The 539,217-nt window shown below is 41.0% G+C and overlaps 4 protein-coding genes across 8 annotated transcripts; 3 read left to right on the top strand and 1 right to left on the bottom strand.

Annotated features, from left to right (window-relative positions):
* Nucleotides 1–11,962: 11,962 nt before the first annotated feature.
* On the top strand, nt 11,963–81,028 carry LOC132775424 (lactosylceramide 4-alpha-galactosyltransferase-like). Its single transcript, XM_060776164.2, has 2 exons — nt 11,963–12,314; nt 79,258–81,028. Exon 2 carries the CDS (start codon nt 79,298–79,300, stop codon nt 80,360–80,362), a length of 1,065 nt encoding a protein of 354 aa, XP_060632147.2. The 5' UTR covers nt 11,963–12,314; nt 79,258–79,297; the 3' UTR covers nt 80,363–81,028.
* A 12,163-nt stretch (nt 81,029–93,191) lies between these two features.
* Nucleotides 93,192–94,366, top strand: LOC132775425 (lactosylceramide 4-alpha-galactosyltransferase-like). Its single transcript, XM_060776165.2, has one exon. The coding sequence runs from the start codon at nt 93,192–93,194 to the stop codon at nt 94,254–94,256; it is 1,065 nt and encodes a 354-aa protein (XP_060632148.2). The 3' UTR covers nt 94,257–94,366.
* A 9,317-nt stretch (nt 94,367–103,683) lies between these two features.
* Nucleotides 103,684–135,043, top strand: LOC132776486 (poly(U)-specific endoribonuclease-A-like). Its single transcript, XM_060778187.2, has 7 exons — nt 103,684–103,806; nt 112,762–112,861; nt 114,568–114,679; nt 120,317–120,438; nt 121,090–121,202; nt 132,313–132,466; nt 134,549–135,043. The coding sequence occupies exons 1-7, from the start codon at nt 103,796–103,798 to the stop codon at nt 134,810–134,812; spliced, it is 876 nt and encodes a 291-aa protein (XP_060634170.2). The 5' UTR covers nt 103,684–103,795; the 3' UTR covers nt 134,813–135,043.
* A 9,403-nt stretch (nt 135,044–144,446) lies between these two features.
* PCLO (piccolo presynaptic cytomatrix protein) lies at nt 144,447–481,614 on the bottom strand. 5 transcript variants are annotated; one of them, XM_060778188.2, is made up of 26 exons: nt 481,146–481,614; nt 460,170–461,412; nt 448,901–450,235; nt 315,835–317,154; nt 303,910–308,962; nt 301,509–303,514; nt 290,605–292,810; nt 272,889–273,025; nt 245,951–246,032; nt 236,976–237,101; nt 221,461–221,569; nt 219,371–219,438; nt 217,717–217,928; nt 212,941–212,991; nt 211,254–211,384; nt 210,243–210,269; nt 206,891–206,984; nt 200,164–200,235; nt 197,758–197,938; nt 192,520–192,714; nt 191,223–191,405; nt 183,551–183,698; nt 180,475–180,542; nt 150,477–150,611; nt 148,867–149,012; nt 144,447–145,519 (listed from the first exon to the last, which is right to left on the bottom strand). In XM_060778188.2, the coding sequence occupies exons 1-26, from the start codon at nt 481,370–481,372 to the stop codon at nt 145,379–145,381; spliced, it is 15,696 nt and encodes a 5,231-aa protein (XP_060634171.2). In that variant the 5' UTR covers nt 481,373–481,614; the 3' UTR covers nt 144,447–145,378. The 5 variants fall into 5 exon arrangements, with proteins under 5 accessions (XP_060634171.2, XP_060634172.2, XP_060634173.2 ...); XM_060778189.2 differs by having other exon boundaries at nt 191,223–191,402; XM_060778190.2 differs by having other exon boundaries at nt 191,223–191,297.
* Nucleotides 481,615–539,217: the final 57,603 nt, after the last annotated feature.

Genomic DNA, 539,217 nt, shown 5'->3' with positions numbered 1-539,217 from the left:
AATAATAATAATAATAATAATAATAATAACAACAACAACAACAACAACAACAACTTTATTTATATACCGCTCTATGGATGGAAATCATTGCTAGTCCACTAAATCTCTGGTCTGTCATTAAACTTCTAGATACACTTTTCACTCTCTTTTTGGTTGAAAACAATCTTTCCACATGCATTGGAAAGTATAGAGCAGTGTTTCTCAACCTGGGGGTCGGGACCCCTGAGGGGGTCATGAAGGGGTGTCAGAGGGGGTCACCAAAGACCATCAGAAAACAGTATTTTTTGTTGGTCATGGGGGGTTTGTGTGGGAAGTTTGGCCCAATTCTATCATTGGTGGGGTTCAGAACGCTCCTTGATTGTAGGTGAACTATAAATCCCAGTATCTACAACTCCCAAACATCAAAGTCTATTTTCCCCAAACCCCATCAGTGTTCACATTTGGGCATATTGAGTATCCATGCAAAGTTTGGTCCAGATCCATCATTGTTTGAGCCCACAGTGCTCTCTGGATGTAGGCGAACTACAACTCCCAAACTCAAGGTCAATGCCCACCAAACCCTTCCAGTATTTTCTGTTGATCACGGGAGTTCTCTGTACCAACTTTGGTTCAATTCCATTGTTGGTGGGGTTCAGAATGCTCTTTGTTACATGTTAACTATAAATCCCAGCAACTACAACTCCGAAATGACAGAAGCAATTTCCCCGCCAACCCCACCAGTATTCAAATTTGGGCATACCGGATATTTGTGCCAAATTTGCTCCAGTGAATGAAAATACATCCTGCAGATCATTATTTACATGGCGATTCATAATGTTAGGGTTCTGGTTGGGGGTCACCACAACATGAGGAACTGTATTAAGGGGTCACGGCATTAGGAAGGTTGAGAACCACTGGTATAGAGCATTACTCTACCACTGCATGTCATTAGTGGTAGAGTAGCTAACACAGAGGCGGCATTCTCTTTGTCACTTGGGTTGTTGTCACTCGCCCCTTCCTCTCCCGGCACCGAAGGCTGAAGCCAGGGGCACCGAAAAGGAAATAATAAATAATAATAAACTTTATTTCTACCCCCACCACCATGTCCCCGACGGGGACTTGGAGCAGCTTACATGGGGCCAAGCCCGGATAACATAATACAGCAATAAAATCAAAACATGTACAGCAAACAACAACAACAACATCAAAATAACATTAAAAGGAAAAAAGATCATAAGATAAATATTCCAATAAACACAATCACAGTAAGGATGACAATGGGCGGGCCACATATTCAGGATAAAAACAGTTAACAAACTATAATGAGATAAAATAGGAGCGAAGCATTTATATAGAACTCATAAAACACACAGAGTTGTGAGGCTGAACATCGTATTTGAAGGGCACGAACTCCATTAGCAGAAAACATTGAGGGTTGCAGAATATCATGCTGTGCACCTACTCACCAAAGGCGCAGTGGAAAAGCCAGGTTTTGAGGTTCTTTTTAAACGTTTCTAGTGAAGGGGCTTTCCTGATCTTCCCAGGTAAGGAATTCCAAAGTCGGGGGGCCACAGAGGAGAAGGCTCTCTCCCTTGTGCCCACAAGAGAAGCTTGTGAGATTGGTAAAGGCGAAAGGAGGACCTCCCTCGAGGAACGAAGGGCCCGGGTTGGTACGCCGAGAGAGATACGGTCACTCATAAAAGAGAGTGTGCCGAGGGCCCAGGCGCGGACAAGGACACCACCGTGCCACGTACCAGTAATACCTTCTCGTGGACCACCCTGAAAATTTGGGGGGGGGGGGGGAAAGCCCCCCACCCCCTGTCTACATGCCTGTTTTATGGATCATTCCTGATTCTCTTGTGTGGAAAGAGTTATGGTTTCATAATGTTGTTGGAATAAATGGTTTCCTAGCAAATAAATAGAGCTGTAAGAAGCTCAAAGTATGTTTAGTCGTGGCGTAGGTTTGTTATGTTTTCATGAAGGAACCAGTTCAAAGTAACATCCATTTCCTCTGGCTTACAAAGGAAAAGGTTGCAAAATAAAAGAGCTGAAAGAAATCTTTAATTAAAATAATGTCTGTAAATTACCTGCTTCCCTCTTTGATCTCGCCCAAGTTCTTAATTAGTTTTAATCAGTTTGTCTTCCTGATTGCTACATGTCGCCCACCTATTATTATTGTGCCTGTGCATACTTTTTATTTTTCATATTGTTATGTATTCATGTGTTTTATTTAACTATGATGTTGTTTATTGTCTGCGATTTCGGTTTGTGTTTTGGTTTTCTTTATTGTAATTGTTGAGATGGTGGTGGGGGGGTAACAAATAAAGTTTATATTATATTATATATTATATATAATTATTTTTTGTAAAGGAAATCACTTTATTTGGGAAAGAAAATAATCTGGACATATCCTTTAAATATTGGAAGGAGGTGGAGTAAGTACAAGTCGAGCAAGAGGAAGAAGAGGAGGGAAAGTGGAGGAGGAAATTTGCTCCTCCTCCGCTTTCCCTCCTTTTGCCCCTCTCGCTTGGTTCGTGCTGCTTCTGCAGGAGCTGCCGCCCGAAAAGACCTGGCTGAAGGAGCAGCGGCTCCAGCGGGTCCCTCTGTTTCCTCCCCAGCTCCAGCATCATCTTCTTCCCTATCTTCTTTTTCTCCCACAGCCTCAGGAGTGAGGGAAGACGAGGAGGAGGAGGGCTGCACAGGCGAAAGTGTCCCTCTTGCCAGGGGAGGGTGGCATGAGTGCCCGAGGGAGGGAGGAAGGGAGGGGAACGAGGAGAGGAAAGAAAAGACAAAGTGTGTGTGAGAGAGAGAGGGAGGGAGAGAAGGTGAGGAGGAGGGCCATTCAGGGAAAAGCGTGAAACAGCGAGTCCGCGGTAAGCGAACCACGAAGGAGCGAGGGAACACTATTACAAACTAGAACTAATTACAAATTGTAATTTTAACAATCCACAAACAGAACAAATCACACATATGCACATTCAGGAGAGCCAATGAGTTAAATAATTAGAACAGGGGTCCTCAAACTTTTTAAGCAGAGGGCCAGTTCACGGTCTTCCAGACCGTGACTGCATCTCCATCTACAAATCCACACGCTCACTCCGGTCATCTGGGGAGGCCCTGCTCGTGATCCCACCTACGTCGCAAGCGCGCTTGGTGGGGACACGGGACAGGGCCTTCTCTGTGGCGGCCCCCCGACTTTGGAATGCCCTTCCAAAAGAGCTTCGTCAGGCCCCTACTCTAGCAGTTTTCAGAAGGAACCTAAAAACTTGGCTGTTCCGATGTGCCTTCGCAGATTAGGAATCCCCATCCCAAGTCCTAGATGCACTTTAGCACAACTATTGTTGCTGCACACCGCACTTTTAATCTTACGTTCCTCCTGCCATCTCAGCACTTTTAACCCTGTACCCCATTGCGCTGGCCGAACCAGTTTTAATAGTGTCTTGATGTATTGTCATTGTGGTTATTTTGCTTAATTGTTTTGATTTGCTTTGTTTATTGTTGTGTTATGTTTTCTATTGTATTGTATTTGAGGCTTCGGCCCGTGTAAGCCACATCGAGTCCTTCGGGAGATGCTAGCGGGGTACAAATAAAGTTAATAATAATAATAATAATAATAATAATAATAATGGGGGCCTGGGCTATAGTTTGAAAAAATGAACAAATTCCTATGCCTGCTGCACATAGCTTATTTGTGGTGCAAAACAACAGCAACAACAGCAACATGAAAGAACATTTCAATATTAACCTTTCATATTATTTGGAGTTATGAAATATTGGCTGGAATCCTGTATCAGCTATTATTTATTTATTATTTATTTATTACTGCGCTTGTATACCGCTGTTTCTCAGCCTACATTGGCGACTCAACGCGGTTTGCAACACTACAATAATCAACAATATTCAGTTTAAAAAGCATAAAAACACATACACAGTACACAATATTGGGCCACCAATAACAAACCAATGCATCTCTTAACTAAAATCGCAATCCAATTTCATCGTCTGTGATTACCAATCCTTGATCATCAAATTCATTGCACCGGATTAAACGAATGCTTGTTCGAACATCCATGTCTTCAGTCTTTTTCGAAACACCATCCGCGAGGGGGCTGATCTTACCTCTATGGGGAGGGTGTTCCAAAGCCGAGGGGCCACCACAGAAAAGGCCCTGTCTCTCGTCTCCGCCAGCCGCACCTGTGAAGCAGGCGGGATAGAGAGCAGGGCCTCCCCAGAAGATCTTAGGGTCCTGGTGGGCTGATAGGCCGAGATAGGCTGTCTTCAAAGGCAACCCCACGTAGAGAGCGTTGCAGTAGTCAAGACGGGATGTAACCAGAGCGTGGACTACCGTGGCCAAGTCAGACTTCCCAAGGTACGGTCGCAGTTGGTGCACAAGTTTTAACTGTGCGAATGCTCCCCTGGTCACCGCCGAAACCTGGGGATCCAGGCTCAGCGATGAGTCCAGGATCACACCCAAACTGCGAACCTGCGTCTTCAGGGGGAGTGCGACCCCGTCTAACACAGGCTGTAACCCTATACCCTGTTCGGCCTTGCGACTAACCAGGAGTACCTCTGTCTTGTCTGGATTCAATTTCAATTTGTTCGCCCCCATCCAGACCGTCACAGCAGCCAAGCACCGGTTCAGGACCTCGACAGCTACTTGAGATATCAGCAAGTTGACATTCAGTTTACGTACAGGATGGTCCTCTCTCCGTGTCTGCATAATGGTACAACTATGTTGGTTTGCTGCTTTATAGCCGGACTTCCTGTTGCAGAGGGAACTCCACACTCCTGATGTTCCATTTATAAAGTAAGCTTTAAAAAACATTCCAGTTTTGCAAAGTTTAGGGAAAAACTCAGCTATTATCAGGACCTCAAAATTGAGCTACAAAGGTTCTGGCATAAACCAGTACAGGTGGTCCCAGGGGTAATCAGCACACTGGGTGCCGTGCCGAAAGATCTCAGCTGGCTTTTGGAAACAATAAACATTGACAAAATCATGATCTGTCAACTGCAAAAGGCCGTCTTACTTGGATCTGCACACATCATTCAAAATTACATCACACAGTCCTCCCAGGCCACCAGCCAGGGAGTCAAACAGGGACAAGCTGATTTCACATTTACATTCACAGAGATTGCATTAACACTGGAGTCTAAGTCAGAATGGATCAGAGCAACTTTATTTGCAAAGAACCTAGAAAACTCTTCACAATGAACTGCCAATTGCTTAGGGCTCCCAGTTGAATCGGGTTTAAAAATCCCCTGTCTAATTGAAACAGTTCTCTAGGGTGGTTCTTTGTGGATGCAATGTTGGTGGCAATAAATGATTTTCCTGCCGCCTTCATTGCTGAAAAATAGGTTTTTAAATAGCTCAAGACTGTGGATTGGATTAACTGACCTTTACACCAACGCTGCTCTAGTTCTCATTTCACTTGCTTCATCACTTCTAGTTCCTTGTTGTACTGTGGAGCTCATTTGGCTCTGCTTTGTGAAAGGAAACGCTCAGGAGCGATTGTGTCAAATGGCCTGGCCACTTCTGTGTTATAAAGGTCCACCAGAACTTGGACAGAATCACCTAACGAAGTGGCAGGAAAATCTCCAACAGCCGCCAGGAATCCATCAGGATCCATAAGCCTAATTGGTCCTCCACCCATGAGGAGGTTTAGAGACCCAGTGAATCTAAACCTGACCAGGTAGTGATTGGTCCATGACAAATGAATGATGGAAAGTTCCTCCACTACACCATCACTATCATCCCACCCTATACAGAAGGTCAGGTCTAATGTGTGTCCAGCACTATGGGTGGGGCCAGATACCATTTGGGACAGACCCATGGTTCCCATGGTAGCCATGAAGTCCTGAGCCGCTCCTGACAGGGTGGTCTCAGCATGAATGTTGAAGTCCCCCAACATGACTAGGTATTAGGGCTGGGCGGTTTCGTTTCGTTAATTCGTAATTCGTTAATAATTCGTTAATTTTTTAAATTACAAAACGATAACGAACCATTCTGGAGCAATTTAAAAAAAAAACGAATTTTTAAATAGTTTTATAAATGCTTCGTATTTCGTTATTGTATTCGTTTCGTTATTGTTTTGAGGTCGTTTCGTTATTATTTCCGCATGTCTGGGGCAAGTTTTATGGTTGTTTTTTGTTTAATTAGTGAAAAAAAATTATAATATCACACCAACAGTCAACAACAGAGGGAGAGGGAAGCTTCAGACGTTTTTGGAGGTTTTTTAGCGTATTTCGCGGTCGCGTCCGCCATTAACGAATCGATTCGTTATTGTTTCGGAAATCGATTCGTTAATGTTTTGTAATTTTTTTCACATTTACGAAATTTCGTAAATATCGAACTTTTTAAAAGGAAAATTTTGTAATTATTTTAAATAACGAAATGCAAAAAACCCCCCAAAAACGAAGCGATTTTAGAAACAAATTTTTCTGTTGTTACCCAGGCCTACTAGGTATGTATCCATTATTCATAATTACATGACTATAGTAGAATAGTGGATTCGTGCTATCAAGTCAAAAGGCTCCTCTTTTCCCAATTTAAGTACTCATTTAGTCATTCTCTATGATGATTAGTTTATGACTCCCGCGTATAAGATGACCCCTGACTTTTGAGAAGATTTTCTTGGGTTAAAAAGTAGTCTTATACGCCAGAACATACGGTAGTTTATGAGCTTCTGAACATATTGTTTGCCCTCATCTAGCCAGGTTCATACTTGTCAATAGTGTGCTTCCCCTTCCCAAGGCATTTGTGTCCCACTTTGTGCTGGTCAGTGACTGTAATAAAGTTTTGCATTGTATTGTACTTGTCGATAGTCTCTTGAAATGTTGTGTCCAGAACTCAACATGGTATGACAGGAGTATTTATTTATTTATTTATTTATTATTTACCTTACTTATATACCGCTGTTCTCAGCCCGAAGGCGACTCACAGCGGTTCACAACAAATACGAACAGCAAAAATTCAGTGCTACAGTATAGAAACAGTTAACAACCTAACACATTACACAATTAATAGTTACTACAATACCCATTCACTGTCGTCTCGTCATCAAAAACATGTTCCAGATTCGTCATCCATTGCTCCATTCCAGTGTTAATTAACCAATCATTGCAATAATTATTTGAACGCCTGCTCAAACAGCCAGGTCTTCACCTTTTTGCGGAATACCATTAGAGATGGTGCTAGTCTAATGTCCGTAGGAAGGGCGTTCCACAGCCGAGGAGCCACCACCGAGAAGGCCCTATCTCTCGTCCCCGCCAGCCGAGCTTGAGAAGCAGGCGGGATCGAGAGCAGGGTCTCCCCGGAAGATCTCAAAGTCCTGGTGGGTTCATAGGCAGAGATGCGGTCAGATAGGTAGCTTGGGCCGGAACCGTTTAGGGCTTTAAAGGCCAACGCCAGCACTTTGAATTCAGCCCGGTAGCAGATCGGTAGCCAGTGGAGTTGGCGCAACAGGGGGGTTGTATGCTGCCTGCGCTCCGCTCCTGTTAAAATCATGGCTGCCGAGCATTGGACTAGTTGGACTAGTTCTACAAAAACTGAAAACAATGGCACTGCAGAAACTCCCTCTACTCTCTCGGCACTCCTTTAAGCACAAATTATTTTCAGCTTGAAAAACACACACATTTCCAACGACTTTACAGTAAACACCATGACAAAAGTGGGAGAAAATCATTGCTGTAATGGTACAACAGTATGGAGGGATAAGGACCAAAGTCTCACCTTCTCCATATCTGTGATATGGAGACAACACCGTTCTGTATTATAAGATGTTTCAAGGATTACTGAGCCAATTTATGTGAACAGTGATGAATCATACTGTACTTATTTAGGCGATCCATCATTGTCCAAGTAGGATAGTCTTCCAGGATCATTGTACTGGCGGTGGGTCCGTAGGTGACTGTGGAACCCTATTCTTGATCTGCATCTTCTCCCACAGTGAGGGCATCTGTTTCCAGGTGGAAGGTGGTCCTGGTCGGGGTTGGCTTGATGTGCCTTCCTCTTGGCATGTTTCTTTCGCCTTCCATTTGTGCCTCTTCAAATTCTACAGCACTGCTGGTCACAGCTGACCTCCAGCTGGAGCGCTCAAGAGCCAGGGCTTCCCAGTTCTCAGTGTCTATGCCAGAGTTTTTAAGGTTGGCTTTGAACCCATCTTTACATTTCTTTTCCTGCCCACCAATGTTCCATTTTTTGTGCTTGAGTTCAGAGTAGAGCAACTGCTTTGGGAGACGGTGGTCAAGCATCTGACCGGTCCAGCGGAGTTGATGTTGGAGGACCATCGCTTCAATGCTGGTGGTCTTTGCTTCTTCCAGCACGCTGACATTTGTCCACTTGTCTCCCCAAGAGATTTGCAGGATTTTCTGGAGGCAGCTCTGATGGAATCGTTCCAGGAGTTGCATGTGATATCTGTAGACAGTCCACGTCTCGCAGGCATATAGCAGGATTGCATGTGATGTCTGTAAACAGTCCACGTCGCACAAGCATATAGCAGAGTTGGGAGGACAATAACTTTATTGTCCTTCCACTTAGGCAGAAAAAAACGAAATGCAAAGATACAGAATGGGGGACAATGCCTGGCTTGAGAGCAGTACGTGTGAAAAAGATCTTGGAGTCCTCGTGGACAACAAGTTAAACATGAGCCAACAATGTGATGTGGTGGCAAAAAATGCCAATGGGATTTTGACCTGCATCAATAGGAGCATAGTGTCTAGCTCTAGGGAAGTCATGCTACCCCTCTATTCCGCTTTGGTTAGACCACACCTGGAATATTGTGTCCAATTCTGGGCATCACAATTCAAGAGAGATATTGACAATTTTTATTTATTTATTAATTCATTTACAGCTTTTATATTCCGCCCTTCTCACCCCGCAGGGGACTCAGGGCGGATTACAGCGTACACATATATGGCAAACATTCAGTGCCAATTTTTGACATACAAACATATACAGACATACACAGAGGCTATTTAACTTTTTTCTGGCCGCCAGGGGAGCTGTCTCTTTCATCGTCCATCTGTGACACTGATGAAGTACTTCCGCATTCCCCGCATGCTTGCCCGCTGGAATGCTTTGCTGGAGTCTTCTTTATGGTCTCATAAATCAGTTTTTAGCCTCCCCACACTTTAAGGTGGTACCTTATTTTCCTACTTGACAGATGCAACTGTCTTTTGGGTTGCAAAGGTCGACAACAGGCTACACACAATTGATTGGAAACCCACTCCAACCCGGGGTGGCTTCGAACTCATGACCTTTTTGGTCGGAGTGATCTTAATGCAGTTGACACTCAACCAGCTGCACCACAATCCTCTGGAATGTGTCCAGAGGAGGGTGACTAAAATGATCAAGGGTCTGGAGAACAAGCCCTATGAGGAGCGGTTTAAGGAGCTGGACATATTTAGCCTGAAGAAGAGAAGGCTGAGAGGAGATATGATAGCCATGTATAAATATGTGAGAGGAAGCCACAGGGAGGAGGGAGCAAGCTCATTTTCTGCTGCCTGGAGACTGGGACACAATGGAACAATGGCTTCAAACTACAAGAAAGGAGATTCCATCTGAACATGAGGAAGAACTTCCTGACTGTGAGAGCCATTCAGCAGTGGAACTCTCTGCCCTAGAGTGTGGTAGAGGCTCCTTCTTTGGAAGCTTTTGAACAGAGGTTGGATGGCCATCTGTCAGGGGTGATTTGAATGCAATATTCCTGCTTCTTGGCAGGGGGTTGGACTGGATGGCCCATGAGGTCTCTTCCAACTCTTTGATTCTATGATTTATAAACAAGCATCTTGGTATCCCTACGGATGTCCTGGTCCTCAAACACTCATACTCCTTACAGAGAGAGGTCAACCCTTCTGTTTAAGGAGCTCCATTGGCTGCCGTTTACCTACCGAGCCCAATTCAAGGTGCAGGTGCTTACATACAAAGCCCTAAACAGTTTGGGACCTGCCTACCTGCGTGACCGCATCTCCGTGTATGAACCCATGCGCTCCCTTCGTTCATCCGGAGAGGCCCTGCTTACTATCCCACCTGCGTCACAGGCGTGTTTGGTGGGGATGAGGGACAGGGCCTTCTCTGTGATTGCCCCCTGACTCTGGAACACCCTCCCCAAAGACATTAGACTAGCACCCACATTGGCAGTCTTCAGGAAGAATCTGAAGACCTGGCTATTCCGATGTGCCTTTCCGGAATAGGATAATCTCCAGCACTACGTCCCAGAAGCACTTTATTAGAGTTTAAGACTCTCTGCACATTGCACATGCCCGGAAATCCAACATACCACCTGCCACATCCAGCAATTTTTAACCTGTACTCATCACTGGCCCGGCCCTGGTTTTTTATTGCGTAATGATGTATTGTTTTGTTATTGCTTATGTTTTAATTTGCTTTAATTGTATTGTTATTGTTTTGCTGTTGTTGTGTTGAGGCCTTTATTATTTATTTATTTATTTATTTACTGTCCTTGTATACCGCCGTTTCTCAGCCTATTTGGCGACTCAACGCAGTTTACAACAAAATATACAGTGCACAGTATACAATTAAAACCATAAAAAACATAATACACGAAATCACAATCCAATACATCTCCTAACTAAAATCGTGGTCCAATTGCATCATCCATATTACCAATCCGTAATCAACACATTCATTGCACCGAATTAGCCAAATGCCTGCTTGAACATCCAAGTTTTTAGTCTTCTTCGGAATACCATCAGCGAGGAGGCTGATCTTACCTCCATGGGAAGGGCGTTCCAGAGCTGAGGGGCCACCACAGAAAAGGCCCTGTCTCTCGTCCCCGCCAGCCGCACCTGTGAAGCAGGCGGGATAGAGAGCAAGGCCTCCCCAGAAGATCTTAGGGTCCTGGTGGGCTGATAGGCCGAGATACGTTCGGATAGGTAGGTTGGGCCAGAACCGTTTAGGGCTTTAAAGGCCAACGCCAGCACTTTGAATTGAGCCCGGTAGCAAATCGGCAGCCAGTGGAGCTGGTGCAGCAGAGGAGTTGTGTGCTCCCTGCGTTCCGCTCCAGTTAGTATCATGGCTGCCGACCGTTGGACTAATTGGAGCTTCCGAGCCGTCTTCAAAGGCAACCCCACGTAGAGAGCGTTGCAGTAGTCTAAACGGGATGTAACCAGAGCATGGACTACCGTGGCCAAGTCAGACTTCCCAAGGTACGGGCGCAGTTGGCGCACAAGTTTTAACTGTGCGAATGCTCCCCTGGTCACCGCCGAAACCTGGGGTTCCAGGCTCAGCGATGAGTCCAGGATCACACCCAAACTGCAAACCTGCGTCTTCAGGGGGAGTGCGACCCCATCCAACACAGGCTGTAACCCTATACCCTGTTCGGCCTTGCGACTGACCAGGAGTACCTCTGCCTTGGCCTTTGTAAGCTGCATCGAGTCCTGCGGGAAATGCTAGCGGGGTACAAATAAATAATAATAATAATAATAATAATAATAATAATAATAATACTGTACACATAGACATATGATTGAATTTGGGATACACAATTCTTATTGGGCAGAAAAGAAGTCCTTCTCTCGAATCTAAGGGCAAAAAACATCTACACCTCTGCATTGCTTGGCACACGCATTTCCAGGAGCTCAGCTTTTCATGGCAAGGTTCATTGTACTGTTAATTTACTGCTAATGGAAAATATGTCTCTGATAGTAATTGATGTTTTGTTTCTGGAAAGACGTTTAGTACCGTTCTCACTTGCTACTGATGTTGCTGCTCCTCATCCGTACTGAGCTATTCGAGGAAGAAAAGAACGGCAATTTTGTTTGGATAGCTGACAGTTCAGTATCATATTACATTTTCCTAGTAAATGTCAGTATGCTTTGGGAGGGGGGACAGGAGTGGGGAAGCCTTAAAGCATTTAATTGAGGAGAATTACTTTCAACAAAACACATTAATCAGAACATAACCGTGGATTTATTACAAGAAAGCTTATGCTTCCCTTTGCAAGTGCATGGAGGGTACCTTGTTTTTGTGGCAACGGACTCACCCGGTTACTCACGTTTGGACTTGTTGCTTTTGAAGCCATAAGGGGTTGAAAAAATCATATAGGGTGTTTAGCTGCCTGCTTGTATTAGTTATCCTTTCAGGCAAGCCAGGCTTGAGCTGGAAAGATAAGCTGCAGAGGTGGGGCACACAGCACATCAGGCTTTGGACATAATGGCAATGTAATAACTGGGAGTGGACCTTCTGTTTTTTTTTTTAATCTGGGAAAAGGATTAGAATGACAGTAATACCTCAGAGGTTCTGGAGACAAACTGTTCTCAAAGAAGCAGGCACGACTCTGAAGTTCGGCTCTTCGGGACACACTTCTCTCTGCAAGGTAAGCATTTATTTTCGGTCGGAAAGAGCTGGGCACATGTGTCGTTCTAATGAGCTTTAGAAGGACCGAGAAGACTGGATAAACTGATAAGAGGGGAGCAAGGAAATGCTGAGAGGCTTTTTATATACCAAGTATGTGTTCATATGAGAGAAAGAGAAAAGAGGGGAGCAGAGACAATGTGACTTATAGTGTTTTGTGTTCTTGCTTGTGTTGGAACATGAGAACATCTCTTTGAAGGGCCAAAACTTCCACAATGTAGGAGAAGAATGCTTTTTTGCTATGCTGAGATGGGGAACAAGAGCAGAAATATATCTTTAAAGATGTAAGTTAGCAACGTAACCCATGAGTTTCATTCTTCGATGGTTCCCTTATCTACAAAATTTAGACATATTCATTAATCTTCACATGCACAGATGGTGTGCCTGGGAATACACAAGGGAAGATCTTGTCTGCAGGCTCTGCTTGTGGAATGGCCAGAGAAAGTATTTTGTGGCAACTGCTTAGCAAGAAAAAGCCAAGCTACTTACACCAGCCTGTTTCTTCTCATAGGAGTGGAAACAGTGCAATCTTCACAATATTGGGGGACGACAACTGCTATCACCCCTAGCCATGGTACTCAATTCCATGGAATGCTATTATTTATTTATTTATTTCCTAGCCGTCCCCTGCCACGCATTGCTGTGGCCCAGTCTGTGTTTTGTGTGTGTATATGTGTGTGTATATTTGTTTATATGTGTGTTTGCATATATATGTGTGTGTGTGTGTTTTGTGTGTGTATATGTGTGTATATATTTGTTTATATGTTTGTTTGCCCTGGATGTAAGTGAACTACCGCCCTGAGTGCCCCCTAGGGAGTTGAGAAGGGTGGGGTAGAAGCACTCCAAATAAATAAATAATAAATAAATTTGTGTATATATATATTAGCCATTGCTGTGGCCCATATGGGGGTTCTGTGTGGGAGGTTTGGCCCAATTCTATCGTTGGTGGGGTTCAGAATGCTCTGTGATTGTAGGTGAACTATAAATCCCAGCAACTACAACTCCCGAATGTCTATTTTCCCCAAACTCCACCAGTGTTCCCATTTGGGCATATTGAGATTTGTTTGGTCCAGATCCATCATTGTTTGGTCCAGATCCATCATTGTTTGAGTCCACAGTGCTCTCTGGATGTAGGTGAACTACAACTCCAAAACCAAAGGACACTGCCCACCAAACCCTTCCAGTATTTTCTGTTGGCCATGGGAGAACTGTATGCTGAGTTTGGTTCAATTCCATCATTGGTGGGGTTCAGAATGCTCTTTGATTTTAGGTGAACTATAAATCCCAGCAACTACAACTCCCAAATGACAAAATCAATTTTTTTGAGTGGAGGACATACATTGGGTTGTTAGGTGTCTTGAGTCCAAATTTGGTGTCAATTTGTCCAGTGGTTTTTGAATTCTGTTAATCCCACAAATGAACATTACATTTTTATTTATATAGATGTGTGGTTTTGCGCATATGTTGTAATGAATTGTTCATTTTTTGACTTTTTAAGTCCCTTCTGCTGTGCTTTCAGTGTTTTTATGAGTGATGGTCACTCATTGGCCAGACAGGTGTATTTTGTCCAAATTTGGTCTCAATTCGTCCAGTGGTTTTTGAGTTATGTTAATCCCACAAACGAACATTACATTACATTACTAGCCGTTCCCTGCCACGCGTTGCTGTGGCCCAGTCTGATGATCTGGAAAATAAAGTAATGAGAATGTGTTGGTTTCTAATATATGTAATGTCTATAACCTTGTGGATAAACAGTATTTCTTGCTGTTTCTTTGTCAGTGTTGATGTGGAGATTGTCTGGTTTGCCTACTCTGGAACATGCAACATATCATTGCCCTTCTTTAGGGGTCCCTTTCAAATCTATGATACTATATCTCTGTGTGTGAATCATATCTATCCATCTATCTATATCTATGGCTGAATGGCTCTTTGTCAGGAGGGCTTTGATTATGTTTTTTTGCCCTGGTGAAGGGAGTTGGACTAGATGGCCTTAAGTATTTTCTGTGGTCATGGGGGTTCTGTGTGGGAAGTTTGCCCCAATTCTGTTGTCGGTGGGGTTCAGCATGCTCTTTGATTGTAGGTGAACTATAAATCCCAGTAACTACAACTCCCAAATGTCAAGGTCTATTTCTCCAAAACCCCATTTGTGTTCATATTTGGGCATATGGAATATTCGTGCCAAGTTTGGTCCAGATCCATCATTTTTTTAAAATAATAATTTTTATTAAAGGTTTTAGTCAAGAGTACATCGAGGGAATGTTAATCATCGACATGCCAAATATCAACTATTTATCTAAAAACAAAAGGAAAAAAGAAAAAGATAGAGGGAGAGTCTGTGAAAGGGGAAAAAAAAAACCACTGAAGAGGGTAGGGACAAGGTGTGTAAAGAGTTGAAAAGTGTGACAGGGAGGGTTAATACTCTTAGTTACTGATTTACCCCAAATAGCTTTGTTGGTATTGATTTTGTCTTCTATTAGGATTATCTTCTTGTCTTGTCTCTTGTGTGTCGGTTATTGGTTAACTTTTAGGTATCTCTCAACTGGAGTCCAGCCAGTCTTGCTTACACCGGTCCTCTACAGAAGCTTTCATGTATTTCCACAGAAAGATTTGAGGTCTGAAAACCAACAAAATGAAGTTCAACAGTGACAAATGCAAGATATTCCACTTAGGCAGAAAAAATGAAATGCAAAGATACAGAATGGCCGACGCGTGGCTCAAGCGCAGGACGTGTGAAAAAGATCTTGGGGTCCTCGTAGACAACAAGTTAAATATGAGCCAACAATGTGATGCAGTGGCAAAAATAGCCAATAGGATTTGGCCTGCAACAATTGGAGCATAGTGTCTAGATCTAGGGAAGTAATGCTACCCCTCTATTCTGCTTTGGATAGACCACACCTGGAATATTGTATTCAATTCTGTGCACCACAATTGAAGAGAGATATTGACAAGCTGGAATGTGTCCAGAGGAGGGCGACTACAATGATCATGGGTCTGGAGAACAAGCCCTATGAGGAGCGGCTCAGGGAACTGGGCATGTTTAGCTTGAAGAAGAGAAGGCTGAGAGGAGATATGATAGCCATGTATAAATATGTGAGAGGAAGCCACAGGGAGGAGGGAGAAAGCTTGCTTTCTGCTTCCTTGGAGACTAGGACGCGGAACAATGGCTTCAAACTACAAGAGAGGAGATTCCATCTGAACATTAGGAAGAACTTCCTGACTGTGAGAGCCGTTCAGCAGTGGAACTCTCTGCCCCGGAGTGTGGTGGAGGCTCCTTCTTTGGAGGCTTTTAAATAGAAGCTGGATGGCCATCTGTCAGGGGTGATTTGAATGCAATATTCCTGTTTCTTGGCAGGTGGTTGGAATGGATGGCCCATGAGGACTCTTCCAACTCTTTGATTCTATGATTCTATGATTCTATGAGGCTGGATGGCCATCTGTCAGGGGTGATTTGAATGCAATATTCCTGCTTCTTGGCAGGCGTTGGACTGGATGGCCCATGAGGTTTCTTCCAACTCTTTGATTCTATGATTCTATGAGGCTGGATGGCCATCTGTCAGGGGTGATTTGAATGCAATATTCCTGCTTCTTGGCAGGGGTTGGACTGGATGGCCCATGAGGTCTCTTCCAACTCTATGATTCTATGATTCTATTTCATCTACTTTAATGTTCCAGTCTAGTTTCTGGCTCCATGTCAAATGGACAATGTTTCCCCACAGTACTAAAAGCCATCTTAACTTATTTTTTTGGAAAAAATATAAAAAAACCCAGGGAATAAAGATGCAGCCAATGATCTCAAAGAACAAGATAAACACTAAAGATTATTCAAACCACACTGATGGCAGAGGGGCGAGGAAAGATAATATTGCAAAGATAGGATTTCTATCTTTGAATTATGCAAACAAACTAACCAAACTTATTTGTTTTTTTTAAATAGATGGATTAAATAGATCTTGTGTTTGAGGAAAAGTATTCCAAACAGCAGAAACAAACCAAAACAAAAAAGGTCACCCATAAAACAGGAAGGGGTAGGGATTTTTTGTAGGCGTCACAGGAATTTTCATTATATGATAATGTGATTCATTGAAGCTTAAAAAATTCTTTCTGGTTTATCCTTACTGGACTTAATAAATAATTAGGCACACTTAGGGCAGAGATAGAAGGGAAGACATGAGTGGAACTTGATATTTCAGTAAGTATGTGGAAGAAAGAATATGGTCATGGCAAAAGCAAACTGCTGCAACCTCTCCCAGCTTGTGTATTCATTCTTATTAATAACCTTTGCAATGCTCAGGCTTGCACAAGTTGACTTTTTTTTAAAAAGTACTTTCTACGACCACTTCTCCTTCTTTCTTCTCAGTTTGCTTGGTCAGGAGGGCAGATAGAAGAAGGACTGAAGAAGCATAATCCCTTCCATGGGCTGCAGGAAAGCCCCTTGTGGGCAGTATCTATTAGGCTTGGTTGATCTTCTTCGGAAGCTTCTAAAATCGGAATGAATTTGTATTAAAATGACTTTTGAAACAATTTCGAGCTATGCTGGAATAGTGTGAGGAGTAATTACGAATTGAAACAATTTGGGAGTGTGTTCCATAGGTGGGGGGCCACAGCTGAGAAGGCCCTGTCTCTCATCCCCATTATTATTATTATTATTATTATTATTATTATTATTATTATTAGCAGTCCCCTGCCACGAGTTGCTGTGGCCCAGTCTGGTGATTTGGAAAAGTAAAAGAGGGCTTTGGTTATGTTTTCTTACCCTGGTGAAGGGAGTTGGACTGGCTGGCCTTAAGACAGCATTTCTCATCTTGGGGGTCGGGACCCCGGGGGGGGGGGTGTCGCTGGGGGGGGAGGTGTCAGAAGGGTCGTCAGAGACCACCAGAGAAAACAGTATTTTGTGTTGGTCATGGGGGTTCTGTGTGGAAAGTTTGGTCCAATTCTATCATTGGTGGGGTTCAGAATGCTCTTTGATTGTGGGTGAACTATAAATCCCAGTAACTATAACTCCCAAATGTCAAGGTCTATTTCCCCCAAACTCCATCTGTGTTCATATTTGGGCATATGGAGTATTCTTGCCAATTTTTGTCAAGTGAGTCCACAGTGCTCTCTGGATGTAGGTGAACTACAACTCCAAAAACTCAAGGTCAATGCCCACCAAACCCTTCCAATATTTTCTCTTGGTCATGGGAGTGCTGTGTGCCAAGTTTGGTTCAATTCCATCATTGGTGGAGTTCAGAACACTCCTTGATTGTAAGTGAACTATAAATCCCAGCAACTACAACTCCCAAATGACAAAATCAATTTTTTTGAGTGGAGAACATACATTGGGTTGTTAGGTGTCTTGTGTCCAGATTTGGTGCCAATTGCCCCAGTGGTTTTTGAGTTTTGTAAATAGCACAAATGAACATTACATTTTTATTTATATAGATGTGAATCTGTGTGTCGGCATTGAATGTTTGCCGTGTGTAACCTGAGTCCCCTTCGGGGTGAGAAGGGCGGAATATAAATGTTTTAAATAAATAAATAAATAAGTAAATAATAAAATAACAGTGTTTAAATGTACCATCATGTGAGAATTACAACATTAAATTTAGAAATTCCAGCATAGCTCTCTTTCTGATAATTTCATAGTTGCATGTGCATACTTTGATGTACTTGAGCAATATTTTTGTGAACTTCAGAGGTATCATTGCTATGTGGATCGCTTTATGAAGTAGCACAATCTCTTGTGAGAGAAGCCCATTTCTGTAACAAAATACATTTCTAGTTCCCACAACACTGAAGATAGAAGCTGGCTAGCTTTACAATATACGAACTGTTATTTTCCATTGATGCGGTTAAGTAGACTCTGACGTACATATTTACTTATCTAAAATAGTAATATTCAATCTATTCTTCCTGATATCTCACATTAACTTTCAATAGTACTCTGTATTAGTTAAAAGCAAGGAAGAATTACAATAGAAGAAAAGTAATTACTACCAGTCTGAGAACAGTAATGTACAGATAGGACATTGTTGCTTGTCAGCTGTACAGCTAAAGTAATTAGACTACTTCCAGTGCTTTCCCCAAAGGAAATACTTTTTATTGGCCTATGGAGGAAATGGAGAGTACAACAGCTTCTTCAGGGAATAAACGCACACAATCAGCAATGTCCTAAAAAGGTAATGTGCAATTACAATCACACATGTCATTTCAGAAATAATTCTGAAGCAGCACATTCAGTTCCAGACTAAGGAGACCGGAAGATTTATATCACGGGTCCTTAACTTTTTAAAGCAAAGGACAGGTTCACAGTCCCCCAAACTGTTGGGGGACTGAACTATAGTTTGGAAAAAAAATGAATGAAATGAACACTGCACATATCTTATTTGTAGCGCAAAAAAGAGAAAGAACAATACAATATTTAAAATTAAGAACAGTTTGAACCAACATAAACTTACCAGTATTTCAATGGGAACCTTAGGTCTAAGGTTTAGGGTGGGGAAGAAATGCGGAATAAATCCACTATCAAAATAATTCGTCACAAACTAGGAGTGTTTTTGGTTTTGGGTGAATTAATTCGGGTTGGTCCAGGACATCATCCATGCTACCGGGCTCAATTCAAAGTGCTGGCGTTGGCCTTTAAAGCCCTAAACGGTTCTGGCCCAACCTACCTATCCGAACGTATCTCGGCCTATCAGCCCACCAGGACCCTAAGATCTTCTGGGAAGGCCTTGCTCTCTATCCTGCCTGCTTCACAGGTGCAGCTGGCGGGGACGAGAGACAGGGCCTTTTCTGTGGTGGCCCCTCGGCTCTGGAACGCCCTTCCATGGAGGTAAGATCAGCCTCCTCGCTGATGGTATTCCGAAGAAGACTAAAAACTTGGATGTTCAAACAGGCATTTGGTTAATTCGGTGCAATGAATGTGTTGATTACGGATTGGTAATATGGATGATGCAATTGGACCACGATTTTAGTTAGGAGATGTATTGGATTGTGATTTTGTGATTTCGTGTAATATTGTGTATTATGTTTTTTATGGTTTTAATTGTATACTGTGCACTGTATATTTTGTTGTAAACCGTGTTGAGTCGGCAGTTAGGCTGAGAAACGGCGGTATACAAGGACAGTAAATAAATAAATAAAATGCGGTAACTCCCCCAATAAAGGGGCTGTCTAGATGCGCCCTTAGTCTGTGGGTCTACCCTCTTTCTCTGTAAAGTGCTGAATATATACTCTGTTTCACTGAAAACAGAACAAAAGAACATTTTAAGGTTCAAAAAGTATTCATGACTGTATGAACCGTCAATAAAGCAATATTTTTATTAGAATCACAAAATCATGTGCAAACTTTTAAGTACACCGGATCACCACTCCAGGTTTTCTAAAGAAACAGATTGGGAGATGGTTGGAGAGAAGAGACAACGACATTGGTGAGCATGATAGAAGCCTCCCTTTCAAGTGTGATACAACCAGATACAGTGAAGACATCTGTCCTTGCGCTATGCTACTCTGCTGCTGAGTACGCATGCCCAGTGTGGAACACATCTCACCACACTAAAACAGTGGATGTAGCTCTTAATGAGACATGCCGCATTATTACGGGGTGTCTGCGCCCTATACCACTGGAGAAATTACACTGCTTAGTCGGTATTGCACCACCTGACATCCGCCGGGAAGTTGCAGCCAATAGTGAAAGGACCAAGTCAGAGACATCTCCAGCTCATCCCTTGTTTGGGTATCAGCCAGCACGTCAATGACTTAAATCAAGAAATAGTTTTCTTAGATCTACAGAGACACTCGCTGGAACACCTCAGCAAGCGAGAGTCCAAAAGTGGCAGGCTCAAACCCAGCACCTCAATCCATGAGTGATACCAGATGAGAGACTCCCCCCTGGGCACACAGAAGACTGGGCGACTTGGAAGGCGCTGAACAGACTGTACTCTGGCACCACGAGATGCAGAGCCAATTTTAAGAAATGGGGCTACAAAGTTGAATCCACGACATGCGAGTGTGGAGAAGAGCAAACCACTGACCACCTGCTGCAATGCAACCTGAGCCCTGCCACATGCACGATGGAGGACCTTCTTGCGGCAACACCAGAGGCACTCCAAGTGGCCAGATACTGGTCAAAGGACATTTAATCAGCTACCAAGTTTGCAAAATTTGTGGGTTTTTTTTTATCTGTTTGTTTGTTTTGTTCTGTTAGAAATGCAATACAATGTTCTGGTTGCGGATGACACGATAAATAAATAGTGTGATGTAATTTTAAAATGGAATGGGTAAACTGTTTTGCAGATTTACCCGTGTTTACTCAAGTCTAATGCCCACCTAAATTTTCAAAACTCTGCAGCCAAAAAGTATTTGATGATTAATGTAATATGCAGCACCAAAAAGTGCACTCTTTGTTATATGCCCATTATAGTTTCTGCCTGCTTAGAACTCCATCTTTAAAAACAGTGTGTTGGAATGCTAAACAGGCATGTAGCCGGGGGGGGGGGGGGGGGGGGGGGCTCGGGGGGCTTCAGCCCCCCCCCCCCGAAATTCTCATGGTGGTTCGCGAAAAGGCCTTACAGGTGCATTATTTAAACTGTTATGTTTATTCATATCATGATCTGATCACCATACTCAATATATCCCATATGCATGGGGGTATTGGGGTAATGATGCAAAAGGTTTGCTAGGCTAGACCCTCTTTCACTCAGACTCAGCCCCCCCCCGAAACTCAGCCCCCCCCGAAACCCCCCCTGAAATATTTTTAGCCCCCCCCCCGAAACGAAATCCTGGCTACGGGCCTGATGCCAAAGCTTTCAGCAGTGGAAAAGAAACCACGGGGTGTGTCTATGTTGTGGAATGAATCCACTTCAACTGCCTTGGTTCAATGTTATGGAATCATGAGGGCTGTAGTTTTACAAGGCATTGGGCCTTATCTACCAAAGGGTGCAGATGCCTCACCAAGCTACAAATCCCAGGATTATATGGCATTGAACTATATATGACAATTAAATTACAGATGACATCTCTCAAATAGGAGCTCCAGGTGTTCCTGAAGCAGCTTTGACTCAACACTAAGATTGTTCTGTCACGCGCTGGGCCTGTAATAGCTGTACTTTTCTATGGGACGTATACTTTAAGCCCAGCGGGAAACCAGGGGCGCCTCAAAGAGAGGTTCTCAGGGATTTTTCTGAAGTTATGATCCTTTAATGATACAACAAAGCCTTTATTATGGAACAAACAACAAATCTTCAATGGTTCAAACAACACTTCAAGGCTTTCTTAGTCTAGTCCTCAATGGACTGGCACCTGACTTGAATTAACTAAACCTTCTCTGTAGGAAAAACCCTTTTTAACCTCTTCCAGGCTGTTTACTATCTATGCCTCATCGGTGTGGGTCCTACTACCGATTCCAAATGCGTCTGGGTATCGAGTAGACCTACCAGCCGAGGCTTGAAGATATTTCAGCTGGAGTTCTGTGGATCTGTAGTGCTGTCCTCCCTCAGAGAATTCTTTGAGAACTTCAGGGCTGTTTTCCCTCTGTTTGCTGTGAGGCTGAGAGGCTGTGAGCTCTCAGCCAGAGCCTTGAGACCTTTTCCCTGGAATTTCTGTTTCTGCTGCCTCCGGATGTTCCTTTTCCCTGGGTGCTCCTGAGAAAAGAAGCTTTTCTACGGGACGAGCTGGTCTACATCCTATAGTCTAGCTTCCTTGTGTGAGACTGACCAAAAACGGCTCCTTTCCCTCCACAGAGCCCTGAACAAGGGGCGGAACCAAAGCTCAATTATGATGGACAGGAGGCCTGCCCTATAATTGCAAACAGATAACAGAAAGAAAATAAAGTTGGAGCTCCTGGTACAGCCGTACCAGCACAAAGATTATTGAACTACATGAATCTAATGCACACACTAATTTTGACAAGGTAATTTAGTCAAAACTGTGAGTGTTGGATTCGAGTAAATAGAGTAACTTCATTAAACAGGGTCTGGTGTAGAAAGATCTCAGGATTCAGTAAGGCTGGCCCAATGAATCAATTGTCACTCTTCCTCTAAAAATGTAAACACCAGCAATTATTTGTATCCATCTGACAGTAACTGAAACTCACATATCTATTGTTAGATAAAGAGCAGAGAAACAATTGGGGTGTATGTGTGTAATACAATAAAAGCACACTAACATATATAGATGAATATTTTTCTGTACTTCCCCATTTTAGACAATTGAAGCTGTTAGAAGTAGTAGAAGAATATGATGGATTCTGTCTATGTCTTACCTTTTATAATATTGACTTTATTTAAAGAGCAAACATATACTTTAATGCTTACCCTCCTTCCCTTCAATAGTTAATATTGGTCTACATCAGGCCCGTAGCCAGGATTTCGTTTGGGGGGGGGGCTAAAAATTTTTCAGGGGGGGTTTCAGGGGGGGCTGAGTTTGGGGGGGGGCTGAGTCTGAGAGAAAGATGGTCTAGCCTAGCAAACCTTTTGTATCATTACCCCAATACCCCCATGCATATGGGATATATTGATTATGGTGATCAGATCATGATATGAATAAACATAACAGTTTAAATAACGCACCAGTAAGGCCTTTTCGCGAACCACCATGAGAATTTCGGGGGGGGGGGGGGGGGGGAAGCTCAAGCCCCCCCTCCCCCCCCCCCCCGGCTACATGCCTGGTCTACATTTTGTAGAAATCTGCCAGGTTTGGTTTATTAAGTAAATATTTATCCCCCAGAAGAATCCTACTATTAATAGCTTTCCAAAGAATGTCACAATGTCATATTTTCCATATGCTAGACTTAGAAACCCAGCAGCATTTTCCCAGTATTAGGAAACTTTTCAGTTTTTGTCCTAAGAAAGCAAACTTTATTTTCTTTACACGTGCAAAGAAAGAAAGTGGAGCTGCTGCTGAGGCTTGTTCTGTTGAGAAGGTAGGACTAGGTTTTGTATTTTGAAATTACAAATTGGTAGATTTCAATTGAACATGAGAAGGAACTTGTTGACAGGAAGGTCAGTCTGACATGGTGGTTGTGAGAGTGGTCCAGCATTTCTGTGTTCTCAAATAAAATGCTGTGTCCAGGTTGGTTCATCAGGTGCTCTGCTATGGCTGACTTCTCTGGTTGAAGTAGTCTGGCAGTGCCTTTCGTGTTCCTTGATTCGTGTTTGGGCAATGCTACATTTGGTGGTCCCTATGTAGACTTGTCCACAGCTGCATGGTACACAGTAGACTCCTGCAGAAGTGAGAGGATCCCTCTTGTCCTTTGCTGAACGTAGCATTTGTTGGATTTTCTTGGTGGGTCTGTAGATAGTTTGTATGTTGTGTTTCCTCATGAGCTTCCCTATGCGGTCAGTGGTTCCCTTGATGTATGGCAAGAACACTTTTCCTCTGGGTGGATCTTCGTCTTTATTCTCGTGGCTTGTTCTTGGTCTTGCAGCTCTTCTGATGTCTGAGGTGGAGTATCCATTGGCCTGGAGAGCCCAGTTGAGGTGGTTCAGTTCATCTTGAAGGAGGTGGGGTTTGCAGATTCTTTTTGCACGGTCTGCCAAGGCTTTAATGGTGCTTCTTATTTTTTTAATATATTTTTTATTGATTTTATGTGCTTTACAACAATAGACAAATAAGTAATATGCATAGTAAATAGACTAGAAAGAGAAGGAATTTTTTTTAAAAAAAAGAAGAGAAGGAAAAAAAAAGAGAAGGAGAAAGGAGGCAAAAGGAAAAACAAATCCCCGGATGATTCCCGTTGTGCCCGTGATATGTCTTCTGAGAGTATCTCAAGAGATAAGGAGACCTATATCTTCTCTTTGTGTTCATTCTTATGTTCTCAAGTCCGTTTTCCAGCTTTCCTTCTGTCACTGATGCTTTTTATATGCTGGATAAGTCTAACAGTATTGGAACACCTCTTTTTACAATAAAATCTTTGAAACCTGACCAGTCCGTCTTCTTGGTTACTCCTTTTATTCTTTGTCAGAGTCCTTCCATTTGTATAATGTCGAATAATTTCAGGATCCAGTCGTCGATGGTTGGCATTTCTCTTTGTTTCCATGACTTCGCCAGCAGTATTCTCGCTGCCGTACTCGCTAGGAAGAGGATTTTTTCCTGATTTTTGTTTAATTTCTGTGGTGTTATACCTAGTAGATAAATCTCTGGTTTTAGGGGGAATTTTTAATTTTTAATATATTTTGTTTTGCCGGATGAATTTTCTTCCAATATTTTGTAACTTTCTTGCAGGACCACCATAGGTGGAAAAAGGATCCCTTCTCCTTTCTGCATTTCCAACAGCTACTTGATATATTTTTATTAAATTTTGCTAGTTTTTCTGGTGAATAGTACCATTGGTAAAACATTTTATACCAATTTTCCCGTAAATCACTTGCTATTGTGTATTTTAGTTTAATATTCCAGATTTCTTCCCATTGTTTTGTTAATATGTTGTGTTTTAAATCCCTAGCCCATTTAATTTGATATTCTTTTATTTGTTCCTCTTCTGTATACCAGCTTAGCAGCTGTATAAAATTTTAATTAATTTTTTACTTTTTGATAATACTGAGTCCCAAATGGTGCTTCTTTTTTGACTTGGGTGATGAACCAACCTGGACACAACATTGTCCCTGATGAACCAACCTGGACACAGCATTTTATTTGAGAACACAGAAATGCTGGACCACTCTCACAACCACCATGTCAGACTACATAGAGAAGCTATTGAAATACACAAGCATGTGGACAATTTCAACAGAAAGGAGGAAACCATGAAAATGAACAAAATCTGGCTACTAGTATTAAATAAACTCTAAAATTGCAACAGCAAAACAACAGAGAGGAAGCAGGCAGGGACATCTAATTACCTTGCAACAAAAGTTTGCTCCAGGCACAGTCAGCTCATTGAATGCTAATCAAGGTGGTCAGTTGAAACCTTCACCTAGCTCCAGCAGACAAGAGTCCTTTGTCTCACCCTGGTCATTCCACAGATATATAAACCCTTTTTCCTAGTTCCAACAGACTTCACTACCTCTGAGGATGCTTGCCATAGATGCAGGCGAAACGTCAGGAGAGAATGCCTCTAAACCATGGCCATGCTGCTGTTCATTCGTTCAGTCGTCTCCGACTCTTCGTGACCTCATGGACCAGCCCACGCCAGAGCTCCCTGTCGGCTGTCACCAACCCCAGCTCCTTCAAGGTCAGTCCAGTCACTTCAAGGATTCCCTTCCAATGGCATACCGACATATCTCTGGTTGTACTGGTCTATTTAGTTTTCTTGGCAAGGATACTGGGGTGGTTTGCCATTGCCTTCCCCAGGGATCACGCTTGGTCTGACCTCTCTACCACGACCGTCCCGTCTTGGGTGGCCCTTCACGGTTTCGCTCATGACATCATTGAGGTGCTCAAGCTCCAGCGCCACGTCGAGGCGGTGATCCTTTGCTGGAGAACCATGGCCATACAGTCCGAAAAAACCTACAACAACCCAGTGATTCCGGCCATGAAGGCCTTCGACAGTGATTATCTGATTATCTGATTTGAACTGCATTATAGGGGAGTGTAGACTCATATAATCCAGTTCAAATGAGATAATTGGATTATCTGATTTGATAATCTGGATTATATGGCAGTGTAGATCATGAGGCTCCTTTCAACTCTAGGATGCATGATTCTGATTTACCTGCTGCAATTATGATCATTAAATTGAACTCTTTAGATCTGACCTTGCAGAAATGAATAATATCAATATTGGAAAGAGTGACTCAAATGGACATATGGCATCCTGGTATATAGGAGCTATGTGTTGCTAAAGGGAAAGCTTGTAGCTCAAGTTGTGGCAGAATCCCAATGAGATCTCCTTGTAGCGTGCCAGTTTCAAACAGAAGCAGGATTCTTAATTGCATTTGAAAATTCACAACATAATACAGCTTATTGTTTTTGTGCTTTGTTGCGTGGTCTCACCTGAATATTTCCATGCTGATCCACTCCCTTTTGCTACGGCAACACCTCTCCTATCATTTTAAAGGAAGTCTTAGATATAGATTAATTTCAGCGTGTAAACACATTAAGGGAGAATGCTATGTATAAAAGGCATGCAAACCAGGATGCAGTGACCAACTCCCATATAATAACCTCACCTGAAATCTGATTAGAGAATCAATAGCCTTTGTCCATGCTGTGATTTCCTGATGAAACCAAAGAAGTATCTTTAGAACCATGCTCTGAAAAATCTGAAGTATATAGTAGTGTTTGATCACTTATATTCGTCTTGAAAAGAAGGCCTTGTGTAGACATTGATCCATGTACCCCTGTCTTTAATGTATGGGAAGCAGGGGAATTCTACACTGTAGAATTAATGCAGTTTGACACCAGTTTAACTGCTAGGGTTCAATGCTATGGAATCATTGCAGTTTTGCAAGATCTTTAGCCTTCTCTGCAGGGACGGCCCTAGGTAATTTTCAAGTGTAAGCAAACAGTATTTTCTGATTTATGTTTTGGGCAGCATTCAGGTGACAAAATACAAAGGCTAGTGTTTCTAGGCTGGCCAACAAAAACACAGCCTGCAGGTAAAACTTGAGCAATGAGAAAGAACTGAAGGAAGGAGGGAGGGAAGGAGGGAGAAGTGAGGGAGGGATTAGGGATTCACTTGCAGGGCTTTTGTGGGTGAAGAAAGAGAACGAAAGCCTTGTGGTGCAAGAGAAGGAAGGGGGCACGCTTGTCCTCTGTCTCCTCCTCCTGAAGACATCACAGGAGAGAGCTTATCCCAGGATGGAGATGAGGCTGTGCCAGGCATGGCGAGCCCTTACCTGTCGCTGTCCCTTTGGGGGCTGTTGCTCCTGCTCCTCCCGTGTGCCCAGAGCGCCTAAAGAGCGCCCCTCAGGGATGTGGCGCTCTACTCAAATGCGTAATTTGCCTAATGGTTCAGCCACCCCTGCTTCTTTGCCAAAGTGTGCTGGTGTCTCCCCAAACAACAACGAAATAATAAAGTATGTGTGTAGGATAAATGCTGGTGTCATTGTTCTTTTATTTGGATCCCACTAGGAATGTGCATGGTATGTCTTTACATGGCATGTCCTTCCCTTTTAATCCCCACAACAATCCTGTAAAGTTGGTTTGCTGAGAGGTAGCTCATAGTCCCCCCCCCCCCCCCAACATTTAAACTTGGGGTTGTCTGCTCCAGATAGAACACTTTTAGGACCTCTTCACACCGTCTACCAGAATTGCCATGCATTATAGTGAATCCATATGCTGCGTCGCCAGGATTATCCATGGGGAGAAGTGGTGACCATCCAGCTTCCCGCCATTGACCCAAGGCAACAGGGGAAGCCTCCCATGATGCAACGCCTTGCAGCGGGGAAAAAATAAGTGGCATGCTCTACTTCACTGCCTCCTTAGACATGGAGTTTCACTGGAAGGAGCAGTGCATTGTGTAACGGGAGCCGGTGGGCTTCATGCTTAAAGGGACGGCAATCTGGAGCATGCTGCTGATTCTTCCCTTGTCTGATAGGGTCATCGATCTTTCAGATCAGACTAATTCTTTTAGATAAGTTGTGACTGTAGAAAGGTTATGAAGGTTAAAAATTAGGGCATATGAACAACAGAAATGGTGCTGGATTGGGAACCGGTGCCCTCAGATTCAGAAACAGCTTTCTATGTGCCATGATGGGATTTATCCTCAAAATTATAGGGTTCAGGAATTAGTTGTGTTGTTCTTTGAAAACCTGAGTTACAGCAATAGCTCTAGTACTTAGTAGGGCAAGCCTTGGTAAACAAACTTTGTCTTTCCCATCCCCACTCTATATTTAGAAAAATACCCTGGACTGAGCTCAATATTTCCACAGTGTTCTTCAACTTCTTCTTTCAAGATGGAAAAAATAGCCACATACACAAAACACATCCCAACACAAAGTAATTTAGTTTTGTTTGATGGTCCATATAAAATAGAATCTCAATAATTCAGATATATATTTTTGGGAACAGAATTGTTGTGAGACATGCTTTCTGAACTTGTGCTGGAAATGAGTGAAAATTAAACTGAGTTAGGTTTGTTAGCTTTTTCACATCGTCTTTTTTCCTGCATCCTTTTAAGATACTGTTCCATTATCCGAGTGGAGGTTAGAAAGAGAAGGATAGTCCATTTTATTGGGGGGGGGGGGGGGAGTTGAAGGAGGAAAACCATTTCCCCCATTTCTCCTCCCCACTTCCCATTTCATAAATGAGGGTTGTTTCCACAACGGCGATACGGGTGGGGGGAATAACAGGAAAACAGGATTATCTTTCTCTGTCTAGCACCCCCTTTTGGTTTACACCCTGATAATGGAACAGTACTGTTTTTTTACTTTCAGTCTTTTTCTTCTTCTCTCCCCCCTCCATGCATTGCTATAGACAAGTACTTGCAATGAAAGCAACCTTAATATGTTTTTCAAAGAACACTAAACTTATACCCGTTTTTACTAGAGTGTCACGATGACAATGTGGCACTGCAGCAGTTGGCCCTACAGGTCTACCTGCCATCTCACTCCTTTTGGTGCCAGACCATAGCCTTCATTAATGCTACATAGTAGATGCCATAGGAGACATTTTATTTATATTTATTTATTTACAGCTTTTATATTCTGCCCTTCTCACCCCGCAGGGGACTCAGGGCGGATTACAGTCTACACATATATGGCAAACATTCAATGCCAGTTTTGACATACAAACATATACAGACATACACAAAGGCTATTTAACTTTTTCTGGCCACCAGGGGAGCTGTCGCTTTCATTGTCCATCTGCGACGCTGATGATGTACTTCCGCATTCCCCGCATGCTTCCCCGCTGGAATGCTTTGCTGGAGTCTTCTTTATGGCCTCATAAATTAGTTAATTTAACCTCCCCACACTTTAATGTGGTACCTTATTTTCGTACTTGACAGATGCAACTGTCTTTCAGGTTGCAAAGGTCGACAACAGGCTACACACAATTGGTTGGAAACCCACTCCAACCTGGGCTGGCTTCAAACTCATGACCTTTTGGTCAGAGTGATCTTTAATGCAGCTGACACTCAGCCAGCTGCGCCACAATCCCGGTGCTTTTGAAAATCAGACAGGAGTAATAAATACTTGGATGTTCTCCCTCCATGTACTTAGGCATTTAGAGCAGTGATTTAAGGAAAGCTGTTCACAGTGCTTTGCACCATTCAATGTGGAGAGTTACTAGGGCAGGGGTTCCCAAACTTTTTGAACAGAGGGCCGGGTCACAGTCCCTCAAACTGTTGGAGGGCCGGATTATAATTTGAAAAAAAAAAAAACATGAATGTATTCCTATCCACACCTCAAATATCTTATTTGTAGTGCAAAAAAAACCCACTTTAAATAATACAATAATTAAAATGAAGAACTATTTTAACAAATATAAACTTAGCAGTTTAGAATAAATATAAACCTAGCCGTTTGAAAACATGCAAATGTGAGTAGATCAACTCACAACAATACCGCTCCGGCAGGAAGGTAACGGTGCTCCATGCAGTCATGCCGGCCACATGACCTTGGAGTTGTCTATGAACAACGCCGGCTCTTCGGCTTAGAAATGGAGATGAGCAGCAGAGTCCCAGAGTCGGACATGACTGGATTTAAGCCCCCCCCTCCTTCCTCCGGGATGCATCCAGGATGCTTCCCAAAGGGAGGAGAGGCTGGGCCCACGGAGCCGATGGGCAAAGCAGGCCCAAGCCTCTGCCCGCCGCCTCCCCCTCTTCGCCTGCCACCTCCCTCCCCCTTCCTCCGCCTCTCACCTTTCTCCACAGCCTGCGGGCCGGATAGATGCCCTCGGGGGGCCGCATCCGGCCCTCAGGCCGTAGTTTGGGGACCCCTGTACTAGGGCAAGGTAGGGAAATTGCTGTCTGGGAGATTCATGTTGCGTCTGCAGGATTTTTAACAGGCTCCTACCAGAATCCGCAATGCAGCCCAACTCTCAAAAATGTTTTTTGGGGGGACAAAAATCACTCACTATTCATTTTTTAACCTTCCCTAGAATTCAATTCACAATTCAGAAAAAATAGTGGAGAGAAACAAGAATTGACAACAAAGATCAAGTTTATATTCAGTTTCATTTCCTGCTATTTATGCATTTCTTTATTTATTTGGGTACTGCCATAGGATATGGAGCAGACATTGTCTTTTGCATTCTCCAGTTCCACACACCCTTGTAATATTTTGATCTCTTGCCAGCCAGCATTTTAAAGGACTAAGATTGTTTCAGAATTAGGCAGCTGAACATATGCTGTTCTGAGAATTTGGGAAAACATTTGTGATCCTAAAGCAGAGATGGGACTCATGGTACTCCAGATGTTCTTCAGTCTTACGTCTGAATACTATTGTATTAACTAGAATGGCAAATATGAGGAATGTATGGGTTTGCGGTCCAAAAAATATCTCAAGGGCGACATAATTCACATCACAGAATCACAGAATCAAAGAGTTGGAAGAGACCTCATGGACCATCCAGTCCAACCCCCTGCCAAGAAGCAGGAATATTGCAATCAAATCACCCCTGACCAGAGGCGGCCCTAGATAATTTTCAACGGTAAGCAAACAGTATTTTGCCTTCCCTTCCCCCCCCCCCCCCCCCAACCAATCACTGATATATATTTTCTGTTCGTCATGGGAGTTCTGTCTGCCATATTTGGTTCAATTCCATCATTGGTGGAGTTCAGAATGCTCTTTGATTGTAGGTGAACTATACATCCCAGTAACTATAGAATCATAGAATCATAGAATCAAAGAGTTGGAAGAGACCTCATGGGCCATCCAGTCCAACCCCCTGCCAAGAAGCAGGAATATTGCATTCAAATCACCCCTGACAAATGGCCATCCAGCCTCTGTTTAAAAGCTTCCAAAGAAGGAGCCTCCACCACACTCCGGGGCAGAGAGTTCCACTGCTGAACGGCTCTCACAGTCAGGAAGTTCTTCCTCATGTTCAGACGGAATCTCATTTCTTGTAGTTTGAAGCCATTGTTTCGCGTCCCAGTCTCCAGGGAAGCAGAAAACAAGCTTGCTCCCTCCTCCCTGTGGCTTCCTCTCACATATTTATACATGGCTATCATATCTCCTCTCAGCATTCTCTTCTTCAGGCTAAACATGCCCAGCTCCTTAAGCCGCTCCTCATAGGGCTTGTTCTCCAGACACTTGATCATTTTAGTCGCCCTCCTCTGGACACTTTCCAACTTGTCAATATCTCTCTTGAATTGTGGTGCCCAGAATTGGACACAGTATTCCAGGTGTGGTCTAACCAAAGCAGAATAGAGGGGTAGCATGACTTCCCTAGATCTAGACACTATGCTCCTATTGATGCAGGCCAAAATCCCATTGGCATTTTTTGCTGCCACATCACATTGTTGGCTCATGTTTAACTTGTTGTCCACGAGGACTCCAAGATCTTTTCCACACGTACTGCTCTTGAGCCAGGCATTGTCCCCCATTCTGTATCTTTGCATTTCGTTTTTCCTGCCTAAGTGGAGTATCTTGCATTTGTCACTGTTGAACTTCATTTTATTAGTTTTGGCCCATCGCTCTAATCTGTCAAGATCGTTTTGAATCCTGCTCCTGTCCTCTGGAGTATTGGCTATCCCTCCCAATTTGGTGTCGTCTGCAAACTTGATGATCATGCCTTCTAGCCCTTCATCTAAGTCATTAATAAAGATGTTGAACAGGACTGGGCCCAGGACGGAACCCTGCGGCACTCCACTCGTCACTTCTTTCCAGGATGAAGAGGAAGCATTGGTGAGAATCACCCTCCGGGTTCGTCCATTTAACCAATTACTGATCCACCTCACCGTAGTTTTGCCTAGCCCACATTGGACTAGTTTGTTTGCCAGAAGGTCATGGGAGACCTTGTCGAAGGCCTTACTGAAATCCAGGTATGCTACCTATGTCCTAAGGACTAGTCACTAACATGCACTAACATGCACATCTTCATTTCTCACTTTTAAAGACATTTTCAAATTGGATGGCAGTGTTGTACTCCGATTTGTAAAACATAGCCAACGGTCTTTGCCTTTGCTTTGCAAAGGTTTGCATGAAAGGGAAGTTGAATACTAATTTAATAAATATGAAGGAAATGGTATCAGCTTGAAAATTTGTGTTACAGGTTCTCATCTACCTTCACAATTTAAATATTAACATGCTCAAGGGCAAACAAACAAACTGCCAAATCCTTCAGCTGCTGTTTTGGGTAACAGGTGGGGTTTAATTAAAGATGACAACAACAGTAATAAATTGTCATATCATTTATGATAAGTATGGCAAATGTTCCACTACTCTGTATTATAGTGCTGGCAATCACCCACATTGATTGTTTGCCAGTCTTCAGAACCAAAATGTGCCAAATCCTTCAATTGCTCCTATAGTAACATGATATTAATTTTCATTCTGTTGAAGTTAGTGGATTGCGACTGTCCATACCAATCCCTGTTCCAGATATCTTTAACACCTGCCATAGAGACTCCAGCAAAAAACAAAACAAAAGAAAACAACCTTATTATTTGAGAACACAGAAATGCTGGACCATTCTCACAACCACCATGTCAGACTACACAGAGAAGCCATTGAAATCCACAAGCATGTGGACAATTTCAACAGAAAGGAAGAAATCATGAAAATGAACAAAATTTGGCTACCAGTATTAAAAAACTCAAAAATTACAACAGCAAAACAACAGAGAGTAAACAATCAGGCACATCAAATCATTCTCAACAAAAGATTCCCCCCAGGCACTTCCAAGCCATTAAATGCTAATCAAGGTGGTCAGTTGAAACATTCACACCTAGCTCCAGCAGACAAAAGTCCTTTGTCCCACCCTGGTCATTCCGCAGATATATAAACCGATTTTCCTACTTCCAACAGACCTCACTACCTCTGAGGATGCTTGCCATAGATGCAGGCGAAATGTCAGGAGAAAATGCCTCTAAAACATGGCCATATAGCCCTGAAAAACCTACAACAACCCAGTGATTCCGACCATGAAATCCTTCGACAATAAATCTTTCTTTATTTTTCCATTCAGTGGTTCATAGTTTGCAGCTCTCTGAAACAATCAGCAAACAATGTGCAGCACATAAGACTGATGTATCTTGAAATGTATTTTAAAGAGTTAATTAATCAATTAAATTTATATCCTGCCTTTCTCCCAGAAGAGGTTGAGTATCCTTTATCCAAATTGCTTGGGACCAGGAATGTTTGGAATTTCAGATTCAATAGGTTGTCCTAGACTTTCGTGGCCGGAATCATTGGGTTGCTGTGAGTTTACTGGGCTGTATGGCCATGTTCCAGAAGCATTCTTTCCTGACATTTCACCCACATCTATGGGAGGCATCCTCAGATGTTGAGGGTCTGTTGGAAACTAGGCAAGTGAGGTTTATATATCTGTGGAATGTGTAAACTATGTGGCCCAATTGTTGATTGGGTTTGCAGATGACTAGGGCATCTAAGAATGGCAGTTTCCCTTCATTTCTTTTTCCATGGTGAATTGGATGTTTGAGTGGATGATGTTGAGGTGGTCCAGGAACTTGTTTAGTTCTTCTTCATGGCTCCATTTTAGATCCGTTTGGATTTTGGGACAGCTGTATTTTTATATTCATTCATCATGTACATTTGATGTACATGTATCTTCAATTTTGGAAATCCAGTTAAGAAATGCCCAATCTGTAGAGGATGGAAGGAGGCATGTTTACTTTTGATTTGGTTACATATTGATGTTTATAATATTACTAGCTGTACCCGCCACGCGTTGCTGTGGCCAACCTTCCCTCCCTCTTTCTCTCCTTCCTTCCCTCTTTTTCTTTCCCTATCTCTCTTCTTTCCTCCATCTCTACCTGTTTCTTTCCTCCCTTTCTTTGCTCTTTGGTTACATACTTCCTTCCTTCCCTATCTTTTGTTCCTTCTCTCCTTCCCTCCCTCTCTTTTTCCTTTCACTTTTTTTATTTCTTTCTCTCCTTCCTTGCTTTTCTTTTTTTCTTTCTTTCTTTCTTTCTTTCTTTCTTTCTTTCTTTCTTTCTTTCTTTCCCTCCCTACTTCTCTCCTTCCTTCCCTCTTTCCCTCCTTCTCTCGTTACTTCTTGACTGTCCCTTCCATTTAATATTGTATTTATATCTTACATAGAAAGAAGGAAAGGAAGAAGGAAGGAAGGAGGGACATGAAGGAAGGAAAAAGGAAGGGAGGGAGGGAAAGAAGGGAAGGAAGGAAAAGAAAGAAGGAGGGACAGGGAGGGAGGAGAAGGAAGGAGGAAGGAAGGAAGGAGGGAAAGAAAGGAGGGGATGAAGACAGGAGGGAGGGAAGGAAGTGAAGGGGAAGGAAATGAAGAAAGGGAAAGAAGAAGGAAAGGGAGGGAGGGAGGAAGGAAAAGAAGGGAAGGAAGAAGGAAGGAGGGACAGGAAGGAAGGGAAGGATGGAAAGAAGGAAAGGAAGGAGAAGGAAAGAAGAAAAGGAAAGAAAGGAAGGAAGGAAAGGGAGGAAAGAAGGGAAGGGAGGGAGAGAAGGAAAGTCCTTCATTCAAGCACCGTGGACCTTCCTCACCTCCTCCTCCTCCCCCTTCCCCTCCTCCTCCACCTCCTCCTCTTCTTCCTTGCTCCATTGCTGCTGCTGGCACTCATCTGCCCTTTCCTCTTCCAACAGGGAAAGGAGGAGGAGACTGCCCTTCTGACATAGGAGGGAAAGAGAAGGGGCTGCATGCTGCAAGCCTCCACCTCCACTCCACGCGCTTGTGTGTGTGTGTGTGTGTGTGTGGCCGTGCACGTGTGCCTGGCTTTAACGGCCAGCTGTTTCCCCGCGAGAAGGAGGAGGGGGGCGTGGCCATGGGTCTCTGTAGACATGCAGTTTCTCCTTTGTGGACATGCAGTTTAGAAGTCCTTTCTGCTTTTGGTTTTTGGTTTTTTTTGAGTGGAGAACATACATTGGGTTGTTAGAGACATAGTGTCCAAATTTGGTGTCGATTGCCCCAGTGGTTTCTGAGTTCTGTGAATAGCACAAACGAACACTACATTTTTATTTATATAGATATTTGGTCTCTAATAGTGTACTCTGCCCACTCACAGTGAGAAATTCATTTAGCACCAAACAGAAGGCATTTTGTGGGTTTTGCAGTAAATGTAGTTATGTTACTTGAGCTCACGGAAAGAATCAATCTATGGTTTTGGAGCATTTGAATGCATCTTTAGTGAGTCACCTAGAACTTACTGGATTGTGGAAATTAATGGATCTTGTGAGAGGCAGCAGATCCCTGAGAGATTTCACCATCAGAATAGATATTGGATTATATATTTTAAAAACTAACATTTGAACTTTAGGGGGGCAGAGCACTTGGAGAGCAGTAACTCTTACTAGATGTGTAGTTATTCACACAAAAATAGATTGGGTAGCCATATTGTTTCATAAAAACTGCCATTAATATTTCAGAGGAAAGGAGAGACATGGATAGACGATATTTGATACTCAAAATTATAATTGCGGAGAAGAAATTAATTTTGGTTTCCATGTAAGGAACAAATACAGATTGTCCTAACTTCTTTCATGAATATTTTAGAAGTTGTGATTAAGAGGGCGAGGCACTTCTGATAAGATATTCTTTACTCATATTTTTCAGTCCTTGGAATGAGAGACATAACAGGAATACAGTCCACTGGGACTAAAAACCTTTCAGTCTTCAACAACAACAACAACAGATTTATTTCATAGATACGTTTTATTGATTGGCCTATTGGCCGTATCAAAACATTTAACACATAACACAATTAACACATAGTCATACATAGTCATACATACAACATACAACTCTCGGTATAAAAGGAGTTAAAATAAACAAGCTGTCAACAGGATCTCGTTCAGATCAAATGTCTGCGTCACCTCCACAGTTTACCCCAATTGATTCTAAATGTGCAATTCTTAGCTGTGTTGCTTTGAATAGAAAAAAGGCTGTTTTGTGTGTTATTTTAGGGTTCTGCCCGGCCAACAAAAATGAGGTTTTAATATATGGGTCCCAGTGTGTTTTTTGAATAATGTATGGTCCAAGGCAATGGTCTCTCTCTTTCTTATACAGCTCACAGTTGAACAATACATGTGTGATATCCTCCACCTCTGGTGCTCCACAAATACAAAATCGTTCGTTGTATGGGACTTGATTAAACCTTCCGTGCTTGTCCATTGTATCCAGCTGTTCAAAACGAGCTCTGGTAAATACCCTCCTAAGGTGTTTAGGCATTTCTGTTTTTAGATATCGAGCAGTTTGGAAAGTATGTTTAAAGCGGCCTAACCATTTCAGTGAGCCAGCTTTACTGAGGGTAGCGATATCTTTTTGGCCTTCTATATCCAATACTCGTTGAGCAACTATTTTTGGGTCTAACACTTCTAAGAGATTCGGATACCGAGTCGGAAGTCCACAGCTCCTGATGTATTTTGTCAGGAGAACTAACCAAGAGGTCTGATGTTGATTTTCTATCTGCTCTAACAGGCACAGTTTGGGGAGTCTATCATTTTCCATGGCCATCAGTTTTGTCCAGTAGTTGTAGGCCCTGATTTTGGATAAGCCATCCACTGTGTGTACTCCCAGTTCCGCTCTTACTGCGGCAGCTGGGGTCGTCCTGTCCACTCCTAGGAAACTTCGCAGGTGCTGTGATTGTGATTGCTCTAATAATGGTATCTGGTTTAGACCCCAAACTTCAGCTCCGTACAAGAGCATGGGAGTAACCTTTGCTTTATATACTTTGAGAAGTGGGTCTAAGGATCCTGGTTGGTTGTGATTTGTCAGTTTAAGTAGTTGATTTGCACGCACTCTTGCCCTAACTGAACTTTTTTGATGGTGTGGTAGCCAAGAGCCGGTCTCAGAAAAAACAATTCCCAGATATGTGAAAGTGCAAACTTGCTCTATTGGTTCATCATCCAGGAACCATCTATGTCTGTTACGTCGTTTGCCAAATACCATTGTTTTTGACTTTGATTTATTAATAGTTAGGGCGTTGTTATGACAATAGGAATTAAACCTTCTCAGCAGTCTACGTAGCCCAACTTGCGAATATGATAGTAAAATCATATCGTCGGCATATAGAAGGATGTTGAAATGTGTATTGCACAGCTTAGGCATGTGTACCTCTGGGTCCTTCAACTGTTCGGGGAGATCATTTACGTATAAGCTGAATAACAGTGGTGCTAATATACACCCTTGTCTGACCCCTTTGTATGTTTCTATACTATTTGTCATGGCTCCTTGCATCCCAAGTCGCACTTTCAGGTAGGTGCTCGTGTAAAGTGCCTTGATTAGTGCCAGCAGTCTGGGTTCCATATTGAGATCCGTTAGTTTCTTCCATAACGTCTCTCTATTTACAGTGTCAAATGCTGCACTAAGATCTATAAAGGCGGCATACAGTTGTTTCCCTCTGCTGACATATTTTGCAATTGTATGATTTCAAACAAAGCAATTGTCAATAGTTGATCTGCTCTGTCTAAAGCCAGCCTGTTCTTCGGCGAGGATATGTTTTTCTTTTACCCAACATTCAACTCTGTTCAGGAGATATCTGGCATATATCTTGGCCACAATATCAATTAGGCTAATTGGCCTGTAGGGATTTATTTCATTATAGACTAGTTTCAGTGGCAAGGAACTATCCAACTCCTTGAAATTGTTTGACTAATTGACAATGTATTATTAGTGGGTTGTTGTAGGTTTTTTCGGGCTATATGGCCATGGTCTAGAGGCATTCTCTCCTGATGTTTCGCCTGCATCTATGGCAAGCATCCTCAGAGGTAGTGAGATCTGTTGGAACTAGAAAAAAGGCTTTATATATCTGTGGAATGACCAGGGTGAGACAAAGGACTTTTGTCTGCTGGAGCTAGGTGTGAATGTTTCAACTGACCACCTTGATTAGCATATAATGGCCTGACAGTGCCTAGAGCAAACTTTTTGTTGAGAGGTGATTAGATGTCCTTGTTTGTTTCCTCTCTGTTGTTGTCCCACCAAATGCAGCGCCCAAACACGAATCAAGGAACATGAAAGGCACTGCAGACGATTTCAACCAGAGAAATCAGCCATAGCAGAGCACCCGATGAACCAACCTGGACACAGCATTTTATTAGAGAACACAGAAATGCTGGACCACTCTCACAACCACCATGTCAGACTACACAGAGAAGCCATTGAAATCCACAAGCATGTGGATAATTTCAACAGAAAGTAGGAAACCATGAAAATGAACAAAATCTGGCTACCAGTATTAAAAAAAAACTCTAAAATTACAACAGCACAACAACAGAGAGGAAACAAACAAGGACATCTAATCACCTCTCAACAAAAAGTTTGCTCTAGGCACTGTCAGGCCATTATATGCTAATCAAGGTGGTCAGTTGAAACATTCACACCTAGCTCCAGCAGACAAGAGTCCTTTGTCTCACCCTGGTCATTCCACAGATATATAAACCCTTTTTCCTAGTTCCAACAGACCTCACTACCTCTGAGGATGCTTGCCATAGATGCAGGCGAAACGTCAGGAGAGAATGCCTCTAGACCATGTAGCCCGAAAAAACCTACAACAACCCAGTGATTCCGGCCATGAAAACCTTTGACAATACAATGTATTATTATTTTACTGACAGAGTATGACACAGCAAACGAGATATATATGCTGGATTTCATATCATAAACTCACAAGTCGAACACTTCCCAAATGTTTAGGACTGTGTTATATATTTTCGAATGATGTGCACGGATTCAAGTAAGGTGGCCCTTTGCAGTTGACAGATCATGATTTTGTCAATGTTTATTGTTTCCAAATGCTGGCTGAGATCTTTTGGCATGGCACCCAGTGTGCCGATGACCACTGGGACCACCTGTACTGGTTTATGCCAGAACCTTTGCAGTTCAATTTTGAGGTCTTGATAATAGCTGAGTTTTTCCTATTTTTGTTTTTGTTAATTTGACTGTCTTCAGTTACGTTTGAGGCTCAAGCGTCGGTGGTGGCCGGGAGGGCCTTTGCACAACTATGACTCGTGCGCCAACTGCGACCATACCTCGGGAAGGTGGATCTGGCCAAGGTGGTCAACACCTTAGTCACCTCTAGACTGGATTACTGCAATGCACTCTACGTCGGGCTGCCCTTGAACATGGCCCGGAAATTTCAGATGACCCAATGGGCGGCAGCTAGGTTGTTAACTGGGGCTCCTTACAGGGAGCAGTCAACCTTCTGTTCAAGGAGCTCCACTGGCTGCCATTCAATTACCGGACCCAATTCAAGGTGCAGATTCTTACCTACAAAGCCCTGAACGGTTTGGGACCCGCCTACCTGCGTGACCGCATCTCTGTATATGAACCCACATGATCTCTTCGTTCATCTGGAGAGGCCCTGCTCTCGATCCTGCCAGCATCGCAGGCGCGGTTGGTGGGGACGAGAGAGATGGCCTTTTTGGTGGTGGCCCCTCAACTCTGGAACTCACTCCCTAAGGACATCAGGCAGGCCCCAACCCTGGCAGTCTTCAGGAGGAACTTGAAGACGTGGTTGTTCCAGTGTGCCTTCCCGGAATAATGATCCTTTAGCTCTTTGTCCCTCTAAAGCACTTTACAATTTTAGGTCTGCTCGTATGTCTTTCCACAAACGCCACTATCACCTTTTCGTCCATGTTTCAGCACTATTTCCAATTTTTAATTTTACATTTGGCCTTCCCACAGTTTTTAATTGTATGTTGTCTTATTGATAATGTTATATGTTATATGTTTTTATTTTAATTGCTTGTATTGTTGTGATTATTGCTTGTATTGTTGTGTTTGGGCTCGGCCTCATGTAAGCCACACCGAGTCCTTTGGGGAGATGGTAGTGGGGTACAAATAAAGTGTTATTATTATTATTATTATTATTATTATTATTATTATTATTAGTACCTGGTAAGGCGACATCAATCTAAATTTTTCTTCACAATTGTGATGTCTGGTGTATTGTGTTCCAAAACTTTGTTAGTTTGGATTCAAAAGTCCTACAGTATTTTTTGTGTGTTCACCCTGGTGCCACCTTGTCGTGGTGGGGGGCTTAACTGCTCCAAGGATGCTGAGAGCTGTGCTGGTGGTAGTGTAACTACCAGCAGGTCCAACCAAGTCAGAGAGGTCTCAGCTGAGGAGTCGAACTTAGAGCACCTAACCCATTAGCACTATGGAGACACAAACCAAAATGAAGTCTATACTAGTTCAGTCGACGCCCAGGATAAAAAGGACCATGGTGGATGCTGCTGATTCTGAACATCCATCGACAAGTGGTCTACAGAATCAGAGTACAAATGAACAGTCACAGAAGCGGCAGAAATAGACAATGCCAGAAAACTGCACAATTTTTTAGCCATAAGGACAGGGTAATGTAACTCCTCACTTTAAACAATATTAGAAGGTTTGACTGATAGACTGGGGAAAGCAAAGGAGTAAATCTATCCTTAATATATGTCAGTCAAATAAGCTTTCCTCATAATGGATGGGGAAACTATGTAAAACTGTTTGCATAGCCTTCAAATGTCTCAATTTGGCAGGGACAGTTCTAAGCAATCCTGTCTCAAGAATAGAAAGAAAATGAGAGAATAGCAGGGATGAGCTTTTTTTTGTTGTTGTTGTTGTGTCAGGAGCATCCTGTTGTGAGAGAACTGGCCGTCTACAAGGACGTTGCCCAGGGGACGCCCGGATGATTTTTGATGTTTTTTATCATCCTTGTGGGAGGCTTCTCTCATGTCCCCGCATGAGGAGCTGGAGCTGATAGGGGGAGCTCATCCGCCTCTATCCGGATTTGAACCTGCGACCTATTGGTCTTCAGTCCTGCCAGCACAGGGCTTTAACCCACTGTGCCACCGGGGATGAGCTGGCTGCCTGATATTAAATTAAAAATAACTTCTGAAAATGTTACCTGGAACTTATAGCTATTGTTATTTTTACATCTCAACATTTTGGAATTCAAAGTTGGGAATTTGCATCTAATTAAAAAAAAGATGTTCTAAATTAGCAACAATCCAAGAGCTATTTAGAAGGTTTTGGTGAAAAAGAAGGTAATCACCAGGTAACAAAAAGTTCATATAACGGGCCTAGGTGAGGTTCTTTGGAGAGATATTCTACAACCAAGGAATTGCAAATAACCCTGTGCTTCATCCTTTCGCCCCCATGGAAATCCATTTTATTAATTTAGCATCTAATCAAACTGTTAGCGAAGGGCTCACAGAAAAACGCAATTAACAATTGTATATCTGAAAGATACTACGTACCACTTTTCATAAGCTTATCAGTTTCTATGGTACCATTATCACATAAATACATGTAAATACATGATATGGTCACATAGTATATTTTAGTCCAGTTATCAGCTTTGTTGGGCCAGTTGCCATTTCCTTCTGTTGCAACTATCACAGAAATTCCTGTCCTGCCATTTTCACACCATTGCAAAAAGTTCCCCACACATAATCATGGATAAAGTTTTCTTCTGCAACTTTTGCATGGTGTGCTGCATTAACGCAAGCTAAGTGAAAGCTTGCTGTTTACAGCAACAGACATTCAAAGGTATTGGAAATGGGTGCATGTATGCTTCTGTCTGAATAAGAAGGTTTTAGCCTGCCACCAGAAGGACAACAGGGAGGGAGCCATTCTGGCTTCCCTGGGCAGAAAGGAGTTCCAGAGTTGAGGAGTGGCCACCAAGAAGAAAGGCCTGATCTCTTGTTCCCACCAACCAACCGCATCTCTGTGTACGAACCCACATGATCTCTTCGTTCATCTGGAGAGGCCCTGCTCACGATCCCACCTGCATCGCAAGTGCGATTGGTGGGGACGAGTGGGTAGGGCTTTCTTGGTGGTGGCTCCTCGACTCTGGAACGCTTTCCCCAAGGACATCAGGCAGGTCCTGTCGCTAGCAATCTTTAGGAGGAGCTTGAAAATGTAGTTGTTCCAGTGTGCCTTTCCAGAATAAGGAAACTCCTAGCAATACGTCCCAACGCACGTTATCAGAGATCCAGGATATCTGCATGCCCATCCCCCTCCAAACACCCCACCTTGTCATGCCCAGCACTTTTAATTTTAATTATTACATTTGGCCTGACCATTGTTTTTAATTGCGTCATTGGGTGTTGTTCATTGTTATTGCTTTGGTTTTTTTTCTTGAGTTATTGTGTTGTTGTTGTTGCTGTTTTATTGTTGTATTTGGGCTCGGCCTCTTGTAAGCCGCACCGGGTCCTTCGGGAGATGGTAGCAGGGTACAAATAAAGGTTTATTATTATTATTATTATGAGATGGAGGTGGGACTGAGAGAAGGGCCTCTCCTCTTTAGGGCTCATGTGGTTGTTGGAGTGATCCAGCATTTCTGTGTTCTCGAATAATAAGGACAAGAGGGATCCTCTCGCTTCTGCAGGAGTCTACCGTATACCATGCAGCTGTGGACAAGTCTACATAGGGACCACCAAACGCAGCATCGTCCAAACACGAATCAAGCAACATGAAAGGCACTGCAGACTACTTCAACCAGAGAAATCAGCCATAGCAGAGCATAGGGCTGTCCAAACACGGAAAATTTTGTTTCTAAACTCAATTTGTTTTTAGGGGTTTTTTGCGTTTCGTTATTTAAAAGAATTCCGAAATTTTCCTTTAAAAAAGTTTGATATTTACGAAATTTCGGAAATCATAAAACAATTACGAAACAATTACGAATCGATCACGAATCGATTCGTTAATGGCGGCCGCGATCGCGCAATATGCTAAAAAAACCTCTGAAGCTTCCCTCTCCCTCTGTTGTTGACTGTTGGTGTGATAATTATATTTTTTTTCACTGAGAAAACAAACAGCAACCCTAAAACTTGCACCAGACATGCGGAAATAATAACGAAACATTTACGAATCAATAACGAATCAATAACGAAACAATTACGAAACAAATACGAAACGAATTGGAAAAATTTGTTTCATTTTTAGTTGCTCCTGAATGGTTCAATATCACTTCGTTATCAAAAAAAATAACAAATTTTTAACGAATTACGAAATTACGAAACGAAACCACCCAGCCCTAGCAGAGTGAACCAACCTGATGAACCAACCTGGACACAGCATATTATTCGAGAACACAGAAATGCTGGATCACTCCAACAACCACCATGTCAGACTACACAGAGAAGCCACTGAAATCCACAAGCATGTGGACAATTTCAACAGAAAGGAGGAAACCATGAAAATGAACAAAATCTGGCTACCAGTATTAAAAAACTCTAAAATTAGAACAGCACAACAACAGAGAGGAAACAAACAAGGACATCTAATCACCTCTCAAAAAAGATTGCTCCAGGCACTGCCAGGCAAACAAATGCTAATCAAGGTGGTCAGTTGAAACATTCACACCTAGCTCCAGCAGGTGTGACCCTGGTCATTCTACAGATATATAAACCCCTTTTCCTAGTTCCAACACACCTCACTACGTCTGAGGATGCTTGCCATAGATGCAGGCGAAACGTCAGGAGAGAATGCCTCTAGAACATGGCCATATAGCCCGAAAAAACCTACAACAACCCAGTAATTCTGGCCATGAAAGCCTTTGACAATACACTGCATGAATTGTTAATGTGAGAGAACAGCCCTGCTAAAAGTTGGACCCGATTACCGTTGTTCTTAAAATGTTCAGCTGGCAAGAAATCTTCCCCTGGCACTTTATTGTTTTGGAGTGCGTTGATAATTGATATTACTTCATGTGGTTCAACTTGTGGCCAGGCCGGGAGGGTAACAGGAGTATAACAAGTTGTTACATGTTTTACATTGTTTGGGTTGCCTGCCTTATTAAAGAGGTTACCATAAAAGGGTTCCCAAAGAGATGCAGGATTAGAGGAGTCGCTTCATTGAGTCTCAACCAATTCAACATAGTTTGTGGCAGCCACAAAAGCAAAGTTTCTGGAGTATAACAACTACTTGCAAAGTAAGTGCAACACAATTAAACAGGAATAACACTTTCAATTCAAGAACAGATTTTTTTCCAATTTTTGTTGCATAGTGTAATTCAATTTAGTCAACGACTTTATTGTATTCTTGGGGGAAGAAAGATATACTCTATTTCAATTGCAGTGTATAATTTATTGTACCATAAATATTAAATTTGTGGAAAAAAAAGCAAAGAGATTGTAAATTATATTTGCCTGCTTGTAAAATGGAGAGTATACGGAAAAATGTATTATTTCTGTCTCTTCCCAACCCTAGTTCCGTGAGAGGTTTGTAATCTAATAAACCTGGGCTGTGTAAATCAAAGGTAATGTAACAATTCCTGATGAGGAAATGAAATGCAAGGATATTTTCAAAGGTTACATAGGGACTGGACAAATGCAACTTGATTATGTTTGTACAAGATAGAGATTGATATTGAAAATCTAAATAGAAAAGCTAAGTGAAAAGTCTGAATAGACTTTTAAAAGCTAAAGATAACCCTACATAGTAAAACCATTTTTTTCCTGAGGTTTCAGTAAGTTGAAAATAAGGAGAGGGTTGCTATGGTCCTCTAAATGTTAGTGTTGTAGTACAGTGTGCTGATCAAGCTACAACTAGTAGTAGAAGGGGAAAGAGGGCTGCTCAGGTGTTGTAACAAGAGCAGCAAAGGAAGCGAATTAGGGAGATATTCATGACACCTACAGATACTGAGTCGTTCGAGGGTTTCACAGACTCTGAGATGGAGGAGGAGGGAGACGGGAGTAGAGGTTTGAAGTGGGTTACTTGGGAGCAAGAGTCAGATGAAGAATGGGAAAGGAAGCGGATCCGTGAAATACTTAATGCTTCAACTGAGGACAGGCCCATAGCCAGGATTTCGTTTCGGGGGGTGGGGGGGTGGGTGGGTGAATTTTTTTCAGGGTTTTTTTTGGGGGGGGGGCTGAGTTTCAGGGGGGCTGAGTCTGAGTGAAAGAGGGTCTAGCCTATCAAACCTTTTGTATCATTACCTCAATACCCCCATGCATATGGGATATATTGAGTATGGTGATTAGATCATGATATGAATAAACATAACAGTTTAAATAATGCACCAGTAAGGCCTTTTTGCGAACCACCATGAGAATTTCGGGGGGGGGGGGGCTGAAGCCCCTCAAGCCCTCCCCCCCCCCCCGGCTACATGCCTGACTGAGGAGGAAGACTTCATGGGGTTCACAGGGAGTGATGGGACTGAAAGTGATAACGGAGAGGAGGATGGGCTAGACTGGACCCGTGTGCAGGAGATCAGGGACATCTGTACTCAACCCACATCTAGTGATGAGTTTGAAGGGTTTTCGGGAAACTGGCAACCTGGTAATACATGGGGTGATCTAAGTCTTGATAAGCGCTGGAAAAGTTGGAGGGACGGGCGGTGGCGAGCAGCTGTGGAAGCTAAAGCACCTGAGAGTGATGAAGACAGGGTGGAGAGCAGTTCATCATCTGATAATGAGCTATAGGACAAAAGAAGGTATCAAACATTGAGGACTTTGCAGTAGGCAAAGTGTTGTATTTGGGCTTGGGACTTTGTTGCTGCCATTACTTTCGTCTTGGGTCCTGGGACTGCAGATCGTTGTGTTTTCGTGCTTCTACTCACTGGAATCCTGTAAGTGCTGATTTCTACTTCCTTGCTGACTCTGGATTGTTTCTTGGATGATGACATTGTGTTTTGGACTCAAACTTCTATTTTTGGACGTGCCTCGACTTTGGACTGTTTCCTGACTACGTTTTTGCTTGCTCCCACCTTGCTACCTTGTGTTTTGTTTACCTTGCAATTTTGAAGCAGTTTGCTTGAACTTTTGTTATACCGGATTATATTCCAGGATAATCCGGGTTATTTTCCAACTTGTGTTTTTTGCATAGCAGTTTGCTACAGACTTTGTTTTCTTGCTAGATACACTGAGTTAAGTGTTTCTAAGCTATTTTTGTTACATTAATAAATCTTATTTGGACCTTTTACTTGTGTTTGGCTCCTTTAAGGCTTCTGGTTCACAACAGTTAGAGTGCAGCTCCTGTTGTCCTTCACTATTGGCTATCCTTTCTGGGGCTGATGAGAGTTATAGACCAACAAATACGTGGAAAGTCATAATTCCCCACCTATTTTAACAGGTAGGAATTTTATGAAAAATTCTAAGATAATAACGTATGAAGTCTGAATAATGGTAAAACAGAGAAAATATGGAAAACATGGCACAAATAAGGGAACCATGTTGAGAAGAATGTAAATGTCTAGATTAAAAAGGTAAAGGTAGTCCCCTGACATTAAGTCCAGTCATGTCTGACTCTGGGGTGTGATGCTCATCTCCATTTCTAAGCCGAAGAGCCAGCGTTGTCCGTAGACACCTCCAAGATCATGTGGCTGGCATGACTGCATGGAGTGCCGTTACCTTCCCGCTGGAGCGGTACCTATTGATCTACTCACATTTGCATGTTTTCAAACTGCTAGGTTGGCAGAAGCTAAGGCTGACAGCGGAAGCTCACACCGCTCCCCGGAATCGAACCTGCGACCTTTCAATCAACAAGCTCAACAGCTCAGTGCTTTAACCCACTGCGCCACCAGGGGCCTTACTGGTGCATTATTTAAACTGTTATGTTTATTCATATCATGATCTGATCACCATACTCAATATACCCCATATGCATGGGGGTATTGGGGTAACAATACAAAAGATTTGCTAGGGTAGACCCTCTTTCACTCAGACTCAGCCCCCCAACCCCCGACCCAAAATCCTGGCTACGGGCCTGCTATGAGCATACCACCCCTTTATGCCCAGTGACTACCTCTTTATTCCACAAAATGCTTTTAAAATGTCTCATCTTCCCTTTCATCATCCACTGCATGGAGCGCCGTTACCTTCCTGCTGGAGCAGTACCTATTGATCTACTCACATTTGCATGTTTTCGAACTGCTAGGTTGGCAGAAGCTAGGGCTGACAGGGGAAGCTCACACCGCTCCCCGGAATCGAACCTGCGACCTTTCGATCAACAAGCTCAGCAGCTCAGTGCTTTAACCCACTGCGCCATCGGGCAGTGGGTTAATCTAATGTCTAGATTAACTAGTATAAATGTTAGAAGATGGAAATAAGGAAGCTGTTGAGAGGAAAGAAAACATTTTAACAGTGGTTTATATGCTTGGAGAAGAAAACTGAAAATCTCTGTGCTGTTCAAGAGAACTAGACTGAATTGGTCAATTGTTTTGCTTGATGTTTAATTATTTGCTTATGAGTTTATTGTGTATTGTATGTTGTTGTTGTCGGCGGCCTTGGCCTTTGTAAGCCGCATCGAGTCTTTCGGGAGATTTTTCGGGGTATAAATAAAGTTTAATAATAATAATAATAATAATAATAATAATAGGGCACCATCTAAGACAGGGGTTGTCGCAGCAATTTTTGGGGTTCTTTGTCCAGCAATAAGCCAACCCCCTTCTTCTGTGGAAGCACCCCCCCCCCTCTCCAGTAAAGGAGTAGACAATCACCATGTGTACCTTTGTAGAAAAGCTTTATATACAGTATCTACAAAAGTATTAGCACTCTCTTCCAGCCCTTCTTTATAACACTTTAGTTTCCCAGTGAGTTCATACCTTCATCATAGTATGTCGCTCTCTATCTCTGATCTTTGTTGATACTTGAGTCTCTCTGCATCACATACTCCAGAAGCTCAATACTGGCAGCAACACCAACACCTCCAAGGCTCCAGCTCAGCAACTCTCTCAGAAATTCTCTCTCCACTCTGTCAGCAGCTCTCCAAACACTCTAACTAAAGAGAACCTTGTGCTTCGTTTATTACTATTCAGCTACTCCACCAGGAGACCCCAGTAGCACAGTGGATTAAACCCTTGTGCTGGCAGGACCACTGACTGAAAGGTCAGAGGTTCAAATCTGGGGAGCAGGGTGAGCTCCCATCTGTCAGCTCCAGCTCCTCGTGCAGGAACATGAGAAAAGCCTCCCACAGGATGGTAAAACATTCAGGTGTTCCCTGGGCAATGTCTTTGCAGATGACAAATTTTCTTACACCAAGTCAAGTTGCTCCTGACATGAAAAAAAAGCTACTCCACCCTGGCTTGCAAATTACTCAGTAATAACCAGGTGGTTGAGTCCCTAATGCTTGCTTCTGAAATGGTTCTGATTCTGATAATCACTTATTATCACTTGAGAAATGATGACATATATCCCAGGGGAGATATAGATATAGATATTGTTATATTATAATATATAATGTTATAATATAATATATACTATAATATCTAATAAATATCTATCTATCTATATATAAAGGACTAGCTGTCCCCTGCCATGCATTGCTGTGGCCCAGTCTGTTGATCTGGAAAATAAAGTAATGAGAAAGTTTTGGTTTCTAATATATATAATTTCTTTATGCTTGTGTGTAAACAGTATTTGTTGCTGTTTCTTTGTCAGTGTTGATATGGAGGGTGTCTGGTTTGCCCACCCTGGAACATGCAAGATATCATTGTCCTTCTTTAAGGGTCACATATCTCTCTCTCTCTCTCTCTCTCTCTCTCTCTCTCTCTCTCTCTCTCTCTCTCTCTATCTTTCTATCTATCTATGTCTGGATGGCTGTTTGTCAGGAGGACTTTGACTACATTTTCTTGCACTGGTGAAGGGAGTTGGACTGGATGGCCTTAAGTATTTTCTGTTGGCCATGGGGGTTCTGTGTGGGACGTTTGCCCAGATTCTGTCGTTCATGGGGTTCAGAATGCTTTTTGATTGTTGGAGAACTGTGAATCCCAGTGACTACAACTCCCAAATGTCAAGGTCTATTTCCCCCAAACTCCATCTGTGTTTATATTTGGGCGTATTGAGTATTCGTGCCAAGTTTGGTCCAGATCCAACATTGTTTGAGTCCACAGTGCTCTCTGGATTTAGCTGAACTACAACTCCCAAACTCAACTCCCACCAAGCCCTTCCAGTATTTTCTGTTGGTCAGGGGAGTCCTGTGTGCCAAGTTTGGTTCAATTCCATTGTTGACTGAGTTCAGAATGCTCTTTGATTATAGGCGAACTATAAATCCCAGCAACTACAACTCCCAAATGACAAAATCATAATTTTTTGAGTGATGGTCACTCCTTGTGTTGTGAGATGTTTCGTTGCCAAATTTGGTGTGATTTCGTTCATGGGTTCTTTAGTTTTTAAGGTACTCATTATGCACAGAGCATTTATATATATATAGATATGTTCGTCGTGAGGATGCTAAAAACAAAACAAAACAAAAAACTACTGGGCCAAATGACTCTCAATTAGGCAACAAAATGCCTCACAATCCAACCTGTGACCTACAATCATAAAAAAAGTGACTGAAAAGAACTTATAAATCCTAAAAAAAGAAGACATCACAGAGCATACGTGCAGGGGTGTGGGGTGCACATGCCAAGACAGCTCCTCCATTGTCACGCAGTGGCAGCAATGGCTACTAGGCCACCCAGAGCCAGCCTTTCAAGATTTGGAATATATTGCTTAGAAACCCTGACCAAAGTCAGATGATTCACAGACTGAAATTTTATCTAATTTGTTTCCAGTTATATCATTAAAAAACAATATAAGCAGCTGATCCATCACTACTGCCTATTCCTAATTTCTTCTGTTTTGGAGTTAATTGTGCTACAATAAATATAATATCTTATTTTTCTCTTATCATGGTCCAGCTATAGTTGATGCACAGATGTCTGCTTCAAATGCTCCAAGAACATGGGGTTTGAAACAACTTAAATGGATAAAGAATACATTCTATACTTTTAAATTCAATTACTTGTAATTTTTTTTTAAAAAAATTAACTTGACTGGGAAAGTCAATAAAATAAGATTATGGGGAATTTGTTTGTCAGGAAACATTCATCAGTTTTTCTATCTATTGCAATAAAAGTGAAAGCAGGAAAAGATATTTTGGCAAGAAGAACTCACACTAGAGTAAGAACGTAACAATGAAAACCATTGAAATCCACAAGCATGTGGACAATTTCAAGAGAAAGGAGGAAACCATGAAAATGAACAAAATCTGGCTACCAGTATTAAAAATCTCTAAAATTACAACAGCACAACAACAGAGAGGAAACAAACAAGGACATGTAATCACCTCTCAACAAAAATTTGCTCCAGGCACTGTCAGGCCATTATATGCTAATCAAGGTGATCAGTTGAAACATTCACACCTAGCTCCAGCAGACAAGAGTCCTTTGTCCCACCCTGGTCATTCCACAGATATATAAACTCTTTTTTCCTAGTTCCAACAGACCTCACTACCTCTGAGGATGCTTGCCATAGATGCAGGCGAAACGTCAGAAGAGAATGCCTCTAGACCATGGCCATATAGCCCGAAAAAACCTACAACAACCCAACTTAACTTATCTTGGATTTCAGTTATATCTCAGTAGTCACTGAATTATTTTAGTGTGAACTTTTGTGGGTGTCAATCCAATCTTCCTTCTGATAAATTATTATCATTAAGATACAGTATGTATTGTTTTGAAGAAGGAAAAAGATATAAACATTTGTCATATGTTTTCCCCAGATGTTTCTTTTAAAACAATCCTCGAGGAAGAGGCATCAGCACAAAAAGAAACAGATTACAGAAAGTCTGTAACTAGCAGAGTATAAGACCTTCATGGAATTTTATAAGGATATGTATAAATTACACAAAGCAGATAGCTTTAGATAGTAATATGTATTCATTATTTAAGAGCCAGTGTGATGCATACATTTGTGTGTTGGACTCAACTCTGGAGATCAGGGTTTGAAGTCCCCACTCAATTGTGGAAACCCACTGGGTGACTTTGGGCAAGTAGCACCCTCACGCTCAGAGGAAGTCAAAGACAAATCACCAATGAACAAACTTGGTCAAGAAAAACCCATCATAAATGGAAAAGACTTGAAGGCACACAAGAAATTATTTTCCCCCAAGAAAGGTTTCCCTTGACTCCACGGTGCTGAACAACTTCAGACCAATATCCAACCTCCCTTTCTTGGGCAAGGTGCTGGAGCGGGTGGTTGCCTCCCAACTCCAGGGTGTTCTAGATGACAACAACTACCTAGATCAGTCACAGTCTGGTTTCAGGCCTGGCCACGGCACCGAGACGGCCTTGGTCGCCTTGGTGGATGACCTCCGTAGAGAGCTGGACAGGGGGAGTGTGACTCTGTTGGTTCTCTTGGACATCTCAGCGGCTTTCGATACCATCGATTATGGTATCCTTCTGGGACGACTCTCTGGGATGGGTCTCGGGGGCATGGTTTTGTCGTGGCTCCGGTCCTTTGTGGAGGGTCGATCCCAGATGGTGAAGCTGGGAGACGCCTGCTCGGACCACTGGCCTTTAACCTTTGGGGGGTCCCGCAAGGCTCTATTTTGTCTCCCATGCTTTTTAACATCTACATGAAACCGCTGGGAGAGGTCATCCGGAGTTTTGGAGTTAGGTGCCATCCTTATGCAGATGACACACAACTCTACTACTCATTTCCACCTAATTCCAAGGAGGTCCCTCGAGTGCTGGACGAGTGCCTGGCCGCTGTGGCTATCTGGATGAGGAAGAACAAGCTGAAGATCAATCCCGACAAGACAGAGGTCCTCCTGGTCGATCGTAAACCGGATCGGGGTATAGGGTGGCAACCTGTGCTGGATGGGGTTACACTCCCCCTGAAGTCACAGGTCCGCAGTTCGGGAGTCCTCTTGGATTCATCACTTACGCTTGAGGCTCAGGCGTTGGCGGTGTCCGGGAGGACTTTTGCACAGCTAAGACTTGTGCGCCAGCTGCGACCGTACCTCGCAAAGGTTGATTTGGCCGGGGTGGTCCATGCCTTGGTCACCTCTAGATTGGATTACTGTAATGACTCTCTGCACATTGCACTTGCCCAGAATTCCAACATACCACCTCTCACACCCAGCACTTTTTAACTTGTACCCATCACTGGCCTGGCCTTGGTTTTTATTGCGTAATCGTGTAATGTTTTGTTATTGCTTATGTTTTTAATTTGCTTTGAATTGTATTGTTATTGTTTTGTTGTTGTTGTGTTGAGGCCTTGGCCTTTGTAAGCCGCATCGAGTCCTTCGGGAGATGCTAGCGGGGTACAAATAAAGTTTAATAATAATAATAATAATAATAATAATAATAATTTGGTAGGAAAGTGAAGATAGCTTGAAGGATAAACAAAACTATGTCAAGAAAACAGTGAAAAATGGAAGCATGTTCTAGGACAGGAGTCCTCAGACTTTTTAAACAGAGGGTCACAGTCCCTCAACCTTTTGGAGGGCTGGATTATAATTTGAAAAAAACACGAATGAATTCCTACGCACACTATCTTATTTATACTGCAAAAAACACTTAAAACAACACAATAATTGAAATGAAGAACAATTTTAACAAATGTAAACTTATTAGTATTTCAATGAGAAGTGTGGGCCTGGTTTTGGCTGTGGAATTTGTGTATCACGAGGACTCCAGCACTAAATCACAATGCTTTGCCAAATGTCTGGTAAATGTCTATCTGAGGAGTCCTCATTAACCTGCCACATTACTTTATTAGGACTGAAATGCCTCGAGAACAAAGTTAGCAAACAGACCAAAAAAGATATAAATTGATCAATAAATTTAGATCACTTGGATCCGTTTTCGGAGCCTGGTTCCCCAGCTAATCAGGTCAACAGGAGCCCTTCATGGGACCTGAAACACAAGGAAATCTCGGTTAAGGATAGGACATATGCTTTTGCAAGAACAGTCGAATAAGCTTTGTGTGCGCGTGTGCCTTCAGGTCGCCTGTCAACTTGCAGTGGTTCCAAGATTTTGATAGCATTTCTCTCGTGATGAGGTGGTTTTGACAATTCCTTCCTCTGAAATACTCTATCAGATGGACAAAGAATCACAGCACTGATGGGAAATGGAATCAGTTGAACAGTGGGACCCAGTTTTTTTAGCTCGCAAATGCATTTTCAGAGCTAAAAATATAATATATTAATTTGTATTGCATTGTATTGTTTTGTTTATTGCTTTTTTGTTTTATTGATGTGCTGTTGGGCTTGGCCTCATGTAAGCTGCTCCGAGTCTCTTGGAGAGATGGTGGTGGGGTATAAATAAAGTTATTATTATTATTATTATTATTATTATTATTATTATTAACAATAGACTACAGTATTCCATAGCAAACAGATCCACGTCATAAAGTAGGAGGAGCCTGCATAGTTTACAGTACCTTGTATTCATTAGTGGTTTTCCATCCAAGAACTACCAGAGCTAGATCTACTTATCTTCCAAGATCGTATGGGATCTGGTGCCTTTACTGTATATAGGCTAAGCTCCTTTAGGAAATACATTCTTAACAAATTGATGTACCCAGGTTTGTAAAGATCGCCTATGCTTGATAGAGATCTCTAGAATTGTGTATGTTTTCCAGCAACTTCTGGTTTTATTTCTCCTTCAAGGACAAAGAGATAAGTATTCTTAGGAATTTAATGCCTGTTGTTTTTGGTCAAAATTGTTATTTCCTATCTATAACATTTAATGTTTTGAAGCATAGGTTTCAGTTAGCATTTCCCCCCTAAGTGATCAGTTCTTTGATCACTTTACCCATGTGTCGGGACTCTTTTGAACATTTTGCCAGTAGGGAACTACATTGTAAATGAAATTTATCAGTTCAGCACCTTGAATACCCTGTTTACAGCTCAGTCTCATCACTCATGGCTAAGTATGATTGTCTTCCAAAGATAGAATCTAGAGCAGTGGTTCTCAACCTACCTAATGTCACAACCCCTTAATACAGTTCCTTATGTTGTGGTGACCCCCAACCATAATATTATTTTTGTTGCTACTTCATGACTGTAATTTCACTACTGTTATGAACCGTAATGTAAATATCTGATATGCAGGATGGATATTCATTCACTGGACCAGATTTGACACAAATACCCGATACGCCCAAATTTGAATACTGGTGGGGTTGGGGGAGATTGATGTTGTCATTTGGAAGTTGTAGTTGCTGGGATTTATAGTTCGCCTACAACCAAAGAGCATTCTGAACTCCACCAATGAAGGAATTGAATCAGACCTGGCCACACAGAACTCCCATGACCAACAGAAAATGCTAGAACAGCTTGGTGGGCATTGACCTTGAGTTTGGGAGTTGTAGTTCATCTAAATCCAGAGAGCACTGTGGACTCAAACAATAATGGATCTGGACCAAACTTGGCACAAACACTCAATATGTGCAAATGTGATCTCTGGTGGAGTTTGGGGAAAATAGACCTTGACATTTGGGAGTTGTAGTTGATGGGATTTATAGTTCACCTCAAATCAAAGAGCATTCTGAACCCCACCAATGATAGAATTGGGCCAAACTTCCCACACAGAACCCCCATGACCAACAGAAAATATTGTATATTCTGATGGTCTTTGGGGACCCCTCTGACACCCCCTCATGACCCCCGCAGGGGTCCCGACCCCCAGGTTGAGAAACACTGCCATAGAGAAAAGTGTCTGCTACCCAGTTACCCCTGTTGACTCCTTTGTTTCCACCGTGGTGGCATGCACCAGTTCCTCTGTAGCTTTTTGACAGAAGCCCACCAGAAGTAGTTTTACATCATGAGATAGGAGTTGTAAAACTATAGAGCAGTGGTTCTCAACCTGGGGGTTGGGACCCCTGGGGGGGGGGTTCATGAGTTGGTGTCAGAGGGGTCGCCAAAGACCATCAGAAAACACAGTATTTTCTGTTGGTCATGGGGATTCTGTGTGGAATGTTTGGGCCAATTCTATCATTGGTGAGGTTCAGAATGCTCTTTGATTGTAGGGGAACTATAAATCCCAGAAACTACAACTACCAAATGTCAAGGTCTATTTCCCCCAATCTCCACCAGTGTTCACATTTGGGTATATTGAGTATTCATGCTAAGTTTGGTCCAGATCCATCATTGTTTGAGTCCAGAGTGCTCTCTGGATGTAGGTGAACTACAACTCCAAAATCTTTCCAGTATTTTTATTTATTTATATTATTTATATCCCGCCCATATTAGCCCGGAGGCGACTCAGGGCGGTCTGTTGGTCATGGGAGTTCTGTGTGCCACATTGGGTCCAATTCCATCATTGGCGGAGTTCAGAATGCTCTTTGATTGTAGGTGAACCCTAATATATCCCAGCAACTACAACTCCCAAATGATAAAATCAATCTCCCTCAACCCCACCAGTATTCAAATTTGGGTGTATTGGGTATATGTGCCAAATTTGGTCCAGTGAATGGAAATACATCCTGCATATCAGATATTTACATTACAATTCATTACAGCGGCAAAATTAGTTATAAATTAGCAACGAAAATAATGTTATGGTTGGGGGTCACCACAACATGAGGAACTGTATTAAGGGGTCATGGCATTAGGAAGGTTGAGAAACACTGCTCTATGGGATGAGGTATGGGGGCAGCAGGGCGAGGTGCCCAGTGGGAGGCGTGGGGAAACCGTTGCCCCATAATAATAATAATAATAATAATAATAATAATAATAATAATAATCAACTTTATACCCCACCACCATCTCCCCAAGGGGACTCGGGGCAGCTTACATTAAGCCAAGCGCTGCAATTTAAAACATAGAAATCTATCACAGTGGGCAGGGCCAGTTACAATAGATTAAAAAAAATAAAAAATTAAAACACTGGGTGAGACAGCAGTGTAATCTATCTGGACATGGGATCCGGAAGATAAGGTAGGGTTTGATTGCACTAACAGGTAATAAAGTGCTTCCGAGGGTATTTTTGCAGGAATTGGTCAGGTCAGGGAATTATTGTTCATTCATTCATTGAAGGCACACTGGAACAGCCAAGTTTTCAAGCTCTTCCCGAAGACTGCTAGAGTGGGAGCTTGCCTAATACCTTGCCTGCCACTGGACACCTCCAAATTTGATGCAATGTGCCGCAGCCCATTTGATTTGGTTATTGGTGGGTATGTTTACAAAACAGTTCCACCAATACATTAACAAGCTTGTTTCTAATTTTCTCAGCAGTGTCAGCTAGCAGAACCCTCTTGCAGGAGGTGAATTTTATCTTTGATTTTGAACCATAAGCAATCCAGAAAGGAAATCTTTTGTGGGATCTTACATCATGAGCTGTAGAGAACAAAGTGTGCAATGTGCTTAATTGCACTTAGGCTGAAATGCTCTGCACATTTATCTGTTGTGTGGCCAGTTGAAAACAATGTGCATCAATATTATTTGGCTTGGACTCCAGAAATATCTGCTGGATTCTTTCTGAATTGCTGTAAACATGGGAGTATTTTTAAAGCGAACACTCCAGTCTATATATGTGAATAAGTAAATGGCATGTATAAGTCAAGGGCAGGTTTTAAGGCCAAAATTATGGATGTTGATATGACCCATGGAGAGGGGAGAGTGCCAACACGCCTTATGGTTCAGTCACCTCTGTCATGTATCATGTTCTGCAGTTGTTGGTGGTTGGTGGTGGTAGGCCTAGCAGTTTATTTATTTATTATTTCAGGCACTTCTACCCTGCCCGTCTCAACCCCCTAGGGGGGACTCAGGGTGGCTTACAACCGGCACAATTCGATGCCAACAATTCAACAGATAAAATACATAATAACAATAACCACAATAGTTAAAACATTCAATTAATACAATAATAACTAAAAAGCCAATCTAGTGGCCAACGTTCACCGAGTTCTAAAATCCGTAAGTCCATTCAGCATTGCCATAGTCCTTTTCAAAATTCTCAGTTGGTGATGGAAGGGTTAATGTGGGTCTTAGTTCTAAAGGGTTGTGTAATCTGTAAGTAAGAGTTCATGTGTGAAAGCAATTAAGGGCAGAGGTATGCAAGAATAATAGAATCAAAGAGTTGGAAGAGACCTCATGGGCCATCCAGTCCAACCCCCTGCCAAGAAGCAGGAATATTGCATTCAAATCACCCCTGACAGATGGCCATCCAGCCTCTGCTTAAAAGCTTCCAAAGAAGGAGCCTCCACCACACTCCGGGGCAGAGAGTTCCACTGCCAAATGGCTCTCACAGTCAGGAAGTTCTTCCTAAGAGATAGGTTGCAGCTGGGTGTTTCTGGATATAAGGACCTAGCCTTGGGAATGATTTTTGGGAGAAAAGTATTTGTTTTATTTTGGTGGTAGATGCTGCTGGTTTCCCCCCAGATTTGTTGGATTTTTGGTATCCTGGCCTGTCTCCTGTAATCTTGGAACCCTGGAACCTTGAACCTCTGGACTGGCTTTGGACTACGGTATAGATTTGGACAAAGGTATAGATTTTTGATCCCTGAACTTTGTTCATTGAATTCTCAGCATTTGACCACTGGTCTGGACCCTTTGACTACGGTGTAGCTTTTTCTATCAGTTTTTGTTTATTCTGTGGCAGAGTGCTATCTTTATGTTTTATATTTTGGACTATTGAAACAGCCAGACAGTAAGTGCTGTTTTAATTAAACTGTTTAACACAAACTGGGTTTTTGTTTGATTCACCTCTGCTGGAAATAACGGCAGAGCCCTGGCAATGTGACAACCCCTGACCACCACTGCTGCCATTTTCAGAAAGGTCAGAGGTAGCACTGCAGAAGAGAAAGTAGAGGGGGTTGTTCCTTTCTTTTAGGTTCTCCTGGAATGAGCCAAGCCCTTGTTTTTTACCTATCTACTCAGAGAAGGGAATGGTTCCTTTTTATTAATCAGAGGTAAGTTTCAGTAGTCACATTGACTGATGGACACATTGAGCCAGAAATGTTTTTACTGAGAGGAAGTCAATAGCCTAGCTTTAACAACTCGGTTTTCTTTTTCTTAAAAGTAATTTTTGCGTGTTATTGTCTATATGTGAGTTATATTAATTGTATGGTTTTATTTGCTTATTGCTTTGTTGTTTTTACTGCTGTGTTGTTGGTCTTAGCCTCATGTAAGCCACCCCGAGTTCCCTTGGGGAGATGGTGGAGGGGTATAAATAAAGTTTTATTATTATTATTATTTGGTTCCTGCTTCATTACTTTTTTCTCCAGCTTCAGTTAAAATCAGTGTGGCCTGACATGGGCACAGGAAAAGTCCTTTGCTTTTATCTGCAGTGTGATAACAAGGGGAAGCACAGGAGGTGGGCAAGGTCATATAGGACAGTACACAGAGCTGTCCAGAAATCTATCAATTACTGTATAAGGCAAAGACACCAAGCATTAGCTAGCCAACTCGTCAACCCCTAACCTATTTTGTCTTCTGTGGGAACAGCAGTAGTTATCAGTGGGATCCACACGGGAATCAACTATAAAGACCTCATCATAAAACCTTAGCGAAGTGTCCCGCTTCGCCGGGCTTCTGGGAAGGAAAGAGAGAGCAGTGGGGCAAATCTGTCACCCCACGCAGAGCTTCCTGTTAGCGACACTTTCCTCATCACATTGCGGGGAGGTTCCCTGCTGGCTCCAAGCCTCCCATGTTGCCAAGGAAAGTGTCCAGAGATGCTTTCACCCTGGTTGGGGGCGTGATCTACTTTGGAAGTCACACAACATTGTGTGATGTCCAGCATTGCCCTCCATCCCCCAGTTGGGGTGCAAACATACTAGGATGCTAAAATCACCCTGTCTAATGAGATGGTTAGTATTTTTCTTTCAATCTGGTGAAATGAAGAGGCAAGCATAACAGGCCTGTAAATAGACATACCTGTGAATTCTTTTACTCATATAATTCCTTCAGGGAGATCCTCAAAGCAAGGGAAAAGGCACACAGACTCTCTTACCCTTCCTAGTGGATCGGGCTCAATGCTAAAACTGGTATAAGAGATGGGCAGAATCTCAATTCTTCCACTAATATGCCTGAGCTATAACTAAGACTACAATGTTTATGCTGCCCAGTCTTCAATGTGAGCATCACTGAATTTTGGCATGACTTTAACATCACATCACATGAGCCACAAATCAAAGCCAATGATTGACCTGCCTACCAACTGATGCCCAACCTATCTGCAACCGTAGGAAGACCAGGAGGAGAACTAAGATCATGTGGCATTTAAACTGATGTGAAGTTTCCTCACCAACACCTGTGAGCAAGGCTCTTATGTGAATCCCCAAGCTGTTGTGTATGAACCCATCCCCAAAGTTTCATAAGAAGACCCAAACTGGTGAGGCATAAGAGATTCTTGGTTGAGAATTCTAAACACCTTGGCCGAAATTGAAAACCCTAGGATTTCATAGAATGCAGCCATAATAATAAAAGTGGAATCATGGCATTATAACTATGGAGTGTGCCAGGGCCCCTAATAGTTGCAATGTTCTGTCTTATACCTATCCAATCCTATTCGGACAGTCCTGGGAAAGGCTATTGGGAATAGCTGCTCTAGGATAGACATCTTATTATGAGAAGTAGCCACAGGGAATTCTGCCAGATTGTATGGTAGGCCTGCATAAACCAGAAGGATTGCCAGCTGTACCAGATGCTTGCTGGTAATGCCAAAGAAGAGACTGCAATTGGCTCCAGCTTGAAGATACAATGAACAGTGCCATGTAGTGGCATTTGCCTTTATTGTTCATAGATTCTTCAGTGTGTGACAAATATTTATAAATATTGAATGCATGTACACTTGCCAGCCTCCAAAGGATAGCTCATTGTGTCATGGCTAATAATGACATACATAATTAGATATTGAATAATTGATCATGCTGTTTTCAGTACTAATTAACAGTCTAACCTTCCATGTTGGCTGATGAAGGCTTCCCTGTTCTAATCTGGACATGGATAGCATGGAGAATACCACTAGATACACTGACTGCTTAAATCTTGGTAGGACTGTGCATTTTTCCAGGCTAGAAAAAAATTATCCAAATGTAATTAATGTTTTTGTGAGGCTAAAGAGTAAAATATGCAAGCTAGTATAAATCAGGTAATCATAGTTTGAATTTTTGCATTGTATTGTATTTATTGGGTTTTAATTGTATTTTTAACCAGACACACAATATTATTTAATTATTTTGTTTTTAAAAATGGTATTCCCTTTGTTTTAAACTGATCAAAGTGTGTTGTTGTTAGCTGCCTTGATTATTATTATTATTATTAACTTTATTTATACCCTGCAAAATCTCCCGAAGGACTCGATGCGGCTTACAAAGGCCAAGGCCGCCAACAACAACAACATACAAATATCACATTAAAACTCATAAGCAAATAGTAAAACATCAAGCAAAACAATAAAACACTAAAACAATGACATCATGACGCATTAAAACCTAAATGACACCCCCCAAAGTCAGACATGACTAGACTTAATGTCGGGGGACAAAGAAAGCAAATAAATAAATAAATAAAATGAATTCTACAGTGACAAACAAATATTTGGTGGTACTTTCAAGACTAAGCTATTTCTTTCAATGTGTCGGCGTGTGACTTTAACTTGAGCTAATTCCTTCAGAAGTATGGAATACAACCCCAGTAAACATACTTTTATACAAATGCACACAAGTAGATAAGGTGAGGCTATGAAATATCCTAGAAAACCAAAACATCCTGGCATAACAAGTACAGTCTTAATAGTGGTTGCAAAAGCATAATTAAGAGGACATTGGGATATCTTTTCCATCAAAGCACAGAAGAGAATGCAGACACACTTATGAGAGAATGGTTTTTGGCATATAAGCTGGTTGTGGGGACAGAGGTGAAAAAACCCCCACCCAAACATAGTTATAAAACTTGGAGAAGGATGTTTGTGTTTACACAGTTTTAATGAAAAACAGTATATTAGTTTAGTGCTAAGAAGCCATAGGTCTTTATCAAGGAACCTGCTATTTGAATACTGTTGTGCTATCACTGATAACGGATAAATACCAGGTTGAGCACCTTTGATATCACACATCTTTTCAATCACACAATTGTGCTAATTTGTCAATTTGTGGTTCTACAATTATACCTAAGTAAGCATACAACGGTAACCACACTCTTCCATAATACTGCTGCTCTGTAATTTTTTTTACTATAGAGTGATTCCACAATGCTAGTTTTGAAAACCAAAAAGGCAATTTTTTATCATCATCATCATCATCATCATCATCATCATCATCATCATCATCAGAAACACAACAAGATGAGCCCACAGCAGATAAGATCACTCTGCTGGCTGTTATATTGAATCGCACATCGGATACTTCCCAAGTATCTAGGACTGTGTGATGTATCAGCAAATAATGCGTGCAGATTCCTTTTGCAGCTGGCAGATGGTAATTTTGTCAGCACCAATTGTGTTTAAGTGCAGCCCAAGGTCTTTAGGCACTGCACCCAGTGTGCCGATCACCACTGGGACCACCTTGACTGTCTTGTGCCAGAGTCTTTGCAGTTCGATCATTAAATCCTCATATCGTGTCAGCTTTTCCAGTTGTTTCTCTTCAATCCTGCTGTCACCTGGAATTGTAACATTGACAATCCATACTTTGTTTTTTAACACAATTGTGAGGTCAGGAGTATTGTGTTCCAGAACTCTGTCTGTCTGGATTCAGAAGTCCCAGTGGAGTTTGACGTGTTCATTTTCTGTAACTTTTTCCGGCTTGTGATCCCTCCAGTTCTTTTTTGCAGGCAGATGATATTTGTGGCACAGATTCCAATTAATTTTCTGAGCAACGGTGCTATGCCTCTGCTTGTAGTCTGTTTGTGTGATCTTTTTGCAGCAGCTGAGGATGTGATCTATTGTTTCATCTTTATTATTACTATGTGTCAATGTGGTGTATTGATTTAAGCAGTAGAATATGACCCTGGAGGACAAGATTCAAATCCCTGTTCATCTGTGGGAACCCCTTAGGGCAACTTGGGCAATCTATACTTTCTCAGCTTCAGAGAAAGGCAAAGACCCCCCCCCCCCCAATAAATGTTGCCAAAGTAATGCCGTAATAGGTCTGCATTAGGATTGCCATATATCGGAAATGTCTTGAAGCTTCTTGTATGGTGCAGGATGTAAAGGAAGAGTTTGTGGAACAATGAGTTCAATCAAGGAAGTAGATATCGATTTGGAAGGATGGGAAAGGTATGAAGAAAAAACCCATTTACAATTTAAACCTGAAAAAATTAAAATGTGTAAGAGGGTCTGGGGCCTTTTGGGTGTTTAAGGGGAATGGAAGAGGAAGTTGCATACAGCTTGTGGTCTATACTTTCTCCATTCCTGATGTAGATGACAATCAGCTAATAATAGTCCAAGCTATATTGAAACAGTCACATATAGCACTTGTTAAGACAGCAGCTGTTAGCCCCACTGTCAAGATAAAACCTGCAATTGGTATTCAGAGCAAACATGAACCAATGTGATATAGCGGTTTGGGTACTGGATGACTCAGACCACACAAATCTCTGCTTGGCCATACAAACCCAGTGGGAGCAGTTTTACACAGACATTATAATGCAGTTTGGAAGTGGATTAAAATGAACTGGTTCCATTGTGAAACTCCTGTGCAAACACCCCAGGAACTGGTTCAAGGCTTGGATGGTGACCACAATATCTATTGATTGTAGATCAGAATTGAATCCAGACCTGTTTTCCCCCTTTAACCAGTCCATTGAGATGTGTTGATGCTCATCTCCATGTCTGGATCATGGCAGGGAACAGAAAATGAGAACAAAATGGCAGGAGAGTCTCCATGGGATTGACATGGTTTTCTCTCCCAGAAAGTACTTATTTACCTTCTGGTCAGCTTTGCTTTGGTGTATTTTAAAGTGTGTCAATGATAATGGCATCCTGTCAAGTACTCCACATTTTCCTATCTCAGTTTCAACCCCTGCATGGGATATAACCTGCAGTGCGTTATCTGCCTTATTCCACACTTCCTTGTGCCATACTGTATCAGGCTTAATGAGTACGCATTGGGGATGCACATTTTGGGGACACCCCACTCTTGAGCCAGTTTTGAATTGTATTATAGTATCTGTGTAGAATTGGCCTGGGTGACCTTAGATAAGTCACACTCTTTCAGTCTCAGAAGAAGATAAATGCAAATTTTCTCTTGCAAAGAAATCTTGCCAAGAACACATTGTGATAGGTTAGCCTTTAGGGCTGCCGTAAGTGATCTGAAGGCACATTGCAACATCTAGTAATCTTTCAGACCTGTTCTACTATGGCTCCGTCAGGACCAAAGGGCAACTGCTATAAAATTGTGCGTTTTGGGGGGTTGTTTGCTCATCAGTGGGGTTTGACTTTTGGTAAACCTTTGAATCAGATAACCCGAAAGACCCAGTCATTAACTGCTTTGTCTAGATGTTGTAAACTGTGTAGTCATTTCTGTTATTCAATCAGTTTCTCAAAAACTTCCTCTTTTCAAGTTGTAGTCACATCTCCCTGAAAACTTCAGCAGTTTCTCAACTAATCGTTTCACCAGTCAAGGATAGGTAATATGCTTTTGCATATTTTGAATAAGCTTTCTTTGTGTTCGCGTGTGCCTTCAGGTTGCCTGTCAACTTGCAGTGGTTCCAAGATTTTGATAGCATTTCCCTCGTGATGAAGTGGTTTTGACAATTCCTTCCTCTGAAATGCTCTATCAGATGGACAAAGGATCACAGCACTGATCACAGCACTGTTGGGAAATGGAATCAGTTGAACGGTGAAACCCAGTTTTTTAAGCTCGCAAATGCATTTTCAGAGCTAAAAAATCTAAACAACAGACTACAGTATTCCATAGCAAGCAGGTCCATGTGAGTATGGAAAGCAAGAAGAACTGATGAAAGAGTGGACTTCTCATCAGATGAATGAAACGTGTCTGTCATTTTCAAGAGTATAAAGAGTAAGTTCTCAGAAATTAAAATGTCGTAAAGTAGGAGGAGCCTGCATAATTTACAGCACCTCGTATTCATTGGTGGTTTTCCATCCATGAACTACCAGAGATAGATCTACTTAGCTTCCAAGATCGTATCGGATCTGGTGCCTTTACTGTATATAGGCTAAGCTCCTTTAGCAAATAAATTCTTAACAAATTGATGTACCCAGGTTTGTAAAGATTGCCTATGCTTAATAGTTATCTCTAGCATTGCGTATGTTTTCCAACTTCTGGTTTTATTTCTCCTTCAAGGACAAAGAGGTAAGTAATCTCAGAAATTTAATGCCTGTCATTTTTAGTCAAAATTGTTTTCTTCCTATCTATAACATTTAATGTTTTGAAGCATAGGTTTCAGTTAGCATTTCCCCCCCTAAGTGATCAGTTCTTTGATCACTTTACCCATGTGCCGGGACTCTTTTGAACATTTTGCCAGTAGGGAACTATATTGTAAAATCTGTCAGAATGTTAAGACCTAAAGGATAATTGTGCTGTTTTTTGCATGCTAATTAGGAAGTGTGAATTTGTCCAGTTTCGAAATATGAAGCATAAGAATCTACTCTCATCTGTAATGCCAGCTAGAACAGTGGTTCTCAATGTTCCTAATGCCACGACCCCTTAATACAGTTTCTCATGTTGTGGTGACCCCCAGCCATTAAATTATTTTCATTGCTACTTCATAATTGTAATTTTGCTACTGTTATGAATCGTTATGTAAATATCTGATATGCAGGATTTATTTGGGAGTTGTAGTTGCTAGGATTTATAGTTCACTTACATTCAAAGAGCATTCTGAACTCTACCAACGATGGAATTGGACCAAACTTGGCATACAGGACTCCCATGACCAAAGGAAAATACTGGAAGGGTTTGGTGGGCATTGACCTTGAGTTTGGGAGTTGTAGTTGGGTGGGGATGAGTCCCCATTGGCCATTTTTCACCTTTTGGAATCCACCCCCTCCCTCAAGTCCCCCAAACAAGCCTGAAAATTAAAAAAAAACTTACTGGAAGTTTTCAGGCTTGTTTTAGGGGCTTCGAGGTGGTTGGATGTTGTCCCGGTAGTTACGGAGTTGGCATCTGGACACCCTACGGGAAAGCTCAGGGTTTTTTTTAATATTATTATTAAAGGTATATATAAAAATTACAGGGAAAGTGGGGGAATGTTTTCAAGAGGATAGAAAAGTAGGAAATTGTAGAAAAGAAAAAGGAGAAAAAAAGATATATATATATATATATATATATATATATATATATATATATTGTTGACTTCCGCTCTTCCTTCTTCCGCTGTTCAATTCTGTTGTATTATATTTGTTTTAATTTCTTCTTGCTATAATTAAATGTCCACAAAACAATCATTTTCCTTTATTACTTCTGTCAATCTTTTCCTAATTGTTCATTTAGTTTTCAGTTTTTATATAGACCTCAAGTGCCTTCCAAATTGTTCTTTTCATACCTTTCCCATTATTTTGTCGTAACCAAAAAGTAAGTTCATCCATATCTTTGATTTCTAGTATTTTATCTAGCCATTGTGTCTTTGTAGGCATATTTTCTTCTTTCCAATTTTTAGCGAAGATTATTCTCGCAGCTGTTGAGAGATAGATGAATAATTTTTCTGTGTTTTCATCTTTGAAAAAGTCCAGTTCAAATATGCCTAATAAATACCTCTCTGGTTGTATTGAATAATTAGTGTCTAAAATTTTCTTACATTCAGTATGGATCATTTTCCAATATTCCATAGTTTTTTCACAGGACCACCACATATGATAAAAAGATCCTTCCTGTGTCTTGCACTTCCAGCATTTTTTTGTCCATATTTTTATACATTGCCCCTAATTTTTTTTGGTGTTATATACCATCAGTGTAGCATTTTTAGCCAGTTTTCTTGGAGATCTGTAGCATAAGTATATTTTAGGTGTTTGTTCCAGATTAATTCCCACTCTTTCAAGTGAATTGATCTGCCAATATTTTTTGCCCATTGAATCATTGAATGTTTAATCCCTTCTTTTTCTGTCGACCATTCCAATAATTTATTATAAATTTATTATAAATTTATTATAAAAGCTCAGGGTTTTTTTTGGGCGGGACGGTCAACAGAAATGCATGCCAAACCTGCTTTGGCACACATTTCTTTCTTGTCTGTAAGCGCCTATGAATAGCAAAATAGTATTTTATTTTGATTTTACTATTTGATTTTATATTATATTTTATATATTATATTTGATTTTGCTATTCAGCAAATAAACATGATTTTCAACATGTTTCTCTGGAGATGTTTCTCTTCTTCCTCTATTTTGTTTTTAACAAAGCCATTTCGGAAGAGTTGCAATGACTGATTTGGAAGGAGTGTGCTAACAATCTGGGAAGCATTGTGCCATGTTCCTGTTTGAGGTTTCCTTCCCATAAGATGGCCCAATACTTGACCACATTAGTGACTTCCTATACCAATGACCTTGAAAGTGTTTGAATGCTCAGTGCTTGCTGAGCATTGTAGACTGGAGGGATTGGTGTAAAATTAGCACCAAGTCCTTAGGAATAACTCTGCCTAAAGAGGTGGGCCAGATCTGTCTAGTTGTAGAAATGGACACAGTGTGAGCAGAAAGTTCCTCCTATATTCTTCCTTGATGCTCTGAAAATCTGGTTAGTCTTGATCCTGTTACCTGTTGGCTATCATAACTATATCAGTATACGATGGCCTTGATCCTGTTCTACTATTTATCATCTAGGTGAGGGTGGTCAAATTCTGACCCTTTAGAGCTGTGGTTGCCATCCTTTAATCCTCCAGGTGTTTTGGGCTTCAGCTTCCAGAATTCCTCACTGTTGGCCAAGCTCACTGGGGCTTATGGAAACTAAAGTCTGAATACCCAGAGGACAGGCATGTAGCCGGGGGGGGGGGGGGGGGGGTTCCGGGGGGCTTCAGCCCCCCCCCCCCCCCCAAATTCTCATGTTGGTTCGTGAAAAGGCCTTACTGGTGCATTATTTAAACTGTTATGTTTATTCATATCATGATCTGATCACCATACTCAATCTATCCCATATGCATGGGGGTATTGGGGTAATGATACAAAAGGTTTGCTAGGCTAGACCCTCTTTCACTCAGACTCAGCCCCCCCGAAACTCAGCCCCCCCGAACCCCCCCGAAAATTTTTTAGCCTCCCCCCCCCCCCCGAAACGAAATCCTGGCTACGGGCCTGCCAGAGGACTAAAGTTTGGGAATGCTATGGAATCATGGGAGTTGTAATTTTACAATGTCTTTAGCTCCCTCTACCAAAGAATCCTGATTCTTCGCAAACTACAATTCAGTCTGGGAGAGGACCGCCTCTCCATTTTTATCCTCTTCAGTATAGCCCCATACATGGCTATGGCTGTTAAAGTCACCAATTACTACCAATTACTAAGCAAAAAGTGGGTGCTAGAAATAATATCATACAAAAGCTGACTGGCACAACCTGAGGATCACAACCAGACACAGTGAAGACATCTGCTCTTGTGAACATGTATCCCAACCCCTGCCAATGTCCTCCCTAAAATATCAGCCATCCAAGGAATGCCATCATTCAGGGACCATGCCATTCTAGATGTTTTTTCTCCAGAATGGACATCCCAGGATTTGTTTCTCTCTCCAAATTTGCATGACCCCCACCCCCCCACTGCCTCTCACCTATCCCTTTCCTATCCATTCTTATGGCACACAGCAAACAGGAATTGATCAGCAACTGAACAAGAGGTTTGGGAAGAATTCACCATGATTTACAGGAGTTGTTGACAATCTTTTCCGGAATCTTGCCTGGTATCGACGTGAGGCTGACTGGACGGTAATTGTTTGGGTCATCCTTTTTTCCCTTCTTGAAGATTGCAACCACATTGGCCCTCCTCCAATCTGCTGGAACTTCTCCCATTCTCCAAGAACCCTCAAAGATGATTGCCAATGGTTCGGAAATGATTTCCGCTAGTTCCTTCAATACTCTTGGGTGTAGTTGATCTGGCCAAATTTGGCACACAGACACCCGTATACATCCTAGTGCAGTTTGCGGGAGGATGGACCACAGATGATATACAGTACCTTCACCCAATTCACCTCCCACAGCCCACTGCGACCCCCACAAATAAGGGACATGGACCAAATGTGGCACACAGAATCCCCATGACAAAGAGAGGAAATTGGAGGAAATTGACCTTCATGGGAGTTATAGTTCACCTGCATCCAGAACAACTGTGACCTCCACAATGAATCGGGATAAAACTTGGCACAGAGACGCCCCATGACCAACTGAGCATACTGCAGGGGTTTAGGGGAATGGATCTTGATATTGGGAGTTGTAGTTCACCATTATCCAGAAAGCACTGAACTCAGCTGATGGCAGATCTGCACCAAACTTGACACACAGACCCAACATGACCAACTGTGCATACAGGCAGGGTTTGGGGGTAAATGACCTTGGCTCTGGGAGTTCTAGTTCACCTTTATCCAGAGAGCACTGAATTAAGCCGACACCAGATCTGGGCCACACCTGGCACATAGACCCAACATGGCCAACTTTGAATACTGATGAGGTTTGGGGAGATTCGCCCATGATTTTGGGAATTGCAGTTCACCCACATCCATATGCATTTTCTAATGGGAGCATTCACAAGAAACAACAGGAAAGACTGACTTTATTCTAAGAAATAGAGCTACAAATTACCAAACCGATATTACAAGATAATTTGGGCATCCTGTAATGGATAAATGAAAGATTATGGACAACAAACTGCTCTTGAAATAGAACCCTCTAGAGAAGCTGTGGGCATCTGGGTACTGCTGACTTCCAGTTTGCATCTATCCCAGCTGCTCTAATGGGGAGGGATGATAGAAGTAGGAACTCATCAATAATAGGAGGGCCAGATGTTTTCCACCCTACTCTAAGGCTGGAAAAGAGCAGAAATAGGGAGTAACTATATGGTGAAGTTTGATCTTAACAAAGATTAACAAAACAATATCAGCATAAAAATTGTCACCATAACGCATATATATTGAAGGATATTCCCAAGTTTGATGTCATCCACACCACATCACTCCAATATACTGATCCCTAAATGAGACACAGGAGATTCTGCTCAAAATGGATCAACCTTGATGATACATTATTGCTGTGAGTATACTTTCTGCTAACATTAACTCTCGTCCTTGGCACCTGTATACATGGAAATACGAAATTGGAAGATTTATACTGCTAGGCAGGCTTGAACTTCCACAATTATACAACTGGAAAACTGTCCCTTTGAGATGCTTTGGCACTGTGTCTACCTCAATTGGTTGTATTTCTAAAATATGCACTCAAGCCAGTTGTTGTCAGTACACCTATGAATGGGGAATCTGGGATTTGCAACAGTAAGCTTTGGGTGCTCCAAAGTGTACACCACCAAAGCTATCCTAATATCTATCTATCTATCTATCTAAAAATGTAATGTTTGTTTGTGAGATTAACAGAACTCAAAAACCACTGGACGAATTGACACCTAATTTGGACACAAGCCCCCTAACAACCCAATGTATGTCCTTCACTCAAAAAAATTAATTTTATCATTTGGGAGTTGTTGTTGCTGGGACTTATAGTTCATCTACAATCAAGGAGCATTCTGAACCCCACCAATGATGGAATTGAACCAAACTTGGCACACAGCTCTCCCATGACCAACAGAAAATACTGGAAGGGTTTGGTGGGCAGTGTCCTTTGGTTTTGGAGTTGTTGTTTGCCTACATCCAGAGATCACTGTGGACTCAAACAATGATGGATCTGGACCAAACTCTACATGAATACTCAATATGTCCAAATGTGAACACTGGTGCAGTTTGGAGAAAATAGAATCTTGACATTTGGGAGTTGTAGTTGCTGGGATTTATAGTTCATTTACAATCACAGAGCATTCTGAACCCCACCAATGATAGAATTCGGCCAAACCTCCCACACAGAACCCCCATGTGGGCCACAGCAACACATGGCAGGGGATGGATAGTGTGTGTGTGTGTGTGTGTGTATATATATATATATATATATATATATATGGAGTTTCACTTGAAAAATGTACCTGTTCCAACTTACATACAAATTCAACTTAAGAACAAGCCTATAGAACCTATATTGTTTGTAACCTGAGGACTGCCAGTAATGATTACTGAGAAAACATAATAGAATTCTCTGACTCTGTCAGGGAAATTGGAAAGTATTTGTTATTTATAGCAATAACACTGGCAGAACTGTAAGTTCTGCTCTTACCCTCCTGTCAATTTCCATTAGCAAATCCACTTGCCTGGTACTATTAGCTGCTTGTGCCAATTACCTTATGCTTAAATCATTTTTTTTTCCAGAAACACTTGCAGCATATTTGATTTCCTCATTTTAAAATTGTGTCCTTCTTGTGCAAAATAGTTTTTGATTGCATTGCTCACACACTTCCAGGCCCATAGCCAGGATTTTATTTCCGGGGGGGGGGGGGGGTGAGTTTGGTTTGGGGGGGGCTGAGTCTGAGTGAAAGAGGGTCTACCCTAGCAAACCTTTTGTATTGTTACCCCAATACCCCCATGCATATGGGATATATTGAGCATGGTGATCAGATCATGATATGAATAAACATGACAGTTTAAATAATGTACCAGTAAGGCCTTCTCGTGGACCACCATCAGAATTTCGGGGGGGGGGGGGGGCTGAAGCCCCCAAGGCCCCCCCCCCCCGGCTACATGCCTGCACACTTCTAAGGAAACTGCTTCAAATCAACTTGGCTGTTTCCTGTCAAGAGGCAAATGCAACATTACAAGCAATAGCACTAAGAAATCCAGCATCTCCAAAATAGGGAGAAGGCAAATAGAGGATTCTATCCTCAGTGTATAGATGAGAAGGTAGTCATAGGTGGATGGGTTTAGATTTTGTTTTGGCATTGCTGGTAATAATAATAATAATAATAATAATAATAATAATAATACTTTATTTGTACCCCTCTACCATCTCCCCAAGGGACTCGGTGCGGCTTACATGAGGCCGAGGCCACAACACAGCAATAACAAAGCAAAAACAACAATAGTACAAACAGTAAATAAAACTCATAACAGCAAATAAACAATAAACATTAACAATAGCACAACATTTAAAAACCTATGGCTGGGCCAAATGTAATAACTAAAATTTTAAAATATGCTGGACATGGCAGGTAAAATATGATTAGGGTGAATTTTCGGGAAGTGATGGGCGTGCAAAAACAATCCTAGGTCATTAATAAAGTGCATTTAAGGTCAGATTGCAGGAAGTTTCTTATTCTGGTAAGGCACATTGGAATAACCACGTTTTCAGACTCCTCCTAAAGACTGCCAAAGTTGGGGCATGCCTAATGTCCTTAGGGAGTGAATTCCAGAGACGAGGGGCCACCACCGAGAAGGCCCTCTCCCTCGTCCCCACCAGTCGCACCTGCAACAGAGGTGGGAGTGTGAGCAGGGCCTCTCCAGATGATCGGAGAGATCGTGTGGGTTCATACACAGAAATGCGGTCACGCAGGTAGGCGGGTCCCAAACCGTTTAGGGCTTTGTAGGTAAGAACCTGCACCTTGAATTGGCTCTGGTAAATGAATGGCAGCCAGTGGAGCTCCTTAAACAGAAGGGTTGACCGCTCCCTGTAATGTGTTATGCATGTACAAAATATTTCGTTATACAAGCAGAAATAGACTGCTGGTGCTCTTCTCTGCTCAAATATCCTGGCAAAACAGGATTTGGGGTGGGGGAGCAGGGAGGACGGGTAAAAATTGTGGAGTATTTGGGTCATACGCCCTCATCCCTAGGGACCTGATCACATTGATGAGCCTCAGCGGGGCAATTCCTCAGTCTCCATGGCGAATCCGTGAGGGAGTGGGGCAATCCCAGCACCCCGCACCCTTCCTTGCCCACAGCGATGCTTCCCCATCACATGTGGGGAAGCATCACTGCATGGCTTCCCCCCACTTTGGCAGGTTATTTCCAACTTAACACGGGAAGCCTCCCATATTGTGGGCAAAGTGTCTTAGCATGCTTGCACCACAGTTGGTCAACGGAGCCCCACTGGAAGTGAGTGTGTGCCATGTGATGAAGTCATAAGAAACAATGATGTTTTAAGCCATCTAAATGGTCATAAATAAAAACTTGACAATAAGACTTCAGAGCAAAATGACAGCTACTTCAAGAAGAGCAAAACAGCATAGAAAACATAGAACATACAACTGACATTGGAGAGTGCGACAACACATTTAGTATGGTGCTCCTATATGCTATTGTGAAAATGTTCTTTTAGCCAAAATATCAGAAGGTACGCTGCATGACTCCACTAAATGTCTTCTATCTGACATTTAGTGGAATGGGGAGTCAGTAGGGGATAATTATAGAAACAATTGGGGAGGATATGCTTTGAGAAGTGCTACAGCGTATGTCAAAGAACACAGAAAGAAAGTTTGTAAGGGCTGCCAACAGGGGCGGCTCATCCATTACGCAAAGTAAGCGGTCGCAGTACATTTTTTTTTGCCAGGGGCGCAGAGGCGCAGAGGCGCCTCTGTAAATGCCCCTCGACCACCACTTGAGGAGCGCCCCTCGGCTCACAGCAGCTCTAGCAGTCCGGGTGAAGCCTCAGCAACCTATTACACAAAGTAAGCATTTGCAGTATAGTTGATTGTGCCCAGGGGCACTCTTGAGGCGCTCTTGGGGGAAAACAGACCTTGACATATGTGAGTTGTAGTTACTGGGATGTATAGTTCACCTACAATCAAAGAGCATTCTGAACTCCACCAATGATGGAATTGAACCAAAGTACTCCCACGACAAACAGAAAATATATATCAATAATTGGTTGGGGGGGGGGGGGGGAGGACCAAAATACTGTTTGCTTACAATTGAAAATTACCTAGGGCCACCTCTGGCTGCCAAGTCTAGCAACCTGTTTCAAGTAGTATCCAGTTGTGCCAACAGTCACAGCAAGGGAATGGGGGCCAGCTACCCCTAATGCCTCCTCTAAGCTATCCTTCTAGAACAAGACACAAAATAGTGTCACGTCAATTAACAATATTTTCCCTACCTATGTGCTAATTTCCCAGTGAACAAAGAGGATCATATTGAAATTGTGCCTCTTGTGCCTCTTAGTCTCATTGTATCCAGGCCACCACTGCTGAGATTTTCTGGCAATGGATCTGGGGCCAAAGCAGCAAGAAAGGAAACTTAAGAAAGTGCCCTGGTTCAAAATGTGTTTTGAATTGGGGACTCGTAACAGACTTTGGGTAAACAAACCACACTTCCATACTATCTTGGAATACCTTGGGGTCTAACAAATACTGATTAACTTGACTTTTACAGGTGAGCAAAGCGTGGCGCATGGGAACCTTTTTTTGTGATTTGCAGCCTCCCACATTTCAAGTTTTTGGTTCCTAAATACTCTCAATCAAAAATGGCAAAAATGTTCCCAAAACTCCCTTTGAGAGCAAAAGAAATACGGTCCCCTTTGCTAGGAAATCCATCAATCCTACTCCGTGCTGGTCCCAAAATACTGTGAGCATGGCCTTGCTTGCCGAGAGTTGGGTACGTGCCTTCTTTGGAGGCAGTGAGTCATGGCATTGACTGGACTTTAGTCTCAGTATCATAGTGATGGACCTGTGTTATCAGTCTGTTGAAAAGGTCCTCCTGGTTTCCGTTGCACATCATCAATAGAGCCTGAGAGCATTCAACTCGTTCCTGCTTTTGGAAAGGTGTGAGCAGCCAGGGGACCCAGCGAGAGGATACCTTATGCATGTGAAGATGGTCTTGGGTGATTTTTTCCCACAGACCCCACACTAATCTTGACATTTTGGGCTAGGTATTGAATGGTAATGCAGTGATTTTCCAACATGGCGACCTCCACTTGCTGGATGGTATGTGCATTAATAGCAGAGTGAGGTTGCCTTGGAATTGAAGCTGTTTGCATCAAAATCTGACCACATTTGAATTGATTATACCAGTCCTTGACTCCATCATATGATGAGGAATCATCACCATAAACCTCTTTCATCTCATCAAATGTCTCCTTTGGTGTGTGGCCTTTCAAGGAAAGGAACTTGAGGACTGCTCTGTATTCCATTGGGTCCATTATCAAACCACACACCACTTCAGCACCTATAAAATCAAGACCGTTATCAGTTCTGAGTTGTAAATTGGCACGTAACCTATAGAGACTTATATCATTACACATGTGCAGTTTCAGCATCTGGTGATAAAAAGAAGTGGGTCAGGGGAAATCTTTAATGAACGCCCCTTGTAGCTTTCATCAGTGATGTGGTCTTTCTCTTTTTCTACTGCCTGGGTAGATGCGGGGAATGCCGTGGATGTAGCGTATCTGGATTTCAGTAAGGCCTTCAACAAGGTCCCCCACGACCTTCTGGCAAACAAACTAGTCCAATGTGGGCTAGGCAAAACTACGGTGAGGTGGATCTATAATTGGTTAAATGGACGAACCCAGAGGGTGCTCACTAATGCTTCCTCTTCATCCTGGAAAGAAGTGACGAGCGGAGTGCCGCAGGGTTCCGTCCTGGGCCCGGTTCTGTTCGACATCTCTATTCATGACTTAGATGAAGGGCTAGAAGGCATGATCATCAAGTTTGCAGACAACACCAAATTGGGAGGGATAACCAATACTCCAGAGGACAGGAGCAGGATTCAAAACGATCTTGACAGATTAGAGAGATGGGCCAAAACTAACAAAATGAAGTTCAACAGTGACAAATGCAAGATACTCCACTTAGGCAGGAAAAACGAAACGCAAAGCTACAGAATGGGGGACAATGCCTGGCTCGAGAGCAGTACATGTGAAAAAGATCTTGGAGTCCTCGTGGACAACAAGTTAAACATGAGCCAACAATGTGATGTGGCGGCAAAAAAAGCCAAAGGGATTTTGGCCTGCATCAATAGGAGCATAGTGTCTAGATCTAGGGAAGTCATGCTACCCCTCTATTCCACTTTGGTTAGACCACACCTGGAATATTGTGTCCAATTCTGGGCACCACAATTCAAGAGAGATATTGACAAGCTGGAATGTGTCCAGAGGAGGGCGACTAGAATGATGAAGGGTCTGGAGAACAAGCCCTATGAGGAGCGGCTTAAGGAGCTGGGCATATTTAGCCTGAAGAAGAGAAGGCTGAGAAGAGATATGATAGCCATGTATAAATATGTGAGAGGAAGCCACAGGGATGAGGGAGCAAGCTTGTTTTCCGCTTCCTTGGAGACTAGGACGCGGAACAATGGCTTCAAACTACAAGAGAGGAGATTTCATCTGAACATGAGGAAGAACTTCCTGTGAGAGCCGTTCAGAAGTGGAACTCTCTGCCCTGGAGTGTGATGGAGGCTCCTTCTTTGGAAGCTTTTAAACAGAGGCTGGATGGCCATCTGTCAGGGGTGATTTTAATGCAATATTCCTGCTTCTTGGCAGGGGGTTGGACTGGATGGCCCATGAGGTCTCTTCCAACTCTTTGATTCTATGATTCTATGATTCTATCCACCTTCGATTATTGCATTTTCTAATGAGTCATGTTGCCTCATGCTCTGTCCAAAGTATGATATCCTTATGTTGGCTTGTAGTGATAAATATTTGCGGTGGGACGAATGTATTCTTTGTTGTTGTTGTTGTCGTACATGGTATCTGTAGCACTTTCCTCCAGCATCACATTTCAAAGGAGTGGATTCTCTTGATGTTTTAAAGATATATCCTAGCTAAACAGGAGATTGGCAGAAGGCCAGCTTTTGCGAGTCATCAGTCTTACTACTGGCAGAAGCACTTATGCAATTTTGTCAGAACTACTAAAATACAATGCTATCATTATTTATGACCCCATTTTCTGTCTACTAGAAATATCATACGTCTGAGTTGGAAGTAGACATTTGTTATTGTTATCTTTGTACATCGTAAAACCAACTCTTTGCTTACTTGTTTTGAAAAAAGACATTAAAACATTTACTTTCCAATATAAAAGATATGATTACATCAGAACGATACAAAATACACTTCTGGTCAGTTCAGCCCACTCTACATGGCCATACAATCCAGATTATCAAATCAGATAATCCAGATTATCTGCTTTGAACTATATTATATGAGTCTACACCAATGGTTCTCAACCTGTGGGTCCCCAGATGTTTTGGCCTTCAACTCTCAGAAATACTAACAGCTGGTAAACTGGCTGGGATTTCTGGGAGTTGTAGGCCAAAACACCTGGGGACCCACAGGTTGAGAATCACTGGTCTACACTGCCATATAATCCACTTCAAATCAGATAATCTGGATTTTATATGGCTGTGTAGAAGAGACTTTCAATCCTCACAAATGGGACAACCAGGACCTGAACCGTATAATATTCCGCCACCACCAATATTTTAAGTTGGTCATGATGGGTATGTGTGCCAAGTTTTACTCAGATCCGACTCCAGATATGGGTGGATGATAACTCTCTCCCTAAACCTCACTAGTATTCAGAGGTGGCCTTAGGTAATTTTCAACAGTAAACAAACTGTATTTTGGTGCCCCCCCCCCCAACCAATCACTGATATATATTTTCTGTTTGTCATGGGAGTTCTGTGTGCCATATTTGGTTCAATTCCATCATTGGTGGAGTTCAGAATGCTCTTTGATTTTAGGTGAACTATACATCCCAGTAACTACAACTCGCATATGTCAAGATCTATTTTCCCCCAAGAGCACCTCAAGAGCGCCCCTGGGCAAAATCAACTATACTGCAAATGTTTACTTTGCGTAATGGTTGAACCGCCCCTGCCAGTATTTTAAGTTGGTCATGATGGGTATGTGTGCCAAGATAGGTCCAAATTCATCATCCATGGGATAGACCCAGCTCTCCAGATATGGGAGCCATCCTGGAAAATACATGCAAACATAGCTAGTTGGTAGTTAGTTAGTTAACATACATACCTATACCTATACATATACATACATAATATATATATCAGTTCTTGTGGGTTTTTTCGGGCTATATGGCCATGTTCCAGAGGCATTTCTCCTGACGTTTCGCCTGCATCTATGGCAGGCTTCCTCAGAGGTCTGCTGGAGCTGGGAAAAAAGGGGTTTTTTCCCAGCTCCAGCAGACCTCTGAGGAAGCCTGCCATAGATGCAGGCGAAACGTCAGGAGAAATGCCTCTGGAACATGGCCATATAGCCCGAAAAAACCCACAAGAACTGAGTGATTCCGGCCATGAAAGCCTTCGACAATACATAATATATATATATTTAAATTTATATTTATATTTGATTAAGGTTTTGTTGAAAGAAGATAATATTTGGAAAAGAGAAAAAAAAGAAAAAACGGAAAAAACTCATTTACATTGAAAGTGGAGGAACATTTGTTATTTATAGGAAAGTATGAGAAGAAAAGAGAAAAGGTGGGGAGGGGGTAAGAAAAAGCAAACAATAAAAATAAGGTATGCTTTCTTTCAATTTAGAGTTTTTTGGTATCTTTCACTTTAAGGAGAAAGAGATACATCGATAGTGTGGGAACAATATTCGGATAGGAAAGTGGGAGATGAGAAAGGAGAGATTTTTTAGAAGAAAAACACAAAAACAGAAAAAAAGAAAAAAGTTCTAGGTTGACTTCCTTCTATTCATCGGTGGTTGACAATAATTTGGGTATTAATATGACAGGAAATAATTTTACTTCCCTGTGCTCCTTGCAGTATCTTGTGAATTGTCATATTTCAAATTATCAAATCAATTTTCAGTTGCTTAAAGTAGTTCTTTACCAGGTCCCAATTTGTTTGTTTCTTCAGTAGGCCTCAATTTGAGGAAATCCATTGTGTTAATTGGTCCATGTTCATTACATCTACAATTTTCTTTTGCCAGTCCTCTCTTTTTGGAATTTCTTTGCTCTTCCAAATTTCCGCAAACACAATTCTGGCTGCAATCACTAAGTAGTTGAATAGAATTTCTTTATCTTTGTCTTTTGCTACTATTAACATTCCCAGCAAAAAATATTATGGTGGGAAAAAATTTGGAACAAGAACATCAAATACACTTATGCATAGGAATTAAGAGAAAATTGGCTGAAGATGATTCATAGTTGGTACACCACTCCGCACAAAATTTCCAAATGTTACAAAAATGCCTCTGATAAGTGTTGGAAATGTGGAAAACAAATGGGTACCTTCTTCCACGTCTGGTGGACTTGCCTGAAGTAAGGAAGTATTAGACTGACATTCACTTGGAAATACAAAAAATATTAGATATAAAGATTGAAAAGAAACCAGAATATTTTATACACACACACACACATTTTGACTTTAATACGCATAGATTTTGATAGTAATGGGGCTGCTGGCAGAATGGCAAGCATTAGTGGGTCCTCAATAAACATTCTAGATCAGTGGTTCTCAACCTTTCCAATCCCACGACCCCTTAATACAGTTCCTCAGGTTGTGGTGACCCCCAACCATAAAATTATTTTCATTGCTACTTCATAACTGTCATTTTGCTACTGTTATGAAACATCATGTAAATATCTGAAATGCAGGATGTATTTTCATTCACTGGACCAAATTTGACACAAATACCCAATACACCCACGTTTGAATATTGGTGGGCTTGGGAGGGGATTGATTTTGTAATTTGGGAGTTGTAGTTTCTAGGATTTATAGTTCACCTACAATCAAAGAACATTCTGAACTCCACGACAATGGAATTGAACCAAACTTGGCACACAGAACTCCCACGGCCAACAAATAATACTGGAAGTGTTTGGTGGCCATTGACCTTGAGTTTGGGAGTTGTAGTTCACCTACATCCAGAGAGCACTGTGGACTCAAACAATGATGGATCTGGACCAAATTTGGCACAAAAACTCAACATGCCCAAATGTGAACACTGGTGGAGTTTGGGGGAAATAGACCTTGACATTTGGGAGTTGTAGTTGCTGGGATTTATAGTTCACCTACAATCAGAGCATTCTGAACCCCACCAACAATAGAACTGGGCCAAACTTTCTACACAGAACCCCCATGACTAACAGAAAATACTATGTTTTCTGATGGTCTTCAGTGACCCCTCTGACACCCCCTCGCGACCCCCTCAGGGGTCCCGACCCCAGGTTGAGAAACACCACTATCAATGCACCACTAAGCTACCCTCAGATAGAGAGAGAGAATAAAATTGATTTTGGTTTTCATCTTAATAATTTTCTATTAATGGTTTCCAGTGCATCCATATTTATTAGCAAAATTATTAATGGTTTTCTTTTTTTCCCCTTTTATAGCTCATTCTGGTTTTCCTCAGAGTTTAAAACTGGTGAGCAGATGATGTGGAAGGCACTTTTCTGTGAGCTACAATTGACCAGGGTGGCTTCAAAACACAAGCTCTGGGCTGTGTTAATTATTGCCTTTAACTTCATGTCCTTCATCACCATCATGTTTTACTGGAGAATCAGCCAGGACATTGTGGACAAGACACAGCACCATAATCTGCCTGGAGATGTTAAGTGTCCACTTCTTCCTACTCCTATAACAAGATGGTCCCCTCTTTCAACCAAGGATATATACTTTGTGGAAACATCAGAACGAACTAATCCCAATTTCCTGTTTATGTGTTCTGTTGAATCGGCAGCCAGGGTTCACCCGGAGTTAAAAATTGTTGTCCTTATGAAGGGCTTGGTCAACTATAACAATACTTTGCCAAAACATTTAGGCATATCCTTTTTCAGCTGCTTCCGTAACCTTGAAATCAAGCCATTGGATCTGAATGAACTTTTTTCTAATACTCCCCTGACTAGCTGGTATTCACTGGCCCAGCAGAGGTGGGAACCGTATTTCTTGCCCATTCTTTCTGATGCCTGCCGAATTGTCATCATGTGGAAATATGGTGGCATCTATTTAGATACAGACTTCATAGTCCTTAAGAACTTAAATAACCTCAGGAACGCACTTGGTACACAGTCCACGTATGTACTGAATGGAGCCTTTCTCTCATTTGATCCCAAACACAAGTTTATACAACTTTGCATGGAAGATTTTGTGGATAATTACAATCGCTGGATCTGGGGACACCAGGGGCCCCAGCTCTTCACCCGCATGTTCAAGAGGTGGTGTTCTATCCGTAGCCTGAAGGACAGCAGAAGCTGCAAAGGGGTCACAATTTTCCCACGAGAAGCCTTCTATCCCATCCGCTGGCAGGACTGGAGAAAGTATTATGAAGTTATAAGTGCTTCGGAGCTTCCTAAACTGTTTAATAACACCTATGCGGTGCATGTGTGGAATAAGAAAAGTCAAGGGAAACAACTTGAGATCACCTCTGAAACCTTACTAGCACAATTGTATTCCAATTACTGTCCTTCTACTTATAGCCTTATGAAGACCTATCTGTAATGCGAGAGAGCTGTTTATTATTACAGAAGTCCAAAGTCAACACAGCTGTTCAGCCATGGCAGTTGAATGTCCCATTCCTCATTCCCAGCAGAGGCAAGCACTCCATATATCAGTTGGGTTTTCAAGACTGGTTGAAGAGAGATCGGGGTCATAAGGTCAGGATATTTTGAAATGCAGAATAATTTTGTGAAAACGAACCAAGATTTTCAAACTCTGGGACTCTTTTGCCTGGATATAAAATAAGCAAACGAAAGGATTCTGAAAGGGGAATGGCTACTTTAAAGGCATTATGTTTAACTGACTTACTGATTTTTTTCACTCTGTTTTGAAGAGTGATGGACAATTCAGTAGAAATCACATGTGCTTTACAAACATGTTAAATAATCACTTCCACTTCAATTAATGTGCCTTATCACTAGTGATGTCAGTAATGTTTGTGTTTGCTTGAGTTGTTTTATGAACATATCTACAATGCTACTCTGCTACCTTTCTAAATGAATTTATTGAAATGTTCCTCAAAAGTTATTCTCAAACTCAGAACATAAATGAATTCCCACATCCTTCCATCATCCTTGGTGCCTTAAGTACTCCTGCCATGAACAAATTTAGTGGCATCCTAAATCTTGTACCCTAGGACATCTTCTTCCCAAGCTTTGTGATGTCCATACTAAATCGCCCTTAAATTATATTTCTCATATTGTTGCTATTTCAGTGCTTAAGGTGCCTAGGAGAAGAGAACAGAAGACCCCCGAAACCACGGAAGAAACCAGAATAAAAGGAATGGTGGCAGCTAAATGATGTTTAACTAAAATGCACACTGGTTTGGATTAACAGCTGAAAAACACGTGTTAAAAAGTTGGGTTTAAAATCCAATTTGAGCCAAAAAATGTGCATATTCACATGACTGTATATCCCTACAATCAGGCATGTAGCCGGGGGGGGGGGGGGGGGGGGGGCTCGGGGGGCTGCAGCCCCCCCCCCCCGAAATTCTCATGGTGGTTTGCGAAAAGGCCTTACTGGTGCATTACTTAAACTGTTATGTTTATTCATATCATGATCTGATCACCATACTCAATATATCCCATATGCATGATACAAAAGGTTTGCTAGGGTAGACCTTCTTTCACTCAGACTCAGCCCCCCCAAAACTCAGCCCCCCACCCCGCAACCCCCCCTGAAAAAATTCAGCCCCCCCCCCGAAACGAAATCCTGGCTACGGGCCTGCCTACAATCAAGGAAAACATGTGATTTTGTTCCTATACCCTGGTGTAGACTGCTCCAGAGCATCTGCACATTTTAAAATCCTGAAACAGGGATGTAAACAAATTGAGCTGGGGATACACAGGTGGCTAAATGAAAGCACACTTGGACAGCAGTACAATGAGGATTCTTTGCAACTTTTGAATACAATTTCCCTGCTTCTTGGCAATTTTCGTGCTTCTTGGCAGGGGGTTGGACTGGATGGCCCATGAGGTCTCTTCCAACTATATGATTCTTTTGTTTTGATGTTTCTGAAATTAAAGAGAGCTTGAATTTACAGTAAGGTGAATAGAAATAATAAGAAATCTGCTTGTGTGTACATTTAGATATCCAAATCAGCACAATCACCTCTCAAAAAGTCAATTTTTTAAAAAAAATTCTAAAATCTGCTACAAACAAAGGTATCGGAATGGTGGGCAATCACTTTAACTGATAGGTCTGTATTTGGACTTGTTGTCAGGTCCCACAATTTTTTGTTCCAGTTATTTGTCCTGCATTTTGACACTGTCTGGAAGAGCCCCCAGGTCCCATCTACACTGCCATATAAAATCCAGATTATCTGTTTTCAACTGGAATATACGTCAGTGTAGAATATATTCTACACTGACGTGTAGAATATACGTCAGTGTAGAATTTATATGGCAGTGTAGATGGGGTCTCAGATCCCATCACATGTTATTCTTTCTTGCCCTTTCTCCCGAAACCATCCATTTTCAGATGCTGTTCCTGTCCTCTCATTTAAAAAAAATTGGGCAAGAAAACTTTGGGGATACTAGGCTTTTTTTCCAATCCTGAGACTCCTGAGTAGACTGGAGGCATTCATCTGGGAAGATAGACACCACTTGAGGGATATAAACTTTCCCCTCCAATCCTGCTGCCCCGAAGGAGACAGGAGGCATTGATTTTCTCTGGACTCCTCTCCTTCCTTTGAATCTTAGAAGCTAGGTGTAATGCAATTTCAAAAACCAAGATTACTATGAAGGAGAAATGAAAGGAAAACAAAGTGGTGTTTTTTCAAAATTTTGGTATTTTTTAATTATTAAATTTGTTAAGATTAACTTCACAATTCAGCAGCAGATCAGTTGCACAACTTCAGCGCTTTCCAGTAGCTTCTTCCTGCACAGTATTTTCAGTCAACTGCTCCCACAGCCTGCAATCACTCTGGAACCTTTTACATACTCTTGAGCACATGCCCGGCTATTGTCAGTTTTACCATTGTCTTTCCCCCCAGTCTAGATGATATTACAGACTTACCACAGCGTAGTTATATCTTGTCTTAGCAGACAGGTTCTTTTAATTACATATAGCCTTTGACGAACAACATCACAGCACAAGGAGAGATATACACTGTACATGACTTCCTTATATACAAGTCATTTACACATAGCAATCTCTGATTGGTTCCCAACCCATTAACTTAACTCAGACCCAGGATTACATCATTCACAATCACCTGGACTAGGCCAGAACATATTCCCCAAATGAAGTTCTATATACAGTTAATGCATGACTCAGCATTCCCAATAGAAGCCCATTAGCAGTGCATGACTCAGCTATATTACATTGCAATACATTGTAAAACCAGACAAAATTAATTCGAAACAAATTACCATGCCAGATTCATGAAGTGGGATTTTGGGAGAGAAATGTCAATGTTTGGTAGGAGGCCACCCACAGCTATGCCCCCCTTACCCCATGTCATTGAAGCGATTTGAAAAGGGCAACTTTGACAGATCCCATCCCATGTGTTTTTTTTCCTTTTTACTCCAATTCTATAGCGATTCTTGAACATCTTCTCTCTCTCACCCCCCTTTCCTGACACTTTTGAAACAATTTCCTGACGAGGCATGATGGACACAGGGAGGAAATTCCCCTGCATTGTGAGATAGGATCATTTTAACAGTGTCTAGGAATGCGTTTGTGCGTGGGATGATATCACTAAGTAGGGGGGCAAAAAGAAAAATATTGAAAAAGGTTGAAAATTTTTCTCAGGCCACTTCTACTCTGCAATATAAAATCCAGATAATTTGCTTTGAACTGGATTATATGGCAGTGCAGACTCATATAATTCAGTTCAAAGCAGATAATGTGGATTATCTGCTTTTCTTTCATGTCGGAGTGACTTGAGAACTGCAAGTCACTTTTGGTGCGAGAGAATTGGCTGTCTGCAAGGACGTTGCCCAGGGGACGCCCAGATGTTTTTGATGTTTTATCATCCTCCCACTGATCACTCAAAAATTGCATAGAAGCACAATGCAATTGTAGCAGAATAGCAGCAGGGAACAAGGTAATTACTTTTTTGTTAATACAAAAAACACTTTCCAAATGGTCCCCCACAGGAAAATAACATAAAATAAACGGCATCATGTGATAAGTCCCAACTGAAGGTACTAATATCCTGGTGTAATTGCAATTTACCTACCTTTTGTGATAAAACCTCTGTGTACAGAGTTGAATGAATAATCCAGTGAACAAATACGTCTTTGAGATCTGAACGATCTGGGAATGCCCTTTTTCTTTTCTGATTTTTTCCCCCCATCACAAAGTATTTCAGTCTTCATACATGGAATAGGAGAGGGGAGAAGTTGTTGTCATAGAGATGTATGAATATAAAAACAACACTGTTTATGTTTATCTATGTGTGTGTAAATAAGTAAAATCTTACATCAATGTATGGATTAATACAAATGATTGCCTTGCCCACATTACATGTGTTTGATAACTGAGGCTGCCCTATAATCCAGTTTCAGAATGAGGATTAACTGCATTAATCTGTTCAGCAGTGGAACTCTCTTCCCCAGAGTAAGTTCCTTCTTTAGAATAGGCTTTTAAACAGAGGCTGGATGGCTATCTGTTGGGGGTGCTTTGATTGTGTTATTTTCACATGGCAGGGGGTTGGAGAAGATGGCCTCTTCCAACTTTATGATTCTATGATCTGGATTATAGGGCAGTGTAGACTGATATAATCCAGTTCAATGCAGTTAACCCATATTCTGAAACTGGATTATAAAGCATTGTAACTCTGGCCTAAGAGCTTACGTCCATGAGTGTATGACCCTTTATTCCTTTCAAATGTTTATGAAGAGGAAAAATAAATATTGTTTGTACTATTTCTTTCCCGATTGCATTCAAATGTTTCTTTTCTGTCCAAAGTCAAAAAGAGTTGGCAAACGATGCATGCCTACACAAGGCCCATCCCTCATTTCACCACTCCTAGTAGGAAGCAGCTGTGGTTGGTGCTTACCAGGGATCATTAAACCTGTTTTCAATCCTCACAGATTTTGCAGATCAAACCAGCATGCAGATGATCAACAATATTGTTATAGAGCAGGAATTTAGGGGTCTTTGCCAGGAGGCAGAGACCTATCAGACTCCTTAAAGAGTTCATTACCCTGGCGAGACAGAGAGAAGCACCCAATCCCTGGTTTTTCCCAATAAAAGGTCTCACCAAGTGGAAGGAAGTGCCACCGAGGTTTATTAGCGATTCAGCTGAAAAGGATGCAGAGCGGCAATCATTCGCCAAGCAGAGCATGTGGTTACAGAAGTAAAGGCCATTTTTATAGAAAATACAGAGTTGTGAGTTTCAAAATTCCCACTCCCCCCTCCTGCCCAGCTTGAAGGGGATTGGCTGACGCGCAAACAGCTGGGAGGAGGCTTGGCTGTCCCTCATGCATCAGGGCCAATCTCAGGGCTTTCGTGGGGCGCCAGAGACTATCAGGAGGCTCCTGCTGCCTTGACCTCCAGCGAATCAGAAGGGAGGGAGGCGGGATGAAGGGAGACAATGCATTCTGGAGTGGATTATGGAGTTTTAATGTTCTTACACTTATCGAGTCTGGGGATCAGCCTTCCAGAGAAGCCACTTTATTGTCCTGAGATGGGTCTGTGATAAACATTGATGGCTTAATCCAGGTTTTCCTCTTACAATCAGATAGGGCACAAAGGGGGAACTTTTGTGAATGTCCTTAGTGGAAAAATTTGAAAGAAAAACGGCTTGGAGGAAAAGAGGACTTTCCTAAGGTCACATTCCCACCATTGTTATATGATTAAAAAGTCTGCCAAACAGAAATCCTAATCCAAAGATTGGAGTTGGGCCACCATTAGGATTTCCATTGGGCAGAATGTCCAAAGATAAGGGTCTTTTCATGATTGCTGATATACAGTGCTTTTCCAGAGGCAGGGCAGCTTCCTTGTAGATTTCCCCCACGGAGAGGGAAAGGGGGCAAAAGGGTCAGGGCAAGGTCAAATACATAAAGGGAAATATGGAAATACAGGAGAAAATATGAAAATATAGAAATCATAACACAGAGAGTAAACCCAACTACCTCCCCCCAGTGTCCATAGTTCATATTATTTATAGGAAGGTCCATAAAGGGAAATATCCATGAGGGGGAAAGAGAGTCCCTTGTTTATGAGATGGGGGACCATCAGGAGCCCAGGTTTGCCTCAGATGGAAAAATTCAAATACTTTTGTGGCATGATTTTCAGTAATAAATTGGTTACTTTCTGCTGTAAACATATGAAAATAGAGCATAAAGCCTTGATTAAATAATACACACCAAACTGACCAAGGCTTAACCCTTATTATTCAGCCTGGCATCCTTGCCCTTAGCAAAACTATAAATTACTAGTAATCCACACTCTGGTTACATCCCGTATAGACTACTGCAATGCGCTCTACAAGGGGATGTTTTTGAAGACTGTCCAGACGCTTCAAATGGTCCAACAAACAGCAACTAGATTGCTAACAGGAGTGACGCTCAGGGAGCATACAACTCCTCTGTTGCACCAGCTCCATTGGCTGCCAGTTTGCTACTGGACACAATTCAAAGTGCTGGCTTTAGCCTATAAAGCCCTAAACAGTTCTGGCCCAACTTATATGTCCGATCGTGTCTCCCCTTATGAACCATCTAGGACCTTAAGATCATCTGGGGAGGCCCTGCTCTCATTGTCACCTTCGTCTCTGCCAAGTATGTTTAGCAGAGATGAGAGACAGAGCCTTCTCGGTGGTGGCCCCTTGGCTATGGGATGCCCTCCCTATAGATATTAGATCAGCCACCTCTCTTTTTTCCAGAAAAAAATCAAGATGTGGCTTTTTGAACAAGCGTTTCCAAATGCAGAATAACTGACATAGGAAAATGGAATGATGACAATGAGACCGGACAATGTTTTTAACAAGGAGACACTATGAATTTATATTTTATTGCTTTGTTTAGTTTTTATTATATGTTATAAATATAATATATTTATGATATTGTAAGCATTTATGATATTGTAAGCACAGGATGGTGCAACTGCACTGAGACCCTGTTAACCACCTTGAGTTGCCTACAGGCTGAGAAAGGCAGTATACAGATACAGTAAATAGATAAACAAATAAATAAATTATTGCCCTTGTATAGAGACTCCTGCCCCACGATTCTGACTTACAGATCAATGTAGGAAGCAGTAGTGACCGTGCTTTTCTCTCAATCCAAGACGATTCTGAAACAAGACTTTGCAAAAGTGTATCTGTGTCAGTGCAGTTGCGCCATCCTGTGTTCTCTTCTTGTAACGTTATCTGCAAGATTTCAGCTCACAAAGCTACCTTCAATTTCATTCTTTTGTAGAAAGGCAGAGGATAAATGCAAGAAAAAACATTAAGATGAAAACTTTCACACCCAGTCTTATGTGTCACATATTTTCCCCCACCTAAAATTAGTACATTGCTGGCTGTATTTGTCTTTCTTTCTCCTTTCTGAGCTTCCTTTGTCTCTTTTAACTTGACACATGGGGTCTTACAACTTAAAAGTGATGGAAGCTCAGTATTTTTTTTAAAAAAGTGCAATGCACTAAATTTCAACTTTTTAGTATTGTGAGGGTAAGGTGACAAAAGTGATTACTTTTTTTTGTCGTGTCAGAAGTGACCTGAGAAATTACAAGTTGCTTCTGGTGTGAGAGAATTGGTCATCTGCAAAGACGGTGCCCAGGGGACGTTCGGATGGTTTGATGTTTTATCATCCTTGTGGGAGGCTTCTCTCATGTCTCCGCATGAGGAGCTGGAGCTGATAGAGGGAGCTTATCCGCCTCTCCCCGGATTCGAACCTGTGACTTGTCGGTCTTCAGTCCTCCCGGCACAGGGGTTTAACCCACTGCGCCACCGGGGGCTCCAGTATTACTTAAAGGATTCAATAATTTCACGTTGGTCACTTGTAAAAGCTGTTTTACTGTAAAGTAAAGCCAGAGCTCAAATTTGAACTTTGAGCGGTTCTTGAAAATGTTTGTTTATATTGCCCCCCTTTTTTTACTAGAAGAAACGTGCATATATCATTTGACATTGTATTTGAAGTAGATAAGGAAGTTCCTGTACTGAGTGTTTGGCTTTGAGAAGCCTATTAAAATCCCATCTGAATAAAAAAAAAGGGGGTGGGTATTGCTGGCATGTCCACAGGTTTGTTCTGTTGCATTATTTATGGTCACAGAACGGCAGAGGCTGCACTTTCCCCCCAAGTATGCATGTGGATTTGTGTTTATCTACTGATCAAAATAACCTTTCTTGTTTTCATATTAATCTTACTACCTGAACTCCCATTGGATGGCCCCACTTTTTCGACCCCAGTGGGTAAGCTTTCTGGGAGTCAATTTGATAGAGGCGAAGGTGGAAGAGAGAAAAACACCATTTAGTCAACATGACAGAAAGGTAAGAGAAGTTTTGCCTTATTTGCCTTTCTTGTGCTTAGGGAACAAGTTAAACTTTCGGGGATGTGTATCGAATCTCAGAAGTACTCTCTCAGAAGTATAATTTTTTGAGTCTACACTAGTATATAATCTAAGTTCAAATCAGATGATCTGGATTTTATATGACTGTGTAGAAGCGACCTTCAACACTTACAAATGGGAGAACTAGGATCTGAACCGTATAATATCCTCATATTCTCATATTCATGGTTTAATGAGACTATGCTCCTGAAACTAAAAAAAGAGATACAAATAAAATAGTTGCAATAGCACCACAAAAAGGTGAAAATTATTCATGACTAAATCACAATTGTCATGTGTTCTAGTTTATTGTCAAATGGTTTAAATTTAGGCTACTAGTTTATTTGTAATTAGTTACTTGTTAGGTGTGGTAGAAAAGGATTTTTGGTAGATATGGGTCTTTAATTTAAATCGGTAGCCCTTGTAATATATTATTTCTTATGCTATACTGGCTTAGGTACACAGCATTTGCCCAAGTTATGTATTTTGTAATGCTATTTATTAGAAATAGTCATTGTTCGGTTTGGATTTTATGAATGGTTCCATTAGAAACTCATGGCTCTCTGGTTGTAGGATACACACGGGTCTTTGAGTGTGGGAGGAATACAGCCCCTATCACCCTCTGTCAATCCTCCCTGAAACTTTGCCTATATTTTAAGTTGGTCATGATGGGTATGTGTGCCAAGATAGGTCCAGATTCATCATCCATGCAGAGTTTTACACAGAAACGAAATAAATAATAATACCAGAATCGAAGAATGTATTTAATAGTATAATGATATGAGGAAAAGCCCCAGATACATGGAGAGAATAAAAGATAATAACAGTGAGAAAGAGTGGGAAAGATTCAGAAGACCCTAATTCATATAGACCCATTTGCCTCCTAAATTAGGAATACAAAATATTCATGAAAATATTAGTAAATAGAGTAGAAGGGATTATAACTAAAATAGTAAAGGACCATCAATACGGATTAATACAAGATAGAAACATAGCACATCCTATAAGAAATGTATAAACATTCTTAATCATAACAAAAAAAAAAAAGAATAATTGCACTCTTAAAGTTTGACATCTATAAAGTTATTGATTCATTAAACCATGATTATCTGTTGCAATTAATGGATAACTACGGATTTGGAACTTCAGTTATTAAAATAATAAAAGAGTTATATAGTAACATGAGAGCAAGAATAAGACGAAATGAAGGATTAACAAAATACTTGAAAATAGAAAGAGGAGTAAAACAAGGTTGCCCTTTACCTCTGATATTATTTGCATTAGCAACGGAACCTCTGGCAGACAGAATACAAAACAATAGCAGGATAAAGGGATATCAGATTAAGAATGAAGAAATGAAGATAAATCTATATCTGGATGACATTTTATTAATAATGGAAAACGCAGTAGAAGCAATAAGAGAAATACAAATAATTCTAAATTATTTTGAAAGATATTCAGGGTTGAAAGTGAATAAGCCTGGAGGGAGAAGCAATTAAGTATCCCATGATACTTAATTCCCAAATGACTTTATCTTTTCCAAAATCTATGAATAAAAATATAATATAAACAATTAAAAGAAGGGGATAACACTTTGAGAGAATGGATACATGGGAAAAAGAGAAACAGAATAATGAAAAAGATTCAATATAACCCAAGGAGAATTCTTGGATGGGGTTTTCCCAAATCTACAATATTATTACGAGGCTTTCCAATTAAGAGCATTACTAGAAATAAGTTTAAAGGGAGAAGATAAATGGATAAAAGTAGAGAATGAAATAAATGTAGGATGGGGAAAATACGGGTTATACACCAGAGATATTAACAAAATAAAGGAAAAATTAATAGGACTGAGAAAGGTAGCAAACAATTGTTGGCAAAAATGGTAAAACTATGGGCATATAAAATATCAGGAAAGCCTCTAATTAAGAGTATGGGACTCCCTGAAAGGTTGGCAAATAACTTAGAAGAAAAGGGATTAAAGAGGGTAAAAGATATATGGAAACAAGATGGAGAGATAATTAATTGGTCAGAGTTTTTGGGGGAAAAAAAGGGGGGGGGGGAGAAAATTGGTTACAATTAAGAGGGATTTGGGGGGGGGGAAAAGGTGCACAGCCCATTGAAGAACTAAAGATAGATAAACTGCTAAATGCAAGAGAAAAAACAAGTAAAGTAACAGTGGCAAATATATATAATTTAATGGTAGAAGATAAAAAGTTTATAATTAGAGCAATATGTAACAAATGGAATGGGGTTAAATAATTAAGGACACAAGAAATAGAGGAAATAATTAGGAACATGAATAAAATAAAAACAAAAATATAACAAATTAGAAAAAATGGTATTAAGATGGTATAGATCTCCTGAACAACTGGTTTATATGGTAAAAGGAAAGAATTCGAAGAGTTGGCATTGTAACAAAGAAAAAGGTACTTATTCACATATGTGGTGGGAGTGTTTTGAAATAAATAAATTCTGGCAAATGATACAAGGAAAAATTCAGGAGATATTCCAGATAAGAATTTAAATTAATAATGATTTACTATGGGGAGTGTTGGCACATCCGAGTATAAAAATCAATTTCCAGGAGTTATTTAAAGTAACAATAAGAGCAGCACATGCGGTGATCGCTAGAGGATGGAAAGACATATCGAAATAGACATTAAGCAATTGGAATGATTATATGTATGACCAAGTGCTATTAGACATCACAGAAGGTTACTACAAATAGATGGAAGGTTTATTTCAACTGGGTAAAAAATGGAGGAGCCAATGATCACATCCAAGAAAAAATACAAAGATTTTACCAGTGGCTGGATCTGCAAGATTAGTAGAAATACACTGTGGTTGAGAAGGGAGGGAGAGGGAAAGAGGGTGGGAAAAATATAATCTACACCACTGTAAATTAGCATAATGTCATTAATATTTGTTGAATTACTTGGGATTTATGCTTGTAACTCATGGAATATGGCTTGTTGATTTGTGTTTATCTATATAAATAAAAATGTAATGTTCGTTTGTGGGATTAACAGAACTCAAAAACCACTGGACGAATTGCCGCCAAATTTGGACATAAGACACCTAACAACCCAATGTATGTCCTTCACTCAAAAAAATTGATTTTGTCATTTGGGAGTTGTAGTTGTTGTGATTTATAGTTCACCTATAATCAAAGAGCATTCTGAACTCCACCAATGATGGAATTGAACCAAACGTGGCACACAGAACTCCCATGACCAACAGAAAATACTGGAAGGGTTTGGTGGGCAGTGTCCTTTGGTTTGGGAGTTGTAGTTCACCTACATCCAGAAAGCACTGTGGACTCAAACAATGATGGATCTGGACCAAACATGAATACTCCATATGCCCAAATGTGAATGCTGGTCGAGTTTGGGAAAAATGGAATCTCGACATTTGGGAGTTGTAGTTGCTGGGATTTATAGTTCACCTACAATCACAGAGCATTCTGAACCCCACCAAAGATAGAATTGGACCAAACCTCCCACACAGAACCCCCATGTGGGTCACAGCAACGCGTGGCAGGGGACGGCTAGTAGCATAATAAAATATGTTTAAAAGAAAAATGTAGGCAGTCCACATTTTGCAGGCGTATAGTAGAGCTGGGAGGACAATGGTTTTATAAACAAGCACCTTGGTATCCCTATGGATGTCCTGGTCCTCAAACACTCTCTGCTTCATTCGGAAAAATGGTGCACTCGTAGACCTCAAACGGTGTTGTATTTCAGTGTCAATGTTGACTTTTCTGGAGAGGTGGCTGCCGAGATAGTGGAAATGGTCAACATTTTTTAATGTTACACCATTGAGCTGTATTTCTGGCATTGCAGAGGGATTGGCTGGTGACTGCTGAAAGAACACTTTGGTTTTCTTGATGTTCAATGACAGGGCAAGCTTCTAGTATCCTTCTGCAAAGGTGCTTAGAGTGGCTTGTAGGTTTTCTTCTGAATGCACACAGATGACGTTGTCATCAGTATTTTGGAGTTCTATAACAGATGTTGTTGTGACCTTGGTTTTGGCTTTCAGTCTGCTAAGGTTAAATAGCTTGCCATCTGTCTGATAGATGATTTCCACTCCGTCAACAGGATGACGTTTCATAGCAATGAAGATGAAAAATAAGGTTGGGAAAATAACACATCCCTGTATGTGTGTACACACACACACACATTGTGACTTTAATATATATAGATTTTGATAGTAACAGGGCTGCTGGTAGAGTGGTAAGGATTAGTAGGTCAATACTCTTTCCTCAATAAACATTCTAGATCAGGGGTCCTCAAACTAAGGTCCGGGGGCCAGATACGGCCCTCCAAGGTAATTTACCCGGCCCTCGTTCAGGATCAACCTAAGTCTGAAACGACTTGAAAGCACACAACAACAACAACAACAACAACAACAATCCTATCTCATCAGCCAAAAGCAGGCCCACACTTTCCATTGAAATACTAATAAATTTATATTTGTTAAAATTGTTCTTCGTTTTAATTATTGTATTGTTTTTAAGTATTTTTGCACTACAAATAAGATATGTGTGGTGTGCACATGAATTCATTCATGTTTTTTTCAAATTATAATCCGGCCCTCCAACAGTTTGAGGGATTGTGACCTGGCCCTCTGTTTAAGAGGTTTGTGGGCCCCTGTTCTAGATCAATGCACCACTGATCTACCCTGAACCACATCTTTTTTGGTTTTCATCTTAATAATCTTCTGTTAATGTTTTCCAGTGCACCCATATTTATTAGCAAAATTATTAATGGGTTTCTTTTCTTTCCTTTTAGAGGTCATTCTGGTTTCCCTCAGAGTATAAACTGGTGAGCAGATGATGTGGAAGGCACTTTTCTGTGAGCTACGATTGACCAGGATGGCTTCAAAACACAAGCTCTGGGTTGTGTTAATTATTGCCTTTCAGTTCATGTCCTTCATCACCATCATGTTTTACTGGAGAATCAGCCAGGACAATGTAGACAAGACACGGCACCATAATCTGCCTGGAGATTTTAAGTGTCCACGTCTTCCTACTCCTATAACAAGATGGTCCCCTCATTCAACCAAGGATATATACTTTGTGGAAACATCAGAACAAACTAATCCCGATTTCCTGTTTATGTGTTCTGTTGAATCAGCAGCCAGGGTTCACCCGGATTTAAAAATTGTTGTCCTTATGAAAGGCTTGGTCAACTATAACAATACGTTACCAAAACATTTAGGCATATCCTTTTTCAGCTGCTTCCCTAACCTTGAAATCAAGCCATTGGATCTGAATGAACTTTTTTCCAATACTCCCCTGACTAGCTGGTATTCACTGGCCCAGCAGAGGTGGGAACCGTATTTCTTGCCCATTCTTTCTGATGCCTGCCGAATTGTCATCATGTGGAAATATGGTGGCATCTATTTAGATACAGACTTCATAGTCCTTAAGAACTTAAACAACCTCAGGAACACACTTGGTACGCAGTCCACATATTCACTGAATGGGGCCTTTCTCTCATTTGAACCCAAACACAAGTTTATACAACTTTGTATGGAAGATTTTGTGGATAATTACAATCGCTGGGTTTGGGGACACCAGGGCCCCCAGCTCTTCACCCGCATGTTTAAGAGGTGGTGTGCTATCCGTAGCCTGCAGAACAGCAGAAGCTGCAAAGGGGTCACTATTTTCCCACGAGAAGCCTTCTATCCCATCCGCTGGCAGGACTGGAGAAAGTATTATGAAGTTATAAGTGCTTCGGAGCTTCCGAAACTGTTTAAAAACACCTATGCGGTGCATGTGTGGAATAAGAAAAGTCAAGGGAAACAACTTGAGATCACCTCTGAAACCTTACTAGCACAATTGTATTCCAAATACTGTCCTTCTACTTATAGCCTGATGAAGACCTATCTGTAATGTGAGAGAGCTGTTTATTGTTACAGAAGTCCAAAGTCAACCCAGCTGTTCAGCCATGGCAGTTGAATGACCCATTCCTCATTCCCAGCAGAGGCAAGCACTCCATATATCAGTTGGGTTTTCAAGACAGGTTGAAGACCAATCAGTGTCATAAGGTCAGGATACAGAAAAATTTTGTGAAAGCGAACCAAGATTTACAGGACGCTTTGCAAACTATGGGACTCCTTTGCCTGGATATAAAATAAGCAAATGAAAGGATTCTGGAAGGAAAATGGCTACTTTGAAGGCATATTCAAATGACACAGATTTTTTTTCACCCTGTTTTGAAGAGTGATGGACAATTCAGTGGAAATCACATGTGCTTTCCAAACATGTTAAACAATCACTTCCACTTCAATTAATGTGCCTTATCACTAGTGATGTCAACGTTTGTGTTTGCTTGAGTTGTTTTATGAACATATCTACAATGCTACTCTGTTACCTTTCTAAATGGATTTATTGAAGTGTTCCTCAAAAGTTCTTCTCAAACTCAGAACATAAATTAATTCCTACATCCTTCCATCATCCTTGGTGCCTTAAATACTCTTGCCATGAGCAAATTTAGTGGCATCCTAAATCTTGTACTCCGGGACATCTTCTTCCCAGGCTTTGTGATGTCCATACTAAATTGCCCTTAAATTATATTTCTCATGATTCTTGGGATTGAGTTCTTGCTATTTCAATGCTCGAGGTGCCTAGGAGAAGAGACCTAAGAATCTCAAAATACACTCGCAATAAGAAGGATCCACAACACTTTGGCTGGATCTACACAACCCTATATTCCAGGATGTCACCCCAGATTATCTGCTTTGAACTGGATTCTATGAGTCTACACTGCCAGATAATCTGAAAAAAGAAGATATTCTGGGATCAGCTCCTGGATTATATGGCAGTGTAGACTCATAGATTCCAGTTTAAAGCTGATAATGTACGTTTTCTGCTTTTATAATCTAGATTATATGGCAGTGTAGAAGGGGCTTGGATTTCATATGACAGTTTAGATTCAGCCTGGGATAGATCCAACTCAAGTAATCATCACTGGCAGTGATACCCAACAGCTATCTCTCTGACTGATACTGATTTTCATCTGCCAGCAATTAGTTAAGTATGAAAGTGGATGAAAGCAAGAATTAGTGAAAGAAATGACTTTTTAAATCAAAAGTTACTTTCTCATTTATACTTACAGGTCTGTGAATGTGTCTGTGAGAGAGGTACTGGAACATAGCTGGAAAAGGAGGCAGGATTGGGGGGGGGGGGGAGTGAACAACGTTTTAGCTTTTCTGATCAGCTTTTATCCCACCCAGGGTCCTTTTACATATATCCTAAAACAAGGAAGGAACTGGAATAAATGCGGTGGTGGCAGCTAAATGATGTTTAACTAAAATGCAAACTGATTTGGATTAACGGCTGAAAAACATGTGCTAAAAAGTTGGATTAAAAATCCAATTTCAGCCAAAAATATGCATATTCACATGACTGAATATCCCTACCATCAAGAAAAATATTTGATTTTTTCCCCTATACTCTGGTGTGGACTGCTCCAGAGCACCTGCATATTTTAAAATTCTGTAAACAAATGGAACCGGGGATACAAAGGTGGCTAAATGAAAGCACAATTGGACAGCAATTACAATGAGGATTCTTTGCAGTCATTCTTTTCTTTTGATGTTTCTGAAATTAAAGAGAGCTTGAATTTACAGTAAGGTGAAGGGAAATAATAAGACATCTGCTTGTGTGTATATTTAGGTATCCTCATCAGCACATATAAGGCCCAGCACCTCTTGGAGAGTCTATTTTTAAAAAAATTAAATTTCCACCGGATGTATCCTGTCCATCTTGTGGATTTCTAAAATCTGCTACAAGCTAAGGTATCAGGATGGTGAGAGACCACTTACTGGAACTGACTGTAAATGGACTTGTTGTCAGATCCCACATTTATTTTGCTCCAGTTATTTGTCCTGCATTTTGACACTGTCTGGAAGAGCCCCCAGGTCCCATCTACACTGCTATATAAAATCCAGATTATCTGCTTTCAACTGGAATATACGTCAGTGTAGAATATGGACCAGCTCACGCCAGAGCTCCCTGTCAACTGTGGCCAACCCCAGTTACTTCAAGAATGCCATCCATCCATCTTGCTCTTGGTCGGCCCCTCTTCCTTATTCCTTCCATTTTCCCCAGCATCATTGTCTTCTCTAAACTTTCCTGCCTTCTCATGATGTGGCCAAAGTACTTCATCTTTGCCTCTAATATCCTTCCCTCCATTGAGCAGTTGGGCTTTATTTCCCGAAGTATGGACTGGTGCATTAAAATGTTTATTTTCTGTCCAAAGTCAAAAAGAGTTGGCAAACGATGCTTGCCTACACAAGGACCATCCCTCATTTCACCACTCCTAGTAGGAAGCAGCTGTGCTTGGTGGTTTACTAGGGATCATTAAACCTGTTTTTCATCCTTACTGGTTTCTTGTGGCAGAGCTTTCTTTTTAAAGAAATGTATTCTCATTTTTTAAAGTGACAGATTTATTGGTTGCATTTAAATAGAGAGAGCTTATGTGCCTTTGTAATGTTAACCCTAAACGGTTTGGGACCCGCCTACCTTCATGACCGTATCTCCCTCCATGAACCAACTCGGACCCTCCGTTCTTCTAGGGAGGCCCTTCTTTCACCCCTGCCAATTTCACCTTGACCTCTTTAGTTTACCTAAATATTGTAGTATAGGAGAGTAGGAATTTTTTCATGAATTGGGAGAATATCTTCTGGGTAATTTTAATTTGTTTTTGCAAAAATTGAAATGAATGTGTTATTGGTGTGTCTCTCCATTTTAAGAAAATTAGTTCCATTGTGTAGAAAAAATGGAACTAGAAGTCTTATAACAGCATTATTGCCCTTGTATGGAGACTCCTGTCCCATGATTCTGACGTACAGATTAGTGTAGGAAGTAGGGCTGGGCGGTTTCATTTCGTTAATTCGTAATTCGTTAATTTTTTAATTACAAAACGATAACGAACCATTCTGGAGCAATTTTTTTAAAAAATGAATTTTTAAATACGTTTTGTAAATGCTTCGTATTTCGTTATGTATTCGTTTCGTTATCGTTTTGAGGTCGTTTCGTTATTATTTCCGCATGTCTGGGGCAAGTTTTATAGTTGTTTTTTGTTTAATTAGTGAAAATTTTTTATAATATCACACCAACAGTCAACAGCAGAGGGAGAGGGAAGCTTCAGAAGTTCCCCCTGTCCCATTTGGAGGTTTTTTAGCGTATTTCGCGGTCGCGTCCGCCATTAACGAATCGATTCATTATTGTTTCGGAAATCGATTCGTTATTGTTTTGTAATTTTTTCACATTTACGAAATTTCGTAAATATCGAACTTTTTAAAAGGAAAATTTTGTAATTATTTTAAATAACAAAATGCAAAACCCCTCAAAAAACGAATCGATTTTAAAAACAATTTTTTCCGTTGTTACCCAGGCCTAGTAGGAAGCAGTAGGAAGCAGTAGTGACCATGGTGCTCTTCTCTCAATCCAAAACGATTCTGAAACAAGACTTTGCAAAAGTGTATCTGTGTCAGTGTAGTTGCGCCATCCTGTGTCCCCTTCTTGTAACACTATCCGCAAGATTTCACCTCACAAAGTTGTCTTCAATTTCATTATTTTGTAGAAAGGCAGAGGATAAATGCAAGAAACAACATTAAGATGGAAGCTTTCACACACAGTCTTATGTGTCACATATTTTTCTCACCTAAAATTACTACAGCACAAAAGAGCATTGCTGGTTGTATTTGTCTACCTTTCTCCTTTCTGAGCTTCCTTTGTCTCTTTTAACTAGACACATGGGGTCTTACAACCTAAAAGTGATGGAAGCTCAGCATTTTTTTTTAAAAAGTGCAGTGCACTACATATCAACTTTTTAGTATTGCGAGGGAAGGTGACAAAAGTGAACCACCTTAGTATTACTTAAAGCATTCAATAATTTCATGTTGGACATTAATATAACTGTTTTATTGTAAAATAAACCCAGAACTCAAATTTGAACTTTGGGCGGTTCTTGAAAATGTTTGTTTATATTGCCCTTTTTTACTAGAAGAAGCATGCATACAGGAAGTTCCTGTACTGTTTGGCTTTACGAAGCCCATTAAAATCCCATCTGAAAAAAAGGGGGAGGCATTGCTGGCATGCTCACAGGTTTGTTCTGTTGGATTATTTATGGTCACATGACGGCAGAGGCTGCATTTTTCCCCCAAGCGTGCACGTGGATTTGTGTTTATCTCCTGATCAAAATAACCTTTCTTGTTTTCATATCAGTCTTACTACCTGAACTCTCACTGGATGGCCCCTCTTTTCCACCCTAGTGGGTAAGTGAGTGGGGGAACTCTACCCCTGAAAACTGTCTATGAGTAGGGAATATGTTCAGGAGAATGGAGTTTGGGGAGAAGATGAGATCTATATAAATAAAACTGTAATGTTTGTGATATTCACAGAACTCAAAAACCACTGGGGTAATTGACACCAAATTTGGACACGATACACCTAACAACCCAATTTATGTCCTCCACTCAAAAAAAAAAAAAAACCCACAAATAAACAGCAGAAACCCCAAAAATCCACACAAGGGAAGAGTGGCCGTTACAGCATTGAGAGCCAAGTGCGTGCGCACGCCCGGCCATACAAACAGAACTGGCACAGCGAACGGCAGGGAGCTTCCTCCCTCACGGCAGCATGACCCCTTCCTCTTCACCTTTCTCCTTGCCTGCTGTGGCGACGGAGGAAAGGGAGAAAGGAAGAAGGGAGGAAAGAAAGAAGGAAGCATGGGAAAGAGTGGAGGCAACCTGGGGGAGGAAGGGAGGGAGGGAGAGAGAGAGAGAGAGAGAGAGAGGCAACCTCCTCTCTCTCCTCCTCTTGGCTCTTCCCGTTGCCTTTGCAAAGGTAGGCACTTCCAAGGCTTCCAGCCCCCACCAAGCTTCTGAGGCAAGAGGGAGTCTGAAGGGGGACCCACATAGAGAAAGAAGAAGAGGAGGAGGCAGAAGCACAGGCAGCAGTAGCAGTGGACCCCAGGCCCAGAGCCCGTCACAGCCATTTCCATTGCAACTTGGAGGGGATGGTGAAGCCAAGCAAAGCAGGGGGAGCCAGGAGCTGGGGGGAGGGACGAGGACAGAGCCTGACCAATGAGGGGGGTCTGCCCCTGTCAGGGAGGGAGGACAGTTGGGAAGGTAGTGTGGGATATCTATAGTCCCACAATTTGATCATGAAACAAAACACACAATAGCATATCCACACTGTGTGTGTGTGTATAGGTGAAAGCTAAAGGTTTCCACCTGACATAGACACCTCCAAAGTCATGTGGCATGACTGCATGGAGCACCCTTACCTTCCTGCCAGAGTGGTACCTATTGCTCTACTCACATTTGCATGTTTTTTAATTGCTATATGAATGGAAAATCATTGAAAATCATTCTATCTATCTATCTTTTACAACTTGGCAACATACACATGTTGGCAGAGCAACAGTGAGTGCATATGGGTGTGTGGAGTTGTGAAAATAACGTGGAATTAATGCACATGCAAGATCATCCCCACAATAACCCCTCAAGGCATGCACTCCAGTAGAGCCACTTATTTCCCGCGTGACTGTGTGTATTTGAGAGGAGAGTTGAGGAAATATAGTAAAATTAACATCCATGTAGGTATTCTCCACAACTTCCTTTCAATATAGAGGATAAAACTGTTCTACAGTGCCTAAAGGAGTTGCGTTGTTAAAAAGTGTGCCATGCTATTGCAAGTGCAAACAGAGGGTGGAGGAAAGAGAGATTTTATTGCCCTTCATAGAGGACAGCTAAGTCTCTGATTTCAGACATTACTTCCCAGGGTATTGTCTTATTTATTCAGCCCCAGAAGGGAAATTTGCATCAAACACAAAGGTTGAGATAGAGGGCTCCTTGTGCTAGCTCTTACGCAGGTTTCTGCAATTCAACAAATTTCACTGACAAGGAAAGAAGATGGAACTAGTATAGCCAGATTGGGTTTCATGTGGAGGATAATATAAAGCATACATAACATTGAATGAAGGACACAGGTCACTGATGACATGTTGAAAAAACCTCATCTGAGGTTACTCAGAGATGTCTCGAGTTACATTTGTATGGTAATGAATCAATTTTTGCACAGTGGGAATGGTGCACTGGTGCCCTCAGGTGGCCTTTATGTGAATAAAAGAAGAAAGATGCCGTGTTGGGATGTTTTTGGATATTAGAAATGGAGATGTTTTGGATATGTTTTTTGGATATTTTGGATTTTTGCCTATTTTCCTGAAGCTTCAAAATATATGACTTTGTTAACCTATTTTCAGTTACCCGTATTTGCTCGAGTCTAATGTGCCATTGAATCTAATGTGCCTCTCAATTTTCAAAGCTGTGCCGTCGCGCCTGGGGTCTATAACTCTTAATGAGAGAGGCATGGACGTGGCATCTTTCCCCAAGGGATTACTTCTTGCCCTCCTATAGGAAACTGGAACTCCCAAAGACCAAAACACAACAGATAACTTGAAATGGTATTTATTGTTCACAATGAATTATCTTTATCAGGCATAAGCTTGATGTTTCAACAGGGATAAAAGAAATATACTTTACAATCTCTGAAGTCCCAGGAGTTTGTAGCTGAGAAGTCTTTCCTGTTTCCTCTTTCCTCAATGGCTGTGAATGCTGGAGCAAACCAGAACCCCAGTTCAAATGGCCTATGTTTGAAGACTCAGGATCTTCCTCTGGTGCCAAAAGAACCAGTTTGAAGGCGCTTGAGACTTCCAACGTCGTTCAGGTTGGTCTGAACATGAAGCATAAGTCTCAAGGGTAAAAAAACCTCAGAACTGGTGCTGAGAGGTAATTTAAGCAGGGACTTTTAGAGCCAAATCTCTTACTCACGTCCATCCGATAGAAACTCTGATGGCAGAATGAAAAGGGAAGCACTCCCCTCCTCCAGGAAGAGGTGGAGCCAAACAATACTGATTGACAGCTATAAGTAACCAATCGATCCAACTTATACATAAGCAGGGTAAAAAGGCAGGATTAAGCATGGTACAACACCTTAAATCTTGCAACTAACAGTTCTACACATAGGTGGTGCCACTCGCACCGTCACAAAAGCCCTGAAACAACAGGAAGTTTTTGCTGGTGTCCCTGGTTGCGCAGTGGGTTAAAGCGCTAAGCTGCTGAGCTTGTTGACCGAAAGGTCACAGGTTTGAATCCGGGGAGCGTCATGAGCTTTCGCTATCAGCCCCAGCTTCTGCCAACCTAGCAGTTCGAAAACATGCAAATATGAGATCAATAGATACCGCTCCGGCGGGAAGGTAACAGCGCTGGATGCAGTCATGCCGGCCACATGACCTTGGAGGTGTCTATGGACAACACCAGCTCTTCAGCTTAGAAATGGAGATGAGCACCACACCCCAGAGTCGGACACGACTGGACTTCATGTCAGGGGAAAACCTTTACCTTTACTACAGCAGAAAAAGGTGCACTCTTTTTAACGTGACCTTTACAGTTCCTGCCTGCTTGGAATTCCTTTTTTAAAAAACAAAAGTGTTAGAAGCTTTTCATAGAATCAAAGAATCAAAGAGTTGGAAGAGACCTCATGGGCCATCCAGTCTAAACCCCTGCCAAGAAGCAGGAATATTGCATTCAAATCACCCCTGACAGATGGCCATCCAGCCTCTGCTTAAAAGCTTCCAAAGGAGGAGCCTCCACCACACTCTGGGGCAGAGAGTTCCACTGCTGAACGGCTCTCACAGTCAGGAAGTTCTTCCTCATATTCAGATGGAATCTCCTTTCTTGTAGTTTGAAGCCATTGTTTTGCGTCCTAGTCTCCAGGGAAGCAGAAAACAAGCTTGCTCCCTCCTCCCTGTGGCTTCCTTTCACATATTTATACATGGCTATCATATCTCCTCTCAGCCTTCTCTTCTTCAGGCTAAACATGCCCAGCTCCTTAAGTCGCTCCTCATAGGGCTTGCTCTCCAGACCCTTTATCATTTTAGTTGCCCTCCTCTGGACACATTCCAGCTTGTCAACATCTCTCTTGTATTGTGGTGCCCAGAATTGGACACAATATTCCAGGTGTGGTCTAACCAAGGCAGAATAATGGGGTAGCATGACTTCCCTAGATCTAGACACTATGCTCCTATTGATGCAGGCCAAAACCCCATTGGCTTTTTTTTTTGCTGCCACATCACATTGTTGGCTCATGTTTAACTTGTTGTCCACGAGGACTCCAAGATGTACAGCTCTCGAGCCAGGCATTGTCCCCCATTCTGTATCTTTGCATTTTGTTTTTCCTGCCAAAGTGGAAAGAAATGGAAAGAAAGCCTTGGGGTTCATCTATGCTTTAGAATGAATCCACTTTCATTGCCTTTATTCAATGTTATGGAGTCATGGGAGCTGTAGACTGAAAAGGTCTTGAGCCTTCTCTGCCAAAGGACACAGATGCCTCACCAAACTACAAATTCCAGGATATGACAATTAAATTACAGATGACATTTCACAAATAGGGGCTCCAGGTGCTCCTGAAACAGCTTCCCCAACTGAATAAATTTAAAAACATGGAAACTACAAAAATTGAAAATAATTAAAAATACAGTTAAATATTTGTGTCATTTTCCAAGTCTCCTAAAATAAACCCTCTTATGATTACCCTTCAGTCATTAAAGAAACAAACAGCAATAACCGTCCCAGCTGTGGACGGTTATTGCTATTTGCCTTTCTTCACTGGGTGCTTTGAGATATTGACAAGCTGGAATGTGTCCAGAGAAGGGCGACTAAAATGATCAAAGGTCTGGAGAACAAGCCCTATGAGGAGCGGCTTAAGGAGCTGGGCATGTTTAGCCTGAAGAAGAGAAGGCTGAGAGGAGATATGATAGCCATGTATAAATATGTGAGAGGAAGCCACAGGGAGGAGGGAGCAAGCTTGTTTTCTGCTTCCTTGGAGACTAGGACGCGGAACAATGGCTTCAAACTACAATAGAGGAGATTCCATCTGAACACGAGGAAGAACTTCCTGACTGTGAGAGCTGTTCAGCAGTGGAACTCTCTGCCCTGGAGTGTGGTGGAGGTTCCTTCTTTGGAAGCTTTTAAACAGAGGCTGGATGGCCATCTGTCAGGGGTGATTTGAATGCAGTATTCCTGCTTCTTGGCAGGGGGTTGGACTGGATGGCCCATGAGGTCTCTTCCAACTCTTTGATTCTATGATTCTATGATTCTATGCTTGTGACAAAGCACACGTTTTGAAGCTAGGCACAATGATAGTACTGTCAGCCCTACCCTGCTTCCTCCCTTTACTTCCTTCCATCCCTACTTTATCTATCACATTGAGACAGCTTTTAGTGACTAGATTGTAGGTGGAGCAATAAGCCAACCTTGCTCAAAGAGGAATTTCAAGAAGTTCAGTTGGACATTCGGTTTGCTGGGAGTCAGTTTGATAGAGACGAAGGTGGAAGGGAGAAAAAACACCATTTAGTCAACATGACTGAAAGGTAAGGGAAAGTTTGCCTTATTTGCCTTTCTTGTGCCTAAGGAACAAGTTAAACTTCAAGGGATGTTTATCTAATCCTAGAAAAACTCTCTCTGAAATATAATTTTTTTCCCGAAGTTATTTGCTTGCTTGTTCCAACAACACGGCTGTAAAAATGAGTTTAAAAGGTAGTTCTGCTTGTAATAAGCCGCTGTAAATTATCTTATCAGATACAAATGGAGAAAAATGAACTTGTAGTGAGAGGAAGCATTTTTGACCTTTGCATTGTATGGACTTAATAGAAGGTTTATATAATTGCTGTGTATTTAATGCAGTTAAACTCAAATCCTGATTTTTCAGCATCCAGGCAAGATTGGTTCTATTTATACGTTGGCATTATTCATTGTGGCAGTTATTAAGGAAGTCAGTGGAACTGGCTTGAGAGATTAAAGCAGTTATTTACTTTAAACAATAAATCCACTGATCATTAAAGTAGTTATGCATGATGATATTTATAGGTTGGGTGTATGTAGATTTGGTATATATATCTGAAGCCAGAGTAATCTGACTGATGCTAGAAAATGTTGTATATTTGTGTGACCGACACGTCACAACCAGGATCCAATCATCCATCATCACTCCACCTAAAAGAACTACAGTGGGGATTTGCAATATAAACTTTGAGGCTGGCAATATAAACTTTGAGGCTGGCAAAATTTAGCTGTTATATTAAGGCCAATTTCATTGGCTGGTTTCCAATGTTCCTAGTCTCGCAGGAGGTTTCCAAAGCAAAACCGTTCTTGTGAATTTGTTAGTAGGAGGAAGGAGGCTTTCCCCATATTTACACAACAGGAGTTTCACAGGCACTTTAGAGTATAGTTTCCTTTTATGAATGTGCCAGTTCTGTTGGAAAAATATTGCAACACACAAGAAATTGAGTAACACGAAGAAGAGAATGTTGTTCTGCAGGACTTCTTCTGTCACTTGTTTTGGAATTTCTTCTGCCACTTGTAGCATGATTTGTTCCAGTATAGAAAGTTCAATTTCCCTCTGGGATAAATACGAGGGGTATTTTTTAAGTAAGGTCCGTTTTGTTGTAGACACTAGTAGTTTGCACGCATACCGCAATGAGCATGTGCTTCGTTTACCGGCATGCCTCGGGAACAACTGTGCTCAGTTTCCGCTCTGTAACTAACCTGTACGGTTCTGTTCTGTGTTTTAAAAATGTTTAAGACTATCAACTCACCCGCCGCATGTGAGGTTCGCTCAGTGATACGGTTTTTGTCAGCAAGGAACCTGCCTGCTGCAGAAATTCATCGACAGATTTGTGAAGTGTACGGTGATACTGTTATGAGTGAAAGCAAAGTGCGTAAGTTGGTACAACAATTCAAAGATGGCTGTGACAACGTCCATGATGAGGACCGCTCCAGTCGCCCTTCTTTGATTACAGACGATTTGGTGGCTTTTTATGAAGAGGGTATTTTAAAATTGGTTCAGAGGTATGATAAGTGTTTGAACAAACTTGGCACTATGTCAAAAAATAGAGTGAAGTATGTACTTTCTGAAAATAAATTTTCTTTTTTGAAATAAACTTTCATTGCGTACTTATGTTCAAACGGACCTTACTTAAAAAATACCCCTCGTATTAACCTAGGTCGGATCTACACTGCCTATATCCCAGGATCTGATCCCAGATTATCTGCTTATTCCAGATTATCTCGCAGTGTAGACTCAAATAATCCAGTTCAAAGTGGATCCTGGGATATAGGACAGCATAGATTGAGCTCTAGTGTGTTATTCACCAACAGTTCTGCAACCTCAAGAACCATCCATTCTAGATATTTAATCAAACCTTTGGCAATAGTTTAAGGCATTGGGACATAATCCAATACGCAATGAAATCTCAAAACGTGGAGTTAATATGTCACAAGTTACTTTGTGGTACAGAGGAATCAAAATGCTGTTCTGAAAAATAACTGTTAGTGTTATTAGGTATTTTTGTGTTCCACATTATTCAGGGGTCATGCGGGGAGTGAGAAGTTTTTATTTGTATGTGTCGATTAAAAAGTAATATATTAGCTAGATGTAAAAGTGGGTAGTGGAGCCCTCGGTGGTGCAGCAGGTTAAACTGCTGAGTGGCTGAACTGGCTGACTGAAAGGTTGGTGGTTCAAATCCGGGAAGCAGGGTGAGCTCCCACCAAGAGATGAATGTACAAGGAGGTTTAGGTGTCATGTGTACATTTTCCCTTTATGTTAATCTCTTTGCAAATCTCTCTGTAACAAATGTTTGTGCGTTTATATTTGGCCTGCACCTTGGCAACTGAGTCTGTTTGTTCTTAATTGGCATTGACTAGATATTTACCAGGACACACCCCAAACAATAAAAGAGTGCAGGTGATAATTCTGTTGTCTTCACAGCGTAGGTTGTTTAGGTAATTTATGAAGTGCACCTGTTCGACACAAGGCTGATGTGATTTAAGGGAGAGCAAAAGAACATAGTATAGTATAGTATGATATGGTATGGTATGGTATGGTACGGTACGGTACGGTATAATATAGTTCTTCCTGTGTGTTGCTCCTGAATGGTAGAGAACAATGTTCTTTTCAAGTTACTAATATTAGTCCCTTCTCCTTCAGTTTCTCTCCTAGCCTTCAACTATGTCCATAACCTAACATAACTTAATTTCAAATAACTATTCAACAACATAACACTAGCCAACACACATTTTGGTGCCTTAAATGTTAGACCTGTTTCTGAGTATATTTGACCTGATTATTCAAAAAATGGCACCAGTTTCCCCCTATCAGGCATAGTTTTTGAGATACAGAACATATGCCATATACACACACCACTCTTCACTCAGTTCACCCATTAAAATCAAGCTATTTTAATGTAATGTTTAATTTAATATTTTAGACACAGAGGACACATTATTTTTTTAAAGTCTGCATATTTCATACCACAGATTTATAATACAAACTTTTCTGTCATTCAACACACTATATATAAGAAAGCAGAGCTGATGCAGTCTATCCAGTACAATATTTTGATATAGTGCCCCAAATAACCCCAGGAGCAGGCCAATGGCACTGTTTCATTATCTGGGCAGAGACCAAAAGGAGATGCCAGACAAAGAAGCATAATCCATTTTATGAAGGGATGGGGGGGGGGGGGGGGTTGAAGGAGTAAAACTATTTATTCCTGTTTTGCTGCTATTCCCGCCATCCTTTTCATAATTATGGAAACAACACTCCTGTATGACATGGTAAGGGGGGGGGGGAATAACCAGTGAAAATAGGGAAAATGGTTTTTCTCCTTCACCCCCCCCCCCCCCCCCCCCCCGTAAAATAGACTATCCTTTTCTGTCTAGTGCTCCCTTGCGGCTTCCATCTGGATAATGGAATAGTATCAGGCCTAAAAACAATGACACAAAGAAAATATATATAATTAATTTGGAAACCTAAAACTGAGAAATTGTCAACTCCTTACTCTGTCTTTTTTTTTCAAACAAACAAACAAAACAAAACAAAACCCAGCATTTCCAACAGTGGATGTGCATTGCTCACCATGCCATCCCAGAATGAACCTTCATGGAAAGTCCAACTTCTCATTGTCAGGATGACATGAAGCGCAATCCACCAAGATGGGAATTTCCCAAGTCTACATTTCTGGGAGGTTTTTAATCTTAGTACGAACTGCAGTACAATCCTGCCAAATGTTACCTTAGCAGACTTAAACTTGTCCAACTTGTAATCTATATAAATAAAAATGTAATGTTCATTTGTGGGATTAACAGAACTTAAAAGCCACTGGAAGAATTGACACCAAATTTGGACACAAGACACCTAACAACCCAATGTATGTCCTTCACTCAAAAAAAAAAAGATTTTGTCATTGGGGAGTTGTAGTTGCTGGGATTTATAGTTCACCTACAATCAAAGAGCATTCTGAACCCCACCAATGATGGAATTTAACCAAACTTGGCACACAGTTCTCCCATGACCAACATAAAATACTGGAAGGGTTTGGTGGGCAGTGTCCTTTGGTTTTGGAGTTGTCGTTCACCTACATCCAGAGAGCACTGTGGACTCGAACAAGGATTGATCTGGACCAACTCTACACAAATACTCAATATGCCCAAACTGGTGGAGTTTGGGGAAAATAGAATCTTGGCATTTGGGAGTTGTAGTTGCTGGGATTTGTAGTTCATCTACAATCACAGAGCATTCTGAACCCCACCAATGATAGAATTGGGCCAAACCTCCCACACAGAACCCGTATGACCACCAGAGTGGGCCACAGCAACGCGAGGCAGGGATGGCTAGTGTTGTATAAACATATTGGAATGTTGTCTTACAAACATCAGCTAGTGAAGATGTTAGTATACATGGAGCAGGAGTAGCCATTGATCTCATGGAGTATGAACATACAGACAAAGGATGAGGCCTCATTTGCAAATCATAACAGAGAAAGACACAAACTCTTATCCAGTGTGATCAAACATTGCTTGTCACCCTGTAACGCAAAGATCTTGGATGGTATGAAACAAACAGTGACTCTGTTATCTATATAGTATAGGTTGTTTAGATATCAGTGCACCTGTCCAACATAGAGCTGATGAATTTAAGGGAGGTTAAAAGAACAGATAGGACAGTTTTTCTTATAAAGACCCACAGAAAAAGCTCTGAGAGATCTTATTGTAGACCAGAACATCCAGCATGAGTTGTTAATGATCTAGTGCAGTGGCTCTCAACCTGTGGGTCCCCAGATGTTTTGGTCTTCAACTCCCAGAAATCCAAACAGCTGGTAAACTGGCTGGGATTTCTGGGAGTTGTAGGTCAAAACACCTGGGGACCCACAGACTGAGAACCACTGATCTAGTGTGTTTCCTCCCCTGCCTTCTATGGCTCCCAACAGCAGAATGGGAAGTTAGTATGTTCGGTAGGGCTTATAAATTTCACAATTATTTCATCTTTATTGGCCTACTATATCAATAAGCCTGCTAAAGCTTTTTCAACAGGTGTGGTTATTGCTTCAAATCTAAAATAACCTCTTACATTTGGCAATACATCTGAATCATCTGACTGTTTCATCTGAATTTGGCAACACATCTGAATCATCTGACTATTTCATCTGAATCAACAGACTGAAGAGTTCATGGTGGACTCAAGGATCTAATGTAAGATCAGTTAAGAGAAAGACCTGAGATTGCCAGAAGTATTAGATGGCCTAACTATCCATCTGATACTGGAAACTAAACAGTGTCAGCTTCAGTTGGTAATTGGACGAGAAACCTCCAATGAATGACACTTTCTATTTGCTATATTGCAAAGGACAGAACTGACTACCGTATATACTCGAGTATAAGCCAACCCAAATATAAGCCAAGGCATCTAATTTTACCTCAAAGAACTGGGAAAACTTATTGACTCAAGTATAGCCGAGGGTGGAAAATGCAGCAGCTACTGGTAAATTTAAAACTAAAACTAGATACCGATAATATTACATTAATTGGACATATAGTACTGACATAATTCTTAAGGACCTCCAAGCGCCTGTCATAATACATTCAGCTAAAGGAAGATAGCTGGAAACTCTGTTGCTTCTCCTGTTCTCAACCAACATGGAAATTTAACAAATCAAATGGCATTGGGGGTAGTTGTGGCTTCTACATTGTAAAGATGGGTTTTGGGGGAAATGACCCAGGACTATGTTGTAGCTATGTGCTGGAGATGCATCTCCTGATACTGGATCTTGACTGGATCTTGATCTTAATATTTTTAGAAGTTATTTATTTTTGACTCCTGGCAAAATGATATTGTGTAAACAAACTGTTAAGACCTTGAAAGCTTACATGATTATGTAAAGGAAACATATTTATGAAAAAATAGTAAAAATGGTGATTCTTGACCACTGAGCTAGCATTGTGTAATGGCTTGGGCGTTGCAGTAAGATTCTGGAGACCAGGACTCAAATCCCCATTCGGTCATGGAAACTCACTGAATGACCTCGGGTAAGTCACACTTTCACAGTAAATCTCTGAACAAAGCATTCCAAGGAAACCCTGTGATAGGTTCATCTTAGGGTCACCATGAATTGAACACACATAGTAACAAATCATGGTCACATATCTCAATAGGACTTTCCTGCTTAACCAGTTTTGACCAGACAAAAATAGAGTTTTCTCTAGAACAGGAGTGGGAAAAGTGAGGGCACCTCATACACCCAAAGGTTGTCTTTGTGGCTTTTGACTCCTCCAGACTCCCCTTACCAGATTTTTCTGATTCAAGAAAGATGGTGAATTGCTTGTCATTGAACCCTCCAGAAGTGATAGTTCATCTTCTAAATTGGTAACTTGTTCTTGGACTTGTAGCTGTTGCCCATTCTTGCTTTATGAGAATGGTGGATTTCTCCTTATATTCTCGAAGGCTTTCATGTCCGGAATCACTGGGTTGTTGTAGGTTTTTTCGGGCTATATGGCCATGTTCTAGAGGCATTTTGAGGATGCTTGCCATAGATGCAGGTGAAACGTCAGGAGAAAATGCCTCTAGAACATGGCCAACATGGCCAACCTACAATTTCTCCTTCCTTTCGCTGAAAAGAAGAAATTAAAATAAGCTAATTTATTTATTTATTTATTTATTTATTTATTTCGAGGTTTTATATACCGACCCTCTCACCTTCAAAGAGGGATTCGGACCGGTTCACAACATGTGTTAACATACAAAAAATATACAATAACAACACAATGCCACTTCATTACACGATTAAAATATCAGCACCATACACATTAAAACATTATCATCCCAGTTAAAAGAGTCAAATCGTCCGACACCATCGCAATCCCATTCATCATCCTCCTTTCATGTGGGCAAAGAATTAAATCAGTTGTCAAATGCCGCGTTCCACAACCAGGTCTTTGTTAGTTTCCTGAATGTCATGAGGGAGGGGGCAGTTCTGATCTCTAATGGCAGGGAGTTCCAAAGTCGAGGGGCCACCATCGAGAAGGCCCTGTCCCTCGTCCCCACCAGCCGTGCTTGTGCAGGCGGAGGGACCGAGAGCAGGGCCCCTCCAGACGATCTTAGTGGTCTTGATGGTTCGTAGGGGAGAATACGTTCGGAGAGGTAAACAGGGCCGGAGTCGTTTAGGGCTTTATATGTTAACACCAGCACTAATCACATGGACACACGCCAATTTTTGCTATTCTGGGATGTGGCAATTTCCAAGCTTCGGCTCACAATTAATGTCCCCCCCCCCCCCCCGCCAAAAGAAGGTAATATGGAGTTAATCTGATCTGCTATTTGTGTTTCATACAGATGTTTGGATCATCATGCTCAGAACAGGCCTGCTGAAATCAATGAGGCAAACTAATTTTGGCAATCATATTCAGGGCTGGTTATATTGGATGTGATGTTTTGTTGTTAATTTTGGCAACTTAAACCTTCAGTGAGTTCAATGGGTCTCAGCTAAATTAAGAATATTATTTCTAGATGTGCTATTTTGAAGTAAAATCCTTCACTTATAAACATCTTATCATCATGAACAAAGCCTCGGGATTATAGAACAAATGTTCCTCTCCTCAGGACATTCTTTTTACAAAGTTACGGTCTTATGATGAAAAGTGTCTTTCTGGAGCATATCCGAGAGGTTTTGAACATTTTCATAGGGGACATTTGGAAATGCATCTGAATGTCTCATGCACTATTTCTGTCATGTGTACTTATCCACTTCTTCTATCAGTTTGTATCCCCAGGCTTTCCAACATGCTTACAAAAACTCTAGCTTTCTGTCAGTGCACATTTAGATGAGGAATCATTGCTTTTTGCAGGAATTCACTATACAACATATTGTTCCTGCTTCTTGGCTGTTGGACTGCAGGTCCCAGAATCTCTACTCAATGTAGCTATTGGTAAGGAATGCTGGGAGTAGTAGTTCAGCTATGTATGGAGAGCCTCCTGATTTCTACCTCTGCATTAGGCATAGTAATCAATGATGTTTGATACCACATAACTGTCATGGCACAATGCTAGGGAATTATTTTGGTGACACACCAGCTTTCTTTGGCAGTGAAGACTTGTAAAACCGTAATGCTCATCTTCAAAACATCAAACTATGGACCAATTAAAATGGTGAACTGCATTACTTCTACAATGTCAAGGCACTCTTAGTTCGTCAGCGTGCTGGAAGAAGCAAAGACCACCAGCATTGAAGCAATGGTCCTCTGCCATCAACTCTGCTGGACCGGCCACGTTGTCCGGATGCCTGACCACCATCTCCCAAAGCAGTTGCTCTACTCTGAACTTAAGAACAGAAAACGGAATGTTGGTGGACTGGAAAAGAGATTTAAAGATGGGCTCAAAGCCAACCTTAAAAACTCTGGCATAGACACTGAGAGCTGGGAAGCCCTGGCCCTTGAGCGCTCCAGCTGGAGGTCAGCTGTGACCAGCAGTGCTGCAGAATTTGAGGAGGCACAAGTGGAGGGTGAAAGAGAGAAACGTGCCAGGAGGAAGGCGCATCAAGCCAACCCCAACCGGGACTGCCTTCCACCTGGAAACCAATGCCTTCACTGTGGGAGAAGATGCGGATCAAGAATAGGGCTCCACAGCCACCTACAAACCCACAAGAATAGTAATCAAAGAAGACCATCTTACTTGTCCAACGAGGGATCGCCTAAGTAAGTAAGTACTCTTAGTTGTGAAATTCCATGTCATTGCTATTGCTTTGTTGTTTTACTGATGCATTGTAAGCCACCCTAAGTTCCCTTGGCGCGATGGTGGCGGGGTATAAATTATTATTCAGTCTCAAACCCTAAGGACCTCTTCTATTTTCAGCAGCGGCGGCATTTTTAGACTTCAGTCATGGAGCTTCCACACTTCAGGTTTTTAAAACTGAATAAGCCAATATCTGATATTTGTTTGGATAATTCAGCTGATCATTTTTTAAACAAATGTGCCATGCCTTTCTGTTTATTTCTAGGGAGCCTTTGAACCATGAACTTTCCAAGTTGTTCAATGAACTATGGGACGCAGATGTGAACCGCTTTGTGCCTGGGAAAGACTACACAATTTCCTTACAGGTATCAATTGTGTAAATGCAAGATGTTGTAAAACTCCATACCGAAATAGTGCAGATTTTTTTATTGTGTATTTCATAGTAGCAACAAAGATTACCATTTTCTGTGTCCAATAGCCAGGGTGCTGGGAATTAAGGGTGTGCGCAATGGCAGAAATATGTTCGGTTTTTATTTCAAATTTTGGGTGCTCCCCTCTCGCTATTCTATGTTTGAAAAGATTCTTCCTGAACTGGAAACAGAACTCTGGATTCCGAATTACAAATTTGAATGTCCCCCCAATCTCCCCGTAACTGGGAAGGGGAGGTACCAAATATTTAAAATGAAAACAAAAAAAGAACAGATTTTTGCTGTTTTGCCGACCCCTACTGGGAATCAAAACTATCAGGAAGATACTAGATTGAACAAGGCTTATTTAGAGGAAACTGCACGTGAAAAGATATCTTAACAATCAAACTGATCTGATAATTCAGTCTGCCAGTCAGTTGCCATTTTTGGACATCAAACTAAATCACTATTTAGGGTGATAAAAATGAGTCTGAAGATCATATGTTTCCTTACTTCCACTTGTGTAATGATAAGGAAAGGAGAATTTGGTTCTAATTCACATCTTCTAATGAATTGTGGTTTATTTTAACTGAATAATAGAAAGAATTGAAAATGCATTTGATGTCCCCAACAAGAAAACCACCCACCTAATATAGGGATAAAAACGAAGTGTGGCTCATTGTTGGCCTGCAACTCTTATCAGTTCTAGTCAGCGTGAAATACAGAGAGCTGAAGTCCAGCAACAAGCAAAGGAATATCACATGTCTACCTTGATGTAGGAGACCGCTATATTAACAGTCCCCATACTGGTTTTGATTGGGAAAAGGTACTGAGCCAGGCGGTGCCCACCTTTACCCCAAATAAGATGTGATTTATATTTCCTCGTAGAATAATATCAGCAATTTATTTACAGTATGTTGTCTCATATTGTTCAGATCAATTCATTTTAGTGACTCATCCCATCACTGCCCATGAACAGTTGGGGCTGTCACATGCCATAATCAGGCATGTAGCCGGGGGGGGGGGGGGGGCTTGAGGGGCTTCAGCCCCCCCCCCCCCGAAATTCTCATGGTGGTTCGTGAAAAGGCCTTACTGGTGCATTATTTAAACTGTTATGTTTATTCATATCATGATCTGATCACCATACTCAATATATCCCATATGCATGGGGGTATTGGGGTAATGATACAAAAGGTTTGCTAGGGTAGACTCTCTTTCACTCAGACTCAGCCCCCCCCCCGAAACTCCCCCTGAAAATGTTTTAGCCCCCCCCCCCCCCGAAACGAAATCCTGGTTACGGGCCTGACCATAATGTATACTTAGAATATTGGTTTTGTAAGTTTACAAATATATAATAAACACAACAAGGGAAAACAACCTTAGGTCCTTCAAATGTCTTAGATTAGTGTCCATAGTTGCTGACCATTGGTGATGCTGGTGCTGTATTATTTGATTTTTCACCCAAAACATCTGGAGGGTGCCAGTTTGCCTACCCTCAAATACTATCAAAATATAGTCAGAATATTTGTGCTAAATTCAGTTTAAATTTAAAAACCCTACCCAGATATTTGCTTTTCTAGAATCAAATTACCTTGCATCAGATTCCAGCATTGTATACAGGCAGCCAATTCTCCATTTGTAAGAACTCTATGTTTTGTTATTAGGGGAAAGCTGGCTTTGTTCAGCAGGGAAGTAACATTGCCAGAGACAGTGCATCTGAACCTCTGTTTCGCAATGTAAATGAACAACGGCTGAAGAACACAAAAACCTATTCAAGTAAGGTTACCTCCTTCATACTATTTTTCTTTCTAAGAGGGACATATTTATTTGGGTTTTTTTTTTTGTATTAACAGAAAAACAAAACCTAAGGAAGGAGGGAAGACCCAATACTATCTTTTATTAGTACAGCAACCCTTCCATATTTACTGCGGTCACAAGTAAAGAACCCTGAAAAAGTGGAAAACCTATAAACTTAAAAAAACCCCACCAAACTATTTTTTAACCTGGAACAATGTCTCTTGAGGAGTCACTAACCCCCCTCTAGTATAATGGCTATTTTCCAGCAGAAGTTGACCACAGAATTGCACTGAAGGATCAAGGGAGTCATAGAAAGAACTTTTTGATCAAATCAGCAAAAGTGAAAACTGCAAATTTGGGGGCAGGGGAGGAGGCAGATGATATTAGCCTTAGCAATGAGGGACAATTCTGGACTGATAAAAAGTTTTATACAATAGTCCCTCACTTATCGCGGGTGTTACATTCCTGGACCACCCGCGAGTGAAATTCCGTGATGTAGGGATGCCTCTTCAGCCTCCCCCTCACCCTCCTTTCCTTCCTCTTCCTCCTCCTTGTTACCGTATGGGACCTCTTGCCACTGTTTGGGCCCTGTGACACCTCCTCAGTCATGAGACCCAAGTGGTAGCAAGAAGCCCCATGCGGTAATGTGGAGGAGGAAGAAGAAGTTAAGGAGGGTGAGGGGGCGGCTCTTCTTCCCCCCTCCTCCTCCTTACCTTCCTCCTCCTCCTCCTCTTTGCCACCTGGGGTGTCTTGCTGTGATGCCGCATGGGGCCCAAGCAGCAGCAAGAGGCCCCAGGCGGTGAAGAGAAGGAGGATGAGGAAGTCAAGGAGGGTGAAATGCTTTTTTTTTTAAAAAAAAACAAAAACCCCACAAACAGCAAGTTTGCTATAAGCGGACTGAGAAGGAGCGAGGAGCCACTGTAGTTTCAACTTATTCTGCAGAAATTTTGCAAGGTCTTTTTTTTTGGCACAGAAATTGGAATTTTCTGTAGAACAGCAGCGTTTTCTGTGCATATTGCTGTATAGAAATCTTTCACTAAAATATGCTGCATGGTACTCTGTTTCCCATTCCAGAAAATTGTGTTTCCTGTGCAAAAAATTCCCCATAGAATAAGACCTGTACAGCATTTCCATGTTATTTCCTGCCCAAAAAGCAGCAAGCAAATGTTGTGTGGGATAAGTCCTGAGTTGCAAAAACTGATCTGTGTTCAAATTCTGTATCAGGAAGCAAATTGCCAGAATTACTTATTGCTTTCTTCCTTCAAGAATGAAATCAGGAAATAATTACTTTCCTACTTAGCTCTTTGCCAAACCACACCTCCTAATATTCTTTGGGGGTAACCATGACAGTATTAAAGTGCTAGATATCCAAGATAAGGTTGCTATATAAATTTGTCCCAGAGTGAAGGCTGAGGAAAATTGTTGATGTATTAGCAGTTAATAGTTAATTTTGTGCAGAGATGAAGTATCTTATGAAGCATGTCTGTGGTTTGGAATGTTTGACTCCAATCAGAAAGATGTTGTTTTCCCACCAAGTAATACACTCACATCTCCTTTTCATTTTTCAAGAGGGAAAAAAAACTTCATAGAAAGTTGCAAAAACACCAAAAAGATGCTTAACATTGGAAACATTTTAAAAATATTTTATTTTAGCAGAATAAAATCCCTTTCTATAGCTATACATAGGAGAATCTTGAAATATTGTGGGTTTTTTTTTCTTATCTAGGGCCCAAGGCTGGAATTACACTGCTAAATAATTCAGTTTGAATGCATTATATGTTCAATGTAGACCCACATTATGTGGTTCAATGCAGTTCAAACTGCATTATATGAGTCTACACTATTCATATAATGCAATTCAAACTCTATTATTTGGCAGTGTAGCTCCAGCTGAGCGGAGTTGTCAGATGAGCCAAATTGAAACACAAGTCCCATTACATTCAAAGGAGAGATTTGTTCTGGTCTTCAGTGTTAATATTGATTGATTTGATATTCATTTACTTGAGATGATTGGCTTTTTCCTCTCATTGTATTGGCAAGTATCTGGACAGAGATTCAAAACAAAGACCAATTCAATAATAAGCTTCCCCTTCCACCACATATCAAGTGCTTTTCACTCATGTGCTGGGACAAGAGAGTGATAGCAGTGGATTTCTCAGACAGAGTAATCAAACTGTCAAGGCAGAAGCCGAATCACAGCTAGTTCTGTGCCTAACTTAAGGGCCTAGCACATAAAAGATGTAATCTTAGGCGTCATCTGCACTGTCAGCAAATGTGGACAGCCTCCAGCAAGTAAGAAGGGATTTTTTTTCATTTTGGGGTGGGGGCAGGAGACAGGATGAAGGGAGGATAGGGAGGATGTAGGGTGGGTAGCCATGACAATGTTGCATCGGCACAGCTGGGCACTATAGCTGGAGCTCTGCTATTGCTGTGGAGTATACCACCCATTGTTGTTGTTCATTCGTTCAGTCGTCTCCGACTCTTCGTGACCTCATGGACCAGCCCACGCCAGAGCTCCCTGTCGGCCGTTACCACCCCCAGCTCCCTCAAGGTCAGTCCAGTCACTTCAAGGATGCCATCCATCCATCTTGCCCTTGGTCGGCCCCTCTTCCTTTTGCCTTCCACTTTCCCCAGCATAATTGTCTTCTCTAGGCTTTCCTGTCTCCTCATGATGTGGCCAAAGTACTTCAACTTTGTCTCTAGTATCTTTCCCTCCAGTGAGCAGTCAGGCTTTATTTCCTGGAGGATGGACTGGTTGGATCTTCTCGCAGTCCAAGGCACTCTCAGCACTTTCCTCCAACACCACAGCTCAAAAGCATCGATCTTCCTTCGCTCAGCCTTCCCTAAGGTCCAGCTCTCACATCCGTAGGTGACTACAGGGAATACCATGGCTTTGACTAGGCGGATCTTTGTTGCCAGTCTGATGTCTCTACTCTTCACTATTTTATCGAGATTGGACATTGCTCTCCTCCCAAGAAGTAAGCGTCTTCTGATTTCCTGGCCACAGTCTGCATCTGCAGTAATCTTTGCACCTAGAAATACAAAGTCTGTCACAGCCTCCACGGTTTCTCCCTCTATTTTCCAGTTGTCAATCATTCTTGTTGCCATAATCTTGGTTTTTTTGACGTTTAGCTGCAACCCGGCTTTTGCGCTTTCTTCTTTCACCTTGATTAGAAGGCTCCTCAGCTCCTCCTCGCTTTCGGCCATCAGGGTGGTGTCATCTGCAAATCTGAGGTTGTTAATGTTTCTTCCAGCAATTTTCACCCCAGCTTTGCATTCATCCAGCCCCGCACATCGCATGATGTGTTCTGCATACAAGTTAAAAAGGTTGGGTGAGAGGATGCAGCCTTGCCGTACGCCTTTCCCAATCTTGAACCAGTCTGTTGTTCCGTGGTCAGTTCTGACTGTTGCTACTTGGTCCTTGTACAGATTCCTCAGGAGAGAGACAAGGTGACTTGGTATCCCCATGCCACCAAGAACTTGCCACAATTTATTATGATCCACGCAGTCAAAGGCTTTAGAATAGTCAATGAAGCAGAAGTAGATGTTTTTCTGAAACTCCCTGCCTTTCTCCATTATCCAGCGGATATTGGCAATCTGGTCTCTCGTTCCTCTGCCTTTTCTAAACCCAGCTTGAACATCTGGCAACTCTCGCTCCATGTATTGCTGGAGTCTTCCTTGCAGGATCTTGAGCATTACCTTACTGGCATGAGAAATAAGGGCCACTGTACGGAAGTTGGAGCAGTCCTTCGCATTTCCCTTTTTTGGTATGGGGATATAAGTTGATTTTTTCCAGTCTGATGGCCATTCTTGTGTTTTCCATATTTGCTGGCAAATGGCATGCATCACCTTGACAGCATCATCTTTTAAGATTTTAAACAGTTCAGCTGGGATCCCGTCGTCTCCTGCTGCCTTGTTGTTAGCAATGCTTCTTAAGGCCCATTCAACCTCACTCCTCAGGATGTCTGGTTCTAATTCATTCACCACACCATCATAACTATCCTCAATATTATTATCCTTCCTATACAGATCTTCTGTATAGTCTCGCCACCTTCTCTTGATCTCTTCAGCTTCTGTTAGGTCCCTGCCATCTTTGTTTCTTATCATACCAATCTTTGCCTGAAATTTACCTCCAATGTTTCTAATTTTCTGGAAGAGGTCTCTTGTCCTTCCTATTCTGTTGTCTTCTTCCACTTCCATGCATTGCTTATTTAAAAATAGTATATTTTTAATATAATATAAATATAAATATAAATATAAATATAAATATAAATAGCCACAATGAGCCACATTTTGTGCCAGGATAGAAGTGCCGTTAGTTTTCTTTGTAAAGTATGTAAAAAAAGTTTTACATACAAAAAAAATCATAATTAACCCCAATCTAGAATGAAGGAGAAGAAGGAGGAAAAGGAAGAAAGAAGTTTTTAAAATGGCTGTAGACTAGAGGACCTAGAAGAAAGAGGATATGGAAATACAATTAGGAATTGTATAGGCATACTAAATTAGTTAATTCTTAACAGCAATTATATAGGGATATTAATAGCTGCAAAATAATCCCTTTTAAGATGAAAGGTTGGCTGTTTTTTGTAAGTAAACATGAGCTAAGGAAAGAGATCAGCCTGTTATGGGAAAGTAGGTTTGTTTTGTCTAAGGGCCCTTCCAGACAGACCTTTAATGTGAGACTTGCCTCGCTTTTACTAGAGGCGTTCAAATGCTGCCGCTGGTAAAAGCAAATTAATGGAGAGTAAACTATTAATTAAACATCTCGTAAGTTAAGGTCCAAAGCTTACCAGCTGTTGATCCTGTGTGGATTAACTTTTGGGACTGTGTCACACCATCTCGGAGGTGAATCTACACAGTCGTCTTGGACTTTTCGGCTCCTGGATTTCTCTCCTCATGCCTTCTATCTCCTGAAGCACAATTTCCTCCATTCAAGGAGGACAGCTCCCTGGCTGCCAGGCCATCTTTTAGTAAGTTTTATGGGGGTAAACTGGAGGCTGGAGGGGGACCGGATTGCATCCCAGATCAACCTTCATTTGATCCTGAATGCAATGCAGCCATCTCCCTAGGGAAAGCTTTGGGTTTGGGGACACCCAACTAAGCAGAAGTGAGTTATTTTAGCCTGCTTCCGCTCAATTTTTCCACATGTCTGGATGTGCTGTGAGGCATGGAAATTTGGATAATGGATATATAATGGGTATATTAGCACTGTGGACTAAAAGCCCCCTAATTTGAAATTTGATTTTTCCCCCCTGTAGGCTAACTTGAAAAGCCCTCTGAAAATGAACAGTTAAGTCCTCCCAACTTATCTTGTAAAAGCAATATAGCCATCCCTGTGCACCCTACTTTTTAAGGAAAGGAGCTGGGAGCAGGAGAAAGGACTATCAAAAAAGAGAAGCCTCTTTCATGGGTTTCTTATCTAGTTTGAATCAGCGCAAAAGCAGTAGCCCTACCCCTTTCATCATCATCTTCATCAGGTTGAAATAAACAACTTAAAGAGGGGACATTCAACTTTGAAGCTGGGTCCAATATTGTATCTACTTAGTAAGGAAAGTAAACTATTCCACCTTTTCTTCTGCCTGATGAGTACATTTAATTTTTATCTTATTTTTACAGCTTTTGTTTCACTGTTGGATAATTATGAGGCATCAACTGGCATGGCGGAGATGGTGACTCCAGAGGAAATAGCAGAAAATAATAGTTTTCTTGATGCAGTTTTAGAAACCAAAGTGATGAAAGTGAGTAGGAACAAAAAGAATACATGAAAACATTTGAAAGATACCTGCCCTGCCCCCCCCCCCCCCAAACCCAACAACTCAGGGAACTATAGATATATTGTCGAAAGCTTTCATGGCCGGAATCACTGGGTTGCTTGCTGTAGGTTTTTTCGGGCTGTATGGCCATGATCTAATGCCTCTGGACCATGGCCATACAGCCCGAAAAAACCTACAACAACCCAAACTATAGATAATTTGAGACTTATTTTGAGAGAAAAATACATTTTTAAAACACAGAAATAGAATTGTATTAATGGAAAACAGGTTTTTCTCATCAAAAATTGAATTTTCTGTGCAGAAAACAAGCTTCCTGCGCTGAAAATAGCATTTTCCATATAAAAACATTTCTGTAGAAAATTGTATTTCTGAAGAAAATGGTATTGTTTCATAGATAATTCAGTTTCCTGGACAAGAAACTTATTTTCTATGCAGAAATGTTGACAAGTGCTAATGATTTTAACGTAGTGAGGAGAAAATGCCGTTCTTGCCAGCAACAATGAAATTCCTAAAGTTTTATGAAGAACTGCCCATGTAACTCCTTTTTTAGATTTGTGATGCCTTTGATAGATTTAAAACTGTGAACTAAATCTATTTTTATTTCATCTTTTCTAGATTGCTCATCAATATTTAGTTGAAAAAAACTGGACCAAACCAGATCTTAAGCATTTCAAGTCTCAGCTCTATGATATTTGGTTTCACCTTTACAGCAGGGAAAGGGGAAAAGGGTAATTTTTCTTTTAAAAAATAGGCTATATGTTAATTTGAAATATGTAATGCATGTAAACTGTATGTCTTTGTTATTTATTTATATAGCATGATTAGTATACATGGCACATTATTAGTTAAAAAAAAGAAAAGAAAGAAAACCAGAAGGCCTTCCCAAAAGCATACCATTTAAAATTGTTATGCACACAGATATATGTAGAGGAAGGAAAGAGTAAGATAAGACATAACCAGTAATTGTGGTTTGACTGATTCATGTATGAAAAAAATATGTTCTCTTTATGAATTATCTAAGTCCTGCATCACAATTGTCCTCCTTTAGTTAGAATTCTATAATATATTTCTGGCAGAAATTTTCATTTCAATAGTGTTGCTGTTATCTGTAGTTGTGCATTGCACACAGTGAGACCAGGAAAGTATCCTCTGTGAACCTGAAGATACTTTCCTGATGCAATTGAACGGTACAACAAATTATCCAGGGAATTACAAAATGTGTTACCTAAAATTGCCGAGTCTCAGTGCCTGACCCTAAGTCACTGCACCTAACTCTCTCTGGTTCTGAATGTGACTGGGAGGAATTTAAGTGAGAGAGAAGTGACTGAAAGATATATGTCTGTATATCCACACACTTTCCTTACTGATTAGACTTGGTGCTTTCATATCTGAATTGCATAATCTGTGCAACTGTGGTTGATTTTAATGACATCACTGGGGTCCACTTCCTTTGACATCACCTGGAAGCAGTGGAGACCAAAATCCACTGATTGTGGTTCACAGCTTGGGTGTGATCCTGGACTCATCGCTGAGCCTGGAGCCCCAGGTCTCGGCGGTGACGAGGGGAGCATTTGCACAGCTTAGGCTCGTGCGCCAGCTGCACCCGTACCTTGGGAAGTCTGACTTGGCCACGGTAGTCCACGCTCTGGTTACATCCCGTTTAGACTACTGCAATGCTCTCTACGTGGGGTTGCATTTGAAGACGGCCCGGAAGCTTCAATTGGTCCAACGTGCGGCAGCCATGATACTAACAGGAGCGGGACACAGGGAGCATACAACCCCCTTGTTGTACCAGCGCCACTGGCTGCCAATTTGCTACCGGGCTCAATTCAAGGTGCTGGCGTTGGCCTATAAAGCCCTAAACGGTTCCGACCCAAGATACCTATCCGGCTGCATCTCGACCTACGAGCCCACCAGGACTTTGAGATCTTCCGGGGAGGCCCTGCTCTCGATCCCGCCTGCCTCACAGGCACGGCTGGCGGGGACGAGAGATAGGGCCTTCTCGGTGGTGGCTCCTTGGCTGTGGAACACCCTTCCTGTGGACATCAGACTGGCCCCTTCCCTGATGATATTCCACAGGAAACTAAAGACTTGGTTGTTCAAGAAGGCGTTTGAACAAGAAGTGCAATGATTGGTAATGACTAGAGGAATGGAACAATGGAAAATGATACTGGATTGTGGTTTGGATGATGAGATGACGCGGAATGGCTTTTGTAGTAATGATGATGTTTTTTGATGATGATGTTTTTTGGTTAATGCTGGATTGTGGATTATTTTTATATTGTGTCTTGAATTTTGAACCTTGTCCTTTCTATGTTGTACACCGCTGTGAGTCGCCCCCGGGCTGAGAACAGCGGTATATAAGCAAAGTAAATAAATAAATAAATAAATAATGTGAAAATAACTAGATTGACTCAATGTATATATTACAAATACACATATCAAAAAAACAGGATTGCCACATTCACATTAAGTAGAAACAACTGGTTCTTCTCTTGAAGTATAAAACAAAGTCTTTGTGTGTGTAAATGTCCTGTTCTTTATTACATATGAGTAGACTCCACTAACGGTGCTCCATGCAGTCATGCCGGCCATATGACCTTGGAGGTGTCTACGGACAACGCTGGCTCTTCGGCTTAGAAATGGAGATGAGCACCACACCCCAGAGTCAGACATGACTGGACTTAATGTCAGGGGACTACCTACCTACCTAGACTCCAGTAGTCACATGAACTGACGCCAACCAGCAACCGGTTTTGACTCACAAGAGCCTTCATCAGGCGGTTGGATCTACAAACAACACATATCATGAATACACACATACAATTTAACAATTTGTTATATCAAGTTTGTAAGAATATATACATACACTCTACTTACTCAAATTATCAAAAAAGCTCAACTTTTGAGGTGAGAAATTCACCAACAGTCTTCTGGAGGGGTGGATCCTAAGGGGATATAAATAGTGGCTAAAGGTAGTATTACATTGTGACATGAATTCTAAACCATACATAGAGAAATATAATATCTATGAAACAAAAATAATATAATACTCATAGCTAGTCTTTGTTGAGCAAGGAGTTTTATTCTATGGCGAGTATAGATAGGATCAAAATAACTCAACCCATTACTAATATAGCAAGTCCATTGGTCAGGTGATAGTGACATCATTATCAGTTCAGAATACACTGGGGTAAAACCTACTCTGTTATAAAAAAAACAGTCATATGAATTGGTGTTGTTTAACCCTTGTGGATGTTGTGTTTGCAAGGTAAAGATCCAGAAGGATTCCCGTTGTAAAAGTTTAGTTTGGAAGTCAGTGTCTCTGGGTAGAGTAACCACCTCCAGAATTTGTACTTGAAATGATTCAGGGCTGTGGTTCAGGACCACAAGATGCTTATATATGCAGAATAGAATCAGTAGAATGTTTCCTGATTTTACTTTTGTGCTCAATGATCCTGAGCCTGACTTCTCTGCTTGTTTGACCAATGTAAATAAGTGAGCAGGGACAGGTGATGTCCCCTTAGGATCCACCCCTCCAGAAAACTGTTGGTGAATTTCTCACCTCAAAAGTTGAGCTTTTTTTGATAATTTGAGTAAGTAGTATGTCTGTATATATTCTTACAAACTTGATATAACAAATTGTTAAATTGTATGTGTGTATTCATGATATGTGTTGTTTGTAGACCCAACCGCCTGACGAAGGCTCTTGTGAGTCGAAACCGGTTGCAGGTTGGAGTCAATTCATGTGACTACTGGAGTCTACTCATATGTAATAAAGAACAGGACATTTACTCACACAAAAACTTTGTTTTATACTTCAAGAGAAGAACCAGTTGTTTCTACTTAATGTGAATGTGCCAGTCCTGATTTTTTGATATGTGTATTTGTAATATATACATTGAGTCAATTTAGTTATTTTCACATTACCACAATCAGTGGATTTTGGTCTCCACAGTTTTAGGGGAATCCATTTTTCTTTTTGGTATCACCTGGAAGCAACCATATGTTTTAGGTTCTTGAGACTCAAGATAATCCTGAGCTGGCAATCTTATCTCCAATAATCTTCTTTAAAGTTGCTTGAGGTATTTTTTTTTAAACAGATTTTATTAAGGTTTTAAAGTATTATATAATACAGGGAAAGAGTGAGAACAATATATGGATAGTAAAGAGCTGATAAAGATAGTCAAGAAGAGAAAGGTAAGATCAACACTAAAGCTAAAATAAGATAGTCCAAAAATGAAAAAATGAAGAAATTGAAAAATGGAAAAATCGGAAAAATGGAAAAAATAAAAGATGAAAAAATGAAAAGAGAAGAAAAAAAAGAAAAAAAAATGAAGAAAATGAATAAAAATTTGACTTCCATTCTGGACGTTGTTGCTTTTCAACCATCTTTCCATTTTCATCCTCAGTTATCTTCTTTCTTCTTCTCTTCTATATAATTTTCCAAGAGAGACCAATCTGTCTCTCGAATTGGGTTCCCTGAATTCTTCCTTAGCAAAAAAGTTAGTCTGTCCATATCCTTTATTTCTAAGATTTTTGTCAACCAGCTTTCCGTGTCTGGGATTTCTCCCAGTTTCCAATATTTTGCATAAATAATCCTTGCCGTAGTCGATAAGTATGTCAATAGTATATCCTTATTTTGGTCTAGATTAGCAACCGAATCCGTAATACTCAATAGATAATATTCGGGCTTTTTTAAATATGAAATCCCTAAAATTCTCTGGGATTCCTTATGTATTTTATTCCAATATTCTTGTGCCTTTCTGCAAGACCACCACATATGGTAGTAGCTACCTTCCTCTTCCTGGCACTTCCAACACTTATTTTCTGTGTTCTTATACATTATACTTATTTTTTTGGGTGTCATGTGCCACCTATGGACCATCTTCCATAGGTTTTCTTTCAAGTTTGTAGCATATGTATATTTACTTCTTTTATTCCATAATGTATCCCATTCCTTTAAAAGGATTGGTCTTCTCACATTTTGAGCCCATCTAACCATGCAATTTTTAACCTTTTCTGTTTCCGTAGCCCAGTCAAGTAATTTACTATAGATCTTAGATATCAATTTTTTCTCTACATTTAGTAGTTTCTCCCATATATCGTCCTCTAGGCAAAAGCCTATTTTCTTATCTTGTTTATAATAACTACATAATTGCATGTAGTGAAGCCATGTTATATTTCCAAAATTTTTCTTTAAATCCTCAAATGACTTTAACTGTTCGGTATTTTTGATCAGCAAGTCTTTATACCTTGGCCATTTTTGCCATCCTAACAACCGTCTTTGGTTAGCCTCGATAGGTGACACCCAAAGGGGGATTTTAGAATAAAAGTTTTTTCTATATTTTAACCAGGTTCTGAGAAGCACCGACCTTACAAAGTGGTTGCCAAACTCTTTTTCTTTCTTTTCTTGGTCATACCAAATATAGGCATGCCAGCCTTTCCTCAATTCCCAACCTTCCAATGATAGTAATTTCTCATCCACAAGTTTCATCCACTCCATTGTCCACGCTAACGCATTTGCCTCGTGATATAATTTTAAATCAGGGAAGGCTAAGCCTCCCCTATTTTTCTTGTCTATTAGGATGGTGTATTTTACCCTTGGTCTCTTGTTGCCCCAAATAAATTTCATTAACTCTTTATTCCATTTTTGGAATATTTCAGCGTTTCTTACGATAGGGATATTCTGAAATAAAAATGTCAATTTGGGAAGAATATTCATCTTTATCAATGCCACACGTCCTAAGAGGGAAAGATTTAGATGTTTCCATCTGTCCAGGTCATTTTTTATTTCTTTCCAAAGAAGTTCATAGTTATTTTTAAGCAGCAAATTATTTTTTGCTGCTATCCAAATTCCCAGATACTTGAGTTTTTTTGTTATATTTAGGCCCGTCCGGCTCCGGATAGATTCTTGTTTCTTTTTATCTACATTCTTCGTTAATATCATCGTTTTAGTTTTATTCATTTTAAAGCCCGCTAATTTTCCAAATTCCAAAATTTTGTTTATCCATGCTTCCAAATGCTCTGCTGGGTCCTCAATAATCCCTATCACATCGTCGGCATACGCCCTAATTTTAAATTCGTATTTCCCTAATTTTGCCCCTCTAATTTCTTTGTCTTCCTTTATCCCTTTTATCAAAATTTCCAGCGCCATAATAAAAATTAAGGGGGAGAGGGGGCATCCCTGTCTGGTCCCCTTATATATTGGGAATTCTTCCCCCATGCTGCCATTAACCAAAATTTTAGCTCTCGGAGAATCATAAATCGAATTTATAGCGTTAGCGAAGTTGAACCCCATGTCCAATTCTTGAATTAAAGTTTTAAAAAAATCCCAATTGAGATTATCGAAAGCTTTTTCGGCATCCACTGCCAAAAAAGCTACTTCTTTTTGATGGTTTAATTCATAGTGTTCAATTAGGTCCAAAATTGTTCTAATGTTATTTCTCATATTCCGATTTGGTAGGAAACCCACCTGTTCTTCCCCAATCCAGTCTTTCAGGAAATCTTTTAGCCGGGCAGCTAGTATATTTGTGAAAATCTTGTAATCAGTGTTTAAAAGGGATATCGGTCTGTAATTTCTAATTTCTGTCGGGTCCGACCCTTCTTTGTGGATCAATGTTATCTCTGCCAATTTCCAAGAATCTGGTATTATTTGCAATTGTAATGCATCATTCATAATTTTTTGCAGTAATGGACTCAATTCATGTTTAAGAGTCTTATAGAGGCCAGCTGTGTATCCATCCGGGCCCGGAGCTTTACTAGGATCCATTCTGTTAATTGCTTTGTCTATTTCTTCTATCGTGATTTCCCTATTTAATTTCTCTCTTTGTTCTTCATTTATTTTCTCTAAACCCATTTTACTTATATATGTTACTATTTCCTCTTTTGAGATATTGTCTTTCTTGTATAAATGTTTGTAAAAGTTCTGGAATTCCTCTAGAATGTCTTTATTCTTCATGATCGTTTTATCTCCTATTTTGAGCTTCGTTATTTGGAGTTTTTGTTTCTTTTTTTGTACTTGTCTGGCTAGCAGACTCCCCGGTTTGTTAGCATTTTCGAAGTATGACTGTTTTAAGAATTTAATTTGTTTTGCTTGACGTTCTAATTCCAGATGATGTTTTTTTTGTCTAAGTTCTGCTAATGATTTAATTAAAGATGTTTTTTGAGGGTTTAGTTTCAAATCTTTTTCCTTAATAATTATTTGTTGTTCTATCTCCTTTAATTCTTGATTTTTTATCCTATTAATCTTTGCATTATGCTGTATTAGATGCCCCCTTAGGACTGCTTTCAATGCATCCCATACGATTTGAGATTTGGTCTCTTCTGTTTGGTTTATAGTCAAATAATCTTTAACAATTTCTTTGTATTTTTTTTATATCTTGCTCCTTTTTTATTAAATTTTCATTGAGTCTCCATTTTCTAATTCTTATTTCTTTATTAATAATCATTGCTATTGGGCAGTGGTCCGAGATATCTCTTGGTAAAATAGATATATCATCGATTCGTGTAAAAAGGGTTTTGGAGGACCAAATCATGTCGATCCTCGACCAAGTGTTGTGTCTATTTGAGTAAAAACTGAAGTCTTTTTCCCCTTCATTTTTCACTCTCCATACATCCAATAGCTCCATTTCATTTTTCAGTTGAATTAAATTTTGTGGTAAGGTAGTATGTCCATCCTTTACTTTTCTATTTTTCTGTTTCCTAGATTTATCTTCTTCACTGTTTAAAACCCCATTAAAGTCCCCTGCAAGTATCAATTCATCAAATTCAGTATTCAATAATTTTTCTTTTAATGTTTTAACAAAAGCTCTTTTTGGGCCGTTTGGGGCATAAATGTTGCATACAAGTATTTTTAACTCTCCCGAGAAGATCATAACCCCCAATATTCTACCTTCTTGATCTTTAAATTCCAATCTTGAGTCTAATGTATCTTTAACATATGTTGCTACCCCTCTTTTTTTCTTCTCAAGTGATGAACAATACAATTTCCCTAATTTCTTATTTACCAAGTGTGGTGTGTGTCTATTGGCTATATGTGTTTCTTGTAGGGTAATGATGTCATGCTTTTCTCTAATTAATTTGGTAAATAATTTCTTGCGTTTTTGTGGGGAGTTAAGACCATTCACATTGTTATTATAGCATTTTATTTGTTGATTATTCATTGTCATCCGTTGTAACTTTATCTGATTCGTTTCCTGTGTCGTCTTTGTCCTCGTCCACATTACTTAGCGATGATGCCCCTTGTTCCGGGGTCTCACTTCGGTCTTCCATTTCAAGAGATTCTGGTCTTGGCCTTTTCGTCTGTTTCCCTCTTTTCGGGGAGGGACCCTTTTTGTCTTTCATTAGTTTGTCATAAAAGGCTTTAGCCTTGTCTTCTGTAGTGATCCAATACTTCTCCTCCTTATATGTAGTCATGATCCCTTCGTTGCGTTCCCAACGGAACCTAATCTGTCTTTTCTTCAATTCATCTGTTAAAAAGTAATATTTTCTTCTTCTATTTATTACTGTTTGTGGGTATTCTCTCAGCATCACAACTCTTGTTCCTCTGAATATTATTCCTTTCCTGTTATTTTTATACAGGATTTCATCTCTTAATCTACGTTTTGTCAACTGTACTATTACATCTCTTGGAGCGTTATTTGTTTTAGAGAAGTTGGTTGTAATCCTGTATATCTTGTCTACGTCTTTAGCCATCTCCTGTTCTTGAATCTTCATGCATGAAGCTAACATCCTAATCACTTCTGATTTTAAATCTTCTTTCGGGTCTTCCCACATATTCCTTAATCTTATTTGAAAATCTAGTTCCGTCTGTTGCAACTTTTCTTGTTCTCTCTCATATTTTTCTTGTTTTCTATCTAAATCTTTAATCTTTTTCTGCATTTTGATTTGATTCTCTTCTATTTTCTCTTTATCTTTTTTCAGTTCTCCAGTAACCTCTCTTAATTGTTTTACATCTTTCTTAATTGCCCCGTATTCTTCTTTGAGTTCTTTCTTCATCTCTTTCCATTCTGTCTGCATCGCCTTGTAATTTGCCTCTTGTTTCTCTGCAAGGGAGGAGGGAAAGTGGATCCGGACAGACCGGGGGTAGCAAGCCACTCCGCGAGAAGCTGCCGAAAGGCAGCAATAACTGTCGCTGCCCTCGCAATCGATAACAACAAGAAACCACAAGAACTCCACTGCGGGAAAAGTGAAACGTAAGTTTCCTAAGAATAAATTCTGGGACCAAGTTGCACAAACCTCTCCCCGATTGCATTAAGGGGGGAAGAGAATTTAATTTAAGAGTAACCCGATCGGATCTGAGGATCGGAGCTAAATATAAATAAAAATACACTTGGAAGAGGCTCCAAAAGGAAAAGGAGCCACTATAAAAAGATACAGATAGATATTGAGCGGATAAGGGCATACCTGGAAGTTTGGAAGTTTGGAAACTAAATCAAATTAAAGTTAAAAGAATTAAAAAGAGACTAAATACAAGGGAGGGTGGAGGAGACGGCTGATAGCTTATCCCCCCCCTTAATAACCGCAAGAAGAAACTTGGAAATTAGATAACAGTAAAGTAAGAAATTTAAAGGAAATAAAAGAAGACATCCTGACCTTGACGCCATGGTGTTATGTCTACGGAGACTTTCTTCATAAACATACAGAAGGAATCCGGAAGGGGCGGTACACTGAAGAAACCGCGCGCAATCTGAGGATAAGCAGGAAGTTAGACCGCCACGCCGGACCTGACGTAAGACGCAGAGTGAGGGCGGAAGAAGGCAGGAGTCTTAAGGAAACGTAAAGGGCGGAAACGTAGAGAAGAAGAATACGTAAGAAACGTAGAGAAGAAGAATACGCAAACAGCGTTGCCTGCGAAAATAAAGGCAACGCAGCTTACGAAAGTGACGTAGAAGAAGAAACGGAGCGGAGTAGCGGAGCGGAGTAGCGGAGGAGGGAGACGGACCGGAGCGGAACTACAGGACTACGGGAGGCAAGAGGGCTGGAGCGCGTCGGGAGGCAAGAGTACTGAAGGAAGGAAGTAGAAGGAAGGCGGATCGCAACGAGGATTTGGACGACGGGAGGCAAGAGAGTGGGAGTGCTGGAGAAAAGAGAGAAAGCTATAACATCAATCTACCTTATCTTTAAAATAATAACAATAATACTAAATTAGTAATCAATTAACTTTTATAAATAAAATAATAATAATAATAATAATAATTAATTAAGGAATAGATTTAATAAAATAAATTAAACCGAATTATAAATTACACAATAATATAAAGATAATCAAATACAATTAAAATAATATTAAATAATATTATAAGTAATTTATCAAAAAAAAAAACTTTTCCAGTTTATGAACTGAATTGATCTATATCCAAGATCAGGAATTAATTTGAAGAATTAGTATTTAATTTTTCTATCCAGACCAGCACCCAAGAATAAAATGGAGAAAGATAAAGATATAAAATTAGGTATAGCGGCAAGAAGAGGCTCTCAAGGCTCAGAAGAAAATGTAAAATTGAAAGATATATTGAAGGAGATTCAAAAGATATCAAAAAAGCAAGATTCATTGCAGGAAGAAATAAAGACGATTGCAGAGAAACAAGTTGCTTGAGGTATTTTCATTGACTGCATCTAGGCTGATTGAGAAGTCCCAGATGTTTATTTATTTATTTATTTACTTTGCTTGTATACCGCAGTTTCTCGGCCCGTAGGCGACTCAACACGGTTCACAACAAGAGTAAAAAGTCAATCATAACAACATACAATTTAAAATCCATTAACAGCATAGTATACAAAGTAATGACACATCAATAACAACACATTAACGTCTCGTAACTAGAATTGTGATCCAATTTGTCATCCATAATTCCGTTTCTATATTCATCGTATTCCTTGCACTGTTTATCCGAATGCCTGTTCAAACAGCCAGGTTTTTAGTTTTCTTTGGAACACCATTAATGAAGGAGCTGATCTGATGTCCATGAGAAGGGTGTTCCACAGCCGAGGGGCCACCACAGAGAAGGCCCTGTCCCCCGTCCCCGCCAGCCGTGCTTGTGATGCAGGCGGGATCGAGAGCAGGGCCTCCCCAGAAGATCTTAGAGTCCTGGTGGGTTCATAGGCAGAGATACGGTCAGATAGGTAGCTTGGGCCAGAACCGTTTAGGGCTTTATAGGCCAACGCCAGCACTTTGAATTGAGCCCGGTAGCAAATCGGCAGCCAGTGGAGCTGGTGCAGCAGAGGAGTTGTATGCTCCCTGTGCTCCGCTCCTGTTAGTATCATGGCTGCCGAGCGTTGGACTTGTTGGAGCTTCCGAGCCGTCTTCAAAGGCAACCCCACGTAGAGAGTGTTGCAGTAGTCTAAACGGGATGTAACCAGAGCGTGGACTACCGTGGCCAAGTCAGACTTCCCAAGGTAAGGGCACAGCTGGCCAACAAGCTTTAACTGTGTGAATGCTCCCCTGGTCACCGCCGAAACCTGGGGTTTATTTTCTTTCCAATTTTATTTTGGGATAACATAAAGCAACTTGGAAAGTTCACACACACACACACACACACATACATATATATATATATATACACACATACATATCTGATTGTACCAGGAACTGATAGAAAATATTGTGTATAAAAAATATATGTGCATGGATCTCTAAAATAAAATAGGAAGGAATAGAAACAAAATCTGAGACGTTTTGGTCTTTTCACTCATCCTGGATGTCCCCATTATGTCTGAATGTCTATCAAGAGGAATTGACATGAACTTAACCAATGTTTGTGATTTCTCTGAATGCAATCAATATATTATTAGTGGGTTGATAACATTATATTTTCAAAAACTGTTTCCCTATAGACCTGACTCCTGTGGCTTTGAGCATGTATTTGTTGGAGAAACTAAACGAGGACATGAGATCCTGGGGCTGCATAACTGGGTGCAGTTTTATCTCCAAGAAAAGCTTAAGCACATTGACTACAAGGGCTACGTGGCCAGGCAAAACAAGAGTAGGGTAAGGAATCAGCCAACATGCAATTCTATATCATGGTGTCCTTTTATTTATACTTTTGAAACTGAAGGCCAGCCCTGGTATTAAACATAAGGAACAAACTGTTTCACATGACAGATTCTGGGCTGTATGGAGAATGCCAGGGAGGTGTCTGAAAGAGGTGTATGTGTGCACCATAAGCAGCCTGAGACTTATGGGGTGATGCCAATCACTAATGTTCAAGTTCGATGACTTTGACCACACAATGACTCTCCCCCCGCAAGGCCTTTCTTCATCCCTCTTATCTAATCTGGGATTTGACATGACATTTAAATCTATTAAACAAAGGCTGTGGGGCATTGCTTTCTGTGTGTTCTTGCACATATGTTTCTTCTTCCCCAAGTGCCCTGAGTATATGCTGGGCCTCTCCATGAAGTAAATTATCTTAAGAACATGACTGTGGCCAAATATCATTGCCTATTCTCTAAGGCAGTGTTTCTCAACCTGGGGGTCGGGACCCCTGAGGGGGTTGTGAGGGGGTGTCAGAGGGGTCGCCAAAGACCATAAGAAAACACAGTATTTTCTGTAGGTCATGGGATTCCTTGTGGGAAGTTTGAGCCAATTCTATCGTTGGTGGAGTTCAGAATGTTCTTTGATTGTAATGAACTATAAATCCGAGCAACTACAACTCCCAAATGTCAAGATCTATTTTCCCCAGACTCCACCAGTATTCACATTTGGGCATATTGAGTATTTGTGCTAAGTTTGGTCCAGATCCACCATTGCATGAGTCCACAGTGCTCTCTGGATATAGGTGAACTACAACTCCCAAACTCAAGGTCAATATCCATCAAACCCTTCCAGTGTTTTCCATTGGTCATGGGAGCCAAGTTTGGTTCAAATCCATCGCTGGTGGAGTTCAGAATGCTCTTTGATTATAAGTGAACTATAAATCTCAGCAACTACAAGTCCCAAATTACAAAATCAATCCTCACCCAACCCCACTAGCATTCACATTTGGGTGTATTGGGTATTTGTGCCCAGTTTGGTCCAGTGAATGAAAATGCATCCTGCATATCAGATATTTACATTATGATTCATAACAGTAGTAAAATGACTGTTATGAAGTCGCAACAAAAGTAATGTTGTGGTTGGGGGTCACACAACATGAGGGACTGTATTAAGGGGTCACGGGATTAGGAAGGTTGAGAACCACTGCTCTAAGGCAAGGTGCAATGTGTTCCCATCTGAAGTGCTTTGAGATAGATTTGCGGGAATCCCAAACAATGCAAGATTGTGCCCATGCAATAACCAGGATGTTGAATGTATGTATCACATCTTATTGTCCTGCAGTTTTTATAAGCAGGCTCAGCTACTTATTATTAACCTACTATTGAGAAACTTACCCAGTAGATCAGCCCAATTTCATGTGAAGCTTTTACTAGGTGATAATTTCTCCCACGTGACCTTGGCTGTTGCCAAGTTTCTCTCTGAGGTAGCCAGGATTAGACAACTTCCTGTATTAGATACAGGCTGAAACTTTCCTTATATATATTTGCAGTGTTCTTACCCTTGTTTATATGCATCTTGTATTGCACACCATCCTGTATTTAATTAGTCTTATCAGTTTATTAAGACAATTATGCTGGGGAAAGTGGAAGGTAAAAGGAAGAGGGGCCGACCAAGGGCAAGATGGATGGATGGCATCCTTGAAGTGACTGGACTGACCTTGAAGGAGCTGAGGATGGTGATGGCCGACAGGGAGCTCTGGCGTGGGCTGGTCCATGAGGTCACGAAGAGTCGGAGACGACTGAACGAATGAACAACAACATCAGTTTATTAATCTGTTTGCAGTTGTGCACCTTTTACCATTGAGCAAATTGGGTCTTTGGAATGTAATATAGTTTTGTTGTTGTGGTAAGGTCACCTTTTAGCAACTATCCTATCTTTTTCTGCATTTGAGCAAAAGTTTTCTGCATTTGAGCAAAAAACCGATGCCAACTCTGAGTATTTTCCATGCACTTTATGGTATTTATTGTGCTGAATCTGTCATAATTTAAAATCTCACTTGCTGATTTTTAAATGATTTGTTGGTTATTTTTTCAGCCTGATGAAGATGACCAGGTGCTAAGTCTTCAGTTCAGCTGGAAGGGACTGGTAAAACCTGTGGGAAGCAGCTTCATTGGCGTTAGTCCTGAGTTCGAATTTGCACTTTATACAATCATTTTTTTACAGTCAAATGAAAGAGTTACACGTCAGAGAGTGAGAATAGAGGAATATGAATTGGAGATCGTTGTTTACCGCCATGGAAGGTACATAGGAACGGCTTATCCAGTTCTCCTCAGCAGCAATAATGAAGATTTATATTAAAAACCTCCAAAGGAAATTCCGAAAATAACCTTGTTTTAAAATTATCGTGTCATGTTTAATTTCAAAGTATTTTCACGGAATATTATTTAACATGTTTCTTTTGTGGGGATACTATAGTGAAATAAAACTACATATCTATACATAGTAATGTGAGTGGTTAATACACATCAGTATATGACTTTCCACTCTTTCCATCACTGTCTCTTTGGATTTTCAGGAATCTTGAAAGCCTATCAAGTATTTATTTTATGTGAAATTTCATTGGCTCCCTTCTTTTCATTGGTCTTTGAATTCCTTGACTCTTTATAAAAAATTTAAAGGTTCTCTGTTTAGCCTCCATCTAGGTATCACTGCATTGCCTCATAAATTAAATTAAATTAAAACCATACCCTACAGAATTACATTTTAAAAAATAAATCAGCTGCAAGCATATTCTTGGTGACTTGTGGGGATATGTAATTTGAAGGGAAATTATGTCTTACTGAACTTTGAAATCACATCACTCAATCCTCTCCTTTCCCAAGTCTTAGCTGAATCCTTCCTGGGTTTATATCATCTTATTCCAGACCTGTTCCAGGAAGGTCTAGACTTCTTTGAGTTCTTGAGTTTTCTTTTAAAAAATAATGGGCATTTACCAGAAAAAACACACCCTCTAATCTGTTTCCTTTGTGGACAATTTTAATGCCAATCTGCCTAGCCCACTTCTCTTTTTGGAGGAATTACTTTCATCAAATATTTGTCACTATTGGAATGATACAATGAATTTGGCAATAGAAAAGGTATGGAAAAACTCAGGCTCAGGGGCCGGATGCGGTCCTTTGGGGTCTTTTCTCAGGACCTCCTCTCTCTCACCATCCTTTCCTTCCTTCTATCTTCCCTTCCTCCTTTTCTCCCTCCCTTCCTTTCTTCCTTACTCCCTCTTCCTCCCTACCTTCTTACTTCCCTTACACCCTTTCATCATTCCTTCCCTCTTCCCTCCTTTCTTCCCTCTCTCTCTTTCACCTTCCTTCCTTTCCTTTTGTCTTTCCTTCCTTCTCTCTTTCCTTCCTCCCTTCCCTCCCCCTCCCTTCCTTCCCTCCATTCCCTTCCGCCCTTTTTTCTATCCTTCTCTTCCTCCATCTTTCCCTTTTTTCCTTTCTCTTTTCCTCCCGGGGAATGTTTAGCTGGAAGAAAAGAAGATCTAGAGGGAACATGAGTAGGAGCGGCTCAACCCATTATGCAAAGTAACCATTCGCAGTATAGTTGGTTTTGCCCAAGGGCGCTCTTGGGGGGAAATAGACCTTGACATATGCGAGTTGTAGTTACTGGGATGTATAGTTCACCTACAATCAAAGAGCATTCTGAACTCCACCAATGATGGAATTGAACCAAATATGGCACACAACTCTCACGACGAACAGAAAATATATATCAGTGATTGGTGGGGGGGGGGGGGGGGGCTAAAATACTGTTTGCTTACCATTGAAAATTACCTAGGGCCGCCTCTGAACATGAGAACTATGTTTCAAGATTTAAAAGGGTGTCCCATTGAGGAGGAGGAGGAAGGAGGAGGGGGAAAATGGACTTTCTGCTGCTCTAGAGACCAGGGCACATGGGAGCAATGGGTTCAAATGGCAGGGAAAAAAGATTTGACTGAAAAGATTAGGAAGAACTTCCTGAGAGTAAGAGCTGTTGGAGAGTGGCCTAGGCTGCCTCAGAGTGTGGTGGAGTCTCCTTCTCTGGAAGCTTTCCTGCTGAGGCTGTCTATCAAGAGTGCTTTGATTGTGCCTTCTTGTTTGAACTGGATGGCCCTTGGGGGGTCTCTTCCAGCTCTAGGATTCTAAATCAGACAATACGGGGTGTAATGGATACACTTTTTCTCTCCCATCTACCCTCTCATCCTGACCAAGGCCAACCCTTTTGGGATCCCAATATTTCCTCTTTCCTTCACTTTCTGCCTCCAAAAGAGAAGAGGTAGGGGAGGAAAGGGTAGGGACAGGTCAGTAGCCAGGATTTTGATTTGGGGGAGGGGAGGGCTGAGTTTGATTGTGGGGGCTGAGTCTGAGGGTCTACCCTAGCAAACCTTTTGTATCGTTACCCCAATGCCCCCATGCATATGAGATATATTGAGCATGATGATCAGATCATGATATGAATAAACATAACAGTCTAAATAATGTACCAGTAAGGCCTTTTCGCAGACCAACATAAGAATTGAGGGGGGGGGGAGGGCTGAAGCCCCCAAAGCCTCCCCCCCTGGCTATATGTCTGGGTAGGCTTGAAGACAACTCTCTCCCTCCCTCCCGGCCCACCCACCCTGCTTCAGCCCGCCATGCAGCCAACAAGTTTGCCCATGCCTGCAATAGAATGGTTGCCCTAAAACATCTCCAGCTAAGTTCTAGGGTCACATAGTTTCCCCAATAGTCTGAGGAATTGGGGGCAATCAAACCGTTGGCTCAGTGACAAGAATACAAGTGACAGGAGAAGCATGGGCAATTGGGCAAAGCCTCCTCTGTGATTATAGAGAAGAAAACTCAGTTAACCATCAACATAGCAATAGTTGAGAAGCATCTTCATGCACATCTAATAGATAAACCCAAGGTTATGAAGACTTATCATAACTTCTCAACTGCCAGTCCAGTTGCCTACTACAAAGGAATGGGTACCATCATGCCCTTTGATGCAGAAACCAAAATTCCATAGGCTAAACCTTGAAAGTCTACCTCATTGGCCTTAACAAAGCTTTTTGGGCAGTGTTTCTTCCATCATATTGCCTGGTATGGCTACAGCAGGAGGTACAAGTAGAATAACTCCTGTGTAACTCAAAGGTATGGCTGTGTTAGTCTGGATCAACATGCAAATTATCTTGTAACACCTTTGAGACTAACCAAGGATGCATTTACACTGTGGAATTATGCAGCTTACCACCACTGTAACTGCTATCATAGAATCATAGAATAATAGAATTGGAAGAGATCACAAGGGCCATCTAGTCTAACCCTCTGCCATGCAGCAAAAACTCTCAAAACATCAACAGCAAATGGCTATGGATGAATGACATGGAATAATGGTAATTGTAATTTTAGAAGCCATCTCTGCCAAAGAGTGATGGTACCAAATGACAAGTCCTAGGATTCCATACCACTGAGCCATTCATTTAATCACTGTGAAGACTTTGTTCCTTGCTAATGACTCATTCACACCATTCAATTCCACAACATTCCCATCACCTACCTTGGTGCAATGGGCCCTTCTGTTTCTGTGCCAGCAGTAATGTAACAAAAGGAAGTGGGATTCTACTCCTTTCTGCCCCCCCCCCCCCCGTTTTCTCTTGCTAATTCCAAGCTAGCGATTTCCCTTTTATTTCATACTAGCTTGGGGAACCGGCAATGCCTGGGTTACTTGATAAAGACCTCATAACCTCTGAGGATGCTTGACATAGATGCAGGTGAAACGTCAGGAGAGAATGCCTCTAGATCATGGCCAGACAGCACAAAAAAACCTACAACAACCCAGTGATTCCAGCCATGAAAGCCTTTGACAATACATTGAGAAAGGCATTGTTTGTTTCGGGAAGTTTGGTAATATCTCTGGATGCAGGGTGAACAATTCCCACACAGGCAGGTCATTGCCTCCCAAACATCTTCAGTATGTTATGTTGGCCCGGGTTACTTGAAAAAGGTACTATTTGTTTGGGGTGTTAGGTAATATCAGTTTGGTAATTTGTAGCTCTATTTCTAAGAAAAAAGCCAGACTTTCCTGTTGTTTTTATGAATGCTCGCATTAGAAAATGCATAAGGTTGTGGGTGAACTGTATTTCCCAAAATCGTGGGCCAATCACCCCAAACCCCACCAGTATTCAAAGTTTGCCATGTTGGGTCTGTGTGCCATGTTTGATAATTCTTCCCAAACTTCTTGTTCAGTTGCAGATCAATTCCTGTTTGCTGTGTGCCATAGGAATGCATAGGAAAGGGTTAAGTGAGAGGCAGTGGGCGGGGTCATGCAAATTTGGAGAGAGAAAGGAGCCCTGGGATGTCCATTCTGTAGAAAAAACAGAACATCTAGGAAGGAAAGTTCCCCGAATGAAAGCATTCCTTGAGTTGTTGGTGTTTGGTGAGGATATTGGCAGGGGTTGGGCTACATGTTCATGGTGCACAGCTCACTATAACCTGAAATGTCAGTTGAGGGAGTGCCTTTGGAGGCTTCTCAGCACTTGGAACTATAGCCTGTTTCTGGAGGCAGGAGACTATCTGTGAGGCTGTCTGTGCAAGTGAACACCTCTGCAACATACACACATTTTCACTTTTATTATGTGTATAGATTATACATATTATACAGATGTAGACTGTGGCCAGGAAACCAAAGACGCTTACTTCTTGGGAGGAGAGCAATGTCCAATCTCGATAAAACAGTAAAAAGTAGAGACATCACACTGGCAACAAAGATCCGCCTAGTCAAAGCCATGGTATTCCCTGTAGTAACCTAGGGATGTGAGAGCTGGACCTTAGGGAAGGCTGAACGAAGGAAGATAGATGCTTTTGAACTGTGGTGCTGGAGGAAAGTTCTGAGAGTGCCTTGGACTGCGAGAAGATCCAACCAGTCCATCCTCCAGGAAATAAAGCCCGACTGCTCATTGGAGGGAAGGATACTAGAGACAAAGTTGAAGTACTTTGGCCACATCATAAGGAGACAGCAAAGCCTAGAGAAGACAATTATGCTGGGGAAAGTGGAAGGTAAAAGGAAAAGGGGCCGACCAAGGGCAAGATGGATGGATGACATCCTTGAAGTGACTGGACTGACCTTGAGGGAGCTGGGGGTGGTGACGGCCGACAGGGAGCTCTGGCGTGGACTGGTCCATGAGGTCACAAAGAGTCGGAGACGACTGAACGAATGAACAACAACAACATAGATTATACAGTTACATTTGTGTTAACAAATAAAGGAACAGGGATAATGTAGGAAGGTGAGATTATGAGGATGTGTGGAAGTACAAACATAGTACTATTAATTGGTGAATTAGTGCAATTGTATGACTGAAGTGTAATATTAAAGGTGTTTAACCTGGTATGTATCTGCTTGTTGTTGTTCATTCGTTCAGTCGTCTCCGACTCTTCGTGACCTCATGGACCAGCCCACGCCAGAGCTCCCTGTCGGCCGTCACCACCCCCAGCTCCTTCAAGGTCAGTCCAGTCACTTCAAGGATGCCATCCATCCATCTTGCCCTTGCTCAGCCCCTTTTCCTTTTACCTTCCACTTTCCCCAGCATAATTGTCTTCTCTAGGCTTTCCTGTCTCCTCATGATGTGACCAAAGTACTTCAACTTTGTCTCTAGCATCCTTCCCTCCAATGAGCAGTCAGGCTTTATTTCCTGGAGGATGGACTGGTTGGATCTTCTCGCAGTCCAAGGCACTCTCAGAACTTTCCTCCAGCACCACAGTTCAAAAGCATCGATCTTCCTTCGCTCAGCCTTCCCTAAGGTCCAGCTCTCACATCCGTAGGTTACTACAGGGAATACCATGGCTTTGACTAGGCGGATCTTTGTTGCCAGTGTGATGTCTCTACTCTTTACGATGTATCTGCTATCAATGATAATATGACTGCAGTGGAATAAGACATCAGTGCAACAAAGTCCTAAATGTTAAGTAATAGGAAAAAAACTCAGACTAGGTATTTGAAATATTTATTAGTCAGACTGGGTTTAACAGTCTTTATACAACACAATTTGCATAAATTCTCAAGATACGTCCTGTATACAATCACAAAACCATGACATGGATTTTATACATACAGTGAAAATCAAGACTGATTTACAAGCATTTTTTTCTTCTTTATACAATTTGTCATACTATTTTACTTTTTGTTTCATTTTGTACAACTCTTAGAACTAGTTTTATAGTTTTATTCTTGGAGGACTGGAAGGCAAAAATCAAAGAGGAATCAATTTATTCATTCAAGTGAAAAAGAAAAGAAAAGGAGAAAGATTAACCAACCACCATTGATGCATGCAACATTCAGTGTGGAAATATTACATCTCTCAAAAGACTACAAATGGTGGCTGTTGCATTTTAAACTTTTTCCTCAAGGGAGGTGTTTTTTTTTCTACCTTTGCATCTCAAGGATGCTGCATACATGTTGTCTGATACAATGATGGCACACATGCTAGTCAGTGACTGCTGAGCACCCGGGAACGCCACCAAACATCTATACAAGATACAATCTACTTGTATTGACATTGACATGCTTAGAACGCCAGATGGGATTTCCAATTCCAAACTCATTTTTTTTTGTTTCTCGATAAAAAAGGCATATTTACACAGAGGTAACAACTGAAGAAAACAATGCGCTTTAGATCACTTGGTCCGAGTTTATAACATAATTTTTAAACTAATTCATGAGTTGGTTTTTTTTTGGCCAAAACAACCAGAGCATATGCAGAAAATGTTAAAACACAACTTATAGTTTAAAGAGAGAGTATCCAGATTTTATTTTAATCTAAGTAGCAACTTTGGCAAACTGGTAAGGAACACATGAACAATCCCCGAAGTAGTGGATTTGTACCATGAATTTCCTCGCAGTTTTTTCGCCACTTAAAAACCAACATGATTATTCAGATTTTTTTCACCCCCTCGCATATACGTATTGGCATGTGCATATGCTGGCGCTCATTGAGCTGTGGACCATTAGATGTCGTAGCAATGGAAATAAAGCACTTAATATAGCATTTGGTATGATTCAAAGAAAAGATCAAAATAGACTATTAACATCTGCATGAAATCTTCAGCAAACTAAATGCGAATTAAATAATTCTATATTGAACATATAAGAGATGTCTACATGTTACTCCTTTGTCCGCTTAGAAAGAAGTAAGGTCAGCTGGTTACCAGCTACGCAACTCACCCTCCCTGCCTCACTGCCCTAACTATCAACTTAACCCAACTTGTGGGCAAGGAACTTGACTGGCAATGCAAGTTCCTGACATAAAATGAAGAGAAATGTCTTCGGTGTGCTTGCAGTGAGGGGTCTATATCTTCTAAAATGCATAAAACAATAGCAACATACTTGTAGGGGTGGGATATAATAAAGAAAATAAAATATTTATATTGCTCCTGGATACTATCCCTTTAAAAATAGTTCCATATTTGTCATGGGAGCCCACACACATTTTGTTTTTGGAAACTAAAGTGAGAACTGGCTGTTATTCAGCAGAATGGAAAAAAGAGAAACAACCCTTTAAGGAAATTACCAGTCATTGTCAATACACACACATTCTGTGCTTTTAGTTCGCATTTCAAGCTTGTTTCCACTGTACAAGGCTTTTTTTTTTGTACACATCGCTTTTACCTTCAGCTCAGCAGACTTGCCATATACATTTATATATATATATTTACACATATATATTCACTCATTCTAAATAAAGCGCATTGTGCCATCAACAATCGATCATTTCAAAGGAATCCGCAGCTGGGTCATTCATTCCTAGTTAAGAGGTCTCGCCACATTTAAGCACTTCTGTTTAACAGAAGAAAAAGAAAGAAATAGGCAGAAATATCTATACATTTTCTGAAATACCCTAAGTCCCCGTGTGATTTTATTTTCTTTAAAAAAATAATTGCCACAAGAAGGGTTTTTTTTTGTGTTTCCTTCGTTAATAAAAAGAAAACTGCATTTCAATGTGATTCATCATTGCATAGAATGATTCCAGTACAGCCCAGACATTTGGTCAAAAGGAAACTTGGCACGCTTTGGAGGCATCTTCTAGTCTTAGCACAGATGTAAACATGGTTTAGCAGGTGGACTAACCTTTCACCAGATCTTTCTGATACATAATAGATATAAAAAGAAAGGAAATTTTATCCCTCTTGGGAGAAACATGCCGAGTCTCATAGACGCTGCTTTTGCCAGCAAGCTCACATTCCGACAAACATCATACATTCAGTTGAGCACATATGCATTGCAGAGAGGAGGTTCCAATGACTCTGAATGTGGTTACTCAGCCTCGCAATCTATGCCTGGTGGCTGAAAGACGTAACTAACAAGGGGGAGTTGAAACTACCATTGTGGTAATTAGAAAAGGAAAATACACAAAGAATTGCAGATTGTGATCTGCTATTAATGAGAAGCAGCTTTTTCTCTTAAATGCTTTGCAACAGCAGTCTAATTTTACCCATTAAGAGTAGCTGGCTTGCTAGCAGAAATCTTTTCACTTGCTACTTGTGGCTGCTTTAAATCTCCATGCCAACCACTGCAATCACTGCCTTCCTTATAATTCGTAGCCGGAATAAAATTGCCCGATGTTTACAGAAAATTGTATGCCTCACCATTTTTTTTAAAAAGCCACACTAAATAATGATACTTGATGGTGTATCTTTTAGAAAATACATATCCAGTCACTGTGAGAGAGGCCTTCACTTTGGTTCCCTTTGAATAGTGTGGACATGATAGGGAACAATGGACACAGAGTTTGCAATTCCTTCCAAGGATTGGACTGAAATGGATAGACTTACTGGGAGATAGGTGGGTGAAATCTGAGCCGTATTATCAATCCTGTGTTTGTATGCTCTGCCTCCTCCCAATCATTTATCCCATTTACAGTCAGCATAAAAGGAAACACTGTGTTAGAAGGCGAAGCTCTGATCTTGAACTTATCTTGGCTGGAATTGTGTTGTTTTGTGGAAACTTAATTTTTTTAATGTATTGTCGAGAGGAAACCACCAGGCACATCTTAACACCTCTCAACAGGGGATTTTCCCAGGCTCAGCCAGGCCTTCAAATGCTAATGAAGGTGGTCAGTTGAAACATTCACACCTAGCTCCAGCAGGGAAGAGCTCCTTGCCCCACCTCAGCCATTCCACAGATATATAAACCCATTGTCCTAATTCCAACAGACCTCACTACCTCTGAGGATGCTTGCCATAGATGCAGGCGAAACGTCAGGAGAAATGCCTCTAGAACATGGCCCTATAGCCCGAAAAAACCCACAAGAACTTAATTTTTTTATTTTGTTCATTTCTCTTTGAAATGCGTATTCTAGACTTGGGATTTTCTGTTTGACAAGGGGCTCACTTTTAAAAACAATTACAAGAAGTTGTTCAGAGAGGATCCAGCTTCATGCACAGTTTGGTTGTTTTGTTGACTACGTTTCAGAAGTTTTTTGACTCAACTTTGAAAAAAAAAAGAGCACTGCTTCATTCGGTATCAAACTTCAGGGTCTTCTTGTGGTCACCGACTGTAGAAACTTGCTGATTGTCGTTCTGCTGCAAGGAATTGGTTTGGCATACTTTCCTGTTTTCCATTATATATACAAGACCAATCATCATAGTAAGGATCCATGATGTATGTTTTGTCTTAGTCCCCAAGGAAGCCATAAATCTAGTTTCATTTTTAATGTTACTTGCTCATGACAATGCCTTCTAAAAATTGTTTCCCTTCATTTTATAAGCACACTAGGCTTGAAAGTTAAATGTTCCAGCAATATTTCCTCCAATAACTCTAATTTTCCTTAGTGGAACACCACTAGTGAACACATATATATGCTATTTTATGCATATGAGAAGTCTGTAATACACAAGCACACAAACTGTGAGATACAGTGTGTCATTTCTTCAAGAGGACAAAGTGCTTTTATTGATCTAGAACTCCCAAATAATTCGGGATCTTACGTATGGAGCACTTCATGCTAGACAGTTTGAAACATCAATACCTTGAAGTTCATAAAGGCAAGACAGATAGATGGTGAGGCAACAGTATCCATCTTGGTGCTTAAGAGCCCTTTGAATCTACTCCATTTTTGTAAACGACTGACTCAAAAAGAGCAGGCTGAATTGCAATTTCTTCCACTTAATCATTACTATTTATCTGGTTCCTGATATGCTGCTGTTAGTTGCTCCCCCTGAATGCTTTTACGCATTCCAAAATGACAATTGCTCTGCATTTTGGGTCTCAACTAATATGGAGAACCACCAAGGTTTTCAATCGGAATGTGTCCTCCACAGCATACAATTATGAAAGAAAGAACGAAAGAAAGAATAACATGAAAGACAAACATTGCCACCATTTCAGATAAAAAAAGAAGTCTTGCCATTTGCCTCCTGGGGGACTTTCATTACAGCAAATAGTTAAGTATTCTGAAGTAAAGAAGAACACACTTGAGTGAGAACTGGAAAGGCTATCACCTTAGGTGCTTTGCATAAAATGATCTTTCTGATTGCACCAAGAATCAGATCGCTCTCTCATAAACACTGCCACTATTCACCATCAAATTCTCTCCATGAACACTTTAAGTGCATGGATGCTATTTGTTTGCTTTATAGCCACAAAGATTTTAACATCACAGAGTCCTCGGGTCAGCCTTCATTTTCAGTAGACTCTGGGCCTAGGTGGTTGTTGTTTTTTCTTTTGCTGCTTTTTTTGAACACAGCAAAATATGTTGACTAGCCCTCATGAAAGTGTGCTAAATCGCCCAGAACTTACCCCCCTCCCCTGCACTTCATACTCCGAAAGCCTAGCAAAACACAACATCAAAGTAGAGTCTTGGAATCACACAAGCAGACTCTTCGATGGCTCAGTGCCGAAAGGTGACACCTTTGCTCAGTGCGTTTGTGTTGAGCTGACTAAAAGTTTGTGCCAGTTTACTATTCTTTTCCTGAGGTCCACTTTGTCAAGCCAGATATATGCCTCACCAATCAAGGTCTTCTTCATAAACTTTCCTCCATTAGAAACAAGAAGAATCTAGAGGAAAAAAGGAGAGTTGGTAAGATTGATATTTGGTTTGTGTTGGAGAGATCATGTCCCTAGGAATGTTACTGTAGAATGCAAAGCCTTCCCCTGATGCCATTCTGACAAAATTGTTTTGAGTGAAAATATGAAAATTGCTTCTCCTGAAAGCAAAGTGGGAATTCTCCTAAAACAGAAGAAAGTACAGTCTCCACTTACCTGATTTTCTCTCAAAATCTCCTCTAAAGATTTTTTTAAACAAAACTAGTCACTTCCAATTTCTCCCCCAACCAAGTTGTAAAAAACAACAACCATGAATCACCCTAGGCAAATTCTACTTAATAATGATGCTTTGCTGCTTTGGGGGAGAGTAGTCCACTTTGAAACAGAATTCATCCCAAAGTTCACCAAGGTGGCCATGAATGAGGTAAAGAAATATCTCAGTTATATCTTCCAATGCTACATTTCGGGTGTATCCAAACTTGCTGTGCATATCTTCCTATGCTAGGAACATCAGAAGAACAATATGTTCGTCCTTCAGTTTTGGTGGAATCTTCTTCCTTGAAATTGGAAGCCTTTGGTTTCTGTTCTAATCTCTTAAACAGCAGAAAATGTGGTCATTCAATCTTTGACATGAAAAGTCTTCAAATATTTAAAGATGGTTATCATATCACCTTTCAATCTCCCTTTCTCCAAGCTAAACATACCCAATTACTTAAGTCACAGGGATAGGTTTCTAGACTTTTCACTATCTTGCTCACCATCCTTTTAACATGATTGAGCTTGTCAACATCCTTCTAGATGCCTATAGTACAACAGAGTTGGACATGTTCTAGCATATTTGTAACTCTTCTAATAGAATCACAGAATAATAGGACTGGATTAGACCACAAGGGCCATTCAATCTAGCCCACTGTCAGGAAGGAGTCCTGACAGATGGCCATCCTGTCTGTGCTTAGAAACCTTCAGAGGAGACTCCACCACATTTGGAGACAGCATATTCTACAGTCAAATAGCTCTTATTGTCAAGATGCTATCACCAATGTTTAGGTGGAATCTCTTTTCCTGCTATTTGAATCCGTTACTCTGCATCTTGGTCTCTAGAAGAGCAGAAAACAAGTCTGCCCCCTTCTCAATGTGACACCTTTTGAAGATTTAATCTTCTCTTCTCCAAGCTAAACATGCTTAACTTCCCAAGCCATCTTTTTAGGGCTTGGCTTTGATACTCTGATGGGACACTGGTGCTGTTGTGATTAGCGTTATGGCCAAATAGATGTGACATCATCTCATTCACAATCATTTTGGCATGATTTTAGGAGTTTCTGGCTTAGAATACGCTGCCACCCACCCAAAATAGTGTTATAAAGTTGAATCTTTCTGTTTCTGTTCAATGCTTATCCATCTTTCCAGTTTTTTCCTGTTCAGAATACATTTTCACTGATTATTCTGAACAGATAACAGGTTTCCCATATCTGTCCCTCTATATAAAGAAAAAAATGTTTTCTGCAGTTCAAAAGTGGGAAGCGAAGAATTATATACCACACTTCCATTGTTCCTGTGTCTAAACTGAGAGTTTCACTTAATACTTTTTAGTTACACATGGTTACAATGGGAAACTAGCAATGGAACATATGCTGGCTGAATTCTTATTCAATAGTGAAAAATCATAAACTAGATCTCCTGTGCATTGGGAATTCAAGTTGAACTCTGTTCATGACTGAATGTAACCTCTCCCCCTAGTTCAATTTTAGCCTTGCAGTACTCCAAACAATGAGTTCACAAGGTCCTACAGATCAGGACAGTGGAATAGGACAACTGCAGTGTTCTCTTGGTTGTGAGATGTCATGAGATAAGTAATAGTGCAGGACTCTGAGAAGTATCTCTAGCTGCCTGTTCTTGACATACCCTATGACATAGAGAACATACAGATATCATTTTTCAATGCTGTGATCCGCAGATCCTGAGAAACCCTTCAGTTGGGATGCCACAAGGCTGAAAAGATAGGTGCTTTTTTAGTGTGTGTGTGTTTGGCATCATTGGACGATTAAGAGATCTGTCAACATGATAATATCTCACAATGCAGGATTTCAGTCAATGTCTTCCATGAAGTCTATTTTTGACTTCACCAACTGGTAAAAGAAGGAAATTCAATCCCAATTCCAAGATGCACCAGTTGGAGGGAATTAAGATTGGACACAAGCAGTATCTACCAATAGAAACTGCCCTGAGTCCACATGGGGAGATAGGGCAGGATATAAATAAAGTTTTTTTATTATTATTATGTTCTGCCAGCAGGGCAACAGAGTAAGCTAAGTAATACTAGACACAAATCTCTTCCAATGACAATGGAGTTAAAACGTCATCATAAAATGAGGCCAGGATCAATGTAATCCTAAATTACGTCTTCAAAGGCAACCCCACGTAGAGTGCGTTGCAGTAGTCTATACGGGATGTAACCAGAGCGTGGCTATGGTGGTCCACGCTCTGGTTACATCCCGTATAGACTACTGCAATGCACTCTACGTGGGGTTGCCTTTGAAGACGGCCCGGAAGCTTCAAATGGTCCAGCGTGCGGCAGCCAGGTTGCTAACAGGAGCTGGACTCAGGGAGCATACAACTCCCCTGTTGAATCAGCTCCACTGGCTGCCAGTCTGCTACCGGGCACAATTCAAAGTGCTGGATTTAGCCTATAAAGCCCTAAACGGTTCTGGCCCAGTCTATCTATCTGAACGGATCTCTCCCTACGAACCCCCCAGGAACCTAAGATTGTCTGGGGAGGCCCTGATCTCGATCCCGCCTGCTTCACAGGCACGTCTGGTGGGGACGAGAGACAGGGTCTTCTCTGTGGTGGCTTCCCGGCTGTGGAACTCCCTCCCCAGGGATATTAGATCAGCCCCCTCCTTCCTGACTTTCCAAAAAAAGAGTAAAAACTTGGCTCTTCGAGCAAGCATTCGAAACCCCAGAGTAAACAGACAAACTAGAGTTGGAAATTGACCCAGGAACGGCCAAGACAATGTAAATGGATCAAAATTTGAACAGAGGACATAGTTTCTTTTTAAATTATTATTATGCACTGTCGTTTATGTTTAATTGCACTGAATGTTTTTGCTTTATCAACGTATGTATTTTGTTTCGGCATCGAATTGTGCCGACTGTGTATACCGCCCTTCGGGCTGAAATGTACGGGATAGAAATAATGTAAATAAATAAATAAATAAATAAATAAGTTCCAACATTCCTAGAGTGGGTGGAGTTAAGATTGGACACAGTTTTAACTGGTAGCACCCATCTTGGTTAATTGGGATTGTATTCTAAGTAAGTCAGTCTAAGGTGTCAGAAGAGAAAATACAATGAAGGATTACCTGGAGAGAATGTCCAGTGGGGCTCAAACTGAATCTAAACGTTTCATTGAACGAAGGTTCTCGGTCATGTCTGCACACTCTTGTTTTCTTCTTGATCACTCTCTTTTGAGTTGCAAGGTTGACAACATACAGCTTTACATACAAATCTGTGCCAATAGAGAAGTCAGCTTGTCATACACAATCATAGAATCATAGAATCATAGAATCAAAGAGTTGGAAGAGACCTCATGGGCCATCCAGTCCAACCCCCTGCCAAGAAGCAGGAATATTGCATTCGGTTGCAATCGCACTAAGGGACTTTACTGCCAACTAATGTATCATTACATTGGTTTATGAATACTTAATGAATCATTACACTAGTTTATGAATACTCCTTATGAACCATCTTGGCCTCTAAGATCATCTGTGGTGGCCCTGCTCTCAGTCCCGCCTTCTTCGCAGGTTTAATTGGTGGGAACGAGAGACAGTCTACTGACATTGTATCCCGGAGATAGATGAAAGCTCTACAAGAAAGGACCCAGAGGTAGAACACATACTTTGCAGAAGCAAATCAGGCCTATGTCTCCCCATTCCTTGCGGGAGATAGCAGACTGAAAGGAGAGCCTCTTTTTTATTTTGATCTCCTGCATGTAACTGGAAAATATGGAAAATCAAGGTTCTTAAATATGTGGAATTCTTATATGTGCAGAAGAGACTCAACCATTGTCCTCCACACATGTAGATCAATAAAGAAAATGGAGTTAGCATGTTCCCCCTCCCCATGTCTTTAGTTTAACTCTTAAGGAACATGTAAACATGGTTTCAGTGATGCGCGACCTGTCAAAATAGTTCACATATAGAGTAGCACTGTGGGGCCAAAGGAAATATTTTCTCTAATGTTATTTTGCATGAGATTATTTACTGGCACTGTGGCTGGAAATGCAAGTCTTTATAAAATAAGAGAACTAAAGCAAGAAGCAATAGTCTTTGTCAGGTTTTACAATGTATTGCAATGTAATATAGCTGAGTCATGCACTGCTAATGGGCTTCTATTGGAAATGCTGAGTCATGCATTAACTGTATATAGAACTTCATTTGGGGAATGTGTCTGGCCTAGTCCAGGTGATTGTGAATGATGCAATCCTGGGTTTGAGTTAAGTCAATGAGTTGGGAACCAATCAGTGATTGCTATGTGTACATGAATTGTATATAAGGAAGTCATGTACAGTGTATATTTCTCTCCTTGTGCTGTGATGTTGCTCATCGAAGGCTATATGTAATTAAAGAACCTGTCTGCTAAGACAAGATATAACTGTATGCTGTGGTGAGTTTGTAATATCATCTAGACTGGGGGAAAGACAATGGTAAAACTGAAAATGGCTGGGCATGTGCTCAAATGTCTGTAAAAGGTTCCAGCATGGCTGCAGGCTGTGGGAGCAGTTGACTGAAAATACTGTGCAGGAAGAAGCTACTGGAAAGCGCTGAAGTTGTGCAACTGATCTGCTGCTGAATTGTGAAGTTAATCTCAACAGTCTTACATCTCTCTTCCTCCACAGAAGTATTAATCATGTCATTAAGATAATGTAGTCACATCTATTTTAAAAAATAAAATGGTGGCGTACGGTCGATACCTGGTAAGTGATCTGGTGATTTAAACTTGTAGGTGATATTCCTACACTGAAGGATCTCCACAATTAGCTGTTCTCCATCAGTCTTCATTTCCTTTTTTAAGGCAATCTTAATTTCACCCATCACCTGGGTTTTACCTGTAAAAGAGGGAAAAAAATGAAACCAGCTACAGTTTGAGAAAAAAAAATGTTTATGCAATACTATTGTATCTTCGGAAGATCAGACAAACATTTTATATTCAAGATAAGTGCTCTCCTCCCCTTGAAGTCATCAACTATGAATTAAGCTACTTTCCCTTGACCAGTGATGTACACTTGCATCAATTGTACATAACCTGGCATAGATGTCGCCCATAATAATGTTAGGGCAGATCCTGAAGAAGTATGTCCCATTGACTAAAATGTAACTTTCTTGACAGATAAAAGTCCCCATTAGTATGGAAGGGATATTGTAATGAATCCCCTACCTTAGCTGGCTGGCTAAGGGAGTCTAAGATCCGTCGCAACCTAGGCTCCTGTGGGAGCAAACCTTGCCAGCATGTCCCTGACGTCATGAAACTCCGCCTCTCGCCCCGCCCCTTTCTCCGCCCCTTTCTCCGTGCCAGCGTGGTTTTTCCTTTGCTAGGGCAGCATTGCCAGCGTACTCTCTCAGTTGGCAGAATTCAACTGAGAGAGAACGCTGGCAATGCTGCCCTAGCAAAGGAAAAACCAGTGGTTTTCTTCTCTAGCACGGAGAAAGTGGCGGAGAAAGGGGCGGAGAGAGAGGCGCAGTCTCATGACGTCAAGGACGTGCTCACAAGGTTTGCTCCCGCAGGAGCCTAGTTTGCGGCGGCTCTAAGGGAGTGGGCCTGGCAAAACCACGGCGCCCATTTTAGAAAAGGAAGCCTGGTGGAAGCCATTTCAGTTAGATTTTCCTTGAGGGGGCGTGTTCCAGTCTTAGAGGGAAAATAAGGAGGCTAGGATTGGCTAGAAAGATGGGGGCAGAGCCTAAGTGGTCTAGAGGAAAAAAGTGTCCTTTTTAAAACAGAGGCTTGAAGTCCAAGTTAGTCAGTTGGGAGTTGGAGTTTGGGTGTTAGAGAGAGAGGAAGAGTTGGTGTTAGTCAGAGAAAGTTTGGGTTTTGAGAAGAAGATTGGAATTAGTCTTTTGTGAGGTATTCAGAGTAGCTATTAGTAGATAGCTTGAATACTGTTGTGGAGCAGTACCCAGTCAGTGAATTGTTCAATTCCAAGGGAAGGGTATTTTGGCTAGATTCCTAAGGATCAGTTTTGGGGAGTTACTGTCAGATATTAATTTCCTGAAGTAATTTTCTGTGGTGGAACTTTGAAGATTTGTAACCCAGAAGAGTTTATGATTTTACTCTAATGCAACCACAAGCTTTACATGCCAGAAACCTTCTGAAACCATTAAGCATTTGCACCTGATTTTTTTCAAGCCTGTTCAATAAACATTTTTATACTTTTATTAACTTATACCAGCCTCAGTGTATGTACCTTCGTGGCCAAAGTATTCTTAAAGTCAGTTTCACAGCAGCCACTAAGAAACTATAGTGGCCCAATGTGTATTACAGAACAAACTCACAATATTACCTCAGCCTGATTATTATTGGAATGGTGGCAGTAGATTTCATTTGAAGAATCAGTTGAAGTCTCTCAGTATTAGTGTTTCACAATTCCTACCTTTTAAAATACTAAGTGCCTCTCCTCTCCTCTGATCTAAATTCCCCTGATAGTGTTATATTTCAATGGGATATATTTCAACAACTAATTTAAAGAGAAATTCAAATCTATACAACTTTTTCAGCAACCATACTCCCTTTGACGGCTTCATATTTTTGGTGAACACACGATCACTTATATTTTAGGAGGTTCCTGGTCGTTACAGATATCCAAATAATATAATCCAATGTTGCAGAATGAATAATGCAACTACACTGCAGATAATTACCTTAAAATTCAGATTAAAACCTGAAGTGGATTTCCCACCCAACTAACACGAGATAATCCATCTGGAACTAACCCTCATGCTGCCATTCGCATGTAGCACAGCAGTGGCTTGGGAGGAGATAAAGTACAGCTTATTCCTTACCAATCCAAGCAGCACTGGAAATTGCAAGTTGTTGAGAGCTATAGTTGTTGGAAACACTTAATACTGGAGAGTGAAGAATGCCTCACAGTGTCTGTAGTAATAGGGTTAGAGAGTTTGAGTGACCTAAAATATCCTTCTTTGTGTTGACTTATTCTGACCCCTCTGTTATATAAATTGATATGCTTGGAGATTTTTTTCCACTTTTTCTGCTTCCCATTATTCCTCTTTGATCCTTTCAAAGAGCAAAAAAATGGGCAAAAAATGAGAGCCATTACATAACAAGACATTATGCATTTGTAATTTTTAAAATGGCTTGAATATAATATAATAGGTAGAAACATAAAACTTGTGCAATGGGAGAAAGTTTGGACTAAAGGTAAAGGTAGTCCCCTGACATTAAGTCCAGCCATGTCTGACTCTGGGGTGTGGTGCTCATCTCCATTTCTAAGCCAGCGTTGTCCGTAGACACCTCCAAGGTCATGTGGCCGGCATGACTGCATGGAGCGCCGTTACCTTCCCACGGTACCTATTGATCTACTCACATTTGCATGTTTTCGAACTGCTAGGTTGGCAGAAGCTAGGGCTGACAGCGGAAGCTCACGCCGCTCCCCGGAATCGAACCTGCGACCTTTCGATCAACAAGCTCAGCAGCTCAGTGCTTTAACCCACTGCGCCACCGGGGGCTCCAAGTTTGGACTAAGAGTATGAAATTCACTTTGTAATGATTTGAAAGAATAGGTAGCATTCTAAAATGTATAAAAGTAGATCCAGTAATTGCAGGAAATGTGAGAAAAATGCTGGGACGTTTCATCATTTGTGGAACTGCCTGTATTATATTCAAGCCATTTTAAAAATTACAAATGCAGAATGTCTTGTTATGTAATGGCTCCAGATTAATTTTTCTCTTATCTCAAGATAATGAAACCACATTAGTGTATTGTGTTGGAATCCCTTTCATTTCTTTTGCTGAATAATCTTTTTTTTTGTTGAGTCTCCTATTTTATTGTTTTACTCTGACTCAAATACTGTAAATTAACCTATAGACTGGTGAGAAACTAGTTTTCAGTTAGATAAAATGTTAAATGTTAGTAAGATATATTTAAGTGAATTATTAAAAAAACCAAATAGCGTATGAGGCCATCAAACATTTTTGAAACCTTAGTTGGCAAACACAAAACAACCCTTTTAATAATTTCTTGAAGGATATCTGGTGACATAAGACTTTAATGTTTAAGCAATATTTCAAGTAAATGGACTTCTTGTACCAACCAAAATCAATTGCTTTCATTATTTTCCTCAATAGTACCATAAAGCAAACTTGAGCTGAGTCATGCCTTTGGAATATGATTTACTAGACTTCAGACCAATCTAGAAGCTTTTACAAATAAAAATAATGTTCTCTATATGGTTTACTCTTTCTTTTTTCTAACCACTTCAAGTCATCTTTTCCTTCAATGTAGCATTTGAAACAGATTTGACTTCTAAGTAGAAAGGTAATGATAATTAGTTCATTCCATTCTCTCTGGATGATTAACTACTAGGCTTGGTGGATTGAAAAAAAAATGGTTCAAAACTCGTTTCGGATCTAGGGGATGCTGGTGGTTTGATTTGAAATTGAATTCCGAATCTCCCCCCAAAATTCAGAACTTTCTGAAATTTCCAAAATTTCCGAATCACTTCGTTAATGGTGGACGCGATTCCGCAATATGCGAAAAACAGCATAGACATGAAACTATGGGATTTCTAGTGATTTCTTAGGCAACTCACAGCAAACAAAGAAAACAAGAAACAGCCCTGAGTGTTTTATGGCCCTTTTGAGCAGATTTCACCATTTAGGGAAGTATAGGCAGGAAAGTATGGGATTTCTAGTGTCTTCTCAGACAACTCACAGCAAATAAAGAAAAAAAGAAGCCGCCCTGCCCTTCTTATTTATTTATTTGGTTTACTTCTACCCCACCCTTCTCACCCCGAAGGGGACTCAGGGCGGCTTACAAAAACAAGGCACAATTCGATGCCCGTATCACACAACAGTAATAAAACAAAATAGCATAAATTTGCAATTAAACCACAATTCTACATTACATCTATAAACCGATAAAACCAATAAGACCAATAAAAAATCCATATAAACTAATACAAACCAATTACTCCTTATTGCCAGTCAGCGTTCACTATCCCATAGTTCAAATTCCAATTCCACAATTGTCAGTCCTGCAATCTAGTTAGCTGATTGCCCAACGGCCTGGTCCCACAACCACGTCTTTACCTTCCTCCTGAAGGAGAGGAGGGATGTTGATGCCCTAAATTCCCCCGGGAGTGAGTTCCACAGGTGAGGGGCCATCACCGAGAAGGCCCTGCTCCTTGTCCCCACCAGCCTCACTTGGGATAGCGGTGGGGTCGAGAGCAGGGCCCCCCCAGATGATCTCAAATTCCGGGGTGGGATGTAGAGGGAGTTACGTTCGGACAGATACACTGGACCGGAACCATACAGGGTTTTGTAGGTCAAAACCAGCACCTTGAATTGAGCTCGGAACCGAACTGACAGCTAGTGGAGCTGACACAGCAGATTTTGCCTTGGAAGCTGATTTCACTACTTTGGGAAGAAAGGTTTGCGTTCAAAGAGTGGCTTGAATTGATGGGAGATCTAGTTCTTTTGAGGCAATGTGCAACACAAACTAAAAAACACTGAGGCCAGAGAGACCAGCTACAACGTTGGCTTTAAAAAATGTTGGAGTGAGTGCTTGGGTTCCTCCGTGTTGCTCCCACCCATGCCACTCACCTACACACACACTACGCTTGTGGTGCCCACCCAACCCAAACTCCAACAGCAATAACACACAAGCGGTGGCAAGACAGCCTGTGCCCATTGCCCATCCAGCCAGCCAGCCAGGCAGCCAAGCACAGCTGGCAACAGCCTTTCTCCCAGCCCTTCTTCCTTTCGGCTTGCTTGCTTGCCCACCATGCTCTTCTTCCAACCTTCCTTCCCTTAGTCTTTGTCTTCTTCCTTCCCTAATCTTCCCGGGTCGGAATGAGCCTCTGAGCCAAGTTCTCCCCTTAATATACAGCAATGGCTGCCAGTGCCAAAACCCTCCCCTCCCCAAAACTTCTCCCCTGATCGGCTTTTTGCATGTCTATGTTTCCAGCAGTAAAGTTTCTCTTTGAAACCAGAGCGTGGTCCTGCGTTTTCATTGGGAGCAACTGCTGTGAGCTGACACTGTTAGATCAAGCACAAACTTATTCATCACTACCCTAAAGCCTACTCAGATCTTCCCTTGGTTGCCTGTCCGATTTCTATTACAACTTTTCCCTACTTCTGCATTATTTTCCATCATCTCCCTTCTGTGAGACAAACCCCAGTTTTGAATTTGTTCTCTCTTGCAGCTTCCCCTTCACAGCATTAAATTAATTATACAAAATGATGGAAAGAAGTGCAATAACAAGAGCGCTCGTGCTGGTATGTATCCACTTTGGTGCTCGTGTATCTGCTTTGAAATAGTGGCTTCATGTAATAAAGTCCACAGTGACCTGATGAATGTAATAAGGTGTTTTTAGTCAAGGAATTAGAAGTGGTTTTGTTAGTGCTTTCCTATGAAACAGTCTACAGCATCAGATATTCATTGCCAGTTTCCCATCCAAGTACTATCCAGGGCTGACTCTGCTTGGCTTCTAAGATCAGACAGGATTTGTGCTATTAGAGTGTTGAAGGTTACTATCTCAGAAATTTCACCTAGAACCAATGCAAAACCTATATGCAATCTTCTCTGTGTCCACTTGAGGGAGCAAAGTATCACGACAATATACACACTCGTGATTCTTAATAACAACTAGGCCAACCCATCGTGATGCAAAATATATTTTCAGTCTGCTTCTAGGGTTCATTCTTCTCTACATTATTCCACTACCAAACCTTTTCAGTTTGCAAGCCTTTTATCAAATATTTTAATATTTTAAATAGTTTAATTTTGCATGTTTTATGTGCCTTAAAATAAATAGTAAAATTTTCCCTCTTCCTCAGCACAAATTCATGCCACTATTTTTGGTTTATGAGTTTTATTTTATTGTTTTTATTGTTTTGTATGATTGTTGTTGTTGTTTTGACTGATGTATTGTGGGCTCAGCCTCATGTAAGCTGCACCGAGTCCCTTGGGGAGATGGTAGCGGGGTACAAATAAATTATTATTATTATTATTATTATTATTATTATTATTATTATTATTCTATTTTCTCTCTGTGTTTAGCACATATGCCATTGGTGTGTTCTCATATTGATGTTTCAGACATGAACTTCAGCAAATACAAATAGAAAGTTGACACATTAACTGGTATATGTGTAGAAACCAACGCTCACAACTTTGTCTACATGTGCTGATTTTCATTAGAACACGAGAGAAGGAAAAGGTTAAACTCTTCATTTACAAACATCTTCCCCATTGGCCATTGTGGGTACTTTTGCTGATATCAGAACAAGTGGCTGTGTGACTAGCAAGATTTTTTTTTTTTTGTGTCAGGAGAATCCTGTTGTGAGAGAATTGGCTGTCTGCAAGGACGTTGCCCAGGGGACGCCCGGATGATTTTGATGTTTTATCATCCTTGTGGAAGGCTTCTCTCATGTCCCCGCATGAGGAGCTGGAGCTGATAGAGGGAGCTCATCTGCCTCTCCCCGGATTCGAACCTGCGACCTGTCGGTCTTCAGTCCTGCCGGCACAGGGCTTTAACCTACTGCGCCACTGGGGACTCACTAGCAAGATGGACAAGGGCAAAGGCAGTTGCAGTGGATTCGGCCGGGTGCATCTGGCAACCTCTGGGGACACTGCAGACTCCATTATAGGTGGATAGACTTACAACCTTGTCACATAGCCACCGAAGTCGTTCCATATCATTGTGTGTGTGTGGGGGGGGGGGAGGGGGAACCTGGTATCACCCAGCATCACCCCCTCCAGTAAAAGATGATCCCTTGGGGGGAAGTGTCTATCATGTGGCTTTCAACCATGGCTTCCTATGGCAACACGATAAGCCTTTTGTGTTGTCATGTTGGTGGCATGAACTGGTTCGGCCCTACTTCACTCACAGAGTGTTGGTGTTGTTTGATGGAAGCTGGCGGGCTCCGTGGGTAACCTGCCAATTTTAGCCCTTTATGCCAATTTTAGCCCTTTGTGATGAGATCGTCAGTTGAGAAAGTTACAGGTCTGAGTGTGAAAGTTCTGAGTAAGGCTGTTAATAACAGAGTGACTTAGAGGGTTCTCATTCATAGGGTCCCAAAAAATTGTCATCAGCTTGATGCCAAATGATAGCAACAAATGTAGAGGCAGTCCTCGAGTTACAAACAGTTGTTTTACATCTGACTAGTTTCAAACAGGAGTGAGACAACAGAAAGTGAGAAGAAATCTCCCCCCAGGAAAGGAAATTCACTCCTGGAACAGTTTTCATGAGAAAAGCATCTCTCCACTGAAGTTTATCACCAATCCTTATTTCCACAGCAAGGCAAAATTTTCAAAATCCAATTGTCACAGGGACAGAAAATGACATGAAATCTTCCGAACAGGGGCACAGACAGCAAAACGAACACCACAAGGGTGTTAAACCCTCCCTATGCTATCCAAAGTATATAGATAGATAGATAGATAGATAGAGATGGAGTTACATTAAAATAATGTACCCATTCTGACTTACAAACAAATTCAACTTAAGAACAAACCCACAGAACTTATTTTGTTCAAAATTTGGGAACTGTTTGTACACATGCTATATGTATGTAGCAGTGTGCAATGGATATATGTTGCTTTTATCGGCAGAAGCAGTGTTGCAAAGATAACATGTTTCTCTGTGTTTTGTCTTTGCTAATTACTCATAATGTCTCATGTCTGCAGATTGTTCATTGCCGATAAGCGTATACAACGGGTGGCAGCCAGGTTACTAACTGGAGCGACTTACACGGAGTGGTCAACCCCCCTATTTAAGGAGCTCTATTGACTGCCATTTATTTTCCGGTCCCAATTCAAGGTGCAGGTTCTTATCTACAAAGCCCTGAATGGTTTGGGACCCGCCTACCTGCGTGACCGCATTTCTGTGTATGAACCCACGTGATCTCTCCGATCATCTGGAGACGCCTTACTCTCACTCCTGCCCTCTTCGCAGGCATGACTGGTGGGGACGAGGGAAAGGGCCTTCCAACTCTGGAACTCACTTCCCAAGGATATCAGGCAAGCCCCCACATTGGCAGTCTTTAGGAGGAGCCTGAAAACATGGCTGTTCCAGTGTGCCTTCCCTGAATAAAGGAAACAATTTCCTGAAAAATGTCCTCAGAAGCACTTTAACTACCCTTTGGGTTGCTCTCCCTATATTTCCTTTAAAACTCTCCTGCTTAGACACATTCTACCTATGGTCACGCCCAATGTTTATTTTTTAAAAATTTAAACTATTACATCTGGCCCGGCCATAAGTTTTTTTAATTTTTTGCATGTGGTACACCACTCCAAAAAAACTGGCTCTCATGTATAAAAATTCTTCCGACAAATGTTGGAAAGGTTGTCAGCAGGCTGGTACTTTTTATCATATGTGGTGGACTTGTAAAGAAATATCGAAATATTGGTCGTTGGTCCATGAGGAAACACAAAAAATATTGACAAGAGTATTTAAAAAGAAACCAGAATATTACCTGTTAGGCTTTACAGACCTGGAATTACAGTTGAATGAAAATGAGGACACATTATTTACATATTTGACGACTGTGGCGAGAATAATATTAGCAAAATTTTGGAAACAGGACACTATTCCAACCTTGGAGGAATGGTTGGAAAAAATCAGAGAAATAAGAGAAATGGACAAACTAACTTTTTTCTTGAAAAAGAATACCGGGAACCCGATAAAGAGGACGTACTGGGTTCTCTTCAGTGACTATGATAAAGAAAGAAGAGAATAAGAGGAAATGGCTTTTTTTAAAAAAAATTGGATAACTAATGAGACTAAGAACCTGAAGATGAGATGGAAGTCAATTTTTAATATATATATTGTCTCCCCTCCCCTCTTTTTTCTTTCTTTCTTTTTTTTGTTGTGTGTGGTTTTGGTTTATTTTTTCCTACCTCTTTCTTTGGACTGTTGGTTGGGAGTGGGCGTTAACCTATATTTCCTACTTTACTATCTCCTTTCAAATATTTCCCCTCTTCCTATGGAATTCTATAAAACTTTAATAAAAATCATTAAAAATTTTTTTTGCATGTTATTGTCTATATGTGAGTTATATTAATTGTATTTTTTATTTGCGTAGTGCTTTGTTGTTTTACTCATGTGTTGTTGGGCTTGGCCTCATGTAAGCCACCCCGAGTCCCCTTGGGGAGATGGTGGTGGGTATAAATAAATTCCGAAAGCGAGGAGGAGCTGAGGAGCCTTCTAATCAAGGTGAAAGAAGAAAGCACAAAAGCCGGGTTGCAGCTAAACGTCAAAAAAACCAAGATTATGGCAACAAGAATGATTGACAACTGGAAAATAGAGGGAGAAACCGTGGAGGCCATGACAGACTTTGTATTTCTAGGTGCAAAGATTACTGCAGATGCAGACTGTAGCCAGGAAAAGAAGACGCTTACTTCTTGGGAGGAGAGCAATGTCCAATCTCAATAAAATAGTAAAGAGTAGAGACATCAGACTGGCAACAAAGATCCGCCTAGTCAAAGCCATGGTATTCCCTGTAGTAACCTACGGATGTGAGAGCTGGACCTTAGGGAAGGCTGAGCAAAGGAAGATCGATGCTTTTGAGCTGTGGTGTTGGAGGAAAGTTCTGAGAGTACCTTGGACTGCGAGAAGATCCAACCAGTCCATCCTCCAGGAAATAAAGCCCGACTGCTCACTGGAGGGAAAGATACTAGAGACAAAGTTGAAGTACTTTGGTCACATCATGAGGAGACAGGAAAGCCTAGAGAAGACAATTATGCTGGGGAAAGTGGAAGGCAAAAGGAAGAGGGGCCGACCAAGGGCAAGATGGATGGATGGCATCCTTGAAGTGACTGGACTGACCTTGAGGTAGCTGGGGGTGGTAACGGCCGACAGGGAGCTCTGGCGTGGGCTGGTCCATGAGGTCACGAAGAGTCGGAGACGACTGAACGAATGAACAACAACAACATAAATAAATAAATTATTATTATTATTATTATTATTATTATTATTATTATTATTATTATACTTTGCAATGAGTAAGCATCATTTTGTAATGGTGCTTACTCATTGACATGTACTGTGCAATATTGCCATTTTGCATGAGGATTGTGTTGTGCTTGCACAGTGTATCTCCATATGCATATATTTATGCTATAATTAGGGGATGTTGGATTGCAACCATGAATGGATAGATGAAACTTAATTCTGTTAAATCCACAAAAATAAATTACTCCCTCCCCCAGTGTTCAATTTTTTAACATCATGGAAGGTGGACCTTTTGAAATATTCCTGTCTTATTCTATTCTACTGCTTTAGCCTTCTTGGTTGTACATTTTAGCTCCTGTGTATTGGTGTACTCTATAAGAGATTAAAACTGTTATGCAGTGTCTCCCATTGTTCGGAGATGAAAAAGGTAGTAACAAAAAAAAAAGCTCCTTTCAGAGATCATCCATTTTACTGTCAACAAAAAAGAAAGGCTGCTTTAGGGGAAAAGCTTAAAATATAACAGCAGTATCAACAACTTGCTTCATGAAAGCAAAATCCAGGCAGGTGGGGTTGCCAAAGGGGCAGGGGAAAGTTGAAAATCTTTGCAGAGTCATGTTTTTGTCACCACCTCTTAAGATCAGCTTTAAACTTGGCCTGGATTTCTAGTTTTGCTTATATATGTGATGTTGAGTTGTGTGTGCTGATTTTTCTAGGAGGGAATGTTGATTTGTTCAACTTCTAAAAAAGGAACAGAGAGAGATCATCCATTTTACTGTCAACAAAAAAGAAAGCTTTCTCTTCTTCAGGCTAAACATGCCCAGCTCTTTAAGCCGCTTGTTGTGATGGAATCTTTGAGTAGTGATACTACTGGGAGTATTAGGAGGGGAAGAAAGACTACTCGTGAGCAAGACTCTGATGAGGAGCAACAGAGAAAGCGGATCAGGGAAATACTTATGGAATCCAGTGATGATGAATCATTTGAGGGCTTCGCAGGGAATAATGGGTCTGAGACTGAGGAGAGTGGTATGGCAAGTTCAGAGGATGGAGAAATGGACTGGACTAAAGCGTGGGAGGTTCAGAACGTTTGTGAAGAGCCCACAAGTAGCTACATGTTTGTGGGGTTCTCTGGTTGGCACAATGGGGATCCGGCTGAGTCTTGGGGAGTTATGGGTCTGGATAGAAGATGGAGAGATCAGCAAAGGGCTTCAGCTGAAAGGAGGTCTGGTGGGGCATTGTCTGATTCCAGTTCTGAGGAGGAATTGGGGCAAGGAATTTCAGCTGGTAACAGGGTGTCGGCTGGTTCCAGTTCGGAGGATGATATGTGAATAAAAGTGGGGTTGGGAGATGGGGTTCCTCGCAGTCGGAAAGGTGTTGATGTGTATTCGTGTGAGAGCTGTTTGGGAAGACGTGTTTGGGAAGACTTCTGTTGACGTAAATTTAATCCGGATTATCCATGGCTGCGGGGGTTGGAACTGTGGTGTTTTCTCCGGACTGCCTTTTTGTTGATCTTATGAATTAGCTGCTGCGCTGCCATTCTTCGTTTTGGCTCTGTGTAAGACCTGGATTGGATTATCGTGTTTGTTGCTTTCTCCCTCTTCAACCCAGATTGGATTCACGATGAAGACTACGCCACGTTTGGACTAACTTCGGTAGACGACTTTGGCCTTTCTGTTCGACCCTTCGTGCTCACTGATGTCCTGCTGCGGATTGGAGTGCTTTTTCCCCTGCTGATTGCATAGCTTTAAGTTTAAACGGGATTATATTCATGTTTAATCCAGGTTATTTTCCAGGTCCTGTTTTTTGGGTTAACTGTGGGCAATACTGTGTTTCACACTGAAGAATAAGTGTTTTGAGTCTTTTTGGTTTGTTTTTGAACTCTCTTGGTTGTGAACTAATATACATTACTTTTACTAAATACTAGTCTGGTGCTTTAAGGGATCTGTCTTGCAATACTGCTCCTCATAGGGCTTGTTCTCCAGACACCTGATCATTTGAGTCTCCCTCCTCTGGACATATTCTGGCTTGTCAATATCTCTCTTCAATTGTGGTGCCCAGAATTGGACACAATATTCCAGGTGTGGTCTAACCAAGGCAGAATAGAGGAGTAGCATGACTTCCCTGGATCTAGACACTATACTCCTAATGATGCAGGCCAAAATCTCGTTGGCTTTTTTTGTCGCCGCATCACATTGTTGGCTCATGTTTAACTTGTTGCCCACGAGGACTCCAAGATCTTTTTCACACGTACTGCTCTCTAGCCACGCATCCCCCATTCTGTATCTTTGCATTTCATTTTTTCTGCTTTAGTGGAGTATCTTGCATTTGTCACTGTTGAACTTCATTTTGTTAGCTTTGGCCTATCTCTCTAATCTGTTAAGTTCGTTTTGAATTCTGCTCCAGTCTTCTGGAGTACTGGCTATCCCTCCCAGTTTGGTGTTGTCTGCAAACTTGATGATCATTTTTTCTAAGCCTTCATCTAAGACATTTATCAAGATGTTGAACAAGACTGTGCCCAGGACGAAACCCCGCACCACTCAACTCATCACTTCTTTCCAGGATGAAGAGGAAGACTTGGTGAGCACCCTCTGGGTTCGTCCGCTTAACCAATTACAGATCCATCTAACCGTAGTTTTGCCTAGCCCACATTGGACTAGTTTCTTTGCCAGAAGGTCATGGAGGACCTTGTTGAAAGCCTTACTGAAATCCAGATACACTACATCCATGGCATTCCCCGCATCTACCCAGCTTGTAACTCTATCGAAAAAAAGAGATCAGATTAGCCTGGCATGACTTGTTTTTGATAAATCCATGTTGACTATTAGCTATGACCGCATTTGTTTCTAAGTGTTTGCAACCATTTTCTTAATCCAGAATTTCCAGAATTTTGCCTGGTATCGACGTGAGGTTGACTGGATGGTAATTGTTTAGGTCATCCTCCCCCCCTCCAATCCACCGGGACTTCATCATGCATGCCTCATCATGCCTCTGGTGTTTGAAGCATGTTAGAGTTTGTTATGTGTTAAATCTTTGTTGTTATGTGTTGTCAAATCAGCTTCAAGTTGCAGTGACAATAGGAAAGGAAGACCTCCAAGTCAGATTTGGACCATGGCTCTCTTCCTTGAGTCACTATACCTGTAACAGGGTTGCTTTCCTTTTGTGCTGGCTATGATGCACATTATCTATCATTATTGATTGATGTATGAGTCTGAAACGCCTAAAATTATTTAGAACAGTGTGTGAGAAATAAGATTCTAAGCAGGAAGATTTTGATGTGTAACTTTGGTCTTTTAGCCGCTATTCTCAGCTCCTCAACCAATGTGCTATAAGGTCATAAAGCTACCAAAGCCTGTCAGCTTCCTTGTCTTTTGAGAAATGTTTATTTGAAAAACCAGACTGTGCTAAGCACTGTACTATCTCCAGACATATTTCTGCATCTAGCCATAAGTCACAGTAATAGCAATGCTCCTGACCTGATGTTCAGGGCCACTGTAGATATGATAGAGGGTAATTTCAGTCTTTTTGGCTGAATCTATAGGGAGTCATTTGTTTTCTGTGCTTGCCAAAGAGGAGATTTTCTCTATTTCATTTGACATTGCTTTTGCTAAAATAAATAAAAAAGAGAAAAATCTTGAATAGAAACTGTCATAGACAAAGATTGGAATCCAATTTGTACTTAAATAGATCTATATAAATAAAAATGTAATGTTCGTTTGTGGGATGAACATAACTAAAAAAACCACTGGATGAATTGCCACCAAATTTGGCCACAAGACACCTCCTCACCCAAGGAGAGACCATCACTCAAAAAATTGATTTTGTCATTTGGGAGTTGTAGTTGCTGAGATTTATAGTTCACCTACAATCACCTACAATCATTTGAACTCCACCAAATGATGGAATCGAGCCAAACTTGGCACACAGAACTCCCATGACCAACATAAAACACTAGAATGGTTTGGTGGGCATTGACCTTGAGTTTGGGAGTTGTAGTTCACCTACATCCAGAGAGCACTTTGGACTCAAACAATGATGGATCTGGACCAAACTTGGCACAAATATTCCATTTGCCCAAATGTGAACACTGATGGAGTTTGGGGGAAATAGACCCTGACACTTGGGAGTTGTCGTTTCTGGGATTTATAGTTCACCTACAATCAAAGAGCATGCTGAACCTCACCAACAACAGAATTGGGGCAAATTTCCCACACAGAACCCCCATACTTAAGGCCACCCAGTCCAACTCCCTTCACCAGGACAAGAAAACGTAATCAAAGCCCTCCTGACGAAGAGCCATCCAGCCATAGATATAGGTAGATATATATGATTCACACACACACAGATGTAGTATGATAGATTTGAACGGGACCCCTAACATGTGTTGCATGTTCCAGAGTAGGTAAATTAGACAATCTCCACATAAACACTGACAAAGAAACAGCAAGAAATACTGTTTATCCACAAGCATAAAGACATTACATATATTATAAACCAACACTTTTTCATTACTTTATTTTCCAGATCACCAGACTTGGCCACAGCAATGCGTGGCAGGGGACCGCTAGTATATAATAAGTAACTTCTCTTATCTTTGCCTAACCATACCAGATAGAAACGTTATTCAGCTGTGCTTTGATGATCAATAGAATGATCCTTCTTTTCCCCATGCCTCAGATGCTTGATAAAGTATGTTGGGAGAAAAGTTGCAATCATGGCGATAATGTCAAAGTAGTGATGACCATATGTTACATAGTTAACCGTAAGCTGATACAGAATTCTGGCTTCTCTGGCTTGAGCCGAGGCCAGGGACCAGAAGCAGGAAAAGCAAATGGAGGAAATTTCTTCCTTCTCTGGTTTAAAACTGACTTCTCTTCTCGAGGCCAGTGTTGCAATCCAGAGCAGGGAACGAGGCCCTAAGATAACTATCCACCACACTTGGCTGCGAAAAACAATCCTTTTTTATTGAAGAAAAATGGTTACAAAATAAAGGAAAAATGCAAGTCAAAAGCCACAGCAAAATCAGCAAACATGAATTTAAATGGACAAAGCAAAACCAAAAGCCTCACTGTGAAATACTGGAACCTGTTAGCAATCCACTAAGCGTACTTGATATCCTAGAAATCTTCCCAAACTATGGCCAGGGAACCGGGAGAACTGCCAAGGTCTTCATCAATTCTGAAACGATGCCTGAACTGAGACAGTCAGCCCGGCGTAAGGCAATTAAAACTCAGGAATTGGTTCCGTGAACCGCCCTTCTTTTTTGAAGCCAATGTTTTTAATTCTTGAATTCAGGAGGATCAACGCAAACTGAGTGATTTACTTCTGTCTTCCCAAATTTGGCCCTTTCTGTTGTCATTACAGTTAACAGGTGCAGAAGGGAGGGAAAGTTCAAGGCCTACCTCTGAAACATTCTCATGAACACTGGTACTTTCATTTTCCAAATCTACAGAAGTTCCTTCCTCACTAATTACAGGAACATTGGCATTTTCCAAACCTACAGCAGTTTCTTCCTCACTAATTTCAGGAGCATTGGCATCAAAAAGTACACTTCCATTAGCATCAGTAAATATACTTTCATTAGCATCAGGAGGAACAAACAGAGAATCAGGTTCAAGTTCAAACTCAGGCTGAACCCCAACAGCCAGGGACCAGAAGTGGGGAAAAGCTGAATAATTTCCGACTCACTTCATGATTCATAACAAAAATGGCGGAAAAAGCTTCGGAAGGGGAAAGGGACTTTGAAATCACTTCAAAAAGGTAAATTTTCCAAATTTATTCCAAATTACGAAGCTTCCGACGGTACCTAACCATGCCTACTATCCATCTATCTATGTTCCAAGATGGCAGGAATTTTCAAAGATTGGGGAATTGACTGTGGATGATGGGAGTTGTAGTTCCCAATGTTCAGACAGCTCTGTGAACCTCATCAATGATGGATGTGGACCAAATTTGGCACAAATACTCATCATGGCCAACTTTAACTGCTGGCAGGATATGGGGGGTGGGAGAGGTATGGATTTGGGATGATGGGAGTTGTGGTTCACTCACATCCCTAAAACACTATGAACCTCATAGATGATGGAGCTGGACCAAACTTGCCATATACCCATCATGACCAACTTCAACTGCTGGTGGAGTTTGGGGGGAATTGACCTAAGGAGATGGGGGTTGTAGTTCACCCACATCCAGAGACCACTGTGAACCCCACTGAAATGGATCTGGGTCAAACCTGGCACACTTACATATCTTGGCCAACTTTAACTACTAGTGCATGTTGGAGAAAAGGACAGATGATGGTTGTTGTGCAGAAGTTATTGAAACTATGTATATGTTTAACTGTTAGAATATATTTGTGTTGGTAACAGTAGCTGAAAGCTAGAGTTAACTGCTTGTATCCACAGTGGCATTGCCAAGGAGACCAGGCAAGAGAGTGAGAAGTGGGTGGAGCCTAGCAAGAGAATGTTATCTGCGTCTTTGAAAAGAAGCAGTTCAGTTGGGAGTTAGGAGTTGGAGTTAGCAGTTGAGAGAGGAGAGTGAAGAAGCAGTGTGTGTGAATAGCTAGAGGTTTCTTCAGTCTAGGAGGGCTGAAGGGGGAAACCTAATTAGTTTCATTAGTCAGAGAGGACTAAGGGAAGCTTGTTTAGATCACTAGTTAGGAAAGAACTAGAGATCTAGGATTTGATCAAGAAAGGATCAAATAGGAAGGCTATTCACCTCAGGAAACATAGTTTAAGAAAGTGCTTCACCACAGTAAAAGTCAATCACAAGTTGTGTCATCGAGAAGAGAGAACTGTATTGCAAACCAAGTTACATTCAAAGTTCTATAAGTTATTCAAAGTATTCCAAGTTATAACAGCCTGCAACCATATACTTTGTACAAAATAAACTTATTAACTTTTGTTGAAGACCGTGTCATCTCCATTTATCTGCGTCTGGGGAGCCAGTTCTCATTGGCGATACCTCACGTTGGTGGCAGTTACCTTAATTACATCCATAATCATCCACACCAGTATAATTGGTGGTAGAATTTAAAAACAGACTGTGCAATTGGTGACAGCGGGTGGGTTCTTTAAAGATAAAAACCCTATACCCTGTCTGTTGTTGGAATTGCAGCACCTTCGCAATTGGCACAATTGTACAACTGGTACGTGCAGACTTCGCAAATTCGGTGTCAGAGGTGGGATAGACATCGCAAATTTGTGGCAGCCCTGTACAATTGGATAGCGTCATCGCAGTTGTATTTATTTATTTATTTATTTACAGTATTTGTATACCGCCCCTCTCAGCCTTCCGGCGACTCGAGGTGGTTTACAAGGCAAAATTCAATGCCACCAAAACCACAGTTACAATATAAAAACTTTAACATCAGTAAAATCGTATCAGCTGTAATAAAACATAGTTCAATAAATACTCATTAAAACAAGTTGGCCATGATGAGTATTTGTGCCAAGTTTGGTTGTAGTTTACTCACATCCTTATACATTTTCTAATGGGACCTTTCATAAAATCCAAAAATGAGACAATGAGTACTTCTAATGTTTATCATTATGAAAGACTTAATCTGGGCATCGCTGAATACCTAAACTACTCAATTTTTTTTTAAAAAATCCTGGTATTGTACTAGAAATTAAGCTAGGGAAATAATTATTAGACAATGTCTGCATATGTTGGTAGGCTATGTGTAAGTCATCCTAATTTGTGATTCAGAGTGCATCTATACTGTAGAATTAATGCAGACTGACACCCTTTTAACTGTCATGACTCAATGTTGTAGAATGATAGAAGTTATAGTTTGGTGAGGCATCAGCATTCTTGTGCAGAGAAAGCTAAACACATTGCAAATGTACAACTCCAATGGTTCCATAGCACTGAGTCATGGCAACTAAATTGGGCTCAAACTACATTAACCCCTCTCCCCATCTACTGTCACCTCTCCCTTCTGAGCAGTCAGTAGTAGACAGAACAAAGGAGGAAAACAATGAGGCCAGTGGCATCTTTTTCCTTAGCCAGACAGGGAGAAAGCCAAAAAGCCAACAATGCACTCTGCCTGTTTCATAGAAACATATCTTTACAGATAGCAGGAGGGGACTTAGTCTGAAAAAGGAACTATTATTCCTGGGATCCAGAGAAGCTTTTGTGATTAACGTGTTTTGAGACTTGCTAATACAGAGTGCCCAGTATGATTCATGGATAAACAATTAAATTTTCAAAGAATTGAATTTAAAATATTTTCATTCCATTCAGCAGGTTAAACAACAATAACAACAACAACAATGATCCAAGCATTAAGTACTATATCCCAATAACAAAGAGCAAAAATGGAGACTATCATGCTGCTGTGGAAGGCTTTCATGGCTGGAATCACTAGGTTCTTGTGGGTTTTTTCGGGCTATAGGGCCATGTTCTAGAGGCATTTCTCCTGACGTTTCGCCTGCATCTATGGCAAGCATCCTCACTACCTCTGAGGATGCTTGCCATAGATGCAGGCGAAACGTCAGGAGAAATGCCTCTAGAACATGGCCCTATAGCCCGAAAAAACCCACAAGAACCTAGAGTCATGCTGCTTTTTGAATACATAGTGCTGACTATATAAAGCCTGGGGACAGCCTATTAAAATGCAATGGGAACAAACATACAAGTTGTTCTTGTTTGTGTCTTATCATTGTAAGACAAACCCTTTCTTTCTATCTGTTAAACAACTTGAATAAGTTTAGAGCACTAAGTAGAGAACCACAGGAGCTATAATTTTTTGGTGCTAATAGAATCACAAGACCTTAACCATTGAAATACAGAGTGACTCAGTCCAGACTTTGGCTTCTCAAGTAAGTTAATCATGGATTAGTACTTAAGCTCAGATCTAAATTTATGAGTTAAAGACACTGAAATTACATTTAAATGCTTGGGTTTGCATTTAAATGTTGGGTTTGGATTTAATGCCGCACAGCATAATTACAAATGGCAAGTTCAAACAGTTAATGTTGTCTACTGTTTTAATAAAATGCTGAGAGTAACAAAAATAGTCCTGAAGTGAAGATGTGTGTGTGTGTGTGTGTGGTGAGGAAAAAGGAGAAAAGGGGATTTCAATAGCATAGAATATTGTTTAGAAAATACAGAATGAGGATCAGAATAAAAATTATATGGTAAAGTAGTAGCTTTCTCTTATTTTTATAAGTAGACTATCTGTACCCTGCCACGCAGTGCTGTAGCCCAGTCTGTTGATCTGGAAAATAAAGTAATGAGAAAGTGTTGGTTTCTAATATATGTAACATCTTGATGATTGTGAGTAAACAGTATTTATTGCTGTTTCTTTGTCAGAGTTGATGTGGAGAGTGTCTGGTTTGCCCACCCTGGAACATGCAACATATCATTGTCCTTCTTTAAGGGTATGTGTGTGAATCATATCTATCTATCTACCTATCTATCGATCTACCTATCTATCTACCTATCTATCTATCTACCTACCTATCTACCTACCTATCTATCTATCTATCTATCTATCTACCTATCTATCTACCTATCTATTTATCTACCTATCTACCTATCTACCTATCTACCTACCTATCTATCTATCTATCTATCTATCTATCTATCTATCTATCTATCTATCTATCATCTATTTATATCTATCTATCTATCTATCTATCTATCTATCTGTCTATCTATCATCTATCTATCTATCTATCTATCTATCTATCTATCTATCTATATCTATGGCTGGATGGTTCTTTGTCAGGAGGACTTTGATTACATTTTCTTGCCCTGATGAAGGGAACTGGACTGGATGGCCTTAAGTATTTTCTGTTGGTCATGGGGGTTCTGTGTAGGAAGTTTGCCCCGATTCTGTCATTTGTGGGTTCAGAATGCTCTTTGATTGTAGGTGAACTATGAATCTCAGTGACTACAACTCCCAAATTTCAAGGTCTATTTCCCCCAAACTCCATATGTGTTCATATTTGGGCGTATTGAGTGCTTGTGCCAAGTTTGGTCCAGATCCATCATTGTTTGAGTCCACAGTGGTCTCTGGATGTAGGTGAACTACAACTCCCAAACTCAAGGTCAATGCCCACCAAACCCTTCCAGTATTTTCTGTTGGTCATGGGAGTTCTGTGTGCCAAGTTTGGTTCAATTCCATCGTTGATGAATTGAACCAATGCTCTTTGATTGTAGGTGAACTATAAATCCCAGCAACTACAACTCCCAAATAACAAAATCATAATTTTTGAGTGATGGTCACTCCTTGAGTTGTGAGACATTTTGTTGCCAAATTTGGTGTGATTTCGTTCATTGGTTCTTTTGTTTTTAAGGTACTCATTATGCACAGAGCATTTTTATATATATCGATGTCAGGAATTCACTATTATGAAAGACTTGTGTGTATCTAATTATTGAGGGGCAAATTTATCCCAGAAGAAGGTGGCTAAAGATATTGGAAAAAAAGGATTCTGGTTGGAGTTACTCTTACTCCTTTCTAAAGTTTCTCAGGTAAAAACATTTTAAAAGTCAAGCCTCACTCATCTCTCAAATATATATAAAATAAAAAAGCCTCAGTAACACGCACCACCGCTATCTTAGTCTCCTCATTGCCCTGGTTTTATATATTTGTTATTTATTTGTCATCTTTTACAGTCACCCTTACTTGGACCATCATTTACTGCTGTGTCAGACAATCATGGAACTCCAGAGAGCTTCTGACAAATTAGAGAAAGGAATGGGATGATAGTGGTTTTAAATTCTTTGTGTTATTGTTTATATGTAAGTTATATTAATTGTACTGTTTTATTTGCTTGCTGTTTTGTTTTTATTGATGTGTTGTTGGGCTTGGCCTCATGTAAGCTGCCCCAAGTCCCCTTGGGGAGATGGTGGTGGGGTATAAATAAATTATTATTATTATTATTATTATTATTATTATTATTATTATTAGTGGGCAGATGTTCCTGAACATTGTGTGGATGTTCACAAGCGACACCAGCCCAGTTCAGGGTTTCTGGTCAGTGCAGCCAGGCTCCATTTGATGGCAAATAACAACAAATATTAAGAGTTATGTCCCAAATAGAGTGGCTGTGCTGTCGCACGCTGGGCCTGTGCATAAGACTGTAGACAGGACATAAATTCAGTGTGCCCAACGGGACGCTGGGGCTGCCTCAGATTAAAGGCCCTTGGATTTCCTTAAAACAGAGTCTCTAGATTGCTTAAAGGTTCAACAAAGTTCTTTATTAATGAAAACAAACAGCTACTTTAAGGCTTTCTTAACAGTCTATTGGCTCTCTCTCAAGCTTGTCCACAGGGACAGGCACAATCTTCATAACTGTAACTAATGGGGAAATACTTAACTTCTAATCTGGGCAGTCTGTCTTTGCCTCTGATGGCATGGAGCCCCTACACCCGGTACCAACTGCTTCTGGCTTCCGCGAGTGACCCTTACCAAGCAGAGCTTTGTAGACTTCCAGGGGGAAAAGGAGTTCAGGTTTCCGTGATGGCTGACTGAAGTCCTTCAGCAAAGAAGCTGTAGGGCTGTATAACCCCGGTCAAGCTGTAGGCTGTATATCTCCCTGGTCAAGCCATAGAAGACGAAGCTTTCTACAGGAGCTCTTGGTATTATGTCCTGCATGAAAGGCTTCTGTGTGTAGACTGACCCAAAATGGCTCCTATTCCCTCTACAACTCAAAAAGGGGTGGGACCAGGGAACCTAACTATAATTGACAGGTGGCTTGCCCTATGATTGCAGCCAAAAGAAGCCACCTATCCGCAGAGTCCCTGAAACTTAGGACTATAACAAACATTAAATGCAAAGCAAACAAAATTGGAGCTCCTGGTACAGCTGTACCTGCACAGTGGCAAAGTACAATTATGTGAAAGGGCATATTTGTGGTTAGTATATGAAATATGTCTACATTTACCAATTATATAGCTGATTCCGATCTGGTAATACAAGCCCTGCAATCACTATGCTTTCAGTTATGTGCAGGTCTAAAACAGATAGAGAATGTTGTACTATATGACAAGTGCACAAATAAAAGTGCAGAGGATGGATTCTTGTCTCTAATATAGATTTACTTGAACATGAAGGTGTAGTCATTTCACTCTTGGTAGAAGGTAATCTTTGGCATGCAGCCTGATTTTATCTGTATTTACTCAGAAGCAGGCCACTTCAGACACTGAAGACGATATTAATTTACTTTGACTCAAGTCATCTGAGGTTGAGGCAATGAGGCTATACAGGTGTCATCTCCTGCTGTTCCAAAGGACATGATGTATTGATTGATAAAGCACCTAAAGGACCTTCAAGAGTTTTTGCAATCTCCGGCTTCCTACACTTTTCGGCATGACTTTGAAAGCTAAAAACAGAAACTCAATCTCCATTATTCGTTTATGCTGTTGCAAGACTTGAAGATGACCAGTTGCTCTGCAGAGTCTTGGATCAATATCCATTTCCCTCAAATCAATGCACATATGGTTAGTAACTCTAATGATGTATTGATTAAAATGACACTTATAGGATAGGCCATGATTGAAAAAGAAATTGGATCTTTTGTTATATATAAGATTAATGAATTTGTATAGGTGACCATGTAGCTCACCAGCCAGTTGCCTAAGAATGGCAGACAAGAATCTGGAATGATATCCAGGATTTATTGATCTGTCTTGGATTTAAACTTGAAAATGCCCCTGATTTTATCATAGAATTATAGAATCATAGAATCAAAGAGCTGGAAGAGACCTCATGGGCCATCCAGTCTAACCCCCTGCCAAGAAGCAGGAATATTGCATTCAAATCACCCCTGACAGATGGCCATCCAGCCTCTGTTTAAAAGCTTCCAAAGAAGGAGCCTCCACCACACTCCGGGGCAGAGAGTTCCACTGCTGAATGGCTCTCACAGTCAGGAAGTTCCTCCTCATGTTCAGATGGAATCTCCTTTCTTGTAGTTTGAAGCCATTGTTTCGCGTCCTAGTCTCCAGGGAAGCAGAGAACAAGCTTGCTCCCTCCTCCCTGTGGCTTCCTCTCACATATTTATACATGGCTATCATGTCTCCTCTCAGCCTTCTCTTCTTCAGGCTAAACATGCCCAGCTCCTTAAGCCGCCCCTCATAGGGCTTGTTCTCCAGACCCTTGATCATTTTAGTCGCCCTCCTCTGCACACAATCCAGCTTGTCAATATCTCTCTTGAATTGTGGTGCCCAGAATTGGTCACAATATTCCAGGTGTGGTCTAACCAAAGCAGAATAGAGGGGTAACATTACTTCCCTTATACACAAGTTTGATGCTCATTGTCACCCCTTATACAACAGTAACTTTCTCTCTTTCTCTCTTTCTTTCTCTTTGAGCAAACCAATTGGGTTAAGAAGGTTCGCAGGTTCGCAGCTTGGGTGTGACTCTGGACTCATCGTTGAGTCTGGACCCCCAGGTTTCAGCGGTGACCAGGGGAGCATTTGCACAGCTCAGGCTCGTGCGCCAGCTGCGCCCGTATCTCGGGAAGTCTGACTTGGCCACGGTGGTACACGCTCTTGTCACATCCCGCCTGGACTACTGCAATGCTCTCTATGTGGGGCTGCCCTTGAAGACGACCCGGAAGCTTCAGCTGGTTCAGCGCGCGGCAGCCATGTTACTAACTGGAGCGGGTGGCAGGGAGCACACAACGCCCTTGTTGTCCCAGCTCCACTGGCTGCTGATTTGCTACCGGACCCAATTCAAGGTGCTGGTTTTGGCCTACAAAGCCCTAAACGGTTCCGGCCCAAAATACCTTTCCGACCGCATCTTGGCCTACGAGCCCACGAGGACCTTGAGATCGTCTGGGGAGGCCCTTCTCTCGATCCCGCCTGCCTCACAGGCACGTTTGGCGGGGACGAGGGAGAGGGCCTTCTCGGTGGTGGCCCCCCGGCTGTGGAACACTCTCCCTGCACACATCAGACAGGCGCCTTCCCTCATGTCCTTTCGAAAAAGCCTTAAGACATGGCTGTTCGAGAGGGCATTTAATTAAGTGCTAAACAATACGGTAATGAGAACTGGAATGGAACAAGGAATATGAGACTGGCTATGATTCCACTAAGAGACGAAGCGGATTTTTAGTGTAGTCTGTAATTGTTGTATAGTTTATATGTTGTTGAAACTGGCTTTTTTGTAATTGTCTTTTATGTGTACTGTACACCGCCATGAGTCGCCCTTATGGGCTGAGAATGGCGGTTAATAAGTGCATCAAATAAATAAATAAATAAATAAATAAGAATAATTTATTCTGCAAAGTTAAAGTAAATCAAGCAAACTTCTGGGAATCATAATTCAGCAACTTCTGGGAATAAAAATTCATACAATGTTTTGTATTTTTATAGTTGCAAATTCAGGATTGTCCCAGGCCCTAAGGTTTTTGGGCCAAAACCTGAGACCTAGGGATGAGCCCTGGTTACACCATTAAGTATTATGAAGTCTCAGTCACAGTTCCTCACAGGTTGTAATTCACACTAAACACACACAATTCTCTCTCCACTTCTCTTCAACATCTACGTTAGAACCCTTGCTAGTTTGGCTCGGAGTTTTGGCCTGGACTGCTACCAATATGCGGACGATACCCAACTCCTTCTACGCCTGGAGCCTGGAGCAACGTCAATTACAGACAATTTCACCCGATGTCTGGAGGCTCTGTCGAACTGGCTAAGTGCTAGCAGACTGAAGGTAAACCTGGCAAAGACTGAGATGCTCTGGCATGGCTGCCCGGCAGGTCTGACTCATCCGTTACCCACCTTCGATGGTGCCGCCCTATCTCCATCGACCACTGTTAAGAGCTTAGGTGTCGTCCTGGATTCGCAGCTGACAATGGAAGCTCAGGTTGCTACTGCCAGCAAACAGGCTCTTTTCCATCTACGACAAGCGAGGCAACTGGCACCCTATCTATCTGATGAGGCTCTGGCAACTGTCATCCATGCCACGGTCACATCTAGGCTAGACTATTGCAATGCCTTATATGTTGGCCTTCCGATGTCTATGACCCAAAAGCTCCGTATTGTTCAGAATACGGCAGCCAGGTTACTCACAAGAACGCCCATGAAATGCCATATAACACCAGTGCTGCAACATTTACATTGGCTTCCAATTGAGTACTGTGGCCTGTATAAGATGTTAGTTCTGATCTTTAAAATTCTTTATGGCCAGGGTCCATTGTACCTTAGGGACCGCCTCTCCTTCTTCCATCATCGGAGGTCGCAACGACCAGCCCAACGTGACTTACTCTATATACTGGGTCCTAGAGAAGTGCACTTGGAAAGTACCAGACGCAGGGCTTTTTCTATTTCTGCCCCTGCCTTATGGAATACCTTGCCACCCTATATGAGAGCCATGCGTGACTTAGGACCTTTTACTCTAGCACTTAAGTCCTGGCTTTTTACTAGAGCATTCGATCTCTGTTAATTTTTAATTTCTATATGTATGTATTTTATCTTTTACAATTTAGCTGTAAATCGCCTAGAGCATTCCCGGATGGAGGGCGATTAATAAGTAATTAAATATGATATGATGATATGATATATTTTTCTGTCTGGAAATTAAGAAAGAAATCATATTTAAAGGTGCTGTTCCTAGATCAAGCTAAAAGGAGGGGATTATTCTTTCACACCTCCTTAGAGAAATGGGATACAAAACATTTAGTGATAATTGAGCGCTTCTTTACACTAACCAAAACACCTAGGCCCCTTCCACACAGCTGAATAAAATCCCATATTTTCTGCTTTGAACTGGAATATATGGCAGTGTGAACTCAGATAACCCAGTTCAAAACAGATATTGTGGGGTTTTCTGCCTTGATATTCTGGGTTATATGGCTATGTTGAAAGTTCCCCAGACTCACTATGAATGGATGGTTGGCAGTCTCCACAAGGCACAAGAGCTTATGATGAGTATCCCAGGTGGGGTAGCTATGTCCTAAATTTGCCTAACTTTAAACAAAGTCAGTAGATACTCTGCAGTTTGCTTGAATATCCCAAGGCTTCAGGGCAGTGTGGAAAGTTGGATTAGGTATGATTCGGCCTCACCTGCTGTGCAGATGGACACTGCCACAATTGTTCTTTCCCTGAAATAGCACCGGAAAAGCAGATGGATAATACCCTTGTCATTGCTCCTAGCCAATCAAAGAACTCCATCCAAGCTCCTTGCCATTGTGGGTGCCTCTGTGATGTGAGAATGTGGTCCCCTATCTGACCAACAAGGAGTAGGGGAGATCAATCCCTTCTTTCTTGCTGGTCACAAGGGTACACCATTCTGTTATCAGTAGAAGTGCCCATGACACCTCCTCTGCCACCAACTCCGCTGGACCGGCCACGTTGTCCGGATGCCCGACCACCGACTCCCAAAGCAGTTGCTCTACTCCGAACTCAAGAACGGAAAACGGAATGTTGGAGGACAGGAAAAGAGATTTAAAGATGGGCTCAAAGCCAACCTTAAAAACTCTGGCATAGACACTGACAACTGGGAAGCCCTGGCCCTTGACTGCTCCAGCTGGAGGTCAGCTGTGACCAGCAGTGCTGCAGAATTTGAGGAGGCACGAATGGAGGACAAAAGGGAGAAGCATGCCAAGAGGAAGGCGAGCCAAGCCAACCCCGACTGAGACCGCCTTCCACCTGGAAACCAATGCCCTCACTGCGGAAGAAGATGCAGAGCAAGAATAGGGCTCCACAGCCACATACGGACCCACAAGAATATTGGAAGATAATCATCCTCGGAAAACGAGGGATCGCCCAAGTAAGCCCATGACAGGTACTTGGACAGAGTTCCATGGTCAGCCAGGAAGGGTGGCGGCAGTGACACACAGGAAGTCACAGAATTATCATCATCATTATTATTATTATTATTATTATTATTATTATTATTATTATTTTACTGACACCACAGTATGTCACAGCAAAAGAGATCTTTATGCTGGATTTCATATCACAAGATCATAAGTCGAACACTTCCCAAGTGTCTAGGGCTGTGTGATGTATTTTCGAAAGATGCGTGCAGATACAAGTAAGGTGGCCCTTTGCAGTTGACAGATTGTGATTTTGTCAATGTTTATTGTTTCCAAATGCCGACTGAGATCTTTTGGCACAGCACCCAGTGGTCCAGTGACCGCTGGGACCACCTGTACTGGATTATTATTATTATTATTATTATTATTATTATTGGAATATCTTTATTTTGCCACTACTTGTATTATATACAAATCAGTTGTCACTATTGCACACTAGTATCACATTCAAACATAACTGAGAAACAGTTTGGGGAGTACTGGGCCTATTTCATATAAACAAGAACAAGTTCAGTTTTTGGTGTTTCTTAGGACCATTTAGGGATACAGCTGACAAATAAAAAATATATGAGAATACAAATGTACATTATACACTCAGCCTACATCAATGGCTCTCCAAAATTGCAGACAAATATTTCTTTCTAGCCATGTCACTTTAGATTTTTGTACTGAATATATTATGGTTTGAACCCACTGCATGTAACTCCCATGATCTGTCATTTCCTTATCATTTCACATTTTTGGATCACCTGGGGGAGGAAATTGATTTATTCCCTCCTAGCACATAGTCACTTCTAACTGATCAAATCAATGTGTGCTCTTTCTACCTTATCAGAAAACCCAGAGGAAACATCTCATTTTGTCTGGCTTCCATGAGAGAAGAGGGAGCAGCAGGGTGAATCTGTCATACCTCACACAGTTGTCTTGGCTACTTCTTGGCTACACTTTCGCCAGCACGTGGGAAAAGCATCACTCTCACAGGGAGGCCCTGTGGTTGCTCCATAGGAGCCAGCACAACATGGGAAACCTCCCATGTTGGGTAAAAGCATCCAACAACGCTTTCACCCCAGTTGTAGGTGGGGCCTACGCTGGATGTCACACAACATTATGTGGGCCTCCATCCTCCAGATGGGTGAAAGCATCATAGATGCTGATTTCACCCCATCTGATGAGATTGTTATATGGGTAGTTGGCTGTCATTTATTCCCATGGAGAAAGGGAAATGTTATATTTAGAATCATCTTGTTGTCAGGACAGAAGCTCTCCAGGTCTCTTCACCCTGTGTAGTCCTCCTTTAATGAGAAGAGTCTTCAAAACAAGTGTAAATGCAGGGATAGAGCATTGTCTTAATGAGCAGTCTTCTACTTCCATGATCATAATTCACGCACTACTGTTATTTCGTTACTTTTAGTCCACCAAAAAACTGACTTGGAATAAACATGAAGCGCTTAGTTTTGAAAATACTCCTGTATAATTTGACCTCATGCGTGTGTTGAGGGCAGGTTTTGTGGCTAACTTATAGATTTTGATATGATCCATCAAGGGGCATTTTGCAGAAAGAGGAGGGGTCAGTTGTCCTTGGCCACCATTATTTTCCTACCCAGGGATTCAAAAAGACCAGAAGTAGAAATACAGCAAACGAGAGGTCCGCAGTTTGGGTGTCCTCTTGGACTCATCACTTACGCTTGAAGCTCAGGCATCGGCGGTGGCCGGGAGGGCTTTTGCACAATTGAGACTCGTGCGCCAACTGCGACTGTACCTCGTGAAGGTGGATCTAGCCAGGGTAGTCCATGCCTTAGTCACATCCAGATTGGACTACTGTAATGCGCTCTACATGGGCCTGCCCTTGAAAACGGCCCAGAAATTCCAACTGGTCCAACGGGTGGCGGCCAGGTTGTTAACTGGTGCTCCTTACAGGGAGAGGTCAACCCTCCTGTTTAAGGAGCTCCATTGGCTGCCGTTCATGTTCTGGTCCCAATTCAAGGTGCAGGTGCTTACCTACAAAGCCCTAAACGGTTTGGGACCCGCCTACCTGCGTGACCGCATCTCCGTATATGAACCCACACGATCTTTCCGATCATCTGGAGAGGCCCTGCTCACGATCCCACCTGCGTCGCAAGCGTGATTGGTTGGGACGAGGGGCAGGGCCTTCTCCGTGGTGGCCCCCCGACTCTGGAACTACCTCCCCAAGGACATCAGACAAGCCCCAACATTGGCAGTCTTTAGGAAGAGCTTGAAGACATGGTTGTTCCAGTGTGCCTTCCTAAAATAGGAAACTCCATGCATCATGTCCCAAATGCACTTTACTAGAGATTTAAGATTGTCTGCACACCACACCTATCTCCAAAAACCTATCTATTTCACCTGTCATGTCCAGCATTTTAAAATTTTTTAATCATTACATTTGGCCCGGCCTTAGTTTTAAATGCGCCGTGGTGTTATTGTCTAATGTTTATTGCTATTGTTTTAATGTTTATTGCTTGTTTTATGAGTTTTATTTATTGTTGTATTTGTTATGCTGTTGTTTTATTGATGTGTTGGGCCTCGGTGTCTTGTAAGCCGCACTGAGTCCTTCGGGAGATGTTAGTGGAGTATAACTAAAGGATTATTATTATTATTATTATTATTATTGAGAGTACAGGGGTTTGGTTCTTCTTTTTGTTCTCCTAGGATGGACTACACTCTTGTGTTTCACCACTCTAATCAGAAAAGGATATAGTTCCTTTTTTAATCAGAGTTACATTAGAATACTTACATTGCCTATGAATATGTTGACATGAGTGTCAACTCCTCACACTCAAATTGGTGATTCATGGACTAATGCCAGTCCATGATCCATTGCCTCCTGGTTCATGGATCAATAGGGAAAAAAGAAATCTCTCTCTCTATATATAGGAGGTTATAATACTGGTCCCTGACACATTTTGGGGAAAAAATGACAATTTCCAAATAAGAAAACTCAAAATGCACTGTTCTAAGACACATCGTTCCAACAGCAAGATATTCACTTTACCTTCACCCTCTGTTAATCCGACTCCTGATTGCTTCATTGCATCTTGTCCATTCTGATTCATCTTTCCTCTGTGGGACAATACAATTGAGTGACTGTTTACAAAACTTTCCACTGTTAATTCTGCAATATACAAATACAACAAAAAACAACAAATATTCACATCCTAGCACCCACAACCCATTTTCGACTATTTGAAACAGATAGTGGTCTCCAGCAGAAGGAAAACATGTGCATTTCTTTATGCAGCTGCATAAGCTTTACACAAGGTTTAATTTTAACCTGCCACATGTGATAGACTTTCAGAAGAGATTCATTAACTGTAACTTGATTCCTTTCATGCAAGGAAAATTGATACAGGTGGAAGAGACAGAGAAGTCTCACATACTGCACTGTTGAAGATTTTTTGCTTTCCTGGTATCTGGCTGCTGTTATGAATTTTTGTTTGCTTAGCATTCAGCCTGGCAGAAATGCTGTTAATGCTGTAAGGGAGTGGGTATTGCAAATATGCACTTAACATCACTTCACAATTCCAGCAGTTTGTTGGAATATATATAAATATATAAATAACACATATATTGAAAATTCATCAGCCGAGGCAGGCCATTACTTTGGAAAGGGAAGGCAGAGTGCCAGGCCTGTAGCCAGGATTTTGATTCGGGGGGAGGGGGCTGGGTTTGATTCGGGGGGGGGGGGGGGGGCTGAGTCTGAGTGAAAGAGAGTCTACCCTAGCAAACCTTTTGTATCATTACCCCAATACCCCCATGCATATGGGATATATTGAGCATGGTGATTAGATCATGATATGAATAAACATAACAGTTTAAATAATAAATAAATGGAGACTGAATTCTACTATAATTGTGGATAGGTAGTCTTGGATTTAGGAATAGTTCTGGATGGGATAGCATACCTTTTAAAGGAATGACTGCCCCCCCCCCCGCCCCCGGCTACATGCCTGCAGAGTGCCATTTGCTCACCCTAGCTGCCCCATTTGCATCATAACTCAATACCATCTATGTGTTTGTTGCCAATGGTGCACCAATGAGGTCATTAGGTATAGGTGGTGCAAACTACACTGAGCAACAGCCCCAGAGGTGGTGCCACCAAAGTATTAATTAATTTTTTGTGTAGTGATTCTGCAGAGCATATGTTTTGTATAAAAAATTATTCATGTAGACATAATTATAAAAACATGTTGCCACTTCCGCTTAAATGTACTGCATCCATATATCTATAAGGCTAAAACTCTATACTAATTTACTTTTTAAATCTTCTACTAATATGCATGTACTCCAGTCAACTGTCATTATTACCCAATTATAAGGCTTTGAATCACATAGTTTCATCTGCATGTCATACAACCACACACTGTGATTTTCATTGTTACTTAGTATTGTTATAAACTGGGTGTTGTTGGCTTTGCTCATATATATTGGATAGATATCAAACCTGCAAAGAAATTGCAGAGTTGGGCACAGTCATAGGAGCCGGGAAGACCATTATGCCCAATTGCCAAATATGATCTTATACTCTGCCAAGACCCCAGCCTTTAGAAAACTGAAACTGAGTTTCCAATGAATATCGCCTGTGTTTTTCTTTACAAATGCATTTGTATATGTTCTGTTGCGTGCTGGGCCTGTAAAGAATTTCCTTTAGAACAGGACGTTCAACCTTTGCCCAGTGGGAAGCCAGGGGGCCCAAAGAGAAGCTCTCAGGAATTTTCCACCACAAACAATCTTTAGAGGGTTTGTGAAATATAACAAAGTCTTTTATTGAGGAACACTAAACAAAAACTTCTCTTGTCTTCAAAAGGTTAAACAAATGCTTCCAGGCTTTTGTGCAACTGGTGGCTACTAACAGTTACTTTACTTTAAAGGAAAATCCCTTTCTAACTTCTCCCAGGCTGACTGTGAACCTAAACCTAACTGATGTGGGCTCCACTACCGGGTTGAACTGCGTCTCAAAGCACCGAGTGGACCTACCAGCAAGGCCTGTAGTCTCTTCAGCTGGAGTTCTTTGATATTCAAAGCTGTTTTTCCCTCCGAAATTCCTCAGAGCTTTAGGGCTGTTTCCCTGGGAATCTTTGGGAATCTTTGGATGCTCTTAAGACTGTTTCCTCCCGGAAAGTCTTAAGAATTGAAGTTTTTGTACAGGGGAAGCTTGCACACGTCCTGTACATTAGCTTTCCTTGCTGAGACTAACTAAAAATGGCTCCCTTCCCTTCCCAATTGCCCTGAGCAAGGGGCGGAACCAAAACTTAACGATGATGGACAGGTGACTTGCCCTTTGAATGCAACCGAAGGAAGCCACCTATCTGCAGAGTCCCTGAAACCCAGGGCTACAAGCAAACTTTTAATACAAAGTAAATAAGTTTGGAACTCCTGGTACAGCCGTACCAGAACAGTATACTTTAAACCTCTGAACAGCTTCAACACCAGCATGCAGGACACCAGGTCTAGGATAGACTTGCAGTTACAGCATTTCCATTTTTTATGTTTCTGAATAGTTTGAGCCTGAAGCTAAGAGTCAGAGGACTTCTCCAGATGGGTGTCTCTAGATGGGCCAATACTTCCAGTATGTGTCAAGCTATTATGTGTCTGGATTTCATACAGTTTAATTTTTTCTCCAATTTCTGCACCCAGTCAGCCCCTTAATAGACCAGTGGTTTACCTATTCTTTTCCCACCATCTATGTCAATTAATTTAAATTTAATTTATAACCATCCTTTCTTCTTGCATGGGGCCCAGGTAGTTTACAATAGAGCACAACCACTGCATCTATGGGGGATATATTCTAATTCCTCCTTTCCCCACCTCCTGTGGATGTCTGAAACCATGGATAATGGCAAAAACTGTTTTTTTTAATTTGGGTTGGAAGAACACCATAGAAACACACTAGAAGATCTAGAGAGGTTCAGAAATATTTCCTTTTTAGTGTGGGTAAGTGGAACTAGGGATATCGAATTTATGGACAAGGGGATAATACTTTATTGGTGAATGGGGAACATAATATTTAGAGTACTTGTGTCTTAATTGTCTTTTTGTGGTTAAGAAGAGGATAAAGTCACGAGCCTTACATTCTTGGAATAGGAAACATATTGTTGTCCCCTGTGGTGCTACTGCTGCTTCCTTCACTATCCATGCTGTATCCGCTGCCAAAGGTACTGGCGGATGAACCAGTAGAGGAAACGGAACTGTCTCCAGGTCGGTGGTTGGTAGGTCTCGCTGTAGAGGGTAGGAATAATTGGTTAGCAAGTAAACTACAATAGCACCTATGTAAACTATTTTTAAAGAACAACCAATTAATCATGAGATAGCAGTCAAAAAATATCCCCACAAAAGTTTCTGCCTATTGCTTGTTCTCATTATTTTTTTCTATTTTGTTACATTATGGATCATCTGCCTAAGCTTTATTCCAGGTGGTCCTTTTTACCATTGTAATGTTATCTGAATTGCTAAAATGCAGGCAATATTTATCTGCTAAGAACAGTGACAAACAAATTATAAACACAGTGAAACACACCATGTAATAGTGTTTACATAAGACAGTTACAGAAGTTTTGTACTACGTTAACTGTCTTTCTTTCTTTCTTTCTTTCTTTCTTTCTTTCGTTTTTTTTTGTCGTGTCAGGAGCGACCTGAGAAATTGCAAGCCGCTTCTGGTGTGAGAGAATTGGCTGTCTGCAAGGACGTTGCCCAGGGGACGCCCGGATGATTTGATGCTTTTATCATCCTTGTGGGAGGCTTCTCTCATGTCCCCGCATGAGAAGCTGGAGCTGATAGAGAGAGCTCATCCACTTCTCCCCGGATTCGAACCTGCGACCTGTTGGTCTTCAGTCCTGCCGGCACAGGGGTTTAACCCACTGCACAACTGGGGGCTCCTCACGTTAACTGTGATGGCTCTATAATGCAGAATCCTGGGATTTTCAGTTTGAGGTACTAGGAATTCCTTGATAGAGAATGCCATTCCTCTCCCTTGAACGACATCACCAGAGCTTCCTCTCAGGGCCCATCCAGACAGACCTTAAAACCGAGATCTGTCTTGGTTTTACTGGAGGTGTCCAAAATACCCAGACACCATTATCTTCCTCTTTGCACCCTTCTGGTGCAAGGAAACTATTTGCCAGGAGATGGGGAGGTGGAGAAACCTGGGGGGAAAGGGATTTTCCTCTTCACCCCCGTCTCCTGGCACATCATTCCCTCATGCGAGGAGGGTGTGAGGAGGAAGATAATGGTGGCCTGGTAAGTTTTTTTCCCTTTTAGGGGCTTATTTTGGGAGGCTTCGAGGTGGCTGCATGCCCAAGGTTTTGGTAGGTTGTGCAGACAGAAATGCATGCCAAAGTGCCAAAGTGAGAAATGCATGCCAAACCTGCTTTGGTACACATTTTTGTCCTGTGTGGAAGCACCCTCTGAGAATTCTCAGTGTCACATCAAAGCACAAATCCAAGGATTCCATATTATGGGCAGGGGCGGCTCAACCCATTACGCAAAGTAAGCATTTGCAGTACAGTTGATTTTGTCCAGGGGAGCTCTTGAGGTGCTCTTGGGGGAAAATAGACCTTGACATATGCGAGTTGTAGTTACTGGGATGTATAGTTCACCTACAATCAAAGAGCATTCTGAACTCCACCAATGATGGAATTGAACCAAATATGGCACACAGAACTCCCACGACGAACAGAAAATATATATCAATGATTGGTTGGGGGGGCACCGCCAAAATACTGTTTGCTTACCATTGAAAATTACCTAGGGCCGCCTCTGATTATGGGGCCATGACAATTAATGCAGTATCAAACTGCTGTATCTGATCAGATATAAGTATCAGTCAGTAATGAGTACAGCCATGAAAATAACAGCTTCTCCAGATATTTTGTCATTTGTGTTTCTAATTATATTCCTCAACTCCTAGTGTAAAATTGGTTGCTGTTTTATTCTACAGACCTCTCTAAGGAAACAATCCCAACCCACATTCTCAGTTCATGTGATAATGTCATTTTGTGATCTTCAAGGAAAATATTGGAAGCCTTCCTCTGCCATTTTCATGTACAAAAGGAATGTAAACCTTTTCATTCTTTGCATCTATTTGAGGCAAATTGTGAAATGTGTTGAAATGCAACATTGCAATGTCATATAAAATAAAATAGATCATGTCAATGATGCACTTGCTTGTCACATTTTAACACATTTGAATAACACAATGTTCTAAGATAATACACCACTGGATGTATCTGGCATTATTTTGAAAAGACATTTAACCATAGTGTGCTTTACTATGATCTGCAAAGAATTAAACTATATTTTTAATGAATTGGCTTTTATATTTGTGATATTATCAATTTTCAGGCCACAGTTCAATGCATTTGCCAAATGGAAGCCATTGGGTAAGACATCCTGAGCCATTTTATGAAACTGCATGTCAGCTTAGAAAGGTGGGAAAGTAAATATTGAAAGCAAGACCACTGGAATGTCTCAATATTCTGGTAAACAATATTCTGGAAACAGCTAGATATTACCGAGGCTCATAAACTGGAAAGAAGAGTGCCATAGACTTGTACATTGTTTTCAATTATCTTGGCAGCTACAATATCTATTTTCCCTTTTTGGGGAACTAGATATTGAAAAGCTTGTTAAAAAGATTCTTTAATGTGAATTCATTAATAAAATGTATTGTTATCATGGCTGGAACCACTGGATTGCTGTGAGTTTTCTGAGCTGTATGGCCATTTTACAAAGTAATGGCAGGCTGTATTGTCGAAGGCTTTCATGGCTGGAATCACTGGGTTGTTCTAGGTTTTTTCAGGCTATATGGCCATGTTCTAGAGGCATTCTCTCCTGACGTTTCACCTGCATCTATGGCAAGCATCCTCAGAGGTAGTGAGGTGAGGATGCTTGCCATAGACACAGGAGAAACATCAGGAGAGAATGCCTCTAGAACATGGCCATATAGTCTGAAAAAACCTACAACAACCTAATGGCAGACTATTAAAGGCAGATTCTAGTGTTAGAAAACTCGAGTACAGGAAAGTAATGTGTTAGATTTTTCTGCATTATTATCCTAGTTTGCACTGTAGGGGGAAACAAAGAAGAAACAAAAAATAAAACAAAACAGAAAACCTCTAGAAAAGCATAGAAAACTTTGAAACAGTAAAATTGTGCAGAAATACAAAATCAAGCAATTTTGTCCATTTAACTAACAGCAAGTGAGGAGGACTTTAAGATGATACAGTGTGTAAAGAAGACCTGTGGTCTAATGTGTCCTCACCCTTGAACCTTTGACAGGTACTATCAGTCATTCCAAAGTACTTTTCACTGTTTTTTTGTGCAAAATGTGGTGATCCTTCAATGGTGACCAAGGACCTCATTGCACAGACAACCCCACATGACATTTTGCCAGCACTGCTCTTAAAAGGTGATGCTTCCCCCCTCACATGGGGGAAATGGTGTTGAAGCGGTGCTAAAAATGGGAGCCTGCCTGTGTTAATAGGTAAGCTTCCTACAACATTTCCATTCTGTTTAGGGGCAGAGCTTTAACAGGATGTCCAGCAACTTCGTGTGATGGGCAGTGTCCCTATCCATTGCTGGACTGTTTTCATCCTGGCTGATAATTCTAAGAACTGTAATTTGAACACCAAATTTCCTACTTTATCCTCTATATATTGTGTGCTGTGTCTCAAATTACTGATATGAAACCCACTATATGAAACTCTTGAAAGGAGGCACCTAGCAATGTGGAACATGGTATCATGAGCATGTGGGTTATGTCTACTAGATTGAGAAGTGGAACTTTTGAAATGAAGGTCATGTATAGATGGACTAGCTGAAAGCCAATAAATGGAGACTGAATTCTACCATAATGTATTGTTGAAGGCTTTCATGGCCGGAATCACTGGGTTGTTGTAGGTTTTTTTCGGGCTGTATGGCCATGGTCTAGAGGCATTCTCTCCTGACGTTTCGGCTGCGCTTTGGCAAGCATCCTCAGAGGTAGTGAGGTTTGTTGAAACTAGGCAAAAGGGTTTATATATCTGTGGAATGACCAGGGTGAGATTATTCTACCATAATTGTGGATAGGTGGTCTTGGATTTAGGAATAGTTCTGGATGGGATAGCATCCCCTTTAAAGGAATGCCTGCTTAACTTGTGAACATCCCTCACATCCAGGTGGCGACTGCTGTGTCAGTTGTGGAGAATGCTTACTATATGCCCCGTTGTGATATATTTGTCAGTTCCACCTGTTTTTAGACCAAAACAGGGCAAGTTCAGCAATAGCCTCTTGACTGGATTTTTGCAGTGCAGTCTATATAGGGCATTCTTTGAACACTGGAAGCTGCAATCAGTGCAGCTACATTATTGTCTAGGTCAACAGGGACATAATATATTATTCTGAAGTCTCATTTTTTTTGAAGTATACTATTAAAATTAATTCACAGTTGGGGTATTGTTCTATAAAGACCTTATAGAATTCAGGGCACTGGGTTAGGGTTAGGGTTATATTTCTCTTGATATATTCCAATTCATTTACTCAGATCTCTGGAGGAGGCCTTACTCATAGTGCCACCAACTGATAAATCTTGGTGAAGAGCAGTGGTTTTCAATGGTCACCTTCAGTTTATAATACTCAGTAGTGGCAGCTGGCTTCCAGTAGTGAATCTACTCCAGGTTTTTATCCAAACTTTAAAGGAGCTATCCAAGATGTTGAACATTACTCGGGTATCTCTTAGTATTGTGTCAGAAGAATAGAATTTACATGAATCTGGCCTATCAAATGGTTAGGTAAAGGTAGTCCCCTGACATTAAGTCCAGTCATGTCTGACTCTGGGGTGTGGTGCTCATCTCCATTTCTAAGCCGAAGAGCCAGCGTTGTCCGTAGACACCTCCAAGGCCATGTGGCTGGCATGACTGCATGGAGCACCGTTACCTTCCCTCCGGAGCGGTACCTATTGATCTACTCACATTTGCATGTTTTCAAACTGCTAGGTTGGCAGAAGCTAGGGTTGACAGCGGAAGCTCAGCCGCTCCCCGGAATCGAACCTGTGACCTTTCGATCAACAAGCTCAGCAGCTCAGTGCTTTAACCCACTGTGCCACCGGGGGCTCCCATAAAATGGTTATCTGGTCTAATATAAAACTTACTTTTGGGTGTCATGTTTTACTGAGACACACAGCCATTATCTCTTTCAATAATATTTTAGAGCTGTTTTGATGCAACTGCAAAATAAAAACTTTCTGTATATTTTCCAGATTTCAATATTAATGTCCAAAATATGCAGTATAATTTTACATAGGATTTGTGCTACATTAGAATAGTAATGCAGTCATGCCAGCCACATGACCTTGGAGGTGTCTATGCACAACGCCGGTTCTTCGGCTTAGAAATGGAGATGAGCACCACACCCCAGAGTCAGACACAACTGGACTTAATGTCAGGGGAAAAACTTTACCTTTACCTAGAATAGTAAGTACAAGTAAGACGAGGAATAGGAGGCACAGCCACTTGGTATTTTGTGTCCTTTAGGTTTGTTAGACATGTCCCAAGGGACACCCTTCCCTTTCACATTCTGGAGCTCCCAAAGACAATGGATAGACTGCCCAAAGACACTGTCTTTGAGCAGTGAGATGGTAAACTTCCTCTTCAGACATTACAGTAAAGATGAAAAAAGAAAAAAAGACTGAAAATCAAGCTCATGCTTTTTCACTGCACCTGCCTATAGGTCTGAAATTGCTCACCAAAAAGATAAAATAAAAAATAACTACTGTACCCACTCACATATAATGAAAGTCAACAATTTTAGTAAAAAAATGACACCAAAAAACTTGGGTTGACTTACAAAGTTCTATGTACTTTCACTCTTCTAATAAAAAGGAACCATTCCCTTCTCTGAATTGAGAGGTGAAAGCCAAAGCCATGGTCCATTATGTGAGAACCTAAGGACCTCATCACATGAGGTACTCTTTGGCAGCATGAGCTGGTTTGTCAATATTATTGCAACAGAGCCTGCCGGCTCCTATCCCACAATGTAGAGCAACTTCTGGCGGGGCACAGTTACAAAGATATAAATGAATCGGTGCATGCCACTATGGTGGCAACATGGCAGGCTTTTTGTATTGAATCGTGATCAATGGGGTGAAGCTGGACAGCCGATGCTTCCCCTCATGGGATGGGGCAACAGATGATGCAGGTTCCCCACTCCCCCTCAATGAGCACCGCCGGATTCGCCAAAATGCATGGTAATTCTGGTGGCAAGTCTGATTAGGTTGTTATAAAAGAGAATTGTTGTGATACCACTTCTGGGCATTTTAAAAGCCCAAGTGGAAATACTGTGGCAGCATCAGCAGCTGTTTGATGCTTCCCTTCAAACCAGCACCAAGACAATAGAAGGGGTTGGTTCTTCTTGTAAGTTCTCCTAGGATGGATTAAGCTCTCATCCTTTGCCACTTGACTCGGAGGAAGAGATTGCTCATTTTTTGAGTTAATACTTTATTTCAACTTTTATCAAAACACCCATCGTCTTCTCTGAGGAGGGTGGCAAAATCCTTTTGAATGCCTGGAAGGTGGTGATAGTGGCCAAAGGCAGTTGATCCCCTGAGGCTGTACTGGCGATTTTCTCTCTCCACAGAATGACTCTCAATTTACCCTCATGTCATATCAAAATCCACAATTTAGGCCCTAAAATCTGCCCTCAGCTTACACCTGAGGCTAACATATGTGTGAGTACAGGCCTGTAGCCAAATTTTTCAGGTTAAAAAAAAAACTGGTTTACTCATGAATTTTAACTGGTTAACCAAATCCCCATGCAAAGTCTATGAGACCCAAAAAATTAAGAGTCCCTCCAGAACTGCAAGCACTATCTCAAGCAAATATTGACAATTTATTCACACTGTCATTACTTGCAGCAATAGCCAATGTAGCGAAGCAACCAAGTTGGGGTGGTGGTGTTGAATGCTCTCATTAAGGAGGCCAGACTTGGTGGAGGTGGTTGACAGGGGCGGAGCTGCAGGCTATTGAAGGCTGCTCTGCCCCCTGCTGTGCTCTTTGCTTCAGTGTGACCCTAACACCCCCCCTCGAAATTTTCAACCCCCCTTCAAAATTTCCAACCTTCCCTAAAAAAAAATTCTGGCTATGGCCCTGTGTGAGTATATATGATATATTTCTCTTCCTCTTTATTTATCCATCACCAAACTATATCCTGTGTTTCCAAAGAACAATCTCCTCTCAAAACATATCCCACAAAGCCTATGGTAAAAACAAAATCAATTTCTGAAGCAAAGCAAAAGATCATTTGGAATGATGACATAGCCTTTTAACCCTTTGTATTATATGAACACTTTCTTCTCCACCCCTGACACATGAAAGCACAGCAGAAGATGGAAATGAAAATAACAATGAAAACAACAATAATAATGTTGCATCCAAATTGGAACTCCAGTGTGCCATGATAGGCTTTAATTATACCAAAAAACCTGGCTCAGTTGTGCTTAAGCAGATCAGCTTAAATATAGTAGATTATGTAAGTACCGTTAATCCAATTTTTGAGTGATGATAGATGTTCTTTGTATAAAATGCCCCATATGAAACAGCTTTTCATTGGAAGACTGAAAACCAGCTGTGAGGTTGGGAAAAGATTTTTTTTCAACCCAACTGAATATTGCAGTGCAGACTGAGGAAATCATTTCACTATGGAATGTGTTAGCAGACACGACAAGAAGGCATTTCATTGTGGCTGACTTCTTGGCCATGTCTTTCTGCTCACCTCCTTCAGGCTTGACCGGTCCATCAGACATCACTTTTCTGAGGGCTAGTTGACTTTGGTCTTTGTTGTCACTGGCTGGTGGAGGCAGATTGTCAGACTGAGTTCTTTGAATTGGGAGGACTCCTGCTATGCTGTGTCTGTGCTGCTTCCTTGCATGATTAGACTGACCGCTTTTATGTGCTGCTGTGGCAGTGTGGGTGAAATGGAAACCCAGAATATGTATCCTCAGATGGAACCAGCTTAAATGTTAGTCATGCAAACAGAAGTGGGGAATTTTCTTTTCTGTATTTAAGTAGGTACGTGTCTTTGAACACCAAAGAGACATCACATGCACAGCATTAAGGGGTAATTAAACTGGCTGTTTCTTTCTTTCTTAATAATAATAAAAGGATGACGGAGACAGAGGGGATTTTACCTCCTATATGGTACACTATATGGTACACCACATAATCACGAAGACAAAAACAATGAAGTCAGTTGGATTATATCAATTGGCCAGGGACTAAAACCTCAACCTGCAATTCCAGGAAAGGTTTACACATGGTTTGTGAAATAACTGTAATTGTTAAATTTGGTAGTAGTCGAATTAAAAAAAAATCGACCAAATCCAATTTGACATATTGGTGACTCCAATACGGTTGTTAACTTTAGTAATATTTAATTTCCTCAATAATAGTCTGTATTTTATTGTTTGTCTGTTCTACACTAGTGTTATTGGCTTAAGAAAGCATCTTAAACTTGTTGCTGTGAAAAATCCTCCACGAAAAAGCAAAATCATCAACGTTTACCAGTAGAACGTTTACCAGTTTTCAATACAACCTTGTGATCGTCAGGCTTTGATACACAATACATCTTTCTCATTTGCTTTCTAGAGTTTGCAAATGTAACCTTACTGGGAGGATGGAAGTTAGGTATATTACGCTTAGATTATGGTTGAGGTATATAGTGTGGCACTAAAGTAAGAAAACACAGCAACATTTTCCCACAAGATATGCAAAGCCATGGAATATCGAACAAATGGAAACATATAATAGAGAAATAGCCAGTTTCATTCATTCTATGTAAATAAAAAGGGATATCTAAGTAGGAAGAATATACTGCATTTATATGTATTCACACGCAGATACACGGAGAAAACATTGAACAGGTGGAACACACAATGTGCTCAAAGCAGAAAGAAAAGATCAGCAGGGAAAGGACAGCAAAGAGCCTGGAGAGTGAGGGTGGGGTCAAAAGGAGGGAGGCAACAGATGAACATTAAGCTGCCATGCTGAGGAATTTTATTTGTGTCTTTTACTTGGTTGAAGGCGGAGCTGCTGGACAGCTGCTTCAGCAGCAGCGATGGCTGCCCCAGCATCTTCAAGGTGAGTTTGAGTGACGCTAGTTTTGCTTTGGCTGCGGGATGGTCCATGAGAGCGCAGGTGTCCTTCAGAGGAAGACTTGGAGCTTCCTGGACTGCTATGGGACTTCTCAATAGTGGGTACCTGCATGTCTGGCCATTCAAGGAAAAAATAAAGTCCAAAAGTTATACCTGGAAATGGGAATATTGGCATTCTTTATTGGCATTACTGCATTACTGCATTTGTTGACCGCCGTTCTCAGCCCTAGGGTGACTCAGAGCGGTTAACAGCAACAGTTTAGTATACACAGTACAAAATCATTGGGCATTTAAAAGCAATAACATAACAAATTAATTAAACAGTAAACATCAATACAACAATACATCAATGTAACAAATCCGTCAGGTCTCATCAATAGAATCAGAATCCAGTCTCGTTATCCATTATTCCATGTTCCGCTAATCAATCAATTACACTGCTAATTCAAATGCCTGTTCAAACAGCCAGGTCTTCACTTTTCTCCGGAATGCCAGTAAGGAGGGGGCTGATTTGATATCTGCAGGAAGGGCGTTCCACAAGTGAGGGGCCACCACCGAGAAGGCCCTGTCTCTCCCCGCCAAGCGTGCTTGTGAAGCTGGCGGGACTGAGAGCAGGGCCTCCCAAGATGATCTTAATGTCTTAACTGGTTCATAGGAGGAGATGCTTTTGGACAGGTAGATCGGGCCAGAACCATTTAGGGCTTTAAAGGCTAAAGCCAGCATTTTGAATTGTGCCTGGTAGCAAATTGGCAGCCAGTGGAGCTGGCGCAACAGAGGAGTTGTATGCTCCCTGTGTGCCGCTCCTGTTAGCAACCTGGCTGCCAATCGTTGGACCATTTGAAGCTTCCAAGCAGTCTTCAGAGGCAACCCCACATAGAGAGCATTGCAGTAGTCTATACGGGATGTGACTAGAGCGTGGACTACCGTGGCCAAGTCAGATTTCCCAAGGTATGGGCGCAGCTGGCACACAAGTTTTAGCTGTGCAAATGCTCCCCTGATCACCTCTGAAACCTGGGGTTCCAGGCTCAGCGATTAATTCAAGATCACATCCAAGCTGCGAACCTGCGTCTTCAGGGGGAGTGTATCCCCGTTCAACACAGGTTGTAACCCTATGCCCTGTTCGGCCTTGTGACTGACCAGGAGTACCTCTGTCTTGCCTGGATTCAATTTCAATTTGTTCGCCCTCATCCAGTCTGTTACAGCGGCCAAGCACCAGTTCAGGACCTGAACAGCCTTCTTAGTAGCAGGAGGAAAGGAGTGACAGAGTTGGACATCATCCGCGTACAGATGACATCGTACCCCAAAACTCCGGATGACTTCATGTAGATATTAAACAACATTATGATTTTATGATCTGCTCAATGGACATAGAATGACCATAGCTAGTATCTTTGATAGCCCTTCCAAATGCCAAAATCACTCTGCATGCACCTGTTGTGATTTGTATAATAATTTTATAAGGCACTGGTTCCCAATCAGCTTGTTACTATTTCTGGGGGGCACTGCCAAACATCACTAAAACCCATGTTGAAATAGTTAAAGTAACCTGCTTTGGAGTGAGTTTTTGTCCTGACTTTCCTCCCACAACCCTGGGATTTCCCTCTCAGAGTGGATTCATGTTATCTTGATTGAAATCAGGATAGCATGAAGCCACCCTGTAGCCTCTGATTTACCCCCTAATGCTTACTGAAAAGGTCCCTGGTTGCCAAGAAACCTCTCCTCATGTCCTTGTGGTATGATAAAATGATGCCTGAGGAGATGGGAGGAATGAGGAGGAAAATCCCTCCATGTCTCCCCATCTTCTCATGCTTTATTTTCTCATGCCACGAGAACCCGAGGTGAGGCTCCATGGAGGCCAGGGACCTTTTCAGTAAGTTTTAGGGGGTAAGTCATGACGTGTCCTGGTAGTCAGTCCTCACAAGCCAAGCACCTCATTAGACCTGGATCTTTCATAAAGCTGAAGATTAATCCCGACAAGACAGAGATCCTCCTGGTCGATCGCAAACCAGACCGGGGTATAGGGTGGCAACCTGTGCTGGATGGGGTTGCACTCCTCTGAAGTCACAGGTCTGCAGTTTGGGGGTCCTCCTGGATTCTTCACTTACGTTTGAGGCTCAGGCGTCAGTGGTGGCCGGGGCTGCCCCTCTACGTGGGGCTGCCCTTGAAAACGGCCCGGAAATTCCAGATGATCCAACGGGCAGCAGCCAAGTTGTTAACTGGGGCTCCTTACAGGGAGCGGTCAACCCTCCTGTTCAAGGAGCTCCACTGGCTGCCATTTATCTACCGGACCCAATTCAAGGTGCAGGTTCTTACCTACAAAGCCCTGAACGGTTTGGGACCTGCCTACCTACGTGACCGCATCTCCATATACGAACCCACATGATCCCTTCGATCATCCAGAGAGGCCCTGCTCTCGATCCCACCAGCTTGCAGGTGCGATTGGTGGGGACGAGAGAGAGGGCCTTTTCAGTGGTGGTCCCTCGACTCTGGAACTCACTCCCTAAAGACATCAGACAAGCCCCAACTCTGGCAGTCTTCAGGAGGAGCTTGAAGATGTGGCTATTTCAGTGTGCCTTCCCGGAATAATGATCCCATAGCACTTTGTCCTCCAAAGCACTTTACATTTCTTTAGGTCTGTTCGTATGCCCTTCCAAAACACCACTATCACCTTTTCGTCCATGTCCCAGCATCACTTCCAATTTTAATTTTACATTTGGCCTTCCCACTGTTTTTAATTGTGTATTAATAATGTTGTATATTTTATTGTCTATGTTTTTTATTTTAATTACTTGTGTTGTCGTTTTATTGCTTGTAGTGTTGTATTTGGGCTTGGCCTCATGTAAGCCGCACCGAGTCCCTTGGGGAGATGGTAGCGGGATACAAATAAAGTATTATTATTATTATTATTATTATTATTATTATTATTATATAATTAAGTGTTTAATTAATGTGGAATAAACCAGTGAAACCTTGGTTTACTCTGCATTAATTTGCTTTTACTTGAGGCATTACTTGTACACTTCCGGTAAAACCGAGACAGGTCCCACATTTTCGGCCTGTCTGGATGGGCCCTGGGACATGAAGTTTTAAACATCTGAAAGACAAGCAAAGAGTTGGAAACCACTGTCGAAAGGAATGTGAATATTAATACCCCCCCTCCCCGCCCCATACTTGAGATTGGGATGCTCAGTCTCAGATAGACTAGAATTCTTAAAATTAAGGAATGATTTCCTAGCCCAGTTTCAATTTCATTTGACCCAGAAACTCCCTAACTCTTCATTCATTCCCTTAGCCTAGAATTGAATATCACACAGCCTATGGATGTCATGAGACACAGAGACATTTCTCGAACCCTGGTTGTGACCATTACTCCCAGCCTTCACGGACCAGAACTGCCCCCTAACACAAGGTGTAATGTGCATTTGTTTTAGCAAAAAATAGAAAATGAAATAAATGGAATATGTTAGGCTCTTGTGGGTTTTTTCGGGCTATAGGGCCATGTTCCAGAGGCGTTTCGCCTGCATCTATGGCAAGCATCCTCAGAGGTAGTGAGGTCTGTTGAAATTAGGACAATGGGTTTATATATCTGTGGAATGGCTGGGGTGGGGCAAAGAGCTCTTCTCTGCTGGAGCTAGGTGTGAATGTTTCAACTGACCACTATAACCCTATAGTGACATTTGGGATCATTTCAGTTATCACAAGAGGGTCTGGCACATTTTGAGAAGTGTTCATGGGTAATTGAAAAATGGCTCCCAGGTTTCCAGAGTTGCTAACCCAGTCTTATTTGATATGCCATGGTCCTAAATGTTCTTGTATTTAAGCCTTATACAGTGGGTACCAGGAAAAGAAGTAGACTGTAATGCTAAGCTTAGGAGATATGATATGACCATGATACAAAGTCTGAATCTGCTTTCAGTCTCAGTGTATGCACAATTTATGAATACCAGGCCAAAGATAGTATTTTTTCCTGTATTTCTCTCACCCAGGGGCAGCTCAACCCATTAAGCAAAGTAAGCCTTTGCAGTATAGTTGATTTTGCCCAGGGGCGCTCTTGAGGCGCTCTTGGGGGAAAATAGACCTTGACATATGCTAGTTGTAGTTACTGGGATGTATAGTTCACCTAAAATCAAAGAGCATTCTGAACTCCACCAATGTTGGAATTGAACCAAATATGGCACACAGAACTCCCACGACAAACAGAAAATATATATCAATAATTGGTGGTGGTGGTGGTGGCGCGCCAAAATACTGTTTGCTTACCGTTGAAAATTACCTAGGGCCGCCTCTGCTCTCATCACCCATTGATACTTTTATTAAGGTGTTTTTTTTTAAAAAAAACAAACATTCATAAACATATAGGCACTTAAACAAAATTTCCTGACCCTACGTTGCTAAACAAGCTTTCATACAGGTATACATTTCTGCTATTTAAATACAAACCTAAAACAGAACATAAGTACATACACAGATAATTAAAAATAATTTCCCACTTTGGTTTACATATTATTTTTCATTTAATATGTACCAAATTATGTACTTCTACTTGCACTTCCAAAAAGAAAAAAAAAATACCGGAGCAATTATGTCTCTAAATTGGCCAACAGTATCTTTTCAACTTTCTTATGTAAAAATTATTGAGAAGGTTTCCATTCTTTCAAAAAGCTATCAAATGACTTATCTTTTAATAAAGTCATTAATTTGCCCATTTCTATTAGGGCAAAATCTTTACCACCCTGCCTTTTACTATTGGAATTTCTGCATTTTCCCACTTTAAAAAAAACAAAACAAAAAAACAAACCCCCCCCCCCAAAAAACAAAGTACAATCAATTTCTTCCTAATCTTCCTAAACTAAGTAAAATTTATGCTAACCTTTCATACTGCTTTGCTTCAATGCAAATGCAGTCTAGCTACAGTGTTCATATATTGCAAAGATATGCCATACTATGTTATTGTTCTGCCATACCTGACACAATTGGCCATCAAAGGCAAAAAGGAATAGTAAAGCACCACAAGATAATGTCACATTCTATGGGATGTTATATGAAAAATGACAAGAAAGTGAAGAAAAAAGGTGACATGATGGTTGTTTGTACTCTTCATGAAGAGGCACATGCATAACATGTATTGACAAATTCATAGAGTAAATAATCACATACCCTTTGATGGGTCAGGGAAAATCCCATGACTTCTGCTTTTGATGACAGATGGTTTTGGGGACTGCTGGCTGCTCTGACCAGAATGGGATTTCCCATGGTCAATGCTTTCACTCTGCTCCTTTAAAGTATACCACCGAGGAGTATTGTCTAGCTGGGAAGTGCTAGACAGCTCAATTAAAATCTATATGATGACACAGAGAGAAAATAATTTAATACATGTCACATGGCACAACAAATCTGTTGTTGATCCAAATTATGTGCACTATCTCAAGAGTGTCTTCAAACAGGCTCTGAGAGATCTATTATCAGGCCTGTAGCGAGGGGGGGGAGGTTAGGGGTTCAACCCCCCCCCCCCGAAATTTTTCAGGTTAAAAAAAACAAACCTGGTTTACTCATGAATTTTAACTGGTTAACCAAATCCCCATGCTAAGTCTATGAGATGCAAGCACTATCTCAAGCAAATATTGACAATTTATTCAACCTGTCATTACTTGCGGCAATAGCCGATGTAGCGAAGCAACCAAGTTGGGGGGGGGGGGTGTTGAATGCTCTCATTATGGAGGCCAGACTTGGTGGAGGTGGTTGACAGAGGCGGAGCTGTAGGCTATTGAAGGCTGCTCTGCTTCCTGCTGTGCTCTTTGCTTCAGTGTGAGCTAGGAGGTAGGTTTCAACCCACCCCGAAATCTTCAAACACCCCCTCCCTGAAATTTTCAACCCTCCTCAAAAAATTTTTCTGGCTACGGCCCTGTCTATTATGTGTTCTACTTGACAAAAAGGTGAAGTGGGGGTGGGTCATGAAGAGCCAAATTCAATTCTTAGTCTCAACTGATAAAAATATATTCCCAATTTTTTTTGGTTGTGTCAGGAGTGACTTGAGAAACTGCAAGTTGCTTCTGGTGTGAGAGAATTGGCTGTCTGCAAGGACACTGCCCAGGGGATGCTGTTTTACCATCTTTGTGGGAGGCTTCTCTCATGCCCCCACATGAGGAGCTGGAGCTGATAGAGGGAGCTCATCCACACTCTCCCCAGATTCGAACCTGCAACCTGTCGATCTTCAGTCCTGCTGGCACAGGGGTTTAACCCACTGCACCACGGGGGCTCCCAATACTCCCAATGCCTGCGTGAGTTTATTGATTCAATGGGATTACTATAGTTGGGACTACAATTGGATAGATAGTTAAAATAATCTTAGCATGTTCGTTTGCTAGTCAATCAAAAGCAGAAATTTGTAAATGTAAGTATCTTGCAAAATTATAATTAGTCCTCTTTAACCATTGCTTGGCATGATGCATGAAGTGGATAGAGCATCAGTATCCAGGGGCGGCTCGTCCATTACGCGAAGTAAGCGGTCGCAGAACACTTTTTTTTTGCCAGGGGCACATAGGCGCCTATGTAAATGCCCCTCGACCACCACTTGAGGAGCGCACAACAGCACTAGCAGTCCAGGGGGAGCCTCAGCTTTCTTGCCTCGCTGCCGGGCGATCCTCTTCCCAAAGGGGCCAGGCCCTTGAGCCTCGCCTAGCCCCTCTCGTTTCTGCTCCACCCGACCACCGGGTGCGTGAGCAGAGCCGGTGCTCAATCGTTCTCTGCGTTCAATCCCTTCCCCATGACCGGCTCCCTTTCCCGATCCCCCGGCACTCTACCCGCCTGCTCTCCTCTCCCCAATCCGCGGGTGGGCCAAGGGGCGGAGCCATTGCATCTGGCCTGCTTCGGGTCCGGAGGCGTGTCTGAAGACCCCAGCGTGCGCACCAAAAGTCGCCTCTTCTCCTGACTTTCTCTTCAGCCATTGGGACCAAGAGAGAGAGAGAGAGAGAGAGCCCCTCCGGCTGGAGGTATCTCCCACCTCCGCTCCCTCCTTTGTTTTTGTGCCTGCCTTCAGGAAAGGTGGGCATCTCCACCTCTCTCTCTCTCTCTCTCTTGGTCCCAATGGCTAAGGAGAAAGTCAGGAGAAGAGGTAACTTTTGGTGCACACGCCGGGGTCTTCAGGAACGCCTCCGGACCCAAAGCGGGCCAGGCAAGGGAGAAAGCGTGGCAAGTGTAGTTACTGGGATGTATAGTTCACCTACAATCAAAGAGCATTCTGAACTCCACCAATGATGGAATTGAACCAAATATGGCACACAGAACTCCCACGATGAACAGAAAATATATATCAATGATTGGTTGGGGGGGGGGGCGCCAAAATACTGTTTGCATACCTTTGAAAATTACCTAGGGCTGCCTCTGTCAGTATCTATAATGACTGAAATGAGAAATCATACAGGTATTTCTGCTGATAACATTCAATACAATCCCCATTTTTTCCCCTGAGATTTGGGAATATCATAATTTCTCATCTGGATAAAAAATTATTTATGTGACTACCACACTGGATGACAAAAAGCAAGTGGAAAAAATATAACTCACCTCACCGAGGAAGTCATTGGAGGAGAATCTATCATAGTCCCAGACAGTGACTTCTAGTGTTTTCTTCTTTAGCTGCAATTAAAATCAAAGAGTATCAATTGCAATTCCTATCTTGAGTTCCATGTCCAATTTATAAAACATGGCCTACTTGTTTCCCCTGCCTATCCACCTGCACTTTTTCAGTATGACAACCATGCTATTATTGTCCTCATAACAACCTTGGACTTGGAAAACTTGTTGTTTTGATATGAAGATTGATGAGCTTGGCTTAGGATGGAATTTGGAGGAGTTATTTTGCCAAGCTTGGCTGTGTTCCCAAATACTGAGTCCCCATCATGACTTTCAAAAAGTTGATAACCTCTATCTGTCTTCCTCTAATGCTCAGCACCAGTGAGTACATTTTACTGCATTCTGGACAAAGTCGAAATGTATTGCTATTTACAGTTATGTATGGCTGAGTACATCTAAGAGAGCACTTTGAATAGTCCTTTCCAGATTTTCCTTCCACTTCATGTTTGAGGATAACATATCACCATCACTTAGGCTGCTCAGTGAGATGAACAGGATGATTCAGAAGTCCAGTGCAAACCTTAACAATGTTTGCATTATGTTGCATTAGCAAGAATCACTGTGGTAATTTGATCATGTTCCCAATGTTGTTTCATTAAAAGACTTCAACATGCCAGATTGTGCATTTAAGAATTCCAAACAAACAAAACTCTTGCTATCTTGTATATTGTGACCTTGGTAACTTGACCCTGTAAAAAGAAAATGATAGACTCATATATCAGTCCTAGCCAGGTGAAAAAGTTTTCTTTTGGATCTTGAAAAAAATAAAATAAACTATTTCCTATTGGACAGAAACTCAGCACAATCCTAGAGTACTCCAACGGGACTGTGGCACGCACTGGGACTGTGGTGCAGCTATCTGTCAGCTGCATTAAGATAACTTCTGATCACAAGGTCATGAGTTCGAAGCCAGCCCAGGTCAGAGTGAGCTTCCAACCAATTGTGTAGCTTGCTGTCGACCTTTGCAACCCGAAAGACAGTTGCATCTGTCAAGTAGGAAAATTAGGTACCACCTAATTTAACAAAATTTATGAGGCCATAAAAAAGACTCCAGCAAAGCACTCCAGCAAAAAGCATGCAGGGAATGCGGAAGTACTTCATCAGTGTCGCAGATGGATGATGAAAGTGACAGCTCCCCTGGCCACCAGAAAAATAGCCTCTGACTGTTTGTCTATATCTGTTGTGTGTCTTTTGCATTGAATGTTTGCCATATATGTGCACATTGTAATCTGCCCTGAGTCCCCTGCAGGGTAAGAAGGGCGGAATATAAATACTGTAAATAAACAAACTCTTTTTTTGGTGTGTGTGTGTGTCAGGAGTGACTTGAGAAACTGAAAGTCACTTTTGGTGTGAGAGAATTGGCCATCTGCAAGGACGTTGCCCAGTGGACGCCCTGATGTTTTTGATGTTTTATCATCCTTGTGGGAGGCTTCCCTCATGTCCCTACATGAGGAGCTGGAGCTGAAAGAGGGAGCTCATCCACTCTCTCCCCGGATTCAAACCTCCACCTGTTGGTCATCAGTCCTGCTGGCACAGTGGGTTTAACCCACTGTGCCACCGGGGGCTCTTTTTAACTCTGATACAATTCTCTTATACACTTAGGCCAAAATTGCACAGTTGATGCTCCAGGTAAAATTTGGGAATCTATTATTAAATTTTAATTAAACTCCCAAAATGAGATCACCATCTCTCTACTGTACATATACCGCTACTCAAGTTAGTCTACTTACTGTATTATTTATTTATTTATTTAGAAGTTTTATATACTGGTCTTCTCACCTCCGAGGAGGGACTCAGGCCAGTTCACAACATGTGTTTATTGTATTTTATATTTTAATGTATAATGATGATGCATTGTGCTGTTTTTATATTACAGTAATATAAAAACAGCACAATGCATCATCATTATACATTAAAATGTAAAATACAATAAAATAATCATCACATTACACAAGCCAAGTCGTCAAACACAGTTCCAATTCATCGCCATCCTTCCATGTGGACAGGGGTTATTGACTCAATCATCAAATGCCATATTCCAAAGCCAGGTTTTTATTAGCTTTCTAAAGGTCAGGAGGGAAGGAGCAGATCTAATTTCTGGTGGGAGGGAATTCCAAAGCCAAGGGGCCACCACTGAGAAGGCCCTGTCCCTCGTTCCCACCAGACGCGATTGCGAGGATGGTGGGACCGAGAGCAGGGCCCCTCCGGAAGATCTTAGTAACCTTGATGTTTCATAGGGGAGAATCCTTTCGGACAGGTAAACTGGGCCGGAGTCATTTAGGGATTTATAGGTCAAAACCAGCACTTTGAATTGTGCTTGGAAGCTAATTGGCAGCCAGTGGAGCTGGCGTAACAGAGGAGTTGTATGCTCTCTGTACCCCGCTCCTGTTAGCAATCTGGCTGCCACTCGTTGGACTAATTGAAGCTTTCGGGCAGTCTTCAGAGGCAACCCCACATAGAGATTATGGTCAGTGACCAGTTCGAGAGAAAAGGGACATAGTCCTATACATGCATATCAGAGTTAAGGGTTAAGAGGTTTAAAAGTTTAAAATAAGCATATCATTGTTAGGACATTAAGATAATTAACTTAATAATCTAAGATAAAGGCCATATGCAGGATTATATTAAAACCCAACTCAATTTATGGAATAAAAGGGAAGGGAATCTGAAAGGAGGGAATAGGCGTGCTCATGTGGCAAGGAGAAGGGAAGTCCAGTCAAACAGACGAGGGAGCAACACCTATACTATAATTAAAAGTCTGCAATCCCAATTTTCTGCTAGTATGAAGTCCTGGTTTATACTAGCTTGTGCTATCAGTCATCAACCACCAGATTTTAATGCTGCTATGCAGAACTTGACAACATTATAGATAGCTGAGTTAGTGTCTGAAAGCAGCAGGGTGAAGTAAAATTGTCCAGAGTGTCTTGGGTGTTTGTATAGGTTAGGTAAAGGTTTTCCCCTGACATTAAGTCCAGTCGTGTCCGACTCTGGGGTGTGGTGCTCATCTCCATTTCTAAGCCGAAGAACCGGCATTGTCCGTAGATCCCTCCAAAGACATGTGGCCAACATGACTGCATGGAGTGCCGCTACCTTCCTGCTGGATCGGTACCTATTGATCTACTCACATTTGCATGTTTTCGAACTGCTAGGATGGCAGAAACTGGGGCTGACTGCGGAAGCTCATGCCGCTCCCCGGATTCGAACCTGCGACGATTCAGTCAACAAGCTTAGCGGCTCAGTGGTTTAACCCACTGTGCCACTGGGGGCTCCGGGGTGTTTGTATAGCTATGGCGTAATGAGACGGGATCAAATATGTCTATTCAACAGGCACTGAAGAACCACATGTTCCATTGTCTCTATGTGTCCTGAGTCACATGGGCACAGTCTTTCAGAGTATGGGGTCTTCCAGTAACGGCCTTCCAATACGACAGATGGGAGAGCATGGCAACGTGCCAGAGTGAAGGCCTTCCAATGGCTGGCTGATCTCTATGCAGAAGTAAGCCTAAATGAGTTCAGTGGGTCTTTTTCAAGATAAATCTGTAGCTTCCCAAAACATCAATTGGAATGCATGGCACTCTTTATGACAATCATGCTTTGTCCTGCTACAACTCCTATTTATTTTGTGAAACTAAAAGCAATGCACATTATTTTCCCCACCCCATTGTTATTCTAAGAACAACCCTGTGATGTAGGTTTCATTGAGAGGCTATGACTGGCTCCAGGTGACTACATGAATGCTATATTATAAGGAAGCTGGGATCTAACTTGATCATATTGTTTTTCCTCTGTTGGGGGGGTGGTGGTGGTGGTAGATGAGTATTAATACGATGTTTATCCTGAAAAAAAGCTGCAATTTCGAGCAACTCTGATAAAAGTAGTTAATTACAGAACACAGAACACTGTGTAAAGTATTTATTCATGCTGTAGTCATGCACGTGCACACATACAGAATATAATGATTTCACCCCACACTTTTTTTTCAAAGTTTTTCAAACTCAGCATGGAAATCCTAGATGTTTCTGTGTTTAAAATAATAAAAAATGCTCTTGTGTTATCTGGGCACATCTATTTGACTGCCATCTGATGTTGCTTGGCCACCCATATTCATTTCCATATCCAACTGGATTTATTAGATAATAATGGAGGGCAAGAATGACTTAGATTTGTAATGTTTATCTTGACTTTGCTGCTGATCACTGGATCATACTGTTTAATACTAGGGCCCCTGCCACATAGCTGTATAAAATCCACATTGAACTGGATTATATGGCAGTGTGGACTCAGATAACCCAGTTCAAATCAGATATTGTTGATTATCTGCCTTGATATTCTTGGTTATATGGCTGTGTGGAAGGGCCCCAAGAAGCAGAATGATTTCTGAAACATTATAGCACACAGTAAGGGCATGAGGCTGCTTTTATTGATTGTTTATTGATGTTGTGTTTATTGATGTTTTGTTTGATGTACTTTGGGCTTGGCCTCATGTAAGCCGCACTGAGTCCCTTGGGGAGATGGCAGCGGGGTACAAATAAAGTTGTTTATTATTATTATTATTATTATATTATTATTATTATTATTATTATTATTATTATTATTATTATTACCTCTCTTTTATTCCCATTGCTTACTTTATCTATTAAAAGTTTAGAATTTTTAGAAAATGAAAACAAATGGAAAGCTAAAGAAAGCAAAATGTAAAGAGCAAAGACAGACATGGAACTTTTGGATTTAATTTCTCCACGTCCTTTGAAAAAAAATATGTACAGTTGCTTCACTAGCTGAATAAAAATCTTCTCCTGTGCAGTCCCAACATATTCCAAATATGGAGAGGAGAAAGACAGTTTGACAAATTGCCTGGGCAATCACTACACTATTGTGTACAAGGATGGTCGGTTTTTCACAGTCTCCTAGGTTGACATTCATTTGCAATCAGGTATTGAGCAATGCGTAAAGCACCTTGCCATAATGGAATCTGAGGACTAAATTCCTGATCCATGAAATGATGTACCAAATTCTACTGGTTTCAGTTAAAGAACTAAGCACATAAAGTTTCTCCACCAATAATACTATGCAGCACAATTTTTATTCCTAGGTTGTAAATGTCATTTCCTAATTGGTTCTATCATAAAAACATGGGAAAAGTTTATTAAATTGCAAAAACTTTGTTTCTGTAGGACATTCTGCAGCACATCTTGCTATAGATTTTCAATGAATATTTCATTGAGTCTCAACCAATTGAAATAGTTTGTGAAGGCATAAAAATGAAGTTTCTGAAGTATAAACTACTTTTAAAGTAAGTAGCACACAATTAAACATGAAATAATGCTTTCTAACCAGGAACATATTTTTTTCAAATTTTGTTACATAGTGAAATATTTTCAGCCCTGTTAGACTCAGCCCACCACTGCTTGCAACTTTCTCATGATTCTGTATCAACATATCGGTTTTTAGAAACATGACAGGGTCTTTATCAATAGAAAAGTCAATCTGTATGATGGAAACCACCATATATATATACACTAGGCTTGGGCAATCCATGGTTCTAAATGATTCTAAAGTACTTACAAAACTAAAGTTCTGGTGGTGAAAATTTCAGAACTCTAACAAAACTCTCAAAATTTCATAATAAATGGCAGTTCCTAATTGGTTCTGTCATTAAAATCACCAATAATGAAATAATAATTAAATTTTGAAAGTTTTGTTAGAGTTCTGAAATTTTCACCACCAGAACTTTAGTTTTGTAAGTACTTTAGAACCATTTAGAACCATGGATTGCCCAAGCCTAATACACACACACACACCAATGTAATGTTCGTTTGTGGAATTAACGGAACTCAAAAACTACTGGACGATTTGACACCAAATTTGGACACAAGCCACCTAACAACCCAATGTATGTCCTTCACTCAAAAAAAAAATGATGTCATTTGGGAGTTGTAGCTGTTGGGATTTTTAGTTCACCTACAATCAAAGAGCATTCTGAACCCCACCAACGATGGAATTGAACCAAACTTGGCTCACAGTTCTCCCAAGACCAACAGAAAATACTGGAAGGGTTTGGTGTTGGAGTTGTAGTTCACCTACTTCCAGAGATCGCTGTGGACTCAAACAATGATGGATCTGGGCCAAACTCTACACAAATACTCAATATGCTCAGATGTGAACACTGGTGGAGTTTGGGGAAAACAGAATTTTGACATTTGGGAGTTGTAGTTGCTGGGATTTATAGTTCACCTACAATCACAGAGCATCCTGAACCACAACAACGATAGAATTGGGCCAAACCTCCCACCCAGAACCCCCATGTGGACCACAGCAACGCATGGCAGGGGACAGCTAGTATAATATAAAGCCATAAAAAGCAAAGGAAATTGTTCAATGGATGGAAGGAACTTCATTAGGAAAAGGGGTCAACATTTGGTGGAGGGAACTGTTCAAATGTGGAATATGTTGCCTTGGGGTTGGGGTGGTGGTGGAGAGAGGCTGGGTGACCTCTCTCCACCAGGAGGTTGGATTGGATGGCCTTTACAGTCTCTTCCAGCTCTATGATTTTATGATTCTTTATCAGAAATAATATTATCATAGAACATTTGTATTTTGAACTACTGATGAGCAGTCTTTGCCCCTTCAATACAGAACATTACTTATAATTACTCACCTGCTCCATGGAGATATTTTTATAAATGACTGTCTGGTTCCATTCAGGATTCAAACTTTTTTGCACGTATTTTGTCCTCCTCTTGTTTTCAACACTGAAGTAGAAAACAGGAAAAATATAATTACTTTCACTTGTCTAGAAACAGTTTCGACACATCTGATAATCAATCAATCAATCTGTCATTCAGATAAACACAGAATAATGACAATAATTCAGTTCCAATGTTTTCTGTTGAATGTTTTCCCAATTTTGCCTTTGAAAAATGAAATGTTTCAGTCCTTCTAAGAAACTTCACCACCTTCAGCCTCCAAATTACAAACACAGAGATATCTCTATTGCATTTACAATTTTTTTGTGTCTGTTTACAGCAGCAATTTTCATTGTGGGAATGAATAGTGATGTATTGGCTTTCTTTTAAAAACTTCCTTCCAGCTAGCAAGCCGAGAAGGGTTCAAACAACTCTTATTATTTCACAGTCTTTAATTACAGACTAGTCACCCCTGAAACACATGAAAGAAAAGCTCTGATACAAGTGATATCTTGTTAATGATAGAAACACTAATTTAATATTGATCCTTTAGAGCAGGATTGCAAATTGAACAGAGCTGCTTTTTCTATAGGACATATCAGAGATTTCGGTGTATTGTCTGATTTGTATTGCATTTGTGTTTCCCAAAGACTAGAAAGAAGATATGGATCTGTTTACCACCACAAAATACTGATACAAGATCATACAAAGCATCCCAGCACCATTTAATTTTAATTACACAGCATTCAATAGCAACATTTTCATACAACAAAAGTTAGGTGAGAAAACACCAAGAATTGATGACATTTCTAGAATTCAGATAGATGCAGCATGGCTTCAATATTTTTGGGGAAGCTGAATATCATTATTTTTCTTGGTACATAGTTTACAGGAGTTTTAGCATATTGGTTTCAATCCAATCATTAGTCCCATTAAATCTATGGCAAATTGGTAAGTCAATAGTTATGTCAGTGCCATTTTGCCCATTAAGTAGTATTAATAGCTGTACATGGTCTATTCTTATTTTTGTATTTTTGCTTTTAGGACGATCTTTTAGAGTGCCCCTCTGCCCCATGCCATGGAAAAATGAACTAAAATGACAGGAAATGAGATTCTGCATAAACATTTGGGGGAAAAAAAAAACTTCTAACAGTAAGAGTGGTTTGATACTAGAATATGTTGCTTAAGGGTGCTTCCTGACAGCTCCAAATCCTGTCTCAAAGTGGATTTAAATCGACTTTGGAGTCGATGCTTGTCCCCATTCTCTCACCCAAATCCCGGGCTTTCCAGGGTGAGAGTTGGCTATATGCCATCTTGAGACAAAGTGGGATAGCATGAAGCCAGCCCCAAGCTCCAACCCTATCTCCTCCCACATTATTTTCTTGCGCCTGGACGATGCGATGAGAACCTTTATGGCAGCTAGGGACTAGGGACCTTTTAAGTAAGTTTTTGGGGTGCCATCTAATGGATCCAGGAAGGCATGGATCTAATTGGGTATCTCATTAATTTGGAACCAAGACTTCCTTGGTTTATTTTGAATTAATTTGTTTTTACTGGAGGTGTTGTTTGGACATCTTTGGTAAAAACCATGACAGGTCCTGCTTTTTGGGCCTGTCTGGATGGGCGCTCAGAGTGTGTTGTGCTTACCTTCTCTGTGATGAGTATGGCAGCTAGGGACCTTTTAAGTAAGTTTTTGGGGTGCCATCTAATGGATCCAGGAAGGCATGGATCTAATTGGGTATCTCATTAATTTGAAACCAAGGCTTCCTTGGTTTGTTTTGAATTAATTCGTTTTTACTGGAGGTGTTGTTTGGACATCTTTGGTAAAAACCATGACAGGTCCTGCTTTTTGGGCCTGTCTGGATGGGCGCTCTGAGTGTGTTGTGCTTACTTTCTCTTGAGGTTTTAGATGGAGGCTGGATAGCCATCATTGATTGTATGTTTTGGCATAGCAGAATGGGGTTGGAATGGATGACCCTAGTGGTCTCTTCCAACTCTATCGTTCTATGATTCTGAAGAATAGAAAATTAGGATGGGCCTCTTTTTGCTGACAAAATTCCACCAAAAGCAAATTTCAAACTAAATTTGGAGCCAAAATAACAGAGCAAAGTATAGTACGGCAAAGGGAGTGGATCTATTTTAAAAAATAGTTTCTTTACATCTCTCGGTTATGCAGGATAGGCCTAGATCACTACCTTCAGCAAAATTCGGAACAAATATGGAGTACAGGTGAGACATCTCAGTCTTTATGTAGAGGGATTTGCTTATTTTCAGAGAAAGTCAGTAATAATTTAGCGTTGGACTAGAAGGAATTTTTTATCTAATTTGCAAATAACACCAAATTGGGAGGAATAGCTATTACCCCAAAGGACAGGATCAGGATTCAAATCACCTTCACAGGTGAGAGAGCTGGGCCAAAACTAAGAAAAATTAATTTTAACTGGGAGAAATGTACAGTACACTTTGACAATAAAATGAAATGCACAGGATGACATGTAGCCTGCCCATTGTTATTGTGCCTGTGTTTACTATAATTTTCACATTGTTATGTATTCATACGTTTTATGTAACTATGATATTATTGTTTATTGTTTGCGTTTTTGGTTTGTGTTTTGATTTTTCTTTATTATAATTGTTATTTAGGCTTGGCCTCATGTAAGCTGCTCTGAGTCCCCATTGGGGAGATGGTGGAGGGGTATAAATAAAGATTATTATTATTATTATTATTATTATTATTATTATTATTATTAGGCTTGAAAACAGTATATGTGAAAGGGATCTAGGAGCAATGGATTCAAATTGCAGGAAAAAAGGTTCCATTGAAACATTAGGAAGAACTTCCTGTTGGTAAGCACAGTTTGGCAGTGGAATATGCTGCCTCGGAGGGTGATGAAATCTCTTTCTTTGGAGGTTTTTAAGCTTCTTACATCAATCCTGTAATATTTCCACTTTTATTGGCAGATTTATTGCCATGGCTTTGTTCCATGGGAAATTTATAGACATGGGTTTTTCTCAACTATTCTACAATAAAGAATGAATGGGATGGCACTTGTGGTCTTTTCCAACTTGATGATTCTATGTTAGTAAATAAGTGATGCTCAAGATGATGTTTACAAAGCACATTTTTGGATACATCAAAAATAGGCCATCACATCCTTAAAATACTGATCTCGTGACTCTTCCTTGCCTATGTAGAAAATGAGTACTGAAACCACTTCAAAATATAGGTTTGTCAGCTTCTTCTTAGGTCGCTAGCATGTTTATGATACAATAATATGCTTCATGCATGTTTTAGAAAATCAACTGAAAGATAGTCTACTTTACCTTGCATTCTGAACAACCATGACTTGGCTTTGAGATCGCAGTGTAGAAACAACGCATTGAATAGTGATGGAAAAACACAGGAAGTAGGATAAGAAATGATTGAGAAAAAGAAGAGATTTCAGTTGATCAACACAAATAATAAATTATCAATATTAATTAGTAGAATTATAAGAAATAGAAATATTAAACAGACATAGCAATTCAACATGGGAAGGGTTTTAGAGAAAGCTATTAACCATCTAGCCCCAAGTTTTGTTCATGGCTTGGAATAAACTGCAGTTTCCAGTCCAAACATGGGAAACTATAACCAGAAGCCAGAATCCACTGCTGTATCTCTACTAATCCAATGGATCCAATGGTTCACACTACATCCAATGACATGTAGCTGCATTTCTGTGAGCTGAACAAGGAGGAAAGATACTCCTCCACTTGCATTGCAGCTCCTTTGTGTCTCCAATGAGATATTATCTAATCTCCTCGATGGATTTTCTGAGGTTATATTAGGATTGAAAGGACAAATGTGCTCTAGCTTCTCTGCTTATGGGATTTTTCCCAACTGAGTCCTGGTGGAAGCTTAGAAAGAGGTATCTTGTACCATATTTTGATCCCGGTTTTACTGAACAATGGATGAAATAAGTCATAGTGACCCATGTTTCAGTTATGATAGATAACCAATGATATAAACATCCTCTCTTCATGAAGTAAGAAAGAATGAAACACTGAAGGTCATGTCTCACACATATTCATCCTCATAAGGCTGAATCACAGTTTGGCATTATGGGATACTGTATATTGAAATCAGTAGTATCTCCTTATATTTAAATTTTTTTAGAGACTCTAAGCAGACATTTCCACATCATATTCCAATGGACTCTTGAGCAAGTTATTTCATGGCAAATTGCTTGCTTGATAGTATTGGCTACATAACTACAGGGTGACAGGAAGGGCAACAGGAAATGAATTTGCAGGCTACTTGATGCAGTGAGGATTAAAAATCTCCCATTCACTTACCCTCGTCCTGGTAGAAGATAAACTTTGACAAATGGATCAGAATAGCCATTGTTATCACGAGGGGCAAGGTTTCTTGCTTGAAGAATGTGAATTATCAAATTACCAAGGTGTTTGTCATAGTTGATTTGAAGCTATGAAGAACAAACACTGATGTAAATAATTTCCCAGAATGTGGGTGTATTTACTAAGTCCCTCTATGAATATATAGAACCTCTTTATATCGCTACGATTCCACTTTAACTGTCATACATGCAACCTGTGGAGTACTGGAATCTATAGCATGAAATTCTACAATTTCCCTTTGGGATAATTTTACATACCCCCAACTACAAATCCTAAGATTCTTTTTTAAATAAAAAATACTTTTTATTAGATACATTTTCTCTTTAATTATACATAAAACCAGGGTAGGGGTATAGGGTGATATTGGGCCCAATGTATACATAAAAATTTTATACAGGGGGAGGGGAGGCAAGAGTAAAAACAAAACAAAAACAAAAACAAAACAAAAACAAAATAAAAACAAAAAGAGGGGGGTGTAGAGGGTGCAGGAAACGGGGAGGAGGGGAATTCACATCGACTTCCAATCTTCTCCACATATCCACTGCCGGTCTGTTCCATTTTGCCTTTAATAAGTCTTCCCTTTCCACTTATATCGTGATCTTGATGTTTCCTTTCTTTATCATTTCTTTCTCTTCTATACTGCTTTCATGTGTCATACTCTTCCTTTCTTTTTATTAGTTTTTTTGTCTATTTTCTTCGGTGAAGTAGTCGTCCACCATTTTCCAGTTTGTCTTTACAATCGGTCTTCCATAAGATTCTTTTAAAGCAAACGTTAATTTATCCGCATCTTTGATTTCTTGAATTTTATTTAGCCATTCTTCTTTCGTTGCGAGTTCACTTTGTTTCCATTTTTTTGCTATTACCATTCTAGTGGTAGCAGAGAGGTATGTAAATAAAATGTCCTTGTTTCGGTCCCTTTCAACTTCTTCATCTATTAGTCCCAATAGAAAGTAGGCAAGTCACCCACCTGCCTACCATTGGTGAAAGGCCAGAGACGGGCCCTGCCCTACCCATTACCCTCACCTCAGCCCTTCCTCTGCTGGTGATGTCAGCCCCATAGCCCAGTGCTTACATATCGTCCCCAAGCACTGCCTACCAACCCACCCACCCACTTCCTTGAGGGAGGGAGACAGAAGCCAAAAGCAGCTCTGGGGGGGGGGGGCACTCAAAATCCTTTGGGACTGTAGGCAGCCATATGTAAAGGTAAAGGTAGTCCCCTGACATTAAGTCCAGTCATGTCTGACTCTGGGGTGTGGTGCTCATCTCCATTTCTAAGCCGAAGAGCCAGCGTTGTCCGTAGACACCCCCAAGGTCATGTGGCCGGCATGACTGCATGAAGCGCCGTTACCTTCCCGCCAGAGCGGTACCTATTTGCATGTTTTCGAACTGCTAGGTTGGCAGAAGCTAGGGCTGACAGCAGAAGCTCACGCCGCTCCCCGGCACACCCCTAATATAGAAGCGGTATGATTGATGTCACTTACTAATGTCTGAGCAGGTTTTTGAAATCTCTATGTACAACTGCAAAGTACATATTGTTTTTGTGGTTCCCACGCATCCTAAATACATTTAAAAATATCAACATTAGCTACTAAGAAAAAAGCAATATTATTGTTTATCTTGTTACCTGAATTTCTCCAGTTATTGGATGGGAACCGGGCTTGGTAGTTTCTGCAGGCTGTCATATTTAAACAACAAAACAAAACAAGAAGAGAACACAAACATTCAGATATGTTATGTACTATAGGTATAACTTATTATAATACTTTAGTTTCCAAGAATGCTAGTAAGATTATGATATTTATTTATTTATTTATTTCATTCACTTATACCCCGCCCTTCTCACCCCGGGGGGGACTCAGGGCGGCTTACAGGGGAGGGCACAATTAGATGCCCGAACACATAACAAGTAATACAAAAAATACAATTCAACACTTAAATTAAAACATCAGTACATAATAAAATCCTAAAACCTAAAACAATCTCATGTCAGGGTCCATATATCAGAGTCCATAAATCCGTTCAACTCCATTTGTCTTTGTCTATTCCCAGGTCCTTGAGTTAATTGACAGAGTGATCAAAAGCTTGGTCCCACATCCAGGTCTTTAGTTTTTTCCTAAATGCTAGGAGGGAGGTCGCCGCTCTAATCTCCCCGGGGAGAGCATTCCACAGGCGGGGGGCCGCCACTGAGAAGGCCCTGCTCCTCGTCCCCGCCAGCCTCACTTGAGAGACTGGCGGGGTCGAGAGCAGGGCCTCCCCAGAAGATCTTAAACTTCGAGGTGGGACGTAGAGGGAGATCCGTTCGGACAAATACACTGGGCCGGAACCGTATAGGGTTTTATAGGTCAAGACCAGCACTTTAAATTCTGCTCGGAATTGGATTGGCAGCCAGTGGAGCTGACGCAACAGGGGGGTGGTGTGCTCCCTGTACGTCGCTCCGGTGAGCAACCTGGCTGCTTCTCGCTGGACTAGTTGTAATTTCCGAGCAGTCTTTAGAGGCAACCCCACGTAGAGTGCGTTGCAGTAATCCAGCCGGGATGTGACAAGAGCGTGGACCACCGTGGCCAGATCTGACTTCCCAAGGTACGGGCGCAGCTGGCGCACAAGTTTTAATTGTGCGAAAGCTCTCCCGGCCACCGCTGAGACCTGGGGTTCCAGGCTCAGCGGTGAGTCCAGGATCACTCCCAAGCTGCGAACCTGCGTCTTCAGGGGGAGTGTAACCCCGTCTAACACAGGCTGTAACCCTATACCCTGTTCGGCCTTCCGACTGACCAGTAGGACCTCTGTCTTGTCTGGATTCAATTTCAATTTGTTAGCTCTCATCCAGTCCGATACAGCGGCTAAACACCGGTTCAAGGTCTGGACAGCCTCCTTGGTGACAGGTGAGAAGGAGTGACAGATTTGGACGTCATCTGCATAGAGATAGCATCTTAGTCCGAAACTCCGAATGATAGCCCTTGCTAATGTTTTTATATATACACACAAACACACACACACACACACACACACACATAGTTAAGACTCTGACCATTGATTTGGGTGGTGTAAAATGTAAAGCTGAAAAACTAAAGCTCTGCTGTTTTTATGCACTGGCAAATCTCTGTTTTCCTGACAGATCGGAGATCACTGGTTATTCAGTCCAACAAATGAAATCATTGCTTAGGTAAAGGTAGTCCCCTGACATTAAGTCCAGTCATGTCTGACTCTGCGGTGTGGTGCTCATCTCCATTTCTAAGCCGAAGAGCTAGCGTTGTCCGTAGACACCTCCAAGGTCATGTGGCCGGCATGACTGCATGGAGTGCCGTTACCTTCCCGCCGGAGCGGTACCTATTGATCTACTCACATTTGCATGTTTTCGAACTGCTAGGTTGGCATAAGCTAGGGCTGACAGTGGAAGCTCACGCCGCTCCCCGGAATCGAACCTGCGACCTTTCGATCAACAAGCTCAGCAGCTCAATGCTTTAACCCACTGCACCACCGGGGGCTCCTGAAATCATTGCCTAGCATAATTATATTTGGTTGCATACTACAAGAGAAAATTCTTCCCCATGTATGCCATCAAACAATATAGGATGACTTCTGGTGGGGCTCTGTGGGTGAACTGGGGTGGCAGCATGGAGGAACACTATGTTACCAACATAGAAGCCTCCTTGCCACAATGATTTTCCATGGAGGCTGGCAAATCATGGCGCTAGACCTCATCCAAGTGATGAGGTCATAAATGCAGTCTGACACAATTTTCATTGCCATGATTCATGGGAGTTGCAATTTTATAAGATCATTTGCTTTCTGTACCAAAGAGTGCTGGTCGCAGCAAACTACAAGTCACAGGATTCCATATCATCGAGCAATGACAGTGAATGTAGTGTCAAACTGCATTAATTCTGCACTGTAGATGCATCCGAAGCTACACATGACTCTTTCTAAGGACCTCATCAAAAAGAAACTTCTTTATTTACGTTAACAGTGTAATGGTGAAAGTTAAACAAAAACACTCAGTTATTTTGCCTGGATGTGAGAAGAAAGAGAATTGGATTGATTGAAACTTCAAGACTGTAACCTCTCAAATGAGACCACTTCAGAAGAAATAGTTTAATGATTTCTGCTCTAATTAAAAGTGTAACCTGCTCTTTCTCAAGAGTTAAAGAGCAACTAATTGTTCTCAAAGGACATTTATAATTAGATACCTAATATAATGTGGGCTGCTCCATGGTAATTCATCAAATCATAAAAGACAAAATTGAGTAGTACCATGTCATCTGTACTCTGCATCAAAAGGTTTACTCCCTTCTGTGCTTGCAGTTTGATTTCTTTTGTTCAGTTCTGTCTGCAGATGTTGAAGCTTTGTGAAATTAAGCTTATAAGACTTGCTAGAGATGGCAGTAGATGCCAAGCCTCTGCAGTGCAAAGTAATGTTTTGTACTACTAAAGATATTTACATTAAATTATAAATGTGTTAGTTCAGCAACAGAGATGAGTATGCATCAAGTGTTTGATGCATACTTTGAAATTTCATTTGAAATTCACTTGCAGATACTAATGACTTATATATACTAAAAAATAAGTCAACCTCAAATGTAAGTCAAGGCAGGTATTGGAGACAAAATTATGGATTTTGATATGATCGATGTAAAAGTCAACAAGCCCAAACACCTCAGTTTACTGCTTTAGTCATTCTCAAAATGGACATATATTGCATCAAAGAACTGAGGAGGAAAACGGGAGGATTGGGGACTGGATAGTGCATTTTAATGTGTTTCCAGTTTAGGTGGCTCTCTGTTTAAATTTGAGGCAAAATGCTTTGATATTAGTACTAAAACTTTCAAAGTGGAGGGAGGGCTACAGAGTTGCTATAGGTGGCTTATGTAGGGTCCAGATGTCACTATCCTATGCCATATTGGCTCCTGAATAATTAATATTCTATTGATATCAGAAGTATCAGAAGTAGGCACAGAAAATATACCCGAGCAACATTAATGCTAGCATGCCAAGAAATTCTGGAGGTGCCATCTTGTTGTTATGCTTCTTAGGCTATGGCCAAAAATAAACTCACTGGTCAGCTGCTGCTGGGAATCCAGATGATACATTGCTGGATTTGTATCAGAAGCCCCACCCACAGCCAAGCAATGCTTAAGATGCGGGAGGGCATTTTGAATTACCCCATGAAAGAGGCAGACTTGGTTTGGGCCAGCTAGTTTGCTGGCCCATGCATGTGAAGGGGTGGAGCAGCAAGTTGGGTGAGGCTGCTCTGTTCCTCTCTTCCAGTTTCCTTTTGACGGCATGACCCACCCACCCTCCCTCCCTATGGACAGTGTGAGTACAGACCGGTCGCACATAGGCCGGGTAGGAATTTTTCCCCCCTAAGTTTGCATTGGGTTTTTTTTGCCTACCCCATACTGTTTCAGATAGTTGTGGTAATTGGCTTTGAGGTGGTGTCATTTAAATAGGTTTCCCTGAGCATTAATAAATTTCCAAGGCATGTTAAAGGTTAAATTGTTATGGTAGGCACCGTGGCACCCCTGCCTTAGGGGGTGAAGGGTGGACTCCCACAAAAGTCCCCATAAGTTTTCATAAAATGGGAGCTACCCTTGGGGCTGGATTGAGGGTTCTCACTCTTGAAAAACTCTGAGGTTTGGGAGGGAGCGCCCTCATGATGGCCTTCCAACTATGATCGGCCGAGAGGTGCAGACAAAGAATTTTGCTTGGCCCTTGGGATCCTTGGTGCACGCTTATCCTTGGAGGTGGTCAGAGGAAGTGACACCTGGCCCAGGGACTAGGCTCACTAGGTGGCCATTAAGTTATACTTTGCATTCTTACTGATTTTCCCTCTACAGCTTATTGAAAGTTCTTTCAATAAATAGGTCAGAAAATGGCCCTTTAGATCCATTTTCCGGTGTCTGACTCTTTATTTCATGGTGGGAGTTCAAAAAGCTGTATCCAGCTGCGAATGTGTGTGGAGAAAGCATATACTCAGGAGCTTCCTGATCCCACAGTTGTGGAGGTGTGGACAACTGGACTGTATCTAGACTGATCCACTGTCTGCACTTTCAAACAGACCCACTCCTGCACTGTCACCAATAGTGGCTGCCTGCTAGAGACTTGCTCATAATGTTGCATACCTGGTGATATCACACTATGTGATGTCACCAGCAAGTCTGTCAGGGAGCTGCTTGCTGGAGCTGACACAGCAAATGTTGTCCCGATGTGAACTTGGCCTGTGTGGACTGCGCAAAAAACAAAACAAAACATGGAGATGCTTCCCACGCGTATTGCAGTGGCTCTGGAGCACTTTAACATGGATTAATTATTCAAGTATAGACAGGGCTTTAGTGTCTATAGATGGGGAAGTATCCAACTTCCAACCAGAAATGAAATAAATACATATTAAAAACTGATTTCATACCTTGCTACTATGCCGTTTTTTGCTGACGGAGGGAGAGCCAGGCTGCCCAGGGCTTGGGACAGAACTAGAAGTGGCTGATGTGGTGCCAGAATGAGCATGTGAGCCCTTCTCCATTGCTGAAGAAGCAATCAGTGGGGCTTGTTGCAGAGAAACCTTTTGCAGTTCTGCAGCCAACTGTTTGGGATCAACCCCAGGAGACTTTGTTTTCTCTGCTGCAAGCAAAAAACTTCCATTTAGTTTGGCAATCATGTCATGGTTTTAAGATGACAAATCATACTGATAACATGCTCGATTGTTACAACAAAAAGGGGAATAGAAGCAAAATATTAAATATATTGTCGAAGGCTTTTATGGCCTGATTCACTCGAGTGTTTTGTGGTTTCCATGCTGTATGGCTCTGTTCTACCAGCATTTTCCCTGGCGTTTTGCCTGCATCTGAGGCTGGCATACTCAGAGGATCTGAAGATGCCAGCTATAGATGCAGATGAAACATCAGGAGAAAATGCTGATAGTACACAGCCATACAGCATGGAAACCATACAACACTCCTACAATAGAGTTGTTTGTAGTGTTCTGAAGATTGCCAGAGTTGGGGCCTGTCTGATGTCTTTAGGGAGTGAGTTCCAGAGTCGAGGGGCCACCACCGAAAAGGCCCTCTCTTTTGTCCCCACCAATCGCGCCTGCGATGCTGGTGGGATCGAGAGCAGGAAAATATCCATTTTTTTCTGATGCAAAACAAAAATGCCCACTTGGCAGCGCATCCGTTTTTGGGAGGTGCTTGAAAACGGATATAAGAGGTTTCTGGTGTCCAGCAAGCAGAAACTGATAGTGATTCACCTGAAATATACAAGCATATATTCTGGTTCAAAGCAGAAAATGTGGAGTTTTATTCAGCTGTGTGGAAGGGGCCTACAAAACAAGTCATCCCATTCAGTTTCTTTTACATATACAATAGGCCTGGGTAACAACGGAAAAATTTGTTTCTAAAATCGATTCGTTTTTTGGGGGTTTTTGCGTTTCGATATTTAAAAGAATTCCGAATTTTTTCTTTTAAAAAGTTCGATATTTACGAAATTTCGTAAATGTTAAAAAAATTACGAAACATTAACTAAACAAATACGAAACAATAACGAATCGATTCGTTAATGGCGGATGCAACCGCGCAATACGCTAAAAAACCTCCAAATGGGACAGGGGGAACTTCTGAAGCTTCCCTCTCCCTCTGTTGTTGACTGTTGGTGTGATATTATTTTTTTTCACCAATTAAACAAAAAACAACTATAAAACTTGCTCCAGACATGCGGAAATAATAACGAAACGACCTCAAACCAATAACGAAACGAATACATAACGAATCCGAAGCATTTACGAAATGAATTTAAAAATTCGTTTCGTTTTTAAGTTGCTTCAGAATGGTTCGTTATCGCTTCGTTATAAAAAAAACGAATTTTTAACGAATTACGAATTAACGAAACGAAACCGCCCAGCCCTAATATACAAACTTTTATACACCTATCCTATCAACTTCCTAATTGCCATTTTAAAAGCTAAAAAGACCCAAACATTGAAACTTTCTGCAAGGACATTTCCTTCCCACCTCTAGTTTTTGTATGTTATAATCAAAATAAACAGAAATTGAAATCCTCATGCTTACCAGGCTTTCCTGGCTCAAGCAATTCCAAGCGTTGTGGATGCTCGGCATCTGACAGCATGCTGAGATCCCTAAAGGAAGCAAGGACAAGCCTGAGACAAAAAGAACTTTTTCTGGCACTCCCTCATGGTTTTATTCAGGGATAGAAATGAGACATGGATTATGGCAGCAAGCAGCTTCCCAGCATGACCCCTTCTTGGCTGAGATGTGTTTATGATGCTATTGAAGAGCTAAGAAAATGACACTTTTAAGGTGAAATCTTTAATGGAATAAATGTGAGCATATTGAAATACATACACTTTTCACAATGAGTTATAGTTTCTATGTATTCATTTAGTTGTGTTTTACTAGCACTTTCAATCACAAAATAAATATCATAGCGGTTCTGCAAAGTAGTCTTCTCATTCTGCAGATCATTAAACCTGATCCAAGCAACTTGCTGAAAATTGTTCAAAACAACAATTTGAATTCTGAAATTTGAACTCGCCAGTCCCTTGGCTTAAGAGCAATACAAGATCACACTGCTTTTTCAAGAAGTAATTAATAATGTTTGTGCTTCCCGTTGTTATTACGCTTTCTTTCAAACTCATGTCAAGTGTTATGTCCCAGTTACAAAGATAACACTATGTAACATGATTTTTGTTCCTGGGTTATAAATGTCATTTCCTAATTGGTTCCGTCATAAAAACATGGAAACAGTTTATTAAATTGCCAAAACGTTGTTTTTGCGGGACATTCCACAGCATATTTTGCTATAGTTTTTCAATAAATATCTCATCAAGTCTCAACCAATTCAACATACTTTTTTTAAGTAAGGTCCGTTTTTGTTATAGACACTAGTAGTTCGCGCCCATACTGCAATGCGCCCATGCGTCGTGTACCGGCATGCCTCGGGAACAACTGTGCTCAGTTTTCGCTCTGTAACTAACCTGTACGGTTCTGTTCTGTGCTTTAAAAAGGTTTAAGACTATCAACTCACCCCCTGCATGTGAGGTTCGCTCAGTGATACGGTTTTTGTCAGCAAGGAACCTGCCTGCTGCAGAAATTCATTGACAGATTTGTAAAGTGTACGGTGATACTGTTATGACAATTCAAAGATGGTCGTGACAACGTCCATGATGAGGACTGCTCCAGTCGCCCTTCTTTGATTACAGACGATTTGGTGGCTTCAGTTGAAGCAAGGATTCGTGAGAACAGGCGCTTCACAATAACAGGTCTCTCAAACGAATTTCCTGACGTGTTGAGATCAGTGCTTTACAACATTGTTTCTGAACACCTAAAGTTTAGGAAACTGTGCTCCCGTTGAGTCCTGAAACTCCTAACAGAGGACCACAAAAACCAAAGATTTGAGTGTGCGATCAAATCAAATCGTCTGTAATCAAAGAAGGGCGACCGGACGTTGTCACGGACATATTTGAATTGTCGTACCCACTTATGCACTTTGCTTTCACTCAGAACAGTATCACTGTACATGTCACAAATCTGTCGATGAATTTCTACAGCAGGCAGGTTCCTTGCTGACAAAAACTGTATCACTGAGCGAACCTCACATGCAGAGGGTGAGTTGATAGTCTTAAACATTTTTAAAGCACAGAACAGAACCGTACAGGTTAGCTACAGAGCGGAAACTGAGCACAGTTGTTCCCGAGGCATGCTGGTACACAACGCGCACACTCATTGCGGAATGCGCGTGAACTACTAGTGTCTACAACAAAACGGACCTTACTTAAAAAATACTCCTCATAGTTTACGGTAGCCTCAAAAACAAAGTTTTGGAACTACTTTCAAAGTAAGTAACACACAATCAAACAGGAAAAACTTTTTCAAACCAGGAACAGAACATTTTCAAATTTTGTTACAGTGTAACCCTTCTCAAAGAAAACATCAAAAAGAATGCAGAAGTTACTATCCAGGCTCATTAAATTATATCAGAACTTGTATCCATTCACCATAAGAAACAAAGAAATTCTTGTATCATTAATGAACCAAGCTCCTTCAGTTTATGTTTAGCAAAGGTTCCACCTTAACAATTGTGAATAAAAAGCCATGAAAAGCCAAAAATAATGGAAACAGAAAGATGGGGAAAAACTCACAGTCTTACACATATTTCTGCTTCCCCACTCTGTTGACTGATGATACTCTGAACTTCTTCATATGTTTTGGCAGTCAAGGGAATGCCATTCCACTCCAACACCTGCATCCCTGGGTGGCAAAAGAAGAGATGGTAAAACACAATTCTTACACCCATGATTTATATTCAGCATCCTAGATATATTTAAAACAAAAATGATTCACCAGAGATTAAAGATTAATATTGTTCAGTGAGTCTTTAATGCTTTAAGTTATCAAAACTTTTTCACTGCACTCCAATGTATACTTACCTGTATAGGTTATCCTGCTAAAAAGATCCAGTTATAGTCAACCTGTGGAGCATTTCCACCTACCTAATAAACTGAACATGAAAATGAAGAGGCATACTGACAATGGGAATGGAAGAAAACCAAACTGTCAAAAATTGCAGGTGAGAGAAGTGAACATTGGGACAGAACTGTATTCTTGTAAAATATGACTGACCTGGAAGATGACAATGAAATGGAGAATCAAGTTGTGATTAAGGACTAAAGATTACAGTCAGATTATTCATGGGTATAACTCTGATGCAGGATACAAGAATATGTATGAATCCTTTTTTATTTTATAAAAGATTATTGATCAAAAGATGGAGAGAAGCAAACTTGCACATATACCCTCCCCACTTACAAACTGTTTCTACAGAAGGAATGTTTCTTTTTAGTATAACAGGCTTTTTTTAAATATAAGGTATCATTCAAGCATGCAAAGGCCAAACCACACAGAACCAAACAGTCTAAGGTATTATACAGCTATAATACATGATTCTTCTCATAGTGTGGCCTAGATCTTAATATATTTGTCAGAAGTATGTGAGGCAGAAAAAAAGAGTTGTAGTGAAATTGCTACTCTATGTTAAAGTTTTGGTATATATCTCGATGTTTACATATGGCAGATAGGGAAGAATAGGCACAGACAGGGTAACAACAGCAGATATAGGAATCATTTGCATATGTGAAGCCGATTGGTCGTATGCAGATTAGTGTAGGCCAGGATTTGAAAAGGCTGCTAGGCCAAAATGACAGTTGGGGAGAGCAGAGCTGAACATCCCAAAGGGGTGGAGCCAAGGTTCTGAAAGAGGCAGTTAGAGTGAGGGAGTTTGAAAATGACAGTTAGGAATCTGTGTGTGAAGAGGAGAGTCGGTTTTTGAGTGCCTGATAGAAATAAGCAGTTATGAAGATGTGTTAAAGACTTCTGATATAGAGAGTTAGTTAAATAGAGCTCGAGTTTTTAAGGAACATAAAGAAGGCTAGTGTTGCGTTAGTTCAGAATATAACTCGGCCAAGAGTGTGTAAAGCAAGTAACATGTTTGTGAATGTGAAACATTGATAGTTTATTCAGAAAAGTTAACCAAGTAAATGATACTGACTGTAAGCCTCAAGATTGCAACAAAACACAAATGTAACCACAAGCGTTGGAGCCAGAAGTTATAAATAAACTGTGTTACTTGGTTATACACAAGAGTGTTTCATTGCCTGTGATATGTACAAAGGTTTAACAGCACACAGATGTTTTGAAAAGTGCTTTTAATAAAGATTGAAATGGAAAATGCAAGGAAGTGGAAGTTTCTACATTCCGTGTTTGGAAGAAAAATAAGCTGCAGCCAATCTATTGTGTGTGGTCAAAATAAGTCATTACAGTTAGCATTTTAAAAACATATTTCTTCCTTGATTTGTGAGTTAGTGAATGTAATGCCCTCTAGGCTTTGGTCTACAATCAGCATTCTTTAAAGAAGGAAATCAGCAGAGCCACTGTAAAAACCATCAGACATTTCACAAAATATAGCCTGAAGTCTTTGAAACTTGAATGGAAAGAGATTTGAAGGCAGATTTTTTGAATAGAGCTAACACTGATTGAAGGTATTTAAAAAAATAAATAAATCTCTGGCTCAGATGACAACAAAATTGCAGATATATGAAAAGGTAATTTGGAAACAAAAATGTAGTAGAAAAAAAGAGGCTGGATGGAGAATATGAGTGAGTTTTGGATGTGATTACTCTAATTGGACAAAGAGAATATGATGTCTCCATATTTTAGGTTGGTGCCAGAACAACCAAATAAAAATATCTTCATTTGTAGAAGCAAAGTAAGTGCTGGGACAGAAGTTTTTTTAAATTATGTCAGGAGCGACTTGAGAAACTTCAAGTCGCTTCTGGTGTGAGAGAATTGGCCGTCTGCAAATACATTGCCTAGGAGATGCCAGGATGTTTTGATGTTTTTACCATCCTTGTGGGAGGCTTCTCTCAGGTCCCCGCATGATGAGCTGGAGCTGATAGAGGGAGCTCATTCGTACTCTCCCTGGATTCGAACCTGCAACCTGTCAGTCTTCAGTCCTGCCGACACAGGAGTTTAACCCACTGCGCCACTGGGGCTCCTGGACCAGAAGTGAATTGTATGTATTGAATTAATTCCTGGGTATTCAACAGAATTTACTAAGAATATGGGAATATAAAAAAGTGTGGAATGAGATGAAGATTTGGAATATTTTCCCCCAGATCAAGACAGATAAAGAAACAGAAGCTACAGAGGGAAAGGAAATTAGAGGTGCTGACAGTGTGGACTTTTCCCATTTCTCAGATGGATAATGGATTTGAAATGCATTACCTGAAATCTAAAGAGAATAAATCCACCCTGCAAAAGGACAAAATAATTTCATTACTTGATTAGATGTACTGTGATTACATTGTCATTTGCTTACAGAAAAAGCATCTTGAAAGAAAGAAGCTTTTGCAACACTCTAAAGTGGAGAAGGAATTTATTTCTGTCGGTCTTCAGTCCTGCCGACACAGGGGTTTAACCCACTGCACCACTGGGGGCTCCTGCACCAGAAGTGAATTGTATGTATTGAATTAATTCCTGGGTATTCAACAGAATTTACTAAGAATATGGGAATATAAAAAGAGATAAGAGGAGATATGGAGGATTGATTTATGTAAAATCAAAGCTAGCCATAGGAAAAATAGTTGACGACCCTAATGGTAGATGTGAGGGGGTAAGATTGATACAAGTTTTAAATTTTAGTGGTAGGGATTTATGCCCTGACAGTAAATAAAACTGTTTTTAGGCAAAGGAGAGAATTGGCTACTTTGGGGAGACTGGAGGGCCCTTCCACACAGCCATATAATCCAGAATATCAAGGTAGATAACTCACAACATCCGTTTTAAACTGGGTAATTTCAACATAAAACATGAAACATGCTCTCATTAGTTAATAAAGGTCACTGCAAAACCACACACCACAGCATTTTCACACACAAAATCCACAAATTCCTTGATCTATTCACACTTACACATATGAAACAAAGTCACCTAATGCGTACTGTATTTTGGAAATCTGTGTGTATCACAAAAAAACAAAAAGTAATAAAGTATGGTAAGGAAACTATAAATAAGAGAAAGTAGCTAGACAGTGAAGAAACAAAACTGTGCATCCCAAAAAATTAGGCAGATATTCCTGAGAAAACATTTTAGGGAAAGACATGACAACAAGATAAAGTGAAGAATTAGTAAATTACATGGAGATGCAAAGGAGATTTTTAAGTATAACTTGTTATTTAATATAAAATCTCCTGATGTTATTAATTACACAAAGTTCAATATTACTGAAGAGCTATTGGCATTAAATTATATTGATTTATTTTACTGCTTCTTTATTGCAGGGGGTTGGACAGGATTGTCAGGATTATTAAAAGTATGCATGTATGTTTTTTCAATGTGTTTCTATATGATTAAGAATGATGTTAATATGTATTCAAGATGGATTCTGTTATGTTCAATTATGTGTTGGAATTGTTGTTTTTAAGAGACAGAGAGGTACAGAGAGAAGAGACCTTGACAGAAGTTAGATAATGAGTTTCTCTAGCTGGGAAGAAATAGGGAGTACAGCCAGAGAGCCTGATAAGCAAACGTTCTGAAACTGTACTGAAGCTGTGCTTTGTAGTTCCTGATTGTGCCTGCTTAGAATGGACGTGTGTAGATGTGCTTAGTAAACTTTATGTTATTTTTGAAACTGGAAGATTGCAGTGTCCTGATTTGTGTCTGTGTGATCTAGTAACCTCATCCGCTGTGCATAGCCCCCGAATTTTTACTCTGACAAGGATAGCCTATGAGGTCTCTTCCAACTCTATCATTCTATGATTCTATTATTCTAAGTTAATGTAAGAGTAGACTAGAAGTAGTCCTTTAGAAAGATGGTAAAAACTTGGCTGTGGGACCGCCAAAATAGCCGCCAAAGGAGAAGGGATGCATCATTTATTTATTTATTTATTTATTACTGGCGCTTTTACCCCGCCCTTCTCAACCCCTGGAGGGGGACTCAGGGCGGCTTACAAAAAAGGCAGAATTCGATGCCTATACATAATAATACAGAGTATACAAAAATATAAAAGAACGATATACAAAATGCAATTAAAACGATTATCATAATAAAACATCCGCACTGGTACCTAAGACATTGTATAAACATCATATAAACATCGTATAAAAGTCATCCTTATAATCAGCGTTTCGATTCCAGAGTTCCACATGACCAATCCGATTAGTCATTTCCTAGCCATCAGTGGAGTTCTTCTTTATTTACCCGCTTGTCCAAATGCCTGGTCCCAGATCCATGTTTTTAGTTTTTTCCTGAAAGAAAGGAGCGTAGTTGCAGATCTGACTTCCCCGGGGAGAGAATTCCATAGGCGGGGGGCCACCACTGAGAAGGCCCTGCTCCTCGTCCCCGCCAATCTCACCTGTGATAGAGGCGGGGACGAGAGCAGGACCTCCCCAGAAGATCTTAGGCTCCGGGGTGGGACGTAGAGGGAAATCCGTTCGGACAGATACACTGGGCCGGAACCGCATCCTAAGGTAAGTGATGGGATGTAGTAAGATTGGAAACTATTGATGAGTTTTACCATTTAATAGCTAGCTAGGGAAATGATAATTAGGAGGTTGATTTGGAGGTAAACCAGCAGTGTGATGCATGTGGTGTTGTGTGATAGGAACCACTGCTAAAGGTGATGATCAAACTGCAATGCTTGTTTGCCTGCTCAAACTGACAAAAAGCCTTAGTACAGAAAACAAATGCTCTTCCAAATACATCAGTGTGACTTTAAAATATTTTATGGTCGGCAAGAGGGCATTCACATGCAGTTCCTGCTACTCTGCAGTGCATTTTCCTCACCTTATTTTGAGAATTAAAAATAAACTGACGGAAGTAACCCTGCTAATGTTATTTTTGGCTACTTGTTTGGCATAAATCACACCAGAGCTCATTACTGCTGCAGACACCTGAGCTTCCTCTCTAATTTATCACTCTGTGCATGGCAAACATTTTCTATTATTACAGCAATTAATGGTAGCATGATCTGCATACTTGTTAAAATGGGCAGTCTGTTCCTCATTAAAAAAAGTTGCTGCCTTGTATCCAGCATTGCTGCATGGGCAGCCTGTGATACATCACCGCTGTCAACAGCAGTTATTTCAAAATGAAAGAGCTGGAAATTCAAAGACCTGGGAGGAATCCAAAACTAATTGCACTCCATCTGCAAATTGAATGTTGTCCAGTTCATTGCACTATAGCAGAATCCCACTCATGAGACTCCAAAATATCCCACTTCCCAATGCAGGCAGAAAGAACAAATAAAATTAACTACTAGGCTTGCACTTGTTAAAAATACATTTTGTCTACCTATGGAGTTCTGACCAGTTGGGCTTTTAAAATGTGCACATAAACCTTGATCTGTTCCAGTAAATCTGGGAAATGACAAAGCTGCTGTATTTATCCTCTCCAGATTTGGAATATTTATTTATTTATTTATTTATTTCAAGCATTTCTACCCCGTCCTTCTCAACCCACGAAGGGGGACTCAGGGCGGCTTACAAAAGGCACAATTTGATGCCAGCAATACACATAGTAAGGTAAAATACATAGCAGCAAAAATTATAAAACAATTAAAACAATACAATTATACAGTACAACTAATAAAAACCAATCTAGTGATCAACGTTTGCCAAGCTCAAAATCCGTAAGTTCATTCCGCATTGTCATAATCCTATCCAATTCTAGTCGTCATTGTCCTTTGTCTGTCTGCCAGATTACCCAAAGGCCTGGTCCCATATCCATGTTTTTAGTTTCCTTCTAAAAGAGAGGAGGGATGTCGATGACCTAATTTCCCCGGGAAGCGAATTCCACAGGAGAGGGGCCACCACCAAGAAGGCCCTGCTCCTCATCCCCACCAATCTCACTTGTGATAGAGGTGGGGCTGATAGCAGGGCCTCCCCAGAAGATCTTAAACTCCGAGGCGGGACATAGAAGGAGATGCGTTCGGACAGGTACGCTGGCCCGGAGCCATATAGGGTTTTGTAAGTCAAAACCAGCACTTTGAATTGTGCTCTGAACTGGATCGGCAGCCAGCGGAGCTGACATAACAGAGGGGTGGTATGTTCCCTGTATGACGCTCCGGTGAGTAATCTGGCCGCCGCCAGTTGGACTAATTGAAGTTTCTGAACAGTCTTCAAAGGCAACCCCACGTAAAGTGTGTTGCAGTAATCTATTTGGAAATAGCAAGCAAGTCCCTAGAAAATACATCTCATGTGTGAAGAAAAAAAATGTCTGTTCTATTTAGAGATCCTGCTGCTAAATATGTTGGTGCCTGTGTAAGCCTGTCACCCTGGACCACTTTTTCTGGGGATCTAAGGGTGCTTCCGGGAGCCCCTGGTGGCACAGTGGGTTAAAGTGTTGAGCTGCTGAGCTTGTTGACTGAAAGGTCATAGGTTCAAATCTGGGGAGCGGCATGAGCTTCCGCTGTCAGCCCCAGCTTCTGCCAACCTAGCAGTTTGAAAAGATGCAAATGTGAGTAGATCAATAGGTACTGCTCTGGTGGGAAGGTAACGGTCCTCCATACAGTTATGCTGGCCAAATGACCTAGGAGGTGTTGTGATGAAGCTGTTGGGGTTCAGCCTGTGTGTGAACCTGAACCTGATTCTCTGATTGCTAAACCTGAACCCGATTCTCTGATTGTATTTCCTGATGCTACTGAACATGTATTTTTCCCTGATGGTAATGAAAATGTTGATTCTGAGGTCAGTGGCTTGGAAAGTGAAACTACACAATCTGATGAGAATGTTGCAGAGCCAAGCGGTGATAGCTCTCCAGAGGAGCTAACACCTGGCTTCCTTAATGAGGATAGAAAAGGACAGATTTGGAAAAACAGGAGTGAATCGCAGAGTCTGCGAAAGTCAAGCAGATTAAGGGAAAAGGAAACAAAGACTTCAAAGCCTGGAGGCGTGTCACGAAACAGTTTCTTCAGTTTTAAGTTCCTCTCACCGGGTTGTCTCGTTAGATCAGGCATCATTTAGAATGAGGCATTACCTTGGCAGATTTCTCGTTTCCCGTGGCCTACATCCTAAGAGGCTTCTAGTGCTCCAAGTACGGTTAGTGGATTGCTAACAGGTTCCAGGTTTTTACAGTGTTGCTTTTGGATTTTGATCTAGTTCATGGATATTCTTGACTGCTGAATTTTACTGTGGCTTTTTGACTTCACATTTTCTTCTATTTTGTAACCATTTTTTATCAATAAAAAGGGATTGTTTTTTCCCACAGTCAAGTGTGGTGGATTGTTATCTTATGGTCTCGTTTCCTGCTCTGGGTTGCAACAGAAGCATTGAGTTTTAACTGTAAGTTAAGCGTAGTTATGTATATGTGTCTCTACACTTAAATATGATTGTATGTATGTATGTATGTATGTATGTATATATATATATATATATATATATATATATGCTTAGATGTCTGAATATTATTATATGTATGTGTTCAGGAGGTAATAGACAGTTATGGATATACATAAAGGGTTAACCATGTAGAAATGGCCGAACTAGGGGGATGGGACCAAGCTCAGCACTCTGAGTTAGGTTGCCATGGAGAAAGGGGTGGAGCCAACTGCACTTACCAGAAGCAGACATTTTGAGGCTTCAGTCCTTTGGTCATCGAGCCAAATGGAAGGTGGTTCAAATGTGTGGTGAAGCACACTAAGGAAAAGCTTTTGGCTTGAGTGATTTAAATAAGTCAAGGGGATTTATTTAGGTATGTGGTTTAGCTGTGTGCTAATAGGAGAAGAAATCCCACTGGGAATCTTTACTTCAGTAGGAAGCTGAAGGGAGACAAGGGTATTAGCTGACCTTAGTTAATATGTCAAATAAGGAAACATATTTAGAAGTGTAACAACTAAAGAACTAGTTGGTGAAGTAAAAGACATCCTAAAGTTATATTAAGATTTGTTGAAACTGTAACTTGTGAAGCTTTATACCTCAGGAGAAGAGAACCCTGAAACCATTAAGACTCGAAATAAATTTGTTCTTGTTTTAGTAACTCAAGCCTCAGTGTACTACCTCAAAAGAAAAGAAAAAACCCTCACTACACACCAAAAGAAACACTATGCATTATTGGGCTTATAGTACTATGCAAAATTGGATAGCATTGTGACCAAAACAAACAAACTATATTATTTGTTACATGGAAATACATTAAAGGCAACACTCTAAGCAAACTTACATTCTATACTGATCTAGTATCTACAGGAGTCCTTTCACTTAGAATGTAACAAACCATAAAATTCTCATGAAACCCATCTAACAAACTCACTCTAAAATTAATTCTCTTGGTCTTTACATTTCACTTCCATTAACTATTCCTTTGATATTGTAGAAGTGTTAAACCATGATCACTCACTGGATCTAAGTTCTATTTAGTTCAGCCAGAATTTATTCTGGGTATGTACGCATAACATTGAGTTGTAAATGGAGGATACACTGGAACATATAATCTCTTTTTGATTTCCTCAGGCTACAAGAAAGTCATCCAGTTAAAGCTTAAATAGAAATTCAATTAAGTATGTTTGCTTTTCTAGGTTAAAAAGAAAACATTCAAAATGTTATTGCTCTGGTAAACAACTTATTCAGATGTAAATGTTTACAGCCAAATTTTGGCCTGCAATCTCCCCAACTGATCCTCAGACCCTTGACAATGCTTTGGAGAAGGCTGGTGGAGCTTGAGGTATCAGTAGAGGTTTGAGGAGGAGAAAGTCTTAAAAACCCTAAAGAACCCTCAGTGAATGGTAAAAACCTGGCTTTTTGAACAAGCCTTCCCAAATATGGCGTAGATATATGATATTATGGACAATTGACGACGCAACTGGACATTGATTTGAGATGGAGACGCTTTGGCAATGTTTTTAAATGCTGTGTATGATTTTTATGTTTATATATCGCTGTTAGTATTTTAAAGTATCATTATTTTAATTTGTTTTAATTGTACCGGCATCGAATTGTTGCCTATTGTTTACCGCTCCGAGTCGCCCTTGGGCTGAGAGGGGCGGTATATAAATGTATATAAATGTAGCAAATAAATAAATAAATAAATAAATAATGTGGTCTTGGTTTGTGGGACCTAAGCCAGATTTTTCCAGCAAATATAGATACGGCCTTGAATATGTGTGTGTCCAGTTTGGCTGTATTATACATCACTGAACAGATGAAAGAGGGAGTAGTAAGCAACTTTCCATATATCATATTCTATCAGAATGTTTCCACCTATTCAAAGCCAACAGTTGGGACCTTTCACTTTCCTAGTAGCAGAGTGGAAAGGTCTACTCAGGAGTCGGAGGGAGAACAGCAGCGTCAGCACATTAAGGAAATCGTTATGGCTCCGAGTGATACTGATACGTTTCCAGGCTTCTCAGATTACGAGATGGGGGATGGGGAAGTGAGCAGAGGTGTAAAGAGGGCTGCTCGCGAGCCGGAGTCTGAGGGGGAATTACAAAGGAAGCGTATTCGGGAAATACTTAGCGCACCAACTGACGAGGAAGACTTCCTGGGATTTGAGAGGAGTTCTGGGTCTGGGAGTGATATGGAGGAGGAGGAATTGGATTGGACCCGTGTGCAGCAAATAAGGAACATCTTTAATCAGCCCACCTCTAGCGAGGAGTTTGAGGGGTTCACTGGGGACTGGCAGCCAGGTGACTCTTGGCAGAATCTGAACCCTGACAGTAATTGGCAGAGGTGGAGGGATGGGTACTCAGCTGCAGGCTTGGGAGCAGCTGATAGTGATGACGAGAGGGTGGGGAGCTCATCAAGCTCTGAGGAAGATCTCTGAGATAAAAGTGGGTTCTGTTTGCACATCTAGTCGCAGAAGGCAAAGTCTCTTTATAGGACATAATTTTTTGTGCTGCCAACTTTCACCCTTGGGTCCTGGGCTTCAGCTTCGTGTGTTCCTGAACCTCTGTTTCTTCGGTGATTCCAGCGTTCCAGCCTTGCTTTTCAACGGATTGACCATGGACCGGTTTGACTACGCTCTTGGCTTTTCTGGACTTTGAACTTTAATATCTTTGTGACTGAAACATTTCTTCGTTTTGAAATGATGTTTTTCCTGCTTCTGTGACTGTGTTTTTGTGTCATTTCGATTTTCAAGCAGTTTGCTTCACCTTTTTTTTCAAACCGGATTATAAGGCAGCGCTATAATCCGGATTATATTTTTGTTTCTTGTAACGACTTCTTTTTGATGCCAAACCACTCCTAAGGCCTTCAGCACTGAAGTTAAGTGCATTTTTGGTCCTTTTGTTTGCAATAAAGCTGTGTTTGAACCTTTATTTTGTGTCTGGCATTGTTGAAAGGCTTCTGGGTCTTGACATGATAAATATCAATAGCCACTGAGAATTGTAACTATTATTTTATTCATTTATATCCTGCCTTTCTCTTCTTAGTGGAACTCAATGAAGCGAAAACATTCATTTCAGGTCAACAAATGTTTCCTTAGGAAAAATATTTTACTTGTTAACATTGTAAAATCCCCAATTCTCTTTACACTTTCAACACCTATTCAATCAAGTGGTTGCATGCTGTTCATTGGGCATATCATCATAAAACCCTCAGCAGAAGCAATGCTTTTTTCTTAGAGTGCTTCTAAGAAGACTAAATTTATAATCAGAACACACAGTAAAGTTAATTATAATTGTCCCAGTAAATCTGTCTCAATCATCCCTCTAATTTATTTCCCTTGCCTTTAAAAACAGTGCATCTGCGATCATCTATATGGTAAAATGTCCTAAGAGAGCTGCATCTTCAAATTGCACAAGTCAGCTCATATCAGGCCCTATTTAAAGGAGATGAAACTTTAGCATTTGACACGTACATCTTGTAGATATCAAAATGCAAAGCAGCTGTTGATCTGTGAAAGAAGTGACAATGTTGTGACAGCTGGTGTAAAATTATTACTATTCATGTCTTTGGAATAATGGGAATTTGTTTTACTTACATTGATGGTGTCCCCATTGTGTCTCATAAAATTGCCTATGAAACCCCTATTAGCTTTCTGAATAACTGCCTATGAAATCAGTTTTAATGTATTGACTTTTCTGTCCTTTCCCATCAGGACAACTAGGAAGTGAAAAAGGATTCTTGATAAACTGTATACATTAAATGCAGCAAAGTCATATGTATCCATGACTTGTAGATTCATTGGAATTGAGTCTATCTCTTTCAGTAGCAGTTTCCCAGATATTTGGTCGTTTTGACATCATTATCTGAGTATTTGCTATTGGAAAAAACGTTCCGAAAGGGGGAGAAATAGTAAAGAACAAGGTTTATGCCTCAGTACTTGCATAACGCCATACAGTACTTGCAGATACCATATGTGTGATTGGTGTCTGCTTTCTCTTATTTAGTTCCTAGTTCATGGTAAACTGCAGTTTGCGGATACATCTGATTTTGAATTACCGTATATACTCGGGTATAAGCCGACCCGAATATAAGCCAAGGCACCAAATTTTACCAAAAAAAGCCCTGGGAAAATCTATTGACTCGAGTATAAGCTGAGGGTGGGAAATGCAGGGGCTACTGGTAAATTTCAAAATAAAAATAGATACTATACAATTACATTAATTGAGGCATCAATATGTTAAATGTTTTGAATATTTACATAAAACTATAATTTAAGATAAGACTGTGGAACTCCGATTAAACCATTATTCTAACTTTCTTCAATGTAAATGTACTTGCATATCCTCCCAATAAAAATAGAGTAAAATAATAAATGTTATAATACTAATAATAGAGTAAAATAATGGAAATGTAATAATAACAGTAATAATAAAAACAATAATAAAGTAGAATGATCAATGTAATAACAACAACAACAATAACAATACATTTATTATGTATTTCTAACAGGGTAAAATAATAAATAACCTTGACTCGAATATAAGCTGAGGGGGACTTTTTCAGCCTAAAAAAAGGGCTGAAAAACTAGGCTTATACTCGAGTATATACAGTAACCTTTTTTTATTACAACTTCCAGAATCTGCCACTACTGATCATGCAAACCAGGAGATCCTTGGTATTGCTTCAAAAGGCAAAACAAAAACTTCCAAAACTCTGGTTTATCTTGGAAAAAAACAAATTACTTAATTGAAACTACATTGTGCAGTTTAACTGCATTGAACTGCATTATATGGGGCTACACTGACAATGTAATGCAGTTCCATATTGCATTATGTGGCAGGATAGAACTATACCCAGTCTGACCTGCAATGACTACACTCTGACTAAGGCCACATCTACATCGATGGATTAAAAGGCTTACCCTGGGTTAAACGCATTAACCTGGGTGTGTCATTTGCATGTCCCAGCCTAATGTGAGTACTACACCTCATTTTCTGCCAGCGTAGATGGGGCAGTTCAGTGGTATTATATGAGTCTACACTGCATTGTATGGTCAATGTAGATGCGGCCTTATACTACTGCAATTCAGTAACAGCATGAGAGTCAGTCTTAGGGCTAAAAGCTGCCATGGTGACTTGTACTGCACAGTATTTTTTCTACTAAAACTAACCAGCTATTGTAGTAGAGTGTGCTGAGCAAGCTACAACGAGTAGTAGAAGGGCAAAGAGGGCTGCTCAGGTGTTGGATCAAGAGCAGCAAAGGAAGCGAATTAGGGAAATATTCATGACACCTACAGATACTGAGTCATTCGAAGGGTTCACAGATTCTGAGATGGAGGAGGGAGAGGAATGTAGAGGTTTGAAGTGGGTTACTCGGGATCAAGAGTCAGATGAAGCGAGAGAAAGGAAGCGGATCCATGAAATATTTAATTCTCCAACTGAGGAGGAAGACTTCATGGGGTTCATGGGGAGTGATGGGACTGGGAGTGATGACGGAGAAGAGGATGGGCTAGATTGGACCCGTGTACAAGAGATCAGGGACATATGTACTCAACCCACATCAACTTAGGAGTTTGAAGGGTTTTCGGGAGACAGGCAACCTAGAAATATATGGGGTGATCTAAGTCTTGATAGACATTGGAAAAGTTGGAGGGATGGGCGGTGGCGAGCAGCTGTGGAAGCAAAAGCACCTGAGAGTGATGAAGACAGGGTGGAGTCCAGCTCCACCTCTGAGGAGTTATAGGATACAAGTAAGGTATCAAACTATTGGAACTTTGCAGTAGGCAAAGTGTTGTATTTGGGCTTTGGACTTTGTTGCTGCCATTACTTTCGCTTAGGGTCCTGGCACTGCAGATCGTTGTGTTTCCGTGCTTCTACCGACTGGAATCCTGTAAGTGCTGACTTCTACCTTCCTGCTGACTTCGGATTGTTTTTTGACGACGACATCGTATTTTGTACTTCCCTTCTACTTTTGCACGTGCCTCGACTTTGGACTGCTTCCTGACTACGCTTTTGCTTGCTCCCACCTTGCTTCACTGTGTTTTATGAACTCTGTGATTTTGAAGCAGTTTGCTTAAAGTTTTTGTTATCTCGGATTGTATCTCTGTATAATCCGGATTATTCTCCAAGTTGTGTTTTTCGCTTAGCAGTTGCTACAGACTTTGTTTTATTGCTAGACTCATTGAAATCAAGTGTTTCTAAGCTATTTTTGTTTATTACTAAACCTTGTTTGGACCTTTTACTTGTGTTTGGCTCCTTTAAAGCTTCTGGTTCACAACAGCTATTACTATATTCCAACAATCTAAAAATACTATGAAAATCAAATTGGCCATCATTTTCATAGTGATCACCATATATTTGGAATCTCACTGAAACAAAATAATTCAATAGTTCCCTTAGAATTGTAACCAATTCTACTATATTTGAGAAAAAAGAGTGATTTTATTGTTATCGTTTATTTGATAAAATATTCTGATTGGTTTCCTTCTGTAGCTTCTTCCCTCCCTACTAAATCTTCTGAGAACTTGCCCTTGGATGGGCTGTCCAACTCATTTTCACCAAGAGCCATATCAGCCTTATAGTTGTCTTCAAGGGGTCATTTATTATCATAATGTGGCAGTCATTAGGAAGAAAAGTAATTAGAAACTAATGAAATTAATGAGGAAGTCTTACCTTAAAGGCTTTCTTAAGGTTCGGGGGTAGAATTCTGGTGGAAGGGAAACTAACAGATGGAACAGGACTGGGACAAGGCAGGAGAAGCCATATCTTAAGTAAACAAATAGAAGGACGGCTATGTGCTAAATGCGGAAGGTCAGAGAATTGGCTCTAAAAGTAAATCAATAATTATTGATCCAAAACGAACATCTGAAGATATGGTACAACAGCGCCATCTATCCTCCATCTGATGTAAATAGCAGGTAATTCAGTCCTATGAACAATCCTACATAAGTAAGAATATAGGAAAATAATGTGAAAGTAATTACAGAAGAATTAATAAGGGAAATGCTTGCTTTGAATAAGTTAAAGATACATATATGAAGATATATGGAGTCATATATGTGTGAAGAGATATATGAAGTTAAGATTCACTTTTACGTAATTCATCTGGGAACGTGGCTGATCAGCTGATGAAAGGGGAGCAGTGGAAATTATAGTATCTTGCCAACAAGTGTTCTTGGCCACGATTCCTCGAGGACAAACTGATATTGATTAGATTGTGTAAATGTCAAGAGAGTTATGCGCATGTGCGAACTAGGAAATTCTGCCTATAAATACTGGATGTTTTTGGGGTAGTGCTCTGTGCCACATCAGCCATTTTGAGAAGCTGGGGCGCCCTTACCCGGGGTAAGCATTAAATTCTGTGAACTTGCAAAAGCTGTCTCTGTCTCTTCCTTCTTCACTGATCTCTTGGAATCCTGGAAATCGGGGACACCCCCGCAACAATAAGACTATTAAATGTAACTGTGTGCCACATTATATGACGAGGGAGGACAGATTCGGCCCACGAGCCTTGCAATTGATACATATGTACCCTAGGACACATAGTCTGTGACTTTATGGTGCAAAACCTGTCACCATTCATAACACTAAGAAACTTTTAAACTTTTGATATTTTCTTTGTTTCTATCTCTTCATTCTTAGGACCTCAGTGATTAGATCCCAGGTTTGCTGTTCACCTCTCAGTGTTTTTCAAAGTCTTTGTTTAATTTGCCTTCCAGTTATGTAAACTCTAGGTATACGTAAAGGAGAATCCCAAACAAGACAGATGAAAAAACATGTACCTTCCATAAGTTTCCCTGTTTGCTCAGCACTTCCACCTGGCAGGATTTTTGCAATGTAGGCACCAATTTCTCCGTTGGTTCCTGGAATCTCTTTCCCGCCTACAATTCGAATTCCAAGTCCATTGCCTGCAGTTAGGAGAGAAAAGACAGTCAGACACAGAGATCAAATACTAACCACATCTTTCTTTCTTTCTTTCTTTCTTTCTTTCTTTCTTTCTCCTTATAATTATTTATACCCTACTTTATCTCCCCAAAGGGCACTCAAAGCAACTGTCACCCCACTGCAAATTAATGCATGGTTACTCAGAGAAAAATCTCATTGTATTTCAAAGGGATTTCACTCAGCCAGGTAAGCATCCATAGGACTGCAGCTATACGGAAAAACCCTGTGAAGGTGGGAAAAAGTATCCCTTTTTTAAAATTTCCAAAGCTCTTAAACTGTGACAAGTTTGTTGGAAATAGCTTTCCACTTACTCCTTGCCTTGAAATAATCTAAATAAATATTAATGTAAAAATATTTATTCCAGGACTGCCCAGTCAGTTTTAACTATGCATTTCAAAACAACATTCTATTTTTATTTTGTTTTAACTTTTTGTGTCATGTATTTTAATATGTGTATGTTTTAATACGTACTTTTATGGTTATATTTTAACTATGTTTTAAAATGTTCTTGTACAGATGTCTTTGACTGTGCTATGTCCTGCCTCAACCCGAAAAGGAAGGCTGGTAATAAATAAACAAATAATAATAATAATTGTTATTATTATTAGAACTCAGGAGAATATACTAGACCTCTCTACTGGTGTACTAGAGCAGGGCTGTAACCAGAAAAAAATATGGGTATGTGTGTGCTTTTTTAGTCAATCATGAGGAGTAGTTCCATAACACAAAATAATTTAAATAGTATGGTTCATGGGTTGTTGTAGGTTTTTTCAGGCTATATGGCCATGGTCTAGAGGCATTCTCTCCTGACGTTTCACCTGCATCTATGGCAAGCATCCTCAGAGGTAGTGAGGTCTGTTGGAACTAGGAAAAAGGGTTTATATATCTGTGGAATGACCAGGATGGGACAAAGGACTCTTGTCTACTGGAGCTAGGTGTGAAGACTTAGCATGGGGATTTGGTTAACCAGTTAAAATTTTAACCTTTTTTTGGGGGGGGGGGATTGAACCCTAAATCCCTCCCCCCGGGGCTACAGCCCTGACTCCAAATACCTCACTTTTTCAAACATCACTTTATATATTTTACTTCTTAAAATAATACAAATATGGTAAAAACAATAAAATGCTTTTACTCTAATCAAATGCATCCTCCTATTGATGTGGAGATATTGGATATATATAGATATTTATACATATACTAGCTGTCCCCTGCCATGCGTTGCTGTGGCCCAGTCTGGTGATCTGGAAAATAAAGTAATGGTTTCTAATATATGTAATTCCTTTATGTTTGTGGGTAAGCAGCATTCCTTGTTGTTTCTATGACAGTGTTGATGTGGAGATTGTCTGGTTTGCCTTCTCTGGAACATGCGACATATAATTGTTCTTCTTTAGGGGTCCCTTTCAAATCGATGATACTATATCTCTCTCTCTCTGTGAATCATATATATATATATATATATATATATATATATATATGGCTGGATGGCTCTTAGTCAGGAGGGCTTTGATTACGTTTTCTTGCCCTGGTGAAGGAAGTTGGACTGGATGGTCTTAAGTATGGTGGTTCTGTGTGGGAAGTTTGCCCCAATTCTGTCGTTGGTAGGTTTCAGCATGCTCTTTGATTGTGGGTTAACTATAAATCTCAGAAACTACAACTCCCAAATGTCAGGGTCTATTTCCCCCAAACTCCACCAGTATTCATATTTGGGCAAATTGAGGATTCGTGCCAAGTTTGGTCCAGATCCATCATTGTTTGAGTCCAAAGTGCTCTCTGGATGTAGGTGAACTACAACTCCCAAACTCAAGGTCAATGCCCACCAAACCCTTGTAGTATTTTCTGTCGGTCATGGGAGTCCTGTGCCCCAAGATTGGTTCAATTCCATTGTTGGTGGAGTTCAGAATGCTCTTTGATTATAAGTTAACTATAAATCCCAGCAACTACCACTTCCAAATGACAAAATCATTTTTTTTGAGTGAAGGACATACATTGGGTTGTTAGGTGTCTTGTGTCCAAATTTGGTGTCAATTCGTCCAATTGTTTTTGAGTTCTGTTAATCCCACAAACGGACATTACATTTTTATTTATATAGATTGCATATACATTAGGAGCACTGAAATGTAGAAGAAATCAAGTTCTCTCTGCATTAGGAAGCCAAGCTGACAGGACAAAAGGGATGCTGAAGGATCTGTGTCCAAGGTACAGTCAAGGGGGGGGGGTGTACATTCCAGAGGGGGGGGGAGATAAGAAAGTCCTGATATCAAAAGGTATAAGTAAAAAGTAAGGAGTTTATAATTTGGTATTTCTATGATGCTAAAGTGACGTAGTGATGATATTAATGTATGTAGAAGCATGTTTCTTTGTTTGCCTGCATTTGAAGATGTATAAAAGGGAAAGTCAATGCCTTTATCCTTACTCTAGTTAGTTTTTGGATGTAATTCCATGCCAGAGTCTCAGCTGAAAATAAACATACTTTTCTGCTTCCCAGAAAGGATCACTTTAAAGGATCATAAACTGAGATCTCAAAATAAATCTCGCCGCTGGACACCAATTATATGGAATATATTTCTTAGCATGGAGCGTGTAGATTATTATTGCAGTAACGTGTATACTCTGATACAGTTGCTGCCACCACCCAAAGAAATTTGGGGAATACTAAAGATGTTGTCCTTGAGGTAAATCCCTTCCTGCTCACCAGCTCTCCCTTTGGCTCCTTGAAATGACTGAGATGTAAAGATGTTAAAAACCACTGGAATTATTCTTGTAGAATGAATCACTGCTGAGGCTGCTTAAACGTTGAACTAGAGAAATGTTTATTAATATATTTGAACAAACAACTAACTTCTTTAACGAGGTGCACGAGCTTGAGTGGTTACAGAGGCACGATATTCTTAGATAGGTTTCCTAACTTAAACATGAGCAAGATTCCTCACTCTACCCTGTCACAGTAGCAGTGAGTTCCCTAGACAAACCTAACCCGGTTGTCCCCAGAGCAAATAGCTTCACTCTGAACCGAGTTTTCTAACAGCTAAACTACTCTGACCCCAGAGAGCAAACCACTTGTGTCATAAATCCAACACAAGCCCACAGGTGTCGACTTTGACCCTCCTGGCCAAATAAATGTAGAATCTTATAGAATGACTCACTACCTCTGAGGATGCTTGCCATAGATGCAGGTGAAACGTCAGGAGAAATGCCTCTAGAACATGGCTCTATAGCCCGAAAAAAACCCACAAGAACCTAGTGATTCCAGCCACGAAAGCCTTTGACAATAAAATGTAGAATCACCTGTCTCAAATGCCCTCTGACAGTAAAAATCTTTGCTCACCAAAAATCCGCCTCCCTCTCCCTCCAAAGCAAAAAATCAAACTCCCTTTTGTGACAAGCCGACAGCTTTTCCCTCTCAGGGCTAAACTCCTCCCATCTCCCTTAACCAATCCAGAGAAAGCACAAGCTCCTCCCCTCTTCTACTCTTACACTCCCAAGATGTCTGCCTCCCTGGTTTACACTCTCAAAATGGAGGCCTGCTTACTGACATCTCAGGCTCCTACTTCGGCCTACGAGGTAAGGATAATCACAATCGCTCTTGGTATTATCTCTCCTATCTGCCGCTACACTATAACCAAAGAAAGCAACTAAACCAATCAGATTAACTCAACAAGTATGCCTTCATAAATAGTAATTTTTAAAGCTAATAGCAAAGGTTTACAACAGGGGTCCTCAAACTAAGGCCCGGGGGCCAGATGCGGCCCCCCAAGGTCATTTACCCGGCCCTCGCTCAGGGTCAACCTAAGTCTGAAACTACTTAAAAGTACACAACAACAACAACAACAACAATCCTATCTCATCGGCCAAAAACAGGCCCACATTTCCCATTGAAATACGAATAAGTTTATATTTATTAACATTGTTCCTCATTTTAATTATTGTATTGTGTATAAGTGTTTTTTGCACTACAAATAAGATATGTGCAGTGTGCATAGGAATTCATTCATGTTTTTTTTTTCAAATTATAATCCGGCCCTCCAACAGTTTGAGGGACTGTGACCTGGCCCTCTGTTTAAAAAGTTTGTGGACCCCTGGTTTACAATGTTGCAATTTCTCAACTTGCTCCTGACACACACACACACACACACAAAAACCTATGAGGTTTTTTTTAAAAAATACCATAGATTTTCAATAAAAACAATAGCAATATCTAGTCTAGACTTTGGCTTGCAGAATAAGGAAACCAGTACAATTAGGGAGTGGAGTTAAATTGTCCTTCTTACTACTACCTCCTGATTACAGTTAATAGGGACTGAGAACAATAGTGAGTGAATATGAAAAATTCCACTTGTTTGAGATGCCTCTTTGCACCCGAACTTTGTTAATCCTGGATGAAAGAGTGCCAATTTCCCATGATGAAAGTATAGCAGACACTCCAGATGGCTGGCAAGCAGATTAAATGCAAGATCAGTTTTTAAGTAGTTCTCAGTCATTGACAAACTAGAAGTAGAATAAAATAGTCTACAAGTCCTGAAGAGCCCCTGGAAACAAGATTAAATTTGACAAGCATTTTGTTTGTACAAAATTGGTAGTGCTAGTTTTATTACACTTAATACATTAAGAACTCCAAGTACCATTATGATTTCATTCATGCATGCTTAATTTAGTTTGGGATCTTTATAATTCAAAATGTTCCCAATATTGGGATGCGGGGAATTGGCCTTATGTTCCTGAGATAAGAGCCAGAATCACAAATGTGATGATTCAGTCTTTTATCTAGGGACCTTAAAGGCTGATTTCCCACCCTTGTTATAGAAGTTAACATTACAAATTTTCAATTTATGAATTAGTAACCCAACCGTCACAGAGTGATTACTGCTATGAGGCATAAAAGAGTAATTGCTTAGTGTTTTCTTACAGTACTAATAACCATGTGTGAGCAATCATTTAGGAGATGTTCCCTCTTGTTTTAATTGGGTTGAATCACATAGCATCTTGATTTAGTAAAGCTGTTGTACATGTTATGTGTGTTGGTAAGGACAGAAATATACAGTTCAGAATGTGCCTTTACTTGGCTTGGTCAATACTTTACTTACTTACTTACTTAGGCGATCCCTCGCTTTCCGAAGATGATTGTCTTCCAATATTCTTGTGGGTCCGTATGTGACTGTGGAGCCCTATTCTTGCTCTGCATCTTCTTCTGCAGTGAGGGCATTGGTTTCCAGGTGGAAGGCGGTCTCGGTCGGGGTTGGCTTGATGCACCTTCCTCTTGGCACACTTCTCCCTTTCGCCCTCCATTCGTGCCTCCTCAAATTCTGCAGCACTGCTGGTCACAGCTGACCTCCAGCTGGAGCTGTTAAGGGCCAGGGCTTCCCAGTTCTCAGTGTCTATGCCAGAGTTTTTAAGGTTGGCTTTGAGCCCATCTTTAAATCTCTTTTCCTGTCCACCAACATTCCGTTTTCCATTCTTGAGTTCGGAGTAGAGCAACTGCTTTGGGAGATGGTGGTCAGGCATCCGGACAACGTGGCCGGTCCAGCGGAGTTGGTGGTAGAGGACCATCGCTTCAATGCTGGTGGTCTTTTCCAGCACGTTGATGTTTGTCCGCTTCTCTTCCCAAGAGATTTGCAGGATTTTCCAGAGGCAGCGCTGATGGAATCGTTCCAGGAGTTGCATGTGACGTCTGTACACAGTCCACGTCTCACAGGCATATAGCAGGGTTGGGAGGACAATAGCTTTATAAACAAGCACCCTGGTATCCCTACGGATGTCCTGGTCCTCAAACACTCTCTGCTTCATTCGGAAAAATACTGCGCTCGCAGAGCTCAGGCGGTGTTGTATTTCGGTGTCGATGTTGACTTTGGTGGAGAGGTGGTTGCCAAGGTAGCGGAAATGATCAACATTTTCTAATGTTACACAATTAAGCTGAATCGCTGGCATTGGAGAGGGGTTGGCTGGTGACTGCTGGAACAGCATTTTGGTTTTTTCAATGTTCAATGACAGGCCGAGCTTGGTCAATAACATGTGGTCTAAATCTTTTATTTTCATCAGGGACATTTTTTGTTCTCCTTTTCTTGTTCATTGAAAAATACTTCTCTTAATTTGCAGTTTAGCACAACGATATGTTCATTGCGTGGATCTGTTTTCATTCATTACATCCGTTCTTTCGTTACTTTCATTACCTTTGGGAGCATATAACGGGAAGCCCCCTTCCGGTACAAAAATCAGCTTGACATGAAAGCAACTGGGAGCTGATCCCAGCTCCTTGCCTGCTTTTTGCGAGCAGCCTCCTTGCCTTCGAAAGAGTGCTATGTGGCGTGCAGGCCCAGAAAGCATGTGTACCTGCCTGTAGCCAAACACCTCTCCTCTAGAATAGAGAAACAGGTAAGAAGTCTCCTTAAAGTGCGCACCTCCTTGAAGCCAAATGCCTCTCCTTTAGAGTAGAAACAGCTTAAATGCCTAATGTGGTGGGAGGGGGAGCCTGGGAAGCCCCTCCCCCATAATGGGCAGGTAGAAAATAGATCTTTCGGCACCCCAGAGTGAAAACAGATATCTGTCCTCCTGTTTTTGTGAGGCTAGGTTGCTTCTAGACCAGTGGTTTTCAACCTTCCTAATGCCACGACCCCTTAATACAGTTCCTCATGTTGTGGTGACCCCCAACCATAAAATTATTTTGTTACTACTTCATAACTGTAATTTTGCAACCGTTAGGAATATGACATGCGGCATGTAATTTCATTCACTGGATGAAATTTAGCTGAAATATCCGATACGCCCAAATTTGAATACTGGTGGGGTTGAAGGGGTATTGATTTCGTCATTTGGGAGTTGTAGTTGCTGGGATTTATAGTTACCCTAAAATCAAAGAGAAGTCTGAACTCCACCAACGACGGAATTGAACCAAACTTGGGACACGGAACTCCCATGATCAACAGAAAATACTGGAAAGGTTTGGTGGGCATTGGCTTTGAGTTTTGGAGTTGTAGTTGGATGGGGTTACACTCCCCCTGAAGACTCAGGTTCGCAGCTTGGGTGTAATCTTGGACTCATGAGTCTGGAACCTCAGGTTTCAGCGGTGACCAGGGGAGCATTCGCACAGTTAAAACTTGTGCGCCAGCTGCGCCCGTACCTTGGGAAGTCTGACTTGGTCACAGTAGTCCACGCTCTGGTTACATCCCGTATAGACTACTGCAACGCTCTCTACGTGGGGTTGCTTTTGAAGACTGCTCGGAAGCTTCAAATGGTCCAACGCTTGGCAGCCAGGTTACTAACAGGAGCGGCACTCAGGGAGCATACAACTCCACTGGCTGCCAGTTTGCTACCTGGCACAATTCAAAGTGCTGGCGTTAGCCTATAAAGCCCTAAACGGTTCTGGCCCTACTTACCTCTCCGAATGCATCTCCTCCTATGAACCAACTAGGACATTAAGATCATCTGGGGAGGCCCTGCTCTCAGTCCCGCCTGCATCACAGGAGCACCTGGCGGGAATGAGAGACAGGGCCTTCTCAGTGGTGGCCCCTCGGCTGTGGAGCACCCTTCCTATAGATATCAGATCGGCCCCATCCTTATTGGCATTTTGGAGGAAAGTGAAGACCTGGCTGTTCGAACAAGCATTCGATTAAGCAGTGTAATGACTATAGGAACACGGATTAACGGATGATAAGATTGGATTCTGATTTTACTGATGAGACGCTAATGATTGTTATATTGATGTTTAATTGTTGATGATGCTATTTTTTTAACTGTCCCATAATCGTTTTATGATGTTTTGCTTTGAATTTTGCTGTTGTTAACCGCTTTGAGTTGCCTGAGCGCTGAGAAAAGCAGTATATAAATAAAGTAAATAATAGTTCACTCACCTCCAGGGAGCACTGTGGACTCAAGCAATGATGGATCTGGACCAAACTTGGCATGAAACTTCAGCATGCCCAAATGTGAACACTGGTCAAGTTTGGGGAAAATGGGCCGTGACATTTGGGAGTTGGAGTTGCTGGGATTTATAGTTCACCTACAATCAAAGAGCATTCTGAACCCCACCAATGATAGAATTGGGCCAAACTTCCCACACGGAACCACAATGCCCAACAGAAAATACTATGTTTTCCGATGGTTTTTGGTGACTCGTCTGACACCCCCTCATGACCCCTCCAGAGGTCCTGACCCACAGGTTGAGAAACGCTGCTCTAGACAAATTACCAACCTTATGCTTCTTTTGTAAAGGGAATAGAAGGGTGGAGGGTAATGGAGAAGATTACTGAAATGTAGAAAGTGAATTCACTATGCATGCACTGTTCTCTTACTAGACAGACTAATCCTCCAGACTCTCTCTCCCTTATGGAGCGACTTGTAAAATGTAGATTATGCATTATTATATGCTGTCAGTACATTGCATATGGTTCCCCTTCCTTTGATAAATCATCTAGCATTTCTATTATAGTTATATTTCCACAGGCATAGTCTCAGGTATAAAACGGAAATGCCAAACTATATCAGGAATCTCAACTCATTATCAGAATAATGAGGTATGCAAAATCAATTGTTGGCTAGATTCCTTCAGCATTCATGTAAAATAGAAAATGTAGATAAATATATACATCCACTATGCAAAATTATACATATATAAAATAGCACCTATTCACATGTTATTTTCAGCAGAAGCATTCCTACAATAGCTTTGTTATTTTAAAAGTTGTTACCCCTAATAAATGTCACTGAATACTGCTACCCATTCAATCTCAACAACCATTTTGCCACATGAGACAGATGCATCACCTTTCATTTCATTTGCAATGAATTTTATAATGAAGCCAGCGACTTCCATTTACTTTACCTGAAACAGAATGATCCTTTGGATCTCTTGGCAGTTTCAGCCTTGCATGGGGGAAGATGTATTGGATCGGCTTCCCATTAATCTAAGGAATACAAAATGTACACACTATTAAAGATAAAACATGATGGGGTGTTTTTAATAATAACTTGTAAATAAACAAAAACCTTGTGAACATGTTAGCTCAGGAAATCTTGCTTTCTCTTTCTCCCTTCTTTTCCTCTCACACAAAATTTCAATTTCCTGTTAGGAATGGTTTGCGCATAATTGCATGAATGTGATACTCATTCAACCATAGTTGCTCTCAGTAGTATTTGAAGGAACCTGATCAAGAGTGTGAGACCAATGGCATGGCAACTTACCACTTCACAATGAGTATTACAAGCAAATATGTAACCTGCTTTGAATCCCATTCTAGAAGAAATATTCATTCACTGGCAGAGTTCCAGGTTTTATTTATTTTGCTAATATATTTATTTTATATTTTTATTTGGGCAGAGCTTAGCAGCAGAAGGGTTGCTTTGCAGAGCGGGGGCCTGAATTGGTGGCTCCCTTGCCCACACACTTGGAAAAACCACCAGGATGAACATTTGTAAGAGCAGAATTCCCACAAAAGGCACCATAAACTGCTCATGTGGTCTCAAAAACAAACATGTGGCAAGAAACCATATGTGATGCCAAAATCATGTGTTTCAGGTTGCAGATTCCTGATCCGGAGTTCAAAATACTCAAACATTGCCCACTTGGGTGGCTGAGACAATGACATCATTGCTTTCCCGGAGTCCAGTTGTACACATACTTTGTTTTATGCACAAAATTATAATTATTGTATAAAATTACCTTCAAGCTAAGTGTGTGAGTTAAATATATGAAGCATAAATCAATTTCATGTTTGGACTTGGACATCTCCAAGATTATGTACAGATATGAAGATACAAGTATTCCAAACTTGGGGAGGGAGGAATCAGAACTACAAAACACCTCTGGTTCCAAGCATTTTGGATAAGGGATACTCAGCCTGTATTTTATCCTACCAAAGGTTTTCAGATTTAGCCAGGGCACCAAACGCAAAAGGCCTAGATCAGTGGTTCTCAACCTGTGACTGACTAGATGTTTTGGCCTTCAACTCCCAGAAATCCTAACAGCTGGTAAAGTGGCTCCTGTTTAGGAACTTCGCCCATTCCCTTTTCTTCCTCCCAGCAATCCGTCAAACTGCACAACCTGGTAGAGGAGCACAACAAGGTCCATGTCACCGCCTGGACCAAACACGAAGGTTGTTAAGATCGTCTGGAGGGGCCCTGCTCTCAGTCCCACCACCCTCGCAATCGCGTCTGGTGGGGACGAGGGACAGGGCCTTCTCGGTGGTGGCGCCTCGGCTCTAGAATTCTCTCCCATTGGAGATTAGAACTGCCCCTTCCCTCCTGATCTTTAGAAAGTTGGTGAAAACCTGACTCTGGAATTTGGCATTTGATGAGGGAGGCAATAACTCTTGACCACACGAACAGATGGGGATCAATAGGGATGAATAGTGATTTTATGTTAACGATTTGGCCTTATATAATTATATGATCCACCTAGTCAAAGCCATGGTATTCCCTGTAGTCACCTACGGATGTGAGAGCTGGACCTTAGGGAAGGCTGAGTGAAGGAAGATCGATGCTTTTGAGCTGTGGTGCTGGAGGAAAGTGCTGAGAGTACCTTGGACTGCGAGAAGATACAACCAGTCCATACTTCAGGAAATAAAGCCCGACTGCTCATTGGAGGGAAGGATACTAGAGACAAAGTTGAAGTACTTTGGCCACATCATGAGGAGACAGCAAAGCCTAGAGAAGACAATTATGCTGGGGAAGGTGGAAGGTAAAAGGAAGAGGGGCCGACCAAGGGCAAGATGGATGGATGGCATCCTTGAAGTGACTGGACTGGCCTTGAAGGAGCTGGGGGTGGTGACGGCTGACAGGGAGCTCTGGCGTGGGCTGGTCCATGAGGTCACAAAGAGTCGGAGACGACTGAACGAATGAACAACAACAATTATATGATAGTACTTTAATGTGTTTATATTAGTGTATTATTGGATGTGATGTTTTTAAACCATTGTGTATGAATTCCTTGTTGTAAACCGGCCTGAGTCCCTCACTGGAGGTGAGAAGACTGGTATATAAAAGTTCTAAATAATAATAATAATAATAATAATAATAATAATAATAATAATAGGTGTGGCTCCACCTTGCCCAGCTATGCTCTCCTCTCCTACTCCTTCTCTGCTCCTCTGAAGCCATCGACGTCAACTCAAACTCTGCAGAAGCCCATGGAGGAGGTCTTCTGGGGGCCTTTCTCTGCTCTTGGCCTCTTTTATCTCTCCAAAAATGACTCAAAGCAACTCACAATAAAACCAAGTATTAAAATATCGTAAAAATCCTACAAGCAGTATATGTTCCAAATATGAAACTGTCCCTTCCCAGAAATCTCCTGCAAAGGAATTCTTTATTTGGGGGGGGGGGGGGGGATGATTCTCCAATCAAAGGTATTTCATCTGCTATATGAAAGACATTCCTGAGCTATTCTCATTCTTGTTTTTCTCTATATTGTGAAAACATCTTTTCTAAAAACTTTTTATTTGTTTTTCTAGGTTTTTGTTCATTTACACAGATTTCTTTCCATAACAGCTATGAATTTCGATGTAGTTTGTTTAGTAAAACATTTAAACATTAAAACATCAGGAGATCTCAGGGTGGCTGACAGATAACATTAAGACAGTTTAAGCAGTTAAAAAATGGCGAGGAAGTATGAATATGCTAAAAAAAAACCCGACAATAAAACAGATTTAATTTTTTTTAGGAAAGGCTGACAAATCCCTCCTCAACTCATCCCACAGCAAGAAGTGTTGTCATCACCCCCCACCCCACTGTTTCCTATGCAACACAGGGAGCCCCCCATGTTACCATTGCTGCCTCTGCAACACTTCAACTTCACTTATGGCATAGAGCCCTGCCAGAAGTAGATCAACATCATGTGTTGTTAGCCGGTGGGCTTTGTGCCTCAAGTGAAGTATCATATGATGGACAATTTTGCTCATCTGATGAGGTCCCATGTGACAGTCTTGGGTTGAATTAATAAAATTCTGGCCCAACTTACATTTCCGAATGCATCTCCCTTTATGAACCATGTAGGACCTTAAGATTGTCTGGGGAAGCCCTATTCCCGTTACCACCTTCGTTACAAGTACGTTTGGTGGAGATGAGAGACAGAGCCTTCTCAGCGGTGGCCTCTCGACTGTGGAATGCCCTCCCTATAGAAATTAGATCAGCCACTTCCAGAAAAAGTCAAGACATGGCTTTTTGAACAAGCATTTGCAAATGCAGAGTAACTGACATAGAAAAATGGAACAACTAGACAATGAGTCTAGAGAATGTTTTTAACAAGGAGACACTATGAATTTATATTTTATTGACTTGTTTGGTTTTTATGTTATTTTTTTTAATAAAATTTTTATTAAATTTTCAAGTATACAAAGATAAAATTATGAGTCTTATCTACAAGTGTTTAATAGAAGATTAAAGAGAGAAAGGAAAAAAAACATAAAAGAGGTGGGAGTGGTAGAGAACGATAGGGAGGGGAAGAAACGAAACAAAAAGAAAGAAAGGAAATAGAGGAAGGAAAGAGAAAAACAAGAAAGAAAAAAAAGGAAAAAAAAAAGAAAAAAGGGAGAGACATCAGTAACAAAACATTCCCCCTTCCCTAATGTGGCTTTCAAGATTTCAAGATTTCTCTTACAACAGCTCTTCGGAGTTGTATCTTTACTAGTTTGCAGGCATCAGTGTTTTCACTTTTCTTTCTTTCTCCTTATATGTTATGTTTTTAATTGTATTTATGACATTGTAAGCATTGAATTTTGCTCTGTTAATTGCCTTGAGTCGCTTATGGGCTGAGAAAGGCAGTATACAAATACAGTAAATAATAAATAAATTAATAAAACCCAAGGCCTTTAAGCAAATAGCCAAATTTTAACTTGGTACTAAATGAGAAGAATGTTGGTGCCAATTGGGACTTTAGGGGAAAGATATTCTACAGTTGAAGTGCCACAGCTGAGAAGGCCCTTTTCCATGCCCCAATACAGAGCATTGGCTTCACTGGTATGAAGCAATGAAGCATCAGTTGTGACCAGCAGTGCTGCAGAATTTGAAGAGGCACGAATGAAGGGTGAAAGAGAGAAACGTGCCAAGAGGAAGGCACGTCGAGCTAATCCTGACCGAGACCGCCTTCCACCTGGAAGCCAATGCCCTCACTGCGGGAGAAGATGCAGATCAAGAATAGGGCTCCAGAGTCACCTAGGGACCCACCGCCAGGACACTGAACTTGGAGGACCATCATCCTCGGACTACGAGTGATTGCCTAAGTAAGTAAGCAAGCAATTAAGCACCCTACCCACCAGCAGTTCTTAATTCTTGGACAGGCATATATGGGAAGAGTATCAAATTCGCAAGCTGTTTGGGATTTTAAATGAAGCACCTTGCATTCAGACTGGAAGCACATTGACAGCCAATATGATTTTTAGTTTGTCATTATATGCTGTCTATAGTCAAGCAGCTTCTGAGTCTTCTTCAAGAGCAGAGCCATGTAGGGTTTATTATAGCAGGAGGTTACCAGTGTATGGAAAAGTTATGACTATTTTGTTGCATTTATTTATTTTGTGCCCATTTAAACATTTTGGTAGTATTTCAAATGTTCAACAAGAACAGAAAATAGTTGTTCAAATAAAATGATAATAAACATCTTCTGCTGTTTGGGCTCAATAATATTTTTTAAATAAAAAAGCAAAACTAGAAATATAAACATCACTCTGACATTCTATGGTTGATCAGGGGCAAATGGGAATAATAGAAATGTTTAGAGTACCTTTGCCATTTCCCCTTGAATTTTCCTCCCAAAATGCATGAAGCATCAGAAAGCCCAGTGTGTGAATTGAAGAGGATATTGGTATTGCAGAAGAACTTCTCCTCCTTAAATATTTCTAGTCAGTTCGTATTCCTAACTGCTCAACTTTGGTTTAAAAAATTCTGATAATATTCCATATGGTATATGATCATATGCAATTATGGAAGGACTACTGTGTATTCATGTACTCTGTTCTTGTGTACTGTGTACATCATGCACAAGTCGAGGGCAGGTTTTGGGATCAAAACTATGGATTTTGATTCAACCCATGGATAAACAGAAGATCATTCTGGAGAGAGGGGAAAGCACCAGCCAAAATCCCATTGTATATCTGAAATTTCCAGAAATTTATAACTAAGGAAATAAAAAATATATACAACTCACACTAAAGGCTTGCAGCAAATCAGTAGCAGAAAGCAGTAGTAGGTAAAATAACCTAACTTAGGACTTCATCACACAATAAATTTTCAGTATCCTAGGACACTTTCATCCCAGTTGAGCCATGGAGCCCCACGCCACTCAACAGATGACGCAGGCTCGACCGGGGTGCAAACATCCTACGATTCTGTGCTGGCAACACGGGAGCCTTCCTGTGTTCCATTACCCAAACTGTGATGCTTCCCCACATGTGATGGGAAAACATTGCTGCCAGAGAGGGATTTGCCATGAAGGCTGGCAAATTGGCACGGGGGACCTCATTGTGATGAGGTCCTAAGTTGTTACTCAGTTGTGCTGATGTCATACAAAAAAATCATTCCTTTCTATCAGAAGAAAAATGTATGGAATCTATTTATTTGCATCTGGGTCATGCTGTCTAATTCTAATTTGAAAGATTAAGAGCAAAGGAAATATTTGTGGTGTGCTATCTTTCATTAGCCTGCTCTGACAAACAAAATTGCAAATCCTAAGCACCTAATCTACAACAAAATCTTTGCCAGGTATTACAATGTATTGTAATGTAATATAGCTGAGTCATGCACTGTTAATGGGCTTCTATTGGAAATGCTGAGTCATGCATTAACTGTAGAACTTCATTTGGGGAATGTGTTCTGGCCTAGTCCAGGTGATTGTGAATGATGTAATCCTGGGTTTGAGTTGAGTCAATGAGTTGGGAACCAATCGGTGATTGCTATGTGTAAATGAATTGTTTATAAGGAAGTCATGTACAGTGTATATTTCTCTTTGTGCTGTGATGTTGTTCGTCGAAGGTTATATGTAATTAAAAGAACCTGTCTGCTAAGACAAGATATAACTGTGTGCTGTGGTAAGTCTGTAATATCATCTAGACTGGGGAAAGACAATGGTAAAACTGACAATGGCTGGGCATGTGCTTAAGTGTCTGTAAAAGGTTCCAGTGTGGCTGCAGGCTGTGAGAGCAGTTGATTGAAAATATTGTGCAGGAAGAAGCTACTGGAAAGCGCTGAAGTTGTGCAACTGATCTGCTGCTGAATTGTGAAGTTAATCTTTTACTCTGTGATGGTAACCATATTTAAATCAAAAGAACTGTAGTTTAAAACATTATAGCCACAATAGTTTCAAGAGACATTACTCTTGTTTAAACCGTCTGGAGACTTCCCTGTTCTGTTAAAAGTGTGGTGGATCCTATGAGAAATTATCATGACATTTGATAGCTAATTAGATAATATCTGAAAAATAAATCTTAGATGAAGCATGGCAAACTATTTGTAATTATAGTTGCTATCTCCTTTTTAATGGCCCTGACTCAATGCTTATAACAGCAGCCTGAGGACGTAACTAAAGATTACGAGCAAGCAAATATTTCTACCAAAATCTAAATCTAATTTTCTTCGAGAAGAATTATTTCAACTACATGGTAAAATATGTGATGCCGCCTTCATATTTCCTGCTGTGGCAAGGTTCACAAAACATTCCAGGAAAACTTTGCCTCTCATTCCATTTATCTTAGAAATGATGAAAACTAAGAGAAATTAATTATAAAAAGTAAAACACACAGGACTTTATCACACAAAATGGTTATTTGTTGCAACCATCATGTTCTCAAGACAAATGGAAACATACCAGTACTGGTTCATTCACTTTCACACCTGATTGTCACCAGTGCTTTGGTGCTGCTTTGTTTACTATTGTTCCTGCTATCAGTGTTCCACACAATATTGCTGACTCTATGGTCCTTCCATGTATGACTGTAGTGAAATCTACCTGTAAGGCGACCAGGCCGAAGCCTGAGTATCAGTAGCTGTCATCTTGAAAGACAGGCAGAAGCAGGAGGAGGAGTCAAGCCGACTCCTGATTGGTCAGAGCAATTAGGGGAGAAGTCGGTTGAGAGAGGGAAAGAGGCTGTCAGCTTTTGACAGAGAGAGAAGTGTCTTGACATCAGACACAGAAGGAAGGGATTTTTAGGAGAGGAAGCTAGATAGAGTTCTGACAGGGAAAGAAAGCTTTAAAGTGAGTCTTAAGGATAGGGAATAAGATTGAGACAAGGGCTAGGGTTTTACTGTGGTGAAAGGGCCAGTAAAAGAAAGACTTGTCTTCTTATATTAAGAGAAAGTATAAGAGAGTTTATTACCCTGTGTGGGAGACAGATAGGGGTCTGTTCTCCAGTAGATACTGTTTCTAAGAATAGAGCAGTGTGTTTAAGGGAACTCACAGTATTAAAAGCTTTATTGTCAGCAGCACTACTTGTTTAAAATATCTAAGTCTCTACAACTGAATCAAGTCTCTGTACCGCTCACTATATGAGTAGATATTTGTTTAAAATTCAATAAACCTTTCATAGTTCACTTTTAACTGGTGAATGCCTCAGTCTGTCAATCTCCTTAGAACTAAGTCAAGTCAATAATAGAAACCTTTTTAAAGTCCAGTCAGCCAGTGAAGAAACAGTTCCAGAAGAACCAAAGGCAAACACAATTTACCTACAACGCACTCACACCTTTTGGTTCCTCACACCAATAAAGCTGAGGTGGTGGCAGTCATATCTACCAAAAACATCGCTCATTGATATATTTAACCTATGGTCAGCTGCTAATTATTTTACACTGGTGTAGGAGGTGGGATTCTTTCTTCCTCCCTGCCCAGCCTGTACGCTTATCTTTATTATACTGGTGGCAGCGGTGGGATTCTTTGTTCCCCCCTGCCCCAGGTATCTTTGATCTTTTATTATAATGACCCTATCCAATTCATGCATGCTTTTAAATAAACAAGGGGTATTTTTTAAGTATGCTCCGTCTTATTGTAGACACTAGTAGTTCGCGCGCATACCACAACGAGCGCATCGTGTACCGGCATGCCTCGGGAACAACTGTGCTCAGTTTCCGCTTTGTAGCTAATCTGTACGGTTCTGTTCTGTGCTTTAAAAATGTTTAAGACTATCAGCTCACCCGCCACATGTGAGGTTCGCTCAGTGATACGGTTTTTGTCAGCAAGGAACCTGCCTGCTGCAGAAATTCATCGACAGATTTGTGAAGTGTACGGTGATACTGTTATGAGTGAAAGCAAAGTGCATAAGTGGGTACGACAATTCAAAGATGGCTGTGACAACGTCCATGATGAGGACCGCTCCGGTCACCCTTCTTTGATTACAGACGATTTGGTGGCTTCAGTTGAAGCGAGGATTCGTGAGAACAGGCACTTCACAATAACAGGTCTCACAAATGAATTTCCTGATCAATTACCCACTTACGCACTTTGCTTTCACTCATAACAGTATCACCGTACACTTCACAAATCTGTCGATGAATTTCTGCAGCAGGCAGGTTCCTTGCTGACAAAAACCGTATCACTGAGCGAACCTCACATGCGGAGGGTGAGTTGATAGTCTTAAACGTTTTTAAAGCACAGAACAGAACCGTACAGGTTAGCTAAAAAGCGGAAACTGAGCACAGTTGTTCCCAAGGCATGCCGGTACACGACGCACGTGCTTGTTGCAGTATGCGCATGAACTACTAGTGTCTACAACAAAACGGACCTTACTTAAAAAATACCCCTCGTATTTTCACCATAACAATGCAAACACAGAGTGGGACGGAAAATTATACCCATATGAGTACCTGGAATATTGTAAGTGCAGCAGGAGAAATCATTTTACATGTAGTCATTTGGATCATGGTGATATTATTTGGGCTATTAACAGTTTTCCTGGTAAATTAGAAAAAGGTGCTACAATAATGAGAAGAGTACAAAGCCACTACAGGAGAACATCAATGTCATATGATAGGTTCCTCTGGCGCTCGCAATCATCATGCTACATTTGCGATTGGACAGCCTCATGTGATAAAGTCCTTATAGTCCCACAACCAGAACACATAGTGGCCAACTGGTAAGGCAGTTAATAAGAGCTGAAATGTTTCTAGCCTTTGGGAAGGAGCTAAGTAATTATGAATTCACCAAACTACCAAGTCTCCTCCCAATAAATACAGTACAAGTTATCTTTATACCTGGTATTTATATTTTCCAAAAGCAAAACCTTCTGTTGCCATCTACATTGACCACTTAAATTGGTATTGGTTGGATCAGTCCCCAGGCAGCTACACAATGTACGGGGGCTGATGTAACCTAATATGACTTTCAACCTAGGTTAAGCTAATTTGGGGGAAAATCTCCCCTGCTTCCTGAGTTAGGCCCTGTCCAGACAGCTGCAGCCAGCTCCTAGCAGAACCTGATGCATCTGTCTTGACTGTCATCCTACATTCAGGCTGCCTGGAGATACAGAGTGGCTGCCCCTCCTGCTCCCTCTCCCCATGTCACTCCTAGCCACCTATCTAGTCTTAGGGGTTTGTCTTCTTACTCCTGTGACTTGCAAAGGAGAATGGGGGAAAGGGAGTAGAAGTAATATGCGTTGGTGGTGGCACTTAGGCACCTACCCAGCCACAATGAACCATTTTGGCATGTTTGGGTATTGGATACTCTCTGGGAAGTGGCTCACGGAGTCCCTGTTGGGCTGTAAAGTGGGCTGAAATCAGTATCTTGGATGCTGGTTCACCCACTATACTTGTCAGTGTAGAGCCATCTTGAGAAAGTTGGTTGCTATACACTCAATAACTGTTCAGTTTTGGATCCATGAACTCAAATATACGGTCTAGTTTATTTGGACACAAATATACTTATTTTTTAAAGTTATTATGTACAATTTATTCAGGATATTTATTCATTTATTCTTTTACTCGCACCTGCATTATTTTACTATCCATATAAATAGTTGTTATAAATAATTTTATAAACAGGATGTAATATTGTATTCTCGAAGTCTTTCATGGCCGGAATCACTCAGTTCTTGTGGGTTTTTTCGGGCTATATGGCCATGTTCTAGAACATGGCCATATAGCCCGAAAAAACCCACAAGAACTGAGGATGTAATATTATTGATACTTAATAATTTTTAATGCACTGAAGTGCAAAACAATCCTGTTATATGGAATGTGATGATATTTGGGTAACTTGGAGTGAAGGTTAGAAATATTTTGTAAAAACAGGTTTGCTTTGATATTTGAAAAAAAAGCATGAAAATAGAAAATAACATTTTTGCACTTTTCTGCACAGAAAATAAATCAGTATTTGCTGTGCAGATTAAAAGTTTCCTGTGCAAAAACCCAAAACCAAAACCCGCAAGGAAAACCTTTTTGGCTACATTATTTGTTCAGGTTTGAATACTGTATGTCTTAGTCTTCCTAACCTTAGAACAAGATCCAATTATGCGCTTTCACATTCAGTGCGGGGTCTGGGAGTTGTAATTCAGTTTATTTTATTTTATTTCCCTTTTCCACTGCAGCCATCTATGTTGCACAAAAAAGTTGTCCCTTATAGGTTTTGGTGAGTTGGAAGCTGCAGAAAGGGAGTGGGCAGACTCAATTCTGGATTGGAGAGGTCAGTTTGACAATTTTGATGTCGAATTGTACAGTAGGAGTACAGTAGGAGTACACCACTGGATCCTTCCTGTAGCCAATTCACAAGTCCTCTTCCTCTATAAAGAATGTCTCCATCAATTCCAAGAGCCACTATCAAACAGGCAGAACATCCCTAATCCACACATCCACAATGCTCCAAAAATTGGCCATGGAGGCGGCTGAGATATTGTTACCTTTGTTTTCATTGGTTCGGTGTACACAAACTTAGTTTCATGCATAAAATTATTAAAATGTCCATAAAATTAACTTCAGGCTATGTGTGGGATAGCTGCAAAAGATAAATGAAATTTGTGTTCGGATCTGGGCTCCATGTCCAGACTATTTCATGATATATATAAATGCAAATACAAGTGTTTTAAAATTTAAAAAAATCCAAAATCCAATCCAAGTATTTTGGGTAAGAGAGACTCCATCTGTATTTTACTCATGGGTCATGGTGAAGAACCTCAGGCACGTAGACAACATACAGCCTGTCAGTGTTTCGCATATGCTGGAAACATCTTCTGTTGTTTCTTGTGTTCACTTATATATTATATGAAGACTCATAACCTTTAAATACCTTGCACTGAACTGAGATGCACTTTTCTCACAAGAAAGCTGTTGCTTGAAAATGAACTAGGATTTATAGGTAGGAAAATATTAAATGGAATTAACCAGTTTATCAGAAATAGTGCCCTCCTCCACTCGGAACATGGCATCTATGCCATACCTAATGCTGGAATGGAGCCCATAAAAACCTTCCATATTAAAAAAATGTTTCTCGCTTCTCTTGTAGGTTCATGTGACTATAGAGAGCCCCAACTGTTATTACTACTATGTTCTTGTTTAAGAAATGGCAGAGTAGGTTTATCTCCATTTTCATTTATCTCTTCTTACACTGCTTAGCCGGCATTGCACCACCTGCCGGGAAATAGCAACCAATAGTGAAAGGACCAAGGCAGCGACAATGGCAATGCTTTAGCGGAAATCCAAATACCTGAGAGTCACTCTGGACCGTGCTCTGACCTACAAGAAGTACTGCATGAATATCAAGCAAAAAGTGGGTGCTAGAAACAATATCATACGATCCTGGGGATCACAACCAGACACAGTGAAGACATCTGCCCTTGCGCTATGCTACTCTGCTGCTCAGTATGCACGCCCAGTGTGGAACACATCTCACCACGCTAAAACAGTGGATGTGGCTCTTAATGAGACATGCCGCATTATCACGGGGTGTCTGCGCCCTACACCACTGGAGAAATTACACTGCTTAGCTGGTATTACACCACTTGACATAGCAGTCAATAGTGAAAGGACCAAGGCAGTGACATCTCCAGCTCATCCCCTGTTTGGGTATCAGCCAGCACATCAACGACTTAAATCAAGAAATAGTTTTCTAAGATCTACAGAGACACTCGCTGGAACATCTCAACAAGTGAGAGTCCAAAAGTGGCAGGCTCAAACCCAGCACCTCAATCCATGGGTGATACCAGATGAGAGACTCCCTCCTGGGCACATAGAAGACTGGGCGACTTGGAAGGCACTGAACAGATTGCGCTCTGGCACCACAAGATGCAGAGCCAATCTTAAGAAATGGGGCTACAATCCACGACATGCAAGTGCAGAGAAGAGCAAACCACAGACCATCTGCTACAATGCAACCTGAGCCCTCCTACATGCATAATGGAGGACCTTCTTGTGGCAACACCAGAGGCACTCCAAGTGGCCAGCTACTGGTCAAAGGACATTTAATCAACTACCAAGTTTGCAAAATTTGTGCCTTTTTTATCTGTTTGTTTTGTTCTGTTAGAAATGTAATACAATGGTATGGTTGCTGATGACACGAAATAAATAAATTTATCTCTTCTAAGGAAGGTCTTCAGGATTATATAAGATATTTCTATACATGGGTACACAACCTCATATTGCAAGGGTTTGCAGATCAGCTGTAAATTCATGTCAGTTTCTATTTCAAAGTGTAAAATATACAAAAACCTCATATAGGATTTTGAGGGGTAATGGTTGTTTGAAATCTCTCTTATGATCTTTAATACTGTCCTAGTTTTCTTTGAAAATTGAAATTTAGTTATATTAACATTTCTGCATTTAAATACTCTTTTTTTGTTCTTTCCCACACATTCTATGGAATAAAATATTTATTTGAAGATTCTGAAGCTCTGTGAACTATCAATAAATCCAGAACCAATTCCGAGAAGCTCCCCCTGCCCCAGGTAATGTAATCACAACAGAAGATAAAAGGGAAACATTATATGTTACAGAGTGCAAAAATTATATATTTCTAGATCAGTGGTTCTCAACCTGGGGTCCCCAGATGTTTTTTGCCTACAACTCCCAGAAATCCCAACAGCAGGTACACTGGCTGGGATTTCTGGGAGTTGTAGGCCAAAAACATCTGGGGACCCCAGGTTGAGAACCACTGTTCTAGATAATATGTGTGTGATTTAGAAGTGAAATTGATAGTAATCCAGTCTAATATTAGATATGGATTAGCATTTTGATAAGATCTTATGCATAATGACATTTTGTGAGTCTGCTTGTAGAAAAGATGGCTGTGGGAAGACAGAGAATTTAGAAGCTGTCCGAACGCATCTCCTTCTACATCCCGCCTCAGAGTTTAAGATCTTCTGGGGAGGCCCTGCTATCAGCCCCACCTCTATCACAAGTGAGGTTGGTGGGGATGAGGAGCAGGGCCTTCTCAGTGGTGGCCCCTTGCCTGTGGAATTCACTTTCCGGGGAAATTAGGTCATCGACATCCCTCCTCTCTTTTAGAAGGAAACTAAAAACATGGATATGGGACCAGGCCTTTGGGTAATCTGGCAGACAGACAAAGGACAATGACGACTAGAATTGGATAGGATTATGACAATACGGAATGAATTTATGGATTTTGAGCTTGGCGAACGTTGATCACTAGATTGGTTTTTTATTAGTGGTATTGTATAACTGGATTGTTTTAATTATTTTTATAATTGTTGCTATGCATTTTATCTTACTATGTGTATTGCTGGCATCGAATTGTGCCTTTTGTAAGCCGCCATGAGTCCCCCCTCGGGGGTTGAGAAGGGCGGGGTAGAAATGCTCGAAATAAATAAATAAATAAATAAATAAATAAAGTGTTCAAAAACAGTGTGATATAGATACACATGGAATGGCAACATAGGACCATACCATATCCAAGTCTCTACCCTGTGGTTTCCCAAGATGTGGGATAGTGGTTACAACATCATGCTAACTCCTATTGCACAGTCATTTGCATTGTATGACTGTGATGGCTTGGCAATTTGAAGCTATAACTGTGCCCTCTCGCTGTCCTGTTTCCTCTTTTTAGTTATTTTAAAGGCAAAGTGTTGAGTAAAAAAATTGCTGGTTAAGGGAGAGGTGAGGATGCCACGACAAAAGTGCCCAGACAAGTTTTGCGACAGTGGCACAATCAGTGACCATTGATGGCTTCATGCAGAGAAGAGGCAGATCAGTAATGGGTATCCCATAAGGTGAGGAGCCCCTGGTGGTGCAGTGGGTTAAACCCCTGTGCCGGCAGGACTGAAAACCAACAGGTTGCAGGTTCAAATCCAGGGAGAGGCGGATGAGCTCCCTCTATCAGCTCCAGCTCCTCATGCAGGGACATGAGAGAAGCCTCCCACAAGGATGATAAAAACATCAAATCATCTGGGCGTCCCCTGGGCAACGTCCTTGCAGACGGCCAATTATCTCACACCAGAAGCGACTTGCAGTTTCTCAAGTTGCTCCTGACACGACAAAAAAATAATAATCCCATAAGGTCATGCAATAGGAACTGTCACCAAAGGTGATGGTTGTGCTACTGTGCAGAATCAGGTCTTAGTCTAACCATTTTAAGTCCAGCACAGCGGACAGAACATAGTGTGCCCAGAAAATACACAAACGATATGATGTGCCAGCAGTGACAGTCAATTGTATTTCAGCAGGAACATTAAAACAGGAGAGCAATTATGAACATAAGACTAAAAATCTACATACTGAAAAAATTCACAGTGCATATAGATTTGAGTGAAAAAATTGCATTTTTGTTTGTGCTGGCGGCCAAAGTTTGGGTGTGTGTTCCTAGTTTAGCTCGGACTCTATCGCTACTTCTTAGATCTTATTTCAGATGTAATCTTGCTTATGGTGTGTCACAATCAGGCAAAACAATTGTTTGATTCAAGGAAGGGTTTGATGAGTATATCATATGTTAGAGAAAGAAAATGCCACAGTGCTAAAAAAACCTTATCTTGGTGGAATACCATATATACACTGATGAGTCAGAGGCAGGCATGTAGCCGGGGGGGGGGGGGGAGGGGGGCTTGACGGGCTTCAGCCCCCCCCCCCGAAATTCTCATGGTGGTTTGCGAAAAGGCCTTACTGGTACATTATTTAAACTGTTATGTTTATTCATATCATGATCTGATCACTATACTCAATATATCCCATATGCATGAGGGTATTGGGGTAATGATACAAAAGGTTTGATAGGGTAGACCCTCTTTCACTCAGACTCAGACCCTCCCCCGAAACCCCCCCTGAAAAAAAATCAGCCCCCCCCCCCCCGAATCGAAATCTTGGCTACGGGCCTGGTCAGAGGTGTTTCAGATCAAAGCAAATGTTTCTATAAGAAATAGAACAGGATTGCGGGAAATCCACTGACTGTTTCCCTTTCTCATCTGGTGCAAAATCCCATTTGTCTAATGAGGTCTAATGAGGTCGAGTCCAGTATGACTGACATTAAATTTAGGCCTGGGTAACAACGGAAAAAATTGTTTCTAAAATCGATTAGTTTTTTGGGGTTTTTTGCGTTTCGATATTTAAAAGAATTCCGAAATTTTCCTTAAAAAAAGTTCGATATTTACGAAATTTCGTAAATGGTAAAAAATTACAAAACAATAACGAAACAATAACGAATCAATTCGTTAATGGCGGCCGCGATCGCGCAATACGCTAAAAAATCTTCTGAAGCTTCCCTCTCCCTCTGTTGTTGACTGTTGGTGTGATATTATAATTTTTTTTCACTAATTAAACAAATAACAACTATAAAACTTGCCCCAGACATGCGGAAATAATAACGAAATGACCTCAAACCAATAACGAAACGAATACATAACGAAATACGAAGCATTTACGAAACGAATTGAAAAATTCGTTTCGTTTTTAAGTTGCTCCAGAATGGTTCGTTATCGCTTCGTTAACAAAAAAAATAACGAATTTTTAACGAATTACGAATTAACGAAACGAAACCGCCCAGCCCTAATTAAATTCTATAGACCATAATAAAAATATAATCTAAACCAAAAGAAGGTCACCCACCTTTGGGTACCATGCTTGTATTGATAATGCAACTGTTCACAGAATTTTATACCAATTTCTGGTATGTGTTGGACTGCAAAAGGCATCCCTAGTATAGTGTCATAAGCACTATCATCATACCATGGGAATTGAAAGAAGCCATGTGACAATGAACAAGGACAACATTTTTTTTGGTGTGTGTGTGTGTGGGAGGGGAGTGGGTTCTTTGGATGTTTTGGGCTCCAAATCCCAAATGCCTTAGCCGGCTTGACTAATGGCCAGGAATTCTGGGAACTGGAAGACCAAAACACCTAGAGGGCATAATTTTGGCACCATGGGATATGGATTGCCTTGTTGTCCCAGCACCTTTAAGAATTTTTATAATGGATATAGCTTGACAATTTTACTAGACACAGTTCATAGAATCATAGAATCAAAGAGTTGGAAGAGACCTCATGGGCCATCCAGTCCAAACCCCTGCCAAGAAGTAGGAATATTGCATTCAAATCACCCCTGACAGATGGCCATCCAGCCCCTTTTTAAAAGCTTCCAAAGAAGGAGCCTCCACCACACTCCAGGGCAGAGAGTTCCACTGCTGAACTGTTCTCACAGTCAGGAAGTTCTTCCTCATGTTCAGATGGAATCTCCTTTCTTGTAGTTTGAAGCCATTGTTCCACGTCCTAGTCTCCAGGGAAGCAGAAAACAAGTTTGCTCCCTCCTCCCTGTGGCTTCCTCTCACATATTTATACATGGCTATCATATCTCCTCTCCGCCTTCTCTTCTTGAGGCTAAACGTGCCCAGCTCCTTAAGACGCTCCTCATAGGGCTTGTTCTCTAGACCCTTGATCATTTTAGTCGCCCTCCTCTGGACACATTCCAGCTTGTCAATCTCTCTCTTGTTCAAGGTGCATGTGCCTTCAAGTTGCCTGTCAAAAATGGCAATGCTATAAATTTTATTGTGTTTTCTTTGGTAAGGAATTCTCAGAGGTGGTTTTGCCAGTTCCTTTCTCTGAAATAAAGTCTCCAGCATCTAATGTCAATTGGTGGTGTTCCATCAAAGTACTAACCATGACTGGCCCCTACTTACCTTCAAGATCAGACTGCAATATTTCAAATTACTAGCCCTATATTACTTGGGTGAAGGATATCCAAATAACTACTCTTTTATGTGAGCAGGTTGGGCCCTTCTTTCAGTTCCATCATCCTCAAAGGTACATTTGCTGGTGAATTCAAAAAGAGATTTTTTTTGGTGGCTATTCTCACGTGGTGGCATTTTCAACCAAAGTTGACTAGGCAGGTTCTTTCTCCATTGTTCTTCAATTCTCAAAGAAAACTTTTTTCTTGCTTCGGCATGCTTCTGATAACCATTCTACTGTTGAGGAGAATCTTTGCTACTACTTAGGAGCATTACTTTTCTTAATGATGTATCCAAAACTGTTTTAATTGTGCTCTTGATGTATTTAATGCTACTGTGAACTGTGGTGTTGGAGGAAAGTTCTGAGAGAACCTTGGACCACGAGAAAATCCAACCAGTCCATACTTCAGGAAATATAACCTGACTGCTCATTGGAGGGAAGGATATTGTCCAGGTGGCTTCCAGTTGGTACCTAACAGAGGTTGTCAAGATATCAATGAATGTGCAGGATATCTGCTTATCTCATGATATTAGAGGCAAAGATGAAGTACTTTGGCCACATAATGAAAAGACAGGAAAGCTTAGAGAAGACAGTTATGCTGGGGAAAAGGAAAGGAAGAAGGAAGAGGGGCCGACCAGGGGCAAGATGGATGGTATCCTTGAAGTGACTGGCTTGACCATGAAGGAGTGGGAGTAGTGACGGCCAACAGGAAGCTCTGGTGTGGGCTGATCCGTGAGATCACAAAGAGTCAGAAGCGACTGAACGAATAAACAACAAAACTGTGAATTATCTTGAGTCTAATTTTCAGGAGAGCAGGAGGATATTATACAATAAATGAATATTAAAATATAAGTGGTGCAGACAGGGGATATCTTGAATGGTATTATCTCCACCCAGGGGCGGCTTGTCCATTACGCGAAGTAAGCGGTCGCAGAACACTTTTTTTTGCCAGGGGCACAGAGGCGCCTCTGTAAATGCCCCTCGACTGCCACTTGAGGAATGCCCCTCAGCTCACAACAGCCCTAGCAGTCCGGGGGGAGCCTCGGCTTTCTTGCCTCGCTTCCGGGTAATCCTCTTCCCAAAGGGGCCGGGCCCTTGAGCCTCGCCTAGCCCCTCTCATTCCTGCTCCACCCGGCCACTGGGTGCGCGAGCAGAGCCGGTGCTCAATTGTTCTCTGCGTTCGATCCCTTCCCCATGATTGGCTCCCTTTCCCGATCCCCCAGCGCTCCATCCACCTCCTCTCCTCTCCCCAATCCGCGGGTGGGCCAAGGGGCGGAGCCACCATGCCTGGCCCACTTTGGGGTCTTCAGGCATGCCTCCGGACCCAAAACGGGCCAGGCAAGGGAGCAAGTGCGGCAAGTGTAGTTACTGGGATGTATAGTTCACCTGCAATCAAAGAGCATTCTGAACTCCACCAATGATGGAATTGAACCAAATATGGCACACAGAACTCCCACGACAAACAGAAAATATATATCAATGATTGGTTGGGGGGGGGCACCAAAATACTGTTTGCTTACCGTTGAAAATTACGTAGGGCCGCCTCTGTCTCCACCTCTCATGTTACTTGTGGTATGAAACGGAAAGCAGTGGGTTGCAAGAAAGATCCTGAGTGCATCCAGCGGATGCTACTAGACTGACAAAAACCCAGCTTCCCATCAAAATGGAAGCCTGCTTTGTTGAAAATATCTCTGAAACACAATATAGCTCAGGAAACTATTCAATATCCATTCAAGTGTTAGAAGGTCTTCATGGGAATTTATCATCAAAGTACTTATTGCCCATCTCAATCCTTCTCTACGAAGATTTTGAATGCTGCAGAAAGAACAGCCAACAGCAGTTTGGGACAGCGTGCCTCTCTTCTTTAGCCTGAGCTATATTTATGCTGTATCATTCTTTCACCTCACTAAAAGAGATTATATGTCCCATGCCAGAAATCCATGAAAAGAACAGTTAGACGAATTACACTGCATCACTGTGTTTGCTACAGATTGTATTCAAATGGAAGTTGGATCTGTTAATTTAAGCAGCTTAAAGGGAACATATATAAGAAGACAAGATGCTGGCAGGGCTGTTTTTTGGTTACAGCGGTCAGTAGCTTGTCATTTGATGGCTCTGATGTCTGCTGAGCTGCATGTTTATTGTGGCTTTAGGGCACATCTGGATTGGTAAATACTGTTGGCTAAACAATTCTCAACAAATTTGTTTTTGTTACTGGAAAGTGCTGCAACAGACAGATATAAATTGAGTCGTGTGCTGGATTGGATATTTAAAGGCTTACTACTATATAGGCATTAAAGGAACACACATACTCTTCTCACTATTTTAATACTGACTTTGGAGACATGGATTCAAACTGAGTCAAGGAATTACGAGGGTATTTTTTAAGTAAGGTCCATTTTGTTGTAGACACTAGTAGTTCACGCACATACCGCAACGAGCGTGTGCGTCGTGTACCGACATGCCTCGGGAACAACTGTGCTCAGTTTCCGCTCTGTAGCTAACCTGTACGGTTCTGTTCTGTGCTTTAAAAATGTTTAAGACTATCAACTCACCCTCCGCATGTGAGATTCGCTCAGTGATACGGTTTTTGTCAGCAAGGAACCTGCCTGCTGCAGAAATTCATCGAGAGATTTGTGAAGTGTACGGTGATACTGTTATGAGTGAAAGCAAAGTGTGTAAGTGGGTACGATAATTCAAAGATGGCCGTGACAACGTCCATGATGAGGACCGCTCTGGTCGCCTTTCTTTGATTACAGATGATTTGGTGGCTTCAGTTGAAGCGAGTTTTTATGAAGAGGGTATTTTAAAATTGGTTCAGAGGTATGATAAGTGTTTGAACAAACTTGCAACTATGTCGAAAAATAGAGTGAAGTATGTACTTTCTGAAAATAAATTTACTTATTTGAAATAAACTTTCATTGTGTACTTATGTTCAAACGGACCTTACTTAAAAAAATACCCCTCGTATTTAGAATAAAGGTGTTATAGATCTCATTTAAATTTACAAGGAAAGTCGATGCTATGATTCACCAGCCCTTCTTATTTTAAACTTCAGATAAATTGAAAATGGATAAAGCAGAAAAGTGGGCAGAAAATAAAACAACGAAATTGGCAAATGCAAAATTCTACATTTAGGCCACCCCCCACCTCTCCAATGCACAGGTATGTAATGGGGGTGCATGTCTCAGTAGCATTTCATGAGAAAAGGAAATTGGAATCATGACAGATCATACATTTAACATGAACCAGCAGTGTGAAGCTTTAGCAAGGAAGGAGAATGCTATTTTAGCCTACACTAGCTTCCAGGACAAGTGAAGCAATTTTTGCACCATACTGAGTACAGTTCAAGGCCCAGCTGGAATATTGCATTTAGTTGCAGCTTGGTTTTAAAAAGGATATAGACAAGTTAGAGCAGATTCAGAAAGGGGCAGCAAGTATGATAAGTGGTATGGAGAACAACACCTATGAGGAAAGGGCTGAATGAACTGGGTATGTTCAACCTAGTGAAGAGAAGACTGAGGATCAACATGATTGTAATGTATAAACATTTGAAGAGCTGCCACAGAGAGGAGGGACTAGATCTGTTTTTTGCTTCCCCAAGGGGACAGTACCAGTCAATTGGTTTTAAGTTACAGGGAATACATTTCTTGACAGTAAGACTAGTTCAGTAATATAATCCACTGCCTAGACATTTCCTTCTCTGGATGTCTTCAGAAGGAGGCTGGGCAGTTACCTGCTGGCAATGCTTTAGCGGAAACCCAAATACCTGGGAGTCACTCTGGACTGTGCTCTGACCTACAAGAAGCACTGCCTGAATATCAAGCAAAAAGTGGGTGCTAGAAACAATATCATACGATCCTGGGGATCACAACCAGATACAGTGAAGACATCTGCCCTTGTGCTATGCTACTCTGCTGCTGAGTATGCATGCCCAGTGTGGAGCACATCTCACCACACTAAAACAGTGGATGTGGCTCTTAATGAGACATGGCGCATTATCACGGGGTGTCTGTGCCCTACACCACTGGAGAAATTACACTGTTTAGCCGGTATTGCACCACCTGACATCCGCCAGGAAGTAGCAGCCAATAGTGAAAGGATCAAGGCAGTGACATCTCCAGCTCATCCCCTGTTTGGGTATCAGCCAGCATATCAACGACTTAAATCAAGAAATAGTTTTCAAAGATCTACAGAGACACTTGCCAGAACACCTCAGCAAGCGAGAGTCCAAAAGTGGCAGGCTTAAACCCAGAACCTCAACCAATGGCTGATACCAAACGAGAGACTCCCCCTGGGCACACAGAAGACTGGGTGACTTGGAAGGTGCTGAACAGGCTGCGCTCTGGCACCACGAGATGCAGAGCCAATCTTAAGAAATGGGGCTACAAAGTGGAATCCACGACATGCACGTGTAGAGAAGAGCAAACCACTGACCACCTGCTGCAATGCAACCTGAGCCCTGCTATATATGCACAATGGAGGACCTTCTTGCGGCAACACGGAGTGGCCAGATACTGGTCAAAGGACATTTAATCAACTACCAAGTTTACACGCTTTGTGCTTTTAAAAATCTGTTTGTTCGTTTTGTTATGTTAGAAATGTAATACAATGGTCAGGTTGCCCCTGACACGATAAATAAATAGCGGAAACCCTACATTAAGCAGCGGTTTGAATTGATGGTCCATAAAGTCCTTCTAACTCTATGATTCTAGGACTGTATTTGAATGCTTACACACACAAAACTTCTATCTGCCCATAATTTAGGATAATCAGTTTAGTCGCATTACATTCCTTGAAATTTCTTGATCAAAACCTCAAACGGTTTAAGGATAGGTCCTAGGACCCCTTAACACAGAGATTTTTCAGCCCCATTATAACATTTGTCAATGGAGCCTGAATGGAGTCTGCTGAGCATTATCAGACAACACTGGCTTGGCTCTGACCACATTCCTCTCGAAGTGGAGGGGAAGCATTGCAAGATGTTTCCTCCTCCACCACAGGGAGAGGAAAGTGTTTTTCGCATAGCTCCGATGTTTCTACATGATACCCACACACACTTTCCTCTCAATTTTCCCATATGATGGAGGAAACAGCAGTGAGGCAACACATGTTGCTGCCCTTTCTCCCATTCGGTGCCTTGTGCCTTGTCCTGTCCCCACTATATGATGGGGGAAGGAGGTAGGGCACATGGGGCACCACAAGCTACCCTGTGTGCCTTCCTTTCACTGGTAACTGCTGGTGAAATTGCACAGCCCAAGGGGTCATTTGAAGATGGCCGTTGTAATGTCGGAAAGCTAAAGTGGATGAGAACTGGGAGATGGCCCACAGATGCTTTTGACTCACCAGTTTGTAGAACCAGGCAGATGGATAGCCAGGTAAACAGACTCAGAAAAAGGAAAATGCAACTAGGAAGGCAGAAAAAAATATGCCAAGTAGCTGCAGCAATTGCCGACATTTCCACTGTCATATTTTGTGCATGCCTTTTCAATTACAGCATACATAATACCTGGAGATATCTTCTAGACACTACTTTGTTATTGGGGCATATGGAAGGCTCATTGCCAGCCCACACTTTCTTCCTTGTACACCCTGCACTGCAGTAAGTAGAGTACATTAAGAAGGCTTATGATTTATGATATTGGCACTTCACTTCCTGCCTTGCTTCCAAAGCTGTGATGTACCATTTATCTTCCCACAGCCTCTTTTTAAAATATTTTGATGCACTGATACAAGGGCAACAGAGAACTAGGCCCAACCTGGCGCTGTAGAGACCTGGCCCCAACCTGGCAAAAGTGGAAGTGGGTGCTTTTGGAAACTTTTGCTTTTGAAACCTTCCAGTACTGCACAGACTATCAAAAATGCAAAATGGAAGTATACTTCTAGGTTTGTAAAACTGGTATTTTGGCAGTGTAACCAAGTGTATATACTCATGTATAAGTTGAACCCATGTGTAAGTCAAAGGCAAGTTTTTGGAGCAAAATTATGGATTTTGATATGGACCATGGATAAGATGAGGGTCATTCCATGGAGAGGGAAAGGCACTAATATCCCTGCCATTTTTTCATTCAAGCATTCAAAAAGGGCAGAAGTGTACCTATGCAGGGTAAAGTACGCAAAGTAAGCATTTGCAGTATAGTTGATTTTGCCCAGGGGCGCTCTTGAGGTGCTCTTGGGGGAAAATAGACCTTGACAGTATGTGAGTTGTAGTTACTGGGATGTATAGTTCACCTACAATCAAAGAGCATTCCGAACTCCAACAATGATGGAATTGAACCAAATATGGCACACAGAACTCCAACAACAAACAGAAAATATATATAAGTGATTGGTTGGGGGGGGGGGGTGCCAAAATACTGTTTGCTTACCGTTGAAAATTACCTAGGGCCACCTCTGTACCTATGGCAGAGATAATAGAGGGGGTTGGTACTTCATTTAAGTTCTCCCAGGGTAGACCTAGCTCTCAGTTTTTACTACTATGCTCAGAGAAAGGGATGGTTCTTCTTTGAAGAAGGGTTAAGGTACAGTACATACACTGAATTTTTTGGATTGACTAAAATTTCTACATGTGTACATGAATATATACAGTAATGGCAGAGAATTAATATCTGCTTAATGTCTTAATCAGCCCTGACCTTACTACAGACTGAGTACCGTATTAATATTTTTCTATCATTGGCTAAAAGGGAAATCGAGTCATGCTAGTAAGAAATACAACAACCTTACTTAATGACGAATCAATTTTAAGATGGAAAATTTAAAATGCTGGATATATTTTGCTAACATTATGCAAAGACAGAAAGACATAGACAAAATCATGTTTTCTGTTAGTTTTGGAAGTGCTCAGATGTATGTCACCAGAACTGTGCAAACTCTGCAGTACAGATCATGGTCAACAACTACAGAATGTGGAGCCAAATGGGGTGTTAGATTGAATTGACTGGCTGCCTGGAAGTGTGTGATAACACATTGATGTGGTCATAGCAGCTTTTTTACCCAGCTCTTCCAGTTACAGCAGTATTTTAGGGCAGGGTTGCTAGTTTAGATATGAGATGTGATTTGTTGCAGGATGAGGTGCCATAAAGATCCATTAAGTGGGTGGTGTTTTCCAGGTGTAGAGTGGTTAGACATTGAGAAGAAGGTAATTCTGTTGTGGCTGGATGACTAGTGAAACAATAGATGTCTTGGGAGGGGACAGCTGTAGCTGAAAAATAGAATTCGAAAATTGATTGAAGAAACTCTTGTTGGACCTTTATGACAATTCCTCCTGCTCTATGATGTTTGCAGAAATAATGTTACAGGAGCCCCATCAAGGATTTAACATGCAACCTTATTTCTGTGGCAATATGATCTTAGCAGTGTATGTCAGAAGTACCCGTTGCAGTTTTCATAAGTTCCAATTATTATTTACAGGATAGTTTCTGACATTACAAGAAATCCTGTTATGAACCATTGGGGCAATAAGGTGCGGCACTGGGACTGTGGTGCAGCTGGCTGGGAGTCAGCTGCATTAAGAGATCACTACTGACCAAAAGGTCATGAGTTCAAAGCCAGCCCGGGTCAGAGTGAGCTTCTGACCAATTTGTGTAGCTTGCTGTCTACCTTTGCAGCCCAAAAGACAGTTGCATCTGTCACGTAGGAAATTTAGGTACCGCTTATGTGGGGAGGCTAATTTACGATGCCATAAACATCTCCAGCAAGCATGCAAAGAATGAGGAAGTACTTCATCGGTGTCACAAATGGACGGTGAAGCGACAGCTCCCCTGGTGGCCAGAATATGCTCATGAAAAAGCTGGAATGTTAAATAGCCTCTGTGTGTCTATCTATATATGTTGTGCGTCTATAGCATTGAATGTTTGCCATGTATATGTACATTGTAATCCACCCCTGCAGGGTGAGAAGGGTGGAATATAAATACTGTAAATAAACAAATAAACAAATAAACAAATAAATAAATTGTCCCTGATTCTATTTGATAATTCTTAAGAGAATGAAGTTCATGATCTCGTTGGGGATCCGAATCTATTTCTATGAGCCAATTGCTAGTCCAAAGTAAAATAGAAATATTGAACTAATGGTCAAATGGTAAGTGATCCTCAAGTAAATCTTAATGAATTAGTCAGTCTGCTCTAGTCATATTACAACATTATAAAAGTCCACTGTTTATTAAACAGGTCTGCTGGGACTCAGCCTGTGTGTGAATCTAAGCCTGAATCTCTGATTGTATTGCCTAATGCTGATGCCAATGTTGATGCTAATGCTGATGTTAATGTTGATGGGCCTGGTTTGGATAGTGAGGCTGAAGTGATCAATGAGGATGAGGTTCAAGATGGAGACACTTTAGGCAGTAAAAATCCTTCAGGCTTTGATTTAGAGGCTTCAGGGGAAAAGCAAACTTCTCATGAGAAAGTTCCTGTCAGACTGAGAGAAGAAAATTCACTCCCTTTTCCTCCTGGCCCGAGCTTACAAGATAACTTGACACCTGGTTGGGTCGCAGCTTGGAGATAAGCCAGAACCGCAGGGAGGCTCAATGTTTACGTAGGTCCGAGAGAATCCGACAACTGAAATCAAAGATTAGAGTTAGCCGGAATCAGTTTTTGGGATTTAAGAGTGCCCGTGAGGGGGATTTCCTCAGACCAAGTATTGTTTAGTATCAGTTTCCAGTGGTCTGGTCTCTAAGGGAATTTCTGGCTTCAAGTGAGAGTTCATGGATTTCTATTGAGAGTTGTCTGGACACTACTGCTTTGGATTTTCTGCAAGCTTTCTGGACATTGATGTTTGCTGTTTCATTTTGGCTTTTTTACCTTTGGACTTCAATCTATTTTATATTCATCATTCAATAAAAAGGATTGTATTTATCCTTAACCAAGGTGTGGTGACAAAAGGGCCATGTTTCCACCTGTGGAGTGCAACAAGGTCCATAAACAGGTGGCAAAAACCAAACGGCCTTTCTGACGTGAGTTAACACTCTTCCATTGGCACTTCCAAATTTATTGCTATCTCACTGAGTGCTGAGCATTTCCACCCTGGGAAGCAGACACCCCTTTCTGTCAAGTTTTTACTTACCTCAGCAAAAGGAATATACTCCTTTCCTTTTAATGCATCGGAGGAAACAATGGTGGTAAATAAGTGCTACCCAAGAGGGGTGTTATGTTTTTGTAGTTTTAAAAAAATGCACTGTAAGTCAGGTTTCAGGAGAGTTTGGTGCAGCACTAACTGCAATAACAGATTTCTTATATATTTGGTGCATGGCATTCATGTGTTCATTCAACTGGCAGTAAGACAACAGTGATTTTCACATGCTATGACATTCCAATATGTTTGTGAAGGCATATTATCCATTGGTGACCGTACCATTAGGCAGAGTTAAAAGATTGTCCCAGTAGTCAGATGTCACAGATAAAAGGAAGAAAAATATCAGTAGCTTCGTTAATTTGTTCTTGAGTCACCTACCAACAAGCTTTCATTTGGTCCTGCAGTAGTTGCAGGTGTTCAAAATTGCCTCTAAAAGTTTGGAAAAGCTAAGATTTGCTTTTACATTGGGCATTAGCAATGGGACACTGAATGTCCTTTGTTTATCATCCTCTGCCTGATAAACTGACGGGTCTTATAGTGAAGTGGAAGAGACTGTATGAATTACAGATTGCCTCAAAGACTATTTATAATCATTGGTTAAAAATGTAACCTCCTTACTTGGTCTTGATGCTGACTCGGTGGCCTCGAATGGGCTAGCTTGTCTGGCAGTCTTCTGTCAAAACCATGTCCATTCTCCAAACGAGACTCCCGGGGCTTGTCGAACCAATCTGTTTCTTCTCGGCGCAGGTGGTAGGCTTTGAAAACCAAGGACACATCATAGGTTCTGAGCCAGAGAGGTGAGCAGAGTACGATTCTGGTGTGTGCAGTCAACATGCATACAGCAGTTATTAATTGGCCATGCATTTTAAAGCAAAAGTAGCAAGCAAGTGTGGAAACAAACAAAGCCAGGTTAGTAGGAAGCGATAGAGAAGACTTGTGAGTTGTAGACATTTAATCAGATATGTCAGAATGTCACAAATTTTGTTGGGCTCGTTCAGAATAGGTTTTAGAGATATGTTATATGCATAAGACAATTGCACCAGACAATTTCCTGCCCTACTACCAGAAAGTAAATGATATCCTCATGGGATATGTTTAACATTTCTTACATATATAACAACAGTGAAGGGGCAACATAGAATCATTCTTAATAGATTCTACTTGCTTAGATTCAGTACATTTTCATTCTGAAGCTTTTATAGGTGGATTTACATGTAAAATTTACATATCTAAAATGTACGAGGGTATTTTTTAAGTAAGGTCCGTTTTGTTGTAGACACTAGTAGTTTGCGCGCATACCACAACGAGCGCGTGTGTCGTGTACCGGCATGCCTTGGGAACAACTGTGCTCAGTTTCTGCTCTGTAGCTAATCTGTACGGTTCTGTTCTGTGCTTTAAAAATGTTTAAGACTATCAACTCACCCTCCGCATGTGAGGTTCGCTCAGTGATACTGTTTTTGTCAGCAAGGAACCTGCCTGCTGCAGAAATTCATCGACAGATTTGTGAAGTGTACGGTGATACTGTTATGAGTGAAAGCAAAGTGCGTAAGTGGGTATGACAATTCAAAGATGGCCATGACAACATCCATGATGAGGACCGCTCCGGTCGCCCTTCTTTGATTACAGACGATTTGGTGGCTTCAGTTGAAGCGAGTGAACCTCACATGCGGAGGGTGAGTTGATAGTCTTAAACATTTTTAAAGCACAGAACAGAACCGTACAGGTTAGCTACAGACTGGAAACTGAGCACAGTTGTTCCCGAGGCATGCCGGTACACAACACACACGCTCATTGTGGTATGCACATGAACTACTAGTGTCTACAACAAAACGGACCTTAAATAAAAAATACCTCTCGTACTTGCTTAGATTCGGTAAATGTTCATTCTGAAGCTTTTATAGGTGGATTTACATGTAAAATTTACATATCTAAAATGTATATTTTAAACCTTTGGTAAGGGTTGGACTCTATATTACCTGATCCATTGCTTCCTCTCCTCTTTCCCAACAGAGCCCACTACATGACACACCTGTTTTTCTGGCCAGGCTCCATTGGGAACAGGGAGAGGAAGCAGCATATGCTGCCGTTCGGCAACATGGGAGGGTTCCCATGTTGCCTTCAGGACAATGAAGGGAAGTCTGGCAGTGACGCTTCCCCCATGTGATGGGGTTTCTGGTAAGTCACACAATACTAGGCATGGAGCAACAGGTTCTCCACATTCCCTGCCAGGACCCCATGGATACGCCACAGTGCATGGCAAATCCTTGGACTTTTGTGATGAGGTCCTACATCAATAAATCAAAATGCTTTAATTTGAACTTACACATCCTATATGACCTTCTTGTCATGGGCTTGCAAAATCCTTGAGTCTTAAGAAGTTCCAGAAGATCCACCCAATCACTTTTGTTCTCTGCATTGTGTAATGCTCTTCCACTGGTTCTTGCACTGTACATAAAGACACTATTTGGGGCAAGTTACTAGGGCACTGTGGATTGTCTATGCCAGAAGATATCCATTGCTATGGAACTCTTGGGAACAGAAACACTCCTTAATTTGGAATCTTAGAGATCCAATATTGAAATCTCTGTGTGAAAACTTCTGAAAGTCTTCCAAATTATGTAATTCCTTGACCATTACCTTGAAACGCAAGCAAATTATTATAAATTACTTTTACATGAGGAAAATAAAAGCCAAAGTACTGGGTGTGGTTTGTCTTCTAGTTCTGAACTATGCAAATGTATGTGTGTGTATGTTTGTATTCTAAAATACAACTGTTCAAAACACATGTTGTTCATACTATTTTAAGGGATTTATTTTCAAGACGGATCATATATAGTTTAGAACCACCTCTGTGTTTGTGTGTGCGCCATCAAGTTGCACATCGACTTAAGTTTTTTTTTAAGGCAAGGAGTTCTCAGAGGTTATTATGCCAGTTATTTCCTATGAAATAGAGCCTAAAAGCACCTGGAATGCATTGGTTGTCTCCCATTCAAGTACTAACTAGGCCTGACCCTACCTAGAGTCCACGATGGGATCTGGTTCAGATTGTCTGCTTGTCTTTCATGCCTCTACATTCAATAAAATCCTAATAACTATTTTGGACTGCTCATTAGGAAAAGTAATTTGGCCTTAAAACTAGTGTAATTTCTGAGTATTGTCGAAGGCTTTCATGGCCGGAATCACTGGGTTATTGTAGGTTTTTCCGGGCTATATGGCCATGTTCTAGAGGCATTTTCTTCTGACGTTTCACCTGCATCTATGGCAAGCATCCTCAGAGGTAGTGAGGTCTGTTGGAAGTAGGAAAATGGGTTTATATATCTGTGGAATGACCAGGGACTCATTCCGCCCTGGTCATTCCACAGATATAGAAACCCATTTTCCTACTTCCAACAGACCTCACCAACTCTGAGGATGCTTGCAATAGATGCAGGTGAAACGTCAGGAGAAAATGCCTCTAGAACATGGCCATATATCCTTGAAAAACCTACAACAACCCAGTGTAATTTCTACTTCTACCTGTTTTTCCTTGTAGGGATCCAGACATGCTTTCCCAAGAAAAAAAAATCTGACATGGATTGATGGCTCTGGGTAGAGATTGTCGGACTATTGTTTTCCAAAGCAATTTCCCATCCAGAGATTGGTTAGATAAAATAGATTAGCCTGCAGAATTAATAGTTAATTTAAACACATAAATCATGCCAGTGTGATATATTCAAATATTCTTTTTTTTGAAGTAGAATCAAATAAATATTGGTTACTTTAAAATCATGAAGAGTTGTATACCAGTCAATGAATTGGTTCAAGCAGCAACAATGTGTAGTATATTAACACTGGCAGGATTCCACCAAAGTTTGTGTACATGGAAAATTTATTTAGAATATGATACCCACTGGACTGCTGATAGGAATATTTTAGAAAGATCACTTCACATCATTTCTTGCTCAACTGCAGAAGAAATCAACATGCTTCTTGCCTGATTTCAAATGGCTGATGGCACCATTAAAGTCCTACCTGATCAGTCTGAAACCTGGATACTTGGAGGCATGCTTTCTCCTCCTATATTGCAACCATTAAAATCTGTCAGGAAAGCTCTCCACTGTCTCCCACTAATGGGAGAAATACATTATATGGATGATTTAGGAGAGCTTTCTTTACTGTGGTTCTCTTTTTCACAATGTCTTCTCTTTGGAGGACTATTTGATCTGATACTGGTTTAATTTTGGTACCAAGTTATGAATGTTGCTTTTAGGGCCTAGACATCATGGCCACATGAAATCAGATTGATGAGTTCTAATATAGTGTACACAGTTCTAAGCCTTACAAATTGTTTTAGATGGTTGCTATTTTGCTAGTTATGGCCCCTTCTGAGATCTTTTAAGAAAGGGAAGGACATAAATATTAACATTACTATGTATAAGTTAAAGACAAATGGGGGGGGGGGCAAAATTATGGATTTTGATATGACCCATGGATAGGTCGAGGGTCATTCTGTGGAGGAAAAGAGTACCACCTTAGGGGGGCCAGCCACCAGTATAATAATAATAATAATAATAATAATAATAATACTTTATTTATACCCTGCTACCATCTCCCCAAGGGACTCGGTGCAGCTTACATGAGGTCGAGCCCACAATACATCAATACAAGTAATAGCAATCACAATACAAAGCCACCCTTGGCTATTGCCACCATTTCCAGACATTAAAAAAAACCAACCCAAAAATCATACTTCAGTGGAGAAAGTAGAGAGGGTTGGCTGTCTTTTAGGCTTACCAAGTACAGACCAAAGTCTCAGTTTTCAACATTACACTCAGAGAAGGGGGTGGTTCCTTTTTAATGTAAGAATTACAGTACAGTATGTACATTACCCTATGGATAAATTGATCCAGGTTTTTGGACAAACGTTGTGATTAAAATTTCCAATAGAACAAACTAAGTGTGTTCAAAATGGCAGAAATCTATTTTGTTTTCATTCCGTTTTGTTTTTGGGAACTTTCCAGGAGATTAGGAGAGAGGTTGTTCAGATTCATAATTCTGGATCAAGAGTTCTGTTTCAGTTTTGGGAAGAATCTTCCCAAAAACAGAAGGGGGGAGGGCAGGGGTACCCAAAATTTGAAAGGAAAAAATGAAAACAGAACAAAAAGCAGAATGAAATTCTTTTGCTTTGCACACCCCTAGAATAATCATGTATGTGCTAGACAAGTTGCAAGAGCATAAAAGGCTGTATTTATGAGTAACTGGTATTCTGACCGTTGTCCATAAGACAGGGTGAGCACTTCATGATTATCATGGACTCAATATATCCTTCAGACATCCTAAAACATCAAGAATTCCAGCATATCAATTTGGAGACATAAGACATTGGATTACTTAACCATAGCATGCAATTGAATAGTAGGAGGATGGGAGAGGCAGTGTGAGTTTTAGAGAAAGGAACAGAGCAGTGACAGTCATTTGAGTAGACAGTGAGAAAACATGGATTGAGGACAGAAAAGCAATATATGGGTGGGGTGACAGAAAATTTGTGATTTGGTGTAATTTTCCTATGGCTACAGCCCCATGCATATTTATTAAGGTTATTCATCTCTATTTTTATCTCATGTGCAAAGATGAGTAAGTTTTATACTTTTCTGTCAACTGCAGTACCAAAATGAATCTGTACTTTTTTCATGAAGAGTTTTGCAAAATTCTCTCTCTCTCTCTCTCTCTCATCGATCTATCTATCTATCTATCTATCTATCTATCTATCTATCTATCTATCATCTATCTATCACCTATCTATCACCTATCTATCATCTATCTATCTATCTATCTATCTATCTATCTATCTATCTATCATCTATCTATCTATCTATCTATCTATCTATCATCTATCTATCTATCTATCTATCTATCTATCTATCATCTATCCTTCTGCATAAATACAGACTTTCTAGAGGTGTTTATTGTGCAGAATCATACTTTTGTATAAAGCACTGTGTGTTTTTGTGCACAAAAACATGTGTTTCTGGAAACAGTGTTTTTCAGGGAAAGCAATGGCTGTGGCGCAAAATATCCCATGTGTTTTTCTGTGTAAAACGATTTCTGGAAACACTTTGAGATGTGCAAATACTGCTCAAAGCAACACAAAATTGTCACTCCTTTGCCATTCTTCCCAACTGGGTTTTCAAACTAATACAATACTTAATTCAAGGGGCTTGCTTCTTTTTACTATGAAGAAAAGTGTATTTAGCTGAAAACCAGTGATATGTTACTTTAAATATGTGGTTTACTATTTTAATGAATATTTATAACTGTTAAAACTGTTTTAACTGTATTGTCGAAGGCTTTCATGGCCAGAATCACTGGGTTGTTGTAGATTTTTCCTGGCTATATGGCCATGTTCTAGAGGCATTTTCTCCTGACATTTTGCCTGCATCTATGGTAAGCATTCTCAGAGGTAGTGAGATCTGTTGAAAGTAGGAAAATGGGTTTATATCTCTGTGGAATGACCAGGGTGGGACAAAGGACTTTTGTCTGCTGGAGCTAGGTGTGAATGTTTCAACTGACCACCTTGATTAGCATTTAATGGCTTGGAAGAGCCTGGGGGAATCTTTTGTTGAGAGGTGATTTGATGTGCCTGATTGTTTACTCTCTGTTGTTTTGCTGTTGTAATTTTTGAGTTTTTTAATACTGGTAGCCAGATTTTGTTCATTTTCATGGTTTCTTCCTTTCTGTTGGAATTGTCCACATGCTTGTGGATTTCAATGGCTTCTCTGTGTAGTCTGACATGGTGGTTGTGAGAGTGGTCCAGCATTTCTGTGTTCTCAAATAATATGCTGTGTCCAGGTTGGTTCATCAGGTGCTCTGCTATGGCTGACTTCTCTGGTTGAAGTAGTCTGCAGTGCCTTTCATGTTCCTTGATGCGTGTTTGGGCAATGCTGCGTTTGGTGGTCCCTATGTAGACTTGTCCACAGCTGCATGGTACACGGTAGACTCCTGCAGAAGTGAGAGGATCCCTCTTGTCCTTTGCTGAACATAGCATTTGTTGGATTTTCTTGGTGGGTCTGTAGACAGTTTGTATGTTGTGTTTCCTCATCAGCTCCCTATGCGGTCAGTGGTTCCCTTGATGTATGGCAGGAACACTTTTCCTCTGGGTGGATCTTCATCTTTACTCTCGTGGCTTGTTCTGGGTCTTGCAGCTCTTCTGATATCTGAGGTGGAGTATCCATTGGCCTGTAGAGCCCAGTTGAGGTGGTTCAGTTCATCTTGGAGGAGGTGGGGTTCGCAGATTCTTTTTGCACAGTCTGCTAAGGATTTAATGGTGCTTCTTTTTTGACTTGGGTGATGGTTGGAGTTTTTATGTAGATATCTATCTGTGTGTGTGGATCCACCAAGAGGAAAAGTGTTCTTGCCATACATCAAGGGAACCACTGACAGCATAGGGAAGCTGATGAGGAAACACAACATACAAACCACCTACAGACCCACCAAGAAAATCCAACAAATGCAACGTTCAGCAAAGGACAAGAGGGATCCTCTCACCTCTGCAGGAGTCTTCTGTGTACCATGCAGCTGTGGATAAGTCTACTTAGGGACCACCAAACGCAGCACCCAAACACGAATCAAGGAACATGAAAGGCACAGCAGACTACTTCAGCCAGAGAAGTCAGCCATAGCAGAGCACCTGATGAACCAACCTGGACACAGCATATTATTTGAAAACACAGAAATGCTGTACCACTCTCACAACCACCATGTCAGACTACACAGAGAAGCCATTGAAAAACACAAGCATGTGGACAATTTCAACAGAAAGGAAGAAACCATGAAAATGAACAAAATCTGGCTACCAGTTTTAAAAAACTCAAAAATTACAACAGCAAAACAACAGAGAGTAAACAATCAGGCACATCAAATCACCTTTCAACAAAAGATTCCCCCAGGCACTTCCAAGCCATTAAATGCTAATCAAGGTGGTCAGTTGACACATTCACACCTAGCTCCAGCAGACAAAAGTCCTTTGTCCCACCCTGGTCATTCCACAGATATATAAACCCATTTTCCTACTTCCAACAGACCTCACTACCTCTGAGGATGCTTGCCATAGATGCAGGCAAAACGTCAGGAGAAAATGCCTCTAGAACATGGCCATATAGCCTGGAAAAATCTACAACAACCCTGTTTTAACTGTGTTTATTGTGATTATTATTTTTAATATATTGTGTTGGCATCTAATGGCTGCCTGTTATAGGCTGTCCTGAGCTCCTCTTCGGAGGTGAGAATGATAGAAATGCTCAAAATAAATAAATAAAAATTAATGAATTTGTCCATTTTTGATCTATCACCAATTTACCAATCAATCACATTTATAAAGTAATATGCTCTTCTATAAAATACATGCATAATGTAGCACTGATGTGTTGTGACAAGTGATGAGATTATCCTAGTCCTTTGTATATGGAAATAGATAAGGATATGACTAATTTTTCATGGGTGGTGGTTATAAATACTTGGCATGTCTCTTCCTTTTTTGGTAAAGTCTGAAATAAGACAATTTAGACAATTCATCTAGTAAGTGAGGAAAAGGCTTGACAGCAGCTGACAAACAATAGCCTTGAGGGCAGCAAATGCATGTTTTTTCTTCCCAAAAATTAACACTATCTCTCCGCAATTTTCTTTGCTTTTCTATGTGTATGAATATTACATTTACCCAGACTTCCAGAACTATAAAATAAAAGTTGCCAAATAATACAATATTTAAGCACTTAGTTTTACATTTTTATGTAGATTGTATTTACCTAAGACTGACATTATTATTGCTCAGTCCCTACAGTTACCCTGGATTTGGTTGTCACATTTAGCTCACAGTATTTCATGGGATTCGTTGTGGGATTGCATATTTTGTACAATGAAAGTCTTGGAAACAAACTAGTGGCTGTTTTATGAAAATGTTTGCTGGGCCAAATGCAGCTTAAACATCCAGTTGGAGGTTTCAGAATGATACAACTCTGACAAGGATGGGCGGAAATGATTCAGAAAAAAAGGCATACAAGAAAAGGGCTTTTTGGTTATCTCAGGGTACATCTACATTGTAGCGGAGCCCCCAGTGGCGCAGTGGGTTAAACCCTTGTGCCGGCAGGACTGAAGATCGACAGGTCGCAGGTTCGAATCTGAGAAGAGGCGGATGAGCTCCCTCTACCAGCTCCAGCTCCTCATGCGTGGACATGAGAGAAGCCTCCCACAAGGATGATAAAACATCAAATCATCCGGGCGTCCCTTGGGCAACGTCCTTGCAGACGGCCAATTCTCTCACACCAGATGCGACTTGTAGTCTCTCAGGTCGCTCCTGGCACGACAAAAAAAAAAAAATCTACATTGTAATTTTTTTTGTCATGTCAGGAGCATCCTGTTGTGAGAGGATTGGCCGTCTGCAAGGATGTTGCCCAGGGGACGCCTGGATGATTTTGATGTTTTATCATCCTTGTGGGAGGCTTCTCTCATGTCCCCGCATGAGGAGCTGGAGCTGATAGAGGGAGCTCATCCGCCTCTCCCTGGATTCGAACCTGCGACCTGTCGGTCTTCAGTCCTGCCGGCACAGGGCTTTAACCCACTGCGCCACCAGGGGCTCCATTGCAAAATTAATGCAGTTCGACACCACGTTAATTGCCCTGGCTCAATGCTATGGAATAATGGAAGCTGTAGTTTTCAAGATCTTTAGCTTCTTTGACAAGGGGCCCTTCCACACAACCACATAATCCAGAATTTCAAGGCAGATAATCCACAATATTTTATTTGAACTGGATTATCTGAGTCCACACTGCCATATAATCCAGTTCAATATGGATTTTATACAGCTGTGTGGAAGGGGCCAAGGAGTGCTTGCTGGTGCATCTCCAAACTAACATTGAGCCATTGCATGAATGTGGACAGGGACTTAGATAAGTTGAATGATTACACCACATGAAATTCTAGGATATATGTGGTGTGGACAGTTTTTAAAAGATCTAACTTGTGTCTTCCTTCCACCAGTCTGCTGGGTCATCACCCTCTCTTCTCACAGAATTATATTTGTACATGAATGAAAGAAAAACCAGATTATGGATTTGAAGATTTTAGAAATGGAGACAAATTGGGATAGTCAGTTTAGTGACTACGTCTTGAGATGTAAACATCTTTAAACATTATTTAAGTGGGTATGTTTGGAGAGGGGATGCTTGTGAATACAGTAGATGAAGTCTATCTTTGCAATATTTTGCAATAGGAAAACAGGATACATTCCAAGAGTTTTGCAACATATGAATGATCACACCACATGAAATTCTAGGATATATAGATGCATGTGGTGTGGACAAAGTTTTTAAAAGATCACCCATATGAACTATCAAGATTGTTAAGACCTTCTGGAGGGGCCCTACTCTTGGTCCCACCATCCTCGCAATCACGTCTGGTGGGGATGAGGGACAGGGCCTTCTCAGTGGTGGCCCCTCGGCTCTGGAACTCTCTCCTACTGGAGATTAGAACTGCCCCTTCTCTCCTGACCTTTAGAAAACAGGTGAAAGCCTGGCTCTGGAAATTGGCATTTGACGAGTGAGTCAATAACTCATGACTACACGGACGGATGGTGATGAACTACGATTACATTTTGACGACTTGGCCTATGTAATTATATGATTGTATTTTAGTATTTTAATGTTTTAGTGTATTATGGGATGTGGTATTTTTAAACGATTGTCTGTGATACTGTTGTTGTGAACCGGCCTGAGTCCCTCTGCGGAGGTGAGAAGACCGGTATATAAAAAGTTCTAAATAAATAAAAATAAATAAACATACACAATTCTTGAAATATATCCTGTTTTCCTATCACCAAACAGCAAAATAATGATTTTTTGTTGATGGTGCTGAAAATATCAGTTAATTGCCCCAATTCCTGTATAAATGGTTCCATTGATTACAATGCCACAAACCACTGTTCATAGCTGATACTGTGTACATATTTATTTAAAACTGTAGCTTAAGGATATAAGAAGTGGGAATGATGAGGCAATACAGGAATGTGTCATTAATTTAAAAGAAAATGGAACAACTGAATAAGGAAATAAAAAAGATATCGGATCCACCTTATTCAAGTTATATATCAAACAGAAAGGTTAAATTACAAATCAGGGCAGTCTCATCCTTACTGAAATTAGCTTTAAAAATTAAAAAGAAAAGAAAAAAATGAAAGGGTCCATTAGTTTAGAGAGTTAATTACATGATATAACGATGGTACAAATATTTTCTATTCTTATTCCCCTTCTAATATTCTTTACTATATTGCAAGCTAGTTTTCTTTCTATGAGGGGTATTTTTTAAGTAAGGTCCATTTTGTTGTAGACACTAGTAGTTCGCGCGCATACCGCAACGAGCACGTGCGTCGTTTACCGGCATGTCTTGGGAACAACTGTGCTCAGTTTCCGCTCTGTAGCTAACCTGTATGGTTCTGTTCTATGCTTTAAAAATGTTTAAGACTATCAACGCACCCTCCGCATGTGAGGTTCGCTCAGTGATACAGTTTTTGTCAGCAAGGAACCTGCCTGCTACAGAAATTCATCAACAGATTTGTGAAGTGTACGGTTATTTTGTTATGAGTGAAAGCAAAGTGCGTAAGTGGGTACGACAATTCAAAGATGGCCGTGACAACGTCCATGATGAGGACCGCTCCGGTCACCCTTTTTTGATTACAGACGATTTGGTGGCTTCAGTTGAAGCGAGGATTCGTTAAGAGGGTATTTTAAAATTGGTTCAGAGGTATGATAAGTGTTTGAACAAACGTGGCAACTATGTCGAAAAATAGAGTGAAGTATGTACTTTCTGAAAATAAATTTACTTTTTTGAAATAAACTTTCGTTGTGTACTTATGTTCAAATGGACCTTACTTAAAAAATACCCCTCGTATTTTTTACTTTGGTAGACCTGCATTGTGAAATATGACTTGTATTCTTCACAGTTTCAGCTGATTTCTGAAGAAATTGAGTACATAGGTGCTTCCATAATGTGCAATTTACTCATCTTTTTCATAAGGAAATCTAAAGCAGGTTTTAAAATAATATAAGAAGCAGAACAATCTAAACCAAATTACATTTTTAAAAAATGCATGAGGGCTTGTCTAGACTGGCTGTGTAGCCTGCGGTAATTGAGAAACCATTCCTTGATGTCAACATAAAGTTTAGGGACTTCAGTCCTTATTGAGGAACAAACCAGGTTAAACCCATTTAGCCCCATGCTAAGGGAAGTCAGGGAATAATTCAGTTAGAGCCAAACTTTGGAGTGGCACTGCACTATGGGCACAGTGGTAACAGCACAACCAGATTTAATGTAGACTGGTCCATTGTCCACACTGGCCACTGTTCCCATCACTTTCCCCTGTGCTCATCAAGGCAGGGAAAAGGGGATTGCTCGGCCCCATCACCACTGTAAACACCTGCAAAAATCTGAGAGACATCACTTAAACCCGTGCTGAAGTGGGTTTGAAAAACCCACTTCAGCATGTGTTTAAGTCCTCAAAACCTACCCAAAACGCGGGCTTTCCGGGGGAGGATGGCTACATGCCATCCCAATTACTATCAGGATAGCATACAACCACCCCAAAGCCCCCCAAAAGAAACCCTTAAAAGTAAAGAAAAAAACCCTTAACAAGCCACCATTATGGTCCTCCTTGTATCCTTCTGGCATGAGAAAATGACGCACCAGGAGACTGGGGGGGGGGGGGGTGTCCTTGCCCCCATGTTCTACCACGTCATTTCCTCATGGCAATAGGGTGGGAGGAGGACTATAATAATGATCTGGTTTTTTTTAACTTTTAAGGGCTTCTTTTGGGGTGGGGGGAGGGGCTGGGTTCCCTCTCCGTTTTTCAGGCTCTTGACGTCTAAAAAACCAAGATGGCTGTGTGGATTGGGACCAGGGATGGTATGATGCAATCCAGGTCTTTCTAGGCTTTGGAACAAAGCAGGAAAACTTGGGTTTTGGGTGGGTTATGGGGAGTTAAACCCATGCTAAAGCGGGCTTTTAAACCCGCTTTGAAACGGGTTTAAGTGATGTCTGGAAGCACCCTCCCAGAGCTCTGCAGGTGTTTACAGTGGTGATAGGACTGAGCAGTCCCCTTTCCCTTGCATTGATGAGTATAGGGGAGAGGCAATGGAGACAGTGGCCAGTGTGGACAATGGACCAGTCTACATTCAATCTGGTTGTACTATCCACACTGTGCCCAAAGTGCAGTGCCGATCCAAACCATGCTTTGTTCTGAATTACTTCGGTTTTACTGGAGGCATCCAACCTGTGGCAGGTCTTAAGATATGGACCCATCTATATGGGCCCAGAGAGCTTCTGAATATGGCAGGTGTCCTGTTGCAATGTCAGCAGAGGCACTCACATGACCAGGTAGGATTGATCAGGGATTTCATTGACTATGATCAGGGATTTCATTCAGCAGTGGTGACAGAGCCAGAGAAGTTAAGTTGATAGTCCAGCTGGGATGAATCAGTTTTGGCCTGTCTGGACCATGTAGACTGCCCAGCCATAGCTGTGAGTTGCCACAGTGTGTGGATCCCTCCAAGGCCGCCAGGTCAAGTCAGAGGATTTCTGCTCCAGACTAGCCCTGCAATAACACTATGTAACATGAGTTATGTTCCTGGGCCATAAATGTCATGAACCACATTTTGCTATAGTTTTTTAATTAGTATCTCACAGAGTCTCAACCAATTCTACATAGTTTGTAGCAGCCACAAAAACAAAGTTTCTGAAGTATAACTACTTTCAAAGCAAGTGCTGCACAACTAAACAGGAATTAACACTTTCAAACCAGGAACAGAACATATTACAAATTTTATTACATAGTGTAATTGTCCAGTCTAGTGAGCTCTTAGATTCAGAACAATTTATAGGGATTGTTCTGGTACAGCTGTACCAGGAGCTCCAACTTTATTTGCTTTGCATTGAATGTTTGATTGCAGTCCTAGATTTCAGGGACTCTGCAGATAGGTGGCTTCTTTTGGTTACAGTCATAGGGCAAGTCACCTGTCCATCATTGTTAAGTTTGGTCCCACCCCTTGCTCAGGGCAATTGGGAAGGGAAGGGAGCCATTTTTTAGTTAGTCTCAACAAGGAAAGCTAATGTATAGGACGTGTGCATGCTTCCCCTGTACAAAAGCTTCAACCTTTAAGAATTTCCAGGAAAACAGCCCTAAAGACCAAAGAACTCCAGCTGGAGAACATCTAAGCCTTTACTGGTAGGTTCACTCGGCGTTCGAGAAGCGGTTCGACCCGGTAGCGGAGCCCACATCAGTAAGGGTTAGATTACAATCAGCCTGGGAGAAATTAAAAAGAGGATTTTCCTTTAAAGAAGAAGTTATTGAAGACAGTTGCCTGTTCTTCGTGGGCAAAATTAGGAATTCACCAGTTGTCTAAAAGCTTGGGATCATTTGCTTAACTTTACTGAAGACAAGAGAAGTTTCTGTTTGATTGTTCATTAATAAAAGACTTTGTTGTACTTCACAAGCCATCTAAAGACTATTTGTGGTGAAAACCCTCTGAGAACTTCTCTTTGGGCCCCCTGGCTTCCCTCTGGGCAAAGGTTGCACATCCTGTTCTAAAGGAAATTATTTACAGGCCCAGCGCGCGACAGAACAGGGATCTATTGCAAGAATGGGTTGGAATTGTCTAGTTCTTAGAAGCTGTGTTGCATCTCTCTGCATTCCTCACTCTTAGCTAGAGCTGAGAATTATACTCCAACACTGTCTGGAGAGCTGCACTATTACTCATAGGTGTAAGTATAAAATAAGTATTTACTCATAAGCAGTGATTGATGGCAGATATACGGGCACCCCTCTGGCTCTTCGTTTATGTTTGCGGGGCCCCGGAAATTGAGGATCTGCCTCACTATTTGCTTTTTTGTCCTCTGTACTCTGAACCAAGAACCAAAATCCTGGAGTTTATTCTTCACCTCCTTCAGACTAACACTGTGCCCGAAAAGATTTTCTATCTCTTGGCTGACACTAACCCCGTGGTTACTCAAAAAGTGTCTCTTTTTGCCCTGGCAGCACAGAAAATCCGGGCAAAACTAATCTCTGATATTGCAGTTGACTGTGCTGGGGATGCTTTCAACTAATAGTGGCTGTTTACGTAGTTTTAATAATGCTGTATCTATTTGCTTTTCCTTGGTTTTTAACTATGCAGGTGTGAGTCTATACATCATGTAGTATTTTAAAGGTGGATCTTGCCATCGATATATGTAGCATTTTAATGATTTATAGGATTTTATTGTGTATTTTATATTGTATTTAATAATCTGGTGCTCATGTATTTATTTATTTGACTTGCCTTGTATGTGAAAGACCTGTGGTCTAAGCATCGAATAAACAACTACTACTACTCATAAGTAAGTCAATATAGGATTGAAATAAGTTACTTAAATCTCATGCAAAAACTTCACAATAACTAAAGTAACTCCCGCTAATAAATATTATTACTATATAAAAACAATGCAACGAATATGTTTTAGATCCCATCTCACCTGTTTATACTTTTGGAAGATAGGTCAAGATTGCATCAAGTGTATGAAAGCAGTTTTGCATCATATATTCCACTATGTTTTCCCCATTCGAATTATTATATAGACCAGGACATATTTTTTCTGAAGTAAATATACTGAGATATCATTGTCATAGGTATACCATTCAAAGATACTACTATAAGAAATATCACCGAATCATTATATAAATAAACAAATGGATAAATATGGTAAGAATGACTAATTTATCATACTGCATAGTAATACAGGCATTTGTTTTACAGCAATTATTTTTTCTTGGCAAACACAATAGAGCATGCAGAATATCTTTATTGGACAATATTCATCAAACTCAACAGCACATACAAATTAAAAACAGGCAAGAAACATGTAAAATGCATTCATATTCAAAATATCTTTTGTAAATGGCTTCTGAAACAGTTTCAAAAATATTAAAAACTTTACTCTAATGTCCAACAAAGTTGAAATTTAACATCGGAATAACACTTTCCTTTGCCTTTCTTTTTAAAAAAGCATTTCCCAATGACTCCATGTAAGAAATCTCTTTGCATTTGTGGTACATAAGCTTTTCCACTTGCCTGGTATTCTAATTTTTAAGATCTTTGATTTTTTTTTCCCAGCCCGCTACTGACTTAGACTATTCTCAACGTGTCGGGTAGATGGGGCTTTTTCCAAATGTGCAACTTCCATCACAAACATGCTTATATTGCAGAGGTACTGGTAAGGTTTCATATAGGATAATTTATACATACATTTAGGTTTAAATTGTATGTACACGTTTACTGACAAAATTAACTGCCCTCATTTTTTTTTGATGTACACATGTTCATGCACAACCAACAGGCTACAATTTATGAAGGTGTTATAATAGCAGTGTGACAACGGAGCCTCTAAGACAGTGGTTCTCAACCTTCCTAATGCCGTGACCCCTGAATACAGTCCCCCATGTTGTGGTGACCCCCAACCATAATATTGTTTTCATTGCTACTTCATAACAGTAATTTTACTACTGTTATAAATCATAATGTAAATATCTGATATGCAGGATGCATTTTCATTCACTGGACCAAACTGGGCACAAATACCCAATACACCCAAATGTGAATGCTAGTGGGGTTGGGCGAGGATTGATTTTGTATTTTGGGAGTTGTAGTTGCTAGGATTTATAGTTCACTTATAATCAAAGAGCATTCCGAACTCCACCAGCGATGGATTTGAACCAAACTTGGTCCCATGACCAATGGAAAACATTGGAAGGGTTTGATGGGCATTGACCTTGAGTTTGGGAGTTGTAGTTCACCTATATCCAGAGAGCACTGTGGACTCATGCAATGGTGGATCTGGACCAAACTTGGCATGAATACTCAATATGTCCAAATGTGAACACTGGTGGAGTCTGGGGAAAATAGATCTTGACATTTGGGAGTTGTAGTTGCTGGGATTTATAGTTCATTACAATCAAAGAACATTCTGAACTCCACCAACAATAGAATTGGCTCAAACTTCCCACATGGAATCCCCATGACCATCAGAAAATACTGTGTTTTCTACGTCCCTCTACGTCCCACCTCGGAGTCTGAGATCATCTGGGGAGGCCCTGCTATCGACCCCACCACTGTCACAAGTGAGGCTGGTGGGGACGAGGAGCAGGGCTTTCTCAGTGGTGGCCCCTCAGCTGTGGAACTCACTCCCGGGGGAAATCAGGGCATCATCATCCCTCCTCGCCTTTAGGAGAAGGGTGAAGACTTGGTTATGGGACCAGGCCTTTGGGCACTCCGGCAATTAAATCAGACAACCAGGCGAGTAAGACTAGCAGGATTGATGAAGTGGAACGTAAAACTAGATCTATGAGTAGCGAATGCTGACCATGTAAGAGGAGAATCTGGGTTTGTATTTGGTTTTATTGATTTTATTGATTTTATGGTTATAATGTATATTTGGTGTTAACTGTGTATTGATGTAATTTTGTGTTGATTGTTTTTATGATGCAGGCATCAAATTGTGCCTTGCTTTTGTAAGCCGCCCTGAGTCCCCTTCGGGGTGAGAAGGGCGGGGTAAAAGAACCCCAAATAAATAAATTATGGTCTTTGGCGACCCCTCTGACACCCCTTCGCGACCCCCTCAGGGGTCCCGACCCCCAGGTTGAGAAACACTGCTGTAAGAATACAAAATTTCATGACAACACTATTGCTTCTACCCACAGTTCCATCAGGATTTAAAATAATATTTTTCACTGTATTATATAAAGGAGTCATGTATAAAAGGTATTCATTTATAAATGGTACTCTTTAAAATATATTAGGATGCCACATAACCTTATTACACAGAAGGCTAGATTGCCAGACAAATGGGTTACAGAAGTATGAAGACTATTTATTTTGGGTGGTGTTTTCAGAATTTGATGTTTTCAGTGGCAACTTATCCCTAAGACTTAAGGGAAGAAGATAGACCAGTGCTGAAAATCCCAGCCAAAATACTTGTATGAAAAGTAGAGAGCAAGAAATATATAGAGAAAAAAACACACAATGCAAACAGAAAAAGGAAACAAACAGTACGTCTTGAACATGCAAGTCTATCTATATACCCATCCAGAATCTGAGCATAGAGTTAAATAATCCAGCCAACTGAAAAGAAGATATATATACACATATATATACATACACACACACACAATGCAGAAAGGAAAAAAAAGTAGTAGTAGTCCCGGAAGGATGATAAAATTAGACACATGCATAGAAATGAGGATTTGTGTTGTGAGCGCGATAAAGCAGTCTGAGGTCTAGTTTACCTTCACTATCTGACATGGCATGCTGGAAGTCATCCATGATGAAGGCTATATCCCGGTCGTAGCCACGAGCTCGTGATTCTTCCCTCATATGCTGTTGGACTTCAGGCAAAGAATGACTTGATCCAAACTGGTCTCTAGTATCTGCTGATATAGGTGGCAATGGCCCAGCTGCTGCTCTTGCCATCCCCATTGGCTGGCCCACAGGACTTAAAGGACTTTCTTCTTCTGAGTTCTGTGCTACTATTGGAATTCTTCCCCTACTCTGACTGATAGGTAAACTGGTAGGTTTCGTTCTTCCAGAAGGGGCAGCATGGCTGAAGGAAACATCTAGTGGTTCAGGTTCTTGGGTTTTCAGTCTTAAAGATGAACTTGAAGAATCTCTTTTTAGTGACAAGTCAAGCCCATAAACTGATGATGGCCGAGAGGAAGGCCTAGATCTACTACCACTGCTATAAGGTTTGTCAGCCTCATCAAGTAATGTGGATCTCATTGAGGTACTCAGTGCAGCCCCGAGGCTTGTACCAAGGGAATGTGTCAATGTGGGTCCCATATACTTCTGTTGGTCTGTGATATTTTTTCGAAGGCCAAATGTTATATCATCCTGGAGAAGTCTTGCTCTGGAGGTGATGCCCCCAAGTGATGATGTGCTTGAAGTCAAGTAGGTTGAATAATCAAGTTCAAGGTCTCTGCTTTCCTGAATAGGTGAAAATTTAGATAATTTGGGATCTAGTAAGGCCTTCTTCTGCTTTGACTGCTTCTGGTAAAGAAGGGCTGCTGGGAGCTGTTTGGCAGCTTGTTTCTCTAATGTAAGCCTGCTTATACTATATTTCTCAGATTTGGGGAAATGTCTGTAGCTAGTATCTCCATGATAATACTGTGACAGGCCTGCCAGATGGTCCAGACTTTCAGCACCCCTACGAAATTCCTGCTTGATCTGATGCTTTAGGAGCTTAAGTTCATAAGGGTCTTCCATTGGATCTTCATCCGCTTTCATGTAGCTATGCAAGCGGGAAGAAGTTTGAAGTGGTGCAAGGAAATCAGAGACTTCTTGCACTCTCCGAGCTTCAGTGGTTCGAAGAAGCCTATCAGTCTTGCTCAGATCCTTCTCATGCAGGCCATAAGCAGAGCTCAGAGTTGATGTTCCTTTAGCAAGATCCCCAATGTCATCTAATAGCACAAAATTGCGGGCTGTGTGGTGGTCAATATCGGCATAGAATGAGTCACCAGATATACTAGAGATGGGACTGCTGGCCATGCTGCTTCTTTCATCCAGTCCAAGCCGTAGGTCCAAGGTGCTGTATTTGCTCCCCAAATGGGATACTGCATATGTGTTATCAGATGACGCAGGTGCTATCATGAGAGGCTGATTACGAATCACATCATAGTTTGTGGTTATCTTGGGCTCCAGATACAATGAACTCTGCCTTGTTTTTTGTGGGATCACCATCAATTGGGAAGATAGTGGATATGAAGGTTGTGGGGTTGGTGGTGGCTGAACCTGGGGTGTGAAAGACATGGTTGCCACAGTTTGGAATGCTGACTGTGTTTGGTAAGGAGAAACCTGCTGTTGATATAAAGGCTGTTGCTGCTGATAGTGTGATGGCTGGGTGTATGGAGTTGGGGCTTGAGTGGGAAGGGCAGGTGAAGAATACTGATATTGAGAATAAGGACTTGTAGGAGTTGCAAACTGACTTTCTGGTTCGGTCTGTGGGGGTATAAACTGGTCAAATTCTGTTTGTGGTGCAGTTCGTGGTCTTTCCAAGCCATGCTGAGCCTCTATCCTGGTAGGCCTTGTACTGCTAACTTCACTGTCAGACATATAATCACGCTCCTCTGCTACTCCTTGAAGGTAGGCACGCTCCCTCTTTTCTCTTTCTTTTAGCAGTGCTTCTTTTCGTCGATTGATGCCCATTTCTAAATATCGAAGCTTTGCATCTATTTCTTTCTCTTCTTCATCTAGTTCTGCCTGCTTTTTCCGAAGCTTAGCAGATTCTCGTTCTACCAAATCCAATTCTCTGTCTATATCCTGTAGAATTTTAGCTCTGGCCATGGTGTTACTTCTGCAGATCCTTCGGCGCGATATTGACCCCACAGTTGTGAAGGCCGATTGTGTTCCTACTGTGGCATCTTCTGGAGGTGGGTTGGGCAAAGTCCTCTTGACCTTCTTTTGCATTCCTGATGGCACTGAAGTTGAAGATCCCTTAGTCTGCACCAAAAGAAAAAAAACATGTCAATTATTCCTGGGCAGTGGAGCGGTACAGGCTAGGACAACTTCTGATCCACTAAGCCAACAGCAATTCATTCACATATATTGCAGACTCCCAGATGCTTTACAATCATTATGTTTCCAACTTTCCTTGAGCTAGGAAAAGTGCAGAAAAGGGAAAAACAGAAAGATCAATGATCTGATGCACGTTATAATTAAAAGCTAACTTGCTTGGGGCTATTGAGTTTGGAAAACAACATAATTCTAAGAGCATACAATTCAAGCGTATTAAGTTATGCATGACTTGAAAGAAAGCAATGTTTTTTTTCTCCTTCATGCAGCACACAATTTAAGAAGTCAATTCAGTATCATATTCAGCATTTGACAGCATCTCAGTTGGCATTAAAAGCTAATTACATAAATTAGTAAAAGATTCGTCTGTCAATTTTTCTTAGCCAGGTAAACTGATCCTTCATAGTTCCGACACACTGTATTGTTAAATACTATAAGGTAGTGGCAAACAGTGAGAGGAAGTGTATTGTCGAAGGCTTTCATGGCTGGAATCACTAGGTTCTTGTGGGTTTTTTCGGGCTATAGGGCCATGTTCCTGAGGCATTTCTCCTGACATTTTGCCTGCATCTATGGCAAGCATCCTCAGAGGTAGTGAGGTCTGTTGGAATTAGGACAATGGGTTTATATATCTGTGGAATGGCTGGGGTGGGGCAAAGAGCTCTTCTCTGCTGGAGCTAGGTGTGAATGTTTCAACTGACCACCTTCATTAGCATTTGAAGGCCTGGCTGAGCCTGGGAAAATCTTTTGTAATGATAGATCTTTTTTCTTTTAAAAGCTAGAATTCTTTTAAAAGCTAGAAATACATTGCGGTGTATTTCGTTGCATTAAAAATGGGTCAAAATCAAGGGCACTAAAACTGAGAGAAGTGTTGTGATTGATTAACTAGATTGAATAATCATGAGCTGAGTCCAGTAGGATGGTAGCCAAGTGAGTAGATAAGAGATGAAAGTTTTACACTTTCTCTCTGGATGCCATAATAATAATAATAATAATAATAATAATAATAATAATAATAATAATACTTTATTTGTACCCTGCTACCATCTCCCCAAGGGAACTAGGTGCGGCTTACATGAGGCCGAGCCCACAATACATCAGCAAAAACAACAACAACAGCAATACAAAACAATATGAAACTCATAAACAAAAAGCAGCAGTAAACATTAACAATAGCACAACAATGCATTAAAAACCTATGGCTGGGCCAAATGTAATAATTACATTTTTTAAAAAGTAATGCTGAGCATGACCAGGTGAAATATATAACTAGGATAGAATTTCAGAGAGGAAAGGGATGTGCAGACAATCCTAAATCATTGATAAAGTGCATTTAGGGACATATTGCTAGGAGTTTCCTTATTCTGGGAAGGCACACTGGAACAACCATGTCTTCAGGCTCCTCCTAAAGACTGCCAGAGATGGGGCATGCCTGATGTCCTTGGAGAGTAAGTTCCAGAGTCGAGGGGCCACCACCGAAAAAGCCCTCTCCCTCGTCCCCACCAATTGCGCTTGCGATGGAGGTGGGAGTGCGAGCAGGGCCTCTCCAGATGATCGAAGAGATCGTGTGGGTTCGTATACAGAAATGTGGTCACGCAGGTAGGCGGGTCCCAAACTGTTTAGGGCTTTGTAGGTAAGAACCTGCACCTTGAATTGGGACCAGAAAATAAACGGCAGCTAGTGGAGCTCCTTAAACAGGAGGGTTGACCGCTCCCTGTAAGGAGCACCAGTTAACAGCCTGGCAGCCGCCCGTTGAACCAATTGAAATTTCCAGGCTGTTTTCAAGGGCAGCCCCACATAAAGTGCATTACAGTAGTCCAATCTGGATGGACTCAACCTGCCCTGCTGTGGTGCCCACAGAGTGTGAATGATATCAAAGTTTGCTTGCATACATTCCAGCATCCCAAAACTAACCAACCCCAGAAGAGTCACAGTGAGTTGGGAGAAAACAAAGTGCGTTGGGAGATCCTTGGTTGGGCAGGTTTTTTCTCCTGATTTTTTTGTACAGCTGCTTCCGCTGAGGGATAAAAAGAACGACTATCATTATGTACCTTGTTTTGTATGACAATCTCCTGCCCTAATCAATGCCTTGGTTTGACATGAAAAGCAGAAGTTTTAAGTGTACTTTTTCAAGTCAGTGTTCAACATTACATTTAGGTATTGTATATACTCGTGTATGAGTCTACACATTTTAGTTACAACATTGACCCAAAAATACTAGATCAGCTTATCCATGAATCAGTCTTAAGTGTGGCACCTTTATTCCCATTTTAAAAATTCTCCTTCTTTGGGTAGAGTGGTGAAAGGAGAGAGCTTCACCCATCTCACGAGAACCTAAAAGAAGCAATGACCGGGTGCAACTGGCTGAGTGTCAGCTGCATTAAGATCATGAGTTCGAAGCCAGCCCGGGTTGGAGTGGGTTTCCAACCAATTGTGTAGCTGGTTGTCGACCTTTGCAACCTGAAAGACAGTTGCATCTGTCAAGAAGGAAAATAAGGTACCACCTTAAAGTGTGGGGAGGCTAAATTAACTAATTTATGAGGCCATAAAAAAAAACTCCAGCAAGCACTCCAGCAAAAAGCATGCGGAGAATGCGGAAGTACTTCATCAGTGTCGCAGATGGATGATGAAAGCGACAGCTCCCCTGGTGGCCAGAAAAAGTTAAATAGCCTCTGTCTATGTCTGTATATGTTGTATGTCAAAATTGGCATTGAATGTTTGCCATATATGTGTACACTGTAATCCGCCCTGAGTCCCCTGCGGGGTGAGAAGGGTGGAATATAAAAGCTGTAAATAATAATAATAAATGACTCTCTGCTGCAGTGCCACTTCTTTTTGAATGAATGGGTGGGAAAACAATGGCAATAAGGGGTTACTGGTCCCATGAGGTGGCACTGGAACCTTTTTCTCTGCATGGATCATTATCAAAAATCATATTTTTGGCCTCCAAATCTGCCTTTGACTTATACCCGTGGTTGATTTATATGTGAGTGTATACAGTACGTTGGGGCCTTAGTTAACTTTTACACTTCACCACTACAGATGCTGTTTGTCACATGTCTTCAAAAAGTCTCACCACTTCCTGTTGCCATTTCCATTTTGTTGAACAATTTTTAATCCATAAAATTTCTGCCAGTTTCCCCATTTTGATGAGTGTGATTTAGTTTTGTGCTCAGCTTTTCATTACTGTTGCTCAATCCAATGTTTCAACCAACAAATCAAAAAAGCTAACGTTCTCTCAGTGAGCAACTATAATTAAAACAACTTATTAATAATTGCTCTTACTGCCTATTACAGGGAAAACCAGCTGATCCCCAACCCATCTAAAACACAGACATGTGACTTTCGTCTCAAGAACAGACAAGCATCCCGAGCTCTGAAGATCACCTGGGAAGGAATCCCACTGGAGCATTGCAGCGCACCCAAATACCTGGAAGTCACTCTGGACCATGCTCTTACCTACAAGAAGCACCGCCTGAACATCAAGCAAAAAGTGGGTGCTAGAAACAATATCATACGAAAGCTGACTGGCACAACCTGGGGATCACAACCAGATACAGTGAAGACATCTGCCCTTGCGCTGTGCTACTCTGCTGCTGAGTATGCATGCCCAGTGGGGTGGATATTGCTACTGGGGAAAGACTAACCCTTCCCAATGCTATGTTTTAAAAATAGCCCTGCTACAATGAACAGGCTTTAGAAACATATATTTGTAGTGTAAAGGACATTTTTGAAATAGTCTAATTGTGGCATGAAGGGCAATTTTGTGTATGGGTTTTTGTAGGTTTTTTCGGGCTATATGGCCATGGTCTAGAGCAGTAGTTCTCAACCTTCCTAATGCCGTGACCCCTTAATACAGTTCCTCATGTTGTGGTGACCTACAACCATAACATTGGTTTTGTTGCTACTTCATAACAGTCATTTTACTACTGTTATAAATCATAACATAAATATCCGATATGCAGGATGTATTTTCATTCACTGGAACAAATTTGGCACAAATACTCAATACGCCCAAATATGAATACTGGTGAGGTTGAGTTTGTCATTTGGGAGTTGTAGTTGCTGGGATTTATAGTTCACCTATAATCAAAGAGCATTCTGAACTCCACCAGCGATTGAATTGAATCAAACTGGGCACACAGAACTCCCATGCCAACAGAAAACACTGGAAGGGTTTGGTGAGCATTGACCTTGAGTTTGGGAGTTGTTGTTCACCTATATTCAGAGAGCACTGTGGACTCACGCAATGATGGATCTGGACCAAACTTGGCACAAATACTCAATATGCCCAAATGTGAAAACTGGTGGAGTTTGGGGAAAATAGACCTTGACATTTGGGAGTTGTAGTTGTTGGGATTTATAATTCACTACAATCAAAGAACATTCTGAACTCCACCAATGATAGAATTGGGTCAATCTTCCCACATGGAACCCCCATAACCAACAGGAAATACTGTGTTTTCTGATTATCTTTGGATACCCCTCTGACACCCCCTTGTGACCCCCTCAGGAGTCCCGACCCCCAGGTTGAGAAATACTGGTCTAGAGGCATTCTCTCCTGACGTTTCACCTGCATCTATGGCAAGCATCCTCAGTGGTAGTGAGGGTTTTTGTGTATGTTTGTGTATGTTTGACCAATTGATAGCATACAGGCCCAACATATTTGCTCACTACCTCTCAGCTTAAATACATTTCCATCTCTATAGTCAAGTTAGTCCATTTTAAGATTGTTTCAACCATTCTGTTTCTATTCCTTCTTGGAAAAAGTTATGCCTGAAATCGGACAATGGGTTTTGTCCTAGATAAAAATACTATCCATTGTCATAGCTTCCACTTCGTCAACTCAAAATCACCATAAACCAATAATCTACTTACAGCTATCTTCAACCATCAGAGATGGTTCTCTTTGAGAAACACAATATTGTTTGTTTTGTCTTCTCCAATTTGAAAGAATTGGCAAGAGGTTAGCAAGCATCTAGCCAATTACCGGGACTACCCATGCAATCAAAATGCTCATACATTCCATTGCTTCTCATTTGTGAAACAGTAATGTTTTAATACAGAGTCATAAAATGACTCACAATTGATTCTAGAGTCTTTCAGTCTGAATGGTTTAGTACTATTTTAGTTACTCTTTGTGACTGTTTCTGTTGCCTTTCTAGTTTTCATATGTTAAAGGGTCAACTTTACTAATTCTTTCCACTATTTAAAATTCTAGGATATGACGCAGAAAAACTAATGTCAGAAAAAAAAAGACACAATGACAAGCAGAATTATTAACAGACAGGAAGCTAAAATACAACTTTCCACCGGGATTGTGGCGCAAAGCTCCCTGCTTGAGCAGTAATGGCACGATCATCAGCATAGATGAAGCTCTCTGTCCCTTCTGGCAGTGGCTGGTCATTTGTGTAGATGTTGAACATGGATGGGGCAAGCTACATGCACAATGGGGGACCTTCTTGCGGCAACACCAGAAGCACTCCAAGTGGCCAGATACTGGTCAAAGGACTTCTAATCAACTACCAAGCTTGCAAACTTTGTGTCTTTTGTGTGTTTGTTTGTTTGTTCTTTCAAAAATGAAAAACAACTGTTTGGTTACCTGAGTGAATCTGCACAAGTGAGTGAATCAGTGAACAAGGAAACACTTACATGGCTGAACCCACCAACCCTACCAGTTTGCCTTTTTCTTGGCAACAAAATATTTGGCTGCTGACTAAGCCTGACATACAGCCTCAACAGATGGAGCATCATATGCCGCTTGCTCTCCCCTTTCACCATGGAGCCCATTAAACAATACACATCTACTTCTGGCCAGGCTCCATGCCGAAAGGGGAGAGAAAGCAGTGTACGCCACCATGGTGACAACATGTGTAGCTTCTCATGCTGCCTTTGAAATAATGGAGGGAAGCTGGGTGGTTGATGCTTCCCATGTTGGATGAAACCAGTATTAAGTCAGGTGATGTGGGGCTGCGGTGATGGGTTCTCCATACCCCTCGCTGGGACTCCATGGATTAGCCATGATGCATGCCAAATCCATATGCCAATGTGATAAGATCAATAACTAAACACAGCTCAAGATGTACACCAGTTTTATTGACATTCCTATCAAAATGGCTTAGGGTAGCAGCAATTAATCTATGGATGATCAAATTCATTTAGATTAAACCTGCAGATATGGAGGGACAACTGTATAGCACTACTGGCATAGAATTTATTTTAAATTTACTAACACTAATGCTCAAATGTTTGTATCAGTGTATACCCAACTTAACGTAAAATACTAAATCAGTAATTTTCTCCTTATTATGATGATTTTTTAGACACCTAAAGATATCAAAATCTGTCAGTTTTATTTTTGTGGTATTTCTCAGAATCACACTAGTAGTTTCATCCTAGTGTCAACTTTATTTAAGGATGTGAAATTACTATTTCTTCCCCACACAGAAACACGTGCAGACTCAGCTACATTTGACTCAGTTTACTTCACGTACCCACTTTTTTCATGGACAAAAATGCATGAGTGTTCATTTTTCAAATATATACATTTTAGATATCTGTATTTATTTGTGCATAATTTCAAAAACAAGGAAGAAGAAAAAGGGGAACCCAATGCTCACAATATTTTTTTTGTGGGTTGTTGTAGGTTGTTTCGGGCTATATGGCCATGGCCTAGAGGCATTCTCTCTTGACGTTTCGCCTGCATCTATGGCAAGCATCCCCAGAGGTAGGATGTTACCTCTGAGGATGCTTGCCATAGATGCAGGTGAAACGTCAGGAGAAAATGCCTCTAGACCAATGATGGGCAACCTTTTGAGCTTGGTGTGTCAATACTCGCCAAAAAACCGAGCATAACTCGATTGGGGTGTCACTTCGAGAAAAAAAACCAAAATTTCATGATATTTATAGTTTAATAACAAAAATATATTATTGTCATATATAACTGTATTTAATAAACCAAAAGCTAATTATTTAACTTATCTGCTTTTTCTATAATGTCATATATCTCGGCATTATAGAAAAATGCTGATGTAGGATCCGAGGATGAAATATCCTTCTTGGGATGCGCCCCCATCTTCTCTGTATGTGGCCGCATGCGGCTGTGTGTCATCAAAAATGGCTACGCGTGTAGGTGCTGACACACATGTCATAGGTTCGCCATCATGGCTTTAGACCATGGCCATATAGCCCGAAAAAACCTACAACAACCCAGTGATTCCGGCCATGAAAGCCTTTGACAATACAATTGTTTTGTGATGAGAAATCAAAGGGATGGATGGATACGCGCGCACACACACATGCACACATACATATATATCTTTTGCTGATAGTCTCGGTGTATCCATTGGGAAAAATCATAACAATTCTTTATTAATATAAATTTATTTTCCATGCCCAGCATCAACAATAATGAAAAGCATGACAATATCCCCGGGAAGGAGAGTAAAAAGAGGTATAATATAAAAGGGATATTTATTTTGTATTGTTCATCAAACAAAGAAGTGAAAGGTCACAAAATCCAGAAAATGGAATTATGTTAAAGCAGACAGTCTGTTGTCTCCATGAGACTTTCTCTAGTCTGTAGTCTCTCAGTACTATGCCTAGAATATTATAAAATTAGATAAGTCTCTTAACATATGCTTAGATCACATCATAAATTTCCTATCCTGTCTTTATATAAATACAAAGCATGAAAAAGTGAGAAGGATTATTGGGTTGTTGTAGGTTTTTTCAGGCTATATGCCCATGGTCTAGAGGCAGGCCTGTAGCCAGGATTTCGTTTCGGGGGGGGGGGGGGGGGGGGGCTAAATTTTTTTTAGGGCGGGGTTCAGGGGGGCTGAGTTTCGGGGGGGGGCTGAGTCTGAGTGAAAGAGGGTCTAGCCTAGCAAACCTTTTGTATCGTTACCCCAATACCCCCATGCATATGGGATATATTGAGTATGGTGATCAGATCATGATATGAATAAACATAACAGTTTAAATAATGCACCAGTAAGGCCTTTTCGCGAACCACCATGAGAATTTCGGGGGGGGGGGGGGCTGAAGCCCCTCAAGCCCCCCCCCCACTACATGCCTGTCTAGAGGCATTTTCTCCTGATGTTTCGCCTGCATTTATGGCAAGCATCCTCAGAGGTAGTGAGGATGCTTGCCATAGATGCAGGCGAAACATCAGGAGAAAATGCCTCTAGACCATGGCCATATAGCCCGAAAAAACCTACAACAACCCAGTGATTCCGGCCATTAAAGCCTTCGACAATACAGAAAGATTATTCATTTCCCTAGCATCAGCATCTTTGATAGAATTTCATGTATTACAAACTGCTAGAGAACTTCATAAACAAAATGAATATATTAAATGTGTGAAGAAATTACTACATCCATGATTTAATGAATTGGATAAACGTTGCAGTTCCTTCACTCTAAATCCCTTCTCTTCCTATTCTGAATTGACATCATACTATACCTTCTCTACCATTGTAAGTGTTATTAACAAGGAAAATAAATGTGCTGTAACAGATTTCTAAGACAGCAGAACTTTGCTTCCCGAATTGTCCATTACACTGTAAACATAAACGAATCAAGGTTTATTAAGCAATTTGTTGTTATACAAAACAAGTGAAGTCCTTACCAAGAAACCATCCGTGTACTGGAAATGCGCTCTGGAAGGGTCTTCAGCTGTTGGGCTCAGTGGTTTAGGATCAGACAAAGAGCGCTGCATCACCTTGGCAGATTTAGGGCTCAGTTGAGGAAGTTTGGTAACATCGGAATGAAGAATCTTCTGAGGACTAATATCGTCAGCAATAGGTTTTTCATAGGGTACAAAGGCTGACTCCATAACTGTAGCTGGAGATACAGGTGAAATGGGAGAATAGAGTACTTTGGGGGATTTTGGAGGGGAGGGGGCTACCTGAAGTGTTGGCTCTGGTCGGAGATGGGATGAATAACCTATTTCTAATGGTGTTGGGCGCTTTTTATCTTTTAGAGAGGAGGTGTCTGTGTGATATGGGGGGCTTTGTGTATCTGAATCTGTTTCTGTCTGGCATCCCAAACTTCCCCCTTTGTATGTCTTTTCTGGAGCAGAAATATGTTTTATTATTTCTACCTTTGCATCTAACTGGGCTCTCACAGATGGGGTCCTTATTGTTCCTAAAGGCTCAGTTTGTACAGAAATCTCTGCAACTGTCTGCACAGCAATACTGGAGACTTTGGAAAATGGCTTAGCCTTGTCTACCGCAGTGGTGCCTTCATATTTCCCCACATGAGTCTTCCTTCTGGATCTGTTGGTAGGATCCCATTCATCTTGGTCCTCATCATCGGTCTGAACACTTGTATCAACACTCTTTTTAAGTCTCCTTCTCCTGTCTGTGTAGCCCAAGTCTGCACTGTCCTCATCATCAGTTTGAACACCACTTTCCACTATCTTTTTGAGACACTTGGGCTCTTCTTCCAAGGTTTCATTAATTTCCTCATATGGGCCACGCAGCTTTGGCATGGAGCTCCTCTTTTTCAGCTGCTTTTCCTCTCTTGCATCAATGTCTTTAAGAGACATATCTGAAACAGAACTTAGGATGCCAGGCCTGGATATGTATTGTGTGACACCATCTGCCTGAACAGTATACCAGGCTTGGTTTTCTGGAATTTCAATCCCCAAGGCAGCAGAAGTGGTGACAGCTTCATCACCAGCCCAGAACTGGTTGTTGGCAACTGCGTACTGTCCTTCAAGAATGACTTGATCTGTGGTTGTTTGTGGGGACACAGCTTCTGAAGGGTCATAATTATATTGATAGATCTGGTGAATTTTTTGCTCTTCTAAGTGCTGGTGGAGTTGCTGTTGGAGCTGCTGAATTTGTTCAATGTGCAGCTGTTGCTGAGCTAACGTTTCCTGCCTCATCATAAACTGAGCTTGCCTCTCTTCTTCTTGCTGATATAAGATGTGATGCTTCATAGAATGTAACTCCTCCAGCTTTTTTTGTACCATAAACTGTTCTTGTTCTCTGAATCGTTGTATTTCTTGACGTTCCCACTCTAGCTCCTCGGCATAGCGTTGCTGCTTCAGTTTCTCAAGCTCTAGAAGCTCACGTTCCAAGTCAAGATGTTGTTGTTTGCCTTCTTCAGGAGCCATAAGGAGTGTAGCTTCATCATCAATTACATCTACAAAGGGCTCTGAAGCTGTTGTGAAAACAGGCATCAAGTTGGTTGGTTCAGTGGTAATCACTTCTAAAGGAAGGGCTTGAAGTCCTGAGTCAATGTCAATAGTAGTAATTGAACCATCCTTTTCAGAGGCTGCCGATGTCAAGAAATTGTATGATCTTGGAAGGGCTTGGCTCTGTTGCATGTTTGATAATGAGGGCATTGTGTCAACTGTATGAAAAGCAGACAAGTCTCTAACTGAAGTACTGAAAATAGAACCTGGCTGTGTCGTGATAGCAAATGTAGATGGGACTGGAGTTGCAACTGATGAATAAACAACTCCATTTGATGATCTCAGAACACTCCCAATACCATAAGGGGAGCTTAGGGATGAGACCATTCTTGCTTGGGAATATTGAGGTGCACTGATCCCAATGCTAGAAATCACTTGTCGAGTCTCTGGGTAAGGACCAGTAATCTTGCTTGAGTAATCAAGAATTTCACCTGAAATTACAGGGCAGAGTTATAGTCCAGTTCCCCAAAACAAAGTCTTTTGATGGATTCTGAAAGCCATCCCATAATGAGTAGAGACCAGGATGAACTGCATGCAAATCTTCATATTTAATGATTTACTTTAGTAATGCAGAGGGAGAGGGAAAACACATTTTTCTGATCATGCAGGCACATGCAGGTACCTCTTTGTGCAAAATAATTGATGTAAAATGAAGAAACAAAAATACACGTGTACATCGCAGCACAGTTTGTCACAGTCCAACAGAACGTTTAAACAAAATTGGGAGAAGAAAAAATAAATGAAATAAAAATAATTCATCCCGAAATGAGAGGAGCAACACCATTACTACATTTGAAAGAAAGATCTGATGCCTTATCATACTGACCTGTTGTTACTTTGCCCGAGGTTAAGTCTACTGCTACATCAGTTGCTCCAGTTGCTTGGTACTCAAATGTGTTCTTGCTTTTGTACAAAAAAAGTCCAGCTTCTGATAAATTTGTATCTGACATAGAAGGTTTCATTCCCCCAATTCCTCTATAACCATAGGACCCCGAACGATCATACTGATAGTGATCATCTCTGTAACCAAAACGATCTTCAGGCAGTGTTGTTGCTGGCGCTTGAGCTGTACAGCTCTTGCCAAATGGCAACTTGTAAATCACATCACAACAAACAGCCCTTCTCCCTGCAGTCAAATCTACAGGTTTTTCATCATCTTCTATTACAGTGGTAACAATTCCTGGAGTCATTTCATCCATGGTCACCATAGTTCTGTGGGATTTTGTGGTGCTGAGATCAACTACTCCACTTTCCATTGATTCTAGAGCAGTGGAAGCATCAATCCAACCATTGGTTACACTTACAGGAGGTACAGTAATAGGCTTTGTCGTGGCCCATGTAACTGCATGTGCTGGAATACCACGGGACAGATTTATTGGCACTTCATCTCTGTCTGGAGAAAGTGCCTTACTACTTGTTACTCTAGTTCCTGGTTCAAAGTGTTTCAGTGTTGTTAGTTGCAGTGGTGTTGTCATTGCATGCCCTATATCTACAAGACTTTCTGTGCTTGTACTATAACTTAATGTAGCCGTGCAAGTCACTATTGTAATTGTTCCTGGGACTGGGGGTGAAGAGGAATCACCTGTTGGTGCAATGCTAAGATTCATTATAGCTGGCTGAACCGTACTTACTGTCCTCCCAGAAGTGTCACTTGCCATAGTTTGCCTTCTCACATCTGCAGGTGCAGCAGATAGGTCCATACAGTTGTCTGTCCTTTCAATGTCCATTTTAGTCAAGGTACGGAGATCAATAACATCACCAAAGACATGAAATCTTCCATTCTCTCTATATCTGGGTGGATCTATTATATGAGTGGTTTCTGGGGGTATAGTAATAGAAACACTACCTGAGCCACCATTTTTGATTAAAGACACAGTACTCCTGCCAACCTCTGTTGTTATTAACTCTGTTGCTGAACGAGGCACGATCTCAAAAATTGAGTGTGCACTAAAAGGAGTAGAAGAAATAGTCTGTGAAGTATCTGGAACATACTTGCCTTGATCAGTTATGCTTTGTGTTTGCAGAGCACGCATAGATGGAGTGAATAATGAATGTGCAGTTGGTAGAGGCTGTTCTTTGTGGGGTGATTCTGAAGGCCAACTGGTAATTGCCTGGCTGGTAATGGATTCTGTTGGTGTTCCAGGTTCAGAGGGCAATGTGATAACAACATATGTTTCCTGAGAGGATTTGGATAATCTTGGGGAAGATTTATTAGAATGTGGAGATAAAGGGGATGTAGGGGATGGCAACTTGTACTCAACAGGGGAAACCAAGTTCAAAGTCATACTGCTGGTTAAAGCCAAACCAGCTGGTTTTGACTTTGGTTCTGTTGGTTTATAAACAGTTGTCGGTAACTGAGGAATTGTTGGTTTGGGAGCAATAGGAGGTTTGATGACTTCACTAGGTCTGTGAGTGAACACAAGTCCTGCTGGTATTGAAGCTGGTTTGGGTGGGACAGGAGGAGGTGCAGTTGTGTATATTTTTGTGATTGGTAACTCACTGATCTTAATAACAGATGTGTCCATTAATCTGACACTGCTGACAGATGTCACCTGGGTGGGAGCTGTTGCTACTGTAGCCATGGTTAGTGGTTTCTTTTTAGGATAAATAGCTGGTTTAGGTAGAATAGGTGGGGGAGGTGGTGGCGGGGGAGGAGGTGGTGGAGGTGGTAGATGCGGTGGTGGTAAAGATGGCTGAGCAGCAGCGGGAGGTGGAATTGCCTGAGTAGAAGGTAGAGATGGCTGAGCAGGAGAATAGAAAGAGCTTTGGGAAAATGAGAATGTTTTAGATGTAACAGTAGGAAGCGGAGAAACTGCAGGTGGCAAAACAGATACAATAGAAGGTAACATTGGTGCTGTCACTTGAGCTGTGTGTGTAAATTTTTGGTCAGAAATGATATCTGTTCCTGTCATGCTAAAAGCAGCTCTTCCTTGTTCATTTCTGTAAACTTCCTTCACAGGATCAGGCTTTGCCACATCTTTTCTGGGTTTGCCATATTCTGATTGGAAAGTGTCCAAAGCAGCAGGGACAAAGGACTGGGACTTATATGATGATACAAAGGAGTCGATATCTGATAGAGAAACTACACTCTGATCTATGTGGGTTATATTTTCAGCTACAATTGCTTCCTTGTGAGGTTCAATGCTCTCCTTTGTGGAACTTGTGGGACTCAGTGTCACTGAACTTGTCCCTTCTGAATCTGATAATTTGCTAATAGTATCCACTGTTTCTATATAGCCTGAGGTTATGTTATCTGGTCCAGCTAGAGGTGAAGAGCTGCCAGTGGTGTACACTGAAGATGTAGATGATGTCAGGGAAGATGTATCTGATGGTAGAACAGATGTAGCACTTTCTGAGGCCTCTGAATATGTCAACATGGTGGCCTCCTGAGAAATTATTTCTTCAATTTCCCGGGCATAATCTGTGAGATACTCATCTTCGATTTCCTCAGTTGTAAAGTGTTGAGTAATTTTAACATCTGGAATGGGAAGCACTACAGAACTTACTGAAGATATGTCTGAAACCATTGAAGTTGTTGCTTGTCCAGATGCACTTGCCTTTGTAGCTGATACAGACACTGATTTAGGAGATGATTGGGTTGGACTCAAACCTGGGGTCAACTGCATTCTTTGGCGTTTCATAAGCTCCTCATAAGCAGCATCTGCATCTAACAGTGGCCTCCCATCACTTGAAGATGGTGCCACACTGTCCAATACAATTATTTCATGACTTTCTGGCATGATGTAAGAACTAGACACAATGTCTTCTTGCGGCATATCTGAGCACAAAGGCTCTATTATGTAATAATCTCTTTGTACATCAGTAGATTTTTGCATAGGTTCTCCATATATTTGATCTAGTGGCTTTATTCTTTTCTCTTTGTCTTTCTGTTGACTCAGTTCATCACTCTCCTCTCCTCTTGTCATGAGGCTAGTCTCCATAGTCCCACTGTAAGCATCTTCTACTAAAGATTCATAAATATAGTCCTCTATTAGCATGCCACCATACAAAGGCTCTTTTTCAAACACATCATCTTTTTCACATGCATCTGGAAAGGCTTTGGCTTTGTTGGATGTTTGCAGGATTTCTTCATATACCTCTTCAGCACTTTTTAAAATCTTTTGACTGCTTTCTTCTTTGAAAACTCCAATAGGCTTATCTTCTGTAGGAGAATATAAAGACACAGCTGTAGGCAATTTATAAACTTTCTGCACTTCGATTATTTTTTCTGGACTGATTTCAAATGTTTCAGGGTCTGATTCAATACTTGGTGAATATTCGGAACAGGAAGATCGATGTAGTTCCTCCATTTCGGCTGCTTGGCGCAGTTCTTCTGTTGGGGAAGCATCTTCAATGGGCGAAAGATTACTTGGTGGTGTTTTTGGTCGCTCTCGTCTCCTCTGGGCTCTGAGCTCATCTTTGTCTTTTTTAGATTTTTTACTTGAGCTTTTCCTTTGTTGTTGTTGCTGTTGCTGCTGCTGTTGCTGTTGCTGCTGCTGCTGTTGCTGCTCGAGTTCGCGCTGTTTCTCTTGCTCTTTTAGCAACTCTTCCTCCTCCCTAAGTTCCTCTTCCTCTGAGGAATCTTCAATTGTGGGAAGAAGAGGACCATGTGTTCGATGCCTGGCTTTACGTTGTTGTTTACTTTCTCCACCAATTTTTTTGTGACTAGGGCTGCTGTCACTGTCTTCATCAAGAGATGATACAGATGTGGGAGATGTTCCTGGGGTGAAACTGGAGGCATGCAGACTAGAAGATCCCTCTCCCCTTGACCTGTCTTCTGGTGAATCTGTAAGACTTTCCATCTCTAACTCTGGTTCTTCATCAAAATATAGACTTCTCTTTGGTTGTTCAGATTCCTCAGAATATTTATTTGTTATAGTGCTGTTGAGGTCTATTGTTTTGAAACGACGAAGGCCACCTCCTCCTGTTACACTAATTTCTTCACTATCTTGACTTTTTGTTTCTCTGTATTTTGGTTCTGGGCTTTCATCAAATGTCTCATCATCATCATCATGCCAGGAATGTCGCCTGCTAGGATCTTCTTCATAACCTGTGCTACTTTTGCGTGTCATCCTTTTATGTTTCCCAGGAATCACTTTCTTACTCTTCACTTCTTCCTTCTTTTGACTTTCATTTGCACTGATTTCTTTGAGCTGATTCCTTATGAATTCATCATCTTCAGACCCAGAAGCATCCTCATCAGCACTCATCACCATGATTTGCTTGCGAATGAAATCTTCATCATCACCTGAACCTGGGCTATCTTCTGGTTTATAGTCATCACTGCTTGAAGAACCAACACTAGTTCTCCTCTTTCTCCGTGGGACAGGTGAATTCTCACTCTCACTGCTATCATCTACAGAGTCATAGCGTTGCCGTCTTGTTGGTGCATCTTCTGTTGGGTCTGCCTTCTCTTTGTATCCCTTCTGGTGTTTGCTTACTTCTTCAGGAGGTCCTCTATCTTTTCCTTGAAGATTCTCCTTTGCCAGATCTTCCTCAACAACACTGCTGGGTTCCGATACAATAAGTTGCGTCTTTGTTTTATGTGGGTCTCTTGATGGTTCACTGTAAACACTGTAACTGCCTTTGGTCTTTCCAGGCTTCTGTTCAACAAGGGTACTTGCTTGAGCTTCTAAAATTGACAAGACAGTGCTTTCTAGCTTTGCAAGATCTGAAGGACTAGTTGGGCTACTTTCCTGTGAAATAGCATCTTTTTTATAAGATTCTTTCAGCATCTCCTTTTCCTCACTTTGGATAAAACTGGGAATTTCACCAAGTGAACTTGAGATCCCATCAGATGAATACCCAGTGTCACTGAGGCCTTGGGGACTTTTTTGCTGCTGTGAACTGGATGTGTCTGATTTGTCATCTTCTTTCTCCTAAAATACATATATAAATATACATAAACAGATATTGAGATCCACTGTTGGTACTGAATAATAGTTTTATTCATCAACAATCATTGCTGCATTAAAAAGTGCCGAAAGTTAAATTGTAGGGAAGGGCAGGGAGAAATGCACTAAATGTAACAGTATTTAAACAATGCAAATATATCAACAAAGTCATTATTTCCCAATAAAATGTAATGCAAATTATTGGCCTGCATTTCAATTAATTTTGACCCTTTGCACTATGAAAATAATTTTTATCAATAGATTTGTGTTGAAGACCATTCAAAAATATTTTAAAAGCAAATTAGTATTATGCATATTTGTTTACAACTGCTTTTAACTACCCTTTAATATTTTTAAATAATACTATATTGATATTTATGCTTTTATTGTTTAATTAATGTTTTAGATGGATTTTAAAAAATTGTTGTAAGCTCTCTTGAATCTCATTTTGGAAGAATGGTGGGATATAAATCCAGTAAGTAAATATGTAAGTAAAATACTTGAAAATAAGTCCCAATATACTCAGAAGGGTAACTTTCATTAGACTGAAATGAATATAATTGGCCTAAGAATTAAGGATGCAAATATTCAACTCTTTCAGATTCCTAAAAAATGCTATTTTTAAAAGAGAGCCCGCATGGGCCTAGAAACATTGTTCTTTCCAAACTCCTCCTTTGTACAAATAATACATTTTTGTGCAAGAAATCTTACTGTTTCCAAAAACACGTGTGTTTTATTTTTGTTTTAAAAGGAAATACAATGTTCACATTAAAAAACTATGTCACCCTTCCTCTCAAATTGTTGGGAGTGTTGCCCAAACCCACTGTTTGTGTGTAAAACCACATTGGTTTCTGGAACTAATTTAATTGTATTTCCCACACAATGCCAAGGTTTCAAAGAAAATACCTTCTTGAAATCGAAGCAGAAGAAATGGGGGGGGGGGGGTTGTATTAAAAACATGACCCCCCCTAAAAACCCAAGAATGCTTCTGTTTACTATAATCTCCTGAGTGATGAAAAACGCATTTTTGAAGCCACAAAATGAATAATAACAACTAGTCTTTCCATTCCTCGTGGGTATTGGTTGAAATATTTAATGATAGTAGCAATATTCAAGGCATCTTTAGATGTGCAACACCTTTGTTCAAACCGACTCTGGCCAATAAAACACTTGATCCCTGTTGGCAAGTTATTTCACTTAGATGTAACCCATTTAGAAGAAATGTTTTGACCATAAAATGTCATATGGATATGTAATCATGTTTTCCCCTCAAATTAAGTGTTATTTATGAGGGTTATTTTTTAAGTAAGGTCCGTTTTGTTGTAGACACTAGTAGTTCGCGCGCATACTGCAACGAGCACATGCATCGTGTACCGGCATGCCTCGGGAACAACTGTGCTCAGTTTCCGCTCTGTAGCTAGCCTGTACGGTTCTGTTCTGTGCTTTAAAAATGTTTAAGACTATCAACTCACCCGCCGCATGTGAGGTTCGCTCAGTGATATGGTTTTTGTCGGCAAGGAACCTGCCTGCTGCAGAAATTCATTTACAGATTTGTGAAGTGTACGGTGATACTGTTATGAGTGAAAGCAAAGTGCGTAAGTGGGTACGACAATTCAAAGATGGCTGTGACAACGTCCATGATGACGACCGCTCCGGTCGCCCTTCTTTGATTACAGTGAACTCTTGGTTATCGGAGCAGGCGGCAAGTTTTTATGAAGAAGGTATTTTAAAATTGGTTCAGAGGTATGATAAGTGTTTGAACAAACTTGGCAACTATGTCAAAAAATAGAGTGAAATATGTACTTTCTGAAAATAAATTTACTTTTTTGAAATAAACTTTCATTGTGTATTTATGTTCAAACGGACCTTATTTAAAAAATACCCCTCGTACTTATAAGAATTTCCCTTATGGAATCTTTCTTTTATGTTGATGACACATAGAAGTTCTTGGAAGATTGGCTATGATAAAAATATAAAAATTAGCAAAGAAAACTATTCATGAGGTCATTTTACAGGAGAGAATGCTTCTAGAACATGGCCATATAGCCCGAAAAACCTACAACAACCCACTTTACATGTACTTTTTCCATATACTGCAATGTTTCAGTCTTCCTGAACATCAGTATCTCCTTATCTTTCAATAAGGAAACACACCCAAAGGTGGAAAATATTAGTTGGGTTTGAAGTTTGTTGCCTCTTTGACATTCAATGCAAAAATATAATGTACCTAAAGTTTTTCATAATTTACCGTGGTTCTAGGATATATGGATTTAGGCCCAGATCAATGACCTCATCAGATGGGAGTGTAATCGGTGGCATGTGCCAGTCAATCATCCCTTTCACCATGGAGCCTGCCAGCTCCCACCCCATGACACACTGCAACTTCTGGTGGACTTGTGTGGTGAAAGGGAAGGAGAACTGGCTCACAATACAGGAAGCTTCACGTATTGCCTCCGATTAATCAAGGGAAGCTGAGTGGCAGATCCCTTCCCCTGTGGGATGGAATTACAAGGAGATCGGGAGATGTGGGTTGTGGGTTTCTAGCCATTGCCTAGAAAGAAGACTTTCAAATACAAAGACTCTCAGGATGTGTGTCCCAGTTGAGCTAAATTCCACAGTGAATCCCTTTTAAAATCATCCAAATAAACAACTATATATTTTATGAATTTAACATGTGGCTTTTTATATACTACAGCATTTTATTAACAACTGCATGTCATGACCCTTTTTGAAGTGGACTGTGGCATGACATTCTGTAATACCTGCTGAATTGAACACTATTTGTGTCTTAATATTTGCACTAAAAGGTGTGATGCAAGGCCAGAAAGTTATTTTTGTTCTTTACAATATGTTCTGTCTAATTGAGCTTTATGAAACAAATCCCCCCTGATGGGCACAGCCATATTCTCCATGATCAGTGGGAGTTCCAGCAGCACATCTGAAGAGGTTGTAGGACAAGAAGGGGAAGAAGCTATATACCCCAGGGTATGTACAGAAACCAGTAGTATTAGCAGACTAATGTGCATTCCTCTCTCTGAAAACTATATTCTTCACTGCCAAAGTAGCTGCATTAGCATGCGTTACATCAGCAGACCAATATACACACAGATAAAAAGTCTACTGGGATGTGTTGTTTCAGCTAAGACTCCTTCTGTTAAAACCAATTTCACATGCTGAATATGACTCTGGAGCTTATTACATTGTTCAGAATTGTATGGAGAAATAATATTTATTTTATTCAGAGTGAAATTAAAAACTTTCTGGGATTGATTTATCGTATATACTTGAGTATAAGCCAACCCAGATATAAAAATCCCCCATCCCTGCGCAGCTGGAATGGGGGAGAAAATTGCCTCTTCCCACAAAGAGAGAAAAAGATAATTCTGGTTGGAACTACTTGGAGGAGGCAGAGCCAGGCTCTTTGCACTGGCCTGCCCCCTTCCTCAGTCGGATGCTGAACGTCAACCCACCACTCCCACCCTTTAAACAGTATATTAGGGTTGCCATTAGGGGGCGGGTAGGAATTTTTTCCCTCCTATGTTCTAGGAGGGTTTTTTGCCTACCCTATACTGTTACAAGGCAAATTGGGATGGTGTGGCGTTAAATAGGTGATCACGGTAAACAGTTTAGAAAAGCTAAAATTTGGGATATGCCCAAGGCACCCCCTTCAGGGGTGAAGGCCATTAACTAAAACACTCACCTAAGGTTCAATTTGATGAGGTGAGGGGAATTATAATGACCTAGGAATAGGGAGAGTATGGTCTCAAATACACTGAGAGAAACTTCTACACATTTCCTTCAGAGGTTTCCCGGGTTGGGTGTCCAGGGGACCCGGGTGTTTTTCCCTAACTAGCCGAGGGGTAGGCCGGACAGAGACGCTACCTCGGCTTTGCCACCAAGTTCAGGATTCATAGATTTAGATCCAGTCAAAGTTAAACAGGTAACAATTAATAAAAGTTGCCCATAATTCAAATCCAAATATTGTTGTGTGGTCTCGTTATTTTGGGGGTTAGCAGGCAAATTCATGTCAGTTTCTATTTCAAAGTGTAAAATGTATGAAAAACTCATATAGGATTTTGAGGGGTAATGGTTTTTTGAAATCTCTCTTATGATCTTTAATTTTGTTCTAGTTTTCTTTAAAATTTGAATTTTTAGTTGTATTAACATTTCTGCATTTAAATACTCTTTTTTTGTTCTTTCCCACACATTCTATGGAATAAAATATTTATTTGAAGATTCTGAAGCTCTGTGAACTATCAATAAATCCAGAACCAATTCCGAGAAGCTCCCTCTGCCCCAGGTAATGTAATCACAACAGAAGATAAAAGGGAAATATTATATGTTACAGAGTGCAAAAATTATATATTTCAAGACAGTATGTGTGTGATTTAGAAATGAAATTGATAGCAATCCGGTCTAATATTAGATATGGATTAGCATTTTGATAAAATCTTATGCATAATGACATTTTGTGAGTCTGCTTGTAGAAAAGATGACTGTGGGAAGACAGAGAATTTAGAAGCTGGAATTTAAAGTGTTCAAAAATACTGTGATATAGATACACATGGAATGGCAACATAGGACCATACCACATGCAGGTCTCTACCCCGTTGTTTCCCAAGATGTGGGATAGTGGTTATGGCATCATACTAACTCCTATTTCACAGTCATTTGCATTGTATGACTGTGATGGCTTGGCAATTTAAGTTATTTTAAAGGCAAAGTGTTGAGTAAAAAAATGCTGGTTAGGGGAGAGTTGAGGATGCCACCACAAAAGTGCCCAGACAAGTTTTGCGACTGTGACACAATCAGTGACCATTGATGGCTTCATGCAGGGAAGAGGCAGATCAGTAATGGGTATCCCATAAGGTCATGCAATAGGGACTGTCACCAAAGGTGATGGTTGTGCTACTGTGCAGAATCAGGTCTTAGTCTAGCCATTTTAAGTCCAGCACAGTGGACAGAATATAGTGTGGCCAGAAAATACACAAACGATATGATGTGCCAGCAGTGACAGTCAATTGTATTTCAGCAGGAACATTAAAACAGGAGAGCAATTATGAACATAAGACTAAAAATCTACACGCTGAAAAAATTCATAGTGCATATAGATTTGAGCGATAAAATTGCATTTTTGTTTGCTCTTGTTGCCAAAGTTTGGGTGTGTGTTCCTAGTTTAGCTCGGACTCTATCGCTACTTCTTATTTTAAACCCAAATATTTGTGTGTGGTCTCGTTATTTTGGGGGTTAGCAGGCAAAGGCCAAGGCACCTAATTTTACCATAAAAACTGGGAAAACTTATTGACATGAGTATAAGCCGAGGGTGGGAAATGCAACAGCTACTGGTAAATTCAAAATAAAAAATAGATACCAATACAATTACATTAAATGAGGCCTCAGTAAGTTAATTTTTTTTAATATTGACATAAAACTGTAATTTAAAGTAAGATGGTCCAACTCTGATTAAATCATTATTCTAACTTTTTTCAGTGCCAATGTGCTTACGTAACCTTCCAATAATCACCATAGTTTATTTTGGGGGAAATGTTGTGTGTATATGAATAAGGAAAAGTGGGCAAGATTGGCACTAAGACAGGAGGAGAGGAAGGCACACATTGCACCAAGAGAGGAGGAGAGGAAGGTGCACTCTGCATGAGAGAGGAGGAGAGGAAGGAGAGCTGGGTTGCTATGCAGAGCGGTGAGATTCCTGACAGGAAGGTGTGGGGATGAAAGAAACCCTTTTTTTAGCCCCACTCCTTTCCACCAGGACCCTCACCGGAGTATAAGCCTAAAAAAGGCTGAAAAACTAGGCTTATATTCGAGTATATACATTATTTATAAAACAAAACCCTATCATAAAAATTATTGTAGAAATTAGAAATGTTTGGATTCTAAGAACGAGTTATTTATGTGTTTTGATGCATATCTGATGACACAGAGCATCTTACACTGATTTTTTTAATGGCTCTAGCTGTGAAGCTCTGTTGGGATATATCAAAGGGTTAGGATTCCCTGCACCGGGATTGTGGCGCAGCTAGCTGAGTGTCAGCTGCATTAAGATCACTCTGACCAAAAGGTCATGAGTTCGAAGCCAGCCCGGGTTGGAGTGGGTTTCCAACCAATTGTGTGTAGCCTGTTGTCGACCTTTGCAACCCGAAAGACAGTTGCATCTGTCAAGTAGGAAAATAAGGTACCACCTTAAAGTGTGGGGAGGCTAAATTAACTGATTTATGAGGCCATAAAGAAGACTCCAGCAAAGCATTCCAGCGGGGAAGCATGCGGGGAATGCGGAAGTGCTTCATCAGCGTCGCAGATGGACGATGAAAGGGACAGCTCCCCTGGTGGCCAGAAAAAGTTAAATAGCCTCTGTGTATGTCTGTATATGTTGGTATGTCAAAAATTGGCATTGAATGTTTGCCATATATGTGTACACTGTAATCCGCCCTGAGTCCCCTGCGGGGTGAGAAGGGCGGAATATAAAAGCAGTAAATAAATAAATAAATAGGGTTAGGGTTTGGGTTAGGATAAAATTTCAGACAAAGGCCAGTTCCTGATATTTTATAAATATTTAAGAAGGCATTGATTTCCCATTTCTTACTCTGAATTTTTGATTTGAAGGGAACAGTAAGAGAAATGTGTATTAAGGAAAACAGTATTCTCATATAACCATAGTCCATTGCAGTCAAATCTAAAGCACTTTTAATTAACTTACATTATTTGAATTCAGTATTTAGGCAGGTGATTTAGATTTCTCAGACTAAAAGAAATAAAATTTAAAATCCCCACATTTCTAGGTTCTGGCCATAAGTTTTTTTTAGTGGAGGAAATGAAGAAAATGGGAAAAGAAAAATACTCACTGCCTTTTCTCTTATTGCTTCCACATTATCCGGCTTTGGTAATGGTACTGTTGGAGAAGAAATGTCTTCTTTGGGGTATTTCTGATCTTTGGAAATGGTTTCTGGAATACCAATTATTAAATCTTCTCTTTTAATATCTTCCTGCCTTCTTGTTTCTGTGAGCCCTTTGGGTACTCCTTTATCTCCAGTTAATTGTGTTACTTTATGCTTGCTTTCAGACAAATGGAGTGACTCTACTGAAGGTGGAAACTTGGTGTCATCCTCTTCCCTTTTTACCAGTTGTGCCTGATCACCCATAGCCTTTGAAGAAAGTGAATCCTCCATAGGTATCTTGGCTAGTTTTACCTCCTGAAGTTGAGTATCTTTTGGAAGCTGATCGGCAGAGGCCGTTTTCACTATTTTTGTCTCACGCAGTTTGGTGTCTACCTTCTGAATGTGATCAGCAGATGGTATTTTGGCCAGTTTTGCTTGCTGAAATTTTGAATCGGCCTTCTTAATTTCACTGTCTGAAGGCACTTTTGTCAGCTTTTCTTGATGAACTTTTGGATCATGTCGAAGCTTATCAGCAGATGATGTTTTTGCCAATTTTTCCTGCTGAAACTTTGAATCCTCCTTCTGAATCTGATCAGCAGATGGTGTTTTTGCTAGTTTCACCTGCTGGATCCTTGGATCCCCCTTTTGCATCTGATCAACTGAGGTTGTTTTGATTAGTTTGCCTTGCTGGATTTTTGCATCCTCCTTCTGAATCTGATCAGCAGAGGCCATTTTACCCAATTTGGCCTGCTGGACCTTTGGATCTTCCTTTTGAGTTTGAATGCTTTCTGATACTTTCCCAATATCCTTTGGGTCTTTCTTTTGAACGTCTTCCAAAAGTTTATCAGGAGATGATTTTGTGATTAGTTTTGATTCTTCCTTTGGAACTTGATCAGCGGATGGTGACCTGGCTATTTTCGCCATTTGGATATCTGAATCTTGTCCTGAAATACCATGAACAATTTTATCAGCTGATATTGTTTTAGCCAGCTTTTCCTGTTGAGGCTTTATATGTACTTTTTGAGCACTTCCTTGGATTTTCTCAGCAGAAACTGTCTTTCCTGGATCTTCTTTCTGAAAATCTGGACCTCTTTTTTCCATTTGAGCAGGTCTTACCGAAGTTTTCTGTTGTTGAGGTGACTCAGTAGATTTAATCTGACTTTGAGGAGCAGCTGATGGTTTGGGAGATGGTTTTGAAAGTACTGGAGGTGTCATTTTGTCCATACCTCCAAGTTGTCCAGATAATGCTCTTTGTGTTTGGCAGTTTAAACACAGCCATTCTTGTACCTATAAATTAAAGAAAGCATTAAATTAATAAAATAAGTATTTTCTCTTCAATATTCATAATTATGGTTGCAAAGGGCATATTGATTTTTCTCAGATTTTACAATTTGACTTTCATATTGACTACATATAATTCCTGTAAAGAAATAGCATTAAAAAGCGATATTTAACATAATAATATGAACCAGAATTGAAATCATCATCATCATAATCATCATCATTTAATTACTTATTAATCGCCCTCCATCCAAGATGCTCTAGGCGATTTACAAGCTAAAATTGTAAAAGATAAAAATACATAGATACAGATATTGATAAAACTAACATAGAAATACATCTATATAAATAAAAATGTAAATGTCCATTTGTGAGCGACTTCATAACTCCCAAAATACTTAACCGATTGCTTTGAAATTTGGTCACAACATAGCAATTGAACAGGCAAAGGTTTAAAGGTTGTCAAAATTCAACGACTGTATAGATGTCACACTTGTGACAGGTAAAAACATGTTTTGCTTCAAAAACAGCACCATCAGCTGGATGGCCAAGCAGTTGCTAAGGTTCCAAACCTAACATCTCCTGTGCTCGGAACTGCCTCCTCTCCCTCCCTCCATGCTTGATCATTGGTTGGAGAAGAAAGCTCCCACCTTACCGACTGATTGACACTCTCTTCCCACCAGAGGCTGCAAGTGGCGGTTGCTTTGCTGATGGGAAGGAAAGGAGGAGGAGGGCAGGGACATGTTTTCGAAAGGACTCTATGGAGAAGGCTGAGGAGGTGATCTGAGAGACAGCAGTGAGAGAAGGGCCTCGGGAGGGCGGGGGGGGGGGGGAGGTCAGGCAAGAAGACACCATCAAAGTTCTCCAGGCAAATAGCTAGACAGCCAGATAGGATGGACTCTCTCTCACACACACAACAGATATCATAGATCCAGAAGAGATCCCAAGGTGCCATTCAGTCCAACTTTCTTCTACCACGCAAGAAGACACCAGTATAGCCCTCCAGACAGATGGCCAGGCAAGGAAAGGAAGAGGAGGGCAGGGACGCCAAAATCCTTTTGGAAGGGACTCTATGGAAGTGGCCAAGGAGGTGGTCTGTGAGGCAGCAGAGAGAGAGAGAGAGGCCTTAGGAGGGCAGGGAGAAGCAGACCAGGAAGAAAATACCAACAAAGCCATCCACACAGATGACTAGCCAGCCATAGATAAAAAAGACTTGCATGCACACACACAGCAGATATCGTAGATCTGGAAGAGCCCCCAAGAGGCCATCCAGTCCAATCCTCTTCTACCATGCAAGAAGACCACCATCGAAGCCCTCCAGACAGATGGCCAATCAGCCGTAGATATGACAAACCATATACATACACACACACAAACACATGATAGATATAACTCAGGAAGAGACCCCCAAAGCCGATCTAGTTAACCCTCTTCTATCATGCAGGAAGACTCCATCAAAGCCCTCCAGACAGATGGCCAGGCAGCCATAGATATGATAAACCACACACATACACACACACACACACACACACATCTCCACAGACAACGGAAAAACAAAAATATTGTATACTCACAAGCATTATGAAATTATATATATTAGAAACCATCTTTTTCTCTTTTCTCTCTTTTCATTATGAAATTACATTTATTAGAAACCCGCTCCTTCTCTTTTCTTTCTTATTTCACCAGACTGGGCCACAGCAACGCATGGTCAGTACAGCTAGATTCATATATAAATGCATATTGATACAGTCCAATATAGAGGCTTTTTCTGTCAGGATTAATTTAGTTATGTATGTGTTTTAAATGTGCTTCTATGTATTTCCAAGATGGATTCTACTGTGTATTAGAAATGCTGTGTAGAATGTTTATTCCATGATGCTGTGATTAAGTAACCTTGAGAGAAGTAAGATAATGCTTGCTCTTGTTGGGAACAGAAGGGAGTAACTAGTCTCAGCAAGAAGAGATAAGCAGATGTGAAGAGGCCTTCGTTTTGACTAGTTCCTGATTGTAGCTCGCTGTAGAAAGACGTGTTTTGGATGTGCTTAGTAAAACTTAGTTTCTTTTGTAACTCAAAGCTTGCAGAGTCCTTATTTTACAACACAGTGTCTGCTGATCTAGAAATCCTTCTGCTGTGCACCACCAAACTCTGACATTTTCAAGGCTATTGAAACAGTATAAAATTATGTCACAAATAATTATTAAAAGCCGGTCATATTTATTATTTTCTCCTTTTCTATTGGGTGCCACATAAAATTAAAAACAATGGCCTCAAAAAATAAATAAGCATTTTATTCCCTTTCGGTCTGCTGATTAAAATTGGTTCCACTGATTAATCAACCAAAGCTTTTGTAGGTATATCTACCAGTAGATTGATGTATTTGATAAATCCATCCAAATGTTCAGTCTATTGTAAATAACTAATTCACCCTAAATGCTCTTAACTTACAGCAACATCTGTTTAGCAGCCATATATCATTTGAAAACACAGTAGACCTGAACTATAAAAATAGCCATGCAAGAGACAGCTGAGTTCTTCACAGAAATATCAGGTGAAAAGAGAAAATCTGTGCACTCTCTCTCTCTTTCACTAAAGGGAATTAAAAAAAATCTATTCTGGGATAGCTGACAAAATTCAAAGATTAATTGAAATACTGAAAACCACATAGTTCTGTTATTTACTAGCTCTTGGACCTGTGGTCCCCTAGTGAGATTATATCAGTTTTGCACAACTGATATAAAGGAAAGGGGCATGACTGTCCCTGTGATGCCAGTTCAGAATCAGTGACTTTGCTAGGTTTTTTTTTTGTCATGTCAGGAGCGATTTAAGAAACTGCAAGTCGCTTCTGGTGTGAGAGAATTGGCCGTCTGCAAGAACGTTGCCCAGGGGACGCCCGGTTGATTTGATGTTTTATCATCCTTGTGGGAGGCTTCTCTCGTGTAACTGAATACACAGATGTCTATAATATGCCAAGAAGAGAAAAGTAGGTACATAGTATATGTAATGGACTACACTTCTGTAGAACTTCTCTTAAAGATATTGAATTTGGTAACACTTCACTCAAGTATTACCATACCATTAATTAGGTTCTTGTGGGTTTTTTCGGGCTATAGAGCCATGTTCTAGAGGCATTTCTCCTGACGTTTCGCCTTCATCTATGGCAAGCATCCTCAGAGGTTGTGAGGTCTGTTGGAAGTAGGAAAAATGGGTTTATATATCTGTGGAATGGCTGGGGTGGGGCAAGGAGCTCTTCCCTGCTGCAGTTAGGTGTGAATGTTTCAAACCAATATGTAACATACTATCTTGGCATTCTTGTCCTCTAGGTTCCCTTGGCTTGGGGGAACAGAAATCAACTATACTGCAAATGCTTACTTTGCGTAATGGGTTGAGCCGCCCCTGTCTCTAGATATAAGGAAGGAAGGAAGGGAGAAAGGAAAATTACAAATGACAATGAACTCTGCATTATCTGTTAGTTACCCAGATATAAGTAACCCAGAGATCATAAGTAAAGGTTTTCCCCTGACATGAAGTCCAGTCGTGTCTGACTCTGGGGTGTGGTGCTCATCTCCATTTCTAAGCCGAAGAGCCGGTGTTGTCTGTAGACACCTCCAAGGTCATGTGGCTGGCAAGACTGCATGGAGCGCGCTCCCTCTCGAAGGAGTACCTATTGATCTACTCACATTTGCATGTTTTCGAACTGCTAGGTTGGCAGAAGCTGGGGCTGACAGCGGAAGCTCACGCCGCTCCCCCGGATTTGAACCTGTGACCTTTCAGTCAACAAGCTCAGCAGCTCAGTGCTTTAACCCACTGCGCCACCAAGGGCTCCATCAGAGATCACAACTTTCCAATAAACCCAAACAGAAAATTTAAAAATGCTGCTTAAGTAGAATGTATGCACAAAGTAAGAACCATTTTTGTATTGCCGAAGGCTTTCATGGCCGGAATCACTGAGTTGAAGGTTTTCCGGGCTATATGGCCATGTTCTAGAGGCATTTTCGCCTGCATTTGTGGCAAACATCCTCAGAGGTAGTGAGGTCTGTTGGAAGTAGGAAAATGGGTTTATATATCTGTGGAATGACCAGGGTGGGACAAAGGACTTTTGTCTGCTGGAGCTAGGTGTGAATATTTCAACTGACCACCTTGATTAGCATTTAATGGCATGGAAGTGCCTGGGGGGAATCTTTTGTTGAGAGTGATTTGATGTGCCTGATTGTTTAATCTCTGTTGTTTTGTTGTTGTAATTTTTGAGTTTTTTAATACTGGTAGCCAGATTTTGTTCATTTTCATGGTTTCCTATTTTCTGTTGAAATTGTCCACATGCTTGTGTATGAACCAACCTGGACACAGCGTATTATTTGAGAACACAGAAATGCTGGACCACTCTCACAACCACCATGTCAGACTACACAGTGAAGCCATTGAAATCCACAAGCATGTGGACAATTTCAATAGAAAGGAAGAAACCATGAAAATGAACAAAATCTGGCTACCAGTATTAAAAAACTGAAAAGTTACAACAGCAAAACAACAGAGAGTAAACAATCAGGCACATCAAATCACTCTCAACAAAAGATTCCCCCCGGGCACTTCCAAGCCATTAAATGCTAATCAAGGTGGTCAGTTAAAACATTCACACCCAGCTGCAACAGACAAAAGTCCTTTGTCCTACCATGGTCATTCCACAGATATATAAACCCATTTTCCTACTTCCAACAGACCTCACTACCTCTGAGGATGCTTGCCATAGATGTAGGTGAAATGTCAGGAGAAAATGCCTCTAGAACATGGCCATATAGCCCGGAAAAACCTACAAAAACCCAGTGATTCCGGCCATGAAAGCCTTCGACAATACATTCAATATTTAATATACCTGGAATTACCAAAAAATGCATGAATAGGTTCACAAGTTGAAAAAGTTTAAGAATCCCTGCTCTAGAGGACCTTTCATACTAATACCATGAAGATGGAACTGCTATAGTTCCATACCATGAAATTCTGGGGTTTGTAGTTTGGTGATGTCCCAGAAATATTTGACTATGAATTCTTAATTCTTCTCTCTGAATTGAAAATTCCAGGAAACCATGGGATGGAAGCCATGCCAATAGAACTGGAATCATAATGCTATAATTGTAGGGTCTGAAAGGGTCCCAGATGTTGGTGAACTGTTTTTATTAACTTCAGCTCCCATAACTGGCCGGTCTGGCTAGGGCTGATGGGCAATGGGTCCAATAACTTCTGAAGAATACAGGCTCCCAGACTTCCCAAAGTCCACCGGTTCAAAATATCACTTTCTAAATCTATTGGGACCTAAAGAACACTGTCAGAGAAATACAAAGATCCAAAATGGCATTTCCAAAATAGAAAGTGACACTAGTATCATACAGGCTATTGTCAATAAATGGGCATATGGCCTCTAGAACATGGCCATATAGCCCGGAAAAACCTACAACAACCCAACTATTTTTGTATTTCTACTTAAATTGGTCTGAGGTCTCTATCATCCAGATTTCTAAAGTTTTTTTTAAAAGGGAAAAACCAATAGTGTACAACACCTTTTCCAACATGTGTATGTTTTTTTAAAAAATAGTCCTGTCAATACATGTTAAATTTTAAAAACTTTGTGCTCATTTGAAGCAATGAAGTAAAATAAAACCTCTGTAAACCTTATTATGTCATCAGCCCTTAGGCTTTTAGTTCCCTGTCAAAGCGGTTCTCTGTAAAATCAGGTTTTGTAGTATGAAGTCATATGCCTCAGCTTAAGTCTCGTTCTCTCCTTAGCTAACCTCATGCCACGAATACAAGATTTTCCCCACGGCTATCTTTTCAGTTAGCTTACCAAACCACATTTGTTAGGACTAAAGGAATGGACATCGTATGATTTCAGTGGATTTCACAAAATAATTGTTTTTACTTCCTTAGGATTGGGCAAAGAGATATTTCATGCAGGGTTTGGGCTTAGTATTAGTTTTGTGTATAGCAACATTAGAAATCCAGTGATTGTTTCAAACCAATATGTAACATACTATCTTGGCATCCTTGTCCTCTAGGTTCCCTTGGCTTGGGGGAACAGAAAGGGTATTGGGAGAAGTAACCAGGGCTAGAGGGGAAAATACATTAAAGATGGATGGATTTAGGCTATGTGAGCCTATGCCACTTGGCCATTTCATTTCAGCATGGCAGGCTTTTGCTCCAATTTAAGTCACTACCTCCATTCCTAAACATTGTTGTATGGTTTTGATTATTTATGACACCCTGTAGTGCATCGCTAACATTGAAGAATATGAAGTATATGAAGATTATTCACAAAATGTATAATTCTCTGCAAGAGAGGCACCTGCTAAGAAATTATCACCCCCATGAGAGGGTTTTTTTCCCATTCAGTAAGAGAATGAGACAAAGAACACTCCATTATTCATCAGGACTTCCATTATTTGCCACAAATATCTCAGTGGAAAATTGCTGAAGCATAACACACACATACACAGAGAGCAGGCATGTAGCCGGGGGGGGGGGGGGGCTCGGGGGGCTTCAGCCCCCCCCCCCCGAAATTTTCATGGTGGTTCACGAAAAGGCCTTACTGGTGCATTATTTAAACTGTTATGTTTATTCATATCATGATCTGATCACCATACTCAATATATCCCATATGCATGGGGGTATTGGTGTAATGATACAAAAGGTTTGCTAGGCTAGACCCTCTTTCACTCAGACTCAGCCCCCCCCCCTGAAACTCAGTCCCCGGCCGAAACCCCCCGTGAAAAAAAATTCAGCCCCCCCCCCCCCGAAACGAAATCCTGGCTACGGGCCTGACAGAGAGTAAGCATACCAGGCATGGCTGATTGATGAAAAAGATTTGATTGATGAAAAAGGCTGAAGAAAGAGTGATGGATGGAAATAACTGAAGGAAAAGATGGCAAATTTGCACAATGTAGCATTGCAGCTATATTTTCAATTCAATTGTGACAACTGTTGTCCAAAAGTGCAGGAAGTAGCAGGTGAAGATCAAAAAAGGTTACTTGTTTCGTGTAAGGTAAATTCAAAAGACATTTAGTATATGCCAAGTATTTAAACTTTGTTTGTGTAGTTAAATACCGAAGAGTCTCACTTATCCAACATAAACGGGCTGGAAGAATGTTGGATAAGTGAAAATGTAGGATAACAAGGAGGGATTAAGGAAAAGCCTATTAAACATCAAACTCCTATTAAACATCAAATTTTTCAGAGGTGCAGCAAGCCTCTCCAAGCACCAGGTGCTTGCTGGGAGAGAAAAGCCTGCACTGTGGCACAAATGGCTGGGAGTCAGCTGCATTAAGATCACTACTGACCAAAAGGCCATGAGTTCGAAGCCAGCCCAGGTCGGAGTGAGTGTCCGCCCAATTTGTGTAGCTTGCTGTCAACCTTTGCAGCCTGAAAGACAGTTTCATCTGTCAAGTAGGAAATTTAGGTACCGCCTATGTGGGGAGGCTAATTTAACTAATTTACGACACCATAAAAGTCTCCAGCAAGCCTGCAAAGAATGAGGAAGTACTCTATCAGAGTCACAAATGTAAACGACTCTGGCCCAGTTTACCTGTCCGAACGGATTCTCCCCTATGAACCATCAAGGCTATTAAGATCTTCCGGGGGGGGGGGGAGGGCTGCTCTTGCTCCCACCACCCTCGCAATCACAGTTGGTGGGGACAAGGGACAGGGCCTTCTCGGTGGTGGCTCCCCAGCTTTGGAACTCCCTCCCACTAGAGATCAGATCTGCTCCCTCCCTCCTGACATTCAGGAAATTACTAAAGACCTAGCTCTGGAATGTGGCATTTGAGGACTGAACCTAGAACCTCCCCCTGTGATGAATTATGATGAACTGTGACTACGAGTATGACTATGACCATGACTGGATTGACGATTTGGCTTAGGTAATTGTAATGATGATGTTTTATTGTACTGTATTGTACTATTTTAATATATAATGACTTTGCACTTGTTGTTTTTTATATGATTGTATTTTATATATGCTGTAAACCGACCTGAGTCCCTCGTCAAGGTGAGAAGGCCGGTATAGAAAACTTCTAAATAAATAAATAAATAAATAAATAAATGGTGAAGCGACAGCTCCCCTGGTGGCCAGAATACACTCATGAAAAGCTGGAAAGTTAAATAGCCTCTGTGTGTCTGTCTATACATGTTGTGTCTCAGTGGCATTGAAAGTTTGCCATGTATATGTACATTGTAATCCACCCTGAGTCCCCTGCGGGGTGAGAAAGGTGGAATATAAATACTGTAAATAAAAAAAAATAAAAAATTTCCCTCCTATCCCTGCAAGCACTTGGTGCTTGGAGGGGCTTACTTCACGTTGTTGAGAAACAGCTGTTTCTCAGAGGCACAGCAAGACTCTTCAAGTGCCGGATGCTTGCCGGGAGGGAAAAGCCTACACTGGAGCAGGCTTTCCCCTCCCTTCCCGGAAAGCACCCGGTGCTTGGAGGGGCTCGCTGCACACTGCTGAGAAACAGCTGTTTCTCAGAGGCGCAGCAATCCTCTCCAAGCTCTGGGTGCTTGCCAAGAGGGAAAAGCCGGCACCGGAGCAGGCTTTTCCCTCCTGGTAAGCACCTGGTACTTGGAGAGGCCTATTGTGCCAGCCCCGGCACTTGGAGAGGCCTGTTGGGCCAGCCCCAGCACATAGAAAAACCAGCTGCACCGGCCCCGTTGGATAACACGGAGCGTCGGATAAGCGGAAGTCGGTTAAGCGAGACTCTACTGTACATGTTAACTGTACCCCCATCTTCATCTTCTCCCCCAAAACAATAGAAGCATTCAATCCATTAGGTTCTTGTGGGTTTTTTCGGGCTATAGAGCCATGTTCTAGAGGCATTTCTCCTGACGTTTCGCCTGCATCTATGGCAAGCATCCTCAGAGGTTTAGAAGAGGTTCAATCCATTATTTCCTTGTTTCCCATCTAATAATACTGACAATGTACTTTGAAAATATAACATGGCAAAAAAGTCCAAATATGCTTTGATATTATTATTTCTCTTAAACACCTCTTTTTGATGATGTCACGGTATTGGTGATATTTAGAAATACTCTGCCTTTCTCCGAGAACTAGAATGTTCTTAGAATCATAGAATCATAGAATCAAGAGTTGGAAGAGACCTCATGGGCCATCCAGTCCAACCCCCTGCCAAGAAGCAGGAATATTGCATTCAAATCACCCCTGGCAGATGGCCATCCAGCCTCTGTTTAAAAGCTTCCAAAGAAGGAGCCTCCACCATCTTTGGAAGCTTTTAAACAGAGGCTGGATGGCCTCTGGAGCTCAGGTAATTCAGCTATGGGAAGGCTGTGGGGGATATCTCAAGGTGATCTAGCCACAACTGGACCACCTTAGCTTGCTTCCTCCTTCTCCTTTCAACTCCAAAAAAACCAGATAAGATGTAGGATAAATACACCTGGTCTGCTCTTGTTATTTCATGGTTAGCCATCAATGTGATTTGAGCATCCATGTTTGGTATCTACCGTAAGTCCTAGAATCAAGCTCCAATGAAACCTAATACTCACTGCATAATCCTTCAACAAGTGGTATGAGTGCAAGCTACTCTAGCACTGGATGAAACCTCGCTTCTTGGACAGGCCACCAACCAAAATTACTTCAATTTCATCTGGACTGACCCCCCTGGTCCTGTCTATTACTGATTCATCTGAATCTGATGTAAACAGACAGATTATTCTGGATCATTAGCATATTAATGGCATCACACTTCAAAGTCCTCACTCGGAGTGTCCATTTATCTCTTTCACAAATGTTTAAAGAAGACTTTAAAATATAGCATACCCTAAATGCCACAGAACTGGATAGTAATCTCCAATTCTCATAGATTGGATTAGCTTTGCCAGGTGAGAACAAAATAATCACAAAACAGTGCCATCAACTTACAGGGAACCTGTCCAGAAAAACACAATGATAACTTGTACTGAAAATCCTGGGAACTCTAGGAGTATCAAGAGGGTTGAATTCCTCCTTATTTGGGTGATTAAGCTGTACAAAACCCCAAATTCACAGTGAATTGGATGTAAATAATCATTCTCATGCAAGAGCCCCTAGAGTTGCGTAGCAACAAACAGCTTGAAAACCACCAGAAAGGGAACATTGATTGTGTACACATAGTTGTTCCAGTCTCAAAACTCTCAATATAAAGAGACAAATTATGGGTGAGATATTCTTCTAAAAAATACCCAAATACACACATTACTGAGAGGAAAATACATATTCCTTGTGATGACAGTAATTGAAATGGTAATGAACTAGGATGAAGAAAGAAGAACTGGAAAACCAACCCACTATCATAAATGCAGGACAAATACATATTTGGATGTTCTTGATGCACACTTTTAAAATAATATGTCCTAAAAGATGTCTACATGGCCATGCTGCCCATCATTTGGACATTGGAACACCTGTGTGGGAGCTTGTTTTTGGGGTTCCCCTGCCTCTCCTGTTGCTTCTGACCACTTATTCCATCAGCCCACTTTGGCTAGGATTGAATGTTTACTTTTAAGCTTTGTTTGTATTTATATTTGAATTATTATGTAATGTTTATTATTGTATGTTTAAATTGATATTAATTGTTTAAATTGATATGTTTTTATTATTATATGTGTAATGTGGCATTGTATGCCATGGATTGTAAGCCACTCTGAGTCCCCCACTGGGGTGAGAAAGGCAGTGTTGTGATAGAGCAGTGGTTCTCAACCTTCCCAATGCCGCGACCCCTTAATACAGTTCCTCATGTTGTGGTGACCTCCCAACCACAAAATTATTTTCATTGTTACTTCATAAATGTAATTTTGCTACTGTTATGAATCGTAATGTAAATATCCAATATGCAGGATGTATTTTCATTCACTGGACCAAATTTGGCACAAATACCCAATATGCCCAAATTTGAATACTAGTGGGGTTGGGGGGAGGGACAGGTTTTATCATTTGAGCTGTACTTGCTGGGATTTAGAGTTCACCTACAATCAAAGAGCATTATGATCTCCACCAATGATGGAACTGAACCAATCTTGGCACACAGGACTCCCATGACCATCAGAAAACACTAGCAGGGTTTGGTGGGCATGGATCTTGAGTTTGGGAGTTGTAGTTTATCTACATCTGTGGACTCAAACAATGATGGATCAGGACTAAATTTGGCACAAATACTCAATATGCCCAAATGTGAACACTAGTGGAGTTTGGGGGAAATACACCTTGGCATTTGGGAGTTGTAGTTGCTGGGATTTATAGTTCACCTACAATCAAAGAGCATTCTGAACCCCACCAAGAATAGAATTGGACCTAACTTTCCACACGTAACCCAGATGACCAAGAGAAAATACTATGTTTTCTGATGGTCTTCAGCGACCCCTCGGACATCCTCTCGCGACCCTCCCAGGGGTCCCAACTCCCAGGTTGAGAAACACTGTGATAGAGTCTGCTGGCAGTGATAGTAACACTAGTTGTATTAGGAGAGGCAGGAAAACTACTTGCGAGCAAGACTATGATGAAAAGCAACAAAGGAAAAGAATCCGAGAGATACTTAGTGAGCCAACAGATGAGGATTTTTTTGAAGGTTTTGATGCAAATGATATGGATGATGGGATATCAGATTCTGGGTCTGATGGGATGGATTGAACAAGGGTTCAAGAGATTTGAGATATTTGTGCTGAACCCACAAGCAGTGGCACGTTTGAAGGTTGGAGTAGTGAAGACATGGATGGGTCTTGGGGATCTTCAGGATTAGACCAGAAATGGATTACTTGGAGGAGTGGTGGGAGAGGCACAGCTGGGGAGGGGTTGGGCCGAACTAGGGGCGACTCCAGTTCGGATGAGGAGCTGCAACAAGATGCAGCTGGGACAAGGGGTTTGGCTGAATCAAGTTCTGACAAGGACTTGTAGATAAAATGGGAGTGTTTGCAATTGTAACCTTGCAATCAGCAAGGAGTCTTGTTGGGCGCTTTCTGGATCTTTGTGTTTGGGTTTGGAAGTAGACTTTGGGACGTAAGTTATGCTCTGGGTTTAAGCAGCAAAGGGGGCTGGAACTGTGTGGGTTTTTGCTGGACTGCACTGTTTTGATGTTTGCATTAGCTGCCGTATTGCCCCGCTGCTTTGGTTCCTTGTGTTTTCCATTGGATTGGGATCTGACCTTGCAGCTGTTTGTTTCCCTTTGGACTGGACTGAACTGGACTTCAACCACTGTCGTTACTCTCTCTTCCACTTCTGTGGCTGTGCTTCTGGAGTCGGCGTTATCATCCTTCCTGCATACCAACCTTGGAGTTCAGCGTGCTGTTTCCTGCTGTGTTTGAGGCTTGGGTTACATTTTATAACCCTTGAAAGGCTGCTACTCATTAGTGTGGCTGCGAACTTTATTCTACTGTTTATTTTGCTTCTGTTGTTTGACGGAGCAAGTTTGAGCTCCATTTAAGCATTTTGAGTTTAATCCGGATTATATCTCTGGATAATCCAGGTTATATTCTGTTTGGGGTTTTGTGGGTTCTTTTGCCTGTTTGGGCTATTTCACACTGAAAACTAAGTGTTTTTTGCCCTGTTTTGTTTTGGGCTGTTTTGTGTTTGTTTGAACAATAAACTTTACTTCTTTAATTGGCTGGTGTCTGACCTTGACAGGCAGGGTATAAATGTAGAATAATAATAATAATAATAATAATAATAATAATAATAATAATTCTTCCAAGAAAATCTTCCTTAGAAGGAACAAATAAACTCTTTCCTTTGAAATTAATGAAAGACAGAATACTACATTATGCTATTATTATGAAAGACAGAATACCACAGAATAAATTACACAATCAATGCAATGTCTTATATCATGAAGGTGAAAGTGATCCTGAAGTTTTTTATTTAGTTATTTTCTGGATGTATACTGTCTTCTTCACCAAAAATAGAGTTCAAGGAAATTTGGTGCAATATTAAGTGAATTAAATTACAAAACAAGACTATGAAAATGAGAATGAAGTTGCATACATGACACACAATTAGGATTCATAGGCATTTTGAACAATGCATACAATTTGAACCACCATAAACCTGAAAAGTAAATGCTCAAAACTCTTTCAGCTAGGGAAACATGTTTTCTTTATAATCTTTTACAGTGCTGCAGATGAGTCAGAATCTGAGTGGAGCTTGGAAATAAATCATTTTGTTTTGAAATCCAACTTGTACAGTCCCTCTGTCGGTGGCTGTGTTGGCTGGAGGATTGGGAGAGCAGCAATTTAAAAAATGAGGCTACGATTCTATAGTCTGGATCTGACTCAGAATCAATAATAAATAAAATTAATAATCGAATGTTAAGCATTAAAAGTAGTACTCCAATCTCTAAATCTTCTTACTGCAGGTCTCTGAACAAAGATCTGAATGCTACATTCTCATGATGTCAAGTTCAATACTTCCTTTCTAGGGAAACATCTGCTACTACTTATTTGCTGTAAGTAGTTTTAAAAGGCATTGCATGGAATATCCTTCCAATACAGGAAGAAAATAATTTCCAGCAATCACCATATTTAGTACATAATTGACAGTAGCACAGTCACATGATTTATTGTTGCTATGGTATTACCTTTCTCAAGTTATTTCAGTTCCCAATTATCTGACTGAAATAATTTGAATTTACTTACACCCATAACAAATGAATATGTCATGTAAGGTTAATGAAATGTCATCATATGAATGCTCATATAGCAAAGCACTGCCCTGAAGTGGCCCAGTCATTGTGCTACCTAACCATTCTATTTAGGCTAAAATGGAAAAGGAAACTCCAGACTGCATTCATCCGAGATATAATAAAGATTGTTTTCAATTATCATTCGTTTCAGAGGTAAATGCTACATCATATTGGAACAACTGCTCTGATGTACATATTTGGTCACTGTTTGTATGCATACTCTCAGTATGTTCACTTTACACACTCTATTTAACCTGCGAAGAAATGAACACAAGTGGGATAGGACTGCTGGGTGCTAACTGCAGAGCAACTTGCAGCCTCCAATTGCTGCTTGGATGTAGGTGATGTTCAACAAAGTCAAGCAACCTTTGAAGATATAAAGCATTGGATGAACAGTGATACCTTGAGTTAAGAGTTTAATTCATTCTGTGACTGAGCTCATAACTCAACTTGCTCTTATCTCAAAGTGGTTTCCCAATGAAATTCATTGAAATGCTATTAGTCCATTCCATTCCCCAAACCCGTCAACCCAATTTTTGTGTTTTTAAATAAGAAAATGTACTGCCCATTTTAAATTAGCTATTGCTGCCTTTTTAATGAGTACTAGCCATCCCCTGCCACGCATCACTGTGGCCCAGTCTGTGTATGTGTGTGTATATATTATTATTATTATTATTATTATTATTATTATTATTAACTTTATTTGTACCCCGCTAGCATCTCCCGAAGGACTCGATGCGGCTTACACGGGCCGAAGCCTCAAACACAATACAATAAAAACATAACACAACAATAAACAAAGCAAATCAAAACAATTAAGCAAAATACCACAATGACAATACCTCAAGACACTATTAAAACTGGTTCGGCCAGCGCAATGGGGTACAGAGTTAAAAGTGCTGAGATGGCAGGAGGGACGTAGGATTAAGTGCGGTGTGCAGCAACATTAGTTGTGCTAAAGTGCTTCTAGGACTTGGGATGGGGATTCCTAATCTGCGAATACACATCGGAACAGCCAAGTTTTTAGGTTCCTTCTGAAAACTGCCAGAGTAGGGGCCTGACGAAGCTCTTTTGGAAGGGCATTCCAAAGTCGGGGGGCCGCCACAGAGAAGGCCCTGTCCCGCGTCCCCACCAAACGCGCTTGCGACGTAGGTGGTATCATGAGCAGGGCCTCCCCAGATGACCGGAGCGAGCGTGTGGGTTCGTAGATGGAGATGCGGTCCCGCAGGTAGGGTGGTCCCAAACCGTTCAGGGCTTTGTAGGTGAGCACCTGCACCTTGAATTGGGCTCGGAAAATAAATGGCAGCCATATATTTGTGTATATGTGTATATATGTGGTTTTGCGCATGCGTTGTAATGTAATTTTTGTTTCTTTTGACTTTTTAAGTCTCTTCTGCTTGTTTTTCAGTGTTTTTATGAGTGATAGTCACTCGTTGGCCTGATAGGAGTATTGTGTCCAAATTTGGTGTCAATTCATCCAGTGGTTTTTGAGTTATGTTAATCCCACAAACGAACATTACATTTTTATTTATATAGACTAGGCATCCCTGCCATGGATTGCTGTGGCCCAGTCTGTGTATATGTGTTTTTTGTGTGTATATGTGTGTGTCTGTATATTTGTGTATATGTGTATTTATGTGCATTTTTGTTTATATGTGGTTTTGCACATGTATTACAATGTATTATTTGTTTCTTTTGGCTTTTTAAGTCTCTTCTGCTCCCCCCCCCCCCAAGTGTTTTTATGAATGATGGTCACATGTTGGCCTGATAGGTGTATTGTGTCCAAATTTGGTGTCAATTCATCCAGTGGGTTTTGAGTTATGTTAATCCCACAAACGAACATTACATTTTTATTTATATAGACTAGCCATCCCTTGCCATGCATTGCTGTGGCCCAGTCTGTGTATATGTGTTTTGTGTGTGTATATGTGTGTGTCTGTATATTTGTGTATATGTGTATATATGTGTATTTGTGTGTATATGTGGTTTTGCACATGCATTGCAATATATTTTTTGTTTCTTTTGGCTTTTTAAGTCTCTTCTGCTTGTTTTTCAGTGTTTTTATGAATGATGGTCACTTGTTGGCCTGATAGGTGTATTGTGTCCAGATTTGGTGTCAATTCGTCCAGGGGTTTTTGAATTATGTTAATCCCACAAATGAACATTACGTTTTTATTTATATAGATTTTATTTAAATTGAGTTGGTTTTCCCCCTATTTTTGTTAATGTTGTCTTATGTTAATTGATATTGTTATTGTCACAAATGTTGATGTATGGCACTATTATGTCCTGAGTCTCTTTTGGGAGATGTAGATGGGATATAAATAAATATTATTAAAGAGTTATTCATTTGAAACACTTTTTCCCCTTGATAATTCTTTCAGGAGTGAATTTTTCTTCCTAAAGATAGATTTCCCTCATAAGAACCCTTGTTCTTAACTATAAGTTGGTTGTAAGTTGAATGTTTGTAAGTCGGGAAGCGCCTATAATTTACTGGACTAATTAGGATGAAAACAGACACCTAATGCAAACATAAGAAGAAGAAAAAACATGCGCTTTACGTTATTAATATGAAACTCCAAATGAGCCCATTTATCTAACCAAGAGTAAGACAGTTCCATATCCTCAAAAATATAACAGGAATAAGAGAGAAAGCACTAAAAACAAAACAAAACAAAAAACCCAAAATCGAATATTGTAAGATATGACCTTTTCAAAAAGGCATTAACTGAGCATTTACTTTTAGCAAAACATCGCATTTAAACACAGTAGCAATAACAAATGTACTAAAAGAAATTCATACGAAACAGGGAAAGGATACAAGCAAACGAGAGTGTTATATCACTTCCCTGCAATCAGAAATTTGTTTTATATAACTCATCTGCAACAACTATGGTAACAAAATAGCTTAGAAAATGACATCTGCTGCACTGCCCAGGCAGCGTGTAAAAGCTTTCTCTCTGAAATCAGAAGAACCATTTGAAAAACAAGCCTACACCTTTCTCTCCCCACCTCCCTTTTCAGAGCAGTTTATATCTGACATATTAATAAACAAGTGTTCGCACCACTGGAGAAAGAAACTGCTGGAGAAAGTGGCTCAAGGTTACAAAGATTCACCACCACAGGCAACATTCCTGGCAGCCTTATTAACTGAAAGCAGTAATGAAGTGGATATAGGCAAGAACAAACCAGGTGTTGGAGTTCAACCTGTTATTGTGTTTCAGGATCAGGGTGCTTTGGATGTGGGGAATGATGTAAATGAGGTTCAAGATGGCAATGGTTTGGTCAGTGATATTGATGCAGAGAATGACATAGAGACACCTGTTGAAAGTGTAGTTTCCCATGAGAATGTTCCTACAGGGATGATGGTTTACTCCCTGAATGGCTCCCAGAGAGTTCCCAGGATTTGGGGCTTGAAAACAATTCAGCACCTGCAGAAACTAATGAGCATTTAGATAGGTGGGCGGAAATTAGTCAAAACAGATAGACCGAGCAAGGTCTTCGGCATTCTGCCAGGCTTCAACAGAAAAAGATAAGGGCTGCTCAGGGAAAGTGAAACCAGTTCCTGAGTGCTTGGAAAGCCTTATAAGTTCCAAGCATGGAAAAAATAGTCAGATGAAGCATCGTTTAGAAACCTGCTAAGTTCTTGTCCTCGTCTCATAGAAGCTTTGCTTGGAAAATTCATGCTTAAAGATTTCTTGTTTCTTGGTTTGGTTTTTGTCTCTTGTGGTTACCTGTTCATGCCTTTTGTTAGAGACTTGTGGACTTTGCTTTTGAACATTGCTGAACTCTACCTTAGACTAATTTGTTGCTGTTTATCTTTTTACCTAATTGGATTTACCTATTCCTTTAAAGTGTTTTTCTACTTTGCTGTTTTTTTTTACTTATCTTCAATAAAAGGATTGCTTTCCCTATTTAACGTGTAGTGTTTTAAAGTCAGAGGGTTATTCCTGTCCTGGAGGCTTTATTTTATTCTTGGGTTGTCAAAGATAACAGTATTAGGATCTTTGGACACCACGGTTTCTGGAAAATCTGGCTGGTTTTTATAGTGTATTAGTCTTGAGAGGCAACAAAACTATGATTCAGAACCTGGAGAAGAGATGGACATTGTCTATGGTGTGGTTGTGTTTACTTGTGTATGTGCCTATGTGGAGCAATGAGTCAGGATGTGCATATCTTTTTGTCTGAGTCCCCTTCTACACTGCAATATAATCCAGATTATCAAATCAGATAATCCACAATTCCATATTATCTGCTTTGAACTTGACTGAGTTTACACTGCCATATAATCCAGTTCAAAGCAGATAATCTGGATTTTATATGGCAGTGTAGAAGGGGCCTGAGGGAGGAAAAAGTGGGGAATCATGCATGAGTGGGAAGAGAGAATGGCAAATTTTCAGAACACAATCACACACAGAAAAAAAACCCACTGAAAAGAAAACTCAATTGACTTCAGTAAAATGTAGTACCAGGTAAATGTGTTTTGTATTTTGACTAGAGTCTGCTGTTGGGTCTTTCAACGTCATGGTTTTTGTGGTTGAATCATTGGAGCATATGACAGAATGGAAAAAAAGTCTATGTTATATTTTCCTGTTTCTTAGATATTGAAGACAATGAACCTATAGTGACATAAATTATTTTAGAAAATATTCAAAAAATGTTTAAAACTCATTTCTTGAATATTGGGAAACCATGATGAAAAGTTCAGGACTTATTATCTGTACAGAAAATTATATTTGGGACTTCTTTCAGAGATGTAGGCCCGAAGCATAAAATCTGCTAGATATCCATACAATTTTTAACTCCCCATTTTTGATGGTCTTTCCACCCCAAGGCCACAGTTACTTGAGCGGCAACTATCATGTATTTTATAATTTTTCCCCAAGCTGTTGCAACCCAGAGCAGGAAACTGGACCCTCAGACAACAATCCACCACATTTGACTTCAGGGAAAAAAATCCTTTTTTATTGATGAAAGATGAATACAAAATAGAGGAAATATGCAAAGGTAAAAAGTCACAGTAAAAATCAGTAACAAGAAATGTCCATAAACAAGATCATGAAACCCACAGCAAAACTGTTGAATCCTGGAACCTGTTAGCAAAACCTCAGAGGAAGAAGGCCACTTGAATCAGGAGACCTGCAAAAGCTTGCACATGAATCTGGAACGATGCCTGGTCTGAAGCTGCATTCAGGCCAGGCATACTTAAGGCTGAGAAATCTATTGCGAGACACGCCTGAAGTTTTTGTTTGCATTTCTCTCAATCTGGCTGACCTACGTAAACTTTGTGCTTTTCCCTGGCTCTGCCAAATCTACCCCCGCCTATCCTCATTAGGCAGACCAGGTGTCAGATTCTCTGGAGAACTAAGACTGGGAGGAAAAGGGAGTGAAACTTCTCTGCTCAGTTCAGAATGCATGTTCTCATGGGAATTTTGACTTTCACTTTCCAAGGCTGTAGGATTTTCACTACCCAAACCATCATCATCTAAATTGGCCTCAGAATTCACATTGACATCTACATTGGCATCAGGAAATACAATCAGAGAATCAGGTTCAGGTTCACAAACAGGCTGAACCCCAACACAAGCTTTGATGTTTTCGTTCTTGTCTAATTTCTGGGTGAAAAATTCTTTTTTATTCAAATCCATTTATGCCCTATTAATTCTTCCATTTCCTTCTTTACCTTATTATAAAAGTCTTGTACTCTGTCACATTCCCACCACATATGTATATAGGAGCCCATTTTTCCATATCTGTGGCAACACAATTTTGTGGTTGTTTTAGTTATGTGAGCTAGTTTAATTGAGATACTGTACTATTTAATCAGTATTTTCCTTTGTGTTTCTCTAATCCTTATATACTTGATATTTTTTGATTGAATTGATCCAGTGTTCAATGTCTGAATCATTGTTATTTAGATCCTCTTTCCATATTTCTACCAATGCTTGTTTCAAATTATATTGAATTCCAACTAATTTATTTTTACATTTTAAAGGTCTGCTAGAGAAGATGAAATTTCAAGATATTGCAATATTTTGTTGGATGTCCAGGAGGGGAGACGAATCTCAAGGAGCTCTGGCAAACGAAAAAAAAAGAGAGATTTTATATGAGATATGCTTCACAGCCTGAGCACCCATCTCAACTCATGCACAGGAGGCATCACAGTTCAGTGGCTTAGTATAAAGGGCATTTGTATCTGTTACAGTTGTATGCCAAAAAACCAGAAAGAAAGTGGTCTAAGGAGAACGACAATTGGTACGTGCACTTGAGCATGTTGGGCAATTTTAAACATGGCAAGGGCATTGTCATAACTTGTGATTTTTTTTCCTGCCAGGACTGGTGGGGACAAAAACCCAGAGACTAGTATTGGTACCGAGTCTTATACAATTCAGAGCAGTATCCCAGGGGCTGAGAAAACTGCCCATGTATTGTAGTTGCTGTAGGTAAAGGTGTACCCTAGATAAAGGGTAGTAAGGGCTATAGCTGCTTGGTTAATTGTTTATGCTGAAAAACCATCTTAAAAAATGGTTGCCATACTGGAATTTCATAGGGTTTGATCCCATTTACTTGAATTCCTTTTGTGACTATTTCTATAGTCTCTTCACTGAGAAGTAGTTCCGTCACTCTCCCCAAATCTTCACCTCTTTGATCTAACAGGGAATTGTCCCTATTATACTGTCATTGGTTTTGGCCCTGAAATCACTGGAAATGGTTTGGTCTAAATCTGTCAATTGGTCTAAATCTGTCAAGTTTCCTCTTACTTCAATGGCATTCACAGCCATTGAAGAAAGAGGAAACTTGGTGAGGCTTCTCAGCTTCAAACACCTTGGACCCAGGACTAATTGAGACGGTAACGTATATTTTCCTTCACCCCTCTGAAGTTTCCAGCTCATTGCTTTAAAGTAATAACTCTTTGTGATCAACTTATTTTGACTTATTTACAGCGTTTTGGGTTTTTGAGAGTTCCAGTTTCCTATAGGAAGGCAAGAAGCACTCCCCTGGGGAAAGATGCCATGTCCATCCCTCCTTTATTAAGAATAATAGCCCCCAGGCGCGATGGCACAAACAGATTATATTCCAATGTGATAAGGTCCTAGGCTGTTTAACTCACAGAAATGCCACTCAGAACTTTTATCCTCATTAGTATATGTCTAGTAAAAATACATCATTTCTCAGTACTAAAAAGGCAACTTAGTATCAGATATTACCATTTCTTCCTGTTGTATCAGAGAAAAATACTAAAATTGTTCATCCCTGTAGTTTATCATTGTGTACAACAAATACATTGTGGATATTTAAATGAGATTTATTGAAGCAAGTTAAGACCAAATTGTGATTCTGATCCTGGCTTTTTTTTTTTTAGTAAACCATAGTTTAAAGTAAATAGCATTATCATTTCAGATGAAACAACTGGGACACAGATATTTCCAGTCTCTTCTGGCATATGAAACAGGAGGAGAACAGGAGTGTTTGGAAACAGCTAAGGCCTCATCTGCACTGCCATATAATGCAGTTTGAATGAGTTAGCGTAGACCAGTGATTCTCAACCTTGCTAATGCCACGACCCCTTAATGCAGTTCCATATGTTGTGGTGACCCCCAACCATAATATTGTTTTCGTTGCTACTTGCTACCTGTCATTTTAGAACTGTTATAAATCATAATGTAAATATCCGATGTGCAGGATATATTTTCATTCACTGGACTAAATTGGGTACAAATACCCAATATGCCCAAATGTGAACGCTAGTGGGGTTGGGGGAGGGGGAGGATTGATTTTGTAATTTGGGAGTTGTAGTTGCTGCGATTTATAGTTCACCTATAATAAAAAAGCATTCTGAACTCCACCAGCGATGGATTTAAACCGAACTTGGCACAAAAAACTCCCATGACCAACAGAAAACACTAGAGGGGTTTTGTGGGCATTGACCTTGAGTTTGGGAGTTGTAGTTCACCTATATCCAGAGGAGCACTGTGGATTCATGCAATAATGGATCTGGGCCAAACTTGGCACGAATACTCAGTATGCCCAAATGTGAACACTGGTAGAATCTGGGGAAAATAGACCTTGATATTTGGGAGTTGTAGTTGTTGGGATTTATAGTTCACCTACAATCAAAGAGCATTCTGAACTCGGCCAACAATAGAATTGGGTCAAACTTCCCACACAGAATCCCAATGACCACCAGAAAATACTTTTCTCATGGTCTTTGGTGACCCCTTTGACACCCCCTCACGACCCCCTCAGGGGTCCCGACCCCCAGGTTGAGAAACACTGGTGTAGACTCATGTAACACAGACTGAACTGCATTGAACTGGATTATATGAGTCTACAATGCCATATAATCCTGTTCAATGCAGTTATTCCACATTCTGGAACTGGATTATATGGCAGAGTAAATCCAGTCTAATTCATACAAACATAAGCACTGTTTTAACTTTGCATCTAAGCAGGACTACCATAATTTAAGGAGGTGATAAACACATGACTTTTTGATCTTCCAGTTGCGTTCCCATTTATGTATTTCTTCAGATCCCTTGAAGTGCTATAAACTAAAAGTAATTTATTTTCAGAAGCAGTACTTCCACACCAATTTTCAGTTCTAATTCATTTTCTTCTCCATTTAGAAAGCTTCTATTGGCATTATAATGCTAATAATTTTCATCCAGTAATGCAGCACATGGCAACAGTATGCTCTTAGTGTTTTTAAGACAGCCTTTTTGCCAAATAGATATCATTAGCCTTTTAAAGCTGTCACTGCAAACCACATTCTCTTGGCTCTGTAGTTCAGCGAGGTGGTTTGATCAACTTACTGGTGGAAAGATTACCATAAGAACAGATGGACCTTAGTGTATGGAGGGCGAGGCCATGCTTCTAGGGTGTTCACTGAGAATTAAGAAACCAAGCCAGGAGTCAGCTGCATCCAGAAATACACATGCCTCTGTAGTCGAAAGGAGATGTCAAAGCTAATCCTGCTTTCACTGTGATTAACACATAAATCCAAATACATGGATTTTTCATTTTACTATACACATGCAAACTGCCTATGGTCTGGGTGAGAAATTGATCTTCCACCAAGCAAAAGAGTTTCCCACTCACTTCCAAATACCACAAATTACTTCTACAATTTTTAAATGAAAATTTGTGCACATGAAAGACTCATTGCTGAGCCTGGGACCCCAGGTTTCGGCAGTGACCAGGGGAACATTTGCACAGTTAAAGCTTGTGTGCCAGCTGTGCCCATACCTTGGGAAGTCTGACGTGGCCATGGTAGTCCACACGCTGGTTACATCCCATATAGATTACTGCAACGCGCTCTATGTGGGGTTGCCTTTGAAAACTGTTTGGAATCTTCAAATAGTCCAGAGGGTGGCAGCCAGTCTACTAACGGGAGCAGCGCTCAGGGAGCATACAACTCCGCTGTTGTGCCAGCTCCACTGCCTTCCAATTTACTACCAGGCACAATTCAAAGTGCTGGCTTTAGCCAACAAAGGCCTAAATAGTTCCAGCTCAACTTACCTATCCCCTTACAAACATTCCAGGAATTTAAGATCATCTGGGGAGGCCCTGCTCTCGATCCCGCCTGCCTCACAGGCTTTTTTGGCGGGGACGAGGGAAGCCCCTGTTATTTAACATCTACGTCCGGCCACTTGCTGGACTGGTGCGGAGCTTTGGCATAGAGTGCTACCAGTATGCAGATGATACCCAGCTACTCTTGCATCTCGAACCTGGGACAACCGCGATTCCTGAGAACTTTAGGCTGTGTTTGGAAGCAGTGATGAGTTGGCTGCAAGCGAGCAGACTAAAAGTGAATCCTGCTAAAACTGAGATACTGAAGTCAACAGCCAGAAGATTCGGATGGTCCAAAATGCAGCGGCCAGGCTTCTAGCAGGATCATCTATAAGATCCCATATTACACCGATTCTGCAACAACTGCATTGGCTACCAATAGAACATCAGATCTCTTACAAGATACTGATCCTGACGTTTAGAGCTCAAAATGGCCAAGGACTGCCTCATTCCTTTTTTCCATCAGTGGTCACCTCGATCCACCCAGGAAAATCTCCTATACATACTGGGCTCTAGGGAGGTACACCTGGAAGCTACAAGGTGTAGAGCTTTTTCGACCTATGCTCCAATTCTGTGGAACTCATTGCCTCCATACATTAGAGCAATGTCGGAGTTGCGACCTTTTGTAAAGGCACTCAAGACTTGGCTGTTTGGTTGTGCATTTAAGTAATCAGATCTAATTTGCCAAATAGTCACTGTTGAATGTTTTTATGTTGTGTAAATGCTATTTTAGATTGTAAGTCGCTCGGAGCACCTTGGTGGAGAGCGACTAATTAAGAAATAAAGTGAAGTGAAGTGACCTTCTCAGTGGTGGCCCCTTGACTGTGGAACTCCCTACCTGGGGAAATTAGATCAGCCCCCTCCCTCCTGACCTTTGGGAAAAGAGTAAAAACCTGACTCTTCGAGCAAACTTTTGGAACCTCATTGTAACCAGATAAAGTCTGTATCGTAAACGAATATGGAATGGCTTAACGATGCAAATGGATATGGATTTGAACCTGGAAGTCATTGATTTTTTATAGTTTTAAATTGTTTTATGTGTATTTTATTATATGATTTAACTTGTTTTAAACAATGTATTTATGTGTGTTCATCATCTAATTCTTGCCAATCTATACACCGTCCTGAGTTGCCTTCAGGCTGAAAAGGGCGGGATAAAAGTGTGGTAAATAAAAAAAATCATCAGCCTAATGCAATTAATGTTGCAGGAGCACCATTAAATCTGTTATTACAAAATTAAATTAATATACTTGAACCAAAATGGTATCTATAATGGGCTGTCCACCAAAGCAGAGTGACAGAATAAGGAAGCTGAAGGAGCAAACAAGAGCCCAATGATAACTATTAAGCAGCTAGAAAGATCCACAGCTGAAACTCTCCATGGGACAACTATTACTTGTATACTAAAAAAAAATCAGATCTTTAAGGATTTGTAAAAGAAAAAAAATTCAGAAAGGCATGTAAAAGACACAGCAAATCTATGGGGGAAAGGTTTTTTGTCCTGATTACACAGACATTGAACTTTGGCCTTGCTACGAAGCAGAATATGTGACATAAAGTTAAGAATGTTGGTTGTTCAAAGAACACTATTCCCATGAGGAAGCATGCTGCCTTCTGCCCCTCTCAGAAGACACCCTCCCAGAATCCCAGAACGGCTTCCGCCCTTCCAGAGGAACTGTGGACATGATCTTCACGGCACAACAGCTCCAAGAAAGATGCAGAGAACAAAATCAACCTCTGTACATGGCATTCATCGACCTTGCAAAGTCATTCGACACAGTGAATTGCAGCGCTCTGTGGACCATCCTCCAAAAAATCGGGTGCCCTAACAAATTTGTGAACATCCTGCGGCTCCTCCATGATGACATGATGGCAACAGTTTTGGACAACAATGGCTCCCAAAGCGACCCATTTAAGGTGGAATCCCATTTAAGGTGGAAACCCTTAGACACTAGTCTCAATACCTTAGACACTAGTCTCAATACCTTAGACACTAGTCTCAATATGGAGAATATCCTGAAGGAAATAAAAAAGCTGTCGGAGAAACAAGATGCTCTAAAAAAGGATATGGCAGATAAACAACAAGAGTTTTTTAATAAGCAAGAGAAGAATTATAAAGCAATGACGGAAGAGTTCCAAGGAATGAAAAAGAAGATGGAAGAGGAATTTGGGCAAATAAAAAAAGACATATCTCACTTATATGGAGAAGTGAAGGAACTAAAAGTTGGTAGGGTGAAGATGGAGGAAACACAATCTCATATGTTGAAGAGAATTAAAGGTATTGATAGACAAAAGGAAAAGATGGAAATAGAACAAGAAAAGTTATTACAAAAACAAATGGAATACTATCTAAGATTTAGAAATATTCAAGAAGACAAAGAAGAAGACATCGGCCAGCTGATAACTACTATGATAGCACAATGTCTGGAATGCGAGGAAGACGAATTAGAGATGGAACTGGACCAAACTTATCGAGTGTCTTCATTCTATTCCAGGAAAAATAAGACACCGCGTGATGTATTAGTACAATTTACACGAAAGAAGACCAGAGATGAAGTGTTGTACAGAAGCAATAAGAAACCAATTTATTATAAAGAATCGAAGATTGCAGTTCTGAAAGAGTTCCCACAAGCAACTCTAAGCAGAAGAAGGAAATATTACTTCCTTACAGATGAACTTAAGAAAAGATCAATTAGATTCCGATGGGAAAGAATTGAAGGAATTATGGTGACGTATAAAGAAGAAAGGTATTGGCTGACATCTGAACAGAAAGCTAAGTCTTTTTACGAGAATTTAATGAAGGAGTCAGAAGAGGCCGGACCAGAAGGAAGAAAAGGAGACAAGAAACCATTAACACCGGGAAGTGGAAATGGAAATGGTAAAGAGAAGAAGAAATCGAGACTCGAAACCCCAGAGGAATACAGAAAATTTAGTAAACTACAGGGAAGTACTGTACCAACAATGGAAGATCTAGGTGAAGGAGCATACGGTCCGGACATAACGGCGCAAGGGATTTCGGAACTGAACTTAGGCGATATCGGACGGGACACAGATTTAATGGGATAAGATGGCAGATAGACAAATAAAATGCTTCTCAAATAACATCAACGGTATGAATTCGCCCCAGAAACGCAAAAAATTATTTGGAAAACTACAAAAAGCCGATTTGGATATCATTCTATTACAGGAGACACATATATGCCACAAGCATGTAGCACATTTGGAAAACAAGAAAATAGGTAAGACATTCTATTCATCATATGAAAAGAAGAAAAGAGGAGTTGTTACATATATAAAAGAAAATCTTTCCCCGGAACTGGCGTTTAAGGATTTGGAAGGAAGATGCGTTGCAGTTAAAATTACGATGGGATTTGTAAAAATTCTCATCTGTAACATATATGCACCAATTGGCCCAAAGACCAAATTCATCCAATTTTTATTAAAAAAACTAAAAGAAACAGAATTTGATGAGCTCTTAATGATGGGAGACTTCAATGGAGTCATGGATAAGCAAAAGGATAAAAGCAAGATAAAGAGGAACAGAGACGGAGGGGGACTCTTACCACAAAAATTTTTTGATTTACAAAAGGAATTTGAGCTGGAAGATACCTGGAGAGTTAGAAATGAAAAGAAACAGGATTACACCTTCTACTCACATCGCCACCAAACGTGGTCAAGGATAGACATGGCATGGATATCAAAAAACCTGGCGACTAAAGTTGTACAAATGGAAATATTGCCTAGAGATATCTCTGACCACTGCCCACTGGAAATAGAAATAAATCAGAAAAATTATCTAAGAAAATGGAGATTGAATGAAAATCTGATTAAGACAGAAGAAGATAAGAAACATTACAATAAAATCATCAAAGACTATTTAGAAATTAATGACATTGAAGAGACAAAGATTCAAGTTACGTGGGACGCGCTGAAAGCCGTTATGAGAGGACATTTTATCCAACACGGAGCTAGGAAAAATAAAGAAAGAAATAGACAAATGAAAGAAGTGATGGAAAAGATTGGGGATATGGAGATGCAGTTAAAAAAGAAACCAGAAAGTAAAAAACTAAATAAAGATTTAGTGAGACTTAAACAGGAGAAGTCCCGTTTGGAAATTGAAAAACAAGCAAGAGAGCTAAAGTTTTTAAAGCAGCAAACGTTTGAAAATGCAAATAGATCTGGGAAATGGCTGGCAAGACAGGTACGAAAAAAAAGGCAAGCTACACAAATAACGAAAATAATCGAGGGAGACAAAATTCATACGACAGATAAGGAGATCATGGAAGAGTTCAGAAGATATTACAGTAAACTATATACTAGAGATGGAATAAAGAAGGAAGATATTGTGGAGTATATAAGTCAACTTAAATTAGAAAAAGTTTCAGAAGAGATACGGGAAAAATTGAATAAAGAGATTACGGAAGATGAAATTGATAGAGCTTTGAGTAAAATGGATGCAGACAAAGCCCCAGGCCCTGATGGATTTACAGCGGGCTTTTATAAATCAATGAAGACTACTGTGCTGCCAATGTTGAAAAAAGTTTTAAATGAGGCCCTGTTAAAACAAATAATCCCAGAATCCTGGAGTCAGGCAGAAATAGTAATGATACATAAAGAAGGTCTACCATCTGAAGATATTAAAAATTATAGACCTATTTCCCTCCTAAATGTGGACTACAAAATTTTTGCTAATATTTTGGCAACGAGGCTGAAGGAATTTTTATCAGAATGGATAGGGGAGGATCAAGCTGGATTCCTACCGGGAAGATACATGAAGGATAACATTCGAACTGTTTTAGATTTGATAGAATATTTTGAAGTAAACCACCAAAAGGAAGCTGCCATCCTATCAATTGATGCAGAGAAAGCGTTTGATAACTTAAATTGGGATTTTTTTAAGATGCTAATTCAGGAAATGGACATGGGAATGCAATTCACGAATGCAATTAATGCTATTTATGATGTACAAAGAGCGAAACTACGGATAAATGGTCAACAATCGGAAGAATTTAAAATAACGAAAGGAACAAGACAAGGCTGCCCGCTGTCTCCCCTGATTTTCATTATGGCCTTAGAGCCGTTGATGAAGAAAATAAGAGAAGATTCAAATATAAAGGGAGTAAAAGTTGGGAGATTTGAATATAAGATCAAAGCTTTTGCGGACGACCTGTTAGGAATTGTGGAAGACCCTATAAATAATCTCCAGAATTGGATAGATAAATTGCAAGAATATGGAAAAGTGGCAGGCTTCAGAGTGAATAAGGAAAAAACAAAGATCTTAACAAAAAATGTAAAGAAAGAAAATCAGGAAAAGATTATATCTACTACAGGAATGGAAATAGTAAAAAAACTAAAATATCTAGGAATCTGGATAACAGCAAAGAATGGACAACTGTTGAAAAATAATTATGAGTCAGCCTGGAACAAAATACAGAAAGACCTTAAGAATTGGAAAAATTTGAAGTTATCTTTATTAGGAAGGATTGCATTAATTAAAATGACGGTTTTACCGAAGCTCCTATTTTTGTTTCAAAATATTCCCGTAATTAGAAGTAAAACAATGTTTAAAAATTGGAACAAAGACCTCCTGAATTTTATATGGGATGGAAAGAGACCTAGAATTAAATATATTAATTTAATAGATAAAAAAACAAGAGGTGGTTTGGGCCTCCCAGATCTACAGACATACTACGATGCAAGTGCTCTCTTGTGGATAAGAGATTGGATGTTGTTAGAAAATGAAAAATGCCTGAATTTAGAAGGGCATGATCTACGTGTAGGCTGGCATGCCTACGCGTGGTATGAAAGAGAGAAAAAGGAAAAGAATTTTGGAAACCATTTTGTTAGAGCATCTCTGTTGAGAACATGGATGAAATATAAAAATCTTTTCTATAATAAAACACCTCTTTGGGTATCCCCAATGGAGGCACATCAAAGAAGACTATTAGGCTGGAGAGCGTGGCCGACATATAAGGACATCCTGAAAGAGAACACAGGGGAAATTAAGCCTTATGAAGTTTTAAAGGAAAAAAATAAGAACATGACATGGTTAAATTACCTACAAATGAAAGACTATATTAAACAAGATAATAAGATAGGCTTCGCTTGGGAAGGTTCGATCTGGGATAAAATTCTAAGAGTGAAAAGGAAAGTTATCTCGGTCATTTATAATGCTCTCCTGACGTGGTTAACGGAAACTGAACAGGTTAAGCCATGTATGATAAAATGGGCACAGAATATAAGAAGACCTATTCAATTTAAGGAGTGGGAACAGATGTGGAACAAGAAATTAAAGTATGTTTATGCAACTGATTTAAAAGAGAACTGGATAAAAATGTTCCACAGATGGTATACCACCCCTAAGAAATTATCATTAATAAATAAGAATACTTCAGATAAATGTTGGAAAGGGTGTCAACAGATAGGCACTTTTTATCATATGTGGTGGACTTGTAAAGAAGTAATGAAATACTGGTCTCTAATCCATGAAGAAGTTCAAAAAATTTTGAAAAAATCATACAAGAAGAAACCTGAATATTATCTATTGGGCTTTACGGATTGTGAATTACAACTACAAGATAACGAAGATAAACTTTTTACTTATATGACAACGGCGGCGAGAATTGAATTAGCAAAAGTATGGAAACAAGATAAGATACCTACTAAGGAGGATTGGTTGGGAAAAATAAGAGAAATAAAGGAAATGGACGAACTTACTTTTTATTTGAAGAAGAATACCGGAAACCCAATAAAGAGGACAGATTGGTCATTTTTTGAAAAATACGAGGAAGAAGAGAAAAAATAAAAAAGAGTTAAAGTTTGGATAAGAATAGAAACAATTTTAGAGCTACTACACCTGATGATGAGATGGAAGTCAAACCCTTTTATATTTTTTTTTATATATATTTTATATTTTTTTATGTTATATTTTTTTATGTTATATTTTTTTTTCTTTGTGTGTACTCTCTATCTTTTTCCTTGCTATTCTATCTTCTTTAAATGTTCTCACTCTTTCGTTGTATTATATAAACACCTTAATAAAAATCATTTCAAATAAGGTGGAATCCGGTGTCAAACAGGGATGTGTTATTGCCCCAACTTTATTCTCCATCTTCATCGCTATGATACTTCACCTTGTTGATGGGAAACTTCCCACCAGAGTGGAAATCATCTATCGGACAGATGGCAAGCTATTCAACCTCAGCAGACTGAAAGCCAAAACCAAGGTTACAACAACATCAGTTATAGAACTCCAGTATGCTGATGACAACGTCATCTGTGCGCATTCAGAAGAAGATCTACAAGCCACTCTAAACACCTTTGCAGAAGCATACACAAAGCTCGGCCTGTCATTGAACATTGAAAAAACCAAGGTTCTGATCCAGCAGACACCAGCCAACCCCTCTCCAATGCCAGTGATACAGCTTAATGGTGTAACATTAGAAAATGTTGATCATTTCTGCTATCTTGGCAGCCACCTTTCCACGAAAGTCAACATCGACACCAAAATACAACACCGCCTGAGCTCTGCGAGCGCAGCATTTTTCTGAATGAAGCAGAGAGTGTTTGAGGACCGGGACATCCGTAGGGATACCAAGGTGCTTGTTTATAGAGCTATAGTCCTCCCAACCGTGCTATATGCCTGTGAGATGTGGACTGTCTACAGACATCACATGCAACTCCGGAAACGATTCCATCAGCACTGCCTCCGGAAAATCCTACAAATCTCTTGGGAAGACAAGCGGACAAACGTCAGCGTGCTGGAAGAAGCAAAGACCACCAGCATTGAAGCAATGGTCCTCCGCCACCAACTCCGCTGGACTGGCCACATTGTCTGGATGCCCGACCACTGTCTCCCAAAGCAGTTGCTCTACTCCGAACTCAAGAACGGAAAACGGTATGTTGGTGGGCAGGAAAAGAGATTTAAAGATGGGCTCAAAGCCAACCTTAAAAACTCTGGCATAGACACTGAGAACTGGGAAGGCCTGGCCCTTGACCGCTCCAGCTGGAGGTCAACTGTGACCAGCAGTGCTGTAGAATTTGAGGAGGCACGAATGGAGGGCGAAAGGAAGAAGCGTGCCAAGAGGAAGGTGCCTCAAGCCAACCCCGACCGAAACTGCCTTCCACCTGGAAACCAATGCCCTCACTGCGGGAGAAGATGCAGAGCAGGAATAGGGCTCCACGGCCACATACGGACCCACAAGAACACTGGAAGACAATCATCCTCAAAAAACGAGGGATCACTTAAGTAAGTAAGGTTGTAATACTGTGAAAGGGAGTCAAACTAGCCCCCTGATTTCATCCTAGTAATAATGAAATGAATGCGATTGTAACTAGAGTGATGTTGACAGAAAGCTCAGCATGAATCCAGTCAAACAGACTAGTTTGACTGATGGGTTACTGCATGGCAATACTGACAGCAAGAAAATTTCTTTTCTACCATCTCTACATCTTTAAAGCACTGGTCAGCAGATCTGTTTTGAATGGTTGAGTTTTTATACACACTGGAGTGCAAGGATAACAACCTACACTGCTTGACAGCACGCTGTCAACTTGCCTACCATTTCTAAAATTAAATTGCTAGAGTACATTCTGATATGGATGCTATAGGTAATACAAATGGAGTGGAGGTAACTTTGGTGCCTGATTGTACAGTGAAAATGGTCATTTTTCAATTTATATACACTTGATCATCCACATTTGAAGCTTTAAACTTTTGTAGATTTGATTATTCATGGAGCTTATTAATATGTATTTCTATTTAATATGTAAATCTCTCAGCCAGGCATGGACAAACATTTTTGTCTTGGAGCCATATTGCAGGACCGGGCCAGAGAGCCAAGGCAAGGAGGGAGGGCAAAGGAACTGTGCCAAGGCAGGGTGTGTCAGTGAAGGGGTGGGCCAGTGAGGAGGTGGGGCCAGGGTGGGAGGGGTGGGGTGCCATCCCTTATTCTCTCCCCATCCTCCTCCCTGATCCTCAGGCCATCATCTCGGCATAAGGACAGGGCCACTTGTCCTATCCGTATGCCTAGAGGAGGGTGAGACAGGTGGTGGCAGAGAGGGCCTACAGAGGTCTCTCCACTGCTGCCAACCTTTCTGAAGTCCATCCTTATGCTGGGAGGAGGGTTTAAGGATAATAATAAAATAATAAAACTTTATTTGTACCCCGCTACCATCTCCCCAGGGGGCTCGGTGCGGCTTACATGAGGCCAAGCCCACAACACATCAATAAACAAAAGCAATAACAATAAATCAATACAAAACAGTTGAAATAAACTCAAAAACAAAAAATACACAATAAGCAATAAACAATATCAATATCAAAAACATACAGTATTTGAAAACCTATGGGTTTTTAAATGGCACGCGGTGGCACGCGGTGGCTCTGAGCACTACAGAGGGCTTCTGGCCACATGCCTTTCTACCCCATCCGTTCATCATAAGTATGTGGCAGGTCACTGCATCCTTATACCAAGAGGACAGGGAGAATTAGGAGGGCCGGATAAATGCACTTTGAGGGCAGCATCTAGCATGTGGGCCTTAGTTTACCCATGACTGGTTTGGGTCCTCCAGGGGGACTCCGTGGGCAGCTTCTGCCAGATTGCTTGCATACAACTTGTCCCAGTGGAAGACTACCATAGTGTGACCCTGTAGGAACTTGAGATTCCTAGAGAGATGGTAATTTGGTTAAAAAACCACACATTTTTTTCATTCATGGTTTTTCCACTTTCATGGGGATAAAGCACCCAGTGAAAATGAAGATCCTACTGTAGCATGAAGATATGGGAAGGATTCTTGGAATGTGTTCAGACTTAACAGACCATGATATTTTTCTGTGTTGGAGACTCAATGCACTGTATTTCAGTAGCTCCATTCCTTCTTGAAGGGGTATACTAAAATGATAATACTGAGAGATTCCAATTTGATCTTTTAGTTGTCATCCCATCCATTCCCCTATGTTCTAAGTATTGGAGGTCTGGTGTCACCAGTATGCTGATGGTGCTGAACTGTAACTCTCCTTTCCATCTACTTCCACGAAAGCTACTTCAGTACTAAAGCACTGTCTTCTGCCAATAATGGATAGGATGAAAATGAACAAGTTGAAACATAATTCATATAAAACAAAAAAGATTATGTTAGTCCAGAGGCAGTTCAGGGAATAGGCAATTGGCCTTTGCAGGATGGGATTACACTCCATGAGAAGAAATAGATTTGAGTTTGGGTACACAGCACTTTGAATAAACCTTCTGCAATGGCCAGGACTGTGCTAACTGTTCCTGTTCTTCAAAATGGCTATGATCATATATTAGTTAAATATTCTTTGGATTACTGTAATGTGCTCTATGTAGAACTGACTTTGTAGAGTCTAGTGAAAGCTGCAGGTAGTTCAAAAAAAGATGAAATCAGCTTATTGACTGAGATTAATTAAAGAGAATATATCCAGCAGTTCCTTTGGCAACCAGGTCATTTCTGGGCATGATTCATAGTGCTGGTCATACAACTTAGAAAACCTTATAAGACTTGGGTACAGGCTATCTAAAGAACCATACTTTCTTATGTGAATTTTCCAATATCGAGATTCTCAGAGGAAGCTGTTCTTTGCATGCCACCACCTTCACAGGTACATCTAGTAGGGCATGAGTGAGGGCATTCTCAATGGCTACACTTAGCTCTGGAAAAATGTCCCTAGACTGAATAGATTGGCACCTTCTATGATGTGATTCCAGATGAAGGCAAATACATTTTTTGTTTTGACAAAGCCTTGAGTTTTAATAAAGTGCTGTGTTGTCATTATTTATTGCTATTGCTGTTATTAGTAGATATGTATTCAAATTGCTTTCACTCCTATTTATAGATAATTATGTTTTAGGCTTTCTATATTATTGCAGGAATTACTTCATCACCTATTCCAGCCTCTTGATGAGTGCTTTACTTTCATATTGGGAGAGAAATGGGGGAAAGTAAGAAATTACTGTCACATTTATATTATTATTGAAAAGTAGGTTTCCGTTTTATTTTATTTATGTTGTCGATCACCATGTGTAGCATGTAGGCTGTGTCTTCTCTTTAATTTAATCTAGGGCCAACCCTGGATCAATCATGATGCTTTGAATGCGATGAATTCAATTTTCCCGCTTCTTGGTAGAGGGTTGGACAGGATGGCTCATGAGGTCGTTTCCAACTCAATGATTCCGTGATTCTGTGATCTATGTCTTAAAGACTCAGAGTGGTGTAGTTGTTTGAGTGTCATTTATTTATTTATTTATTTGCTGTATTTATATACTGATTTTCTCACCCCGGGGGGTGGGGGATGGGTGCAATTGGTTTACAACATAATATTGGTAAAATTCAATGACTAACATACATGTAAAACCAAATCATAAAATCTAAACAAGAAACATATAACTATGTGTTAAAATCAATAAGATCGTTAAACATAAGATATAAGCAGCATTTAGACAAGAAAACATAGAATTAAAAATACCTATTATAAACATTAAAATCACACGATCCAAATGAGTCAAAGAGACCATCTATGAGTCAAAGAGACCAACTTTTGCATCTTTACTGGGTTACTTTGGACAAATCACATTTTCTGAGCCTCAGAGGAAGACAAAGGTCAACTACTCTGAACAAATCTTGCCAAGAAAAAACTCCCGATACGTTTGACTATACATTTCTGGGATTGGAAATCTGTTGAAGGCACACAACAGCAGTACCGTCATGATGTTAAATTTTACCCATATTTGTTTAATTTTGTATGTCACCTGGAGTTATAGGGCTGGGGAAAAAATGATGTTGATGATCCTAATAACAATAACAATGGCAATGACGCTACAAAAATCAGAATGATATCAACAAGAAAAAAGTGGTAGTCACAAGAAAACAAGTCAGGATTGAGGGCAAGCTAGGTGGAACCAAATCCAGGGCAATTCTAGTAGAAAACTTTTTTCATATTATACGGAGACTTGAGAGGGGTTCACCTACCAGAAGGATAAAGAGACTAAACATTCAAGCAAAGTAACATAGGAACTTTAAAGCAACTTGAGTGTCTTAGAATGGCCCAATGCCAGGAATTCAGTTTGAATGAGAATCTGTGAAAAGACTTGAATTTTTCTTTTCAGCCGTGGTCCCCATCTAACCTGGCAGAGTGGGAATAATTTTGCCAAGAATGAGTAAAAACTACATATAGTGGCTGAGAGTGCTACGGAGGGCTCCCAGCCGCCATATGCCTTCCTTCCCCGTCTTTTCGAGGATGCAGCAGGCCACTGTGTCCTTATGTCCAATATCTAAAAAGAGACTACCACAGGTAGTCTACTATCAAGTATTGATTCAGGTTGGTAAATACTTACGCAATTCACAAATACTTGTTTGCATTTGTTCACTTTACTGATGTACCACAATATTTCACACTTTCATAATGTTGAACATCTCATGCATACCAAATGACAATACTGCATTTCATTACATAATAGTCATACTTTTTCTCCTTTGGGGGGAAAATTTTCATGAGGATTTTTTTTGTAGCTTGGTCAAGGCAAACTTTCTATAACTTGGAGGGAAGGGATGATCAGGCAGATGTTGCTCCCTCACATAACAGTAACTAAGGGTGAAACTATTACATGAGGACTTCTCAAATACCAAAATGGGGACCCCCCCCCCAAAGGCGTGGGGGGATGCCTATTATGTGATGGCAACTATTTTACGATGAAATATGGTACTTCCAGTTCAATACACTTCAATTATAAAAGTGGGGCAAAAACTACTGAAAGTTACTGTATGCAATGACAAGTATATCATATCAAGACATAAAACATACCAGTGTAGTAATAATCCAAATATGTTTTAGTTTGTCCATAAAAAATAATTGAAATATGAGGGGTATTTTTAAAGTAAGGTCCGTTTTGTTGTAGACACCAGTAGTTCGCACGCATACCGCAACGAGTGCATGTGTCGTGTCCCGGCATGCCTCGGGAACAACTGTGCTCAGTTTCCGCTCTGTAGCTAACCAGTATGGTTCTGTTCTGTGCTTTAAAAATGTTTAAGACTATCAACTCACCCTCTGCATGTGAGGTTTGCTCAGTGATACGGTTTTTGTCAGCAAGGAACCTGCCTGCTTCAGAAATTCATCGACAGATTTGTGAAGTGTACGGTGATACTGTTATGAGTGAAAGCAAAGTGCGTAAGTGGGTACGACAATTCAAAGATGGCTGTGACAACGTCCATGATGAGGACCGCTCCGGTCGCCCTTCTTTGATTACAGTGAACTCTTGGTTATCGGAGCAGGCGGCAAGTTTTTATGAAGAGGGTATTTTAAAATTGGTTCAGAGGTATGATAAGTGTATGAACAAACTTGGCAACTATGTCGAAAAATAGAGTGAAGTATGTACTTTCTGAAAATAAATTTACTTTTTTTGAAATAAACTTTCATTGTGTACTTATGTTCAAACGGACCTTACTTAAAAAATACCCCTCGTAATGATTTTAAAGGCTTTGTCAATTCAACTGTTTATGTGAGAATGATTTCTAAATACAAATTTATAAGCTCTAAGATCTTTTATGTAGCATAGCCAAAGTCATGTGAATAAAGTAACATTTAAGCCATGGAAAGAGTGCTATTGCCCAGCCCACAGGGCAGATGTGAGCAGATGTTTTTCAGTTTCTCTGTCTTGCCTCTGGTAAGCAGCATCTGTTAATGGAATCATTCCAGCTTCTATTTTGAATTTTCTCTGAGACACAGTTCCAAGTTCTACAAGATTGGGCAATCTACGTATAATTCAATCATGGATTCTGTCTAAAGCTGCTATATCAAGGTCTAGATAATCTTGAAATAATAGTAGATGTTGGACACAAGATGACATCCAGCTTGTAAGGATAAGACTTTGGCTAGACATGGTACCTCATGAAAATACAGAAAATATTTGCTCTCTTAAACTGTTTCCTCAGAGGGAGATCTCAATGCTTCACCTGATCTGGTCAAGCCTAAAGAAGACCATCTTTTAAAATATATTATTAACATTGAATTGTTTGGTTTTGACCTAAGACAGTTGCATGGGGCATAGCCTCAATGTTTTTATCCATTAAGGCTGGACACAAAACTCTAGGTGAGACCTCAAGATTCAGCATCTTTCCATCAAACTTATATAGGCATATATTAAATATGTATGAGGCTTATTTAACATAAGCATTCAGAATATTTTTCAGAGACAGCAACACAGAAACGTGTACTGTTTCCATAAGCTTTAAACTACTTCACAGTTTCAGGTGTACATACTGTGTCATTGTACAATACATGTTAAACACCCACAGTCTTTTGTATTAGCATGCGGTGTGCAATTCACATTACAGTTTAAATTATGGTCATGTGACAGTTTGTGGGATAATTTGCTTGATAAGCCAATAAATCTGAGGAATCTTATACTTACTTTTTCTTGACATTTCGGGGAACAGAGCTCCTTGCTAAGTCTTTAATGTTTCCATTTCATAGTTATACTATTGGAAAGTCTCCTACTGGAACTGCTGCTGTACCCACTAACTTGGGAAGCATACTTGAAATACCTCAATGCTTTCTTCCTAAAAATCTTTAATCATAAGTATCATGGTTTAAACAAAAACCACCCAGATAACATGTAATGAAGTGAGAGGTATTTCTTTAAATTCTACTCTAATTGTATTCTATGCCAATTTTGGTCTATTCTTTAAGATGTATTACTTTCTGCTGCTGCCTTTTCAAGTACATATAAATGGCTATTATATTTGCAAACTTAACTCTCTTCTCTTTAAGATTAACATATTTTGTACTATATTTCAAAAGCACATTCTAGGAGCTTTATCTTAAGCTAGTTGAAAATACTGTTACCATTTATCTATACACATAATAAAAGTGAAAACGTGTGTATGTTGCAGAGGTGCCCACTTACACAGACAGCCTCACAGTCTCCTGCACAAACAGGCTATAGTTCCAAGTGCTGAGAAGCCTCCAAAGACACTCCCTCAACTGACATTGCAGGTTATCATGAGCACCATGAACATGTAGCCCAGCCCCTGCCAATATCCTCCCCAAACACAGACAACCCAAGGAGTGCTTTAATTCAGGGAACTTTCCTTCCTAGATGTTCTGTTTTTTCTCCAGAATGGATATCCCAGGGTCCTTTCTCTCTCCAAATTTGCATGACCCTGCCCACTGCTTCTCACTTAACCCTTTCCTATGCATTTCCTATGCACAAAGCCAACAGGAATTGATCAGCAACTGAACAAGAGGTTTGGGAAGAATTACCAAAAATGGCACACAGACCCAACATGGCAAACTTTGAATACTGGTGGGGTGATTGCCTCACAATTTTGGGAAATGAAGTTCACCCACATCCTTATGCATTTTCTAATGGGAGCATTCATAAAAACAACAGGAAAGTCTGACTTTTTTCTAAGAAATACAGCTACAAATTACCAAACTGATATTACCTAACACCCCCAAAACAAACAGTGCCTTTTTCAAATAACCCAGGCCAACATAACATACTTGGAGGGGTTTGGGGAGCAATGACCTGCCCATGTGGGAATTGCTGTTCACTCTGCATCCAGAGATATTACCAGACTTCCCAAAACAAACAATGCCTTTCTCAATGTATTGTCAAAGGCTTTCATGGCTGGAATCACTGGGTTTTTGTAGGTTTTTTCAGGCTGTATGGCCATGTTCTAGAGGCATTCTCTCCTGATGTTTCACCTGCATCTATGCCAAACATCCTCAGAGGTAGTGAGGTCTTTCACAAGTAACCCGGGCATCGCCAGGTCCCCAAGCTAGTAACATATTAAAAATCAAATCAAATCCTAAAGAAGTGAGTTTACCAATGCTGCCATTAGATATTCACAATGAACTCATGTTTGATAGAATTGTACAAGAGCACAGTACCTTGATACAAGAGACAAGCCAAAGCTCAGAATTCCTAGCATATCAGGGCCAAAATGTTCATTTGAAACAGATGGAACAAGAGCTAAGTTATGTAGATGTGCAGAACAACCACCTGCTGAAAACTTTGGTGTGGGAATGAATGGAGTGACCTAGGACCTCTACACATGCTCCACTGTAATTGCTGGTGGTGCCAGCCTAGGGTGTGTGGAGTCCTGTTGCCCAATGCCCACACTGTCCTGGCTTGAGGGGGGTGGGCTTGGTAACCTGGTTCAACCCTTATTATGCTTCCCAGTGAGATAAGAGGTCAGCTTCATCCCTCCTGTCTTTCAGGAAGAAATTTCAATCATGGTTCTGGGACCAGGCTTTTGGACAGCAGGCATAACAGCACTTTGAATGTGGAATTGAACTGGAATGGTTAGATGGCTGACAATAATACTTTTAATTGTTTAATTAATGTTCTATCTATTGCTTTAAATTGTTGTTATATTGTTGTATTTGTCTATATGTTGCAGCATGAAATTGTTGCCAAGTGTAAGCCGTCCTAAGTCCCCCTCCGGGGGTTGAAAAGAGCAGGATAGAAATGCTGGAAATAAATAAATAAATAAATAAATAATAATAATAATCATAATAATAACTGCAAAGGCTCTGGCATAAACCAGTACAGGTGGTAACAGTGGTCATTGGCACACTGGGTGCCATGCCAAAAGATCTCAGCCAGCATTTGGAAACAATAAACATTGACAAAATCATGATCTGTCAACTGCAAAAGGCCACCTTACTTGGAAAATACATCACACAGTTGTCAGGTTTTACAATGTATTGTAATGTAATATAGCTGAGTCATGCACTGCTAATGGGCTTCTATTGGGAATGCTGAGTTATGCATTAACTGTTTATATAACTTCATTTGGGGAATGTGTTCTGGTCTAGTCCAGGTGATTGTGAATGATGCAATCCTGGGTTTGAGTTAAGTCAATGAGTTGGGAACCAATCAGTGATTGCTATGTGTAAATGAATTGTATATAAGGAAGTCATGTACAGTGTATATTTCTCCTTGTGCTGTGATGTTGTTCGTCGAAGGCTCTATGTAATTAAAGAACCTGTCTGCTAAGACAAGATATAACTGTGTGCTATGGTAAGTCTGTAATATCATCTAGACTAAGGGGAAAGACAATGGTAAAACTGACAATGGCCGGGCATGTGCTCAAGTGTCTGTAAAAGGTTCCAGAGTGACTGAGGCTGTGGGAGCAGTTGACTGAAAATACTGTGCAGGAAGAAGCTACTAGAAAGCGCTGAAGTTGTGCAACTGATCTGCTGCTGAAATGTGAAGTTAATCTCAACAACAGTCCTAGACGCTTGGGAAGTGTTCGACTTGTGATTTTTTGATACGAAATCCAGCATATAGTTCTCGTTTGCTGTGGCATACTGTGTTTTTGTGTCAGTAAAGTAATAATAACAATGGAAATAACCCATCTTTTCTAATGGGTTGAGCCAGATTGTGTGCTGCCAGCAATATTTTGATGGCTTCAGGGTTTTTGCAACATTTCTGCCACAAAGCCACTCTGGAAGTATTTTTACTGGGTGTGATGGAAGCTGGCGGGTTCTGTGGTGAGAGGGCAAAAAACCAATCGCTGCTGCTGAATTTTGGACCATGTGAAGAGGTCTCTAGATAGAACAAAACATGCTAAAAACACAAACCTACTGTCCTTTTAGTCAAAGGATATTGTTGCTTTTCAAGTAAATGTATTTATTTGATTTGTAGGCATGCCACATACATGCTGCCAAACAAAAGAAGGTAGTTCTCCTATTTATAGCACAAAAATAAGAGAATAACATTGATTAAAATAAATGAGGCGGCATGACATAAGATGTGGAGTTAATTAGGACCACATTATATTGAATGACAAAAACCAAAACTAAAAAACACAAGAGAATAACTCTCAAAAACTGGCAACAAGCCCTATAAACAGTTGTCCAAGTCCATCTGACACAGAGAAGGGATGGTGATAGACCCCCTCATTCCTAATTCTGCATTAATGCCATTCATATCTGCAAGTATCTCAAAATTCCAAACTGGTCCCAAAGATGATAATCACCTATCTTGCCCATGAACCTTAAAATCTTGAGCTACAGGATTCAAGAATCACCAATCACCTTAGAACTAACTCTGATTCCTAATTCCTGTACAACTGCTGCACATATCTCCCATACTAAATGTGATCAAATCGGTATTAATCAAACAAATGCTAACTCGTATCTGTAAATAATGAAAACGAGCCAAATCGATCAAAAAAAAGAAACTTAAGTTTACCCGCAAGAGACCAATGCATTCAGTAAAAAGTAGTCAAAGATTTGGGAAATAGCCATAAAATCCCATTCAGTCCTGAAGCAATCAGCAAAGACAGTATTGTAGATAGGTGCCAACAATCAAAAGAGGCAATGGACAGACAAGATTAATATAAAGCAACACAAGACAGCATATGCATGAATCACTTCATGCCTTCTTTGTGAAATATTTTTGTCAATTTGCTGGGGGTTCACAGCAAGAAGAACAACAAGCTGTAAATAAGAGTTTAAGGCAGGGATGATTGCAACCAATTTTCAGAGCAGAGAAATTAACTGTAATGTGTGCATCAAATTATCCACCTACTTACCTACTATTTAAAAATGTTATTGGTTCTCATTTAAGCAACAAATCATACATGTATGAATATAATAATTAGAAAAATAATTTTGAAATTCCGTTTGTGACAGTTTTAAACAGACAAATATATTCAATTTGCAAATTGCCTAGATTCACATATTTTATTTATTTATTTATTTACAGCTTTTAAATTCCGCCCTTCTCACCCTGCAGGGGACTCAGGGTGGATTACAGTGTACACATATATGGCAAACATTCAATGCCAATTTTCGACATACAAACATATACAGATATACACAGAGGCTATTTTTTTAAACTTTTTCTGGCCGCCAGGGGAGGTATCGCTTTCATCATCCATCTGCGATGCTGATGAAGCACTTCCGCATTCCCCGCATGCTTCCCCGCTGGAATGCTTTGCTGGAGTCTTCTTTATAGCCTCATAAATCAGTTAATTTAGCCTCCCCACACTTTAAGGTGGTACCTTATTTTCCTACTTGACAGATGCAACTGTCTTTCGGGTTGCAAAGGTCGACAACAGGCTACACACAATTGGTTGGAAACCCACTCCAACCTGGGCTGGCTTCGAACTCATAACCTTTTTGTCAGAGTGATCTTAATGCAGCTGACACTTAGCCAGCTGCGCCACAAATATAAGCTTATTTGCTTAGTTTACAAGTTTTGCTTCTTTAATAGGTACAGTATGGCCCCCTTATCCACGGGTTTGCTTACCCTCCTCCAAAAATATATTTTCCCTTAGAAAATATATTTTCTCTAATGGGCTTGACATTATCCATGATTTTAGGTACACGTGTGTGTGTGTGTGTGTGTGTGTGTGTGTGAGAGAGAGAGTGAGTGAGTGATGAGGGAGAATCTATCCCCCATGGATATACTGTAGTTTGTGAAAAGTACATCATTATTAGAGTTTTTGGTTTAAAGGGAAAGATGGATGGAGAAATAAGAAGACAGAAACATAGGGTTTAATATCGCCCAGTAGGAGTTAGTGGGTTCCGGTCAATGATATAATGAATTTGCTAGATTTTAAAAGATTTTTCCAAGTTACTCTGAGGATGGGAACAAGCAACATGGATAACTAAGAACAAATTTGTCACACCAGTGATACATGACAAATGGTAACTGAGCTGGCATATATTTTTTATGTGGGATTACATTTTGGCCCAATTCCATGATTGGTGGAGTTCAGAATGCTCTTTGATTGTAGGTAAACTATAAATCCCAGCAACGACCATTCCCAAATGACAAAATCATTTTTTTTTAGTGGAGGACATAAATTGGACTGTTAGGTGTCTTGTGTCCAAATTTGGTGTCAATTCCCCCAGTGGTTTTTTGTGTTCTGATGGTAGCATGAACTAACATTACATTTTTATTTATATAGATGTAATGTTTTAACTGTTATAATTTACTGTTACTATGTATTTTACTGTGTGAATTGTAGGCAACAACGTATGCCAGTTGGAAGCCGCCCTGAGTCCCCCTTCGAGGGTTGAGAAGGGCGGGCTAGAAATACCCTAAATAAATAAATATACAAACAGAGCAATTTAAATCATGCTACTTTAGAATGGAGGCCGTGACAGACTTTGTATTTCTAGGTGCAAAGATTACTGCAGATGCAGACTGTGGCCAGGAAATCAGAAGACGCTTCCTTCTTGGGAGGAGAGCAATGTCCAGTCTCGATAAAATAGTCAAGAGTAGAGACATCAGACTGGCAACAAAGATCCGCCTAGTCAAAGCCATGGTATTCCCTGTAGTCACCTATGGATGTGAGAGCTGGACCTTAGGGAAGGCTGAGCGAAGGAAGATCGATGCTTTTGAGCTGTGGTGTTGGAGGAAAGTTCTGAGAGTGCCTTGGACTGCGAGAAGATCCAACCAGTCCATCCTCCAGGAAATAAAGCCCGACTGCTCACTGGAGGGAAGGATACTAGAGACAAAGTTGAAGTACTTTGGCCACATCATGAGGAGACAGGAAAGCCTAGAGAAGACAATTATGCTGGGGAAAGTGGAAGGCAAAAGGAAGAGGGGCCGACCAAGGGCAAGATGGATGGATGGCATCCTTGAAGTGACTGGACTGACCTTGAGGGAGCTGGGGGTGGTAACGGCCGACAGGGAGCTCTGGCGTAGGCTGGTCTATGAGGTCACGAAGAGTCGGAGACGACTGAACGAATGAACAACAACAAACTTTAGAATATAATTGTAGACCAAATGTTTATTGCTTCATGCTTGCTCCTACTGAGATGGAACATTGTGTACTTTGTTTTTGTTGTTAAAACAATGACATTTTGTTTAATGAATGGCTGTCCTTGTTTTAAGCATCATATCCTGGCATCTGGATTTCTATTCAGGCACAGAGAGTTCAGTTCGGAAATTCATAGAATACAATCTGGTTGGAAAAACTGAACCACAATTAAGACCTACTTTCATATGCACAATCATACACAGATGATGACTGCATCCTTCTCTTAGAATACTAAACAGCCACTAGTCCTGCAGAAAACAACTGCTGTAGCACCAACAGAAAAAGAATAATTCATACTATGATGGTTTTTAAATAAACATATTAAAACATTTAACAGCAAGCTCTGCAACAAATCATCTAGTTTCCTGTCATTCTATCTAAACAGCTCAAGTACCATCCAATAAATATTCAAGAGAGTGCCCCATGTTTTCTCACGTTTTCCCCCATCATGTATAGTGCCTCTGATTCATGTCTTTGTCTGAAACTCCAATTCTCTAGTGCTACTCAAAGGAGACCTTTTGGCCTTGTCAGTGACAGACAGCATTTCTCCAAACAAGCCCAACAAAAATTCTCTCTCACCCTCTCACCTCCCAGTGCAAAATGTGTTAATGCTGATGTGTAAGTTGTTTGCTGCTGAACTTTGCACCTCCAGAGTTAACATGACTGAGAACACAAAAGGTACAAGCAAATCTACACTTCCTATATTTTTTTCTATAATACATCAGAAATATGTAGTATTGGAAAAAAATCACCATTTCAGAGCTTAAATGAATCATATATTATCATTACATAAACAATAGATTAGTCATGCCTCTTGAGATGCTGAATTATAATTCAGTGCAGGCAGAGAATGACCCAAAGCAATGAATTTAAGTGTGTGACTAGGAAGCAATAGCTGGAAAACAACTTGGGATTTCTTTCTTCTGTAAACAACTTAAAATCATAGGAATGAGGTATGAGTTTTATAAGCATATCAAAGAAATTGTGGCTGAATTACAGGCCTGGGCGGTTTCGTTTCGTTAATTCGTTATTCGTTAATAATTCGTTAATTTTTCCAATTACAAAACGATAACGAACCATTCTGGAGCAATCATTAAAAAAAACGAATTTTAAACACGTTTTGTAAATGCTTCGTATTTCGTTATTGTATTCGTTTCGTTATTGTTCTGAGGTCGTTTTGTTATTATTTCCGCATGTCTGGGCCAGTTTTATGGTTTAATTAGGGAAAAAAATTATAATATCACACCAACAGTCAAGAACAGAGGGAGAGGGAAGCTTCAGAAGTTTTTGGAGGTTTTTAGCGTATTTCGCGGTCGCGTCCGCCATTAACGAATCGATTCGTTATTGGTTCGGAAATCGATTTGTTAATTTTTTTACCATTTACGAAATTTCGTAAATATCAAACTTTTTAAAAGGAAAATTTTGTAATTATTTTAAATATCGAAACAAAAAAACCAAAGTGAGGTCACTATCTCTGAGGATGCTTGCCATAGATGCGGGCGAAATGTCAGGAGAGAATGCCTCTAGAACATTTTATTTATTTATTTATTTACCTTACTTATATACCGCTGTTCTCAGCCCGAAGGTGACTCACAGCAGTTCACAACAATAAGAGACAGCAGAGTTCAATGTTACAGTATAAAAACAGTTAACAACTTAACACATTACACAATTAATAAACAATAAACAATTAACAATTACTGCAATAGCCATTCACTATCATCTCATCATCAAAAACATGATCCAGATTCGTCATCCATTGATCCATTCCAGTGTTCATTAACCAATCATTGCACTCATTATTCGAACGCCTGCTCAAACAACCAGGTCTTCACTTTTTTGCGGAATACCATTAGAGATGATGCTAGTCTAATGTCGGTAGGAAGGGCGTTCCACAGCCGAGTGTCTTATGACTGACAATCTCATCTTCTAGCACTATATTTTGCTTCATTTTGGATTATCTCAGCAAAAGGTTTTCCAAGTAAAAGACATTCTAAATTGGTTGTTAGTCTTTTGTACAGGACTAACAACAGTTAGCTAAAGTTCCACCACTGTGTTTGTAAAAGATTCTCTGCCAGCATTACCTTCTACTGTATATTCCTTCCCAGTACCATTACTTTATCTGCTATCGATATTGGGAACTATACATTCTCTTCTAAGGATGTTACTTGTGCTGGTACGGCTGTACCAAAAGCTCCAACTTCCTTTTCTTTCTTTGAGTGTTTGCATGTTTTCCAAAGTTCCATGCATTTTGCAATAAGGTGGTTTCCCTTGGTTTGCAATTATAGGGCCAATGACCCATCAATCATTGTTAAGTTTTGGTTCCGCCCCTTTCCCCAGGGCTTTGGGAGGAGAGGGAGCCATTTTAGGTCAGTCTTGCATTGGAAAGCTTAGCTACAGGACGTGGATTAGCTCCAGCTGTAGAGAAGTTTCATTTCTCATAGCATCCGGGGGAAAACGGTTCCAAAGGACTCCAGCTGGAGAATCTACAAAGCCTTGACTGGTAGGTTTACTCGGGACCCAAGAAGCAGTTTGGAACCGGGAGTAGAGCCCACACCAGCAAAGTTTAGAAAGTAGATTGCCCAAGGAGGGGTTAAAAAGGGTTTTCCTCTTAAAGAAAAGAAACAGTTCACGAAGCCAGTTGCCTGTCCCTTGTGAACAAGATTAAGAAAGCCACCAGTTGATTCAAAATCTTGAAGCATTTGTTTAATTTGTTGAAGATCTATGAAGTATTTGATTGTTTGTTGAAGACTTAAGCAATAATAAAGGACTTTGTTAAACCTTTCAAGCTTTTAAAGACTCTGTATAGGAAAATCCTTAGGGCCTCTCACTTGAGGCACCCCAGCTTCCCACTGGGCACAAAGAGCATGTCCTGTTCAAAAGTCAACTGCTATAGGCCCAGCGTGTGACAGCACATTACTCTTACTCTATGAACAAATGGACTGCATCTAGGTCTGATATCTTCTCTTAGAGAATTTTGCCTTAGGTGATAGTATGAAGAGTCCAGAAACTTGACAAGATTACTCTCCTGACAACTACAGATCCCATTATATACCAGAGAGAATGTTTTTCCCCAAAATGAAGATTCAAGGCAATTTACAAAGTAAAGCAAATACAAATTTAAAATGGAATTTAACTATCAGTACTAAAAGCAAATTAAAACATATCATTGGAATAATAATAAATAGGTGAAACAGGTTAAAAACAGCAAAGCGGAAAACAGTACATCATTCAGGATATCCATCCCCTTGCAATAATAAAAAAGTTCAAATTTTGCTTCCATATGAAAGAAAAGTTCTGCCATCTAGGGATAGCAATTGTGAATAAGTGATGTGTATCTTTGGGAAGCTATAATACTGTTGATGTTCAATTCTGAATTAACAAATTCTACTCGAAAAATCCCAGGGTGAGTATGTGAGCTTGAAACATTTTATTCATTATGAGAAGGATCTTTGCTTGACCATCTAAAATATAAAACATAGCAAAGAAATATGCATAACTTTCCCTGGGTACCTGGAATCTGTACAGGTAAAATGATTCTTCTTCAAGATATACTACATTTGAAAGTTGTACGCTACGACAAGGGGCTTTCTTAACCCAAGCTAAGAGCTCTTTCTACAGAGTTAAAAAAATTAGTTGTCATGAGACTCACTTCTTTTGTATAATGAGACTGTTCTTTGACACGAACAATCCTTGTTGTACTTCTCTTCTATGGAAATATCCTCACACTGTGACAAATACAAAACCCCCTAGAGATTGGTTTATAGTCAATGATTCCATGACATGACATAAATTATACTTGAGCACATAAGCAGGATTGCCTTTTAAAAAGTGTATTGTGCTTCATTGCTCTTAGCAAATTCTGCTAGGGAACTGCTTATGTGCAATACAATATGTAGTGAAATTTTACAATATATGACTTTTCTGCTATTCATTTCATATTTGGTTCTGTATAGTGCTGAATCTTTTAGCCTGCAGCTCATACAAGACACTATTATTCATCTTGGGTGAGGCTTGGAGCAGTTGTAAGCTGAAATGCCTGGAGGGCCAATTTTTCCCTAATCTTGAGTCTTTTGGCAGGAGAAAGGTGGGATATTAAATAAATAAATATCCTGACATTAAAAGATATACTAACCCCCCACCCCCATGTGTGATTCCATTTGGAGAATTCCTAGCACTACTAGTAGTCATTCTTTTTCTGCAGTCAGTTTTTTTAAAGCACATTTCTCCTTCACTATGTACAATTTAGGTTTAAAACCTTTGCAGCCTGGACATCTCACTTTGTCAATGTAGTGGGCACTAGGGCTGTCCAACCACGGAAAAAATTGTTTCTAAATTCGATTCGTTTTTAGGGGTTTTTTGCGTTTCGTTATTTAAAAGAATTCCGAAATTTTTCTTTAAAAAAGTTCGATATTTACGAAATTTCGGAAATTACGAAACAATTTCGAAACAATAACGAATTGATTCGTTAATGGCGGACGCAATTGCGCAATACGCTAAAAAACCCTCCAAATGGGACAGGGGGAACTTCTGAAGCTTCCCTCTCCCTCTGTTGTTGACTGTTGGTGTAATAATGTTTTTTTATCACTGATAAAACAAACAACGACTATAAAACTTGCACCAGACATACGGAAATAATAACGAAATAATAACGAAACAATTTCGAAACAATTACGAAACAATTTCGAAACCATTATGAAACGAATTGGAAAAATTCGTTTCGTTTTTTAGTTGCTCCTGAATGGTTCAATATCGCTTCGTTATCAAAAAAAAAAACGAATTAATAACGAATTACGAAATTAACGAACGAAACCGCCCAGCCCTAGTGGGCACAGAAGTGGGTAGTGGTGTCCTTTCTCATTTCTTGCCAGGCCGTTCTCACAAACTTTAAATTGTATTATAAACCTCAGTTGCTGTAGAACCACTGGTAAGTATGTGCTGTTCATAGGTCAAAATAGAATTTGGATGTCAAAACGTCACTCTAAGCTGAGTGATGATTCATAAGTTAAAACATACTTATGTTGGAACAAAGATCCGCATAGTCAAAGCCATGGTATTCCCTGTAGTAACCTACGGATGTGAGAGCTGGACCTTAGGGAAGGCTGAGCGAAGGAAGATAGATGCTTTTGAACTGTGGTGTTGGAGGAAAGTTCTGAGAGTGCCTTGGACTGCGAGAAGATCCAACCAGGCCATACTTCAGGAAATAAAGCCCGACTGCTCATTGGAGGGAAGGATAGTAGAGGCTAAGATGAAGTACTTTGGCCACATCTTGAGGAGACAGCAAAGCCTAGAGAAGACAATTATGCTGGGGAAAGTGGAAGGCAAAAGGAAGAGGGGCCAACCAAGGGCAAGATGGATGGATGGCATCCTTGAAGTGACTGGACTGACCTTGAAGGAGCTGGGGGTGGTGACGACTGACAGGGAGCTCTGGCGTGGGCTGGTCCATGAGGTCACGAAGAATCGGAGACGACTGAACGAATGAACAACAACAAAGATGTTGGAACATTTCTATGTAGAGGTTTTACTGTATCTCTTTTTGTTCTAACTCCAGGATCAGAACAAGGTTAAACTTGGAATAAGATCCCACCTCTTATAGCGCTCCATGTAGTCATGCTGGCCACATGAACTTGGAGGTGTCTACAGACAATGTCGGCTCTCCGGCTTAGAAATGGAGATGAGCACCATGCCCCAGAGTAAGACACGACTGGACTTAATGTCAGGGAAAACCTTTACCTTATCCTTCATTTAGCATTGCTTTGGAACACTTTCCTGTACAGTGATACCTTGACTGAAGAATTTAATTGGATCCGTTCTCTGAACTCTTGCGGTGCTTCTAGCACCAGCACTCCTTTTGAGACAACCTGTTTAGGCTGAGGCTCTGCTGCACCAGGGTGGACTACAATCTTTGGGGTGGAGCCTCTGGATTGGATTCCTCCCAGAACATTAAGGAGCGTAATCACATGGAGATGGAGTTTCTGCCTTGAAGGAAGAATAGTTAGAGCTGCTCCAGCTAGGAAAACAGTCTGTGTTTTGTTTCTCTCTGCCTTCCTGTTAGAACTGGCTTAGGGGGGAAAGAGGCCTGTCAAGTATCAGAGAAGTTGCTGTAGAACCAAGGGGTTTTGGCACTGGTAAGTATGTGTTGTTCGTAGGTCAAAATGACATTTGTATGTTAAAATATCACTCTAGGCCAAGTGACGATTCGTAAGTTAAAACATCCAGGATCGGAACAAGGCTCAACTTGGAACAAGATCTCACCTCTTACAGTAGATAGAATAAAAAGTTCACAAGAATATGAAGAGAATAGCTTCCTCCGAAGTGACAAGAAGAATATAACTTTTTTATATAATAAGCTTCTCGAATGGGAGACAGAGACGGGAACTGTAAAAGAATGCATGATAAAATGGGCAAAAAATATTGGAAAGCCAATAAAATTCAAAGATTGGGAAATAATATGGACAAAAAAAATCAAATATACATACTCTACTGATCTAAAGGAAAACTGGTATAAGATGTTTTACAGGTGGTACATGACACCACAGAAACTAGGCCTCATGTACAAAAGAATCAGCAACAGATGCTGGAAATGCGAACATCAAATTGGAACCTTCTACCACCTATGATGGACTTGCCCCAGAATCAAAACCTACTGGAAAATAATACATGAAAATTGTGAGAAAATACTACAATTTTTTAAAAATGAAACCAGAATATTTCCTATTAGGAATGTTCAATGAACAGATGGAGCTCGACGCCAATAAAGACATCCTACTTACCTATTTAACCACGGTGGCCAAAATGGCTTTAGCCAAAAAATGAAAACTAGAAGAATTACCCACAAAAGAAGAATGGCTAAACAAAGTCAATGACATAAAAGAAATGGATACTCTGACCTATGCATTAAAAGACCCACAAGGAAGACTACTCAAGAGGACAGATTGGAATCTATTCAATGACTTCATATCAAACCCACAGGAAACGGAAAACTAAAGACAATGATGACATGTAAAGAAAAGGAGGAAGGAGGAAGCAAAACATGAGTAGAAGGGAGAAGCCACATGATGAGAATAAATATGAGATTTTATTTTAAAGAAGAGAATGACACGACCCGGGAATGGAGACTTGGAAGTCAACAAATTCCCCCCACAACCTTTCAGCTCCTTAAACCCCAAACCCTCCCCTCACTACCCTAAGCCAGTCCTATACACCCCCAGATCCACCCTGCTTTTATTTTATTTTTATTTATTTTCTCTTTCTTTCTCTCTCCTACCCCCTCCCCCTTTATACCCCAAGACCCTTACCTATTACCCTAAGACACCCCCATCACAAGTTTTATCTGGTTGTAATTATCGAAATTCACTCAATAAAAATATTTTTTTAAAGATAATAGCTTCCTCCTGAGGTGTAAAAGAGGATGGAGGATTTCAGAATGTGATATTCAGATGTATTCACTGCCTTCAAACACTTGTTTAGCCACCTAATGCCATATCATACTTGGCCTACAAATTACTGGATCAAATGTAACAATTTAACAGTATCTCACTTGGGAATACAGTTGTTCTGTTTCTCATTATTTTTTCCTCTTTTAAATATATTTTCCACCTCAAATACACTTTTCTAGGTTTTCCTTTTTAACCTTGCATATGAATAACCAAGTAATAATCCGCATACAAGTCTGCAGATACATATTTTTAAAAATAGATAAAACATTCTGAGATTGATGAGGCATACCCCCAGAGATCAATACTGATCTCACAAAACATATTGAGCTAATACTGACTATCAAAGCAAATCGTATTTTTGTTCCTTTGGTAAGAGCTCATTATGCCTTCCATATAGTCAGCTGATGACTGCTGAATTTTCCTTGCCCAATTAATGAAGCATCAAGAGTCTAACTTACCTTAAGGGCCAATTTTATACAACCCGATCATAATCACTTTGAAGTTTCTGGCATTCTGTAGCCATAATGATACATTTGAAATTGGCACTTGATGAGAAATAGTGGTGGTGGTGCAAAACAGATCACAACACACACAAACGGATCATCCATAATGGATGCCAAAAAGCTGTCAACTTGCACCCTCTAAGGCATTCCTCTGCATAAAAATTAGTGGGCACTGAGGATGAAATTGGGAGGCATGCTGCTCTTTCTCTTCTGGACTCTATGTGTAAGGGCCCATAAGCAAAAGAACCTGTACACGCACTTCTGAAAAAAAGAGGTTCTGTATTGATTCCATATTTGCTATTTTTCCAAGATACAAATACAGCATGCAAAGCCCATAAATTTTGTGTACAGGTTCAGTGGATGCACAAAGAATGAGCTGAAGAGTATAAGGTGTTGCACTTTTGTTATGTACCTTCATGTCAACACCGCGCTATAGCAATGCCATCGAAATTTTTATAAGGTTTATCCAGTAATTGTAAGGTTTATCCTAAGGCTGAATATGTGTACCTTAGTCCTGTTCAGTTCACTCTGTACATTTCTATGGCTGAATGGAGATACAAAACATGATTTATCTGAATGTGAGGACTTTATCACATGAGACAGGCAAACTGTCATTGCAGCTGGACCATCTATATCGCATGTGTAGCCTGCTACTGTTTACTTCCCCCCAGTGATTATTTTATCCCTAGCTATTAATGGGTAAAACTCAGCAATAGTTCTCAAATCTACAGTTTTCTCATCACCTACATTGGTGTGATGGGTGCCTTCCATTTCTGTGCTGCCACACTAGTAGTAAAATGATGTCAGGGGCAGGGTTCTCTTTCTCTTCCCCTCCATCTTGCAACCTTGCATTTATATGCGACCACTTGCTCAGCTGGTTCGAGGTTTTGGGCTTGAGTGTTACCAGTACGCTGATGACACTCAGCTAGTGCTGAGGATGGAGGGCAGACCGGACTCTGTACCTGATTATTTTCATCAATGCCTCGAAGCTGTTACTGGATGGCTGCGTGCCATCAGGTTGAGGGTGAATCCAGCAAAGACAGAGATCCTATGGCTGGGTCAACCGGGCAGTGGGGATATCCAGCTTCCTACCCTGGATGGCAAGGCGCTACGCCTGTCATCATTGATAAAGAGTCTGGGAGTCCTTTTGGACCCTCTGTTGACGATGGAGGCCCAGCTCTCCGCTGTTAGCAGACCTGCCTTTTTTCATCTGCGGCAGGTTAGACGGCTGGCCCCCTATCTGTCCAGGGACAACCTAGCTACGATGATCCAGGCTACAGTCATCTCAAGACTGGACTACTGTAACGCCCTCTACATTGGCCTTTCTCTGTCGGTGATCCGGAAGCTCAAGTTGGTACAAAATGCAGCTGCTCGGCTTCTTGCGGGAATTCCGATGAGATGCTACATAACACCAATCTTACTACAGCTGCATTGGTTACCAATTGAGCACCGGATCACTTTCAAAGTGATGGTACTCACCTTTAAGGCCTTGCATGGTCTGGGGCCGATGTACCTGAGGGACCACTCACCCCCTACAAACCCCAGAGATCCCTCCGTTCTGAGGACCAAGATTTATTGGAAATTCCCAGTGTCAAGACCTTGCATCTAACAGCAACCAGACGCAGAGCCTTTACAGCAGTGGCACCATCACTCTGGAATACTCTGTCACCCGAAGTCTGTGCCTTGCGAGACCTATCAGCTTTACACAGGGCATGTAAGACATATCTGTTTTGACAGAGCTTTGATCTTTGATATTGTTGTTTTTAAGTTGTTTTTAAATTGTTTTAAAATTGTGTTAGATTTTAGCCTGTTCTTGTAAGCCACTCCGAGCCCTAGGGGAGTGGCGGCATATAACTTTGAATAATAAATAAATAAATAAATAAATAAACCTTTAAGCTGTTTTAAACTTAATATTTATATTTGCTTTTTAAAAAATTGGATTTGGAATATTATGCTAATATTCTAAAAATAATAAAACAGTAAAGGAACTGCATTAATGATAGATAAGCTTACAAGAGTGTGGGATTACAAATTGCCATAAATATCCGAATGAAGAGAGGTGCAATATTAAAGATGCTCAACCCAGTATGTATCCAATATCTATGCTAGTGCAACTGTAGTAGGATAGTGGATTGGCAAGATCAAATCCCCAGTCCAACTACTGCATCATGCTGGTTCTCATTAAGAGCTATATTGAACCCCTTTTCTCATGCACTTCACCCCAGAATGAACATTCAAACAGAATTGTCTGAGGCCATTTGTAAGAACCGCTATTATAAAGACTAAAATTCTAGATGGTATTGTGTTTTCTTGTTGTGAAGACAGAGCTGCACATAATGTCAATATGCCAGATTTGAAGTACTCTTAAATAGGACCTGGGCCCTTTTCCTAGGATTGCTTGTTTTCATTTTGATGCAAAAAGAACAAATTGGAAGTGCATAAGTATTTTTCAACATTTGTTCTTGTATACTAATGCCATTTACATTTCTTTAAAAAAAATAGAAAGCACATTCTGTACTTTAGTATGCACTTTTGAGAACAGCTCACAAATTATATTGAACAGTTACTGATCATACTAATAGTGCCTATAAATAAACACATTAAATATATTAAAGCAGCAGGAAGAAAAAATAATAGCAGTGGCAGATAAAAATCAGTTTAGTCAGTTTAGTCGATATTAAAGTGGGTATGAAAAATAAAACACCCAATTTGCAATCTAATCTTGTGGACAACCATGACCAGCTTTAAAATAAAAAGGAGGGGGGGGGGTTGGGTATAGAAAATAATATAAATGTTTACATTATTGTTACCCAAATTACATGCTTTCTCACTTCCTAAGGTGTGTTGTGAAACTAAGAGTACCATTCCTGAGAAATTTACACATTTGTAATAAATGCTATCCATACAGATAAACTCATTTGCATATTCTAAATCTGTCTGTGTGGAGACACAGATGCCTTAAAGGGCCACACATAGTATAAGTTCCAAAGTAAAGTTTATTGCAACAAAAACTGAAGCTCAGAAACACTTAACCTTCAGTGTCTCTGGCCAAAACTCAAAAAACTAACCAAACTTGGTTCAAAAACCAAACAGAAATATAATCCAGATTAACCAGAGAAAAAAATCCGGGTTAAAGCACAGTACTTAGCAGCAAACAACAACGCTGCACCCAAACAGTTAACAGCAAGCAGAAACTGCAGGAAGAGAAACCGAAGCCCACCAAAGTCCAGAAGTCATCGTAGAAGTAGTCCAAAGAAGCGTCGTTTCCAAGTCCGTTAAGCAGCGTCATCGTCAAGTCAGTCCAAGATTCAGGAAGGGAGAAATCCGCACTCACGAGAAGTCAATCCAAGTCAAAACACACAGGAACAAGAACTCCAGACTGCAGAACCCGGACCCAAAGTCCAACACGAAAACAGGCAGCGGCAAATCCAGGGTAACTCACACTTTGCCTTCTACAAAGAGTCCCCATTTCAGAGCCTACTTTTATCTTACACATCATCATCCAAAGATGAGCTGACCTCCACCCCCGTTATTAACTCTTGCAGCTGTACTTGATTCCGCACGTGAACCTCTGCTTCCATCCCTCTAACGTTGCCATCTTCTGTCAAGACTTAGATCCCCCAAGACAGATGTATCTCCCGGTTGCCAATCCTCATTACCCGAAAAGCCCATAAATGTGCCACTAGATGTTGGTGCCGCACATACATCTTGAACCTCCTTTACCTTAGTCCAGTCCAATATGTCATCTCCATCCTCATCACTCCCAGACCCATCACTCCCAGTGAAACCCTCAAATGATTCTTCCTCTGTGGGAGCAGTAAGTATATCCCGGATCCTCTTCCTCTGATGCTCCTCACCCGATTCTTGCTCCCGAGTAACCCTCTTTGTTCCCTGATTGCCACCCATTGTATCTCCTTCCTCTCCCTCACTCATTGACCCTTCGTCACCAGAGAACCCTTCGAATGAGTCTTCATCAGTAGGTGCCATAAGTATATCCTTTTCCTTTGCTGTTCCTCATCTGACTCGTGCTCACGAACACTCCTTTTCCCCCTTCTGGCACCCATAATACCACTAGCAACGTTACTTACAGACTCTACTACAACAGTTTGACTGAAATTTGTACAACTGAAAATTATGTACAAGTAGACTTTAATCAATTTTAAACATGTACAAAAATATTATCTTCAGAAAAGTGAGTAAAAATGTAAACAAATGTACAGAATACTAACATGTTTACTCTCTGTTTCTAATGAGAAAGCAATAAGTAGGATTGAAGCATAAAAGTACATTTAGATTCTTTGCGAGTAAGTTCATGTAGTGGTGAGTTTCTCAAATTCACTTTATCTCAGTATTTCTGAAAATTGCTATCAGCAAGTGAAGCAAGACATCAAACAGAAGGCACATTCAGAAGAATCTGTGATAAATTGTAGAAAATCACTTCCTTCTCATCTGTTTTTTCTCAAACCCAATATAGAAATATTAATCCATATTTCTGCATAAGCTGTGATCTAGTCAACATGATCTGGAACAGGCCTTCTAGAAAGAGAATAAAATGTAGCTTTCTTTTTCTAGTAGTGCTTTGAAGCTGCTTTAAGTAGCACATTTCCCTTTCAAAGGAATTTTTAGAGGTCACCCAATTAATGTAATATTTTTTAATGTGACTATAAGAAAAAGAGGCAAAATACATGTGGAAGTTAAAAAAATCACTGCTTGATCATAACACAGCACAATGATAAGTAGACGAATTAAACCTACTAGTCTTCCAACACTTTGAATAACAGACAATACGGCTATGCATTCTATACACACATTTCAAAATAAGGGCTGAGAGTTTTTTAGAGATAGCACAACTGCTGTGCCAGAAATTATTCCCTCCTTTTTCTTTTCCTGTTTCCTTAATAAACATAAGCTACTTTTTTGCAATTATCATGTAATCAGGTTGGCACTGATTTTCAGCAGTAGGGAACCAACAGACCTTTTGCAGATAGCTACAGGGCCATTTTAATGATCAAAAACCCAGAGAGATTAAGGTCAAGCATCAAAAATTACAGCAAAATGGTGCTTAACAGTATATTTGTGATCTGAATCTTCTTGGCATAAAATCTTATGACAGTTCCTCTCTCCTATATTTTAAGGGAATGAAATCTGTAAAGGATAACTACTAGATACAATTTACATCCATTTACTCAACAGTGTTATATAGTTGGAGTGTATTCCTCTAGTCATTTAACCTAGGTCAAAATAATCTGGAATGCTTCCTATTGGACTTGGTCTGTACAAAATTCACGCATGGTTGTTTTGTGCAAAAAAAAAAAGACAAATTAAAAATAGCAGGGTTTGTGCACATTTTTGCACAAAACATGTTTTCTGTGCAAAACAACCACATGCAAATTTTTTACGCAGTATCCAAATTCACCAGGCCAGGATTCTGTTTCTCGGCAATTTCTAATATTCAAGAACCATGTCTTTTGTACCATTTTCAACTATTTTCAAATATTTTCCAAAATAATTAACCTGGAAATCAATATGAAGATGACAACAATCTTTCTCATTTATAACTTTGAATTCTGGGGAAGGAATAGACATTCTGAATTGTTGTATTGGACAGATTAGACTGTGTAAGTGTGAACAAACTGAAATTTAACATGACCATCAAAGATATTTGATGTTTTTTTGGAGATAGTGATATATGTAAGGAAGATATTCAGCCCATTCTAGATTGTGTCCGTTGTGAACCAAGAAGTTTCTTGACCCAGATTTGAACTTGACTATCCAAGTAACAACAATGTACAGGTTTTTTTTAAAAAAAAAACTCATGCCATCATACGTCTGCCTCAATATCCTAAAGGCACCAGATTTTGTCTAATCTTAGAAGTTCAGGATGGTTAGGTCTGGTTTATACTTGAATGGGAAGCCACCAATTAATACTAAATGCTGTAGGCTACATTTCAGAGGAAGGAAGCAGCAAAACCACCTTTATGCCATGTCTAATAAAACCCAATGAAATTCAAGTGACTTGAAGGCACCAAGGGACCCACTGCTGTGTCACTGTCAGTATGTTGTATTTCTGATTATGTCATTTTTGACACCAAGCCATGTGACCAGAAATGTAATGTTGCCAACAAGCCTTTGGGAGATAGCTACTTGCTCATGGTGGCAGTCCTGATGCTCCCTTGGACCAAATGGCTGTGTGGACAGCCCAAAAGCTGCACTGGAACAACTCTGGAGCCCTTTACTCCAACTTTATCTGGTAGGCTAAGGTACAGCCAGAGTATTTCAAATAGCCTGGATTCAGCCAATAGAGAGCCAGTGAAGGTGTTTTACTAAGGGAGATATATGTTTCATTTTGCCACCCCTGGCTAGCACTTGCCAAAGTTTCCAAACACTTTCCAAAGGCAGCCCCTCATAGAGTGTGTTATAGTACTCCAATTATTATTATTATTATTATTATTATTATTATTATCTTTATTTATACCCCGCAAAATCTCCCAAAGGACTCGATGCGGCTTACAAAGGCCAAGGCCGCAACAAACAACAACATACAGATATAACAATAAAACTCATAAGCAAATAATAAAACATCAAGCAAAGACAATAAAACACTAAAAACAATGACACATGATGCATTTAAAATCTAAGAGGCTGGGCCAAATGTAACGGACAAAATTTAAAAGTGCTGAACTTAACAGGAGGTATGTAGAGGTTTTTTGGAGGTAGGTGCAATGTGCAGATAATCCTAGTCTCTAACAAAATGCATTTGGGACATGATGCCAGGAGTTTCCTAATCTGGAAAAGCACGCTGGAACAGCCAGGTCTTCAGGCTCTTCCTAAAGATTGCCAACATTGGGGCTTGTCTGATGTCCTTGGGGAGAGAGTTCCATAGTCAGGGGCCACCACAGAGAAGGCCCTGTCCCTCATCCCCACCAAACGCGCTTGTGACGCAGGTGGGATTGTGAGCAGGGCCTCTCCAGATGATCGAAGGGAATGTGTGGGTTCATATATGGAGATGCAATCACGCAGGTAGGCAGGTCCCAAACCGTTTAGGGCTTTGTAGGTGAGCACCTGCACCTTGAATTGGGACCGGAAGATGAACGGCAGCCAATGGAGCTCCTTAAACAGGAGAGTTGACCTCTCTCTGTAAGGAGCGCCAGTTAACAGCCTGGCCGCCGACCATTGGATCAGTTGGAATTTCCGAGCCATTTTCAAGGGAAGCCCCACGTAGAGTGCATTACAGTAGTCCAATCTAGAGGTGAGGACCTCATCATATGTGCTGCCGGAATTGCCACACATTGTGGTGAATGCGGCAGTGCCTGGAGGGAGGAGGGCGGTGGAACCTGTTGCTCCACTACCTGCATTGCTTGGCTTCTCCCCTACCTCATCCTATGGGAAAAAGTGTCTGCTGCCCGACTTCCCCCAATTGATCCCAATGTTACATGGGAATCCTCTAGTGTTGCCACCTCCACGGCATACACTACTTCCTCTTTAGTTTTGCGACAGAGCCAAAATTTAACCCTGTCTTATTAGGTCATGAGATGTAATCAAGGCAACTGTCACTGTAGAAGAGGTGCCAATGGCACATTTGTTTTACCTGTGCAAAGCAAATACACTTCTGGCCAATGCTAGAATCTGAATATCTAGGCTCAAAACAGAGTCCAGGAATTTGCCAAGTTCAAATTTCAGGCAGGTTTTAACCCTATCCGTATCAAGCTGAATCCCTTTTCCATATAGGCAGAAGCATAGTGCAGTTCATGTCCATTTGTTGTATGAATTAAGTAAATGAGCAAAAACAATGTTATTTAAGAAAACTGTATACAATTGTGCAAATTCTAATGCAGAAGGAAGGTGAAGCCTTGCAATTTTATTTGTGTACATCTACTCAGAAATAGTTATAAATACTTAGATAAAGTGAACTACTACATTAAACCTGTGATTGAAAACAAAATTTATTCTTATGGCTGCTTCAGATGCTTTAATGAAACAACATTAATTTCTTTAACCCGTTTGAGGGTCTTATCTGAGGAAATGGAGGGTTCTTTGGAAATACATTGGGGGTATAATTTGTGTTTCTATTTCCACTAATTGTTTGGAGTATGCAAAGCAGGTATCCGTGTTTCATGCATAAAGCCATGCACTTATTTGGATTTTGTTTTCTCTCAGTCTGTTCTATCAAAAAGTTGTTGAAAACCTACAGTGATTTAGTTTTAGGATGCACATTCTTTTAGCTAACCTTAGTACACATATCAAATCAAGAGGCTGGTGTTTGAATTTTAAGGGCATGTTCCTTGTCTGTCACTTCTGTTTTTGCAGAATTGAATCTTAAATGCATCTGTCACCAACCAAAACACCCAGACTTTTTTTGTGTGCTCTGTATACAGGTGAAATGTTGAAGTGTGACAAAGAACCTGGTGCTAATAATAGAATGTCTTGGGAAATGCCAGTTTCAATCTTTGAATCTCATTTAGTGAACTGACTTTACATTAACGCTAATGGGAAACATACTGCAGGATCATGAACCCATTTTTGCCCTTATCAAACATCACTGGCTATGGATACAAAGAAAAACTGGTAGGAACATTACTACACTGATAGGAATGCCTCACTTCCCTCCATGTGATTGTTCTGCTGTCTGGTGAGATGAGGTGATGCAAGGCAAGATGAGTGCTCGGTGCCTCACCCTTAAGAGGAGCACCACGGGTGGTGGCCATGTGATGTGGTCCATACTGAAAACTGGGATGTTGGTAATAGTATTGGTTGATATAGGATCAGAACTGGACACAGGAACTTCCGTATCTGCTGCCTGAAAATATCTCCCCCTCCCTTTTAACCAGTCTGGTGAAATGTGCTACAGACTATTAGAGTTTCTGGTTTCTATCTCTGCATGGGATATCCTCTGATTAGCAGCACTGCATTATCTGTCTTCTTTAGAACTTTCTGATGAGTTGTTTTAAAAGATGTTTCTGGCTTGATACATGTTGCTGCAGGCATTGGGGGTATAAGTTTGGTGGACACCCTACCCTCCAGCTGACTTCTAACTGTATTATAGTGTCTGTGTAGAGCCACCCTAACTCTGGAACAAGTGGACTAAATCAAGGATGAAAATCTATATAAATAAAAATGTAATGTTCGTTTGTGGGATTAACAGAACTCAAAAACCACTGGGCGAATTGACACCAAATTTGGACACAAGACACCTAACAACCCAATGTATGTCCTTCACCCCCAAAATTGATTTTGTAATTTGGGAGTTGTAGTTGCTGGGATTTATAGTTAACCTACAATCAAAGAGCATTCTGAACTCCACCAGTGATGGAATTGAACCAAACTTGGAACACAGAACTCCCATGACCAACAGAAAATACTGGAAGGATTTGGTGGGCATTGACCTTGAGTTTTGGAGTTGTAGTTCACCTACATCCAGAGATCACTGTGCACTCAAACAATGATGGATCTGGATCAAACTCTACACAAATACTCAATATGCCCAAATGTGAACACTGGTGGAGTTTGGGGAAAACAGAATCTTGACATTTGGGAGTGGTAGTTGCCGGGATTTATAGTTCACCTACAATCACGGAGAGCATTCTGAACCCCACCAACGATAGAATTGGCCCAAACCTCCCACACAGAACCCCCATGTGGGCCACAGCAACGTGTGGCAGGGGATGGCTAGTAGAAGATATTATTTTTAAAAAAGATAAATACATTTAAGTATATAACAGGGAGCTCCAATCAATACTTTACTCATAGGTGTACAATCATATAGTGTATGGATCACCCTCTTTGCTGCACAAGAAACAGCATGCTCTGTACAGAAAATAGTATTTCAGTGCAGAAATAATACTACAAAATAGTGTCTATTAATTATAGAAGTAAATTGCACACCTTTAGACATTTCAAACAAGAAATAACATTGGCTATTACAGTCTTTTCTTCACTTGAGTTGTAACAAAGTATCTTGAACCGGAAATGTGAACGGAGCGTACTTCTGAATAAAGTCTGCTGAAACTTCCCTCATTCTGATTTCTTTCAGACATGACAAACTGGTACCATCAGCTGTCTATGGAAGATACCACACATTTCTTAGCAATACTTTTGACAACCTCTCTAATATAGCTGTCAAACCCAACCTACAGGATTCAGAGAAACTTTGATGAATAACAACATAAAATCCTTCCAGAGAGAGAACTCATGTAAGCCGTGTGCAACAAAACAACAGAAATACCTGAGCTAACTTGAACACTAATATATTTATTACAACAGAAACATTTATAGAACAATTTCTATCTCATCAGATATCCTAAATTCATAAAAGCCCAGAAACAAGGAGGTAAATATCAAATAAAATAAATCAAGAAGTACCTTATGAGGCTGTTTTGAATTCAGAATTGATAGCTCTCTTTAATGTGAGTACATAAGGTAATTTTTCCATCTACCTTTTTCCATCTACGACAAGCGAGGCAATTGGCACCCTACCTATCTGATGAGGCTCTGGCAACAGTCATCCAGAGCCTCATCCGTCTCCTTGGTTTACCGGGGAGTTGGTTGTGATGAAGCACACGAGAAGGGGGCTAGAGCGCAAGTGGAGGAAATCTCGGGACGTGTCTGATCAAGCACGGGCTAAGGCCTCTCTTAAGGCATACTCCGTGGCTATACGGGCGGCCAGGGAATCTTTCACGACCGCCCGGATAGCGTCTGCAACAAATAGGTCATCAGAACTGTTTCGGGTTGTTGGGGAGCTCCTTCACCCACCTGTGGTGGAGGAGACCCCTGACGACCCAGCAGCTCGGTGTTGCGATTTCGCACACCACTTTGCAGGCAAGGTTGCCCAGATACGTCTTGAGCTTGACTCCAATTCTATCGCAGTGCCAGGGGAGGTGACCGAGGCATCTGCTTGTCCAATTTTGTGGGATTCTTTTCGGCTTGTTCTTCCTGGGACTGTGGGGGAGGTTCTTGGGGCGGTGAGGGCGACCACCTCGGCTCTTGACCCTTGCCCATCCTGGCTTATTAAATCTGCCAAGGAGGGGTTGGTTGATTGGTTTGTGTTGATCATCAATGCATCGTTGGAGCAAGGGATCTTTCCATCCAGCTTGAAACAGGCTGTGGTTCGTCCACTCCTGAAGAAGTCATCCCTTGACTCTACGGTGCTGAACAACTACGGACCGATTTCCAACCTCCCTTTCTTGGGTAAGGTGCTGGAGCGGGTGGTTGCCCTCCAGCTCCAGAGCTTCCTGGATGACATCAATTACCTGGATCGGGCACAGTCTGGTTTCAGGCCTGGTCATGGCACCGAGACAGCCTTGGTCGCCTTGGTGGATGACCTCCGTAGAGGACTGGACCGGGGGAGTGTAACCCTGCTGGTCCTCTTGGACATCTCAGCGGCTTTCGATACCATCGATCATGGTATCCTTCTGGGTCGGCTCTCGGGGATGGGCCTTGGGGGCACGGTTCTATCGTGGCTCCGGTCCTTCCTGGAGGGACGAACCCAGATGGTGAAGCTGGGAGATGCCTGCTCGGACCCCTGGCCTTTGACCTGTGGGGTCCCGCAAGGCTCTATTCTATCTCCCATGCTTTTCAACATCTACATGAAACCGTTGGGAGAGGTCATCCGGAGTTTTGGAGTTGGGTGCCATCTCTACGCAGATGACGCACAACTCTATTACTCTTTTCCACCTAATTCCAAGGAGGCCTCTCGGGTGCTAGACGAGTGCCTGGCCGCTGTGTCTATCTGGATGAGGACGAACAAGCTGAAGATCAATCCCGACAAGACAGAGGTCCTCCTGGTTGATCGCAAACCAGACCGGGGTATAGGGTGGCAACCTGTGTTGGACGGGGTTACACTCCCCCTGAAGCCACAGGTCCGCAGTTTGGGAGTCCTCCTGGATTCATCGCTTACGCTTGAGGCTCAGGCGTCGGCGGTGGCCGGGGGGGCTTTTGCACAACTGAGACTTGTGCGCCAGCTGCGACCGTACCTCGCGAAGGCTGATCTGGCCGGGGTGGTCCATGCCTTAGTCACCTCTAGACTGGACTACTGCAATGCGCTCTACGTAGGGCTGCCCTTGAAAACGGCTCGGAAATTCCAACTGGTCCAACGGGCAGCAGCCAGGATGTTAACTGGGGCCCCTTACAGAGAGAGGTCAACCCTCCTGTTCAAGGAGCTCCACTGGCTGCCGTTTATTTACCGAGCCCAATTTAAGGTGCAGGTGCTTACCTACAAAGCCCTGAACGGTTTGGGACCTTCCTACCTTCGAGACCGCATCACAGTCTACGAACCCACACGCTCGCTCCGATCATCAGGAGAGGCCCTGCTCGTGATCCCACCCGCCTCGCAGGCGCGTTTGGTGGGGACGCGGGACAGGGCCTTCTCTGTGGTGGCCCCCCGCCTCTGGAATGCCCTCCCGAAAGATCTCAGACAGGCTCCCACCTTGGCGGTTTTTAGAAAAAACCTGAAAACCTGGCTATTCCAACGTGCCTTCTCAGATTAGGAACCCCACTATCAAAGCCCAGAAGCACTTTAGTAGAGTCAAGACCATTCTCAACGCACACCGCACTTTTACTTTAATCTTATATCCCCCGACACTTTTTTCAGCACTTTTAACCCTGTACCCCACTCCAGCCGGCTCAGTTTCTTTTAATATGTCCTGTTGTATTGTGTATTGCCACTGTTTTCTGCTTTAACTGTTTTATTTGCTATGTTTTTGTATTGTTGTATTGTGGTATTGTGTTGTGCTGGGTTCCGGCCTGTTGTAAGCCGCATCGAATCCCTTTGGGAGATGCTAGCGGGGTACAAATAAAGTTTAATAATAATAATAATAATAATAATAATAATCCATGCCACGGTCACGTCTAGGCTGGACTATTGCAACACCCTGTATGTTGGCCTTCCGATGTCTACAACCCGAAAGCTCCGTATTGTTCAGAATCCAGCAGCCAGGCTACTCACAAGAACATGTATGGTTGATCATTCTTGCTACAATGTACCTTTAGCCACTATCTATGTCCCCTTAGGATCCACCCCACCAGAAGACTGTTGGTGAATTTCTCACCTTAAAAGTTGAGCCCCTCTTTTTGATAATTTGAGTAAGTAGAGTGTCTGTATACATTCTTAAAAAATTGTTGTAACAAATTGTTCAATTGTAATTATGTGTATTCATGATATGTGTTGTTTATAGACCCAACTGCCTGACGAAGACTCTTGTGAGTCGAAACCGGTAGCAGGTTGGAGTCATTTCATGTGAATACTGGAGTCTACTCACATGTAATAAAGAAAGTACATTTTCTCGAACGAAGACTTTTCTTTATACTTCAAGAGAAGAACCTATTGTTTCTACTTATATGTATATGGCAGTTTTTGATATGTATATTTGTAATGTATACATTGAGTTAATCTAGTTATTTTCATATCACCACTATCAGTGGATTTTGGTATCCACAGTTTCAGGGGAACCCATTTTTCTTTTTTGATATTACTCACAAGAACACCCATGAAATGCCATATAACACCAGTGTTGCGGCATTTGCACTGCTTCCAACTGATTACCGTGGTCTATATAAGACGTTAGTTCTGACCTTTAAAATTATTTACGGCCAGGGTCCATCATATCTTAGGGACCTTCTCTCATTCTCCCATCATTGGAGGTCGCAACGACCATCCCAACATGACTTACTTTATATACCGGATCCTAGAGAAGTGCACTTGGAAAGGACCAGACACAGAGCTTTTTCTATTTCTGCCCCTGCCTTATGGAACTATATGAGAGCCATGCATGAGTTAGGGCCTTTTACCCTAGCACTCAAGACCTGGCTTTTTACTAGAGCTTTTGATCTTTGTTAATTTTATCAATATCTGTATGTATGTATTTTTATCCTTTACAATTTTAGCTTGTAAATCGCCTAGAGCATCTTGGATGGAGGGCGATTAATAAGTAATTAAATGATGATGGTGGTGATGATGATGAACACAGAAAATGTAACTTCTTGGCATGGCTCAATACTCAGTTTATTCCTCCACCAAATCATTTAAATTCACTGTTTAAATGAAGATTGCTAATGTTCTCATTGGAGGAAAAATCCTAGTGTCATTATGATCATATTACTTTTTTCTAAATTTTCATAACTACTTCTGACCAGATTTAGTTTTCAGAAGCTTTCATGTAGTAAAAAAATGCAAACATATATAAAAGAAATTATTGGTTCTTTCAAGATTAAGGCTAGAATCCCTTTGAGACACTATGCTAGGACAAAAATAACACACACAAGTCGTTGTGTTTTCTCAGGGCACATTTACACTACACAAAATTCGAGGCCGGCCCAGGGCAGAATTGCTCTGGATTGACCCTAGATGCCATGGAGCTATTAAGATGCTTTGCCCCAATCTACAGCAGTATTGGGGGTGGAGTCCTTAATATAGACCGTAGCTGTTATGTTGTCCCCATTACCACAGTAGCTGGCTGGAGAGCTCACAAAGGACCTCATCATACTTGTCTAAATCACAGGTTTATCCTGTGGAATTTTCTAGGCACACATATATACAGTATCTAGGACTGAATTCTGTAAGTAATAGGACTGGGTGATTCAGGAAGGTTTACAAAGATGTAGGAGGAATGTAAAGCACAACTTATTTTGCTCCTTTAGGCAAGGATGGATATTTTCCCACTTCGAGATAACATTCTGCGCTGCTCGTGATTTTGGTGAAGAAAAAATATTTTTGCAAATACACCCTTTTTGAATAATTACTTTTTCTTGTAGAAAAAAACAGTAGCTCACTTTTTTTCTCATGCTTTTTCTCATGCTTAGAGAAAAGTGGGGTGCACATTGGAGGTATAAATGAGTGAATATTCATTGAACAGAATATAATGCATCTTGCACAAAATGACTCCAATGCAAAAATATTGTTTTCTTTCTTCAAAAATATTTATATGACACTTGAAGAGCTAACATAACAGATTCATTTTGGCAGATGTTTGGGCTGGTCAGACTCATCTAATCAGATGTGCAAAGTGAACTCTAGCACATTTCATTACTCTAAAAATCACGGTTTAAATTGTTCAGTGTATTTTACATAATCAAGATATTAATCAAAGGTTATAGCAGATAGAAAAGCAGATCACAGCACACTTGATAATTGAATCTTTGTGATTCACATACACGCCACTGTGACCACACTATTTAAATACTGCAAATTGAATCGGTGACTCATTAAATTGGTAAGTTATTGCTCAGACTTATGTGGTGCAGGAAATGACCCCCTCCCACCCACCCAATGAATTGTCCCAGTAGGGACAACAGGACAAGATTAGGACTGCATATCCAACTTCTTTTAAAAATGTCTAATTTCACTTTCCCAGGGCTCATTTGAACCTAAACAAAATCTGAAGCCAGTCCATGGCATCAAAAGAGCTATCTCCCTTGCAATGTCTTTCACCACACTTGTCTGGATATCCATACTATAAACTCTTGAGAGTAATAGGAAGCTGACTTTTCCTTCTCTCATGCAAGTGACTCCTTCAATATTTAGTAGGTCCTAAAAGCTCAGTCCCTTGTAGGCAATTACATCTTCCTATGTGCACTAACATTTCATTTATTTTCATTTTAAAAATATAGTTGACAAATACAGATTATGTAGTTAGAGTTTGCCTTCCTCAATTCTTCTAATATTTGATAGATTTAGTATACTCAGGAATTGAAGGTTTTTTTCTCTTTTGTCATACATCTATAATTTTTTGTGCATGCTCTTATTTTAAGTATGGAAAGGCAAGAATTTTATTTTAATGTCCTGTCTTGTTTACCAACTGACAATTGTGGGACCACTGAAATTTATTGCGAGACAGAAAAATGACACTAGCTTCCACACAATTTATTTACATTATTTCTATCCCGCCCATTTCAACCCGAAGGCGATTCAGGGCGGTATACACAGTCTGCACAATTCGATGCCGAACAAAATACATACATTGATAAAGCAAAAACATTAAGTGCAATTAAACATAAACGACAGTGCATAATAACAATTTAAAAAGAAACTATGTCCTCACACCATATTCAGGATGGACACCTGATGGGAAAAGCATCACCAAGAGGGAGCTGCATGTAGTATTTTCTCAAATATTTGAAAAGCCTTTGTATTTTTAATAAGTATATCTGTTGCAACTCAGAGTAAGCTTCACCTTGCTTCCAAACACCACCACACAAGAGCTGTAGTTTTATAGTTTATTGAGGAAAAAAATCCAAGTCAAAATAAAGAATAAGCATTGTAAAGTTCCAAAGATTTAGGTTAAATGCAGAATATAGTTCCAAAGATCTTCAGGTAAAAACAAGAGGCACAACCTTATAGGCAAAGTTCAAAACAGAGTTCAAGGTACAAGCAATAAAACAATTGCCCCAAGAATCACAATGCAAGAAATCCCAAGCGTGCTGCTTTCCAGGCTAAGGTTATTCTATGAAGCTTTCAGGCTAATAAGTTATGTTGAACTGACGCTTTCCCTTAGTTTGCAAGAAGCCTAAATGGCTTTCTAACATGAAAACATTATGCTCTCACCAATATGAAAGCATTGCGATGACCATGGCCCAAGCTGGCTTCTCGTCTGCCGGCCAGGCGAGAACTCCACCTGACCCGCAAATCAAGACGAGCCTGCCGGGTCAGGTCACTAGCAAGGCTTTCTGTACTTTCAGTATCAGCGTGGGAAGGAGGCAAAAGCCTCCTCACCTGTTCGCTATCTCCTTCGTTAAAATTCTTTTCTTCTGAGAACCACTGTGTTGTTGACTCTCCACTGTCTGTGGGAGCCTCAGAAAAAGACCTAGAAGCAGGCCCAGAGATCTGAGGCACAGAAAAAGAGCCAGGAATCTGAATCCCATCATCCTCATCATCAGGGAACATCTCAGCCACAACAGTACCCATATACTAGATAATTACAGTCTTGAGTAACTAATCCAGTGCATTAAATCCCGGCCATGCGCACACCAAATATAATATGCTTTTATCAAATATCATATGCTTCTATAGGTGTTCAAACTGAAACAATTTACTTGTTAAAGCAGCATGGGGTCCTTACCACTAAGTATAGAAGACATAAAGAATAACAAAAGACAAAACTAAACAAACAATTTTATTGACATTTTACAATGATAAGATGTTTCCATCAACAATTTCACATACCATTAATGTAATCTAATTTTCTTTCATTTCTTGCTTCATCTTTTGCAAAATAGTACTCAAAAAGCAAAGTAGCCAAGAGTCATATATTTTAAACCACTTACATTTTAAGATTGCATGGCTATGGACACAATTAAACTGGGATGGCACCAATAACTTATTACTGTTAAGGCTGGGAAATGAATTATCTACCGTTCCTTCAGAGAATGTAATTTACAGTGTCAGTAATGGATGGCTTTCAAGGCTAAATTCCTTTTCCAAATGTTATAATACAAAAGAGGTGCCAGAAGTGAGAAATGTATTATGCTATGGCTGTAAATCCAAAGGAAACTACCCTCTTTAATATATGCATAAGAAGAGTCTTGCTGGATTAGAGCCAAAATTTGCATCTAGTTCTTGAATTCTATTTCTCTTGAGTTGCCAGATAGCGGCTTCCCTGAAATCTGCAAGTAAAGAATGAAGGCAAAAACCTTTCTGCTGCTGTTGTCTCTCTCTCGCTCATAACAACTCCAAGGCTGCTGCATGCTGGCTCTGAAATTTCTGATTTTTTAAGTGTCATAGTGTCTACATTTTATACTATTTTATCAAATCCCTTTAAAACGCATTAGCTGCTATTATATACTGAAGGTCTTGGAATACAAATTCAGATAACTAAAGCTATATATACAGGGTGAGGCAGCATAACTTCCTTTTTAAAAAATGTGTGCCATTCAGTCGGTTGAAGACGTTGCGGAGCGCTAGTGGTCTCGTTTGAGAGGTGGGAGTATAAAGTTTTGTCCTGACACAGTTCAGTCGCCATCATGCGTTGGAATAGTGAGGAGCGTGCTTTTGCCGTTGAGGCCTACTTTTCGAGCGGATTTGGAGTGACCGTCCCGCTCTCCAGATTTGGTCCCTTGTGATTTTTTTCTATGGGGTTTTTTGAAATCCTGTTTATGTGAACCGTCCAAGGACCCTACAAGATTTGAAGACCAACATCCAGGAAGAAATTGCCAACATAACGCCTGCTATGCTAGCAAGAGTCATGACAAACGCCAGAAATCGGTTTACTCAGTGTATGGAGAATGGAGAATGGGGGACGTCACTTACCTAATTTGATCTTCAAAACTACGTAAAACAAAACTTTAGGTATGCGCCTACATTATTTAAAAAATATGATTCATACAATGGGTTTTATTAAGTTTTGAAAAAAGGAAGTTGTGCTGCCTCAGCCTGTATATAGCTCTCTCTCTCTCTCTCTCTCTCTCTCTCTCTATATATATATATATGCCGACCTAGCAGTTCGAAAACATGCAAATGTGAGTAGGTACCACTCCGTTGGAAAAGTAACAGCATTCCATGCAGTCATGTTGGCCACATGACCTTGGAGATGTCTACAGACAACGCCGGCTCTTCAGCTTAAAAGTGGAGATGAGCACAACACCCCAGAGTCGGACATGACTGGACTTAATGCTGGGGAAAATTTTTACCTATCTCTCTCTCTCTCTCTCTCTCTCTCTCTCTCTATATATATATATATATATATATGAAAGAAATTGATATTTTATATCCACTTGGGTTTTTTTTAGTGTTGATAACCCTTGATGAGAGGAAACATGGAATGATGAGGATCTATGTAGAAAAAAATATTTTCTGTGCAAAATGAACAAACATTTCCACAGGATTTTCATTGCAAAGAATTATTTTTAAAGTGCAGAACTATTAATTCCTGCACAGGAAAAAAAGCTATAATTGGGGATTTGTTCTACAATTTTTTACATGATTGACTTGCATAGAAAACAGTATTTTTGAACAGGAAATAGAATTTTATGAGTAATTATTTATATACTTTTTATTTTAGTCATTACATTAGCCCCGGTCCTAGTTTTAAATGCGTCATGATGTATTGTTTTTAATGTTTTTATTGTCACTGCTTTAATGTTTATTAATTTGCTTTATGAGTTTTAGTGTTGTATTTGTTATGCTGTTGTTTTATTGAGGGCCTTGGCCTTTGTAAGCCGCACCAAGCCCTTCGGGAGATGTTAGCGGGGTACAAATAATAATAATAATAATAATAATAATAATATTTCTGCACTGTAATATTATTTTCTACACAGAAAATGCAATTCCCTGCACATGAATACTACTTTCTATGGAAATTAACCATGTGCAAATTTTACACAAAATTAATCCAAATTCCAGGGTTTTTTGTGCGCATAAAATGATAATTGCTTCACAGGAGTTAACAATTTTTGTTGAAATATTTTTTTTCCATGCAGAATGTACTATTTTCTGTGCAAACCAATGTGTGAAATTTCTGTGGAATAAGACCTAAACTGCATATAAGCTTTGAAAACCATGTCACTGTTGAAGGTGCTTTCTGGAAAAGTGAAAAAATCAGCTTCAACCTGTATTCTATAATAATAGCAATAAAGTTTTATTTGTATTTTGACCTCTCTCCCCGAGGATAAATTTTCCTGTCCCGTAGTAGTCATAGCAATGCCACATGCATCCTTATTAAAGTGAAGTGAGAGTAGCATTTTTAGCTACATATTTCTTCTATGCAAACTCACTTCTGTGTTTATTTATTTATTTATATTTATTTACAGCATTTATATTCCACCCTTCTCACCCCGCAGAGGACTCAGGGAAGATTACAGTGTACACATATATGGCAAACATTCAATGCCAATTTTGACATACAACGTATACAGACATACACAGAGGCTATTTAACTTTTTCTGGCTTGCAGGGGAGCTGTCGCTTTTATCATCTGTCCTCGACACTGATGAAGTACTTCCGCATTCCCTGCATGCTTTTTTGCTGGAGTGCTTTGCTGGAGTCTTTTTTATGGCCTCATAAATTAGTTAATTTAGCCTCCCCACACAAGGTAGTACCTAATTTTCCTACTTGACAGATGCAACTGTCTTTCGGGTTGCAAAGGTCTACAACAGTCTACACAATTGGTTGGAAACCCACTCCAACCTGGGCTGGCTTCGAACTCATGACCTTTTGGTCAGATCTTAATGCAGCTGACATTCAGCCAGCTGAGCTACAATCCCGGTGCAGACTGTCCAGCAATGATCCCATGAGCTATACTTTTCATTATTTTTGGCCACATGGGCATCACAGCTTTACTTTCTTTTCCTATTTCATGCATTATCTACATCTCTGTCAATCAGGTATTGGCCATCATATTAACCAAAGCAGCAAGTATGCACATATTGATAGATGGTAGCATGCTAATACTGTTATACAATTATCTGCACAAATTATCTGCCTTTCCGCTATGCTACTCTGCTGCTGGGTACGCATGCCCAGTGTGGAACACATCTCACCACACTAAAACAGTAGATGTTGCTCTTAATGAGATATGCCGCATTATCACAGGGTGTCTGCGCCCTACACCACTGGAGAAACTACACTGCTTTGCCAGTATTGCACCACCTGTCATCTACTGGGAAGTAGCAGCCAATAATGAAAGGACCAAGGCAGAGACATCTCCAGCTCACCCCCCTGTTTGGTATCAGCCAGCACGTCAATAACTTAAATCTAGAAATAGTTTTCTAAGATCTACAGAGATACTCGCTGGAACACCTCAGCAAGCTAGAGTCCAAAAGTGGCAGGCTCAAACCCAGAACCTCAACCAATGGCTGATACCAAATGAGAGACTCCCCCCTGGGCACACAACAGACTGCGCTCTGGCACCACAAGATGCAGAACCAACCTCAAGAAATGGGGTCACAAAATGGAATCCACGACATGCGAATGTGGAGAAGAGCAAACCACTGACCATCTGCTGCAATGCACCCTGAGCCCTGCCACATGCACAATGGAGGACCTTCTTGCAGCAACACCAGAAGCACTCCAAGTGGCCAGATACTGGCCAAAGGACATTTAATCAACTACCAAACTCGCAAATTTTGTATTTTGTCTGTTTGTTTGTTTTGTTCTATTAGAAATGTAATACAATTGACTGGTTGCCCTGACACGACAAAGAAATCTGCACAAATTAAAAATAGTGACTGTATCCAGCAAAATGGAGACAAGTGGAGTTTAATGGTGGAAGGATGAGGGGACCTCCTATCTACTTGCACTGCCTATCCAGTCCATCCAAAATCTGTCTCCAATTCGGTGCCAACGCTGACTCGAACCACAGGAATATGTAAAATAACCTGGCTTTTCCAGAAAATGCAGGATAAAAGGTTGATCTTTTAAATTTAGATGAATAATCATAGTGTGATATTGTGATCAAAAATGTACTATGTAATTTTTTTTTCCTTTTGGGGAATTGCAAGTCATTTTAATTGGAGAAGTTTCAAAATAGTAGTCATGTTAGCATGCTGTAGCTTAAAATAAGAGAGTGGGAAATGAAGTTGGCAGAACTTTTAATACTGATTTTTACGTTAAAATAGCTTTTTTGCATATCGTTCTAATTTGTCATTGCAGTATTGTGTTATATCAAAGCCTCAGGTTATTAACCATATTTATACAATTATGGGAGGGGAAAATGTTAATTATTTCATTAATTTCATGTCAGGATGTTTTCCACTTACTTTTGGGCTATAGAGAAATGATAAAGCTTATGCTTTATGTCCAAGCTTCTTAAACTGTGGGCCAGGACCCCAAAAGGTGTTGTGTAAGTGAATTGTGCGGGGTCACAAAAGACCTCGGCCCCTTTTCGAGAAAATAGAAGGGGTTACTTTTGCAACTGGCAAAGGAGCCCAGCTGAGGCAACTTGTCACATAAATGAATGAAGAAGAGAGAAACCATGCAATAGAGGAGAAGGAGAGTTTTGGCCAAGGAAAGGCAGAGAGGGACATGTAAAGGTGAAGGAAGAGAAGAAAAACCTTGCTAACCCCTCCAGACACTTACTGCCCTTAATTCTCCCCAATCACCTCCTTGCTTGAACGAAATCTGATTACTTTCTGTTTTGGTGTTGTTATTTTAAAGATTGTACCTTAAACTTCTTGCAGAGCTTGTCTTGGAGTACGGTGGGCCCTCTGTTTCCATGAACTCAACTAACCATGGCTTGAATATATATGTGTGTGTGGAAGACTTAAAGAGTCCTAGAGAGGTGTTCTTTTTTGGAATCTCTAAGTCAGGGGTCCTCAAACTTTTTAAACAGAGGGCCAGGTCACAGTCTCTCAAACAGCTGGAGGGCCGGATTATAATTTGAAAAAAACTGGAATGAATTTCCACGCACACTGCACATATCTTATTTGTAATGCAAAAACACTTTCAAATAATACAATAATTAAAATGAAGAACAATTTTAACAAATATAAACTGATTAGCATCTCAATGGGAAGTGTGGGCCTGCTTTTGGCTGATAAGATAGGATTATTGTTATTTTTGTTGTGTGCTTTCAAGTTGTTTCAGACTTAGGTTGACCCTGAGCGAGGGCTGGGTAAATGACATTGGAGAGCCGTATCTGGTCCCCGGGCCTTAGTTTGAGGACCCCTGATCTAAGTCATTCAGTACAAGTTGACCATAGTGTTATGTTGGAGATCCTACACAGATATTTCTAGAGAAGCATTCTACCAGGTTAAAAAACCCAGCAATTTTTATTCATATTTTTTATTCATAGTTTTTCACTTTTGTTACGTTCTTGTGCCTCTAACCCCAGAGAGTGAGGAGGGCTAACTCAATTACCTGAAATTGACCAGAGAGCTGCACTAGAGAAAAATAAAATTTTAACCAAATCCATGGAAAATAAAATCTGCAAAATTCAAACCCACAAATGTAGAGGGCTGACTGTAGTGATAATGATTCTTCGAGGCATATGAGATAACCTTTCTTGTGGCAGTTTCCTTTTAGCTGGAGGTTATGATTTCAATTATTTTTGGCAAACATACCCTCAACTCATGATTGTTGGATCTTTATTAATGTTCAATGTATTGTCCAGAGAAGTCAGCCATAGCAGAGCACCTGATGAACCAACCTGGACACAGCATATTATTTGAGAACACAGAAATGCTGGACCACTCTCAAAACCACCATGTCAGACTACACAGAGAAGCCACTGAAATCCACAAGCATGTGGACAATTTCAACAGAAAGGAACCATGAAAATGAACAAAATCTGGCTACCAGTATTAAAAAACTCAAAAGTTACAACAGCAAAACAAGAGAGAGTAAACAATCAGGCACATCAAATCACTCTCAACAAAAGATTCCCCCCGGGCACTTCCAAGCCATTAAATGCTAATCAAGGTGGTCAGTTGAAACATTCACACCCAGCTGCAACAGACAAAAGTCCTTTGTCCTACCATGGTCATTCCACAGATATATAAACCCATTTTCCTACTTCCAACAGACCTCACTACCTCTGAGGATGCTTGCCATAGATGCAGGTGAAACGTCAGGAGAAAATGCCTCTAGAACATGGCCATATATCCCAGAAAAACCTACAAAAACCCAGTGATTCCGGCCATGAAAGCCTTCGACAATACATTCAATATTTAATATATCTGGAATTACCAAAAAATGCATGAATAGGTTCACAAGTTGAAAAAGTTTAAGAATCCCTGCTCTAGAGGACCTTTCATACTAATACCATGAAGATGGAACTGCTATAGTTCCATACCATGAAATTCTGGGGTTTGTAGTTTGGTGATGTCCCAGAAATATTTGACTATGAATTCTTAATTCTTCTCTCTGAATTGAAAATTCCAGGAAACCATGGGATGGAAGCCATGCCAGTAGAACTGGAATCATAATGCTATAATTGTAGGGTCTGAAAGGGTCCCAGATGTTGGTGAACTGTTATTATTAACTTCAGCTCCCATAACTGGCCGGTCTGGCTAGGGCTGATGGGCAACGGGTCCAATAACTTCTGAAGAATACAGGCTCCCAGACTTCCCAAAGTCCACCGGTTCAAAATATCACTTTCTAAATCTATTGGGACCTAAAGAACACTGTCAGAGAAATACAAAGATCCAAAATGGCATTTCCAAAATAGAAAGTGACACTAGTATCATACAGGCTATTGTCAATAAATGGGCATGAGTTTTAATGAGCATGTTTCTTAAAGAGTTCTGATCACCACTTGTGGCTGAAGCTGACACTATAAGGCAGTGGTTCTCAGCCTGGGGTCCCCAGATGTTTTTGGCCTTCAAATCCCAGAAATCCTAACAGCTGGTAAACTGGCTGGGATTTCTGGGAGTTATAGGCCAAAAACATCTGGGGACCCCAGGTTGAGAACCACTGCTATAAGCAGACGTGTCACTGCTTCCCTGCAAAGGATCCAGGCTTAAGGCTTAACAGGGAGGTCAGTGAGAGTTCCATTGCTACAAAGGAAAGCTTGGTGAGCATGGAGTTTCCCTGAACATGCCATTAGAGGTGAAGCTCCCCTCTGCAGATAGTGCCACCATCCTAACCTTTGCTTTGTCCTTAACTCCACTTCCACCTGCATTTCCTGGCTGCCAGAGGCGGCCCTAGGTAATTTTCAACGGTAAGCAAACAGTATTTTGGCGCCCCCCCCCCCCCAACCAATTATTGATATATATTTTCTGTTTGTTGTGGGAGTTCTGTGTGCCATATTTGGTTCAATTCCATCATTGGTTGAGTTCAGAATGCTCTTTGATTGTAGGTGAACTATACATCCCAGTAACTACACTTGCTGCACTTGCTGCACTTGCCTGGCCCGCTTTGGGTCCGGAGGCATGCCTGAAGACCCCGGCGTGTGACCAAAAGTTACCTCTTCTCCTGGGTTTCTCTTCAGCCATTGGGACCAAGAGAGAGAGAGAGAGAGGTGGAGATGCCCACCTTTCCTGAAGGTAGGCGCAAAAACAAAGGAGGGAGTGGAGGTGGGAGATACTTCCAGCCGGAGTGGCTCTCTCTCTCTCTCTCTCTCTCTCTCTCTTTTGGTTCCAATGGCTGAAGAGAAAGTCAGGAGAAGAGGCAACTTTGGGTGCATACGCTGGGGTCCTCAGACATGCCTCCGGACCCAAAGCGGGCCAGACGCGGCATCTCCGCCCCTTGGCCCACCCGCGGATTGGGGAGAAGAGGTGGGTGGAGCCCCGGGGGATTGGGAAAGGGAGCCGGTCATGGGGAAGGGATTGAATGCAGAGAACGATTGAGTGCCGGCTGGCCGGGTGGAGCAGGAACGAGAGGGGCTAGGCAAAGCTCAAGGGCCCGGCCCCTTTGGGAAGAGGATCGCCCGGCAGCGAGGCAAGAAAGCCGAGGCTCCCCCTGGACTGCTAGGGCTGTTGTGAGCTGAGGGGGTGCTCCTCAAGTGGCGGTCGAGGGGCATTTACAGAGGCGCCTCTGCACCCCTGGCAAAAAAAAGTGTTCTGCGACCGCTTACTTCGCGTAATGGACGTGCCGCCCCTGAAGGCTGCACAGGTTTCCCTTGAAAAGTAAGTTAAAAACTAATGTTCTATCTTAGAAATAGGTGAATTAAAAAGCACAGTATTTTCCTGGAAAAAGTTGAATCAAGTGTGGTACTTTCCTCGAAAAAAGCGAGTTCAAAAGCATAGTGTTTCCCTGGAAAGTGGTGATTGAAAAAATGATATGCTTCCCTTGAGAGAACTCAGTTAAAAAATGTGGGTCTTACCTGGGAAGAAGTGATTTTAAAAAGTGTGATCTTTCCTTAGAGATTAGTGATTTTAACAAGGATGGTTTTTCACTTTTATTACGTTCTTGTGCCTCTAACCCCAGAGAGTGAGGAGGGCTGACTCAATTACCTGAAATTGACCACAAAGCTGCACTAGAGAAAAACAAAAAAAACTTTAACCAAATCCATGAAAAATAAAATCTGCAAAATTCAAACCCACAAATGTAGAGGGCTGACTGTAGTGATAATGATTCTTCGAGGCATATGAGATAACCTTTCTTGTGGCAGTTTCCTTTTAGCTGGAGGTTATGATTTCAATTATTTTTGGCAAACATACCCTCAACTCATGATTGTTGGATCTTTATTAACGTTATTGTGAACTGGCTTTGTTTCATCTTAGCCATAGTTATTTTTCACTTATTAAAAAAGATTAAAAAACAACAACGAAGTATCATTTCTATCGATGCATGAATAAAACCTTAAATGGGTTCTTGAATAAATTTCCAACAGTACTAATTAAACTGAATATATGTGAAGAAGCACTGTCTTATAAATCTTTGTAGTTTCCTTATTATTTTCGGGGTCCAAAGTGTTTTTGTGTGAAGCAAAAAACAAAACAAAACAATTAGAAACATAATCTGATCTGGAAAATTCAATTCACAAGGGAAAAGAGCAGGGAGAGATTATTAAAGGACCCAAAGTATGGGCTTAGAATAACAGCAATGCAAAATCTTGATTTCTTTTTGGCAATCTATATCCTCCTTTCAGCATCAAATTATGTTTGCAAGTGCTAATTTATCACCAATTTCCTTTTCGATAGCAATTTCTTTTCCGTTTGGGGGTCAGAAGCAACACTAAGGTGCTGTTCCAGCAGACACCAGCCAACCCCTCTCCAATGCCAGTGATACAGCTTAATGGTGTAACATTAGAAAATGATGATCATTTCCGCTACCTTGGCAGCCACCTCTCCACCAAAGTCAACATCGACACCAAAATACAACATTGACTGAGCTCTGCGAGCGCAGCATTTTTCTGAATGAAGCAGAGAGTGTTTGAGGACTGGGACATCCGTAGGGATACCAAGGTGCTTGTTTATAAAGCCATTGTCCTCCCAACCCTGCTATATGCCTGTGAGATGTGGACTGTCTACAGATGTCACATGCAACTCCTGGAACGATTCCATCAGCGATGCCTCCGGAAAATCCTGCAAATCTCTTGGGAAGACAGGCGGACAAACATCAGCGTGCTGGAAGAAGCAAAGACCACCAGCATTGAAGTGATGGTCCTCCGCCATCAACTCCGCTGGACCAGCCACGTTGTCCGGATGCCTGACCACCGTCTCCCAAAGCATGTGCTCTATTCCGAACTCAAGAACAGAAAATGGAATGTTGGTGGACAGGAAAAGAGATTTAAATATGGGCTCAAAGCCAACCTTAAAAACTCTGGCATAGTCCCTGAGAACTGGGAAGCCCTGGCCCTTGAGCGCTCCAGCTGGAGGTCAGCTGTGACCAGCAGTGCTGCAGAATTTGAAGAGGCACGAATGGAGGGCGAAAGAGAGAAGTGTGCCAAGAGGAAGGCATGTCAAGCCAACCCCGACTGAGACCGCCTTCCACCTGGAAACCAATGCCCTCACTGCGGAAGAAGATGCAGAGCAAGAATAGGGCTCCACAGCCACATACGGACCCACATGAATACTGGAAGACAATCCTCCTCGGAAAACGAGGGATCGCCTAAGTAAGTAAGAAGCAACACTCCAAAAACAACATTACTCCATCAAGAGAACTCTCATTTGTGGTAGTTCATATTGTTTCATGTAAATCTGTTTCTCTGCCTAAATTTTGGAATGACATAAACAGAGAATGATTATGAGAACACTGTCAGAATAATGTTCCCTCCACATTTCAGAGGAGAAAAAATGCCAACGAGATTTCAGTTTAAATTAGGAGGAAGTCAGTTCTCAACTAGGACATTAAAGAAAAACACTTGATTTTTTAATTTGTTCCTTTATACTAAGAAATCAACCTTTTACGTGGTATATATGACACTATACTAAAGTGACAGCTGGTACAAAATTGTAATTCATTACCAGTATCATTCTATACCGCAATCATAAACTTTAAACTGATAATTTAAGATCACACATGATACTTTCTTTTCGTTGAACTGTAATACATCAAAGAGCTTAGAAATCCCATTGGAATTCTTTTCTCTGAAATACTTGATTTATATGTATAAAAATTTGTTCTGAATAAATGCTTTAGCTTTTCAGTTAGCCTAATAAAGTTATCTTCACAATATGACTCATTGAGATAGGACATTTTAGTCCCTCGGAGTTTATTTTGTTGCAGAATCTGCACAGAATGCACAACATTATTCAAGGAAAGCATTTTAAAACATTTTATTGAAGGGGTGTAAAAACGCCCCTGAATTTCAGCCGTCCGCTATGGACATTTTGTTCCTGGTTTCTCATGGGCAAAAGGTGTCTGGAACAAAAACCTTCCTTACAAATCTAATGCATTTTCCAAATGAAATATTTATTTATTTCTCGCACTTCTATCCCGCCCTTCTCAACCCCCGAGGGGGGACTCAGGGCGGCTTACAAATGGCACAATTCGATGCCAACACAACAATAAGATAAAAATAAACATATATAAACAGTAATTAAAACAATTAAAACAATCAATTATACATAATAATCAATAAAAACCAATCTAGTGCTCAACGTTTGCTAGCTCAGAGTCCGTAAATTCATTCCACATTGTCAAATCCATCAATTCTAGTCGTCATTGTCCTTTGTCTATCTGCCAGATTACCCAAAGGCCTGGTCACATATTAATGTTTTTAATTTCCTTCTAAAAGAGAGGAGGGGTGTCGATGACCTAATTTCCCCAGGGAGTGAATTCCACAAGTGAGGGGCCACCACCGAGAAGGCCCTGCTCCTCATCCCCACCAACCTCACTTGTGATAGAGGTGGGGCTGAGAGAAGGCCTCCCCAGAAGATCTTAAGCTCCGAGGCGGGATGTAGAAGGAGATGCGTTCGGACAGATATGCTGGGCCGGAACCGTATAGGGTTTTGTAGGTCACTGGATCGGCAGCCAATTGAGCTGACATAACAGAGGGGTGGTATGCTACCTGTATGATGCTCCGGTGAGTAATCTGGCTGCAGCCCGCTGGACTAATTAAAGTTTCCGAACAGTCTTTAAAGGCAACCCCATGTAGAGTGCGTTGCAGTAATCTATTCGGGATGTAACAAGAGCGTGGACCACTAATTGTTGGGATAACAAATGTACTGTGTTGTTTTCTAGACCTGGCCTACCTATCTTGAAGGTATCAACATATGCTTCTGATTCTGGAAGCTAAGCAGGATCAGTCCTGGTTGGTATGTGAAGGAGACTGCCATGGAATGCTAGGTGCTATATGCTATATTTCAGAGAAAGCTGTTGGGAATCAGGAGCTGTTAGGCTCAAAAATTACCTTCACTTGGATGCGATTCCACAAAATATAGCAGAGTGCCAGAAGCACAATTCATAACCAGCAGAAACTTACATGTAAAGAGCAAAGGTTGGTTTCCATTCAACAGGATGGAACAGGATTGCCGATCCACAACTTCATAGGATCAAAATAATATGTTTATTAAAGACAAAAGAAATCCATTCTTGATTGGAAAGGTTTTTGGAGCTAACTAGCTTCTCTGAACTATCTTCAAAGGAAATAAAAAATGAAAAATAGTAAAATAGCTATATCTACTACATCTTGCCTGGACAATGGCAAGATGCCTCCTTATTCTAGCAGAACAAAGGAAGAAGTGTGAGGCCAAAATGGAGAATTGACCACATGGCCTCACCAGGGCAATAAAAATACCTTTAAAAAGGAAGTTACATTTTCCCTGAAGAGATCATATTGCTAAATATTCAAAGGGGGGAAGAGATAGTAGTATGCAGGATGAACAAAACAAACCCCCCTTCTAAGCCCCTTCTTGAGATAAGCATGCTAGAGGAATATGGGGGAAAATCCCTTCATTCTAATCTATGTAAGCTAACTACTCACTGAAGTCTGGAGACTTGTGCAGGGATGAATCCCAACAAAAGCCAATGGCAAACCACCACTGATGATGCTTAAGGAAATTCTACAGAAGTCATGGGGATGCCATATATTTAGAGATCATACACACACACCATATTGCTGGTATGAGATTTCAGGTAAGAAAAATATGCTCTTGCTACCTCCCCCCCCCCAAAAAAAAAACCTGGCAGACAACTGTACCCTTAAATACATATATAAACAATCCACTATTTACTACATATTGATTAAAAAGACCAGAAAGTCCTATCTTTTCAGATTTTATTTTGAAGATTCATACATATTTTTCAGAAAGAAAGAACAGGAACAAAATTTGGAACTATTAAATCCATCTGGATGCATTCCCCAGTAACCCAATGTCATGTTCATATTTTTTTCATGTCAAACTTGAGAAACGTATGTTCGCAATAACAAAAATATACAGCTGATTGTTTTGCCGTTAAGACAATGTTAGCATTCATGAATCTATAAAATTTCAATTGACAGTAAATCACTAACTGGCCCACCAATAGTACATGTGTTTTCCCACTGTTTTCCAAAACATTTTTGTGCTGTGGCACGCTGGGCCTGTGCATAAAACTGTAGACAGGACATAAATTCTGTGTGCCCAACAGGACGCCGGAGCTGCTTCAGATTAAAGGCCTTAGGATTTCCTTAAAACAGAGTCTTTAGATTGCTTAAAGGTTCAACAAAGTTCTTTAGTAATGAAAACAAACAGGTACTTTAAGGCTTCTTAACAGTCTGTTGGCTCTCTCTCAATCTTGTCCACAGGGAACAGGCACTATCTTCATAACTGTAACTAATGGGGAAATCCTTAACTTCTAATCTGGGCAGTCTGTCTTTGCCTCTGTTGGCGTGGAGCCCCTACACCCTGTACCAACTGCTTCTGGCTTCCGCGAGTGACCCTTACCAAGCAGAGCTTTGTAGACTTCCAGGGGAAAAGAAGTTCAGGTTTCGGTGATTGCTGGCTGAAGTCCTTCAGTAAAGGAACTGTAGGGCTGTATAATCCTCAGCCAAGCTATGGGACCTTTCTCCCCAGCCAAGCTGTAGAAGACGAAGCTTTCTACAGGAGCTCTTGGTATTATGTCCTGCATGAAAGGCTTATCTGTGTGGACTGAACCCAAACTGGCTCCTATTCCCTCCAAAACCCAAAAAGGGGGGTGGGACGAGGGAACCTAACTATAATTGACAGGTGGCTTGTCCTATGATTGCAGCCAAAAGAAGCCACCTATCTGCAGAATCCCTGAAACTTAGGACTACAAAAAACATTCAGTGCAAAGCAAACAAAATTGGAGCTCCTGGTACAGTTGTACCTGCACAATTTTGCTCTGTTCCAGATGCGGTGGGAAGAGATGGGCAATACATTTTCATATTGTTGTTGTTTCACAGTGGGATGGGTAAGCCAAAGTGTATTCCCATTGATAGAAAAAAGGGGGGCACTTGGTACTCTAAGCGCCCTTCCCTCAACACCAACGGCCACTCTGGGGCCAGAATAAAGAAGGGGAGCCAGGAGGACATTGCCATCTTGTCCCCTGTGACATCAGCGCCCTTCCCCCAACACCAACACCAACAGCCACTCTGGGGCCAGAATAAAGAAGGGGAGCCGGGAGGACATTGCCATCTTGTCCCCTGTGACATCAGCGCCCCTCCCCCAACACCAACGGCCACTCTGGGGCCAGAATTGTTTTTATACTATGTCTTGAATTTTGTTGTTCCTATTTTGTACACCGCTGTGAGTCGCCCCTGGGCTGAGAACAGCGGTATATAAGCAAAGTAAATAAATAAATAAATAAATAACAACTTTGGCACACAGGCCTCCAGAATCACTACATTTTGTGACGAATCCAGTGACTGTCATCGGGGTGTGTGGGGAACCCATCGCCCCACACCCCACATCACCCAGCTTGATGGGAAGCTGATCCTACTGGGAAAAGTGTCAATTGCATGGCTCCCCCCCCCCCCATTTATTCTTGTGCAACACAATGGCTCTGCTGTAGTTGACCCACAGAGCACCACTGGAAGTTCTCATGCGTCATTTGATGGGAACCAGTGGGCTTCGTGGGTCACCTAGGGTTCAACCCATGTGATTGCCCTGGAAAATGCCCCGTCTGATGAGGCTGTTACACAACTGTTTTTACATTTCACATTCTGAAGTTTGAAAATATGAAGATATGAAAATGTGTTTTAGAGGAAGCTTTAGAGTGGTTCTTTCAAGTAACTCTGGATAGGATGACCTAATATTATCTGCAGATTATGTTCCTTTGCAACATTGTCAAATAGTCTGTGAAAAATCATCCAAACACACACTGAAGAGGCAGATCCCATGGCTTTGGCTGTCCAATGGGCAAGAAACCAAATATAAGCCTACTCAATCCAGTCAGGAAGGACTAGGTATAAATACAGAATTCATAAGCAGGACAGAAGGAGACACTTAATGCAAACCTGCTGAGACAGTTTGCTGCAGGTCAACCAGAGACACCATTCAGGATGGTGATGACACTGTACAGGGCAAAAGAAGAATGCAAAGGAAGAACCAATCTAGAAACCTAATATATATCTCAAATGAGATTATTTTTAATTGCTGAAAGTGTATCTATTCATGTTTTCAACTAGATTTTAAATGTCCTGGCCCTGCTGTAAGTAACCCCAATGAACTATGGATACAATTGTCTCTGTAAGTGAGGAATATGGAGGAATTTTCCCCGGGGCGGGTGGGTCTGCAGGTGGGGGGGCTGCCATAAGGGTGGTGACAGGTAGGGGGAGATATGGGAAAGGGAGAATAAATTACCCAATTCGACCCAAAATTTACAACAACAATCAGGCAACCCCAAAACATGATAAGAACTTGAGACAAAAACAAATTCGATCCAAAATTCACAATAGAACATTGGCAATTCCAAAGATTACTCATTCTACAACCATACAAATGATTCGGCCAGAAAACGATAGGGATGTATTGGCAACCACTAAAAATCCTCCCGACGAGATACAGCTGAGATGTCAGGATGGTGGTCCCTCTGGGCTAAGGGTGGTGCTGTTTAATGCCAGGTCGGTAAATGGAAAAACCTCCACTATTCGAGATCTAATTCAGGAGGAACAAGCCGACCTGGCATGCATAACGGAGACCTGGTTGGAGGAGGAGGGAGGGGTGAATCTCTCCCAACTCTGCCCACCAGGTTATTCCGTGCAGCACCAGCCAAGACCCAGAGGGCAGGGAGGAGGAGTGGCAGTGGTCTATAAGGTGTGTATCCCCCTGATCAGGTGCCCCATCCCACAATCATCATCATTCGAGTGTGCCGGATTCAGGTTAGGTGACCGGGACAGGATAGGGATTCTGTTAGCGTACCGACCACCCCGCTGCACAACAGTCTCCCTACCTGAGCTAGCAGGAGTGGTCTCGGACATGGCGTTGAGCTCCCAGCGGCTTTTGGTCCTGGGAGATTTCAATGTTCATGCCGAGACCTCTCTCTCAGGAGCAGCTCAGGACTTTATGGCCGCCATGACAACCATGGGCCTGTCCCAATTAATATCTGGTCCCACCCATATCGCCGGACACACATTGGATTTGGTCTTCACTCAGGGATGGGGTGATAGTGTCGGGGCGGAGGAGCTGACCATCGCTCCATTGTCATGGACCGATCACTACCTGATTAGGTTTAGACTTACTGTACCTCCTAACCTCCGCAGGGGTGGTGGACCCATTAGAATGGTCCGCCCCAGGAGGCTCATGGATCCAAATGGCTTCCTGACGGCTCTTGGGGAATTTCCCACCTCCTTGACTGGCGACCCTGTCGATGCCTTGGTCTCTCATTGGAACACCGAGATGACTAGGGCAATCGACACAATCGCTCCGGAACGCCCCCTTTCGAGTAACCGAGCTAACCCGGCCTCTTGGTTTACTGAGGAGCTGGCAGCAATGAAGCGAAAGAAAAGGTGGCTAGAGCGCATGTGGCGCAGGAATCCGACTAAATCAGCCCAAACACATCTGAATGCCTTTCTAAGGTCCTACGATGTGGCAATAGCGGCAGCACAAAAAACATCTTTTGCTGCCAATATTGCATCTGCGAAGAATCGTCCAGCTGAGCTCTTTCGAGTTGTCAGGGGTCTGTTAAACCCGCCGAAAAGCGAGATCCCGGACAGCTCTGGAGCTCGCTGTGAAGCGTTTGCTCGATTCTTCGCGGATAAAATTGTGCGGATTCGGTCGGTCTTCGACACCACTTTACCTGCAGTCTCTGAGAATGTGGCGAGAGCATCTGCTTGTCAGGTTTTATTGGATTCGTTTCAATTGGTTCAGCTTGAGGATGTGGACAGGATCCTTGGAGAGGTGTGACCCACCACATGCATCCTAGACCCCTGTCCATCCTGGCTGATAAAAGAAGCCAGAGGGGGTTTGGCAGAGTGGGTGAAGGTGGTGGTTAATCCTTAGGAGGGCAAGATTCCAGCGAGCTTAAAACAAGCTATTATCAAACCGCTGTTGAAAAAACCATCACTGGACCCCACTCAATTAGACAACTATCGGCCAGTTTCCAATCTCCCCTACTTGGGCAAAGTCCTGGAACGTGTGGTGGCAGCACAACTCCAGGGATTTCTGGTAGACACTGATTATCTTGATCCGGCACAGTCTGGCTTTAGACCGGGACATGGAACGGAAACAGCCTTGGTTGCCTTGGTAGATGATCTTCGCAGGGAACTGGACAAGGGGAGTGTGTCCCTGTTAGTTCTGCTGGACCTCTCAGCGGCCTTCGATACCGTCGATCACGGTATCCTTCTGGGACGCCTCAGAGACATGGGTCTCGGGGGTACTGCGTTGCAGTGGCTCCAGTCATTTCTTGAGGGACGGTCCCAGAAGGTGTTACTGGGTGACACCTGTTCGGCCCCACAACCGTTGTCGTGTGGAGTCCCACAGGGTTCGATTCTGTCCCCAATGTTATTTAACATCTACATGAAGCCGCTGGGAGAGATCATTCGGAGTTTCGGACTGAGATGTTATCTCTACGCAGATGATGTCCAGATCTGTCACTCCTTTTCACCTGTCACCAAGGAGGCTGTCCAGACCTTGAATCGGTGTCTGGCTGCTGTGTCGGACTGGATGAGAGCTAACAAATTGAAATTGAATCCAGACAAGACAGAGGTCCTACTGGTCAGTCGTAAGGCCGAACAGGGTATAGGGTTACAGCCTGTGTTGGATGGGGTTACACTCCCCCTGAAGACTCAGTTTGGCAGCTTGGGAGTGATCCTGGACTCATCGCTGAGCCTGGAACCCCAGGTCTCAGCGGTGGCCGGGAGAGCTTTTGCGCAATTAAAACTTGTGCACCAGTTGCGCCCGTACCTCGGGAAGTCTGATCTGGCCACGGTGGTCCACGCTCTTGTCACATCCCGAATAGACTACAGCAACGCGCTCTACGTGGGGTTGCCCTTGAAGACTGTTTGGAAACTTCAACTAGTCCAACGAGCGGCAGCCAGATTGCTCACCGGAGCGTCATACAGGGAGCATACCACCCCCCTGTTATGCCAGCTCCACTGGCTGCCGATTCAGTTCCGAGCACAATTCAAGGTGCTGGTTTTGACCTACAAAACCCTGTACGGTTCCAGTCCAGCGTATCTGTCCGAACGTATCTCCCTCTACGTCCCACCCCGGACCTTGAGATCATCTGGGGGGGCCCTGCTCTAGACCCCACCACTCTCACAAGTGAGGCTGGTGGGGACGAGGAGCAGGGCTTTCTCAGTGGTGGCTCCTCACCTGTGGAACTCACTCCCCGGGGAAATCAGGGCAGCATCATCCCTCCTCGCCTTTAGGAGGAGGGTGAAGACGTGGTTGTGGGACCAGGCCTTTGGGCACTCCAGCAATTAAAGCAGACATTCAGGTGAGTAAGACCAGCAGGACTGATGAAGTGGAACAGGAAACTAGAACTATGAATGAGCAAACGCTGACCATGTAAAAGGAGAAATTGGGTTTGTATGGGGTTTTTATTGATTTTATTGGTTTTATGGGAATAATGTATGAATTTATGTATGAATTGTTGTTAATTGATTTGATGTAATTTTGTGTACACTTGTTTTATGATGCAGGCATCAAATTGTGCCTTGCTACTGTAAGCCGCCCTGAGTCCCCTTCGGGGTGAAAAGGGCGGGGTAGAAGAGCCCCAAATAAATAAATAAATAAATAAATAAATGGATATATCAGAATTCATGCACTTTGACACCACATTAACTGTCTTGGCTCAATGCCATGGAAACATAGGAGGTCCAAGTTTTACAAAGCGTTTAGCTTTCATTGCCAAATAGTGCTGGTGCCTCCCCAGAGTATAACTCCCAGTATTCATAACATTGCACCATGGTAGTTACAGTGGTTTCAAAGTGCATTGATTTCACAGTGTTGATGAACCTTTAGTCACATATTCATTTAGATCACATTCCCAAAAATTATGTTTTAGTCAAACTATTCATATTGTGATATTTTAACAGCATACTTTCATTCGTGTAATTTGTTTGCAGGTTCTCGATTGCACAAAATCCACATTATTGTTGGAATTACTGCATTTGCCAGTGATATACAGCTCTCAGAAGAAACTACTTTTCTCCTGCTTTGGAAGTTTCCTTTTCCATTTCAGGGAAATTTTAGTTTAGGATTATGCCCTGGATAAAACTGTAATTGATCTCAATTACGGCTACTTGAAATAGGCAAGTTGCCAACCCAAATTATAAAGAGATTATCTTTCAGCTAACAGTAAAAATTAACCAAAGTTTAGAGTTCAGATGTGTGTTGAAACCAGTCTTTCAAATAGTTGTCTATCATTTTAATTGGGATGGTAAAGGATAAGGGGATTGCCTACGTTAAAAACATCTAGAGGGTCAAATATTTTATATCCTTGTTTTAAATTCTACTACTATGGCAGAACTGATAACTGCAATGGATATTATGCAAAAAAGGTGAGACCAACTGGGAATGGTTGCAATGGATATTATGCAAAAAAGGTGAGACCAACTGGGAAGAAATGCCAAGAAGGAATAAAATTCCTCTTTTCTACAACATTGATAGCATGCATTTTGGGTTACTGCTATTCCTATTTTAACTCTTAAAATATTCCATATCTTCCAGGGACAAAGTTATTTCTGTTTACAAATGCCAAATCCCTGGATCAGATCTTATTACTTTAATGAATGACTGAACATCTTTCCCATCCCTATAAACCTTTTCCCAAAATGTTTATGTACTCGAAACTAGTTCCTTGATGCCATGAGGAATCAGTAAGCTTTCCCCCTGCTGTGTCCTCTACACATCTATGGTAAGGCAAAGATTATCACCACAATGAGAAATACTCGTAGGACTGAGAGATATTTCAAAAACACACACATACATATTCAAATTACCCAAACTTGAGTTTAGCCTTGATAAATACCATTTCGTGACCTGATGGCAGAGAAATACAGAAATAGCTACCATTTTCCTTTTAATCTGTAATTACAACTGAGAAATCATTCTTGCAAGGACAGAGAAGGAATTTTATTCAGTTCACTCAATCACTCTACCATTTGGATTTTACTAATGTTGAAACAGACTGTCCTTTACTGCAGACAAGTGTTTATTATCAGCACTAATCGATAACAGCTGTGATATTAAAAAAATATTGTTCCTACAAAAGGCAGAAGTAATTCACAATGTCTTGTTCAGTGAACACATTAAGGGAGTTGACATTTAAAGATGCTCAAGAGTGCCAATTGGAAGAAACATAACACACAATAGACATCTAATGAACTGAGTTTTCTTAGTATTCCTTACTCATTTGAGTGTATGACTTATGGAGAGTTGCTTCTAGAGCTGTAGTTCTCAACTTGTGGGTTCCCAGGTATTTTGGCCTACAACTCCCAGAAACCCCAGTCAGTTTATCAGCTTTTAGGATTTCTGGGAGTTGAAGGCCAACACATCTGGGGACCAACAGGTTGAGAACCACTGTTCTAGAGTATGGAAACACTGTTCCTAGGAAGTGGACTTTGGGTAGATTCCATTTGAGATTTCTAGTTTAAATGCTCTAATATTTAAAATGGGCTAACAATTTTGGCTCTTTTCAGTGATCTCTGTGTGAGTCTGTGCATTAAAGAACTAACCTGTTCTATGCGCTCTGCATCAAGAACCCATTTGTGTTTAGATGGGCGATTTCTGAAAACCATTATTTTTGACTTGGATTTGTTTATTGTCAGCTTGTTTTTGTGGGCATAGGTGATAAGTTTACTCAGTAATCTTTGTAATCCTATTTGTGTATTTGACATGAAGATCATGTCATCTGTGTATAAAAGAGTGTTTACATGTCTGTTACCAATTTTTGCCATATGAACATCAGAACTGCTGAGGGAATTCGGCAGGTCATTGATGTAAAGGTTGAAAAGGAGTCTGTGCATTAAGTATTTTATTATGGGCAGATATTATTAGACAAGAAGGCAACTGTCTGGATTCTTACAAGATTTTCTGCCTGTCTGTCTATATATTCATCTACCTACCTACCTACCTATGAATCTTATCAAAGAGATTCTATTACAAGCCACAGTTCTTCTTTGTGATATCACTGCTCAAATACACTTATGAAATCCATAGAAGCATCTGGCCTTGTCCTGGGAAGATATCATAGGAAGAAGTCTCCTGGCCATACAATAGAATAGATGAAAAATGCTCAAAATAGTAAACACATTCATTCCACAATTACTAACTTGGGAATGAAACTACACCAAACACAAAGTATGCATTGTGAAAAATAACCACTATCTTGAACAATGTCAAAACAACAAGGGGTGGATTGGACAGTTCCTTTGCCAACAATCTTCCATCTCCACTTGGCTTTGACTAGCCCTCTCTTCTCTGACCTGTCAAATAATCCTTGATATCTCTACATCTCAAGCAAACTGAGTTTTATAAATGTTTCTAATGTGCAAAGATCTTTGAATGTAGGATATATGAAGAAGGATGCTGTGACTTCCTGAGTCCATGTTAGCATTAATAACTGCCTCTGGATTTCATAGACAATGAGGCACAGGTAAAGTAAATAGCTATTCCACAAATACATTTTGCACATCTCATTCTGACCTCTTATATTCCACATGGCTTTTTTTCATCTGCCCATTGAATACTCTGCTATGAGGAAAATTCAGTTGTTTTCCTCTGCAATGATATTTCTTTTATAAAAGTGGCTGAATGAGAGAGAGCAGCACTAGAGGAATTCTATTGTACACATAAGGTCAAGATAGGGTGATGTATCAATTAAATCTCTCTTTTTTCCTATTTTGTTGTGTATAGCAGTGTAAGCACTACTGACATACATAGTTTGCAATAAAGTCTCATTTTTCAGGAAGGAGTATTTTCTATTTTTAACTGAAAAGAGAAACACTTATAGACCTTATTCATACAAAATCCAGGTGACAGTTTAAATATTACAGGCCTGTCTTTGTTGCTTAGCTGGCTATAAAAAGAATATTTAATGAATGTATTTTGATAGTTTAATCTTCTTACTCTGATCTTAGACGTATGCTTTACATTCAGCACTAAAAACTGTTAATAGCACAGAAATCCCAATGTATCCAGATTTAGCTATTGCTCTTTTGTCTGTTTTGGATTTTGTTGTAAGGTGAACTGATACTCTATGAGAAGAACAGCTTTCAAAATCTGATGACTGTGAGGGAATATCTATATTGACACTATAATCAGCTTGGAATTGGTTAGGAGAAACTGGATATGTTGTGCTGGGGATTAGATTGATGTGCCTGTGCTGGTTTGAGGCCAGATGGGTTATTACATTAACAACAGAACCTGGTCTCTCATCCCATCTTCTGCATTCTTCAAAGCAATTCAGTGAGGGCAGGTGTCTACAATGTGGTCTGCATTCTATGATAACAATTTCATCCTGTGACCTAGAATGTATTGGGATCAACTGCGTCACAATAAAGGACTTTTTTGCCACCACAATGTGATGTGGCGGCAAAAAAAAAAAGAGTCAATGGGATTTTAGCCTGCATCAATAGGTGCATAGTGTCTAGATCTAGGGAAGTAATGCTACCCCTCTATTCCACTTTGGTTAGACTACACCTGGAATATTGTGTCCAATTCTGGGCACCACAATTCAAGAGAGATATTGACAAGCTGGAATGTGTCCAGAGGAGGGTGACTAAAATGATCAAGGGTCTGGAGAACGACCCCTATGAGGAACGGCTTAAGGAGCTGGGCATGTTTAGCCTGAAGAAGAGAAGGCTGAGAGGAGATATGATAGCCATGTATAAATATGTGAGAGGAAGCCACAGGGAAGAGGGAGCAAGCTTGTTTTCCACTTCCCTGGAGACTAGGACGGGGAATGGCTTCAAACTACAAGAAAGGAGATTCCATCTGAACATGAGGAAGAACTTCCTGACTGTGAGAGCCATTCAGCAGTGGAACTCTCTGCCCCGGAGTGTGGTGGAGGCTCCTTCTTTGGAAGCTTTTAAACAGAGGCTGGATGGCCATCTGTCAGGGGTGATTTGAATGCAATATTCCTGCTTGTTGGCAGGGGGTTGGACTGGATGGCCCAGGAGGTCTCTTCCAACTCTTTGATTCTATTATTCTATGACTTTCCTGCAACTTTATTTAATGCACTGTATACCTTGCATTGCAGAACACATTAGTAGCATGGTTTTCTATCTGCCTTGGTTTCAAGTTGGCTTGTATCTGCATGAAGGACCAATTCACACTGGCCACTGGAATTGCCACACATTATGGCAAATATGGCATCTGCTTTTGGGGGGGAGGGGAGGCATAAGGAACACATTGCCTGCATCACCCTGGATCGCTCACTTACTGGCTCAATGATCCCAAGGGGGGGGGGTAACACTGCCTATCTGGGTTCCCTCCCATTGATCCAAAGTAACATGGGAAGCCTCCCATGTTGCCACCATTGCGGCGTGCTCCAGTTCGATGCCCCTTTAAGCATGGATCCCCAACGGAAGTAGCAGTTGTGTAATGGGGGCTTGTGGGCTCTGTGCTTAAAGGGGTAGTGAAATAGAGCATGCCACTGATTCTTCCCCCTTCTGATGAGGTTGTATAGATGGGGCTTTAGTGCTTTAACAGAATGTTATAGAGAAAAGTGTCGTGAATAAACTTTCATAGAACCTGCTCCTACCTCAAAAGTTGTCAAAGCTCTTGTACGACTCGTGTGAGATGAATTGTTTGAATACTTAAAGCAAAGTAAACAAATCAACATGAACAAAAAGTACACAATTCAAAAAGGAAATCCTGTATATGTCTATATTCATGCAAGTTCCAAAAATTTCAGTAAAATCAACTTCCAGATGTTTGTACCGGATTAAACACAATCTGAGTTAATATGAAGAGGACTGAATACTAGATTTCACCACCAGAACATCTATAAAAGGTGCAAGACTTAGCCCCTGCATCTTTGTTGTTGTACATACACCTTTACATCGTTTCTGACTTATGGCAACCCTAAGACAAAACTACTGCAGTGTTTTCTTGCCACAGATTTCCCAATGGGGGATTGTCTTAGCTTTCCTCTGAGACTGATAGAGTGTGACTTGCCCAAGGCCATGCAATGAGCTTCCATGACTGAGAGGGGTTTTTAAATACCGGGGCAGATGGATACAGACTCAAAAAATCTGAGCCCAACTTCGTATGCTGGTTTAGTTGAGAGTATCTTACCCTCATGTTCCCCCAAACAGCAATGGAAACAGGAGGAGCTCCCACTGCCCTGAATGTTGTGGGAGTCTCCAGCTGTGACATATTTTCCATTGTGTGCCAGGTCATCAGCTGGGGTGATGGGATACTGAAGGACAAAGGAAAGGAAGAAAACATCCTTTTCTCTCCTTTCCTTCACTTCTCATTGCCCTAGCCAATGTCATGTCATGTCATGTGATAGAAACAGGTAGGATTTGTTTCATGGCCAGAGATTGCTGCAACATGGGTGGTAGTAGGGACACCTCCCTGTGGGGACTATGCCCTTGCTTACTTGATATACAGCATGCTGGATCAATCTGATTTTGTGGTGTGAGGGGTAGATCTGCCCTGTTGGGGTTCAGCCTCGGTGTGACCCTGTACCTGATTCTTTGATTGTATTTCCTGATGCCAATGTAGATGTCAATGTTAATTCTGAGGTCAATGTAGATGCTAATACTGATGATGGGTTGAATAGTGAAAATCCTACATCCTTGGAAAGTGAAAGTCAAAGTTCCCATGAGAACATTCATTCCGAACTGAGCGGAGAAGTTTCACTCCCTTGCGGAGAAGTTTCACTCCCTTTTTCTCCCAGCCTTAGTTCCCCAGAGAATCTGACACCTGGTCAGCCCAATGAGGGAAGGAGGGGGCAGATTCGGCAGAGCAGGGGAGAAGCACAAAGTTTACGGTGGTCAGAAAGTTTGAGAGAAATGCAAACAAAACCTTCAGATGTGTCTTGTAATAGATTTCTCTCCTTTAAGAATGCCTGGTCTGAAGCTGCCTTCAGACCAGGCATCATTCCAGTTCCAAGTGCAAGCCTGTGGAGGCCTCCTGATTCAAGTGGCTGGGTTTCTCATGGTTTCTCAAGTTGTTCCAAGTGTCGTTAGCTGAGAGCTAGCAGATTCCATGATTCATCAAGGGTAACTCATCATTTGCTGTAGTTTTTTGTGGACTTATTCATGGACATTGCTTGTTGCTGTTTTGCTGTGGATCTTATATACCTCTGAGTCTTGTTGTTTTGCATTCAACGTTTTTCAATAAAAAGGATTGTATTCCTGCTCTTAGCCACGGAAACACATTGCTTATCTCATCATAGTTATTATTATTATTATTATTATTATTATTATTATTATTATTATTATTATTATTATACCTTTCTTTTTCGCCCCATAAATGACACTCAAAGTGGCTTACATTAAAAGCATTTCAATATAAAAATATACAAACACTAAAATAGAATTCAATATCAATTAAATTCATTACAAATTAAGAGTTAAAATCCTTAAAACAGATTCAAAACTAAAACCACGGCACCCTCTGACTTGATCTTCAAAACTTCTTCTTTAAAAGCATGTTTGAATAAAAAGATTTTAGCCTGTCGTTAGAAGGACAGATAGCTAGTGTACATTTTACACATTTTATAAAGCAGTTATATAACTATACGCAAAAGAAAAAAAATCTGTGGGGCAATCCAATCCATCAATTCCAGCCAAAAATAATTTTCACAGTATTTAATGAAACTTAACATGTTTCGGGCTGTTACTTGAACATTAAGAGTAGTATCCAGTTGTTATCAGCTTTTGGCATATATTTTAACAACCTCTTCTGCTGTTACTAATACTTTTTCTTGTGTCTAAAACCAACTACAATATCTCTGATTTACCTTATGTCTCCATTTTGATACTGACTAGTGACAACTGTTATAATATTATACAATGAGATTGCTTTAACATAGAGAAACTTTTAGTCATTTAAAATGCAGCAGAGTATCATTCACACCTTGTGAAATATTCAGTAAGGCTCACACTCTTTATTTTTAACACTTTTTAAACACACATCCTGTATAATTCATGTCTTTGAGCAGATAACAGCTAAGCATTCAAGCCCATGTCTTGAGCACGTAAGGTGCAATTGTAACCTGAATACAACAAAGCTTATCCTTGAAGGTTAAGTGAATTTACATGAGGTTGACAAGAAGGAAAGGTGCTATTGTTGTATCACCTACAATTCATGGTTGCTTTATAACTTAATCTGTTATGAATTTAATTTTCTGGCCCTAGAACATGTTGCAACTTCTTGAATCTTATTTTAAATGTAAAGAAGCAAACCATCTGTCTCCATACTTTTAGACAACAAACTGCATTAAATGTCTGGTTTGCTTTCCTGTGTCCTGCAATAAATTTGAAAATAAGTGTTTGAGTCCTGACTTATTGAAAATAAACACTTTACAAAATAGCAACAGTAAAAACTGATGATGGAACAACAGACTGCTTCAAGATTGGGAAAGGCGTACGGCAGGGTTGTATACTCTCACCCAACCTGTTCAATTTATATGCAGAACACATCATGCGATGTGCGGGGCTTGACGAATGCAAGGCTGGGGTAAAAATTTAAACATTAACAACCTTAGATATGCAGATGACACCACTTTGATGGCCAAAGCGAGGAGGAGCTGAGGAGCCTTCTAATCAAGGTGAAAGAAGAAAGCACAAAAGCTGGGTTGCAGCTAAACATAAAAAAACCCCCAAGATTATGGCAAAAAGAATGATTGACAACTGGGAAATAGAGGGAGAAAATGTCTAGGCAGTAACAGACTTTGTATTTCTAGGTGCAAAGATTACTGCAGATGCAGACTGCAGCCGGGAAATCAGAAGACATTTACTTTTTGGGAGGAGAGCAATGACCAATCTCGATAAAATAGTGAAGAGTAGAGACATCACACTGACAACGAAGATCCACATATGGTATTCTCCATATTCACCTACGGATGTGAGAGCTAGAAGGCTGAGTGAAGGAAGATAGATGTTTTTGAACTGTGGTGCTGGAGGAAAGTTCTGAGAGTGCCTTGGACCGCCAGAAGATCCAACCAGTCCATACTTCAGGAAATAAAGCCCGACTGCTCATTGGAGGGAAGGATAGTAGAGGCCAAGATGAAGTACTTTGGCCAAATCAATATTTTTCTGACTTGTGGCTGGGACTACTCAAAGTTTCAGCATACTTGAAGCTACACATTTAACAAATGTTACTAGAGGTATCCCTATGGTCCAGCCATACATATAGTTGGTGTTTTCCATAGCTCAAGAAGTGGTTTTTGGAAGCTCATCGAATCATAATGGAGTCATCAGCCAAGTGGCTCAAATTTTAACATGAGCTCAAGGCAATAACCATCTGTGAAAGCTGTAACCATCTGCGTCCAAGACTTTTTGTACAGCACATTTTATATGACTAGGGAGCACAGTGAACATCTATGAAGGATTTAGTTAATGCATCCTCCTATGTGCTGCCAGGGATGGGGGTGGAATACACTTCCATTTTGCAAAAAGTAAACTCAACATTAAAAAATCCCATAGTTCTCTAACTAAAAGAAGCAACAAAGAGATCAACAGCACTATCTAGAAAGCTATGTTTTCTTTTGTGCCTATAAAAAGACATTACTGTACTATTTATAAAGTGCCCACATCTAAGAAATAGAAAAAAATGCAGAAAAACAGATTTTGCCCAATGGCTGATATGCTAATTACAATCTAGTACCTATATACATTTTTCGGTAGAATTATCTAGGCCAATAGCCTTCAAACTTTGCTGACCTGGGACTCACCTCTACCACCTCAAACAAATAGAAACTAAATCTAATTTTATTTTCATGTTAGACACACATTTCATATGCAAGCTTCATATTTTATGGTTTTTCTTCTTTTTTTTTCTATGTACAAAAATAGAGGATACAAGAAATACATGATCACATTTTGTTTTAAAGCAAAGGCAGTAACGGGTATGTATGAACAGGACAGAGACTGTAGCATAAGGGGTGAAGTTTAATCCTTTACCCTGCTGTGATTCCAGAAGCTGGTTTTGGTGAAGAAGAGAGGAAGTTTTCATCAAAGCCACAAGGAAATTCATGAAGAACCCTCAATTTGTGTAAATCAGTGCTACCACTTGTAGATTCCTTCCCCAAACCCTGTTAATTTAATGATGTATGATGTATATACTCAACTTGATCAGTTTGTCAGTTTTATTATGTCTTATCATATTTATTTACTTTATTGTTATAAGTGTCTTATTTTAACTTACTACGTGGAGTGTGATCGGGTCTTGTCAGGCCTTGTTGTTCTGTTTCTTATTGTGATATGGCCTAAGGGCTAATCCATAAAAAATACTACTACTGTTAATTTAATGATAAATAGTCTCCTGATGCACACTACCCTCTCCTATAATTACATTTTCCTTAGTCCCCTGATGAGGAAAGGAAATGATTGTGGAGTCGGATCAACCTGGTAATGTATTTCACCCTTTCACGGACATTTACTTCCCCATCTTCTCTCGTATACTTTTCCATTTCAACTTTAAGCTTGCAGGATTAATATTAATTTACTTTTAAGGACAGTACTAAATAGCAAAGGAAAAATACACAACAGAATCATGCTGTACTTCTTGTTTATAGGCTGTCACCTAGTTTTTGTTTTAAAATGTGTTCTCTATTGACCTTGTTGGGTCAGAGAAGTAGACCTCTCTTTGCCTGATAACACTAAGATTTTGATATTCAGGACTTTTTAATATTTGGGAAGGCCCTGCTCTCTGTCCCGCCTGCATCACAGGCACACTTGGCGGGGACGAGAGACAGGGCCTTCTCAGTGGTGGCCCCTCGGCTGTGGAACGCCCTGCCTGCAGATATCAGATCAGCCCCCTCCCTGCTGGCATTTCGGAGGAAAGTGAAGACCTGGCTGTTTGAACAAGCATTTGATTAAACAGTGTAATTGAACATAGGAATACGGAATAATGGATGATGAGATTGAATTCTGATTTTACTGTTGAGGCACTAATGATTGTTATACGGATGTTTAATGATTTATGTTACAATTGTTTTTAATTGCCCTGTACTTGTCTCATGAAGTTTTGTATTGATGTTGTTCATCGCTTTGAGTCGCCCGACGGCTGAGAAAAGCGGTATATAAATAAAGTAAATAAAATAATAAAGTAAATTTATTTATTAATTTACAGTATTTATATTCCGCTCTTCTCACCCTGCAGGGGACTCAGGGAGGATTACAATGTACATACACATGGCAAACATTCAATGCCATAGACACACAACATATATAGACAGACACACAGAGGCTAATTAACATTCCAGCTTTTTTCATGAAGGTATTCTGGCCATCAGGGGAGCTGTCAATTCACTGTCCATTTGTTACACTGATGAAGTACTTCCTCATTCTTTGCATGCTTGCTGAAGATTTTTATGGCGTCGTAAATTAGCCTCCCCGCATAAGCGGTACCTAAATTTCCTACTTGACAGATGTTAACTGTCTTTCGGGCTGCAAAGGTTGACAACAAGCAACAGAAATTGGTCAGAAGCTCACTCTGACCCGAGCTGGCTTCGAACTCGTGATCTTTTGGTCAGTAGTGATCTTAATGCAGCTGACTCCCAGCAAGCTGCACCACAGTCCCGGTGCTAATGAGGCAGGCAAATTGTGGCAGTTGCACCACCATCTTTGATGATAAGCCCTATCATACAACACTGTGTGCACCCCCTTGATTTTCCCATGAATACTTTTCAATTTCACAACTTTCCCATCAACTTCCATGGAAATATGATTACAAGCCCACAATATGATGAAAATGCACAGTTGAGCTTCTGAAGAATGATGCAACAGTGAAGGTGCTCTATGTCGTATGTATCGGGATAGCAGTTTGGTGTGATAAAGTCCTAAAGGAATATAAAGCTATTTGGAAAGCAGATTAAGTGAAAGAGAGAGAGAGAACGCACTCACAATCAAGCAGTACATTTTCATTTTCTCATGTGCTTTTATTATTCACAGTGTTCTGCAATCCATTGCTCATAGCTGAGAAAAAAAGCTGTTCTTTCTGCCTCCTCACAACACATTTGCAAATGTTTGGGGTGTGATCCCACACAATCCAGTCAAGTGACACAAAGTGAATCAAGAGTGACTGGAAAAATAGAATTGCCTTCCAAGAAGTACAGCATGATTCTGTTGTATATTTTTCTGTACTACTGTCCTTAAAGTAAATTAATCTTAACCCCGCAAGCCTGAAGAATGGCTGTCTAAAATGTTACTGAAAATATACCGTGTGTGTGTGTGTGTGTACCTTCAACCAGGTTGTTTTATTTTTTAATAGGGTAAATTTAATCCTGTCAAGTTCAGAGCTGACACCAAAAAGAGACTGCATGCTTGCTTGCTTTGATTTATAAGATATACCTCAGTTTATAAAGCAGAAGCATTCCCTGGCAATATTTCTTTGAAAGATAATTTGATACAAGTTGAGTATCTGTTATTCAAAATACTTACAACGAGAACTGTTTTGCATTTCAGACTTTTGGAGATCCTGGAATATTTGCATATACACATAGATGGTCATAAAATTGAACAAGTTACATCCTTCAAATATCTAGGTGTAGTTTTCCAATCTAATGGTAGCAGAAGAGCTCATGGGGATCAAGTATCCAACACTGCGCAGGGGAGCTCAATTGCCATTCTTAAATATCTTAGGACAAGAGGGGGCCACTTCACACCGGCAGCGCTCAAGCTGTTTGAAGCCAAGTCATTAGCCCAACTCTTGTATGGGGCTCAGCTGGGCCCCTTCCCCAATTTTGCCCCATTAGAGGTGGTTCAGTCCAAGTTTCTGAGATCGGCCTTGCAGGTACCTAAATGCGTTTCTAATGCCACCCTGCGACTAGAGACGGGTTTTATGAGAGTGGAGGCCAGGGTGTGGGTGGCCATACTTAACCTCTGGCTCAGACTGTCCCGTGCACCCCTTGGCCTTGCCCCACTAACCATGGAGGATGACTTCCAATCCACATGGATTGGTAGCATCCAAAATCTCCTCGTTGGGATTTTCTCCAGGTCTACTATTAGCTATGGATTACAATCAAGCCAAAGCACTTATTAAACAACGTATCACAGACACAGAGCGCCAACTAGATCTGGCCTCGGCTCCAACCTTCCTTATCAGTAAAGACAGCAGATACCTTGCCTCCCCTATGGCATATTTAACATACTTAGAGGTTCCTATTCATCGAAGGGCTTTCACCCTGGCCCGATGCCACGCTCTCCCATCAGCTGTACTCGAAGGCCGCTACCGGAAGATCCCTTTCTCAGAGAGGCTCTGCCCCTGTGACTCGGGTCATGTAGAAACAATAGAACATGTGCTCCTTCAGTGCCCGTTCTACAGGGATATCCGTGCCAGGCTTATCTTACCTCTGATAGACAAGCACCCAGGCCATTCAGGACAATTTTATACCTCCCTGCTACTTGCAGATACTAATTCAGCTACAACCTACAATGTCGCAAAGTTCTGTGCAGCAGCATACAAAATCCGCCAGGGAATGACTAGTTCCAAAAGTCAACTGTGTGTCCAGTAATCTTCTTCCCTGAATCTATAATTTGGTGATGGATCTGGGCATTGTATGTTTTTACCCTGTTCCCCCTTCTGCTCCCTCACCCATATTGTGTTTTTAGTAGTTATATTTATATTTTTAATGTACCAAACATGCCAGGTTTGTCTGGAAATGTGACACTATTTCCTGTGCTGGTCAATGACCGAAATAAATATTTTGACTGTGACTTTGGCATATACACAATGAGAGATTTTGGAGATGGGATTGAAGTCCAAACACGAAGTTCATTTATGTGTCATGTACCTTATATGCATAGCCTTTATATAAAATATTGTAAATATTTTGTGCATTAAACAAAGTTGGTGTTCCTTGAAACATCAGAAAGAAAGCAAAGATGTCAATTATCTCAAAGACACCTCTGGATCATTTTGAACTACAGAGCACTTCAAATTTCAGATTTCTGCGTAAAGGATTCTCAATCTGTATCATGATAAGAAATAATATTGTGATTGATTGTGTATCCTTGCATAGCAAGGGTTGGATGATTTTATGGTCTCTTCCAGATCTATGACGCTATGAAAGAATATCACAAGTGAGATTGGTGGGGATGAGGAGCAGGGCCTTCTCGGTGGTGGCCCCTTGCCTGTGGAACTCGCTTTCTGGGGAAATTAGGTCATCGACATCCCTCCTCTCTTTTAGAAGGAAACTAAAGACATGGATATGGGACCAGGCCTTTGGGTAATCTGGCAGACAGACAATGACGACTGGAATTGGATAGGATTATGACAATGCGGAATGAACTTACGGATTTTGAGCTTGGCAAACGTTGATCATTAGATTGGTTTTTATTAGCTATGATGTATAACTGGATTGTTTTAATTGTCTTATAATTGTTGCTGATATATATTTTATCTTATTATCTGTATTGCTGGCATCGAATTGTGCCTTTTGTAAGCTGCCCTGAGTCCCCCCTCGGGGGTTGAGAAGGGCGGGGTAGAAATGCGTGAAAATAAATAAATAAATAATAGATATAGGCTTCTGTATTACAAAAGCGAAGAGCAGTTCAACATGTTTCAGCAAAGCTTTATGCAAAACTAATAATATGCACATATGAAATGAAAGTTAGACAGAATATTTTGAACCTCCAGGTGATCAGTTGAAAGTTTTGTCTAAATGCATTCAGACGATAACTGTTCTTTTGGAAGTTTCTTTTGTACTTTTCCGACAATTGCTATTTTGGTGACTAAATTTCTAGAAAGAATATTTTTAACATGTAGGGAATAAGTAGTGAGGAAACCTATCTGCTTTCCTCATTTCTCTTTGTGTTGCCACTCATTAATGTTCAATAAAAGCTTTTGGAGAAAAATGCAGTTTACCTTGCCTCTAGTATGCATTCATAACTATAGTAAAACCAGCAAGAGAATATCCTATTATTTCCAAACTCAAGCTTCGGTTACTGAGATCTACTTATGTTCAACCTTTCTTCCAATATGTGACTCAAAGTGGCTTATATTAAAACCAAAATAGCTAAAGTGATATGTGGTACAAGCCTTAAGCAATCATTAATTTCAAACAAAATGAGATAAAACTCATATTACATTTTTTTAAAACCCAGAAGAATCAATTTCATTGCCTGTTCATTGTCTTCTATTAAAACTCAAGAGGTTGTAATTAGATGTGCCACATTTTGAAATATTTTTGTAACTTCAGGCTGTCCTACTTTGTTATGTCAGTCTTCACATACCCTGTTCTATTTCCCACCCCCATCTTCACATGCTTTAGAAAGATCTCTGAGTATTATATTTATTCTCCTACTACACATAGGTATCTTCCTTCCTTTTCATTGGATGCTCCTAGATTGTGGAATTCCCGTTCACAAGAGGTTTTGCTTGCTCCCCATCTGCTCTCCTTCAACAGCCAGACTTTGTTCTTCAGCCAGACCTTTGGCTCTTGAATTATTCAAGCAGAAGGATGTTTTAATGGAGGTTGCTATCTTTCTACATAATATTTTAAATGTGCTTTAAACTCAATAAATTTCTTAATAGAACTATCATGTATTTATTTTTTAAATGAGTTTATAAAAAGTTTTTTTCTCAGTTGTAAGGCACCTTTAAAGTGAGGAAAGTGCAATATAAATTAAACCAACCAATCAACCATTAGCGTAAATCTTGGATATGCCTAGATCTCCCATCTAGTGAGATACAGTGGCCTGTGGATTTCCTTACATATTGTCTTGAGATTACATACACTAAATAAAAATGTCAAGAAAAAAATCTAAACCACAGAAATTGTGAAATAACCACAGTATGTTCCTGTTGCTGGTTATGATTTAAACCAAGGATGCTGTTCCAGCAGACACCAGCCAATGCCCCTCCAATGCCAGTGATACAGCTGAATGGTGTAACATTAGAAAATGTTGATCATTTCCGTTACCTTGGCAGCCTCCTCTCCACCAAAGTCAACATTTACACCGAAATACAACACCGCCTGAGCTCTGCGAGCGCAGCATTTTTCCGAATGAAGCAGAGAGTGTTTGAGGACCAGGACATCAATAGGGATACCAAGGTGCTTGTTTATAGAGCTATTGTCCTCCCAACCCTGCTATATGCCTGTGAGAAATGGACTGTCTACAGACGTCACATGCAACTCCTGGAACGATTCCATCAGCACTGCCTCTGGAAAATCCTGCAAATCTCTTGGGAAGACAAGCGGACAAACTTCAGCGTGCTGGAAGAAGCAAAGACCATCAGGATTGAAGCGATGGTCCTCCACCACCAACTCTGCTGGACCAACCATGTTGTCCAGATGCCCGACCACCGTCTCCCGAAGCAGTTGCTCTACTCCGAACTCAAGAATGGAAAATGGAATGTTGGTGGACAGGAAAAGAGATTTAGAGATGGGCTCAAAGCCAACCTTAAAAACTCTGGCATAGACACTGAGAACTGGGAAGCCCTGGCCCTTGAGCACTCCAGCTGGAGGTCAGCTGTGACCAGCAGTGCTGCAGAATTTGAAGAGGCACGAATGGAGTGTTGCATCCCAGTTCAAGAAACGAGAGCATAAGATTAAATCCACCACACTGGACTGTAGGAAAAGCAATCCTTGTTTATTGATGAAAATTTGGTTACAAAAGAAAGGTAAATGCAAAGTCAAAAAGCCACAGAAAAACACAGCAGTCAGTAGAATCTCTGAACTTGAGCAAAATTTCAAAAGCCACAATACAAGAACCAGGAATCTGTTAGTCTTTTACTAACCATGAACTTGATAACTAAGCCTCTGGGATTACCGGCCATGAAACACAGGAATTCTGCCAAGGCACAGCCACAGTCCCAAACGTTGCTTGATCTAAAGAGGCACCCGGCAGAAGGCCTCTTAAACCAAAGAAGCTATTTTTTTGAAACGCCCCTTGACTTTGAAGTCTGGGCCTGTCTCTCTGTGACCTTCGTAGAAACTGGGAAACATTTCTGTCTCTAACTATCTGTTCTCTTCAGTCCTCATTAAAAACCCCAGGTGGAGAGATATCACGGCTAGCTTCCAAAACATTTTCCTCCAGCTGTTGAGTTTCATTTTCATCCCCGCTGACCTCTGCATCAACAACAGATTCCACACTGTCAGGGTCAGGGAGAGCTTGCTCAGTTGGAAAAACTATCAGAGAATCCGGTTCACACAGGTCAGGATCAGGCTGAACCCCAACATGGAGGGCAAAAGGGAGAAGCGTGCCAAGAGGAAGGCACGTCAAGCCAACCCCGACCGAGACCGTCTTCCACCTGGAAACCAATGCCCTCACTGCAGAAAAAGATGCAGAGCAAGAATAGGGCTCCACAGCCACTTACAGACACACAAGAATATTGGAAGACAATCCTCGGAAAATGAGGGATCACCTAAGTATTCCCTGTTGCTTAAAGAAATGATTTTTTTGCTCCTTCATTTGACATAATCCATCATTATAGTCGTCGTCGTCGTAGTAGTAGTAGTAGTAGCAGCAGCAGTAATTATTAAATATGGAATATATGCCTTAACAGGACTTTGGGGAATATTCAGATCCAAGCTATGCTGCAAGTTACATTGGAAGATTCACACACTATCCCTCAAGAAAAGATAGGTTACGAGATGTTTTCATTAAGGTGCCTCATTGCTGAGTTGCCTTCTCAGTTAGTAAATATTTGGAAAACATTTGAAATACTTCCCTATAAGCTGCAGTATAATTATGGGGTTACTGCCCATCAAAGTATTTTGCCTTTTATCTCACTGTAATTTCGTGAATACCACCCTATTGCAAACCACTTAGGTTGAGAGCGGTGTACATAATGTAATCAAATTCTAATGAATTTACATACTATACCATGGCATATAAAAACGATGGGATTGCTAGATGATTTTTAAAATTGTAGAACCGCTACCATTTTCTTTTTAAAGCACTGAAGAAATATCTCTGCATTTATATAGACACCAAGCATTTAGAATGTTTTAATAAGCAGATAAATAGTATCTCTCTCTGTGTGTATATACACACATATATAGTAATTTAGGCTGTCATTTTGGAAAAAGACTGTAGCTAAAAATCAAGATAACTTAGGCTTGTTGAAGATGGATCAGTGTGCTAGTGACCACAAACCTCAAATGGGACACATGCCATGGACATTTGACACTAGTCAAACTATGAATTGTAGAAGTGCCCCTCTCACTTCTTTACCTTCTGAGAAGCCACTGAAATAAACCAGGGTTTAATTATCTTGTTTATGTGGAGAGGAAACAAGCCAGCAGCTTCGAAATGACACTTGGGGCCTCATCACAAAGGCCAGGTGAAATGTCCCACTTTGCCTGTCTTTGCAGCGAAAGAGAGGCACACCAGGACAAATCTGTCAACCCACACATAGCTCCTTCTCGGCAACACTTTCCATATCACACGTGGAAAGTGTTGCCATTCTGCAGATGATCCATGTTGGTTACTTTGGCGCCAGCACGACATGGGAAGATTCCCATGTTGTTGGGGAAGCATCCAATTAAACTTCCACACCAGGAGTCTGCTGGAAGTCATATGACATCATGTGATGGCCAGCTCCATCCCAAAGGCAGGGTGAAATCATTGTAGGAGACTGATTTAGGTGAGTGTGATGAGGTTATTAGTTGGAAGGGACTTATCAGGTCTCTTATTTAAAGCATCCTTAGCAAGTGGATGCTGGAGAAATTACACCACCTGACATCTGCTGGGAAGTAGCAGCCAATAGTGAAAGGACCAAGGCAGAGACATCTCTAGCCCATCCCCTGTTTAGGTATCAGCCAGCACATCAACGACTTAAATCTAGAAATAGTTTTCTAAGATCTACAGAGACACTCGCTGGAACACCTCAGTAAGCGAGAGTCCAAAAGTGGCAGGCTCAAACCCAGAACCTCAACCAATGGCTGATACCAAATGAGAGACTCCCCCCCTGGGCACACAGAGGACTGGGCGACTTGGAAAGCGCTGAAAAGACTGCACTCTGGTACCACGAGATGCAGAGCCAACCTTCAGAAATGGGGCTACAAAGTGGAATCCTCGACATGCGAGTGTGGAGAGGAGCAAACCACTGACCACCGGCTGCAATGCACCTTGAGCCCTGCCACATGCACAATGGAGGACTGTCTTGCAGCAACACCAGAAGCACTCCAAGTGGCCAGATACTGGTCAAAGGAATTTAATCAACTACCAAACTCACAAATTGTGTATTTTGTCTGTTTGTTTGCTTTGTTCTGTTAGAAATGTAATATAATTTGACTGGTTGTCCTGACACGACAAATAAATAAACAAATAATAAGCAAGTGGATGCCCAATCACTTTCTGAAGCTGTCCAGAAAAAGAGACTCCACCACCTTTCTAGGCTATGCCAAATCAGTCTTATTACCAAAACATTCATCTACTGTTCAATTAAAATCTAATGTCTTATAACTTAAAATCATTGGTTTCATTTCAAAACTCATTTCAGCATAGGTCTATATCAGATTATAAAATATACATGTTTTCCCAGATTATATAATTGTTCTTTCACTAAAATATGACTGATGATTTTTTAAAAAAGTGAACTTTTTATTTATTTTCCCCCCAAAATTTCAAATTTTTTTGAAAAAAAAAATGGCTCTTGTCCATTAAACGCCAAAAGAGTACTTCTGTCAGTTGCCCATGGTACGGTGTCTTTGAAATGTCTTTAAAGTGTGTAGAAACTGAGGTCAATGGTATGAGGGAGCAATTGACCAGAACTCCCCATTTGCGTAGAAAACAGCAAAAGGTGTTTATTTTAAGAAGGGATGGGAACTGTCAGAGTTTTCTGTTTTTGATCATTTTAGGGATGTGAAAGTGTGGCCATTCTTGTGGGCATTTTGAAGTGTGCTTTGATTATTTTTTTTAATTTATTTCCGTTATTTCTACGCTATCTCTTCTCTACCCCCGAAGGGGGACTCAGGATGGCTTACATTGGCAATGATTCAATGCCGCTACATATAAACAATTGATGCTCCTTTTTGTCACTGTAGATAATTTTGATTGTAACTTTAATTTTTTTTTATGTCAGGGGTGACATGAAAAACTTCAAGTTGCTTCTGGTGTGAGAGCATTGGCTGTCTGCAAGGACACGAAACAATGGCTTCAAACTACAAGAAAGGAGATTCCATCTGAACATGAGGAAGAACTTCCTGACTGTGAGAGCCGTTCAGCAGTGGAACTCTCTGCCCCGGAGTGCAGTGGAGGCTCCTTCTTTGGAAGCTTTTAAACAGAGGCTGGATGGCCATCTTTCAGGGTGATTTGAATGCAATATTCCTGCTTCTTGACAGGGTGTTGGACTGGATGGCCCATAAGGTCTCTTCCAACTCTTTGATTCTATGATTCTATGACTTTGCCTAGGGGATGCCTGGACGTTTTGATGTTTTCCCATCCTTGTGGGAGGATTCTCTCATAGTAATTATTTTTTTCAGTAAATGAGCAATTTTGATATATTGCTACTTTGCTGTACCTATATTTTTCCTTTTTGTAGACCTGGGATTTCCCAGTTTGGACATTGCACATTACTATTTCTTTTTCCTTTTTTAAAAAATGGAAATATTAGGGGTGTTTTTTTTCAAAGTTCTTGAAGCAGTAAACAGTATTTCATGGGACTTTGATTTTGATTTCAGACATCCACAATTGTGAGGTTTCCCATTTTTATTACAAAAAAGAAAGAAAGAGGTGTGGACAGAACTACACTTCCCCATATGATAGCTGAGTAAGCAGATGATTTTTCTAAGAACGGACAGAGCACATCACATGTGATGGGGTGAATAAATTATGTTTTTCTTAAAAACAGAAAGGCACAAAATGCTACAATGAGAAGACAGTGGGTTGTTGTTGGTTTTTTTTGTAGTTCCAGCAGGTCATTCCACAGATATATAAACTCTTTTTCCTAGTTCCAACAGACCTTACTACCTCTGAGGATGCTTGCCGTAGATGCAGGTGAAACGTCAGGAGAGAATGCCTCTAGACCATGGCCATATAGCCCGAAAAAACCTACAACAACCCAGTGATTCCGGCCATGAAAGCCTTTGACAATAAGAAGACAATTCCCACTGCTCCCCCCCCCCCCCAATTGGATGTTCCTAGGTAAGTAAACACAATAAATGCCACATCAATTTCTTCTCCACAATCAGAAATCTCTTTCTTCTCATTTGTAAAAAAGGATAGCTGTGCTCAGCTATCCGGTGAAGTCATCATTATCTAATCCAAAGTACTTCTTGAATATTACAATTTTTTCACAACTAAAGAACTAAATAGGGGTAATATCATTTTTAATTGATCAAATGGTTTTATCAGAAGTGTTAATCACATTTCTATTGTACAGAGTCCTAAGCTTCTTGTAGGTAGAGTTGAAATTAATAACGTACCTATAATGTTTTTTTTAAAAAGCAGATGTACAAAGGAAGGGCAAGACTATCAACTTAGTCTTGGAATTGGGTTGTTGTAGGTTTTTTCGGGCTATATGGCCATGTTCTAAAGGCATTTTCTCCTGATGTTTCGCCTGCATCTATGGCAAGCAGACGAAACGTCAGGAGAAAATGCCTTTAGAACATGGCCATATAGCCCGAAAAAACCTACAACAACCCAGTGATTCCGGCCATGAAAGCCTTCGACAATACATAGTCTTGGAATTGTTGGAAATACAGATGTCAATTAGGCTACAGAGAAAAAGGCAAGCTAGGCTTGCCATAAAGAAAAAAACCCCAATGGTAACAACTGCTATCTCAGTGCAAATTTAGATATGGCAGATGTTTTGCAAATTGCTGTTCAGTTATCATAGAAACTGTCTTCAGTCTAATAAGAATAATAATAAAAAGGTCTTGTTTAGGTTAGGCGGTAACTGTCAAAAGAACAGATCTGGAGGAGGAACAGGCTGTTGTCAATGAGTGGGAAGAAGCCATGGAACAAATAAACACGTGGAGGAAGGAAGCAAAGAAAAGCTGATGAGCGACTCTGCAAAACTCCTAAACAACAGCAGAGTTGAATTACTGAGCCTATTCAGGACTCCCCCCCCCCCCCCATTTTTCTTTGGAGCTGATAATTAACACTCCTGGAAATCTTCCTCCAAGGATAGTGACTTTCCTTTAGTTAACACCCATAACTTGTTCTAGAAGATTTTTGTTAACAGTAATTTGAGGGTTCATGTGCAGGAGCTGGCACAAATATTGAATCCTATATCACTGAAGCTTTTAAAAGTAGTTTTTAAATTTGTACCAACCAACTTGTCAGCCAAAATTAATGGTACCTTCCAAGCATACACAGGATATGGTATCAACTATAACCATAATGGGTTGTTGTAGGGTTTTTTTGGGCTATATGGCCATGTTCTAGAGGCATTTCTCCTGATGTTTTGCCTGCATCTATGGCAAGCATCCTCAGAGGTAGTGAGGTCTGTTGGAACTAGGAAAATTGGTTTATATATCTGTGAAATGACCAGGGTGAGACAAAGGACTCTTGTCTGCTGGAGCTAGGTGTGAATGTTTCAACTGACCACCTTGACTAGCATTTGATTGCCTGGCAGTGTCTGGAGCAATCTTTTCTTGAGAGGTGATTAGATGTCCTTGTTCGTTTCCTCTCTGTTGTTGTGCTGTTCTAATTTTAGAGATTTTTAATACTGGTAGCCAGATTATGTTCATTTTCATGGTCTCTTCCTTTCTGTTGAAATTGTCCACATGCTTGTGGATTTCAGTGGCTTCTCTGTGTAGTCTGACATGGTGGTTGTTGGAGTGATCCAGCATTTCAGTGTTCTTGAATAATATGCCGTGTCCAGGTTGGTTCATCAGGTGCTCTGCTATGGCTGACTTTTCTGGTTGAAGTAGTCTGCAGCACTCACCCTGGTCATTCCACAGATATATAAACCCTTTTTCCTAGTTCCAACAGACCTCACTACCTCTGAGGATGCCTGTCATAAATGCAGGCAAAACGTCAGGAGAAATGCCTCTAGAACATGGCCATATAGCCCGAAAAAACCTAAAACAACCCAGTGATTCCGGCCATGAAAGCCTTCAACAATACATTATAATCACAACATTGTCGAAAACTTTTTCCACTAAGAAATTTCAAAAAATGATATGTTCAGCAAAGGATAAGAGAGATCCTCTAACCACTGCAAGGGTCTACCCTATACTGTGTAGCTGCTGACAATTCTACATAGGGGCCACCAAATGCAGCACTCGGACATGAATCGAAGAATATGAAAGGCACTGCAGACTAATTCAACCTGTGAAGTTACCCATAGCAGGAGGAAAATCACTGAGTATGGACACGTCCCCAGAAACATCAGCGTTACTTTAACATGGATGTTTCTGGGATAAAGGCCTGTCTGGATCCGGCCTCAGATAACCCAGTTCAAAACAGATATTGTGGGATTTTCTTCCTTGATATTCTGGGATATAGGGCTGTGTGGAAGGGCCCCCAAACTGAGCATGCCCCCGGGACATATTTTTCTTCCTGCTGCTGCACTCCAAAAACATATTACAGAATTCCACCCAACAGTTCGCAGATGAAAACCTGGACATGTGTAGGCATGAAATATTAGATTTGATCAACATGGCAAAAGTTGTTAATGAGGAAGAACATATCAACTAGGTGACACTGCACAGCAGTTGTTTTTTCCTGAGTCAGGAAGAATAAGATACACCACACCTCCTCTCGTCTCTCCCTTCTGAGGTATTTGAGCACTAGCTATGTCTGCACAGTGAATTCAGTTTACATCAATAAAATATGCTGGTGACAAAAGGCCTTTTCACACAGCCATATAACCCAGGGCCCTTCCACACCGCCCTATATCCCAGAATAACAAGACAGAAAATCTCACAATATCTACTTTGAACTAGGTTATCCGAGTCCAAATTGCCATATATTCCAGTACAAAGCAGATAAAGTGGGATTTTATTCAGCTGTAGACAAGGATGTGTGAGGGGGGGAGAGAAACTGACATAATAGTTTCTGTCTGGGGTTGCCTCTGAAGACTGCCCAGAAGCTACAACTAGTCTGACGTGCAGCAGCCAGATTACTAACAGGAGCGGGGTACTCCTCTGTTGCGCCACCTCCACTGGCTGCCAATCGACTTCCGAGCACAATTCAAAGTGCTGGTGTTGACCTATAAAGCCCTAAATGACTCCGGCCCAGTTTACCTGTCCGAACGGATTCCCCCTATGAATCATCAAGGTTGTTAAGCTCTTCTGGAGGGGCCCTGCTCTCGGTCCCACTATCTTCGCAATAGCATCTGGTGGGGACGAGAGACAGGGCCTTCTCAGTGGTGGCCTATCGGCTGTGGAACTCTCTCCCGATAGAGATCAGATCTGCTCCCTCACTCCTGACTTTCAGAAAGATAGTAAAATCTTGGCTCTGGAACTTAGCATTCTCAGATTAATGATCAAACCAATAACTGTTGACCACAAGGCGGATGGTGGTGAATTTGTGATTTACCTTGACGAATTGGCTTTATGTAATTCTTGATCTGTATTTTAATGTGTTTTAATGTATTAATGTACTATGATGTTATTATGCTTTAGTTTATTTGTATATTGATTCTCTGTTGTTAGCCGGCCTGAGTCCCTCCTTAGATGTCGAGAAGACCGGGTTATAAAAGCTCTAAATAAATAAATAAATAAATAATAAAAGCAGTGGAAAATACAGGATAATAGAAGACTAATTTTATTTGCCTCTGTCAAACTGGGACAGATGGAGAATATACTACATTTGCAGAAATGGAGGTGAAGAAATATAAGTCAAATGTCCTCAAACTAAGGCCCATTGGCCAAATGTGGGACTCCAAGGTCATTTACCTGCCCCCCCCCCCAACCTAAACTTTATACTTAGGGTTAAAAAAAACTTGAAGGCAGACAACAACAACAATCCTAACTAGCTTGATATTCTCATCAGCCACCTTATCACATTGCAGAAACCACTTCTAAAACTCAGAACACATATTCAAGCTGAAAAATAGGGAAAGACAGGGTGAAGTGAATTTTCATTAACTATAACTTTAGCACGCCTAGAAGATTGGGTTGGAATGGGTTTACACTGATGTTATGTGGTGATAAGATTTTTTATTTGTGTGGAGGAAGCCTCCAACATGCCCTGCAGCCTTATATGATAACCTCTGACATTTCTTATCTTGGTGTAGAGAGAAACAATAATTTGCGATGAATCTGTCAGGACATTTGTTAAAATTTGTTCCTGAAACAGATTTTTTTAAAAAGACCATCTGAATAGTGCAAGGAACAACTAAAGGCAAGTATAAGCTTCTAGATTGTTTGCATTTTCTCCCATTTACTATTTTATAGTAAACAGGATTATACATTTCAACACAAGTGCTTGTTTTCCCATTAATAGCTAGACTTCCACAAATTAATACTTGTTTTTCAATAATTTCATATCAAATCAAATACAGGACTTATGAGCTCATTATTAATACTACCACAATGGGAAAGCCTTATTTGCACTTTCAAGTTTACCTGCTCACTCACCCCCCCCCCCCCCAAGGGGGGGAGAGATGGGTGGATGGACGAGTGAACTCACTCACTCATCCACTACTCCCCTCCTCGTGGGTATGTGAGGCTTTTTTCAACACATAATAATAATAATAATAATAATAATAATAATAATAATCCTTTATTTGTACCCCGCTACCATCTCCCGAAGGACTCAGTGTGGCTTACAAGAGGCCGAACCCAAATACAACAATAAAACAGCAGCAACAACAACACAATAACTCAAAAAACAAAGCAATAACAATTAACAACACCCAATGACGCAATTAAAAACAATTGCCGGGTCAAATGTAACAATTAAAATGAAAAGTGCTGGGCATGACAGGATGGGGTGTTCGGAGGGGGATGGGCATGCAGATATCCTGGATCTCTGATAAAGTGCGTTGGGACATAATCCTAGGAGTTTCCTTATTCTGGAAAGGCACACTGGAACAACCACGTTTTCAAGCTTCTCCTAAAGATTGCTAGCGACGGGGCCTGCCTGATGTCCTTAGGGAGAGAGTTCCAGAGTCGAGGGGCCACCACCGAGAATGCCCTATTCCTCGTCCCCACCAATCGCTCTTGCGATACTGGTGGGATCGAGAGTAGGGCCTCTCCAGATGAATGAAGAGATCGTGTGAGTTCGTACACAGAGATGCGGTCACGCAGGTAGGCGGGTCCCAAACCGTTTAGGGCTTTGTAGGTAAGCACCTGCACCTTGAATTGGGACTGGAAAATGAATGGCAGCCAGTGGAGCTCCTTAAACAGGAGGGTTGACCTCTCTCTGTAAGGAGCAGCAGTTAACAACCTAGCTGCCGCCTGTTGGACCAACTGAAATTTCCGGGCTGTTTTCAAGGGCAGCCCCACGTAGAGTGCATTACAGTAGTCCAATCTGGAAGTGACTAAGGCATGGTCATCATTGCACAGTAGTAACACACCTCTTTCCTCCCAAACCGGGGGGGGGGGGGGCGACGACGACTATTATGCGGTGAAATACAGTATCTGTGTTCCACAAAAGAACTAGAACAAATTCATGTTGCAAACTTAGTGTGTCTATACAAAACCAATGAAAAATAATCACTGATGTTTCAGATCAATTGATAAACCAAATGACTCCAAGACTATGGTTGCCAAGTGAACATTGGTAGACTATTCTGAACCATTGGACCAATACAAATTTTGTAAGAACTGAGATTGATGTGAAAAGACTTATCAGCAGGAATGAAATAAATACATTTCTTTATTTCAAATTCTTTAGCAAGGCTGACAAGAGAGCCAATTCAGGCAAATCAGAAATTGGAATTTAAGATTCAGAAATAGCAAGAAATATTAGAGAAAACTCTTCTGGGTGAGACTTCAGCAGGGAGTTGAAACAAATTAACATATTTTAAAAACATTTGACTGAACTGTAACAATGATAATGATAATATTTCTTACCCGCCTCTCCTCGTTGCCCGAGGTGGGTCACACAAAAATTGTAAAAATTCTCTAAACACACACATTGCAATGTAGCTCTACAAAAGATACATATTAAAATGTATTTCTATAAAATACCTATTAAATACACAGGACAGAGATTAAAATTGTTATTACAATTTTATATGTACTAGAAAATTCTAAAGTAAACCATTTTCACAATGCAATGCAGACTGAATGGCTGGTTCAAAATACTGTACTGCATAGGTGAAAAGAGGACGTTTTCTACCAGGACAGACATTTTCATGCATACTCACCTTTCATACCTTGCATGCTGATGATTGTGCCATCACCACCCAAGCAGGGAGCTTTGAGATGGTTGAACAGAAGCTCTCCGAAGCTCTAGGTGCTCTAACTGCCTATTACAGGGAAAACCAACTGATCCCTAATCCATCTAAAACACAGACATGTGCCTTTCACCTTAAGAACAGACAAGCATCCCGAGTTCTGAGAATTACCTGGGAAGGAATCCCACTGGAGCATTGCAGCACACCCAAATACCTGGGAGTCACTCTGGACCGTTCTCTGACCTACAAGAAGTACTGCCTGAACATCAAACAAAAAGTGGGTGCTAGAAACAATATCATATGAAAGCTGACTGGCACAACCTGGGGATCACAACCAGATACAGTGAAGACTTCTGCTGCTGAGTACGCATGCCCAGTGTGGAACACATCTCACCACACTAAAACAGTGGATGTGGCTCTTAATGAGACATGCTGCATTATCACAGGGTATCTGCACCCCACACCACTGGAGAAATTACACTGCTTAGCCGGTATTGCACCACCTGACATCCGCCGGGAAGTTGCAGCCAATAGTGAAAGAACCAAGGCAGAGACATCTCCAGCTCATCCCCTGTTTGGGTATCAGCCAGCACGTCAATGACTTAAATCAAGAAATAATTTTCTTAGATCTACAGAGACACTCGCTGGAACACCTCATATTGGATTGGTCCATTATAACATGTCAACCTTGACCCCCGTACACTATAGTGATTATGGGAAGCATTCTAAGCAAAACAAACCAACCCAAAATATGTTGGTGTCTTATTAAGTTCTCTCAAAATTAGAATTGGGTTGATTGTCACACATTTCTTACTTCTGATTTAGCTCAACACTACCTTTTTACCCTGACCGCTATCAATTTATCCTCCAGAATCTCTGGCAGAAGCTTTTCCCATCACTTTCCACTGTTCCTTTTAACTGGAGGTACCAGGAGTAGAACCTGGTTCCTTCTGAATTCGGCATATATGCCAAAACTAATATTCTAATATTCACAGAGCTTAAAAGCTTTTAGTTAATAAACCATTAAACTGGGTATCTTGAATGGCATTAGCTGGAACTTTAAATAACCTTCAATGCGGGCGTGGGTAGCTCCTGCTGCCTAGAAGCAGTCAAATTTATCTCTCAGGAGGCCTTGCAAGATTAACCTCTCTCTCTAATCTCCCATCTACATAAAATGCTTCCAAGACTTTTGAAGCATATATTCACCATATTTTGGACTATAGCTACTTGTTTTAATGTTGGGATTCAGCCTGTTTTCACCCTGAATCTGTTATAGTGTTTTCCCCTTCTAATATTTCTGAGCCTGTCTTGGATGTCAATGAGGATGAGGTGCAAAATGGAGACACTTTGGACAATAAGGTTACTACAGACTCTGATCAAGAAGTGTCAGGGGAAAGGCTAAGTTCTCGTGAGAATTCCAGGCTCGAGTTTGCAGGAAAATTCACTCCCTTCTCCAAGCTCGAGTCTGCAAGATAGTTTCACACCTGCAGTTAATGAAGAGATAGATAAGACCAGTCGCCGGCTGGAAATTAGCCAGAACCGTAGAGAGGCCCAATGTTTATGCAGGTCAGAAAGAATTCGGCAATTAAGGTCAAAGACTGGGGGGAGTAGAAATCAGTTTCTGGGACTTAAATTGAGCTCCTAGGGAATTTCCTTCAGACCAGGCATTGTTTGGTTTAAAGACAAGTCTTTTGGATATTCTTGTGGCCTCGTCTCCTAGGTTCCCTGGCTTTTCAAGTGGATTAGCAGTGGCTATGTTCATGGTTTTTATAGAAGGTGTAGTGAATTTTATGATCTATGTTGTATTTTTGGTGTGTAGCTCTAGGTTACAATATGGCTGATAGGGAAGAATTGGCTCAAATAGGGTAGCAACAGTGAAGGCAGGATTAATTTGCATATGTGAAGCCGATTGGTCATATGCAGATGAGAGTATGCCAAGATTTGAAAAGGCCGCTGAGCCAGAATGGCAGTTACAGAACTGAACATTTTAAAGGGGCGGAGTCAAGTTTGAAAGAAGCAGTTAGAATTTGTCAGTTAAAAAAGAGAAGTGGGGAGCAGTTAGAAACCTCGGTTAGAGAGAAGCAGTCGGGAAAATAGAGCTCAAGGTTTAAGGAAAAATAAGAAGGCGTCAGTGTGGCCTAAGTCAGAAAATAGTTCAGCCAAGGGTATATGAAGAAAGTAACATATTTGTTGATGTGAGATAGTGAGGGTTTCATAAGAAAAGACAACTGAGTGAATGATACCGAATGTAAGACTCGAGACTGTAACAAAACACAAATGCAACCATAAAGCATTGGAACCAGAAGCTATAAATAAACTTTGTTACTTTGTTGCTTACCAGAGTGTCTCAAGCATGTGATATAAAGCACAAAGGTTTAACAGCTCACAAGAAAGCCCCAGCCAATTTAAAAAGGAAACTGCAGCAGTACAAGGCGGTAAAGGGATTTAGAAAGGAAATTCTTTTTCCCCTCACTGAGTCAAGAAGAAAGGCACTTGTAACAGGACAGAAACAGAGTACGTCCCAGGTATTAAAGTGGCGACAGAAAACTACATATGTGGTGTGGCATTACGTATTCAGTTATGTGCAATGTTACACCCCAGAAGGCATTTGATTTTTCTTTGAATCTGGATTTAAACAGCAAGCTTTTGGGTCCTCGATATCATTCCTATCTTTGGACACTGTTTATGTTACTGCTTATTTGGCTTTTTTTTTGCTTTTGGACTTTTATCAACTTTATATTCCTCTCTTTTATTGGCTTCAATTATTCTTCAAGTAAACATGATTCTTTTTTCATCCAAGGTGTGGTGTAATTAATGATTAGAGGGTCCTGTTTCTACTCTGGAGTGCAATATTTAAATCTATAAAAGGTCCAGAAGGGCTTAGGGGGATTGAGGGTCAAAATGTTTCTGAAAAATGCACTTTCCCATTCCTGCTTTTAAACAAGAATACTATGACGAATACATTCCTGCTTTTAAATAGAAATACTATGATGGGAGAAATCATTTGCTTGTGGAATGGCTTGCCTCATGTGTGGTTGCCCAAGAAACAGGATCTCTGCCAGCAAAAAGGACAGCCCTAACTGCAGGTGCACAAGTTGTTCCCATTTATCTCTTAAGCACATCTGGGGTTGCCACTGAGTGAATAAGCAAACCAAATGGAATATTCTAAGGCTTCAGTGGCTACCTAAGCACAGAAATTCTGATAAAAGAAACTGATTGAATCATTTCAAGTGTTACAGAGGCATGCTTGCTCTGATTGCACTTTTTTTTCATTTCCAAATGTTATTAGCTTCATTGTGGAAAATGGGATGATATATGTCATAGGTATTTTATTCTATGTCTGGAAAGGCAATGATAAATTACACCATTTTTTTCATTTTATGTATATACTAGTGTATCTATGCTGCAATGCTTGGGTGTTGCAGGGGGTGCTGCCCTTTGCTTTCATCCCTTATTTTTCATTCCCTCCCTTCATATCTTTCCCTCTCTCCTTTCCCTCCCTCCTCTTCTGTCCATCCATTCTTCCCTCCTTTTTTTCTTCTCCCTCCCTCTCCTTTCTTTATCCTTTAGCTTCTCTCTCTTTCTTTCCTCTCTTCCCCTTTCTCCCTTCTCTAGCTCTGAGAAGGCTTCACATTGTCTCCAAGCTAATATGGTTCTCTTTGTAGCTCTTTCCTTTCTATATTGTACTATAACATTATACTGTATGTTATTAGTAATATTACATGTAATATAAAATATGTAATTATAATATCATATTATTATATTGTCGTGACCCAGAGTCCAAAGATTGCCCAACACAGCTAGTAAGGGGTTAACAGAGTCTTTAATAGGTCTTTAACAAGGCTAATAGCACTTAAACTGCAGTACTGATTAGCAACACAAAAGCCTTCAAGCAGGTAAACAAAATGGGGGAAAAGCCGGGCTTTCCCAGAACTCAGTCACTTGGAAAAGGAAAGCTGGAACAAAACTGGCAATAGCATCTGCGTAGTCAAACACTCCTGGATCATACACGGAATAAGGCAGCAAGAAGAGTCCAAAAGGCAGATGGCGTGGTCAAGAAACGTTCCGAAGTCAAGGGCAAGGCGAAGTCACTCACGTAGTCCAATCCAGAGTCGAGGCACACGGTAACACGATAGCTGTATTCCCAGGACGCAAACGAAGGTAAGGCAGCACAAAACACCCGATACAACGCTTTGTCCTCTGTAAAACTACCCATCCCAAAGCCCTCATTTTATCAGCAGTTGATGTCGGTAGATTGACTATCATCAATTACACCTGGATCATTATCTTCAGCTGCTGGCTCATTACTTCGCCAGAGCTGCCAGCGTTGGTCTTGTCCAGAATCCTCTCAAGAAGTACCTGCCTGCCATGTATCATGAAACCCCTCAAATTCATCGCTACACGTGGGCTGTGTACATATGTCCTGAATTTCCCTAACCCAAGTCCAATCCAACTCCTCTTCCATTTCCCCATCACTAGATCCCTGTTCATCCGAACTGTAATTATCGGCTATGTCTTTAAGCCGTTTGCTCATTAACTCCTCATCACTGTCAGTCTCACTGGCAAAGCATTTTACTCCTCTGTGATCCACTACTTCTATGTCTTCGGATCCAAACCCTGCAAAGTCATCAGAATCACTGGGTGCCATAATAACATCCCTAATGCATTCCAGCTGACGCTGCTCCTCCTCCAACTGTGCATCACTGCTTCTCCTCCTTCTCCTAATAGTAGCTTCACTACCAGGACGCTGAGTTACAACATATATTGTATTACATTATAATATTATCATATAATGCATTATATTATAATTTATCAATTGACAGGCCTAGTGAAATAAGCATAAAATAATAAAGTGATTTTATTTTGTATTACCCATTTCAAGGGAGCAGAAAATGACACATAACCAAACCTCTTACAGTGTCAAGGGAAAAAGTGTTATTTATAAATAAGAAATAAAGAAATAGTTTCAGCCAGGGATTTAGGCATGGAGTGAAATATTTTGTAGCATGACACTAGATTTAAAGAAAAATCCTAATACTCTGTAGTATCCACTATAACATATAATAATAGCCACCAACATAGACAACTATATAAGGTAACTGGATAAATCATGGAAAACAGCCTCTCAAAAGTCATGACAACTGTAATATTTCATGAAAGAAATTGTCTCCAAAATATTCAATTGTAGAATTGCAGACATTGGGGATTCATTTTTGTGGTGGTGATGAGCGTGATGAACCTCCCAATAAATTGCCACAAAAAATCTCAACAGAAGAACACAATGAATTCAGGAACTTTTATCCTGAAGTGCCCCTTACTATTGAAGAAACAGGAAGCACCAACAAAAGAAAAGAGTCCTATAATCCATTGTTTCTTTCACTTAAGACAGCGTTTCTCAACCTGGGGTTCAGGACCCCTGAAGGGGTCATGAGGGGGTGTCCGAGGGGTCGCCAAAGACCATCAGAAAACACAGTATTTTCTGTTGGTCATGGGGATTCTGTGTGGGAAGTTTGGCCCAATTCTATCATGGGTGAGGATCAAGGAGCTCTTTGAGTGTAGATGAACTATAAATCCCAGCAACTATAACTCCCAAGTGTTCATATTTGAGCATATTGAGTATTCATGCCAAGTTTGATCCAGATCCATCATTTTTGAGTTCATAGTGCTCTCTGGATGTAGGTGAACTACAACTCCAAAACTGAAGGTCAATGCTCTCCAAAACCTTCCAGTATTTTCTGTTGGTCATGAGAGTTCTGTGTGCTAAGTTTGGTTCAATTCAATCATTGGTGGAGTTCAAAATACTCTTTAATTGTTGGTGAACTATAAATACCAGCAACTACAACTCCAAATGACAAAATCAACCCCCTCAACCCCACCAGTATTCAAATTTGGGTGTATCATGTTTTTGTGCCAAATTTGGTCCAGTGAATGAAAATACATCCTGCATATCAGATATTTATATTACGATTCAGAACAGTAGCAAAATGACAGTTATGAAGTGGCAACGAAAATAATTTTATGGTTGGGTGTCACCACAACATGAGGAGCTGTATTAAGGGGCCGCGGCATTAGGAAGGTTGAGAAACATTGACTTAAGAGGTGAACTTATCAGACAGATTCTAAATATAATATACCTTGATAAATTCTAATTACCATTGAAACAGCTGGGCACTACCATGAGAACAGGTGGTGAAAACTGGTCCATCTGCTACATATTATCAACTGCAAATGGAACAGTTGAAAGAGCAATTATGTTTCCTGAATCTTACCACTTTTGAGTTAATTTTAAAAAATCATACACAAAATGCACTGTGAGATCTGTAACACAAATAGTTTAGAATTGTTTTATCAGGAGGGAAAGACAGATAGCATGAAACATGACAAGAAAACAGAAGTATTTTAAAAGTTCTGAATCAGGCTAACCAGTAATTGCAGGAAAAATGACAACGGTTAAAAAAGAGACTGAAATAGAAGCAAGAAAACCGAGGAAGCTATTTATAAGAGCTCGGATTAAGTACATTTGATTTAAAGGATGTAACAAAAGTAGAATTGTCAAGATGAAATGCCTGTCAATTCAAGCTTATATAATCCTTCAAGTAAATAAATGTAACATGAAACATAGCATGGTTCTGCTCTCCAGCGAGAGACTTACATGAGAAAGTATATCTAAACAGTAGGCCTGTCGGTTTTGTTTCGTTAATTCGTTATTTCGTATTTAAATCGTTTTTTTTTGCATATCCGACGCGATATCAAAACATATTTTCAAACCCGGAAGGGTTTAAAAATATCGAAACAGCAGCCCCATTTTTTTTACGAGCTTCAGCTCGTCTCGTAAATGGAATGGTGGCTGCTGTGCTGACTTCAGTGCTGTGGTCATGTGCTGGTGCCTGGGAGCCAATCCGGCGCTCCCAAGCACCCCAGCAGTGAGTGCACAGTGGCAGGAGCCGATTGGATGGCGCGCGCGCGCTCACCCGCGCGCCATCCAATTGGCTCGGGCTCCTGCGCCCCCCCTCCTCCTCCTCCTCCTCCCAGCTGTGTTGCAGGAAGTGCTAGGAGGAGGAGGAGGAGGAGGAGGAGGGTGCAGGAGCCTGAGCCGGATGGCGCGCGGGGCTAACAGCAGGAGCGGAAGCCGGTTGTAAAGGTGAGCGGAGCGCGCGCGCGCCATCCGGCTCGGGCTCCTGCGCCCTCCTCCTCCTCCTCCTCCTCCTCCTCCTAGCACTTCCTGCAACACAGCTGGTAGGAGGAGGAGGAGGAGGAGGAGGGCGCAGGAGCCCGAGCCGGATGGCGCGGGAGGCCGGTTGTGTGAGTTTACTTTTCAGGGCTGTATGTATGACCAATCCAGAAGCATTCTCTCCTGACATTTTGCCCACATCTATGGCAGGCATCCTCAGAGGTCTGTTGGAAACTAGGCCTGTTTGATCAAGAAAAAATTTCGATATTTAAAATACTAGGCAAATGGAGTTTAAAAAATGTTTTGTAAATATTTACGAAATTTCGTAAATAACAAAACATTTTTTTGGAAAGTTTTGGAAATATTTTAAATATCGAAACAAAAAAACACCCCAATTACAAAACGATTTTAGAAACAAATTTTTTCTTGATCAAACAGGCCTACTAAACAGATGTACTTGATTAAATAAAATATGCTTCTCTACAACTCTACAATACAGAGCTCGATAGTAGGCGTTCCATCACAAAATTGCATTTTTCTTATGCCAAAATTCTTCCATTGCTCAGAAGCAAGTGTCATCCAACACCTTTCTGCCTTATTTCTGTGACATCACAAAGGTTTGATGACAGGCTGAGGATTCGAAATTTCAGGAAATATGATGAAAATGCTTTGGCAATTCATTTTCCAGGAAGAAATATATGAGATCTCCTTTATTTATTTATTTATTTATTTCGAATATTTGTACTCTGCCCTTCTCAACCCCCTGGGTGGGGACTCAGGGCAGCTTCCAGTTGGCAACAATTTGATGCCTCTATGTACACATTAGGCTTGGGCAGCTTCGTTTGTTAATTTCGTAATTCGTTATTAATTCGTATTTAAATTAGCTTACGATCCAATATTGAGCCATGCAGGAATAGTGTGAGGAGTAAATTAGATTCGAAACAATTTTTTCAATTTATTTCATAATTATTTCGTAATTATTTCGTTATTATTTTGAAATTATTTTGAAATTATTTCGTAATTATTTTCGCATGTCTGGTGCAAGTTTTATAGTTGTTGTTTGTTTTATCACACCAACAGTCAACAACAGAGGGAGAGGGAAGCTTCAGAAGTTCCCACTGTCCCATTTGGAGGTTTTTTTTAGCATAATGCGCAATCGCGTCCACCATTAACGAATTGATTCGTAATTATACGAAATTTCGTAAATTTCGAAATTTTTAAAAGGAAAATTTCGGAATTCTTTTAAAAAACGAAATGCGATGGACCCCTAAAAACGAAACGAGTTTAGAAACAAATTTTTCCGTTGTTGCCCAAGCCTAGTACACATAATAAAATATATAACAAAACCAATAATTATATATAGTTAAAACATTAAGTCAATACAATTAAAATCTACTAACAAATACCTGTCTGGTGGACTTTGGAAGAGCTTTTCAATTTGTAGCTGGTTTTTGTTTAGTTTAGTTTTTTTTTTAATTTGGTCTGTTTTCAGTGACTTTGAGGCACTCTGATATTTTATTATTTTAACAGCTGAATACAGTGTTGTTTACAAATGTAATGGCGTACAATCTTAATACAGTATTTAATAATTGCTTAATGAGCAACAATGGAAAGATGGGTAGTTTTCTGTACACTTGAACTTTTGGTACAAATGTCCACAAAATGATTTCCACTTCTATTCATATATACGAGTTGTATATGCATATGTTGCATTGAAAAATCACATCTTTGGGTATGTATATATCTTTGAAATGGTGGAGATGGAACTGATACAAACAGGTAGATAAGATGTAAGCAGGTAGAAAAGCTGCACATATACTCTCCCTCCAATACAAATAGGCCAGGTAGAAGAAAATGTATCATCTAACTGGACTTTACTTTAGCTCAAAGTGTTTTATTCTAAATGCTACCAGGTTTCAGTAGTGACTACATTCAGTTACCTAACTCAGTGATAGATTATAATATGACCTCATATCCATAGGGAAGATACAGTCCGAGACCCTCTGTGTATACCTGAAACCATGGATTGTAGCAAATCCATATTTTGACTATACTTAAGACAGAGACATACCATATAATCCCACAATGGCCCATAAACACTTCCAGGGAGTGGGGTATTCTGTGTTGCATGACCATGGATATGGAATCTGGATTTTGTGTATATTGAATGTCTGGGTTGTATTATATTGGCTAATATATGAACAAACTTTTACAACATAAATAGTTTTCACTTTTTCCTTTCCATGTGCCAAAAGGTGTACATAGTTCTCAGAGGCGGCCCTAGGTAATTTTCAATGGTAAGCAAACAGTATTTTGGCGCCCCCCCCCCCCTCAACCAATCATTGATATATAGTTTCTGTTTGTTGTGGGAGTTCTGTGTGCCATATTTGGTTCAATTCCATCATTGGTGGAGTTCAGAATGCTCTTTGATTGTAGGTGAACTATACATCCCAGTAACTACACTTGCCGCACTTGCTCCCTTGCCTGGCCCGCTTTGGGTCCGGAGGCGTGCCTGAAGACCCCGGCGTGTGCACCAAAAGTCACCTCTTCTCCTGACTTTCTCCTCAGCCATTGGGACCAAGAGAGAGAGAGAGAGAGACAGAGATGGAGATGCCCACCTTTCCTGAAGGTAGGCGCAAAAACAAAGGAAGGAGCGGAGGTGGGGGATACCTCCAGCCGGAGGTTATCTCTCTCTCTCTCTCTCTCTTGGTCCCAATGGCTGAAGAGAAAGTCAGGAGAAGAGGTGGCTTTTGGTGCGCACACTGGGGTCTTCAGACACGCCTCCGGATCCAAAGCGGGTCAGGCGTGACAGCTCCACCCCTTGGCCCACCCACGGATTGGGGAGAGGAGAGGAGGAGGGTGGAGCACCGGGAGATCGGGAAAGGGAGCCGGTCATGGGAAAGGGATCGAACGCGGAGAACGATTGAGTGCCGGCTCTGCTCACGCACCCGGTGGCCGGGTGGAACAGGAACGAGAGGGGCTAGGCGAAGCTCAAGGGCCCGTCCCCTTTGGGAAGAGGATGGCCCAGCAGCAAGGCAAGAAAGCCGAGGCTCCCCCCGGACTGCTAGGGCTGTTGTGAGCTGAGGGGGCGCTCCTCAAGTGGCGGTCGAGGGGCATTTACAGAGGCGCCTCTGCGCCCCTGGCAAAAAAAGTGTTCTGTGACCGCTTACTTCACGTAATGGATGAGCCGCCCCTGATAGTTCTCCATTGAATGGAATATCTGAAACTGATTTCAGGTATTGGCTTATTCGGAAGCGGATATTCTCAGGGTCACTGGAAGAAGCAATAAATACCAGTTTAGTAGAAGCACTCCTTTCCCCTTATTCACACAAATATGCACCAAAACACTACTGGATATCTTGGCTTATTAAGATGAACACTCAAATCTGACCATTGCCTTGGTTGACTTTGACACCAGTGTTTTGAATACAGTAGTTACCACCAGGTCATTATACTGTTTCTAGTACAACAGTGCCTGCTTGTTTATTTCCATGTCAAATTTTGCATCCATTTATCTATTTGTTTCATTTGTTTACTATACCTAGAAGATTGCTCTTCAGGCAATCAATTCATCTGTAATTATTTGTGACAGTAAATATTATAACCTTAGTAACTGCATGATTGAAATGTCTGTCAGATATATTAGAGTCCCTGAAAAACTACAATACATCATTTCATGACTATTTATTTTTATCAGTTCTTTTATTATCTCTCTCAACAGCTGACAGCTTCTCATAGAAGAAGTAATTTAGATTAAACCAGAAGTGCATTCCTCTTCCACCTGCCTGCCATGACAACCATTTTTACTTCATACCTGAACTGATTTAGCTGCCATGACTTGCCTGTATGATTTTCTAAGACTCTCTAGTCTTGTGAGGAGGTGGTTAGCTATTTCATATGCCATCAATCTCACCCTCTAAAAATTGCATGTTTTGAGGCACCAGTGAAAAAAATTGAAATATTCTGAGGACCTCCTCTCTATTTCAATCCAGTATTATGATACTGGCTCTACACATCCTGCCTTGCTCCGAATGGCACAAACGACACAATGTAGGCAGCCAATGCACACTTTTCTCACCTCCCTGGCTTTCTGATATGAAAATGTGGCAAAAGCATAACATCTTATGCTCAGCCAATGAGCCTTAGAACAAACTGGAAGTAGAATACAGAGCAACATTAAAGCTTTATAGTCATGCAATTCTAATAAAACAAGAACACTATTCCCTGACATTTGTTCTCTGGCCAGAGAGCTGTATCTATTCTCCAAGACTTCACCTGATGCTCCTATACCTTGCAACACCAAGTATTTCAAAGATAGGGACTGTCAGAGTGAGTCATCCATATATCAAACCCACTTAATGCAGATTGAGGCCCCTTCTACACGGCCATATAAAATCCAGATTATCTGCTTTGAAAGTGGAAGTGTAGACTCAAGATAATCTGTTCAAAGCAGATTTTTTTTGTCATGTCAGGAGCGACTTGAGAAACTGCAAGTCACTTCTGGTGTGAGAGAATTGGCTGTCTGCAAGGATGTTGCCCAGGGGACGCCTGGATGATTTGATGTTTTTATCATCCTTGTGGGAGGCTTCTCTCATGTCCCTGCATGAGGAGCTGGAGTTGACAGAGGGAGCTCATCCGCCTCTCCTCAGATTTGAACCTGCGACCTGTCGGTCTTCAGTCCTGCCGGCACAGGGGTTTAACCCACTGCGCCACTGGGGGGCTCCTTCAAAGCAGATAATGTGGATTATCTGCTTTGAGAATCTGGATTATTAGACAGGATAGAAGGGGCTTGAGCATTCCTTATCCAAAAATACAAAATGATGCACAGAGAAGGATGAGACAGTGACACCTTTACTTTCTGATAGTTCAATGTACACAAAGTTTGTCTCATTCAAAAAGTCATTAAAATATAAGGTCTATATGAAATACACATTATTTTCCTGTTTATACTTTGGTCTCAGCTCTAAGAATCCTCATTTTGTATATGCAAATGTTTTTAACCCCCCCCCCCCCCAAATACCCCAAACCTGAAATACTGAACACGTTTGGTCCAAGCATTTAGGGACCTCATTACATTAACCTTTTGCTCCCTCCTAGGATGCTTCCAGGATGGAGATTGCTGGAGCCCTTCACACAATGCAGGGCAACTTGTGGTAGGGCTCCATCTTGGCTCTGTCCTGGAAGCATCCTAGAATGGAGCTCAGAGAACACGGGAGGCTTCCTGTGTTTTCATTACTTAGAACAGGGTCAATGTGTGGGGAGTGGGGGGGCAGCAATGCTTTCTCCTGTGTGTGATGGGGAAAGCAGTGATGCGGGGCATGGCACAATGTTTTCCCCTGCTGTCTCACAGATTCGCCACATTGTCCGGCAGATCCCCTCACTGTTGCCCACATAATAGCTGGTCTATTTTAACCTTAGTTTTAACCTTTGTTTTTAATTTTTGTGGTATGAAATTTTACCTTGACATTTTAATGATGATATTTTTAATTATCTTTTAACTTAATCAAGTTTGAATGTATGTTAGTTCACTATTATGGGAGTCTTAGGATAGTGATTATTGCCTATTTGTGCACGTTTCTGTTTTTGTTTTTAATGTTGATACGGTCAATGGACTAATCAATAAACTTTGCTTTGCTTTGCCTATAATTAGAGTTTCTGCTGCTTCTTTCTCCCAAAGCATTTTGATGTAAACCTGCTTGAAACTAAAAAGCTTTCCAGCAGAGAACCCTGTCTTTCCAGCCCAGTGCTGAAATTAATCAACATGTAAATCACACAATACTTATCCTGTTTAGTGTTGCCTTCCTGTCAGATGCTGTACAAATGGTCACTGACATTTCTTTCATTTATGAGTGCTTGCAATTTCTATACTTTCTTGTACAGTCTACTAAAAATAGAGCTATCTGAGCCATATGTCCACAGAAAAGCTAATTAAAGAGTTGGTAAACAGTGTCTTCCCCCTCCCTCCTGGCCCAAGTGAATAAATCATCAGATAAGCACACCAGCTAACATGCGTGATAATCCATCAGAGTACACATGTCACTACGAGGCCTTCAGAATGCATCGAGTACCATTAACGTAAGCACCAGCTATTTGCTTTTCAGAGAATGTGACATTCAGGTAAGCAAAAATTAAAACTTATTATGCATGGAAATTGAGTTATTGGAGAAATCAGCACTGTATTATGGAAATGTATTAATTTTACATCAGTATATAACTTACTCTCTCTTTACATGTAGAGTGTTCTTATTAAAAGATCTGCCCCTAGTAAAGCACTCTATGCTCCTTTGCTAATCTTAGGTGCATAGAAACATGTAAAGAGTAAGTTAGCTCATGCTCTCCCCCACCCTGCTCCCGGCTAGTTAACGTCTATGATAGATCTGTCTTCTCTCTCTCATCTGCTCAACCTGCTCATGAAATAGGAACTACTGATTCAATTGCCCATATTTCTGCAATTTTGAAGTCTTTCATATTTGGTTCCAAAGCAATCATAACCAAAGAAACAATCTTCAATGCAATCCCTGAAAAAAACCTAGACATTACGAGAAAGGCATTTTTCATGTGATCATTTTGGACTCCGTCCAGCAATGCGATTTCCTCAGAGTTGGGTGCCTCTACAATCAGATTGTAATTCCAACCTATATTTACCTCCAAATGACCAAGAACACAAAGATAGTCAAGATAGTCAAATGCAGAAACTCAGACAACATGACCAAAAGACTACAGAAAGCACAACATTGTCTGGTTTGACCATAAGAACAGACAGACTGGATTATTTAACATCCTAATCCAACCTAAACAATAACAAAGTCAAATACAATCAAAGTAGGACTAAGAATAATACCATCTTTTTTTGGGGGGGGGGGGGATCAATGTTGCTATTAAGTAGTTGCTTATCCAAATAACTTTTCAGTCAATATTTGCTTCAAGCTTTGTGGAGGTAAGAGTGTGGAATCTGCCTCAGCAAAGGAGAGAATTCTATTTTTTCTGTAGCCATGTTCTTGTAGTTCATGTTCATCTCAAGAACAGAGAAGCATCCCGAGCTCTAAAGATCACCTGGGAAGGAACCCCACTGGAGCATTGCAGCGCACCCAAATACCTGGGAGTCACTCTGGACCGTGCTCTTACCTACAAGAAGCACTGCCTGAACATCAAGCAAATAGTGGGTGCTAGAAACAATATCATACGAAAGCTGACTGGCACAACCTGGGGATCACAACCAGATACAATGAAGACATCTGCCCTTGCGCTGTGCTATTCTGCTGCTGAGTATGCATGCTCAGTGTGGAACACATCTCACCACACTAAAACAGTGGATGTGGCTCTTAATGAGACATGCCGCATTATCACAGGGTGTCTGCGCCCTACACCACTGGAGAAATTACACTGCTTAGCCGGTATTGCACCACCTGACATCCACCGGGAAGTAGCAGCCAATAGTGAAAGGACCAAGGCAGAGACATCTCCAGCTCATCCCCTGTTTGGGTATCAGCCAGCACGTCAACGACTTAAATCAAGAAATAGTTTTCTAAGATCTACAGAGACACTCGCTGGAACACCTCAGCAAGCGAGAGTCCAAAAGTGGCAGGCTCAAACCCAGAACCTCAACCAATGGCTGATACCAGATGAGAGACTCCCCCCTGGGCACACAGAGGACTGAGCAACTTGGAAGGCACTGAACAGACTGCGCTCTGGCACCACAAGATGCAGAGCCAACCTCAAGAAATGGGGCCACAAAGTGGAATCCACAACATGCGAGTGTGGAGAAGAGCAAACCACTGATCACCTGCTGCAATGCAACCTGAGCCCTACCACATGCACAATGGAGGACCTTCTTGCAGCAACACCAGAAGCACCCCAAGTGGCCAGATACTGGTCAAAGAACATTTAATCAACTACCAAACTCATAAATTTTTCATTCTGTATTTTGTATTTTTGTCTCTTGTCTGTTTGTTTGCTTTGTTCTGTTAGAAATGTAATATAAATGACTGGATGCTGATGACTCGATAAATAAATGTTGCCATGTTTTACTTACAGTCTGATTTTTTCTCCCAATCAATAATGAAGATAGTGGGCAATATGCAAGAAATGTATACATTGACCCTCTTTTGTTCCCTTCCTCCTTCTACTTCTCTCACATACTTATACTGGTAATTTCAAGTCATTTTTTAAATCATGGTGCTCAAGCCAGAGAGACATCAAAAAAATACTGCAGTCATCCATCAACTTGTCTTGTGATAAGTGCCTTCCTAGCCCACCAAAAATGCTCACTGGGAAAATTACTGCTGATCAAAATGCCCCTTACTATAATCTCTCTTTTTGCCCTTTACACATTTACAACAGCTTGAACATCGCAGTGAAATTGCTGATAGAGTTGCTTTATCAAAGGAACCAAAAGTTAAATAAAACCAAATGTTTTAGAAAAACCAATCAATGTCTAGTAAACTCTTCTACCTGCCATGTAATCCTATCTGTTCATCGACCTTGCAAAGGCATTCGACACAGTGAATTGCAGCGCTCTGTGGACCATCCTCCAAAAAATCGGATGCCCTAACAAATTTGTAAACATCCTGCGGCTCCTCCATGATGACATGATGGCAACAGTTTTGGACAGCAATGGCTCCCAAAGTGACCCATTTAAGGTGGAATCCGATGTCAAAAAGGGATGTGTTATTGCCCCAACTTTATTCTCCATCATCATCGCTATGATACTTCACCTTGTTGATGGGAAGCTTCCCACCGGAGTAGAAATCATCTATCGGACAGATGGCAAGCTATTCAACCTCAGAAGACTGAAAGCCAAAACCAAGGTTACAACAACATCTGTTATAGAACTCTAGTATGCTGATGACAACGTTGTCTGTGAGCATTCAGAAGAAGATCTACAAGCCACTCTAAACACCTTTGCAGAAGCATACACAAAGCTCGGCCTGTCATTGAACATTGAAAAAACCAAGGCGCTGTTCCAGCAGACACCAGCCAACCCCTCTCCAATGCCAGTGATACAGCTTAATGGTAACATTAGAAAATGTTGATCATTTCTGCTACCTTGGCAGCCACCTCTCCACCAAAGTCAACATCGACACCGAAATACAACACCGCCTGAGCTTTGCGAGCGCAGCATTTTTCCGCATGAAGCAGAGAGTGTTTGAGGACATGGACATCCGGAGGGATACCAAGGTGCTTGTTTATAGAGCTATTGTCCTCCCAACCCTGCTATATGCCTGTGAGACATGAACTGTCTACAGATGCCACATGCAACGCCTGGAATGATTCCATCAGCGCTGCCTCCGGAAAATCCTGCAAATCTCTTGGGAAGACAAGCGGACAAACGTCAGTGTGCTGGAAGAAGCAAAGACCACCAGCATTGAAGCAATGGTCCTCCGCCACCAACTCCGCTGGACCGGCCACATTGTCCGGATTCCTGACCACCGTCTCCCAAAGCAGTTGCTCTACTCCGAACTCAAGAACAGAAAACGAAATGTTGGTGGACAGGAAAAGAGATTTAAATATGGGCTCAAAGCCAACCTTAAAAACTCTGGCATAGACACTGGGAACTGGGAAGCCCTGGCCCTTGACCACTCCAGCTGGAGGTAAGCTGTAACCAGCAGTGCTGCAGAATTTGAGGAGGCACGAATGGAGGGCGAAAGGGAGAAGCGTGCCAAGAGGAAGGCGCGTCAAGCCAACCCCGACCGAGACCGCCTTCCACCTGGAAACCAATGCCCTCGCTGCAGAAGAAGATGCAGAGCAAGAATAGGGCTCCACAGCCACATATGGACCCACAAGAATATTGGAAGACAATCATCCTCGGAAAACGAGGGGTCGCCTAAGTAAGTAAGTAAATAATCCTATCTGTGTTTATTAAAAAATCTCCAAATTCATTGGGGCTTATTTTGTTTTATGCAAGAATACATATGATGAAATCCTTAAAGATTAAAACATCTTTTAATATTCACAGTTAATAAATATAAAGCATTGGTATGAATGAAAGCTTTGCCTACCTCTGTTATGTGCGGCATTGGGTTAAATCCACAGAGGTTGCACACTACGTTCTTGCATTCCGTACATGTGTTGTAGTTGGGAGGATCTTTAGAACCAACATTTAATTCAGTCTTACACAGAGGGCAAGCTGATGTTGGCAATGGAGGCTGAACCATTTTTGGTGGATCAGCACTTTTCTTAGCTTCAACAGCTGGAGGCTTGATGTCTTTGGCAGGCACAACTTTCTTCTCAGGGTCTGTCCCTTTAACAGAAGCTTTGGGTGGCTCTGTTTTTTCTGACACAGGAGGTTTTGTTTCTTTCTTCACTGGTGTGGCTTTCAAAGGTGGTTGAACTTGATGAGTGTCTTTCTGTGATGCAGGGGGCTGAGTTGGAGGAGGTGGTTGCTTTGAGGGGGATCCAGTTGGAGGGCCCTGTGGTTGAGCTCCTGGCTGCCCTGATGTGGAGATTAAATTGGAAGCCTGGCTAAAAATGGAAGCTCCAAATCCAAACAACTTTCCAGTCACTCTTTCTTGAGGAGTGGTAGGCTGTGGTTTAGGAGAGTCAGTGAAACCTCCTATATTGAGACTAAATCTAGACTGTTCAGGTGTTTTCTGAGGTTGCTGGGGCTGAGTTGGTGGCTGAGACTGGGTGGATTTAGGACTTGCAGTGGCTTGTTGTGCTTTCGGTGCCTGACTGGCCCCCGTTTTAGGACTCATTGGTGGCTGCGTTTTCTTAAGATCTTCTTTTCCTTCCACTGGCTCAGTTTGCTTTTGAACTTTAGCATCTATTCCAGATCCAGGCTGAGAAACAAGCTTGGGATCAGCCTTCTGCTGAGACACTTGAGGTGAGGTTTTGGTATCTGGAGGAACAGCTTTATCTTGGGATGACACAGCCATGTCTTGTCTCTGGGGATGCACCACTTTTTCTTGAGCAACTGCAGATTTGGTATCCAATTCTGAAGGTGTGGGAACAGCATCACTTGTAGGTTTCTGAATACTAGGTAGTTTTTGTTTAATTTCACCCAAAGCTGGTTTGATCTGATCAGATTTGGGTGTAGATTCTGTTGGCTGAGCTTCAGGAGGCTTTGCCTTTTCAGGTGTAGAAGTAGGAATTGTTGGCTGTTTTGTCTGCGGTAGTGGCTTTTTCTGGTCAGGGGGTTGGGCAGCATCAGGTTTTACAGGAACCTCTTTTTTGGGTGCAGGTGGCTGTGACTGGGAAGGTGGTTTGGTTGCTGTGACTGGAGCAGCTGTCTTTTGTTTGGAAGGAGAGGGCTGTGGTCCAGGGCCAGGAGGTGGACCTAAGTCACCCCCTAAGGCTCTTTGCATCTGGCAGTTCAAACAAAGCCATTCTTGAATCTGTGTGAACAATAAGAAGACAGAAAAGTTTAAATAGTAAGATAGAGTTCTATTCTGAATATTCAAAACATACAACCTGCATTTTTGGGCAGAAATAATTCTTCTCATTGGGGTGTTGTGTGGTTTTCGGGCAGTATGGCCGTGTTCTAGCTACATTTTCTTATGGTGTTTCACCTACCTCTGGAACTGCCATCTTTAAAGGATTCTCTGAAGATGCCAGTCACATATGCAGGTGAAGCACCAGGAAAAATTCTGTTACAACATGGCCATACAGTCTGGAAACCACACAACACCTCAGTGATTTATTTATTTATTTATTTATTTATTTACAGCTTTTATATTCCGCCTTTCTCACCCCGCAGGGGACTCAGGGTACACATATATGGCAAACATTCAATGCCAATTTTTGACATACCAACATATACAGACATACACAGAGGCTATTTAACTTTTTCTGGCCACCAGGGGAGCTGTTGCTTTCATCATCCATCTGCGACGCTGATGAAGCACTTCTGCATTCCCCGCATGCTTCCCCACTGGAATGCTTTGCTGGAGTCTTCTTTATGGCCTCATAAATCAGTTAATTTAGCCTCCCCACACTTTTAAGGTGGTACCTTATTTTCCTACTTGACAGATGCAACTGTCTTTTGGGTTGCAAAGGTCGACAACAGGCTACACATAATTGGTTGGAAACCCACTCCAACTTGGGCTGGCTTCGAACTCATGACCTTTTTGGTCAGAGTGATCTTAAAGCAGCTGACACTCAGCCAGCTGTGCCACAATCCCGGTGATTCCAGCAAATGAAAGCCTTCAACAATAAATCCTACTCATTTCCTATTTTTCAAGCTTACAAATAGGATAACAACATTATTCACTCAAGAACATGACCAAACATTTCTTAACCTTCAGGTAATCGTGGGCACCTTTCATTTGCTCATTCCCATCCCTGTTACCAAATAAAACAAATATTCCTTTGCAATCCATTTTGGTGACATGATGTGGAGCGCAGTAAAAGTGGATCTAGACAGCCATTTATTTCGGAAACTTCTGCAATAAAAAGGGGGCTGTGCAGACAATGTTCTGGACAATCCTGAATTAATTTGCCACAAACCAGGAAAACCCTGGTTTGTGGCTAATTTAGATAGTGGGTTTATTCCATGCCTTATTGGAAGGCGCGGGTTAAATCCAACACTTCCGGTCTCTGGTCTGCAGTCCAGACACCATTCCCACAGTTTTCCAGACTAAATTAGTCCAGAAAACTGTGGGAATACCCACCACTCCCCCAAAGCCCCAGACCTCTTTTATAAAAAAAAACTTACCCAGCCTCTAGTACAGTGTTGTAGCGGTTCTCCCAGCGCATAGAAAGGATGCACCAGGAGAGGAGGGGGGAGAGCTTTTCCCTCCCCTCTCCTGTTTTTTTTTTGTCACGTCAGGAGCGACCTGAGAAACTGCAAGTCGCTTCTGGTGTGAGAGAATTGGCCGTCTGCAAGGACGTTGCCCAAGGGGTGCCCAAATTATTTGATGTTTTTATCATCTTTGTGGGGGGCTTCTCTCATGTCCCCACATGAGGAGCTGGAGCTGATAGAGGGAGCTCATCCACCTCTCCCCAGATTCGAACCTGCGACCTGTTGGTCTTCAGTCCTGCTGGCACAGGTGTTTAACCTACTGCGCCACTGGGGGCACCCTCTCCTGGTGCATCATTTCTACACACGGGGAGAGCTGCTGCAACACCGTACTGCAGGTTGGGTAAATTTTCTTTTAAAAGAGGCTTGGGGGCTTTGGGGGAGGGGAGTAGGGCTTCCAGATGTTGTTGTGGACCAGTCCCACGAGAGCATCTGGACACCACTCCAGAATGTGCATACATTCTGGGATGGGTGTGGACAGGCCCCCAGGAACATTCATGTTTTTTAAAAGTGGATAGTCCTGGGGTAACTGCCTGTCTGGAAGCACCCTAAGTTTAAATTTAGCCATTGCTACAAATATTGAATAAAGACTAGTAAATAAAATTGCTGTCATATATCCTGCCCAGCCACCGTACGTATCTATGGCAGATAAGCTGATCATCATTTGATAACTTCCTTGTTATCAATTCTCATCATGGTCTCCTACACTAAAGGCAGGCCGTAGATAGGTTGGGATATACTGACAGATTTCCAGATGAGCTACGGTACATCATCAAGGACTCCCCACTTGCAATTGTTTAACATTTGTAACAACAAATAGACTTTTCAATTAGACTACAAAAAATTTAAAAGGATGGAAAACAGGAGAGAGAGGCGGGACTGGAGTTGGGATAAGTAGATTTGAGCAAGGATTGTGTGCAAGTTTCAATCTCGTAGCCAAAAGAAATTTCTGGGTTGGGGAAATGAGTCACAGTTTTGTATCTGGAGTTGATTGGTTGATTTCAGTGCTATTGTGAAAAATTTGATTGTGTAAGCAGAATTCTTCTTATGATGTTTTACAGTACTGTTGGGAGCCCGCGGTGGCGCAGTGGGTTAAACCCCTGTGCCGGCAGGACTGAAGACCCACAGGTCACAGGTTTGAATCCGGGGAGAGGCAAATGAGCTCCCTCTATCAGCTCCAGCTCCTCATGCAGGGACATGAGAGAAGCCTCCCACAAGGATGATAAAACATCAAATCATCCGGGCGTCCCCTGGGCAACTTCCTTGAAGACGGCCAATTCTCTCACACCAGGAGCGACTTGCAGTTTCTCAGGTCGCTCCTGACACGCCAAAAAAAAAGTATTGTATTCCCAGTGTATCACTAAATACATCAGTATCACCAAATCCGTTGAAAGCTCCAAATACTAAACCAAATGGTATGCATTCAGCCCATGTTTTAACAGTCCTGCATTTTGAATATGGAGGGAAAGTTTTCAGGAAATACTCAGAAATCCTTAGGAAAATATAAAAGCAATTTTTCTTTACACAATTTCTTAAAGATCCGTGTAGGGAAAAAGGAATATTTCCTCTGATATTACCAGTATTTCTTTTAAAAGCTGCATAACTCCATTGTGAATATTTGAGGATTTTGGATGGAGGAAAACTACGGTATCATTCACACTATGCTTATAGCACTTGTGACTTCATCCCATGGGGTTATGTGATTTGGAAATATGATGCTTCACCAAATTACCAGTTAAAGGGTTCTCTAAGAGGTATCCATGTCAATTACTGCAGTATTAAAGGGCTATAATAGTGTATTATAAAGAAATATGTACTAGAATCATCTGTTGCACATTGTCTGATAGTTTTCTATCTAACTGTGGACACGAAATAGTATACTTCCTGTATCTTGGGAAGTCTGACTTGGCCACAGTGGTCCATGCTTTGATTACATCCCGTTTAGATTACTGCAACACTCTCTACGTGGGGTTGCCTCTGAAGACTGCCCGGAAGCTTCAATTAGTCCAACGTGCGGCAGCCAGACTACCAACAAGAGCGGGGTACAGGGGGCATACTACTCCTCTGTTGTGCAAGCTCCACTGGCTGCCAGTCAGCTTCCGAGCACAATTCAAAGTGCTGGTTTTAACCTATAAAGCCCTAAACGACTCCGGCCCAATTTACCTGTCCGAACGTATACTCCCCTACGAACTATCAAGATTGCCAAGATTGTCTGGAGGGGCCCTGCTCTCGATCCCACTGGCCTCACAGGCGCCGCTGGTGGGGACGAGAGACAGGGCCTTCTCGGTGGTGGCCCCTCGACTCTGGAACTCCCTTCCACTGGAGATCAGAACTGCCCCTTCTATCTTGACGTTCAGGAAACAGGTGAAACTTGGCTATGGGGATTGGCATTCAACGAATGAGCCATGATCCTGTGATATGGATGGTTGACGACGAATAATAATTTTTGATGACGACCGACCACTGTAATTATATGACTGTATTTTGCTATTTTAATGTTTTAGTGTGATTTAGAATATGATGTTTTAATGATTGTCTGTAATATGGATGTTGGAAACCGGCCTGAGTCCCTTGAATGGAGGTGAGAAGACCGGTATACAAAACTGCTAAATAAATAAAATAAATACTGGCCAGCTGTGACACTAAGCATTTTCGTGAATCGTGAAATATTTTTATAATTACTGTATGGCTTTGTATATAAATTATTAAATAGGAAACTAGGAACAAACAAAACCCACAACACTTAGAGTTATATAGCGGTTTGTCATCTGTGCTGTAACCAAAATGGAGTCATACTACTAGGATTTAAGAGATTAGCCTGTCAGATCTAAAATGCCTGTGATTACCTAGAAAACATCTCAAATCATATGACCTTACTCTAGTATTAAGGGATCGTTTCTAGGCAACAGTAGTACTGGCATCTATATGTGATTGTATTCGCTTTATTTAGTAATGCACATTTAATATATAGTTTATTTGGGCGAAAAGCTGGGTGATTGTGATTGGGGCCCCTTCCACACAGCTGAAAAAAATCCCACATTTCTGCTTTGAACTGGAATATATGGCACTGTAGACTCATATAACCCATTTCAAAACAGATATTATGGATTTTCAGCCTTGATATTCTGGTTTAAATGGGTGTGCGGAAGGACCCTGGATGGTAGTGATAACTTTGCAAAGATACCTTTTGGGTAGGGCAGGGATGTTCAAAACAATAAACTAACAATATGCGGTATCAGAAATGTCTTATTTGTAGGGATATGCACAATATCGGATTGCTGTTCAAGAATTGTAGGATCTGGCTGATTTGGCAGCTGTATCTCCAGAAATGGAGCAGATGGGGGGTGGCAGCCGGACACTGGCAATAACGGGTAGGGCAGAGACCAGCTGTATTTGGCTGCCATGAGAGAAGAGCAACCACACACTGGGTTTTCTTCCCCCCTTTAGTCTTGGCAGAGCCAATCAGAAAAAGAAAGAGTATTGCGTGACTTTTTACCTGGTGTTTGAGAGGGAGAGATGTGCTAGCTCAGTTCATCTCAGTGCTGCTGTTTAGAATTTAGAGGATTGATCACTTTTTGAGAATTCTTTTTTCTTCTGCATTAAATTTTCTTAATTAAATATATTTCTGTCCTTTTTATTTTATTAGTGATTTTGCTAGGAAGGAGTAGATGGGCCACTCTTTGCTAGCAAAATCTATATAAATAAAAATGCAATGTTCGTAACATAACTCAAAAACCACTGGATGAATTGACACCAAATTTGGACACAATATACCTATTAGGCTAATGAGTGACCACCACTCATAAAAACACTGAAAAACATAGCAGAAGAGACTTAAAAAGCCATTTTTAAAATAAAAAATGCAATGTATGCGCAAAACCACACACACACACATATATATACGAGGGGTATTTTTTAAGTAAGGTCTGTTTTGTTGTAAACACTAGTAGTTCGCGCGCATACCGCAACGAGCGTGTGTGTTGTGTACCAGCATGCCTCAGGAACAACTGTGCTCAGTTTCCGCTCTGTAGCTAACCTGTACGATTCTGTTCTGTGCTTTAAAAATGTTTAAGATTATCAACTCACCCTCCGCATGTGAGGTTCGCTCGCTTCAACTGAAGCCACCAAATCGTCTGTAATCAAAGAAGGGAGCAGTCCTCATCATGGACGTTGTCACGGCCATCTCTGAATTGTCGTACCCACTTACGCACTTTGATTTCACTCATAACAGTATCACCGTACACTTCACAAATCTGTCGATGAATTTCTGCAGCAGGCAGGTTCCTTGCTGACAAAAACCGTATCACTGAGAGAACCTCACATGCGGAGGGTGAGTTGATAGTCTTAAACATTTTTAAAGCACAGAACAGAACCGTACAGGTTAGCTACAGAGCGGAAACTGAGCACAGTTGTTCCCGAGGCATGCCAGTACACGACGCATGCGCTCGTTGCGGTATGCGCGCGAACTACTAGTGTCTACAACAAAACGGACCTTACTTAAAAAATACCTCTCGTATATATATATGCCAACACACATATATACACATATACACAAATATATATACACACACAAAACACATATACACAGACTGGGCCAAAGAAACATTTGACAGGGGACAGCTAGTTACTAGTAAAATAAAAAAGGACTGAAATATATTTAACTCAGTTCCTCCCACCTCCTTCACCTCTTTGATGCTCAGTGTCTGCTATACCCTCACCAGCCCGACCTTCTGGCTTGTGTGCACCAGTCCAGCGGCCTTTCAACCCTCCCCCCCTTGTTTGTTTACCTCTTTGAATCTCTCTCTCCTTTCAAAAATTCCTAAAATCAGTAGATGACCCAAACATTCTGAAACTTTGAGGGCTTGCAGTGGTGTGATCTCCAAGTGTGACCATTTTTGTCCCAATAGTAATCAATAACAGAAAGAGGAGAATTGCCATTTCCCCCATTGAAACCAGTGGTCAGATCTTCTTGAAGCTGCCAGATCCGAGAAAGAGCATGTTCTCCCTCCTGATTTTGGGAACTTCCCAAAAAGAGAATGGGAGACCAGCCAAAAAGGGGAACAAAAATGGGATGGGTTTTTCCTGAATTGCACACCCCTACCTATTTTTACTTCTAAGCTTTTGGAATTACTTCTAAGCTTTTGGAAGGGCCAACTATAGAAAAGAAGGAGAAGAAATTGAATCAGAACAAAGCAACAGTATATCAACATATATTCAAAAGCCACCTGCTTTGAACAGAAAGTGAAGACTACAATTTATTCCAAATGGAAAGTGTTTGGATTGCAAGAAATACAATTCAAAGTGCTGGCTTTGGCCTATAAAGCCCTAAACGGCCCCGGCCCAAATTACCTGTCTGAATGCATCTCCCCTATGTACCATCGCGGAGATTAAGATCCTCTGGGGAGGCCCTGCTTTCTGTCCCGCCATTTCACAAGTGCGATTGGTGGGGACGAGAGACAGGGCCTTCTGAGTGATTGCTCCCCGGCCATGGAACTCCCTTCCTGGTGAGATCAGGTCGGTCCCCTCCCTCCTGTCCTTTAGAAGGATGGTAAAAACTTGGCTGTGGGACCAAGCTTTCGGGCCAGGGCAATAAAGCGGCAATAGGAAAGATGACCAGGGCAATTAGATTTGACGCGGATGACTAGGACGATTTTAAATGATGTATTTTAATATTTTGATGAATGTTTTTTAATGTTTATGTATATGTATGTGAATTTTTGTCCCGGCACTGAATGTTTGCCATTTATATGCGGTGCTCCACTCTGAGTCCCCTTCGGGGTGAGAAGGGTGGAATATAAATATTATAAATAAATACATAATTAAATATATAATGCTGAGATGGAGAATGAAGACACATACACAAATGCATGCCATTACCATCACTCTCCACATGTGGAGTTTTACTTTCTAGAGAGGGAGGGACTTCTCTCTGTATGGAGATTCTCCATGTGATTTATGACATCAATTTCCCAGTCTTCTGAATTGCCTGAAAAGCCTTCTTTGACCCTCCCTTCTTCAGAAATGCCCTTTTTATGTGGAGAGAGCATTGGAAATGGCAATGGGATAGGTGAGAATAGCTCATCTCCCCCTCCTTCATTTTCATTTCCAACATTACAAAACATTCGACTAGGACTTTGATTTTTCCATGAAACATGATAACAGCTTCTCAATGGAATGAGGACACAATCACAGAAATAGCTGCTACTATGCACTAACTCGTGGGAACAAATATTTCCTCACTGCAGGCAAAATCATGCAGAGAACATTGCCAACACAGCCTGTGGGGAAACCAAAGCAGTTTTTGGCCAGCAAGAGCTCTCTATAGACCCTAAACAATTGCCTTTCAATCTGGAAGGAATCTCAGAAGGGAAACATCAATTTGACTGCATGGCAACTTTTAATAAATATGAAAGACAGCATGACAAGTTAGTCAAACCAGACTTTTTGTAGAATAATGGGACTGGTATAAATAAGATGGTGCAATAAAATCCCATATTCACATCATGGCGATACAATTATTAGAGTAACCAAAAGGGATAAAATACACCATGCTAGTTTTTGAAGTACACAAATAGATGATAAAAACTAAATTGGGCAAGAGCTAAGGATATCAAGGCCACAAGACTGAAAAGATGGCTCAATATGCTTGCTTGGGTATTATCTGGGATCGCCTTCATGTTTGGAATGACCTGCATCTCACCCATTTTTAACTTTTAAGGAACAACAAGAAACAATAAAAGCAATGTATTGTTGAAGGCTTTCATGGCCAGAATCACTGGGTTGTTGTAGGTTTTTTGGGCTATATGGCCATGGTCTAGAGGCATTCTCTCCTGACGTTTCGCCTGCATCTATGGCAAGCATCCTCAGAGGTAGTGAGGTCTGTTGGAACTAGGAAAAAGGGTTTATATATCTGTGGAATGACTGGGGTGAGACCAGCTCCAGCAGACAAGAGTCCTTTGTCTCACCCTGGTCATTCCACAGATATATAAACCCTTTTTCCTAGTTCCAACAGACCTCACTACCTCTGAGGATGCTTGCCATAGATGCAGGTGAAACCTCAGGAGAGAATGCCTCGAGACCATGGCCATATAGCCCGAAAAACCTACAACAACCCAATAAAAGCAATAAAAGAAAATGTTACTTTCTTTCTTTTACTCCCTTTGTTTCCAATGGCATTCTCCTCCCCGCCTCCCTTTATTTATGTATGTATTTATTTAAAACATTTATATTCTGCCCTTCTCACCGTGAAGGGGACTCTGGGAGGAGCACAGCATATATACAGCAAACATTCAATGCCGGGACAAGAATTCATATGCATAAACATTAAAAACATTTATCAAAATATTAAAATACACTGTATAAACCATCATTGGTCATCTGTGTCAAATCTAAATTGGCCTGTTAAAGTTTCCTATCACTGCCTTATTGCCCTGTTCCAAAAACTTGGTCCCACAGCCAAGTTTTTACCATCCTTTTGAAGGACAGGAGGAAGGGGGGCAATCTGATCTCACCAGGAAGGGAGTTCCATAACCGGGGGGCAATCACCGAGAAGGCCCTGTCTCTCGTCCCCACCAGTCACGCCTGTGACAATGGCGGGATGGAGAGCAGGGCATCTCCGGAGGATATTAATCTCTGTGATGGCACAGATTCTCTCTCCACACCATAGATATGGATAGTAGGGCTGGGCGGTTTTGTTTCGTTAATTCATAATTCGTTAATAATTCGTTAATTTTTTCAATTACAAAACGATAATGAACCATTCTGGAGCAATTATTAAAAAAACGAATTTTCAAAAACGTTTTGTAAATGCTTCGTATTTCGATATTGTATTCATTTCGTTATTGTTTTGAGGTTGTTTCGTTATTATTTCCACATGTCTGGGCCAGTTTTATGGTTTAATTAGTGAAAAAAAATTATAATATCACACCAACAGTCAACAACAGAGGGAGAGGGAAGCTTCAGAAGGTTTTGGAGGTTTTTTAGCGTATTTCGCGGTCGCGTCCGCCATTAACAAATCGATTCGTTATTGTTTCGGAAATCGATTCGTTAATTTTTTACCATTTACGAAATTTCGTAAATATCGAACTTTTTAAAAGGAAAATTTTGTAATTATTTTAAATATCGAAACAAAAAAAAACCCAAATACAAATCGATTTTAGAAACAAATTTTTCCGTTGTTACCCAGGCCTAATGGATAGTAAAGACTCTTCCAATACCACAGTGGCATGATGGTGAGCAGTGTGGACTCCCTCAGAACAGATCAGAATATTGCAGTCCAGCTCTGCCCTAGGATATTTGACCTATGTAGATATGTTCAGTGACCTCATTAACTTCTCACTGCCCCAAGGATTTGTGCCATGATCCATGATCTCAGAAACAAAAAGAATTTAAAAATCATACATCTTACCCATCAAACAAATTAATTAGCATATATAAACCGATCTTGCTCAAAATGAATTTAAACCTTCGATTCTGTTTTGTTTGCTTTTAACTTGGGGGAACCGTAATTTACAGTTTAATAATTTGCTTACCTCTGTTATGTGTGGATTCGGATTGAACCCACAGAGACTGCATACTACAGTTTGACACTGTGTGCATGTATTGTAATTGGCTTTTTCAGGAGTGTGCAACAGGAGTTCAGTGGTAGTGCAAAGAGGGCAAAAGGTTTTCTTTGGGGCTGATCCTCCAGGCTGAGAACCCTTTGGAGATGAAGCCACGGGCTGTTGCTGAGCAGGTCCAAGCTTCTGTCCAACAGGCTTTGTAGGTTCTGCCTGCTGCTGTGGCTGTTTTGTATGTCCAGCCTGCTGAGCTGGGGGCTTTGCAGGGTCTCCAGGCTGCTTTGTGGGTCCTGCTTGCTGGGGGCCTGGCTTTGCAGGACCTCCTTGCTGTTGTGGCAGTTGTTTACTGGGCCCTGCTGACTGGGGGGCAGCCTTTGCAGGCCCACCAGCCTGCTGAAGTGGCTGCTTGCCCATTGGGCTTCCTTGTTGAGAAGTAGTAGGTTTTGTAGAAGCAGGCACCTGGGGTGATGTTTTACTAGCATGTTGTTGCTGTGGTGATGCTTTTGCTGCTTCTGGATGCTGCGGTGAAGGTTTTGCAGGACTCTGCTGCTGAATAGGTTTCGTAGACTCTGGTTGTTGGGTTTTAGGTGGTGGGCCTTGCTGTTTTTTTGCTTCTTCAGATGGTGGACCTGATGGTTGGACAGGACCTGGTTTTTGAGCTTGCTTTGGCACCCCAGATTGCGGTTGTTGTTGTTTTTGTTGTAGTTGTTGTTGTTGCTGCTGCTGTTGTTGTTGTTGCTGCTGCTGCTGTTGCTGTGCCACTTGTTTGGGAGGTCCTGTTTTCTGTGGGGCTGGTTTGACAGCCCCTTGTTGTGGACCTGTTGGCTTAGGAGACTGTGGTTGTGCTGGTGACTTGCTGGGTCCCTTTGGTTGCCCAGGTTTATCCTGTTCTTTTTGTTTCTTGGAAGCTTCTTCCTGGGCTGTATCCGAGTCAGATATCAAATCAAAAGGGTTGAATTTGTTAACAACAGATGTGACTGCGCCAAATGGATTGGCATCTGAGAGGAAACTGGGCATCATACTTGGCTTCTGGTCTTCTTTAAAATCAGTCCTTGATTTAGACTGCCTTAAACTTGTGGAAGATGGGCTTCTTCCAGGCACTCGCTGCTCTGTTTTCAATGTATCAACTGTTCTGCTTTTGCTTAGAGTGGGTGGCCCAGGATCTGGAGGCTTGCCTGGTTGTCTAGGGTGATGGCTGCTATCAAGCTGAGCATGTCTGCAAAGAGAAAAAAATATGATTATATAAGTATTAGGTTTATCATACTGCCAGGGAAGATCAAATCAATGATGAAGGTGCTTGATTTTTGAGACCCCCCCCCCAAAAAAAAAATCTCAGGAAAAAAAAATCATACACACAATTACACTCTTAAAGCTAATGAGATACATAAAACAAATGTTAAATTTTACTCAGTGCTTACATGGCAAAGAACATTTTCCAAACTTTGAATTTAAATGTCAATTGGCAGGTACACAGTCAACTGAAATTTCTGACATTTAGTACCACATATTTATGAGTATCCTACAATTCTTAGCATTCATAACAACTTGGAATGTGCCATGACATTATTTTTGGATTATGTGATTTTAATATTTATACTAGGTTCATTTTAATGCTTTGTCTGAATGTTTACATTTTGGTTTTAATGACTTTAATTCAAAGTTATATGTAGTAATTAGTTATTGGGATTTATTTGTGTTACTGTATGTTGTCATTGAATTTTTGCCATTAATATGTTGTAAACCACCTTGAGTCTCCCCAGGGGTGAGAAAGGTGGTATACAAATAAAGTACTGTATATACTCAAGTATAAGTCTAGTTTTTCAGCCCCTTTTGTAGGCTGAAAAAGCTCCCCTCGGCTTATACTCGAGTCAAGGTTATTTATTATTTTACTCTGTTATTAGTATTATTTTTATTTCATGTATTATTTTACTCTCTTTATTATTATTACATTTACAGCATTTACCTTATTATTATTATTATTATTATTATTATTACATGTATTATTTTACACTATTTATGATTATTATTGCATTTATTATTTTACTCTATTATTACATTTATTATTCTACTCTATTATTACTGTTATTATTGCATTTCCATTATTTTACTTTATTACTATTATATTTATTATTTTACTCTCTTTATTATTGTTGGAAGGATACTAGGGCTGGGCGGTTTCGTTTCGTAATTTCGTAATTCGTAAAAAAATCGTTATTTTTTTTGATAACGAAGCGATATTGAACCATTCAGGAGCAACTAAAAAACAAAACGAATTTTTCCAATTCTTTCCTAATTGTTTCGGAATTGATTCGTTATTGATTCGTTATTGATTCGTAAATGTTTCGTTATTATTTCCGCATGTCTGGTGCAAGTTTTAGGGTTGCTGTTTGTTTTCTCAGTGAAAAAAAATATAATTGTCACACCAACAGTCAACAACAGAGGGAGAGGGAAGCTTCAGAAGTTTTTTTAGCGTATTGCGCAATCGCGTCCGCCATTAACGAATCGATTCGTAATCGACTCGTAATTGTTTCGTAATTGGTTTTTGATTTCCGAAATTTCGTAAATATCGAACTTTTTTAAAGGAAAATTTCGGAATTCTTTTAAATAACGAAACGCAAAAACCCCCTAAAAATGAATCGAGTTTAGAAACAATTATTTCTGTGTTTGGACAGCCCTAGTAAGTACATTTACATTGAAGATATGTAATGATTTAATCAGAGTTGGGCAGTCTTATCTCAAATTAGTGTTTTATATAAATATTAAAAAAACATTTCACCTCCTTATGCCTCAATTAATGTAATTTTATTGGTATCTATTTTTATTTTGAAATTTACCTGTAGTGGCTGCATTTCCCACCATCGGCTTATACTCGAGTCAATATGTTTTCCCAATTTTTTGTGGTAAAATTAGGTGCCTCGGCTTATATTCGGGTCGGCTTATACTCGAGTATATAAGGTAAATAAATCTATACATATAATAAAGACCAATGAAATTGCAAGAAGTAAACAAGATGCTCTACTCTAAAAAGTGTGAAAAAATAATTCTCCATTTTCTCCATTAACTTTATTTATTATCTTGGGTAGTATAATTCATTTACCTAAACTGGTGTGTGTGTGTGTGTGTAGTAGAAACCTAAACAGAATATTATTCTAGATGTGAGCAAGTAAAGAAATTCTATCACAAACAAGTATGTTTGTTTGTGACGTGGCAAGCATTGCCCTGCACCTGGCTTGTTAGATAATAATTTGTAAACACATGTTCCATTCCGAACTGTAGTTAAATTATGTAAACAATGATGGAAAAACTTAAAAGTCAGCTTCTGTATTATGCTAGAATCTATGATTACAGGGGAAAAAAGTGCAATGAGCAGAGTTTAATAAATATCCTTTAATTCATGATGAGCTAGAATTTCAAATGTACTGTATTGAACAAAGGGTTGTTGTAGGTTTTTTTGGGCTGTATGGCCATGGTCTAGAGGCATTCTCTCCTGACAGTTCGCCTGCATCTATGGCAAGCATCCTCAGAGGTAGTGAGGTCTGTTGGAACTAGAAAAAAGGGTTTATATACCTGTGGAATGACCAGGATGGGACAAAGGACTCTTGCCTGCTGGTCTCTTTGTCTCACCCTGGTCATTCCACAGATATATAAACCCATTTTCCTAGTTCCAACAGACCTCACTACCTCTGAGGATGCTTGCCATAGATGCTTGCAGGCGAAACATCAGGAGAGAATGCCTCTAGACCATGGCCATACAGCCCGAAAAAACCTACAACAACCCAGTGATTCCGGCCATGAAAGCCTTCAACAATACTGTAGAGAAATGTTTATTATAGAGTGTTTATTATACTGTATTTAAACTGTATTTATGTATTACATTTATTGCCATGGCCTAGCTGTGAGGGATAGGTTGCCATGGTGACAAGACAAAGCCTCAGAGAAGGTGGGCGGAGCTTAAGGAGAAAAAGGTTTGAAAGTGACAGTTAAGCTCCAGTCCGGTGGAGGAGACCCGGAGAAGAGCAGAGCCAGTTAAGGGCTCTGGGAAATAGCAGAGTCAAGAAAGGACTCTGGGGAAAGTAGTTTAGTCCGGTGGAAGAGACCCGGGGAAGAGGAGAGCCAGTTAGGGCTCTGTTGTGAAGCTGTGAGAATTCGGTAGTTCCTAGAATTTGTGAATATTTCTTCAGCAAGAGAGCTGAAGGTGTTACCTTGTTAGATTGCTTAGGTTAAAGGAATCTAACAGAGGGGGTTTCCAGGATTGCCAGTAAGGAAAGACTGGTGATCAGTGGTTTGTTCCGTGTATAGGGCAAACCGTGTGGATATTCACAATAGGGAACTCTGAAATAGTATAAGCACTTCACTAAAGAAGGAGTTTGTAGATTTGTAACATTCAGAAGCCTGAAAGTATCTCAAACCAGCCATTTTGTAACATCAAGCCTTGTGCCAAGTTCAAATTCTCAAAACTTCAACAATAAAACTTGTTCTCTTTGTATTTCAAACCTGCCTCCTCCATTGCTTCTATGCTTGGTGCATTCCACACTACCAAAATCACCTCACAACACAACTAAGGATAAACAGAGACATAAACCAGCGTCTCTAAACATATTGGTGGCAGCTTAATTGATATTTATGAAGAAGGTTCCTCACAGAATATTGGTGACATTAAAGAAGATTAATACTTCCTCACATAATTTTTGGTGGCATCTAGTGAGATTAGCGCTGCTTCTTTACATTTTTTGTTGACAAGCGGTGGGATTAATGCTTTGTTACAAATACATTGTATTGAACAATGTCTATATGAAGTTCCCATGTTACAGCAGAACTGTGGAATCTTGGGAAAGACTAAAATATTTCCTGTTCAGTAGTGAATAATTTTATTGCTGCTAAAGGGTTGCAATTTGTTTTTCTTTCTTTGGAACATTTCAATTACACTACAAATTTATGGGGTTTTTTTTAGTTTTTAATGAGGAGAGTTAAATAGAACCTCACTTATCCACAGACATTATTCCCCACTGTAAATTAAGAAATTGCATTTATTACCTCTAAAATTCCTTCCTCAAATAACAATAAAAACAAAGTAACAAGACAACCATCTTTCATTAGAGATTTTCATCAAAAATGAACTACTTGCATTGTAAAAGTAGGAACAGGTTATATGGAGATCCTTCAAATGCCGAGGCATTCTACTGTATTCTAATCTATATAAATAAAAATGTAATGTTCATTTGTGGCATTAACAGAACTCAAAAACCAGTGGGCGAATTGACACCAAATTTGGACAGCATACACCTAACAACCCAATGTATGTCCTTCACTCAATTTTTTTTGATTTTGTCATTTGGGAGTTGTAGTTCTTGGGATTTATAGTTCACCTACAATCAAAGAGCATTCTGAACTCCACCAATGATGGAATTGAACCAAAGGTGACACACAGGACTCTCACGACCAACAGAAAACACTAGAAGGGTTTGGTGCGCATTGATCTTGAGTTTGGGAATTGTAGTTCACCTACATCCAGAGAGCACTGTGGACTCAAACAATGATGGATCTGGACCAAACTTGGCACTAGAAAGGTTTGGTGTGCATTGACCTTGAGTTTGGGAATTGTAGTTCACCTACATCCAGAGAGCACTGTGGACTCAAACAATGATGGATCTGGACCAAACTTGGCACAAATATTCCATATGCCCAAATATGAACACAGATGGAGTTTGGGGGAAATAGATCTCGACATTTGGGAGTTGTAGTTACTGGGATTTATAGTTCACCTACAATCAAAGAGCATTCTGAACCCCACAAATGACAGAATTGGTGCAAATTTCCCACACAGAACCCCCATGACCAACAGAAAATACTTAAGACCATCCAGTCCAACTCTCTTCACCACAGCAAGAAAATCTAATCAAAGCCCTCCTGACAAAGAGCCATCCAGCCATAGATATAGATAGATCTATATGATTCACACACACACACAGATATAATATCATAGATTTGAAAGGGACCCCTAAAGAAGGACAGCGATATGCTGCATGCTCCAGAGTAGGCAAACCAGAAACTCTCCACATCTACACTGATTAAGAAACAAAAAGAAATACTGTTTATCCATAAGCAGAAAGAAATTGCGTAGATTAGAAACCATTACTTTATTTTCCAGATAACCAGACTGGGCCACAGCAACGCGTGGCAGGGGATGGCTGGTCGATTAATATTTTCAATTGACATGCTCCTTATGATGGTATGTTACAACTGGAGAGGTTCCAAAGTATTTTTTGTTCCTAAATTATTCTGAATCATTTCTTACACATAGAAATACCAAATACCAAATTTACAAAATCTGTGTGGTTTTTTTTCTTTTTCTTTTTAATCTCTGTGTTTGTTTTGCTCTGTTAGAATTGTAAAACAATGGTTGCTGATGACACGATAAATAAATATGTGGATCCTACCAGGAAGTTGCTTATGGCAGCTATTTGTCACTGAGAACATTAGCTAAGGCTACAAACTGGTATCCCTATCAAATCCATTGAGCTGCATGTTTGCAGAGGCTGACACTGTCTTTCAGGTATTAGCTACCATAATTCCTTATGAATATGTATGCTGCTTGTGGCTGATAAGAGCCCAACAACACCTAGAGGCCCACAAGTTTCCAATCCCCTGACCTATCAAACAGCCATTAAAGTGCTTGCGCAAAGGCACATGCATTATTTATTTATTTATTTATTTACAGTATTTATATTCTGCCCTTCTCACCCCACAGGGGACTCAGGGTGGATTACAATGTACATATACATGGCAAACATTCAATGCCATAAACACACAACAGATATAGACAGACACTCAAAGGCTTTTTCTTGAGGGTATTCTGGCCACCAGGGAACTGTCCCTTCATCGGCCATTTGTGACACTGATGAAGTACTTCCTCATTCTTTGCATACTTGCTGGAGATATTTATGGCCTCGTAAATTAGTTAAATTTGCCCCCTGCATAAGTGGTACCTAAATTTCCTACTTGATAGATACAACTGTCTTTTGGGCTGCAAAGGTCGACAATAAGCTACACAATTTGGTCGGAAGCTCACTTCGACCCAGGCTGCCTTCAAACTCATGACCTTTTGGTCAGTAGTGATCTGGAGCCCCCGGTGGGCCGGAAGTTGCCATAGTTTGAGGACCCCTGCACTAGACAATAGTATCATTTACATGTTTGCAGGTGGGGGGAATTATCCCATATCCAGGTTGTTGTAGGTTTTTCGGGCTATATGACCATGTTCTAGAACAGTGTTTCTCAACCTGTGGGTCCCCAGATGTTTTGGTCTTCAATTCCCAGAAATCCTAACAGCTGGTAAACTGACTGGGATTTCTGGGAATGGTAGGCCAAAACACCCAGGGACCCACAGGTTGAGAACTACTGTTCTAGAAGCATTCTCTCCTGACGTTTCACCCGCATCTATGGCAAGCATCCTCAGAGGTTGTGAGGTCTGTTGGAATGAGGAAAATTGGGTTTATATAATTGAGGATGCTTGCCATAGATGCAGGCAAAACGTCAGGAGAGAATGCTTCTAGAACATGGCCATATAGCCTGAAAAATCCTACAACAACCCAGTGATTCCAGCCATGAAAGCCTTCGACAATATAGTATCCCATGTCCACTTACCACAAACAATTCCCTTTTGTCTATATTGCAGTGGTCCAGCTTAAAAGCCTGTCAAGAGCACAGATACAGCACTATTCCTGGAATTTCAATATTTTTCTATCATTACAGGACATTCAAGCAAAATCTACACTCTGGGGCATTTAAGTAGCTTTGGATCTCATCTACAGGTTTTAAAAACCCTTGATTACATACTTTCATTTCTCAAAAAAGTTAAGACACCACAAATACTATGTCATTTTGGATGCAAAATACTAAAATGGCTGCCACTCTTTTGAACTGCAGGGAATTTCAGTGAAGCACAATCATGTACAGAAAAGCCATTGTGATCAATGAGTTTTACCCCCTCCCCCAAGTTTTCTTGGGATTATATCCTCAAACAGAAATACTTAAACTGCTTTCTCTTAGGCTGCCATTAAAAGGCTCCTTGGAAAGCATTTGTATGGCAACTTATTGTAAACTTTGCTGAATAGGTAGATTTGTGCAGGCTCCCTAGGTAATTTTCAACGGTAAGCAAATTAGAACCAAACATCCTGAGGAGTGAGGTTGAATGGGCCTTAAAAAGCATTGCTAACAACAAGGCAGCAGGAGACGACGGGATCCCAGCTGAACTGTTTAAAATCTTAAAAGATGATGGTGTCAAGGTGATGCATGCCATATGCCAGCAAATATGGAAAACACAAGAATGGCCATCAGACTGGAAAAAATCAACTTATATCCCCATACCAAAAAAGGGAAATGTGAAAGACTGCTCCAACTTCCGTACAGTGGCCCTTATTTCTCATGCCAGTAAGGTAATGCTCAAGATCCTGCAAGGAAGACTCCAGCAATACATGGAGCGAGAGTTGCCAGATGTTCAAGCTGGGTTTAGAAAAGGCAGAGGAACGAGAGACCAGATTGCCAATATCCGCTGGATAATGGAGAAAGGCAGGGAGTTTCAGAAAAACATCTACTTCTGCTTCATTGACTATTCTAAAGCCTTTGACTGTGTGGATCATAATAAATTGTGGCAAGTTCTTAGTGGGATGGGCATCCCAAGCCACCTTGTCTCTCTCCTGAGGAATCTGTACAAGGACCAAGTAGCAACAGTAAGAACTGACCACGGAACAACAGACTGGTTCAAGATTGGGAAAGGCGTACGGCAAGGCTGCATCCTCTCACCCAACCTTTTTAACTTGTATGCAGAACACATCATTCGATGTGCGGGGCTGGATGAATGCAAAGCTGGGGTGAAAATTGCTGGAAGAAACATTAACAACCTCAGATATGCAGATGACACCACTCTGATGGCCGAAAGCGAGGAGGAGCTGAGGAGCCTTCTAATCAAGGTGAAAGAAGAAAGCGCAAAAGCCGGGTTGCAGCTAAACGTCAAAAAAACCAAGATTATGGCAACAAGAATGATTGACAACTGGAAAATAGAGGGAGAAACCGTGGAGGCCGTGACAGACTTTGTATTTCTAGGTGCAAAGATTACTGCAGATGCAGACTGTAGCCAGGAAATCAGAAGACGCTTACTTCTTGGGAGGAGAGCAATGTCCAATCTTGATAAAATAGTGAAGAGTAGAGACATCAGACTGGCAACAAAGATCCGCCTAGTCAAAGCCATGGTATTCCCTGTAGTCACCTACGGATGTGAGAGCTGGACCTTAGGGAAGGCTGAGCGAAGGAAGATCGATGCTTTTGAGCTGTGGTGTTGGAGGAAAGTGCTGAGAGTGCCTTGGACTGCGAGAAGATCCAACCAGTCCATCCTCCAGGAAATAAAACCCGACAGCTCACTGGAGGGAAAGATACTAGAGACAAAGTTGAAGTACTTTGGCCACATCATGAGGAGACAGGAAAGCCTAGAGAAGACAATTATGCTGGGGAAAGTGGAAGGCAAAAGGAAGAGGGGCCGACCAAGGGCAAGATGGATGGATGGCATCCTTGAAGTGACTGGACTGACCTTGAGGGAGCTGGGGGTGGTAACGGCCGACAGGGAGCTCTGGCGTGGGCTGGTCCATGAGGTCACGAAGAGTCGGAGACGACTGAACGAATGAACAACAACAACAAGCAAACAGTATTTTGGCGCCCCCCCCCCAACCAATCACTGATATATATTTTCTGTTCATCGTGGGAGTTCTGTGTGCCATATTTGGTTCAATTCCATCATTGGTGGAGTTCAGAATGCTCTTTGATTGTAGGTGAAAAATACATCCCAGTAACTACAACTCGCATATGTCAAGGTCTATTTTCCCCCAAGAGCACCTCAAGAGCGTCCCTGGGCAAAACCAACTATACCACGAATGCTTACTTTGCGCAATGGGTTGAGCCGCCCCTGGCTCCAGATCTTTACTATATAAGTCTGATCTGACACAAAGCATATAGAAGTGTAGAAGTGTGTACCTGCTGCCTAGCAACAATCTCCCATTTCCTTAACCCCAGGTGTACTTCAAAGGACATGAGTTTTAAAAGGCATCTGTCACAGTTCACTTGCCGAAAGACTGTAATTATCTTGTTCTCATTTTCATCTGGTCTTTAAAGACTCCAGAAAAGTACAAAAATGACCGCAGTGATCTTAAAAATCATTTCTAAAAATTGCTCAAAATAACCCAGGCATAAAACAAACCAAAAGTTAATCTAACTGAAAGCAGTAGATCAAAGACTTCTTAATACATAACAAAACATCTCACTAATGGCAAAGGGAATCACTTATTCAGTTATCAATAGTTATTAATACACAGCATATCCTGGATTTTACATAAGTGCACAAAAACATAGATAATAGCAAATTCTATTTTCTTCAATGGGATGGATGATAAGTGTATTGAGAAGAGGATACAGCTTGTACAGGAGGTCCTAAAGCAATGTTTCTCAACCTTCCTAATGCCGTGACCCCTTAACACAGTATTTTCCTACTATTATGAATTGTAATGTAAATATCTGATATGCAGGATGCTTTTTCATGCACTGGACCAGGCCTGTAGCCAGGATTTTTATTCGGGGGGTACTGTTCTGGAACAGCTGTTCCAGGAGCTCCAATTTTATTTGCTTGGAACTAAAGGTTTGTTTGCAATCTCAGGCTTGAGATTTTGCAACAGGGTGGCTTCCTGTTATAGTTTGCAGTCATAGGGAAAGCCCCCTGTCCATCTTCATTTAGCTTTGGTTCCGCCCATTTTTCTGGGTTTTGGGAAGAGGGAGGAACCATTTCAGTTAGTTTTCTACAGGGAAGTCAATGTACAGGATGTGTACAGATTTCCTCCTGTAAAAAGGCTTCGACCCTTAAGACCTCCCGGGGGAGAACCAGTCCTAAGATCATCTAAAGATTCTCGAAGGTTCCAGGGAAACAGCTTTACAGCCCTTGACATATAGACCTTGACATTTGGGAGTTGTAGTTGCTGGGATTTATAGTTCACCTACAATCAAAGAGCATTCTGAACCCCACCAACAATTAAATTAGGCCAAACTTCCCACAGAGAACCCCCATGGAAAAAAGAAATAAATATACAAATAGAGGAGTGGTACAAGGAAGTATGGAAATTGGCAATAAATGATAACTTGACATGTATATTAAAAGTTAAAAGAGGTATATGGAAACAAAGTGATGTTGATGATGTATGGAGAAAATTTATCAAAAAAGGATTAAAAAATAAAGAAGGAAAGTTACCTCCACAGGAAGAATTGAAATTTTGGACAGATGATATGTAAAAGTTGTGGCTTTGAGGGGGAAGGGGAGCACAGAGGTGAGGGATAGATAATATGTATAAGCAGAAAAATAATACTAGATGCCAAAAGTATGGTAGCTTGTATTGAATAATATGTATCTGCAGTAAAACAAACAATGTATAACAAATGTATTAAACCATGATATAATAAAAATATTATACAAAAAAAAGAACCCCAATGATTGACAGAAAATACTATTTTCTGATGGTCTTTGGCAACCTCTCTGACACCCCCTTATGACCCCCCCCCGGGGTCCCGATCCCCAGGAATCACTGTCCTAAGAGGAGAAGTGAAACTAGGAATATGTGAAACTAGTTCCATAACTACATGGAGAACACCATTTTTTCTCAGATTTAAGGGCAAGCTAATGTGGTTGCTGATAAATTAAACTAATTAATGTATTTTAAAATAATTATTCCTTTTAATTTTGTATCTGCTAATTTATTCTGTTTCAGTTACTATTAATCACTAATTTGTTTTTCTTTCTTTCCTTCTATGAATTATTGTAAGTATCATGGAAACACACATATGTTGACTCCAACTATAGATTTCAGCAGGGGAAATAGCACTTAATAGGCAAGAGAAAATAGAATAAGAAATACTCATAGAATTCTGTAGGTTAGAGTGCTCTCTCATAGACCTCTTATGGCAGTGTGGACTCAGGGCCTTTCCACACAGCCCTGTATCCCAGAATATCAAGGCAGAAAATCCCACAATATCTGCTTTGAACTGGGTTATCTGAGCCCACACTCAGATAATGTGGGATTTTCTGCCTTGATATTCTGGGATATAGGGCTGTGTGGAAGGGCCCCTTAGAATCATAGAATCAAAGAGTTGTAAGAGACCTCATGGGCCATCCAGTCCAAGCCCCTGCGAAGAAGCAGGAATATTGCATTTAAATCACCCCTGACAGATGGCCATCCAGCCTCTGTTTAAAAGCTTCCAAAGAAGGAGCCTCCACTGCACTCCGGGGCAGAGAGTTCCACTGCTGAACGGCTCTCACAGTCAGGAAGTTCTTCCTCATGTTCAGATGGAATCTCCTTTCTTGTAGTTTGAAGCCATTGTTTCGCGTCCTAGTCTCCAAGGAAGCAGAAAACAAGCTTGCTCCCTTCTCGCTGTGGCTTCCTCTCACATATTTATACATGGCTATCATATCTCCTCTCAGCCTTCTCTTCTTCAGGCTAAACCAGTTGATAACCCAGTTCAAAGCAGATATTGTGGGATTTTCTGCCTTGATATTCTGGGTTGTATGGTTGGGTGGAAGGGGCCATAGGGGCCAAACTACTAGAATGTGAAGTCAACTGGTTGGAAATTCAAGATGTGGGAAATTAAGATAAGCACTTCTTGAAGCATCATACTACCAGTATTCAGCTACTGAAGCCCACTACCACAGAGATTGCCTCTAACTTGGAGGGGTTTTAAAAGGAACTATAAATTCATGGAGGGCAAAGCTATCAATAGCTATGGAGTACCAAATTTCAAGGACCCCCTGGTAGTGAAGCGGGTTAAACTACTGAGCTGCTGAACTTGCTGACCTAAAGGTTGGCTGTTTGAATTTGGGGAGTGGGTTTTTTTGTGTCAGGAGCGACTTGAGAAACTGCAAGTCACTTCTGGTGTGTGAGAATTGGCCGTCTGCAAGTACGTTGCCCAGGGGACGCCCGGATGAATTGTTGTTTTTATCATCCTTGTGGGAGGATTCTCTCATGTCCCTGCATGAGGAGCTGGAGCTGATAGAGGGAGCTCATCCACCTCTCCCCGGATTCGAACCTGCGACCTGTCGGTCTTCAGTCCTGCCAGCACAGGGGTTTATCCCACTGCGCCACCGGGGGCTCCTACTTTTTTGGCGGGGTGAGCTCCTGCTTTTAGGCCCAGCTTCTGCCAACCTAGCAGTTTGAAAACATGGAAATGTGAGTAGATCAATAGGTACTGCTTCTGCAGGAAGGTAACGGCACTCCATGCAATAATTCTGGCCACATGACCTTGGAGATGTCTATGGACAACGCCGGCTCTTCGTCTTAGAAATGGAGATGAGCACCACCCCCCAGAGTCGACATGACTAAACTTAATGTAAGGGGAAACCTTTACCTTTATCTTTACCAAAGCTCAATTTCAAGGGCTGGAAAACAGTACACTTTCACACTATTTGTGGATTTCCCTAGGCATTCTGTTAGCCATGATGAAAAACTGTCCTGGACTGAATAAGCCCCTGATCTGATTCAACCTTCTTGTTTTAGATTAAATAAGTACAGGAATATTAAAGATATAAAAATGGCAGTCTACCAATAGAGTTGACATTGGTTCAAGGATGTGTGGCTTTAAAAAGTAGTCTGAATATTACTTGGCTAAACTGTTACATTAGGATAACTAGTTGCTTGCACAGCAGCTTGGAAAAAGTTGGAAGGGGCAGTCACAGGAAGTCTGGCAACAGGACAGGGGATAATTTAAAATGATTAATTATTTCAAATTACAATGTTGACATAAAATAATTTTACACTTCCCTTGTAACATTTAGGATAATTCATGTATTTTCTTCCTCTGCAATTGGTCCCAGAGCAAATCAATCCCCAAAACTCACAAGAAGGCAAAAGAACCAAACTGAGGCTATTGTGCTGTGGATGTATCATGAGATTATATGACTCATTGCAAAAGGTGATAATATTCAACAAGAGGAAGGAAGTAGGAAAAGAGAATTGTTGCATTATACGTGGATAGAGTTAATAAAGGAAGCCACAGCCTTTAATTGGTAGGACCTGAGCAAGGCTGTATGTGACAGCATGTCTTAAAGGGGTCTAATTCATAAGGTTACTATAATTTAAAGCTGATTTGATGATAATTAGCAACTACAACAAAGGAGGTATAGTGGAATAAACAGGAATGGGGGAAACAAGTGATTTCAGTAAAATATGTATATGACTCAGTGATGACTTTGGAATTATTTTACGCTTTTGAAGCATCGTGAGTTATAGAACTCCAATATGCTGATGACAACGTCGTCTGTGCGCATTCAGAAGAAGACCTACAAGCATGCATACATACATACATACATACGAGAAGCTCAACCTCTCATTGAACATCGAGAAAACCAAAGTGCTCTTTCAGCAGTCACCAGCCAATCCCTCTCCAATGCCAGAAATACAGCTTAATGGTATAACATTAGAAAATGTCGATCATTTCCACTACCTTGGCAACCACCTCTCCACACTGAAATACAACACTGCCTGTGCTCTGCAAGTGTAGCATTTTTTCAAATGAAGCACAGAGGACTGAGACATCCATAGGGATACCAAGGTGCTTGTTTATAAAGCTATTGTCCTCCCAACCCTGCTATATGCCTGTGAAACATGGACTATCTACAGATGTCACATGCAACTCCTGAAACAATTCCATCAGTGTTGCTTCTGAAAAATCTTGCAAATCTCTTGGGAAGACAGGCAGACAACTGTCAGCATGCTGGAAGGAGCAAAGACTACAAGCACTGAAGCTATGGTCCTCGGCTATCAACTCCACTGGACCAGCCACGTTGTCTGGATGCCCAGCTACCGTCTCCCAAAGCAGTTGCTTTACTCTGAATTCAAGAACAGAAAATGGAAGGTTGGAGAATTTAAAGATGGGCTCAAAGCCAACCTTAAAAACTGTGGCATAGACACAGGGAATTGGGAAGCCCTGGCCCTTGAGCACTCTAGCTGGAGATCAGCTGTGACCAACAGTGCTGTAGAACTTGAAGAGGCACGAATGGAGGGGGAAAGAGAGAAACATGCCAAGAGGAAGGCGTGTCAAGTCTCTTCTGCTGTGTTTTTCAGTGTTTTAATGAGTGATGGTCATTTGTTGGCCTAATAGGTATATTGTGTCCAAATTTGGTGTCAATTTGCCCAGGGGTTTCTGAGTTCTGTTAATCACACAAACAAGCATTACATTTTTATTTATATGGATTACTAGCCATCCCCTGCCACATGTTGCTGTGGCCCAGTCTGTGTATATGTGTTTTAGTTGTGTATATATGGTTTTGCATATGCGTTGTAATGTATTTTTTGTTTATTGGCTTTTTAAGTCTCTTCTGCTGTGTTTTTCAGTGTTTTTATGAGTGATAGACACTCGTTGGCCTGATAGATGTATTGTGTCCAAATTTGGTGTCAATTCATCCAGTGGTTTTTGAGTTATGTTAATCCCACAAATAAACATTGCATTTTTATTTATGTGGAGTATTATTATTATTATTATTATTATTATTATTGTCAATATCTGTTTTGAACTGTGGTGTCCAGAATTGGACACAGTATCCCTGGTAAGGTCTAACCAAAGCAGAACAGAGAGACACTACAACTTTTCTTGATCTAAACACTATACTCCTTTTGATGCAGCCCAAAATCCCATTGGCCTTTTTAGCTACCGCATCACACTGTTGGCTCATGTTCAACTTGTTGTCCATGAAGACTCCAAGAACTTTTTCACATGTATATGGCTAGAGTTACACTAAAAAAATACTTGTTCCGATTTTTTTAGTCTAACTCCTGCCATATATATGGCTGGACTTACCCATGGAGTTGGAAGAGACCATATGGGCCATCTAGTCCAACCCCCTGCCGCACAGGAAAAGCACAAATTCAACTTAAGAACAAACCTACAGAACCTATATTGCTCACAACTTGGGGACTGCCCATGCAGTCTCCTCCTGGCCAAACCACCTCAGGGCCCTTCAACACAGCCATATAACCCTGAATATCAAGGCAGATAATCCACAATATTGGCTTTGAACTGGATTGTCTGAGTCGACATTGCAATATATGGCTGGAGTTACACTAAAAGCATACTTGTTCTGATTTGCATACAAATTCAACTTAAGAACAAACCTACAGAACCTATATTGCTTGCAACTTGGGGACCGCCCTTAAGGTCTCCTCCTGGCCAAATCACCTCAGGGCCCTTCCGCACAGTCATATAACTCAGAAAATTGAGGCAGATAATCTACAATATTGGCTTTGAACTAAATTATCTGAGTCCACATTGCCATATATGGTTGGAGTTACACTAGAAAAGTACTTGTTCCAATTTACATACAAATTCAACTTAAAAACAAACCTACAGAACCTATATTGCTTGCAACTTGGGAACTGCCCTTACAGTCTCCTCCTAGCCAAATCACCTAAGGCTCTTCCACACAGCCATATAACCCAGAATATCAAGGCAGATAACCCACAATATTGTCTTTGAACTGGATTATCTGAGTCCACATTGCCATATATGGCTGGAGTTACACTAAAAAAGTACTTGTTCCAATTTTTTTAGTGTAACTCCTGCCATATATATGGCTGGACTTACCCATGGAGTTGGAAGAGACCATATGGGCCATCTAGTCCAACCCCCTGCCGCACAGGAGAAGCACAAATTCAGCTTAAGAACAAACCTACAGAAACTATATTGCTCGCAACTTGGGGGCTGCCCTTACAGTCTCCTTCTGGCCAAATCACCTCAGGGCTCTTCCACACAGCCATATAACCTAGAATATTAAAGCAGATAATCCACAATATTGTCTTTGAACTGGATTATCTGAGTCCACATTGCCATATATGGCTGGAGTTACACTAAAAAAGTACTTGTTCTGATTTGCATACAAATTCAACTTAAGAACAAACCAGCAGAACCAATATTGCTCGCAACTTGGGGACTGCCCTTACAGTCTCCTCCAGGCCAAACCACCTCAGGGCCCTTCCACAAAGCCGTATGACCCAGAATATCAAGGCAGATAATCCACAATATTATCTTTGAACTGGATTATCTGAGTCCACATTGTCATATAATTCAGTGCAAAATGGATTTTATACAATTGTGTGGAAGGGGCCAACAAGAAGCAGCAATCCTTATGGCTGCTTTCCATAGAGAGCCATTTCAGCACCATGGACAGGGGAAAGCGGGCCTGATGTACCTTATGATCACCAGGCACGATAGGCTTTTACTGGATTATCTGAGTCCACATTGCCATATAATTCAGTTTCATATGGGTTTTATACAGCTGTGTGGAAGGGGCCAACAAGAAGCAGCAATCCTTATGGCTGCTCCACATAGAGAGCCATTTCAGCACCATGGATAGGGGGAAAGCGGGCCTGATGTTCCTTATGATCACCAGGCGCCAGGCCCATAGCTAAGATTTTGTTTCGGGGGGAGCTGAGTTTGATTCGGGGGGGGGGGGGGATTGGCTGAGTATGAGTGAAAGAGAATATCCTAGCAAACCTTTTGTATCGTTATCCCAATACCCCCATGCATATGGGATATATTAAGCATGGTGATCAGATCATGATATTAATAAACATAACAGTTTAAATAATGTACCAGTAGGACATTCTTGGGACCACCATGAGAATTTGGGGGGGGGTGAAGCCCCCCAAGCCCCCCCCCCCCCCGACTACATGCCTGCCAGGCGCCATAGGCTTTGAACTGGATTATCTGAGTCCACATTGCCCTATAATTTGGTTCCATGTAGGTTTTATACAGCTGTGTGGAAGGGGCCAACAAGAAGCAGCAATTTTATGGTTGCTCCCCATAGAGAGCAATTTCAGCACCATGGATTGAAAGCGGGCCTGGTGTACCTTATGATCAGCAGGCGTGATAGGCTGTGAACTGGATTATCTGAGTCCACATTGCCATATAATTCAGTTCCATGTGGGTTTTATACAGCTGTGTGGAAGGGGCCAACAAGAAGCAGCAATCCTTATGGTTGCTCTCCATAGAGAGCCATTTCAGCACCATGGACAGGGGAAAGCGGGGCTTGATGAACCAGGCTTAAGAGGCAAGCCAGCACTTTGAGGCAATTTCAGCACCATGGACAGGAGGAAGCGGGCCTGCTGTACCATGCGCGAAAGGCAAGCCAGCACTTTTGAGGCAATTTCAGCACCATGGACAGGGGGAAGCGGCCCTGATGTACCATGCGCGAAAAGCAAGCCAGCACTTTGGGGCAGCAGATCACAGGAGCTGTCTTCATAGACTTGCCAGCAGCCTATGATACTGTGAACCACCGCCTCCTTCTGAGAAAAATGTATAATATCACAAAGGATTACCACCTCACCCGCCTCATAGGAAACCTGCTACAAAACAGGAGCTTTTTTGTTGAGTTCCAGGGCCACAGAAGCAGATGGCGGCCTGCCTCAGGGGAGTGTGCTTGCTCCATCCATGTTCAACATCTATACAAATGACCAGCCACTGCCAAAAGGGACAGAGAGTTTCATCTATGCTGATGATCGTGCCATTACAACTCAAGAAGGGAGCTTTGGGATGGTTGAAAAGAAGCCCTCCGAAGCTCTAGGTGCTCTTACTGCTTATTATAAGGAAAACCAACTGATCCCTAATCCATCTAAAACACAGACATGTGCTTTTCACCTTAAGAGCAGACAAGCATCCCGAGCTCTGAGGATTACCTGGGAAGGAATCCCATTGGAGCATTGCAACACACCCAAATACCTGGGAGTCACTTTGGACCATGCTCCGACCTACAAGAAGCACTGCCTGAACATCAAGCAAAAAGTGGGCGCTAGAAACAACATCATATGAAAGCTGACTGGCACAACCTGGGGATCACAACCAGACACAGTGAAGACATCTGCCCTTGCGCTATGCTACTCTGCTGCTGAGTACGCATGCCCAGTGTGGAATACATCTCACTATGCTAAAACAGTAGATGTGGCTCTTAATGAGACATGCTGCATTATCACAGGGTGTCTGCGCCCTACACAACTGGAGAAATTACACAGATTAGCCGGTATTGCACTACCTGACATCTGCCGGGAAGTAGCAGCCAATAGTGAAAGGACCAAGGCAGAGACATCTCCAGCTCATCCCGTTTGAGTATCAGCCAGCACGTCAACGACTTAAATTAAGACATAGTTTTCTTAGATCTACAGAGACACTCACTGGAACACCTCAGCAAGCGAGAGTCCAAAAGTGGCAGGCCCAAACCCAGCACCTCAATTCGTGAGTGATACCAGATGAGAGACTCCCCCCTGGGCACACAGAAGACTGGGCGACTTGGAAGGTGCTGAACAGACTGCGCTCTGGCACCACGAGATGCAGAGCCAATCTGTGGAATTTTTTTAGTTTTTTTAAATCTGTGTGTTTGTTTTGTTCTGTTAGAATTGTAATACAATGGTATGGTTGCAGATGACACGATAAATAAATAAATAGATAAGCACCATGGATTGAAAGCGGGCCTGGTGTACCTTATGATCACCAGGCGCCATAGGCTTGGAACTGGATTATCTGAGTCCACATTGCCATATAATTCAGTTCCATATGGGTTTTATATAGCTGTGTGCAAGGGGCCAACAAGAAGCAGCATTCCTTAAGGTTGCTCTCCATAGAGAGCCATTTCAGCACCATGGACAGGGGGTAAAGCGGGGCCTGATCAACCAGGCGCGAGAGGCAAGCCAGCACTTTGAGGCAATTTTCAGCACCATGGACAGGGGAAGCGGGCCTGATGTACCATGTGCGAAAGGTAAGCCAGCGCTTTGAGGCAATTTCAGCACCATGGACAAGGGAGGAAGGGCCTGATGTTCTACCTTATGATCACCAGGCGGAAAAGGCAAGCCAGCACTTTGAGGCAATTTCAGCACTATGGACAAGGGAAAAGAGGGTCTGGTGTAGCAGGCGTGAGAGGCAAGCCAGCACTTTGATGCAATTTCAGCACCATGGACAAGGGAAAGAGGGCTTGATGTGTCTTATGATCAGCAGGCGCAAGAGGCAAGCCAGCACTTTGAGGCAATTTCAGCACCATGGACAAGGGGAAAGCAGGCCTGATGTGCCAGGCATGAGAGGCAAGCCAGCACTTTGGGGCAATTTCAGCACCATGGACAAGGGAAAGCAGGCCTGATATACCTTATGATCACCAGGTGGGAGAGGCAAGCCAGCACTTTGGGGCAATTTCAGCACCATGGACAAGGGAAAGCAGGCCTGATATACCTTATAATCACCAGGTGGGAGAGACTCAAGTGATTCTCCCGGCAGAATAAGAGTCGTGGGGGGAAAGAGAGACCCTTCTACACTACCATATAAAATCCAGATTGCCTGCTTTGAACCGGATAATGTGGCGGTGTAAAAGGGGCTGAAGACAGACCAGGGAAGACGCTCTTCCTGCCGGCGCCTCCCCACGCATCCTACACAAGACTGCTCCGTTGGAATTAATGATCCTGCTTTGGGAGTAGGAAGGGCATGGAGATGGGGGCGATCAAAGGATGTGTGGCGAAAAAAAAAGGAGAGCAGATGGCTCTGTAAGCCCCCCCCCTCCCCAACCCTGAGACCTTCAAGGAGGGCTTCCAATAGAGAAAGGAAGGAAAAGGAAGGCTTCCATTTTAGCTCCATCCCTTTAAGGTGGGGTTACAACACTCCCGCATGAACCAGAATACGGAAAATGAGCCAGATGGACGACGCAGAGCTCTTAGGAAGGGGTTGAAAGATGGGGGAGGGAGAATGGAGGGGGAGAAGAGCCCTACGGAGGGGGATTCATGTCCGCGCCGGTTCAGGAAAGGGCAGACCCGGCTCAGGCCGCATTGCTTGCATCTCTTCCCTCCCCTCCTGCCCTCTCTTCCCCCTCCCCCTCCCAAACCATCGGACAGGTTTACTGCGTGCCTTGGAGAAGGAGGAGGAGGCGGCTGGGCGGCGAGGTTCCCTTTGGGTTGCCCCTGCTGCGCCCTTGACATGACAGCGGCGATCTGCCTCCTCTCCGCTTCGCTCAGCTGGCTCAGATCCGCCGCCACGCCGCCCGGGATCGAAGACGGGGCCCCCTCCGCCGCCACCGCCGCCGCCACACCTTCGGGCAGCCCTTCGCCTCCCTCCAGGCTGGCCTCGTTGCCCATGGCTGCCAAACAGGCTTCCTGCTGCTGAGCGAGTCCTCCTTCTCAGGCTTTCCCCTTTCCCTGCTGCTCCTGGAGGCGATGGGCTGCTGCTAGTCCTCCTTCTCCTCCATGGCTGGGAAGGTAACCCCGCTGCTGCTGCTGCTGCTGCCGCTGGTGCTCCTGCTGCTCCAGAGGCAGGCGAGGAAAAGGACCCCAGCGCTCCCCCGCCTTTGCCTCCAGAGCGCATGCTCTTTGCACAAGACGGGTGATTTCCTCTCCTCCTCCTTTTACACACGCGTCTCCCCCACCCTGCTCCCTTAAAGGAGCCGCTGGCACGGCTGTCAGCCCCAAGGCCTGAAATACTGATCCCTGACAGAGGGCAAAGGGCCTTCCAAATACAACTCCTCAGAATGAGCCAACTGCCTTTCCAAATGCAACAGAGGTGAGGTTTGTTTTGGATCCAGAAGCAACAGACCCCTATTATGGATGGAAAAGGCTTTTAAAGGTAGCATACACATTTATTACACACACAGATACATAATGCTGCTGGGGCCCTTCCTATGGGCCCTTCCACACAACCATATAATATCAAGGCAGAAAATCTCACAATATCTGCTTTGAACTGGGTTATTAAGGAGCCCTTCCACACAGCTCTATATCCCAGAATATCAAGGCAGAAAATCCCATAATATCTGCTTTGAACTGGGTTATTAAAGAGTCCTTCCACACAGTCCTATATCCCAGAATATCAAGGCAGAAAATCCCTGAACTGGGTTGTCAAGGGGCCTTTCCACACAGCCCTATATCCCAGAATATCAAGGCAGAAAATCCCATAATATCTGCTTTGAACTGGGTTATCAAGGGGCCCTATCACACGCCCTATATCCCAGAATATCAAGGCAGAAAATCCCATAATATCTGCTTTGAACTGGGTTATCAAGGGGCCCTATCACACAGCCCTATATCCCAGAATATCAAGGCAGAAAATCCCATAATATCTGCTTTGAACTGGGTTATCAAGGGGCCCTATCACACAGCCCTATATCCCAGAATATCAAGGCAGAAAATCCCATAATATCTGCTTTGAACTGGGTTATCAAGGGGCCCTATCACACAGCCCTATATCCCAGAATATCAAGGCAGAAAATCCCATAATATCTGCTTTGAACTGGGTTATTAAAGAGCCCTTCCACACAGCCCTATGTCCCAGAATATCAAGGCAGAAAATCCCATAATATCTGCTTTGAACTGGGTTATTAAAGAGCCCTTCCACACAGTCCTATGTCCCAGAATATCAAGGCAGAAAATCCCATAATATCTGCTTTGAACTGGGTTATTAAAGAGCCCTTCCACACAGTCCTATGTCCCAGAATATCAAGGCAGAAAATCCCATAATATCTGCTTTGAACTGGGTTATTAAAGAGCCCTTCCACACAGCCCTATGTCCCAGAATACCAAGGCAGAAAATCCCACAATATCTGCTTTGAACTGGGTTATTAAGGAGCCCTTCCACACAGTCCTATGTCCCAGAATATCAAGGCCAAACATCCCACGATATCTGCTTTGAACTAGGTTATTAAGGGGCCCTTCCACACAGCCCTATATCCCAGAATATCAAGGCCAAACATCCCACAGTATCTGCTTTGAACTGGGTTATTAAGGGGCCCTTCCACACAGCTCTATATCCCAGAACATTAAGGCAGAAAATTCCACAGTATCTGCTTTCAACTGGGTTATTAAAGAGTCCTTCCACACAGTCCTGTATCCCAGAATATCAAGGCAGAAAATCCCTGAACTGGGTTGTCAAGGGGCCTTTCCACACAGCCCTATATCCCAGAATATCAAGGCAGAAAATCCCATAATATCTGCTTTGAACTGGGTTATCAAGGGGCCCTTCCACACAGCCCTATATCCCAGAATATCAAGGCAGAAAATCCCATAATATCTGCTTTGAACTGGGTTATTAAAGAGCCCTTCCACACAGTCCTATGTCCCAGAATATCAAGGCAGAAAATTCCACAATATCTGCTTACAACTGGGTTATTAAAGAGTCCTTCCACACAGTCCTGTATCCCAGAATATCAAGGCAGAAAATCACTGAACTGGGTTGTCAAGGGGCCTTTCCACACAGCCCTATATCCCAGAATATCAAGGCAGAAAATCCCACAATATCTGCTTTGAACTGGGGGTAATAGTATGAAAGCTGGGTCCGGAAGCTCTGAGGCTTACGCTCTTTCCACTTCTCTCCTTCGGGAGCACTGTTTGCGCAATGCAGAATAGAACACAGATATTATATTATATTATATTATATTATATTTACTACATTTACATACCGCCACTCTCAGCCCAAGGGCAACTTGGAGCAGTTAACAATAAGCAACAATTCGCTGCTGGTCCAGTTACAACAAATTAAAAAAAATGATAAATACTTAAAAATACTAACAGTACTATAAAAACATAAAAATCATACACAGCATTTAAAACATTATAGAAGGAATGTAAGAATTCTTTAATGGTAAAACCCTTACCTGAACCCTAAGCCTTACCCTAAACCTTACCCTAAGCCTAACTCTTAAGCCTTAACCCTAATCCTAACCCAAACCCGAAACCTTATCCTAAGGCTAAGGCTAATCCGTAAACCTAATTCTAACCCTAATCTGAACCCTTACCCTACCCGAAACCCTAAACCTTACCCTAAAGTTTATCCTGACCCTTCCCTCCTTTCTATCCTTCTACCAAATTGAAGTATACTCCCGCCCTCAGTGTGCCACTCCCCCCTTCCCTTTTTCACAACCTTGTTGCAGAATGTGCGTAACGCTTCCAGACCCAGCTATCATACTATCACCGAACTGGGTTATCAAGGGGCCCTTCCACACAGCCCTATGTCCCAGAATATTAAGACAGAAAATCCCACAATATCTACTTTAAACTGGGTTATTAAGGGGCCCTTCCACATAGCCCTATACTCCAGAATATTAAGGCAGAAAATCCCACAATATCTGCTTTGAACTGGGTTATCAAGGAGCCCTTTGACACAGCCCTATATCCCAGAATATCAAGGCAGAAAATCCCACTATATCTGCCTTGATCTGGGTTATTAAGGAGCCTTTCCACACAGCCTTATATCCCAGAATATTAAGGCAGAAAATTCCACAATATCTGCTTTGAACTGGTTTATCAAGGGGCCCTTTGACACAGCCCTATATCCCAGAATGTCAAGGCAGAAAATCTCACAATATCTGCTTTGAATTGGGTTATTAAGGGGCCCTTCCACACAGCCCTATATCCCAGAATATCAAGGCAGAAAATCCCACAATATCTGCTTAGAACTGGATCATCAAAGGGCCCTACACACAGCCCTATATTCCAGAATATCCAGGCAGAAAATCCCACAATATCTGCTTTGAACTGGGGTTAATCCTATGAAAACTGGCTCTGGAAGTTCTGAGGTTTACGCTCTTTCTGCTTTACTCCTTCAGGAGCACTTGTTTGCGCAATGCAGAATGGAACACAGATATTATAGAAGGAATGTAAGAATTCATTAATGGTAAAACCCTTACCTGAATCCTAACCCTTACCCTAAGCCGAAACCTTAACCCAAACCCTAACCCTAACCCTAATCCTAACCCAAAACCTTACTCTAAGCCCAGGCCTGTAGCCAGGATTTTGATTCGGAGGGAGCTGAGTTTGATTCGGGAGGAGGGGGGGGGGGGCTGAGTCTGAGTGAAAGAGGGTCTACCTTAGCAAACCTTTTGTATCGTTACCCCAATACCCCCATGCATATGGGATATATTGAGCATGGTGATCAGATCATGATATGAATAAACGTAACAGTTTAAATAATGGACCAGTAAGGCCTTCTCGCAGACCACCATGAGAATTTGGGGGGGGGGGGGCTGAAGCCCCTCAAGCCCCCCCCCCCCCCCCCCCGGCTACATGCCTGCCTAAGCCTAAGACTAACCTCTAACCTAATTCTAACCCTAAACCTAAACCTTACCCTACCCCAAACCCTAAACCTTATTTATTTCGGGTACTTCTACCTGGGGGGGGGGGGGGGGGGGGGCAGGGCGGCTTACAACCGGCACAAATCGATGCCAACAATTCATCAGATAAAATACATGACAGCAATAACCACAATAATTAAAACATTCAATTAATACAATAACAACTAAAAAGCCAATCTGTTGGCCAACGTTCACCGAGTTCTAAAATCTGTAAGTCCATTCAGCATTACCATAGTCCTTTCCAAATTCTGGTCATCATTACCTTGTCAGTCTGCCAGATTACCCAAAAGCCTGGTCCCATATCCATGTTTTCAGCTTCCTTCTGTAGGAGAGGAGGGATGTTGATGACCTAATTTCCCCGGAGAGTGAATTCCACAGGCGAGGGGCCCTCACTGAGAAGGCCCTGTCCCTCGTCCCCACCAACCTCACTTGTGATAGAGGCGGGGCCGAGAGCAGGGCATCCTCAGAAGATCTTATACTCCGAGGTGGGACATAGAAAAAGATACGTTTGGACAGGTACGCTGGGCCGGAGCCTTAAAGTTTATCCTAACTCTTCCCTCCTTTCTATCCTTCCACCAAATTGAAGTATATTCCTGCCCTCAGTGTGCTGCTCTCCCCTTCCCTTATTCACAACCCTAGTGCGGAATGCACGTAATGCTTGGCGCTTCTGGACCCAGCTATCATATTATCACAGAACTGGGTTATTAAGGGGCCCTTCTACACAGTCCTAAATTCCAGAATATCAAGGCAGAAAATCCCATAATATCTGCTTTGAACTGGCATATCAAGGGGCCCTTCCACACAGCCCTAAAGCCCAGAATACCAAGACAGAACATTCCACAGTATCTGCTTTGAACTGGGTTATCAAGGGGCCCTTCCACACAGCCCTACATCCCAGAATATCAAGGCAGAATTTCCCACAATATCTGCTTTGAACTGGGTTTTTTGAGTCCACACTGCCATAGATTCCAGTTAAAAGCAAAAAATGTCGGGTTTTATTAAGCTATATAGAAGGGGCCTCAGCCTCTGTTTAAAAGCTTCCAAGGAAGGAGCTTCCACCACACTCCAAGGCAGAGAGTCCCACTGCTGAACAGCTCTTACCACCTCATCAGTTGGTTGGTGGGAGAAGAAGATGGTGGTTTGCTTCACTGCAAGGCATGGGAAATCTGGTATCTCATGCCTCACATTCACTAAACAAACACATTACTGCAAAATGGCACCTGGGGATGGATGGATAGATGGATGGAGGTATGGACGAATGCATGTGTATATATATATATATATATATATATATATATATATATACTTACAGAAAATGCTCCCCTGCCTCAAAGGGAGGCCAAGCAAATGTCAGAGTGGAAAGATAGGAACAGGTGAACTCAGAGGACACATCTGCTCAATGTTTCCCTAGGAGACTCTGGGTATATGACTCCCATGATTCATACAGCTGCGGCTCTTCTGCCCATGTGCTCTCATGCCCATCTGTTTATAAAACATTTATTTTGATATGAATTTTATAGAAAAATATATTTCAATATGTATAATTTTTAGAAATACATTTAATTACATGTGTTTATAGAATCTTTACAATCTTTTTCCCACCCTGAACATTCCACTCACTTTACTACCATCAGATCCTCTTAAGATGTCATCCACAGATGCAGGTGAAACGTCAGAAGAAAATGCTGCTAGAACATGGTCATACAACCCGGAGACAACCCAGTATGCCAGTCTTTACAATGTTAATATATTTTAATTATGCTGTAACCCTTCCTTGAGCCATGAGAAGAGGCAGCTAAGAAATAGAATTATTATTGTTGTTATCATTATTACTATTGCCCCACCAAACAGAAAATCTTGGTTTTGGTTGTTAGTCCTATTCCTGGGGTTCCTCTAGTTTCTTACATATGGCTATCAGTATTTTCTATAGGTGGTCAGATGGTGTCGGGTAGATGGCACCTGTTCTGTAGCTCATAAACTAGAACTGAGAGGGGAGAACTGATGTCCTTTATGGAATCAGCAAGTCAAATATACCCAGAAACAGGGCAAACATTTGAGGCACCAAAATGTGTGTTGGCTGACACATATCATTTCCAATTTCACTCTTGCTGTGGTGCTGGCATCTGGATGCCACTTGGCCTCATAGAAGAAGCATTAACAAGGTAGTGGGAGGAAATGGGCTGAAATGAACATATTTGCAAGGACAATCCTGTGCCATTTTTGAAACTGCAGGCTGTTATATAAGAAACAAGTTACAAGCCTTTGACTTACATGGATGCATGGAAACATATTCAGGCTGCATTCTTGTAGATCAAAATGGTAAAACAAGAAACATTTTGGCTCAGAAGTGCAAAAGCACTGACTTTACTTTGGCAAACTTTTGAGCACCAAATACTATTTATATCTTGAAGAGTTGGATCAAGAAACAACAACCAGAGGACTTCTGGATTTCATTTCTGAACAAATCTCCCAAGACCTCTGTAAAGGAAACACGAGAGACGACGGGTCTCTTATCACACCTATGTGACAAGGATTTGAGTGAGGGAATGACTAATGATGTGAGAGACCGAAGATACTGGTAGATCTTTGCCGCCACCATATCAATTTTTTATTGTTTGAGGAAACAAAATGTGAATGTATTTGAGGTAATATGTGCCTAGGCTTCTGGCTCTTCTTTTAAGGCTCCTTTGCTTGCTGACTGGACTATAAGGATGTTCAGGCTGACTTGGTTTCACTAAGTAGGACAGACCGAGGCAGAGACCAGTTAACGATGAACTAATAACAGGTTTATTGAACTTTAAGAAGATGACAACTCATAAAATGAGAGGTACACACGCATATTTCTGTTACTGAGGCTCAGGCTTACTAGACATAAGGTTTCTACAGAAGGAGTAGCTTTTATTTGAAGTGAGTTACCTACTTCACACTATTCAACCCTCTGAAACAGTGTGTTTCTAAGATCAGTCACCTTGGCTGTCTTACAGAGTAACCAGACTTCCTCTAGTCTACTCCCCACTAAAGGGCAATAAGCCTACTTGTATTCTCTCCTTAATACAAGCTGGCAAGTCTTCTCACTGACCCTCCTAGTCCAGTTTTACTGAAGCCCTTGTCCCTTTCTTTATTCCCTATAAGATCAACTCACTCAAAAGCTTCCTTCTCCCTGCCTATAATACTTCTTCTCTGTTGAAATCCTACTTCCTGTTTTGTTGGAATCTTTTCCTCTCTCTCTTAGAATCCCTCTCTCTGTTCTCTCAGAACCCTTCTCTCCCTCCTGTCAGAAGTAACAGCCTTTTTCACTCCTCCCCTTGGTGCTTAAACCAATCAGGAGTTGGCTGACTCCTCCCCTTGCCTCCTTGCCTATACTAAGATATCTGCCATTCTAAGCTTCCCCACCAAAATGGAGACCCAGCCTACTGACTCTCAGGCTTTGGCCTAGTCGGCAAATGTTAGAATCTATTACAACCTCCCTTTTGAAACCATACTGCAGCCCTAAAAATGCAATACAACTGTTTTAGTTTGCTCCTGACACAATAAATAAAGCACTAAAAAGCAACTTGAGGTGTGTCAGGAATCTGCTATTCAAAGAGAAGGGTAAAATATCAGCATAAACCTGCCCAAGTAGGGGAGCTTAAAATGACCCTTTGGATCTTGTCTTAAGTTATATATAACAAACTTCCTGTGTTTAAGATTTTTACAGTTTCATCTTATCGAATGACATCTCTACCCATTTTGCCCTGTTCCTTAATGAACGTCCCTCAATAAAAGAACTACAGGCCTGATCAAAAAGCAGAATACAGGACTGGCATGACAAGTGAAAGCAGTCCAATAGATTTCAGCACCAATGATTTGTGGTCTGAGAGGGAGACAACTCACCCTTTTTGGCTGAGCCCACCCCCATCCAGACTGTGATGCCAGGATCCTAGTGCCAGCAGAGCAGTGGCCATGCTGAATGCAGGAGTCTTGGTGTTATAATCCAAAAGAATAACTTTTCCAAGATCAGTAAAAGAGCTATGTGGAGAGAGGCACCTGTCACCCGTTCTGTTGTTTCACTTGCTTGATATTTATTATTATTTATTTATTTCAGATATTTGTAACCCACCCTTCTCAACCCCCCCCCGGGGGGGGGGGGGCATGACTCAGGATGGCTTCCAGACGGCAACAATTTGATGCCTCCAATGCACACATAATAAAATACATAATAAAATCCAATTATTACATACATTTAAAACATCACATCACATTAATTAATTAAAATCTGTTTGTGTCAATAACAGGCTGGTGGCCTTATCTGAGCCAAATTCTGTAGTTAGAGATTCCATTGAGCATGTCCATAGTCCATTTCCATAGTGATTGTCATCATTGTCACTGTCATTGTCAGCAATATTACCCAAAGGCCTGGTCCCACATCCATGTTTTTAACTTTTTTTCTAAAGGAAAGGAGGGACGTTGATAATCTAATTTCACCAGGGAGTGAATTCCACAGGTGGGGGACCACCACCAAGAAGGCCCTGTCCCTCATCCCCACCAAACACGTTTGCTACAGAGGTGGTGCTGACAGCAGGGCCTCTCCAGAAGATCTTAAACTCCGAGGTGGAACATAGAAGGTGATACATTCAGACAGGTATGCTGGGCCAGAACCGTATAGGGTTTTATAGGTCAAGTCAACTTTGAATTGTGCTGAGAACTGGACCGGTAGCCAGTGGAGCCGACATAACAGGGGGTGGTGTGCTCCCTGTATTTTATTTATTTATTTATTTATTGCTCGAACTTATATGCCGCCGCTCCCCTGGGGCTCGGAGCAGCTTACAAGAATGGCTAAAATCAAATACAATTTAAAAACAATTTAAAACAATTTAAAAACAGCAATATTAAAAATCAAAGGCCTGTTGAAACAGGTATGTCTTACATGCCCTGCGGAAAGCTGATAAGTCCCGGAAGGCACGGACTTCAGGTGGCAGAGTATTCCAGAGTGAAGGTGCCACTGCTGTAAAGGCTCTGCGTCTGGTTGCTGTTAGATGCAAGGTCTTGACACTGGGAATTTCCAATAGATCTTGGTGTTCAGAACGGAGGGATCTCTGGGGTTGGTAGGGGGTGAGGCGGTGTGATGCTCCAGTGAGTAGACTAGCTCCCACCCATTGGACTAGTTGGAGTTTCTAAACAGTCTTCAAGGGCAATCCCATGTAGAGCGTGTTGCAGTAATCTATTTGGGATGTAACAAGAGGGTGGACCACTGTGGCCAAATCAGACTTCCCAAGGGATAGGCGCAGCTGGTACACAGGTTTTAATTAACAAATTTTAATATACCACTACATTTTCATTGTTCTATCACTTATTTCTTCTAAAGAAAGGCAAACAAGAATTTCGAACTGGCAAAGGACTTTTGGATTAAGAAGTAATACTGTCACAGCCCCGCTGTGCTAACAGCACTATGTAGATTTCAGCATACTTGTGCATAGCCTTTAAATGTGGGCTTTACTGACAGTTACCTAGGATTAACAATAGACAAGGGGATTTATATGAAGAGTGATGCAAATGAATTTGTAGTAAACGAAAGTCTGGGATTAGTTTGATTTGAACTGGTGAGCTCATAAACTCTTCACTCCCCAGTCTTTGTCCTTCCTTTCCCAACAGCTATCACTTCCCTGCTGTCATTTCATGCTTTCTGTAATCTCACCTACCTTCATGTTCAAGCAAGGGACTCCTTCCTAATGCAAATTCCGGGCCTTAGTTCATTGTGCCACAATTACAAGTAAATTTGTTAGTCTTTTGGGTGCTACAAAAAACTGTTGGTTTTACTCATGAAGAAAATAAAACTTCAGCCAGGTTTCACTGCCTGTGATATTGAATCAATGCACAAAATGTGCTTAGTTGTATGTAACAACTTCTCCTAGATCTGAAAGAAAAATGATTTGAGCTGTGTATTCAGATGTGATGAAAAAGTAAGACATCTGTGCGTTACATCAGAAATATGTTTAATATGTTTTTAAGTATGAAGAGTTTCCACAATACTGGATTACAATTTTTAGGAGTCTACATAACAACAAATACTAATAGGATTAGATACCTACCAGCCTAAGCTACTTAGACTGCAATCTTCCAAGTGCTCACTCTGAAATAGGAAAGCACAGGACTTCTTCTTAATTGAGTATGTCAAATAAATTAAGAAGCTAAATTTACATATGTATTGTCGAAGGCTTTCATGGCTGGAATCACTGGGTTGTTGTAGGTTTTTTTCGGGCTGTATGGCCATGGTCTAGAGGCATTCTCTCCTGACGTTTCACCTGCACTTTGGCAAGCATCCTCAGAGGTAGTGAGGTCTGTTGGAACTAGGAAAAAGGATTTATATTGAAATTGTCCACCAGACTACACAGAGAAGCCATTGAAATACACAAGCATGTGGACAATTTCAACAGAAAGGAGGAAACCATGAAAATGAACAAAATCTGGCTACCAGTATTAAAAAACTCTAAAATTGCAACAGCACAACAACAGAGAGGAAACAAACAAGGACATCTAATTACCTCTCAACAAAAGTTTGCCCCAGGCGCAGTCAGGCCATTGTATGCTAATCAAGGTGGTCAGTTGAAACATTCACACCTAGCTCCAGCAGACAAGAGTCCTTTGTCTCACCCTGGTCATGCCACAGATACATAAATCCTTTTGCCTAGTTCCAACAGACCTCACTACCTCTGAGGATGCTTGCCAAAGTGCAGGTGAAACGTCAGGAGAGAATGCCTCTAGACCATGGCCATACAGCCCGAAAAAACCTACAACAACCTAAATTTACATAATAATAATAATAATAATAATAATAATAATAATAATAATAATCCTTTATTTGTACCCCGCTACCATCTCCCCAAAGAACTCGGTACGGCTTACATGAGGCCAAGCCCACAGCACATCAATAAACAAAAGCAATAACAATAATCAATACAAAACAGTTACAATAAACTCAAAACGGAAAATACACAATAAGCAATAACAATAACATATCAAAACATACAGCATTTAAAAACCTATTGCGGGGCCAAATGTAATAATTCAAATTTAAAATCAAAAAGTGCTGGGCATGAACAAAGTAAGGCAAATTAAAATAGGGTTTTCAGAGAAAGATGAGGGAGCACAGACAACCCTAAGTCAATATTAAAGTGCATTTGAGGACATATTGCTAAGAGTTTTCCTTATTCTGGGAAGGCACACTGGAACAACCAAGTTTTCAGGCTCCTCCTAAAGACTGCCAACGTTGGGGCATGTCTGATGTCCTTAGGGAGTGAATTCCAGAGTCGAGGGGCCATCACTGAGAAGGCACTCTCCCTCATCCCCACTAATCGCGCCTGTGAAGGAGGTGGGAGCGTGAGCAGGGCCTCTCTAGATGATCGAAGAGAACATGTGAGTTCGTACACAGAAATGCGGTCACAAATCTTTGAGTGCTTTGTTGAGAAACTGAAAAATTGTAATATCACTAATAGGATTTTACCACTTCTAACTGACCTATAACAGCCCTCCACCCTCTGTGAATAATAGGAGAAACACTAATACATATATGGCATCCGATCTTCTCATATTAAATGTTTCCTGACTATAATTCCTTTTTCTGACTTCAGTTGGCAAAATATGTTTAATAAATGTGGAATAGTTCTTGGTTGAGGTTTAATCATAACACACCATAGAATGGGGGAAATTATGCAATAGCAGTTTGCTATTTGTGGAAAGAATTAAGATTTCATTCAATCAGTCTTTTGCCTTTACAGTTTCCTCAACAATAATAGCTATTAATGGGGCAATACCGAGGACTCCTATTGAATGAGGCAGGCAAAATAGCAACAGTCAAAACATTAGCTTTGGGGAGAATACCTATCACACAACGCAATGCATATCGCACTTATCATTTGCCTCCTCCCCAGTATTATCCTGTCCCTAGTTATTGGCAGGCAAAATCTATCAACAGTTCCTTTAAAAATATTGAGTTTTAATTCAAAGATAGAGTAAACATTGAAAGAGGGGGAAGAATTCCAAATAGGAAAGTTTAGAAAGAGAAAGGGAGAGGAGAAAAAGGTAAAAGAGGTGGTAGAGAAAAGGGAAAGAAAGAAAAAAAGTAAAAATAATAGAAAAATAAAAATAAAAACCTTGTTTGATATCCTTCTATTCTTCAGTGGTTGTAGAAAGATAAAAATTATTCAAAATGACTGAAAAATTACTACTACCCCGTGTCTACTTTGCCCTCTCGTGACTATCATATATTCAAATTGTCAAAACTATGTTGAAATGTTTGAAGTAGTCTTTAACGAGATCTCAATTGGTTTGTTATTTTCAGGAGACCTAAATTTGGAGTAATCCAGTAGGTTAATTTGTCCATATTCATTACTTCTAGAATTTTTTTATGCCAGTCTTCTTTTTTGAGTATTTTTTTCAATCTCCAGTATTTAGCAAACTATTCTGGCTGCAATAGTTGAAGAGGATTTCCTTATTTTTGTCTTCCGGTACTTCTAGCATACCTAATAAGAAAAATTCTGGGTTTTTGTCAATCTTTAAGTTTAATTTTTTTTGTGTCTATATGAATGTCCGACCAAAACCTTTTTGCTTCCGGACAGGTCCACCAAACCTGAAAAAAGGTCACTGTTTGTTGGGTGGACTTCCAGTATTTGTTATTTTTATGACATTTCAATATTTTATGTGGAGTAAGGTAACATCTATAAATCATCTTCATCCATTTCCCCCTCAATTCGTAGGTATACATGTTTTTAATCTTTTGATTCCAAATCCTTTCCCATTTCACTAATTTTATTGTATGTCCTACATTTGATGCCCATTTAATCATGAAATCCTTTATTTGTTCTGTTTCAGTAGTCCAATATTTTTTGGTATATCTTGGTAGTTAATTTGATGTCTGATTTCATTATGTTGTCCCAAAAAGAGCTGTCCTCTGCAAAACCAAGAGCACTGTCCATCTTAAAGAAATCTTTAATTTGTCTAGCTTGGTACCATGAAAAAACCCTATCAATAGTTCCTAATACAACAACATTCCTGTCACCTATCTTGATACAAAGGATCCCTTCTGCTTCTGCACCAGCATTCCAGCAATAAAGTAATGTTAGGAAGGTGGAGTCTCTCCCTTTCCCTCTCCTCCTCAATATTCCAAAGCTGTACATTTTATGTTTATTTTACATGTTATTTTTTTTTGCTTTTTCACAATCTTCTATCAGCAATAGCATGCCTGTGGTAAAATAGCAGGTTTGTGTGATAAAGTCCTAGGTAAATAATAAACTCAGTCTTATGGCCACTTTCCTGGGAATAAACCTCCTTGAACTCAATTGTGCTCACTTCTGAATAGACATGCAGAGGACTGTGTTATGAGTTCCTTTATCTCTGCTGCTAAGATTCAAGTGATGTCCATATGCATATTTATTTGGGAGTAGCCTTTGAAGTTAGTCTGTTCCTCAAATAAATATTTATAAGTTCAGAATAGAAATATTGGCCTTTCTTTCAAAATTAATTAACTTGGAATTTCTCCAGAGCTATTGATCATGTCTTAAGACTTTCAAAGCTCCATTGCTTAGTCCGGAGATATAAAAGGTCCACTTTAAGTTGTGAAAATGAGCAGAAAGATAGAAAATAATAGTATATTAGCTGGCACCACTAGTGAAATATCACATTATTGATCAGGGTTGTTGGTATTTGCTCTGCTTATAAATGCTAGCAATTACTATAAATGCTGGAAAAAGAAAATCAACTCAGTACATTCATTTAAGATATTTGGTAGTCCTCAAAATATGGTGGCAATGTCAGAGCCGATTAAGTTCTGCCATTTGTTTTAATACATCTTCAGTCCTTTCCATTAAATGATGGAAATGAGAATAAGACAATTATTTACAAGTTTTACATTATAAGTGTTCCTTCCATGGGCTTTTTGTTCATATCTAGGAAGATTTTCAGACCAGATCTAAATGTCAGATCTCACTGGTAAATAATGATAAAAATGATGGAACAGGAATAATGAAAAAGTATCAAAAGAAGGAAAGCTGCTATGCAACTTAATTCAACTGCAGAATACACCTACTCTTTGTGACAGTATGGCAACAGCAGCAACAAGCAATGACAAAATACTTTTTATTATCTACTAGTGTATATATCTCCCAGTGTTGGCCAAGTATTCATCCTCTAATACTATTTATTGGAATTAATAATAATAATCAACATGCCACCGAATTTAGCCCCATGTGAAGAGGTCCTTTGGTAACCTTTTAATCTATTTGCTGCCCTGTTGTGGTTGCATTGGAGCACTGCATAGGCATACCTATTTACTAGGGCTGGGCAGTTTCGTTCATTAATTTCGTAATTCGTTATTAATTCGTTATTTTTTTGATAACGAAGCGATATTGAACCATTCAGGAGCAACTAAAAAACGAAACGAATTTTTCCAATTGTTTCGTAATTGTTTCGAAATTGTTTCGTAATTATTTCGAAATTGTTTCGTTATTATTTCGTTATTATTTCCGTATGTCTGGTGCAAGTTTTATAGTCGTTGTTTGTTTTATCAGTGATAAAAAAAATTATCACACCAACAGTCAACAACAGAGGGAGAGGGAAGCTTCAGAAGTTCCCCCTGTCCCATTTGGAGGGTTTTTTAGCGTATTGCGCAATCGCGTCCGCCATTAACGAATCGATTCGTTATTGTTTCGAAATTGTTTCATAATTTCCGAAATTTCGTAAATATTGAACTTTTTAAAAGAAAAATTTCAGAATTCTTTTAAATAACGAAACGCAAAAAACCCCTAAAAACGAATCGAGTTTAGAAACAAATTTTTCCGTGGTTGGACAGCCCTACTATTTATTCATTTTCTGGGGTCTTAGCCCCAAATTATTTTAATTTGGTTAACAAAGGGAAAGGGTACCTAGTGTGGTCCAGGTCTACCAAGACATGTATGAGTCTTTCAGAACATATATACATTTTTTCAAATATCTGTATCTCTAGTATCTAGATCAGGGGTCCTCAAACTAAGCCCTGGGGGCCGGATGCGGCCCTCCAAGGTCATTTACCCGGCCCTTGCTCAGGGTCAACTTAAGTATGAAATGACTTGAAAGCACAAAACAATAACAACAACAATCCTAGCTCATCAGCCAAAAGTAGGCCCACACTTCCCATTGAAATACTAATAAGTTTACATTTATTAAATTGTTCTTCATTTTAATTATTGTATTGTTTTTAAGTGGATTTTTCACTACAAATAAGATATGTGCAGTGTGCATAGGAATTCATTCATGTTTTTTTCAAATTATAATCCGGCCCTCCAACAGTTTGAGGGACTGTGACTTGACCCTCTGTTTAAAAGGTTTGAGGACCCCTGATCTAGATAGATACATAGTTATGATTTGTGTATTTTATTTTTTAACCCCGTCTTGCTTCCAATATAGGAACTCAAGGTGGAATCATCAGGAATAGTAGGGTCGGGATTTCAAGTACAATTTGGTCCCCTAATTCCAGTAACCTGAAAGGTGGGGAAGGTACTATGGTTAGGTCTGGTCGGAACTCTCGTAATTTGGATTAAATTAGGATCAAACACCCTTTTGAATCAATGTCGAAGCGATTTCTGAACCCCGAAGTATCCTTGCCCTTTCAAAGCCACTGTCACTATCTTTGTTCCGACTCAGGAAGTGAATCGGAAATGACTCAGTGTTTGGAGGTAAGCAGCAGCTTGCATGCAGGGATGCTTGCCTCCAGCCAATGAGGGGAAACCATGTGGGGAGGGGTGGGGTTTTGGCACGGCAGCCATTGCACTTTAAAAAGGGCTGCGCGTGCCTCAGCGGGTCATCGCGAGCCCTGGAAGCGATTGTGGAGGGAGCTTGGGTGGGAACAGTGTCACTGCTTGGGAACTCCCATGACCAACAGAAAACACTAGAAGGGTTTGGTGAGCATTGACCTTGAGTTTGGGAGTTGTAGTTCACCTACATCCAGAGACTACTATGGACTCAAACATTGATGGATCTGGACCAAACTTGGCACGAATATCCCATATGCCCCAATATGAACACAGATGGAGTTTGGGGGAAATAGACCTTGACATTTGGGAGTTGTAGTTACTGGGATTTATAGTTCACCTACAATCAAAGAGTGTACTGAAACCCATCAATGACAGAATTGGGCCAAACTTCCCACACAGAACCCTCATGACCAACAGAAAATACTCAAGGCCATCCAGTCCAACTCCCTGCACCAGGGCAAGAAAACGTAATCAAAAACACAACATATAAACAATCTACAAACCCACCAAGAAAATCCAACAAATGCTACGTTCAGCAAAGGACAAGAGGGATCCTCTCACCTCTGCAAGAGTCTACCGTATACCATGCAGCTGTGGACAAGTCTACATAGGGACCACCAAACGCAGTGCCCAGACACGCATCAAGGAACATGAAAGGCACTGCAGACTACTTCAACCAGAGAAGTCCGCCATAGCAGAGCACCTGATGAACCAGCCTGGACACAGCATATTATTTGAGAACACAGAAATGCTGGACCACACCAACAACCACCATGTCAGACTACACAGAGAAGCCATTGAAATCCACAAGCATGTGGACAATTTCATCAGAAAGGAAGAGATCATGAAAATGAACAAAATCTGGCTACCAGTATTAAAAAAACTCTAAAATTACAACAGCAAAACAGCAGAGAGGAAACAACCAAGCACATCTTAACACCTCTCAACATAAGATTTTCCCAGGCTCAGCCAGGCCTTCAAATGCGAATGAAGGTGGTCAGTTGAAACATTCACACCTAGCTCCAGCAGAGAAGAGCTCTTTGCCCCACCCCAGCCATTCCACAGATATATAAACTAGGGCTGGGCGGTTTCGTTTCGTTAATTTGTAATTCGTTAAAAATTCGTTATTTTTTTATAACGAAGTGATAACGAACCATTCTGGAGCAACTTAAAAATGAAACGAATTTTCAAATTCGTTTCGTAAATGCTTCGGATTCATTATGTATTCATTTCGTTATCGGTTTGAGGTCGTTTTGTTATTATTTCCGCATGTCTGGGGCAAGTTTTATAGTTGTTTTTTGTTTAATTAGTGAAAAAAAATTATAATATCACACCAACAGTCAACAACAGAGGGAGAGGGAAACTTCAGAAGTTCCCCCTGTCCCATTTGGAGGTTTTTTAGCGTATTGCGCGGTCGCGTCCGCCATTAACGAATCGATTCGTATTCGTTTCGTATTTTTTTCGTTAATGTTTTGTAATTTTTTTAACATTTACGAAATTTCGTAAATATCGAACTTTTTAAAAGAAAAAATTTGGAATTCTTTTAAATATCGAAATGCAAACCCCCCCAAAAAACGAATCGATTTTAGAAACAAATTTTTCCGTTGTTACCCAGGCCTAATATAAACCCATTGTCCTAATTCCAACAGACCTCACTACTTCTGAGGATGCTTGCCATAGATGCAGGCGAAACGTCAGGAGAAATGCCTCTAGAACATGGCCCTATAGCCCGAAAAAAACCCACAAGAACCTAGTAATCAAAGCCCTCCTGACAAAGAGCCATCCAGCCATAGATATAGATAGATATGATTCACACACACGCAGATATAGTATCATAGATTTGAAAAGGACCCCTGAAGAAGGACAATTATATGTTGCATGTTCCAGAGTAGGCAAATCAGACACTCTCCACATCAACACTGACAAAGAAACAGCAAGAAATACTGTTTACCCACAAGCATAAAGACATTACATATATTAGAAACCAACACTTTCTCATTACTTTTAATTTCCAGATCAACAGACTGGGCCACAGCAACATGTGGCAGGGGACAGCTAGTACATTATACAAATGTAATAGTGCTCTGGAAGCACTATAAAAGAAACATTACATACATGCGCGCACACAAACACACATGCAGTGTGTGTGTGTGCTTATTTCCTCTTCACCTAGCATTTTCAAAATCTGTACTTACTTGGGGAGGGAGCAGAATGGGGCTGCCTATATTTATGATCTGTTGCTTTGTTACTTTTCTAACAGAAACAAAGCCACCCAAGAGGATGCAAAAAACTGCATGGTAGCCTTCTTATAGGACTCGGGGAATGGCAAGGCATCCTCATAGATCTTGTATGTAGCTGGTGCCATAAAAACAGGACAGAGAAAGAGATTTAACATTGCAAATGCATCTGCTATGCAGCCTTGCATCAGATACCAACAGTGTGCAGGTATTGATAGGCCTGTTGCAGATGTTAGAAAAGCTGAATGGGAAAATGGAGTATCAGGAATGAAGGCCAGCCCGATATTGATTGGTGTGGAAGTCCAAGCAGGCAGGCAACAGAGGTAAGCCACATTAATAGGCAACCAAAGAGCCACAGAAGGAATCATTTGTCATCCACTGACAGCAACAGCGGTGGCAGCAGCAGCATGGAGTTCTTCACATTCAGAAGAGGAGTCTCAAGAAAGTTGGAAGGTAGATAAGACGGGAAGGTGAAAAGCAAGAGGTAGAGCAGAGCCACCCCACAAAAGGGAATCATACACCAATAAGTCCTCCAAGGATTAAGGGATAAATATGAAGGGTTATTGAAGGGTGGGGGTGAACATCCCATGCCTCCATTCCTGAGCTATTGGAAGAAGGTCCAAGAAGGAGAAGGTAGTCAAGGGTCCCAGGAGAGCATGGAAGAGAGAGAACTAACGTAGAGTAGGAAGAGATTACATCCTCATGAGAATCCCCCATGGATCTATTTGAATAAAAAATAAGAATAAGGTACTAAATGGGTACTATGTGCACAGTTTTTCCCTATCTAAACTCGATGGGGAGTAAGATCTTCTAAGTCTGAAAAGAAAGAAATGATGATAAAGGTAGGATTCTTGAATGTTAATTCCACCACTAGTTTGCAGGGAACACCGAATTTATGGAGGTGGTGCAGACCATGGCAGCTTGGTAGTGATCCTGGATTCATCGCTGAGCCTGGAACCCCAGGTTTTGGCGGTGGCCAGGGGAGTTTTTGCACAGTTAAAACACGTGCAGCAGCTGCGCCCGTACCTTGGGAAGTCTGATTTGGCCACGGTGGTCCATGCTCTGCTTACATCCCGAATAGATTACTGCAACACACTCTATGTGGAGCTGCCTTTGAAGACGGTTCGGAAACTAGTCCAATGGGTGATAGCCAGATTACTAACCCGGGCGACATTCAGGGAGCATATCACCCCCCTGCTATGCCAGTTCCACTGGCTGCCGGTCCATTTCCAAACACAATTCAAAGTGCTGGTTTTGACCTATAAAGCTCTTATACGGTTCTGGACCAGCTTACTTATCCGAACGCATCCACCCCTACGTCCCACCTAGTAATCTAAGATCATCCGGGGAGACCCTGTTCTTGCTCCCGTCAATAGCACAAATGCATCTGGTGGGGATGAGAGACAGGGCCTTCTCGACTGTGGCCCCTTGCCTATGGAACACACTCCCAAATGAGGTAAGATTTGCTCCCTCCCTCCTGGCTTTTAGAAAAAAATAATTAAAATCATGGTTCTGGGACCAGGCCTTCGGACAGTAGATGTATGTAGCATTTTAGAGGGACATTGACTGGAACGGCGATTCAACTGATGAGACTGTTTTATTGTTTTAATGCTTGTTGATGTATTGTTTTAATTATATTATATGTCTAATTGTGGTTTTACTATTGTAATTGTTTGTATTGGCATTGTATCAGTGCCCAATGTAAGGCATTGAATTTTGCCATTATTTATGTGTAAACCGCTTTGAGTCCCCCCAGGGGTGAGAAAGGCGGTATATAAATACTGTAAATAAATAAATAAATAAATAAATAAATAAATAAATAATTGTGCCTGTGTCTAAACATTTGGGAATATACTCAAGGCACACACCTTGGCTGGGGATGCTGCGACCATTGAGTGCAATCATGGTATTGAGGGCCGCATAGAGCAAGAGTACTATATGGGAATTCCATAAATGAGAAGCTGTGGTTTGTCTTTGTGAGAGCAAATATTAAAGAGCAGTATTTGAAGCCGACAAAAAGTACTTGTGATAGTGAGTTTGTTGGGAATCCAATCAGGGAAAGTGCAAATCTGAGCACAATTGTAAATCATCTGTTGGGACTCTCTGGCCCCTTCCACAGAGTCCCAGTTCAAAGCAGATATTGTGGGATTTTCTGCCATGATATACTGGGTTATATGGCTTTGTGGAAGGGCCCTGAGTCCACACTACCATATATTCCAGTTCAAAGCAGAAAATGTGGGCCTTTGAGGAAGAGGACTAGGACACTAATCTTATTGGCATGTTGACTGACTTACATGTAACCTGTGGCCACCACGGTACATTTTAAAGAATGATTATAACAGCCAATTGTTTCATCTATTTTAATCATTTTTATCATGATAGATGTTTTAGCATTATGTTATTAGTGTAATTTATTTTATGTAATTTTTTTATCTCGTTTTTCATTTTGATGTGAAGTCCTTTATGTGATAAGCTCACTGTTTGTTTTTTTTTTGTATTATGGTGTATTAGTTTAATGTATTTGCATTTGTTTGTACATTGTTTGTCTTTTTGTATGTAAATTGCTCTGAGTTCCCTCGGGGAGAGGGGGTGGTCTATAAATCTTGTTGCTCTGCAAGCAAGCCATCCTACAGGTGTTGCTGAATCACCTAAATTTCACTTGTACAGTGTATGAGAAGGTGTGTGTGTGTCCATGACTAGCAGGAGTATCAGCCAGGTTCAGGATTCTATGCCACATGACACAGATCACTTGAGGAATCAGGAAAGATATGAAGGATTTGATTGTTTTGCTGGTACGGCTGTACCAGGAGCTCCAAATTTATTTGCTTTGTATTAAATGTTTGCTTGCAGCCCTGGGTTTCAGGGATTCTGCAGATAGGTGGCTTCCTTTGGTTGCAGTCGTAGGACAAGTCATCTGTCCATCATTGTTTAGTTTTGGTTCTGCCTCTTGCTCAGGGCAATTGGGAAGGGAAGAGAGCCATTTTTAAGTCAGTCTCAGCAAGGAAAGCTAATGTACAGGACGTGTGCAAACTTCCCCTGTACAAAAGCTTCAACCCTTAAGATTTTCCAGGGGGAAACAGTCTTAAGAGTCTCCAAAGATTTCCAGGAAAACAGCCCTAAAGACCAAAGAACTCCAGCTGGAGAATATCTAAGCCTTTACTGGTAGGTCCACTCAGTGCTCGAAAAGCAGTTCGACCTGGTAGTGGAGCCCACATCAGTAAGGGTTAGATTACAGTCAGCCTGGGAGAAGTTAAAAAAGGGGATTTTCTTTTAAAGTAAAGAAGAAGTTATTGAAGACAGATGCCTGTCCTTCGTGGGCAAGTTTAGGAAGCCACCAGTTGCATAAAGCCTGGAAGCATTTGTTTAGCTTTACTGAAGACAATAGAAGTTTCTGTTTGATTGTTCATTAATAAAAGACTTTGTTATACTTCACAAACCATCTAAAGACCATTTGTGGTGGAAAACCTCTGAGAACTTCTCCTTGGGCTTCCCGCTGGGCAAAGGTTGCACATCCTGTTCTAAAAGAAATTCTTTACAGGCCCAGCACACGACATAACAATTGTTGTTTCTGTGAAGGCTTCAATGGAGTATTGTTGTGGCAAGAACCATGGGCTCTAGATATAGGATTACAGGTCCATTCGAATATTGTTGTGACCATTGGATTTGGGTATAGTTATTAGAACACTTGTGTGCCCAAGGATGGCCAGATACTCAGCTGAATAGGAATAATGTGATAATTATTTCCTATGCTGGTGGTGGTTTCTATTTGCATAGAATTTCAGAGATATGTTTCTAGTGTGATAATCAGGCAGTAGTTACTGTCCTCAGTAAAAATATTCTTAGGACCCTTCCACACTGCTATATAACTCAGAATATCAAGGCAGAAAATCCCACAATATCTGCCTTGATGTTGCGACCCAGAGCAGGAAACTGGACCCTCTTGACAACAATCCACCACACTTGACTGCAGGAATACAATCCCTTTTATTGAAAAACATTGAATGCAAAACAGAGGAAGAATGAGAGGTAAGTAAAAACCATAGCAAAACAGCAACAAGCAATGTCCATGAGCAAGTCCATAAAAAAACCACAGCAAACGATGATTTACCCTAGATGTGTAAGTCTAAGAACCAGGTCTAAGAACCAGGAACAGTTCCTCATATTCCATCCTGAAGAAGGTCAGGTGCTTACACATCTAAAACAGGCTTTCCTGTTTGTCTATTGCTTTCAGTCCACTTTCTTTCCTCACCCTCCCTTTAGAGTTAACATCTTTAGCTATTAGTTGAATCATGAAATCTGCTAGCTCCCTGCTAACGGCACTTGGAACAACTTGAGAAACTACGAGAAACCCAGTCACTTGAATCAGGAGGCCTCCACAGGCATGCACTTGGAACTGGAACGATGCCTGGTCTGAAGGCAGCTTCAGACCCGGCACTCTTAAAGGAGAGAAATCTATTACGAGACACGCTTGAAGTTTTCGTTTGCATTTCTCTCAATCTTTCTGACCTCCATAAACTTTGTACTTCTCCCCTGCTCTGCTGAATCTGCCCCCCCCCCCCCTTCCTTCATTAGGCTGACCAGGTGTCAGATTCTCTGGGGAACTAAGGCTGGGAGAAAAAGGGAGTGAAACTTCTCCGCAAGGGAGTGAAACTTCTCCGCTTGGTTCGGAATGAATGTTTTCATGGGAACTTTGACTTTCACTTTCCAAGGGTGTAGGATTTTCACTATTTAACCCATCATCAGTATTAACATCTACATTGGCCTCAGAATAAACATTGACATCTACATTGGCATCAGGAAATACAATCAAAGAATCAGGTACAGGGTCACACAAAGGCTGAACCCCAACACTTGAACTGGGTTATCTGAGTCCACACTGCCATATATTACAGTTCAAATAAGATGTGGGATTTTATTCAGCTGTATGAGAGGCTTCTTGCTCAGAGGGTTGTGAGACTAGTAAGATTTGTGTTGGTCTGCTTGTCTGCTTTTCAGCATATTGTGTTCCAAGACTGGATAAAAAATCAAACTATGGGAGCTTGAGAACACAGTGTGATCTATGAGATATTACATTCAGTGACACCTAGCACATTAAAAGATACAGCAGGGTGGTTGGTAGGTTTGCTACCTTTCTTAAAGCTATGGGGTATCCTGGCTTAATATCAGAACAACAGGTACTGCATTTCCAGACATGCCTTAAGGAGCTGACTGTAGCATCCCTGTTCATGTTATTCCACTTGAAATTTTCTGTCTCTGGTTCGAAAGTGTTATTTTCCGTTTAATTGTGGAGTATTTACTTTGAAAGCAGTTGTTATACTCCAGAAAGTTCATTTTTGTGAGTGCCACAAACTATGTTGAATTAGTTGAGACTCTATGAGATATTCATTGGAAAAACTCTAGCAAAAATAAAACATTACCATGTTTTTTTAAGGACAGAACAAATTAGGAAATTACATTTATAACCCAGGAATAAAAATTGTGTTATGTAATGTTATTTAGCAAATATACAGCGTTGCAGAGCCTTTTTACATCATTCCTGGTTAAGAAAGGTGATGGAAAGGTGGAAATGGATAACACTGCAGTCTGCGGATGGCCGAAGGCCAATTACATTCCAGCTATAGGGAACTTGGTAAGATAGCTGCAGAATATTTGCGACTCACATTTTGAAGCAGAATTGTTTCAAGCAGCCCTGACTATTGGCTTTTTAGGACCTTGAGTATAGGAGTACTGGTAGCTGGATTTAAAGATGAGCCTTTCATGTAGGTGACATTACATTGGAAAATAAGGCAAACAATATGCTGATTAGGTGGTCTAGGAGCAATCAGGTAGGACAGGGAATAGTAGTCATGCTAGAGCAGTGTTTCTCAACCTGGGGGTCAGGATCCCTGTGGGGGTTGAGAGGGGGTGTCAGAGGGGTCACCAAAGACCATCAGAAAACATAGTATTTTCTCTTTGTCATGGGTGTTCTGTGTGGGAAGTTTGGTCCTATTCTATCACTGGAGAAATTACACTGCTTAGCCGGTATTGCACCACCTGACATCCGCCAGGAAGTAGCAGCCAATAGTGAAAGGACCAAGGCAGAGACATCTCCAGCTCATCCCCTGTTTGGGCATCAGCCAGCACGTCAACAACTTAAATCTAGAAATAGTTTTCTAAGATCTACAGAGACACTCACTGGAACACCTCAGCAAGCGAGAGTCCAAAAGTGGCAGGCTCAAACCCAGAACCTCAACCAATGGCTGATACCAAATGAGAGACTCCCCCCTGAGCACACAGAGGACTGGGCAACTTGGAAGGTGCTGAACAGACTGCGCTCTGGCACCACAAGATGCAGAGCCAACCTCCAGAAATGGGGCTACAAAGTGGAATCCCCGACATGCGAGTGTGGAGAAGAGCAAACCACTGACCACCTGCTGCAGTGCAGCCTGAGCCCTGCCACGTGCACAATGGAGGACCTTCTTGCGGCGACACCAGAGGCACTCCAAGTGGCCAGATACTGGCCAAAGGACATTTAATCAACTACCAAACTCACAAATGTTGTATTTTGTTTTGTTCTGTTAGAAATGTAATATAATTGACTGGTTGATCTGACACAACAAATAAATAAATAAATATTGGTGGGGTTCAGAATGCTATTTCATTGTGGGTGAACTATGAATCCCAACAACTACAACTCCCAAATGGCAAGGTCTATTTTCTCCAAACTCTATCAGTGTTCACATTTGGGCATATTGATTATCTGTGCCAAGTTTGATCCAGATCCATCACTGTTTGAGTCCACAGTGTTCTCTGGATGTAGGAGAACTACAACTTCAAAAACTCAAGGTCAGTGTCCACCAGACTCTCCCAGTATTTTTCTTGGCCATGGGAATTCTGTGTGCCAATTTGATTCAATTCCATCATTGGTGGAGTTCAAAAGGCTCTTTGATTTTAGGTGAACTATAAATCCCAGCAACTCCAACATTCCCAAATGACAAAATCAATACCCTACAACCCCGCCAGTATTCAAATTTGGGCGGATCGGGTATTTGTGCCAAATTTGGTCCAGTCAATGAAAATACATCCTGCATATCAGATATTTATATTACGATTCGTAACAGTAGCAAAATTAAAGAAGTAGGAACAAAAATAACGTTATGGTTGGGGGTCAGCACAATGTGAGGACCTTTACTAAGGGGTCGCGGCATTAGGAAGGTTGAGAACCACTGTGCTAGAGGGACTGGAGGATAAAGGCCCTTGCCTGGTTCAGGCATTGCACAAATATATGGGCAGGTAGCTTCCTTGCTCCAGCTTCCTTTTTATCCATCTAAACACACTTCTTACTGGCATGGATCATGGACCCTAGATTAACTTAACTGTATCTATCAGGAATTAGAATTGTATGGTGGTCCCTTTAATGGACAAGGGCATATGGCATGGAGTTGGTCTTGCCTGTCTCAAGAAAGACACTTTCCCTATACCTCCTCAGACCTCATCGTATGAGCCAGGCAAAACATCCTGCTTCACTTGGCATCTGAGAAGAAAGAGGAAGCAGCAGGGAAAATCTGTTGCCCCATGCACAGCTCCCTCTCGGCAACGCTTTCCCCATCACATTGGGGAAGTGTCACTCACCCGGAGAGGTCCCATTGGAGGTAGCACAACACAGGAAGCCTCCAGTGTTGAGAGGGAAGTATTGTACGCTTTCCCTCCAGCTGGAGGAGGGGCTTCCACAGGAAGCTCTCTTACATCGTCTGATGGGCAACGGACTCATCAGTTCTCCAGCTGGAATGGAAGCATTGTAGGATGCTTCTCAAGGTAAATGTGATGAGGTGGCTAGTGGCTGTAAGACCATGCTGGGTAGCACTCAGACCATCTTGAAGGACTCTAATATTGGTCCACATATGCAAATTCATAAATCAATAGACAGGTTGGTCAATGCTTGTGTCTAGGTTCATGTGTGTACCAACCTATCAACAGCTATACCTGAATAAAGTCGTGGTCTCCTTCCTCCAATTATTGTGTAAGACAGGTCTATGGGTCACCATATGGTGCAGTTCTTTGATCATGCAGATAACATTTTTTAATCTGGATACATTATATTTTGTTATTAGACACACTATTATTTATTATAAAAGAGATGTTTAGACTACTGCAACGCTCTCTACGTGGGGTTGCCTCTGAAGACTGCTCGAAAGCTTCAAATGGTCCAACGATCGGCAGCCAGGATGCTAACAGGAGTGGCACTCAGGGAGCATACCACTCCTCTGCTGCGCCAGCTCCACTGGCTGCCAATTTGCTACCGGGCACAATTCAAAGTGCTGGCATTAGCCTTTAAAGCCCTAAACAGTTCTGGCCCGACCTACCTGTCCGAACGCATCTCCTCCTATGAACCAGTTAGGACATTAAGATCGTCTGGGGAGGCCCTGCTCTCGATCCCGCCGGCTTCACAAGCACGCCTGGCGGAGATGAGAGACAGGGCCTTCTCAATGGTGGCCCCTCGGCTGTGGAATGCCCTTCCTGCAGATACCAGATCGGCCCCCTCCTTGCTGGCATTCCGGAGGAAAGTAAAGACCTGGCTGTTTGAACAGGCATTTGACTAAGCAGTGTGATTGATTGACTGATTATCGGAACACGGAATAATGGATAACGAGTTTGGATTCTGATTTCATTGATGAGACCTGATGGATTTGTTATATTGATGTACTGATGTATTGATGCTGATGTCTAATGATTTGTGATGCTATTGCTTTTAAATGTCTAATGATTTTGTATTGTGTATACCGAAACTGTTGTAAACCGCTCTGAGTTGCCTAAGGGCTGAGAAGAGCGGTATACAAATAAAGTAAATAAAATAAATAATGTTCTGTACTGAATCAAATTATAGATGATTTTTTGCAAATGGTGGAGAGGCATGGCGTTTTGTCTCAAATGTCACTAAATAAAATGACAATGTTGTGAGATCACTCTCCTGAGAAGACAGTGGTTCTTCCTTTTCTTTAATACCTAAGGATCTGCTATCTAGTTTAGTGCAGATGCCTATGGTAGGCAACTAGAACTAGTCTAACAACCAGAAACAGTTCCTCATGTTCCATCATGAAGAAGGTCGGGTGCGTACACATCTAAAACAGGCTTTCCTAACTGGATTATTACACGTATTTGTCTGTTTCTTTCCTCACCCTCCCTTTAGAGTTAACATCTTTAGCTATTAGTTTTTTTTCCAGGAATAACTCACAAGGTGGACAGCAGGACAGTAGGCTTTCTTAACAGGGGGAAGGAGAAGGGATGTAGTTTTCATAGTACAAAACTAACCTTATACTACTCATAGTAATATAACTTCCCACTGCTATCTGTAGGGAATAACTTTAAAGATTAAGAAAGAAGAACATGAGGAAAAAATAACTCCAGATTCAACAAAAGAGACAATACCTAGATGCAGACATGTAGCCGGGGGGGGGGGGGGGGGAGGGTTGAGGGGCTTCAGCCCCCCCCCCCCCCGAAATTCTCATGGTGGTTCGCGAAAAGGCCTTACTGGTGCATTATTTAAACTGTTATGTTTATTCATATCATGATCTGATCACCATACTCAATATATCCCATATGCATGGGGTATTGGGGTTACGATACAAAAGGTTTGCTAGGGTAGACCCTCTTTCACTCACACTCAGCCCCCCCCCCCCCCGAATCGAAATCCTGGCTAGATGGGATTCTACTGCAAGCTCACAGTTACATTTGCTGTGTGATCTTTACGGCCAAACAATGCACAACACCGTTCCCACCCTCAGCATGGGGGTGGGGAACCACTTTCCTTCCTTCTGGCAAAGGGAAGACAAAGAGTTAAAGAGTCCCAGCCAGGACTTGTTGTGGGCGGGGCTTAGATGAGTTGAGCCTAGCCCAACTCACTTGGCTTGAAGAAGTTGACCCATCCACCCGCCACCACTGCGGTGTACTTGTCAAGGGTCACCGTTAGGGGCTGGGTAGGAATTCCCCCATGTTCTGCGGTGGGGGGGGGGGTATACCTACTCTGTGCATTTTTGGGCAAATTGGGTTGAGGGGGTCTTAAATAGGCAGGCACATAGAATCATAGGATCATAGAGTTGGAAGAGGCCTCATGAGCCATCCAATCCAACCCCATGGGCCATCCAGTCCAACCACCATGTAGGTACTGGTGTGCACCACAGGAAGTGGGAGTACGCTACAGTCTCTACCTGTTACCTGCATCTGGGAATTATGGTGTCTCGCCCTTGTCGGGGGATGACGTGGTCATGTGGGGCCACTGTGTCATCTGATTAATAACAAATTCAAGTTCAAATTCACGTTCAAGTTCAAGTTCATTGTCAAGTTCAAACTCATGTTCAAGTTTATGTTGAATTATAAATTGGATGGGATGAGCGACTAAAATGATAAAAGGTCTGGAGAACAACCCCTATGAGGAGCGGCTTAAGGAGCTGGGCATGTTTAGCCTGAAGAAAAGAAGGCTGAGAGGGGATATGATAGCCATGTATAAATATGTGAGAGGAAGCCACAAGGAGGAGGGAGCAAGCTTGTTTTCTGCTTCCTTGGAGACTAGGACGCAGAACAGTGGTTTTAAACTACAAGAGAGGAGATTCCATCTGAACATGAGGAAGAACTTCCTGCCTGTGAGAGCTGTTCAGCAGTGGAACTCTCTGCCTCAGAGTGTGGTGGAGGCTCCTTCTTTGGAAGCTTTTAAACAGAGGCTGGATGGCCATCTGTCAGGGGTGACTTGAATGCAATATTCCTGCTTCTTGGCAGGGGGTTGGACTGGATGGCCCATGAGGTCTCTTCCAACTCTTTGATTCTATGATTCTATGATCACACAGAGATTGATTGGTAACATATAATAAAAGTTGCCCACCACATGGTGTTGTCTGGTGATTTCGCCAGTTGAAGAACAACTGAAAATGTCCACAGTAAAACACTGTAAGCATCAGGGAGACATGTGACAGGCAGAGAAGTTAAATACCATCCTTTCCAATTCCACAATGTTGAATCTGGTTGAGAGGTCTAGGTGGTCATTTTAAAATAAAATTAAACCAGGTATCTTTCCATATTTAGTCTTTTATTACAATGCACAAACCATGTACGTTCTGTAAGTCCTCACTTTCACTTAAGATAGTGAGAATGTGCTATCAAACAAAGCAAGCAGCTTCCAGGGGTAAGAAGGAAATGTAAATAAGAGATAAAAGCTTAGGAGTTATAATAAAGTGGGTCATAATTTCTTTCCCAGATGTAGTAACTACAATAGCCTGCCTCATTAAGAGTACATTGTAATGTGTTTCTCATTTGCTTGGAATTAGAGTTTAACCCACAGTGACACTCTAAGATAACTGTACATTAGCCTTATTCAACAGAGGTTTAGTAACCAGACTGTTCAGTCAGAATGTTGCTACGGATAGAATAAATCTTATAATGCAAGTGCACTACCAATAATGTACAAGGTTCTACCTTATAAAAATCTGTTGTCATGGTACAGTAAAATATAATCTTAAAAGCAGTTTTGCTATAAGTCTATTAAATTATTATTTCAGGGAATTTCTTTGCTATCCAAACCTTCTGCCGTACATACAAATAGACCCTCTAATGCAGAATCTTGTTTCCAATAGTATCGCACCCTACTAAATTCATATGGAAAGCAGGAAACCAGGAAATGAAAGCAATAGATCTCCCATACTATTGTACTTTAACACTACAAGGAGATATCTTAGTTGGTAGCACAGTTGGTAGTACTACCAAATCCCCATAAGACAGTGGTTCTCAACCTGTGGGTCCCTAGATGTTTCTTTGCCATCCAAACCTTCTGCCATACATACACATAGACCCTCTAATGCAGAATCTTGTTTCCAATAGTATCGCACCCTACTAAATTCATATAGAAAGCACATAACCAGGAAATGAAAGCAATACATCTCCCATACTGTTGTACTTTAACTCTATAAGGAGATATCTTAGTTGGTAGCACAGTTGGTAGTACTACCAAATCCCCATAAGACAGTGGTTCTCAACCTGTGGGTCCCCAGATGTTTCTTTGTCATCCAAACCTTCTGCCATACATACACATAGACCCTCTAATGCAGAATCTTGTTTCCAATAGTATCGCACCCTACTAAATCCATATGGAAAGCACATAATCAGGAAATGAAAGCAATAGATCTCCCATACTATTGTACTTTAACACTACAAGGAGATATCTTAGTTGGTGGCACAGTTGGCAGTACTACCAAATCCCCATAAGACAGTGGTTCTCAACCTGTGGGTCCCCAGATGTTTCTTTGCCATCCAAACCTTCTGCCATACATACACATAAGAATCTTGCTTCCAATAGTATTGCGCCCTACTAAATCCATATGGAAAGCACATAACCAGGAAATGAAAGCAATAGATTTCCCATACTATTGTACTTTAACACTACAAGGAGATATCTTAGTTGGTAGCACAGTTGGTAGTACTACCAAATCCCCATAAGACAGTGGTTCTCAACCTGTGGGTCCCCAGATGTTTCTTTGCCATCCAAACCTTCTGCCATACATACACATAGACCCTTTAATGCAGCATCTTGTTTCCAATAGTATTTCACCCTACTAAATTCATATGGAAAGCACATAACCAGGAAATGAAAGCAATAGCTCTCCCATACTATTGTACTTTAACATTACAAGGAGATATCTTAGTTGGTAGCAGTTGGCAGTACTACCAAATCCCCATAAGACAGTGGTTCTCAACCTGTGGGTCCCCAGATGTTTTGGCCTACAACTCCCAGAAATCCCAGTCAGTTTACCAACTGTTAGGATGTCTGAGAGTCGAAGGCCAAAACATCTGGGGACCCATAGGTTGAAAACCACTGCCATAAGAGGAAAAGAGAAAGTGTGATTGTACTACTGTGATTCCTATTTGAAAACATTAGTTGCCATGCCTTATAGAAAAATAAGTCCTGTGGCACTTTAACAGCTAACAAATTTGATGGATTTTGTGGATTATAGAATACTTCACTAGATGCACAGGATTATCCAGAATTCCAATTATACATATAGTACTCATGGCTGGGGATTGACCTCTAGACAGTAAGGTTAAGAGAAAATTAAATGCATACAGTACCACCAGTTGCAAATACACTGTTAAAGCTGCCTAATTACAAAACTGCTGCCACTAACACAAACATCCTGGCACTAGAAAAGCCAATTATCAGTTGTGATGCAATAAGAAAGCATTATCCTGTTCCAAAACTCAAGTGATGCACTGGGACTTCCAATGAATTGTAATATAGTAGTCTGTCACCCTAATCTCCTTTGGAGTTTCTTTGCTCACAAAGGCTACATTAAAGTCATTGATAGAGACTCAAAGGAGACTGAAATGTTTTCTCACTGCCTTTTGAATATTGCCCTTCCTGATGTTAGAGTTGTGTCTATTTATTCTTTTTGAAAGAGTTCCTGAAAGGCAATGTTGACAGCAGATAGTATATATTAGATGAGTAAGTGAATGAAACCCTGCAGGTGATATTGTGAGATTGAGCAATGTCATTGCCAGAATAGATATTAGGCCACAGTTTATAACATGAAGTTGCTAAACGTATATTGCTAAAAATGTGAAACTACTGGAAGGGGAAGATCAAGACACACAGAATTCAGCTGCAAAAAAGTGACCTGTTGGATGCCTTTGAGAAGTTCAAAGGTAGTGAATGAAGGGGGTGAGGTTGACAGCCAGTTCTTGCTGTTTGGATATTTTGTCTTTTATTTAACTTATTGGAATTATTGTGTTTTTACTAATGTTTCATACTGTTTGTTGTCTAATCTGTCTATTTTGTTTTATTTTGTTTCTCTTTTTATTAATTTGTCATTATATTGTATATATTATTTATTGTATTTATCCATGTTGTAAGCCACCCCGAGTCCTTTCGGGGAGATGGGGTAGGATATAAATAAAGATGATGATGATGATGATCATATCATATCATATATCATATTTAATTACTTATTAATCACCCTCCATCTGAGAATGCTCCAGGCGATTTACAGCTAAATTATAAAAGATAAAATACATACATACAGAAATTCAAAATTAACAGAGATCGAATGCTCTAGTAAAAATCCAGGTCTTAAATGCAAGAGTAAAAGGTCCTAAGTTACACATGGCTCTCATATAGGGTGGGAAGGAATTCTATAAGGCAGGGACAGAAATAGATAAAGCCCTGTGTCTGGTACTTTCCAAGTGCACTTCTCTAGGACCCGGTATATGGAGTAAGTCATGTTGGGCTGGTCGTTGCAACCTCCAATGATGGGAGAAGGAGAGGCAGTCCCTAAGGTACGATGGACTCTGACCGTAAAGAATTTTAAAGGTCAGAACTAATATCTTATAGAGGCCACGGTACTCAGTTGGAAGCCAATGTAAATGTTGCGGCACTGGTGTTATATGGCATTTCATGGGCGTTCTTGTGAGTAACCTGGCTGCCACATTCTGAACAATATGGAGCTTTCGGATCATAGACATAGGAAGGCCAATATACAGGGTGTTGCAACAGTCCAGCCTAGACGTGACTGTGGCATGGATGACAGTTGCCAGAGCCTCGTCAGATAGGTAGAGTGCCAATTGCCTCACTTGTCGTAGATGGAAAAAGGCCTGTTTGCTGGCAGCAGCGACCTGTGCTTCCATTGTCAGCTGTGAATCCAGGATGACACCTAAGCTCTTAACAGTGGTCAATGGAGATAGGGCAGCACCATCGAAGGTGGGTAATGGATGAGTCAGACCTGCCGGGCGGCCATGCCAGAGAATCTCAGTCTTCGCTGGGTTCACCTTCAGTCTGCCAGCACGTAGCCAGTTCAACAGAGCCTCCAGACATTGGGTGAAATTGTCTGGAATTGACGTTGCTCCAGGCTCCAGGCGCAGAAAGAGTTGGGTATTGTCCGCATATTGGTAGCAGTCCAGGCCGAAACTCCGAGCCAAACTAGCAAGGGGTCTAACGTAGATGTTGAAGAGAAGAGGAGAGAGTATTGCATCTTGGGGGACCCTACATAGGAGGGGGGATCTATCGGAGACTTGATCCATGTACTTGATCCATGTATGATGATGATTGCTGTTATTATTATTATTATTATTATTATTATTATTATTATTATTATTATTCTGACACAGTATGTCACAGCAAGTGAGAGATATATGCTGAATTTTGTATCACAAAATCATAAGTTGAAAACTTCCCAAGCATCTAGGACTGTGTGATGTATTTTCGAATGATGCGCACAGATCCAAGTAAGGTGGCCTTTTGCAGTTGACATATCATGATTTTATCAATGTTTATTGTTTCCAAATGCCAGCTGAAATCTTTTGGCATGGCACCCAGTGTGCTGATGACCACTGGCACAAGCTGTACTGGTTTATGCCAGAGCCTTTGAGGTCTTGATAACGGCTGAGTTTCCTGTTGTTTTTCCTCAATGAGGCTGCCCCCCCAGTATGGTGACATCAATAATACAGACTTTTTTTTCTTTTCCACAATCATGATGTCTGGTGTATTGTGTACCAAAACTTTGTCAGTTTGGATTCGAAAGTCCCGCAGTATTTTTGCGTGTTCATTTTCCACTACCTTTGCAGGCTTATGATCCCACCAGTTCTTTACTACTGGCAGGTGATACTTGTGACATAAGTTCCAATTAATCATTTGGGCCACAGTGTTGTGCCTCTGTTTGTAGTTCGTTTGTGCAATTTTCTTGCAGCAGCTGAGGATATGACCAATGGTTTCATCCGCTTCCTTGCACAGTCTGCATTTTGGGTCACCTACTGATTTTTCAATCCTGGCCTTAATTGCATTGGTTCTGATGGCTTGCTCCTGGCTGCAAGAATCAGGTCTTCTTCTGTCTCCTTCTTCAGTGTTCAATTCCTGAGCCATAATCAGGTCTTCTCCTCATCAACTTTTCCTTCAATTTTGTCAAGGAACTGCCCATGCAACACTTTGTGGCGCCAACTGTCAGCTCTGGTTTAGAGTGCAGTTTTCTTGTATTATCTATATATATAAATGCTCTGTGCATAATGAGGACCTTAAAAACAAAAGAACCAATGAACGAAATCACACCAAATTTGGCAACAAAACGTCTCACAACACAAGGAGTGACCATCACTCAAAAAATTATGATTTTGTCATTTGGGAGTTGTAGTTGCTGGGATTTATAGTTTATCTACAATCAAAGAGCATTCTGAACCCTGCCAATGATGGAATTGGGCCAAACTTAGCACACAGGGCTCCCATGACCAACAGAACACACTGGATGGGCTTGGTGTGCATTGACCTTGAGTTTGGGAGTTGTAGTTCGCCTACATCCAGAGAGCACTGTGGACTCAAACAATGATGGATCTGGACCAAACTTGGCACAAGCACTCAATACGCCCAAATATGAACACAGATGGAGTTTGGGGGAAATGGACCTTTACATTTGGGATTTGTAGTCACTGGGATTCACAGTTCACCTACAATCAAAGAGCATTCTGAACCCCACGAATGACAGAATATGGGCAGACTTCCCACACAGAATCCCCATGACCAACAGAGAAGACTTGAGGCCATCAAATCCAACTCCCTTCATCAGGGCAAGAAAACGTAAAGAAGTAGAGAGGGATAGAAAGAAGGAGGGAAGGAGGGAAGGAAAGAAAAAGAAACGTATAGAAGGAAGGAAGAAGAGAAGGAAATAAAAGGGTGAAAGGAAAGAGAGAGGGAAGGAAGGAGAGAAAGAACAAAAGACAGAAAGAGGGAGGGAGGGAAGGAAAGAGAGAAGGAAGGATGCAACCAAAGAACAAAGAAAGGGAGGAAAGAAACAGGCAGAGACGGAAGAAAGAAGAGAAATAAGAAGGGAAGGAAAAAGAGGGAAGGAAGGAGAGAAAGAGGGAGGGAAGGTTGACCACGCATGGTGGGTACAGCTAGCTATTATTATTATTATTATTATTATTATCATTATTTTCTAAAAATCAGATATTCAAAAGTGTCTATGGACTGTAATTTCTTAGTTTTGGAAAGTGTTTGGAATAATCTTCAGTCACTCTAATATACTTTTTTATTTGTATCTGGCAATAGATATATGTACTAGGCTTGGGCGGTTTCGTTCGTTAATTTCGTAATTCGTTATTAATTCGTATTTAAATTAGCTTACGATCCAATATTGAGCCATGCAGGAATAGTGTGAGGAGTAAATTAGATTCGAAACAATTTTTTCAATTTATTTCATTATTGTTTCGTTATTGTTTCGTTATTGTTTTGTAATTATTTCGTAATTATTTTGTAATTATTTTCGCATGCTTGGTGCAAGTTTTATAGTTGTTGTTTGTTTTATCACACCAACAGTTAACAACAGAGGGAGAGGGAAGCTTCAGAAGTTCCCCCTGTCCCATTTGGAGGTTTTTTTAGAATATTGCGCAATCGCGTCCGCCATTAACGAATCGATTCGAAATTTACGAAATTTCGTATATTTTGAAATTTTTAAAAGGAAAATTTCGGAATTCTTTAAAAAAAACAAAACACAATGGACCCCTAAAAATGAAACGAGTTTAGAAACAAATTTTTCCGTTGTTACCCAAGCCTAATATGTACAATATACCCTTTAAAATGATTTGTAGCTTAATAAGTGACATGATCTATGCTTCTTAGCATGTATTGACAGAAGGATTTAAAAGGATTGTTTGACATCCTCAAGTGCCCTAGACAGTAGCATTATGAAACTCTGGTGCTCCCACCTTTGGGTGAAAGGATTTGTTAATCCACGTGCCCAGTATGTCACATGGCTGACTGCCATCAAACTCCATGAAAGTACAGCTTACTCAACTGAAATAACTGGTTTTCTCAAGATGACCAGAACACACACAATCATTTTCCAATCAAATCCTGTTTGAGCCCTCCACTCAGAATGGAATGAAATGGCTAAAAATATGAATGTTTTTAGAATAAATTGTAGCTATTGGTAGCTTGAGAGTTTCTTTTCTCACTTTCAACATTTCTCAAATGAGAAGTTACTCCTTATGTCCCATCATCATGCACCTCAGCTACTTTCTTCCATACAAGGCATGACAGAGGGGACCGCTAGTCAACAAGTAACAGAGTTCCTGTTGTACCTTTAGTTCTCTGTTTTCTGCTGAAGAGTTCTTTATTCTTCTAAAGCTAAACTTCCTGATCAACGTAAGGTCTAAGATCCAGTCTCAATCCTGGACACAATTATGTAAAATAATTACAATATATATCAGTGTAGTTTACTTATGTGTAGTTAATATAGGCTTACACTGTTAGTCACACATTAACACAGCCCTTATGAACCTGGTAATCTGTAGATGTGTTGTACTTTAAGTCCCATCACCTTCAGCTACAGACAGAAAGCACCATGTTTAATCTATATAAATAAAATATAATGTTTGTTTGTGGGATTAACATAACTCAAAAACCACCGGGCGAATGACACCTACAAACCTAAGGAGTAACCATCACTCAAAAAAATTAATTTTGTCATTTGGGAGTTGTAGTTGCTGGGATTTATAGTTAACCTACAATCAAAGAACATTCTGAACCCCACCAATGATGGAATTGAACCAAACTTGGCACACAGTTCCCCCATGACCAACGGAAAATACTGGAAGGGTTTGGTGGGCAGTATCCTTTGGTTTTGGAGTTGTAGTTCACCTACATCCAGAGATCACTGTGGACTCAAATAATGATGGATCTGGACCAAACTTGGAATGAATACTCAATATGCCCAAATGTGAACACTGGTGGAGTTTGGGGAAAATAGAATCTTGACATTTGGGAATTGTAGTTGTTGAGATTTAGAGTTCACCTACAATCACAGAGCATTCTGAACCCCACTAATGATAGAATTGAGCCAAACATCCCACACAGAACCTTCATGTGACAGGGTACAACTAGTCTATATAAATAAAAATGTAATGTTCATTTGTGGGATTAACATAACTCAAAAACCACTGGGCGAATTGACACCAAATTTGGACACAAGACACCTACTAACTGAAGGAGTGACTATCACTAAAATAATGATTATGTCATTTGGGAGTTGTAGTTGCTGGGATTTATAGTTCATCTACAATCAAAGAGCATTCTGAACTTCACCAACGATGAAATTGAACCAAACTTGGCACACAGGTTTCCCATGACCAACAGAAAACATTAGAAGGGTTTGGTGGGCATTGACCTTGAGTTTGGAGTTGTAGTTCACCTACATCCAGAGAGCACTGAGGATTCAAACAATGATAGATCTGCACCAAACTTGGCAAAATATTCCATATGCCCAAATATGCATACAGATGGAGTTTGGGGAAAATAGACCTTGACATTTGGGAGTTGTAGTTGCTGGGATGTATAGTTCACCTACAATCCAAGAGCATCCTGAACCCCACCAATGACAGAATTGGGGCAAACATCCCACACAGAACCCCCATGACCAACAGAAAATACTTAGGGCCATCCAGTCCAACGCCCTTCACCAGAGCAAGAAAATGTAATCAAAGCTCTCCTGACAAAGAGCCATCCAACCATAGGTATAGATAGTAGGGCTGGGCGGTTTCGTTCGTTAATTTCGTAATTCATTAAAAATTCGTTATTTTTTTATAATGAAGCGATAACGAACCATTCAGGAGCAACTAAAAAACGAAATGAATTTTTCAATTCGTTTCGTAATTGTTTTGTATTCGTTTCGTATTCGTTTCGAAATCATTTCGAAATCGTTTCATTATTATTTCCGCATGTCTGGGGCAAGTTTTATAGTTGTTGTTTGTTTAATCAGTGAAAAAAATTATAAATATCACACCAACAGTCAACAACAGAGGGAGAGGGAAGCTTCAGAAGTTCCCCCTGTCCCATTTGGAGGTTTTTTAGCGTATTGCGCGGTCGCGTCCGCCATTAACGAATCGATTCGTTATTGTTTCGTATTTGTTTTGTAATTGTTTCGTAATTTCCGAAATTTCGTAAATATCAAACTTTTTTAAAGAAAAATTTCGGAATTCTTTTAAAAATCGAAACGCAAAAACCCCCAAAAAACGAATCGAGTTTAGAAACAAATTTTTCCATGGTTGCCCAGCCCTAATAGATAGATATATTTGATTCGCACACACAGAGATATAGTATCATAGATTTGAAAGGGGCCCCTAAAGAAGGACAGGGATATGTTGCATGTAGGCAAACCAGACAATCTCTACATCAACTGACAAAGAAACAGCAAGAAATACTATTTACCCACAAGCATAAAAAGTTACATATATTAGAAACCAACACTTTCCTATTACTTTATTTTCCAGAACACTAGACTGGGACACAGCAACGTGTGACAGGGGACAGCTAGTTTTCTATAAATGTCTCTACATTGAATCATTTACACTATTTTCAACAGCATCCAATTAGCTTCTTAAAGCTTATGTTGACTCCTGTTCAGCAATTTATTACAGTGCAACTCCCACCTGGCTATTCCTGCTCCTTACTCATTTTTCTATGTGTCCAGAAATACTTAAGGGTTTAGCTTCACCCAGAGGCGGCCCTAGGTAATTTTCAACGGTAAGCAAACAGTATCCCCCCCCCCCCAAAAAAAAAAAAAGAATCACTGGTATATATTTTCTGTTCGTCGTGGGAGTTCTGTGTGCCATATTTGGTTCAATTCCATCTTTGGTGGAATTCAGAATGCTCTTTGATTGTAGGTGAACTATACATCCTAGTAACTACAACTCGCATATGCCAAGGTCTATCTTCCCCCAAGAGTGCCCCTGGGCAAAATCAACTATACTGCGAATGCTTACCCTGGCTTCACCCTTCACAAATAAGACCTATTCTAGTAGACTATAATATTACAACACGAGAATGAAAGAGGACAGATTTTAGGCCAATCCAAGGAGATAGTATTGTTTCTAAAATTAGTAATGAAGCGGTATATCCATGCATCATGACGGCACAGAGTACTGTTAAAGAACTCGGTCTACATCTTTTATGTTTATTAAAGTAGATATAGAATGGCAAAGTCCCCAAGTGTTAATAGGCAGAGCTACTATCTAGATAGAGAAATGCATTTCTGGCTATGCTTCAGGCTTCTCCCTTCTGCTCCCGACAGCCCAGATAGTCTGAAGACACTTTGGAAGTTGGCCAGGAGATTTCAGGCATCATTATGAAAGCAGACTACAAAGCTACTTTCATTTAGGTCTTGCTCCTACTGAAATGGCTTTCAGTCTGCAAGTTGTAGAGAATGTTCCTAGATTTTGAGACAATAAAGCAACTACCAAAGGATGGAGAGATATCAGGGAGGCTGGTGCATGAGGCTAATTTTCTGACTGCAAGATTTTTTGAAGTTTGCCCATTCCGTTCTGGTAGTGAAGGAAGACTTTTGTTTTCTATTCATTTTTCTTATTCTTAACTACAATGAAATATAGACTGCCTTTTTTTTGCAGTGTTGCTCATCACATGTACCATATAGCCTGTTAAACTATGTATGCAAAAACATTATTTATTTATTTACTAGGCTTGGGTAACTACGGAAAAATTTGGTTCTAAACTCATTTCGTTTTTAGGGGGTTTTTGCATTTCGTTTTTTTAAAAAATTCAGAAATTTTTCTTTAAAAAAATTCGAAATATACGAAATTTCGTAAAATTATGAAACAATTACGAATCGATTCGTTAATGGCGGACGCGATTGTGTAATATGCTAAAAAACCCTCCAAATGGGACAGGGGGAACTTCTGAAGCTTCCCTCTCCCTCTGTTGTTGACTGTTGGTGTGATAATTTATTTTTTATCACTGATAAAACAAACAACAACCCTAAAACTTGCACCAGACATACGGAAATAATTACAAAACAATTTCGAAACAATTTCGAAACAATTACGAAACAATTACGAAACAATTACGAAATAAATTGAAAAAATTGTTTCGATTTTTAATTACTCCTGCATGGCTTAATATCGGATCGTAAGCTAATTTAAATACAAATTAATAACAAATTACAAAATTAACGAACGAAACCGCCCAAGCCTATTATTTACTTATTTCGGGCACTTCTACCCCGTCCTTCTCACCCCCCTAGGGGGGACTCAAAGCGGCTTACAACCGGCACAATTCGATGCCAACAGTTCATCAGATAAAATACATGACAGCAATAACCACAATAATTAAAACATTCAATTAATACAATAACAACTAAAAAGCCAATCTAGTGGCCAACGTTCACCGAGTTCTAAAATCCATAAGTCCATTCAGCATTACCATAGTCCTTTCCAAATTCTGGAAGACTATTTTCTTAGCGGGAGCTTGGAATGGATCGCCCATGTGGTCCCTTCCAACTCTGATTCTTGATAGTTTAATTTAGTTCCCAATAACTGCTCTCAATAACTGTTACTTCTTACCAGCACAGATGGATTCATTGTGCATCATTTTGCAATCTCTTCTTCCCGCAAGGGAGAGACCGAATCTTCTAAAATTGATTATCTCACATCAAAAGCACAGTTTTCAACTGGAAATGGAAAAGCTGTACAATTTGCTGTACTTTGGGATAGTATAATGAACTGCAACAAGATTCTGAAGAGTGGGAACGCAAAATCTCACAAGTTTCCTGAGATTCCTTAAAATAGATTCCACCCTTGAAGGGACTACAGTTGAAAATTTTAAGGTGAAATTGCTGGATACAGGCCTGAACTAATGTTACGTGTGGATGGGCGACACTCCTCCTGCCATAAGAACCAGAGACGACACTGACACATAGATGGAGTAAAACATGGCCACAACTTAATTTATTGTTTACAGGAACAAGGGGTTGGCTGCCAGGCATGGGTTCTGGATCAAGATCAATCAGCTCACTGCTGACCGATATGAGATGAGACCCACCGGCAAAATACCGGGCAACGAAAACGGTACCCCTGGGAACAGCCGTATATTCCCTCCCCGGCCAGTAGGGGAGGGGCAGAAACCAGATCTAGGGCCCATGCCACATGCCAACATAAGTTGTGACGAACAGATAATGACCAAAAAACTGCAACACTATACAACAACATGAAACATGCAGGGTGGGTGGGAGGACAACTCGAAGCAGGTCTGGGTCTGCCTGGCCCAGCACAGCCTATATAAGGCTGCTGGGTGAGGGAGAGGCCGGCCCCTTAGCCCCTTAAAGCAGTGGTTCTCAACCTTCTGAATGCCGTGACCCCTTAATACAGTTCCTCATGTTGTGGTGACCCCCAACCATAAAATTACTTTCGTTGATACTTCATAATCGTAATTTTGCTGTTGTTATGAATCATAATGTAAATATCTCATATGCAGGGTGTATTTTCATTCACTGGACCAAGCTAGGCACAAATACCTGAAACGTCCAAATTTGAATACTGGTGGGACTGGGGGGGGGGGGGGGGTTGATTTTGTCATTTGGGTGTTGTAGTTGCTGGAATTTATAGTTCAGCTAAAATCAAAGAGCATCCTAAACTCCACCAGTGATGGAATTGAACCAAACTTGGTACACAGAACTCCCATGATCAACAGAAAATGCTGGAAGGGTTTGGTGGGCATTGACCTTGAATTTTGGAGTTGTACTTCACCTACATCCAGAAATCACTGTGGACTCAAACAATAGTGGATCTGGACCAAACTTGGCACAAGTACTCAATATGCCCAAATGTGAACACTGGTGGACTTTCGAGAAATTAGACCCTGACCTTTGAGAGTTGTAGTTACTGGGATTTATAGTTCACCTACAATCAAAGAGTATTCTGAACTCCACCAACGATAGAATTGGGCCAAACTTGGCATACAGAACCCCCATACTAACAGAAAATACTGTGTTTTCTGATGGTCTTTGGCGACCCCTCTGATGCCCCCTCACGACCCCCCCCCCAGGGGTCCCGACCTCCAGGTTGAGAAACGCTGCCTTAAAGGTACTGAATGGGGCTGGCCACTGATTGGCCTGCTGACCAGGCGGCGGGAAAGCTTCCCACCATGCAGGGGGCTTCTGGGAAGGAGAAGCCCCCTGCTCCCCACGTGGCCAGCGGGAGAGCGCCCCCCGCTGTAACAGGCCTTGCCCAGTAAGTCGGGCAATGCATTTATTTTGAAATGAATGCTAAGCATTAATATGCTTTAAGTGTATGGCATTTTAGTGAACATTTTAATATAAATTATATGTTTATAAAGTCTATGAAGAAATCTTTGATTTAAGTACAAACTTAAGATACTTAACAATTCACTGGTATGCTAAAAAGCTGAAACTCTCTCCTTGACCTCTATGCCATTTAAGTTTTACGTGATGTCACAATTTGTTTGCTAGATTTGTTTACTGCATACTAAGTATCCATACTTCAAAACTAATAAAAAATCTAAACTTAAATGTTAGTTCAACCACAATTCCTTCGCCATTCTACTTTAGTTAAGAGGCATAAAAGTTGAAAAATGAAAAATTAAAACTCTAGCTATTAATACAATTTGAAGGACATCTATCTTTAATAGAATGGAATATAATAACTTTATTGTCATTGTACATCATACAATGAAATTAAATGCCACCCCCAATATATATATATATATATATAATGTTTGTTTGTGGGATTAACAGAACTCAAAAACCACTGGGGAAACTGACACCAAGTTTGGACGCGATACAATAACAAATTGTATATATATATATGTGTGTGTGTGTGTGTGTGTGTGTAATGTTCGTTTGTGGGATTAACAGAACTCAAAAACAACTGGGGGAATTGACACCAAGTTTGGACACGATGCAATAACAACCCAATGTATGTCCTTCATTCAAAAGAAATTGATTTTGTCATTTGGGAGTTGTAGTTGCTAAGATTTATAGTTTACTTACAATCAAAGAGTATTTTGAACTCCACCAATAATGGAATTGAACCAAACGTGGTACACAGGACTCCCATGACCAACAAAAAACACTAGAAGGGTTTGGTAGGCATTGACCTTGATTTTGGGAGTTGTAGTTCACCTACATCCAGAGAGCACTGTGGACTCAAACAATGATGGTTGTGGACCAAATGTGGCACGAATATTCCATATGCCCAAATATGAACCCAGATGGAGTTTGGGGAAAATAGATCTTGACATTTGGGAATTGTAGTTACTGGGATTTATAGTTCACCTACAATCAAAGCATTCCGAACCCCACAAACGACAGAATTGGGGCAAATTTCCCACACAGAACTCCCATAACCAATAGAAAATACTTAAGGCCACCCAGTCCAACTCTCTTCACCAGGGCAGTAAAATGTAATCAAAGCCCTCCTGAAAAAGAGCCATCCAGCCATAGATATAGATAGTAGGCTTGGGCGGTTTCGTTCGTTAATTTCGTAATTTGTTATTAATTCGTATTTAAATTAGCTTACGATCCAATATTGAGCCATGCAGGAATAGTGTGAGGAGAAATTAAGAATCGAAACAATTTTTCCAATTTTCGTAATTATTTCGTAATTATTTTCATAATATAATATAATAATATATAATATATAATACAATATATTATAATAATATAATATACAATAATATAGTATAATAATAATATTATAATATAATATAATAATATAATAATAATATAATATAATATATAATATAATATACAATAATATAATATAATAATATTATAATATTATATGCAACAATATAATATAATAATATAGTTGTTGCTTGTTTTATTACACCAACAGTCAACAACAGAGGGAGAGGGAAGGTTCAGAAGTTCCCCCTGTCCCATTTGGAGGTTTTTTAGCATATTGCGCAATCGCGTCCGCCATTAACGAATCAATTCGAAATTTACGAAATTTCGTAAATTTTGAAATTTTGAAAAGGACAATTTCGGTCCAAAAAAAAAAATGAAACACCATCGCCCCCTACAAACGAAACGAGTTTAGAACCATTTTTTTCGTTGTTACCCAAGCCTAATAGATAGATATGACTCACACACACACACAGATTTGAAAGGGACCCCTAAAGAAGGACAATTATATGTTGCATATTCCAGAGTAGGCAAACCAGACACTCTCCACATCAACACTGACAAATACTATTTACCCATAAGCATAAAGAAATTGCATATATTTGAAACCAACACTTTCTCATTACTTTATTTTACAGATCACCAGACTGGGCCACAGCAATGCGTGGCAGGGGATGGCCATATATATATATATATATATATATATATATATATATATAATAACAACACCGGTCTTTCCACATTCTAATCACTATTGCACATCTCCTAATGCCACATAATTGTGAAACCATAGAATTCAATGTAGTTACATCTCAAGGATAAAAGCTATCTCTCAGCCTATTTGTACTTGTTTTTATTATCCTATACCATCTGCCAGATGGGAATAATACAAAAAGAGATAAATAACTTACTTAGTAAGGCATAATCCTATGCCTAGGCATAACTAGAAAGTATTATAGAAATTCCGGACATCACAGACTATATTGTACCTGTTGAAATTTGTAATTCTAAGCTTCTGTTTTAGATCCATTAAGCTGAAGAAACATTGTAATTTGATTATCAAGGGACACACAAACATTATTTGTACAATTGTGTAACTAATGCTACAATCTTTTAGTCAGGAACAATAATACATGATTCCCTGTATCTATTAACTAATTGGTAAGTCTGTATGGTGAATACCTGATTCAAAAGGTCAGTTATATAAATAAAATCATTTTATCAAGGGAAGGGTCAGCCTGAATAGCTATGATTGTATAAAACAGAAATGCATACCTTAAACTTCTGCAGTTCTTGTAGTATTGAGATTTCTACTTTCCCAGTTCTGGCTGTCTGTGAATTGCCTATCTTCCTATGACTATACAGAGTAAAGAGGTTAGTCAGTGATATATTGGTCTCTCTAATCTCTTCATCTCCTCCCTCAACCGAGAGCTTCATCTAGCTCTTAATACTGAGCGTATATGTGACATCAGTGATTCCTAATCTAGACAGAGCGAGAGAAATATATGATGTAATCTAACAATGATTAAAAGGATACCACCTTATGTAAGAACTTCCTGTGATTTAAACCAATTTTACAGCCAGTTATTTGTATGCAGGAGTAGTCAAAAGGGCAAATACAATGTAATAATAGGAGTGTGCATTTTTTTGTTATCCATTGTAAGTCAGATCAAATTTATTAAATTTGTACTTACGATGCTATATCTGAAACTCAGGCATGGCCTGTGCAAAAACTTAATCGAAAGTTACCTAATACTTTTTTGGGAACCTCCCAAAGTCAGCTTTATTTTCAGTTCAAGCAAGCAAAACCAAGCCAAAAAGGCTGTGTTGCCTCTTTAAATTAATGGCCTCTCGCCATTAGGAAAGGGAAGCAGCAGGGAGAAAGCAGAGTTCGCTGGGAAAGAGATGGAGAAAGCACAGAATTCTGGGAAATGTAGTTTGGCAAGGCGGGGAGCCCTATGCCAGAGAATTCAAAAAGCCCTGCCCTAAACTATATTTCCTGGAATTCCTCTCAGCATCAGAAAGCTCCAATCAGGATAGGGGAAAGATTTGTCCCTCCGTAGCAGCAGCCAGCCAGAGTTCCAAGAAATTGTTAAATCTACACAGAGGAGGACTGACTGATACTTCTTGTAAGTAAATATCTAAGCTGAGCTGGGAAGAAATCCCTAAATGGATGTTGCGAAGTCTGCAGGCACCAGTTGTACAATTGTGCCAATTGCGAAGGTGCTATTCCAACAATAGACAGGATATAGCGTTTTTAACTTTAAAGAACCCACCCGCTGTCACCAATTTCACAGACTGTTCTTAAATTCTGCCACCAATTATACAGGTGTGGATGATTATGGATGTAATTAATCTCAGGCCTTAACTGTTGATAAGAATTTGTTATAGGGGAGGCCAATTATTATTTAAAAATTAAGGTAACTGCTAGGGCTGGGCGGTTTCGTTAATTCGTAATTCGTTAATAATTCGTTAATTTTTTCAATTACAAAATGATAACGAACCATTCTGGAGCAATTTTTTTAAAAAACGAATTTTTAAACACGTTTTGTAAATGCTTCGTATTTCGTTATTGTATTTGTTTCGTTATTGTTCTGAGGTTGTTTCGTTATTATTTCCGCATGTCTGGGGCAAGTTTTTTGTTTAATTAGTGAAAAAAATTTATAATATCACACCAACAGTCAACAACAGAGGGAGAGGGAAGCTTCAGAAGTTTTTGGAGGTTTTTTAGCGTATTTCGCGGTCGCGTCCGCCATTAACGAATCGATTCGTTATTGTTTCGGAAATCGATTCGTTAATGTTTTGTAATTTTTTCACATTTATGAAATTTCGTAAATATCGAACTTTTTGAAAGGAAAATTTTGTAATTATTTTAAATAATGAAAAGCAAAACCCCCCAAAAAACGAATCGATTTTAGAAACAAATTTTTCCGTTGTTACCCAGGCCGAGTAACTGCCACCAACGTGAGGTATCGCTGATGAGATCTGGCTCCCCAGATGCAGATTAATGGAGATGACACGGTCTTCAACAAAAGTTAATAAGTTTATTTTGTACAAAGCGTATGGTTGCAGGCTGTTAAATAACTTGGAATAACATATAGAACTTTGAATGTAACTTGGTTACATTCACAGTTCACTCTTCTGGATGACACGACTTGTGATTGACTTTTACTGAAGTGAAGCACTTTAATAAACAATGTTTCCTAATGTGAATAGCCTTCCAATTTGATCTTTTCTTGACCAAATCCTAGATCTCTAGTACTTCCCTGACTAGTGATCTAAACAAGCTTTCCTAGTTCTCTCTGACTAAAGAAGCTATTTAAGTTTCCCCCTTCAGCCTTCCCAGACTGAAGAAACCTCCAGCTATTCACACACACAGCTTCTCCACTCTCCTCTCTCAACTGCTAACTCCGAACCTAAACTCCCAACTGAACTGCTTCTTTTCAAAGACGCAGATAACATTTTCTTGCTTGGCTCCGCCCACTTCTCACTCTCCTGCCTGGTCTCCTTGGCAACCTCCTGTGGATACAACCAGTTAACTCTAGCTTCAGCTACTGTTACTAACACGAATATATTCTAACAGTTAAACATATACACAGTATCAATAACTTCTGCACAGATGTTCTATTAGTTAATATGAGAAACATTCAATGAGAGTGCTGCAGAATTTGAAGAGGCACAAATGGAGGGCAAAAGAGAGAAACGTGCCAAGAGGAAGGTGCGTAAAGCCAACCCTGACCGGGACTACCTTCTACCTGGAAACCGATGCCCTCAATGTGGGAGAAGATGCAGATCAAGAATAGGGCTCCATAGTCACCTACGCACCCTCTGCCAGGTTACTACACTTGGAGGACCATCATCCTCGCAGAGCACCTGATGAACCAACCTGGACACAGCATATTATTTGAGAACACAGAAATGCTGGACCACTCTCACAACCACCATGTCAGACTACACAGAGAAGCCATTGAAATCCACAAGCATGTGGACAATTTCAACAGAAAGGAAGAAACCATGAAAATGACCAAAATCTGGCTACCAGTATTAAAAAAACTCAACAATTACAACAGCAAAACAACAGAGAGTAAACAATCAGGCACATCAAATCACTCTCAACAAAAGATCCCCCCAGGCACTTCCAAGCCATTAAATGCTAATCAAGGTGGTCAGTTGAAACATTCACACCTAGCTCCAGCAGACAAGAGTCCTTTGCCCCACTCGGGTCATTCCACAGATATATAAACCCATTTTCCTACTTCCAAAAGACCTCACTACCTCTGAGGATGCTTGCCATAGATGCAGGCGAAACGTCAGGAGAAAATACCTCTAGAACATGGCCATAGGTAAAGGTAAAGGTAGTCCCCTGACATTAAGTCCAGTCATGTCTGACTCTGGGGTGTGGTGCTCATCTCCATTTCTAAGCCGAAGAGCCAGCGTTGTCCGTAGACACCTCCAAGGTCATGTGGCCGGCATGACTGCATGGAGCGCCGTTACCTTCCCGCCGGAGCAGTACCTATTGATCTACTCACATTTGCATGTTTTCGAACTGCTAGGTTGGCAGAAGCTAGGGCTGACAGCGGAAGCTCACGCCGCTCCCTGGAATCGAACCTGCGACCTTTCGTTCAACCAGCTCAGCAGCTCAGTGCTTTAATCCACTGCGCCACCGGGGGCTCCAGAACATGGCCATATAGCCCGGAAAAACCTACAACAACCCAGTGATTCCAGCCATGAAAGCCTTCGACAATACATAATAATAAACAACTTTATTTAAACCCCGCCACCATCTTCCCAAAGGGGACTCAGGGCAGCTAACATGAGGCAATACAGCAAAATAAAATAAAAATAAAATAAAATACAAATGCAAACAACAATTACATCACAATAAAATAGATACAGGAACAAAATAAAATGAACAAGGCAAAATAACATAATATAAAATCAAACACAATGAGCGGCCCAAATGGGCAAGGTAAAATGATAAAACCCTGACTGAGGTAGGAGTAGAAAAAGTGTATTGAGAGGAGCCCAAAAAAGGATGAACAGTGGTGTTAGGCTTTCAGTTTAGGACATGCATCATAGGGGCAACACTGTAGATGGAACAAGCAGAAATGAGATGAATGGTTACTCTCCAAAGGCACCTCAAAAGAGGCAAGTTTTCAGATCTTTCTTAAAGGCTGCTAGGGTGGGGGCTTGTCTAATCTCACTAGGTAGTGAGTTCCAAAGTTGGGGGGCCACAGTGGAGAAGGCTTTCTCCCTCATTCCCACAAGTCTTGCCTGTGATACCTTATAAAGACTGCTGGAATTGCAATACGCCATGCATTTCCTGCAGTGCATGTTAGGAGCCATGGGGAACCTGTTACCCCATGCCCCGGATCTCCTGACTCACCCAGCTGATCATCCCATGGGAGAAGTGTCAACCATTCTGATTCCCCCTTTGTTCCTGGCAGAACACAGGAAGCCTCCCATATTGCCACTGCGGCAGCATACACAACTTTACCACCCCTTTAAGTACAGAGCCCCACCAGAATTAGTTGTGTGTAGTGTAATAGGAGCTGGAGGGCTCTGTGCTTAAAGGGACAGCAAAGTGGAGCATCCCACTGATTCTTCTCCTTTCTGATGAAGTCATAACAATATCTGGAGGACAGCAGTTCCCCACATAATGCTTTCCTCAATTTCTGGTTATCAGGAGTGCAGTTTTCTTGTACTTGCTTTGAGAAGTTTCCAGTTATTGACTTCAATTAAAGCAGGTTCTTGGCTTTCCTTGACATAATTTGCCAGGGCGCGTTCTTCTTCTTCAACTGCTTGTTTTACTTGTAAGAGTCCTCTGCCAACAGACCTTCTAGGCAGATATAGCCGGTCAACATCACTGCGAGGATGTAGTGAATTATGAATGGTCATGAGTTTTCTTTTTTTTTTTTCTGTCCAAATTGTCCAGTTCTGCCTGAGTCCAGTTTATGATGCCAGCAGTATATCTTATGACAGGTATGGCCCAGGTGTTTATGGCCTTGATGGTTTTGCCTCCATTGAGCTTGCTTTTGAGAATTTTTCTGACTCTCTGAATGTATTCTTTGCTGACCACATGTTTGATGTTGTCCAGCTGTAGTATGCCCAGATATTTATAGGCCTCTGGCTGGTGGCACTTTATTGCTTGGCCATTGGGCATATTTATGCCCTCACTTTCAATGATTTTTCCCTTCTTCAGTGCCACTGTCGAACATTTGTCCAAACCAAACTCCATGTTGATATCAGTGCTAATGATTCGGACAATGTTAGTCAGAGACTGGATTTCAGTTTCGGTTTTCCCATGCAGCTTCAGGTCATCCATGTACAGCAGATGTGAAATTTTGTGAGATCTCTGAGAGGTTTGATAGCCAAGGTTTGTTTTTTGTAAGATTGTTGACAAAGAGATCATGGCAATGATGAAAAGCAGTGAGGACAATGAGTCTCCCTGGTAAATTCCTTTTCTGATGTTGACAGAAGAGGGTGCCACCTTGTCGTGGTGGAGGGCTTAAATGCCCCAAGGATGCTGAGAGCTGTGCTGGTGGTAGTGTAACTACCAGCATGTTCAACCAAGTCAGGGAGGTCTCAGCTGAGGAGTGGAACTAAGAGCACCTAACCCATTAGCACTATGGAGAAACAAACCAAAGCGAAATCTATACTGGCTCGGTCGACGACCAGGATAAAAAGGGCTGTGGTGGATGCTGCTGATTCTGGACATCCATCGACAAGTGGGCTACAGGATCAAAATACAAATGAACATTCACAGAAGCAGCAGAAATATACAATGCCAGAAAACTGCACTATTATTATTATTATTATTATTATTATTATTATTAGCCATCCCCTGCCACTCGTTGCTGTGGCCTAGTGTGGTGATCTGAAAAATAAAGTAATGTGAAAGTGTTGGTTTCTAATGTATGTAATTTCTTTCTGCTTGTGGATAATCAGTATTTCTTGCTGTTTCTTTGTCAGTGTTGATGTAGAGATTGTCTGGTTTGCCTACTCCTGAACAGGCAACATATCATTGTCCTTTTTTAGGGGTCCCTTTCAAATCTATGAGACTATACCTTTGTGTGTGTGAATCATATATATATATATGGCTGGATAACTCTTTGTCAGGAGGGCTTTGATTACGTTTTCTTACCCTGGTGAAGGGAGTTGGACTGGATGTTGTTCATGGCGGGTTCTGTGTGGGATGTTTGCTGCAATTCTGTCGTTGGTGGGGTTTAGAATGCTCTTTGATTGTAGGTGAACTATTAATCCCAGTAACTACAACTCCCAAATATCAAGGTCTATTTTCCCCAAACTCCATTTGTGTGCATATTTGGGCATATGGAATATTTGTGCCAAGTTTGGTCCAGATCCATCATTGTTTGAGTCCAAAGTGCTCTCTGGAAGTTGGTGAACTACAACTCCCAAACTCGAGGTCAATGCCCACAAAACCTTTCTCGTGTTTTCTGTTGATCACGGGAGTTCCGTGTCCCAAGATTGGTTCAATTCCATCATTGGTGGAGTTCAGAATGCTCTTTGATTGTGGGTGTACTATAAATCTCAGCAACTACAACTCCCAAATTACAAAAATCAATTTTTTGAGTGAAGGACATATATTGGGTTGTTAGGTGTATTGTGTCCGAATTTGGTGTCAATTTGTCCAGTGGTTTTTTCAGTTATGTTAATCCCACAAACGAACATTTTTTTTATTTATATAGATGATGATGATGATGATTACTACTACTACTACTACTACTACTACTACTCATAGAATCATAGAATCAAAGAGTTGGAAGAGACCTCATGGGCCATCCAGTCCAGCCCCCTGCCATGAAGCAGGAATATTGCATTCAAATCACCCCTGACAGATGGCCATCCAGCCTCTGCTTAAAAGCTTCCAAGGAAGGAGCCTCCACCACACTCCGGGGCAGAGAGTTCCACTGCTGAACGGCTCTCACAGTCAGGAAGTTCTTCCTAATGTTCAGATGGAATCTCCTCTCTTGTAGTTTGAAGCCATTGTTCCGCGTCCTAGTCTGCAAGGAAGCAGAAAACAAGCTTGCTCCCTCCTCTCTGTGGCTTCCTCTCACATATTTATACATGGCTATCATATCTCCTCTCAGCCTTCTCTTCTTCAGGCTAAACATGCCCAGTTCCCTAAGCCGCTCCTCGCTTGTTCTCCAGACCCTTGATCATTTTAGTCGCCCCCCTCTGGACACATTCCAGCTTGTCAATATCTCTCTTCAATTGTGGTGCCCAGAATTGGACACAATATTCCAGGTGTGGTCTAACCAAAGCGGAATAGAGGGGTAGCATTACTTCCTTAGATCTAGACACTATGCTCCTGTTGATGCAGGCCAAAATCCCATTGGCTTTTTTTGCTGCCACATCACATTGTTGGCTCATGTTTAACTTGTTGTCCACGAGGACTCCAAGATCTTTTTCACATGTACTGCTCTCGAGCCAGGCGTCACCCATTCTGTATCTTTGCATTTCGTTTTTTCTGCCAAAGTGGAGTATCTTGCATTTGTCACTGTTGAACTTCATTTTGTTAGTTTTGGCCCATCTCTCTAATCTGTCAAGATCATTTTGAATCCTGCTCCTTTCCTCTGGAGTATTGGCTATCCCTCCCAATTTGGTGTCGTCTGCAAACTTGATGATCCTGCCTTCTAACCCTTCATCTAAGTCATTAATAAAGATGTTGAACAGGACCGGGCCCAAGACGGAACCCTGCGGCACTCCTCCTGTCACTTCTTTCCAAGATGGAAAGCATTTAACCAATTACAGATCCACCTCACCGTAGTTTTGCCTAGCCCACATTGGACTAGTTTCCTTGCCAGAAGGTCATGGGGGACCTTGTCGAAGGCCTTACTGAAATCCAGGTACGCTACATCCACGGCATTCCCCGCATCTACCCAGCTTGTAACTCTATCGAAAAAAGAGATCAGATTAGTCTGGCATGACTTGTTTTTGATAAATCCATGTTGACTATTAGCGATGACCGCATTTGTTTCTAAGTGCTTGCAGACCACTTCCTTAACAAACTTATCCAGAATCTTGCCCGGTATACTAGTAAAGCATTCCTCGCCACTACAGAAATAACTTCTGGAGGACAGCCTGCAATAGTATATATTAAGAAAGCAGCTCAGTTAATTGATTTAAAACATAGCAGTGAAGGAGTATTTTTGATCATGAGCCATGTCAAATTTTTTTGAGGCAGAAAGTGTAAGAAATGGCTCGACATTTGCTCAACGACTTTCAGAGGTCTGACAGGTATTGTCAGGGCGCTATTTTTTCTCCATCTTTTTTCCCCCCTAGGGTCAGACTTTGTCAGTGGAGATCTCTATTTGTGGTGCATCCTTTTGGAAAGCTTGTTTGTGTTAAACTGAGGTTGTGTTCAGAGTATACTGCCTTCTCTGGACAAGTGTTACATTTTTGATGTGTATTTCCAACCCATTTTAGGCTGTGAAGGTCATAAGGTGTCTCGGCACATACACCCGGCATGTTGCTTAGCAACAGTTTCCGAATGAGGTCCCCTGGGAGAGAGACGGTAGGTTATAAATTAATTGTGAGAGCAGAAAAGGGACAGGAAATGATCGGGCATGGCTAAGAAGTGTTTGAAAGCCATTGGGAGTGGAAACGACTATACAATAAAGAGTCCTTTACTTACATCAGCAAATTCTGTTTGAAATAGGCAGAGTGAGTCATAATACCTTCAGCGTCAATGTTTGTACCTCATTTGATGAAGGCTTAAGGCTGGAACTCCCAAAGAGGGATATTCCAAAGAAGGCTAACTAGCAGTATGAAATTATAGGAAATTATATGACTAATCACCAATATATGATGTACATTCTAGCTCTACTTGTCACTATTTTGTGTTCAGTTCTTGTAAGGGAGACAGGAGGTTTGAGAAATCCTAATTCCCCAAAACAGGCCAGGAAGGTTTATTTCTAGGAGACAACACTGTTGTTTTAACATTTTATCTCATGCATTTGACCCGCCCTTTGTGTTTGATATTTATTATGTTACTAGCTGTACCCGCCATGCGTTGCTGTGGCCAAACTTCCCTCCCTCTTTCTTTCTTTCTTTTCTTCCCTCTTTCCTTCCTTACCTCTATTTCTTTCCCTTCCTATTTCTCTTCTTTCTTCCATCTCTACCTGTTTCTTTCCCTTCTTTGCTCTTTGGTTGCTTCCTTCCCTGTCTTTTGTTCCTTCTCTCCTTCTTTACCTCTCTGTTTCCTTTCACTTTTTTATTTCCTTCTCTCCTTCCTTGCTTTTCTTTCTTTCTTTCTTTCTTTCTTTCTTTCCTTTCTTCTTTCCCTCCCTCCTTGTCTCCTTCCTTCCTTCCCCCTTTCCTTCCTTCCTTCCTTCCTTCCCCTTGTTACTTCTTGACTGTCCCTTCCATTTAATTTGTATTATATAGTGTATATATATATATATATATATATATATATATATATATTAGGGCTGGGCAACCACGGAAAAATTTGTTTCTAAACTCGATTCGTTTTTTGGGTTTTTTTGCGTTTCGATTTTTAAAAGAATTCTGAAATTTTTCTTTAAAAAAGTTTGATATTTACAAAATTTTGTAAAATTACGAAACAATATGAAACGAATACGAATCGATTCGTTAATGGCGGACGCGACCGTGCAATACGCTAAAAAACCTCCATATGGGACAGGGGGAACTTCTGAAGCTTCCCTCTCCCTCTATTGTTGACTGTTGGTGTGATATTTATAATTTTTTTTCACTGATTAAACAAACAACAGCTATAAAACTTGCCCCAGACATGCGGAAATAATAACAAAACGATTTCGAAACGATTTCGAAATGAATACGAAACGAATACGAAGCACTTACGAAATGAACTGAAAAATTCGTTTCGTTTTTTAGATGCTCCTGAATGGTTCGTTATCACTTCGTAACAAAAAACCCGAATTTTTAACAAATTACGAAATTACAAAACGAAACCGCCCAGCCCTAATATATATATATATATATATATATATATATATATATATATATAACAATATATAAAATATTGTATGTATATCTTACATAGAAAGAAGGAAAGGAAGAAGGAAGGAAGGCAGGAAAGAAGGGAAGGAAAAGAAAGGAGGGACAGGAAGGAAAGAAGGAAGGAAAGGACGGAGAAGGAAGGAGGGAAGGGAAGGAGGGGGGGTGAAGAAAGGAGGGAGGGAAGGAATGGAAGGGGAAGGAAATGAAGAAAGGAAAAGAAGGAGGAAAGGAAGGGAGGGAGGGAGGAAAATAAGGAAAGGAAGAAGAGAGAAGGGACAGGAAGGGAGGGAAGGAGAGAAAGAAGGAAAGGAAGGAGAAGGAAGGAGGGAGGGACAAGAAGGAAGGAGGAGGGGAGGAAAGGAAGGGGAAGGAAGGAAGAAAAGGAAAGAAAGGAGGGAGGGAGGAAAGAAGGGAAGGGAGTCCTTTCAGGTGGAGTGTGACAGAGGCAGCTACCTCCTGTGTGTGTGTATGTTAAATTAAATGCCACCCAAAATGATACAAAAGAAAGTAAGTACTGGTATGATAGGAAATAGATTTTCTCAGAACGTTAAATGAAAAAGAGTGCTCATGGAGCAACTGGTTGTGGTTGTTTAAAATATTATTTGCCTCTTTTGAAATGTATTGGGTGATCAGCAGCCTCCCAATTTGGTTTGAGAATTTTGTTTTGTAGGAATTCAGTAGCAATTAATAATGTAGAGACTCCTGTTTTTATCACCTTCCGTAATTTAAAACAAAGTGGAAGGTATGTGGAGAATAAAATGTTTTTGTGATATTTCTAACTGTGATTATCAAGCGGAATTTCACAGTGTGTGTGATATATCTCTAGGGCTTCATAAATATTGGGCTCCTTTCTTATGGAAGCAATGAGAGTGAGTCAGTTGTATGCCATTAAACTATATACTGAATTACAACTTCAAGTGCCCCATGTTGTCCACATTGCCATGTGCATGGTGGCAAAGGTAATGCTGGATATCTAAAGCAAAAGAACACTATAATTGCCTTGATAGATCTGTTCATACTCTGTCTACTCCAGCATTATGTTTCCTCCCTACAGTTGTCAGATGTCTCTAGCAAGCTACAACCAGGGTACTAAGGCAATTTTTGCTCTTTGCCAAGTGCTAAAAGATACTTTTAAAAACTTTATACTAATAACTCAAATTATTTCAGATATTTCAGTCTGCTAATACCCTTTAAACTGCCTTCTATAAGTTACAAGAAGGCTCTGAGAACCTGTTGTGTATCTGCCTTCAAGTTGTTGCCAACATGTTGACCCTAAGATAAACCTATTACTACTGTGTTTTGAGATATGATCAGAAAAAGTTCGTCTTTATCTTTCTCTGAAACTTCCCTTCCAGGAAGGCCCAAAACATAAGACCTGTCTCGCTTTTTCTGGAGGCATCCAAACAATGCCTCAGCTAAAAGCAAATTAATGTGGAATGAACCAAGGTTTCCCTGGTTTGCTCCACATTAATTAAACACCTGAACAAATCTGGGTCTCCAAAAAGCTTGGAGGAGTGATATGGTGCTCACCTCCTCCTCTCCAGCCTCCCATTTGGGTCCCCAAATTTACTGGAGAAGCCTGCTGGCCTCCTAGAATAAAAAATGGTGCATCAGGAAGTGAGGGAGGAGAGATTTCCTTCCTCCTCCCCCCTCCTGATGGATCATTTTCTTGCACCAAGAGGGAGAGGCCTGTGCAGTAAATTTGGGGACCCGAATGTGGGGCTTTGTAGTGGCTTCATGTCATCCTGATTTGACTCAGAATTGCATATACCCACACGAAAACCTGGGGTTTGGTTTTGGGTTGGTGACTAAAACCTACGCTGAAGCAGGTTATTTTAACCCATTTCTGCATGAGTTTTAGTTATGTCTGGAAGCGTCCTGAGAGGGTGTGACTTACCCATAGCAGTGGGTTGCTGTGGCTAAGTGGAGATTTGATCTGGGCTCCAGTATTGTAGTCCAATGCTCAAACCATTACACCATAGCTCTATTCGGAATCCTGTACATATGTAAATGTGTTGTGGGAAAAGGACCTAATGGTGTGGAATATTGTATTACATTTGTCTAGTGTTACTCAACTTTCAGAATTAATATTTCAAATACCACAGATGCTTGTGTGCTGTGGCACCCATTTAAATATGCCCTCTTTTCTAAAAGACAATCAACCATTGTATGGTATTATTAGTTAATTATCATTATCTAAAATGTGCCCTTTTTCAAATCGATATCTTTCATTTAATTGCAAAGTCAGCACGTACTTTTTTTTTTTTTTTTACAAAAAATGTATAACTTTCTGCCATTCTGTATTTTGGACAAGAACTGAGTACTTTTATGCATACATTAGAAGGTTTAAGGCAGATATTTGGCTAGTTATTTCAAATCAATATATGAAAATTTACCTTTGGTTTTTAGCTTCTGGCCATGCTTTCTTTTCTTTCCCTGTTCCAAGTCTTTACTACTTTACTACTACTTTATTCAAAAGTATTGGGACTGATTTTAGAAATACTTGCAGTTATGTATACATCGAATTAAATATCTTGGAGATAGGACTACATTTGAGTCATGAAGTTCGTGTATGTTTCATATACTCCTTATACACGTAACCTGAAGGCAATTTTATTCACAACTAGCCATCCCCTGCCAGACATTGCTGTGGCCCAGTCCGTGTATATGTGTTTTGTGTGGGTATATATGTGTGTGTATATATTTGTGCATATGTGTATATATGTGGTTTTGCGCATGTGTTGTAATCTATTTTTAATGTTTGGCTTTTTAAGTCCCTTTCTCTGTGTTTTCAGTGTTTTTATGAGTGATGGTCACTCGTTGGCCTGATAGGTGTATTGTGTCCAAATTTCATGTCAATTCATCCTGTGGTTTTTGAGTTATGTGAATCCCACAAACGAACATTACATTTTTATTTATATAGATTGTTATTGTTGTTGTTGTTCATTCATTCAATCATCTCCGTCTCTTCGTGACCTCATGGACCAGCCCACGCCAGAGCTCCCTGTCGGCCGTCACCACCCCCAGCTCCTTCAAGGTCAGTCCAGTCACTTCAAGGATGCCATCCATCCATCTTGCCCTTGGTCGGCCCCTTTCCCTTTTACCTTCCAGTTTCCCCAGCATAATTGTCTTCTCTAGGTTTTGCTGTTTCCTCATGATGTGGCCAAAGTCCTTCAACTTTGTCTCTACTATCCTTCCCTCCAATGAGCAGTCGGGCTTTATTTCCTGGAGGATAAAACTCACCTGGCCTCCATGGAACAGCTGCCAGAGTTCTCCTGCATTTCAGACACCGGAAGTAGTGGGTTCATCCCACACCTTCCAAGAAGGCACAGAATAAACCCATTATCAAATTAATTCACCACAAATCAGGATTTTCCTGGTTTGAGGCAAATTAATTCCAGGTTGCCCAGAATGTTGGATCTTTTC

The sequence above is a fragment of the Anolis sagrei genome, chromosome 5 (assembly GCF_037176765.1).
Source record: "Anolis sagrei isolate rAnoSag1 chromosome 5, rAnoSag1.mat, whole genome shotgun sequence".
Lineage (NCBI taxonomy): Eukaryota > Metazoa > Chordata > Lepidosauria > Squamata > Dactyloidae > Anolis > Anolis sagrei.
This window is presented reverse-complemented; position numbering and strand designations above follow the sequence as displayed.

Coding starts and splice junctions, on each gene's coding strand:
- LOC132775424 (XM_060776164.2), top strand. CDS start 79,298: ATGATGTGGAAGGCACTTTTCTGTGAGCTACAATTGACCAGGGTGGCT.
- LOC132775425 (XM_060776165.2), top strand. CDS start 93,192: ATGATGTGGAAGGCACTTTTCTGTGAGCTACGATTGACCAGGATGGCT.
- LOC132776486 (XM_060778187.2), top strand. Junction 112,862..114,567: donor ACTACACAATTTCCTTACAG/GTATCAATTGTG, acceptor TTTTGTTATTAG/GGGAAAGCTGGCTTTGTTCA. Junction 132,467..134,548: donor CCAGGCAAAACAAGAGTAGG/GTAAGGAATCAG, acceptor TTATTTTTTCAG/CCTGATGAAGATGACCAGGT.
- PCLO (XM_060778188.2), bottom strand. CDS start 481,372: ATGGGCAACGAGGCCAGCCTGGAGGGAGGCGAAGGGCTGCCCGAAGGT. Junction 461,413..481,145: donor CCTCCTCCTCCTTCTCCAAG/GCACGCAGTAAA, acceptor TTCTCTTTGCAG/ACATGCTCAGCTTGATAGCA. Junction 149,013..150,476: donor ATCACCAGATCACTTACCAG/GTATCGACCGTA, acceptor CTATTGGCACAG/ATTTGTATGTAAAGCTGTAT.